This window comes from Folsomia candida, unplaced genomic scaffold (assembly GCF_002217175.1).
Source record: "Folsomia candida strain VU population unplaced genomic scaffold, ASM221717v1 Fcan01_Sc002, whole genome shotgun sequence".
NCBI lineage: Eukaryota > Metazoa > Arthropoda > Collembola > Entomobryomorpha > Isotomidae > Folsomia > Folsomia candida.
In genome coordinates, this window is record NW_019091194.1 from 15,083,884 (window position 1) to 15,549,504 (window position 465,621).

Consider the following 465,621-nt stretch of genomic DNA (forward strand, 5'->3'; position numbering starts at 1 on the left):
CTTCCTTTCCAAAAATAGTTGATAAGCATGCGTATTTATTCCCAACCTGTTTCTATTTATAACTTATTTTATTTATGTATTACTGATATTCACTTGTTACGTACATACATATCATCAAAGTTATTTGAAACTTGGCTATTAATTATCCAGGTTTCTGTGAGTACGGAACACGGCTCAAGTATCCAGATGAGACTATAATTGTAGGGTACATGTGCAATCAGCCAACAACAACCTTACAAATTACTCCAAAATTGAGCCAAGGAAAAACACTGGATTACTTTGAAACAAAAAAGTTTTTGATAATCATACGCACACTTACATATCCTGCAACAGATAAATTTATCGACTATGTACATCCATACACGCTGGAAGAGTCAGAAAAGTTTGTGTGTAAATGAAGCAACAGAGAAGAGGATAATTTGAATGCAGAACGCCTGGGATGCACTAAAAAGATTTTTGAATATGAACACTGATGTGATACTACGAACCCCTTCTGTTTGTAGTAGAAATAAATCCACACAATCATAACAGTGTAAAAAGAAGTGAGCAAAGTAAAGTAAAAAAAACATGCGCAAGCTGTAGAGATGCATACAGAACAAGAGAAGAGAGAGAGCAATTGAAGTAACTTTACCACTTCATATCCTTGGGTCCCATAATACCAAGTTTAAGACGTGTATTTACTCGATCTCTGTCCAGAGCAGAAGAGGAAGGAAATTCAGAGGCAACAGAATATGGGTAAAGTTCGTCCAGGGAAATGTTAGCAACATGTTCGAAGCGACCGTATCACATAACGTGTAATAACATCACTCAGGTCAATTTTTGACTTATACATACACACCAAAATTACAATTTGTACAAAAACAAGCGAATTTTGTCATTTGCGTGCATTTCCTCACAACGTGAATTGCATCTCCAAATATTCTCATCATTTCCGGCCAGGTTGAGCAGCCAAGAGAATCTAAAATATACGCAAGTATGTACGACTAAATGGTTTATATAAACCATGTAACCAGGATGATCTGTCTACATAGATAGTTCTCCCCTTTTCCTCCTTTTTCTCTCTCCGAGTCTGTGCTGGGACTTCTTTCGTAATGAAACACTCTTCCACGTTTGATTAACGTTTCGGTCAATAAGAAGGAGTAATTATGGGGCTGGGTCGGTCTCTTCACAAAAGGGAGATCTAAAGGGCTCCTAAAGGGTAGTTGAGTCCGCCTTCTCGTTTCAGATTTAAAGGCTCACTTTACACGTAAACCCAAATAACTCAGGCTCCCATAAATATTTTAAGTGGCCTCTGAAACTGTGTAAGTGGAACCAAGGATTCTTCCCATTATTATTATTGTCAATTGGGCTCCCCCTTATTTCGCAGTGCACCGGTGGATCATGTAAAAACATATCTGATTGATTGACTGACGGGTATTTCAAAAAGAATAATCCGATGTGCTGCTGTGACAAATATGCTGGATTTATTCAGAGATCGGTTTGAGACACGATGATGTCGTATTCGTTAGTTCTGTCAGTCCAGAAAAAGAGTTGGAATAAAAAGAGGCTGCTTCGATCTTCTTTGCATATCATGCCTCCTACCTCCTTAATAACACTGCGTAGATATATGCTCATAGCTCGTCTTGCGTCGTCTTCAGCGTGGCTGCCACCTCGCAAGAAGTATCCGTCTCAATCTCTTCCAATCTGGATTCCTCCTCGAGTGGAAACAAAGTGGGGCTTAACCACGGCGCATACGAGGCTCACCTGGCGTTGTGGTTATAAGGAAAATCAGCGATATTTATCAACTTCGGCATAACATTACAATTTATTATTCCTTCTCCCACCCAACACGCATAAATCAAATAAACCAAGGAGAAATTATGGGGAGCTTGCAGCAGCTTATCAAGCCCAGCGACGTCAAGAGTTGGAATAGAGCAAAGTGAGATCTGAATTCGACTCGAGTGGAGTGGAGAGAAATCTATTGAGCTCAACTCTAAATCAATATCACTTCCAATTGTTAAGTCTCGTTCTCAGTCCTCAGCATTATCATCACGGCTTCATTTTTTCATCCATAAACCAAACACTCATTCGGAATTAATGTGTTGGTAAAGGGAAAAGTGTTTGGATGGGGTCGTCGTGATGTATCCCTTGATATTATCCAGTGTCGGGGAGGAAGCTGAAATATCCTCCTCCTATCCTTCGTTTATATGTAGGTATGCATGTACTGGATGGCAGACATGGAATTTAGCCCGACTACTCGTACCCATACATAATAGATACGTAGTACGTAGTGGAATCATCGAAGGATTGAATTTCCTCTGTCTGAATTGCTGTGGACGAGCAATATGTACCGTTCAAGTGGATGTCGGTTTGTAGGAGTGCGAGTTGTGCAAGTATTTAAGTGAGATGCTCCGACGGACCGAGAAAGTGCAGAAAGTAAAAAAGAAATAGAGAGACGACAAAACGCGGATATTGAACCAATCTGCCACACCACACTACTCACATTTATTACACTGAAGTTGATTTGATGTTGCGCCTGGCCTACAACAACCTATAGTGCTTGCAACCCGAGAGCGGAGAGAGGGTTGAGCAGCAGACCAAGCAAGCAAAACCAAGTTGGATCCACAGATGCCGATATTTATCCTGTCGACCCGTCATTGTTCGCCGAGGAGACCAACCAACCAGTTCCACCAATCAAGTGGGAAAGGCGATTCTTTTCCAGCTCCTTTCCCTTCCTTCCTTCCTGCTATTGATTACTTTCCTCGTTTTTATCCAATTTACACACAATTTTACATTGAGCCAAATGCTCGAGTGGCCATTACTACCATTACCACCGGCGAAGGATGGGTGGGCATAAGCACATTTGATACCTTCCATTCAATGAACTATATTTCACAGGTTTACGACGCATCACTTTTTTTTTATTCTAGATGATACATAGTACGTTGAAACGTTGCTTATTTATGGGCACACATTTCAGAAAATTCAGATGACTTTCTCCCTCTAAAGTAAACGTGGTGATGTAGAGTTAATTGTCAATCGCTAAACAGTTAAAGCTCTCAAGTTTCTGATTTCTTTTGAACATTCTCAAGCTTGGCTTTTCATTCATCACATTCTTGTAATTCGAGAAGAACCCAACTTTGCAGCAAAGTTTATCTGTGAGCAAGGACTGGGCAGCCCCGAGTGAGAAACCCAAGTTACATAAGAAGTATAAGAAAAGCCACATTGGAATCAGCAGAAGTCGACCACCAACCAATGCGGAAACAAGTTTTTTGTTCTGCCAGTAATTCAGAGAGATCAGGCCTTGTTATACATTGAGGGAAAGTGCTCGCTTTCATTGCTCCGGCAAATACCACCACAACTGAACCACGCAATGCTGGCCACACTGGTGCCCGCAATGTATCCGGACCATTGAATGAATTCGGTGTTTTGGTGTGGCGAGTAGTTTTTCCACAAAGATGAGAAGAAGCAAGAGCGTATGTGTGTATGTGGATCTGAAGAGAGTGAGAGACCCTGGGAGGAGGATCGGATTCTAGCAAACGATAAGAGTAAGAATGAGACCAAAAGGCACTTCTTTTTATTTCCTTGGCTCATCATAATCATCATCTTCACTTCAATATAGCAGTTTTCCCCTCGTAGCAGCAGTAGATAAAATCTGCCATGATTTCTTCTCCATTTTCTCTTTTCCGTTTCATTTCACTTCTTTTATCTTTGTTAATCTATTCATTACATTCATTACAATTCCAACTACAGCCTTTTCTCCATGCACTCCATACTTGTACACATGCATAACCACTCCAACAGCTCCATGGAAGATTGTGGAATGCATAATAAAGAATTATTGCAGCAGGTAATACTACTTTGTATGAAAGCACGTAATGAATGAAAGGAATGGAGAAAATCAGAAAATGTGTGCCTGCTCAAGCAGCAGTTGTATATGAACTTGTGTTGTGGGAAGTGCTGTATTTTCCTCGTATCGTGAGTTAAAAGGATTGGGTTGGGTCTGGGTTTGAAAATTATATGGAGTTTGCTTTGTTAAATTGCCTGCAGAGAAAACCACCAAGCGAACGGAAGGAAATCCCAAGTGTTTGTTCAACAGTGGATCTTTTGGAGAGAAAGTGGTCTAACTTTCACTCACCCGTCCTCGTATATACTGGCACAGGAGAATATTCGTGCATATGTCTCAAATTGGGAGCGAACTGCTTTTTTGATCTCGTCCACCTTACCTAATTTTCTTAATATTGTGCCTACACGCATTTACATATTTACATATTAAGGGTTTGTATTAATTCACATACAAAATAAAAGTTAAACTATTGAGGGTTTTGGATTCTCAGTAAATTGTTGCAATTTGTAGGGTGTACTTTTACACATAATGCACCAATCATTTTGAAGTGGAGCATATATCTAACCTTGTGCGTGGAGGTTTGTAGAGTAGGAGTTAGTTTCTCATAAAATCAAATCACAAACCAGTCAGTCTGTCTGTCGAGGTTTTATTTCCTGACGCCGTCAAAGTCCCATTATCTTGTTAGAGAGATACAATTCTTTTCACTCTCACACCCTCCACCTCCTCGTGGATGATGGCAGGAGAAGCCATCCATCTCCTATTAACTTGTGAGGATAAAGAAAATGCTTTGAAAAACAAGTGTCATCATTCCCGTCATCATCATCATCGCATTTCACATTATCAGCAAATATGTACTACCGCAAGATGTGACATGCAAACGCCTTCATTTGTTAGTGTCTCGTTGTTGACGTTAGTTAGACGTTGATTCGAATGATAATACTTCTCACCACCAACACCACAAAGCGCCGTGGTGTGATTGAAGTCGACTTTCTCTCACTTTTTACCCACTTTCTGAGGTGGATTCGAGGAAAAGGAGGAAGAGAGAAATTCCGAGAACTTGAAGATGAATTCCCCAACCTACCAACCAACCACCAGACTACAGCGGAGCAGCAGGAGCCAAGAGAAAAAAGATAGAGAGAGAGAAAAAAGGTGTATAATTTAGTATTTAAAAGGAACATATCAGGTTTACATTTTCCGTATTTTCTTTCATCGGTCGTCCTTGTATCTTTCTCCTCCTCGCGCTTTCTCCCTTATCGAAGCCCCATTTAGTTGCCTCTCAGAATAAAAGGAAGATGGATGCAAGGTAAAAGTGGTAAAGCGTGGAGAGCACTAAAGAAGATGACGTGACGCTAGTGAGAGCGAGGGCATTTCGTAAAAAAAGACGGATATATCAGATCATCAACGCCACGCTCTTTATCTTTTAGCACTACTTCCATCGACTGTCACATCAGGACTTGGTTCCACTGATTTGAAACATGTATTCCACGATTAGCCAGATAAATATATCGACCCCACTTTCATCCACCATCATCAACGTATTTCGGAGGGGAAAAGCAGGCCCAACTAACGTAATATAATCTTACGCTGCATTTGGAAAGTATCCAGATACACATGTGAGGATTTGTTTAATCGAATTGATAGTGATCATATTTTTATGACCAAAAAGGCCGGATTTTCTTGAGACAATTCCTGTATGCATTTTATTGAGTGTTTCACTAGTCAAACAATAATATTTCAAGTAATCTTCGTTCTGTGAAAAACAACTTTCATATGCAGTTAGTTATACAATAAGTACATAGATAAATGCGTAGTGTACAAGACTACATATGTGACATGGAATATCGAATTTCGTTCCTCCTTGTAAACTGGAGCGTGTAGAGTATGGTTTGTGGTATATTTGGTTGGGCTGTACGTGGCGGTGGTTGGATGATGTGTGGAGAGAAGGAAGGCAGAAGTGTATCTTATCCACCGCTCAAAGAAAAGACGCCAGCAGCCAACAACTTCAACTTTCCTTTTACTTTCTCTCTTCTCGCCTGCTCTGTTCCCTCGGTCTGCTGCTGCTGCTGCTGTTGCTGCTGCTACTGCGGTGGTGATGGTGGTGGTGGTGGAATTCGGATTTTGGAGTTAGAGTTCAAGTCCTCGCAGCTTTCTTTGATATTTCCAGAGCCGTATTCTCACAATCTCATAAAGTCTCAAGTACCACTCATGAATGATGCACATCTTTCAAAGGAGGCAAAAGGAGGCAAAAGTAATAGATTCGCTCGACTTTTTACAAACCTACCTAATCATATATAATATATATAATCTTACAATGTTGGAAACATCAAAATCAAGGAAATTGATAGCGTGGTAGAATACTGAATGGTGGTGATGGTGGGCTGCAGATATCGTCACGCCCTAAAAGAAATCTGGTCGTCATTCCCATCTTCTTTATGCCGTAGGTTTCCCATTCTGTCTTTTGATGTCATGTATGTCTTCCATCTCTCGCTCTTTCTTGTTTCATGTCCCCCACTAAATTTCTATCTTTTGCCAAATTTTCTCTTTCACGTCTGCTCGAGTTATTCATGGTCATCTCACCAGGCCAAGGATGCCTTCTGCTCTTCCTCCTCCTCAAGTGGACGTAATTGCACTGCTTTCTAACTCACACTGACAACTCCACGACGAATATACATACACATTCCAAAGCCTGCCTGCACAACTCTCGGAACCAAGTATACTTTTTAATCTCCCAGATTCTGTCGTGCATGACACGTTTAAAACATGTGAGAAGGTGGGAGTAAAAGTTGTTTATGGGTGCAAATAAATTGAATAGGGTTACCACTTGATTTATTTCAATAAAATAAGTCAGTACAGTTTTCAAGTATCGATCTGCAATACCAAATTTATGTACAAACTTACTTGTTAGTTGAAGATACAAATTTACGTATAATTTGGAAGATATCTTAATGAATGGGGACGGTATCCAACAAGATATTAGATAAATAAGTCAAGTGTGAGTCGGGGAGAATATTATGCTTCGGCACCTTCATGATCAGTGGTGAGTCCGTATCGACAATCTTGTTGGGTGTCCTTTTACTCTTTCAATCAAGAAGAGTGAGCGAGCGGAGAGAGATCCAATCCTCTCGAAGGAAGAAAACGTTGGTTGTTTCTGCAAATATCGTAAAGCAGAGCAAAGAAACCCAACGTCGCTCGGAAAGAAGTGATGATGGATCCACTCAAGTCGAGAACAAAAGCCTAATAATGCTATACCTGCAAAGAAGATTAACCGTTGTAAATAGGCAACTTATCCGTCTCTCCCTTTTAGCACGGTTTGCTTTGTTATCACTTTGCTTTAGATGTTGCGCCCACCAACTTGATCTTTTCCTCCACCTCTTTAGCTAATTAATGAGTGGCATCTGGATTAGGCTTACCGACTTTTGCTCCTCCTGATACAATTCTCTAATGCACTAGTTTAAGGATTGTTCCGTCCAGCAGCATTCCGTGGTAATCACAAAAGTCCATTACATGATCAAATGGCAAATACATAAATGTACAGATAGTTCAGCATCAATATCTACAGTCAAATTGGTTCGATTGCTACGATGATAATTAAATTTGGTTAGCTGGTATAATTTGAGGGTTTTTGGCCATACACGAATGGAATATTCGTTAATTTACAGAAATAATTGCTCGTTTTAATTTCTCAATAACTATTCAACACACCGCAATTCCTACTAAATACGTACATACGGCTTTATTCTATAGAGAAAAACTTTGCATATGGAAATAATTACAGTGAGGTGAGAAAAAATAGGTGTGATTTATCTTAAATATTTGAAATAATTTTACCAATGTTTACCAACATGTACATAATTCAAGCATTCCTTGTTTTCTGATTTCCCTTATAAGCATGCAATGTTGTGATGTACAAACGAACATTGCACCCAAATATGGACGGACTGGGAAGATGGATGAGCTGATAAGACACGGAGTGATTTATAAACTTGATTATATTATGGCTTTTAATGCCACCTGCAGTGTGGACGATATTATCTCGCTTGTTTCTCCTAGTCGGCAGTTTTATTTACTATCAAGTCGTGTAGTTTATGAGATTTCCGGATTTAATGAAATAAAAAAAGTCACCCAACGTGCGTATGTGTACGTAATAAACATTAGAGCTGAAATATAAAGAGTAAATTTGTTGATGAAATTTAGCCGTGATTGATACGAAAATCTAAGACTTAATTTATGGCCAAACTAAAGCAGTATATTTAAAAGTATTTGTTTCACTTAAATAAATGCAATTGCCAATATTGAATCAAAGCCCATGTTTAAACTCTATCCCTGTGTTGAAATCACGCACAAAAGGAAACCAGCTCACAAATCCCGGAAACCTAAAACAACAGAGAAACGTCATCAATCACGGTTGACTGCATGGAGGTGAGGTAGTCAATTAATTTTCCAGAAACTGAATGAATCCGTAAATCTAAGGGAGCTTGCAGTGAAGTAAATTGTAATGGATTTCTGGACTATAATGTGTGTGTAATTTGGACAAACTGCCCAAACTACAAAAAAAGTCGCGACACGCCTCTCGTTCTTGAAAATAATGCAAACTCAGAAGAATAGGCTGACAGGTAAAAGGTGCTTTTTTGTAGATACTACTTGAATGTTTTGAATTTTGAAAACTATTTATACAGACAATGCTGTAACACATCAATTTTGAGCATGGAGAGGAAGTCAGTGTTGTTCCAGGTTCATATCGTCGCAACTTAATAAGAAATCCTTATTCCATTTGTAAATAATTTTGACCTGAAAAAAGAAAGTCGAGCTGTCCGTGTCTCCGACCTGTAGGAAAGTGAAGTTTGAGAAGAAAGTGTAAACGACCGTGCGGGAATGGAAGAATTGAAGGAAAATTGAGTCGCGACTGAGCTCGAACCAAGAAAGAGCAGATCAAATCCGAGTGAGACGACTTGGCTAAACTGATGCATGCAGAGAAGTAGTCGCTATATCATTTTCACCCCGTAATTTAATGACACGGTATTCATTCCATCCTCAACCCGACTAACTGAACATCATCGCAGTCGTCGTCGTGACTATCAAGTAACAGTAGGAGCAGCATCATCCACGGAGAACCGAATGCCAGGAGAAAGTTGCGTGAGTGAGTGAATGAATGGATACTCAAAACCAACCACCAAGAGCCAGCGTATCATCATTCGTGGTACTGCTAACTAGTAGTGGGAGAAGTGAGAAAGCTATGGAAAGCAGTGGTGGTCCAGACCATGGATACCCTTATTCTCATCCCGAACGTGGGAGGCCCATGATCCTCACTCACTCCGGCATCATCATCATCCTCCACCACATATAAAATGATATGTGACTCCCTAATGTCTTTCAGTGATATTGTCATTATCATTCTTTAATGATACTTGGGGATAATAATACTATAATAGGAGGGCTCTAATGGTGGAAAAGCTGTGTCTCATCCCATCCTTCGATCCACCTTTGTTTTCTTTCTCCTTGCTGCTTTCCCACGTTTAGAACGAACCTCTTTTATCCTTACGTAGGTATCCTCCTCCCAAGCAGCTCGGTCCTGTATGTACGAGCATGTACGACTCTCGCTCTTATTGCCAGGAGCAGTATACTCCTCCTCGCATAAAGTTCTGGCCAAGCGAATCGACCTTCGCATATTCCTGTCAAAGGGTGCATGGCTCAAGCAAAAAGGCCATCACATAATAGTTCACGACACGATTTGACGATAAGCCAATCCAATCCCGTTCGTCCTTTACCTACTCATTTGCAATGCAGGAATATGTACACGCAGTAAAATTTATATATGTATGATTCGCAATTCGCTCCACCTTTTAGAGTAGGAAAAAATACTTGTCAATTTGGAAAAGTGAAAGTGTCTGGCAGATTTTTATTGCTTGTCGTTATTTCCCAAAAAACCTCGAGTAATAGAAAGTTGAAAAGAAAATCAATTTAACAAATAATTTTCCGCACAACTAATCGAAGCAGACATAACTTGTTTGTTTTGTTTTTGTGGAAATTAAGTGCTCTCTCCACCACCCGAACCACCAAGGAGGAGGAGGAAGAAATGGTATGGAGAAAGTAATGGAAAGGAACAGAAGGTCAACTTTGGTTGTGTCTCTCACAACAGGAGTCATTTCTTGTGTCGAGTCTATGTGACTTTCCTTCTTGGCTTCTTCTTCCACCCTGCTCCTCGAATATCAACCGACATTGACTCAACTGGTAACATCAACAAATACCTTGGCTTCCACCAACCTCAAAACCAAAGGCTCCACATTACGCTACTCTGCTGCTGCTTTTCCTCCTCTCATCGGTCTACTCGCAACCCGGGTGTCGTACAGTCTTGTGAATTCGTGCGGAATTTCATCTGATCCCTCAGAGAGAAAGGAATAGCCCTGTCGAGTCCAACTAACTGCCCTGTTGGATATTTTCATCTACTCCGCTCCGTTTTTTACCTCCTCCGCTTTCACTTTAACTAACAACACACGATCTCTTTCTCTATACATTCAGGTTTTTTTCTTTTCTTTTAAAGCTACAAGAAACGGAAGAGATAAAGCTTAATGGTTTTAGCCCTTATTAAAATAACTCATTCATAGTCAAACAAACGCACATATTTCGCCAGGTTGTTCGACACAAATTACATTATTTTGTATATTTCTTGATATTTATAAAGGAGAAAGTGTGTTTGAAGTACACACCACGTCAAGTAAAATGGCTCTTGCGACGCCAGCATAGCAAAGAGTGAAGTAATTTGGGAGGGAGAGAGAGAGAGAGCAGTGCGAGGCGTGACTGCCATCCGTTTCTCACCAGCTACAAATTTGCCACTTTCAACCCACTTGTCGTAACTGAGCGGATATTGCCTTCCACAAATCTATCATAAAGTTTAAAATTTCAGTCCATCTCATTCTCCAAATATTGCACAAACTTTGCGCTAATGAATTGCATTGAAAATCTATTAAATATCAATAGTAATCACTGAAGAAAAAGTCAATAAATACGTTGATTGACTGTTGCCGCCTATGTATAATTTACTGACGCTATTTTTTTCAATTTGCCTTGGTTTGGTGTTATATATTTATATTTTACATATACATAGGTACACATGTTGTGTAACTTAACCAAGTAAAAATGTGCAGCCAGATGCTGCGAATGTTTTAAATGAAATGAGCTTAAACTTTCTTTTGTATAAAAACCCAAAAAAGTTCCTGCTTAAATTAAACCCCAAATTAAAAATCTCGGTATGCAAACTGATGCTATAAACTTTCAACCAAACTTATTGTAAAAGTTTTGAAAGAGTGTTCCTGTGTATTTGTAACACAACATTAATGTACTTTGAAATTTCGTTCTCCAGCATTCAAATTACTCCAATACACTTCCCACCCACACCCCGTCTTCCAAAACGTTATGCTTTTGGTTGACTGCACCAACGAAATGAGTAGAGAATATTTTAAAATACTTTAATGATTTAATTTTTATAGTTTTCTACAGTTTTTACATATTAAGTACAGTTTTAAAATTGAAAATAGTTTAAAAATTATGGATGCGTACACTTGTTGGCGCACATTTAAAAGAGTCTTAATGCGATCCATTACATTTTTCAGACATACGAGTAAACATTCCTCAAGACTTTTCATACATGCTCTAAAGTAGCGCAAGTCTGTTCGGACGTGTTAGGATTTTCTCCCATCCAGAAAGCCAGCCATTTCCGTGAAAGCGTTGTTTGGGAAGAAAAATGGGAAACTAAATTATTTCATACAAATAAATACATTTTTTAGCTCGCTACTACACACACACACACACTTTGTACCATTGTGTGTGTGTACCCAACAGCATTGTTGGGCACACATCTTGGTGGGTGCAAGAAAGAAACGGAAAATAAGTGAACATGTCCCAACCAAAAAACAGAATGCATTTGAACCAATTTGAACCACAAAACCTTTTCCGATTTCGTTGTAACTCTTCTTTTGATCTTGGGAATCCTCTTTGAGCGAGAAGGAGTCTGGAGGAGCGAATATATGTGTAGCCGAGGAGCGGATGAAATTTTTATGCGGTTTTCTTGGGCATGTCTGTTTGTGATTTTTCGCCTCCTGTAATGTTTTGCGTTATGAAAGGAGTCACTTTGAGTTGAATTTATTGGTTGCGGATGTAAATCTTTTTGAAAGCTGGTCATGAGGCGGGGAGAAGAATAGTGTGGCAGCATTGGCGTGGTTGTGGCAGGGGAGCGAAAGTTGAGTTCAAAACTTTCTTTGTGTTTTGACGACAGAAGCATGTCATAAGGAAGAGGAGAAACGCCGACCGGGAAACTATTTAAGTTCCCCTCACCATCGAAAGACTCGAAATCCAACTTCAAAACGGCTTTCACTCGTTCACTTTCACTCTGCAGCCCAATTGTCTTCCCATTCCCTCCAAATTCAATGAAATATTTCGACACATGGTTCATTTTTGCAGCAATGCGGAATATGCAAGGGTGTCACAATTATACGTTTAAACTTTCTCGTCACACATTTACTTGACACCTCATTTGAGCTCCAACAAATGAGGTGTTTGATGACAATTCAAACACCAAACCGTATGCACATATTTACGAAAGCAAAATGTTTGGCCACGCAGCTTCGTAGAAAGAAAGTAATATTGATGTGCTCTTTGACTAAAGTTGCTCTATACTGTGTTTCACATCATCTTGCACCCATACATCCTTCGCCGTGGAGTGAGCAAGATTAAGCTCGAATGTAACAGAGGATTGAGAGCAGAGTTGGCGATGCAGAGAAAAGAAAATGAAAGACAAGGGAGAAGAAATCAATAGATTTCCATTTGGTTTCTCTCTCTTGAATTCTTTTACAGCACAATGCCACTCGCCCGCCGTTCCAGCCACTGGAAATGGAGGACCTACCGATATCCTTAATCATTGTTTGCCGACTTCAAGCCAACACATTGTTTAGATTTTATAAACAATAAAGTTATATTTACATATAGCTAATGATATATTGTATATAGCTCAATACTAATAAACAACAAAACCATACATGTAGCAACCTCGCAGTTTTCTCGATAAGCAGAAGTAGTTGCCAAACTGTGTGACGATTCAAAGTTTCAAGTTCTTCAAATTATCCACACCGCCGCATCCTAAATACAAGGGCACACAAAACATGTGAGTTTGGGGATAAACTTCACTTAGCCACAAGTCTGAGCTTTTGTAATTCATTAAAAGATTTCATTTCATTTATAGTCAATCAGCACAGTCAATAGCCTTTGATGCCGTGGTGGTTGTGGGGATCTCACCCTCCTCCAAATCTCACTTGGGCCTAGTTTAAATGCGAACATGGGAGCGAGAGGGGCTTCCACTTCACTTTCCCCACTACATACTTATTCGTTGCTCATGCTTACACTTGCCTCATTATTTACCAAGCGAGTGCAATCTCAATGTGGGTCGAAACCCATAAAATAGAGCTTCAGCTAAATTATTACCTAACAAGGGCCCAATTTACTCTCCAGTTCATCAGTTTATTCCGTGGTGGCGTCATTCCCATCCGTCTGTTGAACTGCCGTGACATAAAGATACACACAGCATAAAAGGTATCATCCCACACCCGCTCTATTCGTTTATGAGAGAGGAGAAAACCGGAACCGCTTGAATTCATTTCGAGTATTGCAGGCAGCTGCACTTAATAAAATTACAGTGTGTGTTTCCTTCGATCCTTTGCTATTGCATAATAACGAGCATTTGTGTTGTGCCCCTCGACTTTCTTTCATATTTAGTTTTATTCATGGTCACAGGACGAAACAGGATGCATATATTCAGTGATAATAACTTGGGGGTCTTCTCTGGTGATATGAGAGTCTCGACCAATCCAAGGATATCAACATCATGCCGTTCTTTGAATAAACTAAATATGATCTCCAGCCTAACCTTGTAAATGAATAATATGCCAGAGCATCGATAGTTAGTGAAAGTTTCCGAGGGGAAAGCTCGCATGCACATTAAACACTTTTATTTTATTGAATGAGCGACTCTTTTCCTAATAAGGAACCTCCATCTCGGCAGCACGTCCACCCATGACGGTCACGTGCGGATCCTATTTATTATCCAGGGTTGGCAAAGGCCCTTTATTATTTTTATACTCATTTCATTATTGTTGTGATGTGGTGGGGGCGATGCCGTCGGATGTATCGAGTAGCCGGTGACTGATTTTCCTTTATCTATTTCCCTTCATAAACAGCCATTCAGTTCTGCATCACGAGATATTTCTGCCATAAGCGTAATCATTGGTGTATCAAGAACTCGAATTTATATTCAAATATCTAAATTGATTCTCAGCCGCTCTTCTGGTCCACATATTTAGCTCAACATTTACATGACGTTTAACTGACGTTAAGGAGTTTTTTAGTGAGGAGGCTGGTTGAAGAAACTGGTCTGAATTTATATTTCCTCTCAGTCATTTTTGGCACCATTCTTTACCAGCGTAATGAGCCATGGTGGTCTGTACACTTCCTGGAACTGGGTTTAAATTGAATATTTTATTTCGCCTCAGCGGGCCACACTTCACGCCTTACGCCAAACACCCTACGACTATTACTTATCTACACAGCTACACATACCGTGCAAGGGTTCAAATAGGAAAGATATTGCCCGAAAGATCATCACGTTGATTCGATTTTTTGTTCGCTTAATATCGAATAATTTCAGACTAATGTGATCCGTTGTTTCCAACTACATTTTCTACGTGGTTAACTTTAATTAGTATTTGGGAACTACAGTTTATAAGCTATATTAGCATTATTACTACATACATATTTATTGTCAGTCGTGTATAACTGCATGTGAAATGATGATGCTAATTACTAAAATATGCAGAAGGACAGATATAAATTTAGTGCAGTCTAATTATTGGTTATACACCACTACTCAAGCCACTACTTTGGCTTATTAAGTCCTTTGGAATCTAGGACTTTAGCTTTCTCCATGAATTTCTCCACGAAGAAGTTGTTTTTCGTGTTTAATTTGAGTCAACCAAAATTTCTGTGAGGGTTATTCTCAACAAAGTAGTAATAACTGTGTGCTGCTCTAACCAGTTTGTTGTGTCGAGCTTATGTACAGAAGTAAAAGCACAAAAAGGGAAATAATAATGGAGCCAGCTAAGCTGCCGACTATGTGGTGTGAGACAGAAGGGAAAAGGGGAAGGGGAAGAACGCACAGACTTTCCCATCCTTCACAAGCCACTACTATTCCTTAATTTATGACATTGCTTGCACATGAAAAGAATGCGGGTGCCACAACTGATTTTCTTCTTCAAATGATCATGCCATCCGTAAAGTAAAGGCATATCTTATAACACGTCGACGGTTGTGTTGATGTAATTTTCCCATCATTTCTAGATTAAAATATGATGAAAGTTGAACTTTAATTTGCAATGATTTTTCTGTAACAAATAAGTAATTCAATAACCCTCGTTTTCGATCATGCATACAATAAATTCAGCTGGGTTTAGCGATCAAGTGAACAAGAGAGACAAAGTATTTATTGGATGAGCAATGAACAAAATGGTTTGGTTTGTTGAATTAAGCAGTCTATTCGAATATGAGTATTATTGGATGTGGTTGGTGCATATAAATGTGGTGTCATGAGACAAGCAGATAAATGAGTCAGCCCTCCAGGGGCTTTGTCTGGAGCAAAGCTAGGAAGTAATATTACAATGTGAGTAATGTGTACAGGCAGCGGAGGACGAAAGTTGGATGGCGATTGGAAGTTGGAAATAAATAAATGTAGCTGCGGCTGATAGCCCTTCATTTGATGATGAGATGTTCAACGAAGCAAAAAATACGTCTCTCTGTTAACCACCCAGCACAATACTGACTGACTGATAATCATCATCAAATCAAGCGTTTTATGCTTTAAACATATTTTTAATCCCCTGTCTCATATTTTGTCAGGGGAAGGATTAATAAACCCACTCACCCGTCAGTGTCGTCTCCTCGTCCTCATTTCACTCACTCACTCACTCACTCACCGTGTCAAACAAGGAGGACAATTTTGAGAATTCTAGATTGCATTTGTACAAAGATTGATTACATTATTACAAAGCCAATATGTAAGTCAAGTCAAGTGGTTACAGCGGATGAGTGACCAGCATCGATCACTTAAATCGTTCCTCAATAAATTTATTCAGAAGAAATGAGCGATGGAACGACACAAATGTCACAGAGCCGAAAAAACTACATTTTATTCTAATATGTATCGATTGGCAGTTGACTTGAAAAATCAGTGTGATCACCATGATCCTGGTGAGATGGATACATATCTCTGCTGGTTCAATGAATGGGAGTGCATGCAGTAGTATCGTTTAGATATTTTATTATATTTTATATCCCACATTCTGGTAAACTTATTTGCCTCGAAGAATTGAGATGGGGAAGGGAATGCTTTGGCCTAATATTTTGTGGGCGGGTGACCAGTTGGATGTGAAAGTGAACGGGAGAGAGCATGGGATTGGCATCAGTATCAACTGCCACTAATAATTATGAGGATAAATCGAAGGATGAACAACCAAACAATAATCCAGGAAAAGCTATCAACTGCGAATAGGAGGTTGGTTAGTTGCGCACTCTAAATGTACCACGAGTCCTTGTATATTGTTCTGCGTGGTCCGAATATGGTAAAATGCAACACAATTTGAAAACGTGTTGGAGCGATTCAAAAAGAAAAGGAAACTCACGCCTACTTTGAAAATACTAATAACAAAAATAATTTAAGTGATCTTGGTCACTTACTTATCAGCCACGCGAGAAAGTGCATGTAAGAATAAATGTATGTACGGTTTGCCCGGATTGTCATGTGAATTCTCGTACAATGTCATTTTGCCGTGGCGTTAGAAGTGATGTACATGAGACGAAGATAAACTCGTCCTCAGTGAACTGTGGGAAGTCGTACAAGTGTCTCGAGATGAAGTACCGTCAAGTGGAAGGGCGGCCCAGAATTGGATGATGTGCATGGACATACATGTAGGTACCTATAGGCTGCTTCGTTGTGGTTGCTTTCACCCAACCGACAAAGGCATACGCGTACAGTAGTTCATATGTATATGCATAGTTTTGAGGCTAAAAATTAAAATGTCATTTTCATCATTAATTGTACCAATCAACGATCTTCAGTTAGAAGGGTAGCTTGTGCTTTCACTTTCTGACGTATAAATTTACATAAATACTTGCCGTCGTGGTGCGTAAATTAATGTGCAATGAGGATTGAATTGCACAAGAAATACTTGCCTGAAAAAGTCCATATCTCAGCGTTTTTATAACATCAAATTGAATTTAAGGCTTACATAAACGCGAATGCCAACCTGGAAATTGATAAATCTATAAATATTATGTGTATGCACTGATTTCAATGAAATGGTGGTCTCCTCTAAATTTCGATCATCTGCTTCCCACAGAAATGAAAAGTAAATCAGATTATTTGTGTGGAGTTGAGTGACATTTAGTGTTGCCTTCCTCACACCACCCCACGGAATAAAAATAGGAATCAAATGCATGAATTACTGAAATCCAACGGCTACACGGCTGTAGAAAGTGCAAGTGGGAAAAGGGACGCGAGTGAAGAGTGGATGAAGGGGACGAGATTTCCTGCCTGCCTGCCTCGCTCGCTCGTCGCATGAGGAGGAGGAGGAAAAATAAGGAGGGACGACGACTGGATAATATAAAGGAAGTTGGAAGTGCAGCTCATCTGTCGAGCGAGATGAGATCGAGATTCGAGGAGCATTTGAGCTTGGGAGAGAGAATTGGAAATCTCTTCTGGTTCCTGTCGACCGGGGCACACAGACAACCGAATCCGACAGCCCACAACCACATCGCATCACTCCATACCCACGACGACTTTCCCAGTTTTATGATATGAGGAGAAAGAGTCGGCATGGCGTAGGGATGGCACACAGTCAAATCCTTTCGTCGGTGAGACAACTACTTTATAGGAGGAGGAGTAGTGCAGGATGGATGAAAACGACGACTTGAGCCCCCTAAGCTGCATCTGGTCTGACCCTTCCCATTACCCTGCTCTCCTTCTGATGATCACCATAGAATGTCATCATAATGCACAGCCACCCCGACTTATTGAGCCCGCACACAAGTAGTCCTGCCCAATGAAATGAAATGGAATAAAAATGAAAATGAAGCTTAAGTAGCAAAGCTGGGATAACTCTCATCTTTATATTTTATTATGACACACAATAAGAAATCCTCCACTCTGATTCCTGGTGACGGAATGATACAAATGTGGGTACCATTTTTTGCACAAGACCCCACCCACTTAAATTATCCGGTCAACTATACTTGACCCCATGCATATTTTGCAACTCTGTCCAAAGAATGAGGCATTGCACATGTTTCCACCAAATGGCATCGCATTCTATTAATCCGTGTTTGACTAATTGAGGATGAGATGCAGATAGACATAAAGACGGAACGGTAATACAGTACATAGCATAATGGTAAATACCACATGTAAATATACAGTCAACGACTTGGCAATCAAATCATTTCCTATTACCCGAAACTATTATATCAGTCGATAATATTGATTGGGATAGATAAATTTGCATTCTCACAATACTATTGTGAAGGATATTTTCTGAACAAAAGTGAAAGTAAAAAGAGAAAGTTTAGCCCGGATTTCGTCAGTACATCATTTAATGTTTATTAGCATTCAGGGTATCTTTTGTTAATTTACATACTTATTTGGAGGTGATATGGACCGCATCGAATTTATTGTAAATGGGTTGAAGTATGCAGTATAGACATGTACATGCATATACAAGTTAGAATGCAATTAAATGTGTGATCAAGTCATGCACATATTTATACACCTATGCATGATCATTATCCTCCATATAATCTGTAATCCGATTAGAATCAGTTGACATCTTTTTTGTCGTGTACAAATCAATTTATTGCAGCTTATGTATTTCAATAAGAGGATTTTGAAACCAAATGCGATATGTGAATCCCTGCTACTAAGCAAAGGAGTTGATGTAAAATTTCTTGAAGATACGCACACCCACCGTAGATGTATGATAACATTAAAGTAATGAAATGAAGCTACAATAATAATTATTGTAGCTTCTATTATCGTGAAAAGTAATTATTACTTTTCACGATTAGATAATGATGTGCATAGGTTTAAAGTAAAATGACAGATTGACTTTATACGGAATCCCAAAGTATTTTCACAATTTCCATGCCTCCCCACTCTTCCAGAAGAGAAGCTTCTGCTGACAAGGCAATTTATTCGGTTTTCACATTTTCAGCTCACTATTTAGGTCTCGCAATCGTCGCAGGAATTAAAACTTGAGTAACACAAGAATGAATTCTCACACAGGCGATCATAAAGGGGAGATTAAATTGGAAATTGATGAACTGATCAATCAAGATCGAGTGGTCATCTTCTCCAAAGAAAGTTGTCCTTACTGTGTCGATGCCAAAAATGTGAGACTTTCTAATTGTTTGCTCTATTTATTTTTATACAACCGGTGTACAATTATTGTCTTTGTCAGGTTTTTGAGGAGATTGGGCAGACTTACCGTGAAGTGGACTTGAACACCTTAAGCCAGCCCAAAGAGGTGCAGGCCATCCTGAAGGAAATGACTGGAGCCAGCACGGTGAAGAGAAAGTTACCATTTCATAAGGCTCAACTTTGTGCAACTAACTTATCATGACATAACATTCCCTGGTAGGTTCCAAGAGTCTTTGTTGATGGGAAATGCATTGGTGGTGGGTCGGACACGGTCCAGTTGTTCAAAACCGGACGATTGGAGGAAATTCTGAAGTCAGAGTCCGTTCCACTAGGTGAAAGTGGTCGAGGAGAAAACCCTCGATTTTGACTATGTACATAATATTCGGAAACAAGCATAAAATATTATGCAGATGAATGAAATCCAAATAGCTACATAATTCCCAACATTGTCATCATCGAGGGTCTACAAATTTTAAATTCTTGTCAGATAAATTACTTAAAATTACCAACTTAAATTTCAAATATTGTTGCAACAGGCAGTCGAATAATAAATTTATGTGCTTATGGCTATCCTGTATTTAATTTGCATTTGTAATTACTATTTCAAAGTTTCACCAAGTTTGTGTTTGTGTTCACGTATGAACATTCTTTCCTAGAAACGTTATAGTTGTATTTATCAACAACATATTTAGTTGCCGACGCAATCAAACACTAATTTGATCATACTAATAGCATTATAATTTTTGTTTATTCCTAATATATATTAACCTTATAATATTCTGTACCAAAACCCACACCACTGTCATCGATGAAGTTTGCTTATCAAAAATTTCCACTTTATCACCTATTTTAAATGCAGGCAGTAATGTGGTCATCGAAACCAGAAAATCAGAAGCAGCCTGCTACTAAAGTTTCCTTAACTGCCGTTGATTCAAAAGCAGTCTCAAGAACTGAGACTGAGCAAAATCCAAACGGTTATGGAGATGTTACAAGTAAAAGAACATACATTCCTTATTGCAATCTGCAAACTAATTTCCATTGGTCATGCATAAAGCAGTATCATTTCATTAATTAATAAAAAATTAGATGTCAATGAATTGGACTGGGGGGAAGAATTTCTCGCTCAGCTTCACAACGCGCTAGAAATTTTAGGATCCCGTCCTCACTTCAAATCAAGCATCGAGAGCGACATAAACGACTTTTATCAAAATGCACTAGAAAAAGGACAGGCGAGTACCACCTCTGTTCTCGAGAACGAGAAAGAAGACCAGCTTTTGACAACTTTGAGCCCAAATCCAGGGTTTGAAGACATTCTACATCCTACGAAAACAAACCTCTCACTCAACGATGGTGATGATAGTGATCGAGACGGTTCTATTTGTACGAACAAAGTTTCAAACTTTGGTCAGCATGTTACTACTACTGCGACTACCAACGAAGTGATCAACAACATGCTGCATTGGGTATGCACATAATAATACTTGCGAAATGTTAGATGATACTTAAGTGCATGTTTCATTACATTATATTTAATTTGTGATTTTTGTACATCGCGCAGTACATCTGCTCTTCTGTATGCGACTTGATGCTGAAAATTAGAACCTCATCCCATGAAGAAATTCCTTCTCTAGTGGAATGTTTGCTGGATTTGCCACTGGAGGATAACAAATGGTGCTGGGAGTTTTTAAAATCTCAAATTTATGATAAGCTGATGAGGACTGAAAGCGTAACTGTGGCCCAGCAAGTTTCGTTCTGGACCACGATTAATATGATGAACAGTCCAACGGCCCATAGATTGGTTGATGATTTGCAATACCAAATCGGATTAACTTTCAAGGTATGCACATACGAATAGCGATTTATTATATACATTTAGCATACATACATAAATAGAGATATTTGTTTTTCAAACTCATATACATAAAAATACTTTAGCACGCACCTTATTGGTATTAGCAATCGTTTATAATCGTATTGCAGGAAATCTCACAAGGTGAACATATTTTGTTGATGGATGCAGATCAGAAACCCAAGATTAGATTTTATCGGATCCTGAAATTTGCACTCTTTGTTAGCAGAATTTTTATTGGAGCAATATTGTCATCCTCCCAAATGATTGACAATCTTCTTCATGCTTCTCAGCATACAGACGACGTCATGAGCTTGTCACTTTTGCTAGCAGTTTTAAATGAGATTTATTCAGATAATTTGGAAACCATTTTACTTCCGGAATCCGAAGATGCATTCATGCCACCGCTTAGTTTTAACCAGAAAGCAATGATACAAATCTTCGCCCAATTGAAAGCTGTTGTGGATACGTCGTCGCACGTGTTACCTCCAAGCATTGTGAAATTTATAAAGGTACTTGTGCGTACTAGTAAAATCAAGTTTTGATAGGGCAAAGGATTTAAAAAAAAATATTAAATGATCGAAACCATGCGTCATTTTTAGGGCCTTGTACTTCACAAAACAGACCTGATACATTTCCATTGGAAAAAATCTGGAGAAAAAATTATGAATCAAGAATGTGCTGTTGTTTTACCAGAATCTGATGCGGTGGAGAGATCTTCTTCGGAAACTAACACTTTGGACCATAAACGAAGCCGACGTCGAAAGCCTAAAAATTTGCGACCTGGAAGCCCAAGATTTTATAGGATAGCATCGACTCCAAGAGACAAGTCTGCGACTGAAAGTCTGCTCCAATGTAAACTTATTAACGAGTTTTATAGTTGGCTAATTGATAGGTATCAGAAGTTGCTTGCACATGAGCTTCTAACCAAACCTTGAGCTCCACAAGTCAACTAATTCATGCATAATATTGATTTTCTTTCATTAATTAATTATGTTCTTGATAAAATACAAATGTGAGCTATATTGTTTTTGCAAATAATTCCTCCTCCCATTTCTACTTATTTGCTTAATTGTTTATTGAGATTCATTGTGAATAGGATTTGTCGTCGTAATTTTCTAAATGATTTAACAAATGACATAAAATGTCCCTTCCTTCGCTACCCTGCACATGTCGTATGGATTTGCTATGGACAAGAAAAATGTGAGTGGTGTGAACCATGAATGCACACCACTATCACTATCAAGAACATATCGTAAGCGCTTCAAGAAGTTTGCAAAATTCTTTCGGGCAAACGAGGATATGAATCAGAGGGGGAGAAAGCATATATTTGTGACAGTACATATAAAATAAGGCCGTACATTGGACGGTAACTGTAGCATTATTCTCTCATCGTGTACGAGACAAACTGACACATCTCACAGTACCAGTGCAGTCAGTGTATCAGCGGAGCAGTCCAGAGGCAGTATCCAGCAGTAGATCGCAATCACAACTGGTAAAGTTAGTTCCAGTCTTTCCTTCCTTTCTTCATCCATGCAATCCTGTTATCTTGCAATAAGTACAACGAATTACAAGAGAATGATGATGGTGATAGTGTATGAAAGCGTGGTCACACTTATATTCGAACTCTTACCTACTGTGGGGTTGCTGCGTATTTCATTCGACCCAATAATCATCACATTGATGTTACCAAGATGTGAGGAAAATCAATCCCTACACATCCTTCTCTTTAGCACCAGTAATTTCCTTTTCAATACCAGGCTAGGAAATCCAATGTCAATCTGGATGCCATCACGTCATGATGCATTTTTCATTTGATACCAATTCGGCAGCATTTCACATGCAAAAAATATTAGAGTTGGTATAAACAATGTGGAATATTTTATACTCGAGATTTTATTGCAATGTGTTTAATTACTGGTACATATTTACTTATGTCCAACATACAGTTTGTATTCCATAAAAAATACGTGACATCGATTTATATGTAAAATATAATAATATGCGATAGATTGCGTTCTTATAAAATCAATAAATAATGCAGAAAATAATAAATATCAAGAATTCTGGTAGTCAATAAATATTTGTAGATGCGCGTATGCGGTGTTAATTAATAAAGGAGTGGGAAGGAGACTCACTATTTTGTAGTATGTAAGGAAAATTAAGGGACAGGATTCGACTTTTCGAACATTCGTTGTTCTTCAGGACCAGAGGAAATTTTAGGTGGCGGATCACGGGGAGTTCTAATATGAGCGTGAGGATATGGGTATAGGAAGGATAGGATTGCCACACCACGTGCAGTGTTAATTAATTGTGATCAAAGAGCTACTTGTAAATATGAACAATAGAATCTTCTCGTGATGAATACAGGGGAATTGCGTAGGTGATTGAACCATAAATCACACTTCGTGACCTAAATCAATTACCCCAGACTCTTGAATTGGCACATATTTGTCATCAATTTTCAATAAAAGTATCGTCTTGTCGGTAATCGAACGACATTGTGGATCTCGATGTCCCGGAGTCCACTTGTGTACACACTGTAAAAAATTGATCCAAATGTTTTAAATAATGCAATGTGTCTATCTATGGAGGTTTATGCAAAAAATGCCTCTTACCACGCCTTCCATCCCATCCTCAGGAACCCAGTTTTGCCAATATGAGCGACCTCCTCTAAATCTCATAGTCTCTTCTGGCCAAATCACATCAATTCTAGCAAAAATGGATGCATAGATATAGTTCCTGTTGGACATCAATTGAAGCCGTAACAGTCATGAAGTTTTTCGTACCTTCTGCCAAGATTTAGTCCGTCATATACCAAATTAGCATCAATTATACGAACTCTTTGTAAGCTGGTAGACTTTTCCCGATCTCTGCTACTAGACTCTCGAAAATCTTTGTCCTTTTCTTTCCCATCTCTTTCCCCTCTATCCTTTTCACGATTTCCATTCGTGTCAGTCAGGAAACCTATTATACCAACATAAATTACACAAAAAGAAGGGAATAATGTTATTTTAAAACTAATACAATTCATGTGCTTAAGTCTTTTGTATGTTGATGTATCCAAGTATAATTTTACCTGCAAGGCTGGCCAACGTTGAGGTAGATGGTTTAGAGACGTTAGAAGCAACGCTGCCTCGATTAAATCCTCTGCTCAATGAACCTCGCCCAGCACTGCTACCTCCAATTTGACTTCCATCAAGAGATTGGCTTCCAGATAAATTTAGTCCGCCCGATACGGCTGCTAACCATCGATGATTAATTATTGAAGGAAAATCCACATTTCGAATTAAAAGACTAGGAAAGTAACTACTTATAATTGTGTACCGGATGGAATGTTTGTGGGTGCCATGGAATAAACACCTTCATGTCCATATGATGTGTCTTCATGATTAGGAATTGCAGATCCACTGGAATTAAGCAATTGGAAGTTTAAGTTTAAGCCAATTCGGGTCATTGAACCGAACTCACTTAACATTATGGAGCACTAGCACTGGCACGACTAGATTTATTAAGTTTGACGAACTTTCATAAAATCTTACAAACCTGGAACATCCTTCCCCTACACGTTGTCTAATTCGCCTCCACACGGAGATGACGTCTTCTTTTAGTTTGGACAAACTAAGGGGTCCACCGATAAGGGAACAAACTTGCGGATGTGTATCTGCATATGACGTGGTGAGCGGTGAGACATAAATAGGATACCCAATGGGCTGGTCACATGATGAGCTGATTGAATTGATTAAGAAAGACAATTTGTATAAATACTCGCACAACTATTTTTGATTAATTACAAAAATCAGTATTTAAAGTTTAGGTAGTCGTTAAATATACATGATACAAGAGGAAAAATGGAATTCAGGCATAGTATATAACGACTCAATGAAATGCAGCAGCACTGGACCGCCAGAAAATTCTCCACACTCCATTAAAGGTGTCTATTGTTCTGACATTTCGAATTTTAACTTTAAATATTAACCACTGAACTATAGTAAACATATGAATCAATTACTTGATGATATTCCGAAGTGCCTGCGTTTTAAAAATAGATACATTGTCATTACAATGCAGTATGAATCACTCAACACCATGAAGATAATTTTGTGTACCTGTTTAGCATTCTGAATACTACCTCTTTCAGGATCCCGATTCCGTAAATAGACTAATTCTTGTTGTTGTCCAGCCCAAAGTCCTCTATGATAATTTAGGAATATTTTTTTGTTACTTTACTTGTGTTTTTTTTTATATTTTAGTAAGGGTAAGAAGTATTACATAATACATGGACAGGAGTAATAATTATGATCAGCGTAATTACTGGAACTCACCTTACACATTCTCTGTTCAGTTTAATGACTCGAAAACTAAGATGGCGCTTATTTAGCATAATGACCTTGTACTCATCAGAACCTTCATCTAAGACGTGCCTAATACAACCAAAATTACACAATAATACAACCCACCAATTAATTATCCACAATAAGTCAAAGACGAATCATATCATACCTCAACGCTAAAAGAGCAGGTGTACCTAAAGACACAAATAAACAAATTAAGCGTCGAAAAATGGAAAAATGGACGCCACGTTTCTAGCGTGGGGTTCAACACATATAGAACTGATCAGAAATGTGTTCATTGCACAGAATGTTTGACCGCAGGTTCTGTATATCGTGAAAATTTTGAGTTTTGAAATTCTACGAGTATGACAAATCTACCTATGTACCTATCATTGATTGAATCAATGCGATTTGAATAAAGTTGAAAACAAATTTGAAAACTCGACAATTGAAGATAATGATTAAATTCGTATCATTCGTATATTCCTGATACAATTAATTTTTCTGATGTTGACTTGAACACTGTTTCTGATCGTATTCGTTCCTCTTCCATGTTCAAGTAATTCATTCAAGTAATTTACTTTTCCGTGACATAACTGATTGTTTGTAATGATATATAAATTAAATTGAGGAGTAACCCTTAAACTATCTTCATGCACTTGTTAAAATATCGTTTCGTTACGCAAATGTAAAGTAATACATAGACACATACCAGAAAGCACAGCCGTTCGCCAAGCAGGACTGTAAATTATCATAGAGCGTGTAAAACATAAATTAATTAAAGTATCGATTAATTTGACAATTACTTACCTCGCCTCATGTGAAATTACAAGGTGCTGGTCATGGTAGCTAATTGCATCAAACAGCGCATTATGATCGTCATATTCATCTGGGCACATGAAGTGATCCTTTATGAAGCATATAACCGTTATTTAACACCATGTAGTGGTTTATGAAAGAGGGGTTTATGTATACTTTATAACAAAGTTGTATTACCTGGTGTAATTTTAAGGACATTCTAACAGCAGCAGAAACTACGCCCTTTAGTAGATCCATGTCACAAAAAACTGAAAACATTATATACATATTTTATCCTGCTGCATCTTTATATTTTATACTTTCACAGCCCGAGTCAGGGCTTATGGAACCATCATGCCCGTGCGTCTGTCTGTGAACACGATTGGGGCAAAGTGGCTGAACCTATTGACTTGAAATTTGTCATATGCATATTGGACAAAGTTAGGAAACGAGTTCGAAGATGGGTCAAATCGGTTGACCGGTGGGGGTCATTTAGGTGCGTGGGGTATTACATACGCACAAAAATTTCAAAATTGTAGAAAGTTGAAATTGGGTATAGATGATGTAAATGGCTATGAATTTAAATTGGCAAAATTTTCGTCTGGGGGACAGCTCGTTATTTCAGCTGGAGTTTGACAGGATGTCTAAAAATGACTTATGCGTAGCAAACGCATCTTTGGAAGTTAAAGATTTGAAAGAAGCGAGGTCCCCTGGTCCTGATAGTCAAGGGGAAGGATTTGCTATTACTTTATAAATTAGATGACAAATAGTAGAAAATATTTAACAAGCATTCTACCATCCCCACCCACTACATGGGTTGGCAGTAGTAATAGTCGATTCGACTAAAAATTTAGAAACGACTCTGTTCCTGACTCGGGCTACATAAAGACTGCACGCTGGATGTTTTATTATGTCTTCGATTGTCGCTGGTAAAGATGAGCTTTGATAGCCGACTTTTGCTTGCGAAGAAATTATTAAAGATATATAAATAAATAGAAAGGCTACTTACCCCATTCGTCCCTTAGACACGTTATTCGAAAGTCGCCTTTAAAATTTTAAATATAATTTTTAACATTGCTTTTATCATTACTGTATAAAGCAGTTTTACAAAAGCTCAATTATTTTTAAACTCTAACCTTTAAACAAAGCATGTAGACCATACAAGAAAAATTCCACACTGTAAGTTAAGAAACAAGACGAAAACATTATGTAAATTCGAAAAATTACCTATATAAAAAAGGAACCCGATAGGATAACATATTTTCTTACCCATTACTGTGAGCTGCGACACCTAATGCGCGCCTTCCAAGAATACTTAAGGCGAAACACAAGGAAACAAGTCCTGAATCTTTTCCGCTATCGATTCCAACAGTCTGAATTTGAATGCAAAGAGTAAAGTGATGAGTTATTATTTGAGCTAAATAAGGACCAAAATAATACGGCATACCTTTTCTCTTTTTGACAAACAGTACTGAATCCAACTAAGGTAGAGGTGGCAAAAGCTGGTTCGCGTCACTCCAGCAATATTATAGTCATAGTCGCAATCAATATTTGCACTAAATACAGGATCTAACTCTGCGTAATTTTTATCGAGTGTGGGTTTCAAAGCGGTAACAATAGTATCCAGATTTAACCTGTCAAACCCGAATAACATTTAATTTTGTATCACATTTTTATTGAAGCTTACTCTTTAAACATAAATAAGTAATGATTACCATTCTTCAAGTTTCTCAGCTTTAACGGCATAGTAAATGATGCTCTACGAAATAATATAATGAATTAATATGACGGTTTAGTTGATATTGCATGGATGAAATTAGTTACCTTAACGTAATAGGTGATTAATATTTTCCTGAGATCATAAACTTGCAGCATAGATACAGCCGAATTATCAGATATACTGTATCCCTCCAACACGTATTTTGACACTGTAATTTTATAAATAAACAACAAGTGTACTAATTTGGGAAAAAAACTTACCCATCTTTAACTGGAAATCCTGGCAATTTCTGCATGTCTTTTGGGTTCATGTCCCAGCACTTTCACCCCCCTCGTCACTACCACCACACCCTCCGGACGCCATATGTTTGAAAAATATTTGAAAAATATTAAATATTTTTTAATACAGAAGAACAACACATGTGCTGATCAACATGTGAGCGAGAGCGACAGACCGGTTGAGTGGTGGTGGTGGTGGCGGTATTTACTGCAACTTGTCTGCTTGAGACACGAATGTGAGCAAGTACACATGTTGGGTTGGATTTCAACTCAACCACTACCAGTCCGGGACTGAGACGAGATTTTCGCTGTCGTGAATTTATTTGTAATCAATTTTTCAAATGTTATAATAAAACGAAAAATTTAAACTTTCCAACTCCTCCCCCACCACTACACCCCGTGTTGGGTGAGAAAAGGTAATTATTTATTTTCGATTCCAATAGTTGGATATTTCTCGTTTCTCATTTTTCTCATTTGTTCTCATTATTTCCCAACATTTCTCATTCCGTTTCGTTCCGTCTTACTTGCAGATTGACAGAATGACTTCGACAACAGATGAGTTGGATGGAGGAGATTTAGGTAATCTTTTATTTTACCATTTCACTAATTTTGTTAATTATTTGTAGATCAACCATTTGATATTTTATTTACAGAGAGTTTTGAAATTCAAGGGAAACGTTACTTCACGGTGGACGAATATATGGACGAATGTAGAGGTTAGTGTCTCATTTTTGTTCCAAAAATTGGATGTATCTACTCTATATGAAGTAAACTTAACAATTAAATGTTGCCAGCTTTAGCCCAACGGGGACCCCTCTCCTCCGAGACCACCGAGTCATCAACCTTACACGACAAGGAGAATGTGACTAGCGTCGACGACGGCGTAAAATTAGGTAAACTAATATGCAGCTTTCCAACATTTGGACACTAATAAATAATTAATATCCCCCTTCTCATCAGATCAAGAGACACTTGTATCGTCGTCAGCCAGTGTGCGGGGACCTTTTCGTATAGTGTCAGCCTCTGCTACGTCATCTAGTCCTTCAACGACGTTATTCGTGCCAAAATACGATAAGACTGACGACGAGGTAGGTTCACCATTAATTTATTTGGCCTTTATTCCAACAGTTGGAGTTTATTGTCCCTGTTTTTCATAATCTTGCAATATTTTTAGCTGGAAAAGAAGACTCCTACTAATCAACTTGACCCCCCTTCAGCCGAACACAAAGTGCTTTCGCGTGACGATTTTCCCCCCCGCCGCGCTACTCGCGACCGTCACCAGGAGGTGTCAACTGAAGGTGAGTTTCCAATAATTGGACAATACTGATAAATAATCATTATTAAATTAATAACCAATTAATAACCAATTGATTATATGTATAATTATAGCACCACCACCAAAAAAGAAGAGCAGACCACTGGTGTACACTGATAGTGATAACGACGATGACGACGACGACGACTCGGTCACTGCTCCAGTTAACAAGAGAGAAGATCCCCCCCTCAAAGCCGATGACGATACTGAGAAGGAGGAGTGGGAGAAATGGATCGTCAAGAAGCACAATGAAGTAAATATTTGTAATAATTTGAAAGATGAAGCATCAAATTTAATTTAAAACTTTTCCAGATTGTTGGAATTTTTGAAAATGATGTTGTCATCGAGGATGGAGTTGTTACACGGCTATTTTTGGAGGATGATCCAATTTCTGGAAGACTTGTTGAAGTTAACGCAGGCATCATTGCGGAGCTCCTCCCTCACCAGTTTCGTGGCGCAAAGTTCATGTATGAAAATTGTTTTGGGAGGTTGGGACAAGACACACGCAATAATTATGACTTGTTTACTTCGGATTACCTCATTGTAAGTAATGTTTAATTTATTATGCACGTTTCCAACAGTTGGACTTGGAAGAAGATTGTCATGCATTTATTTTGCTATATTTTGCAGGGACCTGTGAGAGAAGTTCAAGTCGCAGTGTTCGCCCAGGCAGTACTGAAAAACGAGTCGCGACCCGAAATAAGGACAATTCTCATCCTCTGCCCCGTTCTCAAGAGAGAAATTTGGTCCGCTGAGATTCAAAGGGTGCTTGAAAATGTTGAACCCGACCAGAGACCTTTGGTGCATAACCTGTGGGAAGGACAAGATATGGAAGAGAAAATAAAATCTTTGAACCTGTGGACGAAACAAGGAGGAGTCGCCATTTTGGACTTTGAACTGTTCCAACAATTGGACGAGTACTACGTGGACGATAATGACGACGACTCTCGAGAAGCTATTAACAATAGTCTCTTCACTCCGGGTCCAGCGATTGTCTTTAAGGATTTGGAAAGCATTGATAGACGATATATTAATCGAAAGTACAAAGGTCTTGTGAAAATCACCACTACCAGACAGATAGTACTCCCTGATCTCGTAAGTTGACAACAAACATTTTACCCATGTGAATAGTGGTCCAATAGTTGGAAATAGTTTTATTAATTAACTTTTATTTATATATCTTTTCAGTATTCAAACGACCCAGTTCAACACATCAATCGTGTTATCTGTAGAGATTGGCTGACCTCGACAACCACTGGATTCTTGGATGACCATGAAAAGAAGTTTGAATTTTTGTGCGATTTGGTTGACTATCATGCCAAGAGAGAAGTCCATTGGATTCAGAAAAGAGGATTCGCCACTATACAGAATGATGGGTCAGGTTATTATTTCCTCAAATCCGACTTTCCAAATCAGTGGAGAAAGGCAATTTCAAGTCGCGCTAGACAAGCTTCTACAACTCCAGAACGTCGAGTTAAACACAAACTGTATACCAAAGAACTAAGAAGCAACACCCCCGGCACATACGTGTTTTATATATTGGTGATTTCTCCAATAATTGGACCCCTGACGGTTGGAGATTTGTGCAATCCAAATAGCGACATGACGATATACGTCGGCGAGTGGGACGCATCATATAACTATGCCCTCATCACATCCCGACCAGAGCATTTCACAAACAATAACTGCATAGTGTATAAACTAACCAGCGACCCCAAAAATCAATGCAACGAGGTTCTGGCACAGCAGTGCCTGAATCAGTTTGTGGCACACTTTGGAGAAGCTTTTATTTTGGTAATTTTATTTTATTAAGTCTATATTCCAACTTTTGGACCTATGTTTAATAATTATCTTAATTTAATTATATTCTCAACAGTATTATGCACACGAATGGAATAAGAAGAATCCGGAGAAGCCAAAATTCATCCTGACCTCCCCCGAGGTCCAAAACTTGGATGAAGACGGGAATTTGGAAAAACAAGCGAGACAAATGGCGAGGGACGGAATTTGGATCTTTGCTGCGCTTCAAGAGGATGGAGAACCACACCCACCACAACACGCGAGATTTGAAGAAATTTGTACGCTTCCGTTTATGATAAAACCCAGCTATATCAAACGAAGAGTGATCCCGGGATTGGGGCAGGGATCCAATGATTGGAAATAAGGTCTAGAAAGGTTTTGGGTTCTTTGACCATCCTTCCGGAAAGTGATATTTTGGAAATTTGTCACTTGAATAGTCGATTGCATATTTATTATCGATGTGCATATTTTTTGCATAAATAGTGTTGATATTTTTACAAATAAATCAGGCTTACCTGTGACCTCCCATGCCATCCATCTTTGACTAAAGGCTAAGAATAAGCATAAAAATATTATTTTATTATTTCAAAGATAAAGTTCATTACTGGAGGACATATATAGTAATTATTTGCATAGCCCGACTGTAACCAACAGCAAATGTGAAGGAGAATTTCATACCCGAGTTTACACTCAAAATATGAGGGGGGTGGCCTGGTTCACAACAACAAAATCCTACACAGGCAAGTAAATATAAGCATTTTTTCAGAATGTTATTAGTAAAAAAGATAATGCAAACTGTACCATCATCGTCTTCAACACCTTCCGAAATAGCTTCAACTTCTCTTTGCTGACAATACGTCCCTCGAAATTCTAAATTAGAAGTCTTCTAAATGATTGGGAATTCTATGATACAAATAGCTACAACCAAAACTTATTACCTAATCCCCGCATTTGAAACGTTACAAGACCATTTCCAACTTCTATAACATGTACGAGACAGTTGAGATAATCTGAAGCTAGTACAAAACAGTCCTAGGAGAAAAAATTATTTACAGTTGTTAGATAATTATCAGCTAACTAAGCCCCGTTTACTAGGTTTTGTAAGTGGCAGAAAAGTCTAATGGTTAACTAGAACCACTGTACTTACTCCTTGTGAAACCTGGCCCCATCGACCTGTTTTAGTAAATAATAATAAGGAAATAATTTATACACGTATCGAAATATTTGATAGGTTTAGAAGATTAACGAAAACATACCAAGCATGAGATCACCACACAAACAATCCTGGAGCGATCTGGTAAGATGCTCATAGAAAATAGAATTTAAATTGTTGTCATCTGCGCCTGGATTTTTCTCTAAATGTGTGGATAAGCGGGTGTTGGAATTGTCTACACGTTTAGTATTATAATCCTTCTCCCAAAACTTGATTGGTCTCACGTAGGATGTTATAAATATGGCACTTCCTAATAGTAGAAAAGATAATGCTCAATTTTAATCATCCGCGAATCTAGATTTAACAAAACGACCTTTCTCTCAACACTTTACCTAAAAAGGGATTTAATGGGGCGGACAAAAATGACGAAACTACTGCTTGTAAAAACAGCATTGCAGAATGTGGTACGCTGAATGGCTGAAACATATAATGTTTGTTAATTAATTTAACTGAAAATACATTTGACACAAAAGACAAATATTTACAAAAAACTGACCTGAGCAAAAGCATGAAAAGCTGATCCTAGTAGTGATTAAATAAATATATGATTCAGTAAAATTCAGACGACTATCCCCGTTAGTAAATTAGATACATATAAAAAATTAACGGTAGTAATATTCAACGAACGTTTTACACAGACTGGAAATGAAATTTAAATAATTCTATAAATTTCACTCTTAAGGTTTCAAAATTTCTTGACCTTGGAGGTCATGATCTACACGATCGAGTTTAGAGCACCGACCTTACACGTAAGGTCGGTTCTCTGAACTCGAAACAGAACTGAAAAATAATCATCGGTCAAGAGTTATCATACGAGGGACAAAACGTTCGCTTATAGTAGATACCGCTATGAATTTTTTTAATGATCACTTACCCCAGGTGATTTGCCACGGTGAAATATATTTTATGACGAATTGGAGTTTTAGGCATAGTTCGTGCATTTTGTGAAATGCGATACTCATGAAGAAAAAATCAACAAGAAAGGTTTCTGATAACCCAATCCAATCAAAATTGAAAAAGAGTAACGTAAAGACCTGGTAAGATGTACATAAAAAATTAGAATTAACGCTATTGTCACCTTGTCCTGTCCATGCACATCATAATTAATAATTTAATAGACTAGATTAGAATCAAATGCTTATACCAAAATCAAATAGTGCTTCCCAGGATCAGAGAAACTTGTCCGCAATGCTTTCAGACCAGTAATGACAATTATCAAACTTCCAAACGCAACTCCAAATTTGTCGTTACTAATAATCTTTGCAGATTCTGTAAGGGCGCTCGTAAATAATAAGGGATACACGACATTTTTTTCAAAGAAGCACAGCCACATGAATATTTTCTGCAAATTTAAATTGTTCATAAATCAATTGTAGGCGTTGGCTGAATACAACTACTAATCGTAAAAATGTGTACGCGGTCATACCTCGAACCACATTAGTCTTGCTGCAATGTAATGAGAAATTAATTAGTTAAACAATAATAAAACTCCATTTCATTCAGTCAGTCATTTATGGTCAAGCTGGATAAACTATTAACAAACATACCAGCATCACGGACTTCAAACTGATGATATTCGCCAGGAGGTAAAACTGGGTGAGACATAAGGAGGCATGGGAGTTGTTTTCGAAATTGAGGTATTAAATAATGAAGTAAAAATCCAAGCACAATTGCCAAAATCCACAAAGTCGGAGTCAATCCTGGTTGAAGAGCACTGAAAACAGTGCTGCTATGTAGTCCAAATATGACCAGTCCAATGAAAGTGCAAATAATTGCGTCCGACTACAAATCACAGACGCGGATTGCATTGATTACATAATATCAGTGAATAATAAAATACTTCAATATACAAAACTAACCAACAAACGAGACTTAACAGTGTCTCGTAATTTTTTTGGTAAAGGATCTCCTTGGTCTTCAGTATCTTGAGGTGGGACATTTGTATGCGGTTCCCCAAAACAGTCCTCTTCAGGACAAAAAAGCTGTTTTAATACACTCCACATCACACTGGGGTCAGATGTACAACGACTCATATGGTACGAAATAACGACCAATAGGCCACAGAAAATTGAGAACATCAGGTGTTGCGTTGATTTGGGTTCACTCATCGCACCATATGCAAAACCGTAAAGTAGTAACACTGCGATCCAATTGCGCAACAGGCTAATGATTCCAGCAGACAAACTTGATGTAGCGTTTCCACCAAATCCATGCTGTGAGAGAAAAAATAAATATTAGCAATGATTTGAAATACAGCATCATACCTGGTTAATTTTTAATTTCATGATTTAAAATATGCTGGATTATAAAAATACTAAAATGAATTTAGTTTCTATCTGCACATACAAATCTAACTATAAGTTGTTGCGTTTTCTTACTGATAGTTGATATATGCATGGATAACTCACCATATCGATTTGCTCGAGAAGATACATGAGAAATGTGTTGATTTGAGCTAGAGATGGTAGGAAAATATGCACATAGTTATGTTAACGTAACAAGTGATTAGAATTTTTAGGAGAAAATTTAAAACCACGAGAAATGAAATATTTAGTTAATATGATCTATTCATAAAAATAGGATACAAAATTCTTACTTACCAAACAATCCAACGCTGAATAAGACGGGAAAACAGAGCAAAATAATTAAAAGGGCGGTTTGAATATTTTCAAGAAATAGTTTTTGCGTCAAATCCACTCCATATAATTTTAAATCAAAATCGTGTGTGCCATTATCCAATAAAACTTGTGTCAAATACACCAAGCCTCCGCACAGGCAAAAATAAATTGGGCGACTGAATGCCGTTAAATAATTAAATCCGTGGGTGGGGGAAGAAGCGTCAGGCTGTACACTTGAAAGTAACGAGAACTGACAGCTTGCAATCACAAAACACATTAGCACAACTGTTAAATCCTGATAATATCCTCGGTGTAATATGTACGATCCTAGGCAGGCAACACCAACCGCGAGTATAATGCAAAACAAGTTTTCCAATACGGAACGGTTTCTGTCAAACAGCGCCATTAATTTTAATCTGTCGAACCAAATTTTTGTATACGCATTTGGGAAAAAGTAAAGTAGTTTCATCATGTAGTATTGACGAGGTAATTTTTGTTCCTTTTGTTTGTTGCGATCAAACCCTCCACGACCATGAGAATTCAGACGGTCTCCTCCACCCAAAACTCCCAGGGCAGTCGTGTGGTAATTGTGGTCTTGACCGAGATTGTAAGTTCCACCTGGTCTTCTTCGTTCAATTATGGATTCAGTCAACACTTGCAGTACATCACGCCGGTTCCTTTGCCAGGATCTCTGCATTGATGAATAGCTTGGCATCGGCAGTCGTGTCGAGCTGAGTGCATGAGACGAATTAGATGCTGAGACGCTGTTGTATTCTGGAGTAATTGTTACTAGAGATGGAACTGAAGCTATCGGACTAGGACACCCACTGTCAGTTTGACTTTGTCCGCGACTTAGGCTCTGTACCGTACCACCCCCACCCCCACCGGATATACCACGTGAGTGATGAGGCGGATTACTTCGTCGATAAGATGCATACATTTTGTTGGTGGATGTGTCGAGTTCTGTGGTTGAACTACCACTTGACCATGATTCACTTGATGGAGTTTTAATTCCAAGTGGATGATGATGACTTCCACCGCACCCTGAAGGATTTAAGCTGGTGCTTTGACGTGGTTCGGTATTAGATGCTGTAAAATCAGACCGTATATTTCCAGCAGATTTATCAGAATTTTGGTATTCATTAATGACTGGGGGAAAATTTAGTGGATTCGAAGCATCTATGATTGTCGTTATCGGTGCGGGAGATTTTTCGGTAAATATATACGAATGCCAACTTCCTCTTTCATCCTGAAAATTAAAAAAAACGAAGATATAATTTATAGAGAAACACTGGCAATGTTTTTCCTTGCAGAAGCTAAAATGCGAAGCTACTAAATAAAGCCAATAAACGAACTCATAATGAACAATTATGTATATTGCATTGATTACGCATATCAGATTATGATAACCCACCTGAAAGTAGTGGATTGCTCCTTCTGTTGTATCATCATGTGAGTTGGCCACGTGAGTTCCAGATGCACCAACGTTAGGAGAAACGAATGGAACATCTCGTCGCCTTTCCAAAGACCTTCTACTATGTGTAAGTCTCATCAAACGTCTGTGCCTTGCAAAAATAGCATTTCAGATTTTTCAGAGAAAGGCTTAAAATCAAATGTGAAAAATAACTGTTATTTTCACGCATTTCCCATGTACCTGTTAACTGCTGTGGGTCCTGTGGCAAAATCCGTCGCACAATTCATTGAATCTTCCCTCGAGTCTCGAGGTCGAAATGTGCCTGGGATATTTCCTCTGCCGGATGATGATGAGTTGGGAAGTCTATCGTGATAAGTTGTTAAAGGACCAGCAATATCCAAAGAATTTTGCTGACCAAGTGACCTTAGTTGAAGTTTTAACTCCCGGGCAGCACTGTGGAGAAATGGAGCGCCAGACGGTACAGGACTATCACGGTCACCTGATCCCCGTCGATGTCTGTGCCTATTTTCATTTCTATTTCGACGGTTGGTATTTGTGGCTATATCATCCAACAAAAGACCACCAAAAGCAGAAGATGTAGGGGAGGGCTCGTGAGTTTCTTCCAATAACCTTTCCAAGACCCGTGGACTAGTTTCTCTATCACCTCTCCCTGGAATAATTTAATTAATATATCCAAAATATAATTATGTAAGTACATAACAAGCATTTTTTGAAGCAATCGTAGCAAGTTATTGCATGCATATTTAGTAGATTATAGCAAGTATTTGTTATCAATAAGCTATTACGTGAACCACTTCCTCGTCTACCACTAGAACAACTTCCATGGGGCTGAATCCCAGTGTGACGTTTTGGAATAGCACCGAATCTCAAATCTTCAGGTGTAGTAACTGCTGAGGTAGTTTCCCGATTTTTTTGACTTTCTCCGACTTCCGAAACCAATGGTTCAGCGTCTGTACAAATAATGCAAATTACTAGTGAATTAAATATTATTAGTAAATTTTAGTCAGTTATAAGGTTTCATGTTAATTTTTTTCAAGTTCTATAGGTATTTTCAGAAATTGAAATTGAAAAAATTATTTGGCTGGTTTGGCACGGGGGTGCATATATGTACATACCTGATGGCTCTTTGGATAAATCGTTGTTTGAAGCAAAAAGCCATGTTAGTCCCAAGAAACTTTGACTTTTTTGAGAGTCTGCTGACGTAATAGAATCTGTATCACAGTTTTGAATTTTGCTTTCCGTGTTATCACCTAAATGTTGAGTAAATATATTTTTTTTAACTGTATAATGCATAATGTATCGTAAAGTATTGTTTGGTTAGTTGCATACAAAACTCTTCAGTAGAACCTCCCATAGATGTAGATATTGCTTTTACAGCAACGTTCACAGCTTGAAACATCCATTGGCCAGAGAAAAATGGCCCCCCAGCGAGATTCCATCCTACTAATGAATCATTTTGCGGAACCAGTGCAAATCGTTTCTCTGTCAAAGAAGATTCTTCCACGTTATCTGCTGACACGGACGCAGGAACACTGGATATTTCTTTATCCAAGCCAGAACAATATTGACTAAGATTGTTTCGGACTTCAGCAGCACTCTCGCTACGCTGGTACATTTGCTTTGACGATCTTACATCTGAACTCCGATTATGAGGATGAATGTTCTTTCGTCGTTTTTCCTTTCCTAAGCGATTATCTCGATCTTTTGAAATGGCGTCCAACTTGCTTCGTCCCTTATGATGTTGATGATAGTAGTGTTGGCTTCCGTCTAGTGATCGTGTGCTAAATGACACTCGTTTACAATGGCTAGCAGCTGTATCACTGATATTGTTATCATCCCTTTCCTTTGTTAGCGACAAAGGTATTTGCTCCTTTGAGGATTTTTGTTCCAAACTACAATGTCTTTGGAGTAATGGCGTTCTGCTCCTCACATGCTCGTCGTCACTTTCACTTTCTGATTTACTCTCGGAATCACTGCGTTGGATTGAAGAAGCAATTTTATTGTTCTTGTCCTTTCCCAATCTTTGCTGTTGTTCATTGTTGACTTCATCAATGTTATTCCCAACTTCTTCTTTAGATCCAATTTGGAAAATAGGCTTCGAGTCAGCCCGCTTATCTGCTGACTGCAAGTTATGAGCTGATTGACTCCCACAAATGGATCGAGATCCCGATTGTTTACTAGATTTTGGTGTTGCAACAATATGATGAGGATGAGTGTCGACGTGTTGGTTACAACTTGAAGTCTCAGCAACACTTCTTGTGCGACGAAATTGTAAGCGCTTGTGCTTACAACTTTCATCGGACTCTGTTCAACCAACAAATGACACCATTTTATATAATAACTTTATTTTGTCTTGTTTATCGTGTCGATCTTGACTACTACATAAGAAAACAAAAACATGGATTGGGTGTAGGAATATTGAAAATTAGAACTTACCGTGCTTTGAAAGTACAGATCCCATATCCAAAGATGCTGCCTGTTTCAATTTGTTTTCAGATTTTGAGCAATCATCTCCATCCCGTAGGCCTGAGTCCAGGCTGAGAACATTACATAAAAGCTTTCCTGAAGAATTGAATCCGTCCTAAAACATTTTCAAGTATTAACAACTTAGGATTAGCAACAAGGTGTTATGCTATTGTTGGAAGACCACCACGAAACATGTATAAAATTAATTATTATATAATCAAGCTGTTACGTACTGATGATGGTAGTACCACTTGGGATAACTCCATAATGCCATTGCTGTTGTCACCGGAAATCCAAATGTCTTGATTATCTTCTTCTTCCTCGACTGGACTTTGAGCTTTCGACGCATTAGTATCATGAATAACTACGCTCTCAAGAGCACCAACATTTACACCTAACAATAGTGATAGGGATGGTCATTAAATTAAGAAAAAGTAGGCACAACCAATACGTTACCGGTTCTTTCTATATAATAATCTTAACTTAATGTCTAAATTACACTCACATGAGATATCTAGTTCATGTTCATCCTGGCATATTGAGTTTCTTGAATTTGGCTTATTGAGATGAGATGACACACTACTTCTTGTGCTATCCGAGCTGGACGAACATTCATTGCGATGCACGTCAACCTTTAGGTTGGTGGCTTAAGAAATGACATAAATATATTTCATCTACACTGAACATAATCTGCCAGATTCAGGCAACAGTTTACTGTATGAACTGGTTTTTAATTCAAGTATCAATGTACCTGTAGGAGGGTCAGCAGTGGTATCTTCTATCGATGAACTCCTCAATCTAGGGTTTGCAGCCGACCTACTCATTGTCATATCTTGAAGCTCTATTCCCTCCCTAAAGATTATTATTTCGACCATAATTACTGAAGTCAATATATTCAAGTAAACTTTTTTGATAATGTTATAATAGTTGCTTACGATTCGTTTAGTCCAAGATTCTGCGTTTTTACGACTACTTTGACTTCCTCATCGCCGAGAGTCACGCCTTCGTTCTCCTTTTCAGGTTCAACGACAGGTTCCGTCGTATCAAATAAATAATGGAATCGACAATTTACGACTTTGATGCACAAAAACACTACACCAACGGTCCCCACATATATTGACCAAATTGTAGGAGTGGATGTGAAATACTGAAAATATCAAACAATGAATGAGGGAGCTGAATTAAAGAGATAGTTAATAATGTTTGACTCCTTACAATACATAAAGTGAGGGGAAATGCCATGAAGAATATCCAGAGATACAGATGAACCGTGTTGATAAATAAGGGTTGTCTCGGGTCGTGAAACCAGCCACCTGTAAAAGAAGCCCATACTCCTTGGCGCAAGATCCTGCAAATCAGAGAAGGTCAACATTAATGTTGATTTGCAAGTAATGGTCTTTCTGTCTTTCATAAAGTAGTTTACAATCTATATACAAATTATTTCACTTACTCGAGAAGATGGGACCCCATCGTAGCCCGTTCACCGTTTCTGGAACGGGTCTACTCAAACCAAATCCTGTTTTTGAACAGAAACCTCTTTAAAACTGTTGCCATTGATGGCACGATGATCTGTTTATCCATTCATTCCAGAGATCCTGAAAATACAAACAAATATTTCAAGTCTTGCGTATTCATTATAAATGTGAATATGTACACGATATTAATGGATATACAAGATCATATATAGCAATCAAGGAATGAAGATTAATGACAAATGACTTTATTTTCTTTCTTTGATATCTTTTATGCGTGTCAATTTAAAAATCTTGTGGGTTCTAGAGTATCACCTGCTTCTGTATAGATGGCTGATTGACAAAACCAATTGCGAGGTTAGCGCAGTAAATCACGAAGTTTCAGAAAATGATAATTCTGTTCTTTAGTAATTATTAGCGTGTTTGGAAATAAGAAGAGAGCGGAGACTAATGTGGACCATTTAGTTTGAAGTTGGAGCCAGGAAGGAATCACCAGGAAGTGAAAACTGCCGTCTTCTATGGGACAGCCGGATTACGCAGCACAGATATCGTTTCATTCCTTTCGTTGATAATTTTCATGGGGTTTCGCTTGTTTTGGTAGTTTGGGTCCTATTTGTTTGTTATTGTTGTCAGATGCATGGCATTCCCACAATTCTGTCGTACCCACAAAGAATGCATGAAAATTGAAGCCCATGGAAAGGTTTCTACCCTTGACGATGCACTTTACAAAAAAATATATATTATGGATGGACTTCTAGTGTAATGCTAATGTCTCTTAAGTTTAAATATGAGCATTTTGTTCACGTTGTGTAGATGTGTGCAAAATCACCGAGTCTAATGTACAATAACAATAAGTACATGCACCGTCGTATTACGAAGAAGTCTTTACAAAATCAACTGGACCCTATCTTCTTTCTACTGAGAACATGGAACAAAGTAAACCTCACACTGTTGGAATCATGAAACTTTGATTACTAATTATAATTGTGTGTACTTACTGGTCAGCATAGATTGATCTTGCGTGTGGCAATTCTACATTGGCATCAATCGTATTGCGGATTCTTCTTCACATCACAAAAACCAGCACAAACAAACGACAAGCAGCCCATTGTTCATTCGCCGAGATGGACCATTCATGTGCGTGCGTTCTTTGCAGTGGCAGTGGCAGCAGCAGTGCTGTGTTGTTGGCAGAACTATAAGTCGATCCCCTCTTTCGCAAACCAAACCACTTTTCTCTGAGAATTTGGGTCTGCCTCTCTCCAATGTATTTCTTATTGTGTGTGTGCTGCTGCTGGTTGAATCCTCTTCATCAGTTTTATCAGAGGAGGGCGACCGCACGGGCTGGCTCGACTTTTATTTACCTTTATTTTAGTGGTAAGAAAAAACAAGGATAAGAAACGTCACTTTAAATTTTATATTAATTGGTATCAAATAGTAAATGTATTGATTCTATTCTATTTTAGAGGCACAAGCAGCATAACATAAGGTGCAAGGCAAAAGGAGAAACAAACAAATCGTCCGATTGTTCATTTTTTAGACAACTTTGATAAGTGTGATTTATATAGTTTAAGTTTGTTATCAATTAAAGGATAACTGTTGGACTATAATAGTTTGTTGGGTAGATGTACCGACCGTGTAGTGTGTAGTGATGATTTAGAAAATCGTGTGTGTGGTGGTATGTATCTATATATAATGCCAAATGTGTAATTATTGTGCTGCAATGTCGTCGCCATTTCATTAATCAACACCTTGAATTCCCAATATGAGATCTCCAGCTTATTGTAATTTCAAGATGCCAAAAAGTTGACTGCCCGTTTTCAAGCATACGCCATCGGGTCGGATGAATGGGCTGGGGAAAGTTCGTAGAAAAAAAAAATCAATTCAAAACCATCCTAGTTTCAAATGTGCTCGATGGAACCTCAGCCATCCTTAACAAAGCCATTGTACAAAAATTTCCTTGCGAATGGCGCTCGGAATGGGGGATTTCATGATGATGAAGAACTTCTGACAAATGAGTCCAATCATCACCACCTCCCCGGAGGAAGTAGGATATTCAAAAACCCAAGTTCTACCAGCAGTAACAATGTGGAGAAACGTGGACGAAATAGATCCCAGTCCACAACACCGCACTTATCACCCTACACTGACAACTATCGAATCCCCCATAGCAAGAAAACGTACCAAACTAATCACAACACACCATCGCGACGAAGTCCATTTCAGCATCATTACCTAGCAAATGGCGGTGGTGTATCGGCCACGAATACAAAAAGATCAAGCCACCATGGGAGTTTGGGTCATCTCAGTGGTTCGGAAAGCGAGTTAACCTTAGCTCCACTTGGATATGGTAGTCGAGCTGTGAGCAATTTGGATGTCTTGGATAACAGAAGTAACAACAGCCCTTATCACCACCAACAAGGCGGAGGCCATGTAGTAGTGATCCCTGCTGCTGGGGGGACTACAATTTTTGGAGGCAGCAGTGTCGAAATTGGGCTGGACACGCCTAGTAGTTTTATTGACATGACGGAGCAGACGACTGTTGGTTTCGACAAACACAGATCTTTTTGGGAGTCAATGTATGATTACGATGCTCAGGGTGAGGATGAATTAACATTACGGCGCGGAGAGATTGTGGAAGTGCTGTAAGTAAAATAATAATACAAATCTACTATTATTTTCAGAAATTATTTTTCTTTCTACCATTAATTCCATTGTAAATACCTGTATTGTTTCTTTAGTTCAAAGGATGCCAAAATATCAGGCGACGAAGGATGGTGGACGGGGAAGATTGATGACAGAATTGGAATATTTCCATCCAATTTTGTTGCCCAAGCAGACGCACGTTCTCTCAGTCTCAGTTATCAAATGTCCACTTTGTTGGAAGCTGTACAGCCACTTCAAATTGACTTTAGTGAACTGCAGCTTGAAGAAATCATAGGCGTAGGAGGCTTCGGGAAGGTGTACAAAGGAATTTGGAAGGAAGAAGAGGAAGTCGCGGTGAAGGCTGCGCGATATGACCCGGAAGAAGATCTTGCAACAGCCATTGCTAATGTTAGTCAAGAAGCCAAGTTATTTTGGCTCTTAAATCATCCTAACATTATTCATCTTCTTGGAATGTGCTTGGAACCTCCCAATTTGTGCCTTGTGCTAGAATATGCTCGTGGAGGTTCTTTGAATCGGGTACTAGCTGGAACCCAAATTAGACCTGATGTCCTCGTTAATTGGGCTATTCAAATTGCTAAAGGAATGGATTATCTTCATAACTCTGCCCCAATATCACTCATCCATCGCGATCTCAAATCTTCAAACGGTAAACACTTTGCTATCTGTCTCTCACTCTCACCTAATAATTCTAGAGATTCGTATACAATCAACAAATATAAATAATAATCAATTAATCCAAATCCAAAGTGTGGTTAATATTGACAATATTGATATACAGCTAAGGTTCATTTTTGTGGTTTACTTGATATGACCTTGATGTCCATTGTTCCATAACCTGTAAAGTACAATATTATACATACCTATCAAATACATGTGTGGCTAGCAAACCGCAGTGTGTGTGCCAATTTCTAAATAGACTTGTGGTTAGAAATTTTATAATTTATCATTTTAATTGGTCCACACTAAGATTATGGCATATTATGATGTGATAATATTCGTTTAAATCAGCAATTCTATGTTAGCCGACAATGACCCCTCTTTTTATTAGTCTCGTCTCTTGGGCACCACTCGACTCACTAATCATCTCATAGAATCACCTTAATCAACTAGAAAAAAAGTTCTCAATAATAATGGCTCGTGCCGTAGGTCACTCATTTTAGCAGAATGTATAACCAAGTGACAATGCTTGTCCATAGTATAGTTGTACTAGGAACTAGTAAACAGTAGAAAGAAACTAGCAGTTAGTTGCATTGGTTTACAGTTTATAGGAACATATTTAGCAGTTAGCACCAAAAACTCAAACCCAAGATTGGCCAAGATGACACCTAAATTTGTATGAATACATGAACTTGAAATTTTATTTTATTAGATAAGTAGTAAGTTAGCCGAGTGAGCGAGAACAAAAAATGCTCAATAATTATCAAGAACAAATTGACAAAAAATTAAATGCGGACTCTTACCCTGACTAGATCAATACTGCATTGCAGGTTTTGTGCTCAATAATTATTTTTTAAAGAGTGAAAGCAAGTTTGCGGAAATTGAGTGTGAAATAATTTTGCAAGGGGGTGGGGAGTTAAAGTCAAGGTATAATTTATAACTTGACTTTAATTTACTATTTACTTTATAACTCATAAAAAAATACGATAGCATGTAATTGTAATAACGAATTTGATTCTCCAGGAGTCAGAGCTTTACTTTGCCTATAAAATGTAGAGCATCAAGAGTCATGAAAGGAATTAAAGTTAAATTGGTGATGCATTCATTTACGTGTCGAGAGCATAAATAACTTGAACGTATGACGCCTTTATTCAACAACGAGGATTATGTACATATCCAGAATTAACCTAATGTTAGTGTTAGTTGGTAAATACTGGGTACTGATACCAACCACCAGACATGTGACATATTTTTCTTTACTAGTGGCAACTATGACGTACTATGTAACCTAAGATCACTCAATCATTTTAGGATAATTATAATCTCGTCATTGGGTATCGCGCATGTATTTCATGTTATTTTATGAAACATGGGTTGCCTAAGGTTAGTTCCAGTTAATTTTTTTCATGAGGTTCTTCAGCTAAATATGAGCAGTACTTTTGCATATCAGATCGGATATCAAACTACTACATATCTTAACCTAATCTTAAAGGTTTACTTTATTTCATGTGCTGTTAAATTGTTGTTAGCTCATGGTTATTTTTAAAAGGGACTTTAATTCATTGATCACTTATTAAATATTTTGTTTTGGGATTCAGTGATATAATTCATGTGCCACTGTTCACGATGAGCAGAGATAAGTCATGTTTGACAGATAACATTATTCTCTTCGTACGCTGAGTCTGAAAGGAATTTAGGAAGCTATTATTTAGTTGTGTCTCAAACACTTATCAATAAATTTTTCGAATATTGATATATGCAAACAATTAGATTTTCATCATTTTCAAAATTCATCTGCCTAATTAAATCATTAATCAGTGTAGAAATTATACACCTAAAAATGTTCCCACCTCCAAATACAGAATTCGATGTACCACCGTATTTTTCTCATCGCATCCGATCTTTTCAAATGTCACCAATAGTTTATGCCGTTTAAACTCGAGTCTTATATTTTTGTTTACAGTTTTGATAAGTGAAGAAATCGAAGCCGGAGATGACCTTTCTGAAAAAACATTAAAAATAACGGATTTTGGCCTAGCTCGCGAAGTCCATAAAACTACGAGAATGTCTGCCGCTGGGACCTATGCGTATATGCCTCCTGAAGTGATAAAGAATTGCACATTCTCCAAAGCATCCGATGTGTGGAGGTAAGAGATATAGTTTTAAATAATGTCAGTAAGGTTACATGAAAAATTTACAATTTCTCCATTTTGGTTGTTTCTTGCTTCAATTGCCACCAAGTTGTAATTTACAACGATTTTTTTCAAAAATTGTCTATCCGTTAAGAAAAATGTTAAGATTTCAGTTCAATACAAAGTTTTTGCATAAAAGCATGCAGCATGTATTTTATAAACCTAGTTGTGTTGCATACTAATATTTATAAACACGCATTGTGCTTGTTAAAAGGTCCTACGATTGGAATTTCCGCTCGACGCTCACCGCTTACTTTTCTGCATCCTCATAACGTACATTGACTGGTGTTGTTTAGTACAAGATTTTTTTTATATGACATGGGTGCAAGCTAAATATCTATGTATGCTCTTGTGCTTAATCAACTTTTCGCTTTATTATTATCATTGTTATCATGAGCATAATGTGTTGAAACCAGTCAACAATTTTAGTATGATGTAAGTATGCATATGTATACAGTGCATTTAGAATTTTCCATTTTGGTGCCACAGATAATGTAATCATTCATGTACAAGTGCCAACCGGAATGCACACATTTGCTCTCAATTCTATATCCGTGAACTTAGAAAACTTACTTGTTCTTTTTAATTGCATGTTCATTGTTTGACCATAATTCATATTTGGCCACTATTTTTTTTCCTTGTCTGGGTTCCTATTTGAAGAATTCAAGCTGTTGACGGTTAATTGACAATTTTCAAATAACAACTTCTTGGAATAGAAAGTTGACTGAAGGAGGAATGTACGACCATAATGAGAAAAATATTGTCAACCCAGGATTGACGCACTTTTATGTTTATATATATGTTGAATGGAAAACATATCAATGAAATTTTGATATACACAAATAGTGCGCATTCAATGACCCTACCTACATATCACATTAGTGGGGTTCATTGTGTGATTGATTGATTCCTCGCATTGCTTCCTCTCGACTGGAACAGCAGAATGCCTGGCATCGTTTCAGCAACCACGTGATCCTTTGTATCCTGAATACTTGCCTATCTGTATATTATAAGACACCAATGACTATGGAGAACAATAAGATGGAATTTTAGATTTGTTGTGTGTCTACATAGCTGTATTTATGCAGTACCCGAAACAAACATACGTGGCTATTTGGTCCACCAGTTTTTATGTTTGCTAAACACTCGTATCATAATACTTTGTAGTTGTGAATTTATTATTAAAAAATTATACTGGGTCTTTCCTGCTTGCTATATATGTTCTATACTGTATTCAAAATTTTAACACTTAAATTTTTAGCCAAGTACAATGTCTGAGGATGGCATATGCACATGAAATATATATTTCATGTCTCCGGTTATTAGTCGTTGTCTCTACGTACATAGACCAGCTATTTAGAGATGATATTAAATTATACAAGTCCTTATTTCATTTCTTCAAAGCAATGTTTGCCTGGTATTGGACAGAGTTCAAAACTCGGATGTTAATTGATCAGTCGTGAGAAAATGTGTGTTGCATCTGCTTCCGGTGTGTAACGATATGGGTTCAAGCACTTTCCTTTGTTTACTTTTTTACTTTTGCTCAAACAAAGGTGTTCTCAGTGACGATTAACTACTTTTTCTCCCACTCTTTATGGTTATACTTTTTCGATTTAGATTCAATTTAGATATGTAGCCTATAAAATTTGTGGGTAAAAGTAGTATGTAACCTTTGTATCGTAATTTACTACTATTTATTTAGCATGAAAACTCTACTGTTTTTAGCCATTGCATGGACAATTGGATAGCAATAACACTATTATAGTTGCAGAGGTTGACGATTACCGAAAAATTTATAATATATTATATATGTATGCTACCTATGCATACAGTCAATGGAACAAGTATTGGCAACACCCACATAAGCTAAATAAAATTGGCTGTAACTTTGGCATGCATTATCAAATTAGCATGAAAATTTGTACGCAGTTAGCAAATCTAATGTAGTTTTCGATTATAATCATGTTTTACTGATTAAAATTAGATTAACGCAGTTTTTGAATAATTTGCTGGAAAATTTGCGAAATTAACCCACAAAAAGTATTGGCACCCTCTAACTTAAAAAATCATAGAGCAACGAAACGCCAATTTTACTGCGACAAAGTGCTTCTAGTATTGCGTGGCACCTCCCCTCGACCCAATAAGAGCAGAAATAGGTCGTGGAATTTATTCGACAAGTTCCTATATAACGTTTTTTTATATGGCTGCCCACAGTTCTTTTAAACTTTTGACAAGCTCGTTTTCCGACTAGTGGTTTCCCATTGGTCTCTCTTTTCTTAACCCGGACAATCAGAATCACATCAGGAGACTGTGCAGCCAACGAAAGAATCTTTACCTTTTCGGTCTCCAAAAACTTGCATCGTTAATTTGGCTACATGTTTGGGGTCACTGCATTTTTGGAAATATTAAATTTTTTCCTAGGCCAGGTTTTTGTTAAATGATTTCAAATTATCGTTTGGAACACCTTCCTGGTCATGATTTCATCGATAGTGACCAGGTAACTACGCCGAGAACTGGTCATTTAACCCCAAACCATAATCGATCCTCCTATGTGTTAAACTGCCATAAGAACGTTTTAGTATTTCTGAGCCTTTTATTGCATCCGCTAGACTTGAACCAATTAATGAGCTCCGAATAAGTAAAATATGCCTATGTCGGACCAGTAGGCCCTTTTTCATTGATCGGAACTCTATTTAGGGTCATATTTAGCCCATTTCGATTTATTGAGGTGGTTCGCTTTGGGTACTCTCGCGTCGGTCGGGCTTCTGGAGCCTGAAACCCCAAGGCATAATTTTTGATTGATCACCATATTGTATGATATGTTGACCCTGCAGTTGATACTCCAATTTAACATGGATTTTTAAGCTGAAATCTTCCGCTCTCGAGTGGTTCGTTGCTTGAGTCATCCTTAGGTTTTGGGCTTAGATGACTTTTTTCTTCCGCATCATGGAAAAGTAGAAACTGAGATTGTCATTTTACATTTCTTTGCTACGTATTCAATAGTAAATATGGAAAAGTATGTTTTCTCTTTGATTTTTCGATAGTAAAGCTTTTTTCTGAAAGAGACATGATTATTTCTCGCCGCGCCAAATACAGCTCGTTTTTTGTCGCCATTTTGGCTCCAGACAACACAACTGTAGACTTAAAATGTAGCTAACCTCATATTTTGTCACCTAATTAACTTACCGTAACGAAATGTGGAAGATGGTTAAGAAAATTGTTTTGAGTAATTAATTTGGCCACATGTTGCCAATACTTTTTGCAGGTTTGCATCTGATTCGTTGAGGTCAAAATCAGAATTGTGTTATGTTTATCAGATATAAATCAGAAACATGATTATAATCGAACACTACATTAGATTTGCTAAATGCGTACAAATTTTCATGCCAATTTGATAATGCATGCCAAAGTTATAGCAAATTTTATTTAGCTTGTGTGGGTGTTGCCAATACTTGTTCCATTGACTGTATATATACATATATCTGCTACGAACTCATGTATGTATGTATGTACCTACCTACCTATATATATATACAACGACGTATCAGCATTCAAAACTGGTAAATGGAATTTACTAATCTGCTGGCACAAGAGGCAGAAGCGTGGCGTCTGGCAGCTTCTCTAATCATTTAGCATAGGCAGACCCTCGGGATCCTAGGAATTTCATCTGTGTGGCAAGGAATTCGCAAAACTCATGAGGGACGTGGGAACAATAAGTACCTCTTATGCAAATGTAATGATGGTTCCATTGCCTCGGGACGATGATAGTATAGTTAAGCTCTGCAAGATTTTAGGTACTTTTTGTTGTTTGTCCCTTATCGAATCTCATTCGCCGCTCAATCTCCTTTTATTTTGCGATTTCAAGTCACGATTATCGTTCCTATATATGAATATTCGACTATATTGGTGATGTTGTGGTTTTCTTTTTTACCACCGTGCCGGCGACTTCCCATTCATCATTTATTATGTTATATAACCTCATCTGTAACAAAGGAAAGGATTATGGTACTGAGGAGGGGAGGTTGTGTACTATCAACTCCCGGATCTCGATGCCCTTTGGATATGTGGTAGTGTCCCATGAATGAACAAGAACCCTGAAGTGGTTTAATGCCATGGCCACATTTGCGCCCGCCACACCCACTCAAAGGTGCCCAAAAATCGCTTCACTCTAGCTTTCACTCATTCAAAATAACGCCAAAAATCCAATTTTACTCCGATTTTCAAATTTATTTCACCATTATACTCCCAGATAGTTGCTCTCTTATATACAACATCAAATTCAACTTTTTGGAATTCTTAGTATTTTATAAAATTTAAAATTCTGAATGAGCATTGTTGTGGAAATCAACAAAACAAATTATTTCTGCGAGATAATCATCAAAAAAGTTGAGTTTGATGCTGTATATAAGAGAGCAACTATCTGGGAGTATAATGGTGAAATAAATTTAAAAATCGGAGTAAAATTGGATTTTTGGCGTTATTTTGAATGAGTGAAAGCTAGAGTGAAAGCGATTTTTGGGCACCTTTGAGTGGGTGTGGCGGGCGCAAATGTGGCCATGGCATTAAACCACTTCAGGGTTCTTGTTCATTCATGGGACACTACCACATATCCAAAGGGCATCGAGATCGGAGAGTTGATAGTACACAACCTCCCCTCCTGAGTTGGAAAACTGTAAGATAGCCAGACAGCGGAGGACTTAAAATTAATGCCTCCTTTTATACAATCGTAAGAATGCGTATTTTCTATATTATGGTAGACTACTGCATATGTATAACATGTTTTGCTGGCTATAACCAAAGTATATAAGTAGTTGTGTGTACAGCATTTGCTACTTTATAGTTTATTAGTTTTAGGTACAATGTGTGCCTTGGCTCTCCAAGTTATTCCGGTAATTTTTTTCAGTGAGGTACTAACTACTTAATTTATACATTATGAAGTATTATGAACTGCAAGAAAACGTGTTGGAGTCTATTTCAAGTGCTGGAAAAAAACATATACTCGCATATATGTACGTACTCACCCGTCCACTTTTTTGTGTACCTTGAATACATCACATTGCATTGTATTACGGCTGCGGAATCCGGTTCACTTTTTGGGGAAGACAGAATGTGATTACTTTGAAGAAATGGAAGAGAATTTCTCATAGAGCTATATAATAATTTCTGCACATAATTCCATTAAGACCAAAGCATGTGCAATAGGACTAACTTAATGTATAACGTGATGGAATTTTCTCAACAGCGTTTAAAGATGTAAAGGTTTCAGAAATTCTTGTAGAAATGTAATAATTTAGCGGACATGGTTTGAAGATTGCCAGTTACTTGAAATTCCATGAAACCTTGTCAGTCAGTCAGTTACTGGAACAAGAAGAAAGAAACGCATATTTAATAAATGAGGTGGTGAATTTGATAAAAGAAGTTGTGGTCTCATAAATATGTAGTCATGTTGGCACATTGTTATCAGTCCGTCTTATTGTGAAATATTTTAGCATTTATGTGGTGCAAAAAATTTAAAAAAAGAGCAGGGTATCACAGTGATCTTCAAAATAATTAATGATCTAATACCGATTTAATTTACGATTTCGTTGTTTAACTGTTTCTTGAAAGACTTTTTCTTAGGTAGAACTTTCACAACGTTGTCTCAAGAAGAAAGAAATGCTATGCTACATATTTTTTACTTATACACCTTAGACTTAATTTTACGCATGTCTTGAAATTTCTCATAATTAAGCAAGATCCACCGTCTACACATGTTACTTCACATAGTTAATCAAATCCATACATTGCAATTGGTCGGCTCGACCGATACCGATTATGTAGCTTTCCTCTTCATTTTAATGTATTTCATAAAATGAAAATATTATACATTATAGAATTAGTCCAAGTTTTTGAGCGATGTATGCAATCATTGATTAATTTACTATTTATTTCAGAATTTGATTGGATTCATATCGAATTCATTTCTATATAATTGTAATTCTTTTGTGTTTAGCTATGGAGTACTATTGTGGGAGCTGCTGACAGGGGAAACGCCGTACAAAGGAATAGATGGATTCGCAGTGGCCTACGGAGTTGCTGTCAATAAATTATCATTACCTATTCCCACAACATGTCCAAAACCATGGAGCAACCTTATTGAGTGTAAGCATAAATTATCAATTTTAACTAAATCTTCTAATTCCAAGATTTGGTAGCATTATTTGACTACATATTATATGCAAGCAATTTTTTTTAATTTCAGCATGTTGGCTCATGGGTAAGTGTTTTCAAGAATTATACTAATCAGTCCTTGTCTATCACGTAAATATAATCTGTTTTTTGGTAATACAGATCCACATGATCGGCCATCGTTTGAGGAAATCCTGATAGAGCTAGAAAAAATCTCAAAATCTCCCTTCATGTTTAACGAAGGATTTCACACAATGCAGCAGGTAAAGTCATACAATATATATACAGCTACAAGCACAACCTTGTATATTAATTAGGCCGATCAAATTCCAATTGTTTTTATTTTTTATTTCTCTAGACATGGAGAGTTGAAATTCAAGATATGTTGCAGGAGATGTATGCAAAGGAGAAAGTACGCAGAATATGACACGAATTTTGTTCACGATTGCTTAAACATGTAGATAAGACAGTGTATGGAATAACTTTCTCTGCTGTACGAATTACAGGAACTTCTCTCTTTGGAAGAAACGGTGAAGCAGAAATTAATGATCCAGCAGATGAAAGAAGAACGGTTAAAAATGCGTGAACAAGAATTGCAGGAACGAGAAATTGATTTGATGGAAAGAGAAATAATCATTGCTATGATGCAGCAAGGTCATCATCATCCCGGACCAAGACCAACACCAAAAAAACGCAAAGGGAAGTTCAAACACAAGGCATTAAATAAGAAAGAGGCTGGAAATATAATTAGTATGCCATCTGGTAATTAAAGCCGAAAATTGAGACCTAATTTATTTATTAAAGACAAATTGTATGTTTCTAACATAAGGCATGTGTGTACATCTTAGATTTTCGCCACACATTAACTGTTCAACCGGCAGAGAGGTCACGCCCTCGACTATTGAGTTACTCTAGTCCAGAAACCCCTCCTGCTTCACCGGGGATAGGCCGATTGAGGGCATATGTTTGTACGTACCAAAACAAACATTTGCTTGTCAAAGAATGATGCAAAATTTTCAAAATGATTTTTGTTTTTGATATTATAGTAGCACCTGATGGACTGAAAGGCAAAACCTGGGTAAGAAAAATTACTTGGTTGCAAGTTCCTCCTATCCTTGAAATGAGAATTTCATTTTAAAAAGGATTTGTACAAATATTATTCTAATTCGGCCTCATTATTTTTGTAGGGTCCTAGCTCTTTTCACCAACGAGAAAGGAGCCATATTCTGGATAAAGGACCAGACTCTCCAAAGCGCTGGAGTAAAAGTGCACCAAACTTGGAAAAATCTCAAAAAATAGCCAGTGGAACTGTTGTTGGAACCCTCCAAGACAATGGTAATTTTTTTAAACTACTGCATTTCAGTCTTTTATTCATTGTTCTCATAATTAATGATTATAATAATTAATTATGAGACTCGTATAGTATATAATAGATTAATATGATTATACATAATATATTATCAAATATTTATTATCAAATGTTTAAAAACTATTCTTGTTTTGCCTAGATCACGGCAATCCAAATCGGCCAGCTGGAGGGGTTCCTCTAATTACACTGCCTCAAATTCCTGTAAATAATGAGGGACGCCGCAGCGGCAAAATGAATTCCATTCAATCGGTTTTATATAATGCCGCATCGTTATTAGCGGCGATTGCTACCGGTTTCGATATAAGAAAAGCCACCACAAAAACTCAAGCCCAGTCATTGTAAGTGGATTGGATTGGTGAATGTATATGAGATGCAATAATACCAGCATTTTAGATAATTTACCTATTCTTCTTAGGAACGCTGGACAAGCCACTATTTCCATGAATAAGGAACCCAATGGAATTCATAACAGCGGTTTTGGAGATGTTTTGGAAAATGAAGTTGATTTTGGAGATGGACTGGTCATGAGTTCTGCTCCGGCAGCACTTGTCTCAAGCAGCACAAAATATCCGCATCATACATATCATGGTCAGACCGTTCACTACCGATCGGCGCTGAGCAATAATCCGGCGATGCAAGTAGCTAATTTTCACGGGGATCATTCCTTGGACCAATCAGAGCTTCCAAATATTAACTCACAGAATAATTCTTCTGGATCTGGAAGCTATAATAGCGCTTCTGGTCAACTCAGTCAAACTATTTCAAGCACTCCAAATATTTCCAACCGGTCGTCTACTTCTATCATGAAGCAGCAGCAACCACCGCCGAACCAGTCAGATTATAAAACTCATGAATCTGAGGTGAGGCCCAATTGAATTCTTAATTAAAATTTAGCACTATCAAATTTTCGCAAAAATATCAACCTTTAAATAATGTATTTTTTATAAATAATTTTTTCCCATTTTTTGATAAGCAAATATGACATTACATGATTAGTTTTCGACGAGTATTACAGCATTGCGAACATTGCACCTTTAATTAACATTCGTAATTATATTGTTGCTCTTCTTTTGGTACAGGACTCTCCGGTTATGGTTTTAACTTTCTTGCTTTTTACATTTATTTTCTTTTATTTTCGGTTCTTGACGGTTTAGCCTACACAAAGTAAAGACCATCAAAGAGGGAAGACTAGATCCAGGCTTTGTTCTGTTACTTCCGTTATTTGTCACCGTCGAGACCGCACTCCTTCTGAAGGAGAGGCTGCTGCTGTTGCGACCACTGGGACGCACAACAAACGGAAACGGAGTATTATTTCAAACTCTTCTTCAAATGTCAAGAGTGTTGCTTACAGCAGGCTCAATGATTAATGAGTTCTCAATCTAACCTTTTGTATCGGATACTTCTCACTGTGTGCTACATGATGTTACTTTATAATTTATATTAATACGATTAAAACAATTCAGATATTATTCGACTAACTGAGATAAAATAATATGTGTCTAGTCGATGCTTTCGGTTATAGTTATACATAATGTTTCGAGATTTTTCGTTTGTGCACCACGCACAGTGTTTGTGATTTAAAATATAAAAGTTAACAGTTTGGTTATCTTATTGAAATTTACTGTACCTTGATTTATTTAGAAAAAAACTTGAAGCACTGACTGCTACAGAAATGGGCTCAAAGTGAACAACATGTTTTCAAGAATGCTCATAATTCAGTACTTTAAAGAAACAATAAAATTTTTATTTTGTATGTTTATTTGTGTTTTATTTTTTCATTTGACAAATTTTTAACGCTACCTTTTGCAATTATTTAATTCATGTATTTGTTTGCTTATCCCATTACTAATTAACTAATATTGTGGGTGCTAAGTCTAAACTAATATTCAATGGCTTGATTAATAATTGGATTGTTTGTGTGATATTAATATTGGTGACGTTTTGCGAAGTGCTGTGTATCTTACATATTATATTGTCATTTTACTTTTTGTCATTTCTGTTTATATTGTGTTTTTCAGATGTTTTACGATACAGAATCCGGTGCCCGCATGCAGCCAGAAGGGAAATTTCTTGACTGTCATTATACCATTGAAGAAATGCAACAACATCCACATTATCCTCCGACGTCCATCGTGTCGTCAATTTCCAACCCAATGTATTCCAGCCCTTATCGACGACCTCATTCCAATCCCAACCCAGCAATTACTGAGAAGTTATATCCTCCAAGTCAAAGTAGCTACTGCAAGTCTTCGAATGTTTTTTCCCGTGGTGGACCGGCGTCTTATGAAGGAAATAATCTAGTCACAACGATGAAAACTCCTGAGGTTTCTGCGTATCCAGATACATTCCTTTACCATAACCCTCTCCATTACGGAAGCAGTGTGGAAGATCTGAGTCCCAGTCAAGAGCCATATGAGACTGGGGAATTTCTGTACCCAGCTACACCATCTCGACAACTGGGGAGTGGAAGTGGTGAATCTGGATATCATGGGGGATATCAAGATGCAAATCAAAGCAGCTCCATTAGTAGTTCAACTAGCACAAACTCTAGAACCCCTTCACGACAGCACGGGTCTACTGCATTTCCTATTCGAACATCCTATCAGCCCAGAAATCCTCTGTCCTCCATTGATCAAGATTTCACTCCTGGTTTTGAAAATGATGGTTTACCATCATCCCATGGACATTTTGGATTGCCACCTCCAGCGTAATAATAATTTGCAAAATACTAATAATGCCCATTCATTTAGTCATGAATCTGCATATATAGTTTCATTCACTATTGAAAAATTATAAAGGTTTCTTATGTTTTTTTATTATTTTATCCAGATATGGAAGAGGGGACGTTGATCCGGACTCGCAAAGATACATTTACCAACATCAAAACCAAGACGATTTGGAATCTACCTCTACATTTACTTCTGAGCGTCCTATAACCTTGGAGTTACCACGACCTCTACGCTCAAGTTTAAAAAAGTACAATTACTCGTATACCCCCAGTTCTAGATCTGGATCAACTTGCAGTTGGGCTGGTTCGGGTACAATTACTAATTTAGAAACACCCCCAGACAGTAGTTTAAGTGAAGATAGTAGTTATGTTTCTGCAAAAGACTCGTCTTTTCCAAGCATTAATTCACAACATACCACACCACAGAATCGTGTTCGATTTTCTCCCATTACAATGGTTGATCACAAGAGAATGGAAAATCTGTTAGATATGCCCGTTATGGACCCAACCGTGCCATTACAAGCTTATCGCTCAATTTCGTCTTATTCGAGCAATAATCGTTCTGAATACTCACCGAAATTTCACCGAAATCCAGGGGATTATGATAAAATTGAATTTCTTCGTAATTTTTAAAACCCGCAAAGGAAAATGTGTGAAATAGTCGAATAGTTACATATATTCATAATGTAATAGAATGCATAATACAAATATAGTTTTAGATGATTATTAAATGCGTTTGTATATGTATTATTAATCAGATTATCGTTCCCTATCAGCCTTTAACGACAAAACATTATTTAGGTAGACACAAAAAAATTAATTCAGACTGTTTTAGAACAATAATAGACAAATAACAGCTGTACACGAAATATCATTCACAAGGATTAGCTTTATTATTTAGCTTTAAATTGCTTGCCATATTTTAAATAGTGTCGTAATGTGGATAAAAATAGTATCATTTTGTGCTATATCCGTGCTTCCATGCAGAAAAATTCTGCATTCATAATGAACTTGTTGTATCTTGTTTACGCATTACAAAATCAGAGAAAAAATGCCTTGTTTGTATACCTATATGTTTTATATTTATATTTTTTACTTTCAAACTGGCTGCGCTAGAAAAGTAAAACAATAATTCCGTACACAGGTATATACATACATACATAATAACACACAAAATCGTATGCTTGTCGTGCAATAAAAATTCATCTATGTCAAATATCGTATTCATCCTACGCACATATTGTTGTTGTTTGATATCATACCGTAAATTGTTAAATCTATTTGGTATACTTATGTAGGTGATACTTTGCTAGTCTATTTGTGAAAAGTGAAAACAAACATTTTGACATAAGAGCTACTTAATGGTTATCATCGTACCTTATATAATACATTCGACACACTAATGTACTTATCAATTTTCCATACATCTATTCCATAATGCCCATGCCTGACTTTAATTGATTGGGTTACAATTCTTTCTCCGCATGACTTTGACTGATTATATGACTTACTTAAAATAATCAGAAATACTTAGAATATAAGCACAACGTCTTCGATAGCCTAATTTTTTGTACCAAATATCAATTCAGCAGTCTAACCAAATAAAAACACGCAAATTACCTCCTTACACTCACTCATTATGTTGTTGTATTATTTACTTATTACCCCATCAACTATTTGTGCACATTAGCCTTCTACATGGTGTATCAATTATAAGTGCAGATGTATCCTATTATTTCCAGTACAGCCATTTCATGCGTTTTCAATTATCCATCATCATTTAGGTAATAAATATTTTAGCATTGTGTTACCACTGATGATGGTTCAACGATCAATTTGGTTGGCGATAAATCCTTCAACACTTTCTCGGAGGCAGGTTTAGCAAATTTACGAAGTATTCCTTTTACAACTCTTGTGGTATTTCGGTGAATACCACTTCACTTAATACTCTCAAACTCTGTCTAACTTTCGTTTCCTGTTGGTTTTTTTGCTACTTCCCATCATGACAGCAGTCAAAGATTACGTATTGTTGGGGGGTGGGTGCAGAATGCCAATCATTGGGTAGGGGAGATATTTATATTATGAAGTTCCTGTTTTGCATGAATGGGCTGTGCGGGTGGAGCCTAGTAGTGAGAAACCAGCAACTTTACCTCAGCTTATCTGAAAAAGACTCGACCCGCACAGCTCTATCTTTTTTAACTCAAGTATAAAAATAAAATTATCATTGGGTAAATAATGAAATTTAGGCTGGGAACATGGGATTTGGTCGGCGAAGAACTTGAGGCGGTGTTGAACACAGCCTTGACCATCGGCTACAGGCACATTGACACTGCCTTCATGCATTGCAACGAACAATCCATTGGTCGAGTGATTCGCGATTGGCTGGAGAGTAAACGAGTCAAGCGGAAGGAATTATTTATTACGAGCAAAGTGAATATTTTGATTATTATGAAAACTGCCCAATCCTAATTTACATGTTTATATGCAGCACTTGTTGGTCTTCATTTTTCAGCTGCCACCAACGGGAATGCACCCAGAGAAAGTTAAGCATTTTTGTCAACTTTCTCTCCAAAACTTGGGACTCTCGTATCTTGATATGTATCTCATTCAGCTTCCCGTCGGAATAAAATATAGCAATGATGACGAACTATTCACCACAAGCCCCGATGGAACGATCGGTAACAATTAAATATGCGTTTTTTATTGATTATTTCTAAGCATTTTTATAGCCACTGATTGTGGAACGGATATTGCAAGAGTATGGAAGGAAATGGAAAAGTTAGTGGAAGAAGGTTTAATAAAAAATATCGGGATTTCAAACTTCAACGAAGAACAATTGGAACACTTGTTGCACGTAGCGGTGATAAAGCCAGCCAATTTGCAAATTGAAGTACATGCTTATTTTCAACAAAGAGATATCCGCAGGTTTTGCAAAGAAAATGGCATCACGACTACTGCATTTTGTCCGTTGGGTAGAAAAATTATTTTATTAAAAAATGTTGACCTTTCGCCATACGTGTATTGACTTATACTGTAGGTTCACCAAATCGAGACAAAATATTGTTTAGCAAAGGAAACTGTAAAGTTGGAAACCTTCTAACTGATCCTATGGTTGTCTGCTTGGCAGAAAAATGTGAAAAAAGTTCAGCACAAATTCTTTTGCGACATGCAATTCAAAAAGGTAAAAATTTCAAAGTTTTCGTTTTTTGAGATCGATGTTGATTCAACATGCAAACAGGTATCACGGTCATTCCAAAAGCATCTTCAAAAGAACGGCTTCAAGAAAATTTGGACATTTTCAACTTTTATCTGATCCCAAGCGAAATGAAGCAACTCGATAGTTTGGACAAAGGGCAGTTTGAAAGGACGTTTGACTATTCCTTTTTAGGAGAAAGTTTTCGCACACATCATGAATTCCCATTTTCGCCCAAAATTGATGAATCATTGAATCCCCATCATTAGTTTTTACTCATCACATTGACACACAATTGAGAAATAGTTTTCCCAGAGGTTGTACACCTAAAAAATTATTAAAATCATAACATATCGACAAAGCAAAAGACACTTTACAACTTACTTGGCTAGGATGGAAAGTAGAGGAAAATCCGATGTTGGTGGGTTGAGAAAACCTCTCTTGATTATTAAGTCTTACTGGGCATCCGAGATCACCATTCGACCACTTACAAAATTTTTGTAAATAAATTGACCCATCATTTAAAAAAATGGAAAATTATTTATTAACATAAATTTAAAATAAATATGTCACGAAATAAATATGTTAGTATATATACGCATGCATTATATATGATTATCCTCATTTGCAAAATGAATAATTATAATTATCCACATATTGATCAAATAAATTCAATCCATATTCAATCTTCTCATTAAAAGATTTCTGACCATATTTTATTATTCACATTGATAAATATACAATCTGGTCAAGCGCAAAACGTTATAAATTGCCTAGGTTTCAAATTACTTATATCAAATTGTGCCTGTCAATTTGTCAACTGCATATTTTTATGCTCATTTCTCATTTCATACTTATTTCGTCACTGTTGGTTTTAAAATTACTCGCTCTCTAAAACACTGTACATTGTCCAGTTCAAGAGGTCATAATTTTTACATTATGGCTGATGATGACCATGCTCAAGAGTAAGCAGGATGATTATAATTGGATATTACATAATTTGTAATAATGTCACTCATACTTTCTTATAACAAACTTATCTGCAACTTTTCTGCAGAGAATATATGAATTTGTTGGACAATATTCTTCGGACAAATCCAAAGAAAAAACTCGAGAAACTTTTGCAAAAGGTCGCAGGGATCAAAAATAAAAAACCTGCGGTCCCATCATCCGGTTCTGGAGACAGTTCTGCTCCAAAACAATGCATCATGTCACAAGCTATCGGTAAGAATGAAGATCTTTGAAAGAGATATTTCCCATTTTTGGGTACTATCGAGAATGTGTCTATATTTTTATAAAATTAGGTTGCAATCAACGCTGCATTGCTTCATTATATGTTGTTCGGGACAATTTACTCAGTGCGTTTATGGGTATGTTTAATGCTTAAATGCATTTTCAAGCATTAATAGATACTTCATAATTTGCTATATATTAAATGTCTTATTTTACTCAACGCCTAGCCACAACTGAAATGCGAGCCAAAAGCAAATCTGTAAGAGAGATCGTCGGGCGACAATTGTCTCAAACTGTTGGCAATCTGATAAGCATGGTTAGCGAAGCTTCAAGCTTGTCTCAGCGCATAAATGAGAATGCCATGGGATTACACATTGCCACCGACTTTCTACGTGATCCAAAGGAATTGAGCATTCTCGACTTTTCATCGTCAGGACGTATCCCAATTTCTCATTTCAGTTGTAACGATGCAACAAGCATGTGCCTAACTTATCTTCATAGCGCTGCTGAGAAACTGGCAAAAGAAGAAACAGAGTCAGCTACAGGGTTGTGCTCATCTTCGCCCTGTCGTAACAACTTTATCAAGATTTACACCTCATTTGAGCAAGCGATGAAAGAGCTTTGTGACTCCTCGAATTTTATCAGTGAAGTCTTCAGAGTTTTGCTGTATAGCAGTATAAAAGGGAAGCAAGTTCTTTGTCAATACATCGAGAGATTGAAACCACAAGAGATCAACGACATCATCACAGAGCTCCAAAATTTGCGAAGACAATTTGACGAAATCAACATTTTACTGGACCGGCTTGGTTGGAGTTTAGCTGATATTTGGGGAAGGTGTACTGGTAAAGAAATTAGGTTTGAAGCCATCAGAAAGGAAGGAAGCCTAAAACTGAAGAATTTTGAGGAAATTGAACGAGAAAATAGTAAAACTGGAAAAATTCGTCCAGCCAAGAAACAAGGTCAGCAGAAGAAGAAGGAGAAAACGGTATCAACCCCAAGAGTAACCTCCTCAGGTGCTCTGCCAGGTTACGACACCAAACGAGTTAAAGATTCTCATAAAGCTTTGCCCAACAAATCCAAGTCACTCTCTGAACCACTTAATAAAACGATCATCAAAAATGTAAAATTTATATCAAAATTGGAAAAAGTTTTGGGCAAACAAGAAAAACTTGATGAAGACAGCAAACCCCAGGTCGTTGCAGACAAAGTCAAAACTCTTCGGAATTCTATGTCAAAGAATTTGCCACCAAAAGTTTCGTCTCGTAATGATAACAAAACAAAGAAATAATCACATCAGTAAAATAAATAAATCGAAAATAGGCTAGTTTAATGGTATACCAAAATAATAGTTATATCGAAATAAGAGACCCACGCCTTATTTTATTTTATACTAGAAATCTATAAATTATTCCAATAATCCGCATTCCGCACTTTTGGCCATCTCAAATTTAACAACATAATAAAACATGAATCGCTATAATAATAAATAGCACATTTTCATGTTCATATGTACCAGTTACTCTTTGATGATGATGATTTTTGACTCTAGAAGGTCTCATCCAATTCTCAAATTGGATGAGAATACTTACAAAACTTCACTAGAGAGAGATCTTATATCATCATAGTAACTTGTCATTGTAGTACCAATACTATTTCTCATATGAACAGTAGGCCAGTCAGGCATGATAAGAGATCAACGGAACTCTGTATACCTAGGATCAAGTGATAAGGTTAAAATGAGTCTGGAGCCAACCAAATCCGCCACTGGAGGTACTACTCTCGGAGGTGCTACCCCAAAAACTGGTAGCAAGATCAAAAAAGGTGTATCGAAATTGGACAGCCTGCAGTCAGAAACAGCACACATGAAGAAGCTTCCAAAGAAATTGGTCGATGGTGTGTCAAATAAAATTGAAACATCTCCGAGCTTACAACCCAACACTGAACCACCATCTCCGCAGAGCAAACCCGAAACCACAAGTGGAGATGTTCCAAATGATGGCAACAACAACAGCTCATCGTATGCTTTCACCCGACTCGACGTTCCCAACGGGTTCTTGCCACCAGCGTTCAAGGACTGTCTTTTGAGCAACGTCCTCCGCTCGGGACGAAGATCTCTTGACCACTTGAAAGGTACGTATATATTTAGAGGTTCAGTGTCTGCAAAGCTTACATATTTATAAGTAGAAGTCAGGGAGTCACTGTCCAACCTGGTCGCTGAAGATGAACAATTGTCCAAAGGCATCAAAAAAGTAAATCCTTCCTCCGAAATCATCCAACTTTCTGAGCTCACACTGTGCTTGACAGTTCTCACTCGAGAAGCTTTTGTTCCAACGCATCGTCTCAACCAAACAGCAATAGCTCTGTACAGCGCTGAGGACTTTTTGCGTTATCCCAAAGACATCCGAGCATTCGACACAATCACGCGAGGACGCATAAAAGTACCGGATCCAGCATTTAATGCTGACACTGTTCAGAAATTTCGCGTAGTCGTCGACAAAGCTACAGAATATTACAACAAGGTCAACCTCAAGGGACCTACTGGAGAACAACTTCAGGATATTATGTTCACTTTGATGCGAGCTTTTCAGGACCTCTACACCCTCATGTTGGGATGTCAAGAGGTGTTCAAAGTTCTTCTGTACACTTCATCTCGAGAGAAGCTGAACCTTCAGCAGTTTTTACTCACCCTTCAATCCATGGAAAGGTCAGACATGCTGACAGAAGTTCAAGACTTACGAAGACTAATTGATGAGCTGGTCATCTTCCTTGAGAAACTGAGTTGGGGCTGTTTTGTGGTATATCGTCTCGCAAGTGGAAAAACTATTGCTCCAGCCAAACCAAATGAGGAAAGGGAAGGACAGATGTTGGAAGGGGCTGACAATGGACAACAACCGGATGCGGATGTCTTACCGGATTTTCATCTCTTGCAGCAACTACGAATACACAAACCGAAAGGAAAACTTGTCCCCAAGAGGATTATACCAAAGAAGAAGGATGATGAAGAGAAATTAGAGAAAACTGCAGAAGGGGAGAAAGGAAAACGAATAATAGATAGAAAAAGCAACCTCAAAGTGAAACGTTCCGGTTCGAGTGATGGACCCACCAGTTTACCTATCGCAACGAACGACACCAAGTCCAAGAAACCAAAAACCAGGGTCAAATTCCTAAATAGCAAAGTCGATACCAACCCAATGTAAATTATAATTTTACTTTTACATCACAAAATACATCCATTGCATTGTAATGCAAATATTTCAAAATTACTAACTGACTGTATAATAATAAAAAATATTCACGAAATGAGAACTTTTCAACTCTTTTTTAATTGATCATTATAAAATATGTTATACATACACATCTCTAATAAGTATGTAGTATTAAATAAATGTAAGTAGATAAATAAATATTGAATACACGATTTTTTCATTTTGTTTAACCGGACCTTATTTACTTTACAAAACATATGCACCATCAACCATTGATATTGATGAAAGTATACCCTTGACCCTAATGCAAAAATAAAAAGGAAATATTTCATTGCATGATTCAGAATTAACTTTATTTTCTAGACAAGATATTCAGTCTTAATTCGCCATAACTTGTCAGTGTATGGGCTTCCAAAGTATGTAAATTTTCCACCCAGCCCAATTTCGCTGATGAAGGCCATCTGATAATTAATAAATAATTACTATTCTGATTCCACACTTTTATAATGACTTTAGACTAAGTTTTCTTACTTGACCATTTTTAGTCTGCAAGCTTCCTAAAATGTTGCCGGATTCTTCAATGTCTTAATACAAAAAATTTCAATTTTTTTTTTTACATATTTCTTTCAAGTAGAAAATACAATTTGAGTCTTGAACTAACCCACAATGATAACTTTTGATGGCATGTATTTCGTATCACCAAACGGTCCCAAATGACATACCTACATAATTATAATAATTATATTTCAACAAATTTTCGTACATTGTCTATTTTGAATATTATATATGGTTTTACTCACGTAGCTGTGTGCAATTTTTGTTAATGGGTTTGAAAAATAGCTGTCAATGAGCTCAAGCGATGCCCGTAGCAGATATTGTACACGGAGGATCAACTTCTTTACTGCAGGAATAGCCATGAATTGTCGCATAGAATTTGGAGTCTGAATTTGGAATTTGGAAAAAGGGAAGACATATTTTTTACAAACAAGCTGAAATTTTTTTTAATACATTGATGTAATAAAGCATGGAATGGAGTTTATACTTCTTCATTATCTGGTGTAACCAAACTGATATAAAATCCCCCTTTTCCATTGGACCTGAAACATTTATTATGCAAGTGTCGTCAATAATCTGAAGTCAGACAGGGACAGAAATCCATACGATTCGTATGGATTAATTCGACTCACACACCTGATATTGTCACATATTCCTGGGAGACCCTCAATAAACACTTCTTTTGTTCCTTTTTTGGGCCCTTGAAGATGGTACCTGTGCAAGGCATTTCATAATTACGAATGAATACTTGATTAAAATTATAAGCAATAAGTAATAAATATTGCTGACAAAATTGGTGCAACATACTTCCAGACCCGAGATCTGACAGATTCGCAAACGACTACAAAATCCTCTTTCCTCGATAATTGAACACCTAAGTAATCCAGGTTTTAGGTTTAATAATCTAACTTTACTTAATTATTTGCATTCCATACCATTAGCGAAATGTAGTCTGTTAATTAAGACTTCAGTCTTTTTGGTTTTTGGGTCAAACTTTATCAAACGACCAGTCGGTTCGCCAAAGGCTTCGGGAAAAATATTTCCCATGGTGGAAACTTGGCTTGCATCAGAAAAGTAAATGACCCCGTCGCGGTCAATATCCAAGTCGTCCACAAAATTTATCGGAAGTTGATCATAATCCATTATTGTTCCGAACGGCAAAATAACCTTATTTGCTCCTTTAACGCATACGTGAAGTATTGTTAAATTTTATTACATAAATTATACTGTATCACTTTAGTCAATCATACCCGAATTGACATCAACTTCTACGAGACCCTTATATCCATCAGCAACAATCAGCTTTCCATCTTTGGCAAATCTCAACCCCAATGGTCTGGGACAAGGCGATTTCCAATTATCATCTTAAATATATATAAAAATATGCACATAACCATTCCAATTAAATTATGTACATGTTGATCCACCATACCACATTCCCCTTCAATTTGAGCCACTTTTTTCCAGTCGCCTTTAGCATCAACCCTGATACATATTTATCATTTTTATCAGGAATCTATTTGAATATTTTTTAAAACAAATGAAACCTGATAATGCCTCCTCCATGAACTCCTGTGTAGACAAAATCTCCCAAGACTGCCACCGACTCAGGTCCTATAAACTTCCCTTCAACCACGAGTTCCGCTCGGTCCAAAATATCATTTGGTGTCAATTTCCCTTCCATTTTTCGTGGAGGTCTAAGTCTAAAATGATATCAATATTTTAAATATGTAAATATGCAACTGGATACACAGATACATATAAAATAAATTAGTTTCGAATAGACCAACGTTATATGCTCCAACTTACGAGTAGGCCTCAAATTTGTAATGCGGAGGTATTCCTGGCACAAGCATGATAAACAGCACCAGCACCAAAGTAAAAAAGAACATTTGGAAAGTTAACAAAACCACCCCCATTTTATTGTCGCTGTTGAACTTAGTTTAAGTACAAAAATTGATCTACTAACAAATACGATGCGTATTTGTATTATAAAATAAGTATGGACACTTCACCGGCTGTCAGTTTATTTAGTTTAATGAAAGTGTCAATGTCAAGGATTTTGCTGACTTTATGGGATTCATGTTCTAATCATCAATACGTATGCACTCAAAAGTTAAATTCAGTGGTATAATATTAAGAATCAACTGGTATCAGTATATGATTTGGTATCCAAGAATACTCGAGTTTCTTACGACGACCTTCGTTTTCCATTGAGTAAGAGTTACGAAGGTAAACTTGTAGCAGTTATTTTTTGCCGATCTGTGCGCTATATGATTATATATTACTGAATATGATGAATAATAAATAACTTTGTCAAATGAATGTAGCTTGTGATGTGCGGTTGCGATGTATCCAGGTTTCCCTCACTTGCAATCAAAATCTCTTTGAAATATCCTTTGTTGTATGCAAAATCGCATTGCACATATTGTACATAGAGCATATGTACATATACGTACATATTTATATGTCGATATTTATGTCATGAAGTTTCATCTTTATTACAGCTTGATCAATTAACTGATTAAAATGACGTAAGTCTCAAGAGTTGTTCTCATTTTAAAAATTCTCGTTTAATACGAAACATTTTTCTTTGTGCAGGTGAGCCAAGGTATGCATACTCCTTATCCAAGCGTATTTCACTGAGACCAGTCACCTGAAAGTTTGTGAGAATATAGGCTAAGAATTGTTCATCTGTATTATGAGAAATACATAAAGGTCGCATTTACGGGGCCTTTCTCATTCTGCAAGCTCCCAATGATATTGCCCGTTCCATCAGTTTCAACAACTATGGACTTGTAGGGTAGTTTCTCCAGATCACCAAGAGGGCCTACATGTTGAACCTACAAATCATGCATATTTACATGAATATTTCAAAAAATTTATAATCGGGAACACGAAATGCCTTCTAACATATGCAATCCACTCTCGGGTAACAGTACTTGGGAAGAACGAATCTACAAACTGAAGGGATGCCACAACAAGATGGAGAATGCGACAAATAAATCTTCGGACCAATGGTAGCGGACCAATAAGATCCACCAGACTAACTTCCTGTACAAAGAATACATTATAATAATGTCAAACTGAAATTAAATTCAATTATTTGTGAATTACAGAAGCCACTCTTGGTGAAATCAGCACAATGTAAAACCCTCCTTTGCCATTGGGTCTAACGTTGTCCGGTAGGCCAGGGAGGCGATCTATGAATATATCCGATTTCCCTTTCGTTTCTCCTTTCAAATAATATCTAGATGGATTTTTTAAACATACATATTTACAGGGCATTTTTATCGGGAATCAAAATGTTTTTTGAAGCAAATAAATAAAACCTCAACACTCTGGCCCTTGCTGTTTCTGTGACCAGTACAAAATCTTCATTTTCCGATAACTGCACCCCATTAGAAAAATGCATGCTAGAAATGAGAACTGTGTTCTTTTTTGTTTTTGGATCATATTTAATTAGTCGCCCGGTGCCAGATCCAAGAAACTCAAAAAGCGTATTTTGAACATCAGCAACGGTGCTCGCATCCGACCAGTAAACGGACCCGTCTTTTCCAACGTCGAGATCATCGGGATACAAAGGCCGTTTTCCATCAATCTCCACGTCACACGAAGCAAGGGTTTCGACACTTCCTGCATTTAAATTCTCGGATGTCAACACATTTTGGTATTGCTTAGATTATTTGAGAAATTGGGATACTATCTCAATACACGCATTTATTATAGCATCAGCATCATCATCGTTACGTTTCATAGAATTTCTTTTAGATGCATATTTGCGATAATAATGCTGGACATTTTGGAGAACAAAGTTTACCTGCGTCAACATCCACCTTAAATATTCCATTTGCCGCATCAGCCACGTACAACTTTCCATCAAAACCAAATCGGAGACCAGCAATACGACCACAATTCTTGACATCCCACGAACCCTCTGAGAGCATACAAGCATTTACATACATTAGTTTATACAAGCTCGGTACAAACATTTCGGAATAACTGAATTAATTTATGCCCTTTATTTCTACCGCATGGTTTATTATTCTTCGTTTTCTCGATGATGGTCGTCGACTTTCCATTTTTGATTCGTACCAGTTCTCCACCAATCAATCCCGTGAATATTTCATCGCCTCGAAACGCAATGGATTCCGGACCTTGGAACTCACGATCCACTTTTATCTCTTCAGCTTTGTCTAGAATATTGTTATTGGCCAATTTTCCTTCCAGCGGTAGAGGTGACTCTAACCTTTGTACATATTTCCAGGAAGATTGAGTAAAATATTTGCTTAGAAATTAAACCATGTTGTTTTATCGATTATGTAAAAAATTCATAAGCTTCCTCAGATATTAAATGCTGCTGTGTCACAGTCATACTTTATTTAATTCTCTTTAACTTGAACTACATTTACCTATGTATGTATGTACTTACGTGTAAGCTTCAAACTGAAGATTATGAGGTGGAATCCCAGGGGCAAAGAAAATGACGGCAATGGAAAGCACAATAATTGCTAATAATTTTAGTAAAAGCCCCATCCTTGAATTCAGGGCTTTAATTGCTTGAGATGACCCACGTACGTATTTTAACTTATGTATAAATTACGAGTTGTAATTCGATTTTATAAGTACAAATTCAAAACATACACGTCTGACTGAGAAAACTTTGTAGCTGGAATATCCTGACGATATTTATTGATTGGTTTATTAGTTTATATTTCTGTGTATACTATGATGTAGTGTAATCCACCATGACTATGCACTTATTATTTCAAGAGTAAATCATTAATTAAATTGTTATTAAGCAGCCTGATAAATCTACAAACGGTAAAATACTGCCCACACTGACAAAGCAATTATAAATCCCAGCCAATGTGCTTCCAAGGTGCAAATGTTATGGGTATATGTTTATATACTGAAATTGACATTTGGAACCTCGTGTGGCATCATACATACAAGGTCATTATCAACCGGCTTGGTTGGCTATATATACGTAACATGAATGGGAATTACCACTGTATAGTTTTTTTGTTGATGCAGTGTCAAAATTTTCTAAACCATTACTTACGAGAGGCTCATAGGTTCTACAAACAGTAATTATAATTAATCAATTATTATAGTTCAACCTTATAAAATTTGGTTGGTTTTACTGTTTCTATTAGGATGTTTTTATTTTAAATATGCAAAGCTATATTACAAATATAGATTTATTGCAAATCTTTTGTCTTAATTTTCCAAATAGTTTTCTTTACTGCTGTTCCAAAATAAGTGAATGTAGGTCCTACATGCACTTCGCTAATGGCAATAGCCTGAAAAGTCCAATATAGTATTTAATTGCATATACAAATTCTCGTAAAAAAATAGTAAATACCCCTCCAATTTTATTTTCAAGATGCTTAATAATTTTTCCATTTCCATCAATTTCTGTAACAATGGATTTTTTTGGCACTTCCATATTTTCTGGGTTCGATCCGAGAAGTTGTACCTGTGCACGAATGTGACGTATGTAGAAAATTACTTCGAATATGTATGCAAGCTAATTTGACTCACGGTTGATCGGACTTGGTCAATCAGGACATCCGGGCCCGTAAATACTTCGATTGTATTTATTAATGACAGGAATAAATATTGTATCCTCACTATTAGTTTCCTAAGTAAGGGTTTATCGCTTAAAACATCGACCAAATTTTCTCCTGCCTTTGCCTGGTCACAATTAAAGTTATTATTTTGCTTCTGATATTTTATTCAGTTTTTCTGTCATTTTGAGCAATAAATCACTCACGTAAGGGTAGCGAGGCATGAAGAGGCCTATGTAATAGCCACCACGCCCGTTGGGTCTTATGTTATCAGGAACTAAAATTAAAATTATGTAGGAGCATAATTACAATTTGCGTGCTGATTTTTAATTCATTCGTAAATCCTTACGTCCGGGAAGACCATCTACAAATACTTCATGTTCGCCTTTCCTCGCTCCCTTTAGAAAATATCTGCAAATTCAATTAGTGAAAAAGAATCATGCCTAGAGCAAAATTCTTAGAATTTACGACGAATACGAAGACACGATGTAGATATGTATTCAGAAATTACAATAATTGAGTTATTCTTGCTTCGTATCAAGGGCACACATACATATGCACATTGTATATTATATTAGAAGATTTTACCTTATGATACGAGCTCTCATGAACTCCGCTACCAAAACAAAGTCTTCATTTTGTGATAATTGGATGCCGTTTGGAAAATGGAGACCATTGAGCAAGGCTTCAGTCTTTTTGGTCTTTGCATTATATTTCAAAAGGCGACCAGACGGTTCGCCAAAAAGTTCTAGTGTAGCAGATCGCATATTTCCATTCGTCGAGGCATCCGAATAGTAAATATTTCCATTCGTGTCTACATCTAAATCATCCGGAAAACTCATTTCTTTCCCGTCAACTATTTCGCCAGTTGGCGTCAAAGTTTCGATTGATCCTAGAAATATTTGCAAACAAAATGAAAGGATTAATTCAGTGACTGTCCACCGTTATTATAATTACATACTATTTTTATATTAATACCAGTGTCAACGTCAACACGGAGTATGCCAAGCGCTCCATCAGCAACGACCAACTTGCCTCGATGAAATCTCATTCCTAAAGGTCGTCCACATTTTGTATCCCAATGATGACCTTCTACATGTCCCAAAGGATAAAGAAATGTCAACAAAATCCTTATTGAAATTGCGATTCGACATTGACTTACGACATTCCTTTCCAGTTTTTGCTACGGTGGTCACCTTGCCATCTTTATTAATTTTAATGATGTCACCATATATTAGACCGGTGAACAGGTCGTCTCCACGCGAGGCGATCGACTCTGGTCCAATAATCTCCCTGTTAAGCTTCAAGGGTTCTGCTTTGTCAAGGATACTGTTGGTCGGTGACATCAGTTTCGCTGGAGTCAGTCTGCATTATTGTTATTTCACAATACACAGTTCAGTTGTACATAAATATTTACGACAATAAATTTCAAGGATATGCTACAAGAACAGACTATGCATACTCTGTTCTACTACGAAAATGAGCATTTAAAAAGGGGCTACTTACACATATGCATAAATACTTACGTGAATGATTCAAATTTGAGATTAGGAGGAAGTCCTGGAGTTATTAAAAGTGCAGCAACGAACACTGCAATTGCTAGCGTGACTTTTAACAAAGTCTTCACTATGAAAATAATAAACCCCATCCTAATTTTATGAAAATTTAGCTTTAAAATTTTTAGCGTAAGAGCACTGATTGATTGTACTAAAATCAATTTAATACTATGCTGGAGTATTTTATTACATTAACTTAAGCTATGAGAACCCGATATCATCGTCATGTCGTCATCTCATCACCTGCTGGATCTCAAGGTATTATCAATTCACTGGAATTCACTGCCCCATACATCCAAATTAAACTTGTGAAGACCAATGAAGGTCACCCCAACGTGCATGCACACACATATAAAGAATCCTCTCGTATACACAAGCATTGTCAATGGTTAATTGATTAATCCCAATTACTGTAGGATAGGTATGTTCGAGATATGCCTGTATGTATACGCGTGGTAACATCGACTTCATTATTACATGCATATTACGTGCATAAATCAAAGCCTGAATTTTATATATGTCACAGATGTTGGTAATTAAGATTAATTTTGATATTATGATTTCAGAAATTGTCATTGCATATTGTGAATGCAAAATTTGCACTATGAAATTTAGTGTACAAGTTCATTGAACATTACCTTAACCTTTAGCATATATACATACATTCATACGTATGTACATAAGTATGTCAAAATAAAGATGTAATATATTTTATTGTATTGTTGGGTTTATAAACATTTTACATGTACATGATGAACATGAAATTACACAATTATTCTTGTTCCTTCCATTATTTCAAGTGCAATTATGACGTTTTTATTCGTCTACAACAACAATTGTGAGAATATTTTGCAAAATGTAAAATTTCAGAGTTGGATATTTTGCATGAATTATGACTTATTGGCAATGTGTAAGGCAATGCTAAAGTTCGAATACACCATTGTGCCAATTTCTGTAAAACACGTTTAGAGTTGGGGCAATTGAAAATTATTGTAATAGTCTACACCGTTAATATAGCGTTATATATCAGATGTACATGTTTTTCTGCATGTAAACCCTTTGTCAATGCAATAATGTGGCCATGATTCGAAATGCATCAGAGCAGATTGCGCTATAGATCAAGATCTACAGTTGCAAGCATATTTGAAACGTCCACCAGTAGCAAAAATATGTAATCTGCATAGGTTTAAATTACCTACAGAAGTTGTAAATGCAGTTTCACACACTTATTGTTAGTATCAAAATATTGTCACCCATTTGAACCTATTTAAGAATCAAACCCTTTCAAGGAAATGTATTTGATATTATTTTTTATTTGTTAGTATCACACAATCTCGAATACATACATGAAGGAAATTGCACATCATAACAACATATGAGTTTTACCCAGGGCTTATAAGGTGATCTCGTCTGTCCGTCTGATCTGCGATTCAAACTACAAGTGCGATAGAATTCAATAGAATTGTCACACTGATTTCTTGGACCAATTATAACACTTGATTTTGAGTTGAACTAAATTGGTCAACAAAAGTTATGTCTGAGGATGAGTATAAAAATAAGTTCTTGCTACAATTAAGTGGACCTTGACTTGGGCTTCATGCACACGGCATAGGGCACATTTTTACATTGTAAATTTTTATAGATTTTATCAATGAGACTGATATTGACATTAAACTCACGCTATTTAATTTGCTATTTAATTTGCACCACTCTATATACTGGTTATGATTAAACCTGAAACTAGGTCTGCGAATATGAGTTTGCAAAAACAGTGGACACACAGATACACAGATGGACACACAGATAACTACTTTCTTTGATTATGGGATATGAAAATTCGACTTTTAAATCATGCTTAGAATTATTTTCATGATTTATAGTCTAAAATAAAGCATACATTAGATCCTCCATCACCTGCTTTAAATGCATTTGTGTAAAGCCTAGCCAAATATATACATACGTACAAAAATATGCGGTTATTTATAGAGAGCTTATACTTTAAGAACACTAAAACTACATTACGTACATATATATATTCTTAATCTATTCTGTTGATATGAAAAATCCCAGGTGCAACTTGCCCACGTCAAATAGCAATCTACATTCATAATTTGCATATGTTGTATGTAGACGGGCGTATCGGCCCATCGGCCGGAAAAGATGCGTCATTGTTTTAATTATATTATTGTTGCGATTTCTAGACTAACAATTTAGGACACAGACTATATTTGACTTGAGGTTTTGAAAGCTTGTCAATTAATTCTTAATAAAAATGTCCTCCTCAACTTTACTAAACTAATCTATCAAATTGATTGAAGTCTTCCAGAGTGGAATTAAGATTACAGTTCCTACTGTATAAAATACTTCAGTACATTTGCATAACCAGGCGAATCTAAATTTACACAACATATTAAGATTTATTCATAAAGGAAAAATAAAACAACATGCTATTTGAGCATTTTTAAGCTATAATTTTCAACGGTTTTGAAGCAACCAGTTTTGAGGAATGCAGGAATGAGTATTACCAGATATTGGGAAAACGTACATATGCAAATAAATACACTAACAAAAAGTTTTATTTATTTATGCTAGGTCCATCCCACTTGATTTATTTAACCTTCAACGTTAACCCCACTTCTTGAACGTAACACATTGAAAATAGAAATCGATAAGTAATGAACGGGTATTATATACAAACAGTTTCTTGCGTGCTTTCAAGTGCTTGATTTCGCTACTACTAACTACTACATTTTTCCACAAAAAAATACATTTTCTCTTAAAGTCTATATGTATGTAGATCATCATGAGATAAATATATACTAGCGACACTGAATATGTAAAATAACACGTATATGTGGAAACAGTACTTGCAAATGAGAACAACAGGACTACAAATAGAAGCTGGAATGTACAAAATCAAGCACATTTCCAAAGTTCCAGTTCCAAAGTAAAGTTCCATCCAGGGATATCGATCCAATACCGTTTTTCTATGACCGATCTTTTGGCTAATCGATTAGTTAGCTTGGCACGGAATATAGCTACGGACGGATGCCTTGTTTGTCCTAAAGGGCCTCCATCAACTAACTTGATTTCATTAAATGCATTTGTATATATGTAACAATTCATGCCACACATATTAAATCCTGTCGACAAACTGGAAGAATAGGGGTCGGACGTTACGGTTTTTATGTAAAAGTATTAGAGACAGTAAAGTAAAATCCCTAATTTGCTTTGAAAATATGTATTCTGTAAGGTATACAGTCGCATGCTCATAAAATAACCTCATTCATGCAGCACATTTCCGCACCTGTGAATGATGCCATATCTACACCAATAAATGAATCAACAAAACTGATAAGTTATTTCCTATCACTCTTTACTTGCATGCATAGTAATCCACCTGCTTCAATCATGAAGAAATAAATACATAATATCATCACTATCAAATTAAACCCCATAATCAAGCGACGAACTGGTTCAACAATGATAAAAACTACAAAATGTTACAGATTCTTATGAACAAGTTGCTTCACACTTATTTTTCGTTACGTCACCGACGAGTGATGATAAACTGTGACGAAAACGAGTAATAAAGAAATGGCATGACTCACAATCAGTCATCCTGTTAATTTGCTTGTTTAAATAAAATGTAATCTCGTGTTTTCCGACTCACCTCAATTTATTTTGTCACACAGTCACGAGCATTTGAAACTTTTCGCCGAATATTTAATAAATAAGTTAAATACAACATGTCTAACCCACAAAGATGTTTGTACTTACTACTAATTATTGACTTAATTCATTATTGTGTTTCAACATCGACCCTCTATCATTTTTTTCTTTTTCATGCATTCTGAGAAGCAAGGAATGAATACGACAGAAGTGACAGAACTCTATCTATATATGATTTGAAGTCAATGAGAGACGTCGGCTACAAAAAGTCAATCAACCATGCAAACATATTATACTCGTATTTTTTAACAATAAAGCTACATAGCACTAAAGAGAATAAAGCCAATAAGTCATTACAATATCTATTATGCGATATACTTTGTATGCAAGTGCGATTCTTTTCGCAACCATTGCTCATGTGCACTTCCAAGGCGATGGCGATGACGAAACTGGAGGTTCTTAGGGTGTTCGTGAGGAGGTGAGTTTTGCGATTTGCCATTTTTGCAGCTTCTACAACGGCTAGATACATACGTACGCATATGAAGTTGAGATGGGGGAACTACTACTACTCGGCAAATTCGCGAATTAGTATTGCATTTGCCATACTGCATTCGGTAGTCGGCAGTCTCACTCGCGCCATCATCCATCCCTATTTCTAAAATACTACTTGCATACCATCTAAACATTCGTCGTCGTCGTCGTCATCATCATCATGCGATGAAGAGGACGAGCATTATAAACTAACCAAGTATCTAGTAACTTTTAGATAAATAAATACTGGTAACCTCAACGCATCTCCTTCCCCCTCCACCACCCTCTGTACTATTCTAACCAGTAGTATATATTATAGTCGACATGTTACCACTTCTGCCATTAACTACTTAAGCATCAGCAACAAGAAGTCGACATCGGCAGCGACACACGTTACATTAAAACAGTTGAGTTTGGGCAACTGCACATTTCTGTCTCTATTATTATTACTCTGTCTGTGAGATTTGGCACAAATTAAACTTCAACCTCAACCTAAACTAAACCAAAGTCAAGGTCCTTCCTTTCTTCCCCCTCCCTATAGCTACGAATTAGTTTAAATTACGTTTAAATGTCCTTTATTTAGCCTGGAGTACAAGGAAACCTTTCTTATCACTTTATTTGTCTCTCGTCCCGCACAGCCCTGAAACCAAATTAGGGTGCGTTAGTTAGAAAAGAAAATCGAAAAGACAGACAGGCATCGGAAATTGCCAAATTCTAGGCAGGCACTATGCAGCCCGTGCCAATTCCATCAACACAACAACCTTATTAGTAGAACCATCCAGGTATTCGTGGGGTATGGGCTGCTGCTGTGGCAAGTCTTTTATGCGACTAAATTCCCGTTTGTCATTTCATTCATATTGAAAACCCACCTGCTTTTGTGGTGAGTGAGCGAGTGAAAATCAGTTGAAGCTAAACGGACCGACCGACCAGACGGCTGTTGTGTTCATCGAGTGACCCTCGCCAAAGGACAAAAGAAGCCGCATCAAAATATTAAATCAAAAGATTATGTGGAATTGCACGATCCGAGTTAAACTAATTAATTATTGGTGAATATAAGAGGAAGAAGTTGGAACGGAGACAATCAGTCCAGAAATAGGAGCCGATAAAAGTCAAAAGTTGTGCCTCTGCCAATTGGTGTGGGGTTGGTTGGGTGTGGTGCGTGGTGCAAAATAATCAAGATGAAAAAATACAAGAGCACATTTCTCGAAATATCGACATGGTGGAGGAACAATACGACGACTGCGTTGGTTGGAGTACTACTATTTTACCTGGTAAGACTAATTTGTAAATTGTAGTATTTTTTAATTCGTACATTTCAAACTTTAGCAGAAAATAACTCGTGTAGATTAGGCTTGACAAGATTCTTATCATCACCTATATATGTATGTATGACATATTACTAATACTACTTCGTACGGGTCTCTTTACGTAGTTTGAATTGAAACTGTTTTTACTTTCTTAAACCAATTTCCCCCAAAGTGAAAGTACAAGTTTAATTTTCATATTGTTCCTGTCCTGACAAATTGATAATAATGGTTACTTGAATTGTTGTTGTGCTTGTCCTGTCCAACCAAAGTAATGCGGAGGTTGTCCGTGACCTTCTTTCTTATGTGTTGTAGTGGTCGTTAGTCAACTATGTATGTAGATTTCTTTAGTTTCATTAATCTTTTATACACTTAAATGTGTATGTCTTGAAAGAAGTTTGTTGTAGCCGCAGCTTATAGCTTTCACAAATTGTAAGCTAATACAGTAATAATAATCATAAGTTGTTCACATTCCATTCCATCCTATTAAGACCTTCCCATTTTCCATCTTGCTAATAAGAGCTTATCATCCACGTCAGCATGAAACTTGTGCCATTAAAAGTTTATCCTTTTGCTACACCCACCCTCTTGAAAGGACGGATGGCCAGATGGAAATATCTGCTTAATGCCAAGTTGTATTTAATGCTTCTTTTTAATGCTATTAAGAAATATGATAGATAGATGAATTGTTCTTCTTGAAGCGTATGCTATATAGCATCTATTCCCAAAATATATATTTTGGGAATAGATGCAGCTTTGTATGATGATTCCTGTATGCTTCTTACGTAAATAAAACTAAATCTAGGGAAGAATATTATATGCATGTATATACCAGCTACACCATCATATTTTCGTGGCGTGTGGCATGCAATGTTCCCAAAATTACCAAGAGCACATTAAGAAACGTCCCATTTGGGGTTGTAGCAGTAGGTTTTAAAAGTGGGAAGAGTTGTTTTTATGATAGATATTCCAGCTTGGTATATTTTGGTTTGGCATATTTTGTTCTAAACAATGAGTCACACGGATCCGATGAGTGATGTAAGCTAGTATGCATTAAGAGAAAAGTGCAATTACTGGAATTGTTAGTGTATGGTGTTTATCTAACCAAACCACACGATTATGACGAGTAGTAGTGGTGTGATTCATGTCTATTCTAAAGTCCTCCACGGACAGTTTTTTATGATTTAGCTTTAACATTAGATTTCCTTTCAAATGCAAAAGAGATGGGAACTTTTTGTAGTAGACATGGATAATCTTTGGGCTTAGATATTTTAATCACGCTAGTTGCGTGTTATAAAATTCATGAAAATATTTTGGAGCGTGGTGTAAGAAATATTTAAGTTCAACTATTGTGTGGCTATATTTTCAACATGAATATGTCGTTCGGATTACACAAATTTCATGTCCATGATTCATTAACCATATTCAGTCAGGTCACTCCAAATCTTTCCTTAATCCGATGATTTGGATGCCGATGCATTCAATTTTGTCCAATAATGGCCTGATACAATTTATTTCCTTCCTGGAGGAATAGTTAGTGTTCTGCAAGCAAACTCTCTTTTTATTTTAAATGGACTCTTAATTTTGACACTGCTTAGACTCGACTTTTTAGTTAGCATGGTAGGCGTACTGATGGAAATATGAAGTTCAAATATTCCCTTGTGAACCAAATAATTAGCAATAAATTTACAGGGGTTCTGCAAGTCTGCTACTGCTGACTGCTTCAAATTAGTTGTGAATTGTCCTCGATAGTCAAAGCCAATTGTTTTGCATTTTTCTTTACTGTCCCTCACACATGTTTAACTTCTTGGTAAATTGAATTATTGAATACAATACATGCAATATCCTGACAAAGTAGTTGATTTTTTTAACCACGCAATTGCACACTACTGGTTAGTGGTTACTGCTATGATGCTTACATATATAATAATTTTACTTAATTTACAGATGGCATTGTCCGAAATGAAGACTGTAGTGGTTGCAGCAAAGCAACACGAAGTACAAGGAAAATGTGTGATGTATGGAATATGTGGCAGTAGTAATAATCTCGATTTAAACTGCAAAGTAGACCACCCACCAAAGCCTTTGAAAAATGGGACTGACCTCGCAAAATTGAAAACTTATTGTCCTGAACTAATCTCCGAGTTTGGATCTGACTTACAGGTATGTATTTTAATTAATATCACTCAAAATGAGTAGTGGTTTAATAATCAGCATATTGATGTAAGTTCTAAAAACAAATATGTTGGATTGATATGATTAAAACCAAAAAAATCGAAACTGTACTGAAAATTTAAACAAAAGACACTCAATCTAACAATTCCACACAACTTTTCCACTTTTATCTTTAACGAACACAGGAATATCAACCTCTACTCCACAACCAAAGAAATATCCAAAGAAATCTTCAAATTCTTTCTTCTTGAAACCATCATCAAAATGAGAAAATTTTTGATTTAGCAGTTTAATTGGATGACCATTTATCTGCGCGCCCAACATCTTCCCAATAAGGCAAGCCATTTGACCAAGGCTTTCCATCTTGCTGGCTTCTTCCTTCATCTTATCAAAAATGATTTTTTGTGCTGGTGTCTTTGAGCTGTCCCTCTTTACCATCTTCACCTTGTCAATCTCTGGGTGCTGGAATTGGTAGAGTCGGGTTCTATTTTCTTTTGGGAACTCAGATAAAGCAGTTTTCTTCAGTATGTCATGTGAAGTAGATCCCTCAGAAGCTCTGATGTTCGCATTTCCCCACTTTTCACCAATATAAATCCTCCCGTCTTCATCTTTTCCCTGATAAACAAGAGGGAGGTTCTTGAAGGATTCTTTTGGGAGGAGAGATTCAGCAACCACAGTAGTTGATTTATTTTCAGAGGTAAGACGGAATCTGAACTTGTTGGCTTCTAAGATGTCCATAAGTTTTGGGAAGAATCCGTTCTCATAAACGTTGACAGCTTTCACGAACACTATCTGCTGATTGATAAGATTGACCTTATCTTTATCACTGCATACAGAATTTTGCAACATGATCATCATACTGATCGCCACCTGTAACATCATACACGCTTTAATCATTGCATTTCATTTTCATTTTATGAGATAATGCATTATAATTTTAATTTACCGTCTTATGAGCACTTCCTTGTCCTTTCAAAACATCATCAGTTTGCACTTCCCAAAAATAGTCTTTCTGAATCTTCATATCGGTTTGATTTTTGAAGTGGTTACAAAATGATTTGTACTGTTCCTCCATACGTTCCACCATTTCTTTGAAATCTGAATTTGAATATCCTTTATTTTTGGCATATTTTGGGTTGAAACAGTACAGAGACGTTTTTAATGCATTCAGGTCTCTAATAATGTAGAATTGATGAGAGAAGTGTCCCCGGCAGTATTTCTTTTTAAATGATTCTACAGATAAGAGACATTATAAATAAAAGTCATTAATAAGGGGGGTAATAACTAAAAAAATTACGAGCCATAACCCAACAACTCCCGGTTTTGCACTTATATAAATTACTCCCTTGAGTCATTCTACTTCCAGGCTGCATAATTCCATCATTGTATCCCATCATACGCTCTTCTTCATTCCAGAATACTCTAATGGTGTTTCCGTCTTTGTACAAACAAGTAATCGGTTCCTCCTTAAGATTTTCCATGACCGCTTTAAATCGAAGGTCATCTATGAGCTTATCATCCGTCTCCCCACTCTTCTTTCCATATCCAATCTTGTTCTTGATGGCTTCTCTGGCAGCAGTAAGATGAGATGTTATTTGTGATGGGGGTGGTGGAACATCTACTTTCTCCAATCTCAACCTTTCACCTTGCGAATTGGTAAATTCAAGGAGAGGATCACGGATGGAGGTGGGTGGGGTTTCAAACTCAGAGACAATATCATCCCCTTCATAACAAACCACTCTCATCTTCTTCTTAGGGATAGGAACAGCATTTTCTGAAAGTGATAATGGTCCAGCACCTACTTCAGTTTTCTTCATGAGATTTACCACATTCTATATTAAATATTAAATTATATACTCTATATTTAAACATATATTCCACTACTGGTCCTCAAACACTTACCTTATGAATATTGTCTTCCATGATCCGCTATGTTTAATTATCTCTGAGTTGGTCTGAATTCAATATTTAATTAACTAAAACTGTGGTTTGGTAAGTTATCCCTACTGAGCGAAAGTGTTAGTCCGTTCTCTTCCAGTCACTCACTCCACTCACTCCTCCTCGCACAATATGAGGAGTTCATGAGAGGTCATAACTAAGATTTTTCTACTATTTAAGTGGCAGTGATCATTGTTAACGAATGTGGTCTACAGGCGATTGTAATTTGTTATTGATACTGTAACAGGTTTGCTGCAGTCCAGAACAAATCGAAAATCTGATAACGAACCTTCAACTCCCTGCCAACATTCTGCAAAGATGTCCTGCTTGCTTTAACAACTTTAGACGATCTTTTTGTGAGTTTACTTGCTCCCCAAACCAGCATTTGTTCGTCAATGTAACAGAAACGACAACAAGCTCCTTGCATCCTAATGAAGACGACGGCGATGAACCTCTTTCTGACGAAGATAGTCAAGAACAAGAAATGGATGAGAAAGAAGAACATGATGAACACCACCCATCAGCCAAATCAGATTCCGTCGGTCAAGAAATGGTGACAAAAGTAGACTTTTTTATAACAAGAAAATATGCAAGGTCGACATATGAGAATTGCAAGAACGTGTTGATGAGCACAACTAATGGCCCAGCAATGGATATTCTTTGCGGCCCGTGGGGTTCTTATCGTTGTTCTGGTATGTATGATTCAACTGTCGTATATTTATGGATAGAATAATTACATTGTGATTCACAGATAACATGTATCACGAAAATTCAAAAATGCAAGCACCTTGATTTTCTATTATTTTCTTCCCACTAGCCGAGAAATGGTTCGACTACATGGGATCGACATCAAACGGATACAGTCCGTTTAGTATCCGTTACAGATTCACACAATCAGAAGAGGAAGCCGCTAAAGGTGGTGCCAACGGTATTAAAGAGTATTTAACTGAACAAGACGTGGAGGCAAGCCAAGTGATTGATGAAAGAATTCGACCACTTGATCCAAAAACCTACTCATGTTCGGAACTCATGTTTGCAACGGATCCTCTGGTAATAAAAAAATCCACCACTTTTATTAAATCCATCCATTGAAATTGATGAATACAAAAATCTATAGTTATAATATGTTCTTGTAGGGTCCAAGAAAAAGTTGTTCTTGTGTCGATTGTCCTACAAGCTGTCCAGCCGCTCAGGCTCCACCAACTCCAGTTCCGGAATGGAAAATTGGCGGCTACCCCGCAACAATGGTTATCATGATTATGATTTTTATAGTTGGAACTAGCATCATCATCTTCATGGCATTCATGAGTTACACTGCTGAACCAAAAGACTATACTGCGGGTGGTAAGTTAAATTACTAAATTGCATAGCTTTCTAACTCCACTACACGCTAGTCACTAGCTGCTAGTAGAATTAGTAGAAGGGGTGTACATTTATGTATGTGTGTACATTATCACTCAAGATATTGTTAGTTCCTTCCTAATTATAAATGACTCGACAAAATTACAGAATCCACTGAAAAAGAACCAACAATAGACTTCATGACTAAACTTGGAATGCATACGGAAGCAGCCTTGAACTTGTTTTTTAGACATCTTGGAGAACGTGAGTTGAGATTTTGTTTAACTAAAGTAATTTCTCACTGGCACTTGTGGATTTCACAGTTTTTTTGCATAAATTTGAACAGTGTGTGCTGGCCATCCGTTTGCTGTTTTGATACCAATGACCATCATCACAATTGGCTTGGCCTTTGGAATTGTACAGTTAAACATAACGACAGATCCGGTTGAGTTGTGGGCTTCACCAACGTCAAGGTCTCGACTTGAAAAGGATTATTTCGATAGGACTTTTGGACCATTTTATAGAATAGAGCATCTCATCATCACAGCCAAAAATCTCCCAACTGTTCAACATACCACAGCAGATGGACGGGAAGATTTTGGTCCAGTTTTCAATAAAAAATTTATGGACGCTATATTGGATTTACAAAACAGAATAGAGAATCAGGTATTTTTAGAATAGATTGTTTAGCCACCAGGCTACGCTCGACAATTTTTTTGGTTTCCGTATTATTACGCCCTATTGTATGTGTATACATATTTGTTTTAGATTCGTGGAAAACAAAATAATGTCACCCTTTCGGATGTGTGCTTTAAGCCCCTTTCGCCCGACAACGATCACTGTTCCGTATTCAGCTACTTAGGATGGTGGAGGGATGATAAGATGGAGATCGACAAGGTTCAAAAGGATGAAGACACTGGCGTCGAAGATAATTACTTGGACCACTTCAAATTTTGTTCTCGGAACCCTGTCTCACCTAAGGACTCTACTCTTTTGCACCAAAGCTGCTTGGCAAAGTATGGGGGACCGATCGATCCAAGTGTAGTTCTGGGTGGGTTCTTGAAAGATGGAAAAATGGTTCAAGATCCACCGTATAAAGATGCCAACACTGTCGTCATAACCTACGTCGTAAACAATTATTATGAAAAGGACAAGCTTAAGCCAGCTATGGAATGGGAACAAGCTTTTCTGGATTTCATGGACAATTATACTAAGCTTCATAAACCCGAGTTCATGGACATTGCTTACAGAGCCGAACGCAGTATTGAAGATGAACTACGACGAGAAAGTGAAGGAGAAATAGTCACCGTTGTGATCTCATATTTAATAATGTTTCTCTACATTGCTGTGAACTTGGGACAAATTAATCAATTTTCTCGAATGCTGGTAATTTGATTACTATAAATTAGAGTATGCTTTGCATACATACATAACATACAGACATTCTAATGTATATATTTTTTTCTAGATCGACAGTCAAATTGCTCTTGGAGTAAGTTACACACTCTTCAAATCACAAGCTTTATTCCTTTCCACTGTGTTCGAATTTGTTGTTTTTACCCCATAAAGTTTATTGGAATTAGAATACTGACTTGTATTTATTTGGTGGAAAAATAATGTTTAGGAATTTCTAATTTTTATATTTTTATATTTTTATTTTTAGATCGCTGGAGTTTCAATTGTGCTGGCTTCTGTTGCTGCATCGGTGGGACTTTTTGGTTACTTGGGAGTCCCTGCGACGTTGGTAATTACTTTTTCACATTGTTTCTTATGTAAAACAAGTCTTGGAACAAATTTAAGACTTTTTGTTGATGGTTCATTTAATTTTTGCTAGATTGTGATTGAAGTTATTCCCTTCTTGGTGTTGGCTGTTGGCGTGGACAACATATTCATAATGGTTCAACATTACCAGAGGTCCGAAAGATTGCCCAGCGAGAACAAAGCGAAACACATTGGGCGAGTTATAGGGGATGTAGCTCCATCAATGTTGCTCAATTCTTTCACAGATTCTGCCAGTTTCTTCTTGGGTGCGTACATACATACTAATTAATAACGAAAATATCTCCTTAGATGGAATGCACTATAAAAAATTCCCAAAATTAAACATTAATTATAATTATAATTGTTTTACAGGAGGCCTTTCGGGGATGCCAGCTATCCGAGTATGAATACATTAATAACATCGTTTGTATTTATTATTATGCTCAAAACAATCAACATAATTTTGCCCTTGCATTTCAGGCCTTTGCATTCTATGCTGGAATGGCCCTATTGTTCAACTTTGTGTTGCAATTTACTTGTTTCATCTCGATCATGTCCCTGGACATTGCAAGACGAGAAGAAAATCGTTTCGATTTGCTGTGCTGTGTCCAAGGAAAAACAGTCCAAAAACAAAAGTACGATAAGGGTATCCTATACGCTGGATTCAAAAAAATATGGGCACCCATCCTTCTTCAGTTTCCCGTCCGAGTAGGAGTTATAGTCGTATTCCTTGGGTGGCTATGCTCATCCCTGGCTGTAATTCCCAACGTCGATGTGGGATTGGACCAAGAACTTTCTATGCCGGAAGATTCTTATGTTACAACTTACTTCAAAGGTATTGAGAAACTTACAATTCATTTAATATATTATACACTATTTCTCATAGTGTGAATAGTATTTATTTTGAATTTCACTACTATATAAGTAATTCTAATTTGCCTTTAGCCATGAAGAGTTATCTGAGTGTTGGTCCTCCTGTGTACTTTGTGGTGAAGGATACCAACTTCAACTACAGTGACCATTTTCAACAGGATTTGCTTCGCTCAGGAGACAATTACAATAGTAATAATTATACTATGTACTATGAAACAAAGTGTTTAAAAATGGATTAATTAGTACTATATAATTAAACTAGGTTTGACGGCACAAATATTCATTGCCAGTAAATCTCCTGAACGGACCTTCATTGCGAAGCCTGCTAGCTCATGGCTGGATGACTACATTGACTGGGCCGGTATTTTAGAATGTTGCAAGGTTAAATTACACACAAATGGAACGGAATACTGTTCAAGCGCTGAACAAAGTACAAGGTAAATCAAATAACTATTTATACTTGCTCATTATAATTTCAAAATAATGGTTACCTGACTAAATTACCTATATGGATATTTTTAGAAAATGTAAATCGTGCGGCCTTCACGAACAGTTGGACCATGAGGGAAGGATGTCAGCTGAACTATTTGAAAAATACATTACGTTCTTTCTTAAAGACAATCCGTTTGAGGAATGTCCTAAAGGTGGACATGCGGCGTATGCTCAAGGCGTTAGTACTAAAATGGTGACTGAATCCTCGGGTCACAATCGTACCAGGGCGGCTGCATCGTACTTTATGACCTATCACAGTATTCTAAAAACATCTGCAGACTATACAGATGCAATGAGACAAGGGAGAGCCATCGCTGCCAACATTTCCAAAACATTAAACGGTGGTATGATAGTAATTAATTAATAAGAGCAATCCGGTTACACAGTTGCCTAATTGTATTTATGATATTGGTTTATTCCGTTAAATGCTAATTATGTTATATATATTTATAGCAACTAATTCGACCCAACATGAAGTATACCCATATTCGGTGTTTTACGTCTTCTATGAGCAATACCTAACAATGTGGGTTGATACTCTACATTCTCTTGGAATCAGCTTTATCACAGTATTTGTTGTCACCTACCTTCTGACGGGTTTTGACATTTACTCTGCTCTGGTCATTATTCTAACTATCTTTATGATTGTGTAAGATTTCCAGTTTATCAATTCATGCTCTTGTTTGTATCTATGCTCATTTTTAACGTTTCCTTAACTAGCGTAAACGTCGGTGGTCTCATGTATCACGTAATATATTTTGATTTATGTAATTCTACGTGAATGTATGTAAATCATATAGGAATGAACTTTCTTTATTTCAGTGGGACATTTCGCTCAATGCCGTTTCTCTTGTTAATCTTGTAATGGTAAGTGAAGATTGAATGAAAAATACCAATGTAATAACTGTTTTGAGACAAAAAACTTGCGTGTTACAGGCCGTTGGTATCGCCGTCGAATTTTGCACTCACATTGTACATGCCTTCTGCGTATCAAAAGAGACAACAAGACTGGAACGGAGTCGTGACAGCTTGGTCAACATGGGCAGCTCCGTCCTATCAGGGATTACACTTACCAAATTCGGAGGGATAGTTGTAAGTTAATCTTCAGTTCTCTCTCTACTCTAGAATTAAGTATTCGAATGTAGTGTTACGACTAATAATATTTAATTATTTTTGATAACAGGTCCTTGGATTTGCAAAATCTCAAATATTTCGCGTATTCTACTTTCGCATGTACTTGGGCATAGTATTATTTGGAGCAGCACATGGACTGATTTTCCTCCCCGTTTTATTATCCTTTGTTGGACCGCCGAAAAGACCCGGAAGACCTTCACACTAAATTATTCTCACTTAATTATGAAAGCATTACCTGATCAATTAGCTGCATTGGCGAAGGTCGACGATTTTGTACTGTATCGTCGCTACAAACACTTGATCTGATCGTCATCGTCGTGTGTTGTCCTTTAGTTCCTGATCGTCACTCCATTGAAAATCCATTGTCAAATTTTTAATACCAATCAAATATATACAAACTACTGAGATAGTATGGAGAAGTTGTCCAGTAGCCGTATTCATAGTAGCTTCATAAGCTTGCCAGTATATGATTATTCATTTATTATTACATTTATCATTTTTAGCAACAAATATGTGGCCATATTTTAACCACGAAATATTAGCATGTATGTAGACTAGAGTAGAACATATTTTTGTCAAAGGATAGATTTATTTATAATCAGTAAGTGCAAAAAAGACTTTTGTGCACACTGACATATAAACACATATATGCATAGAACATAAATAACATAAACGTATTTAATCATTTTTTGCAAACAATTTAACTTATCAGTATTGTTATAATAATAATAGAAAAATTTTCCGTCTGACTACAATGAGCGTACCACACACCACACACCTACTACTACAGTACTACTATTCCTTTAATATTTGTACACGCTAGCTACCTTTATGTAAATGCAATGTAAAGGACTGGCAAAAGTCATTTGTGATAATATGTGAACGCGCTCTAGAAGCACATAGTAATTAATACATGCAAGGAGTCAATACTTACATAATTTACTGATATAATATATTAATTAAGGTAGTAATGTGCAAGTGTAGTGTAGTGTCGAGCTACCAGCTTTAAAAAAAACTTTGAGGAAACAGGTGACCTGAACTGAAAATCCCATGTAGAGTACTCTATTTAGACAATTGAGTCACTTATTAACGAGTAGTAACCAAATCCAAATGTTTGACTGAATGCGAAGTCCTGAGTTTTGAAGAAGCTGTTATAAAAATGTGCCTGCTACATATTTTAGGTTGATGGTACTGCTGGAATTGGTACATCGATCATCGATTAGGTCGAGTTTATTCCAATTGCCTCATGTTTCTTATTTTTATCGTCGAGTGATAACTTGTATGTATAAATAGATTAATGAACCCAGGCAATGCAAATAAATTAAATGCAGAAAAGAATTTCCATCTACATATATGTTTATAATTTCTGTTTTGTTTGATAGCGAATACATTTTGTTTGGTTTATCAAGAGCAAAGCATTCTATCCGTCCCCTGCACATTACTTGAATTTACATGAAAACTTTTTATGTAAATGGTTTCGATTGCATTGGATCCTTTCGTATGAACTCTTCACAAACCTTCGATCTTGCGTGGTCCACAGCAACTGCAGCTAATCCCCGAATTAGGTCCAAATCATCATTATGTCCTGAACTGACATGATTCAATTCTACATCTGAATATTCGTTGCTTAAAGAGTTTTGTTGTTGGAAGTGCTTGAGGTTTAAGACATTGAACATTTTTACTTGAGTTTCCTGAAACAAAACGAGGTAAGCCCAACTTAGCATTGGCAGTAAATCGTATGAATAATTAAAACTTCTATACGGAAAGCGCAAATGTAGCATTTCTGGGATCATAAGGGAGTCGGGACAACAGACGTCCTTTTCTTGGGGCTGTAATCGGCTCAACAATATGATGGCGTTGTCGTCGGTTTGGCCGCTGCAGACTAAAACGAGATCCCATCATTCCAATCGTTATTCTATTTCTCAACTAACAATGGAGGCCTCCCAACGTATGCTCACAGATTTGGACCAAACTAGCGTCAATTGATCACAAATATAATTAGTATGAAATTTGCAAATGGAACTATCTGTCGCCGGACAACCTCATTACATAATCTTAACACATTCACTCCACGGAAACAAGCTAAAAAGTCTAGGAATCTTGGCACAAAATGCATTCAAATTTTGGATTTGTTTTTGTTGCTAAGAATGCCTTGATCTGACCCTTAAGTCTAAGCATGCTTGGGTCCAAGTTTTAAATATGTTGTACAATGTCAAATACTGCATTTAAATTAACACTAATTTTAAAGGCTATAATCTTTCATTCATGAAAATTTGTATGAAGAGATTTATGTACAAGATGCTAATTAATTTCGAGATGTGATCATCAGTGGCCATGTTAACTTGACTTCTATAATTTGATGGTCTTTATTTCCTGTAAATGTTAAAGGTTATAAAAGAAGTTCTAGCAAAATTGTCTCAAAAGTAGGATATGTTTTTTACAAGGTCGTACAATCACAACTATTAATCAAGAGAAAAATAAGAAATCAGTAGATTCAGTCTGAATCATTCAGACAATTTTTATCCTAATGTTAATTCTGGAATTTTCTGTGAAGTCTTAACAGAAAGCATATTAACCTTCCATATGCATTTGTTATATGGAGATCCCAAATAAGCATATTTCCCTTCATCGTCAATAGAAAATTCGCTTATGGAACCAACCTACATATATTAAACATATTTAATGACTGAAAACAATAAGAGGATGCGTCATTAGTATAAAAAAAGATACTACCTTTCCCTCTGCAGACTGGAAGCTCGAAATAATAGCACCAGCCTCATCCAGTTCAAGAACTAACCCATGTCTTGGGAAAAGGGAAGCAGCAAGTTCAAGGTGTCCTAACTGAAAGTGTCATAACCAGATTGCTTTTATTACTGCGAGTTGTGATATTTAGAAAATAATGATTAGATTTATTTATGCATACCCAGTACTGAGCTTTATCAACGTACTCAATGGAACCAACAGCTTGAATCCCAGATAATATCGCCTAGAATTAATTTAAAATGTGTATGTCGTTTCGTACAAAACAACTTAGTAATTAATTATTTTCGTTAGTTTATTAAGCAGAAGCTGACCTCACATGTTCAAAAATTTTTGAAATGTGAAATTGCATGTTCTTAACTTGATCCCATTTCATATGCATTACAATTATCTGTTATATTTAACTTTGCTAATCAAACTTACTTTGACCAAACACATCAGACGTAGCAGAAATTTTCGCACCAGTGGGTAAGGTCCAAGTTTGTCCATGATTCCAAGCTTCTATAACATATTTACAAATTTGTAATACATATCCACAATGGGTAAAGGCTAAATTAAAATTTACATACATTAGAATATCGTGGGGCTACTAAGCTAAGATAAATCCGTCCTTTTCCATTGGAACGAATGTTATCAGGTGACCTAGTGTTTATTTTAAAAAATAAAGTTTTTTCATTGCATTTACTTAGGATTAGCTTTATCATTTGTAGAGATATTTAAAAAATTCTAACCCTGGAAGACCATCGATAAAAATGTCCTGTGATCCTTTCTTTGTCCCAGTTAAATAGTACCTAAATAGCGCAAGAATTCACAAAGTTATGAAGAATTTTGCATTGCTACCTATAGGTAGCCTGGATTCAATTATTTTACGTACCTCAAAACTCTACTCTTTGCAGTTTCAGAAACGAGTACAAAATCTTCATTTTGCGACAACTGCACCCCATTAGCAAAATGAATCTCTCTCATTAGCACAGTTGATGATTTCGTTCGTGGGTCGTATTTTAATAACCTATTTAAAATCAAGTGTAAATGAATGATACTTCCAATGAAACCCTTATTTAGCTTGACAATATAACCGCATGTAATATTACCGTCCTGATGGTTCTCCAAAAAACTCAATTGTGGCATCTTGTAGCACTACATTGGTACTTGAGTCAGACCAGTAGATAGTTCCATCCTTTCCAATATCCAAATCGTTTGGATTTCTTGGTTGCTTTCCATCGATTGTGTCATTTGTTGACACTAGCATTTCCACTTTCCCTATTAAACAACATTATTCTAATCCACAATATTATAGTACATACAATACAACTTCAAATTTTGCATACCAGTGTCAACATCAACCGAAAATAAACCGTAGTATGCATCTGCAACTACAAGCCTCCCGTTTGGACCAAATCTCATTCCAAGAGGTCTGCCGCATTTGGTTTCCTCCCATTGTCCCTCTGTTTAATCACAGAAACAAGCTTATACCATCAACTTACAAGCCCCAAAATATATATATATATATATATATATTAATTAGCATACCACAGTCTTTCCCAAATTTTGTAACAACGTCCATCTTTCCATTTTTATATCTAACTACATTTCCACCAATTATTCCAGTGTACAATTCATCCCCTCTTATCGCGATAGACTCTGGGCCAAGGATCGAATCTTTAAGAAGTGGTTTTGCATGACTAAGCTTGTTGTTGAGAGCTAACTTTCCAGTAAACGGCAACGCCGGAGTCAATCTGGAAAAACAGCAATAGCCATCATCAGTGATCCCAGCCGACCCAAGTTCATGCATAGTGAAAAATTGACGATAAGAGTTATGGTTTAAAGTTGCCTTACGAAAATGGCTCAAAACTGACATATGGCGGAAGTCCAGGAATGAATAAGATGACCGCAGTTACAACTACAATGTCAATCAGCGTTCTACCAAGAAACGAAACTGGCCTCCAAATTCCCATACTTCTTACGTTTCCTTTTGCAAACTCTTCAAAATTTTAACAAGTACAAAATAATTGAAAACTTGAATCATAAATTAAAATTGAACGGTAGTCAATATACCTCAACCAATAAACTTCAAACTAAACAAAATTTGCATATAGTATTTGTTTTATTACATTAATTTTGTGTAATTACATAAAAATTAGGAATTGAGCAAATGGGAGAATAAATTAAATTTGAAAATACAGGACCGGTCAAATTATGGAAAATGGGTGCCCGCCAAACCCGTTGTTCCATCCATCTCACTGCTGGCAAAATGTAAATATTTTGACAAGTGTCAAATTCCAACAGCTGCAGTAAAATAATTAAATGTCAAATAACAACGTTTGAAATTTGTAACACATCATCGACTGCACAAACTGGCTTCCAATTTCACTTTAGTGTCATTGCAAATTTGTGATTTGACATTGGACTCTGACATATTTACCTATTCCACATTTGCAATATATTTTTATTTGATTGCAACTTGCGTGGAATTAACTAACTTGACTGAACAATGGAAGAAGCAATTGCCGAAATTAGGAAAGCAGTTGAAGTCGGACGAACTGACGTCCTGAATTCAGTCCTGAATTCAGTCGAGGGCTGCACAAAATGTAAGTAAACATTTACCAAAATTATAAAATATGCTGTTACAAGTCCAAATTTTATAATTTGAGTTACCTAACCGTGCAGTGATTACAGATGGTAATGGTGGAGTGTCTCTCAAGGATAAGATCCTCCGAGAAAATGTCGTGGCAGAGGGTACTTTTCTACATTTGGCAACAAAATTAGGCCTGAAAGACATCGTTAGAGCATTGCTCTCAAATGGAGCTGACCCAACGATGGAGAATAGTAACGGCGATAATCCGTATGAAATGATAAATTCAGAACAAATTCAACAAGTGTATGTCGAAGAGTTATTACGAGCTACGGCTGGATCCAAGTAAGTAATGCTGCGTTATTCTATTGATTTGTGATTTCATAAAACAACAAATTAATCAAACACGCTTATTGTTAGTTGTTAGTTTGGGAAGTTTAGTTCTTTCGATCACACTTGTTCATACTTTGAATTATTATTGTGTAGTCACCTGAGAAAAAATTGTCATAAATGTTTGTCTAAATTACTCAGTTTGGAAAGAATGGACCAGCTTATCAAGGCCGGAGTGGATCCAAATTCATGGGACTGTCCTGACAGGAGAAATTCAGTTTTACATTGGGCTGTATCGTTTGCAAATGCAGAAACAGTTGCATATTTGATTGGTAATTTTTCAAATCAAATCTCTATGCAATTTGATTGAATAAAATTTGCATAAGGTTTTATTTATTTTTGTAGAGAAGGGCACTGATGTAAATACTGAAACGAACGAAGGCGTAACTCCTTTACACGATGCCGTCGACCGCGCCGAAATTGATATAATTCGAATCTTGTTAAAAAATAACGCTTCACCTCTACTAAAGGCTGAAAGAGGGTATCATCATATTTAATAATTATTCAGATTGTCTAGAAATGTTGACATAACTTTGTTATTCTTACTTGTAATTCTTAGGAAGTTCGCTGATCAGTCTCCTTTAGATTTGGCTGCTCAAAAGCCTCAAATTTTTTCATTGCTTAGCCAGCATTTGGCTACTCAATTTAAGGGAAGAAATCGCACAGCGTCGCTTGACTCAATTGGACCCGAAAGTCCAATATATCCGAAAGATGGTTCATTTCGAGCATGTTCGGCAGAACGGAACAACAATTGCGGGTCTGAATACCACTCTGTTCATTCTGGGTTTAATCCTGTAAGTATTGATAAGTTTTTTTCTTCCTCTACTGATATATCTCCCCTTATCAAATAATCTACACTCACAGGCACTTGAGGGCGTTATCAGAAGTTTAGGGCTAAAGGCCCCCATTCCGCCCATCTTTACTGACACCAATTTAAGCTTATTGTGGCCTCAACCCAAGAACCTTCAGCAATTAGAAGGGTTACACTTCCGTCCTGATAAAGTTTTACATGTCTCAGTAGTCAAAGGACGTGAATCTGCTCACAGGTTTAATTTATAAGAATAATGTTTCTGTCAAACAGTATAGTAGTTTATTAACATAAAAATTGCAATATGAACTTTCAAGAATTCTATTCTTTTTTAAGAATCCTCGATGTTCTCGCAGTATACAAACAATCTTTCGATGCGATTGGATATGATGTCGTTGCCCAGCAAGTCCAAGACAATTATTCGAATTCATCGTCCTACAACCATTCTAGTCATATTCAATGCTCTATAAATCCAGATGTGCTTCCGATTCCTAATTCCTACAGACTTCATATATCCAGTCAAAAGGTAATAAAATATGCAACAAGTTTTTAGTTTGCAAGAGGATATCATGCATGTGTCATTAATTTTGTTTTGTTTACAGGTCAAAATAATGGCTAATGATCTTCATGGACTGAATTATGGCATCAGTACTTTTCTTCAATTGCTCACATTATATTCAGGGGATAAACCTGCCGGGATTCCTCCTTTGGTCATAAATGATCATCCAAGCTTACAACATCGAGCTGTGCTAATTGACGTATCCCAAGAAAGGATCCCAACAATTGTTAGTTTTATTTTTGTATCAGTTCATGGAATAATTGAATGATTATCTTAATTCATTGCCAACCTTTGTTTAATTCCACAGGAATGTTTGTTTGATATGATAAAGCTATTTTCGTTTCTTAAAATAAATTACCTGCACCTGCAAATGCGCTTGGACAAGACTGGAAATGTGTTACCATACACTAAAGGGTATGAGTATTTGAATTCATGAAGGATGTTGTGACATTTAAATTGATTTGTATTGTTTCATCTACAGTGAATTAGTTGCTATTGACCGACATTGTCAAGACGTTCTTATAACATTAGTTCCAGCCATGGACATTGCGTGTGGGATATCAGCTACCGAATACTTTACTTATATTAAGCCAATCTTGAAAGATATATTGCCATGCTTTGCCTCGTCCAAGTAATAACAATAATTAATATCTATATATTTCGTGTATATATGTGACAATTTAATAATATTATAATAGATATGTTCACGTTGGACCACAGCTAACAAGTCTTATATTTTTATGTGACAACGAAAACCTTGGAAGAAGTATCGACTTTGACATAGTCTGGGAATTTATTCCAGTGTCAACGTCTGACAATATTGTTATGATGTGTTATAATGCCTTGAAATCACAAATAACCCACTCTAGTAGCTTGACCAATGTCCATCAAAACATTGTTTTGGTGGACTATGGATTTCAAGTAAGTTTCCCTTTGAAGTATTAAAAATGTTTGCAGTACTTTGCCCACTACTATACTACTAATTTGTTTTTAGGCTGAATACAATTTTGGGACATCTGTTTTGGAAATTTCCCAAAATGGGTGCTCGTCATGTGTGTGTGTAGGAACATCGGCTTGGAGCAGGTACGCACTATACATCTTCAAGCGTATCTATTTAATGAAGTACTTCATATAATTAGACTTTAAAATGTGTGTTATATTAGCTTGGCTGGGTGCCCAGAAGCGTCATTAGTAAACATATACCACGGCAAGTATTTTCATATGTGTACATATTTGTAATTGGTGAGGTGTTTGTAATATCTACATATAACGTGCACAGGAGCCTTAAACGCTGTAAGTAATGCTAGCCTTGGAATGATAGTGGCAAATTGGTCTGGCCAGGTTAATTTTACACCCAAAGCATTTGCTTGGCCCGGTTTCCTACTAGCCTCTGGTCTAGCATGGAATCATCAAACTCACTGGGTATGTTTGCTTTGGGAGACTTATCTACTGTATAAATACATTACAAATTAACATGTCAAGAGGGATTATCTTTTGACACATTTTTTTAAACAATGCGACGGATATTTACAGGAATATCTACAAGGTTCACTTGCGAATTTGTTGAGCATGTACGTTTTGAAGGATAAGACAGGAGTTGCGGGTCAAGTAATTTTGCAACTAGGATGCACAGAAACGGCTCTATTACGATCTGCCTCGCGGTTATCTTCTAACGATATGACAAATCTGCCTCCTTCAGATGGAACGACGTTATACAAGTTGATTTCCGATCCTGACGCTGTCACTTTAGATAATTTGTCGATGGACGCCTTGATTGTATGTCATTCATCAATTACCTGTTATATACTTTATTCTATTATTTTGTATATATGTAGAAATGCATCCGTGCTGTCAAAAAATGCCAAACTATACTAGTAATGGAAGCAAGAAGTCCACACGAGGAAAATCCAGTCTTTGATGAGCTTTCTTTGACAATGGAACTCATGCTCCTTGCATGCAGGTATACCTAAATAGGCACATAATTGAGAGCTATCACTACTGTACTTGAACTAGTGCACAATTATAGTTTGAATATTTTAAATACACCCTTTTCCCATTCATTATATTTTTGGCCGCTATTATTATTATAATAGGGACTCCCAACTTTGTAAAAAAATCGCTTTTTTCGCTCTTTTCTCAAAACGCTTTTTTCTAAATTGCGATGCGATTTCGTTCTTTTTTCACTCTTTTCGTCCAAAAATAAAATTATGTTAACCTTGATTTTATTTTTAAGCAAAAATATTGTAAAAAATTTCGAAATCGCATGCGGAATTGAGAAAAAAGCGTTTTGCGAAAGAGCGAAAAAATCGATTTTTTTGCAAAGTTGGAACTCCTTAATATTAAATTATTCTATTTTCCTAGAATTGGTCGGAGCTTGGTAGCTGCGGGAGTAAATCCAAGGTCTAACATGGGATTGACTGTAGTCAATTTGGGAATCGCCAATCTTCCTCCGACATTACGAACTGATATTGCCAACAAGTAAGGCTAGAGAATTTGTAACATATTTAAGAAAATTATTTCAAAGCAACCGTTTGTAGGTTGCTAGTTTTGATTGAAGAATATCGACGCGTTTGGGAATTACAAAACTACCCACAGGGATTGGAAACTTCCTTGTACAAGCTGACAACCGTATTGCAACGATTCATTCCAGATTCGACCAAAATTCTTACAGGGAGACTAATGTCAATTTCTCCAAAGAGCTCAATTGCAGGTCATGAAAATGGATACAATCACGATGATTAAATAACTACAAATAAATGATAAACTCTTTGAGTAAGATTATTATATTTATTATATTAGTATTATTAATCATTTGGTTTAAAATTGGTAATATATTGCAATAAATAGCCTTTATTCTTCCATAAATGAACATGCAAGAAGTTGACTGACATTAATTTGTGTCATCCTAATATCACTAATTATAAAAATAACTCTCTGTCTATTTACTGTGCCGCATCTTCAGAATTAAATTTCTTCTGGGTCACTGTTTTACGTTTAAGGGCTTGGTCCTTTCTTATCTTTGCGATGTGTGACGCGTCGTTCGAGAAATCATTATCTTCTTCTGCTTCAACCGAGTTTGGATTTTCAACGGTTTTATCCCTTCTATTTTTACCAAGTTGAAGGGCTGGCTCAATTTGCTCATTTTTCTGTGGTTGTAGATCTACCATCTCTTGAGGAAACGGAAGTTTTTCAGCCCCTATATTAGTTTTGAACACAGTACTATTTAATACTGGTGTATGCATAATTTATGAAAATCGACAACTTCACCCTCAGCACCTTCACTATTATCAAGAGCGACCTTCATCTGAACCACTCCTACTTGACCAAGATTTGTCTCCGCCGTGGGTGTCACAAAATCATCATCAAGCATCACGATATTCACTTGACTGGAGACTGGGGATTGCACAGGACTCTTGTCAAAAACACCATCTCTTAGCGCAGCATTTTCATATATTGAGTGTGTTCCAGGGTCATTCAAGAATATGGTTTCAACTTCGTCCAACTTTGGAACGGATTCAACTTGAGGAGCATTTGCACCATCAACGTCTGCCAAAATTATTAAGGAACGAATAATTGAAACATATGTACAACACTCATTGTTCAACCCCTTGCTAAATACCCAAAAAATAAGGCAACCTTTCAAATTATTTCCCGTCACGGTAGCAGCAGCGGTGCTGCTGCTTTCAATACTTTGATTACGTAGTCGTATGGCTTCACTTGTTGTTTGGCGAAATAACTTGAATGCTCCACGCGTCCCATCATGCATCCCACATTGTGAAATTGTCCACGGCTTGAGTCCACTATGACTACTTTTTGATGACGCCAAACTTACGGCACATTTTAGCAGCTGAAATTCTGCATCTTGCGACGTTCGTGGCGTAGTAGGGCTTGAAATGTCTGAAAACAAGGACTGTGAGAAAAGCGAGTCTTGTTCCGTGTTAGCTTTGGCATCGCCATCACCAGCCCAAGAATCAGGACTCGTGTTAGACATCACCATTTTAGAGTCCAGATCTTTAGTGTCCTTATTATCGGATGATCTTATTTCTGCTTCTTCATCGCCTTCGAAATATGTCTCACTGGCAAATAAATTTTGCAGACTCGACGTTGAAGAGATTATTGGAGAAATCATGTCGCCGTCGTCTCCACTGGAACTCATTACACGACCAAGCACCTTACGACGGATGAAGGGGTCTAAGATTGATTCTCGTCGTGACTCTGGTAGCAACTCCAACGTACCACGAGCCCACATATCGTGTGATGGAGGAAGTGGTCTTTTGTCATATGACAGACTGATAGCCTCGGAGGGAAGTGTTTCTTGTGCCGCAATGTTAAATTCCATCCACGAACATTCCAAGATCCGCAGCCAGGTATCTCTGAGTTCTGCAATCATTGTCATGCCTTTTTCTCTGTGCCAAAATCTTTGTGTGAATATGACCACGGATTCTTCCCAAATCTCTTCAGCCAATTCGGAGCAGAGCACGAGTATCCTAAGCTCTCTCTGATCTGTCGTCTCAACGTTTGGGTCAAGTTGAACAACTGCAATCGTCTTTTTGGGTCTGGATTGTCTTGACCGAGCTGATTTTGAGGCATCCGTTGTACTCCATGTCTCATTAACGTCCACAATTGAAGGAGAGCTAATAATACCAGGAGTTGCCGATATAAGCGATTTTCTGATCACTTTGGAAGATGTGGATTTCTTGGGCTTTGCTTTTTCCTCCTCGTCGTCCACTGGTGGCAACGTTTTTCTTTCCGAGGCTTGGTCTTTCTTTCCTCTGGACTTGCTCTTTCGACCTTCCTCGGGTTTGGAGGTAGTGGGTACCTTGCCTTTAATTTTCTCGGTCATTGATTCTAAGCATAAGTATATTATCCCAGATGTTAAGTATTACTAAATATGATGAAGTAATGCACCAAAATTAGTGCTTGTAAGTATATTAATATCTTACGCTGCCTGCCGGATGATGTAACGCTCTTTCTACCATCCATATTGAAAAACAATTATATTTAGGAGTAGGGTGTCACATGTTGTCGGGCCCCGATTTCGATCTCGTTGGGATATGTTGTAGTACTATATGAGTGTACAAAAAGTGAAGGAGGGTTAGACTCCATGAGCCCATTTACGCCCGCCACACCCCCTCAAAGGGGCCCAAACCCCCAGAGTTGCCGCACTAAAATCATCGCCAAAAATCGAGTTTTGGTCAGATTTTCAAGAAATTTACATTTTTGCGATCCCAGATAGTTGCTCTATCTTATCCAATAGCAAACTCAACTTTTTTGAAATTTTTAATATTTTTGAAGATTTTCTGACCAAGGGTATGGATCGAAAAAATTCGAAATTTCAAAAAAGTTGAATTTGCTATTGGATAAGATAGAGCAACTATCTGGGATCGCAAAAATGTAAATTTCTTGAAAATCTGACCAAAACTCGATTTTTGGCGATGATTTTAGTGCGGCAACTCTGGGGGTTTGGGCGCCTTTGAGGGGGTGTGGCGGGCGTAAATGGGCTCATGGAGTCTAACCCTCCTTCACTTTTTGTACACTCATATAGTACTACAACATATCCCAACGAGATCGAAATCGGGGCCCGACAACATGTGACACCCTACTCCTTAGTGCCAGAAGTATGTACCCAAGAAGACTTCCTCCAAACGTGTTCATAGGATAATTAATTTATACGCTTCTCAATGCAAGGAACTATTGTTAAGATTTTCAGTTAAGGTGACTACAGATAAAAGAAGCGTCACAATCGTTCGTATTGCGTAACTTGACTAATAAAATTAAAGTAGTTTTTGTAAAGCTAAAATAAAGCTGCAAGACTACATGTGTTGTCAAGTAACAGGTTAATTTTTATTCCGTTTAACTACATCCAAATATACGGGATCATATTGAATAATCAAAATAATACCCGGTTTGAAATTTATTCTGGAATCCGTTCGCAATTCAAATCGATATTTATGCAACATATGACAAATTGATACTTTCATTGCTTCATAAGCAAATCGAATTCCTATGCAATTGCGATGACCAAACCCAAAAGAGCTGAAAGCATAAGGGTTCAAGTTCCCTTTATTCTCGGGAAGAAACCTTTCCGGAATAAAATCGTGTGGCGAATCATAAATATTTGGATTTCTATTCACAGCCCAAGATGCAATTTGCACAGTAATTCCTTTTGGAATTTTTATACCTCTTTCTGGGCATTCCCACTCCTTATTGCAGTGCCTTTCAGGTCGGATGAATGTAGGGTAAAGACGAGAAGCTTCAGAAATGCATGCGTTCAGATAAGGCATATCCGCAAGGGTGTCATGATTAATCTCTCCATTAAACTTGCCGTCCACAATTAAATCAATTTCTTGGTGTAGCCTTTCTTGCGCATCTAAATTTTGTGAAAGATGGTAGACAAGAAACGTCATAATTGTACTAATTCTATCAAACCCGGCAAGAAAGAGGTTAACTGCTTGTCCAAATATGGTAGTTTCGCTTATATCTAATTTTTTAAATCTGTCACTGCCGACAGTTCCCATCAAGTCGTTCATTATGTCTCCAAAGTCGTCAAATTTGAATCCGGTTCGTTTTCTTTCTGTCAAGAGATTTCGGAAGGTTTGCACCATTACGTTGTCCAGGATCATCGAAGGTTCAAACATTGTCAAAAATGGGAACACGACTACAAGGAAAAGTTAACAATGATTAACATAAATTTTTCAGCAAGTAAAGTAACATGTTTTACACATGTTTTACACATGGTTCATAAAATTCTTACGAGTCCAAACATAGAATGGAGACACTGTTTGACCATCTCCAATCAATCTCTTGCAAGCAGTGTAAAATTCATTGCCATCCGGTTCCACCTTCATGGACAACATGCTCCTTGCAATTGCATCGACCGTAAATGTACAAAACCGTCTGATTTAAACATCCATTAATTCAGTTATTGGGTGAGGTAACTTAATTTTTTAATTGTACACATTGCAATGAAGATGCTTACTCTCTCGCATCGATTGTTACTCGTCCGTCTGGGCTTGAGTCCAGGTCTTGGTCCATCCTGGCCAAAAAGTCCTCCATGCTTTTCTTAAAAATTGAATTACTGTATTGTTTAATTTTTCCGGATGAAAATAACTTTGTTTGTGAAACACGCATTGTTTTCCATTTATCTCCAGGCAAGTAATCCAGAATTTGGTTGAGTATTGGATTCCCGAAATTAAACGGTTCTCGGTCAAAGAAGTGTGATGAGTCTTTGACAAATATGCTCTTGATTAAATCGGGATCAGCAATGAATATAATAGGTGTTCGCCCTTGGTAGAGCTACAATAAAACAACAAGTAATGAACCAGAAACATATTTATCTACATATCAACCAATGTCAATACAATAAATCAGAGCATGTATACCCCCCAAATTGGACCATTTTCTTCAAATCGTTTGATGTCTTCATAATGCTGAACCTTGTGATGTATGTTTGGAATACTCCCACGTATTCCAGAAGGTGGGATGATTGGGAATCCTAAATTGTCTAATTTTCCGTAGTTCCACCTTGCAAAAATTATCAATCCAAAAGCGATCACACCAAAAAGTGCAAGGATGAATATTAACCAAGTGAAAAACATTTTGACACTGATGCAGAAATGATGATAAGGAGACTCATTTAAGCAAAATAGTCGATGTTGATCTGTACGCATACATAAATGTGTGATGAATATGTATTGATACCGAAGATATCACATGCCCTCTATTTAATGAGTACTTAACTCATCTGCTACTGATAAGACAATATTCTTGAAGGAGTATGCAACCTTTAACTCGTATCGACATGGAGGATGTTCATTTTAATATGCAAGAGATGCTTTATCTTTATTGGTAGTTGGATCCACCATACAATTAATTAACTTTGGCAGCAGTTGAAGTGATGAAAGAAAACCTGTACTTGAACTTGGCAATTGACAATCCAGAAATCTACACACCAAATTTAGCATTTCATTTAAAACGTAAATAAATTCTTTCAATCATCGTGAACTGGAACAGCTCCCATAATGGGAGATTACGTAGTTTTAAATATAATTTTGTTATTACAATAATAATGCTGCAACTTAATCTGTAATGCACACATGCATATATTAAAATTTTATTACATGGTGGTAGCATTTATGCAAGGTAAAATATAATCGTGTATGAGTTGGTACTATTATGCATGATTTTGTTGTACTAATAAAATATTGACCAACTTCCTAACTTGCGGTTTAATTTCTGGCTGTTTTGCCACGTCATTGAAATAACACTGTATATGTAATTGCTAATATTCATTCATTCATAAATGAGAGAATAATTTCTGGTTGTGTCAAACATGGGCAAAAATTTTAATAATTCAACAGATCTCGATAACCCAGAATCTGGCACAATTTACTTAAATGCACTATTTTATACGTTTATTATTAGTGTATCAGTGGTAGTGACGCTCGGAAATCTGGCCGTTATTTTAGCCATGGTTGTTCACAAGTCTCTGAGAACTCCGCCCCATTTGTACCTCGGGTCTCTAGCACTGATTGACTTTTCCGTCGGAGTTTTCATCCTTCCTCTAAGACTACATCAAGTCATGAACAACGGTTTGTGGGACTTTGGTGAAACAATGTGTGGAATATATGTCACTGCAGATGTTACGTTATGTACACTGTCAATTTATCATTTAATTGCAATCGCCATGGACAGGTACAGAGCAATAACGCAAGGGGTCAAATACGTCCAAACACGCTCTTTCACAATGGTAGCTACAACCATTGTTTTCCTATGGGTGATTTCTCTATGGGTGTCTACACCACCTTTCCTTGGGTGGCATGATGACGACTGGGGGTTGAAAGTTGACCAAGAAAACAACAACAAACCAATATGCGTCTACACTCAAAACAGGGGATATGTCTTCCACTCTGCGCTGGGAACATTCATTCTGCCAACCATCATTATCATCGTCCTCTATTACAGGATTTTTGCTGGAATTCAAGCCAAACTTCGCAAAAGAGCCTTACCTGTGTCAATGGGGCAACACTTCGACAGTAATAAATCTGCCGGAGAAACGTCAGATACATTTTCATCTGAAGATATTCTTGAGCAAAATTGTGTCAATCTAAAAAATGAATCTGAAACAACTCTTAATAAACGAATCAAGTTTCAATTCACAAGAATTCGGCGTAGCATTTTTCCAACTCCAGCAGAAGTCCCCACCTCTTCGAATTCTTTGGAGATGGTGCAGACATCGGAGACAACTACAACAGAGGGATTAAACGACCACAGTAACAGCGCTAAAATAAATACCAAGAGCATTTTACGCAAGCAAAAATCGAATCCTCAAGACAAAAGGCCACTGTCTCAGGTGGAAGAGTTTGTCCGTAAAAAGATTAAGTTTTCCCTGACCAAAGAGAGACGAGCTTCAAAAATGTTGGGAGTGATCATCGGATCCTTTTTATTTTGTTGGGCCCCGTTCTTTACAATGTATCTAATTGATGCATTCTTTTACCCTTTATCACATTCCGTATGGTTTGAGGTGTCTTCTTGGATGGGATATGTAAATTCGGGGATTAATCCATTCATCTACAATTTCAAGGATAAAGATTTTAGACGTGCTTTCTCTAAAATGATATTTTTCTGGAGAAAATAAAAAATCCGACCAGAATTGTAATCGCATTATATATGCTAATTTTATTCTTTGTTTCAAAACAATCTTATTCGCATCCATAAACATATTTTATATACTAAATATTATCCTCTGCAATGTAACACTACTTGTGTATTTATAATTAATTTGTAATAATGCGCAGTAATTTACGAAGAAACGCAATAAGTTAACGGTAACAAAGAACTAAATGTTTATACAATATATGTTTTTCTTTCTTTCTAGTGGGGGAAGCTCATGATTGTTCGCCACGCTGAACGATGCATGTATACATACAAATATTTAAATGAAAAGCTTCAAGTACTTAAAACATGCTCAAATGTTCAGGATTAAGTGATAACACCAACATTATGATTGGTAAAACCGTTTTCATGTGTAATATATGTATTACTTAATAAAAGTACAAGTTGTTAACAAATCTTTCACAATAATCAAGTAAATGGGTATATATGTACAGATTTTAACGCTAATAAAATACAAAAAAATATTGAATTAAAAATAACTCCATGCACAAATAGCTGTATATATTATAATTTCTTAAGTCTTTTCACGAATATTTTGGCAAACAACACAGTCTGTAGTTCGTTAAAACTATAATATATCTTCCTCATTCATAGATGCAATAATTATTATAGCTGAGGACTGCATTTGGCCAACTTTTTTGGAAAATCCAAAAATTATCGAGGTTCACTAACAAAAAAGGTATACATATAAATTGAGATTTAGGAAATGTACAGAAGATGTAGCACCTAAATATGTGTAACAAACTGATGGCTATAATTTCCGTTTACATGCATTTTTGCCTAGTAATAAGGAATCATTGGAAATAATACGACAGTAGCATAATTTTGTCTTGTAAAATTGGGGCTATTTTTAATGTATTTCCTCATTACTTCAAAAAACATGTCAGTTACGTAGTTTAGTAAAACACAGTTGAATCTCAATCATCCTAATACTAATAGCTTCATAATCTCTTCAAATACCAACAACTTTGTTTTTAATTTTTCATTCGCATTTTTTTATATTCTCAAGTTTGGTACATCTCAAATTACTGTTAGTTATTAGTATATTCTTAAAATTACTTTGGCATGGCTGAACAACACACTCACTCCAATTGCGGACAGATGTAGATAATAAGATATACATAATTGAACCTGTATACACACTTACATGAATAGCCTATGAAAAACTTGCGTTTGTTTTATAAGAACTATATTAATTGTACAAACCACGTTTAATAATATTTTATTTGAAAATTATTGCTGTCAGAAGGTAACAATTAATAATAAAAACTCTATCTCATAATTATGCAATGAACTTATGCAAATAGGCAGGTATTCAAATAGATATCCTAACGAACTTTGTCTTATGATAATCATAGAGCATTTACTTCATAATCTTCACGAAGGAAATGCCATTAGTTGGACATCCGTAATAACAACGCATGTATTACAACTGGACACCGAGTTTAAGGATTTCGAAACAATATTATGCATATCATATGCTGGAAAACAATAATAGCACAGTAATAGAACTTGACACATTTTGAGAGTTGAGAGGCTGAAACACAAGAGTGATTATTGTTGATTATCATGATCACAGATAAGGGAGGAGTTAATGGAGATTTCTTCCTACGCAAATTTTTCATATTATTGGTTGCATCAAAGGGAGGATGGCTTCTAGTATGGCTTATGTATTTATATGTAACAAGAGGTATCAAATGAGAATGGCCATCTTATTGGTTGGTTCTATTATAGGTGTATGGTTGGTGGTTTCCAGTGTAAACGTCTGAAATTTTTACATTTTTATTTACGAGATAGTAAAGTAAGAATTAAACATGAAATAATATAAAGTACCTTAGGATCCCACCTTAACCTCCCAAAATGCTGGCACCCATTGCGGTTCGCGTTCCGTATAATTTATCCTTTGTAGCAATCTAGATCGTAAATGAGTATTATTTTTCTGAATAAAAATATAATATCTGTGCGTGAACAAAGTAATATTAACTTACTCGTGATAAGTTCTCTCAATCTGTAAAAAAAAATTTATAATTTATTAATTCGGAATTCAATTTGGTTAATTTAGGCTACCAATGAAAAAAATGTCTTACCTCGTTATTGATTATCACCAGGTCTGAAAATAAATGAGACTTTAGAGCAGATATTGCTAATTTTATTGTAAAAATTCAGTTACCGAAATAGTGGCCATATTTTTCATCCATTTCTCTCGCTTTCTCTATTATGTCTATTAGCTCCTCTTCCTGTAACAGAACAAAATGACATCCAGATTTCAGCACCACCAAACAAATCACACGCATACTGACCAGCTCATTTCCGCATATTGTACCTTACCTTGTAAGCTTCTCCTCTGGCGATTCGCATTTGTTTCAATCTTTCCAGAGGTGGTGGGGCTACGAACACAATGTAGGGTCTGAAATATAGAATTGAGCATAAAGTTGTCATTCTATTATTAGTAAATTCATCTAGAGAAAAAAAAAACATTATCTGGATTATCTATTTACTTACCTCAAATCAGAATTTCGTAACATTTTAAGCGACTGTGGATGGAGATTAAGAACACAAATTTTCCCGAGGTTAACCACACTGCGAATGGCGTCTAAACTTGTGCCGTAATAAGCCTTTTCAAATTCCCCATGTTCTATAGAAAAATAGTCGGATTAAACTTCAGATACTTCCATCATTTAATTGAACGAATGGTTGGCCAAGTATAAAGAAATAAAACATAAGAATAAGGACCATACCTACAAACTTTCTTCCTAAAATATCAGATTCAAATTGGGCTCTACTAATAAAATGATAGTCTTGTCCATCAATCTCTCCATCTTTCTTCGTTCGACTTGTGTCTACAATTAGAAAGTGCGTGATTATAATTTATGCGTTTCTGTACCGTTTCGCTTGATGCATAATATTTATAACAAAAACAAGTAGAACTTACGAGGGACGGCTGCAGCAAAACGTTCCGATTCTTGCATTAGTCTTTGTCTAAGTTCGTGTCTCCCAATATTTGGTGGCCCAATGAGAACGACAGGCCGCTTGAAACTTTGGATAAAATATACCAGATCAGTTATTTACTTTACTACCATAAATTCTACTATAGATCGAAATTTTCACCCGATTTTTATCCACTATTAATATGCACATATTGTTACTCAAGTAAAAGTAAAAGTTGAAATAACGTCTGAAATTCTGACTACAAAGGTAAAAAATGTCTTCAAAAACTTTTTTTCTGCTGCAAGATTTACTTGACAAATCTAGTAGTGCTTGGTTTTATAAAAACTGAGAATTATTTAAAAACCCAATCATAGACAAATTGGACACAAAAAGCGGTCGAGACAGAATCGTTAATCGACAATAAAAGTCAATGACCATCCAGGAGGGGATATGTATCAATATTTTTGTCTCGTCCTCGTTTGATATTAAAATAAAATGTCTGTGTTCTGAAGTACATAACATAAAAATGATGTTTTTGTGACTTACCTTGTTCGGGGATAGTACAAGGATACTTCTTCATAGGTGGGAATTTCCTCAGCATCAAAATCTGTACACAAAAAAAATATGAAATCTCTAAATTTTAAACTAGTTTATTTTTGTCTCAACACGCTGAATATCAATCTCCTCCGAAAACCTTTGTGCATTCCCTGTGCGTTTCACATTCGTCTCACATAAAAACACTGAATTTTTGCTCAACCAAGTTGTCGACTCTCGGATGATAATAATAACAATAATAATGGGATGCGCATTGATTATGCAAATTTTTTTCCATTACTTCAATCAACTTTTCTGACAAGCGAAGAAAATGAAAGAAATCTAAAAACAACGTCACTGTAAAATATTACTCATCTTCAGTCTTTTCCTTCCACTGCCGTTATTATTTAGAGTTGCATGAATTGTCTTTATCATTATTGTAAACTGGTGAGGCTCGAATAATTTCTCTGTATCGATCGTCTATTGCTGACTCAGTCAGTCTGCGTTCAGCCTCATCTTCTCAAAATTTTACTGGTCTCTCTATGCTATTGACAACTGGAGTACAATTTTTATAAATTCCATTATGTGGAGCTACCAACCACTGATTTGATTTAGTTGATATATTAAAGTCGTTCATTATATGCAGTAAAAGTCATTTTTGTGCAGGAAAGTAAAATGAACTCGCATAGAGTTCGCTGAAGTGAAAGATTATTCAGATTGGTATTGAGTGAGACGAAATCCTGACGACGCGACGCCGAGGATGCATGAGCAAGAAGAACGACGAATATTCTCTTGTTTCTTACCGTCATTAAATGCTGAGCTGTATGGAATTTTCTTCTTTTTCTTTTTCTGGGATTTGGCACAAAGTAAAGTTCCCTTTCTCGATTTTTCTCTCGTCTCTGTCTCACCCAGCAATTGTTGTTGGAGTGTGCAACGCCTGGAAAAAAACGACATAAAATTTCTCAGTGGTGAATAAAACAATTATTGAGATGATAGAAGTTGATCTACTTTTTATCGACTCCACTTAAGAAATTGTAAGACGTACAAAGTTACGAGATATTTTAAGAGACATGTTTATGTCTCAACATATAAACTTACTGTTCTTGGAAGGACTTTGAGGGAATTAACCCAGCCAGAGCTTGGTCTTCTTCTCCTTCGCGGTGGGCTGCAAGAAATATTAAAATGACCACTTTAATTATGTACCCCAAGTGAATTCGTAAATATTTTTTTATAAAAATGATTACACTCACCCTGCCACCACGAAGGGTCATCTTGATTGATTACATGCAGAACATCGCCTTTGCTAAACGCTATCCCAAGTTCTCGACAAGGAAGGTACTGAAAGAAAGGAAAGTTTCTTTCAGCCGATTGAAAGGTATTGTTGAACATAGTGATTTTGGAAAGGTGTATTATGCATACATATGTGGACAGAATACAAAGAAACACTGTTGTATATTTTACTATGCTTTAGTTGCATATTTCAATTAGTTTGTAATAATATTTATAAATCAAAATTAAATTACCTGGTCATCTTCAGGGTCATAATCGAAATGAGCTCGTACATGTATCTGCAATTGATAAATAATTGGGATATATGAGATGAGGATGAATTCTGGTCAGAAAGAAATTTATGCACACCTAAGTAGTATGCATATGCATGGAACCCGGGGTATAATAATTAATTTATGTTATTAAAATCATTCATAAAAATTCAAAACGATAACATAAATAATTCATAGCATTTTGGGGGCTTACCAGAACATCTCTTCGTTGTTGAATTGTAGGTGGGCTTTGTGTAGGTACAATTAGAAAAGTTAACGTCCCTGTCAATCGGCTGAAAATAAGGAAAGCAAAATTGAAGAAATTCGGCTAAAAAACTTGGAGGATGACTCGTGGCGTAGAAATACCTGAAAATATCAACATATTCTTACCTTAGTATTTCGCACACCTCGTTCACCCCCTTCCCACGCATTTCAAGACCGTTTACTTCCAGGATTTCGTCTCCCTCGTGCAGGAGTCCGCTTCTCTCCGCAGCTCCACCCTTCACTATTCTACCAATTACAACCGCATCCAGATCGTTTGATCCTGTAATTCAAAAACACACGTCAGCCGTCGTCAGCCACAACAACCACAACCTAGCCAATCTTGGAACCAGATAACCCCTTGTTCATACGGACTTTTATTTATTGAACTGTTAGAGGTGACTGAAAAGAAGGACAACTTACCATGAAGACATTGGTTTCTCACAGTGGCACCCTGTAATCACAGTTCACAAGCGAAATTAATAAACCAAATTCCTTTCCCTACAAGTATTCATTATTCGCCATTTACGGGAGACACGCGTTAACGCTTGTTTGTAAATTTATAAATGTGAGTATGTAATTGATCTTAACGTGAAAAAATTTTGGTAAAAAAAGAAGGCCGCTCATTTCAGGAATAATTAAGTTAACAGCCCTAATTGTAAAAGTCTTTGGTAAGTACAGTTTTTGTATGTAATTTAGTTTGAATTGTACTTATTTGATCATGAACTTACGAGAGGGTCCTGAGTCTTTTCTATTCGGACGACTTTTATTCTGTCATCAGGTTGGGGTTCAGAGACGAAAGGCCGAACAGAAGGCTTTGGTGGATTGATGAGGGATGTTTGTGGGACGACGGGAATGATGCTACTACTGATGACGACGGGGTCAGCATCGACTGACTCTCCAGTAGCCGAATCGTTCGTCATTAGCAGTCTCTCGCGCTCAGCAATTTTATCATGAGAGTACAAAACTCCTTCCAAGTCGACTCTGCTGAGGATTTCGGTAAGTTCGACTGACTCAGGGACTGAGCAATTGTAAAGGCTTCCAGAAACCTGCAATGATAAGCAATGTTACCAATAAAATATGTACGCAATAAACCCAAAGAAATCCATGTACCAGCACACACACATCAAACCGACTATTTTCTAAAATGCAGCTCATTCATTGTTCAGTTCTATTGAGTCGGTGAGTAATCGGATAAAATTTCTATGCATTGTTGCATTGTTAAGTACTATCACATTTTTCAATCAATTTCGTCTTCCCCTCTGTGCAGTCATACTTAAATACTTGAGCCATCATTTAGTCCATAATGACTTTTTGTACTACTACACGCATTATTTTACTACGGAGGCTGGGAATATGCATCATAAAAATCTACAAACCTCTTGAACAAGTTGATGAGCGTGAGCGGAGAAAGGGGTCGGAGGGGCGTTGAAACACCATACATCTTGTACTTTATTATGAACGGCAAGGATTTGCTGAAATTCCGGTGTCTGCATTAAAGTGCCCACGGCGGAAACGGTTTCATCTAGATGAAGTCCGTTCTTCTTTAGGGTTTGCTGTACTCTATGCAAGCTGGCCACAAGATCTGTCAATCCTGAAAGAAAGGAAATTAGACGACTTTATTATTCGCTCACTATGAATTGCGAATGCATAAACGGTTAAAAAATTTAATTTATTCGAAATGCCACCTCTAAACGGTACTCGGAGGCATATAGCACCAACAAGCACAACAACGAGTCCACGCAATTTGTACCATTATGGCTCAAAGTATGTAACTCTAACTTTACAGGGTCGACACACTTTGCTCAACACAGTTTCAAAGTCAACCCCTAAATGGCTTGGCAAACAAAACATCAAAAACTTTAGGGTGTGAAGGATAACGGTAATTATAAAGTCCAAAAGTTTACTTATGCCACTTATTTAATGTCTATCGCCATATTGGACGTTTTATATGGACAAATTATGCATGTGCATGTGCACGCAAGGATCAAGTTCATGTGACAAAACTCAAGTGGTAAATCCGAATTAATTACTGGATCTGTGTGTCATTAATTAAAATAATTTTGACTTGAGTAGACTTCTTTATCCGGATTAATGATTACATACATCACTACCTCGGCTAACAACAGGGTTCAATACGATAATGCTGAAAGTAGACGTAAAGTTAGTATTAAAATTACTGCTCTATCCAAGCTTCAATGTCCCCGTTATTGCAGTCCGTATGGATGTATATTGTGATTATTTACGGTGGATGACGAACTTATCCTTCGCAGTAGTCGTTATTACTCTTCACTTACTGACATCTCTACGTGTCTAGTAAATTCGCAAGGTGTATAATTATCGCTACAAAAGGGTCTTGTAAGTTCCAACTAAATCAAATATGCAGTTCATCGTCCGAAACGACAAGCAAGAAATGCGAAGGAATATGTGCATATCATGTTGTGATGTACGCAGTTTCATAGCCGTCTATTATGCAAAGTGGATTTGTGTACATAGAGCTTTTTATGCCAACCATGAGAATTTTTATCTTCCCAGCAACCATCAATTGGATATGATATTTCAGTTCTATTAGAAAGATTGGTTTAGTTCCAGGGAAATGTATCCGACTCCGAAATGGTGCAAGTGCGACTACGCAGAGTAAGATCGGAAAAGGGTTCATCTGACAGTTGCTTGCTGGCTGAAGACAGAATAACTCATGCTCACTCATCTGCATGTAATGTCCAATCCCAGTCCAGTGGAAAATGAATCTGACAAAGACTTTCCTTTGCCTAGTCTCATCCTGACAAGGCCATCCTATGCCTGGAGCACTATTATGCATCATGATTTCTCTCGACTATGCACTAATCCATAAGCTTGTTCATGCACAAGAAACACACTGAATTTGATTTCCACTCTGGACATAGCAGGTAAAGCATAAAAGTAGTAACAAGTAAACGAACTGCAGCTTCTTCTATCCCGGCCAAATGGATATCATATCACACATAACAAAGCGCCTGGGAAGATGCGATACTTACTTACTTAGAGCCTCTCCATGTTTTTATTTTAATGTTTACAAGTCACGAAGCAACCTTCCTGGCTTGAAGATCTACTACATAATAACCATGTGCATAGGTCTGCTAGCATGGTGCACCTATTATATAATGAGCGAGGAGTAATCATCGCCATCTCGAACATTTTGTTTACTTAAATCAAGTTTCACATTTTCCTTTGCTATCATGTCAGAATCAACGATGTAAAAATGGGGTCTCAAATGAAATTGGCAATTTGCACACCTACGCTCGTTGTAATGACTAAAAGTTAGTAAATACATCTAAATTCTACGTAGATATCTGTGTTGTGCAAAAATACAGAATTTTATTTTGTGCATCTCGTTTTAACCGGGCTTAAAGAAGTTTGTGTACTCGTATGTATGTAAGTGTCATTGTAATTGCTTAAAGTTTAAAATTTGTCTCTGTCATTTATGGCTCGACATTGTTACTTCATATTCTTTTGACATTGTCACTTTAGATATCTACATCATCTTTGATACATTTACTTTACATCATCCCACCTGCATGATTTGCTATTTTTCGTCATTTTCTTCTCTATTGGTACTTGGTCACAGGAAACTAGCCAAACAAATTGATCGGCAGGTAAAAAGTAAGAACTACAGATATATTTTTGGACGAACCAAACTTGGATTAAATATCTAAAGTACATACATATCAATATAAACAGGTACACATATCGATTGTTTGAAACCAATATTTTTTTACTTTCTGCAACTGTATCAAATTTAATGGTTTCAATATTATGGTTGAGATTCCCTAAAATATGTTATCATAAAAAATGGGCTTAATATAGAGATATTTACATATATATGTATGTACACACACGCATGAAAACTACTTAGGAGGAGGCTTTTGCGAAATTTCCATTCTGCCCATGACCAAATCCAATCTCAATGATTAATTTCAAACAACTCGATTCATTTGCAGAATCCAAATCCAAACATCAAATTGACCAAATAAGAAGGGTTGGGTTTGTTTTTGGCAATTGGTTTGCCGTTTCACTAAACTACACGCAGAGTGAGAACGAATGCCAAAATAAATTCGTGGTAAACCATCGGTCAATACATTGAATAGAAAACGAAAAACTTTCAAATCACCACTTGTCACATCACTTGAACAATTTTTGCACAACGCTGTAAACAAAAGAAGAATATACACAAAGACCAAAAGTGTGACGACAAACTTACCAACAGGCTTTTGCAAACTGGTGCTGGCGTCAAACCGCGGATGTGGATACGGAATTCTGTCCTCGTCGACATCGTCATAGGCGTCGTTGACAAAGCCCGAGACTGGGCTCTCCTCTCGCCCACTTTCTAAGGCTTGCAACTTCTTGGAACCTCTAATCGAAGTTCTAAGGAATTCCTGCTCCTTCGCATGTTGCTCCTCCTGCTCCCGTCGCTTTTTCAGCTCCTCCTGAGAAAATATAAAATCATGAGTTTGTGCTACAAATAATGGTCTCTTTTTTTGGCAATAAATATCTTGAAGAATTCTAGAATAGTTCATGCGAAAGAAATGGAAACGAGCTGAGGCATTTTCGCAGGGTACACAGACACCAACTTGCATCTTGTTAAACTAATTTATTTCGTTTCTTCAACTCCAAACAAATTGCCTCGTATTGTGCGTACTTGTCTAAAATGTCCTGCCATATCTTTTTTGCACACAGTTCAAACACAATGCTCTTTTCATTCGTGAGCCATTTACTACCATGAACTCCAGTCAAGTAGTAAGAATTCATTTCTGACAGATCGTGTCAAGTGGCAGTATAGACAAAATATTTTTTTCTGGCACAAATCTCATCCCGGGATTATATTCTGTAGGTATAACAAATTACAAATCATAATATGTACAACAATTCTAGAACGCCGATGCCTGAAATAGTTGTTGTACACGTGTTATTAATAATAACTTATTATGTAAATATATACCCGATGCCTGTAGATCCGTTCTTGGTACTCGAGTGGTGTACTAACGTTACCGTTTCGGTTATGCATCAGCAACACAGGCGGAAGCAACCATTAAGAGCACAACTCGGAGTAAAAGTGTGTAAAAAACCTTTAAAGATTTAAACGCAAAACTATGCAACGCATATCTTTGACGCTCACATATTAAAATTAAATTCACAATCAATAAGGGTCACACCTATGTTGCAACAAATTGTATGTTTGATACAATTGCTTTAATTTAACCGAAAAGAGATATGTGATTTAGAAAAACGGGGAAAATATTAGCACGAATTCAACAATTTGGATAGTGGTGTGTAATGAGAAGATGACTTAACGAGCTTGGAAAGCTATGTATGCACAAGTTTTCTGTTTTGCACGAAATCTTTAGCTTTAATCTTCGCCTCTTGTCTGCGAGGAACGTACGACCACGACTGAAAGGCAAAGTTAAAAATGTGCTGACTCCATTACATTCGTTTACGAGAATATCGGAATTAAGTATTTTCTTCTCTCTTCATTAGCATACACCTACATCTTTCTTTACTACACATGGCATGGCATCTGCATCTCTGTGTACCTGCTCTCAGCTTCATTCTCATCATCATCACACAGGTGAGTAAGTATTTTAGTCACCTATTGTTACAGACCACAACAGGTTCGTAAATTCTGGGCTCGTTTTGTACGACAAAAATGTGAGATATCTTCATTTTATTACGACACTAGATATTGGTCGTATTCTGATATTCCAATAAAACTTTTGGTTAGTTAACGACTCCTATATGTACATACGTATGTTAGCCTAAATGGTATATGCAAGTCGATATGCATAGTAGATTACGAGTCAGTGGTGAATATGTAAGTAGAAATAATAATAACAAACCCCCTACGTCGTGAGATCCATTTAATTTGGCCATTATTCATGGCCATCCACCATTCCTTTCGAAATCCAATTTGCATGTACCAAAATCACTACAGATACTGTATGCATACTTGCAAAGGGAGATCACTACATCTCTCTGACTTAAGTAATAGGACGGAACAGGAAATTATGCATATTATATATTCGCATATTCTCCGACCGGAATGCAATAAGACGTCCAATTAATCTTAGTCTCCATATGTGGAAATAAGTATGAAATCTGGACTTCCTTTTCAAAGCGGTATGAAATATATGCAAATCCAAATTGATTCAATTCAAATTTGTTCAATTCAACCAGAAAGATGAATATCATGGATCAAATTAAACGATTTCTCTTTGCAACAGGTTATAGTGGCTAGAATTTTTCGAAAAACACTAAATGCTGCAATGGTTTATGATGTGCTGTTAATGGTCGTTTATGATTATGTGGTGTAATAAAGGCGGACGCTTGTGTGTGATATATGGCAAATGAGTGTATGAATGTAAGTATGTAGGTTGGTTGGACATTAGGGACTTGGTCAACTTGTAGTGAGTCAACTTATTAGGATTAGATTATGATGCATGAATTGTAAGGCCAATGAATAGTCATGAGAAGATTAATTATGCCGTCCGCACTGCTTGGGATTAGTAGATACATGAAAATAATATATCGACAACTGTTGGTTTATCCTACTTTCCATCCGGTAAATGTATATATCAACAATCCATCAGCAAAATTGGGTTTTTATGATGCTATAAGTCACTTTTGACGTGTTACTACTTTATTATGACACCCATCCCTTTGCCTCCATTCATCCCAGGTCCCAAGTTGTAAATCCCCATAAAAGCAGAAAAACATGTTTTTCATGTAATATTGACATAAATCGACGCAATTAATACCTGGTATTTGCGTATCCTTTCAGCTTCATCTCTGGACGGCGTTGTTGCGGCAATAGCCGTACCAGTCTTGCTTGGACTGACAATTGTTCTTGGATGGACATAAGGGATTTGTGTATTATTATTGTTCACACTCGACCAACTCCCCGTCTCCTTGTTGTCCCCAATTCTGGGAGGGGGCACTGGCTTGGTCGCACCATTTTGTCCCGTCAGCGTCCCATTGCCACGAACGCCAACACCATCACTGGACATGACAGCCACCCCTCCACCGCTGCTGACAGTCTTGGTCAGTGCGGGTTTGTTATTGTTATTGGAGGCGTTGAGGGTGGATGCCTTGTTGGGTGGGTAGCGCGGTGGGGTTTTATTTCTGGGTACGAAAGATTCCGGGACATCAACAGCCATTTCTCGATGTGGACCATTGTTGTCCCATTCCACCATGTTGATCATGTTGGCATACTGCGCAGGGTCGGCGACAGACTCTCGGCTGGAATTCAATTTCCCTCCTCGACCCCGGCTTGATGAGGACTTGGCCCCTTCCACGTCGATGCTCTCCCGGGAACCACCCGACGTCTTCCCACTGCTGCTGTGACACACAAAAAAGAACAAATATGTCAATATATACTCACACTCATATTATAAATACAGATATTGCTTAGTTCCGCCAATATGGTTCTGCTAATATAGTTGCGTTCTAGTTCCTCCCCTCATCCCACTTTTTTCCTCCTATCATAATATTATTTTAGTCTCATTTTATGAACCTTATCGCACCAAAGGGATTTTCTACATATTTCTAACTCTAGAAAGATTCATTCGTTATTAGAATTGCTGAAATATATTTTTACGGGACTTTCCTATAAATTTTTCATGATTTGTACTACAGGACAACTTGACAGAATATAACCAACCCATGTTTTCTCCATTTGCAAAATTGCATTCCAAAACCACAGAATTTGGAATATCCGTTATTAAATTTCTTCAAAATATTTTCAAGTGTGCTTATGAAACTGCACTTATAAAATTTATGAAAAATTGTGCCACGGATTAATATTGCGAACAAAGAATGTAGGCTGAGGTGATGGTGGCGTGTAGAACCAGGATTTGAGGCTTAAATAAACAAAATCTAAATTCCCATCTCAAGTCAGACGTCCTAATCTTTATAAATCCTAATCCTATGTCATCCTTGCATAATGTGGGAATATGTAGGACCAAGACTACTAAATCAAGCACAAGATCGGCAGATACGCCCGCTACACTACTTATGCACATACAATTACGTATGTATGAATATCTACCCAAAGCCAATTCCAAAAGACTTTAGCCTTCGCTTCATGGTACTGCTGCTGCCCGACACTTAAATCTCTGGATAAATTATATGGGCGTTTCAGCATTTAAATTATAATCCGATCTGATCCATCTCGTTCCCAAAAGTCATTCGAGAATTAATTCACTGCACTCAACTTGTCTGGCAAAATCTATATACAATTCGTTACACTAGACTTTATTACATCCGGGAGAAGTCAGCACGATGTAAATACATATAGTTTGTGAGATTAAATATTATTTCCAAACTGTTAAATATTATTTTCCAAATGAGCCAAATTCTTCCAATAGTATTCCTGCACGGATACCACTCTATCTGTTTAACGGGATATCTATCACACTTGACAAACTAAACATGAATGACTAAAAGTTTAAATCAATCATGAATGGAGGTTTAAACAATCCAGATGTAAAATGTTTCGTCACTGGAACATGAAGATAAACTTGTGAATAAAGGAATACATATAAATTATCTATTATTATGATTGTGTAAGTACATATGGCTAGCTAAATATGTATTCATGTATATATGCATACATATACATGAATATTTCCTCAATCAATATCAAATATACAACAAACTCCAGCCGTACCTAACACTTTCGTACGAATACTATTGGAATTGGACAAGGATAAACAAATGTGTATTACTATTACCCGGCTCAGTCAACCAAAGTTACAAATTGTAATTCAATTACTCCTTCAATTGGAATGCTTCGATTTGTGATTGAACTGGGACATCAATTTGCTTTGGTCTTATTTACTGTTGCATGCACAGTAATGATACCATTTCCATTAAGCACTACATACCTCACAATCTGAATCAGCATGGTATAGAAAGGGACAGAGAGAGATGTCCACCAGCGATGGTTATCTCTTCCCCTGATATGCACAGTCCGTCCATAAGTTGTGGACATACATTAAGAACACTACGTGTTCCACCCAATTTGATTATTTATACTTTTGTATCTACTTTTATCCATCGATTTATGAGGATTATAATTCAATTGCTGCATTGTAAAGTACATGGCGTGATACATATCAGAGTAAAACACTTTAATGAATGTCCAACAGCACTAATGTATTTGTATTTCAGTGCACTAAATTAATTAACTAATTGAGCGTATACAGAGCAAGTATGCATAAACTCCAGTTGGAATGAGTTTAGATAAATCAAATGTAATCTAAATAAATAAAAATACAGCATCCCTCATAAATTGAGTTAATGAAGCAAGGTTGCGATAAAACGAGGTGGTAGAAATGTAAATACATACAAACGCAGATTACAAAGTTCTAAACTTTTTCCAAAGCAAATCAATCTCTTCCTCATTATTGTCGGTAAAAGTCTCCTGGAGGGCAAATGTAGGGGCGAATTGCTTTCACAATTCCAAATGCTGCAGGGAAAATGAGATAGGTACCTATGTATGCGTATATCTACGGTATCTGCATATCTCATTTTTCCTGCAACTGCTGCAGCCAACCCCAGAGAACGAAAGGCAGAAAACCCCAAAACAGACAAACCAAGAAGAGATGAGAAACTCTTTGAAGAATTCCCATCCCAATTTTACCACACATCTCGTGCGGTTTGTTTGGTCAGAACCAATTTTACACGGTGCTGCAGCAGATTCTTTCATTGGATCAACTTCAGGACCACGGAAACCAAACCACCCAGCAGAGGAGAGTCTGGGGACAGGACACCAGCAGTTCACCTCAGAAGAGTGGAAGTCGAGTCGGTTTCGGTATCATTTATCAAGCAATAAATGTCTTGGAGTGAGAACTTTGATATACGAGAGTGTACACTCGATTCGAAAACACTGGTTATTAGAATTCTCTCAAACATTGAATCTGACGACGATTTTCCTTGATTTTTCGGGGAAACATATTGCAAGAAGTAGACCATAAAAGGTGCAGTCAAAAAGAGAGTTTGATTTATTTTTTGTCGCATCTCTAAAAGAGCAGGCACACGCACGTGCATATTGTTGATTGTCTAACAGTGCTATAAAAGTTGACTTAAGAACCTACGAATCAATAATTGTTTGAATTAATGTTGATTCAAAATTAAAAACTTTTGCGCATTTCAGAGAAAATGTCATCACTTAGTAGGGATAAAACTTCTCAGGCCGTGGAAAATTGCTTGATAAAGAAATATAAAAGAAAAACCTGCGAAGAAAGTTTCAGATTTATGAATAAATTACAGATGCAAAAAACTCTCGTCTGTTTGTGACAAGGAAAAAACTTGATTGGAAAATTATAATAGGAAGAGATAAGAACTAAGCGAACTGACGAGACAGCTAATTAAACTACTACGAAGAGACTTACTTGTCCTTCGATTTGAAATAAAAATTCGAAATCATTTCAACAGCTTTCTGTCGATCAAACTAATAAATTCAGATAAGAATCTTCTGAATTGAAGCAAGGTGCAAGTATCGAAAGATTACGATTAAATGACATTGATAAACTGACCATCAAGCCTTGATTAAACTGGGAAATTTTCAACAACCCAAAGAATCTTAGTTAATTTCTTGACTTGACTTCTTCTAATTGTATGTAATTGCCAGGCTGACTAGCAAGAGAGACCGGAAGAGCAGATGCACTTTCTCTCTGTTAAAAAACACTTTCTTTCCCACCCTGACTCCGGAATAAAGTGATGAGTGCAGTAATGCATGAACAGTGTACTTACTTGATGCTGTCTCTGCTTGATGACTTTCTGGCCGTGTCAGGATACTGTCCGTTGGGCAGAGCTTTTCTGACCTGTGCCCTGGTTGTCAGAACATTCTCTTCGTCGTCGTCGCCTTCTGCTGCCGTGGTGGAAGTGGTTGCTGGAAGAAGGTGATGATTGCTGCTGGAAGAAGTGGAGTTGACACCGACCACGGTGACGTTGTTACCATCAACGCTGCGAAGTGGAGAACGGTCCGAAATGTTATCTCCACCACCGCCGCCACCGCCCGTTGTCGAACCTGCTGCTGTTCTGTGAAGAGCTGACTGGGAAGAACTGCTCAACTCGGAGGCGGATGTCACATATATAGGGCTCCTGCAAACGGGAGAAAAGTTTTGCAAGTTGAGCAACTTTCTCAGCCATGACGCTACACCGTGTATTCACACCAATGAAAACTTTCTCGTCTCACGCACGACCTTTCACTTTCATATTTCAAGCCTATTTCTGTGCTGAGCCTCAACTAGAATATTTCGTGCTTGTGACAAACTAGGAAACAACTACACGATCGAGAGTGGTGTACAATTTCTGCAATATAATAATATATTATAAAATTAAACTGACCCTGTTGCTGCTTCAATAAGTCCGTTTAGCTCGGATGTATCTCCTCCGGATGGGACTTCGCTCAGCTAAATCACAATACAAAATACCAATTAGTAAATACAGATGTCATCATAATAATTAAAGCATTTAGCATTAGGTGTGTATTCCTACTGTGTATAATTATTTGAGATTATCGGTCGATACAGTCGAGTCTTTTGTTTTTTTTATTATTCAGTTTATTTTATTTGCTGAGCTGAGCGATATTGTTAACCGATGAATAAAATGTATTATTTACATAATATCTAGTGTAATTGTTATTATTGTTATTTCCGTCAACCTCCCTTTGGAGGAAAACATGAACCACGTTTATGTAGCACTTTCACCACGAGTTAACAAAACAATGATACGACATTTAATGTAAACTACTAACTATTGGAAACATGACGTTGTGAGTGTATTTAACTAGGGCCGAAGTCCACTTAATCCGAATAAATGGTGTGAAGTAGGGACATTAAAAACAAGATATGCAACGATTATGGTCCACGACAAACGGGGCTGCATCGTATGAGAATAGTTCATGGTCCAGTTAATCCTTTCACTCTCGGAGACCTGCATGCAGATTGCTATTCAGTTCGTACCCATTCGTTTAATCCACTCTGTGTTTGCGATATTGCTACCTTTAATTTGTTCCAATGAGAATAATATTTCGAGGTTAATATTTTGGGGGGATTAATTATAGAAATTCTACTCTCGCGCTCATCATAATACGTAATCTTGATTTCCAACGAATGCAATTCCTACATCCTTCCGACATCCCATTTTAATCTGAATAAAAGCAAACATTTCCTGTTTCATTCCACTGATTGCATGATAAAATTTTGCTACCAGATTTATCTTGTTTATCTTTTGCGTAACTTCTATTAAAACTAATCTAAATGCAGGTGCATTGCTAACAATATACATATAAATACATAAATACATATTGTTCCATGTAAGAATTATACAAAGCGATGGGAAACTATTTATTTGTTTGCTATCATTGCCAGCTAATGAAATTGCCCACCAGCAAGGAAGAAATTTTTGGGTCTGTGGCTTGGACTGATTAAATCGTCTTAGATTCTTCCAGACCATAAATATGAGACACAAACCTGGAAATAGATCGTGATATTTAATCCTCTTCACAAACTCGGAACCGCGTGCAACGTCTTGCAGTGACGTGAACAAGTCTTAAAGAAAATTCCGGCACACTTCGAGACACATGTAAGTCGTTAAGTTAATAAGCTGCCGCAGTAACAGTTAGCCAAGTCTACCAAATCCAGCAGTATTACACAATGACTAAGCCATATTACATACTTGCATCGCTATGATGAAGGAGGAAGGAGCATGGACTATTTTGGAGTGCATGTGACTCGTGGGAGATAAATCGGTTCATTTTTTCAAGACTGATATGGAATGCGGTGTAGGGACAGACCGAGTTATGCCCGACTTTTGTACTGGGTGGAACCTGAAGCATTTTTATTTATGTGGAATTGCCCTACCCACTACAACCAACAACATCATGTGTGATATACAGTAGCACATTGACAGTTTCATGTCCAACGTTCTGAACAATGAGCCCATATATTCTCAAATAGTGTAACTTCGTACACTGTGTTCCTGATGCAAGACCCCCCAATCACCTCTAATACTTATTTTGAGATGCAATCAATATTCAGTTCAAATTCTGTTAAGAAAATGAATGCCCCAATTCTATTTGCGCATTAATTACAAGTTAAATTAGCAACAAAAAGTGTAATTAATTTTGGAATAGGAAAAACGAAAGACACGAAAACAACGTTCAACAATAAGTATTTTCATCGTCTCATCGTACATTTTTACATCGACCAAGGAAATATTGTCTACTTTATCTTCTTTGCCAACGACCAACCAACCCGTCCAGAGTTTCACATTTCGACCAACACTAAAGCACCGCTTCCCTTTATTGTTATTAACGATGAAACAAGAATCGCTGTAATTACAGCTAGACCACCAAGAATCTCATTTGGACATATTGTTGTTGTGCTCTATTATCCGTGCTCAATAATAGGTAGCCAAAATGAGATTGCTCGTGAATGAGTATCACTGCGAGTGAATTAAGATATTATGCTCTTTGTGTGGACTGCTGATGGTTGACTATTTAGCTCAACTACACATTATTATTGTTCACACGAAATGGAATGGAAGAAGCTTTGCATATAACACTTGCAAAAAATTTATTTTTACCTGATGAGACAACTTTGTCATATCCACCGGCTGCAAATTATAAAAAAATATTAGATTATTCCATGATATAATGGGACAAGTACTTTTTACTCATTGGACAACATGTTAAGTTTCATTAATTTAAAGATAATAACAAAAAATTAATCTCACCTTGATGCGTTTGAGAGCAGATAATTTTTCGAGACGCTCTCGTGCTACAAAAAATTATGCATTTTATAGAAACATATACGAGAATTGTTATTTACATGAGCTTACCTTGTTGTTCAACAGCAATGACAAACGCATCTTGAACGTTACTTTGTGAGGCTAGGTCCAGAGCTGCAATTAATAATTTTCAAAAAATTAATAAATGATTTTTTATGTACATTTGTATGTAAATGCGTTATTGGAGAAATTGTAAACCGTACTAAAAATAACGCAAAATTAGTTACTAGCCGAGCAAATTAATTACGCTTGTTTGTCAACTCACGAAAGTATGATACCAAACGCTAAACTAATATTGAGATAAACTTTGTTAAATAGATTTGAAGACATTGCAAACAATACAGTCAGAAAAAATTCACAAACTGTGCAGATGTGGTGAAGTGATGAGCCATTTGTACCAAGTAGCACGTACATACATGCAAAATCAAAATCATCTTTCCTATTTAGGATTTTCAATCATTTTTTAAACAAAAGTTTGCTTTTCAACTGCTTCGGAAGCACGACTGTATATCCTGAGACATAAGATAATCATGGGGATGCATATGATCAATCAACACTTGGATCCTCAATTAAGAAGCAAGCGTCGGATTTACATTTTGATTCGATTTTTTGCAATCACTCTCGTGCATCACGTATGTATTTTCACGCAGACGGACAACAATCAAAAGTCAAAGCTAGATTTAAATTGAATTTAAATTATGTTATGGAGGTCATTGTCCATCGTCCATTGAGCATTCCTTCTTGACTGACAAGAAAGAAGAGCCATTGCATTGATTGAAATACAACACAATGGGAGGCTGTGGTAGGAATAGCAGCAATAATGAAGCTGGTGGAGGTTCATGATGCCAAACGTGGTGGACCTCAAACAGCAAAATAACCACACAGGACCAGAAGAAGAGCTATGTGTCCTACGCTCCGCCACGTTTGGCAGCATCATCACCGTACAATTTTTCACCAAGGAGGACAGCGTCCTCTTTATGCGATAAAAACTAAAGCCAATGTTCAACAACGGGAAGAATTATTGCGAACATTACATCAGCATGAAATACATTGACTCTGTTGACGATGGAATTTGTAATAGCTGTTGTGGTTGTTTGCGGTACATAGTCAGACTACTACCAACTTCTGGTCGGATGAGTTTTTCAGTCTAAACCCCTGAACATAATAGTAAAAACCTGATTTTCATTTTGTAGAACAAGACAAAAGATGAATTCACCCGTGTTAATAATCACTGACAAGTAGAACGCATGAAAACCCACTCTCTGAGGACACACCATTCAACAAATCACATAAATTTTAGCAATAACTTATTCATATTTCAATCACAGCAGCAGTAGTGGAATTATGATTAGTTGGAATAATAGTTAGTATATGTAGACTTCATTCTCACTCTGTCCAAACGAGAAAGCAGAAATCCACACCAAAAATTCGGAAACTAACCCGGACGCCCTTCAGATTTAATACCACATAATTCGTCGTATGAAAGTTGTGATAAATTCGGACTAGACGACGGAGAATATTTTTCAGGGTCGTCTTTGTAACATTTATCTTCATCTCTACGTGACCTTTTATAATTGCTGTCTCCCAGAGATGACAAAGCAAGCCATGAACTATCCGTCGTTTCTAGGTCACTTTCAGAGTGGACAATTAGAGGTGTCAATAATGGATCAGCTACAGGATCAGTTTGCGAGTGCTGTGTAACACAATCGGCTTGTCCCGTTGTGGGAAGCAATCGTCCCGGTTGGTCGCTCTTCTGCAACTTGTTTCGATTATTTGTAGCCAATCTAGCTTTGGATGTAACCACTGGAAAAATTCCTTCACTCTGAGTCCGATCTCTCATTCCACGATGGGTGGGAAACTCTTCAATGCTTTGTAATCTAGGCTGGAAAGGATTTGCAATGCTCCGAGAGCTGCTTACCAAACTTGCATCATCTTCGTCCTCGTAATCATTACGGGGTTTAGCTTTATTACTATTAAAATTGTTTATAGTAGTTGTGGCGCGATAAGAGCAACTGGGCAGCTGAGGATAGCTTTGGAAAGAAGGTTCCTCCTGCCTCTGGAACCCTTTACGACGACAGATTACATCATCAGCACTATTGAAATAACTGGGCTGTTTTAAAGTAATTTTGATTGCACTGATCTTGGCTCCCATTGTGGGAGGATGAGGAGGTGGTGGTGTAGGCGTCGTGGAACGAGAGTGACAGTCGCCTTGTCCCTCATCGTCCTTAATATTCGCACAGCTTAATGTCCCAGTTTCTAAAAGCAGCTCTGGACAAGTGCTGGTGGATGCATCCGCAGAAATGCAGGGGCGTGGACGAGGACGGAATATTGGGATTGACCGATTAGTCATAGTTGAAGAGTCAAAATCTGCCTGAAAATAATTCGGGTCACGACATCCGCTAGATTCCCGACTTGTATTGTTTTGATATTCAATGTCACTGCAACAACTGCTTGCAGAATCTGCATAGCGAATTCCAGACATGTCCACAAGACTCAAGCTGTAGCCACCCCCGTCCATGTTCATTTTACGGTCGAAACAAGTATGCATTTTCTTGTCAAGGCGACCACGAGAGACGACGGAGACTGACCTACTTGAACTTGGAGAAAGGCTGAACTCGCTTTCACTCGAGTCAGGGGGAGGTGAGAATGGTAGTGGAGGCGGAGGTGGGGACGCATCTGGGCTGGTAGAATGGACCGATGAATTGGATCTCATGATGATGCTGCGACGTGTTAAAACAACGACTGGTGATGCTCTCGGTGTCAAATCCATCCCATCACCCTCGTTGTAATTGTTGTCAAAAGCGTTGGCAAAGTGTTCTGTCCTCGATTGATGGATGACAGTAGTGTCAACTTCCTCATCATCTTCCTCATCCCCGAAAAGTAAGGGCTGACGAGCTTCCGAGTCTGGAAATTGGTTCAAAATGGAAGATAACGATCTCGAACTGATGGAGGAGGCACACTCATCGTCTTCTTGATCTCCGAGCGCTTTTTTTGCCCGAGCTCTATCTTTATCTGTAAGGACAGATGAATCAAATGTGTCGCGAATTCCGTCACTTTTTCCTTCTTTCCTGCCGATTTCCAGCTGGGATTCATCACCCGTGCAACCACCAATAACAACTGGTGACAGTGGGACGTCTCCATGATGAGGTTGAAGTGCTGACATGGATTTCAACTTTGCTTTATCATCTCCGTCTTTTAAAGCTGACTGATTCGGTCGACATCGGGGTCTGTTGTCCAATGAGGATGGCTCGACCGGATTGGGTTTTAATGTTGGAGCATCGTCGAAAGGTTGCTGAGACTCATTATTACTGTCATTGTCCTCTTTTGCTGGTTTGTAAAACCCCCCATCGTCCCCATCCGATGAAGCGTCGTCATTTTGGGCATGGACTTTCTTACGAGAGCAACAACAACTCATATTGGACGTTTAATTGATGAGAGGACTTTGTTATTAATTATAGATGCCGATGCTGTCTGTGCAATTTAATTAAACTTGGGACGAGGCATCATGATAAGTAGAATAATCCCAGCGAAGCACGGATTTAATAAAAATCGATCATTGACTTGGGGAGAACGATTACCAAATTGAATTTATGTAACGGGAGAGCAATCTATAACCACTGGTGTCAACCACAAATTTGAGACTCGTAGAACTTGCAATGTGCCATACCGTGCATGCATGTAGACTCGCGGAAGGAACCACTTAATAAGGATCGCCGTCATATAGTACACGCATTCGTAGATGATTATACACCACGATCTCACACTTGCTTTGATTTAAACTCACTGCTTTTTTTACTTCTTTATATTTTTCTTTGCAATTCTTCCAAGAAAGTCACGAATTTCTTCAACTTCGTGGTCGGCCTTTACGGCAGCCTTTATAAACTCGTACCGATAATATTAATGGTGATGGGGGAGGTTAGATCGTGAGTTAAGGAAGGTACAAATTTAAAGAACTTCGAAAGAGTTTTATACACTTGATTCTTTTATATTCACAAAATTATATACATATTTTTAAACTCGAGATTAATGTGCTATGAAATAGAAATTTTACTAATAAATAGGAACTATGCATGGTCACAATAGAAATGACAATCTCAGAAGTATCCCTAAAATAGCGAATCCATTCTATTTAACACCGATAGTTGAGCACTTGGACATGTGGGTATATTCACTCGTTGTTGAATGGTCGTAAATAAATTCGCAAACACCACCGTAAAAACTTGGCTTCCGAACTCCACGCACGAGACAAAACTAGTTCAGTAGTGTTCTTACGTATGTATGTACATAGCACGAAATTAAATGAACCCGAGGACGGCTGGGAGATGAATTTTTCGTCTACTTGGCAAACTTCTTCACTTACATATGTGATCATAAATGTGATCTCAATTGTACTTTTAACTCTGAAGATACATAAATATGCAAGTGTGTAATAATGCAGCTTTTCAATATAGCACCAGTTGAGTATAGGGTTTACTTTAAAATGAAGTCCTTTTATTATGAAAGTTACAGTTCGTTGTAACAAAATCGCGCAGACTGATTTAAAGATAACCTTCAATGGTTTATATTTTTGCTGTTTCTAACAAGGAGACACTTATTATCGTATTGCTTAGGATTTGAACTTGCAACTGAGAGTAGATCAAATTCGGAGTAAAAGTTTGGTCTTTGGTGAAACACTAAAATCTTAATCTCTCATCCTGCACTAATTCAGTCCAGAATGCGTCTGACTTTCAACATGCGGAACCAGCATTCTCTTTCACGTATTTAAGCATTTCATTCTGTATTTCTAGACCAACAGTAAGCGTGCCAACTTGACTTCCACAATCCGTAAACTTGGACGACTAGTTAGATGGTACATATGTATACTAAACATTTATATCTGGGTTCCGGATCGAATCAGTCACAACAAACCCTATCTCCACAGACTTTGGTATATCTTATTTGTAGACAAAAGGCTGTAACTAAACTATTTGCAGTTTTTCATGTTATTAAACGTACACAAAAAGTCATGACGTACACACGAGAGTATGTGTTGTATGAATTCATTTGCTACCGGGATGATGTGGTGACCATAAACGATACACGAACCTGGGGGTGTAACATCTCTAATATGAGCTATCCATACTTTTCTTAAGTGTAACAAGGACAACTTCGCACAGATGGGAGTCGTCAGCACCGGGTGCAGTTTGTTATAGCATGTCTTGCTACAATCCCGATTGAATATCAATAACAAACAATTTGCGATTTCCTTCACCGGGGTTTTGCAATTTCATCTGTCAACAAGTGTTACTCTGGTCATGTGGCACCATTCAAGTTTAATATTTACGATTATCCTGGAGGCTGGCTTTCATGCAATACTCACGTGTGCATCACGATGCATACTGCTTAAGTTTCACATGAGTAATGCAATTCCACGTTGTGCATTTCTTAGAGTTAACCTAGTTAACCATTGACGATTTATACACAAGCTTATATGTATTCATGGATTAATAAATTATAACCTATGCAAAAAATTGGTGCACTTTTAAAACCGCATAGTCGGTGCCGCTATTTGAGCAATATAAACACCATAGTAGACATAATGTATATGTATGTGTGTCATCTCCTTTTAAAATAAATAAAGCAGGTTTCAACAATTTGTAAATTTTTTTCAAGTCGGGTCATAAATCTGCTAATCTGCTAAAAATTAAACGTTTAGTTTCCCCAATAGTACAAAGAGTTAATATGTTTTGCAAATCCGCAAGAATTGGGCAAATCAAGGCCCCAATTGTAAGCACAGTAAATCAAGCACCAAAATTTACGTAAATTGCTCGACGGTTGTTTGTGCACAACAGAAAAAATTCAATCCTTCGTTACTTTACAATGAGGGTATTCATTATTTCTTCGTATCCTTAGTATTCTTTGTATCGTAAAATAACTTACGACGCTTACGAGATTTTGTAAGCGTCGTAAGATTTTCTCATCGAAAATCACGTTACTACGTTTACGATTTTTACTAAACCTGACCCCTTGTTTTTTCTTCGTAAACTATTTTACGATACTACGTATACGAAGAAATAATGAATACCCTCAATAATTCATCTAAATAGCTTAACGTTGCTAGAAGCCATAAATTATTTGTACAAAAGGAAGACCAAAAAGTAGTTAACTTCAGGCGTATGTAATTTGCTGGTTGCATTATCAACTCAACCGAACTGACAAAATTGCAATTAGCACAAATATTATTATTTCATTTCAGCCATCTGCTGACTCTCGACAACTTTCATGCTGTGATTTGATTATTCTAGAAGGACAAGTTTTGTATTTCCCTCGTCACCAACAATGGCTAATAAGCTAGGAAAAACAGTTTAAAAACGCTATTACTCCACAGACGAGGGCATACAATGAACAATTCGTTTGCTATATAAACTTTACATTTTCAATGTTGATGTAAAGAATACACATTTTGTTTTTAAAATGTCGAGAAAACCTCATTCCGAATATCTCGACTTCCTTGATTTTTGTAAACTGTTGAAAAATTATACCATATTTCCTGCTTTATTGCAGAAAAGCCGTTGCACTTTTTGCAGCTAACCCAATCTTTTTTGTGTTTTCAAATATTTACCATTTCCTCAGATCCACAACGACAATTCCAGGTTTTTATGCACATTTTGTTTAAACGCAGTCAGAAAACTTACTCCAGTCACGCTTCATTTGCTTTAGATTGAGCAGCATCTTCCGCGTTATCACCATAACGCACCACAGGACTAACTCTGGCCAAGAAAGAGTAAAAAGAAGTAAAATCATGAGGAAGTGTGATTGTATCCCCCAAATTACGTATACTTACAAGTTTGCTATGTATGTACACGTTTTATTATTTAAGAGAAAAGCTTGTTCTCGTACGAACGTAGTTGTTTCCATCATGTTTTCCATTCCACACTCATTACGACGACATTTCTCACTGGTGGAGCAATAATCATTACAAGCAAGTCTAACTATGAGAACTCTAGACAATGCAATCCACTCGTATGTATCCCGCCTGCTGCCTGGTTGTTCCGTCTACTTTTTTTATCTCGCCAAACAAAAAAACAATGGATGGACGTAAAATCGTAGACTTCCACTGTACTGCCTTTCAACATACGTTAGTTGAAAGGCAAATCTGTGAAGACAGACAACTGCACTTTGTTTTATATGGAAGAAGTGTAAAAGCATCCTTCTTCATACAAAAATACCCCTCTCCCCAACGCCTCATGAACATTGAACAGCATGGATTGACATTTTCGCAAAGGAACAAATGTTACACGCTAAAATATTTGATGGAATATGAAGGGATTTGCCAAAAAATGAAAACTCATAGATCCTGTAAGAAATGCGTTGTGAGCCCGAATTAAATACAATTTCATCTTAATTGTCATCTCTCTATCATCAAAGTGCAACATATGTACGCTAGGAAACGTGCCTAGTAAGAAGCAAGTGTTTGTGGTTTTCAACCAGCGGAAAAATTAAGTCAAGTCAAGCCATTTTGGATTGTCTCACAGGCAAAGTGGTTCTGAGTGTATGTACGTGATGTTCGTTAGTACGTAGAAAAGTGAATTTGCAGTCTTGAGCGGAAATAAAAATTATCTCGTTTCAACAATGTTGCTCTTAGTTCCTTCCCTTTCAGTGTCCATACTTTTTCATGTTCTCAGGTCTCATAATTTCTACTACTTTTTTCATTATAAAGCTTACAGTAAAAATCTGTATCAAGAAGTACAACTAAATAAAAACCAGCTTTTTTAACCTATTAGAGATTCCGTATTTAATTCACAAGCAGCAAAATAAACTCATAACAGGTTGTGCAAATATGTAGAAATACTCTAATCGTGTATGCAGTTGAAATATATGAAATCTTATAATTTGCACATTTCAGAACTTTAGGAATACTTATTAGAATAAAAAATGTACAACATACGCATCATTTGTGATACGAGGTTTCATAGAGAATATTTTGCGAGCGTTGTAAAACACTCATGATAATGAATTAAATAAACAAATTGATACCTATGTGTAAATAAAACGTTTTTAATCCTACCACCGGAATACGATAAACGGCTTATCTGACTGAACATTACTCAGAGAGCGCACCTCCCATAAAATCAATTCATTATCTCAATTTGACTTACGTGATTGCAATATTGCACAGATTTCAATTACAGAATGATGAATCCAATCCAATTTCACTAATAATTCCACTAAATCACTTTACGTACTATTATCACTGTAAAATAGGTACACACATAGAATATTCTTCACTAATAACACAACTATTTAAATTTTATCAGCAAGACATATATGCTAAAACATTAAGGCACAGTTTACTCTTCAATTTGCAAATTCAGCTGTTGAGAATTAGTCACTCATCATAATATAACTCGTCAAATGTTTAGAATACGATTGAAAATATTTTCCTCTTGACGGTGCATATGTTTTTAAATATATTTAGCTTGCATATATTTACGTGAAAGAAGTCTATGGTTCATAGCTCATTTACTTATGGAATCGTATATCATATTTCAGTTCGTCTGTGAAGTACACAGACAGAGTTTGAAACAGCTCGTCTTTTATCATTGAAAAGTAATTCGGGACACGTCCTTAAAGTATCCAAACTAATGCTAACAACAATTTGAGCAGTTGAATGGATTATTTTGATATCGGAAGCTAATGTTTTGCACACATGGCACAAGTCGAAAAATGAAGAAACGTCACATAAAATAAGCCTTAAATCGTCCATACATCCAATTCTATATTAGACTTTGACACCCACATTAACTATAAAGTTGTGAAATATATGTATAATATATACTCCGGACTTAAGCTCTATTTGAAGTAGTAACTTGCATACATAGGTTTCAGCTTTCTCTTTCAACAAAACAAAAAATTATGTATACATTGATCTCCACTTAAGTAGGTATGTTACTGGAAAAAAGGCTGGGGAGCGATATTTGAGATGATGTTAAGTTGGAAGATTTGTGTTATAATTCAACACCACTAACAATACCACAAATCGTTGCACTCATTTGCATACAAATAGCGTTTATAGAAATACTAAATGCACTCTGCACTTTTGACTTTTATAATTGGGGAATGTTTTTCCTCTGCTCACTAATTAATTAATTGCGAAATGCCGATGAGGTGACACACAGAGAACTGTAATCTGTCTCTGCCTTGTCGCTGCTACAACGGAACTGATGAAAGCATGGAAAAATTTACACGGCTCAGGTAGTTGTGCTAACCTGAGCTATGCACAAACTTTATTGTGCATATGTATGTGTATACAGTGGTAATGCAGTTGGTATGTTATACCTCACAAAACAAGGGCCATAGGAGTTTCTACCAAAGTTTCGTTGGTGAATTAGACAAGCACTTCACGTAATCTCACTCACTGAATGTACTGCAGGTATTCCACGTACCGATACGATGAGTAAAATACCAGTCCCACTTTCAACCAACTCGCCATTAACAGTCAACAGAAGAAACCAAAGAACGAGCGAAGGAACGACGATGGACACTCCATTTCATTCCAATTGAAATTCCGATCCAACAACGTCCAATGCACAATAGTGACGGTGAAGAAGGCATAAGAAGAAGAAGTAGCACAGGTTTTCAGGTTGAGATTAGTCGTCTCTTCTTCTATCCTCTCGGATACGGCGACCCAAACCCGTTTTGATTTCGAGGCCTATGCTAAAGTTGATGATGCGACTTAAGAAATCTCTGAAAGATGTGAGCAAGGATTTTGTTGCCCAGTCTTTGTTGGCGTATGTATTTATGTGTGAGTGAGAATGATGGTGCTGCTTCTGCAATGTAATTTCTGTGTGTGTGTGCATATTATGCAGTAATAATTCTTTTCTTCAAGAAAGCACCAACCACCTTCTCAGGTGTATTCCCTTCAATATGATGATGATGATGGGATTACATTTCAGTTCTCGAGTCACCGAAAGCTTGGTTGGTTCGTGGCACAGGTGTGTTGTCTTGTCTCCTTTATTATACACACATACATACATATATGCCCGGTGCGTATAAACTGATATGCACGTAACTTGACATATACCCAAGTATCGGCTTGGCAAACTCGGTTCATTTTATGCTAACTACTATATAGTATAAGCTGCGATAGTAGGTTTGAGCATAGATGGGCGGTGTCTGTGGTGTCCGGCAAAATTTTTGGTGTCCGTTGCCAAAGGTGCCTGGTGTCCAGTGTCAGCAAAAATCTTTGGTATCCGGTGTTCGGCAAAATATTTTTTTGTCAAATGTCCGACAAATTTTTTTGTCCGGTGTCCGGCAAAATATTTAGTGTCTGGTCTCCGGACACCGCCCATCTATGCATTTGAAAATTGAGGCACATTTGTATTTACTAGAGTGACTGACTTCTCTCTGTAAATTGAGGTTCTGAGAGTTCTGGAGGTGGGATGGCTCACAGAAATCCCTCATCATCTCTCTCTAGTCAAACTATATGAATCTACGCGAGCCTAATGATGAAACGACAATGAATATCGTTATATGCAGTTGGGATATAAAGTGTAGTATTCAGCACTTGTAAAATCCATGCAGGAACGAGGGGCGAATGCATGATGGAGTTTACGCTGCAGGTGAAATTCGTATGAAAGGTTTACTCCATTCTATTGTGGGAGCATAGCATTCGACAAAGAATTATAATGACTCGCTGGACTTTTTTGTTTGTTTTTTAGGGCCGAACCTCGAGCACTGCCAACCTGGAATACGCTGCTAGTTGTTGTTGGTGGTGGTTATAGTAAATAACCCCCATGAACGAACAGGTAACAAACATTCCACCTGCTCTCGTTCCCCAACTCTCATACCCGACACTCACCTGTAATCGTCAACAAGGATTTACTACATGCTTGGGGCTTTTTAACAAAATTAAGCCTTCCCGCGTACAATGGGAATCATTTGTACAAAAATTGTTTAAAACAGTCTTCTCCAGATATACCAAACACCTTTCTTTTAAAAACTTTTTAATTGAGTTCTGGTGAAAGCTGTCTCAATATAGCAAGATTTGTCCCAAATTCTGAAAATCCATTTGTGTTAAATGTCTGTAATCAGTAAAACATTAAACACCAGCAAAGCTAGTATGCTGAAGACCATATCTAGACGGTCCATTTTACATATATCCATGATTCAAATGACTTTACATTATGCATACTAAATCACTTTTATACTGTACAGTTCCTAAATAATCTTGATCATATGTCAAATGTTTCTAGGCCTGCATTCAAATTACCCAAATTCATGAAATCACGAACGCCAAGCAAGGTTCAGAGGGAATATGTACTACTACGATAATGGCGCATACTTATTCACGACCACGAGCAGGGTCTGGATACTAGAAATATCATGGATGAATACATTAACGTATGTAATATCACAAAGTTGAGTATTTTAATATTTTAATTAATCACATTCTTGAGGCTCAAGTTGATAAAAATACATTTAGCTCCGGAGCACATCCCTGGAAATGCTAGGAGCGAGAAGCGGCGATGGTTTTGGGAGTGCAGAAGAAGTGAATGAAAAAGCTCCTTTGTTGAGAATTCGAGCGAGAGACTGTTGTTCGATCTATGATCGAGCAACTCAAACTCAACCCTTTTTCCCAGCGTCCGCTCATTCTGCTGCTCTCATGCAACAGTTCGCAGAACTGTCCCCGCCTCCACTCATACGCCTTGGCCACCCATCGGATATTCCTTTCTTAGCCGCAGCTTCTGCTTTCACCCTTGGAAAAATGCTCCATACTCATCTCCCACGCTATGCAAACCTCGAGGAGAAAGTCAAAATTCTCCCATTGTATTGCTTTCCCTCGTCTCCTCCGTGCCTTTTTACGAACGTGAATCTTGGAAGGATGGATTGAAGCAGGTTTGTTTACTTGCTTTCTCTCAACTGCCTAAATAGCAACCAGATAGCAAGTTTATTACTTGGTTACACGAGAAAGGATGCCTCACGACTAAAGTGCTCTTTATCTTAAAAGCACACACAACATGGTCAATTTCCTTTCACTTTCGCTCATAGACCGGAGACCGGGCATTGACTACCATCCACATCACTTACTTAATTCACCTTTGAAGTAAGTGAGACGCAGGAGAAAGTACTGCTTTCAATAAACTCTGAGGAGGTGAAGGAATTACTCTACGAAGAGTATATTAAAGCTGTTTTTTTACTCGTGGGAAGCAAAAAATAAGAGTCTTGCTCTGAAATAAATAGGGAACGATTAATCTCCTTGCTGCTTTAACTTGGGAAAAATAATCCAACTTATAAAGGGAGCCAATTTCCTGCCCAATTCCAACTTCGTTAGGATGTTATTTAATCGTCTTACTCCTCGTAAACTCATGTTATCAAAAATACCCTTCGGATGGAGGATTAAAATCAAATTGCTTCGGAATGACTCCAGATCAAACCGTGTTTGACACATTGGATTCGCTTAGCTGGAGTGAAAGCAAGTCACACCCAGTTATTTATTCAACTGTGGTCTGAGGAATGGCTTGACTATTCCATGCCTAGTACTTCTATATCTACAAGTATACGTACGAATGTGCACACAAAACGAGGAGGCCAGCAGCCAAGCAAATGATTCGGATCTGAAACAAATCCCTGAAATGAGTTTAAATGACACCCCTGGGTTGGAGGTGAGCGATCTGCATTCCAAATTGGTTGGATTCCACAAGGTTGCCCTCCATCCTGCATCTTTACAAGACAGAAGCCGAGCGTTTGTGCTATCAGAGTTGTTGGCAAAGTAAATATGACGGAACATGAAAGTAGCGTGACAAACTGAGTCATATTGGAGAAAGCAAAACCCAGTTGGGAAATCACGAGTCCCACAGCATCTGCTTCAACCATTAGCCACCGTGTATGCTATGCAACGACATGCTACACACGTCGGCAGGTGGACTGAAATCTTGGGGCAAACAACTACCAGCAGATTTTCTCTGCAGTACAGGGCGTCAAATTCGTGAGCAATAATATTGGTTCTATTTCGGAATTGTCCTGCCCATTGTAAACATGTGGTGATAAATGGAGAAATGTGGTGTTGCACGAATAAGTTACACGACAAAGATCACCGCCAAAGGAATAGTGACGAATTTACACTTAAAAACATACTGATACTCCAAAATAGACATATGTAGGTGAATTGTAAGCCTATATACTGCTCATAAATGCAGGTCTGCTGGCGATACAACGTGTACATATAACGTAACACTGCTATATCAATTATTAACTACAAATATATCACAATAGAAAATGATTAATGGTTCATACTTTGTCTTCGAAGCAGAGTTTAGCAGGCCCAATCACAATGTGCCGCAAAAACAACTTTCTCTAACTAACTCATTTTTTTCTTATCTGACAACGTTGGATTGTAGCATTTCTGAGGGGTCGGGAACAACAGAGAAAAATATATAAAATGAAATGTGCTCAGACATTTGCACTTTTATGAGATTCTGTCACTCTGCTCTTCCTCCACTCAAAAAGAGGCTCGACGTATTTCGCTTGTGCAAATACATGTGAACATAAATTAGCCTGGTTCGGTTCGTATTTGTTGACAAACTTTGCGCATCATGCTCGTATCAGTTTTGAACAAAAAATTACATACCGAGCTTGTTTCCGCTTCTTCTTTTTACTCGAAGACATATCGTTCTTGATCTTATGCACTGGAAATACAGGGAAAAAAATATATAAATATTACCAAAATCGATTTATTCAATTAGTTGGAAATAATTGTTAATAAGGGATATAAATTCTTACCTGGTGGATGTGCGATATGACTTCTGTATGTGTAGCATCTTCCAATGAACGCCCATTCACTTCCAAAATCTCATCACCAACCTCGAGATCTGCTTTGTCGGCAGGTGAACCTTTGAAATAATTATATCAAAATCAGATTGAATGAATCGTTCAATACGAACTCTTGAAACTGGGGTATTTTGCGAACACAAATACTTTAGAGGAAATAGCAGGAGGAATAAAGTTGCAACAAAGTAGAATCGTAGGTTGAGTTGATTGCATAAAAATCTCTAAAAATCTAAGAATACGAGAAGCAAATCTAGGAATTTTAGATTTGTATCCCTTTGTCAGCAGAAAAAAAAACTATTCTATGCGCGACATCAAAGGTTTACAGCCAAATTCACTTTCAATTCCCACTTTGAGACTCCTTGCACAATGCACTCTTCGTGGTCCATAACATAAAATCAAATAAACAAAGAAGCAAGCAAACAACATTCGGCGAGAAAGTGACGAAATGTGAGTAAAAAAGCACAGCATATAAAAACTTGCGAGGAATGGTAACCAATGAGAAAGACGTGGTCGCAAAATCACAAAGAGCAGCAGCTAAGGACACATACGGCTGCATTACCTTTCTCCGGCCTAACCAACTATCTTTCTCTCTCATCTTTATTGTTATTAGTTTTATGTCGGGAGTGAAATTCATCCCGTGTATCAAATACAGTATAACCTGCTACCCCACACCCGCCCCATCCATCCATGTGTCATACATCAAAGAAAATAAGAATCCAATGACATCCTTCCTTTATTTGTTATCCCTGCATATTTCATCCACGCATTCTCATTTTTCCCGTAATTTTTGCATAATTTTCTTGTGGAGGATCTAACAAAACTGGAGAAATATAAGCATTCTTTCTTACCCATAACAATTTTTTTTCACAATATAAGATCCGGTATTTCATTTTTGCAGCATATTTAAAGAAACATGAATTTGGGGTGTACGTTCGTACCAAGCAAGTTCTCTCTTCTTCCTCAAGATAAAATTACGACTGATAATAAAGAGGAATAGCGTAGGCGGTGGGAAAAGGTAAAATTAAATCCATGCTTGGTTTACTTAAACGTTGCGATAAGGTGAACCACGTTCCCACGACACATGTCCGTCTTTTCTTCCTCATAGCTTACTCAAAATAAACTCATTCTCGGTAATGTGAAAGATGGTCCTGCTGTTTCGTTGCTGCTCTTGTTACCTGTCTCACATTCAAGTTTATCGAAACTCATAATTCAGATTTTATCGAGGGTTCATGTCCTTTAATCTTTATCAAGGAAGGAGACAAGTAAATTTTTAAGTGCTTCTCCCCACAGCTGCAAATGATTATTATTTTCATCTCACGATGATGATAAGCAAACCGGATGAGGTTGAGTGAGGAGAAAGAAGATGTCAACCCATAACAATCCAGGGAATACGGCTATGTACATACATATCTATGTGCATACCTACGTGTTATGTGCAGATATATTTCCATGTGTATACACGGGACGTGAAAAAATCTCATTTTGTGTTGGGTGAGGCTTGAATGGGATTTTAAACAGGAAAGACGAGCGTCAGGAAAAGTTGCCCTTTGGGGTTTTACAGATTTTTATGTAGATTGAAGTCACTCACTTCAACATGTACTCCAGCCGCCGTCGAATTGGAGAATTTCACCTTCAGCCAGCCATACATAAATACTTGTCCATTTATTCTCCTTCTCCATGGATTGACGACGACACGTTTCCCACCATGACACTTTCTCCCTCGACTGTAAAATGTCACTAAACTTTACCTTCTTCTTCGTCTCCTCAAAACTAAATTCGCACACAAAGTGTACTTGCACAGTTCGCCTCCAGTGCTGCAATCAAGGTTGTCTATACGTGCAGGATGATGCATGTTTACTAGATCAATTTACATCACACGGAAAGTGGTTGTGGCCTCGATGTATTCATTTGATTGTCTCGTTTTCGAAATATACGATCCCTGTAGCCCTAGCCAAAAGCTCCATAAGAGACCATTGACCATCCTAAGGCCCAATTATTGTAAATTAGCCCAAAATTTTAAAAATACACGTGGTGAATTGATATACGTACGTATGGGTATGCTGTATTAATCGGACCCTTTATTTTGACTGACAACTGTGCGCACTGCATTAAATATTAATTTCTAATCAAGATAAGTTCTATGAAACAAATTTGTATGGCAGTTAACTTTAACTATTTACCTTGGCTAACTTAAACAGTAAATACTACGCAATCCATTTGTTCAAATGAGCTCGATTGTGTGAGTTGTGACTATTTAACCAACAGCCATTTTCAGAGTGGAAACTTTACTCAACTTTTACCCAGCAAACACTAGACTTTAGCATTGTGGAAAGGAAAGTTATTCTCTCAATCGCGTGGATATTCTGCTCTCTTGCAGACTACGAACCAGTTGGCTCTCTTGTACCCTTGCACTGTGAGGTCGAGACAATTAACTAGATAAAGAGGATAAAATTTGTAAGAGAAAAAAGTTTTCTAGGAAATAAGTGAGCTTGGAACAATATGAACCAGATATGGACATACGTTGTGATTATTATGAAACCACAATACATCATACTTGGCAAAATCAACAATCAAGTTTTGAAATCCTAAGACCCTGCATATACGATATATATTTCAAATTCTGAGCGTATACATAGTTTCTCAATGTGTGCAGTATGACAAAGCGCAAGACGCTGCGACGGATGGACGGAGAATGTGAATGTGGATGATGCAGCCCCATAGGCACCTCAGCTCGTTAGTGTTTGGATAAACGAGCAACCAAGTCGTCTGGAGGAAAACTTGGATATCTTTCTCTCCACAAAGCACAATAATGAAGTACAGGAATTTGCCGATGGCGATTTCATTCCCTTCGTTTCCACTCGCTTTCTCCGTACTGTTCATTTCAGGCCAGAGGCATCATGGTCTAGTCGGACGTGGTGTTGGTGCAACACTGGTCACGAAACTTGTAAAGAAAGATCCGATTTAGTTAATTTGCAAGTTTTTAGTAAGTAATGAAAAATCAAGCAGATTTTTACCATCCGCTTATCTAGATATGTTCAGACTTTCATAATACCTGGTGAAAGTCAATGCACCCTCAAAGATGTCCAGAAATCTAAAGTAGGTTATGCCCAACAAACCGGGAATAATTCTACTCTAACCTCAAACTTTTGGTAGCATGAAGACCTGAATAGGTAGCAAACTGCTATTATATTATGCCCTCTTTGCGGCACTTTTCTTTTATTCCTGGTTGAGCACTCTGCTAATAAGTCTGGTGCTTTTCTTTCGGCCCAACCCAGCAAAAAAATTTCTTACGTGACACCATTAAAAGAAATGTTGAAAATACATAGTTTTGAAATATATGAATATAATTCAGGGTGCACATTTAGTTTGGAAATACGCGCAAACGCGACAAAATACATATTTTGATATGGTGGGTGACATTTATTTAAGCGAATATTTGGTTCCTAATGAGTTTTAAAAGTAAGTCAGCTCAGCAATGTTCAAGTACTCAGTGAGATGAGAGGCTTAATAACCTTTTGCCAAGCGGGGAGAAAAGACAAGTGAGATCAAAGGGGGAAATTATACCTCCTGACACCCATTGGAGCGTAGCATTCAAACCTTCTGAGATTTGAGAGATGAGACTGAATGCAAATGAAATTAATCATCTCCAATGGGAGAAAGTTGGACAAAGACGGAAAGCCATCATTAGAAGAACCTCCCTTCGACTCAGCGGACAACAAACTAACAAACATTCTTCTCGGGCAGAGAATGGGAGCAAGTCGAGCTGCACATACAACAGGAGGATGATTCTCCTCTCGCCGGCAGCAGCATGGCCTTTGTTAGCAGAAATAAGATGATGAAGGTAGTTAGCGGCAGGGATGCAAGGAGTGTAAACAACGTCATACCAACAAAATCTATACACCAACTTTCCCATGATGATTATATTGCTTTCACCAGTCAGAGAGCTACCCACAAAGGTCTGCCTCCTCCTCCCATGGAAAATTATTTCTGACGCTTCATCTTAATAAAAATGGTGCACTTGCCGATCCGCAACCTCATGATCCACATTTAGCAGTAGTAACAGTTATTTATGTTTGTGCATATATGTATTGCTCCTCTTGCCATAGGTGTTTGCGTGCTAAGTAACAACGCCATTTTACATTATGTCAGGTGCCAATCATGCTCCATTACGTGTTCCAGCTTGTAGACAAACAATCTTCTAAAAGCCCCACGACGGATGACCCAAAGCAAGGAAGGAAGGATCCTTGCGAACCGTTGCTCGTGCTCCTTTGGTGAGAGGAGGATGAAAGATGATCTTTCTCCACACAAACGGCAGGAATTGTTGGTGGAGTTTTTGTCTGTGTAAACTTTTTGCCTACCACCCACGAGGACACCGTGTACAAGTTATCCCAGGATTAAATATGCATTAAGCCTTATCCATACGCACACATGAACCCATATTTAATATCGTGACCTGCTCCTGTTATGGATGATGTATCGGGTGGAAGTACTTGGCTAATCAAAGTATTTCCTTACATAATGCACAAATATAAACCATTAAGGAAATTAGAATAATCATAGTTTGTAGCAAACCAACTCGTGTACATATTTGGTACGACTCTTCGTGCAATGATTCGAGGTGGTGTAAAGTTATGGGACATTTTATTCCAGCGAGTCAACTAGCCATTTTTCAGTGCAATTTCGTTCCCAGAATGGCAATAAGAGTAGAATGAGGATATCTTGTGTGAAAGAAAGTAAGTAGATGAACGAGGGATGAGAATAAAGCGTGTGGGATGGATTGAGCTCGCAGGAGGAGCAGGAGATAAGCAGCCGCCGAGCGAGCGAGTTCTTTTGCTTCTTCATAGAATTGCTTGCTTCAGGACAAAGTCGTATCATCATCGCATCTGAATTCATTCACAAGGACCCTCATACATTTTCTATGTATATTCCGTTTGTGACTGGACTCCGGGATAAAGTGAGAGTCGGAGGAGGAACTACATCTCTTTCAACTCTTCATTCCGCACAATTCGCAACCCCAAAATTCCAACCAAATCCAATAGTGCTCTCATCGCTGTGTGCTTTCTCTCTCTCACTTTCAACTCTGGACAGCTACTATCCAATCCAACACACACTGCTGGATAATGTAACGACGTAACCACAAAAACTCCGATATCAACCACCGCAAACCAGGCAGAGCAGAGCAGAGCAGGCTAGGAGACAAAAGAGAGCAATGGACAACTCGGATATGTAAATTTTTACATCTGACAAAATTGACACAGTTCTGGCGTCAATAATTCAAGCGTCAGCTACATCGACGATAGCGTCTTAATTTTGCAACATATATGAATTTGAATTCCCCGAGTTTATAACCTTTTCAAGTGAAGTGAACAAAATGTACATGAACTATTTATGTATTTATATGACAGTTCAAGCCTGGAGAGGGTAAAGGAAACTGTATGAAATATCTAATATGCTTTCCTTCGAAGCACAAAGAAATCACAGTCACATCCTTCCTCAGACATTAATAAATGTTATATAAATACAAGGGTCCGGACATATTTGGATGTTTTGATAGGTTGCTTTCTCTGTTTCTCTCGTCCGAAGAGGAAAATTCCCTGGCAAAAGTAAGTCCATAGTGAGTCCACAATGCTGTATGTACAATGCCATCCAACTATATTAGGCCGTCGAAAGGCTCTTTACAACAACGAGATAAAACACTTGAATGCAACTATACACGTAAATATATAGCTGCGTTCATGGCGTTATTATTTGAGAGTAACGGAAATACTGTCAACCTCTCACTCGGCCCGGACCCAGACGGGTTTGACATTTTGGAAGAACTCCTGAAATTGAGCAGTCTCACACTCTCCAATCAAATTGCCAACAAGGAGCCTTATCTGATACGGGTTGTTCGGGTATCGGGTTGCATTCGGAGAAATGTGCTCCACATCTCTCCCCACACACATTTTTGTCGTTGTTGGCTGGAGGTTGACACAAGTCGTAATGGAAAATCATATCAACCCGAGTACCAGCATGATTGACGTTCTACATCCATTTGTCCATTTCACAATACGTTCATTTAGACAGGTTGGAATACAAAGTTGTAAAATAAATGAAATCGTCCCAGTTTTTACAACAGTGTAGATTATTTCATTTCACTCTGCAAAACTTTTCCCTTTGAGCACGGATTCGCGGAAATACAATGCAAGGATCAATAATCATCCTCTTTTAGTATTATTTCAGACTTTCTATACTTCATGAAAGGAATACATGCAAACGCTGAGACTCTCTTTTATGCTCATAAATATTTAACCCAATTATATGAAAATTTCAATTCCTTATTAAAATTTGATAAAGGAAGTGTTAATTAATTCTTCAAAAGGATGTGGGATATTAAATCTTCATACTCTTTAATTAATTGATACTGATTTCCATGTTAGATACACTTTGGTTCTAATTAAATTTTGCCCCGAGAAATCTCATGACTTGCTGTATTGCAAGAAAACGATGCGAAAGTGATTACTTATTATGATCTTCGTAATTCAAGTATTGCTTTGTATCCCGAAAATTACGACTTTGAGATTACGACGACATAAGCATTACCTTTCTCGCAAATTCCGCTTCACACGGGAAATCAGAATGTAGTTGATCCAAGGCTTTAATAATTTTAAGGACCCGCACCACCAAGCACTGTAGCAAATAGTGTCTCGTCGGGTGGTTCAGTGCTATTAAATATTCAGCTGCAGACTCCACTCGGCAGGATTATGTACATGCATATGTATGTACAAGCCAAGATGAAGGACAACAATTTCTTGGAGTCGAGGAAGACGATGAATAAATTGATGTTTCCAAGTTGTTCGCTTGACTCGTGTCAACATGGCCATAAGACGAAAATATGTTTTATGTGGATCATCCCTCACAATTATGTACATCCAACCACAACTGCAGAGCATGGAAGGAGCTTCCCACAGCAGCGGGTAAAATATTGCTGCAATATTCCTTGCCAAAATCTTCATCTATTTAATGCTCACTTACCGCAGGAGCTGCGAACGAACGAACGAAACGAGGGAGCCTGTCTTCACTCGACGAGAAACGGAAACCCGTACAAACAACTGGTTTCACTCGTGTTTAATTCTATCTCTCTCCTGCAAAACCTATGATTCCATTCTGTTCTATCCCAGAAACAGGAAGACCCATCAGGAGCACAAATGCAATTTTAAATCGTCCTCGTGTATAGATTTCCTCCACAACACGCAGCGGTAGTGGTTCGCAAGAGAATTAGGAAATTAATTTGAAAACAGAGAGCAGCGTGGAGTTACTTCTGTTCAAACAGTGGTTAGTGAAAGTCCACACACACACTGGTCCCATGTTTATTTTTCTCCTCCATCACTTTCTCCCTCTCTCCAGAAGGAGGAATGTGTGAATGTGTGTTTTGAGAGTCCATTATGAAACATGCAATATTTTAAGGTCTTTTAACCTCGCTGGTCGTCTTGCATTTGGCCAACTATTTGTCCCGCATACAAAGTGTAATGGGATTTTATGAGCCATATTATTAGAATAATGCAGCCGAGGTCGTGGGCCAGAGAAGCGCAATCAGTATGCGGAAGGGTACTAATCGTAGGCAGAGGATGTGAGAATTATTAAGGGATGTGCCGCGGAGGAGAGAGGACGAGCACGCCGCTTTCTCCTGGTGATAAATGTGGCGGGGGAAAGGCGTGGAGGAGGACGGAGAAAACCACGAAAGCTCAACTCAACTTTATGTCTCTTGCTTATCTTCATTTCATAAATAAATGACTGGGACCACACCTCGTACATCCCTCATCTCCTTAAATATTGATCTCATCACACTTTCTCACAACTTGTGCCATTGAATAGTTTTAATGTTCATTCCTCTAACTTTATGCTAATCCAGATAAATTAATGTAGGGGAAACTCTGACTGCCTATCCTACACTCAAGATTAGCTTATGAATGCAATTTCTAACCCCATATAGAAAAATTCTCGAATTATTCATGGTAAGTCTATTGAAATGTGCAGTTAACTATCACTATCGCTTAAGTAATTTTAAGCATACTTAATCGATCAAAACATACTTTTCTTACTTTTCTAGAAAAAAATAAAGTGAAAAAAAAATTTGTCAGTGCAATTCATTAAATGCGACATTGATATTCGCTCCCTTCGCAGAACGCAACTGGACACAATGCAAACAAGAGAACATTGCTTTTGAATGTGTCGGTGGAAACTAATTTGCAGAGTTGAAAAGCAGAGGCGGCCTGGCTTTTCTCCCCAGTTCTCCATTTGGCTAGTTTTCTTTGATATACGTCCTGTGTTCCCATCCGCCCGTCCCCACAGAAAGTAATCGCTCGGATACATTTTCATGCAGAGAGATCACACTCACAATCATCCTTCCCATCCACTCTCTCCTCTCCTCGGGTACGACAAAATTCATCTTTTTTTTACAAAAAATGCTGTTTCAGCATTTTTCTCCTCCAAAAGACTCCAACTGGCGTACTAAATATGCAAAAGGATAAAAGGGTGAATCCTGACGGGTGCTTGGTCCAAGTTACAAAGAAATGCGATGAGGGTTCATTTCAACATTTCTAAATTCAAGTGGTTTAGCTAATAAAAGTCACTCGGAAGTAGGGATTCAAAGTGCGAGAACGATTTGGTTCATTGTGCTCGTCGAGAATTGCAAATCAATGCGGATAGGAGACGTATATATGTATGCAGCATGCATAAATATATGTACATACATCATATTATTGAACACTTGAGTTTTATGGTTCGCCCTTTACCAGATGTCAAGTCAGCTTTTTCTTTAATCTGCGTATCCCGGGCACAATCTTGCTTAAAAAATCCATAATCGTGGAAAGTATGTAACTCACTTATTTTACATTTTGGATTTTAAACGTCCGTATCAGCGGAATGGAAACATTGGCAGATTCAGTATTCAGAAAATTCAGAATTGAGTTTGACAAACCAGAAGAAGGAAAAGGTAACTACTAAAATAAGACAAATTGCCTCTCAACATGGATGACTACAAGTTCCCTAAACAAAAACCAATTTAGTTCAATCTGATCTCACGGGATTCTCTATTTTCTGTCCAAAAGACACTTTCAACTGCCTGCCTCGCTAGAATCAATCAGTCCAAATTGAAAACCAGCCGAGGCAGTAGTCGAGCCAAGTAGGTAAGCAGAGGTCATTATTCTGCCTCTGACTGTGACTGCACCTTGCACAAACTGGATGAGTCTGAAATTGGTAGCAGCGTTACCTAGGCTTGTTCAACCCATGCAAATATAATCTCCCACCGGAGAAAGTGAATCAAGCACTTCGTATGAATGTACGTACTCGGCAAGCGCCTTTTACATGCAAACTGGAGCAAAGTGCTCGACTACATACAGCTCTGCTGGCTAAGTCGAGACGACGGCAATTCAGACAGTTTCACCGTTAGTGGGAGACGTCCTCCACATTCAACTATATATTAAATTATGAGAGATTTGTTTTGAGGCTGGCAATTCTTATCTGGCAGAACCCCGACATTTCGTCTTTTATTTACTTTGCAAATCAAAGTTTAGACCAGATTCGGAGATTCAATATCAACAAACTTTTTAGATGCCACTACCGATTTATTTAATATGAAACCACTTTCACAATACAATTTGAAAGAGATTTACTTATGTAACCGCTTCTTCAAAAATCTATCTTCCACATATTTGATTGGCGATTGTGTTTTTACGTTAATAATCAGTCGTACTTAAATACATAGTGCGTCACAACATCACGAATTAGAATCTTGTGCATACACATCTTACTAAGCGTCACTAAAAACAAACGAATATGCTTAAAAATAAGCGTCAATATGGTATGCACATGCAAGACGATTTGCATTCATAGCACGGAATGAATGAAGACTGATGAGTGACGTACCATAAAGCTTTATCTTTTTGTCCTTTGTTTCCACAATAATGATCTGTAAAATATTGACTCAAGTAATTCATCCAAATTTGCAAATATTTAAGTATTTGCGGTGAAATTTTAGTTAGGATTTTTACCACATAACCTCCCAAATCGACCATATTCTGTAAAAGAAGGAATATATTATTATTTAGTGTTATGCATAATAGGAAGAAATTGATAGATCGACTGGAAATATGATTTGTAACGACAAGAATATTTGTCTATTCATCATTATAGCAAAAAAAGTTCAATTTAGTTCCGTATATTTTTTCAAATGTCTGCAACCACATAATAACAACATGACAAACATATTCCAAAATTTTAAGAGCAAGATATATGTCTGCAGCAGAGAAATGTGTCTCATTAAGTCTCAACAACAGTACTCTTACTACAATGGAAATAATATATCTGCAATGACTTTTATATAAAATTACTGCTACTAAAATCTGTAATTAATTATTTGTCCATGAGTTTATTTGGTGATTAATAAATATCATTGACACGATATGGATTAACTTTACAAGTAATTTGTATGTGATGATTCAGAAACCAAGACATCTTTTCATACATTTCTCCGTAGTATTTTATCCACAGCCAAATTTTATCCGGTCCTTTTCCTTATTATTTCCACGTTTCTTACCGTTTGCAAAAGGGTCAAGTCCAGCACCTCGAATACATAACACGGGTCCAGGATGGTGTCCTCTGAAACTTAGCAGACAACCCTCGTCTGCACCAAATTCCTCCCCTCGGTTGAAATGGACAGCCACTGAAGGTGAACTTTGACTCTGCTTTCTCTCTCTCTTTCTCTCGTACACACTTATTTTTTGTGGTGCTGGTCGGTCGTCTCCCCGCTTTCTTTCTTCCTTTCCTAAGCCCCACGACGTCCCGGTCACGTCAACAACGCGGCGGTGAGAGCTTTAGTCGAGTTGGAAATGATGTGACAGTAACAGCACGAATTACAATAATTCAGTCGAAAAGTCAGAGCTACTCGTACCTGGCAGCAGTTAAACATTATTCTGGAGAAAGCAGATATAGTTTCACAATTTCCTCAATACATATTCGCATACACAGCGCAATTATGTATCTACAACCGGAAAGAAGGGAAGAGCTTGTCTGGGGAGATTTTCATTCTATTCCTATTTCTGCCCTGCTACTCTGGTGGAACTTTTAGCTTCAGGGCTCTTCATAACGGACAAAGCTTTCTCTCATTACGTATTCTACATATCCTCCTCGTGTACGTATCCATGTACTTTCTCCTTCGAGATGATTTTACTTAGCCACCACGGGCGGTCGTAAACATAGCGGTGATATGGTTTACGTCCTTAGTCGGAGCATGTCTCTCATTCTAGTTGGTCATTTCAAATCTTCAAAATCACCTGGACATAAATGTTTAAGAATTAATAAGACGAGGCCCGACCACACCGAGAGTGACTCCTTTGTCTTTTCCGCACAGATGCTGCTGCAGTATCCACTAAATATATAAGGAATGGTGTCAATCTATGACCCATAAAGCGTAGTCCCTGCGGAACGTTCAATAATTTAACCCGTGATTTATTATATGATTTTCAGTGTCCCATTACTCTTAACACTTGCTTCCGTTTAACTTATTTCTTGCCTAAAACTGCCCACTTGGATCTTGGAAAGTTTCTTTTGCGACATTCTCCCCTGTTCGCAACAGTTCAGCTCACTCGTGAAGACCACATTAAAGTTAAAGCCGCATTTTGTTTAATGTGGCAAATACAAGTGTGTCGAGAGGGAAGGAAGAAGGGAAAATTTTAGAGAGAATATTTCGTTAAACTTTCTCATTAAATTACACTACTTGCTCTCTCGGTCTTTTCCGGTGGGACTGTTGTGTGGGACTTTGTGTCCACTCAACTCATGCACACGGTGCTCTGTACTGCTGATGCTGCTGGTTAGTGTGCGGTGAGTTTGTGGCTTATGACTATTAGTCAGAGTTGAAGTAAAACTTTGGGATTTATTTCTAGTTCATTCCCTTTGCTCTTGCCATAACCAAATGTTGCACGGGTTGATCAATATGCTGCCACTGATGTCAGTGATGATTGTCAGACATTGATGATAAGGGAAAGTTGCTGGTGGTGAAAATCTAGAGTATATGAAGCATGATTCCTTCCACCACCACCACCATGCCACCGCTTAATCCAACTATTAACTTTTTTTCAAACTTGATCTCGCTCCGTTTTGCTATTCTGTCACAGCCTCATCACCACCACGACCATCACCCTTCACTCTAAATCAGCAGCTTAAGGAAGACACAACACACGGCACAACCTTCCACATGCAGTGCTTCACTTCTTTCACACCGTCGAGTGAGTGCTTTCACTTTCAAGATGCAAAATCCAAACAGTGGTGTCTCGGTTGTTGAGTCTGCTTCGAGCCCAACTTTAAATGTATTCAATAAAACTTTTAGAATGTGAAAGTTGGAATCTGGAAACCCAATTTCAGCAGTTTAATGCCAAATCCGTATATCTTATCTTTTCCCATTCATCCTTGTAATTTGACGCATTTGCAGTTTTCCTCTGTGCTAGGAATCGATGAAATCCAGCCATCCTCTTGAGCGAGTGTAATAGCAATAATAGAAATGGGTTGGAAGAAATTATAAATATTTCAACAAGTTCCTATCCACTCACGCCTATGTCATATGCAAATCATCAACTCGGTGGTCCGTGATAAAAATGTATATTTAGCTCCTCAACCCAACCCTTCGAAAGCGGATAAAAATCATCCGAGAACTTTTGTTTTAAAATTATTATTTTTAAGTTAGTCTGTAATCCGAGGATTGCTCAGCTTGACGCCGGATCCATTTTGTAGCACGTCTTCTGCAGCACATGCATAGCGTTCTTCACACAAATACCTACATGAATTTATGTAATCTGTTTGCTTTTCAGCACCACCAATGGTGTATCGTATTATAATGCTACACACGGATTCTTGCTGCTTGAAGATTATTGATTTCTTATTAAGCCTTCATGCTGCTTTAGAACGATGTGTAGTTCACTTTAGTGTTATTGCACTATTGACAAAAACAGCGGCCTGGCTCTCATGCAAAGACGGTGAGAACATGTCATTCCGAAACTCGAGCAAACAATCTTCTCAGGGGGAATTGTTAAGACGGTTTATTTGCCATAATCACTGCATGACGTGAGAAACGACGGAAAGGAGACCAAGTAAGTCGTATGTAGATAGATATTTAAGAAGGTTATGATGGAGACAACTAAGCTGGCCGACCCGACTAAGCGATAATTTTGTGGCTGTTTTGGCTGGATGGCGATGATCAGAGAAAAAGAAGAGATTACAGACTTTGCCTTTGTACGAGTTTCTTCAAAAGATCGTATTCAACAGTTTTCATTATCGATTGAGTCGGATGCACAAGCGAAGATGAGATTCAATTTATTTTCCTTTCCAAAGATTTCCTCTTTGGTTATCCAAAGTTTGTTCAGCAGACGACTACAACAGCCTTGAGTCCGACGACTTTACGTCCCTTCCCCCCAGCGGTCCTCAGTCCATTCTCGCCCTGGTTGCTACAACTTTGAATTCCTGCTGCTTGTGACTGAAGCTCAGATTTTTCTTGAACCATGATTGGATTAGTTTCACTTTCAAATTCGTCATCCATGGACTCACAGGAGTAGTTGAGGAAGAAGGAGCGGCATGTGCAGATTGTGAGGATGAAACAAAGACTCAGAGTCAGACCAAGAACGGCTGCCATGAAAAATATCCAGGTATTCGACCATGTCACAAAATGCACAGGAGTTGAGGTGATCACAGACATGGTTTTCAAGTCCCCTGCTGATGATTTTGATGACGACGATGATGAAGGAGAATCATCATCTTGACGTTAACAACTCTGTGTAGTAAAATTATTGATTGTGCGTTCTCTGATTCTGAGTGGTGGTCCCCAAATATTAAGTACTTGGTTGTGTACAGTTTGTTTAGAGTCCTTACTTTTTAACGTACAAAATTGCTGTGATCAATGTTACACTATGTTCTCAAGTCTCACGAATTGGCTCAATTTACTCCTCTAAAGTCGTCGTTTTTCGTCACTTCACAACCACCAATTAGATTTGATTGTCTGGTTTACAAGGACACGCATCTGCATGCTTGTCACACAACAGAGATCTTGACACCTGTGGTAATAAGGACAATCGGAATGGCAGAGGTGATAAGGAAACTACATGGCCGAGTTGTGCAGAAAGTTGAATAATTGATGCCGTGGGGGAATGAGAGAGCGACAACTGCAGCCGAGATGCGAGACAGGATGGGACTAAATGGAAGGAGAAAGATGTACGAGAGATGATGTAGGCCGGCATGCTTTCACGGGTCCTGATTCAACTCCTTCAGTCAGACAGACCCACCAACCAACCCGAGAACACATCCATATACATAGCACCACCAAGAGCAGCAGCAGCATCAGGAGGACCAGCAAAGGCAAGGCGAGAAAAAGTTGGTTCTTCGTGTTGAGCTCCACGCGGCTGGGGTTGTGATATTCTGCTGGATGTGGATCTTTCACTTTCACCATCATCATCATCCTCCTGCCCTGAATCTCCCTCACCCACCCGCACTCTACTCCTCGGCCCAACCAGAATGTCACTGAACGGGGCATACACAAATTGTCAGGGAGTTGCAAGGTGGGAGACAAGTGGATACATTTCTCGCCTATGTGCGTGGATCTCTCTCACCCGCTCCTCCAACGTGCAGCCAGCCAGCTACAACCCGCGAGAGCAATCGTTGAGCATTTGGAGAAAAGGATGAGAGAGAGATGCTGGAGAAAGCAGTCGGATCGACTCGGCTGCACATGTATGTACCACCATTACGGACAATGTTGAGACTTGGCTGAGGTTATGAGAGGACTGGGGCTGGGGGTATAGGACTCTCTGCCACCACCGCTCGTGGATGCAGTGTATAGTTGGGAAGTGTGGAACCTAGCAGCAGCAGGAGCAGAAGGAGTGAGGCTGCTGATCGATAGCTACATCCCAACCTTTCCTTGCGAGCTTACACTTTCTCTCCTCCATCCAAACTTCCTCGTCTTTGGCACATTCAGCAGCCGCCTCTGATCTAACCCAAGTTTGGTTGGGAATATTTGGGATTTGTTCAGTCCACACTCTTCTACTCCCTTCATATCCCATATTCTTCCTCCGCACAAGAAGGAGGACGAGGAGCAAGGAGGAGGACAAGAAAAAAATTCACCATTTCCACAACCGACCGAGTTCCGAAATTCATCTTGACCTCCCAGATATGTTTATCTAGGCTACATTACACAAACAGCGTTTTCCCACCGAGGGACAAATATGTATAATATTAAGCAGCTCGCTGTAAGTAATGACCAAATACATATGTGTGCTGTTAAACCTCGTCATGAGCTTCATCTTATCTTTCGGCTCCTTTCTCCCCTCCCATCGGTTTAAATATTGAGGTTTTACTTATGCACGTTAGAATTTGCAAGTTGAAAGAGTGAACATTAGAAAATGAAAATGGTCCACTAGAGAAAAAGTGGTGCATGAGTACACAGAATCAGAATGACAATGTTGTACGTCTGGAGCTTGTTGGTTACTGCGTGGGGAGAAAACCTGGATGAGAGAAAGCAGGAAGGATTGGATGATAGATCCATAGGTTTTCGGTTTCCTTATTCCATCGCAGTCTGGGGTCTCTTGTCTTACTTCCAATTGGGTTACTTTTCCTCGTCGTCGTGGTAGTGCGGTGGTCTAGTCTCGTTGCCTGATCTACACACACACGGTTTCCGAGTAGTTGGAGAGAGCAGAATTCTTTTATGTATTTGGAAGAGAAGAAAACACCGTTGCGTTGCTGAGTTGGTTTCGCTTTGGAGGAAAACTCTTTACTTTGGATGATCGCTTTCTTTGCTTGTGGATAGATTACCTTCGTTTCCGTTGTTTGTACTTTGCGGTCCAAGAAGTAAAAGCGGAATAGCAAGCCGTTCCTTGTTGTTGGTGGTGCACGTACATTCATCCGTGTATTTCAAATTGGTGGAGTTGAGAGAGTGCAAAAATAACGATGAGTTTTATCTACCCTTTTAGTCTACTCACGGCGAAAAAAAACGGGCGAAACGTTGCTAGAAGTATGGCAGAGAGAGAGAGAGAAAGTTGGCCGAACTTCGAGTTGGACGGAGTACATTTAACATTGACACGAGAAGATTGATAGATTGACTACTTCTGTTGCCAGACTTCAACTCAAATTCTTCTGATTCCTGTTCACGCGCTTTCTCTTTGTCTGCGGATTTCGATTAACACTTGTTCTAAAGTATTTTTTATACTGTTTCACCGCGAATCAGGATTTCAGTGCGGTTTCAATTCATTCCGTTTAGTTTAATCGTTGGATATTCCCACGATATTTATTCCCGTTCTGGTTTAAGTAGTTTAAGTGCATCCATGCTAAATAATCTCCATAATAAATAAATGTAGTTTGGTAGATTTAACGAAAACCCAAATTTATACCACTTATGAGGAATTTATGAAAAAATCTTATTGAGCCACCATATTGGCAAAATTATTCGATCGGTTGGAATCATGGGCTCAGGTGTGGAGCTGAGGTCCACCTCCAACATCATGAGTGATGGCAGTTTAATCTGCCATGAGTGGTTGCAGACGCTCATGCCCGTGATCATACGATTGAATTGAGTGGGTAGGAATAATGCCCTCAGAATAAAAGAGAAAGTTGATCACTATCGCGGAATTGAATTCAGTTACTCTCTGTAATGACATTACACCGACGACTGGTCTGCGTTGGTCCTTTCTGACGACCAAGGAACACGTGCTGATAAAGAGACGCTTTGTCCAATGGATGGTGTAAGAAGAACAGCGCCAGTTGAAGTCTTTATACCAAGTCGGCTCCTAGCTTTTTGAACTGCGATCTTTCTCTCTCGAAAATACTGCATGTCAACCGAATGGGAAGGACCGATTGAAGTGAATACCAATGACATGAAGTCGCCGAGTAGCAATATTATTGAGCAACACGAACCACACACTCACTGTAAATAACATGAACAGGAATAACTGAACCAATATCTGACCAATACTGTATCGATACATATTTATCGTCTTTTCAGCATATCTCCAGAATGTATAAAATTACACTAATGGCAATCCTTGTATAATTTTCTACCCGATTATGATGAAAATTCGAGGTAAGATTGAGTGCGGCAATTGGGAATTTTCTCCGCACAACAGCCACCTCGTTTTCCTCTGCTCAAGGTGGAAATGATTGAGAGCTGCACGTGCTGCGGGATATGAGTGATGCTGCTGTCGAGCCGAGTAGTATTGGACTCTCGTTTTGTTACCGACTACCCTCTCCTGTCCAATTCCATCCGAGAAGGCTTCCACAACTTGACAGATACAAATGTGACAAGAGTTGTAAGAAGAATACGGCGGAAAATGAAGCAAAGGAGGGAGGTGGGCGAGGGTGTATAAATCGAGGTCATTTATTATGACAGTACATGAAGCGATCTGTTCATCATGTAAGTAAGTAGACCCCCAAAGTTCACATTCCCAAATACCATCGCCGACCTATGAATACACTTGTTTACCTATTTATTCGCAGTGAGACTTGCACATTGCAAATCACACCTAGTGCAAAAAAATAAGTAATTCCTGACCACTTTCACTCTGGTTGTTCATCTAGTGGAATGGCTATAAATAGTTCGAAACGACTTTATGCGAGCAAAGCACAAAACAAGTCAATGTGCAAGTAATTAAATCTAATTCCACCGCAAGACCACAAATGAAGGAATCAACGTTGGCAGAATCTATTAAGATGAAGATCGCAGATCAAGATGAGGCGTTTCTACCATTCCTCTCACTTAGTCCTATAAACTTCCATTGACATGTGCACATCACGAAAGAGCCAAGAATTGCTGAGTGAGTCTGGTTTGCGGTGAGACGAAATTTCGCCTGCCTTGGAATATCATGGACAGAGTTTTTCCCACTCCAATATTCAGACCAGTTGTCTCCTTCTTGGCTTCAACCCTTGATGATCAACATTGAAGAGATAGCTCGGAATCAGGACTCGCTTCCTCTCCCTTCATATCATATATATTATGGTGCGTCTTTATACTGGACCACATTTCCAGCGACATAATGATTGATGAGAGGGGGGCATGATGATGATTACCACTCCATCAATACTTGATCAAATTTCGTTTCCACCGAGTCCCTTTGATGTTGTACACTCTCCTCAATGTGGTCTAAACTGCGAATGCTAAATGCGTCTATTGACTTTCCCATTAATACCACTGGCAGTCGGGGGCACAAAGTTCACAAGTGGCTTTTATGCAGGATAATGTTAAATACCAAACCGCGCATAATAATTGATCACTCAACATAGAACGTAACAGGGGAATATTTAAACACGAGTCGAGTTTTAATAGGGTAAACATGTCAACTTATCTGCATTAGCGAGGCAAAAAGTGTGACTCAACTATTGGATTCAGTGCATCTTTTACGGTCACTCTGTTAGCACTCATATGATTTAAAATTGACTAACAGTCATTGAGAAATTACATAGAAATACGATAAAAATGAAATATTTGTTTTTTCATAAAATTCGGTTTAACATAAAACAACGCATTAGCTCTTTCAAAGTTATTGTGTTTACGCCCCAAAGATCAAAGAGAAAGGATTAGATACAACACGATAGGGTAAAAGTTGTTCCACTCCACTCAATTGCTCTACAACTCGTACTTTTCACATCTCAACATTCAAGAAACTCTCCTCGTTAGAGTAATAATATTCCACCAGGCAACTAGTAGTGTAGTGGAGAGCTCTACATAAAAATAGCACTATATTTTCTAGGCTAGTTGATCCCAAACTGTTTTTTTTGTTTCTGGACGAGATATGCACAAATGTACATAGAATTTGTGCGTATGCATGTAACATGTTCTTGGATTGACGTAATTTTCAGTTATTGCATGCACGCTCAAGTCAGAGCGAATCAATTTGGGAGTGAAAGGTGTTTCATTTATTAGAGTTGACTCCCAAGGCAGAAGTTTGTTGGTGGGTATTTCCTTCCGACGGAACAAGTCGTTGGTTTGGTGGAGAAGCAACAATATTTGTTGGCTGGATGTGAGGTTTTCCTCAAATTAGCAGTGACAGAGAGGGGAGCGTCAGGTGGCCTATTTTTATGTCTGTATCTAATCTCATCTGCAAGCAGCAACTTTACCCCGCAGTGCCATTCCTATTATCTCACATCCTTTGTCCCAGTTAGTTCTAAATACGAGGAGCAGTCGAATCCTTCTCCCTTTTTACTGCGAAATCCTGCATACTTTCCCTCTCCTGCCTTCCTCAAATAAACTCTGAAATGCGCTCAGTTCGTGATGCTCTATAAGCTTGAACGTAGCTTTGCATTGCAATAAAAAATAGAATGAGGACGGGGAAAGTGAAAACGAAGCGACACACACAAACATGGAGTTGGAGAGACATGTGTTGGATGAGTCCAAGTTTAGAAGCGTATTTGTTGGTGAAATAAACCCAGTTCGCAACCGTTGTATGTACTTCCCGGGTGTGATTTTGATTCCGACATAAAAAAATAATCTGGCTGACTGTCAGGTTGCATCCTGCCTCTGTTACAATAAAGCGCAAATCAAACAAACGGCACACTTCCTCATCCCGTTACATTTTCCTCCATTGGATCAAAACACCACGGCCATGTTAGATAAGCCCACTTTTGTCTCAACTCTACTACTATTACTACTACCACGACTACTTCATCTCTAAACAATAGCTTTGATTTGCCATTCAATTGGTCCTTGTTTTTTATATCGGTTTACTTTTCTGAGAAAATGTCAACTGTCGTTGAAATCAATGTGCATGTGGGCGGTCCCAAACATACTTCGTCCGAACGAGGGCTGATGAAATCGTATGTATGTCTGTCTGTCGGTATTGCGATGACATTCTTCAAAGTTACCTGGTGGACTCGAAACTTGGTACAAATGTAGTACGGATGAAATAAAAAATAAAGTTTGGTGATGGACAAAATAGGGAAGCGATTAATCAGTGGGGGTCATAAATATGTGGGTGGGGTCGTTGGTTGGTGCCGAAAAAATATTGGTCGAAGGTTCTCGTTTATGTTATATGGTCGTTACATGTACACATATGTAACCTAACTTATGCATATGTAACCATATACGTAACCTAACTTTGAGAAAAGTTGAAAAATCTGAGCTTCTACCTATGTATATAAAATCTGCAAAAATCGAAATCTCAGGTTTCACAGATTAGAGAAACTTGACTAGAGAGAGAGATACGTGGTTGGAGTAGAATGAATCGATCCTGCTTTATATTAAAGGGAAATCTCTGGGAATTTATGAGATTCATCAATAACCAAATAAAATTTGAGAACATAAATATTCCACTTACACGGCTATGACTCTGTCAGTTTTCGTGGTATAAGAGCAACTCGAAGCGAAGGTTGGACGTGGAGAGAATCCTTTTCCGACGTGGACCAAGTAAGTACAAGTCCTCCAGAGACAAATGCAATAATCAATACCGGGATACCTATGCTCACAGCTCCTAACCGTCACTTCCAGGACTTGTTCCAATTTGTAGCTAAAGTTAAAGCTCAAACGGTGAGACGAGCTTAAGGTAATCCACCTTTGGACCTCACTCAACAAGGAAACTTAAACTTGACGTCAACTATATAAGGAACAGGCCGTCCATGGCATAGCATCGAGAATTTCTTCAATAAAACGAGTCCCGGCCTTTGTCTTAACTCACTGACAATGACACGAACACTCGAATGTCCTTCGGCTTGGTGGGACGGCATCGCTGGAGGAATAAGGAAGTGACTTTCTCTGGTCCAGCAGCAGTGAGGCAAAAGCGGAAATTAGAACCAAAGTTATGATTCCGCCTGAACATTTCAAAGCATTTGTAAATTATGTAGAAATGGTCGATCCATCCGCAAGCGTTCATTGTGGAACACTCCTCACTGTGTATCTACATATTTGGGAATAGTCTTGTTTAAAAAATGGAGATTTTCTCATAGGGACATAGGGACATAGTTTGATTTATACAACTGCAAACTACGTCATCTCATCTTTGCTTGCACAACCATCGATTGCGTAGAATGCACGTACGTACTTTTATCTCTGGATACTTGTGGCTTTCTCCGCGTGCATGATACCTTTTCAAATCAAGGAGTGAATTTTATCGGGACAATTGGTTTGGATTAAATGGAGTCACAGCAGCGGCTGTACATTAGGTGCCGCTGTTGAGGGCATTGGCTGGATGAACATGGGAAATTGCCATACTCAAGCTTAATGCACGTTTGCCCATATAGCCACCATATTGGATATCCCAAAGCTGTTGCGAGCTATTACCAGGAGTAAAGTGGCTGCCTTGAGGAAATTAGGGACACAAGTGTGATCAATGACTCAATTTATCTCCTCCTGGCTACAGTAGACCGGTCATATGGCCAACCAACAACTACATATTGCCCGACCCCAGCTCTCCCCAGATTTATGTAATGAGCCTCTGCAACTCCAATTAATTCGACATCAAATATCCAGCACAGGAGCAAGTGTGAGCGTTCTGGTACATGGTTCTAAATATGAAAAGGGGTATAAAATTCCAGACGAAAATTTCAAAGCTTAACAACAGCTCAAAATCAAAAACAACTTTATATGTATAGCCTTCACTTTCTCCTCGCAGTCTCGTGCCTGTACTCACGGAGGAAGGCATTAGGCAGTGCTATGATGGCGACAAATTGTATTGCAGGGTGTAAAGGCAGCAGTTTAAAAGCCAAGGGAAATGATAGAAACTTTGCAGGCGAGCACACTCGTGGGGCAGCAGCAGGTAAAGTGTGGAATGTTCTGCTTCCAGACTCCTTCAAAAGAAACGTAAAGAGTTTTGAATAACTAGTTAGTGCTGACTATGGAGCAGCAGCAGCGCATATTCCTCTATACACACAGCGGGCACTGCGGTCCCCATTTGCATTTATATAATGACCGGCATACTGCCTCTCGAAGCAAACTTTTATTTCACGGGACACATTTCAAACAACTTACAAGTTTTGCGGTAAGGGCGATGTACTTCTGTCCATCTCAACAGATTGCAACCAAAAATACAAGGGAACCGTCACCAAGCAAGAGGAGCAGTGTGTCAAATCTTGCTGCCTGTTCTCAGCTATCTGTTCAGCTCACTTTCTCCTCCGTGTGAACTCTCGATGTTTATGTGGGCCGGAGAAACTATACGTGTATGCACGCGGTAGTAATTTATAAGGAGCAAGACCACCTCAAACACTACCCAGCTAATACGTAATACGAGTTGTTTAGACCATCAAACATTTGAAGCTATCCATGAATCTGAAAAGTTTTTCCTTTTTCACTCGAGACACTCATTGTGAAAGTCTTTGGTAAGGAGGGGAAAACTTGGGTAGATGGGCCAGCAAACTGTGTGCACCAAATTTCTTCACTCTCCTCAACTATCCGATGATGCTAACTACATCTGCAGCGTCCACCACTCCTCCTCCAACCAAAACATTTCCTCGTCCCTTCCTCATACTGCCATTATTGCACCAAATGCTCGTAGTAAGGCATGCACATTACGCGGATTGGGTGCCATTGAATGAATGTTCACAGCGGGGTAGAAACTAAATTTTCCAATTTCCATTTCAAGGTGTGAGAATGGTTACAGCTAAATTTGCATCAAAGTTCGACACTCTGGGTTGAACGTGCTGGTAAAAGTGCGGAAAAAGAAAGTGGTTGCGTCAAATCTACATACATTCTCGTATGTGCACACGAAATGGAACGATTGCATTACTCAAAATTCTAAAAAAGAAATGTGCGAGGGATGAAAAAGGGCTCCATCACATATTTTCTGCACGTCATATTCAACACGAGCAAAAAGATGTTTTTTGAAAAGTTTTCAACTGGAAAAGATTGACTCGAAATTGAATCAAGACATTCATGTTATGGCGCAACAGTCATGAAATTTATACACGTTCCTTCTTCAATCTACTTGGAACAACTTGGAGTCAGCGTCATTGATTTTCTTTCATTAACTTTCGCACTTCTTTTTTTCCTGGGTGAAACTGGGCGGAAAGAGGGAATTGTTATACTTGTTTAGAAAAATGCAAACCGAAAGAAAAGCCTCGCATTCTCTCAATCATGAAGTGTGAAAGACATCTCACTTCGCACAACCGATGAACACAGTTTCAATTCCAAGTCACTGGAAGAACCGCGTCGTCTTCGTCTCTTCAACTTGAACACCAGCAAAGGGATGACAATTCTGATGAATAGGTGATGGCCATGAAATTATAGATTTCATTTCAAACTTTGGCACCTTGCTTCCGCACTCCAGACCCAGGAAAGAATAACAATATATGTATGAATACTCTGCACCGTGAAGCATTCAACCGTTAAATATATTGGCTGAAAGCTAAAGAGTCTCATATTTCATGAATATAGGAATTGTTAATGGAATTGGAGTGATTTTGAATTGAATCTTTTGAAATTCCTGATTTTGTGGTAGCGAGGCTTTTGCTTTCCTTTGCGAATTGACTAGGCTACCTTGCGCTATTATTCTAATTCCATGTTGTATATAAAATTCAAAGTTAATCTTGGAACCGAGGGATTTGCACTCTGTATGCATGCACATCCGGGGTTTCTGAGTCTGTTACTTTTGGTTCCGTTCAAAGTCTCGGTGAAAATTGTAATTTTATTTTTTTCGCCAACGTTTAGTGCAAGGGTTTTGAACTTGACTGAAGTTTCTACTAGTTGTGTCAGTTTAATCGAATTTTTGAAACATGTAAAAAACTAGGACTTGGAGAATTCGAAAAATTATCACTTAATTTTTAACATTTTCAAAAGTGAAAGTGCTTTGTTTGATAAATATTTAGGTGGAATTATGCACAGTTGTTTCTCCACAACTCGAAATCTGACCACATTGACGTTGTTAGATTTCAACTTGTGGAGAAACTATGCATAATTCGACCTATATATTTACTAAACAACACACTTTCACTCTTTAAAATTTTAAAAATTATTGAAACTAATTAATATTCATTTGACATTTTCTTGAATTTTCCAAGTCCGAATTATTTGCATATTTTAAAATTCGAATAAACTGACACAACCAGTAGTAACATCAATCACGTGTAATAACCTTGCACTTATTGTCTGCTCTGAACATGATAAAGAATTGACGATGGCCAACTATTGAAATGTTAGTTCATATTTTTGGTAGATAAGTAAAATCAAGGTAAACAGTATATTACAGCATATACGTAAGTATGTACATCTTATGTATGCATATGAGTAAGCCCCTCCATCCTGACACGTAATATTTTCCAATCGAAATTTACAAAAGTTATAAAACTTGAACAATGTTGATATGTGTCATAACAGACTGACAGTTGAGAGTGAGACGAAACTTGCTCAGGACATGCCTTTCTCTGACTCTATAGTCTGACACGAAACTTCAAGGAATTAATGCGGCTGAATAATAAGAGAATTTTGCTTCTTTCAACTGCCACAGCTTCGATGTTCTCGTAAAGGAGCAATGGAAAATCAATCTTCCACGAACCAGCCCACACCAGAATCTTGCCTCTTGCTCTCCCCCACCAATTGTGATATCATTACCCGGTGGCTGAACCTTGAACTGAGGAGTGAACCATGGACAGAGGAGAAATTTGGAAAGGTAGTTCAAGTCACTTTTGCATACACTCAGGCTGGAAGAAGGGAGGAAGAGATGGAGAGAGGTGCATATATGTAGTTTTAGCATTCTGGTAGTGGGACACTGAGTAAATTTTAGTTGTTTAATTTTGTTCTTGTCAGAGAAGCACAGGGAAGAAGAGGATTGGCATGTTGGCTCCACTTTATTTACCTATCGACTTTCTCCTTTTTCCACACAACCACCATCACTAAATCTCCAACTAATACCTCTCCTCCTGTGCTCCGTTTCCACATTGCGACGTCGACCAGTGGATGTGTGTTACACACCACCTTTGTGTAGGTAGGGAGGCACACATTGAATATAGACATGGTTTACTTTCTTCTGTCTCTTTCGTCAACGCCGCGGACAGGTCGTACACACATTTCCAAGCATATAACCGGTGCACATAAATACTGGGAGTGCGGGACATGTGAAGACGAGGCAGAGTGTCCTAATTCGAATTTCAGATCCAGAACTGTACGACGACGGCTTCTCACCGATGTTTCAAGAAGTTTGGGAGCATGTCCAAAATCAATAAACGAACATGAAGATTTCCCAGTGCTCAACCTCAACGAAATACCAGGAGGGTACACCTTTCACCACGATAAAAACTTATCTTTTGCCGTATTGTCATGCTTGCTGGATCGTCTTGGATCGGATAGAGCAGGCAGGCCAGAGATACCTGTCAGATCCTCACCTTGCATAATCTGTCTTCTGCTCAGCACTTTCATCCACCAAACCCACCTTCAATATAAAAAAATAACGGACCGTATATCTTCCAGCAGCAGCTCATCTTCATTCTATCTTATTTCCATCTTTCTTTCTTTACTTATCTCGTCCGGTTTACCTTACCGACTTGAAAAATGTATATATTCGCCGTCTCCTCCTCGTACGAGTAGATTTTATACAGGTTTTATATAGGAGAGAGGCTGCTTAATACTCTGCCTTGTCACCGTCACATACATCTATTCATCTTTCCTCCAATTCCATGTCTTCCCAAATCATGTAGGGATGCGAAGTGGCATTTTCTCAAAGTCATTACTTGCCGCCCTTCAAGATTGCTCTCATTTTCGCCAGGTCCTGCTGCACATTCGTACGCCAAGAACATTGGAGGAAGAAGTTTAGTACGTGATCAACAGAGCAGTTCAAGTTCAATTCACATCCATTTCTATTTCCATAATGACGATTGGACTTGATTGTCTGCCCTGTGGAAACTTTTTTTTCTTGCTCAAGAGTGTTCATCTCCCAGCCAGCGTATTTTTTCTACCCCTCTTTAATTAGATCAACTTTTCATTTCCGAATCATTTCACACATTTAATGAGGTTGAAGCAGATCAGTTGGAAAATGTCTCAAGTACAAATTACTACATACATATACGCGTTGATATATAGATTGGATTTGTTATCAAATGAATGAAAAAGTATATGGAGAGTATACACCCGTGTAATTGTATAAATACATATGTACTTATCTATAGGTAAGACTACATATCAACTTTTTTTACCTATATCCTCAGTCTTAATCATATTATTAAGTTTTTATCCTCATGTAATGATGTTTCATCGTATCACTAATATTTTCTGAAAATACAACTCATTCAGTGTACAAACTTGAGGGAGAGATACCCATCATTATTTCCATACGATTTTAAGTGGTGCTTTGCATATAAAATATTCGCCCAACCTGCCGCACAAGCTCCTGTTATGGGTGGCTATCAGGAAAGCTTTTTATAAGTTGCCCATATCTTGAACCATTTCAGGAGTTTTAGACCCGCATGGCACAGCCACAAAACGACTACTAAACGTCTTACATAGGATCAACCTTCAAAATACTGCGAGTCGTCAAAAACCGCAGAAGCAGCACAACTTTTTAAGCCTCGGACTTAAATCGTCCCTTTAGACCTCTCTATTCCACCACCCCTGCCTCCCATACTTCCACGCTGAAATCGCTAGTAAATTACCATAATGACGAGGTCCCAAGACGGTATTATCTTTGTTGTCACGTTACGAGTCATCCCGAAGAAAAGTGCGGAGAAACGTGCAGAATTGGGAACGACGTCATGAATAGGAAATGCAAGAGTGCAGTCTTACTATCTTTCGAACAGAGTCATGGTCGTCGTCCTCATAAGAAAAAGTAGAAAACTTGATCGGAAACATTACCGTCCGCCTAACGTCAAGCCAGGAAGATGAACGCACGCACGCAGAATGTAAGAATGCGGAACTATTCTTGTGAAGAATTCGAAATTGTGTGTCTGCACTTTTGTTTGTACTTTCCTTGTTTCTCAAATGACTATATTTGTGTCACAGATTCAAAGAGAAAAACAGACATAACTTTTCAAGGGAGAATATACATTACTTTTTAGGAGATGGTAATTATTTAGACTTGTTGATGTCCAATATTACAAATATTTCCAGATGCGGTAGATTACGTCAACTGGATTTGTCTTATAACTCTGAATTTTTATGTATATTTGTTAGACTTGCAAATAAAGGCAAATTACCAGCATAGGTTGTTCTGTCAGTAATTATCCTGTAATGTGTTACCGCCACTGGTCTGGCTATTTTTACGTTTGCCTAGCCACCACAAGAACAGATCGTTTGACATACATAAATAAGTACATTGTACATATGTATGTTTTATGTGCATACGATAGGCAACGGTGGAATTTACATATTTATCACACATTTCTATCTATTGTTCATGATGTTCGACTTTATTGATGCAAAATAGGAACACGAAACGGTCTCTACGTAAAGCATGAAATGATAATCCAGAATAAAATAATATTAGTGGTCATATATAGGTTGCGAAGCATGAGTATACATGACAAATGTGTAAGGCTCACTTGAACTATTGAGTAAGTTCAACGTCGATCATATCTCTAAAGCAAGCAAAATGGTTCTCCAAAGAGAAAAGATGATACGATACGATACGAAAACACATACTGTACTTCTAGAAATGTAGCAAGCAACATCTTAAAGAGTGGGAGAAAGCTGAGTTGGAAGGCAGAGCAAAATAATTCGCAACTGGATTGCATTTTTTCAGGCAAGTCCAAAAGAAATTTTCACTAACCTTTGCTGCACTCATCTATACAGGGTGGAAATCCTTCATCCCGACCCCCAATTACGGAGAAGCCAAAGCGACGGTCTCCTTTCTCCATGACACATTCAACTTGCAGGATCCGCTCCTACATAAAAACGGCTAAATGAATTTCTCGTCAATCAATCACAATCAAATTAGAAATAGTTTAAAGCAGCAGATGGCGACATGGTGAGGTGATCATTTGCCAATCAGACATATGTATACATGCCAAGAGATACAATGTTTCTACGTACGTCGGCATCAGTGGGCGTGTAATTTGACATGAAATCCGAATCCATGGAGGAGAAGGACAGCGAGTGCTGGTGAAAGTGAGCGGGCGGTGGGCTTAAAGGGCCGCCTCCTGACGTTGGTCCTGGCATATTTGTCATTTCTATCATCCCGCCCTGATACCCGTTCGCTGAGTTGTCTACACTTCTCGACCTCAAATGCGCCGAGCTGGAGAGAACCGGAGTGGGGACAGCTTTAGCCTTGTTAATTGGCCGACCAAGGGTGCCACCACCACCTCCGCTGGGTGATGACCCGTTTGGACTGTTGATTATTGTCACTTTGGTTCGAGCTCCGTAATTGTTCCGATAATTGGAGCAGGATCCACTGCTTTCTTGTTTTGGAGACCCATTTGAGGAGACGGAGGAAGGGGATCCGGATGAAAGGCTGCTTGGACTAAAGCCATTATGCCCATTTAGGACATTATTGAAGCTTGTCAGTGCTTCATGGTTACCATTAAGACGATTAGTGGAGCTGTATGTTGGGAGGGTATTTGTAGTTGAAGGTGCTTGGCCACCTTTGCCATCTTGACCTCTGGCAAAAGTCTGAAACGTAGACAAAGTCCGTTGGGTCCACAAGTCGTCCTGTAATTCAAGAACACGTTATTAGCTACGTATATTTTTTTAATACACACAATGGGCAAGAATGTAATCAGATTTTCTCTCAAATCTGGGCACACATACATAACAGCAGCATTATGAATACATATATTGCGTATGAACATATCTTAACGCATTAATTGAGCAATTTTGAGTAATTGCTTAGTTTGAGCATGTCAGGCGATATCAAATAGTTTGGTATCATGGTTTCCAGAATGACGTATGTCTGGCGAGTCTGGCGGCTGCAAATTCAATAGCCATATAAATACATACGTAGGTAAACCAATGGAATCTTGACACAAGAACAATCTTTCATTTTATTTTTGCTGCAATAAGACGAAATGAACGAGATCAAAGGGAATCAAAGATTTATTACAACTTTTGTCTGTGATTACGTCAAAATCGAGAACACTTTTCTATCTCTCGCTTTTGTGCTGCTTCCAAACAATGTTCGAACGGTAGCAAAACTTTTAGCGATGACCAAATACTCTTCGTCTTGCTTTCCTTTACATTTCATTTTGGATTACGGACACCCCACGCTGTGCTCCCGTTTATCCACCCGCACGGCTCAGCTACGATCCAAATGACCCAAAAACTTTCTCCAACAACTCTGCCGATACTACCACGAGTACTGATGTTGATGCTGATGTGCTGACCAACAGCAGTCGATCTCCTTCGCAAGAACCGCAGGTCGACATGGCCGAATGTTGAGCCACTCTAAACTCCGTGAGTCACACAAAGACCGAGGTAATGCGAGCGAGGCTTTTATTGAATCCGTATTGAGTGAGATCAAAGGAAATTGATTAAAGATATGTTTCTCCCACGAAATACACCCACTCTTGATTTCATCAAATGCATTTTCCTCCGTCCAATCATTTAAAGTGAACTGTTATTAAATTGTCTGTATTAAAAATCCACTCCATCATCATATCACACGAGAATGGGCATTATTATCCCCCATCAATGCCAAATATATATGTACATCATAGTTTGAGAATATATGCGTATACATTCGTTGACCACTGACAAGGGAACCTTAAGTACTGCCACATCTCGATTTCCTTTCGGATGGTCTTAATTGATCGATAATTTAGTCATAGAACATACGGTGCAAAATCACGTTTTTGCTAAATATTTGGAGAAACTTGCACTAAAGCGTGCAATTTTTTCCATGCTTTTAACATAGACAACAGCGTTCGGAATAATGAAAGGAAGTTTATAAGTTATATACCTGTCTGTAATTTCATGCTGATCACCAATATGCAAACAAAACATGCAAACATTTGCCAATTTTTTTAAATTGCGAAAATCTGCAAAATTTTCTAAATTTGAATTTCGTCGTTTTTTTAAATTTTAACAAACTTTAAATGTTAAACTTATTTTATTTAAGCTTTGCAAAAACGTTTTCAAAATTTTTTTTTCTTGCAACAAAATTGGCGAAAATTTTCAAAACTCGAAACTCAAACTATCTCATGAACAAGATATAATGACCAATGCTAGTTTATTTGTTAGAATTGCTTATTGCAATATTTATTTTTTCAAGTTGCAATTATTTTTTGAAATTTATCGTCAGCTTTTAAAATATTCAGCAAAATAACTTTTCTATACTTCGTTCGATATTTTAAGCTTTTTGGAAAACTGAAAAAAATCGTCTGAGAGCACATATATAGGACGTCCTATATATGTTGAACTATATATGCGGAACTGGTATGAACTTTGGGTGGAATTTACGTTGGGTACAAATACAAGGATCCTCCGATCTTTCATGCCTACTGATAGTTTGATCATTTTTTACGTTAACAAATTCCTTACAACAAAAGTGCTTCTTTCTGGATGAAACTGAAACCGCTAGCGAATAAATCAAAATATATACGGCTGGCAATGCTCATTTTAGTTTGGCTGTCCTCTGCACGAATTTCGGCTGACTCAAATCCTTTGCTTTGAGATTCGTTATGGGTAAAATGACAGATAAACATAGGCACAATTGGATTAAAAGTGAAATTAATTCCTGCACCACGCACTAATACCTAAAGTAACAAGCGAATTTGCATTGTAATCTGAGAAGTGGGTCGAGTCAAGTCGAAATATCAATCATCATTTTTCTACCTTTAGCGTCTCAAGCAATTAATTTCATTTCACGGTAGTCGGGCAAAGTAATCAGAATTTTGAAAGATGCAATTAGTTACACATGCAACTAACATTTAACGCTTATTGTACATAGCAAAATACTTACGCTCATATTATTTATTTACGTCGTTATACATTATATGATGCTATAATTACAAACCATCTTTTTGCATTGTAAAATAAATGGTGTGATTTATTCCAAGCTATCCAACGGTTATATACATATGATCCGAGCTGGCTCATCTTCAACTCTACTTGGTTATATATATTTTCTTGGATGATTAATTCTTGGCCTTATTTGCGTATTAATATTCCTCTTATTTATTGTATTACCAATATAACTAATGCTACAGTACTACTTCTACTATTAAAAATGGTGGGAGCTGAATCAACATGTCGTGGTTGGCATTTAAATTGAATTAATTGAATCCAGCCATTGATGTATGACACAAATTTAACATAAAAGCGTTGTCAGTCCATCAATTTTTGTGCTTATGGGGTCTTTTGTTGGGTTTTCTTTTCTTTATTCCTGACAGGAAGACGGACGTCAGAAGAAAAGCATGCACAAAATGCTTTGGAATAATAACTGGGAAAAACTATATAAGAACACTTCAAAGAGAACACATCATTAATTTTTAATGAAAGTTGAAAGTGATAACACAGGGGTTCTATTCTATTCTTCAAGTTCTTGGATTACTTATTTGAATGTGAGGAGTTAACACAATGACAAAAATGGTGTTGGACAGGCAGGTGGGCTCAGACATTTGAAGACTTAATGCGTCTTCTCTGAACTTGGCACCACTTTAACACCGTGAGCCGTGAGTGGCAATCCTCTTGATGAATTAATCAGTATGAATATTTTATATATTTCTCCTTCTCTGATGATGATGATCCAACCCAACATTTATTTTCAAATTTCCGTTTACTGCGATATTTATAGAACATTTTTATCAGGATTTACGTAAGCGGGAGGAGCAGCAGTTATGGTTTATTACGAGAGCCACGATGTGCTCCGTGCTGTGTGGCGTCTGCTCTCAAAGTGATAAGTGAAGTTATGAACTAAGACAAGGCAAGGTCGGACATCAGACAGAGAAATGCTATGCTCCTCTCCACATACTCGTGATAAACTTGATCATCAAAACTGGGTCTCTCTCTCTTACGCACGAATTGCGGTGGGATTATGGTGAGGTGGGTGACGCTTTCGGGTGGTTTCATCCAGTGTTCAAGAGTTTACATAACATAATAATAATCATTATGTATGTTTTATAAATAATTGACTGATTGCTTAATACCCAACGATATACATAACGCTGCAATGTGAATTTTGTGATTGGTGAAACACGTGAAACAAAGAGATTGTGTTATCAATCAAGCCATTACTCAATGTTTTAATTCGTGTTGTATCGTAATTTTAATTGATATTAATAAAAATTCCAGCCAAAGCATTCGATAAAATCATGTTCGTTTATCATGTGAAAAACATGTAGTTCTAATGAATTCCATTGTGTAAAGTAAAGGAATTTAGGGAGAAATAGTCTCAGTTGGTCTTGCACCGCCCAATGCGTAGGTAAAAGTTCAAGTCCGGCCGATGTTGTAAAATAAAGTAAAGTTCGATACAGTTAAGAAGTGAGAACCGAAATGGATCCCACGACCACACCCCCATCGAGATTCTATGTGAAGGACTACTCTGAGAAATTTGGTGCAGTCGAGTATGTAGTGTTTTCTTCAGTTTTGGTAGCTTCCGCCGGAATTGGAGTGTACTATGGGTGGATTGGGCGCAAGAAGGCGCAAACTAATGACGAGTTCCTGACGGCAGGTAAAAGTATGCCGATTCTTCCCGTGGCTTTATCTTTGATATGCAGCTTTGTGAGTGCAATCACAATTTTGGGCAACCCTCCTGAAGTCTACTACTATGGAACGCAATATTTGCTCATTGCAACAGGATTCATTCCAATAACCTTAGCACTTGCGTACATTTACGTCCCAGTATTTTTTAGGCTTCAGTTAACGTCGGCCTATGAGGTTTGTGACAAATTCAAGATTTTCAAAAAAGTTAATGTCTGCGGTTGTAATTTGGAGAATTACAAATGTGAGTCAAAATTTTACAGTATTTCGAGTTACGATTCAATCGAGCTAATCGAATGGTGATGTCAGTCATTTCGGTCATATATTTGGTATGTCATAACATATAAAGAGTTGCTTATGTGGTATTCAGTAAGTTGACAAAATGGTTAAACAATTTTATTTTACCCAAGATTCTCTTGATGTCGGTATGGGTTTACGCTCCATCCTTAGCATTGAGCCAAGGTATGCAAAAAATAGTCCACCTTGTTATCCACACCTACAAACGTTTGATGGATGTGCTGGTTATGGAAATGCGGAAATGCGATAACAATAACCATGTATATCGTAATTATTACAGTGGCAGGAATAAATACATACTTATCAACTGGACTGACCTTTGTTGTCTGCATTTTCTATAGTTCTTTGGTAAGCTCGCTATAATATATAAATGTTTGCAGATATGTACATAATAAATTCCCTTGTTAATTGTATTATTATGCAGGGTGGTTTAAAAGGTGAATTTAAAATTTAAAAGCATAAATTTAAAATATCGAATTAAATAAATTTTAATTTTTTAAATTTAAAATAAAAAGCTGTTTTATGGACGGATGCACTTCAGGTATAAAATTGACATATATTTATATGTTCACTATGTATACTTCGGTTGGAAATTGTTGGTAACGTCTCATCCGTTTTGTTAAGGCGACATTGATGCTTGTTAGCTTAGCAGCGGTGGTGGGGAAGGGGATTACTGACGTTGGAGGCATCGGCGAAGTTTGGGACATTGCAGAGCGAAATAATCGGGTCGAATTCTTCAAGTAAATTATTTTCACTGGTTTAATTGCATTTAACAATTTATAAGTGATCCAATAGGACGAAAAAATGACATGTTTGCCATTTTATTCATTTTTTTAAATTCTCAGCTTTGATCCTGACCCACGAGTTCGTCATTCCTTCTGGACGGGGACTGTGGGGGGTTACCTCATGTGGATACCTTTGTGCTAATTTCAACCTTAATTTCATCAATTAAAGCATATGCATATTTATATATGCTGATGTGATTCATTCTGTTTCAGATATGCAGCCACACAAAGTCAAATCCAGCGTTACCTCTCAGTTCCAACATTGCAGAAAGCTAGATTGTAAGTTGTACATATGTATGTATGCATGTCGTCGTTGAAGAATGAAAAGAGTGAACCAAAGCCAGGTCCATGAGCCCATGTCTTGCACACCCACTTAAAAAGGGGTTGTCTTACGCTAACCTGGCACATTAAAAGATTCATCACAAATCTAATTTTGATCGGATTTTGATAATTTTTCCATTTTCGTATATCATATTACATGCATTTCGTTTCGTTTTTTAAGTAGTTAAATCCCATCAGCAACCATAGGTGCTTATGATATAAAACTTTTTCAAATTTTTTCAGATTCTTTAAAAAATTTGCATATCAAAAACGTTTATTGTAATATTGGATATGGTACAGCAACTATCTGGGACCACGAAAATATAAAAATCATCAAAATCCGATTAAAATTTGGACTTACGGTGAATTTTTAAATGTGGCAAATTTAGCGTTAGCTGCCATAGCTCGCACTGGACCAAAATGGTCGGACCATGGACCATGGACTGCAAAAAAATTGGTCCATCGATGGACCAATTTTCAAATGGTCCATCGATATGGATCATAGACCAATTTATTGTGAGCTATGTTAGCCGCTCCTTTAAGTGGGAGTGGGGAGGGTAAATGGTTCTATGGACCTAACCTTAACCCATCTTCCTTTATCTTACTTATCCTTAATAACATATCAAAGGCATCAAAATCCGGTGTTGCGAAGTTCGTCTGTTCTCCTTAGTCATTAGTGCGTCTTAAAAACGGTTCATCTTTTTCATTCTTCGACGACGATCTTTACAACGTATGTAGTTGATGTTAGAATATTATACGAGTAAATCGAATTTGTTTAACCATAGAACACTTTTCATCAATATGATCGGATTGATTCTGATCATTGTTCTCTGCTTCCTTGCTGGACTTGTGATTTATGCCAAGTATCACATGTGCGATCCAATTAAAACTAACGTATGTATACATTACTCTCTATACATGTACGTATACATAAGAATGTAGCTACCATATTATAGCATCAATTGAACGTGATTTTATTTGCAGGCAGTGGAAACATCAGATCAACTTTTGCCACTCTTCGTGATGGAAACGTTGGGTGACTACCCAGGACTCCCAGGAATATTTGTTGCAGGTTTTTTATTTTTTATTATTCAGATATTTTAGGTATTTTAACCTTCTTATTTGTTGCAGGGATTACTGGAGCGAGTTTAAGGTTTCTCTACAATTACTTTCACTCTTTGCTATAGAGTGAAACATGATGAATTGCGCACAGGGCATCAAGTTAACCTCAATACGTTTCGTATGTCACAGCTCAGTATCAAGTGCGTTGAATGCTCTGTCGGCTATCATAACGGAGGACTACGTCAAAAAATGGAGGCCCAACTATAAAGATGCTCAGTTAGCAAGAATCTCAAAAATAGTTTCCGTCGTAGGTGGAATCTTGTCGTTTGCATTTGTGTTTGTCGCTGAACTCATGGGCGATATCTTTCCGATTGCATTGACGATGGTGGGAATGTTTCTGGGTACGTTGTGCGTCAATAAAAATGACAATTGCATAGGCTTAATGAATGACGTTCACTTTTTAACAAATGCAAACGTAGGACCTACTTTGGGTCTTTTCACTTTGGGCATGGTCTTCCCGTGGGCAAATGCTTGGGTAAATAATTTTAACTTTTACATAAGCTCGATGAATGTACATGTATTTATATTTTTTCCGCTTTGTTAAATGATGACAGAATTAGGAATGTTACGAAACTCTTTGTAAATATTATCACAATGCTGCCACATGAAAAATTATTAATTTGATTCAATTATTTATTAATTTAATTCAATTAATTTTGTGTCAAACCGACGAGTTTTGATTAGTGAAATAAGTGAACATGTATAAATGTGTTGATGCATCTAGAATGTGCCATATGTATATTACGCACATCGCGATGTATCTATGTATTAGATGAGTTAGATATCTGAGAAGCCCTAAAAGCTTTAGTCAGCCCATAACTCGTCATATTCTAGAATGCGCGACAAAAGAATGTGTATAACTCAGCATACAGTAATATTTTTTTGTGATGTAGGGTTCGTTGGCTGGTCTAATTTCTGGGATCGTATTGGTTTTGACAATAAGCGCAGGATCAATTATCGACTCGGACAGTATTCCAGATCAGAAGCTGCCTGTGTCGACGGAAGGGTGTCCATTCTACAACGAGACGGATCACATCATTTATCCGAAAGCAGACGTATTCTCATCCACAAGTTGGAAAGACGCCGAATATTCCCCATGGGTCAAGATCATTTCTTTAGCACCAACGTGGTATCCGGGGCTTGGTCAGTTGTCGACCATTTTCTTCGGACTTATATTTTCAATGGTGTTTTTAAGGTTTCAAAACGTTAAGCCAGTGAAACGCGAGTATTTGAATACGTCCATTCTCCGCCTCTATGAATGGGGGTTACCTTCGTATTGGATAAAAGGCTGGGTAGAACCTTTGGAACTAAACCTCAAAGAAAATGCAGTGGAGAGTGACAATAATATACGAGTGTGATACTATTTAATTTTTACTTTCTTGCCCTTCCTACCTGGAAATGATAAATGATGCTTGAAATGGTACATCCCTGTAAAGCAAAACTCTAAACACGTACGTACAAATGTGTGTAGCACCACATTCTTTAATGTGACCATTAGCATGAACTTGAATCGCTGTGGAAAGGAGTCGCATCATCATCAGTCTGTGCACTAAGAGTCAAGGTTGGACTTTATTAATTACATGAAAATGTTTTCCCTCGTCCCAAAACGACCATTTACAAAGCTGTTCATTTCAGAGCAGAATACTTGAATCGTTCGTTCGCTCGCTCGTTCTCTCATATTTTTTTTACAACTATCTGTACACCAAGTAATTCTGCTGTGCTTCATATCTGGCCTCATATTGGTTGCAGAGATTGCCGAGATAACTGGCAGCCAACCTGCTTTCTCTCTCACACATTTTGTTACATACTTTTCCTAAACAAGGCAGAAATGAGCAAGTGCTGTAGCGAGCACATCTACGGCGAGGACTGCTATCTATTTACCTATCTATCTATTTACCTCTGGTGTTATAGGGTTGCTGGTGGCCAGGAAGGAGGAGAAACTAGTTCCCTATTATTTTCGAGATAAAAGTTACCTGGATGGGAGTAGAGGAACAAGCTAATAAAAGAAGGGCATAAAAGAGCTTACTGAATTTCTCTCGGTCTTCATGTCGATGATATATCGATTCCCATCACGCTACACACAATCACTTTAAAAAACTTCTCCACTTGAGTCCCCCAGCCGAGAGGGTGGCTAAAGCAAGTCAGTAAAACTTCTTGAGGAACCCGGTTTCCTTCCTTCGGATGGATTCTCACTCCTCAAGGCTTTCCTTTCGTTATTACTTTCCCATAAAGTTGATCTGTCCGTGGTCCAGACTCACTTCCTCTCAGTTTTCTCTCCGGCCCAAATAATTCCCCTTCTACACCAGCACTTTTACTCCGCACTGCAAAACCAACCTACTTTCACTCAATGTGTTTGATCAATCTCGTCTTTCTCACCACACGCAAAGAAGCGATTCTTTCACTTCCTACTCTCTCGTCCTTTCAACAACCACACCACACTCATTTGCCATCTTCCCGGCTGCAAAACGTAAAGAACAAACATACATACTTGCAATATATTGAAAACTGTACTTTTACTGTAGCTAGCCGAATTCTAATCTGTCTGATTTATTATTTTAATTGAAAGTATTGGTACATCGTCGACTATATAGTTTCGTTTGCTCTTTTTGCAAGATGGAACGATGAAATTCAGTTTCCCTCACAAAATATATCCGAATACTTATTATCGATATGAGGTTATTGTATCCTGTAGTCTTTCCTCTCTACTCGTGAAATTTTGTCAATCTGCTCAGTTACGCAAACCAGCAAACATGTTCCGTTGAAGTACACATTTTTTTCATATCATTATTCTGGAAGTCATGTCATTTTGTATCATCGTTGTATTTGGTTGGGCAATATTTGTGTAACCGAACAGAATGATAATGCACGCATAATATTTGACATAGGTTTTGGATAGCAAATTATGAGCCATCCACTTTAGAGTGGAAGTGGAGTGAGCCCGGAAAGAGAGGAGATGGAGATGTGCATGTAAATATAATATGTATGAAGGGACGAAAGGGACCGAAGAATCATAAAGTGATTTGATACGAGGTAATAAAAATGGATAAAGTTTCCAAGAGACTTGAATATTACGTTTTAACTCAGACCCAGCTAGTTTCGGATACACTTTGGCTTGTCAAATCACTGCAGCCAATTTTATACATGAGTAAACTTTATCCGACATAAAAATCATTTTTCACCAAAAAATCCAAAAGGCAGAAACAAAACTATTTATAACGTCTCAACTCAACTCCGTGTCGCCACCACCAGCAGCAGCAGAGCGAATTTCTACCCGTACTAGAACATGGGTAGCATACAGCGACGTGAATGAGTCCATATACTTACATACGGTTGACAACCCGTGTCAAAATTTCACTAAGATTCGCATTTCCACCACCACCCCAACACTAGACGTCTTACTATTGCTACTTGAACCTGCACTGCTAGCACCGTGATGGAGTAAGTTAATTTCCTCGTCAATTGTGACCATTAGTACTACTTTTATACACACAGAGAGAGACTGCAAACGTGTTTTACACTAATTTTCAAAGTGAACTTGAAGAAAATCTCGGTCCTTTAGAAAACTGTCAAGCCCATAGCTTTATGTACGCATTTGCTCCAATGCTGCTCCAATGAATGAATTGGTGATGAATAAAATTTGAAACTCAGCCAACCACAAAATTATGCCAATTTGTCCAACCCCCAATGATTTTATTTCTGTGAAATGAGAAATTGGCCATTCAAGAGATGAACATGTTGAACATGAAAAATGTTGGCCGCTGTTGAATTTAAATCAAAATTAAAATAATCCCAGCCCATCATCTTTTATTAAAATATTTATTGCTCTATGTGATGTCCATTAGTGTTGGTATTTATGTTTCGGGGACACCTTGCTCATTTGCATAATAATGTAAAATACAACTAAAGGAATTTTCATCGTTCAAAATGCACTATACGCATGCACATGTATTTTACAGGTACACATTTTCACAGTACGGACTTCTTGACGTAGATCGAGTGGAATTGCATGCTTTTGCAATATCTTTCAATTTCCTTAACCTTTCGGACATGACAAATCCCAGTTAGTTCAGCACACCCTCAATTTTAATCGTCAGAATAAAAAAAAATTTGTAAGTAATCTCTACCATTCCATGTTTTGCATTTCATTAAATCATTTTATATTTCTTAATAACGTACATCGTTATTTTCTTTGAATGTAAAAGTTTTTATAAATTTCCAAGCTCATAAAAATGCTTAGTATTTTACGAAAATCAAGACAATATTATTTTTCGATATTGATTGTTACGTACACTCTATACATACGTGTATAATTTGTAAAACCTACTCCAAGCAACTTTGCGGGGCCTTTTAAGATGGCATTAATATGTATCATCTTGGTAGTTAATGGCAACACATTTGGGTGGAAAAGACCCCCACTGGCCAACTACTTGGCCGATCATGCCCATCTCCGAACTCATCCTTACTTTTGACCCGAAGATGAAGTGTGCAAAATTTCTAGTCGATAGCTTGTGTTTAAAGAGAGTTATCGTGCGCACAGACGGACGCACAGACGGACGGACAGACAGACATCGTGGTAAATCTATAAGGCCATCTTAAAAGGCCTAAAAATAGTCAACTGATACCGGATTACTTGAGTTCACATTTGTGTTTGTGTCAGTCTGTTGTATGCATTGGATACAAGTTAAGAGAATGGGATTCACGCTAATTCTAAATTAATGGACCAATGATCAGCTCATCTACCGCCCCCTTCAGAAGAAAACATTTATGGCACTTCTATCAAACAAATCTCTGGTAATAAGCATTACAAATTCAAATGAGATGAACCAAAGTGAGTGCTTTTCCTTGAGAACGAACTTGTTTGTGTCCGCGAGAAGAGTCTGACTGAAGAGTGCAAGCAAATCCAATCCAAACTTTTGTTTCCATCCGTTTATAAACGGGCTGAATTTGATAGGGTGCTAATGGATGTTATTGTTTGTTCCGTTCGTAATAATCATGTTGAGTTGGTGACCCATATTTTCATCAAGACCCATTCGTTTCAGCCTGCGACGACACAATAACACTGTCCGTCCAACTCTTAGGTATTTGTGCCTGCACAGCCAGCTCTCGTCCATTAATGCAACAATGATGGTTGGTGTGTGTGTCTTGATGAGCTAAATATGAGAATTATGTGTTATTTGCTCATTGAGTTGGACGTAGTATATCATCATCACCAAATATTACTGTTATTGCCCTGTGGACTACGATCAATGAAGATGCAGCCACGCAATGGTTTCATATTAACTTTTCTTTTTGCACTGTCAGCCACATCTGAGGATGAGTGCAGTTGTACGTCTTGCATGCAGTACAACTTTGTACTTTACGTATGTACAGAATGCGTACATACGTACTCACACCTTGCAAGGTGTACCAAAAGCACTGCTTGTTTACTACTTACTTCTTCTTCTTCATTAAACAGCCATAGCTTACACGAGATAACGGATGTGTCACAAATCCTTAGTTGATAAAAGTTGGAGTGGAAATGGTTTGCTGATTTGGATGGGAGCATAATGTGAATTTAACATTTATGTTATCTTTTGTGTCCCACAGATTCCAAAATTATTGCCATCCTATTTACATCAAGATATGAGGATAGTTCTTCGCACCATAACTAAAGAGATAATTAGGATACACGACCACAAACCAGTATTTGCTTCTCATGACTTAAAAAGTATGACAGACAATGGACAAGCGGACCGAGTAAAAGCAAGCATATAACACTTGCTTAATTTTCACTCCTTCCCAATAATAAGAGGATCTAAAAAACGTTTTACCTCCTCCTCTCCCTTTTAAATGGAAAATTTGATGTCTATGATGGTCATTACTTGTGAAGTTTGGATTCAATCTGTGGATAATAATACGGCACATTGTTTCCTAGTTCAGGGTGAGATTGTTGAGGATGATACAAGGTTTGCATGTCAGCGGAAGAAATGCAAATTGTTCGAGATAATGATGTGTTGTGTATTGCCAAAAAAGGACATAATCGGCATTTTCCTTAACCCGTGTGTGCAACTGCTGAGACTGACATTTAACCCCGCATCACATTATCAAATTATTTCACTATCTGAAATTAGAAAGAAGAGCTAACACATACATGGCTTAATTCAGATGTAGCCAAATAAATTTTCATTACATGACACTCATATACGTAAGCTACATAAGTATATAGACAGTAAACATTACCAGGAAATGCGCTCTGTATTGGCCTGATCCTACCCGTATTCCACTAATAAGATCGTTATTTTTCCTGAGAAATTCCTAATTGAAAACGAGCTCTAATTGTCTCACCTAAAAAAATATTTCAACTGTGCGCATGTCATCAAGTCAGTTACCACTGGATATTTTCCTAATTTAGTCTACAGAAAAGGTGTCACTCTGTCCCTTGATAATAGCATGAATATATATTTGTATTTACATAGACGTAGAATATTTATGCAGAATATTGTCAACAAAGTAAAATTCCTGCCAGTCTTGTATGAAAATAAAAAGGTAAGGAATTGCACGGTTCGCTTGAAATCTATACAAGCGAATTAAGCTTGAAAAGAAAAGTCGGTACTCATAACAAATTCGAACGTACCCAAGAAATGTACGCATACATGGTAATGCTCTCCATACCTGAGTCCCTGTATGCATGTAGCAGAACATGACGACGGCGATGCTTTTGGGGAGCCAACTCTGCTTATCGTCATCTTTTCTATGATTCGAATTCCTGAGCCTTATGATTTTCTAACTTTGTTAGCCACATACATGCACATTAATTATGATCATTCTTTTGCCTATTCATTTAATCAAACTCGTTAGAAAGATCTCGGGGCTGGTTTCGATATCTGATATCCACGACTGGAAACACATTATCTAATGACGAGCTTTGTATATATTTGTGCGATTAGATCCAACCTGTTATCAAATATCGATCAACATTTCCAGACATAATACACCGGATTCATGTAAGCAATAACAATTTAGAATATCAGAGGATCATTTGGCTCAAAGATTTGAATCATAAGTACACAAATTACTTCTTTCTGCTATTTTTCTTATATTCCATTAGTGAACTGGTTGGGTTGGGCCAATTTCTTTTGGTTCTTCCCATCGATTTTACAGATACAAAGGATACTTAATACTAATATGAGAGCAAATATAATGGGCACTTTTATTAGAAACGTGCAGCTTTATGGGCTGAGATGTTCATATGTATAAAAATGTAGCACCACATATTTATGAGACACCTGACCTGCCCAATCTAATATAGTACCCTAATATTTAATGTAAAAACATTGGTTCTTATTCTGATAATCTGTGCTAGTGTTGACGAACACCAATTTCACCCAAAGCAATTGACGAATACCTTGTTTTTGTAAATACTTTGTTAAATTGGCAAATATTGGAATGCGTTTCTTTTGCCCTAAATTGTAAATGACTTCATTCTTGTCACTCTTGCGTGCAAGTGCAAGCATTCATTCATGCAATGTTACAAATTGTAGACACTTGTTGAAGGTGCACATTTGCCAAATTAAGTCTGGTTTCCATTTTTTGCATACTGATCCGAATTTTAAAACCTGTTTATGTGGTATTCGTAAGCAAAGTGTTATTAAAGTGCCGACGGCACAGACGAACAGTTTAAAGTCTATTGATATTGCTTTGTATGTAGACTTTCGTGAATGAGTCATTCCAATAATCTTTGACACTGGCGTGTTTGTTTATATAATAGAATAGTGAATTTTGTACATGGGTTACTTTGATAATACATTCGAACAAGCTTGTCGTCGTCGTACGGAAATGTTTTCATGTGCAGTTTGTACGCAACCAACTAACCTCAATTCAGCCTCTACATGCAGCAGGACCGCCGGAGGATTCTTTCTTTGCAACTCATCATCAGCTTAGAAATGAAAGCTCGCTGCATAAATCTGTTTGCAATGGATTATTTGGATTTCCACTAAGCATTTAAATTGTGCAATTGTACATAAGACCAGCAGTGTCGCATGATCAAAACCATAGCTGAACCTCGCAATCGAGAACCGGAAGGATATAATTGACTAATAACAATGCGACAATAATTGCCATTAGATTTGAGCACGTTAAAATCTGCATGCATTCAGATTTTAACCACACATTTGTATTGGACATGGTAAGCAGTTAATAATGGGTCAGAGACCCATAGAAATTTTTATCCCGTGACATTGGTAAATTTTATGTTGTTCTGCGCAGTCCAGCACATTAACTATAAAATTGCACAATAATGAGTCTGCCTAATACAAACCTTGGATGTTTTATAATACCTGTATTTTTAGCCATGTCCAATTTCTGGCATGCACTTTCAAGCTATCGGCCACTTCATATGCTCGTTTCACCTAAATTGTTGAACATGAAATTTTCTTGCAACGGTATGTATTCTTTAGTGCCATCCCTATTTGTCGTGAGTATATTGGTATCGTGAACTCGTGAAAAAAAAAACATTTACATGATTCCTGTACCATGAACAACTTGCAGCTCAAAATGTCAACCTGGGCGGCCAGTTTAGGACATAACAAAATCCTCCTGGGGAGTAACTGAGTTTTATTTAGTTCCACCTGTCAATCTTTCTACGTGTTAACGTGTTTCTGTTTGTTTGGAATATAAATTGCTGAAAACACATCAAATCTGGTTAACTTGACTTTTTCAAGCTAACTTTGCACGAAAAACAACATTTCATGCGTATTTACTAACGGCTATAGCCAACAATTAACGGCTATTGCAGAAGTCAAGTGTTACATATGCTCCTTTAAAAATAAAACAATGAGGCTAAAGTAGTGTAATTCAAACAAAATATGTGCATTGCATCGTGAGGCTGCTAGTACAAAGTATTCGTTTACATCTTAAACCATGACTATTTAACTATCCAACCCATGGACTTGAATATGTGTGGACTTGTCCTTTACTATTTTTGTCGGTCTATGAGATTAAAACTCGGGTGGGTGAGGGATCGTCATTTTCCCAGGTCATCATCTTAGGTTTTTGTGGATTAGGACCTCTGATGCACAGACTACTAGTCAAACTTTTTTGTGCCAAGAGAACTGATCTCGCAAAGACGGAAGATTGTGGAGTGACAGGAGTTGGTAGTCTCCCAACCTTTGTCCACTATAGTTGTTACCTTCTCTACAAGGGAAAAATATTTCCATTCCACTGACTTCATTGGGACGGCATCTTTTAATAAAAAGGCTGGCATTGTCACAAAGCGTAATTCCGACCTTCACAATACATCTGTTCCGGTGCATTGGAGGGAGCAACCGGGTTGCCGTTGGTATATTCATTCCACTTCCAAGGAATCAGTGGCATTAGCAATTTTCAGCGTAGAACGACTAAATTGAGGCTGATGAGCCACCATCAACTGACGTTTTTTATGTGCCATATTTATAAAAACATGCAATATTCTTCAAGATCCATCACATCGAACAATTCCAAAATATACATATGTATTTGGTATTAGTACGTAAATATAAGGATTATTTAATAATAATTGATTCTATTTTATAAGGTCTGGATGGTCACATAAAATGAGAAATGAATCACTTGCATTGGTCTCAGCAACGCTGTATACCAAACCCATGGGTATATGTAATACACATAATATGTGCATACAGAAAAACCTTTCTTCACTTTCATACAACTGAACTTTTCATCCAGCAACAAACGAAGCACAGGGAAGGCAATCCCATAACTTGGTTGAACAGTTGCTCTACTAGTCGAAAAAGTTGGACATCCTGTCAATTGTTGTTAGTTTGAGATGTGTTTGCTGTTGGGTCTCCTAACAATTACGGCAAACACTATTTTCTAGAGAATATCTTCGAGTAGTACAAATGTAACTGTTTGTAAGGAGGGAATGTCTGATGCATATGTATGTACAGCAACGTTACTATTGTTTACGTAAATTAAATAAATCTTAAATTTTCTAGAAAGGTGTGTCACTTTTCGCATCAGGATTAGTACACCATCTTCAATTTATCCAGAACAGAACCATTTATGCTGTAAATGAAACTTAGGACAATATCCTTAGTACAATTGGCATACAAGTTTATTTATATGTAAAAGGAATCATCAAATATTAGGAGTGACATTTGTGCCAAGAAAAGGTGTCAGTTTCACTAAAGAATTTCTTGTTGCATCACCTTCCCCAGTGGTTTCATTTGTACTTCGATGTGTGTGTGTTGCAGCAACAATATTGAAGTTCTGAAGTAGGCAAAAGTTAATTAGATTACTGTTTTGTTTAAGAACGCTTTTTGCCAGAAATGGCTCTTGATTGTTGTTTCTTAGTATTCCTACGAATTAATTAGTTCATGTGGAGGAAGTACAATAATGATAATGACTTTTTCCAGGGAGGAACAAAAACCTCTTAGAAGTGACAGGTGTGTGTTGCAGTCAGCCAATAAAGAGAACTCCCCAATGGACTCTTTTACAATCTGACCGTTTTGCAAATTTTCAAAAGAAACCTTTCTTAATCACTTCAACCGACTTGGAAAAAGATAACTACGTATGCTGCTGCATAAACAGAACAATAACCATAAAGCACGGGTTGTCGTCGTTAATTTTTAAATAATCATTATGAAAAATAGTCTCCTTCGTGTGTTTCGTTCTTGTCGGCATTCGTAGGATTACTAGGGGCAAAGTGTAATAAAAATGTAGAAATATTTTTACGATGGTGAATCCCATGAATTTCGATAACGTTCATTTCGACCACCGTGTCTTTCATGCCTCACTATTCACAAATGTACCTGTCCATGTTCTCTTTTCACTGCTGTAATGGTTGCACAACTATTTTTTTAAATATGAAGCTAGCCATGCATCCCGTGGTATTTAGAATGACAAGATGGCTTGGACTTGGTTTTCCGCAGTAGAAAAATACGACGAAATTACCTTCGTCATGTTCAAAATGGAAATAAATGAATGATAATAGTTCGTAGTTTTATTTGACTGGGATGACTAGACATTCTCCTTCTCACTGCTCCTCCATCCCTCTGAACTCTTTCTGCTAATCCTGCAAGAAAAGTTACCAAGTCTTCATTATTATCTCTGCTCCTACACATTTCCTCTCCTTCTTCTTGTTCCAAAAGTTTTACGCAAAAAATTTGGGAGGTGGTGGTGGTGTGATTCAAGAGAAAGGAAGATTAGCTAATTAGCAGCAGAGGAGTCAGCAGCAGTAATCCAACTGCACCCGGTTGACTACAGTAGTGCATACCACCGACGAAGATGGAGAATTTCTTCGAGTAAAACACACTGTGCCCGGGAGAGCATTATATCATGTATAATTAAATGCAATTAAAAACTAAGACTTACTGACAACCTGTGTGCCTACCGTGCGTATGTACGTGATGGAGAAATAAATAATTAAATTCATTCCTTGATTAATTACGTACACACGGATTAACCAAGTTTTGCCTCATTATTCAAATTGAACAGATCAATGCATTATTAAACATTAGGATTTGGCATGAAAAAACTAGCAATTTCAATAGTTTCAATTTGAGCAATTTCTATTATGTAATTAATGACTTTTTTTTAGAATAAACCCAAATTAAATGCATGGAGTTTTGAATTGCATATCTTTTTAAGGATGCAACCCAATCTGTTTTATACATAGTTGAACTGCAGCAAAAATGAATTCTTCATCGTCCACGGCTCTACTTTTCCTTAACTCGACAATTTCAAAAGCATTTCAGCTGAACATCTTCAATCTTAGTGCTTAGGAATGTCAATCATCTTTTTGTGTTATCCTACCGTAAATCACGACTCTCCGCAGGCCTGTCGGCACATCGAATCGTAAACTAGCCTGCTATCAGGATGATGAGAAAGATGCAGCAACTTCCCTTATCCGCTCTCTACGTCTCTCGCTTTCAACCTGCAATTGCATCTTCCCATGACCACTTTGCAAACAACGTGCATTTTACATATTGCACTATTACTTACTATAATTCGAATTCAGATAAGATTTTTTTCCCATTCTGCGAGTCAACCTCAAAATCTTTGCTTAACGGGTTAGATGGTTTACGTGGTACGTACTGCGTCAAACACAAATAAAGTGAATTGGACAATAATAAAGTAAAATCCACTTGTCTCATCCACTTGGCTGAGGAGTGGACTGTGTCAATATCAAAATATTTCGTAGTTGAAAAATGCAGCAAATATTGCGTAGTGTAATCTTTTTCTGTAATTTGCATACGTATTTATTTATTGCATGCCACGTGAGACTTAAAATTAGTATCTGCTACTAAATACATACTTGCAAGTCTCATCAGATTTGTTGCTTCAGCAAATCTGTAACAGCGATCTTCTATTGCCGACGAGAGTTGGCGACTACTTAGGCGACTACTTGTTAGGTTGTAATCAAGATCGGAGGAAATATCTGGTTGAATGAAAGGAATACAGATGGATAAATCTGAAGGGCAATGCCCGCTGAGTTGTTAATTGTTAATTTACATGCCGACCAAGGAGGTGACATTTCATTTCATTTAGCACAGAAAGTAATTAAATTAAATAACGGTAAATCGCAAAGACACAAAAAATGCATAGCCATTGAGTCAAAATTGGAATATTCCATCGCTATTCACTATTGACCACTTTCGGTCATATTGCACACGGTTTTTGGACTTGTTGACATCCTAGTGATTTATTGCAGTTTTTTTGTAATTATATTTGTACTTACATATTAGGAAGTATGCTTTACCCATGCTTTCACATTAATTTATGTCTGATGTGCATTATACTTTGTTCAAAATTATTGGGCCAGATTTTAAACAATGCTTAAAATATTTAAAATTGTACGAGGTTTTTGTTGCTTCAGGGAGTAAGAAAGCTTGCCAACTTCAAAAGTACCTTTTGCCCTGTGTGTAATTATAATTCAAGTTCAAGTTCAAGTTCAAGTGTTCTTTTATTCAAGTGTCAATAGATATCAGCTCATTACAAACTGGTTTACAAACCATGACACAAAATGCGTATACATATTTATGTATGTAACTAGACTAAACTAAATATAACGTGAACATGAGTAATTAGATAATTAACAATAAGTGGAATTTCTTCTACCAATAATAAACTCTCGACATTGTGTAACAAATTTTGGATATGTAATGTTACTCTCCCATGATCTTGGGAGTGAATTCCACAATTTCGACGCTCTAACACTTAAACAATTGAGACCCAGCGCTGTGCGGTATCGAGGTACTACCAATAGGGGCCATGAGCGTTGTGTGTATGTACTGCTAGCCGTAGGAACAAGATTGCGGAAAGCATATTTAAGCAAAAATAAATCACGCCGCTCCAGTATTGTAAATAAATTACACTTGTTTAACAGATCAAATGGATTAATAGTGCTAAATAATGTCTTAAATTTAGTATACCTTTTCGACCTCTCAATCTTTCTAGCATAATTTGGAAGAAAATAGTTGGTAAGGAACGAGTTAATCTTAGCTTGAATAGCGTCAAGTTGCACATCAGTTTTAACAGCCCATGTATTAATACCATAATCGATTATTGAGTGGATGTGACAACTAATAAATATGGCGAGTAATTTTTCCGTCAAAAAACGCTTAATGCCATACAAGAAACCAAGTTTACAAGATATACGTGACATAATAGACTCATAATGTATCTTGAAATTTAGATTAGAATCTATGTAAATACCCAGGTATTTGAAACATGATACCTGCTCAATTACAGTATTGTCATCAAGTGTAATCGGTATATCAATATAATTAACAGGCAGTGGGTTGTGTGATTTAAAAAATATTTGGTATTTTGTTTTGCTGTAATTGATCTGCATGTTGTTGTCCAGGTACCACTTTTGGATGGCAGTGATCTGCTTCTTCATTGTAGCCATCATGTCATCCAAATCGGTACCTGAGACATACACACACAAATCATCGGCGAAAAGGGTAAAGGGCAAGTACATAATTTTTGAGATATCGTCCTGGTAGGCACAGAACAATAATGGCATAACCACCCCCCCTTGAATAATACCAGTATCATTATTATAATTATGATCACTATTTGTAAATTTGAAAATAGAATTTGTAAAGTAATTATTAATAATCTTCACATATGTAGGATGTAGGCTATATTGTGACATTAATTTACGTACTAACAGAGATCGGTCCAGACTGTTGAATGCTGATTTGGCATCAAAATAGACCGCAATACATTTACCATTCTGTACATCAAGTGCCTTATATATGTATGTGGTAAATTCAGTTAATGCAGTATCACAGGATCTATTATTATAATTTGTGTTCAAATCACTGCAAATCACTTGATCTAATTTTTATAAGTGGAATAATTTTGACAATTGACTCGATAAAACTCATGGAACTACTTCCTTAATCATAGCACACAAAATGCATTAACAATTGAATAGATGGTTGGCTTCAAGGACCAACCAGGAGTTTCCCTCGTTTACGCTTTGTTCCGTTTCGGATTAAAATACAATTTGAGATTAGAAATTAAGCTAACAACAGGTGGCTTATTTTACAAGTCTTCGATGGAAAGGCTACGAATGTCTTTATAAAATTATACGGAATTGTTTGCTTCAATCAGAGAAATGTAAGTGAGTCTCATGATGAGGACGAGACTCTCATCCTCAGTATATGCATACAAAAATATTTTCCACGGTTGAAAGCATGTACATAATGTTAGTATACATAGATATAGCATACAGCTTATTACTCTCCGTGCAGCAAAAGCATGACTGTCATTAATTTCATTTTATGCAAAATAACTAATTACAGATGTCATTCCTAGACTTGAATACTTCTTTAAATGAACCGATTTTTGTTAGTTTTTATTGTAAAGAAAAATATATTCATTCCTCAAGAATGTCAGGAGAATAGAAATAAATACACATATATACACATTGCGTAAAATCGATCTATCGCGGAAATATCCCCGATATTTGTGTATATTCTCATGCCACTATAAGTTTCATCCCCATACCATCAAGAGACGAGTTTTCCCCCTTCGGTCAGATTTATATTAAAATTGTCAATGGAACTGGAGTTGCCTACATTCAAAACGGCAATATGTAAAATTCTGATATGTAAAAATAAATGACAGCTGAACAAGTGAACAAGTGAATAAATGTAATTTTGTGTTGATGAAAACATTCAATTCAATTAAAGTGTTGCATGAACAAAATCATCAGCTTTAGCATTAGCAGAATTTCAAGTTTCACATGCCTGTATTCTTTTACTTGTTTGTTTCAAGCCTGTATGTATGCTTTGATACGTAGTGAAGAAGCATAAACTGATTTTGCTAATAAGAATTAACCTGGAATTATTAGTAACTAAAATTTATATTACGATCATTGAAATAATTTTTTTAGACTTACCTTGGTTAAAATTCCTGTGTTCATTATATTAAAATATTTAAATATTCGAGTTGAAATTATTGTATAACTTTCAGTTTTCAAGAAACACTAAAGTTTATTCACAATTTCACGGGATATAAATAACCTTGTATTCACAGAAGTCCCCAAAGAAATGTTGGTTATCGTAATCCATTAGGACTCACTTAAAACGCTAAAACAATTCCTGTGTTCCCAAGTTTGGAAGTTTCTATCCAAACCAAAAAGAACAACGGAAACACTTTTTTCTTCCTTCGTGGCAATTAAGATTAAAGAAAAGTCTTAACAGGTTCAGCGGAAACCAGGCTGCTCCACACTTTACAGATACGTATCCGTACGATGATGTCTGGATCTAGGTTTAATATCATGGAATAATATGCAGAAAAGTTGAGATACACAAATATAAGAAGCTATAAGTAAATTTGGGCTATGAAATCAACTATGAAAACAGGCTAATTATGAGCCGAGATTATTTCACCACATTTCCGTTGGAGCACCAGTTAGCTTGCCGGGTGCCATATAAATAAAATTACGTGACTACGTATGGTGTATTGTTCTCAAAGTGCATGAGAAAACAATGGGTCCACAACAGGTTGGAGTTTAATGTTTGAAATAATTTGGTTTTTCTTGGGTTTGTTTTCCACTCAACCAAACGTTCTTTTTTTTATCGGACAATATATGTTTTTTTTGAAAGAAAAGTTGACGTCGTGCAGCAAATATAACGCTATATCGCCAGGCCCCCACTCTACTTTCTCAGGCTTCCAACTGAGAATTTGATTTAAAATGAGATCCTCACAAATTAGACCACGCTGAGACGACTGATAATGTCGGCCGCAGTTGTATTATCCCACGCAATTGTCCAAATTCGGGTTAATGAAAGGTCCTCGATACAATTGCTAATAAATTATATATTGATTCCCGATATTTGCACTCTTCTGTTGCAGGAACGTGCACAGAAACCGGTATTTTATTTAGTTTGACTAGTTGGATAGTTTTATGTAGTGCAATCTGTCTGGTTCGGTGCCACCATATTTTTTTGTTGTATTTGTGGACCATTTACCATTCAATAAATCAGGGAGTCATACTTGGTTGCAATTTGTTACCGGTTTCGTGCACCAGGTTAGAAGTTGAAGAAAAATGTTTCAGCCTTCTTGCAAGTGTGGCAGACTATTCAGGGCCCTTCGACTCGGTGGAGTGGAGAGGATGCAGAAGAAGAAAGTGGAATCTCACCATTTACACCTTAATTGCACTATAAATCTTGAATTTCCTTAATTTTATGAGACACCAAACACATAAGGATTCCACAACGCACATCATCGTTGTCTACAAACTTTTGCTCGCTCTTTGTCCTCTGCTTCACATGTCTCAACTCTTCGTCAGCTATGCAGAGAAAAAAAGACAATGCAATTGCAATAACTAAATTGCGACCAGCAAAATTGTTCACTAATGTTTTCTCTTCCTCCTGGACGAAGAACTATTTGCAACTTGGGCGCACAGTTGATATTAAATGTATCAAATTTGATTAAAAGTTAATCGTACAACTTGGGATTGTTGAGCAAATACAAATAATGCCAATACTATTTATTTAGTTTAGTTTAGTTGCGTAACACATAAAACAGTGCTCAAACTCCATACACATTCACATACTTTTATATGTAGAATAACAGTTTTTGTCTCACAGAATTCACGGACAACAAACAAACCAAGAACAAAACAAAATTTGTATTTATTTCTCAGACTCCTCGATTCAATACGCTCCAACAAATACGATGGTTACACCAATAATAAGACGACGCCCGTTCATGAGAAGAACAAGCTAAATAGTTAAGGTACAGATTATTCGTGCTTTTCGATGGGAACCTTTGCACCAATATATTCCACACCTGCAAACGATGCAGTAACCAACAATTCACTGACTGAAACCAAAACCAAGTCCGTAGTATAAACCAAAGCCGTCCATGTCTTCATGATGATGAGAGTTTGACTCGCACAGAATTCTTCAGGCCATATTCTTTGCCATGCACAGATTTAAGAGATTTAATACAAGGGTTTGTAAAATATAGTAACATTGCATCAACCAGCACCAACAACCAAAGGATAAACCTGTCCCTGTATGACAAGCGGCAAGACCAGCTCAACATTGTAGCATCAGCAACTCGTTGTCGTTACTTTTTAAGTAGATGAACACATACCAAAATAACAATATACATACATATCTGGCCTGAGAACAGGTAGACATGAGACAACTTGGGTTTTGAAAACCGAGTGAGTGAACATATTTATATCATTAAATTGGATGGATGGTTGATAAAGGAAATCACATCAGAAGTTCATACAATGCACCGTAAATAAGTGTCCAACAACCACACGATTTTTTATCTGGACGATACCTTCATTTTTAGACCTGGCTTTGCTCCGTTCGTAATTTTAGTTTCAGGCGTTTCAACAAGAGCATTGATTGTACATATGGAATGATTATATAGGCAACGATGAAAATGAAATGAAGCATTTGGGTACACATATCCGTCTTCTTCCAGCCAATGTTCGAGATCCCCTGCGGCACAAAGCTACATACACATGCACACTTTCAGGTACCTGTTGTCCATGATGCATCCACTTGCGTAGCAGAAATGAGTTGACCATGCCATCCACATGAGCGCTTTGCTGGTACAAATAATAATACGAAACAGGAATGGTCGATGAATAATTAGTTCCCCGTCTTTACAGAATCGTGGGAGGAAGAAAATAAGAGTCCATTACAATTTTAATTTCAATTGTATATGAAACGAAGTTTTGATGCGTGCAATTTTTCTTCTGTTTCTCTTTCAATTGTGAGAAGGACTGAATCGACCACGAACATTTCGTCATTAATACTCTGCACAATACTCTGCATGTGAAAAACAAGTCATACGCAGGCAGAGTGGACATGAACGCAATCAGACTGTTTCAAATATGCATTTAAAACCAAAGTGTGTGTAAAGATGTGATGTATTTTGACCTTGAAGTACGGCGTACACACCCGAGCTAGTGAAGGGCTTGTGAATAGCAAAGGTTTTCCAAGTGCTCTGATGGACCAGACCATTTCTTGATCATATATCTCAACCGACATTTCAGAGAATATAAGAATAATGCCTACCACCACCAACAGTGGGGCGTCTTCGTGACTTTGTAATTTTTTTCAAGTCTTCTCCCTCATTCTCTGCCCTAAGCTCAACCGTAGAAGGAGCCTTTATAAAATGCGTGTGTACGTCGTCCCTTCCAGTCTGATGGTAAAGATATACATCAAGGTTTCTCAGGGACTGACGAAGATTTACTATTGTCACTTATGACCTGACAAGCGAGAAGAACCCATACACACCACCCAATGCATATAGGTATCTACTTTCATAGACACAAATTCGAGAATATACAAATATGTAGAAGTAAATAGTATTCAATAATGGTCTGAAATTTATTAGCCATTGCACATATATTTTAGGTGAGCATTAGAAATAATGAGAATAGATCAGAATATTTTGACCAAAACGAAAGCAAATTACCAAATTTGTTATGTAAACTCATGGGCATGATTTTGTTTACAGAGAAAATGCACTATGCAACTACGATGCCGTTGTCTTTGTTTCGGGGAAGAGTGAGATGCGGACTCTTCAAATTCTCGGCTCTTGACATTGAGCTTCGTTCCTGTTATTTTTTTTTAACAAATTCGAATTTTCGAATATTATTGCATTTGCATTCATAATATTGAGGTCTGCTTTTTCTGGGTGCACAGTTTTAAGTAGTTTATTGTTCACTTTCCTTAAAGTGTAAAGTTGCGGAAAGGGAACATGGTTTTTGAAACACTTTATTTGTATTTTCATACATAATCAGACATTTATTTTATTTTTCGTGGCTTATTGGACTATCGACTGACAATTAAGAAAAATGAGTCTGACTATTCAAGCTGTGCGTGAAAGATCGCGGAAAAGGAAGCAGCTCCTTGCACAACAAGTTAGTAGTTCAATTAGTATTCGTGATTTTTGCTTACTGTTGAAAATATTTTTAAAACCTCGTTTTTCACTTTATTTTAGCATGGCGTTGATTCTATTGAAAACCTCCGAAAGGCATTGAACTCCAGAGAAAGCGACTGTTATCCGTCATCGACATCATCATCCGACATTGCGCAACAATTGGTGCAGGCTAAAACTGAAGCTAAAAGAGCCGATGATAATGAAAAGGATGGAAGAGGGGCCCTCGGAAGTGGGGGAGGAGTTGAAGGAGACACACCTCAGTTGTACAGGGATTCGTCAACCTTCCTGAAGGTGAGGTTTCATTTAATAACAAAATCCATGGGTTGTTCTAAAGATATTTGCAATAAATAGGGGACCCAATCCTCAAATCCACATAACGACTATTGTCAACATTTTGTAGACACGGGGCAAAGACCACAAAATTTCATTAGGGATACTGGATTGGCTGACAGATTTGAAGAGTATCCAAAGTTGAAGGAATTAATTCGACTCAAGGTTTGTTATACAACAACAGAAAATCTACAATTTGCATATGCTAGCATTAGTACTTAGTTTGTAATAAGATGCACTAAAATCTTACCGTATTTCGTTTCAGGATGACCTTATACAGGAAACTGCATCGCCACCAATGGTAAGATTAGTAATTTTGAGAACTGTTTTAGCATGAAATATAAAATCTAACAGTGGATCGTGAGAAAAACCTGATTAAATTTTTTTGTCAGTACTTGAACGCCGATCTTCGAGATTTTCAATTATCAAGCCTGGCTGTCAAGTTCGATGTGATTCATGTTGAGCCACCTCTTGAAGGTATAAGTGACGCCTGGTTATTTATAACTGCTTTTTGAAGTTCTAATATATTTGCAACCGCTTATCCGGTATATATATACGTCAACCAACGAAAGGAACATTAAAATACAACCAGAAAATATGATAAATATAGTATATATTTAATTTAGAATATCAACGCCGTGGAGTCACTGGAACGGATGTTGATTTTTGGAGTTGGGATCAAATCATGTCTTTAGACATTCCGAGTGTTGCGGCCCCGAGGTCTTTCTTATTCCTGTGGTGTGGATCTTCTGAAGGACTGGATTTAGGAAGAATTTGTTTGAGACGATGGGGATTTCGTCGATGCGAAGATATTTGCTGGATAAGGACAAATATAAGTAATCCTGGACATTCAAAAAATTTAGAGACCAAGGCTGTATTCCAGCGCACAAAGGTCTGTTTTCACTAGTTCTATAATAAAATTCCTAAAAATTAGTCTCACTTATTTATCCAAACATAGGAGCATTGCCTTATGGGAATAAAAGGGACGGTACGACGGTCTACAGGTTAGTATTGCCTATGTGTCTCAAGACTAGTGGTAATTACATTGAAGGTTTGGATCTACAGATGGTGATTTCATTCATGCAAATGTTGACATTGATCTTATCATCACCGAAGAAGAAGAATATGGTTCAATGGAAAAACCAGCAGAAATATTCAACATTATTGAACATTTTTGTCTTGGGCGTCGAAGGCTTCATCTCTTTGGACGGGATTCAACTATTCGTCCTGGTTGGCTCACAATTGGGCCACAATTGACTATTAATAACTTTAATTCCGAGACTTATGCCTCGTATTTTGCACAAGGAGGGAACATAACCACTGGTTGTACCGAACGAATTGAATCTTTGAGACCGAAATCCCCACCACCGAAAGCAGGAAATCGATCTTTTCGAGGAAGACCCAGATAGTGACGAACAATTGTTTTCTCAATTTAATCTTGTATTATCATACATACTATATAAACATGTAAGTTACTTTTTTAGCGTACGTATTATATTGACTTTTATACCCGATCCGCAGTATACCTATTGTGATTTTTTCCATAAATTTTTATTGTGAATTGAATAATTTTCAAAGAATACTCTATTTATTAATCAGTCTTGGGAAATTAAATAAATAAGTACAAGTTGCTTATGAAAACAAGGTTCTGTGAATTTAGTTCTCTGCACTCCTGGAGAATAACTACGTTTTTTTTATTCCCCCTCGGCTTCGCCTTCATCTAATTTACTGAACGAACTGCCACCGCTAATTTTATTGTACATCGCCACTCGTCTCCTCATTTTGATGTAATGGCTGCCTGCCTTGTGAGTACAGATATGATCGTGTCCAAGATTTTTGCCATAAACTAATTAAGATTCAATAAGGAAAATGTTATTTAGAGAACAATGAATAGCAACTAAGATGGTACATGATAATACGCATGCATAAATATGTTTATGTAAATATATATTACATCGAAAAACGTCCTCCAGGACTGGAACCATTTCTTCAGTGACTCCATGTAGAAGAGTGATGGGCAACGTCACGGGCTGAGTGTTGGCCATACTTTTTATGTAATTAAAATGATCAGCATCATACGCAACCTTTTTTAAAAGTTGCAGTTGTGCCTCCATCTTGCCTACGGTTACAATTCAAAATTACTTCATATCATGATGACACATTTACAAAAATCCGAACTGAGTCAAAAGTTATCAGCAAATTAATAATGTGCAAACTTGCGTGTTTTTTTGGCAGCTCCTTTATCTTGCTCTTCCTCCTTTGACCCAATTCTAAAAACACGTAAAATGTATTTGCATATACTCTGCAAAAATTCAAACCAATGCTAAAAGCACCCTTACTTTGAAACGTCAATTGTTGTGAAACATTTGGAATGACTGCTAGCGCCACGATACCTGTCTTGCATGTTTATTAAGCAGTAAGATCGAAGCACATAGCTGTAATACTCCCTCATCAGTCCTCCAAAGTCATACTGCACTGCATCCGCGTCCTGCGAAGCATTGAAATTAATTACGCAATCCTACTTTATCTTAACATGAACATAATTTATTATTAAGTACTAGTAAAGCATCTACTAGACGGGTTTGGCTTGGTATCCCAAATTGCTTAAGTTGACTAAGTTCGTCTCCACTTCCTTGACGTGGAGCACTAATATTAACGTTAAAAATCTTGGACATCGTACTCCTCAACTGTTCTTTCTGACTGTCATCTATAATTGGTTCTGGGCCCCCCAGCTTCGCAGCTAAACTAGAAACACTGGCGCTGTTTTTTTCTATCCCATCAAATCTTTGCAGTTTTTGAGTTGCAGTTATAGCCGGCTTTTGTGGTGCCTGGCTTGCAGTCATCGCCGCCTTCGAAATTGGTTGCTGGGCTGCTGAAACTGCGGGTTTTGACATTTCTACCAGTTTTGGTGGTGGTTGAGCTGGAGCTGCAGTTGGCTTTGAAATTTCAACCGGTTTTGGTGGTGGTTGAGCTGGAGCTGTAGTTGGCTTCGAAATTTCTGCAGGTTGTGGGGCTGCTTGTGTTGCAGAAACTGCGGGCTTTGAAATTTCAACCGGTTTTGGCGGTGGTTGGGCTGGAGCGGTAGTTGGCTTCGAAATTTCAACCGGTTTCGGTGGTGGCTGAGCTGGTTCTGTAGTTGGCTTCGAAATTTCAACCGGTTTTGGTGGTGGCTGAGCTGGTTCTGTAGTTGGCTTTGCAATTTCGACCGGTTTTGGTGGTGGTTGGGCTGGAGCTGTAGTTGGCTTTGAAATTTCAACCGGTTTTGGTGGTGGTTGGGCTGGAGCTGTAGTTGGCTTCGAAATTTCAACCGGTTTTGGTGGTGGCTGAGCTGGTTCTGTAGATGGCTTTGCAATTTCGACCGGTTTTGGTGGTGGTTGGGCTGGAGCTGTAGTTGGCTTTGAAATTTCAACCGGTTTTGGTGGTGGTTGGGCTGGAGCTGTAGTTGGCTTTGAAATTTCAACCGGTTTTGGTGGTGGTTGGGCTGGAGCTGTAGTTGGCTTTGAAATTTCAACCGGTTTTGGTGGTGGTTGGGCTGGAGCTGTAGTTGGCTTTGAAATTTCAACCGGTTTCGGTGGTGGTTGGGCTGGAGCTGTAGTTGGCTTTGAAATTTCAACCGGTTTCGGTGGTGGCTGAGCTGGAGCTGGAGTTGGCTTTGAAATTTCTACCGCTTTTGGAGGTGGTTGAGCTGGAGCTGGAGTTGGCTTTGAAATTTCTACCGGTTTTGGTGGTGGTTGAGCTGGAGCTGGAGTTGGCTTAGAAATTTCAACCGGTTTCGGTGGTGGTTGAGCTGGAGCTGGAGTTGGCTTTGAAATTTCAACATATTTTTGCGGTAGCTGAGCTGCGGTTATTGTCGGTTTGGTATTTTCGATATAGTTTCCTTTGATTGAAATTGTAGATTCTTTTAGTTTTGAAATTTCTTTTTGCTTCAATGACGATTGAATCGATCTTGAAATTTGAGGTGGCGGTGATATTTCGACATTTTTAACTTGTTCCATTCGGGTTGAAGCATCCCTTGGTTTTGACAGTTGGTTGGCTTGCTTTTGTTCTAGAAGATCTGCCTCCACAGCGGCCTTTTTTTCCCCGGGTTTCTGATTTTGCATTATGGGTGTTGATATGGCTTTGACTATTTTGGGCGAATCATTGTTGGTCGGAATGGATTGTCTTCCTCCATCTGATTTTCTTGCTTCACCCGAATGTCGTCCTTCCCCTGATTGTCGTCCTTCACCCGTTGGAATCAGAGGTGGGCCTGGTATGAAGCTCATGATCCTCTTTTGCTTCACTGTGTCTTCACTAATGTTCAGTCTATGACTTGTGCCTTGCATATGGTTTATCAAGTTAACATAAGTCTGCGTTAACCAAACCAAACTAGTTTAAGGCAGATTAGGAATTACCTTCATGTCCTGCATCCGGAGTTTTCTCTGCTTCAAGTGCATCCATCAATTTCCTGTTGCATATTGCACAAATGGATGAGAATTATGCATATGTTTGTTCATTTGGATTAGATTCGTTGAATTTAAAAACTTTAATTGTTGTTTTCAAATTATGCCTACAGTGTTTCATTTTGAAACACGATAAATGTAAACTTTTATTACCTGACTTCTTTATTTTCAAGTTTTGGAGACGTATGCGCAGGTGAAAACGATTTACGAACTTGCTTTTTCGAGGCATCTTCGAGATCCTTATTCGACGACATTGTTCTCAATATTTTTAGCTTCGGGTTTGTGGTCCTGTAGAATTTTATGCACTATTTGCTGAATAGAGAATAGATTTCGAGTTGCAATGGTCTGGCGCAAAAAAAAATTATCCCACGATACGCAAGATCAAGATTGCTTGATAATTTATCATAATACAAGGTTACGACAGTTGCTTCGATAGCCTCAAAAACCTCCATTTTTGAAGTGCTAATTATTTGGGCCGTCGCTAACGGTAATTAAAGCACAAAAATTTCTAACAGAACGCCGAAATAGCCGATTTCACATTTGCAACTGCACTGATTTCTAACGTATTATTTATTATTAACATAAACATTGATAAACTATGAAATACACTTAGTTGGCTTGGGGAGTAGAGGAAAAACCCGATGTTGGTGGGTTGGGAAAACCTTTACTTGATCCGGATAGGCGTCCGAGATCACCATTCGGCCCCTTACATGATTTTTGTAAATAAAACGACCTATCATTTAAAATATAAAATAATTCTTCTAATCCTCGTTGACTGGGGACAGCTCCCATGATTGATGCCGCATTCCCGCGTTGAACTGCCAAACTAATCCGTTGAATGAGAAAAGTTGTCGACATTGGTCCAGTGACATCCTTCATCCTCCTCCCAACATCTTGGATGAACTTCAACCCTTCCGTCCCCCATACTCCTGATGTCTCGATAGCCACCGGAACAAAGATATAGTTTGTTTTAAGTTCAGAGTACAGTTTGTGTTTTTTGGTCTCGGCTAGTTTTGCTGCTGTGCCAGCATGTCTAAGTGTGTGAGAGAGATAAGAGGGGGCAAAAGTGTCTGTACATGTAAAGTCCCATATTAGTGAGCGTCCCTGTTTGTAAGGTATTAGTGTTAGACCATCCGGTCTTTTTCCATCTGTCCTACAACACCCTAATGGTTCCCTAATGCTTGGTATGTCTGCAGAAATTAAGGCTCTCTTTATAATGTCATTGGCTTGCGTATGTCTAGAGTGCCTGCCAGCACTTTTTTTACATGAAAGACCATGTAAGCCTAGTTCATCTACTTGTGCGCCGCAAACACATTTATGAGGGAAACATAAATTTAACCCTAACCTCAAACCTATTGCAATCCTGAAGGAATTATCGTCTAAAAGTGTGCCTAAATTCCTCGATGGTAAAGCTTGCAACCATGCACCTGATTCTTTTGACCTTGATGCCAAAATCCTAGCAGTATTTATTGGGGTGGTGGATGATTCCAGGATACGTGAAGATACGTAATTGAAAATTGGACTTTCCCAGGATGATTGAAAAGAAGTAATTGTACTGCGAGGTAGTTCTTCACAACTAATTGACTTCCACAAGTCCTGCGCCTCGGTCACAAGTGAATCGGACAAAGCAGTGACATACGAGGGCAAAATTAAAGAAACCAAGTCAGTGGTGGCAAATGAAGATGCAAGGAAACATGGAGTTGCTAATGTGGACTGATTCTTGTATCCATGGTTAAAAAATTAATTCATGGGGAACGAAATGTGAGTGCACACTGGTTCCAAAAGGTAGCAGGGTTTTCGAAAATTGAAGTTTTTTCATCGTCGAAGTAATCATCGTGAAGACTTCGTGAAGACATCGTGAAGAGACAAAGTTGCAGTTGGCATGTAGATTACTACAAAAATGATCACATAGTGGCAGTAATACTGCCGCAGTACCACATAGTGATGGGTTCCCAAACATTTCACTCTCTGATTGACAAGAGTTACATGAAGTTATGTCAACTTTTAATTTATTCATAAATTACTACCAAACCAAGCCTTATATTTGCAGCTTTATAATTTTACGTGTTATTTTAACATAATTAATTGGCCCTGTGTCCCTTCCCATGATGTCGCAATCGAAAAACTGACCTCAGATTCGAAATCAGCGACCAAAAACCTATAAGAATCGACATTTACCCAATGCTAACGACGTCGAAATAATTAATTGAATTATTCGTAACAATTGTAAACATTTGAAATAGGCCGCTATAACATATGTAGGCAATGTAGGTATACATATATAGTAGTTATATAGTATATAGTATATAGCACAACTTCCACCTGTATACCTGTGTCTATATAACATATGTGTATGTATATCACTACTAAATATATATACTATATATATATATATATATATAGCTATACACAGGTATACAGCTGTATACCTATAGCACGCGTGTGCTATATACTATATAACTACTATATATGTAATTATAATATAACACGGAACATGTGAGGCCGCTTATCTCAGGTGCTATTAATATACATAGGCTATTAATAGCACCAAGTCATACAGTATGACTGGGTGCTATTTATAGCAGAACTTTCACCGCCCTCCGGAGGGTATACAGTGTCGGACAGATGTCTACGTCCACATAGTCGCGTCAATTTCATTTTCAAATTGTCACTGAACTACTGAACCAATAAAAGGAGCTGCACCAGAAATTTTTGTCAGTCTGCGGGAGGAGCTCGTGAGCTCCCCATTGCAGCTGCGCCCTTGGGCCGCCCTGCCTCTCCGGGTCCACCCGTGGTTTGTCCCACAGCCCCGACTCTCTTCCCGTTGGAGGGGTGGTCCGGGGGAGCAACGCTGCAAGGGGAGAGCCTTACGGGAAGGTCCCCCCTCCAATGCTCCTCCCACCAAGCAAGCTCACCGGGTGGGGAGCCGGCGGGGCTTGCCAAAAGTGCGGGTGGCGCTTGGCAAGTGAGAGGGGCTCTCTACCTCCAACCCTTGGGTGACGCCGCTCTTTAGCGATACCTCCCCTTGGGGCCGACCGGGTTCCCGAGTTCGAAGCCTTAATGGGGGCCGATTTACGGGTGCGCTCCCACCTCGTAAGGCGAGGGTCAGACGGGCCCCCTAGGGGAACGCGGTTGCAGAGGCGGTGACGTGGGCAGGGCTTTCCCGGTCGGTGGAGGTAGACCCCCCATGCGCCTCAGGGCGCGAGTGGGGGCCCGCCCGCGTGGAGCACGAGGGAGCGACGTCCTCGTCGTGTGCTCTGGAAACGCCCTTCTAAGGGCGGCCAACAGCTCCCCCCCTTATAAATGCTTGGCATGGCGACAAAGGTTGTCGCCATGCCATAACTTCGCCATTTCTTGTCCGATTTCCATCAAATTTAGACAGACGCTTCTTTTTGGTGTTGTCGACATGTCGCAAGGTCCCAACCGTCGCCATCACCTTGTTTTCGCCAAATTTCGTCGCCATGCCATAACTTCGCCATTTCTCGTCCGATTTCCGTCAAATTTCGACAGCCACTACTTTTTGGTGTTGTCGACATGTCGCAAGGTCCCACCCGTCGCCACCACCTTTTTTTCGCCCACTTCTGTCGCCATGCCATAACTTCGCCATTTCTCGTCCGATTTCCATCAAACTTCGACAGAGATTTTTTTTGGTGTTATCGACATGTTGCAAGGTCGCAGTCATCGCCACCACCTTGTTTTCGCCAAATTTCGTCGCCATATCATAACTTCGCCATTTCTCGTCCGATTTCCATCAAATTTGGCACAATGCTTCTTATTGGTGTTGTTGACATGTCGCAAGGTCCCACCCACCGCCACCCCCTTGTTTTCGCCAAATATCGTCGCCATGCCATAATTTCGCCATTTCTCGTCCGATTTGCATGAAATTTGGCACAATGCTTCTTATTGGTGTTGTCGACATGTCGCAAGGTCCCACCCACCGCCACCCCCTTGTTTTCGCCAAATATCGTCGCCATGCCATAATTTCGCCATTTCTCGTCCGATTTGCATGAAATTTGGCACAATGCTTCTTATTGGTGTTGTCGACATGTCGCAAGGTCCCAACCGTCGCCATCACCTTGTTTTCGCCAAATTTCGTCGCCATGCCATAATTTCGCCATTTCTCGGCCGATTTGCATGAAATTGAGCACAATGCTTCTTATTGGTGTTGTCGACGTGTCGCAAGGTCCCACCCACCGCCACCCCCTTGTTTTCGCCAAATATCGTCGCCATGCCATAATTTCGCCATTTCTCGTCCGATTTCCATCAAACTTCGACAGAGACTTCTTTTTGTTGTTATCGTCATGTCGCAAGGTCCCAACCGTCGCCATCACCTTGTTTCGCCAAATTTCGTCGCCATGCCATAACTTCGCCATTTCTCGTCCGATTTGCATGAATGCATGAAATTTGGCACAACACTTCTTTTTGCTGTTGTCGACATGTCGCAAGGTTGCACTCATCGCCACCACCTTGTTTCCGCCAAATTTCGTCGCCATGCCATAACTTCGCCATTTCTCGTCCGATTTCCATCAAACTTCGACAGAGACTTCTTTTTGGTGTTATCGACATGTCGCAAGGTCAAACTCATCGCCACCCCCTTGTTTTCGCCAAATTTCGTCGCCATGCCATAATTTCGCCATTTCTCGGCCGATTTGCATGAAATTGAGCACAATGCTTCTTATTGGTATTGTTGACATGTCGCAAGGTCCCATTTATGATCATACCCATCCTCAAATTTGACAGGTACAGGAAGTCTATCCTTTAGACAAGAAACGACAACCGGTGCACAACCGGCAATGTTGTGCAGATAAAGATCCATTGCCTCCTTAATCTGCCTTTGAATCACCACGGAAGTCTGATCCACCATGATGATTGAAAAATTGTCCGGGCTGTGCATATTGAGCAATTTGTACGAGTACTTCCTATTGATCATCAATGGACGATCCGGATAGGACCAATCAAGCAAAATTTCAGTAATCAGTCGTCGTTCCTAAAACAAGAAAGAAAAGAAATGGTGATCTTTAACTCCAGTTACAAACTGAAGAATTATTTTTTAGCATTATGATAAAATGTTCAATTTAAACTATCAAAGACAACTTGACCTTTTGACCCACCTACCGCGAATTATTTTCTTCCTTCCCTAACAAATCAAGTTTTATTTTCCTTCAATTTTTTGTCGACAGGCTCGTAAAAACCCTTCGATAATCATTTTTTTAATTAGAAAAGGCAGTTTTCTTATTTTCTTCCAGCAGTCTTTCAGTGAGGAGAAAAGACATTTTGATATTTTCTCCTCGCTAACTTTGAGTGCAAGATTGCTTGACAATTTACCATAATACATCCATGATTAAAAAATTAATTCCACAATCGAGAGCACGAAATGTGAGTGTTGACAATTTTTGTGCGGTTTGTTTCTGGGCGACAGTTTCTGCGACGCACACTGGTTCCAAAAGGTACCAGGGTTTTCGAAAATTGAAGTTTTTTAGGCGTCGAAGCAATTGTCGCAACCTTTCAAGCGAAGTTCCAAACGCAATTCTCCCGGTAAGACCAAAAATTAATCATCACTTAATTAACAACCTCATCCAAGTCCACTACCATTACTCTACGCACCTACTAAATTATACCGAACCATGAAAAACTTAGCTGTGCAAATATGGCAGAAAATAAGGAAATAAGTGAAAAGGTGCTGACTGTTTTAAAAGTGATTGGGGAAGTTCTGCTTATGCTCCTTTATGGACTCTACTGCTATGCAAACCTACTTTTTAGGGTATTCGTCCCAGCCCCCAAAAAGTCATTGGATGGAGAAATTATGCTGGTATGAAAGCGTCGCCAAAAATTTAGTTACGATTTATGAAAAATGCAGAAGCGTGTATACATACACAGCTTACTTATACCGTGATATGTAGATAACTGGATCGTCTACGGGGATCGGGCGAGAAGCGGTTCTTCAGCTAGCCAAGAACCATTCGAGAACAACCCTGGTCTTGTGGGACTGGAATGACGAGGAAAACAAAAAAACTGCCAGTGACGCAAAAAAACTTGGAGCCAAGATTTTTGCATACCAATTGGACGTTACAGATCGATTGAAAGTTGAAGAAACTGCGAAAAAGGTACAAAATAAATATCAAATATGCAAATATGCAAATCAACTGACGACTGGTCGTGAAATAAATATACTTCAATTTAGGTACAACAAGAAGTTGGGGATGTGACCATCCTTTGGAATAATGCAGGAATTGTCAGAGCGAAAGACTTGATCAACTCAAAACCTGAAGATTTGGAGAAAACGGTCCAAATTAATCTGATCTCCCAATTTTGGACGCTCCGTGCATTTTTGCCCAGTATGATCCAGGTAAACGTTCGGCGAATGAATACATACGTAGAAAATTTATGAATCCATACATGGAAATATTGTCTATGGATGCGATAAAATAATCAAATTTGCTAGAACCGATACATAAATACAACTCTTTGTCTCTTTTCCTCCTAATATGCTATGTTGTTTCACGTATATACTATTATTTCCAGAATAATCACGGTCACATTGTCACCACTGCATCTTTGGGCTCCTTCTTCGGCTATAAGTATGGTGCTGCTTATTTTGCTGCAAAGTTCGGAATCAGAGGCTATCTAGAATCCGTGCAAGATGAGTTACGGCCACGGGTTCACCCTTTGAATCCAAACAAAATCAAATTTACTACTATTTTCCCCTCATTTATTAAAACTCCGCTAACAAAAGGTGTAATTTTAAACGTGAAGTAAGTTATAGCACATGAATACAATAACATGAAATGTTGTAAAGACCTTGTGCATACATATTTAGACCACTTCATTAATCATTACAGGGGAACTAATGAGAAGGACGTTTGGCTTAATGCTGAAAATGTGGCCACCGTCATCATCGATGGAATTCAGCGAAATTTGGAGAAAGTCATTATTCCAAAAGGCTTCGAACTAGTCATTCTTTTCAAAAGGTATGTAGCCACATGAATGGAACATTGCACCAATTTTCGCACTCTGTATTTAAAATTTTCTGTATTCTTTGTATAGCCTCACACCCTTTGCATTCTTCCGGGCAGTGAATAACAAACTTTTTGACGGAGACTACAAGGAAGACTAGGCTGACAAGCCATACTCCAATGAATTGAATTGTTCAGCTATCCCTAAAGCTAGATATATAATAACTAGCTAATAAGCCCGCCTTCCGGTCATATTTCTAGACGACTTACTGTTGCATTTCAAGTCTATTGTTGCAATACGTCTAGTGGTGGCATCTTTAGTTCGAAGTCCAAGAAGACTTGCAAGATGACTTGCTATTGCATTTCAAGTCATCTTGCAAATCAATTCTTGCACTTCGCATTGTAGTCCAATTGTTAAGTTGCATTTCAAGATGACTTGTAATGCAATAGTAAGTCATCTTGCAAGTCGTCTTGCACTTCAACTTAACGATTGGACGACAATGCGAAGTGCAAGAATCGACTTGCAAGATGACTTGAAATGCAATAGCACTTCATCTTGCACTTCGACTTGCACTTCGACTTGCACTTCGACTTGAAACTACGAAGTGCAAGATGAAGTGCAATGCAATAGCACTTCATCTTGCACTTCGACTTGCACTTCGACTTGAAACTACGAAGTGCAAAAGTCGAAGTGCAAGATGAGGTGAAATGCAATAACACTTCATCTTGCACTTCATCTTGCACTTCGACTTGCACTTCGACTTGAAACTACGAAGTGCAAGATGAAGTGAAATGCAATAGCACTTCATCTTGCACTTCGACTTGCACTTCGACTTGAAACTACGAAGTGCAAGATGAAGTGCAATGCAATAGCACTTCATCTTGCACTTCGACTTGCACTTCGACTTGAAACTACGAAGTGCAAAAGTCGAAGTGCAAGATGAGGTGAAATGCAATAACACTTCATCTTGCACTTCATCTTGCACTTCGACTTGCACTTCGACTTGAAACTACGAAGTGCAAAAGTCGAAGTGCAAGATGAGGTGAAATGCAATAACACTTCATCTTGCACTTCATCTTGCACTTCGACTTGCACTTCGACTTGAAACTACGAAGTGCAAAAGTCGAAGTGCAAGATGAGGTGAAATGCAATAACACTTCATCTTGCACTTCATCTTGCACTTCGACTTGCACTTCGACTTGAAACTACGAAGTGCAAGATGAAGTGCAATGCAATAGCACTTCATCTTGCACTTCGACTTGCACTTCGACTTGAAACTACGAAGTGCAAAAGTCGAAGTGCAAGATGAGGTGAAATGCAATAACACTTCATCTTGCACTTCATCTTGCACTTCAACTTGAAACTACGAAGTGTAAGATCTTGATAACAAATTTTCGGATAACACCTTTAACCGATCACAGATAACCAGAATAACCACCCATAGATAACTACCTACAAAGATAACCATCGATCAAGATAACCACCCATCAAGATAACCGTCCATCACGATAACCGTCCATCACGATAACCACCTTCTGATAACTCCACCCACAAATAACAACCCCGCAAAGATAACCACTCACGTACGCCCACCCTTATTAGAGAATCACACAAAGACGACTACGGTCAGATAACCACCATTAGATAATCACCCTTTTAAAACATACGGCACCCCTCCTCCAACTTTTGAAACATGTTTTGAACTTGCTTTATTTATTTTGAATTTTCGCGCATTCGAAACTTGACTTTCACTACTTTCACTTCCGTCACGGACAAACTTCCGTCACAGACAAATTTACTTTCACTTCCGTTGCCAACAGACATTCTCGCTTATAATATAGATACTTTCCGTACTAAACATACGCATTATTAATCTATTGATATCCCAGTCAACACTGACAACTGACCTATGCACAGACTAAAGTATGTATAATTGAATAAAATAAGTTGTCATCCATGTGCAATAGAATTTTGTTATTGGTTAGCGTTATCACTGTCCAACCTTTGACTTATTCCACGATTGTGTATTTATGTTGTACCACCACTGCGCACTGTCACTTTGCAGCTTCTGTCAACCACGAATTTCAGGTTCAAGTGCTGGTGATCTGTAACTCGTAGGATGGTATGAGAATATTAATTATTCCTCATCAAGCATTTAGCGGTCTCCAATTCAGTTCATTTCCACATGTGTGATTTAGTAGCTCAAACAAATTATCCCTCTCATCATAGTATCAATAAGGCACAAAAACTGATATTTTGATTATGGAAGCCCAAAATCTACGGAAAGGTTCCCAGCCAAAATACGTTTTTCAGTGCATTGTTAGAAGTTATCTTTCTGATAACTTACACTGTTTACACGTACATTCATTTAGTGTACCGATGGATCCGCCCACGTCGTTTGAAGTCCATCGATGGCGAAGTCATCGATGGACTTGTTAAATTGACTTCTTAAATACTAAAATATGTAGCATATTAGATTTCGTATGTCATGTCTCATTGTATATTCATCTAAATAAATAAGGTCCCAAAAAGTGGGAAATCTTAGTGAGGCCGTGCACAACTACTAAATAAAATTTAATTACAAAATTTTTATATAACCGCTCTCAATAAGAAGAAATATCGAAGTACCGAGAGTGGTGATGCAAAGATTTTGCAATCAAATTTTATTTGAGAAGATAGTTGAAGGCGTGAGGAGGAATGAGGAGGAAGTGTTTGTTCCTAGAATCGGAGAACTCGTTTTTGTGAAAGGGTACAAAATATCCTATACCTAAATCATTTCTGCGATTTGTTGGATTTCTTTTCTATCGTTTTACAATCATGCCGAAACGGGCTTTCCAAAAACTAAGTGACTCGATGATAAACTCCCTTTATTTCAAGGACGAGAAAGTACAGTAGTATTTGACGCTTTATCATTCTATCCATATTGCGACTGAAATTAATTGATTTCGAAATAAATTTTAATTTTTAAAGAAATTCTAATTTTGATCTGTACTTTATTGAAGAAAGTAAAAAAACGTCGTAGTTTTCGTCTAGCGGCGCCCACAACGCTATGAATTTTGTGCATCTGGGCAAGTACTGCAGCACTAAATATTGTGTCTAAATAAGCTGGTCAAAAAATAATCTAGGTTAAACATGGTTTGCTTCCGTATTGTAAGTTGTAAGTGTATTTAATATTTTATGAATGTATTTGTTTAAATAAAAGTTTTTTTCAAGTTTATTTTTTCAAAACTTGAAAACTCAATTGCATATCTTGTTTAACTATTTTATTTTAACGAAATGTTAGGACAATTTAATATACAAGGTATTTTTTTATCCCTCAACGTTTTATGTTATACATATTTCCGTCAGAAACTAGTAAAATTTATTTAAACAGCAATAATATGTTCAGCCTTATCATGTTTGTGCTGTTTGGTCACTGCATTGGACACGCAACTTGGCGAGAAAGCGATCATCATGCTTTTTATTCTTGAACTTGCTGAAGGAGCCAACACGTAACATTCGTCCGGATTGGTATTCAAAATAGATTCTGCGAAACAAAAGTTGTAGGGTTTAGAAAAAAAAATAAGCGCAAGAAAGTGTTAAAATTATCATCGTTTTCACACCTTCAACGGCTTGGATTGCGTAAGGCGACAAAAATTCTGGAACAGATTCGTCAAGGGTTGTAGCGGCCGACCAATTTCCACCGGGCACTGGGGATTCGGTTCTCAGCTCATAAACAACTGAGGGTTTTGGAAGTTCATTTAATCTGTAATTTAGAAAAAAAACAATGCATTTAGACTCTACATGAAAAGTAAAATGAATGTGCACAATAAGTCACAACGCATCAACTCCACATAAGTTAGATTATTGCATTGTGTTTTCAGTGAACTGGATTTCTATAAATGTTTGTCAATTCATAAAAGACTTGTTAAATTCTTTATGCATTATTACAGCTACATAATACAACATTATGCATTACAGCGGTACTTTCGTCCATCACATCTTCAATCAACATTCACCCAACCGGTGCGATCGTCAACTAAATATTGACGACGCGAATATTTAATCACAACCTGTAATTGGATTTGGCATGCAAATAAGGGAAAATTGTACATTAATTCACCTATCTGCATAATAAATAAAGATATTTTTACAAAATATACACCAAGAACCATCATTTACCTTTTTTACATAATAACGTTTAATTATGCAGGTTGTACTACTTTTGCACAACTATTGATGCAAAGGTAATGCTACGGTCTGCTATATTGGAAGTCGCCATGATCCAATAGTATCTGTGCAAGCGTCGTAAAGTATTATGTGTGTATGCATATTAGTGGTCTGTGCTAAAAGTATATGTTTTTCGTGACAAAGGAATGTGCCAACCACTCATCTCATGCTTCTACTGTGTTAGAGAACTAATTTTTGCTTGCCAAATCAATATTCTTGTTTATTCTGCAATCCAAGACTACCACTTCTCTACCACTTTTTCATTGCATAGTCATTGTGAGTGGTTGTCTTAAAGTCAAAAGCGGTCAACAAGTTTATAATAATGCACGCAAAATTTCTGTTAAAGCTCACCTTGCTAAAGCTGAAAAACTTTCCCTTTGTCAATTCAAGTGGCAAAGTTTTTCTTTTGTGGTCTCATCCAGATGTTTGACCTGTTAGCTGTTTGTGATATTTGCATTTATCATTAAGCAAAACCTGCGCCAGTGTCATCAGTGTATAATTAAATACACTGATGACAAATAATACACTGTCATCTGTTAAATACACTGTTAAATACACTGTTAAATACACTGTCATCAGTGTATAATTAAATAAGAGTTGAGTTGTGACGACTTTTTTTGTGGTACGGTAGAATGAAGTCATCATTGAAATTAATACTTGGATCGTTTTTGCATTGTCTGCAATGGTTTCATGAGCTCAAACAATAATGAATGAAATTATATTTGTTACAGTTTATCTGAACTTTCAATGGGTCAAGATGATTTGCGTTCAATTGCTAAGTGAGTAATGTTAATATTTACAAAGTTAAACATAGATAATCCTTTACAACAATGTACATGTGTCCCATTTTTAATGAGTGTAAACATTCCGTACCAATCAAGCTTTCCGAGGCACAACAATAAACCAGCCATAGTCTGGCGGCTGTACACTGGTTACAATGAAATATGGTTCTTGTCTTTGCTAGCAGTACAAAACTTGTTAAGTTAAGGGACCTTGGGCAAGATTGTGGTAATGCGAGTGTTAGGTTGTTAACTATTCATTTATGAGTAGATTCAAGGAGGCCTGACTGCATTTATTAGCTTAAATTAAAGGAGTGTGCTAAACGCATCACAGCCAAATGTACTGTAAATCTAAACACATTCATACATACGTACATATATCCAAACATGGCTAAAAATTTATGCGTGGATTCGTATACCTATAATTAACAATCGCTCCATCAAATCTACTCGATCATATGAGAAATACATAATAATAAGGCTGTGATTATATGTTAATTCAAATATTGGTAGTGTAATCCATACAATTTGCAAAGGATCATGGCGACTTGGCCATACGTACGCCGCTTAATCTGAGAATGTGACAGTATTTGAGACGAAGGTTGATCAAATTATCTGATGTAGGGATGTACATATTACTACAAAATCTAAACGTCCTTTGTGTCCAATCCTCTGTATGATGTGCATATCCATTGTGTGGCACATTCGAGCAACCTACCCAGGTACATAGCGCTATGACTTTTATGATACCGCAGACTGTATTAAAAATATTCAAATAAAATTAAATGGCATCCCTGACGATTTTCGCATTTCCTTCGTAGTTATAATTGCATAGAATAATTTGGCGGTATTATATTGTCATATTTGTGATTCCTTATGCAACACATCCCTTATTGCCAAAAATCTTCCTAGTGCGAACAACAGTTCCACAACAGGTGGATGCGTAACGGGAAATTAAATTACGTATGTATTGAGATTGGCGTCTCATCAGTTCAACCACATTTCAAATAAATTACTAAATTATCAAACAATAATATGCACACTTCTACCACAAGCAAGTTTCCTTAATTCTTTAAAGGAAACTATCCGAAAAATGCAATCTAAATTATACTTTTAACTGCATAAAAACCATGAAATATGAGACCACCGCTATTCTGTGTACATTAATTTGGTCTTACCTGTACCCATGCAAAGAAGTATTAATGTTGAAATTTTTTACACAGGTGTGTCATTTATCTTTTCTCGATATTATCCGTTGGAAAAAACTAAAGATAACTCACCTTTGAGCATAAAAAGCGTCTGGGTGGAGGGAGACGACTGGAACTCCGTGGGGTCGTAGTTTTGCTCGTAAGCCGCCTGCTAATCCTTCAGCAGCAAATCTAGCTGTGTCGAGTAAACAAAAGTCAAATTAAATTAAGGATATTTTAATTGTTCCGACAACAATTATGCTTCGAAACCCCAAATATCGAACTAATTATAAGTATCTGAACCAACTAAAATTAAGCACATACTGTCCCCGTACTCGGCTCTGGCACCTCATTTGCATATTTTAACGCATTCGTGAGAGTCATAGAGTTTACTCAACATGGAGAGCCCGTATCGCCGAAAATGGGCTATTGAGATTTATGCAAATGAGGTGACACGCCTAAATGCGAGGATAGTACATATGATATCAAACAAGTACATATGTAAATCGGTGCATATTTAATATTATAGAACATCAAAACCCCTTGACCTCTTGTAATTTGGTACATTTCCATAGGTATCTACGTTTCCCTGCATATTTACCTGCTGTCCAAACACCGTGGGTAATTCCGATGGATCCGCTGCCCCAGACTCGAAGTCCAAGCGACATGCCGTCGTCCGCTCCAAGAATTATAAAACGACCTGGCATAATTAAAAAAATTTTAGAACATGAATTTTGACGAGCTTTTTCATTTTTTGGAAGAAATGGGTCTAAGGCATTATTATATAAGTTGTCGTTATACTGGGTCAAGAATAATTTTTGCTGTTTACTTTCATAATTTTATGCATATTATAAACTCGAATCATAATAACACTTTGCAACAACCACTTTTCTTCTATGAACAAAATTAGCGTATATCTACGATTATACTGTTTATATGTAGTATAATTATTCGTGAAAAGGTGTGCGTTATAAAATTAAGCAAAATTTGAAGGTGAAGTTCAGCATCATTCTTGCTTTGTCCTTTCCAGAATCCCTAATTTTTTTCTATTCTCCATTCTCTGTCATATGACATAACTTGTTCAACTCATGGAATTATGCAGGAAAGGTTGGGTTGCTTGGAAAAAATGGTGGAGCAGTTTCATCGTTCAACATTCAGTTTCCATACGATGTGGCCATACGACAAAATATATCTTGGAAAACAGAGCCAACAGAGCTAACAGCTCGTCTAACAGAGCTACATTTCTTATCGTGTGCGATGTGGCCACAATAATATTTGGCTCAACCAACGTAGTTATATAACCCTCCTTGGCTACACAACAAGCAGCAATCTTCCTGCAATCATGTAGAACTCATTTTAATTTACATCTCTGAAATTGCGAGGTTACAATAATAACGTCAACACAATAGTACAGTAATTGTGATTGAGATCATCTTTCTTCCTTCAGTAATGAACTTGAAATGCTTGCGTCCCGTCCCGTGTACTCTATCGGCTTCGATGATCTATTGCCATTGATGATTCAATGTCGTCGGATGAAGAGGAGAATAAAATAACTACTAAATACTAATGCATATGTCATGAAATAATGTCCGTGCATAAAAGTCGTACTATTTTTTCCATGCAAGAAGTTTTACTTCTCCGAGGATCGAGCTTCACAAAGTTTACTAATGGGATGCAAAATGGTCATTTATATAGAATTTGTTCACTGACTCGCTTGGCAGAATAGACATCAAAGTTAAATATGTAGGTTCTTCAAACAAACAAAGAGTTTTGTTCAGGTATAATGCTCGTTGTGTCTTTCGGCACATAAAAATAGACGGTATGTATGTAAGTAAAGCGGTGATGATAACTATGACTAACCTTTGGCAGCAGAAAGTAATGGCAGGAAGGCTTGTACGAGCTTGTACATCCCAACAACAGTAACTTCAAGCGCTGTCCTTAATTGTTCTTCATCGTCACCACCAATTTTGCTGCTATTTTTCACACCCGTGCCAGCCAAGTGCAGAACTGCCCACAAACCTGTATGGAAAACAAACAATTGTGTTCACCTACTTACTTCTCATACAGCTTTTCTTAATCCGGTATTATTGTGAGTTTATGTACATGAGTACGTCTTTTTTGTCTGTTATGTATGTACAATGCTCAGCTTATTAACATGATGATTTGCGATTTTTGTCAATCTCTTATCTCACAAAGATTAAGCCTAAATACTTGACCGAGTATTTTAGTTGTGTGGGTAAAAATGGATACAGCATTTTTATATTTTTGGCAAACATCTTCAATTTCTGAAAGATTAGAGCTGAAGTCAGAACGAACCAATTTAAGCCTAAGAATTTGCTCAAACAGTGATATCAAACGAAATTGGGGCAAAATGCAAGTAAGTGAAATTATCTTGATTTCAGTTTTTAATGTATTAAAGCAGCTATGCAGCCACATAAACATTTCTGTGTATAATATGTCACCAAACGTTATTAGGTATTTACGAAACATACAAAGAAAAACGCAATTGAGTGACACAGATATAGTAATTTTTGTCAAAAGAACTATTTTCAAAAGATGAAAGTAAGTGCCACATTTTTATGACAACGATACAATCATTTCTTTGAGCCAAATCTAATTTTAAATAAAAGTAATGGTTATGCCTTGATTAATACAAAATGCTTACAATACATTTCTAACCCAGTTCCTAATTATTTTTCCCTGCAGAGTTTTCATCTTCATTTCATTCATTCCAAGTACTTACTCACTCATCTTACTTTCTGAATAGTTTGAGTTAATAATTTTATCGTAATAAATTGGACTCAAGTTCAAAAAGTGTATGAATTATTTAGCAAAAAAATGTCTTAAAACCAGTTGCAAGTTGGTTCCTGTTTTAATTTGTGCTGTAGATGTTTCTGGTTGTTGTCGAGTCACGAATACTTGAGGCAACCGCACACAACAAAAAACGAGATTGAGAACTGGTTCATTTGTAATGGTGTACAAAAGATTTTGATCTTTTTGTAGTTTAAAAACCAATCCCATAAGCCATTTGTCGATTTTTGATCTTGTTGCAGTGCACTTGAAACAAAACAACGACCAATTCACTTGAATATGAAAGTGTGTTTTAAATAGTGCACGATATGCTTCAACCCCCACGGACACTTTACAGTCGCGTAACTGGCGTGATCAGACAATTGTCGTTCTCATGAAGAACGTGTATGACTTGGAATGATGATACGAAAGACCGATGACCGAAAATTACGATACTTTAAACTTGAATCCCCGGATCGAGCAGAACAATATATGCGAATTGCTGTCTGGAGTAGCATAACAATGAGCTTCCTGCTTGGAAATTTTGTCATGGTGCAAATTTGAAGATACATTTTTTTTGCAGACTCTGTTTAATGAATCGAGTTCCCATCAGCCCTTTGAGAATAGTCATGAGCCAGACAGTGACTTTTTCAAATGACATAATAGACAATGGTGATATTTGCAAAAGGGTGACAATCGTAAAGTCACAGGATGTGATTTTGTTGTTATTATTACATTTTATGTACTTGTCACGAGCGTGCTTCACCATTGATATCAATATCAAATACATGCACAGATTGTTTGTTACCAAGAAGGTAACAACTGAGTTTAGTTTTTTGCCCTCGCACATGCCAATAGGAAGTTCTTTATTGGTCCAATCTTAGTTCCCCTCCCAATTCTCATGTGCGAAAATAAAGCTTGACAACCCATTTAAAAAATTAATAACATCAAGATAGATTTTGCACCTGAAGCAAACAAGAAAAGTAATCTATATCAATTTATCTTTCTTTTGTCCATATATAAATGTGGAAGTAGTATGTGTGCCAGTTCAATAATCTGTGTTGTTGAACTGATCGATCTGTCAAATCACAGTAACGAGAATAAATGAACGATTGTGTGTCTATCTACACATCTAGCACATAAAAGACATGTATACAATACACACATAGGTCCTCCAATTTGACCATCAGACTTTAAATATAAGCATGCACATAACACAGGTCCCACCCTGATTTCACTGTCCAACAGGATTTGGAGGAGAGTAATATACGAAATGGTATTATTAAACCAAGCGTAAATATGGTCCTTAATTTAAGATTTCTTAAGATTAATTATCGAAATGCTGCCAACTAAATTGTTGTGATTTTGTTAATTACCATTCTTATGTACAGATACATATGTACATAAATATTTTGAGAAAAATTGGACTTTACTTGCGTAAAGTTATTACAACACAGAATATTTTGAGTCTTATGTGTAAACAATACTTCACTAATCCAACAAGTTTTCAGCCTTGAGCATACATATGTAACGTAAAAAAAACAATACAAAGATTTCACAGACAGTGAATTGGAAAGTGCTTGAATGACCTAACATAACATACAGACAAACGAATAAACTAAACCATAGCTGAACTATCGAGTTCGAGTATCACACTTATGTACATACACATGCAGCCACTCACTTTCGGTACCACTCCATGACGAGCAATTAAGTAATGCGATCGTAATTCCAAATAAAATCATCAACCATGTTCTCATCCACTGCTTAATATTGTCGTATATATTCTTACCCTTTTCTCCAGCATGGAAGCTTCTCCCAATGGCTTTGATTGTGTAAGCCAAGCTGTCATTGTTGGTAACGTCCAAAGGGATCACATGCAACCAGGGAGAACCACACGTCTTCAACCGCAGACTTGCCTTACTATTAACATCATTAACACCTGCGAACACCCGGAATCCAATGGATGCCAAATGTGTAGCTATCTGAGTCCCGATTACACTACAATTTCATTTAAAATCACATTCATGTTAATTTGCATTGAATACTTTAGTTGATTAGCATTTAATTTGTCATTATAATCTGCATAATAATTTTCTCATGCTCCCAGACTCAAACACCCACCTATCTGCTGCAGTTACCAAAATGGTCTTTGACCCTGTCGGCACCTTACTTCGTCCCACCAATTTCTTCAGAATGAAAATTAAGATGCACACCGCCACAAACACAATCACACAAAGTTGTACGATTAACACCCAGAGCAATTGACCCTCCATGGTTGATTATCACGAGTCACAACAACACACCCACTCGCTCTGTCACTCTTATAAATTTATGAACATTGGCAACGTAACAGAGCTGGCACAACGAATTAGTACGTATGTACAAGCTCCACTACGTCGTGGGTCCCCGTTTCAATAATTGGTTGATTAGCTGAGACGTCTCTCCTCAGGAGGATGTGACCTGTTAACAGATTTAATTATGCAAATTAAACGTTTGTACATGGGAGAAGAGTCGACTAATGAAAAGCTTGATTTGTTTTATGTCAACGTAAGAAACTTTCGAAATATTTGCATTGCAGAGCTTTGTTTACTTATTGCAACCTTCTGACGATAATTTAATGTGAAATTCAATATCGGCACTTTAATTGTAAGTGCACAATAATAGTCGAAACTTAAAGCAAGGATAATAATGTTCTGTCATTGATATTTTTATGTTTTAGCAAGGCGTCCAATGATTAACATTTAATGTTTAATAATTGTTAGTGAGACAATGTGATCATCAAAATTATATTTTGAAATTTCACCATTAACTTAGGATTAGCATATCCTGGTCTATCCATCATAAGGTTTTATTGTATTTATATGCAGTTGTGGTAATTAAGTACAATTCTAAATAATTATGGTCGGGTGATCCCTTGATTAGTTATTCCCACTGTTCACTTGGAATGTGATTGAGTGACCTAAATTAATGATTAAGAATTATACTTCTTACAAGTTGCTGCTTGTTCTTCATGCAGCAAACGCAGAACAAAACGAGATCATATTGCACAATCCACGCTACCAAAATAAATTAAAAGTGCCCAGCCCCACTGCAATGTTTACCGTCGTAGTTACGTGTTTATCATTCAATTCGTCAAACTAAATAGATAAGTTCATAGTACACACTATTTACAGATTTAGTTCATTATGTGTGGGTTCATTTATGAGCGCATATCTAGAAGCGTTTCTCTACCTGTACAAATATTTAAACGTACAGAAATATGTGAGAAATTCATGCTAAATCTCATTCTGGGTCTAAAACGGACACTTCAACCAGCACAAGATGAGAAAGTGTGCATAAAATTTTCATGAGTAAACCACTTGAAATTAAAAATAATTTAAGCAGATAACATACAACTTGCAAAAAATCTACCAATTATGATGAAAATCACGAATGAATGTATATATCTATGAATTACGATATGGCGTGTCTAAATAACATGCTAGCACCCAGGTCTAAAAAATAAAGTACCAGACTTGTATTTTAATACAACAAAATTCTTCTAAGTATACAGAGTTGGACAAAAATGTCTAAACAATTGAATTTTTAAACTACTGACAATGTCAGATCAAGAGAAAATACAGAGTGTGGAGGGAGTCAAAATAAAACAACTTGTTTTACCTTATGAATTCACGTGTCCAATTATTGTCGCATATTCTGCGGGATTTATCTATGTGTGCATGTAGATGATATGGTTTAAAGATCACATTTTGCCGTGTTTCCCAATTTCCGAGCTTCTCTGTGCGTATTCACCGAAAGCAATTGAAATCACCGAATCACAAAAACCATTAAAAACTACACAGGTATTTAAACTTAACCAAGAACCAAAACCACTCCACACTGCCATCAACCTCTAGTCTAGTCAACCCCACAGAATGAAATGCATGCAACCTCAGCACAAGGAACCAGTTCGCCTCAAGACAAATTTGGTGGAACGACTCTTGTTAAAACATTTTCTTATCCCATATCACATATACAAATACAAACTATTACAACGCCTGCAACTAAGGGGTGAAACCAGGGTACGTAATATCACATTCAGCATTGAAAATCTGTTCAAATTGACACGTCCAAGGTGTTTTTGACATCTTACGCACGGACACAGGGTCACTGGAGGTCAAAATGACAAATTCCGTTAGTTGGCTATTTAAAAATAATATCGATTTGAATCCTCACATGATGTTATAATTTAAGAAAATCATGTAACATGACCCCGTGACGTGACCTTACGAAATACTATACTCATCTTCAAACTTGGTCTGCACTCTGCACCTTTGCCTCTGGAAGTTGTAAGTTTAAATCTCTATGTCTGCCGTTCACGAGTTAGAGCGCGAACAAATATGTAGACGGACGGACATAATGATCATATAAAGGGGTTTCATCCCTTCATAATGTTGATGATAAAGCATACAATAATATCCTGTGGTAGAGAGCGAGAAAAAAGTATATGAAAATGCCGTCCAAATGATGTTTACCTTGCATACATATGCATTCCACACTCGTCGGTAGTACGCCGTACACAACTGAATTGCTTCAGATGCGTTAAGAATGAGAGAACAAGATACGCCACAAGCAATTTTGTCTCAGTCAGTTGAAGAGAATAATGTGTGTAGATGGGCAATCTGGCTGGTAGAATGACCAATGCGGTTGGGTTGGACTTTAAAAATTACCATTTAATGCATCCTCGTCCACGACAGGGTATTAAACCGATCGTGGTCCATTTTGCATATTATGTCACGCTACAGTGCGTGATACGCGTTACCATCGTATGCAATCCGGACTATTTACTTGTTACTCTTTCTTCCAATCTTTGAAGGCGAAAATAATACAATTGTAGAATTGACCATGCAACATATTTCATGAGATGAAGCCTCCTATTTATGTGCATTTCATGATTCCATTATAACTGGGGAACCATTAGTGGTACAAATTCATGTACTTTTTGCACAAATAATCTCATCTTATACATATTTACTAATTCTGATACTTAAGCAATCACTTGGACGGTTGTATAGTAATGTCAATTCCTGAAAAAACACAGATTTAAAATACGCCTAACCTGAATATATGTCAAATATTATGGTGATAAATCATGGGAAGGCACGTAGCTTAAATTAAAACCATATATGATTAACGATAAAATGCACTGTTGCTTAAAAGCAGCCATGACAAGACATTGGTGACAAGCTGGATATAGTTCATGCAATTGAAGGAATGGATATTCTAACTCTAAGATCAGTCCTGTAAATTGAGGCGTGTGATTAGGCACGAGCCCTCTTTGTTGAGCATATATATGAACTTATATGTCTAGTTTGCCTACCTATGCACAAATAAATGACTTAGCCACACCTCAATGCAACGTGACTAATAATTCTAGTCAACAAGTCCAACCAGTGCCTGGCTCAGTTTGCCATTATTTTGTTCAGATTTTGCACAAATTGATCTGCTGCCAATTAAAGAAATGACGATCCATTAAAACAATGTTGTGTCCTTAAAAATAATTACTTCTTCTCACCGTCACACACATTTATGTAGCTAATCCTTCCTACTGATTTGCACGTAGAGGATTAAACAGTGTGCATAATAATTCTGTCTTAACATTAAATGTGCATGGACTCTAAACATTAAAGACTTGAGCATTATAATAGAGCAGACTGAGCTGAGAAAAAATCTTGACATTCACTATGAAGGATATGTTAATTGCTGCAGGCTCTACGCTGTCGCCACGTTTTAGACAAACCGTTTAATTACACGAAACCTATTGTAACAAGTGTTTTTGCCGAGTGCAAAACTTTTCGCGTTAAACCTGCAAGCTTTTTGCACATTTTGCTTAGGATTATCTTTTGCTAATCCTAAGATATATTCAACTCCTGGTTAACTTGCTTACTATTATTTTAACTACTTACTTTTGAGTATGAACTAGAAACATGCAACCTCCGCTGCACACACATACGCATGTTAAACTTTTTTTATTGATTTGCATGACAGTTTTGCATCATTTGGTCGAGTGGATAAACATTTTGATGCATTTTGTGTATATGAGACCAGAGCAAAAAATAAATTAATTCCTTCACTATACAAGACAACTTTTCAAGGCAATGTTTCCGCATTATAGTTCCCTCATTGGTGTCACTTCCTAAATAATGCTAGTGATACTAACACAGAATGGTTAAGGGTGGAGTACGTATATTTAAAAGCCTGCTTTGAATATATTGCATTATTTGTATTTTACTTATTTTTTTCTTTACTAAATGTATCTTGATTAACTACAATTAATAACATATAGAATTTCCCTCAAAATGGACCAAAAATTTACTCTACTGAAACAGATATACATATGTACCTGCATATGCATATGCACATACGTTGAACGAGCCTAGACGTTAGGCACATGTTGGAAACGTTATGCGGAGTGGCACACATTGAGCAGAATTGTAAGGACAACTAGGGTCGTGAAAGTAATACCATGATTTTGCACTGCACAGCGCCTCTGGGGTTCACTAAAGTGATTTCAGGAAAGGTAAACATTAAAAATTGAAAGCGACTGCGAGAAGGAATGGAGGAAGGAAGCAGAGCACACAGTAATTTCATTCCATTACTCGGCTGTATTGGACACCAACATTTATTAGTAATGACAGCAGCTCGCCGAGAAATAATGGATCCCCAACTTTTTTGTTGTTCTTTGAAAGGGTTTTTTTCTACTAAAGTTAGCAACGCGGTAAGTAGTTTCGAGTATCAGATGCCTACTTTCACTGGACTAACTTGTTTTTATCAGCCTCCTATGGGATTCATTCAAAATCATACTTGAGATCCCAGACGTGCTGTGATTCTCGTATTCGATTTCTCTTAATAAATTGGCCGAGAAGACCAAAATGAATCGTAAAGCGCCAACATTCAATTGAGGAACAATTAAGGAATCATTTTTCATAATAAGTCACGCATCTTTCTAATAGCAAGGAAAGCTTTAAAATCGCTTCGTCCACATACGAGCCCAATACTACTGGCAGTTATTAGTTTGTCTCCCTACTCCTTTGACTAACGCGATCGAGAGGAAGGGACATTGGAGAAAGTTACGTCGGGGTGTTTCGGTCTAGCGTACGAGTATTACGGAACTCATGTTGCAAATCCATACCAGAGTGGAGAAAACTCCGGTGTCTCCGATTCTTGAGTTGGTGAAATTGGTCGTGTTGTAAAGTGCTTGGTTTGAAGCATGAGAGATTCACACATTTTGATGCACAGATTTAATTATCAGTCTACCTACATCTTGATTACTGAATTTCAAAAACTTGTCAAAAACCATAATGATAAAATAATAAGGTGAGATGCATCCTAGGATTTTTGGGTAGTTTTTGTTAAAAGTCACCACAGACACAATACCCAATTGTTTCTAGCATATTGGTACATACATGCTTTTGAAGAAAATGCACATGTAGAGCACATCGCATGTGCACGCCATGAAGATTCCCCTCCGTTCAGTCTGCTATTCAGGCAAATTTCCATTTTCCACCCCACTCATAGCAACAAGCAGGAGCTCCTCCCGCTTGTTGAGAAGAAAGCTAGGCGGAGAGAAAGCGTAGAAGCAGCAGGACTGCGGGATGAAGGGCAATGTATAAGCATTGATCGCTGGCTGGTGAGTAGGGAAAGTGGTGGCTGAGTAGAGAGAGTCACATGCCCAACAGACTTTCTTTCCTTTCTCCTCTGCTGGGCGAAAGCAGGGAAATCGGTGGAGCTTTCGGCTGCACTACGACTGCAGCATAGCCCGTGGAGTTTGGATAGGTCGATAAGTTTGGTGATCCGGAATTCAAGAGAGAGCGAGAGAGAGAGTCCCATAGTGGTAGCTGCTGCTGCTGCTGCTGCTCTACTCTCTCCAGTCGTTTTTTGACTCCAGCCAGACGCGAGCCAACTTTCGCCACGTTTAGTGTAATTCATTCATAAAACATTTTCTTAATTCGGTGCTTTAGGTCGTAAGCAGTGTACATAATTGTATATACTACAGTAATTATAGGTACCGCATATACATTACTTTAGGGATAATAGAAGTACATACGTCTCCTTAAGAATTAAAGTAAAATATTTCTTTCTGGCAGCACAGCCCGCTTGTGTAACTCTTATTACGTAAAAATTATCCTTCATGTGCGATGAGCCCTTTAATTTTACTGGCTCCGTCTCATAGTTTCTCCACAACGAAACAAGTCAAGTCTGGTCATGAAACTGCTCTTCTTCAACACGAAAGATAAGCAGAGGTGACTGCAGCAAGGGCAGAAATGGTGACATAAAGCTCTTGTGAAGGTAGTAAATTCTGAACTTGGTAGAATTTTTATTTCAGCCAGTACGACAATATGTACATATCTATCAATACGTATGTAAATAAATGAATAAATTCGCTCATGTAGAGTAACCAAAAGGGTCTAAGATTTACCAGAAGGCACTATTTCTTAGAGTAAGGGCGTAAAAATTAGTGCGTTAGGCAACGAGTTGTACTCGGCCAGTTCTGGCGACTGTGTTTCTCCATCGTCGTCAGCAAGTAAACGTCATTTTGAAGATCAACAGTATTGTACTAATAGCAAAATTCCTGGAGAGGAGTCGTTGAATCCACAAGCATTTCGTTGGACCAAGGCGGAGGATAGTTCCTTAAAAAACATGGTTGAAGTAGATGTCACAGAACCGGAAGACATAATCAATGGTGAGCCAGAAAATTTATTCATCTATTCGTCATTTGACATTGACAGCTTATAATGTGGCAAATAAATAGCTAAACTACAATAAATAAATATGTTGTTACATAATACAAATCTAATGCACAATGCACAAATTTTGTAAGATTCGTTGGTTTTCCATGGTTATCAAGTCGTCGTAGGTAGCAGTGTCTTGTGTCCGTGTTAGGTCGTCTTGGTTTAGTTAACTAACAACACTTGGGAATGTCAAGTTGTCTCACTGGTAGCGAACTACTTGTCGATTGGCATATGTATGTACATAAGATTACATAATCGTATTACTGGAATACATGTATTTGTACATTGTCCATCAAGATAGCACTACATTTATTCATCCATCCGGTCAGAGTCGTAATACTTAAATAACCATTTAATAGAAAAAGCAAATGAAAGATAACATACATCGTCAGTCGTGGCTAAATTCTCGAAATATCTCATTTGAGGCAGAAATACAAGGTTGAGCAAGAAATCAAGTCATGTATTGAGAGCAAATGTACGGCTTCTATTCATTCACAGACATTTCACCTGAGTAGTCAGTGTGTGTGTGTAAGTAGGTTCCAGTCAGTTGCATAAATATGTACTCGTTGTGACAGTACGACGGTCTGCAAGTTCAATTGCTGGAGGGAATGAGTCTGGGATTTTTGCGGAGAACAATGGCAGTCACTTGTTCTGGTGAAACTAATTGGCTTAAACTATGTTTCCCTTTCTCCAACTGTCTACAGGTTGGATAAGCCCTTTCACAATTTTCCCCATTTCGCCCATCCAAACTCGCTTGCAACAAATATTTGTCGGCTGCCGGGGATTGGTTAACTTCCTTCAACATTTTGACTATGGCTTTGCTGAAATGATTCAGATATTGGGTCAAAGGCGACGAATTGTGAGGTGGTGAGAGGAAGCCGGAATAAAGTATTCTCTCGCGATAAGGAAATTGAGGATGGAGATTGAAATTGGTGGTGACAAATGGAATTTCAATTTCATTTCTCTTTTCAGTAGAAAAAGGAATGCATTGAGATTCGTTTGTTCCAAAAGTTTGATCTCACCTCAGCATTGACCCAACAGTTCGTCCTTGGATGCCAAACTCGTTTACGAGAATTTGATTAGTTGTACAAACTTCTTGGTGGGAACAGTTGACGGGGATTTTTCCATTCTGAACATGTCCAATGACATTCTGTAAATGCAAAGTTTGATTTTTTAGCTCTCGGTGCATACATATACATATATTCACAAGAAATTAGTGAAATATCTTTAAAAAATATATCATCTCACCAGTGATGGCAGGACCCTTTGACAAATTTCCTCAACTTTATTTTCACTATCGAGCTGTAATTCTGTGAATGGGTCTACCTCACGTCTTCTTCGTCCGGCTGGTGCTGCTGTCGTGGTCGTCGTTATCAGTAGCAAAACATTCTATCAAAGAGAATTAATGGGAAATGTGTTTGATAATCGTACATATCTGCGGGCTTGTTGGACTAACCGACAGCAAAGATAGCAGTCCCAGCAAGCCGAGTAAACCAAGAGATGAGTTGTCAACTTTCGAAACGCTTTCATGATACCTTAACAGTTCTAGAATTGCATCCAACTTTTTTCACCTTGCCAATGTACCAAACAATATACTTACGTCCCACCCCACCCCCAACCTGTTCCCCACCCTCCACCGCCACCACCGCTGTGACCTCCATGCCCATGCCCACCTCCGCTGTGACCGTGCCCGCCTCCGTGCCCAGTGGCCGCATAATCGCTGTCTGCTAGGTTTTTTTGTATATTTTTTGTCTGATATCTCATGAATAATTTTTTATCGGAATAATTCATACCTGGGAATCCGACTTGGGACGCTGACACCGCAGCCATCATTGGATATGACGAGGAAACCGATCTGGCACTGAATTGCTTCCCGGGCCGTTCATAATAGTCATCATAATACGGTTCTGTTACACATTTAGGAGAGAATAGAAATTGACTGGTTTGGACGGAGAAGGTTGACATGATTAGATTTTCTTGCCTGAAACGGGGTAATATCCATTGACAGATGAAGTATAAAGGGATGGCAGTTTTGGAATTTTGTTCAAGTAACCCTTGGAATTGGATCCAGAATATCTCGTCGTTGGTGGTCCTGTTGGCGTCTCGGGGTCGTCAGTTCTGTCCTTACCCAGTGACGCTGATTGTCCTTGTTTATTAGCTGCTCCAGAGTGATTATATGCAGGCTGAGCAGCACTCGTCAACCTGCAGGTGACACCGAGAAACACCACCAGAAAGACCGGCATCACTGAGTGACGATGCTTTCTCCAGATTCCATTAATTCTATATATTTTCAAGAAACTCGTCATTTTATGGTAGGAATTAAGATACTGCGTCAGTTGGAATTCACCGCACTCTTGGCGATGCTTTTTGAATAAAGTTAATCCACGAGGCTGCGTCTACTATTTATAAGTTTGGATATGAGAAATTTGGTAATGCAGCATGGCCTTGTAGAAGTGGCATACATGGAATTGAGATCAGTGCTTTGTGCCCCAGTTTTACTTAAAATTCTACTGATGCAAGATGCACAAGTTTAGAAATTGCAAATTGAGCGATAACAGCACGTTAATATTTAAATACGAGGAAGATGTTGTTTATACAGTGCATGTTTTCATGTTATCCATTATGCGGATATTCGACGGTAGGAATTCGATACGCCAATGAACCGGAAAGTATGATACACTTGGTGTAATAAAAGGATCACACGTTCGACGTATTAAAAACTTTGACAGGATCCGATCTGACACTGACTCATTGTTGCTCATGAAGATGAAGAACAATATGTAAATGAGTGTGTGAGGCACTACTGGCAAATTGTGAATAGTCACTGCTCCATGTGAACCCGCATGTGGAGCATTAAATTTGTACATGGTTTACTAAATAAAGTAATATCAAGACTGTCTCATATTTAGAATAACCTTATAATGTGCAGTGTTTATCACCAAATGTTAAGCTATGTAACACTGACTAGGGTTTTCCTAGAAGACCAGACAATCATTTTGGCACACCTTTGACGGTTGACAACTGAGTATTTTACGAATCGAGCTTGTAAATTCATGTCCCGATCCGTTATAAATTTGATGTGCTTTACGGTTGCCCGACTATGACCAATTTGAGAGTAGAAAAATAATTTACTCATCAGCGTTGAGGATGCAACCCAATCACTGGATCCAGACTAATTGAAATGACATTCTTACTGCAACCGCATTTTATGCTGATTGATATTCAGACAAAAATTGTTGTATTCATAATTAGGAAATGCGTACACTCATACACGAATTAATAAATATATTTATATATATTAGCCATTTTCCAATTTTGTCCATACATATATTTTTATGAAAGAGGCTAATTTAAGTCCCTACAGCCATACTTTAATCATTTACCGTGCATACAAATTTTTCTCATGCTCATGCTGACCGAAACTTGTTGCACTTTTTTGTGTGGTCTAAATACAAATGTAAATCCGTTTTGTGTTCCGGTTCCACAGTTCTAGAATATGTACGTAAATATGTACGTGCAAATATGTGTATTAATTTATGACAAATATTTTTAGATTGTAGGACGTATGAAAATATCGCATATAATAAAACCCATTTCATAAAAATATAGATCATCAAGATTATTCCACTCTGGTGGAACAGCAACCAAGAATGCATGCAACGCGAAGGAAGGCAACATAGGTTATACATACGTGTGCATATTAGGCAGTTTGCAAGACTACGTTTTTAAAATTTCCGTAGCTTTTCCGTAAGTCTTTATATTTCTTGATTTTAGTTAAAACTTACGGAGGTAATATGAAAAATGTTCAGAGGACATCTCAGAATAATTTTAGGATGGATTCCGTAAGTTTTGACAAAAATTAAGATAGAAGAAGAGTTACGGAAAAATTACGGAAATTTCAAAAACGTAGTCTTGCAAACTGCCTATTATTGATATTTCTCGTAATGTCGCCAATCAGTGGTGCAACGTTACGTGACGTTACGTGACCCACTGGCACCGTCGTCGTAGTATCGTTGGCCTGCTTTTCACTTGTCAACCGGTCAGGGCAAATTCGGTGCATGTTTCGGAACGCCTGATTAGAATTTACTTTTATTGCAAGTGGTTCAAAAGAATCACGTACGTTGAAGTGTCGAAAGTCATTTTCATTCCATGGTATGAAGTTGTGAATCGAAATGTCTGGTCTCATATATAGCTCGCATTTTGAATTGTTTGGTATCTTCTTTCCCTCTGCCAACGACGTTACGAACTAATCCAATCTATCAGTACGTAGTCTTCGCTGCATATCTAAATACGCATGTAGTCTGGTCTGCACTAAAACAGGGCTGACTATGGATTTGGTCTTTGGAATAATCTCGTCCTGCACTTCGTCGGCATACGTATGACGCGAAGGCAGATTGTGGCCGACTTTCTTACCATATGGCAAAGGAGTGAACATGGTCGGCCAATCAGGATTATATTTTATGGTTCTGGGAAATAAACTGTATCCTTACTTTTTGACATGGTCGGGTCTTACACGTAATGTCCGTAACAAAGTGAGAGCAATATGAGAGAAAGTCGCAGGTGTTCAAAATTTTGTAGAGTGAAACACTTTAACATGTTATAAAACTAATCTTACATTTCCGGCTAGTTTTCGTAAAGCTCAAAGTGCTGTTCAATCTCTTGAACTCTTGTTTTTTGCTTAGAGTTAGATAGATAAGGATATTTCTGCGGATCAATTAATGTATGGATTGCATCTCCACTTTCACTCACTCGAATGGTTGGTAATTCAGTTTGTACAAAAAACGGGATTGATCTTTTATGCCACTCAAATCCTATCGTGTTGAACGACATGACACACGGACAGCCGGTGACATAAATAGGGGGACAAAAGTCAACACAGAAAGTCATATAGGCAACAACACATCCCATATGCCGACAATATATACTTTATTCAGGCGGATATTTTGTTTACATATTTACATATACATATATATCACATCTAAATGTACACATTCGTATGGTTAGGTTCGTGTCATGACAAAAAGCTTTGGGTTTTTGGTGCAATTAAAATGTTGGTCTATAAATTCTTCAATTTTCTCCAAAGCATGGCTGGATAAATGTCAGCATCAAGTATTGTTCTCAATTCTATTTTGTACATGTACTCAGCACGACCTATTGTGAGATATGGTGTGACTATTTGTTCATCTGGTCCTTGGACTCGTTTCTATTCATCTCCGCAGTGATCTGTTTAATTAGGTTTCTGTGCCTTCTCCTGTATTCAAATTCTCTTCTGCCCTTCAAACGCAGCACTTTGCTCTGTCGATAACTTTCTTTACGGGTAATCGGCTGGCTGTATCGTCACGACCTTAAAGGTATAATAGAGATTTATACATGTATGTACCTTGCTTTCACCGTAAAACCATCCACGTAATTTTAGCAGTTTCAGCATTCTCAATTTTAGGCAGGAGTTTGCGCGATATCGAACAAAATGCAGTTAAATTGTACACTTTATACAAATTTTGTTAACGAGTATCTCAACAATAAAACGTTGCTTTATGGATGTACACTTAAGTATCGTTCTATAAAAACAGGTACATAAACAAAAATCTCATTAGATTGCCCATCCATGCATAAATTCTGAGATGTGCACATGTACATACTTACATTTGACGTAATGCCATTTAAAGTTGTTAAAAGAACAGGATGTTAATTAGCATAAAATAACAGAAAATCAGAAATTATACAATGAAAACCGAGCTGATAATATTTTTCGTCTCATAATCCCCTTCATATTCCCCTCTCGAGCACTTCTCAATACCATGAATGCACAATCTGAGTAATATCAATAGCTACTTCAAATTCTCATATTGACAGTTCTATTACATGTACTTACGTTGCATATATTCACATAGGCTTAGAATATAGATTTAGTCTGTGTAAATGCCTTAACAAGGCGACAATTACATGATAAATACGTAAATCATATTGAGTCCCAAACATTAATTTTCAACTTGTTATCGCCATTTAAATAGTTTGATTTAGCAACACAAAACGTGTTTAACGCAAAAATAACGTAGTAATATTATTTGGCGAGATTTAATTTGAGAGGATTTTGAGGAGAAAAGAAATCAATCTTTATAGATCCTAAAAACCTTTATAGTTTTCGGGAGAAAGTTCTCAGGGTAAGCACAAACGTCTCTGGTGCAATGATGACCCGTGTCATGTGATGTAAACAAGGTTATACTTTCTCCGTCTTTTCTTCCACTCATGTATTTATCCCCTTGCCATTTTGCCACATGAGGTTTAGAAAACGTATCGCATTTGTATCGTGGATCGAAGCAAAACAAAAAAAAGGGCGACACGAGCAATGAATTCTTCATGTGTTTTTGTGGTTAGTTATGTTTCTGCTCGTGCATGTTGGTTCTTGCAATATTTCAGAGTTTTCCATTCTGCGACAATATGGTGTCATATTAATTCGATTTGGCAATAACAAAGAATTCCCAGTTCAGTTACGTAGAATGGAAAGGAAACCAAATAAACCAAACAATATCCCGAAACAATTTTGATTACATATTTGCCGAGGTTGTTCGGTCGCCAAATTCGGTAAAGCATGGATATATTTGTAAGTGAATACAGCCATGACCGCGATGCTACAATATAATATACATGCAAGTGAGCATGAATTAATTACAATTTACCCATGACTTGCGACAATATCCTTTCTCGATGTAAGTATCGCAATATGGAAAAGTATTGTCACGATTGCTGAGGAGTTGGCCACCAATTTATTTATTAATTCGTGTTGACTGCAGTCAAACAATTCCAACCAGCTTTCAAATTCAGTATAATACAAAATAACCGTATGCATAGTCAAATGTATATATTACAAATATTACAAATGCGTAGTTTTAAGTTACATTTGAAGCAAAATAATGACATTTGTTTGTTCTTTAACAATTTCATTATGTAAATATGAATTTAAAACATTCCGACTCTACAGTTTTTATTACGATACACATTTTGTGAGCGTTTGATCGTGGGAATAATTGGCTACTTTTCAAACTAATGGTGCACTTTTCTTGATGCAGGCGAAACCTGGTTGGAGTCTATGTGTAATAAATCGCTATATACGCCGTAGCTACATACATAAAAGTATGCACCTATGGAATAATGGGATGTTATGGAATGGCAAAGAGTTGTCAGAACAGGAAATAGGTTTCAACCAAAGAACTAATCCTGCATAAGTACTTTTGTAGGCGCCTTTGTTTTATGAACACTTCTGAAGGCAAATGCACCACCGACAAATCAATATCAATGTGTAAATAAGTAATCGATATTGATCACCACCATTCCTCCTCCATTGTATTACTTTGTTGCGACAAACAAATGTAAGCAAAGTTAACCTTTCCTACACCCTTCAAATTTTCTGTGTCCCAAAGTCGAACGGTGTGTCGTATCGTATCTGCAAATTACCCCAACTCTTAAAATCTCCATAAAGGTTGACACAACATGAGTAATCTTCAAAGGCAGGCGTAATAACATTGAAGAAATATACACGAAAGTATGCACTTTCTCCCGAATCTAGGATCCAAAGTTATTATTCTACCTGCCTCACTAATAAATTAACCAAATAGCTGCTCAATTCGGACAACTTTCGTAACTTTCTCATAAGTAATTTCTGGATTGATTCGTGTGGGTCGCATCGATATAATTTCCAGTCTTCTCTTGTTTTGAGGATTTTGGCAATACGCAGGGCCAGGGTTGCTCTCTTTGTGGCAAGGAAAGCAGTTCTGCAATAATTTTTTATATTTGCATCAAAGTCAGATAAACTTAATAAACGTTCATTCACTTACGCTAAACGCCATTTATCAAAGACTTTCGTTCTTCTTCGAAGCCAGTCATTCTTGATTTGAGCTAAAACACTATTTTCAGACGAGGAATTGTTGATCTGCAACGATTCACTTACCGGAACTGAGAGTGGCTTCGGGTGTTGAGGAAAAATGCCACTAATGATTCTCTCAATGCAATGATCACTTTCTAAAATTTCGACAAGTATACTCTTGATAAAATTTGAAAGTATTATAAGAAACAGTAATCTGCTAACAATTTCTAAATTATTCATCGCACCCGCTGTGCTTTCACCTGTCTGCGGCGATAGTAAAATAAAAACTGAGATATGTTATGGCTTGACCATTTATGCATTACGACAACCCACATACATGCAATTACTTTTATATTGCTTAAAGTTTAGAAGAGAGAGAGAGAGAGAAGCAAATATTGATTCGCGTAGTCCAAGGCTTGTTAAAGAAATTTCACCCCACAACCTTGGCAAGGTGGACGATGGAGAAAATAGCATTGATCGGGTTCTTAGAGTTGCTGAGTTGAGGCAATGACAATGTGGATAGAAATCGATTATAAATATTTAATGTGTAAATCGATAAAAGATAATGGCCAGCTCGTCCTTTTTACTGCATAAATGTTTTTGAATTTATACCGTGTAGAATTGAAATAATGTCCAATTATTAGGTGCATTGTGAACACCGAACTGGCGGTTTCAAAACCCCATGTTTGTATTTTAAATTTCTACTCAATAGTATGTAATGACAATTAAGTGAACGTGCAATAATGTGGGCAGGTATGGACGAACCTTGTTCTATGAGGATGGAGCTGCCCAAATGAGATTATAATAACAACAGCGTTAGCATTACTACATAACTTATCCAATGCATCCTATAATACGGAACATCTTGTATGGTTTATGTCAAAATTAAATCAAAATGTGTAGTAATATCACAAACAACACATGAAAATTGTTGCTTATTTCATGACATGAAATTGGTTTGAAACATGTAGAATACAAAACTAGCTTACAAGAGTTAAATTATTTAAAGCAGAGTTGAAAAAGGGACCGTGCATCAGTGTGATCGATTTTATAGCATGCCACATTTCACCACTGGCCACTAATAAAGGATTTGAGGGAATTGGAAGACATTTCTTTTATACTTATCCAAAAGTTAATGGAATCCGATATTTTTTATTTTTCAGTTCCAGTTGAAGCCACAGCATTTCTTGCAGCAGTTTCAGCTCTTGCGGTGTTACTCTTTGTCATATTTGTGTACGTAAATAAGAAGTGGAGAATCCTGAACGTCGGACTCAACGCGAGCAAACCAACCGGACGCGGTACTCAGATCCCTGTAAAGCAGCATGACAATTCAACGAAAAGACTTTCACCCTTCAGACCTCATTTGGGTAATTCATTTTATTGCATTATAAGACTTATTTTTATACTCTACGAATGATATATTTTTGATATTTCATTCATTACTGATGACCACAAAACAGTAAACTTAAACCGCTCAATTTTTTATGATGCAGGTGACTCCTACATCCTCACACCCGAGTCGAGTTCAGACAGCGAAGAAGATGTTCTTCGACGGTTAAGAAGCCAAATGAGTTTGCAGCAACACCACGAAACGACTCTGCAGGATCATCGGGTTTCCATGAGTCGAGGGTCGCCTTTGCTCACCACCGCAGTCCGCAGTTTTTCCTTAGACCAAGCTTCCAGCCACCACCACCATCCTCATCACCACCACCCCCACCTCATGCAGCACCGTAGCTTCGACCTGACCTACCATCCCCTTCACCAAAGCACTCCCAACTACTCATCCAATACCGCAGTGCCCTCATCCGCTGGCCACAACCTTTTCCATGGGGCTGGCTCTTCCGCATACACGTCCGTGAGGCCCTTGAGGATCGCAGGGGGTCGAGACATGGATAACGTTGCTTCGTCGAGCTGTACAAGTAACAGTTCCAGGCGGAGATCAAAAGGTAATAACTCACTCGTTTTATGTACATCTATCAATCCATAATCCATCCAGCCATACATCATACATGACCTCAATTCCACCAAACAGAACGATTACGACTGATTGGACATTCATCTGTACTGCTGGTATTCACGCTATCTCTGACAACGCCCAGAAAAGTGGCTGAGTGTGATAATGATATAGAGACTCCTGATATCCGTTCTCTTAAGTAATATGCACTGTGTGCTGCACGTTTATTCTGTTAACTCTCCTAGATCGTTTCATCAACTACTTGTGCTGACCTCCTCCTTGTGTATAACAAAGTATATCGAATGCATTGATTACTTATTTGATTTTGATGAATGCCAAATAGTGACGAATCTAGTGTCCCTTATGAAAAATTTTATTAATTCGAACCTGTAGTTTACATTTTGTTCCCATTCTATTTGAACACTTCTTTTAATATTCTGCACTATTTCGCACATTTCTGGTTTCAACTTCTATGTTTTAGCATTACCCAATCACTAGTCTAAGAAATGAGGGACTCGAAAAGTCTATAAAATAAGACGGCGTTCCGTAGAAAATTTCACTGCAAATATTGCTCCATAAATCGTCTCGGAAAGCAATTTTCAAAACCAGTAATGCGAAAAAAACTGCAAAATGAAATCATATTTCACATGTGTACTGGAAATTCAGAATTGCATGAAACCAATTTCCCAGTAATCGGTTGATGTGATACAGTACAGAGTAGGAAGTGAAAGTGCGGAGAGGTAGAAAATATTAGAAAAAAGCAGCAGCTCACGGCCACGACGTCATTCCTCGTTCGTATTCCGCACATATGTACACCTCCATCGCCTTTGTGTGCTGGATGAAAGAACCATATGCTCCTAATACATAGTCACCCGTGATGGACGAACAATGCCGGCGAGGTTATGAGATGAAACAAGGCAAAAAGTTTGTAACGTTTGAAAATTTATGAAGGATGATAATACTTGGCTGCCTTCGCTTTGTTCCAATGGAGCCAACAGACTATACATATCCAGCCAGACCTTTTAACTTTGGGCTGCACAAAAATGCTTTCAGAAATTAAAGATGAAACCACTTTGTACTGGGCATATATGCAGATTACATATACCGACACAGTGCAGTGTAGTCCATGTGTATGTATATACTTATATACGCTTGTACTTAATATAATTATGCAAAAGAGAAAACACTGTGCTCACTGCTCAACTTTAAACTCCATTAGAATTTCAGAGTAAAAAAAAGCTGACACAGAAATAGTGAGTGAGACTGGCTTCTTTCTGAAAGTCGTTGTATCACAGCGTAAAGCTGAGGAGAAAGCACGTCCAATATGACGATCAATACAATGTGCACCAGTCTTTTACATTTTCACACTAAATTCAAGAACTCTCCTCCCAAAGGCTCAGAAATACGTGAGAATTAACACCATTCGAAAAACCGAATTTGTCATATGCTACTTGCGTACTTACATACGTAAATAAAGATTGTTCGTGTTTTCCCCTGAAAGAAAAAGAGTTAAAGTAGCGTATCAACAATGATCCAGATCTAGACAGCATTTATTTGACTTATCACTTTAGCGAACGATAACGACAAGGAATAACCGACAAACTTTTCTTTCTCTGTAAAGTATTTTTATTTCACTCTTCCACCACGGCTTATTTAGGATGAATTAATTAATTAATTACTTATATTTAACTAAATTATTTTCTCATTTCCTCTTCAATCTCTGATGATAAATGCAATCTTTATTTTGCTGTGACAAATTTTATAATATAACAAAAAGTCATGCGCAAGATGATTACCAGTTTAATTTAGCGAAAGGGTTTATATACGCATGGAATTAAGACAATTTCCACTTGGATCGTGACTCATAAATATTTCTGCTGGTGTAAAAATTGATAGATAAAATAGCATTTATGTAAATATTTTCACGTTTCACGGATGCACCCATTTATACATGGCTCAAGTGTTTACATATCATGTTGAGTATACTTGTAATGTATAAATACTTATTAATACACGCACTAGTAAGTAGTGTACTTTCTCCTCTTCTTTTCATCCTCACCTGGCTGATAATGAAAATGAAGGTGAAAAGCAAACACAATGAAGCAGTAAAAGTGCTTGGCGGAGGAGAAAGCCTTACGTAGCACGATTCCTCCCCTGCGATCGAAACTTCCCCTTTGTCCTTCCCCCGTGCATGTCGTAGAATGACGATCCAGAGGAAAGTGGTCTATATACGTAAGTAGAGCTGCGAACGGAAGCCAGCCGAATCCTGCAGATGTTGCTGCACAAAATCATCCTGGAATCAGATCTCGATCTCACACCGCATCATTTCAGTCGGCAGTGTTAACTCGGCGTAGAGTCAGACAAAATTTATATATGGAACATGGAAGTAGGGTCCTCGGCCCATTCAGATCTTTGCAGTATTCATCAATGAAGCATTCTGCTGTGAATATGCTCCATATACGAAAATGAAATCGAGTTAATATCCTCTTGCCCAATTAAAGATGTGGCAACTGGGTTTTTGATGTCATATTATATTTATATGTAAATATGTGTACTACTCTTTCAGCAAATGTAATGTAGTTGTGAGTTTTAATTTTCGTTGCAGACATTGAACCAGCATTATTCGTACATACATTGCAATCCTGGGTACTTTTTGCGAGTACTCATTACTGGAGATTAGTGACAGTCTGTGACTATTTCGATAGTTCGACTGGATGACGTAGCTCAATATTTGGTATATTGAGAAGTGGCCTAATTCTCAGCTGTACGCTGATTCAAATATTCCAACTCGACATAAACTACATGCGCACATAAATACTTTAGATAGTAGCTTTCCCATTCACCTAAAGTATACAGCACTTTTATGTCCTCGGAGATTCATGAAATTAACTTTCTTTTTAATCCATTTTCTAACATGGAAAAGAAAACCAAGGGCTGGAGAAAAGATTTTAGAGCAGGATAAATTAATTGCTCTATTCTATCCACTATGTTATACATAAGTACATATGTACATATGTAGATAAAGTATTTATATAGCAGTTGGAGACCCCCGGGACTTTGTAAATGATACTATGCAAAAATAACACTGGAAAATAATGTTGGAAACTTCTAGAAAAGTTATCCAACTACTTGTGGTTCTTCCGAGCGTAACACACGTATGCATGCAGTATGTGTACATATGCATATAAAAAATGTTTTCAACTTTTTTAATGAATTTAAATGTCGGGTTTCAATGTTCCGTCGAGTTTTGTACATCATATTATGGTCATATTGGGAGTGAAACACTGCGGCAAGACATACTTTAAGTTACCTGGCATACAGGATATCAAAAGTTCCTTAAATTCTGTAGGTTTCAATAATGCGGATTTTCGAGTAAGTGGTTCTTTAAAAATCAATATTTTATGCAACAACTTACCTTTCGCATCCTACACATAACAAGTACATGTATACCTAAAATACTTTAACCACTTTATCCCCGAACCTGTCCAATGTCAATCTGTCTAAGTAGTAACTTTCATTATTGGTCGATTCTCTTTGAACCCGTAAAATGTGTTAGTAGTAGATATGTAGCAGCATATGAAATTATAGCTTGCTGGTGGTTTTGATAAAAATAGTCTGCAAACACTGTGTAAAAGTTCTAGCCATAAGTCGAAAGAAACTTTATGTTTGCATGAAATGGCGGCTTATCTCAATAAATTACGAGTGTTGGTCTGGGAACATCAATTACAGCACAAAGACACGAAAGCGAATGACGTATGCGAAAATAATTAAAGCATGAAAAACATTATGAAAGAGCGTATGTTTGGCGTTAGAAAACCACCACCTTCGCTTAAGCATAACACCCACTGTGTCACATTTCCGTCCTCACAGCTGTGGTCAATAAAGCTACGTGTTTTACCAGTAAGACTCCAGCAATTTAATAAGGCCAGAAAAAATGGAAAGCTGTTTTCTCTTCTGACAACCAGACTGGTGAATCTTACACAAAATAAGGAAGGAGGGTAGCATGAAAAAATATTATTGATATTGATAACCTTCGTGCTCCATATTACGAGGAAATTTATGTAATTAGGAACGTATTCACTCTACTCTTTTATTATTAGTATTATTATATAAACGAGTCAGCAAGTAATTGCATCTACTCCATATTTTTCCTTCCCAAGGAGAAAGTCTTTAATGTTTTGGGTCATAGCAAAATAGAGACTGACGTCTTTCACCCCTAATTCTGATTTACTTTTGTGTTTTAGATGCAATGAGCCATTTAATTGTATGTATAACCAAGCCTGACAACCTTTATTTTCCTGTTTAATAGGACTAATGGCATCTTCATCGATGGGTGGTGTCCGTGGAGGCGGGGAGCGAGGGGATCTCATGTCATTGGCGGAGAAGGGCAAAGTGAACAGTTCCAGTGCGTCCTCGACCAGCTCGAATGGAAGCACCGAAGATGATCCCACCAGAGCACCGCATCATCAGCATCATCATCATCACCACCATGGAATGAGGGCACATCCCGTTCGCGTGGATCCTTCGAGACCGGTGTCAGTTTCCAGCAGTACTGCCACCACGCTTGTCGCAACCCCACAACCACACTCCTCGCACCAACAACCCCCACCGCCACCAATTCATCATACTCATCAACAGCAACAACATGCTCACTCTCAACACTCGGCCCCATGTTCTACCACTGGTTTTAGGCGAATGATGCCCCCAAGGACGAAATCTATCGACTCGGAATCTCCTCCCCCATCCCAGGGATGCTCAACATACGGCGACTCCATTGCTGATCAAGACGTAAGAAAATACACATGTCCAATTCGACCTCATTTTTGTGTTTTGCAGATTGACAGCATAATTATTTATAATAATGCGAGTGTAGGAGTTAAATTAATACATGCTGAATCAATTTAAATACAAATTCCATTTATTTAATTACGATTTCTTTAATTTAATCGAGGAGAAGTTGTTGTTTCCAAAAAAGCTGGCATAAATTCGACACAATATGACGTATGTCATCCAAGTTGAGAGAGAAAGGAATCCAAACAAGAACAGCCAAACATCGAAACCTCTCTTCTGATACCACGTCAAGTGACGTGACAAGGGTTTCAGTAATTCTAGTTCTTCCTTGGTATGTCTTAGGACAAACTCGGTCCACCATAATGCAGTGTCTACGGGATCCATGGGCACATCTTTGGATAATTTGGCGAGCTGAACAGACCGCTTTTTATAGCTGAAAAATTTTATGTAGCGGATCAAACTGGTAGCAATATTAGCAATGGTTAATTGAGATGTCTGTGAACGAAATGAACATTTACCTGTCGTCAGTGAGTAATCTCGAGATTGCTTCTGTCAATTTTTCTTGCGTGAGTCCAACAAAATCGAGTCCAATTGAAATGCCTAAATCCCTCATTCGATGGGCATTAAAATCCTGGTCTACCAATTGAAAACAAACAGAAAATTAGCATTCATGCATGGCTGAGCATAAGTAATCCAGGCATTGGATTTTTTTTCTATGTAAAATCACCTGCTAAAACTGGGAATGTTATTGTGGGGACTCCGTTACCCAATGCTTCTTGAAAACTTGGCCTACCAGCCTGCGTGAGAAATGCCTTAATTTTAGGATGTGCTGTAAGGAGAAATTATTTGGTTATAATTTTATTTTTAGTGGGTGGAATTGACATGTGAATCTAATTTCGAGCTTCTTCATTAATACGTAGTCAAAAATACTCAAACAATGTATCCGCATACCCAGCACATCTTGTTGATCCACCCATTCCACAAAAAGCAAGTTAGACGGGTATTCTTCAGGTATCTTTCCTCCTTCCCACTTCCAAATAAACCGATGTGGGAAACTTTTAATCGTTTTTAAAAATATTTCCCTCAGTTCGATAGGAAGGTTTGGTGCCTTTGCAACGGTTCCAAAACTAATATAGATGAACCCCTCGGTTTTATTTCCACCAATCTCGTCTTTGGCGTGGATAAAGTCTTCAATTTCCTAAAATCAATAGCATCATGATGTATGACTATACCCTCCGCCGTTATTTATTTCTTCAATTTTACGTTACTTTTTTTAGTGGTTTATGTTCTCCAGTCTTTTTTAAATGAATTCCTGGCACCTTTACGACGAAAGGAGGAAAAGACCTCGGATAATCCGAGAGATAATCACCATTAATAATCATCAAGCTGGTCAACTCTCGCATGTCATGCACGTCGGGGAGATTTGTTAGACCCAGTTCTTCGGAAAACAGGCTCTTGTATTTTTGATGAAATATCGGCTCGATGACTCGATACCACAAAGGAAGCATGGCACCCGCTACCCGGCTGAAAAATGTCAGCGGTGTTGGTTTCGACACATCATAATCTGGCAATGATTCGGTCTCTGCGTTGATTCCGAAGGACTCAAAATGTTTCGTTACGACAGGAATTGGTTGGTACAGTATGGTTTTCGCATCAAATTTGTGTGCCAGTCCATACGAGCAGTCCGCCATTGTGTCTGCTACGACAAGGTCTACTTGTGGATTGGATGCTATCCAAGCTTTAATTTCCTCACTTTTGTACATTTCGTGACAAGCAGAGTAGCAAAAATAATCGATGACCATAAACAGCGGTGGCACAAGTCCGTATGCTCTGTGGTTCACGTCAAAGTTTTGCTCGATAATTTTGTTCATGAACGCTTTGAGGTCTTGTGGCTGAATTTCTGTCACTTTGGGACTAGACAATTCAGAACTAGGACCATAAGGGCTGATGAAGGTGACATTGTGACCCTTTTCTGCCAATGACATTGCCAGCGGCCATTGGGAGACGCGGTGACTGTAACTAGCGCTATTGAACACAACATTAAAATATGCATTTAGTCCGCACTTGATAAATAATGACATACAGTTTGCATATAATTATGGATACCTACCATGTATGCAGAAATACAATATGTTCCCCCAAACAAAACTGGACAACGCTCAGAAATATGGATATACTTTTAAAATTTGGTATAAGCTTGTTCATTTTAAAGTTTATATGTGCTTGCTAAATGCGTACATCAATGCGTACAGACGAAACTAAACTGATTGAACAGCATAAAATTAGTTGAGCATTGGATTGGTGCAATCCTCGTGGACATGCTTGTCCTTGATATCGGACCCTCACTTATCACCACTGCCATGAAATCATTCACTTTGATGAAATATTTAGTTTGCATTGTCTTTAACAACTGAGAAATATAATGTGTATTTAAATGTATAGAAGACGCATTTTTTCGACCTTGGTTTTTTATATACTTATTTAATCCATCAACGACAAAAAATTCTCCAGAAGCAAGTTTTTACTAATAATAAGACCTGTCATGTCAATAAACAGGTTTTTGCATCACAATACAGAGCTAGGTTTTTGCGAATTACATCAACTCCATAGGAATATTTGTCTCTTGTCTTAATACTGACATGCCATATTTAATACATACATACATAAATATACGTTAATTTGAAATTCAAGGTTAAAACCCCTACTTGTCATGAATCACATGTAAACGTATTCCCTTGCGAAATGGCCCTTTTGAATAATTCACCGTTCAATTTCAGGACCACATTTTCGAGGTGGAGGAGATGTCTTTGGCGGAGGGGGAATTGGGGATGGTGGTGGACTCGGGTCGCGGAGGGACATCTTCCCCAGTCCAATGTGGCAGTTTAGAAGTTGCATTGGTAATTAATGCTCAAAGCATTTGTCATGTTTCAATTTATGTACTGGGAAATTTCTTGTAGGACTACGAAGCCGCCGCGAGGAAAATGACCGTGCATGTGATCCAAGGTTAGAAGTATACAGTGATAAAACAAAATTCGTCTTTTTGGTTCTGTAAAACGGTTGACGATGGCACAAAAGTTTGTCGTCCCGCAATTCACAATGATTTTTAGTAGTATTGAATGGACTGTTTTACATTGGTGACTTACTGACTCACAGGTTAAAAAATATTACAAATACATTATTATTTCTAGTTCGAGGAGTGCCTCCTAAAGACATGGGCGGAGCAAATAACACTCAAGTGAGTTGGGCGATATGCAAATTTTACATGACTTGGTCATTTAAATAATGAAATTTAGGACACTAATTATGCCGCAGCCAGCTAATCAATTCTTAATTGGTGTAGATTCGCCTGGTGCTGTTACCCGATAGGAAGCAGAAGCACAAGACAAAGGTTCGGCCAGGTGAACACCCATCTTTCATGGAGACCTTCGTGTTTAGCAAAGTTAATCCAGGTGAGTTGGCACACTAATAATATTGGCTTTTGTGCTACACATAAAACCATCAGTTTTGGTTAAGCGACATTTACCCAATTTTAATTGCTTGTCATGGCAGGCAGATTTTGTGGCTACTTTTGCAGTGCGACGGTGGGCGGGGTGCTCCTTCAATGTATATGCTTTAATTTAGGATGAATATATGCATATTCACATAGCAATTCCATTATTTCTGCATCCAATTTCACCAATTAAATGTTATTGATTAAGTTCGAAATTGTTTTCTGCACGAGTTCATAATTTACATACTTTGGCGGTTACGGTCACCTTCCAATAATGACCAATGCTCCCCAATTTATGTATTTTTGGAGTTGGTTAATATTAGCTAAACGACTCCGTGTATTACGTATGTTCTACCTAAATATACAAATTGGGAACCGTTTTTAACTAAATTCTGGGACAAATCGCTGCTGAGTATTATGGGATCTTTTTAGTAATCAATGGATAATTTATATTTCAGAGGACGTGAGTAGCCTGGGAATCCGTTTCCGACTTTATGGTTGTGAGCGTATGCGGAGGGAACGACTTCTTGGGGAGTGCATTTTAGGATTTGGCTCCTTACACTTGGAGATGGAAACAACAACATGGCTGAATTTCGAACCCCGTTATCATCTCTCGGTAAGCATAAAAATGCACACAGTTCAATACAAGCGTGCGAATTTACAACCTAAGATAAACATTGCAACAAGGAATTTAATTGTGTATAGATAGAACAGAGGAAAGTTTGGCACACACAAAATTTTCGGGCAGTAAGTCTCCTCAAAACATGAGTTTCCCATAAGAAGTTTGGTGTTTAATAATGAAATCATAGATCACCCTCAAGTGAGCGGTTTACTATTATAATAAATAGCAGAAATTCGAAACGTTTGTTTTTGCACGTGAAGTAGGTTGTTGTAAACAAAGAGTTATCCCTTCGAGGTATACAAGTAGGTACAAAAGTATGTACATGTGTATATAGTTATTCACATAGTTTGCTAGTTTTTGGTGCATTTGACATACATAAAGTGTAGTTGCCTTGATCTTCGTCATAGAATATATGTTCTAGTCTCAGGAGAAATCCAATCCTCTTATCATAATTAGTTTAATGGGCTAGTCAACTACAATATTTATTACAGTGGGACTCGAAATCAGAGACTGCAAGTTTAAGTAGAAGTGACAGCGCATCGTCCACGACCTCCATCCAAAGTGGAATCCCTGAGCTCTTAGTAGGTCTCGCGTATAATGGTAAGTTGACGCGTAGAAGTTCCTAACCTAACGCTTTAAATCTTGGCAATATTAAATTCACACGAACAAGTCATATCCCATTATGCTAAAATATTTCAAACAATGTTCAAACAATGTGTTCCATTATCCAGGTACGACGGGTCGACTAACGGTGGAGATCATTAAGGGAAGCCATTTTCGGTACGTACTTATTTAACGTTCATACTTTACTGCAAAAGTTTAATCATGCAATTAAATGGATAAGGAAATTAGCCAGGTTTCCAGTAAATTTTTCACTAAAAAACTTTCCCAAATTTCTCAAAGGTGTCATTATCCACCCACATGCATTTATTTTTCATCAGTAGCCATAAAATATATGAATCTCATTTTCAGTTGGTTATTAAATGGGAATTTGATTTAATGGATTCGTACAACAGATGGGAAGCATTTTCGTTTTATCGGGTAGTGAATTTCTATTTTAAAATGGACTTTGTATATAAAACCTCGGCATTAGCTTCGGACGGTCTGACCCTTAGACCTTTCCCTGAACTATTAATGTATTTTTGACAGTTTAAGCTAATTTTAGTCGATACATAGGCATTATAATTTTAGTCCAAGTAGTTCCAGGTTTCCAAATTTCATAAAAAAAATAATGTCATCCGTATGACGAATGTGACGCAAGGTCAAAATATTCAAAACACAACTATTCGTCGAAGTATGGGCTATTTCTATTTTAACAAAAAATAACAAGATACCGATTTCCGTTTCACTTAACGGGCTGAACTATTCATTGACATATTAAAAGCAAAATTCTAGAAAAGAGAGGCTTCCTCCTACTCTACCACACAATGTATCTGGCCCATTTCAGCTTTGAGAGATCTTTTCGCTTTCACTGAACTCGTTTTGACTGCATCGCAGTGCTCCGGAGTTTTCATGAGGTTCATGGTTTGGAGAGTTGAGTTCCTGCGGCAATGGAATTGAGAGCAACATCGTAGAAAAAAGAAGACAGATCGTCGACTCAAAGTCAAGTGCTTCACTTTCTTTATTCCTTTCTCCCGTCGAAGAGAGAGGCACTTTCGCCGGTGGTGGCGGATCTCTGCTGTCTGCAGAATAGTGATGCTGGTTATCTCTAAAAAACGAGACTACATGGTTGGCTACATTGACTACTCTTGTATGTATTGAGCAGTTAGTTTAACTTCTGCTCTCATCCATTCTTCGCTCTTTCGGTTTTTGCATTTCCTAACTTTCTCTTCTCTCGGAAAAGGGAGAGGAGAAAGCTGGCCCAATTTGTGGTGGCTGCAGACGAGGAGCATAAATTCAACCATTTACATTCCACTCAATTCAACACATTCCCATCTGTCTTTGCCCGTTCGACCAATTTCAAAAATTTCTTGGGTTTACGATTGATGTTCAATTTGTCCCATGGTGAGTGGGTCGTTATGGCCGACTGAATCACGCAGGATAGATGACGACGGGATCAGAGAGTTATTTTTCTGCTATGCCAAATAGCGTTTTATTTTATTAAGAAACCGAGTGCACGTACCAGGTCACTGACGGTTCACTGTTTGGCTGATGGATGACTTGTTTTATTTACAGACAACTTGCTGGGGGGAAAGCACCTGATTCCTACGTAAAGCTCGTTCTTGTCAGCTGCACTGGACAGGAAATGGGGAGGTCCAAGACGTCGTTGCGGAGAGCACAGTCAAATCCTTTGTTCAAGGAAACTTTCATGTTCCAGGTAAATACGTACATCAGTGTTTTAATATGTCATCAATCATAATTTTTCACTTTTCCAGAACCCACAATAGAATATATTATAGCTAAATACATTAGTAAAAAAACAATTATTCAAGCAATTATTGCAATTACATACAACTCGAATGGCTCGTGTTGTTGGTCCTGTATTTTTGGAACATTATGAACAAAGGCTGATTACTGATTGATACATATTTTTCTACGACTTTCCGATAATTGAAAGGTTACTCACACTGCTACAAACTTTGTCTGGTTGCAGGTGGCTTTGTTCCAAGTACAAGAGGTGACCTTGTTGGTATCGGTCTACGGCAGGAAAGGAGTCACGAGGCGAGAACTTCTCGGCTGGTTTGCCCTTGGTTATAATAGCTCTGGCGATGAAGAAACGACGCATTGGGAGGATATGTGTGACGCGCAGGGCGATCAAATGTGTCGATGGCATGTTCTACAAACTTAAGAAATGTCGACTCTACTTGACTACTAAATACTTGATCTCTGAAAATGCATCGAATTGACAACGTGTGAATCTCACTGCTGGAATGTACCACTAAAAATTTTTGGAGGAAATTGCTAAATATTTCCAACAAACCAATTGTATCCTAGTCAATGTAACTGCTTTGGAATTGAACCATTTAACCTGATCCATGTCATCAAAATTTGTCTATATACATACGTAATGTAGGATTTCAAGCTGTCATCATCAATTGTAACCACCTTCTTCCTTTGTGGATTTCAAGTAACGAGTCCGGCTGAATCAATGCAACGACCACACGTACATTTATGTAAAGGTCCATAAGTTTGATAGTTGACTTACTCAACCACTTGTTACATCTTTGTGCAAATGCTTTGGTGGAGACATGCAGAATGGAATTGTTTGTGATATTTACAATTTATCCATTTAACTAATTACTTAATTGTAACCTATAACCTTACATTTTAAACTATATTTAACTAAGAACTTCTTCAACTTGAATTGAAGAATCTTTCCAATGATCTCAATCTAGTCATAACTTGGTCAAGTTGGTCAAAACTTGTCCGATTTAAGCCATTTCAGAAACATTATTACTATACATAGATGAAACCTTATTACCGTCTAGTTTTATAAATCGCACGTTCTCGCACTTTTACAAAACTTACACAAAACAGCATATTAATTACTTAATAATATCAAGTTGGCTGGTATGATCGTTTCCTGCCTACACATCACTCACACACATACTCCAAATGTTCCCCGTCTGTACAAAATGTATAAATCTTGCCGTGTCATACGATTACATATATTAAACACTAGATATATAATTATTATACAGAAACATATGGTCGCTCATCATCCGATATGCATCTTAGGCATTGGAGGAAGAGTGGCGCAATTTCCGGCAAATGCATTTAATAGATTAAGTCCATAAATTCCAGTGGAAATTTGGAATTTATGAAGAAAAAACGATTATTGATGATGATCACATTTGAAAAAAAGAATTATCGTCATTTCACAAATTATTTAAGTTGGTGTTGAAATATTCAACGTAATCAGTGATAAAAACCTAACTTCAAACGCAAACAACAGCCAAACCCTTCTGAACTGACGCAACTCTATAAAATTAGGTACTAAAAATCTACCACCATCGCTTATTATTCTACCCTTTACTACATTTGTAGGACCGAGTTGTTGATTGAGACCAAATACGTGATTTTAAAAAAAAACCAAAGCATCAACTCCATTAATCTATAAAGTATTTACTCTTTAACAAATAATTAATAAAATTGTCCAATATAATTCACCTCAAAAGATTCACAACCCTTATTGATGAATGCGTGATTTAAACAACTTTGAGCTTTAAAGTCCCATTATTGCTATGTGTACATATGTACTCCGTATACATACATTTACTGTTTTTGGTTAACCAGTACAGTTTCTATTTAACAACCTTGTAAATTATAATGTAAGTCGTTTCTTCCCAATTTCTTGTCGGTGCATTGTTGAGCTGCGGTGGTCAGTGGTTGGTGAAAGTTTTGTGTAGCGTTCAAGTTGTCTTGTCTTTTCTGCATATAAAATATGATGGTGGCAATTGTACAATTGATTTCCCTAAATTTACATTGAAGGAGACAATTGATTGCCGAGGCGTTCCCGACAATCTCTTATTTAACCTCAAAAGAGCTGCAACGCTCGGTAATTTAATTAAAGTTAGTGATTCTACTAGTAGCACTCGTTTTGTGTTGTGTTGTCTCAAATTATTCTTTTGTATTGATTTTAAACACCGTGTCTTGTCGGAGCTATTTCTCTTTAGTTTTTAATACAGGCGAAATCCCAATAATTTTGTTCTGACCTACTTAAAATAAGTAGTTTGCACTACTTTCCAGTGCTTCCTGTGTCGCTTGACCTTTATTACCTTTTAATCATTCAAATTCAATGTCTCGACTGTCTCCATTTGATTTTCTTTACAGTTTCCAACCAAAAAATTGTAATACAGACAAAACTGTACACATTCTGCACATTGAACTTTGTCAAAATTTAAATGGTTATATTCAGTATGTATCTATTATTGTATCCAAAAAAAATTCTGAAATCTGACAAACCTGACAAGCTAAATTATTTATTCCGACTGCACTTTTAAAATATTTAGGATAATTTGCATGAGAATATCAAGCCACTAAATATAGATAATTTCGTACAGCACAAATTTTGGCCTTGATAACTACACAATATAATTGATCTATTTATTAAATTATTTATATATTATGCTACTGTGTCAGGTGTAAAATTGGATCTTATTAAAATTAGATATATTTACACATTATTGTTAAAAAGTGACAAGGAATGTGACGTTTCCTCTTTACTACGGAGGTCAATGGAATAGCGTGCGTCTCAAATATGCCACTATCACATTTGACAGGTAAATAATTAGGGTATGTACATAAATATTGAAGACATTACTAAAGCGGTTAATGAGACTTGTGATCATGGAAGGGGAGTTGTGTGTAGAGACACAGGACTTGGGAGGATTGTCGTGTGTGTACCATTATTATTGCTATTATTCTGTGTATGTCTGTGTCTGTTATTTGTCCTGAGTACTGTGACTTAAGACGGAGCGTGTGGGTTGAAGTTGATTCATTTCAAGAGTTTCGATAAAACGGAACTTCTTGCAGGAATCAAGGAGCTGGCACCAAGATGAGTACTAAAACCATTAGAGAAGGAAATGGACGGAGGTGCAGTCGTAGTATTTCGACATTTGGGTGGTTCACCCCCCAAAAGTCGTCACCACTGCGGAATACTGCCCTCTCATGTCTATGGACTTGACAAGTTGTTGAAAAGTGATTGTTCACGTAAACGCACATTTAAAGTTATGATAAGTTGTAAACTGATAAGAGTTTGGCTGAGGTTAGGAAAGAGCACAACCTGTGTCGGTACATATATAGCAAATTAGCGTATTATGGATGTCGTGTCTTCTGATTACTAACTAAGGTAAATGGTTTTGGAGAAAGTAAAAAAAATTGCAGCAACTTGTTACATGTTTGTATTAAATCCCCAAATTTGCGGATTTGTGGACATATATTTTAACAAAATTTCAGTATTATTACCATTATTGCGTCTTAATCTGTTTTGTTATATTTAAGTATGTACAAATATGATAAAAGGACACAGGATTTAGCGTATTACACCAACAAACAGGACGGACTCGTCTGTGTATTTGACCTGGATGGTAACATGAAGGACTTGACTGTGAAAGCACAAATTTTGAGAATTTTTGACTAGGATATATATCTGCATATATTTACATATACTTACATATATGTGTGCATAATGCTTATGATTTTAAGGTGGATTTTCACACGTTGAAATTCCCAATAACTTAACTGGTAATTGTCAATTGACCGTTCCATGAGTAAGAAGTGTATAAAGTAATATATAGTTTATATACATACAAAATTTCATATTGGGCATGCCTTACAGCATGCTACATGTTGTGTAAAGTCTAAGAAGTGTTTTATATTACATTAAAAGTTACATTCCTATCATAATTTGTATGCAACCCAACTGCACGCTTCTAATCATTCTCAAGTTGTCCACGATTACAAAGAACCATTACGATGTACTTACTTTACTTGATAAATACACTAATTTTGCTAATGCTAATATTTTGATGATGATGAATTTTCCACTAATTAACTGGCTGGGTGGAGTACAGGCGTGAATGATGAGTTTGCATAATATTTTTTAACTCGTACCAACTCATCCCTATATCTTTACAACCTAGCTGTTACCTTCTAAATGTAGTTTTGTATTCATGAATTATAATGATAAATAATTACGATTGGTAATGTTTACTCAAACAGTACCGGAAGGAAGTAAAATAACGATTTATTATGGTTACGCGTGGTGGTGAAAATAATTCACATTTCAATGTTCCACAGATTAATAAGAAAACTATTTAAAAAAATCTTCTCAATTACAATTAATTCAACTTTAAACTTGTATTTAGTCATCTTTTCTTCTGTCTCAACAAACTGTTGTAAAAATTAATTCAACAGCTGCAATTAAGTGGACTGTGTATAATCCAGTTGATTATTTCATTCCAACCAGAACACCAAAGTTTAAAAAGTTATCAAAATCGGATGAATAATAATAATCAGGATATGATTTTGTCAACCTACACCAATATTTACAACCAGTAAAATAAATTGTTCCTTGAACTGTGAAAATATAAACATGGATTTGGTCAATTTCTTTATTGATTAAAAATATTCTCATTTTAATTTTATAAAAATGGCTCTTCAGAAATATATAAAACACTATTATTTTTATCTCCATACGTTCCATCACTAAAATATATATTCATATCGCATTTACTTTTTATCATTCACGGCTGTAGACATTGCAGACGAAGGTGCTGTGACTCCATTGCCAATTCCACTCGTCAATTTCCCATCTTTAGAGTGACGCCATTTCATCCTTCTGTTTTGGAACCAAACCTTGACCTTTAATGCATACAGGTGCATAAATTAGCAATATATTTATGGATACTGTCCGTTGCCGATGACCGTTGCGCCCACCGTCACCCCGGGCAGGAGACAAATGATATGTTCATATGCAAGTCTAAAGTTCTTACCTGTGCATCAGTTAGTCCGAGTGTTGCAGCCAATTGTCGCCTGTCAGGTTTGGTGATGTACTTTTGAATTTGAAACCGCTTCTCCAAACCTTTTCGCTGCAAACTGGAAAATACTGCTCGCGACCAGGAACGCTTCCTCCTCCCTCCGCCCGACACCGAACTGCAGCCAACGAGTGAGGACATTGTCGAAAAGTTGGAAGCGTTGAGTCCATAAGTTGATGGGAGGCCAGAAGATGGGTGGTGATAAGCTGGGTGAGGAAATAAGTACATATTAGATATATAGCAGCATATATATTAAAAGAATTATATGCATTCAGTGAAATAAGTATAATTCTTGCAACAGATCAACAGCAGCAGTCTCATTTTTGTTGAGTGACAAATGATAGCACTCATAAAAATAACTGTGAATCATCTGTCATCACTGTCATGCACATCATCATCTTTGAACACAAAACCACCAAAATCAATAAAAAACATGAACCGTGAATGTCAAAAAGTGTTAATTTATCCTGACGTAGAACTAACGATTTCTTTGATAAACCTCAAAGAAAGGTCCTTTCAGCATGCACCCATGTTATTGAGTTGTATAACCTTCAAAACTGTGTTGAGTTGAGAAATATATACTTATTTAAGAAATTGCCCACTTCTTGGTTGGTGGCAGAGTAAAAGTAACAACCATGTAGAACCGGCATCGTATGTATACTTTAAAGGCCCACTTGTAATTTGATACTTTTTAGTGTAAAATGATACTCAAGTTGTTCTTGTGTGCTAACAAAACATCACCAACATCATCTCTGGTGTTTAATGCAATCAGTTGAATATCTACTTTCTCAGGACAATTTAACGCTATTACATGTCAACAGTTTGCATACTGTTGAACAGGCATGTGTATTATCAAAAAACAAATCGAGCCTAATTTATTTTACGCATTTATATATACCAAGCAAGCTAAAAATTATTGAAGTTAAAATATAAATAAATCTGGAAAATAGCAACAGAATTGAATTATCTCAAAATGCCCCTTGTACAGACACGGTATATTTCAAAGCGTCTACGCTGCCGTGCCTAACAGAATATGTACGGCATATTATGCATGTCGTAGACAGCAGTATCTTTGTGATTATTATACCAAAAATAATCCAAAGAAATCGAATGACAATATTTTTGGCCCTTCTGGAAGGATGTCCGGCCAGATCTGTCCGGCCAGAGGGATAATCAGATCTGGAGTTTTATTTCGCCTCGATCCGTAACAGTCATCAGTTTGTCGGCACATCTTTAGCATTCAAGAGTTTTATTGCATTTCTTCATTGGATAAAGTCTCACATTTCGCGTAATGTAAACAGTTTTCATTTCTACAATTCGTTTATGACCTTATGATGATTATTATTATTATTGTACCAAACATTGAAGTTTTAGATTGCGAAAGTGTTTTCTTTTTATATTTTAGTTATGCTCACTGCTTAACTATCTATTCCAGGAACTGTCTAATGTGTGCACGGACAAAATTCAGACTAGCTTGTTGATGCTTCATAATATGAATCATTTATTGTGGTGCCGATTTTTAATGGTTTCACAAATTGCCAATATTGAGTTTCGCATTCCATTCATGGCCAGAATTTGACATGGTGGTCCAAGATAGTCATTGAGACGTCTGAGAGGTGGACATAAAATTGAAAAGCCTTCCCCATACGTAATTAATAATCTACCAAAATAGTACACAAGCCCTAGATATTTTTTATGATAACAGGTCACCCGCATTCGAAAAAATTACACCACGTCTGCCCTCACCGATTTTATGATCGCTTGCACCATACCTCGCAATCCAACGTAACCACTAATTTCGGAGAATTACTGTACCTGACGAAGGCACAAGTTTGCCGTCTAATTTACAGGCGGATTGTTTTAATTAAAAAACGCTATAACTCAAAGTGACTGACAAACCTGATGGCGAGAGGAGCGGCGAGTTTTCGTAAATTGAAGAAGACATCCACGGATGAGAGAAAGGGGCGGAGATTGCAGAGCTGGGTCCACCAGTCGCAGCCCCACCAACGCTGACCGCTCCTGGCGAAGAGTTGACTAACAGCGGGGAATACTGTAAATTCTCATTGTTTCTGCAATATCTCCCTAAAAAGAAGCATTCTGTGCATCGCAGAGAGCTCGATGCATTATTGTGGTGAAAGTTGGGATGTCTGTGGTGGTGGTGGTGCTGTTGATGATGGAAACCAAGATTACTGTGGCGAATGGAAACGTTGAGATCCCCGTTAGAAATCGTCTTTGAAATGTGACAGTAGGATGGCTCATCCGATGTCGCAAGGGGAGATGATTCGTCATCTGATTCTAGGTGGTTGACAAAAGAGTATATTTATTAATAAGTGATGTACATTGAGGATGGGGAAAGGTGGGGAAAGTGAGACAACTAAAATTATCAGCAAAATTGATGATTGCAGGCGAAGGTTTTCTCCCAATAGTCAAGTGTTGGGAGAAAGTGTGTAATTTTTAAATGCATGAATGACTAATGATGAATAATGAATAACAGATATTCTGTTACCTTTTGTTGTCTCAACTTCTGGACTGGAATTCTCGTCTGATAAGATTCTGTCAATTCCAAATGACAATTTGGGCTTGGAGGAAACTTGAGATTGCGTTGTTGTAGTCTTTTTGTCATTAAATAATTCAGCTTGATATGATTGGTGTCGCGGTTTGTTGTAGTCAGCAAAAACATGGTTATTTGAATTGAGATCCATTTGCAACTTTTTTTCTCGCAATTCATATTCCATTTTTATCAAAATATCTGCATGATTTATGCTCATTGAATTGATCTGGGCTAAAGGCTCTATATCTTCATGATGATGATGAGGATGGAATGCAGACGACCGATGCGATCCAGTACTTTTTCTCTGTAGTTTTTCACGTCCAGTGGTTTCAGAAGAGGAGGATCGATTATGTTCCGGGGAAGATGACACACTCAGAGAAGACACCGAGTCGTAGTTCACTCTCTTTGCTTTTTTCGATACCGGAGAACAATCTGACACTGTATTTTTAGTTTTGGGAATTTTCACCGACTTCTCACTTTCATGACCATTGCACCGATTTGGTGTGTCTGTTGGATGAAGGAAGGATTCTGATTCAGAAATTATTTCTGGAGAACTTGTGTTGCTGCTTCTGTCGAATTCTGAATGTACTGAAGATGGTAATGATTCACCGCTCATCCCTTCAGCATCAATGTAACTTTCTCGACTCTCGTCGTCGGAACAGTTTGCAGATTTTTTGGAGCACATTTTGAAAAAAACTATTCTCAATGCTTTTTTAAGTACTTCACAATCCTGAACTATTTATTATTGTTTGTCAAGTAATTATTGATGAAAAGTTAAAACTTTGGGCAACTTGGAAATGACCGAATGCCGGTATGTTTTCTATGTGCGTGTGTTGTTGTTACCTCTCGAATGTCTGGAATTAGATTGACCGATTAGTTCTCAAAAGAGGAGAAAAAGTCAATATCGTAATATGGATGGGGGTGAAGATTCCTAAGCACCAAGCATATTTGTTTTATTACGTGAACGGCTCAGGAGAAGATGAAGTGAATAATACTCGTGAGCTTATGGATAGCCCGAGAACCACAACTTAACCAACCACAAAATTTATTTGAGTTTGAGAAGGATTCGGATTTACGTTATCTTCTGGTCCTCCTTGTTTCAAATCTTGGATCTTCATCTGGGTCCTCCTCGTAAGCCTCGATCTCATTGGGCAGGAGGCAGAGATGAATGCGTTTGTATTGTTTACGAAAGATCTTTCTACAGTTAAACTATTATGGTTATGTGGGGATGATCCCACTACTTGCTCACCACCAGTAAAGCAACGCAACTTAAGAAGCAATATGTTCTCTTAATACAACAATTTTCATAAAAAATATCGCTGTATAAGTATGCTCATTTATGTATCTATGTACAGCGTGATGCAAAGATTATGCATGTGAGGTCCTTGAGTGAGAAAGGCAGAAACCAGCTTCAGATGAGTTGCTCATTCAATGCCAACCCATAATTTTGAGAGCATGATAAATTAATTCTAAATACTGCAAAATTTCTGCAGTAAATAAATTTCAATTTTATTGGATTTCTAGTTATGGCAATTTATTGTATTTTGTTAAGGGGGGAAACCAATACTTTGGTGGTTCACTAATCCATTATTGTAAAAATTCAGTAGATTGTGGGCTCTTCTAAGGATCGTGGTAAAAGCGAGTGTAAAGGTGATGGCAGAGAACTATAAAGTTAAACGATGGGCGGAGTTGGAGACCACACGTCTTCACACCCAATCATCCATCCTACTTGCCTAATCCTAAATTTGATGCGTGATAGCAGTCGTCCATACAATGAAAACATACAAAAACAATAAATCGTCTTCAACACGAGGAAAAACAAATAGTTTTATTTGTATGCATATTATCCTCCGATTTCACCAACATTGATCATTCTCTCTCCATTTTTCCTCTTTATATATGATTTTGTTTTACAGGACAAATATGAGAAAAGTGTTTAAATCAGAACTTTAATAAGTGCAAATGCATGCTAAATTATAAATAAGGTATGTATTGGAGCAAGATAAATACAGCAATTTGCCAGAAATCGAACATTATAAAGCAATGAATTAGTATTTAGAAGCTCATAACCATCAAGCTGTCCATTATCGAATTTTATTTTATTCTCGTTGTTGAATAATAATAATAAATCACCCAACGATGCAATAAATATTAATGTTATTAATATTAGTGGACATGATAACACGGATTTTACACCTTGGCGTTGGTGTACGAAGGCCCTGTGCTTTCTTCACACGAGTGGTGGTGGTGGTTGGTGGTGTTGACTTTGGAGGAGGAAGTGGCCCCCTGCAGAGGATCTACCTGATTCAATTACCTCAATAAAAGGCATACCGTACCCCACTGGCAGCTGCTTCAAGATCAATTCCTGGCTTGCTGTTTGAAATTTTTGACTGACTTTTGAACCCATTTATCACAGCGATTTCAGTCTGACCACCTCCACGACTAGGATGCAATAACAATAAAACAAGTCTAATATTTAATTCATCTCATCTCCAACCACTTCTATCTCCTTCATGCCTTTCCCACCGACTTGCTCTAAACCATAGCCTGACCATGAAATTAAATGCAAATACAAAATATTATAAATTATCATGAAGTAAATTATGTGTTGCTCAACGGAGAGGGCACAAATATGTACGTACAACCCTATGCATTAAGTGCATGTGGACGGATGCAGAAGAAAAGAAGAACAAGAACTTGACCACGTAAGTAAGGACGGATTCAATGGGTATCACTTTTTGATCATCTTTTTGATGTGGAGCCTTATTTTCATTGTACATAATTTATTTATTATCCCAATTTAACAAACGTCACTTTCATGTCAAATTAGACGCAAACAAATTACTTGAATCACACAAATATCACTTGATGTTAAAATTCGTTGGAGCAAAAGTTTTGATTTTCACACCTGTAACTAAATTACTTGAACTTTGAACTTGACAAAATATGATCGAGTCATTTTTCTGTGACTGTAAAGTTTATGAGTCACCCTCAGAGATTGAAATTAAAATAACTGCTTTTATTTATAAGTAAAAATAGTATTAAACGCAAATCTATAATCCGTTATGTGTTTAATAACCATCAACTTTATCACACTCTGGATTTGTTCTGCTCTATTTTATTTCAGTCTTTCATTTCATGTCCATCCATCTAACGAAACCATCCTTTTTCTCAATCTCCTACGTTGAGACGCTTTATACCAAGGGAGGAAACATTACATTGGTCACACCGCATAATGTAATGTCCACACATACATACATACAGAATCACACAAATATTTATAATGATATTCATTTTTACATGTTGTGGGCAAAACGATAAATTTTGTTGTTGGAGCATTAAAACCCTTTACAGCATAAAATTTACAACTAAATGCGGAGTGATTTCTCATTTGTCTCTCTCAACGTCTCAACACGATTCAGAACTATTTGTTTTTATGGAAGTGGTGGACCTCCCTCCTCGTCACCTCACATTGGCTTTGTCAGGGCACATATTTTTGACGCCTGTTGGCAGAAATGTAAAAGAGTCCATAACGCTGTCAGGGGTCCCGCTTACAAGCACTTTAGCAAACCGTAGAACTATCATCATGTCCATGGTCCATCCCTGCAGTCCCCAATTTTATGGCCGCCTATAACTTGCCTCATCCTCCTTGGAAGTGGAGGTTCCTCGCAGGGCCTTCCGCTAGCTCATGGCCCGTCGCAATTACTCTCCAACTCTAAACAACTAATCTACATTTAAATATCGTGATAAGGCCGCATGAGGTCTGCAAGCTGGTTAAATTATTATTTGTTGAACAAATTCCATCCGTAAAGGAAATTTATTTATTATTTCCATTACATATTCAGCAAGAACTGCCTCGTTTGTCTTATATCATCCGAATAGCTAATGTCTTGGGCACATTAATTAAATAATTGCATGTGAATGAATTTTCCATATTGGAAATGAAATAGATCGTTTTAAACATAATTATGACCATAATAATTTCTTAAAAACGTAATATTATTATATTTAGTGATAATGGCCCATTATTACAACAAATGTGGCAATAGACCATCAGAATCAAAAGAGATCTACTATTTACTACTACTAGTCACCAACCAGCACAATAAATAAGAAGCTTTATCATCATCGCTCACATAATAATATTAATAATGCATATTAGACATGAGGGTGAAACAAAGTGAGAATGGGAGAGCAACGGACCATCATCTGAAATGTTCATAAAGTCAAAAGTGTTAGGAAATGATGCATTGTCATCCCATGAAAGAAACTCCTGCTGGTCCTGGTTAAGTTTGATTTATTTCCAACCAAGAATGCCTTTACGTGCCTCTCCTACTAATTGGACAAGTGTGGCCTTTTCAAATTAATTATCATCAAGTAAACCATTTTCGACGTGATTCTTCGGTCCTTTTCTGTATTAAACTTGTGAGAAGTCTGATGCACGAAATATATGGGATTTTATAGTTTAAAAACATGTACATATCATAGCCATACATACGCACACATTTCATACATATTTGCTTCTTCTAACAGATCTCTCACACTTGAGGTAAATATTTAGCCATAGTATTTAGCACAGTGGATGGACGCAGATTGCTGGCATCGCTCATATCTTGCATGCTATTGTAAAATTTGCAAAAATTTGGTACAATTTTTTTGCGATTGAATATATATTCCGTTTGAGGCAAGACAATAATAATAAATGTAAAATCTATGAATCATGAAATAGCTTGTTAATTTTTGCATGAAATTATAAGCAAACTGAAACTACTTACATAATTGCATGGCTTGGGCTTGCGTAAGGATGTGAAGAGTGGACGAGAGCTGTGAGTTGTGAGAGGCTAAAGCCGGAGGTGAAAAATTGGAACTTTTAACCGAGCCAAGTTCAACCAGAACCTAACCCATAAAGTTTAATTCTGTTTTCTCCTAAAAAACAATCACGTAATTTTTGGTTCTTCAAAATTTTTAAAGGTTCGAAATTTGTGTGTATAATATATGGCAAGTGGTGATTGTTGTGTTGGTGCTGTCCGTTTTTGGTCTAATAATACAAGTTCAATGGTCAATAATCGGACTATGTACTAGGATGTGATTTTCAAATAAAAATGGCAATCATCATACATTAAATGACTCACCTTGTTTAATTAAACAAACAACGACATGACAATTAATGACGTAATCATATAAGTTTAACATTATATTCTTAACTTTCTAGCATCATGTACAGTGTGCATGCAAACTGAGAGTTGATCTGTTTTAATTTTAATCAAATTTGAACTCGACCGGATTTAGGACCATTCAAGTTTCATTAGGTGAGTTTCATTTTCCATCATATTTAGTAAAGTAATTTTATTAAAGTAATTGTATTAAATATAATTTTGAACAGCACTTTGTATTTACATACTGCATAAAATGAAATTTCTTACTTGTTCACTTGTATATAAGGTGTAGGTGTTACATATACATAGTTGATAGTATTTAGAATCTTGCCTTGTTGTTTAGAATGTGTGAGAATTTTTCAAAATCTTTCACCGCATTATATTATGTGGTTTAATTTTGAATTGCATAATTGAATAATATATGTACACATCAAGGCTTTTGTATGCAGTCTTTCTGAGCTGCAGTTTTCGTCACGTGACTGCCCGAAATCCACCCGAGTCATAGCTCGGGTGCGCCACCACCGCACGAAACCCGTTCCTATTGGTGCTCGTCGGATCACATGACGAAAACTGCAGCTCAGAAAGACTGCATACAAAAGCCTTGGTACACATATACAATACGGTACCCAATCCGGCAATATCATGTTTACAAAAAAATTCAGTTCAGATTGTGGCTTAATATTCATATGTCAATCAAATTTTTAGTATGTTCGTGATAAACAATGCTGATACGGTAAAATAACTATCTAGGATAAAGAAAATCCGATAAAAATTGGATTTTTGGCGAAGGTTTGAATGCGGCCAGTTTAGCGTGTGGGGCGCGTGGGGCGCACAAACTCTCCTCAATAGGATTATGAATAGTACCATTTTGCCGGATACGAAATGGGGCATGCCTGATGCTTTTGAGCATATTATACCGTAAATCTACGAAGCTCGGAAGAAGGTGGCACCTTGAAGGTGCATAATTTATGAAATCAAAGCCATATGAATTTATGAAATGAAAGCCAGTTGTAAAAATCACTCATCATAGATCTAATAGCATCACACAACGTTTTTAAGTAAATATGGAGAACATATCTAGAAAGCACTGGTCCAACTTCTGTCCATAATAATAAAAATAATGAGCGGTGTATGAATTGATTGAGTATTGGATAATGATGTCAACCAAGTACATCACCACACACACAATAGAATAAAATCCAAGAAGGGTATCATCGTCATCATCCTTTTCTTCTTCTGATTCCCTTCTCGAGCCTCGTCGTCAGGAACTAAGACGTTGGTCGCTTTTATCATACATAAACATCGCCAAACAAAGCCAGCAGACTCTGAGATGATTGAAGACATGAATGAATGGATAAAGTACAGGAAATGAGGAATTGAGATGCTTGGCAATAATAGGACTAATACGTGATGATAATTCGACTTTTTCCTTGTATGGCTATTACTGTCTGTCACATTCATGTTGGTTGTCTGTTGTTTATAACATTGTAATCCATAAGTTTAATTTTTACTGATTGAAAATTGAGGGGTGGAGAAAATAAATCAAATCGAGGAGATTAAATTTGACATTTATATTTAAAGTAAAGTAGCATCAGCTTCATTCAACCACACCTTTGTAGGTCCAATAACTGAAACAAATCCAAATCTGAGATGTCAATCGTCAAATTATGCTGTATTTTATGTACATGATCTGATGAGATGAAGATATTTAATAAAAGCCTGCACAGTATTGTCTTCGTAATAATGCATTAGAAACAATGACTTTTTAAAGGCGGTTGCTCTGATGGTTATCAGCTAAACTGTTCAAAATTTCATATGTGACTAGCTTCTGTCTCTCTTTCTCTCCCTCTATTTTACAAATAGGTTTTGGATGAAAAAACGGTTGAATTTACAGTCAGATTATTGAGATAATCTGTTATGGACAAAGGGTGAGGGTCCTCTTTATTGTTTTGAATTTTTAAATGAATGAATGACTGACTGACAAATGGTAAGGGAGGATAATAGATAATAAATGAATTCTTAAAAAAAAGCTTAGGTGAGGCTTGCTTAAAAGAGGAAAACAAGCTGTTATCATCGTGTACTAAAATAATATGCGAAGTCAATGCTCATCTCACGATTTATAATTTTTGGCAAATATAACAGCAAATTATATGCGTTTGGGACAATATACCTCGCCGTGGGCCGTGATTAAATGTTTGATATAAATATATCTTTTAATGATCATAGCTAAATTTGAACTATATTTAGCTATGATACGTATTGCAGTAATTAAACTTCGTTATTATTTGATTCTGTTATTTTTGATGACTTGCATGAATATGTTTCAAAAATCAGCCTACATATATTTGAAAAATTAAGTGTTCTGAACTATAATATTTTATATTATAAATAACCCACACTTCGTAAATTTGATCAGCAAGCGATTATTAATAACGAAATTAACTAAATCCCGCATCATTCCGTATGAATTATTTATCGACATTGGACACTAATAAATTTTAAAATATATTTTAATTCTTCGTATCACAAACTGGCCCACGGCGAGGTATATTGTCCCAAACGCATATAATTTGCTGTTATATTTGCCAAAAATTATAAATCGTGAGATGAGCATTGACTTCGCATATTATTTTAGTACACGATGATAACAGCTTGTTTTCCTCTTTTAAGCAAGCCTCACCTAAGCTTTTTTTTAAGAATTCATTTATTTTTTTGTTTTTAAGCCTAAAAATAAGAGTCCCTCCCAAATTCACTTCACCATCCCCTATGGTATAGATGCATTGCATTGCATACCAAATTAATTATAACCTTTGAGTGCGGATGCGTTACATATCAGATAAATTCCCTATATGTAAGTGTAAATACACTGTAGAAATCTGGTATATTCAGGTAGGTATTGTTTTCTCAGTATCTAAGTTCCTGCGTGGTATTAAAATTATACCGGTCCGTAAAAATTTGCTGCCGATATGGCAAAACTTTAGTACGGAGCTATTACATGTTCTATTACACTCTTAAAAACCCGGTGTTAATCGTCACCAAACGGTGTGCGTATGTGACTTCACCGTGCGGTAATAAGGTGTCTCACCTAAAATTAACACTAGCTAGTGACAATTTGTCCCCATGCCTGGAAGATTTATCATCAGGCTGTGAAAAACATATCACCTTTTGGTTAAGTGGCATATTTACACCGTTTGGTTACGATTAGCACCGGGTTTTAAGAGTGTACATTCTTAACTTCAGTTAAGAGTGTGCATAAATATTAGATATACACATAATATATGTAGATGTACATATTTCCATACGCCAGTACAGGTCTCAATTGTTTCACTTATGTTGGTTACTAATGGAAACCTCGTATTTAGGTATGCATGATAAGTAATGGAGGACTGCTAGAAGTAACGTAACTGGTTGCAGATACCACCAAGAAAAGTTTTTCATTTCTTATCCGATTTCGCTCGGGTTTGCTTTAAATGACGCGTTATAGATTTCTGCACATGAAAATCAGGGTCTCACACTATCATTGCATGGAAGAAATGAATTTGCCAGTCGTTTGAAAGTTTAAAATCGATTTTAAATGCGTTAAAGTAAGATTGCCATGTCTCTAGACCTGACGGGCATCATCTACCCAGCAAGGTCTGCACGATTGTCTTTTACACCATTTTGATACGATTAGCCGTTTTGTCACAAACTTGAGTGGAACTTTGGGAGGGGGTCTGTTTGCATTCTTAAGGTGCGTTTATGCTTCACGTCTTCGTCACGTCCTCCTCCAAATCCGATTTTTTGACTGGTTAAAATTTTTAATTGTCGTAGTGATAATTTCGTTCAGCCAATCAAAAAATCGGATTTGAAGGAGGACGTGACGATGACGTGAAGTATAAACACCACTTTAGGCTTCGCCGTAACCATGCACTTTTTCATGTGGTCATGGTTACTATGCCTCACCTAAGAATAATGTGGTTTAAGACAATATCGGTTTATGGTATGATCCATGACAATTCGAAAACAAGAAGTGTGATTGAATATACTGTTCGATCTTATTTACTTCACTAATGCTACATGAATAAATCAGGAGTAAGAATAAGGGTCGATTCTTCGGTCAGGTTGAATTATGGGGTTCTTTGAGGAAATATCTCAAACCGTGGTAATCCATTAATTAATTAACAGGCTTTAATAGTAATTTTCTCATCCAAAGGATCAGTTAGCTGTGCAGCATGAGAATGAGACATCAAATATGGAAGCTGCTCCTGATTTACGAGGATTGAAATTGTTTTATGTTTTAGCAGATTATTTCCAGTATCTTTGAATAAGAAATTTATATGTAGTTTGGTGAAAATATAAAATTAGGATGTGTTGCAAAGCAAACGTCCACCCACATGCATAGTTTAACGAAAGTATTTTTTCTTATATTGATGACATATGTATGTACGCACTGATGAGTTTAGGTAGGAAATAGTTTTACAGCCTTATCGCTGCTATCTTCCAGTTATCTTTTGCATGCGCCATCACCAAACATATCCATAGTCAGTTGACCTGATATACCAATTTATTTGCATTTAACAGAGACTTCACAACCGCTGTTACTATCAACGAGTTGGCCATTTACACTCAGAAGATATGGATCCTAATTTTGCACGACGATTTTCGTAAGACACAACACAAATATATCAAAACTAAAACAAATAATAACGAGTATATTTCTGATGACATGAAAATAGAAATGCGGGGAGTACGCTATATGATACCTTAGAATTAGAAAAAGGTGCAACCCAAGATGACATAAAGAAACAGTATCGGAGGCTAGCGCTGAGATATCATCCAGATAAAAATCCCAATAACAATTCGGCAACTGAAAAAGTATGTATTTATATTAAGTAATGCAGATTTATGATAATTATTTTTTTGCATGTACATATTTAGTTGGATAATTAGTAATTATTCAAATTTGGCTACCAATTGTTTTATTTTGTACTGTTTCAGTTTAAGGATGTAAACAAAGCTCACAAAATTTTGTCAGATCCCTCAAAAAAAGAGGTGTGATATCTAATTTAAATTTAAATCCTGTATAATTTAATCTTAATAATGCTTACTCCAAAATTAGATCTATGACAAACATGGTTCCCTCGGACTGCACATCGCGGAAAACTTTGGAGAAGAAAACGTTAAATTTTATTTTATGCTATCCTCATGGTGGTGTAAAGCGTTGTGCGGCGTATGTTGCATTATCACTGGATGTTACTTTTGCTGTTGCTGCCTATGCTGCTGTAATTGTTGTTGTGGAAAATGTGCTCCTAAAGTAGAGGAAGAAGATGTAAGTTCAAGTCAACTTTGTTTATTTTTTCAATTTTATATGGCGTGATGAAATTTGACTGTAGAAGAAAAGTTATATTGTTTGACTTATATATTTCAGATACCTAATGCCGAGGATTTGGCAGCTGAGGAAGAAGAATTTGCAAAAGGTGATGGTCCCACAGTGACACAACCTCTGGGAAAAAGTAGTCCATCAAGTGATCACTCTCCAAAAATGACTGCAAATGGAAGTAGCTCTTCAAGTGCCATTCCACTTGGTCCTGGACCAATGTCATCCTCACCAAGAACCACGCAACCAATATCTTTGGGACCCCCTCCTGGCTATAGCTCAAGTCCTACACGTAGTCCTCCTTTAACAACAGCTTCGGAGAATACTGAGCTAAACAATACTGGTGGTTCACCAAAGCATTATAGTAGTACATCGAATAAATGGTGATTTATCGCACAATTTCCGGTCAAAGTCCATATTCTTGACGCATTGTACTTTTGTATTAGATTGATGATTGTTTCAAGATTTATTATGGTAGATTTCAACTTGAGTATTTCTTTTTGTCTTTTGTTCTAAGAACACTCTAAATTTTATCTGCGTAAATATTAGTGCTTAAGAAACCACAAGTTTGCCTAGTACTTTTACTATTTATGCATGGTTTTAAAACCAACCGGATTTGGTAAAATTCTCGTCAACAATTACCCAAGCGCCTATATACAAACTCGACTCAATAATATTGGCCGCAGTGCCCTATATACATAAGTACTACTGTACCACTACTGACAATGCAGACCTCTTGGTGTACCTATAATATCTCTTCGAAAGTAATATACATAATACACTTATATATTCCTCAGATGAGTCAATATGCAATTTTGTGAAATTAGTAATATGGTTAATAATACGTGAGTATGAATGTACGAACGGTTGAATCAAATGAGAACCTGTGGATATTGTGTTTGCACAAGACAAATAAACATAAAATGTTATTATCTGGAAAAATGAATTATATGGTTTTTATTTCCCCACTAAAAACGAAGCGTCGCAATCTTCCTGCATACTTGCATTAATTATAAACATCCTGCCATCGTTAAATGAACACACAATGTGCATGTAGAAAAGAAAAGCTCTTATTACCAGCATGAACAAGAACATCTAATGTGTTGAGTCCTACAAATGAGTTTTGGGATTAAATGAATAATTTGCATAAGTGTGTACATATTTTATACGTAAGTGTTTTATTGTAGATTTACATTTGATTTTGACGGTGTCCTATGCTGTCATCCTTAACTATTAACTATTGTTATTTCACGTTGGTCACGCTTGTTGAAATGTCACAGGCCAGTAGAGAGACTTAACGCCGTGTTAACATTGTCAAGGAACAAGGGTGATATGGATTTAAATCGTTTAAATGACTAAATGTACACATATATTTACATACATACGAATGAGAATGTATGATGATGATACTGTTGTGCGAGAGAATATGGGAGAACTTCATAGATATTTTCTCCTCGTTTCATGTCTGAGATTGTTTATAATAATAAATTAGGAGAGAAACGATGGGTTTAAGAATCAATAAAAATAGTTGGACAGCCAGGAATGGGCCCATCTGGTCTGGTGCTACGAATAATAACAAAGATGCTGTGGTGCAATAACTCACACTTTTTTTGTAGCGTGGGAGCAGGAGGGGGTCCTTCAGGGGGTCCTTAAGACGTGTGTTTATCATTTCCAGAATTTATGAGACTCTTGGTCGAAGGTGGTACTGATGATCGAAGCACTTAGGATTAGTGAAAGCCTTTTTAATACGCCAGGCTCATTACTTGTAGTAATTTACTACTGCATAATGCATAATGTTCGTACACTAGTCCCTTGATTGAAACGAAATCAAGGACCTCGTGTACTCGTGGCGTTGGGGTTCTAATTTGTGCTTATTAGGTGTATCATTATTAGACACATTTCAGAGCGAGGCCATTTAATTGAAGCATATTAATTGCATTGGAGGCGAGATGAGATTTCCTCCATTACCCCAACCAACGCAATGTACTATATTATAACACTTGGGGTTTTAATGTCTTTAGAAATGATGCGAATAGGTCCATGACATGGTATCCCTCATCCTTCTCACATCTTTAATGAACTTCAATCCCTAATGATTCCTCACTACATGGAATATCTGGAGAAATTAAAGCCCTCTTTATGTCATCATTGACTCGCGTATACTACTATGGTCGAGGAATTATAATTAAGCACATTTCTGCATAAGTAAAAATGTGCTTAATTTTAATTCCTCCACCATAAGAATATGTCTACCAGAACGTTTCTTACATGAAAGCGATAGTAGTTCACCTATTTGTGCACCACAAATATATTTATTAGGGAGGCACAATTTTAAACCTAATCTCAAGCCAATTGCAATCCTGAAAGTTTTATCATCTAAAAGTCTAGTTACATTTAATTTGAATCTGTAAAATACTACTTCCCGAGTGTTAATCCTTATCAGATCAAGTTGCAGACAATAAAGGCAAGAACAAACGTAGTGAGTGATTTCGTTGCGCAAATATGCGCAAATATGTATGAATACGTCGGAATTACTGTAATATTAAGACTTCGTGGCGCAATTGGTAGCGCGTCCGACTCCAGATCGGAAGGCTGCGTGTTCAAATCACGTCGAGGTCATAAATACATTTTGCAGTTTTTTGCGACCAAGATTTTATATATATCAGTCGTGAAAATAGATTTATTTTTGTCTACCTGCGTGTTATTGTGTCATTATAACGTCGAAATAATGCACACTGATCTGCTTGCCATCTCCTTTAAGACGCTGAAATGCAAGTAATAACATAGTACCAAATATATATTTAGATAGATTCCTGCTTGGTGTAACTCGTGAAAATCTCATCTCGCCTCCTATTTAACGGAATTGGATTGATTTATTTCTGCCTTTCTGTGGGCCAATGAAGGTCCAAATCGCACTTAATAATATATATAAGATTCGCTATGCATTACCAATATAAATAAACAAAATCTCCTTACGGCTACAGACATAGTGCTATCTTAACTAATTAAAAAAATTGATTGAATAAAAGATAATGAATTTCTGAATTTCTCCTCCAGTTCAATTAATAAGCTTCAATCAAATGTCCTCTGTAAAGTATAAACATAATACGTAATGATACACATAAGCAAAGAAGAGTTGGAATGCTACGAGTACGATATGCGATAGAACCAAAGTTTATGCTTGAGGAAATCTCATGTTTCCTCACAAAGAAGGACATAAATGGAGATGATACATAATCACCTTTATGATTTTGTTACTTATATAAACTATGTACATACGTATAACACAGGGTATAAATATTTTTTTCAGATCTGAAGATAGCAGCACATTTTGTAGTACTGATGAAAACAAAATACAAAACACTTGTTCACTTAAGGGTTAGATGAGGGGATTCTGCATAAAAAATGTATCATATGCTATAATAATATTTGTAATGCACATATGCAAGTGGACCAATTAGCTGCGTGTTTTATGCATTAATGCAACAATGACTTTATTTCGTGAGGTGAAATACTATGAGAGTGACATTACAACGGGTGGAACAATTTAATATTTTATGCTATCGTTTTTTGTCAAGTATGAACTTTTGTACTCTCTAATATGTGACATAACCAGCTTCATCATTCTCAAAAATTCCTGCGAAATGCATAAAAATATTGATCTCATTTTGTTCATCGTAAGTTTGATGGGCCAACTGTCTTTGGGTGAGGTGAAAAGTTCTGCACAAGTGGCAATCAAGTTCCCGAACAATTTTAGAACTCTTGGCAAAATTAGCAAGCTTTTTCCAATTAAAAAGTCCCGTGTGTGGAAAATCTCAAAGCAATCCATTGGAGCTGAGAATGAACTAAACTATCTGAATGAGACAGAACCACTGTTTGTTAGGGAGGCTTCCGACTTCGCAAAGGAGTTCAATAATGCTGCTGATCAAGTTGCAGAGATACGTGAAAAATTAAATGGTTCTGGAGAATTGTCCACTTGGACAGATTTGAACAATGCATTAGGCGAGGACAAAATTAAAGATTTTCTCAACGGTTTGCCTTTACACGTTCTTCGAAATATTACTAGTCTCACGAAAATCAATCCAAAGTTTGGCGAGAAAAAGTTAATTGAACTGTTTATGGAACAAAATAAAATTACCGAGGTAAGATTTGAGCTATTTTATTGTTTAAGCACACCAGGCTTCAGATTCATTGCAACAATTTGCAATATATAATTATAGCCAAACAATGAAGGGAATAACGGGAACACAGGAATGAACCAAGAACTACGATTTCAAATCTATCGGAGCTCTTCTTATTCTACCACCACTTTGACACCGAATATTGGATTAGCCCCACAAATCACAACGACCAACAATTTTGAAATCCCAAAGTATCAGGACACATTGCCAGATAACGTAGGCAATAGTTTAACAAATTCGGGATATTTTCTACCCGATATTACAACTCCTTCGACTCCTATATATGAATCCAATCTGAATTTACCATCAAACTCCATGATAACTTTTCACAATCCAATCAACACGTTCAAGACCAATGTTCACGAATTTTTGACCCCGCCATTAATCAACAGCCTAGAATTCCAAGACATTCCTCAACCTCAATCTCCAGTACTTCCCTCGTCACCCGTATGGATGGAACAACCAGTAGTATATTTGCCAACAAATAACGAAAATTATGACGCAAAATTTTTACCGTCGGCCAGCAATATTAATGGCATGATTATAAATGAAGGCTACAACGGTTATTATCATCAAGAACCCGACAACGGATACATTGAACAAGAGCCAAGCGTAGATATTGGACAGTATTATGAGCAATATTATGACCATGCAACCAGCCCACCAAACATCAACAATTATTATCACCATCCGTTAAATAAAATGCAATATCCAGTAGTGACAAAGTACCCACAAGAACCTCAAGCAAACACTGATAATATTAAAATATATAAAGAAAATCAGAGCAATAAACCAGCAACAAGAAATCAAAAATCACCACCTGACCAAGATCAACCACCTCAAAAACGCCCTGGAAATAGCAATCCTTTGCCAATGCCAACAGTAGAACAATCTCCATCACACCATGGTGGTGGTGGTGGCGGCGGCGTTAAAGGAGGATGGGGTTCAGGTCATGACGACTGGGGACCATCTGAGATTTGGAACGCGATGAAAACATACTGGAAGAAAAGTGATAGCAAATCAACTGCTCAAAAGGTTTTCGAAGTGTCCATCGGGATTCTCTCATTTTTAGCGTTCGGAGGATACTTGCTCATGCTCATTTATCAAGTTTTTGCTGTAACCACAGCCGTTCCATTCTTTCCTTTATTATCCTCCACGGTCCCACAGAATCCAACACTTTTCGGATTATTGTTTGGCCGAAGCATAGAATCGGATAATGGGGTTTATCGATTCAACCCAAACGAATTAGTAAATGGAAAATATATCGAAGAATTGGAACGCATCGTCAAAACTGCAATGGATAAGGTGAGACTGCAGTGGTCTGGTTTTGTGGTGGGTGAAATGCATAAATAATAAGTTAGTAATTATTTGTTACTTATTAAGTATTATATACGTAATGATATACAATAAATATCTGTACCATTGAAAGAATTAATTTCCTCGAAACTTTTGCATGTAAAATAATCCTTTATTTTATTATGTGCGTGCAAATAAAATGTTGGTGTTACGCATTTTGATTTGATACGAATTTAACTATATGAGTTCTTTACAAGATCGTGTTTTGGTACACAACTCACCCGGAAGTTGGCTCGCTCAGAGAAGATAGCATGATGGCCATTATATTCGAATGTCTTCTTCTTCACCTGCACAAAAGTCACCAAACCGAAAAAATAATTCAAGTTGAGAGGGACACACAACAGAATTTGAAGCATCAGTGCATCTAAAAAAAGTCGGTGTCAATGCACACATTCTTTAAAATACCGTATTCTGTTGTACTTTTGTATGTTGAGAACGCCTTATTGCTAACGTATACTAGGCAAATAAAAATCAAAAAAACCTTCGTTTTAAGGAAGGGAGTCAACATCTGCCAACAAATGACTAATCGTAAAAATTAGTTTTTTACAGTGTCTCATCAGTTGATTACAGCATCTCCTCCTGGTCAAATCATTCACTGCATGAAATACCGATACTCTTGTGCACAATTTGACTCTGGTACATATTTACAAGGGTAACGAGTTGATTGATTGAGTTGGTGGTGTGATTAAGGCAAAATCCGTAACGGTCGGAATTCTCTTGAAAAGGCAAAATGTTGCTGCAAAATCTCAATTTTATATCAATTTTGACAGTTCTATATTTAGTATGTTTTGGTCTGTGTGATGTGTCCGTACCGCCATCGCCATCGGAGGATGAGGGTTCATCATCTCTCAAAAAAGGTGTCGAAATGGGGCGAGCGATTCAATCTGTTTTAAATCCGTTGGGTACGTTAATAAAAACAAACTCTTAATTTTACAGCTGAACTAATAAATAGCCTCATTCTTTTCATGTATTGCTACTCATTTCCAGGGGAAGTGTGGCAATCTGCCAGTCGAATGTTGGGGAAAAACGTGAAAAAGTTCCGAGAAAGTTTACATGAAGGAGTAAAAGTAGCATATTTGCTGCAGGATGATGTTAGCGAGGGCGTAGCAAAACTTATCAAGAAAAATCAGCAAGACACTTTGCCACATAATTCACAGCAAGAGTCGATGGATGAACAACAGGTAATAATAAAATCTCATGAATATTATCCACTCCAAGATCAGCAAGACGAGCAAGATCAACCCTTTGTCCGTATCCCAGTCTGCCACACTCAATCCAATTCAATACTCACTGACATAAATGACTAAACTGAAAAACAAACCAATAACTGTAATTCACCTTAAGCTACACACACATCCATGTTTTTGGTGCATAATATTGAATGATAAATGATGTATCCTCTCTTGTTGTGTAGCGTAATAATCTTTTAACACCACCTTTAACCTCAATCCTTACCCGATTAAACTACTAACGATAAAATCGATTCCTTCACGTCTGAGGGAGTGATTTATTAATTGATAGTATCGGTAACGTGTTAATGGGACGCACTACTGCCTCCATTGACGGAAATTATTGATTTTGACAGCTTCTACGGGAGGGAGTCTTGGGTGGGTTGTTGAAGTTGGTGGGTGTAAATTCCAATCAGTTGGGCGTTATTGCCCTTAACGTGCTCATCATCGTGGCAGAGTGGGTAAGAATCTTACCTATATTTATGCAAAAACAAAGTATTTCGATGATATTTCAAGCATCGCTCAACTCGATAGGAGAGTAAACCATGTAATGTTAAACCCAGAGTTTTTTGTGACCAACTACAACAAGGGAGAATTGGAGCAGTATCAAAGCTTCTGTCTGGAAAACCGAGCATTTTCGTAAACTTGAAGCGCCCATGAGTCGCTGAATGTTGCGCCTCTGCGCAAGTTCCGAACCAAATGTTGTAGTTTCGTAAGCCAAAGGTCTGGGTTGAACATGGTTTGCGCTCCCATTGTTAATAAATATTTATAAACACTAATTGGTTAAGATCACATCCTCACTGATGGGAAACAATGAAAACGCCGTTGCAACTAGTCGCATGGTAAAGGATAATTTGGTAGAATGGGTAGTAAAAGGCAAGAATACAAAGGTTTGTACACACTATATTTTATAATCGGAGTATTATTTTATTATGAGACGAGAAATTTCGCCGCTTCATTTGTATAGATTACATTATATATACACAAACGTCATTATTTATTAGGTTGAAAAAATCCTGCGAGACGCAAAGAGCCATTCTCTCCCTGAAAATATTATCAAAACGCTGGAAGCCCAAACTGGTAACTCTACTGCCTGTGTACAATTGTTGATTTGCAAAATGTCCCCGATGATTTGGGGTGTACAAAAAACGGTACAGAAGCAGCTTCAGAATAAGACTCACAACGAAACAACAGGTACGGGTCGATCTTCAGAGTCCATGTTGGATACGTTTCTGGGGACGCTGCCACAAAAATCTGCCTTCATTAATTTCGGTGACCACTGTGAAAAGCGATTTCCATTTTGCAAACTGTTAAAATTCAGCAGTCCTGCTAAATAATTAGTTCAGTCCAATAATGGTATTGTATAGATTTCTAGTTTTCACAAAATTAATTTAGTACTTATTTGGAATGGGTGTAGGAATTGATTTGTTGTTGAAACAATAAAACAAATTTATTTTATGGTCGCTGAAAAAATTATTATCAATTTATGAATATTATGTGTGCAAGTAGAAACTTTTCAATCATTTTAATATATATATTTGCACACGGATATTATTGTTTGCATGCATCCGTCTTGGTGATGACGATCATGCTGTTCAATCAGCGAATGATGTGCAACAAAGATTGATGTGGTGATGATCCTGAAGAAAACTGGATTCCGATTCCGGCTTTCATTTCAATTTATCATTTCTCATCTATGCATGTGCAAATAAAAATATACATGCATAAAAACATTTGCAGTTGCACTGCGCACTTTGGCAGTGATAGGATTACACACTCTACTTTCTACTCTTCCGTGTACTTCAAAATAATCTCACCTAATTATTATTTATTGAGAAAGGGGATGAATGAATGCACTATCACGTCGTGCACACAGTCCCGTTCAATTCGATGGTCATTATTTACAAACCATTGAAGAACGTCGACCTTATAAACGATATATTTAGTGTGGAGATTAGATATACACATCCTTCAACTTCGACCATGGCTTTCGCTTCATTAAATGAATAACAATAAAACTGCATCGTGAAACTGCAGTGGGCAACTGACCGGGTGTCCGAATGCAGTTTTATGTACTTATTTATGATGATGTATACTAAAAAAAATATATATATAGTAAATATATATATATTTATTTTTGTGTGATTTATATCTAATTTGGTCGTTCCACTTTTTGTTTGAGACCTTTCAAACCTAATCTACCGTGATGAACCGATTACAAAAATCATTCAGACGACTCTTCGTATTCTTTATGATTTGCCAAAATTGTGTGATTCTAACCTTAATAGTGATTTACTCTTGTGAAATACTTAAACAGGATCCACATTTCCCTTAGAAAGGATACGCTGTTATTGCATTACAGATGTACTGGTGGATGGCTGTTTATATTTAGACTTGAATTAGACCAACCAAAATTAGATGGATTCACACAAGAACGAAAGATGTACCTCAACAATAAGCCGCCTCTGTACCTCTTTTCTGCCAAGAGTGCAGCCCACAATACTGATAACACGCCATTACTTTACTCACCGTCCATTCCAACAATTAAGCCAAAGTGTGTCCTGTTAACTGCTGTGATCAAAAGTCAAACCAGAACTTACCGGCAGCAGGCTCACTGTATTGTCATTTCATTAAGTTTCTTTTCTCAGCGTCATTCGAAAAGACGTCAACGCCAAATTTTGCAAAGCACACTAAATAGACAACAACCAGCCCTGCATGCATGCATATTTATTTTACACTGCCTGCCTTATAAAGCTCGCAACTCCTTTCGTCATTTTTTAACTCGAGAAGGATTGCCGGCTTCTTCGATTAAATGTAACGTCGCGTCGTTAGGAGTGTGGGTGAAACTCGGCCAAGCAACTCACGGCAATAATAATACGGTAATAATATCACAGACTGTTGAATTTATCTCTTCGTATAAAACATTGGCAAGTTCATGGACGACCAAATGCAACCACCAACCACCGAGGCAACCAACCCCTCTAAATGCACAACTCCCTTGCATCGTCTCGTCGTCGATGCGTTGTGAGGAGTCTGCACTTTCGCAAAAGAACTGAATGCAAGAAATCTAATGAAATGATCTTCTCCCACGTTATAAGATGAGGCCAACTTAATTTGAAATCTTAATATTTATTTATTTAGCAACTACAAGAAATGAGTCAGTCAGTTAGTGGTACAAGACGGTGAAACAACTACACGCCATCCACCTACATATCTGCTCATTCACGGTGAAATTGTAAGTTGCAAATTAAGTGGAAGGGTAACCTACCTGTTCGTTGAAGAGTTTGAACTGTTGACTCTTCTTCTTCACCTTTCTTGGTTTAATATTCAGAATTAACTGTGAATTTTTTTTATTTAGTTGTGACACTGTACGCGCAAACAAGTCAGATTTCTTGCAACTTTCAAAGGGATTCTCTCAAGTTGGAGCAAGTCAGGTAAAATAATGATTTATTTTTATTGTTAAATTAGATCTTTCAAACTCATTACATCCGGGCGTTGTTTATCAAGTACATTGGGCTCATTCATGCGAGGTTTTGAGAGGAAGTGGCCGTTTTTCACACTTTTTCCATCAAAATTAAAGTAATAGTCTAAACAAAGTAGTCATTGAACGAACGAATGAAGCTCCAAATCAGTGTTGCCCACACTCTCATAAAGAAACATAAACAGTCAAATGAGTCTCGACTTGGGAAGTCCTCTGCTTTCCTTGTCCATTCATGCATATATTTAATGATACATACTCATTTTTCATGTATAAAAACTACAATCCACTCATTCAGAATTATGTACAAAGTGTGGCCGTGTGTGGTGGGTGATAAGTATGTATTTATGTATGAGCAGGGTGCAGGGATACAACGAATTTAGAACTGAAACAGCGTACAACCTTCCAGCTTAAATAAAACAGTTTTAGTTTATTTGTATTTATAAACTGATACTCCTCAACTTATTTATCCATTCAAGTCAGCATGGACTTCATCCAAGACAAGGAGCGACAGTTTATTTGCATTCATAAAAGTCAAGAAAAGAAACGAGTGAGACACCAATAATCAGTTTTTAGCTAATTTTGAGTCTGCTACCCAATTTTTTTTACATTTTACATGTAGCACAGCTTGAAATTCTCATCGGCTAACCAAGTGTGCACATTTGTTAGGCGTGCTTTGCAGACAATTTTTTATACTCGTAGCAAATAAACACTTTGACACGGCTAAAATGAGCCGGATCTGTCGTATGCTCATTTGCTGCATATTTTCCGTTTCATGTATTTGATTATCGTATATTTTGTAAAACCGATTCTAATATTGTAAACTGATTATGGAATACATAGGCATGTGCTTCTTCCAAACAAGCTTCGGAGTGAGAGGAATGTTTAGTGTTGGCAAAAAAATAACTGTTAAATACTTTGGGAAGTTGTTAAAGTGTCAAAATCAATCCGTAAAGTGTCGGTTAATTGTCGGTTAATATTGATCTCTCTCAAAAGCTTCTTTGATGAGTTACCTGCTCCACCGGTAAAATTCTGATGACTGAAAATGTAAAATGGGAGGATGAGAAACATAAACCAGTTCTTCACTTTCAAAGCCTTCGAATGAATGTTTTGGCAGAATTTCAGAATTTATACATTACCCAAAAGATTCTTCATACATGTGTGCGTAGATACGTACACAAAACATACCGTTTCCTCTTTAGCTCTTTGCTGGCCAAGCTATGAAAACATGCACACTTTTCATAATTAGAAATTTAATTGTCCCCAATACATCCAAATTACAAAGTTTGGGAACACTTTCGGAAAAATATCATATATTATTGTGCTCACATTGTGTTATTCTTGTTGTTGGTCTTTGTCAAAGATTTGAGATCAACGAGGCGAGCAAAATTTCTCTCACTGAAAATGCGTGCCCATTGTTGGTTCAATTTATCATGATGATAAATGAAATTGGAGCTCGCAGACTTTGTGCACTGACTGACACTCGATGTAGCTCAAAAGATTCTTGACAATTGGTTCGCATTCATTGTCAAACAAATCAAAGCAACAGGCAGTGCTAATTTAAAGTGTAGCAAGTCAAAATTATGATTTTCAACTAGGGCTGGGCAAACAAACAGTCATGCATGCACATATTTAGACACAATATTATAATAGAAATATGGAACAATTTTAAAAATTAGACTATGTAAAATAATTAGGGGACGCGTTGCTATTTGAGGTTTCACAATCTTTATATAATATAGATTATTCAGGGGTGCAGAATGAAAATGTGCAAAACACACAAAATTAAGCACACAAAGACGCGTCGCATGAAGCGACGCGTGCCATCAGAATTCTCATCCTCTAATTTATTACTATCATTTCGGAGAGATCAGATCCCTGGTTGATAAATCAGACTAACAATCTGATGTTATTGCGACGAAGGCAACCAGTTTTATTTAATTACTTGCTGCATCAAGTCGGCATCAGATTCTTGTAATCTGCCAAAGCTACAATTTTGGGACACGAAAGCTCAAAAGATCAAAGCCTCAAGATTTCAAATTCCCATTGACACAAAATACTTGTAACGTTTGTATCTTGTTACTCGTAGTAAATAGAGAATAAACAACGTCTTCGTCATGAGCCGCTGGTGCGGCGTACACCGCGTACATCATTATTATATATGACTTTGCTTAATGGTAGAATTAAGCAAACGAAACAATAACTTCTTTTTTCACTTTTGACTCATAATAATCAAATGCACGAGAGCAGTGAAAGGGTGATGAAGAATAAGCTTGAGTTCACAGTTTATAAAAAAATACTGCCAAATGGAGCAGCCGGAAGGATGGCTTTTAAAACTAACTCTCGTGTTGGAATCACTTTCCTTACAACTAAATCGCTGTTCACTTATCCTCACCAGCTCATGACCGTCACCGCAAAAAAAATTATGAACAGTATATATTCAGGTTGCAGCCACTGACGGGCGCATGCAATAAAAGGAAAGTATTTTGATGGTCTTTGCATCAATAACTCGTATAACCTAATAGCCCAGCTAGCTGTACATACTGTGGGCACTGATGAATGTCGTTTGAAAATGGAATGGGAATTTTTGAATGTCAATGTCAATGACTAATCCCACATGTTCATCATCAAGAAGGATACTCGCAAATAAAAAGCGGATATATTTCCGTGCGAAATAGGTCACTTAAATTAACATCAGAGAGCACTTATCTTTAACGAGACCGTATGCATAGGTATGCACACATAGTACATGTGGATGCCGAGTGTTGAAACCATCTGTTTATTTCTATCGTCTTACGCAGGTTTCAACGATCATTTATTACCGTATTATATTGTATTCGTGTGCATATGCAATAGACGAGAAGGAGTCATCAGTTCTGGTGGTAATGCAAATTGTGATTGAAAACAAAAGTTTAAATCAAGTAACGGTGCATTTATAGCTGCACTTAAGGAAATGGGTCGCTGGGGGACGATCGTTAAGCAAACCCCGAAACCTCCAATGAATAACATTAATGAAATTTATATGATTGAATGAGAATGTGCTAAAATTCTTTTTAAATCGGTAGAAATTTTATATGTTGCTGATGTATAATTAATTATACCGTCTATAAATATTTTGCCTTATCATCAACTTTAAATGTTAAGATTGCACACGACACAAGTGAAAATTTTACTAAATTTTAAGAACGGAAAAGATTGAATTGCGTAGATAAAGTGATAAAACAAGCCAGCTCAAGGTTGAAAGTGTATGCATAGTTAATTTAGACTAAATATATAATGCTGCACAGAAATTTAGTAGAGTTGCCGAAAACCTCAAACCCTTTGGTGATAAAAAATGGGCGAGTCTGTTGTCTGGTGCATTGCATACACATACACAAATAGTTCGTACAGAAGAAGATGTGCACTACAAACCACTGATAACAACAATAAAATCAGATAATGAGGATGAATTTTGTGCGTACCTAAATATGTAGCTGCTGCTGATAATAATTAACAAAGCAACCCAACCTAATCTAGTTTCTCACGATTCCGTTTTCTACGCTGTGCAAGTTTCCATTTGAAGAGCATATGCTGCAATTTAGGAGAAAAATCACAAATCGTGACGTGCAACAAATGAAATCGAGATTGCCAGGGGAAAACATTTTTAGCTCTGCATGGCTCATAGTTTTATCGACCTTATAAACTTAAAACAGCTAAAACATAAAGGTGCGAAAAACAAACAGCAAACAAGTTGCACCCAAAAAGAGTTTTATAATTTAGTACTGCATTGTCTAAAGGCAAACTATTAAAGATGCGCAGGCGATAATGGGGAACAGATGAAAGAAAATTATTAGTAATACTAGTCTATGGACAAACCACGTAAAAAACTTACCCTTTACCCGTTTAAATACCTTTGCGGATGGGTTGAATATTTTAAGATGCCAAAGATAGGAAACAGATTTTCGATCGGGGGAAGAAAACGAATGTAGGTTAAGTATGTACAAAATATGCCACACGTCTTATTTTTCGTCATTATCACTCAAATCAGAGTAAGAAAACTTTTTTGAATTAAGCGAATTGAGATGACAATAATGGCACCGTCCACTTAATCACGAGACGTCAAGGATGGTAAAAAGTTCTTGAAGACGCTTGACTAAATTTAAATACATACATCACACTGAATTCTCCCCAAAAAATGCATACTGTACTTTTTGACATTTTAAACTTACATGCACAAGTGATTTATGGGAGAATAAATCAGAACGCGGTCACAGATTTGAATATATCGTTGAAGTCGGTGTAATGATTACACATAAGAAAATTGTAACACGTAGGTGTAACTTTTACGGGCCAAATTGGGACTGCCTTATTATAAATTTATTACACTATTAACGATAATGACACTGCTTGGTTTTATAGGATTCATAAGTAATCCCGTACTTCAGTGATTAAGGAATATTTGTTCATTTTTTTACAGGAACTCATAGTAGCACAACAATGGGTCAACAAAAAGAAATTAAAGCCTTCATCCTTCTTGGACTCATTTGCATTTCCACAATTATGCCCGCTCTCGCAGCTCCAAACAACGCTCGTAAATTTGCAGTTAAGAACAACAGTCCCAAGAAGGTTTACCATAAAAATATCGCACCCTCCAAAGATAATATCGACAGGACTGACCGAGATCAGCAGCAAACTATGATGATGGTAAGACATAATTCACATTGAGTGACATGACCTACTCACCACCGCATTAGTAAAATCTGACCAATTTATTCTGCTCTGTCACAGAACAAGCAAAGTGAAGCCCTGGGAGCACCTCCATCAAACGAAATGATGATGGGTCCCAACGGATCACCTGCCAACATGATTTGGGCCGTGGCTGCCCCCATTGTCCAACTGCTTAAGGTTTTCCTTGCCGGTCCCAACGAGCTTGATGGAAATGGTCTCACCCCTGGAGACGACAAAATGGATGGACCGGTACTTTTATTTTGAATCCGCAATATGTAATCTCATATCTGGGTAGATGTAAAGTCTGTGACACGAATAGGGACAGGGCTTTTCATGGGGTCAGGTGATTGGTTACGGCATGAAACTCCTTCTCGCCGCCTTGGGTGGAAACAGCAATGGAAATGTTCCCGATGGAATTGACAAGATGGGAGTTGGCGAGTCACCCATGCAGGTACATACACAATGAACATACTTATGCATACATAAATATGTAAGAACTTAACACAACCCTTTATTGGAAACGATAATCAATTTCTCTCTAATAAGTAATTATTAGTCACGGCCACTTACCACTTGCCTCGCTATTTTTTAGTTGTAGTTTCACGTCAAATTATCTCCTAACCAAACTGCAGAGCTAGAGACGAATGACTCGACTATAAATTTATACAAATTCATCCGTATTTTCCATTGGTCTACATGATTTGCACTGACAAAACCACGATTGAAATGGGCCAAATCACGTACACGTTATATTATTCTACTTACCCTTATACATGTTCATTGGGGGGTAAACTGTCCCCTTACACACACAAATAAAAATAACCCGTATTTAAATAATAATTTAAATTTTAAACACTGACATTTTTCTATGTAGGGTGTTGTGGACAGACTTTTGGGAGCCCTTACTGGCAACGAAAATGAGGGAAACGCACAAATGGTGAACCAAACTCGGGAGGTAAACTGAAATTGTGCTATTATTATTATTGTAATGTAATCAATTATGCCCTTTATGGGCAAATCACAATGACACATTTAGATATATAATTGGAATTATGCATATGTTTAGTTTATCAAATTGGCCATGTCTCTCATCAACGCCATGCAAAGTTCCATCAACCAACGATCAATGAGGGCACGGAGTCTCGGAGAGAAGGACAGAATGGCAGACGCTGCTCTTGCTTCACTCTACATGAGCAAGGTAACACTTTTTAATTTCAAAATGTCACAAGAAAAATAGAGACAAATATATCAATCAGGAATTACAGACCGGAAATTCTCATGACACGATTTTCTTGTCAGTAAAGTGTACACGCATATGCATGTAGTCTGTACTTGTGGATTAAGTTCCACATATGTATCCGTCTTATATTGGCACTTCAGCAGGTATAGTTGGATGCATGAATACCGAACGAAATTAACATTTTGATTTGAAACAAAGGTTGAGTAGGTCAACACAAAGTTCGGGTCATTGCACAGAATTTAAAACCAATAGCGTACCAATAAAATTTCCAAGATAAAGATATAAAATATGACCTCATTCCAATATGCAAACTGAAATTGGACTGCTGCGCAAATTAATTTATCAGGGGAAATATTGTTTGTAATCGTAGTCATAATCATCGGGGCGGGGTGTTTTACCGTTGATCATGAGCAGTGAGCACAATTAGCACATAAAATTGTTATGCATAACAAATCATCTTTCTAGGATTTTAATTTCGGAATCACTTGTATTTTTCAGGCGTTCGTAAAGTCCTTCAACACCACGCAAGAACAATGCAGAGAGCAATTGCTGTGCGAATCGGCACGTGAATGCGTGGATAACATTGGGTCGTCAAGTGCATTTGGATTCTGTCACCTCACTGCGTAAGTAAACTAATCTCATTTGCAAGTAATTCAAGAAACAAGCAAACGCCTGAAGGCGGCTCTCCGAATCGAATTAGTCGTTGTTGTAACGCTCTCATTATTAACTCGACAAAGGAGTCGAGTTAATTGGGACTCCAAGTTTTAATTACCCAAGAAGACAATCCTACTTAACTTTTTTGGGTTCGTTTTCTTATGCAGATTCGCGACCACCAACTTGATGTATTACACCCACGCGGGTAAAAAGGATATGACTAAAGCCTACCTCGAAGCCACCCGACGAGGAAGATCTCATGAAAATTGCAAAACTAACTACCAGTGCAATGAAATCAACCTCAATTAACCAGAAAATTGGGGATCCGTACAATAATGATTAGACAGTTGTTCGTTATAATAGAATCGTCGTATTCTTATCATGTGCACATCTTGCACATAATACATTGTTTTGGCACAAATTATGATAATCGTTATCCATTTTGTTATTTATTTTGTTACCAATATAATTGTGGAAATTCCTTTCCCAGAAATTTATTTTTTTTTACTGCAAACATTACCACCGCCATCAACTGCACCAGCAGCGTCCAAAAGAAATCTGATTTCGCAACAATAGTCACATAATCTAATTCTATATTTATTTCGCTTTCCACTGCAACCTTTATCTACATATCTACATGCATTTAGAATAATAAACTTGATTTTATATATTAAACCCTTATTCTGCTTGCAATTTGTCATACTAATTGAATTCAAAACTTTTAACCAATCACCCCGCATAATTGATCAAGAGTGAAAAAATATTTTTGACAAATGATGTCATCAAGAGTGGTGAACGGTCAGTACAAAAGCTCAGATTTGCCCAGAACGTGTGACACGGACACGGATCATGCATTTACAATGGATCAAATCCGATGCCCAACAACATTTTATGAATATCAGCCAACCGAAAAATATAACGGGCAAAAAATATAGAGCTTGACATGTGAGAATAGTAATTAGACAAAACACAACTTACATAGCCCACGCAGACCAGCCTTCTAAAGCTTAACCACTACGGCAGGAACAGGGGAGTTTTTCAGTTTCAATTTGGAATTACAACAAATTGTTTGCATACAAGAAATTGTCAATTTTAGAGAATGTCAGGTCCTGTACGATTCATCTCTACAGCTCACCATCACCAAACTCCAATCGTCTTACTTCCAATAGTGAACTACTCTTCCACACCAATATCTAAATTCTACAACAATTTTCGTGATGAACGTCACGTATCCGCCCAATACAAAACAATTCAACAGAGACCACCAAGAAAATTTCAACCGGATTCAGGTGCAGGCGAACCGACCAGACGATTCGATTACAATATACTCTACGGCAGAAATGGTGGGCAAGATTCTTTCAACCACAGAGACGGATGGTAAATAGTAAAAAAACAGGGGTCAGATGTAAATGTGTAGTATAATTTCGGATTGAAATTAGGCATGGAGGAGTGGGAGGAGGAAAACAGTCACCAGCAATATCTGCACTCGCTCTCTTGGGATTTCTCTTCTTTCTAAACTTGATTCAGGTAAGTCGCAATTACATGGATGAAAGTGGCAGGATACAAAATTGGTTCGCTGAAATCGCTTGTAGAATTCCTTGCTGAACAACAGGCTCCTTCTGACTACGACCACCTCCAATAATGGGACAGCAATGGCGTCAGGTCGAACGAACGGTAGAGTAAGACAGACACGAGGTATGGAATTCAATCAGCACCTTTTAACCCCAGAGTCCATCCCAACCCATCCGAGCCGACAGTTTTCGCACAACAATCTCGCAAGCATAAGTCCGGATTCCAGCAGACAACGCACTTGGAGACAATTCATGTACAACAAGTATGTACAAGCCCAACACAATGATCATAACGGGCGAAGGGGAGACGTTTCGGTGATGCAGCAAATGAGTCAGGCTACGAGGGAGTATGTCAAAACGTTTTTTTACAACGTGGAAAAATTATTTTTCCTGCATGGGGCAATTAGTGGGAATGGGATTGACAATTTTTGGGGGTAAGTCAGTGACGGCACATAATCTTTTTTGATATTGGGAAGAAGTATGCAACAAGTAACTTTTGATACGAAGGAAAATTAGGATGATTGATTAATATTTCTTGTCAACGTAACAAGTGCATTTTGTTGATAGCGCCGTTCAGAGTGGGGACAGAGGACTCTCTTAAGGCAAATTAGGTGTCCGTATACGCCAATAAACAATTAGGTATATGTTCTCAAACTAAGCTAGGTATTAATACCATGTGTATTTATAGATAAGAATTTTTACAATGTTAGACTTTACAATATTAGTTAATAAATGACGGAGAAAATTCCGTATGGTCAACTAAATCTACAGGATTCTATTAATTGCCGTCAACTTTGGAGAATCAGACTTTATGGGAAATATGCGTTACAGTATGAATTTGGAAATGTTCTAAATATATTTGGTACGCGTCAGCGCTGATCTTCCGAAAGTGGGGTCATTCATTCTATTCCAATCCGTTTGTCCTACAACAAATCCCACATCTCTCATTCTCTCTTGAGCTCGTTTTTCTTCAATGTCAGCCCATCGGACCTGTATAGACGATTACAACCATAACATAAAAACACATAAGAACTATTTTATGAATGATTTGAATCATTTTATTCAATAAGCTACTCATACCCTTTTTTGGCCGGGTCTAGTCTGCTGACGAGATATGTAGTCTTCTGGGAGATGAGACGTTAGCCATGATTCAATACTCGAAGAAGTATCCACTTTATCATCATCGTTTCCAGATCTTTTTCGGCCCAAACCATCCAGTCGATCTAAACAACATTTTATATGCCAAATAAACAAATGTAAAAATTATAATCATGCTGGCATACGAATTAGTGACCAATTACTTAATTTTTCTTCAGAAGGTTCGATTTTCTCCCATTTACTTGTTTCAGGAAGCTTAGTCGACTGATTTTCTGTGTCATCATCCTACAAGTTTATAAAATTGCATTACATGTGTTCAGCAACAAAATAGAAAATACCAGTGCAGTCCGATATCATGCATTCATCTTTTCTCAACCTGATTATCAACCAATTCCATTTCCTCTGGTACGAAACTCATTACTTTTGACAAGGATTCTCCCATGTGTAAAATTTCAACTTCTGATAAGCAAGTGTCGACGATACTTTGAGAAATTTGTTCAATTAAATCGCCATTATGATGGTGATCATTAATTGGGTAGTCAGCAGATCCCCTGCTACTCTTTACAAATTTGTTGCCACACTCGTATTCGTTTCCATTCTCCATTCTGTCCGGAATAACAGAAGTATCGACTTGTGACAAATTTGACTACTATGTACCTTGTCTGAGTTGATCGCGGTCTATCAATAAATACGATCACATTATACCATGCTCCTCCTCCCAAATTAAAAAAAAAGACTTTTGAATTTGATCTTATAGCAACAACAATACTTATTTTCGTCATACGAAATGTTTTGTCGAGACGAAAAAAAAGGTATTCACGCACCTCCCATTTATCCTTCACGGGATCAGTAGTTTCTTCCTTGGGCTTTTCTACATTGGGTTCAACAATCTCTGTGTCAGAAACATCTTCCATTTCCACCTAGAACACAAAATAGGGAAATTGAGGAAAAAAAATAATATTATACATTTAATAAATTCAATACATTTAAAGATAGTTTTATGTGATCTTACATCTTGAATTGCATCATCTTGTAACAAAGTTCGCACATCCAATTTTACAAAATTAGAAGGACATCTTTCCCAGCTCTTATGAATCTTCAAAATGTCATCTCGATTTCGATGATGAATGTTCCGAGTCACACAACTTTCTACACTTTCCTCAACTTCGGCAATGTAAACCTGGTGTAGTTATTTTTTCGTGAAGCATGAAGTATATAAATATATATAGTTTTGTGATAAGTAAAAGAATAATTTTATGAACCACGTCATTAGCATGAACGACTAATTGTAAGACATGATTAATGCATCTTGCAATTGAATAGATGAATAGCACTACTAACATATTTAAGAATGCAACGTGATATGCTTTACTACCTGAAATTTTCGTTGGGTAGCGAATGATACCATGTCATCAAAGTGACGCACTTGATCATTGACACCATCAACAATGATGAATGGAAAGTAACCATTCTCCACATTCTTCTTAAATGTCTTGATAAGATCAGATCGATACTTTGGTTCCAAATCAGCCTACACAATGACAATCGATAACAGCAGGTTATCTGTATTGTTGCGAATAAAAATTTTGGCGCACAGGTTCAGTCCTTACCTCATACTCGTACTCCATTACAATTTTTGTTACATCTGCCCTTGTTACAGGATCTTTGACAATTTTCTCTGTTTCTTGCATAAAGTAGTCATCTATGGATAATATTCTCGGTGCACTTTCTCCCAATTCCACTTCTTTGTCCTAATGCCGTTCATAATGAAAAATATTCATAATACACACACGGAACCGAGAAGAGGGTTCACAAGCCCTCAGTTGTCTGTTGCAACTTGAGAAAAAATTAGTATTAACAACAATTCACCTTAATGAGCTTTGCAATATAAGATTTCCCAGAGCCGGGGAGACCTCGTAAAATTACAACAATTTGTGAAGGTCTCTTGGCCCTTCCCGGCTGATTGAGAATATCCAAGATATCAATCGTTTGATATCTTGGTGGTGGGGGGTTGGATGCAGGGAGATGTTCTGCACTTTTACCTCCAGCATGAGATCCACTGTGTTTAATTATTTTCAATGTGAAACAATAATTGCAAAATTCAATTGATGATGTGTATTTGGTAATCCATATCCATGCATGCTTTGACGTTCTGAACTTATCATCTTGGTTCCATTTCATTTTACGGTGCACATTACAAGCAAATTATTTTTTATGGACTTCAGGTCTGTTCTCGTATGTCGAAATAAATCAATCAAAAAAATAACTTGGATAATAAATATTAAATACTGCCTTAAATATCAGCATCATAAAAAGGAATAAAATTGGACATGGATGCAATGGATAAATAGAATAAATGCATAATATGATATGTGATTAAGGAGTAAAGAATGGTTAAAACGCTTACGGGTGATTTCTAAAGACTGGGACTTTGTCAAGTAACGGGCTTCGACGAATCCTTTTATCTGTTTCATTGGAAGATTCAATCCTATCCCGTTTTGAACCAATATCCTGTCGAGGTCTACCTCTGTCATAACCTTTTGAATATTTATCACGGTCAGGTTGCCGTCGCTCATCCTCTGGATCACGACGGACTCGATCAGTCGTTGTATCTCTATATCTTTCATCGGGTCGGCTATTTCTAATATCCTGGTTCTGGTCATCTCTTCGACTATTAGCAGGGCGTCGATCAGTCAAGGTATCACGTGACGGAGCTAATCTTGTTATCTCTCTTGGTGGAGAAGAATCCAGTATGATTACATCATCAGTTTCTTCACTATATACTGGATTGTAACTTTTCTGTCGGAAATGGCTGTGGACAGCATTAGGACGACCAATATCAGGTGAATCAAACGTCTCGGGTGGTCCAAACCGAGCAGCAAAACCTCGTCCTTTTCCTCGATTGGCAAATGGTAGCTCACGTTTATCGGGGATATGGTGATCTGATGGATGTCCATAGTCTTCCCTGTTGTAATCTCCATATGAGTCGTCACCAATAAAATCAGTAGTATTGTTGTACGGTGGGTATTGCATTTCAGATGATGCATACTGCGGTCGACCAAAATTTGTTCCTCTGCCACGTCCTTGACCTCTTGCTCGGATAGGCCCACCACGACCACCTCTGAAAGTATTTGAAGGGTGGGTTGCACGATAATTTTCACGTGATTCACGCTGATGATGATTTCCTTCAGAGTAATCCAAGTGATCTGTAAAGAAAACCAATTTAATAATTTAACAAAAATAACTTTCCAAATGAAATGGATACTGAAGAAACGCAGAAACATAGTTAATTTCATATGTACCATTGTAAACTGAAGGGTCGATTCCCATAGGACCTTTTGGAGCGACGGAACCATGCCCATAATCAATGACGTCACTATTGGAGGGAATATCATCGAAATTACTGTAGTCTCCATCTGCCACTGGCCGCTCACAGCGGGGAAGATCATACTCGTCGTCCTCAACGTCTCGAGAACCAGTCCCATGGCCATAATCTATCACAGCAGGCGTATTATTACTATCAGAAAAGTCATCTCCTTCATGGTAATAGTCATCGTTATTATTGGTTAATTCTTCTTCTTCTTCGACTGCTCCTCCGCGATCACGAGTAAACCATTCAGAAATGCCCCGTGTTTGTTGTTGAACAGATTCGGGTCCAGTGTGTGCATGTGGGGAGAGAGGAGGGGGCGATGGGTCTTTTGGTTTACTAGCAACTACTAAAGGGAGTAATTTGGAAGTGGCTGTGAATTCTAATCGAGATGTTGTTGGTACATCGAATGTTTGAGTATTTTGAATTTCCGGTTTTGTTGCTGTTCCAAATCCACGCCGGTTTAAATAATCATCTGTAACTTTGCAATCGTCTTTGCTTAAGAAATCAGACAATGTAGGTAGTTTCGCAGGCGTCTGCGCTTCACTTAATTTGGATCCCCAAGAAAATTGGTTATCAGTTGAGAAAGGATTTTTGTCTGACTGGCCAATATCAAATGGATTGTTGTCTTGCTTTGGTGTTACTTCGAAGGGATTTCCGGTCTTACTTTTATTTGGCATTTCCCAAGACACTTGATCAAAAGCAAATGGGTTTGCTTCAGGTTTATGGTCTTGAGGGTCTCTAGAAACACGATCAGAAGGTTGGTTGGATACAGAAGGTTGAGGTGGTTTCTTGTTTTTCCCTTCAGCAGCAAGATGCCCAATGGCAGATCTCTAAAAATATGAATACATCAAAATATTCCATAAGTTTTCGACTTTGTTTAGAGATTAATAGAAGTTAAAAAGTTTTATCCCTTACGTCACGATCTCGTGGAATACGCTCAACTGGTCTGTCTCGCTCATTGCGGGATCCACTTATTGGTAACACTCCAGATTTATTTTCTGTAGGGGGAATATTAGGCTGTAAACTCATAAGAGGGACAGGGCCAGATCTATTTGAAAATTGGTCATTGCAAGTATTAAGCCCATCGGCCTTGGTAGCGTGGGACATATTTGCTATGCGTTGTTGTGATTCAAAATTTGAAGCCTTAAAGTTGGGATGGGATTGTGTCGCAAAGTCATAAGAGGAAGAAGAGTCGGAACGAGAGTCGCTGAATCGGGGCGGTGGAGCAGTTGTCTTGTTGGGCATTGTGGAAGGGGGAGGCGGTGGCACATTAGTTTTGTTTTGTACAGCAGGAGTTCCTGTAAACAAGTACAATAAGAGTTGAGAAAGAAATTATCGTGAAGAAATATACTATTGATAATAACTTATGTAAGGTATGTACCGTCTTTTGAGCTTTCCTCTTTAGGGCGAGATTTTAACAAGTCTTCCAAGTTCATGTTCTCAGACATTGAGCTGACCTCTAGTCGAGCTTTGTTCATGCTGTCAATAATAAATCTCCTTTGTTCGATAAGCTGTTCTCTCCATAGGTTCCATTGATCCATATATTTATTATACGCATCATGATCTGGATGGTTTAGATTCGAAGTCTTCCAATTTTCAAACTGTTTCTCCCAATCACGAAATTTTTTATCAAATACTTTTAGAGTACGACGATCATATTCCACAGGTTTACCATCTTTTGGAGCTAACGGAATCTTAGCGGAAAACGATGCTGTTTGTTGGTTACTTGATGAATCGGACTTTGATGTACCAGACGTATCACTTCCAATTTGGAAATTATCTTTAAAATTATCCTTGTCTTGTTTCTTAGTTCCTGATTCGGGGCAACTGGTTTGGAGGGTACTTTCAGTTGAGCTAATGGCTGTACTACATGTTATCTGCTGTTTAATTTCATCACGAAGCTCCCACTTAATTCCATCATCCGTTTTTTTATTGTTGTTACTATTCCATACAACTCCTCCTTGAGTCGTCCAACCGGTTGATTGATTCCTGTTGTCCACATTATTACTAAGATTATCACTCTGTCCCTGTGGACTATCAAGTGTTACTGTTTCAATTTCATCTGAAGGGGCGTTTGGATTTGGAGATTTTTTTGTTTTGTCATCATCCATAAAATCCAAGCCAGGAATTCCTTTGTTATTTTGACTGCTGCTACCAAACAAATCTTGAGAGACGTTTAAAGCCATCAATGGGTTCACTTTAGATAATGTTTCCGTAGCTTGTTGAAATTGTCGAGCAGTTTCCGCATTTTGAAGTAGTTTTAGTACCACATCTGGAATTTGTGGGTCAGAATTGTGTTGACTTTGCTTTCCAGCAGCAGGGGTAGCAATAGTATTAGAACTAGTAGTGCTGCTAGCAGTTGTGGCAGCGCTACTAAAATTCTGGTTAAATTTCGAGCTGGTAGCCTGACTGGTTGGTTGTGGTGGTAGTGGCGGAGGGGGTGCCGCAGGTGTGGGTGGATTAACAGGTAAACTCGGCGGGACTGCTGTTGGTAATGGTGGCTGTAATTGTAATTGATGAGGAGTAATTTCTCCATAAAAAGAATTACGTGGCTTCAAATCTTCTGGTGGAGGTCCTGGTGGCAGAGGAGGCTGAGGATTTGGCCTAGGATATCCAACATTGGTTTGGAACAGTGGCTGATTTTGTTGTTGAATTTGTTGTTGTTGCATAAATGCATTTTGTTGTTGGAAGAACGCGTTATTATTATTGTTCATGTACGGATTGATGTTCATCAAGTTAGCATTAGCGTTTGCCCAAGCACTGTTTCCAACCATGCCCATCATAGGAGATTGCTGTTGGTTCATATTATTATTGGGGTTGACCATACCAGCAGAATAAGTACTTGGCGTTTGAACTCCATAACCGGCGTACCCCATTAAATTGGTTTGTATTTGCTGTTGTTGGCCTTGTTGAAGCTGGAACTGATTTTGGGGAGTTGCAACTGGTTGTCTTTGATTCTGTTTTTGAGCTCCCTGATATTAAATTCGTTATTTTAATATACAACTCATGTTATGGTTTTAAAATTTTGATTTTAATCAAATATAAGTGAAATAATATGTCAAACCTGCTGCATTCCTCCGCCAATCCAGGGGTTCCACTCACTTCCACTGCCCCCATTGTTGTTGAACCCACCTCCGTACATTTCTGTGAAAAACGTTCTACCAGCAACTGAAAAACAATCAGATTTATCAATCGGTCTTCAAATATCGGAAGTCATAATTTTTCATGTGTATACTCACCCACTTGGTTAAAAGTGTATCTATTCCTTGATTAATTGCACAATATTTATGTTAGGATGACTTACGTCACCACGCCGGTCACAGAGTTTTTAAAATATTGTCATTGTTGGCTCAACTTCTTTCTGAGAGTGAAAGGCAATAATCTTTCGTAAGGAACTCAACTTTGTGGTAGCAAATCCTCTTCCATTCTCAAAAATATGCAACTTACAGTTTAAAGTAGTATTTATCCACCGAGATGCATTGTTCACTATTGAGAAATCAAGTAGAAAATAATGATAATCCGAAATCGGCAAGATCCATCATTTTTTTAAAAAAACCTATGTACAACATCCAACTTCCAAGCTACTGCGACTAGATTATAAGAGTTGAATCAAGAGCCGAGTTGCTGTCTCACATTGGCTGGTTTGCAGTCGTCTTTGTTCAGACCATATTACGCTTCATTTCATGAAAAACTGAAGTGGTTTGAAAACTGAAAAGCATTGAAATTGAAACTGAAAACGGGCAATTTTTCTGGAACGCAATGTTCCAACACGGTTCCAAACAAAACGTCCTGTCCTAATAAATTAGCAATCCAAAATCCAAATGTTAGCATGAAAATGTCACAAATGGCTCAGAGACAATAGGAAAACTCAAATTTTAATCATAGCCCTCTCGTATGACACTCAAATAGTTGTTTAATGGTTAAATGATTTTACAAGCAAAGCTGCTTTATTCCAGTATATTTCCAAAGAAGTGATAAGTTACAAACTCCCCTCAAAACTACTACCAAGTTGGTAGTACCAAAAACAAATATTACATTGTTCAGTGTGTCAAACGTTATAAATTACAATTATTATCTAGTATCTACATACATATATGCTGGCTGGACCATGTAAAATACCCTAATAAAACTTTCCCCAATGGGCTGGGTAGTCATCTATCAATAGTTTCGACATTAGACATTCATCCAGGCACTTATTGACAATGTAGCATTTTCACATTAACTTCATTATTACCTCAATGCATACTGCAATCCACTAAACTAATTAGAATTATAAGCATATTTCAACACAATATCACTACCGGCAGAAACATAATAGTAACAATTAAAGGACGTAAAATTGCATTAAAAATATTAACGTAAAATTGTAAACGACAGCTTCCAAATGCGTCCAAAAGTTTGCTAATATAGACCATCACCTTCAAAAATACTATCAATCATCAGTCAATTTCAGTTTATGTATATGTACTAACTATCAACAGTAGTTCTGCTTGCATACATAGTTCCGGTACTGCGTAATTTGCGTGCATTCAGGGGAATCATATCATATATTGGTGAATATAGTAGTTAACAATTAGTGAAATCATAAAGTTGAAAAGTGAATATAAATAATCTGCAAGTACGACGGACAAGACTAGTAAAACGGTCAACGGAATGTAAAAACAATAAAAGGTATGAAATTTTAAAATGCAACGTACAAAAACAAAATGTCTATCATATATATTATACCCTCATCTCTTTTGCACAACTCTGGTTATTAAAAATAGAATTAAATGGTAACAACTGAATACTTTTCGTCAACATAAATAATACACAAATAAAATGTCTACTCATGTGGTCAGTTTGCTTGAAAAAGTCAGGTCCGATTCCTAGTGCTGAGGAGTGTAGATTTAGGGGGGTCACAATTATTGGGGTCTTTGGCGCGGCCATTCGGAACTCTTTTTTGGTAAATATTTTATAATTTCGGAAGAAATCTGTAAAATTCATGCATAGATTAAATTATCGGTATACTTTTTCGGTTTTTATTTTGCAGTTTGCTTGCTTTATTACCTGCTCTTCTGGATTAAGTACCGACATTGAGCTTGCCTTCCGCATATTATGCCTGACAAATGTACAAAAAGTCACATGTATTGAAAATTTCTATTAAAAAAGATGAGTATGAGGTCGATTAACAAATTATTTGCTTTATGAGTAGGAAATAATTATTCATTGATGTGTGCGATAATTGAATAACTAATACTAAATCTAACCATATATGAATTATTTATTTCTGTCCTACAAATCTGCTACGCATTTACTGACAATGAAATAAATCTCAGTTTCGTATGCATTTCAACAAAGTACATAATTTCAAGAACTAACCACGAGTCCAGACTCCGATTTTGCTGGTGGCCTGCCCTTTTCATGCTGCAAAGTGTAATGAAATAAATTGAAAACCGTATTTAATTATCATCGTTAAAGACAACTGTTTGGTGCTCGCATTGAAAAATTACAGCAAAAGTGTAAGAGATATGTAAGTTAAAACTAATAAAGAAACACAGATGAAAAGGGATAATTAAACCAAAACCGGAAATCCTATTGTATATTTAAATAACCCATCAAATGAGAGCAGAACAAAATGCGTGCTTCAAGCTGATGTATAAATCGTTGCAATAGACTCAATGTACATAGGCACAAAATTATGTAGAAATAATTAGCATATTGCATGAAATGTGTTTGCATTCTAGCAAATAGCGTTTTGAAATTCTATATACACGTTAAAGAAATAATTACACAATCAGCAATTAGTACATAAATATTTCTGGGGGAATATTCAAAACTCATCATATTAACTTGGAGCGACTTAGGAATGTTGCATGCAGTGATTTTAGTAATTTCTTGAGTAGTATTATCACAGTCGAATTGTTCATGCTCTCATTCGGTTGGTATCATAATCCAAATCCTCCAAATGTACTCGTAGTGTATGGTGTCGCACTCTTGTTTTAATGAATACTGATGTAACTCTCACCTTGATGTATATTCCGGTTCAAATGGTTTTCTTGCTAAAATTTCCATCACTTTTGGTATTGAATTTCTTATGGATGCTCGCAATTTGGAGAAGGAACCTGACCTCCTTAACTTCCCATACTGCTAATCAGTAATAAACAAATTCAAAGAAGTTGCTGTTTTATCTAAAACTTGTAACGTCGTCTACAAACTAATAGGTATTTATGATCAACATTCTCCATGTTAATTTCGTCACATTGAAATGTTCCTAGCTCAACGAAACTCATTCGGCATTCGACACTGTCAATCTATAAGCATGTCGTTAACATGCACATTCGAAAATTCGCCGTCACATTGTGGAGAAAGGTGTACGATACAAAGCTGTAATTGGATTGCAATGCAAGCAGTGATCCGGGTGCATCAACCAAATAGACAAAATCGACAATAAGAATATGCGTAATAATAGCAATGATGATGTTAGACATGTGTGTGTTGTAAGAAGTAAGATGAGGTTTAACCTATGTATGAGTACATTTAATTAGTTTTGCATGCATTTGCAAATCACAAAAAATATAATTGGCACAATCAACCAAATGTATATTGTGACTGGTTGTGACTCTTATCCTTAGAGATGAGATTTCACGAGCTATTGGCTACAAGCCCCATGAAATGAAATAAAATAAAGTTCACCATCGTCATAAAATAGTATGCGAAAATGTTAAAAATTGGATTATATTTTTAAAAAAAAGTTTATCAGCACTAATAAAAGTAAATTAATAATATAATTTGTTCCTAAATGTATGTAGGTTATTATTTGATATAATATCACTAAAACATACCTGCTGTATTCAAATAGTTTTACGAAAAAGGCATTTGATCACTATTTTACTTTCGGGAAGGCACGCTAATTGAGATTCTTGAATTAATATTGATAATGTTATTTTTCTTTGTAATTATATTAAATCACGCAAGTATGCAAGCATACTATGAATTTGGGTCTAATTATTATTGCAAAGACAGTGATATTCCATGATTGGTTCAGTCTGATATTGCAAGTTCGAATAGTACAATTCTGAATTTTTGTGAATATACGCCAATCAGTCGAGGCTTATTCAAATTTTAGCCAGATTGGCTCGCGCTTCTCTCAATCACATTTTACTAATTATTAGTTTAAATACGATTATCACGATTGAAATCCCAGTGCATTTAACAGTTTGGTTTTCAAACCGGTCGTTGATCGTTGCATATCTCCAGTGTCTCCTGAAGTGATATTGGTTCTCTGTATACTGATATTTGGATCTCCTGACACCACCTTTGCTTGCCCTACCGACGGCTGTAATCAATTGAAAACCATTTAATAAAGTAATAAAATTTGCTATCATGCAATTTATTAGATGGAAACGAACATGGTCAGTCTGTGTAGTTTTTCAAACTCAGGTCAATATTAATTCATATTATGGCTCACTTCTGTTAGTAATGAATTAATTGTAAAAACGTTATTATCATTATAGCTTATCTTGCTTATTTCTAACCATTATCAGTGTAATAATCACCATGAGTGTAGTTAATGAAATATGTATGTACGTATAGCTAGTCGATCCGCTCATTCGAAATTCAAGGGCAACCTAAATTGCTCACGGCTTGTCGTAGATGTGTATAAAGCAAACACGACGACGTCTTGTATAATATAACTACCTACTAGAGGTACTTTTTTACATACAAGCAAAAAAAATAGTAGCTGTGTAGTTTACAATTTCTCCTACTACAATACAACTGAATGTAGGAAAAGGTATTTAAAAAAATCCAAGAATGAATGATTAAAGCTGTCAGAATACAAAAAAAGAATCTAAGCTAGTGTGTATCACAGTAAGTGTACAAAGATAGTAAAAGCCAACAAGCAAATTTCCGAATAAATATCAATTGTCTTTCTTACTGACCTCATCCCCCGCGTCGTACTGACATGAGTCCAAGGATTCTCGAGATCCTCGACGACTACGATCACGAGAAGTTTGAGCCTGCAAACTTCTTCGTTTTTCTTGTGGGGTAAGTACACCACCACCTTCCGGGCCTAGAATTTGCGCCATTTTGGCTTGAGAATAAAAATTATTACTTTTAAATTATTATTTTTAAATGAAGTTAAATTTTAACATTGAATTTATTTAACCCCAACCTTGCTTAATTACGTCAAGAGCCTAATTCAAGAGGAACAACACTAATTAGGAATTTATTTTTGTAATTGTATTAAGATTTGGGATTTTGTATACCTCTTTTCTGGAACGCATTGCACATTCTTCAACAGTTTCAGCAGCTTCATACTTTCCTTGCCGTCGATATAAAAATCCCAAATTTTTTAATGTGGTCGTGACAGTCGGTGAGTCTACTTTTGCAGTTTTATGCCAGACACCATAGTCAGCAGCAGAACCTTCCTTATTCTTGGATTTATTCTCTTCTCTCTCCTCAGCTATATAAATCAAATAATGGAGACGATTATAATTTTACTCTTACTATAACGCCAAGATGAATTATAGGGTTCATGGGCGTGATATGGTATATACTTACCCACTTGCCAAATGGGTTTGTTATCATCTATAAACACAAATAAGCAAATATTAATATTATTTTGTTACTCTTAATAAGTCGCAGAAGAAGTACACCAATGACTTTTACGTACTGTCTATTGCACCATATTCTTTTTCATGTGCCCTGGTTAGTACTTGTTTGTACAATATTTCTGCTTCCTTGTATTTTCCTTGTTTTAGGTAACAGGAAGCTAAATTGTTTTTGGTTTTGGCCACATTTGGATCGTCTGGACCAAGTTTGGATTCATATATTTCTAATGCACGTCTGTAGTATCTTTCCACTTCCTCGTATTTACCCTTGAGGATAATATAGTACATTAGCGAACATTTAGGTTTAGGTAATTAAGAACTAACTACAAACTACAATCATGTCTCTAGAGACTGGAGATCATACCTGATTCTGACATAATAAAGCCAAATTGTTCAATTGTTTCGCCACATCCGGGTGAGTCTAAAAATTTACCATTGAAAAAAAAATATTATGAAAAATAGTTGCATATAGAACAGTATTTGGTAATTCTGTCAGCATTATAATTTTGACAATCTCCAACAGATAATATCTTAAAATACAAACTAAATGACCTACATTTCCCAGCACTTTTTCTCGAATTTCTAGTGCACGCTTGCACAATGGTTCTGCGTCCTTGTATTTACCACGTTTACCATACAATACTGCTAAATTATTTAAAGTTGCTGCAACCTGAAAATTTACATTTATTATTATTCAAATTATTTAGTATCTTTGTGATGTCTAACTCACTGCTGGATGGTTTTCGCCAAGAGTCCTAAAATATTTAAATAACTATTATTTTAAGACACAATGATGACGCTTTTCTTATTTAAGTATATATCACTCACTTTTCTCTGATAGCCAATGCATCGTTCAATAGCTTTGCAGCTTCCTTGTATTTATTTTGATCCCTATAAATCGACAAAAGAATACTTTGAATCATATATCATTAATCTATATGCAAGTTTTGGCAAACACACCTGTAAACCAATGCAAGTATATTGAGCATTGTCGCGACATCAGGATGATCTCGACCAGATGTCCTTTCCAAGTCCTCTAAAGCTTGTTTACAAAGAGGAACTGCAACCTCATATCGCCCTTCATAAGAGGTAAATAAATTTTATTAGCTAGTTAATCATAGTCAATAGGCTAGATGTGTAACAACTCAAATGAACCAAACCTTGCGACGCATATTGGATGACGAGGTTGTGAAGGGTCCTTAATCTAGCAGGAATTTCGTAGCCGGCACTCGCTTGTTGCACAAACTGACTTGGAGGAGTGGGCGACATTGCTTTATACGGTTAAGATTGTTTGTATTAATATCTCTCATTAGTTTAGTAAGTGTAAACCAAATAGGTCCACCTACCCCTGTCGTCGTTGTCATCATCAGGGAACAAGTCCATGACGGGATCCGCTTCTGATTTATTTTCTGAACGTGATGAAGATTCCATTGTGCTCTCTTCATTCTGTATATGTGCATACAAATTATTTCAATTTGTACTCCATGTTAATTGGGGAAAATGAAGCAAAGCCAAGCATTTATAATGATGAAATTTCTTACATCTTGGTCATATTTTTTTATTGAATTGAAAAATTCGAGTCCCTTTTTTTCTTCTTCTAATTGGGCAACCAATTGTTCGGATGCTTGTAACCGCTGCTGAGTAGTTGCTAATTCATCTCTCAACCAGGCGTTTTCTTGACACAATCGCTTTACTTGTGTTCGTAATTTTTGCTTTTCTGCCTCTGTTATTTGCATGTGTGTAGCAAGTGCGACCATAACCTGTAAAAAATGTAGGATTAAACTTGTTTTCTGAGTAGTAAGGAACTTTTATAATAAAATTAAAAACTAAACCAAGGTCCGATTTTAAAGATGTTCGCAACCAAAAGGTCACGTTGGTAAGCTCGTACCTTAGCTTCCTCAATCCCGATATCTATCATCTCCAAGGATTTGTGAAGTATATCTGTTTTCTCAAATGCAAGAATGGTGTCACTGTTGCCCGAATCTTGAGACTTGTGATTCACGGAGGGTTCCAATGCTTGAAGATCTGCATGATGTTCGATTTTTAGGGATTCTACACGGGTTAATTAACAACAATAATAAAAGTTTGAATTAATATTCCATATATGAATATTGTGTCTTACATGTTTACATACATACGACATATACGAGGAAAATTCTTACCTAAACCAGAGATGACGGTCTTGGTACTGCTCACAATCTCATCTTGCGTTAGTTGCGTCATTTTGTCCACCAATTGTTTTTGTTCTCTAGTTAAAATGAATTAAAAATACGTATTTCAATATTAGACACTAAACTTTTTATAACCCCAGTCACAATAAACTCACTTTACTCCAATTTTGAAGTATAACCTCATTTTGTACCATTTATACATACGAGCAAAAATATTATACAGATAATGATTGATATTTTCAGATTTTTGAAGATTTGGTAATAAAATTAAACATCTATGACAAATATCATTGATTTTTGCCAACTGACCGGCACTATAAGGCTGCGATGAGTATAAACTTATCATCAATATCCTCAACAACAAAAAAGTTACATTTTAGTACCGTTAGTTTGTGTAGAATGCATGAAACGCTGCCGATTTTCAAGTATTACCGACATATTAATGCATAATGCTGTTGTAAAACAAGTTGTGAAAACTTGCTTTCCTATCTAGTTTGTAGTTTATCCATTATAAAATTGTATACGCAATTATTGTACGTACTAATTTCATTAAAACGAGCCAATCATGTTGATGTGCGTCAGATGCGTATATGTGTTCAATTTTCCTAGTCCGGTTTTTAGTAACTAGATCTCGATTTCGAATACTTAATATTGCACCAGACAAGCAGATAACACCTGTCTGTAATTACATTGCAATGGTTTACAATATAAATATCTATAGTTATTGATTGCGAAATGCCTTTTGCGAAACGCTTTACCACACCAATATGTATATTATTATATTTGGGTAGTGCATGGCTGTAGCTTTAATTGTGTTTAAATTGTAGAAACTATAAGGGTGAAGGAATGCAGAGAGTGTTATCGTATATTATACACTTACCTATCCATATAATGGCAAAATATTGAAAGCCTTATTGTTTGATGTACGTCCTAAGATTTTACTGTTCACATTCGAAATTTAAAAGTTTATTACAGATTATTCTTCGCCGTAGCGTCAGCGGCTGCCGAATAGAATTCACGGTGTCATTCAATGGTTATTGAAATTCGTTCAGCAATTTAGCACTTCATAATATATTTTAGTAACATATTTCGTTTCTACATGCTAGCTCTAGCATTATTTTCTGCAAAACTTTAATGTAATTAGACTATGACTATACAATCACGTAGTATTATCTTAAAATCCACTTCAATTGAATTATTCTTGACAGCTGTTCACTGTTATTCTGGCTGGTTCTGAATCAGATTCAGCAACTCGTTCATATAAACTATGAACTGAAAGTTTCAAGGTATTATGAATGTCGCGAACAATTTAATCCGATTGAATTTATACAAAACGAAATCGTCCCTTCACTCACTTTTACTATATTTGATGCTTGAATTGAAAAAATAAGAAATATGCATCACGGTTTACACTTATATTTCGACGACGAGAAATTACGAAATTTGGAAATTTGTAAGTGGGACCAGACAATTGAGGAGGAGCAGCTGTAATTTACTTTCCTTTATTTAGAACAGATTCGAACTCTCCTCCACTCCTCGTCATTTCATCATCAGCAGAACGGAAGTGAGCAAACTAGAGACTAAATTTTTTATCTGCTGCCTATGCCACAGCCAGATTGAAGATCAAACAACCGTGAATCACACGTCGGATGTCTAGCTCTATAGGTTTAGATTATTACGTCTACGCTCAATGTTTTGTGTGTATAAATTGCACGAATCTTCGCACCACCACCATCATCAGCCAACTTGCTTGCCGCAAAATCACCTCAGTGGGTGTGTTTATGTTAAGGACAGTAACACGTGCCCTAGCGCCATCCTTTTTACGGTAAGTCAAATTATTTCATATGAATTCGTAGTCCCTGCCAGGACTTATTACACCAGAAATATGTGACACACTCCAATTTAAAACAATGCATAGAAAGTTTAGAGTAGCAAATACCACAATTAAACCAACTTTTAAAGTGCACAATAATTGAAGTTAGTGGTTCAACGAGTAGAATGTGATGGCGCTGCCTAGCTGGTTAAAATCAGCCTTAAAATGCATACAGGGCAAAGAGATATTCACACGCTATGAGTAAACAGCGCCAGGTTTGCTTTCCCTTCTAATCACTCACAACAAAGTTTTCTCTCAACTTGTACTTCATACTTTGCCTTATTTTAAATTAGTGAAAGTTTTGGATAATAAATATTGGAAACTCAAATCACAACTAAGATTATTATATTGGTCAGCAAAATTTCCAATCAATCAAGTTACTAGATATCTAATTAATCGTGTATGTATGTATTATCTTATTTTTTGACGAATATTACAATTTGTTTACAGACAACCAACCAATCAAAGTAATCAAACAGCTGAGAAGATTTATAATGGTGTGCGATAAGTGTCAAAAGAAGGTAATTAAAGTCGTTATCATTTAGCATGATTATTCATAATTATTGGTTGCTTACGATAATAATTACTACTTAGGTGGGTAAAATCATCACACCAGATACATGGAAAGACGGTGCAAGAAACACTACAGAAAGTGGGGGCAGGAAGGTTTGTTCAAAATTAAAATTAAAAATTTATAGTTTTACGCAGTAGGAGGTCTATCAATATTTGTGATTTTAATCTAGATAAATGAAAACAAACTCCTTTCATCCCGAAAGACTAGAGTTAACCCTTATTCTACAAAATTTGAACAATGCCGAATATGCAAACAAAAGGTACTAATAATGCTTATTATGTCTGAACAATGTGGGTGTCATCATTTAGGTTTTCACGCTTTAGATTTATTCCAGCCGTATCATATATTAACAAAAATAATTCTACTTGGCAGCAAATGTTCAAATTTTACGATTTTAGATCATATGAATTTTTTTCAGAATTCCTACAAAACTCCGGCATTTATAAGTTAAAATGGATGAAAAATCTAAAATATTCGGATTGAAATCTTTCAGGTACATCAAGCGGGATCACATTACTGTCAGCCTTGCGCTTATTCCAAAGGAATATGTGCAATGTGTGGCAAAAAACTTATGGAGACTAAAAACTATAAACAGTCAGCAACGTGAATGGAAACAGTTAGTACTATTGATTTATAATTGATTTAGTGTTTTTTTTAAGAAATCAATATTTTATGATTTAACTGTTTAGTTTATGGGATAGTTTAAATTATGCAGTTTTAGTTTTTAGCAGATTTCAATAATATTTACTTCATTGAAGTTGTTTGCTGTTCCAAATTCCGCAGAATTGACTTGTACGATGTATGCTTAATTCAATAAGATGCAATAAATATAATAATTACAATGCTTGACCGATTTATTAGAGTCATTTCACTAACATTTACACATTTTCGTAATAAAAATTAGACGAGTCCCACGTTCAAACTTATAGTGTAAAACATGTATATATATATTGGAATAGAGTTTACATTTATATTTTGTATTCCGTGTGTATTTTGTGACATGTGCATTATACATTTGCACACTTGATTAAGAGCCAATAATATATCTGAACTTGTTTAGTGTAATTTAAAATAGAATGGAATACGTAAAACAGGGGTTAAACAAGTAAAAATACTTTCTACATAAAAATTAATATTATATTTAAGTAATAATTATAATAAATCTATGTACAGTAAACAAATGCAAAACTTCCCTGAAAATCAGGTACTCTTCACAAATGCTACATTTTTGATTGGCTGCAACGCATTTTACCGGACAACGTCAACGGCAACTCCTCGGTCGATTTTATGCTTCTTTCTAGCATTTATAATGATATGACATATGTACAGACACATTTAAGTGGTTAATAATAAAGCTAAACACAAATGACACAAGGCCTTACTACTACACATTAACACCTACATATATTTATGATAAAATGATATTAAAAATATTAAAGGGAGAATCTGAATCCGAATAATGGATGAGATTAGGAAGAGTGTGCAAAAAATTGGCAATCCATTTTACATAACAAAACTAAACAACAGCTCTTCTAATCATGGCACATACAGCTCAGGACGTCAGTACAAATTTATATTTGGAAAGTATAGAAATCTATATACGTACTTTTCGAAAAATGTACAAATATGTGCAACTATGCAGGTTATTTTATTCTAAACTTTTTCACATCTTGAATCAACATGAAGGAAGACAATCGATAAATGGCGTTTCTCAACAAACATATGTATGAAACAAAAATATTGCATTATGCCCAGCACGATTTTAACCAACTAAATTAAGTAATCAACTACGTTAATAAGACAAAAACGTTGTTATATGTACAAATGAAAGCTATCATGGCATTTTATAACAAAACTCTCGAAACCGAAGTATTCAAGAAGTTGTATGCTAATTAAACTATTTGCATATACATTAAATTATAATTATACGGACGGATTTGACAAAGGCATTCTTAGCATTCAAAGCTAATTAAAGTAAATATTTAAAAACTGTCGAATAGAATAAGAATTTTAAGTGAAAAGCAGACTAATTTTGAGCAACTAGCTTATCACGGATTTTAACCATACATATTCATAATAGTGATTTTGAATACTTTGAGTTGTGACCAATTGTGATTGGGAGTATGACGTCAAATATGTGAGCGTGCTGGGACCATGGAATGATAACCGGTTTGGAATTTGCTCGGTATTTGTTTGAGGCTTGACAATAATTTTGAACTTTTCAAGTTTCCATTGTGCCCAGGACGGATTATTTGATTTTGCAGCATTTCATAGGGATTAAATTATATATGTGGAGGATATAAATCAAAATAAGAGTTATACATTACCACTAAGAGTTACACATTTTTACAGAAATTAAAGTAAATAGTTTTATAATAATGGAAATTTGAAGAATAACAACGACTAAAACTTGTACACCCCTCAACAGAACTCGAACTCGTCGACCACTGGCCGTCATCACATCACGCATTATTTTTATTATGCCACTTTGTCTCATTCGGTTTTAAAGCTCGATTATCAAAAATTACAAACCTCAATTACCTTAATACATCTATTTTTTACAACTTTACAAAGATTATTTATTGCTTTCATACACTCTGCACTTTGGCTCTGCTCTAGCTTATGGCTAACAAATGTTAACGTGTTCAGGATATTTACATAAATCTATCTATATGTACATATGTACATTTTGTATGATGTATATTTACAAACCTGATTTTGCATGAAAACCCAATGTTAGATATTTACATGTTTTGAATGTCAATTGCAAATTACGCCTCGAAAGAGACGGTTTTTTTGTAAAAATTAATTAATCTCGTAATTTTTTACGATATATGTATGCTACATTACATACATATGCACACTTATTTAATAGTATGTAAACTCTTGTTAATTCCGATCCATTTCAAATTGTTGTTCTTTGTATATTTGAAAAATTGGGGACAGGAAGAGGTTACATATGAATGTGCAATTAAGTGTAGACAAGTTTTAAATCAAAATTTTTAATATATGTACACTAGACAATACTTAAAGAAAACATATATGCATAAAATACATTTTTTTGCATCGCTGGATTTGAAATTCGGTGGGTGAAACTAGCTTATTGTAATTTGTAAAATCAATTCCTCTTTACCAATATACCTGGTTTCATGTTGAATGGTAACATTTGCAAAAGGCAACATTTAAAAAAATCATTTGTGTTTGCGATTAAACGCTGTGATAAGTTTGTTATTTGAATTATTTATCCTCGGCTATCCACTCAGACATGAGAAGAAAATTGCAAATATTAGTTATGAATGTGGGATGTGGACTGTGGGAGGTAAATTACTTAAACTACATAATCAATACCTAAAAAACTGATATACTCATATACATGTATGTATACTCAATTGCCATAATATTATCAAGTACCTCGGCTACTGAAACCTGATCATCATACTAAATAACTTTGTCGTGCTATTTTCTTATTATTATTGGGGGAAACCCGTTTTACATCTTTCCGCAATATTATTTTTCTACCGAAAGAATTAAACGTATGCAGATAAGTACGAAATCTGACCAAACTACTCCAATTTATTTGGTAGGTTTGAGAGTGGGTAAGTCAGATTCTTCGTTAGTGGTGTCTGCGGAGGTGGGTGACGACTCCAAGGTGATTTTAGACACGATTCTCCCATGCGAGTCCACAGTGGGTTCCCCAAGGGTAATTTGGGTCACCGTCTTCTGGGGCAGCGTCATCGTGGTCGAATACACCGTTGTCGTCGTGGGGGAATGCTCTCCGGAAGGAATTGGAGAGCTGGTGACCATCATCTCGGAAGTCGCATACTACATAAATTTTATTTTGTTAAAAACCTAGTTTAGTTTTAGAGACTAGTGACAAAGACACGTGGCAAGTCCTGTATTTTTTGATGTGAAATAAATTCATAAGAAATTCTGACCAACCTTGTATTCGGTTTCCATCTTATATGTGGAAGGACTAAGAGCACCATTTCGGTTATAAGGCATGTCATCGTCGTCATTGGACGATGAGGTCGACGGTTCTGGATCTGAATGAGAATGAGCACATAATGTCAACTCGTTTGGCGTATTCTTCTGCTCCACATACACCCAGTTATCAAAGCTAGCGGGTTCAAGCGAGTCTGGGGACATGTTAACGTTGACATTGGCCGTAGTGATTGTGGTTGTATTTAATGTGACGCCACCACCAACATTACCGCTAATTCCCCCCATGCTTGAAGCTTGTTTCTGTAAAAACTCGGCATGGGACATCATAATGCCATCCAATTCTTTGGAACTTATTTCAATAGTCTGTCCCTTTGAGTGTCCAACTGCCGTACTGGTGGTTAGAGTCCCACGACTGTCAGTAATTTTATTTACGTCGTGGTCATCGTGGAGAAAAGTTGGTGGGGATGACTCTGTCCTCACTTCTGGAGATGAGTCCACAGAAGAAGAAGAGGAGGACATGGAGGAGTCTTTCCTTAAGGGGGAAATGGGGTTTAGTTTGATCGTATTGGCGTCTTGTACTACAATTAAACAAAAACGTATAATTATTCACTTTGTGAATTTGTATTTCTCAAAGCTGTGCCTGGTCGTGTATGTATAGTTTTGTTCAGTTCCTGGTGTCATGTCTTGAGCGATAAACGACACGAGCTAGCGATAGAAACCTTTGATCTTCTAATACGTGTGTATGTAGTGTACCCTGACTTGTCACGGTTGCTCAGATATCGGAAAAGTTAGTGAGTCTGTAGTGAATATTTTAAACCTTACCCGTTTGCATAAGCCTTGATTTACTGTCACCCCTTAGTACAGAAGCTTTGTTAGTGGCAGAAGAAGCAGAATCATCACCTTCCACCATGTGGTGATGTTGGTCATCCTTCGCCGTCATGCTTTGATGGATGCTGGTCACTGTAACGTTTCTCACAGTATTGCTCGACGATTCCATTGACCGGGCCCCTAATCCACCAATGGACGCCATGGACTCATGTCCGCCTGTCCCACCACCATTTGCATGCACTTGGGTTCCCCCATTTTTGTTCACATGAGCGATTATGTCATCCACAGTTTGTTGAGCCAACATCTCAGCCTCGTCCTTCGTCATCGCATCCGAGGAGGATGAAGAAATGGTCATGGTGCTGGAGGTAGCGGGGGCAGGTTGAGATTGAACTGTGGAGAAAGTTACTCCACCACTTTGGTGTTCTTTCTCTAGCACTGAATGTACCAGGGATGGACTATCCATTTTGTGTGCAATGCTGTTCATCATGGAAATTGTATCGTCCATCATTCTCTGAATTTCGGATGCACCATGTTGTGGCTGTTGAATTGTTGAACTGGGGTCTGAGGAGCCAACGTTGATTTGCTGAATGGTCGTGGTGGTGGGGGTAAGACCGTACGTGAGACCGGATGGCAGGTCGTCACTAACTGGGGGAATGTCGTTGGTGGTGTGGGTGACTACAGTAACGGAGGACTCCTTTGGGTGAACGTGTACCACGGAAGTGGCTGCTGTTGCTGCTGCTCTGAGAGTTTCAGAGCTGGAACTGGAAGAAGTTTCCTCCAAACGAGTCGTGAGGTTTGGTTGTTGTGATGATCTGGTAAAATGAGGAATTATGACTTTGGAATCCGGATCTGCGCTCAAATCATCCACGGGACCAGCAACTGGCATAGTACTGCTTGTTGTACTCATTTGTTCATTTTCAGCCGCCATGTCTAAAGACATTGTCCTGTCCATGTTATCCATCTTCAGCTTTGGTTGTAAACTCGACAAGTCACCGAACGACGCAGACCTTCTTCCGCTTTCTGGTGTTTTGGAATAGGATTCGTTAAGCTGAACATCGGCGGACGTTGCGGCGTCGGCAGCGTAAGTCATAGTCTCATGAACTGTCTCAGTGACGGTGGTCGTGGTGGTCGTGGAAGTTGGGGGCACAGGAGCTTTCCGCTTTGCTGATCGTTTTGGTTTTTTTGGTTTTCCAGAAGACTCGTCCTCACTGTCCGAGGAAGAGCTGCTAGAACTTGTGGAACTGCTGTCATCTTTTTTCCCCTTTTTATCCTTAGATTTTGGTTTCTTTTCTGATTTTTCCTTTTTGGGCTTTTTATCCTTTGTGGACTTTGTGGATTCCTCAGTAGTCAAAGCCTTTTCTTTCGCCTTGGCAGATTCTTTGGACTTTCTGGGGGCAACAGGTGGCTTGTCATCCCCACCACTTTTGACCATTTGCTCCATTTGTGTGTCACTATTTTGTTGCTGCTGTGACATTGACGCCACTTCCTCAAATGTTTCCGTCTCAATCTCAATCGTCTCAACAGGAGGTGGGCTGCTGGCCGTTGCTTTAGTTTTCCCAGATTTCTTTTCCTTGTCCTTCAACTTTGCTGACTTTGATTTCTTTTTATCCTTTTTAACTTTTTTATCCTTGTCTTGAGCATCACTTTCATCAGAGGATGATGACGAGGAGTCGCTGGATTGACCGCTAGTTGCAGCCTGTTTCTTTGCCTTAAGCTCTGCTTTCTTAACTTTCTTCTCTGCCTTCAACCTTTCTTTCTCCTTTTTTGCCTCGGCTGCTGCCTTCTCCTTCGCCTCCTTTGCAGCCTTCTTGTCCAATTTCACCTTCTCTTTGGCTGCTTTCACCTCTTTTCCCTGCTCTTCAGCATCAGCCTCGTCCTCACTGGAACTGCCATTGTTGTGAGCACCGCTATGTTGCTGCTGCTGGTGCTGACCATCGTGAGACCGCTTTCCCGAAACTTTCTCTTTCAAGTCACGCAATACTTTTGATACAATACCAGGTTTGCTTTCTCCACTTTTCTCACCTTTCCCATCCTTTTCTGTCAAATCTTCCTCGGATTTCATCGTCTTGTCCCTAGTCCCCCTATCACCAAGCGGCGTTGGAGAGCGTGATCTTCCCAGAGACATTGCTTCCTTGTCCTTTATCTCACTCTCCACGGAGGGTGGATAGAGCCCGTAGCTCACCCCAATAGGTGAGGAGGGTCTCGCTTCCATGGATGGCAAACTAGCTGCTTCCACCTCGGACGATGAAGCAGAAGGTGGTGGTTTCTTGGACTTGGAGATTGACATCTCAGAACTCTGAATTTTCATGGCAGCATCGTCAACGGATTTGGCAGACTTTGAGAAATCCGGTGCATCAGCAGTAAGCTCAACTTTTACGGAGGAGGAGGATGACTCTTCGATATTTTTAGGAATTTCACTCTGTTTACTTTCTTTTGCTGACCCATCACCTGCATTCTCAAAAGAATAAGTTTGTTTGCTGTGTCCAAATTTAGGAAGTTTTATTCCCAAGTGAGGCATGTGAAAACCACCGCCTCCTTTTTTAGGCGATGATGACTTTTCAGTCTCAGCCGAATCTGATGGGTCCGCGGAAGGTTTCATAGTCATCGTCTCATTATTTTCGGTGGAATCATCGGATTCTCTGGAAGCTGGTGATGTTGGGCGACTTTTATCCTCTTTTGTTTTACTTTCTTTCTTGATTTTTGTGGCCTTGGCTGGTTTTGATGGGCTTTCTGGCTTAGCACCTGGATCTTTATCCACCATCATCTCTCCCTCTTTCTCCCCGGAATTGCTTCCACTGCTGTCTTTTCTTTTCAAAATTGGTTTATCAAATGATGGAAATTTGAGGTGAAACCCAAATCCGGAAGAAGAGGATTTCTCCAAAGGCTTCTTTTCACCAACCATTTCCTCGTGATGATATGACGAGGATGACTCGGATGTGAATGTCGTAGTTACTGGCTCATTTTCATTTGCATCCTCTTTCTTACCTTTGGATGATGATGAACTCATTTCCTTTTTCTCTTTATCTTTGCTCTTGGAGGATTTGTCCTTTTTCTCTTTGTCCGGCTTCTGCTGCTTACTTTCCTCCTTCGTCATTTCCACCACCACCACCTCATCAACCTCTTCATAAACCCCAACATCCTTGTTTTCTTTCTCTTTCTCCTCTCCTGATTTGTTGCTTTTACCAAAATTTAGGCTGATATCTGGGAGGTTAAATCCGAATTTACTAAACTTGGATTTTTCTGGCGATTGTTGTTCGCCATCGCCCTTCATCTCCTTACTTGCTTTCTCCTTCTTTGCCTCCTTCTCTTTGTTTTTGTCAGCTTTGTCTTTGCCCTTCTGTCCCCGTTGTGGCTTTTTCACACTGGACTCCTCTTGCATCCCCATAGCCAGTTCCGGAGCCATCATTTCAATTTCCACGTGAGGACCTTTCACTTCCTGCTTCCTTAGATCGGAACTTTCTCCACTCAACATCATCATGGAAGGAATTTTGTCCTGCATATTTGGAGCTTGCAATTCCGGGAGTACTACTTCCATGGGTTCAACCTCAATTACAGCGGCTGACTTGGGGCCTTTAATGCCAAAATCAGCCGAGTTCGTTTGTTGCGAGATGGAGTGTTCCTCGACCATCTTTTCAAAGTCTGCAGACATTTTAACAACGGGAGAAATTGCCTCCACGACCACCACTGAAGCAGCGGGAGGAGCAACAGCAGCGTCTGGAGGAGCATCTTTCTTCACATTAGTAACTTTTGACTTGGCTCGTGGAATGATTTCTGGTTTGGACATCTTTGCAGACACTTTAATTTCTGGGAAAATGGGACCTCTGGCTGAGTCCACTTCATCAACAGAGATTTGCTTTGGATGATGAGCCTTCAGGCCTAGTTTACCTGCTCCCAAACCTAAATTGGCATTCGGGGACTGTGAAGACGACTTTTGTGATCGAGCCTCATTAGAACCAACCACCACGGTTGGAACTTCCATTGTTGTTGATGATGAGGATGAAAGCTTCATTCCGTTCGTCTGTTTTTTACTACGACTCACTTGCTGATCCAAATGTTCTTTTCCCACCTGCAAATTACAAAGACGACATGAGAAAAAATGTTTATTAGGCGTGATGCGAAAGCACAATGAGCATATTTGCTTGAGCTACACGTGCATTGAGACATTGCGGTATTACAGAAACGACTGATTTTTAATGGAACCAGAATAACTCGCGTCAAATAATTGCATGCAGTTCCTCGTGCTAATTTGTCACTGCAAAACATCAAATCACAATACTTATCGAATCGACAGAAGTATTGTGACTGAAGCCCTTTAGAGTGCTCAGCGCAACCTTGAGATGGGATGATCAATATAATGTCATGTAAGTACATACACATGTAAATAAGTGTGTGTTCTCAGACAAAAAAATGCAGTGGTACGTATGAAGAAGAATAAGGTTGCCAAACAAATAGGTTATTCGAGTGTACAAGAATCCAGATAAAAGAAATATCGTGCCCCTGTGCCGCATTGACAATTGACAATGGTGCTGTGTGCAAGAAAATAAATTCCAAAGGTATTTAATAGATTACAAGCATGATTTCCAATGAATTTTAATACGCATGGCATAAAACGAAACAGAAACCCCATGAAGCTTTTCTCCTCTTAATGGCAATCAATCCTTGCTTTCTTCTCATTGTTCTCTTCTCTTATGTTGTGAACGTGGTTTGTGATGATGGTATGCAAACTCAAATATGAGACAACTCTCTTCCTCTTCCAACCACCACCAATTTATCTCTCCTCAATAAATCTAAACCCGTGAATGCGTCCGATTTTAATATAATTTCACTAGAGACGGTCCAAAGGAGAGAATGCATGTACATATTATTTCAGTTTAATAATCATAAAATCGCCATGCGTATGTAAATTTTAACATACTTAAATACATAGGCCATCAACTCATCAATATCAAGAAATCCAGGTCTCAGTGGACAAACCGTGTGTACGTGTAAACTTGTATTTAGGAAACCGCGTCTCTTTCAGCGTACAACTGAGGTGTGACCACGATAAAAAGTTTCCTTGTACTATAAACTACTAAACAAATAAAGGATGGATGCATGCTATTTATTTGAACCAGAAGAAAAGGTGCAAGTCAATCGACCTCATTTTTTGGCTTGTAAAGTGTGGACATTTGAGATTAAAGACAAAGTGAACAAGCACCGCACCATGCATGCACTTGCAGCTCGGCTTTGTGTCAAGTTTTCAAACAAGGGAAGAATACGACGACTTCGTTCACTCTTATTCATTCAGAAAGAAAGAGAATCATTTACGGTTGGCCAACAAGCTTGCCTGAATTTATTGCCATGATCTTCAATGTAATTGCCCCTAGCGAGTTGCAAGAACTGCGATGTACCTGCTACAGCCGTATACTCGCGATAAAGATCTTCCTACTCGTTGATGATGGACATCAAATAATTATTCTTTGAATCATTTCAATAGAGGTTATTGCTTTTTTAATTAATTAACCGGCGTTCCTTGCTTGCTTTATTACTTAGTTGTGGTGATACATATTTATTTAAATTTTTTAATCGTCATCAACTAGCGACAAAGTTGCATGCAGAGGAAAATGGAAATCCGAGGTGGATTCAAAGACTTGTATTTATCATAATAAAAGGTAAACTTCCTCAAGTTTTGCGTACATCGGTTTGTAACAATAAGCAACAGTCCTCTTCTAGGAGATATCTATTTAATTCAGTTTGGGTCTATGATTTTCAGTGTATGGACATATGCACGTAAGATATCAGGAAGGTCTGCTGAGCCACTTTTGATTGATCGAGGTCTATCTATCCAAGTCTTTGAATAAATTAAATGAGGAGTGGTTCATCTTCATATGATTTAAAGCTAAAAGTTTTTAATGACGGATGAAAATAAATTCAAATTCAAACAGCGTAATTAACGGGATGCAATTAATTTGGTTGCGGTTTGTAGTGTTGGTAAATTGAAATTTTGATACGATCAAATATTTATGCATACCATTTTCTATTAAAGAAATGCCATACGTATAAAAATATATACGTGATTGACCAAAGTGAAAATTAGATATTGATATTCTGCATATTATTTCAGCAATAATAAAAGTAGACTAAATGGATCATACTTTTAGCTTAACAAAATATATGTGTAGGTTTATAAATAAAATGAAGTTGGTAAAATATTTAGTTGGCAAAAATAATCTGTAATGGGTTTGAATCGACTCTAACTTAATGCCCTTTCTACCCACATCAGAAATTCGCAAGACAATGACTTTTTTTTGCTCCTCCGAACTTGTGATCGCATCATCTTCAACAGCATCGGTCCATGAAGAGAGCATTTAATTTGTTGTTCTTTGTTGCTGGGTGTTTTGTGGCCAGCAGACCCATCAATGTTTCATCATCATCATCCCGAAATAAATCTCGTTTTTAATGCCCAGGAGGAGATAAGCTACAAGTCATTCCCCAGCCAATTTACCACAGCAGCAGTGTGGATGATGAGAATTTAGTAGTGATGTGATGCAGCCTAAACTTCGTCACGTGCATGCAACAACGACGATACAACGACGTCTGCTAATCACCGATAAAACTTTAACGTGAGAGGAGAGAGAGGGAGAAAGACGGCAAAAGAGATATGTATTAAGCACATAAATACCTTTCTCAAGTCGTCGATTGATTGACTCTTAAAGAATGGATGACACACCCTCTCGAGAGTACCCGACTGACCGGAACTCGACGGATGCGTAACTGGGGACACGAAAAGCCCTTTGTGGTGCAAGGACTTTTCTGGATGGCGCATCATCTCAAGCGACACTGAAATCGATAAATTGTCATTTATTTAAGATTTATTTAGTAAACAGTACAGAACGATTAAAGAGTTAACCACAAAAAACAAACCTTCATAAGGCGAGGCGTAGCTCAGCAAAGTTACTGCGTCTTCCAGTACCATTTGTTGGAAGGAGACAGTCATGCTGGTGATCTGGTCACCTAGGAGGACACAGAAAAAAAACTGATTAGACGGCCTCAGCTTAACAAATTTAACCTCTTTAGAGAAATTCATGGGACGATATCCGTCAAAGTTTACATACTCCTCAGAAAGTATATAAAGTCAAAGGTTGCTTAATTTACTGGATGCTAAGTTTTAATGTCTTCTACTTAACACTTGCATTGACGCTGCTGCATTCTTCTTCTTTTTCTCAAAGTTCAACCCACCACATCGTACAATACATCGTATAGTATAAGCAGTGTATGTTACAAACGAATTTTCAAAGTGATAGTCACATCGACAAACGTCTTTCAAAGTAACAATAAGAATATACCCAATTCAACAGTAATGAAATTCTGCATGGCATCAACTGCATTTTCAATCAATATACGACTCTTTTGTTTGCAGATGTAAATTAGAAACTTATTTTTCAAGACAATTGATGTCAAGCTGTTAATTGAAGAATCTAATCATTTATTAAGCACACGAGACTAGCGGCTTTTGTAAAGTCAAACTGCAATTTAAAGTTGAAGTGAATAAATGAGGCAACAAACAAACACCTCACATGTTTCGCCATATTGTTTGCTTTTGACTGTCGAGGTAAGCTTTTTAGTAAAGTCAATTTCAATTTTCTCCATTCAGCAGGAAATTGTAGATGCATAATGAATTAAATCAGGAAAAGCAAGCTTCATCGTAAATACGTATGCACATTGCACATATATTTGTATGCATGCACACATGACGGATAAAGACGAATATGCAATAAGTAATAATAATGATGGCGATAATAATAATAAATAGTAGTTTTGAATTACCTGGAAGAATGTGCTTGGACTCTGCAGCAGGACCACGTTGCATGACATCCTTCACATAAATACCTTCCTTCATATTTCCACAGATATTGAATCCCAAGCCCGTGAAGTCGTGACCTCTGAGGGCAACAGAATATTTCTGGGGCTCCTAGAATTAAGAAGTATAAATTAAAATAGAGCAATACTGCCAAATCTAGATGGGTACAAACTTATCCATCTACGCCTGCAGTAGAAAGTTGTTCCTTCTTGGTATACAAATTGCAATTGAAACATGAGACAAGACGAATTACATAAACACCGCTGTCACATCTGTGAATAGCCGAATTTCTAGCTATCAAATCCTTCAACGTAAGTATGCATAGTTCTCACAGAGTGCAAGATTAATCAAACAAAAAGTTGAGAACGCAGCCCTTCCGGTTCTTTATCATCCGAGTTATTATTGGCTGAGATTTCTTTGTTATTAACACACCAAAAGTTATTTATATATTCTCATTTTATTTTTGAACCTTTGTGCAAATATGTGCAAGCTTCTGCAACATTATTGTTCTGCACATGTACGTACGATGACTTTATGACAACATGATCTTCCAATTTAAACCATGTAAAATTCAACGACTTTCTTCGTATCATTATATGTGCTATCATGACACATGTATTGCTTCAGAGAAATTGTATACTTGACGAAATTTAAAATTTAAGTTCCTACTCCAAGATTTTAAAACCAGTGCTATTTAAATAAAATAATATGCCACATTTAAGACCCATTTATGTTCCGTCAAATTAATTATTTATATCCACTACACCCTACTCTTCACGAAATAAAAAATCTCATATTTATAGCTTGCAACCCTCCACGTCATTTCATTCATTATTATTCGTCCTGTAAAAATTAAGCTCCAACACACAATATTTTACCTGTAATGACATGGAATGCACTTAAAATATGGTACTTGATATTAAAGCCATTGCATTTTTGTTGAGCATAAATCCATATAAAGATTGAGTAGGTTTGAACATGAGAGTGGAATTTGAGGAAGAAGTGCAAGTGAGTGAATGGGATTAGCCGAGCTCATCTTTCATGGGACTCTGTCGCGAGTCTTCTTCTGTGGGTCAGGTGCACCTCGACTCTCAAAATCCAAGCCATACAACTTTTTTGATGTCTGTTTGTTCACGAATCTTCTTTCACATGCCTCCACGACTTGCTCAGACCCACACACTCTGCATATTTCTCAAGAAACATTACGATGGCGTTTCTCCCAGCACTTTGTTAAACTTTGATGTATTACAAAGTCAACAATCAACAATTCCACCAATGCAATAAGTATGCGGGTCTGTGAGTACATCACATATGAGTATCATAAGAAATACATGAGGACTCTGAGCCACGAACAACGACTCGTGAAAAACTCAACCTGCTGACCTGCATAGACCCTCAACCTGCATAGACTTGGCATACCTCATAAATATGGCTATCTTTCAACAATTATCAAAAGTGTTGTAAAAGGCGGTTCACAATGGATTACGTAGATTCGACTTTTTGACTTTTCTGACTCTGTAACAGCTTTCATTGGACATTCAAACATAAACCCTACGGCATGTTGCTTTGCATACATAGACACCTGTGAAGGGTCCACCAAAGATCAAAAAATGTCTTACTGCTGCAAGGGCAAGAAATCAAAATTATGACCAGAAAATGGTGATTAGCACATTCCATTGGTACGTAAAAATAATGTCCTCGTTGAAACTGGTTAAATTCGCCCGTATGAACTGCTTATAAGTTTTATTAAATGCATTCGAAACGAAAATAACCGCGTATGTGGTCGCAAGGTTAAAAACGTCATAAAAAATTGTACCGAATCAAAGGAATCCTGAAAAACGGTGAATGAATGATCTTCTAGTACGTTGTCCAAACTTTGCGAACCTTTAACTTTTCCCGAACTTTTTGAACCAGTCTTAAAACAATTCATGCTTAAAAGTGTATATAATCACAGCAAACCAAAAACTCACATAAAATAGTCTTGCAAATTATACCTAGCTGTTAGTGTTGACAAACTTGTGACTGACTCGAAAAAATTCAGACTTGCAATCGTATCGTAGTTAACTTTCATGAAACTGGGACAGAATGAATTTCAGTGATCATGAATATTTAATGATTTCAAATACCAATAATAGTCGCGTAAAACTCAGATGACTCATTCTCTTCCGTAATTAATTTTTATCAACATATTCCCTCGTATATCCAGGGTTCGGAAAAACCCAGGGTTTTAATCAAAAATTATAAAACCCATGGGTTTTAATGGGTTTTACCATGTTAATTGGGTTTTATTTGGGTTTTAATGGGTTTTACCATGTTAATTGGGTTTTATTTGGGTTTTAATGGGTTTTATTGGGTTTTATTGGGTTTAAATGGGTTTTATTGGGTTTTATTAGTTTTAAGTAATAACTTAACAAAAATAATTCGGAATTTGTATCTATTCGGAAATTATTTTTGTTTTATAACACTTGAAATCTGTGATGCTAAAGGATGGAGTCAATTGTTGATTTGTTCCGAATTTTCATACACTAGAATAGTAATGAAATAGACTACTTTAGAATGAATTGAGATAACGCCTTCTAACGTATAGGAGATGTATTTAACTTCTAGAATGTAGTTTTAAGGTGAAACTCAATTAAAACCCAATAAAACCCATTAAAACCCAAATAAAACCCACTTAACATGGTAAAACCCAGTGGGTTTTATTCATTTACAACCCATTAAAACCCATTAAAACCCAATAAAACCCAACCCATTAAAACCCAGGTCGGAATACCCTGCGTATATCCTTGCAAATCATCACCACTAAGCGTGAAAAATTTCGTTCTTTGTTTATTATGCATTGCTTAACGAATACTTGTCGTCGTATAATACAGCATTTACAACCAAGTACGTGCCTTACGCATAGGATTTACTAATTGCGATATCAACACTTGCATGTCTCAAGTTTGTTAAATCGAGGACAAGATTTACAATGAGTATAATATTTGAACAAAGGGAAAGAATAATAAGTTATTGAACAAACCTCCATCACCGAATCGTCCAACGCACTCCGAGATTTGAAGAGAAATCTGAATGGCCCCCATGGAACCTTTTTGCCTCCATCTTCGCTGGACATCTGAGGTAGAAGGACAGTGATTAATGAAATTTATTCACCAATAATTCATCCCGTAGTCAAAATCATAATTCAAAGATTGGAAGCTCGCTCATCCCACGAATAACAAGCAGAAACGTCACTTCTCGCAAACAACGCCCTTCGTCCCAACCAATAATAGCATTGTGTTTGCATTCCGAACGTGTAGTACATAAGGAATTACAACCATTTAAGTCGTCTTGAAGGAAATATGGCCATCAAATTACTGGTTGATTTCTTCAGCCAAGATACGTCTATAGCATCTCAGGTACTGATGGCATTCATTTCATCATGCATGATTTGACAGTGAAATATGTATGCACAATAAATAATAAAACTCTTACCGGCTTTTTGGAACCGTTCATTTTCACATCGTTTCCGGATTGTTGACCAGATTCTAAAAAAATAAAATAAAATAAGTCTCAAAATTAAAGCTCTTTCTCAAATTCTAGAATTGGCAATTAATAATTTTAAAAAAACACATTGGAGCATACACCTCTAAAATAACTGGTATCATACAAGTATCGGACTCATGTCTATTAATATCTGTACCAGACCGAAAGATTATTATAAGTTTTTTTGCACTTGTGAGTGGTAAGCGGTAGGAATGTTGATTTGTGGTGAATTGATTAAAGTTCATCATGATTCTGGTCCATACGCAGCGATGGAATTTGGTTTCAACTTCACTTTAATCGATTGTTTGACCATTCTTGGGTCTCAGGTGTCCCAACATTTTCCTATCGTTTTAATATTCCATCAGGCTAGTTTCAAATTGAAAACTATTGGTTCAATACATTAAGCTAATTGAGGACGTGCAAATTATTGAAATGAAATAGAAAGGCGTAAATGGTACTTGCTACATATGGTCCACCATCTGTGTGAAAAAAGATGTATGCAAAGGTTTCCTCCGTTTTATGATTATTTATTTATGTGCATTCATACTCTAATATATCTAATTGTATGAAAAATGTAATTTCAAGAGCATTCAATACGCCAGACAGAGAGAGAAGTACGTGTGGTTTGTTATGGTTATGGTCATAATCAGTCATCACTAACAAACCACATTTCCTAATGTTGTTTGGTCAAGTCTGTGAAAGAATTAGTGAACCTGGTCTTGACATTGCTGGGCTGTAATGGTTTTCAAGAAAGTGGGTCTCGCTGTCTCATGTAACGCGCAATTGTGACGTGAAAGTGCCACTGACCTGAAGATATTCACCTAGAAATCCCACAATACATATTAGTTGTAGATGATACCAAGTAGTCTTTTGTAGCAGTGGTGGTGCTGAATAAGTGAAAACCAAGAATCCAAATCGAAATTGGTCAGCTTTATAAGCCCGTGGTGATTCTTTCAGAATCGCAAATCACCATAATTTTGAATTTGTCTAGCAATTACGGTGATTTGTAAATCCGGCATAATTTCTATGTGGGTAGATAAACGAGAAAAAATAACTCAAATTAAATAATGCAAAATATAGGTAGTCGGGCTGGGTCAATGAGAAAGTTGTGAAGACAGGTTGCTATTCACAAAAGATGACGGCAATAAAAAACGACAAGCAAACATTGAGTTGGACTCGACAATCACGAATTTCGCATAAGAGTGGCCAACGGCAAAGCACTGTTGGATGCTTAGAATTCTACTCTAGTAATAAAGAGTCGTTGATTGTATGACATATTTTACAATTGGTGAACTGAAAACATTTTGTTACAAAAAATGTAACAATTACCCTCCAGACATTACAAATTACACATTGAAAATCACTGAATATTTAGTGCTTCAAAATAATTACTAGTTCCAGGCTGAATACTGTCAATAGCTCGATCGTAATACAGATCTGTACGTATACATACCTACATAAGTACTATATTTATGTAATAGGGAATAAATAAGGTACTTTTATAATTTCTTGTTTTACCATACAACGAAAGTAGTAATTAAGTACTATTATTTATAAACAATGTACATAATAGTATTACATAACATGAAATATTTGTAGGTTAGTTTTTAACATTGAAAAACAAAATATGGTGCACAAATTATTTTCTACAGGGTAAAGTAGCCTCGAGATTGTTGCAAATATTTGCAACACTGAAATTCATTCATTTCGGAATAACACAAAGAACGCTAATTGTTCTTCGTCGGCTGCATGCACGAGAAAATTCCCACGATAAAATAAATACAAAATGTGTGAAAAGTACGACCTTGGCCTCGCAGTCAGACAACAAGTAAGAGAAATATGTAGATTGTATTTGATGCACTATTGGTATTGTAGATATTTAAATATAGTAAATGTGCTTGCAAGACGGAAATGATAGTTTTGATTTCGTGTCATGTCATGTCAGTGTTTGAGGTAATTCTGCAGTAATTTGGTTGGTGGAGGTAACTCTCGGTTCATCTCAGGGTCAATATTAATGTAGAGATCATTTGATATCACTGCCGGTGAATGTTCACAAAACTACACGCACCAAATGCTCTCTCTGGCAAAACGATTAATCAGCATTGAATAAACGCTGTACATCGTTCCAGAGCTATATTTCTTGCTGCGTAAGATATTTATGCCCAGGAATTATATGGTAAATTGGGTTTAAGAAGGTTATGTTATTACCATAATATATGCGTAACATTGAAATCCACTCATTGTAAATTGTTATCAATGAATTGAATTAGATCAAACAAATTAATGATTTTGTCTACTTATTGATTCCATTGTGGGGGGCTTGAATACGATTTGACAGATAAATAATTGACAATAGAATTCAATATGTATCATTTTAAAAACATCAATACCACACCTGAATGAAATACGTCTAAATCTGCCATCCGATGGTGTGGCATTCAAACTGTGTGCATTATTACATGGATGGATCTCTTTCAGGGCTGTGGTACTTAATTACTTTTGTACTTAATTACTTACTTAATTACTAAAATTGAGGTAATTGGTAATTGATAATTGATTTCAATTACTTTCGTATGTCAAAGTAATTAAGTACTTAAGTACTTGAAGGACCTGGAGTAATTAAAATTGGAAGTACTTAATTACTTGGCCAGGTAGTAATTAGTAATTGAATACTCAATTACTTTGATCAATTACTTAATCGAACATACTTAGAGTGAAAAACGACAAGTCTCCCTCTCCCAATGAACTCGAATTATATAAATATCTTTTGTTGTGACCGCTTTGGTCATCATTCCTATTCAACTTTTGCACTCCAAGCTTATTACAATTTTATATTACAATTGTTTCAACTGGCTGTGTTCCATGGACTGCAAAAATTACCTAAGCAATCTCGTTAGTCAGAGTCAGGTAAAATACAATAGATAGAAATGTACGCATAAACAATTTTAATGTTGTAATTGTGGGAAGAAAATGCCATTATCTATCTGGACTAAAGAACCACAGCAATTTTAAACTTTTGGATCATATAGATGATCTGTTTGCTGTACCGAGATATTTATAAAAGTTTTATACTATTCGGAAATGAATTTTTTGGTCGAAAGTTAGTCTTTAAATAGCGTTTAATTACCTTCAAGTATGAGGATTAAGTAATTAGTAATTAAGTAATTGACTTTCAATTACTAATAAGTAATTGGTAATTGACAATCAATTACTTGCTTCCAAAGTAATTGTAATTGATAATTAAGTTTAATTACTTGACAAAGAAGTATTTGTAATTAGTACTTAATTCGAATTTTCGCAGACGGAGTAATTAAGAATTAAGAATTAATTACTTCCAGAGGTAATTGAACAGCCCTGATCTCTTTAAAGGTTGGGCCGCATCTTGCTGCAGTATCTGTCTCATTATTGAAGCAGCTTCTCAACCCAGTGAATAAAAGTCGTGCACCAAATGTGTCAATAAAAACACCCTTTGCCCCAATCACAGAGGAAATCATGACATAACAACGTCAACTAGATCAATTGGGGCTGTCATTTATTCTTTCTTCCACTGACAAGACAACTACCACTCGGCCTTTAAACTCATGCAGGTCCACTCTGCTAAGGATAAGCCATACTGCTAATGCTCCTGCTACAGCCAACTTGCAATCTTTGGGAGCACAATCAACAATGTTCTATACAAAAAAGATAATAGCATAACGCTGCGGTTTACATTGGCTACTATTCGAGCAACAATATGGAATGGTTGGTTGGCGGATACATAGGTTAGCACAGTGGATTCATCCAGCATTATTGTTGCAACATGTTATTGTACTGCACCGATTTACAGAGCGCATTATTAAATTAAAAGATTATCAAAAGATCATTCATCCTATTTGTCGAATGACTTGCGAAAATTTTTGCGAAAGGCAGAGTTGTTGGAGAAACTCCCTATCAGTTTCATTGCTGTTTAGTTAATTGAATCATTGTTGGCTCAACCAGATGCTGTTCAGATAGGGGGAAAATCTTTCATTAAAATTATAAGTGACATAATTAGGTGGGATTTGGAATTTTAAATTATTTCGTCAGAAAGAGCTAAAGCCATTGCAAAATTTTAGCAATTTTACAAATGGTTATTAGACCTCATTTGAACTGAACTGAGAGAAAGAATATTGGAACTCTGTGCCATGTGAAATCCTATCAATTCAGCTTCTGCAAAGTATGAAAGTTTTCATGCAAATTAAACCAACTCGAAGGTTGAACTTTGGCTAAGCGAATAAAGATTATAACCTCAATCAACCGCAGGAGAGTTTACATAGCTGATAGTTATCTCGAGATAAAACAGTGATTTATGGGTTGCAAGAATCTGCCCCACCAAATGAAGCACGTAAATTCGAGATGAAGTGTGGAATGAGGTAAGTCAATAACAAGGGTTGATTCGTTCCCAAAGTCTTCAAAGTAGTCGATAACTAGACCGCTTTTTCTAAATCATATAGTAGTTAAGTCTCAACCTAGTTAAGCTCATTAGTCCCAAAACCGCTTACTAAATAAATGATCCGCAAATAAAAGTTTTACCACGATCAATTATGTCAATGATTCTCATCTATGAACACTAATCTATATGTTTGCCGTGTTTCCTGTTATGTGTCTCAAATATGAATTACGCATTCTTTAAGAACCTTCGCTTGTTGGATGATTGGTTCAGTTTTCCTTGACGGTTTCTTCCTAGTTAACGCTTTCTGATAACCCAAGATAAAGGGACAGAGAACGACCAATTGATCTAATTGCACCCTAATTTTTTAAGTTGTCAGATTCCTCCCCTCTTCAACCCTCCGTACATTTAGTTCCTCTTACACTAATTTCCTTGATGCCTAACTCTTTACTAATCGAGACGATTTGTATCGGAAAATAAATACCCGTAGGTAGACTAATGGGAGGCGCGCCCTGTAACATATAAATAAATAAACTCGCTCAATGTTTTAAGTTTACATAACACGATTAATATGCATACATGCTCCCCCATTATGGTTTCTAGTATACATATCTGTATCTACGCTACTCGATAGTTGAGTCACATTGGAAATATGTATTGATAGTGTTTTAGCTACAAGTACGACCTACAATTTGAAGGCGTTATTGAGTGCCTAAGAAAGAGGCCGGTTTTACGTGTAATATTGTAATTACGAAACATGCTGATTGTAGGATGCTGCATGAACACGGCCAAAGAATGCATGTTGTGACAAGAGCCTTCTTGTTTAAGCAATTCAAGCTCCAAATAATTACCAACTTGGGAGTTCAGTCATACTGTTCACAACAAGGTCTCACATCTGCACAAGCAAATAAAAGAACGCATGGAAAATGTGTCAATCTCGTTAAACCTAATAATTCAATATAATGATTTGAACCTTTAATAAACCAAAAAGATGAGGCTCAGAGGGTTATGGCTCATTGTTTGAATATCACGAACTCGCAGTTTCTGTTAGTGCCAATGAGTTAGCATTCAATGTTCCAAGTCATTGGGCATATGTATTAGATACGTACTCGGCCTCTTGATAATTTAACTCTGTCAACTGAAAATGAAAGGAATGCTTTTGGAACACCTGCCAATCTTGTACGTGTTCTTGACGAAAGAGAATTACCTAATTCCGCATCTTCTTTACGAGAAGATGAGCAAAATGTTACGCAATAAGTACTCAATTAAACAAAATGAGCTACACCTTCACTAACTTTGGTGTAGATATAGTATTCACTCGCTGTGTTATGAAGCAGGACAGTTCATTTACTTGTAACGTTGTTGCAACTTTAATTAACATATCATTATTGTAACACTTGTGTTGGTCAAAATGTGTTATTATGAATAATAAATTGAAATTATTTAAGACTTTCTAGAAATCAGATCCTGTCCGCATGTTTATCTTCCGCTTTTTTGCTTGCTTGCTTATCCATGAGTGAATAAGTAAATAAGTGTCTGTGCTAATTTAATATTGTGTTTATAAATTGTGATGCGCTTCAATAAGCAAAACATTGTGCAAGAATAGTTACAAATTCGAAATTTCTAACATTTAAAATTTACTTTACTGTCTTTGATTTTATGTTTTTAGTTGCCTAAATAAATCTGAGGATGAGTTATTCTTACTTATTATGAATATGATAATAAATTTATGTGTATGCGTTGATTACGTGTAACCGCCTAATGACAACAATCAACAGTGTCAACATGATTCCTTAACAAAAATTAACATTCACTAAATTATTTGAATAACATAAATGTGGAATTTTTATAATGTGTATGACAGATCGACTACAGAAACAAGTGTACTGCTGAAACAAGCGCTAATAATGTATGTATTATTTAATTACCCAAAGTGATGAAACGATATTGAATGATAAATGCAGGTTGGCGTCGCCAAAGAAAAAAGAATCATGGGAACCCCGCCTAAATTATAGGACTAATTATTTTCCCCGTGGGAGTCCTTCATGGTGTCTAACTGAAAACATAGTAATATTGGTTATTCGTGGTACAGTCTTCATTCATTAGCAAACCATAAATATAAATTCAGTTCACTGCCATTTAAAATTTAAACCACACTATTCGATTATTACTTTACCACTTAACTGGATTATGAACAACAGTGATTTAGTAACAGTGGCTGCGCTGGTTAATAAGGTACATGTGAAGTTATGTGATCCTTATATGTATACGAAATAAAGCCAGCCAGGGTTTTAGGTTATGTCTCATTTTTATACGCTTCACCACACGAAAGGGAAAGCGACCAGATTTTAGACTCCAAGTTATCCCTAAATAGACAACGGTCCAAATGTTTGGTACATCTTGATCTAATATTCATAGTTTCCTGCTGAGATTATTATATTGCCTCAAATGCGATGCCTTAAATGAAAAATTGATGCGAACATGTGAGAACCTAACGAGACGTCTGATCACATCCGTTGAGTAGAGTCAAATATGCACACAAGTGCATATTATGCATGTTCTCATTATTAAACCGATTATGCAATGGTCATACGTAAAACCTACCAGACTCACGAAAATTTATGAGAAATAGGCCAACGCACAAGAAGGCATGCATGATATAATTCCATCATTGCCTTTTTGTCGTAAAAATACATTTCTCTAGCCGTGCTCATTATAAATTAACGTGTGAAGAAGTTGTAAATAGTTTGACCCCTCGAGTAGCCGTAACACCAAAAGGCTTCCAACATAAAGTATTGACGTAGTAAATCAATATTAATGGTTTGTCTTGATTAATCCTACTTGAGAAGACTCTCAGAAAATACTTAACTTTCTTTAATCTTTCGTGCCACCCACCACTCTGGGTACCTATTTTTTAATCTCCACCATTAAACAGTACATAAGAGCTGCATGTATGTAACAGGTCTTGAGTAATATTTATTTACTGTAGTCAACTATATCTCCGTCCTACTTGTTTATTACCCAAGCATTTAGCGACGCCGGTGAAGTAACAGATTAAAAATTGATTTGTTCGATACCAAGTTGACTTATTGTCTCGCCTGATGTATTTCATGCGACGATAATCCACCCCGCATCAAAATATGCAGAATTAGTATTAGTTAAGTAAAAATTGTTGCGAAACACACCCTTCAAAATATGCAAAGTTTTTCTAACCTGAATTGTCAATTAAAACTCTACAAGCAATATATACGTTAAATGCACATAAATATGTATATTTACTATTTAGCATTATATACTCTTGGGTTAAATGCATTTAAATTCAATAATGGCAATCACATCATGTCAACAACGGCCGTGGTTGGTTATAAATAGAGGTCTAATAAAATTCGTATGTCAAATATGCGTCGCTGTCAAGTCTCCTCCAAATTTTTTTAGGTTTAACTTTCCATATTCGTGGTACGATTATTGTATGAATACGATACCACGAGCATCATTCCGAAGTAGAAACTTGTGCTCATCTCGTCTAATGAGATTTGACTAGACATGAAAACATTTTGTAATTTACCCAATGACATTGGGCAATGGTGGGGATTAAATCAAGCTTTGGCTGCGTGGTGAATTGTGGTGGTGTCCCGTCCTTAACAAATGCGTGATAATCCTAATCTCCCGATGACGCTTGATTTGATTTTATGTGATTGCTAATCGATCGTGCACAAGGGTTGAATTATGAATTGAATACTAATCAATTTAAGTCCTTCGTTCGATGATAAATCCTTCTGTAATAAATTTGGCTAACTTCACCTGTCACTTTGTACCATATCTTCATCCGAGTTACCAAGCCTTTATTCCTAATGAAGATGATATTTTCGTATTGTTGAATATTAAATGATCAAATGTGGACATCACGTCACAATTTATGTACAAGATGTTATTGTCAACAAGTTACCACAGACCAAAATTTACAGGCTCGTTTTGGATATTGTGTTGTAATCTGAATTAAAATGCAATAAAAAATTATAATCAAGTCTAGAGCTAAGGATACACCAAAACTTTTATACACTTCACTTATTTACCCAGAAACCTACATCGTGCAGGACTGCTGAACGATGGAATGAAGCTTCTAATGACTCATCACTTTATGTGAGGCAGTTTAAATGCCGAAGATTCGACAAACCGGGCATAAGACTGCCAAGTGCCAATAGAAATTTTTCTAGAAATTGTAGAAAAATTAGAAGCATAGCAATTCACATAATATAATTCATGATACTGTGAAACCTAAGATGCGAAAATCTCAATTAGATGCTGCTTATGAGCAGCTCATTAGTTTCAAGCACTCCCCCACGATTTAACAAACCAAGCAATCGAGATTGGCCTCGGATATACATGTCTGAGCTGGTCCTAACTGTATAATGCTTGAAAAGTGGCGTATTTTGACAAAAACGAGGCAAAGTGGAAATTCAAGTACGTCTTCTATTATATAGGAGCTTCTTACCATGCTAAATGACCGTTCAATAATTCACGAATTTGCACACTTTTTTACTGTGTCATTGTTGATCAGTGCCTAAAGCTAGATTTAGTATCACTTTCCTACGACGCGTAATTTCTGCACCATGTTTCTGTTGAGTCCAATTTTCTCGAGATAATTTTATTTTTTGCCACCTAATACGTCAACAGTTGGATGAAAATCGTGATTATCAAATCAAATACATTCCCAATTTTGACTCGTGCTTTGGTCACATTTCTAGTATTTAACTATTATTGGTAGCCATTACCGACTCACTGCGTGGTCATCATCAGGTTCGAATTTCCACTCTCAGCACCAAATCAAATATGTTTTCATGCGTTTACTTGTTGATTCAATAAAACTGAGGCGTGCATTATTTTACAAGTATGAATGGTTCCTCAATTCCTCATGTAGCAAAACAGATTGATTCTGACATTCATGCATACATGTTGAGTTCCCCACACCTTGCGTTCAATCATCCCTGTAGGTAAAATTCACATTGAGCGTAATTTGTGTATAATTCCAATCACTTGGATTGTATCCACCACGACCACCACAAGATGCGCATAAGAGTATGAAGATGTGGAACAATAGCGAACACCCACCCATTAATTATTCTCTGTTTGTGTGCATACGGCGACGACAACCCCGTTCAAGATTTCTCGTTATTTTCAATGATTTTGTTGATCATAATCATTACAGTCCTGTCAGTATCAATTGCCTCAAACCCAATACATGCGAAATCCATGTAAATGTACAACACTGCACAACGTGTTATTAAGCCTTACGCTTTTGGCGATATGAAAATCATGTGCGCGAACAATTTGTTGAAAACTTCCCTTAATTTGAAATACTAATTTTTCATCAGGCAGAAAATGAAAATGAAAAAAATACGCAGGAAATTGACTATCTCAGCACTTTCCTTGTGTCACTTGATCATGGGAAAATGAGTGTGCTAATGTGCTACCGGCAATTAACACGTACTTTGTGGGATTAGTAATGCCCTATCGTTTGATCTGTTGTCAGGAATTACACGGTACAAATATGTAACAACCAAGTCAATTAGATCGGACACCTACCAACCAACAGACATGTACATATTTAAATACAAGGTTTCTTGGCTCATTGTATGATTTACACACAAATAAAGTACATCTGATCAACCACAAGAACTTATTTTCAAAACCGACAAATACTAATGGGACCTATTTGCACTTTTTGTGGCTCATAATTTATTGTGCAGGTTGTCCGCATATTAAACAAAACCAATCTTAATATTTGAAATACTACTTTGAATAGTAATCCCTTCACGTTGCCGTTGGATTTAAATATTAAAGTTAAAAATTCGGACCACCAAGGTGTTCGGGGTAATTAAGCTGAACAAAAAAGTGAGAAAACCACTTAATGGTATTCAAACACCAACATTACACTTGAACAAAACACAATGTTTAAATCAACAATAAATCGGAGCAAATTATTATCGTAACCCAGTTCCACGGCGGCTACTGCATTCCTAAATACATAACTTTTATGCAGTATACATTCAGAACTATTAGTTACATATAGGTACTAGTAGTAAATTAACTACAGCTCCCCAGTGACGGTGGTCAAATATCTATGTGCATTTACATTTTTTTGCATACGTCCACTTTAACAAGGTTGCTCACTTGGAATTCTTTTCATACGGTATTTTTTGAACGGTGGCTATGTGCTAAATACCAGGTGCATTTTGTCGATAGTATTTAACAGTGCAACTTTATGTATGACAACCTGGGATACATACATGTGTCGACGATTGCATTGAAGGCGCTTGCAAAATGTGCTAATAAGTCATGCTAACACAAACTAACTAAAAGTAAAAATCATTCAAAAATCATATCGCACGAGTTGTTTGTATGTAACAAATGTGAACTTTTTAACGTTAGGATTCTACACAGCTCATCCGAGTGACCCTTAAGCGGCACATGTTGCAAACAATTCAAAGCAAAAATTGTAAATCAATCCTTGGGATGAAAGTAATTATGAATCCTAATTTAAAAATATCCATTTACGATTCAGCTGCGGTGGTTCAAAAAGATTTGTCTGGCCATAATAAGTCGAGTCCTAGTTTGCTCAAAGAGACGAATTGACCGACAATATTGTCCTATTGCAATTTGGAATTGAAAGTTGAGTAGAGTTATTGAGGAAGACGGTGAGAAAATCTAAGAAATGACAATCAATGCAGAAAATGATGAATATCTTACGAATAAATATTTCTATACTCTTTGACGATTGGAGTTCTCTTCAACAATCCAATCGCCGTGTAAAAAGGCGCATTTCTTTCCTAACCTATTTAAATCTTTATAATCAAAAGTAAATAAAATAAATTGAGCTTTCTCAATCTTAAGCTATACATGCAGATGCATACCGTGATGTCTTCAATATGCAGTGTACAGATTCATATCAACAAACAATGTTATCCATTATTTAAACACAACTACTAAAAGTGAAGCTATGTCTGAAAATATCAGCCCAATGTGGGAACAGACAGGAGCATGACCGAATGAAAACTGACATGCAAAGAGGCAAAACATAATGTAAGAAATCATGTTAAGGACTGGAGAAATTGAGAAAGTAAACCCAGAATTTGTTACCAGACGAACATATTTATGTATGGACATACATATGCTTTTGTACATACATGTGCATGTAAAGAAGGGGGTGCGTTTTCGGATGAAAGATTTCCTCAAGAAAGCTGTTATATAAATTGCGTGACCAGCCATGAGTTGTCATAAAAAGTTTTCCAATTTTCTTGTATCTTAAGTTATATTTCACCCCGGAATAGTAAGTGAATGCTACTACACGAAACAAATCAAACGCCCATCCGTGAGACGATTCTGTTTCAAGACCATGTCCAATAGTACAAAATACGTGATAGAAGTTAGGATGAGCAAGGAATGAAGATTAAACAAAATGGGATGTTGTTGTGTCCTTTCCACATATGTAATACTCCATTCCATAAAATCAAATATCTGGATGATGATGTCGCGTTTATTTTTCAGCGTATTCTAAAAAGCAATCTGCACTATGTACATATTTACTTGTGTGGTTGTGCTGCTTATGAATCACAAGTTGTGATGGGTGAATTCAATTGAAATTAACTTGTTTATTTCTCCAGTCCATTAAATTTAACCAACTCGGACAGGTAACAACACAATCCTACACATACACTTGATTATATCCTCGGACGTTATGAAACTATTTAGTGCGTGGGATGTTGACAACTTTCGAGTATTAGTAAGAACTGAACATGTAGTAAGTTGAGGTAGATCACCACTTGTATTAAAAGAAATGTAAAAAATGGGCTTGAGATTATAACTTACTTTTCGGGTCCATTGAGTCATCGACAAATCCGGGATTGTCATAAATTGAGGGTTTATCTGCATCTTTATCTCCCCGACCTTCTTCCACTATCACCAAATCCATCATTCCAGACTCTAGAAACAAACAAAAAACGACAAAATGAATAAAAACACGCGAATAGTAAACACTTTGACCATTCATCTATTTGATGCATACTTTAGTGTACACACTATTTGATTGTTTCCTGTTGTGGCGAAAAACACTTTTCTCACGTCACACAAGCGACAGCTCAATCAAAGCCGTTACGAGTAAATATGGACATGTACACGGATTTTGCAAGATACCGACTAATTGAAATTATCATTATTTTTAAAAAGAGTATGTGTTATTGCACGTATCTTCTTTAAGTCAAATTTCATGCTTATTACCAAACAAATAAAATGAAATGCTGCGCCTTCATTGTAATGTCGTCATATTTCTTGATCACACAATGCTAACAATCGAAGATTAGCAAATAATAATAATTGTGAATGCAAAAATGTGCAATTTACAATCACCGAGAACAAAAAACGGCGTCATCTTTTCTTTCCCTATATAAAATTGAATTACACGCATACGCATTATACGAAAAATTTGTCAGTCAATTAATCGCCAATTCTGAAACTATAAAGCTAATAATAGTAACTGCCCCTCCGTATATTTTATAACGAGAGAAATTTAATTACACACATCGCTGTTACAATCAAGACTTTGTTTTATATGTGCATATATAAAATTGCTTATTAATTGCATACATATAAATGCATGATAGTCAGCTTGGGTAAGTACTCGAATCTATGTAAGGATGAAAGGATGAAATAAATATCGCAAATTTTGCTGTAGATTCTACCTAAATTCAAAAACAGAAAGCAACTGCAGTAAAAACCCTAGTTTATTACTGTAAATAATGCACATAGAACAACATGTTCACCTTTTACATAAAACGATGACTGCAATTTATATGAAATTACCCACTATTTCTACTGTCCCAGCGGATATGACAACTTAATCCTTTTAACCATTCCAAATTACAATTAGTCAGCATACTTTCACATCATGAATTGACTTTGACGAGAACACGGTTTGCCAAATCTCTCGTGAAAATAGGAAATGAAATTGTTTTGAAGTGGTTCCAAATACGTACATAAGTCCCACAGCTGAGCACTTGTAAAAACACAAGTGAAATCATCACTTATCGGTATTGCTACCTTCATTCTCTCCGCATGGAATCCTAGACCAAAATTTCAAAAAATTTGTCCAGTCCAACTTCTTAGAGTTAAACCTCACAAAACTCCACAAAGTAGTTAGTTATGCTGCTCTTCACTATCCATCATTGTTAGCCAGGGGACTTGGACATGAATAGATGCATGACTTGGAGATGAATAGATACGACCATTGCTAATGACATTAACAACGGACCCTTATTCACGCCTCCTTTGAGAACCATCATATACACACAAACGGAATATTCATTTCCTTCTCACAGCCATAAATATAAGGCCGACCAAGAAAATTATAAAAATTTCAATATAATTATCATCATTCATGCACATTGTGTACACTTTTACCGACTGAAGGGAAAATTTAGGCAAGCAAAAAGTACTTTGTCGTGCGTATTGCATTCTACTTTCACATCAGATTATTAACTGAAAATATTTGTAATAAAAATAATGATGATTAGATTACATACTTATAAACTAACAAGTATCTGCAATTTGCTTGATTTTGTTGGTAGATTGCATTTGCAACGAATATTATTTCACTTTCGTGGAAGTCGTGGACAATAATTACATTATGTAAAATATGTTTCTGAATTTATAAGTACATTCATTCCTTACGCAATTAATTTTGAAAGGATTTCGTTTTCAAAGACAAATGAAAATTAAAAATATTTAAGCAAGAATATAAAAGCTGGATTAATTGTTCCTCTCTCTAAATGCTCGAAGGCAATGTCCAGTAAATTTATGGCTATGTCGTACAACGTTAATTTGTCAAAACCAAAAAATCTTTAGAGCCAAAATGTGTGCCACACACATCTGATTTGAAACGAGGTAAATTATAATATGGCTGACAACACAGGGAAATGCAACGCATAGCACGGCATCGGCATTCTTTGACGTTCAATTACGAGTATATTAACATTAATCTTGTTGATGATGAGACTAAATCACTAGTTTGAAAGAAAACGAGTCAAACTTTTACAATTGTGGTATGAGAATTTAGAGCAATTTTGGGAAATCATTTGTTTCATTTTCTTTTATGAGGTATTTCATAACATAATGTGCTTAACAATTATCTATCCTCAGGATAGATGGATAGCTCTGAAAAGTCGAAACCTTACAATATCCTCACTTTCTCACCGTCGCTGCTACTAAGCTCTCAGAGCCATAATATATGTGCATACAATCTCTTTGTCCATCTTCACGTAACGCTGTACGATGAGTGATGATGTAATATTAATAAAAGTTTCAATTAGAAATAAGCCTAAAGACAGTCTTGAAATTCAAGCCTGTCATAAAGACAAAAAAACTAAAAGTTAATTAATGTACTTCTGATTATATCATGACATTTTAGAAACGTCCTACCTCCCAAGTACGAAATAAAGAGCACCAATGCATGGTCATGTAGTACGTAGGAATGTTTTTTATGCAAATGGGTAATGCATCGAAAAGATTGATATTGCACAAGCAGATAATCTCTTCGTTTGCATTTGGCAGGTATTGCGACTGTGCTGAATATTGGTCATGCGAAGTTTTCAATATATTTATTTCACCTGAGCCGGTAGCTAACTTTTAATTTTTTTTTGCATTTTCGTCACTTTTGACTTTTGAGTACATCCCTCCCATCATTCCTCCGACATGACGATTTGATTTAGTTCGTGTGGAATATGATTGACGAATCCAATCCAATTTGGCTTGCCTAATAACCTTCTCAATGTCATCTTAACGACGTATTTGTCTCAAAAGTGTAAAGGATGAAGAAATTGTGTGTATATGATTCAGTAAAAATTTGGTGTCCGCCCAAGAAGATGAGTTGAAAAATTATTATAGCGCTTCTTCCTTCTGTTTTGCTCTGGACAAATTATACAATTATTATCATCTTACTTGTTCAGCGAACCAATACCGAACCCTCGCCCTAGCAAAACCCATTAAGATGGACCATAAATACATATGAATGTGACTGAATATGAATATTGGAATCACAAAAAACGACGCCGATGGGTCAAGCCCATTTAGGTAGAAGGAATGTCAATTAGTCTCATTCTAAATTCTAGATTACTGCCAACTTTTTTGCGATTAAAGGCCAGCAGGTTAAATTCGCAATATGTACGTACATACTCCACGCCAAGCACAAACCATGACATATCGGTTTGCCACAGTGAGTAGTATAATATCTCAAAATAAGCTCACTGCTGCGAATAACAATCGTTTTTTGCTGGATTCTGCAAACAAACAATTTTACCACTGAGGAGGGGAGCTTGCGAGGTTGATAATAACAGATCTTGATGCCCTTTGGATATGTGGTAGGGACCCATGAGTGTACTAAAACCCTGAAGTGGTTTGACTCCATGGCCACATTTACGCCCGCCACACCCACTCAAAAATGCCCAAAAAACGCTTTCACTCCAGTTTTCACTCACTCAAATCCACGCCAAAAATCCAATTTTACTCGGATTTTGAAATTTCTTTCACCAATATACTCCCAGATAGTTTCTTTCTTCAATCCAATATCAAACTCAATTTTTTCGAAATTTTTAGTATTTTTAAAATTTAAATTTCTGAATGAGCATTGTTGTAGCAATCAACAAAACAAATTATGTTTGCGAAATAATCATCAATAAAATTGAGTTTGATATTGGATTGAAGAAAGCAACTATCGGGGAGTATATTGGTGAAAGAAATTTCAAAATCCGAGTAAAATTGGATTTTTGGCGTGGATTTGAGTGAGTGAAAACTGGAGTGAAAGCGTTTTTTGGGTATTTTTGAGTGGGTGTGGCGGGCGTAAATGTGGCCATGGAGTCAAACCACTTCAGGGTTTTAGTACACTCATGGGTCCCTACCACATATCCAAAGGGCATCAAGATCTGTTATTATCAACCTCGCAAGCTCCCCTCCTGAATGTGGTCTGCCAGCAGCGTATAATTGCAACGTGTGCTGGCATTTCATGCATATTTTGCAAATTACATAGCTAACCGTTGGGCTAACCTCAAAGTTAAATAAGATTTTTATGTAAACTTTACACCCTTCAAAAATAAAGAATACATCGGAATGTTGCTTTGACTGATATCAAATTTCCTCTTTCAATTTAATAGCTCGCGTGCCCTTTTGTATTTAAATTTACGTTTTTATGCATAACTTGATTTGAAATTTCTTCTCTCAACATTTTCCAACATCGGAAATTGAAAATGTCATCACTTTCAACACATCGATTATTAATTCTTATCGACCACTTGTGCGATGAAGAATGATTCGCCCAGAATCGACAAGGAGCCGCACAAAAAGATGGAACAATAAAGTAATAAATATCTGTAAACACGAGTTGGTATGTTTGATTACAATTACATGCACACGATGACCATACTATTACAGCGATGAGACATAGCTCCTTGTGGATGGAAACTGATTTAGCTCATCAAGTCTTAGAAGCTACAAATGCACTCACACACGGCCATGTAAAAATATGCAGGAGCAAGAGTTGGAGCGAGCCTTTGTTCCACAAAAGTAATCATACACCGACGACCTTTTCATCATTTATTATTATGCAAGCAGCATGATAATAACACTGGGATTTAATTTGTAGTCATTCTAGTGCAATGAGCGAAGAAATATGTACACTAGGTGACCTTGAATTGGTAGGATGGCACATAAAAAGTCCACATATATTTACTACGCGTTCTTCTTTGTTAAAGAAAGACGAGTGAGTGTGTGCATTCTTCAGCTCGATAGCATCACTTATCATCGCATTCCAGTCGCCTGGTGTCCAAACAACTGCCATCTTCATAATATGGTCAAAATAAACAACAATCGATTCCCAACAAAATAATTTGACTCTCTGACTGGACAACGTACATAACGTCACGCCGTGCATTTCATTCGTACATATTTATTTATGTATGCTGATTAACGTCGAGTAATGGCTCGTGCTATTGCATCCCCTATAGTTCGATTTTAAGATAAGCTATGCGTCTGACTGTAACTTAACTCGTTAAGTATATGAAGTTTGTTAAATTAATTGCTGCAATAATTTATTTTAGGAATGTCAAAGATGAAGATGCGATCAATTATTTATCGGTTGTTGGCACGCCAAATGGTGACCAGATGCCCATGAAATTGAGAACGGGAGGCAAACCTGCATTCTTTTTCTAACCGAAGAGAATATAAAAGAGTAAGAATTCGATCGTATTTTTATACGCAAATGATTCGTATCATTCTGCGATTGGTACAAAACATTGGTCGTCGTCGGACTTTATTAGCCTGACCTATTTCAGTTCTTCCATGTTCTGTAAATTTGTTGATTTTCGATTTTTCATTACGGGCGACCTTCGCCACTTTCTTTGCATGCAAAATATGTACCTGGATTGGTTGGTAACTTGGGAATGGCACGACGCACAATGGAAAACCAACCGGCCTCTCCCACCCCATTTTCAAGATTAGGAATTCCATCGATATTGATTCGTGTATGTGGAATCTTAGTCTCGTAGCAATCTATGTTTAATCGACCGGTGCATTATTTCTACTTCTTACTTTATTATCTACAAACCATTTTGGTATGAGAATTTTCCATTCCGTAACCATACTAATGAATCTGACCTTCGCCATCACGGCTAAACAGTGCTCTAAATCAAAAGTTAGCAACGTACTTCTGTACGCAGCGTATACATTTTTGCATTCAATAATATTGTCAGTAATTAATTTTGATATTGTTCGCTCTAACCTAACCTAAAGTTCGCTTCAGGGTGCAAGAGGGAAGAAAAATGGAAAATTAGCAAAGTCTCGAGGAAGAGAATTCAACCATTAAAAATCTCATGGACTGCATGCAATGATGGATGAACTGACGTCATGGTTTAAAGAAATCTAAATATAATGCTATCCACCATAATGATATGCACAAGTAGTGTTTTAATTTTATTAACTCAAATCTATTCGTGAACGCAGTAAATTCGAATTTGTTAACTACCTGATTATTGTGCGTAATATTTTTTGCAGAAACAAAGTCGTTGTAAAACCATTAGTTTTTTTAAGTCGTGACTCAAAGGTACCCGCTGATAGACGCTGATTGTTCGTTTTCAAACCTACTGTGTTACGATAATTTATTATAATTATTCTTTTCACTATCACCCTTCAACTAATATCACATTCTTCTCACCAAACTTGAAAACCCAAGCAGCAAATATATATGAACATGCTTATAACCATGTGCATTCGATTGGTGGGTGACTGGGTAACTTTGAAATCTGATTCTGCTTTAAAAAATGGTTTGAAAACGGTCACGACGAGGAACAGATTAAATAAAAAAATGCACGTCATCAGAGCATTAGACGCAGAGAAAAATGTTTTTTGCCGAGCTGCTTAAATAGAAAATTTTATATGAAATGAGACCTGTTCTCCCGAGCTAAGCAATCTGAGGTGCATGTATGTGCATGCATTGGATATATTGTCAAGGAAGAAATGGGTGGTATGATACAGACAACAACAGCCCCAGCAATTTGTGGTATTCGCTCTGCATTGTTATCCATTGTCCACTGGCATCATAAATCATTGTTTGCTTGCCTGGTATACATTAAAATTTCATTGTGGTCTCTGGCTATTTAGTGAGAAGGTGCAATCTTCTCTTTGATTATCAACAAGATAATATAAACACCGGGTGAGGTTATTATTCCAGCTGGATATCATTGTAATTTTACATATGTCATGGTACCTCTCTAATGCAATTTCAAATTAACAAGGGAGCAAAACGTATATAAATAAAATACTTTCTCCAAATTCTGGACTATGTAAATCAATTTTTCTATCAGTTGGTTCGATCGGCATTCAAGCGTAGACCAGCGTGTCTGCTGATGTATGCATGTACTAAGGAATTTTGCATTTAACATCCTTCCATGATTAGCGTGGAACTGCTAAACTATTGTCCTGCGGCGATGGCATCCATACCACAACCTAATTTGCCAATTTGCTAAAGGAGTTTATACAAGTTATAAATTTTTGAGTATGTACATGCTTATAAAATTTCATACAAAACGATTTTGTAGGTTGAAGACAAAACTTTAGATCATGATTGTGTCGAATAGATCGTATTCAATTTTAACGATATAGACTTCTGAGTAGTAGGGAAACATTTATGAAAAATCCAAACTAATGAACTTCGTTTTTTGTAGCTTTCGCATTCAGGTTTTGGAGGTGAGGGTCAGAAACACCCTGGTGCAATGTGGCAAACTCATGCATACCACAATAATTTCGCGTGTCAAATATGGAGCGTTGCTAAAACCTTGAAATTAGTCATAAAAGTATCGGATCTTCGTCACAAATGGTTGCAACGTTTGTTTATTTTGTACTGGCCGATGATATGAATATTATTAATGGAATTGAGAACATACTAACTATTTGAATCCACATTCAAATAATTTCTATGCAGAAGATTTTGAGGTCAATTTGTACAATTACACATGTCAACCATTTAATTCAAATGTGATCTCAAATAAAAATGTGAGCAACAGTACTCCAACACTAAATATCTAGCATAAGTACATTCACTGATAATATTTATTATTGACAGTTGGATATACACTTGCACTTAGCGCAGCAAATATTATTCGTAGATTTAATCCATGACCATCAAGAATTGGTCACATCCACATTTACAATTCCACCAACAAGTAGTTTTAATTTGTGCTGCAGGGCAAGATTAGTTTTCCGTCTGCTACACTTCAAATATGGAAGTGACAAAAAAACGTAGACAGAAAACGCGAATGTGACTAGATTAGCGTGGCATCACCACACATAATGATCCAACTGATCCAAGGCAAGAATGACTACGCGATACTCATTACAATCAGGGCAGTGTCATGTCATCGTCACCAGCTTGAATGATGGATTTTCTATAATGATTTTTCTCCACGGTCAATGACAATACTTTACAGTAATATTAAGTCAAATGTCAAGTTGACATTCTAGTAATCAGAATCTGCATACGACGAAGGAGGGCTTGTCACCGACAGAATGACAGATTTTGATGTGCTTTCGATATGTTTCAGGTGAATCATACATAATTGAAAAAGTTTCATGGTCCGATTTGCCCCCAAATTCATAAATTGAATTAATACTTTTACATTTATTTCATCTTAGGATAGTAATTTTTCATTCTTATCACTACACACATATGCATTTATGTATACATATACCGAGTTATACGTTTGTACATATATAACCGGTCACAAAACTCAATCACAAAATCCGCCAAAAATCGTATGTGCCGATACCACCTGATAGAATACAAACTGTTTTCTTCAAAGATGTTTCTGGGGCTAATTATGGGTTGCACCAAAATTCAAGAGGGCAATTTGTAAAAATTAAAATCATCAAAGATTCGATGCAGATGGCGAATTCCGAATCCTTCTCACAGATCCCTCTCGCAACCATTTCATCGTATACAACTACTTTTACCCTTTATTACTTACTTCTGGAATGCATAATGGCCACGGGTAATAAAGGAATTCAGAAATCCCACTCCCGCTGATTAGCAATTGCAATCACGTATTATCTACTAGCTGGCCATGAATATTTAAAAAATGTTTTGGCACCGACTCCCACTTTGCAACAAGTCGTCTTACCCGTACCACGTACAGTATAAAATCTTTTACCATTTTAATGTCGAAATCTCATGGGAAATTTATGTCCCTCATACCACACAACAGCAAATAACGTATGCATTCGTGCACAAAATATTCGCTCGGTGTTTGTGCATGCCACCCGACCCGTCCAAGTTATGGAAGTCTATGCATGCAAGCTGGGCTAATCCAACCCAGCAAAGCAAGTAAGTAGCTTATATAATAAAACGAATGTCCAATATGCAATGGTCAAAGAAGACGCTATAGGACGGTCGAGGTTTGGCACCTGTAGTATTGGGAAAATAATTCGCTAAGGGGATGATTGTCAGTAGGTTGACATACTCATTTCCTATTTCTTCACTACAACAACGGCAAGACCAGTTCTTCTTCAGGTTGTAAAAGCTTCAATAATTTGATTAAGGGTTGAATTAAAGACCAAATCTCAAGCTGCATACCCTGCTGGCTTGGGTCAGTTATATCCAAGTACCTACCTGTGTATCCTACTTTGTGCTATACACAGCTTGGCTTATACAATACTGCGCATCTAAATGCATGTGTGGCTAGAGTTATCATCGATGGAAAGGTTTGATGCAATAATAATGAGAGGTTTAGTGGAAGGTTTTCCTCTCGTCCATCCCAAGTAGGTTTCTTGTCCTGTCTGTCTCATCCTTTCTTAATGTCCGAACCAGCTTGTTCAGATCTCCGTTGTAGAAGCTGCATAGCAGACGCAGTAATGCTGAACGACGATTGAATACCAATGAAAAATTGGGATTAAATCTGTAGGAACAGGTTAAGTTCATGATTACGTGAGCAAGTCGTTTGTGTTTGTACCAAAATGTGACCGAATACATTTCACTGCCACGCAATCATCATCTGCATACCAGAAGAGATCTCTGGACAACAGCAAGATGAAAATATTTTAAAACATCATTTCTAATTTTATGTTGCCAGCAGGTTTAGCTCAAGCCATTCTCAGTGACTAAATAAATAATTGAAGGTTGACTGCGTAAATTCTAACTTGTGAGATGTGGAACTACATATGCAAATTTTCCTCGGTAAACAAAGTATATAAATATACTTTCTCACTATGCATGTAAATACGCCAAGTGTCAGTGGTAGAGATCATTTTGTTCAGTTAGTTGCCTAAATGTGTGAGCTCACTTTCCTTTATTTCCAGTTGAGCATAAATAAGTTTCATTCATGATCATTATAAAAAAGTGTGGGCAGTAATATTTTATGTAAATGATCTGACGCTGCAGATAAACTATGATTCGTAGCTCACATCTTCAGTCACTCTCGCTTCCAACTAATTGTGCATCACGACGACAAAGTTTCTAACCGCCTGAATGTCATGAAACATGTAATTGTACGCTGTGTTTATTTAAAATCGAAAGTAATTACTTTACAGTGATTTTAGCTGCAACTTTTGGCAAACGCAAAATTCTACAGCGGTTTTCTAGTTGATTAAACCTCAGTAGTTTATACATGTGCAAATATAATTCACCCGCCCACATGCGATGATAATCAAATCAAACATGCACAGAGTAACATTTATTCATAGTTAAATCTTCGTGATTATAGTTACTTTAAGCGAACGTTCTGTCCGTCCGTCGGCGGTCGGTGGGCAAAAAAACTCCCACACGAATCAAGAGATCGACAACCAACTCCCGAAGCAAAGTTGAGTTCATTACTAGACCCTGGAGACCTTCAAGGTCACAGGTCACCCCATATTGAGTATGAGGCAACCCCCAGAGTATGATATTGTTGGAATGGCAATAAAATTGACAACGTATGTGGTGAGGTCAAAGGTTAGATTCTGAATCAAGATAATTTAAATAAATTTTTAAAGTTGTTTAGATAATTTTGTAATTCAAATTAGATTTTCGATATGTCCTACGTTCGACGGGTAGCATCGTCGCTGCTTTCTGACATATGTTGACCAGCGTTTATTATGTACCTATTAACGCAAACAGATAAGTAAAATCCCGGTGCGCAATAAGACCGAGGATGTCACACTATTGTGCATATGTACGTGCTAATTTCAACCATGCGTCTGAAAACAATGTATCTCGAGACTCCAGCAGGATGTTACAATAAGATGTCAAATTCTTTCCTTTGAAGATCCAAGGACTCGCACATTATGTTCTACGCTGAAGCCTATGTACGTACTAGAGACCACAAACTTTGCTAATTTAATTATGTGTAGCCTGAGGGTGTGGACAGAGTAATATTCAGACATCACCCATATACTTATGAAGGAAGATGAAGTTGTCTTTGAAACAACCAAAAAATATGCCATCAATTCCTAGGTCTACGATTTTGGCTACAATGTCAGCAAAAAGTAATGTGAGTTGCTTAATTGCTTATCGAGTATTCAAAGTGTCACATTAAATTACATGTAATAACCAACCAGCCACGAGCTGTTGATGGTATTGAAGAAAAAACAGAAAGGCAAAGTAATTAGATCTCTCCGCAGTATTTTTTAATCTATCTTGAGTATAAATTAAACTCAATATGTTTTCATTGAGAATATTTTTTTCCATATACGGACCCACGTTGCTAATACTAATGTACATAATAAATATGAATACGATTATCATTATGTATGTCAAGATATGCTGCTTGTGATAACTCCACACCTCATAATTTCATGAAGGTTAACATTAAAGTAGGTGTCACACGAGGAGGAGTATTAGCAGGAAAATAATCTTATTAGCTGAGGAGTACATTGTTGCAAAGCCGCCGTAATGATACAAGCCGTCAATGAATGCAATTCTGGATTGAACAAACAAGTGCATCATCTTGTGTATCATGTTTTGTAGTAAGTATGGCACATTTGGAATAATGAGACGTGCGAAAAGAGATTTGAAACGGTCTGGTTGGTGTTTTGTTAAGAATGCATATACGTTGAAAAAATCTCATAACTAAAAGACAGAGACGACGGTTGCGTCTCCTTGTGTGCCGAGAGATTTTTTGCTAATGAGGGGGGGCGGGGCGAAGAGAGCAGCTGATTTTCATGTAAACAATGCAGGCAGTTGCATGTAAAAAGTTGCTTTGGGTTTTGAGAGTGACCGTTCCCACTCTCCAAACGGGGCATCGCGAACCAGAAAAGGAGAAAAATTTCGACTAAAACTTCTAATTTGCAGCTAATACAAAATGGATTGATTTCGTTTTGGTGGCAATAAATTCCCAAGTTTGTGCTTTACAATTGCCATGTTGCATAAATTCCATAATAAATCTCAGAGAAAAGTATTGAACTGAAACATTGACTCATATCATGTTTCAGTCCAATACTTTTCACCGAGATTTATTATGGAATTTATGCTACATGGCAATTGTAAAGCACAAACTTGGGAATTTATTGCCACCAAAACGAAATCAATCCATTTTGTATTAGCTGCAAATTAGAAGTCTTAGTGACAAAAATCATTTACATTACTGGTAAGTGGCGAGGAGAAAAAGTCAACTCGCTCACTAGGATGCCCAGACTGTTCCCTAACTCAAACTTTAATGTTATAAAGCGTGGTTGCTCCACTGAATGTGCCTAGAAGTTTTGGAAGCAGGTAGCTTTGTCAAGTTTCTTTTGTGTATTTTCACTGAATTTATGCACACATAAATCAACGACGTGCTTGTGGCAAATCTCATTCAGAACATTTTTAATCTTACATTTGAAGTAAACTTGACTGACAGAATTCGAACAAAATAACAAGATTGAAGTTGGAGAGAAACTTGAGTAAAACATTAATGAAAATAACAACGTTTTAGGTTTTGCCCATCATATTGAAAATTCTCATCATTTGTTTGCTGTCATATTGTGATGTAAGTATATTAAATATGACAAGAAGCGAAAAAAACGCGAAGAGACTCGTGTAAACAATAAATTATTTAGAAACTTTTGTCAATTTTTTTAGACATATGTACCCCTTTTGAATGGATGCATACATGTACTTATGTAGCTGTGTGCGGTGTTTAGATGATTGCAATTTTATTTGTTAGTGATATGCATACTTATGAAACAGTGAAAACCCTGCATTTCAACGTAAAAACTATTATTTTCGACTAATCTTTACGTGTGGATAAGTATGTTTAAATGCCTCACATGTATTTCTGCCCACGTTTGAGTGTTTTTGTAAAAATCATAGAAAATATTTGTATATAAATAGGTCATTTGACTTACTTTTTGCCTTCCTTTTCTTCATCTTTGTGTACACGAGCCAAATAATTCCCATAAGGATTAAAGTGGCCACAAAAGTGCCAATCACGGCTCCGGTGATGTCGCCGGCATTAAAGCAGCTTTCCATGTTGAATGCCGAGTTTAATTCTCAGTGAAAGACGAGGACGACGTGCAACCAATTATCCTTGCTGCAGTTGGCATGCAAAAGTTGAAATTTACTTTCACGAGATTATATTGTTTCCCATTCATTAGCTACGAGTTAGGCAGGCAGAAGAGCTGGGTCCATAATAATGGCGCATCAATTGCTTTATTCAGAGGACAGGCGTTTATCCCTTTGAAGCAGTTAGTAAATCGACGAGCTATAATACGAATGTTTTGCGTATTGTTTACTCCGCTCTGGTATTTTTCTGCATCATCTTTGTTCTTCAGAAAAGGGCACCGTTCATGAAAACAAGTTTTATTTTGCGTCTTTACATTCGGATCCGCTTATTCAGGTTTGATTTTATATTCACTCACATTTGCATTCACGTTGATTTTTTTCTCTCCTTCCCTTTTACACTGTAGCTCTTTCCCTATGACGGCCAAGCTCCATTAAACTTTAAATGACCAATGTGTCGTCCACTCTTTTTAGTCAAGTAAGCAGCAGCAGCAGCACAATGAGATTCCTAATGTTTGAGACTTGGAACAAAATAAATGATAAATCACTTCTGCTCGGCTCAAGAATTCAAGGTGTGTCCCACTTTGGCTTTTGGATTCAAGGTGTGCAATTGCAATTCCTCATCTTCTGTTTCCTCTCTAAGGATTAGTTCATCTCTTACTCGACACACTCGACCACTTGTGATTATTATGAGTGGCTGAGTGAGTGAGTGAGTGATATGAATATCGAATGTCGGTCTTCGGAGGGCAACAATATTCTAATGACATGAACCAAGCTGATTGGTTTCCATTGTCTTTAGAGGCCCAGTAAATTGGACCCTTCTACGATGTGTACATACGTGGAGGCGAACTGCAGGATAAATTGAGATTCTATTTCGGTTTTGTGACTTGAGGGCTTGGCTGGCTGGCTGTTTTGTCTGGGATGCGGATGATGAGTTGGGATTTCGAGAATCGAGGAGAACACACAAGGATGGAGGATCTTAAATGTCTCGTATTTTCGACGTATAGTTCATTTGGACAAGCCAATGGTCAATGAGCTACTTGTGATGATTTTTACTTCAGCCAGTCCTTCATTTACCGTCAATTCCTTCCTCGAGGTAGGAGACGGAGAGGGACAAAAAAATCCAATTCAATCTGTTCTACTTGGGAATGGCATGTCTTGCAAATGTGTTCAAAATTCCATTCACGAGCGCTTCTCCTGTCCTGCACCCAACTAACGAGATGATTGCTTCCTTGCCAATTTTGATCAATATATGGCACAGTGAACAATTTTATACGACGACACAATATCCCGGGCGGATTTCAGGCCTCAGATTTCAACACCAACTTTGAGGATTTGTTGCCGTCATTTGTTGCTGTACAGTCCGTGGTAGGCGGTTGCAATTCGTAATGTTGAGGGATCAAAACACTACGGATTTGTATGTCCTTCTGATTAATTCCTTGAGGTGAAACTGGATTTTTTTTCGGCATGCAGCCTTCTGTAAAACAAAAATGAAACAAAATTTGATACCTGTGATATTAATTAGCATATTAATATAGTCAAACCCTATGCAGAGCAATTGCTATGTATTAATTGCTCTATTTGTGCATTATTGCTGCCAAGTGCTACATGGAATCAAATAGAATTGATGGGCATTCATGTTCATGAAACAATTCCCATGCTTTAATCATTCGCATTGTTTCACTGCATGAAAACTTCCTGGTACATTGCGTTACAATGGTTTGGATTATTATTGCTGGTTAACATTTACGTAAAACAAGATGCATTCGATCTGCACCTTAAAAAAGACTTTTAGCCGACCAAAGTCATGCATAATTAGAGTTGCACTTCCAGCTGTGATAAATATAAAAATTAGTTAACAAGTATTTCGTGGTGAAGGTTGAGAATGAGAGAATGACTGGACAACTAATTCCCTAAATATTTCATGTACGTAGTTTTGATGAGCCCAGAGTAAAATAAGTACTTAATGGGTGACATACATATGTAAGACAACATAATTTTGCAGCTTTAACGTGCCTTGCCTCCAGAATTTCAGTTTCACCCAGCAAGAAACTTGAGTTTATTTATGTGATATATGCAACAGTGTGCAGATGACATTCTTGAGAGACAATCCAGAAAGAACTTCAACAGGGAACTTGTTTATCATTTATTTTGCGAAACAACACTCATGTAACCTTCATGAAAATGACATCATAAGTCGTATTTTTTTACACAGAAACAAAGAAGCTTCTCATATATCCCGTATGCAGCTATATAGTGACTGACTAAGAGTATTCACTACTTATAAATAAAATAAACATTATCACTTCAAACCTGCATCCTCAGTGCATAATAAGGCATCAACATCTTTTACACGCACAAGACGGCAATTGAGAAGAACATTTAATAAGTGTGGAATAATAAAGGTCTCTATAATTTACAACGCTAATCAGCCAAATAACTCATTCACGATCGAGACGAGAAGCGACACGGCGATTCCAAAAAATTAAATTCAAGGTGAATTTATGAATTTGAGCACAAACCTTCGTCAGGGAAGCAAGCAAGGCACCCACATTCTCCAAACTGCTAAAAGGCACATTTACTAAAAGATGCCGTTCCTTATCTTATGTGTCGTGACTAATTGCTTTGATTTGGATGATGCTTGATGCACACTTTATTTATTTATGACCAGATAATATTTAAATATTCAGTTATCTCACATACGAACATTTACTTGACCAAAGTCAAAGCTCAGAATATAATTATTTACATATTTGGAAATCATCCATTTTATTAAATTTGCATAAGGGTATTATTATCAATGCAACTATTACAATGTCATCGGTCGTAATTTCATTAGATGCGTATAACGAACCTCCTTCAATAAAGAAAGGACAAGTGTAATCACAGTAATCCAAATCAACAATACTTATTATCGCTTATTAATCCTTATACAACAACAAGTTGCAATATTCGTGCAATTTTTTAACACTGAAATTGCAAAGTCCTTACTGTACATGGATAGTAATGAGAATAAAATGTAACAAAAATGCAGGTAAAGAACGAAGGAAGATTTTGTTCGTTTTTAGTTTTATTATGGAGGAAGGAGGCGTTAAATGTGTAAGGCTGTTGTTTTTGCATGTCTGTGGTTTTACATGAACCAACCGACTGTAACACATTTGAGGTTTGCATGGTCTCTTCGTATTGTTTCACACATCGTACCAAACATGAATTGGAACATGTGCAGTAATATAACGATGACCTCTTCTTTGCAAAAACACATTTTTGCTCAAATTGTTTTCTTACACAATGCAGTGCATATGTGCATCCAATCTTCAATGAGCAAAAAATTTATTTAGAAAATATTTCAAATTCTAATACAACAGCCACTTGAGTGACGTTACTAAATGATTTTTCGCATTGCCCATTTATTAGTAGAATGAACATACATAGATGTTCAAGCTTCTTATATAAATCATTTAATTAGTACGCACTTTAAGTAATCTTAGCTTTTCGATTTTGAATTTAGCTAAGACCCGAACGACACGATTGATCACATGCATAAGGTATTCATCCTAAAAAGTACTACTCCTTGAAAATACAAATAACTGCAACGTAACCAATTTGTAGATTTCGTCATAAAACTCAAAGCTGGTGAATATTCATTTTTAGCTCATGTCTCATCAACAGCAACAAAACTTATTAAACGGTACCTTGAAGATGAAGCCGATGAAGAAAGGATACCTACGAAATTTTTATCACTTCTTTCCCCCTGCCTGCGGTTTCATCCCCTCCGCATATCTGCGCTACTATTTACTGCTGGCTCTTTCATTCAATGAGTGAACACAGGTGTCAAATAATAAGAAAGGAAAGATTACACGATACAAGTATTCATCCATAAGAATATTAAGAATGGACGGGGTGCAAAACTATTGCTGTGTTCGTAATGATATAAATAAACCCACATTTAACTTCCTTTAGCACCCATTCAACCACCATCGTGTGTGACGTTTCAAAGTATTAAAAGTGAGATGATAAATGATCAAAGCTATTAATTCTTTGGAGTCTGCGAAGAGGTTATTGTCTTCGCAGGAGAGAAATATACGTACATGCTCATCCTCCGTATAAGCAAGTGATATTGTGTTTAAGAAGCAATATTACTTTTGTATATTTGCCACCCCAATCACGACTCATTCATAGACCATCCTCCCCCATAATGCTATTATGCATGCATGAACCGTTCGGATGTACTGCACAATTTTATAGATTTAATTAAACACAACTATTTAGCAATTTAAAGGTTTTATCAACAAAGAAAATAATATTGAAGTATTACTCGTATTTCAGTTTGCCTATAGCCAGCGGTGGTCGGAGTAATACATATGTATGCAAATGGTGTGCAGGGATGTTGAGTTTGCGAATCACATCCGTAACAAAGGCTTGCAATTAAATTCTTGTAAATTAATGAATTTAATTGCAATGATTTATGCGAGTAAATGCACTTGGGTATTCGCGTACATGGAATTTACTGCACATATGTACATACACACATACTTTAGCTTGGAAGGATAGTCAGTGCTTTCTTTATTTGCATCTCCCAATTATACATAAATAGGCTTCATGGGTTTTCCAATCTGCCGAAAGTATACGTACTGGACTGACGAACAATAAAGCAATAATTACTATCGGCACAAATGTTAGTCGAGATTTCATTTTACAAAAAAGCTCAACATTGAAATAATCAAACTCAATGAGGGCTTTGACTCCTAACTCGTAGATTAAACCAGATCATTTGGACCCCAACTATTGCAATAATTATTATTCGTTTGATACATACATTGAATGCTGAGCGGAGCGTATACTCTCTGCAAATTGCAAACATTCCAGTTTGAATTGCATCCTCCGATTGAAATGTATTGGGTGGGGTTGATCCATTATTCGTGAAAATCAGTTCTGAGGATGTTGTTGAATTGTTGTACAAGTAAATCTTGTCTGAGAATAAACCTGTTTCTAAATTATACTGAATTTTGAAATCATCATCGTCGTATCTGAATCTGATTTACTGGACAAGAATCAAAAGCCAAATCAAACAGCAACCAACCACTTATTATTGTGCATTTGTACATACGCAGAAGGAAGGAGTTAATGAATTGAATCCTACAAAGACAGATGCAATAGATCCGTTTCATGTTTATTTGAGTTTGTTGGTGTAATGTTTCGATTTTATGGCTGCATTTATTCTGAATCATATGTATTAAAACAATTCTGCACTTGTAGATTTGATTTGACGTGTAATGAGAGAGCAACAGCAATAACAAGTGGATGTGTAATATTATTATTGGGTAACTTTTGCGTGAAAAGTATTCACAAGTGCATGTCGTCGCTCGCTGCTGCTGGTCCCCGATTTAACATCCATCCAATCAACAGTGAACAGACACAACTTTTTTATGCGCAAACCACTGACAATAATTGTATTGTAGAATTGTATAGGCGCTGACGCTTGCTGACTGTTGAAAGTCATCAACAGTACCGGATGCAGGGATAACCAAAGTTGGACTGGAAACGGAAGTAATCAGTTCTCCTGATACCTGTTGTATCTCAGAGCAGAACTATAACGCAACACATTCGACATAGCGTAGAAGCATTTGTGGGGCACATGTAGTGGAGACCTATTGTTTGGGTTGTATTCCCTTTCCACCAGTGGAGGACCCAATTTTACTGTTGTATGCAATGAATTGTCGCCGTGTCATACACGACGAATATGTACAGATACTTGTGTATATATTTAGAAGGAATCTTGCCGTACACTATTTGCTGTTATCAAAAACGTTTACATTTTAAGTTTTTCCGGACATAAAATGTAAAAAAAGAAGTCAAACAAAAAACTTTGTGTTTGAGTTTAGGCCTTTAAATTATTTAATACAACGAGCTACGTACGTACAATAGCAGGAGAATAGAGGCAACAAATGGAAAAGTCCATGAGAACTGTCAATAATTGATAGTTTAAGTGAAGTAGAGAACATGTCCATCATGTCAAGTTCAGGTTGTCTTTTGAGATTGATCAGAATTCTGCTTTGTGACGGATTAGTCACACACTTGATACACATACCTATGTACATGTGTAGAGATGCATAATAAGTGAGTGCATAATAGGCTGGGAAACAGGAAACAGGGGATTTTATTTTAAGGGGACAGATAGACAGCATTTCCATTTTATGTATTTAGCTGAAACCAACATATTCCATTCCACGGCATCTCAATGATTCTTGTAGATTCTGTATTGAAATGTCTCAAATATGATTTGCAAGCGATATGTGAGTGCGTGGCACGACGCTTTTATATCTGCAAAGTGAACATTTCGTAGCTTTGTAAGCTTTCTTAAAAACCTTTTGTGGTGGATTTTATGTATTAGGCCGCTCTTTGTTTTCAATATTCTAGGATATCGATAAAAGATTTATTGAGTGATTAATAATGAATTCTCGTTATGTTCTTTACACCCTGCTTGTTAAGAACTGTTAAATGATACAAAAATCTCATACAAACCAAGCTAAAGATTCAAAGGTCATGCATGAGCATTAAGCAAAGATTTTAAACACATTCGATCCTCTAAAAAATATATGTCAAACTAAATCTCCACACAAATTTAGCACACCAATTATCAAACTTTCTGCTGAAGATATAAAGCCTCTAAAATATGTATCCCCTTTCTATATTACACCTTTCTTTATTGTCAATTTTTGATGTTTAGATTTGTGCAACAACTGTCTGGTATATTGTACATATTTATGTATATGATGGTGCATGTACACATACATATTTGTCCGACTAAAATTAGCATAGTTTAATAATATTTAAATAAAAATACGCCATAATGGATTCTGCATATTGCAATCATAACTGCAAAAAATGCAATCTGTATACGATGCAGATAGACATTCATTCATTCTCAATCAAACGGTTGCATAAAATGAAATTTACGTTCTTCCCCGACACCATACACATCATAACAAAGAATGTAAAAGAGCTAGTTTTTCCAAGTCTTGTTACCTAACCATATAGATTTTTGATACGCGATTCATTCATAGAAGTCGGGTAGTAAATCGTGGCCTTTTAATCGATCTGTCTCATCCGCACTTTGTTAACTTTTCGGCCCTCAACCGGTCCAACTACAGGTCAATAATTTTGTGCATTCCTTCCTACGCTCCTTACACACGTTACATCACATTCTCGGACGGAGGACTTGCATGCATCTTAATTATTGCAAATTGATCCCTATAATTTTTACGATGGACATTGTGTTGGTCACTCTCTCAAGACTTTGTAAATACGTACATATGTATGCAAATATGCATAAGAGTAAAGGTATGAATGAGACAAAGAAGAGAAACGAGATTCATTTACTTACGGGAATTTAACCGAACCAGCACCACTATCAGAGAACGCAATAATACGTACGTAATGGGACTTCTTCACCACAGACAGACGGTGCTACTGCTGGTTCTCAAAAGTCTCAAAAAATCTTGACAGAGTTCCAAAACCACTTCGCTCAGAAGAGTGAAACAATAATCAAGACTCAAAGTTCAGGTTTAAGTTCCGTTTAATGGCAAATTGTTGCAAACATAATTTTACTCAAACGCAAATTTATTGGTTCCACTCACTTCCGCGTGTAATTGATTTCAACTCTGATCTCTAGATTCGATTATTTGCGTGAAATCAATTCTCACACATCCACTTGTTGATAAACAAACCTCCACGAGATTATTTATTTATGCAACTCTTTTGGAGTTCACAGGCACGAGTCATACAAAAAGTATTTGAGGGTTCGGTGTTATGTACAAATTTTTAACTTTTAAAGCTTTTGCTTCGGCACGGCACAACAATGTTGCTGTCGGAAAGAAATACAAGCACATGCACAATGGATGAAAGTAAAAAGGTGGAAACAACACGGAGGTGCAAACTTTGGCGTTTTCAGACGCTCCTTTAGCTGGTTTGTGGGTACTCTTGGGTATGAAAGAGTGATTCTTATTCCTACCTGGCCAAACTCTCAGGTACAACTGTGATGAGCACGTAAACAAGGCTGCATTACCTGTTCTCATCTCGTCCTCCTCACCACCACGGTTTGATGAGGAGCAGCGTAAGGTGTTTTTTTAGATAGCTCCTCTTGCTCTCTGCTGCTATTCATTCCGACGATACGTACACAAATCTCTAACTACTTACCTGCCTGCCATCGTAAATGCTTACGAACATAGTAGCGAGACTGGCTGAACCCTTATTCTTTCTTTAGGCATCTTTAGAATGGAAAACAAAATCTCAAATCTCTGCTGTGTAGGTAGTTTAAAAAGCCACTCCAACGATGAATAAGTACCTTTTTACCTTTGTAAACAGGTGAACGTAAGTGACTGCTGGGGCTACGAGTCTTCAAAAGTTAAGCTTTTTAGCTGAGATAAATTCTTGGCTTTGTAAATCAAATTTAGTGACTGGAAGTCAACCAATGCATAAAGAAATATACAATGATATTATTATGGATGGTGTATCAATCATTTCCCATCTTTGCAGTTCATCTCCATGTCCAACTCTAATGCTTTCCCTCTCTCCAAACCAATGAATGCATACATTATACATATTATTATTATTTTATTATTATTATGCGCTTTTCCATTCCACCAGCAAAAAGTGAAAGATCAAAAGATTTGAAATTGAATATTCAATCGGCTCTGGCGAGTTAATAAAGCCTTTACTAAATATTTAGCATTTTGTTCTTCGGGGATCCCTTTGCGATACATCGTCGTATCTAATTTAATTTAGTTGGATGGATCTGTTCTAATTGCCCACTTTCAATTTTGGACGTTATTTTTTCATAAATATCTACAGTGTATAAATATTGTTGTTAGGCTTATAGATAGATATGTATAAATTCTTGCATGTGCAGTGCTTCATTGTCATTATTACTTATTTCATGTCGTGTCATGAGAATTTATGGACAAGGAAATCATCATTCTTTTATTATTAGATGAATCGCAAAGATAACTTGTTCATACAACTCGCGTATGCAGTGAATTCAAAGCGTAAAAAATGCTCACTTTGCATCTGAATTTGAATTTAAAAGGTGAAGATGTTGATGGAAGTGGCATTTAAATGTGTTTGGAAATACTGCGAGAAAACCTGTCCAAGAATCGGTGTTGTTGTACGAGGGACGTATATCAGAAGGTATACTGATGTACATACACCTTGTGAATCCTGACTTCCATGATACATCCATCCTTAGATGTTTGACTATGCATCTGCTTAATGCGTGAAAGAAATACGAGATGAAGGATACTGCAAGATATTGATTGTAATGGGATGAATGGTAGTTGCGATAAAGATTGGAAGATGTTTGATTGCATTCTAATTAATTAAAAACGTTATCGCATATTCTTGAAGTGAAACTGATGGTACGTTGTCTCGTTGTTGTCACAAAACGAAGGAGTGGCCATATCAAAAACAAGGAATAATAATGTGTCAATTTAAATTTATTTTTTATTGTTAGTATTTTTTGTATGTAACACCTATGAACCTGTATTGTTTCAGATATTGCATTTAAATTTCGGTAATAACAGCAAAGACAGATTTAGGAATTACTTGCTCATCATTCGTCATTACGAAAAATCTTTCCAGGGTCTCCCTTGCGTTTCTTGAGCATACTCTTCAATTTTTTTAAGTTTCCAGACAAGCTCCCCAGGATTGAGAAGTTCGTTACCCTTATTCTTGGCATCACTACAATCAAATGCCCCTTCTTCAAACAGGATTTGCAAAAGATATTCAAACTGATGGTGAGTTGACTCATAATGAGCCAAAGCTTGTTCCATTGGAGTAAATTCCAGTTTCGTAGATCGACCCGCCACGTTATCGAATGCTTGGGCATATTCCTTCATGGTTTTCATATCACTGTAAACTTCCACAAAATCTGGGAAGTTTGTGGGATCCTTGAATGCTTTCAGTGCAGCTTCTACTGCAAAATGACCAATGTCACCTTCTGCACACACAGCAACAGGGGTCTCCCCCTTGCCAACTAAAGTCCACACTTCAGCCGCTGTGTCCAATCCGAACCATTTTCCAAAGGATGATTCCATAATTAGTGAGCATAGGAGTGCAATGGTTTTGATCCCTTTAGCTTGTGCTTGCCGGAAGTGATCCTTTTTCGCTTCGAACACATCGTGCTGATAATTTTTGCAACGATCATAATGGTTCGTCCCAAATTCAGATGGAAAGTAAATTTTCACTTTAGATGCAGCAAGTGCGTCCAAAATGGCCAATTTGCTCTCCTTCGTTCCAGGCCCAGTGCCCAAAGTTGATACCACAATGTCTATGCCGGTGAAAGCTGCCACCAAAGTGGGAGTGGCTGTAAAATCCACAATCTGTACCTTTACTCCTTGATCTGCAAATCCTTTAGTGATATCGGATGACTTGGTTGATAAGACACGCAGTTCAGATAACTTGTTAGCATGCAAAGCCGTAATAAATCCAGCGGTGATAAATTTCCCAATGTAACCAGTCGCTCCGATTATTGCCAATTTAGGTTTAATTTCTTCCATGACTTGGTTTGATAGATGAGTTCTGTGTGGTGTTGCGGGTTCTGAAAATCATGAATATTTTACAGTATATAGTCAAATTGTCGGTGGATTAATTTTACTGATAGACTATGAAATTTTAAGTGGCTGTGTGCGATGATATTGTAACTTGTGCAAAACAATTTTACTGCTAAATGACAAAGCATATCCATATTGTGTGCATATCTAAAATATCAACTTATGTATATTTACCTGCTGTTGGATTTACTATTGCTATATGTTTTTATTTGACACAAATTATGCAGTACAAAGATCTACGTGCTACGTCTATTCACAACTCGTTTGGGGAATTTATTTATTATATGATCTTGTGGACAAAGAAGAGTACATTACGATTCCACTCGAGTAACGCGTACAAATAAACATGTACAAGAAAATTGAGGATGGTGACTTACAACTCAATTTAAATACAAAGTTATTCAGAAAATAGTGACAAATAGTATGAGAAATAATGGTCAAGTCTTGAAGGGCACGACAAGCTTCCTGGAATGTATGTACAGTCTTCTGTTCACAATAATCAAATTAATTTTGTGTGTGGTTTGTTTGTGGCTTATTATTATGAGACATTTTTCCTTAAGATAAAGTGCATGGTGACATTTCATAGGTTTTAGAGTTAGTTCATAGGTAGAATGTATCTAAATACAATGTATGTACATACATATGTGGTAATTGGATGCATATACAAATTGTCAACTCAACTTATACATATCCTCAAGTTGGCTTATTCGTGAAGTGAATTTTTATTATCATGAAAAGCGTTGCATAATGGTTTGTTAATGACAAAACTGCATCATTGTAGCTAAATTATAGATAATAAATTATTAGGAATCGGTCTATATGCGCATTCTCCAATGTAGAAGTCTTAATGTATTCAAGTCCTCTAACACATATACATATCCTCAAATGTGATCCTTTTTAAGGGATTTTCCATTAGACTAAACCTCTCCCTTCGCTCAACAAAGAAGTTGTGCCACAAAGCACTCCAGGGACGAAGATGATCCCTCGTTTTCTCTCCCTGAAACCTGGCCCATCATCCAATCAACCCTGCATGGCTCCGAGGAGTCACTTTTTCCTCCCTAATAAAAGTACACTTTTTTCCAACCCCTCAACTTCTTACGACGCTTATCAGCTTATTCTTTTTTCCTTCGAAAGGAGGAATGCTGTTGTTATTGTGATACTTTTACACTCATCCTTCTACGTCCAGCAGACTTGTACATACGCATTAAACTACTCTAAATTGACGTAAGAAATCAACCAACGTAATGCACTTACTTACTGCGACGTTCCTGTTTGTCCGGTCGTATAGGACCTTCTTCGGCGGAAATCTTAGGTTTCGCTACACAAAACTTTTTAATATTACCACCACAACCAGTTTCTCCTGTGATGATGTATTGATGTTCTTGTTCCCCCCGGATAATGTTGTTATACGCTTGGCAACGACGACGCCAACATTTATTTCATACCCACCTCTTTTCCTTTGATGAAAGTGAGCAGGGTCATATTTATATTCATATAATACTTATTACATCTTGCATATACAGTGAAGAAAGTTCTTTGTAGACAGGCACATTAAAATTTAACAGGCACATGCACCATGCCGAGAAACACTAGCTTTCTACATACATAAGTCTTTTAATTCATACTTTCAACTCCCTTGCTCCATCCTCCGACAAGAAGCGCATCTTTTTCAGCTTAGCATATTCTTGTTAGGCTGGTATTTATTCTAATAAATTTATGAGAACTGAAAAAAGTTTATTGTATTTAGTTTGAGTAGAAAATATGGACAAATATCTACCTGTTTATGTCCTGGAAAAAGGGATGAAATAACCACTGTAACAGCGACGCATAAACATCTTGGTTTATGCTTGTTTCATGTTTCATCTATTCGTAGAGGGTGATTCGCATGCATTTTATTCAGATAACAGGATCATTATAAGTACATAAAAACTATGATTCGTTACCTACCCCAATACAATTAACCGTCTCTGTCAAATGACAAACACCAAAGTAAGGCTTTATTGCTTTATACAGTTTTTAAGCAATTAGACAAATTTTGACCCTAATCATTCTTTCCTAAAGCCGACAAGCATCAGGGTTCTCACGGCTCCATGATCCCTCAAATTGTAAATAATAAGTAGTAATCCAAAAATGTTATATAATTGCTAATAAGCGTTATCCCGTTTTAGCCATGCATAGATGGGACACATTCCCAATTCCCATGCGTCCCATTTCATGTGTGAAAGTTTTTAATGTGTATTCTTTATTTGACGTTTAAGCTGCATACATTCTTTATCCTCACAATAATATTTTTTTATTCCAGATTTTGATTTTTTACCAATTTCTTCAGAATTTGACAACCATGGCCAAATCATGACTTGGCGTAAAGAGCGCAAAACCATCGGAGAAGGATCGAAATTTCTCAGTCAGTGTCACTCCCATAAATGTTTAAAAATTTTGTCTGTCATAGGATTAGCCACCGATTGTTCATTTTCATTCAATTGTGATGGAATGACAATAATGCAATCCATGACCATTCGAACCCACATAGAAATCTCTCTTCCTTCCTTCTTCCGATTTTTGTTGAATGAGAGAAAAAGTAAGCATCATCCTGATGGTTGACCAGACCGACAGGGACACCCCTGAAATTCAATGTTTCTTCTTCAACAACCCAATGACATTGTGAATAGGAATAACTATTAGTGTATTGTATTCATTAATTATTGGTTCGCCTGTGTTTAGCTAATCCTATATTGACAATTTGACATTGTTGATTTTACGATTGGTTCCATCTTTTTCTCCAACTTGTCCTCTTTTAATCTTATTCATTATTAGAATAAATTATCCAAAATTGTTTTCTTTATTTGGATGATTCAATTGTGACATGTGACATGACGAATAAATGTGTCAACCCAAATAATGTGTAAATTTTAACTCAAAATCTAATTACGATATATTTTGAGACGGACAAGTTGAGACTGCGCTACTCTTTGTAGCTCAAGTCCAGCGCAACCGCCGCTGCACCAAAACAACAAAATATTGAACAGTGCCTCGGGAAATTTGGAATTTTGACAAAATTGCATTCATCGAACTGAAATTGGGCCTTTGTCTTTTGAGTAGACGGACCACAAGGCGAACATTCATCCAGCTGGTCCAAGAACAAAAGTAAGTAAGTAAAACAATAACGAAAGTCCAATTGTTTCTGAAACGATTCATTTTTTAAATTGTTAGAAGGTTTATTTTTTGTTGTTAAATAATTAAAATAACTTTCCACTCCCAGTTAGGGGCTACGAAATAAAATGGAGGATGAAGACAGACGGTGTGTAAAACTAAGGGGTTTGCCGTGGACGGCGACCAAAGACGATATTAAAGAGTTTTTTAATGGTATTAATAAAATTTGACTACCAATTAATTACTTAATTCTTCAAGTAAATTCATCATATTGACTATTTTTTATTATAATGTTCCACAGACTGTAAGATACACAAAGGCGACGATGGTATTCACTTGGTCTCAAACTCTGCTGGTAGGGCGACAGGCGAAGCCTTTGTTGAAGGTAAGGGTCTAAGGTCGAAGGTAAGAAAATAACTTACCTTCGATTAAATAAATTGAATCCTAAACCTTAAATCACTACCTTCTTTCTTGAAGTCCCCCCAGACGATGACATTGATGTGTTTTTGCGGAAGGATAAAAAATCAATGGGTCCAAGGTACATATATGCATTATTATTTTTTCACCATTTTTGTATTTAAGTAATCAAAAGATGTTACGGAATTATATGTATATATTTGTAGATATATTGAAGTATTCAAAGTTAAACGAAGTGAAATGGAATGGGCGATTCGTCGCCCAAGTCGCTCTCAAGACAATATTTATCGGGATTCACGAGATAGTGACAGTGACGCGGATGAAGAATGTCAATGTTATGTCCGCCTCCGTGGCCTTCCTTACGATTGCTCTCACGACTCCATCATTGAATTTTTTAAAGGTAACTAATTTGAACTATCAAACCAATTCTATACTCAATTTAGATACGAAAACAGAAATTTTGGGTATCATTTTGATTGGGCCGCGGTGTGGGGAGGAGGAGGAGGACGATTTAGTAGTCCAATCGATCAATCGATTTATCAATTTATAACTTCATTCGTGTTGGTGTGGGTGGGTGATTTAGGTATGACGATTTCGAACGATGGGGGGATCCAATTAATGATGGACATGACAGGGAGGCCATCAGGAGAAGCCTATGTTAAGTTTTCATCGAAAGAAAATGCTGAAAAGGCGTTGGGTCAAGATCGGGAGTGTATCGGAGCGAGGTGCCAAATTTTCAAATTCAAATTATACTTTTTCTGGTCCTTAAACATATTATTAGCTAACTATTCGATATTAGTACATAATTATTACAAAATCGTCTCCATTCTTCTCCTAAAATCGTTCCATGCTTTACTTGCTATTTACTTTGTTTCACGCATTTCATAATTTACTAGTACCAAATTTCTTTTTAACCATTCATTCATTCCTATTGTGTTATATAAATACCCGAGTTATCTTATTACCTTTTTTCACATGCAATAATATGACAAGCTTCAATTTAAATTGAGTTTTTCTTCATAAGAATGGGAGGTGGAAGATTTGTTTTAAAGAAGGCTGAGAGGGATGGGCGGGCGGGCGGGCGAAGATGGGTGTGGACAAGAGCTTTGGGCCGGGATGGAGAAGATATATATCAGGGCGACCTATATCTTATATAATATAATAGAGTTCTTAATTTTGGGCCGATGAAGTTAGCTTGACAATTTACTTGTGTTTACAGATATATCGAAACATTCCGTGTTAGTCCAGGCGAGTTAAAAAATATGCGAAACAACGCGCTGACAAGACCGCATGGACGAGGATATGATCGACATCACCCTTACGATCGTGGAAGTCGATACTCGGGAGGTCGATTCGGTGGTGGTTCATCAAGCAGCCGATCGTCACGGTACATAAGCAAAGGTACACGTACATACATACATGCAAAGTGAAATAGCTTGGTGTGATTGTAAAGAAAATAAGCAGTGCTTAATATTTTGTTTATAGGGTTTGAAGAAGATAATTGGTATGGTAGTGGCGATCGCCACCACGATCGGGGGTGGGGAAGACCCCCGTTACCATTTCGTGGATATTCCAGAGGATCCGGGGGTAGCTCAATTTCTTCTTCTGAAAAGAACTGTGTTCTCATGAGGGGAGTGCCTTTCAAGGCGAATGAATATGACATTCGAAAGGTAATTTATATTTATTTAGGATTCTTAATTTATTATTTCAGATGTCTACTTTTGTATAATAAATGTGATTATTCGTTACAGTTCTTTGATCCTCTGCATCCAACGGCAGTAGATATCATATACGAGTCCTCAGGCCGTCCCAGTGGCACTGCAAAAGTTTTATTTGCCAATGGGGATGATGTCACTAGAGCCATGGGAAAGGTACAGAGCGTACAGACACATACACTAGAGCTCTATTCAAATTTGAGAGGAAGTTAACTATTTCTGTTGTTCATAGCACAAGGATCGTATGGAACATCGATACATTGAATTATTCCTGCACAATGCCTGAAATCCAGCTACTCTCTCGGACCTATTATAATATACGTACCCTATTCAGATTCCTAACCAGTTTTCTCTAAATGTATTTCAAATTATAGTCTGTCCATTTCTCAGTATAGTATCCGTCGATTTATCTCGTCTCGTTCAACAAAACAATTATGTATAAGGGTCTAGGTAAAATATACCATTGTTTTTATATATCTGTACTTATGCTGAATTCCACATTCAAATGTGTGGACTTGTATTATTAAACCTTGCATATATTAACCCCTAGTAAAAATAGGCCACAATGCAAGTACAATACAAAAGTTGGTAGCGGTATGTTTCGTTTTGTACTATGATTGGAAATGTTTCTACCCAAGCAACCTCAATGCGAATTTACTGCGAATTCCAATGCAAGTTTATGCAATTTTTGTGCATAAAAAGTTGTAATCATTAATTTGTACAAGATTCGTGCAAAATGTGTATCAATTTTTGTGCTACTAATAAATTAGCACAAGAAATCCACTAAACTATCACAACTTAATAAGTAGCAAATTATTACAAAGGAACAAGTGAATATTTAGTGCGTATTTGTTAGCACTAAATTTTCATGAGATTTCTTGCACCAAATTCATGCATAATTCGTACGTGGGAAATTGTACAAAATCAAAATGCAGTAAACAGGTGCCAGTATATTTACACGAAATTCGTACCGATTATTCTGTAATCATTTACTACTAAATTAGTAACATTTCTCTATTGGCGATTAAATAAACCCACCTCAAGTCAGTTATTCTTTTTGCCATGCCGTGACATCAACTCCATCATTTCTTCTCCATTTTTAATTTCCAACGAAAAAATTTATTTAGATAGATACTTAGGGTCGATCTTATGTCGGACAAAAGTTCGTATTCATCAAGTTTGAAGTCGACAAAGGGCCAAGATTGTGCCGTCTACGTGGATTTCAAAAGATTGGACGACTAATGGCGTGTTATATGCCGGAAAATACGGTAATTACATATATACATACATATTGTTGTTAGCTACTTTTGCATTAATATATATTCGGGTTATTTATGTAAATAAAATATACGTTTTGCATAATTTATAGATTCATACGTTGAGAACACATATGTATAAGGAATAAACCTATCGACTCATGTCGACAAACGGCCAGCCTAAATTATCAGCAGAAGAGCCTGAGGTGAATAAGGAAATATTGTCCAGGAATTCATTTTAATTTAGTCTTTCTCTATACTCCGTAAGTACGAATTCTGCAGATTAATTACGATAAATATTTGTGTATCCCAATTTGCAATTATCTTTTAATAAGTGAAGTATTTGGAGATAACATTATTGTAGAAATACAGTAGATGAATTTGTAATAAATAAATAATAATTGAACTATGAGTAATACGTATAAATGAATTTGTATTAATTTCATGCGTACCATTAGCACACAATTAGCAATAGATTCGCACTAAATTCGCACCAAATTCTCACTTCATTAATGCATATTAATCATCACCAAATTTACACAAAATTCTCACATATTTGTTTGTGTTAATTTTGTGCATATTTGGTACAAGTAAACTTGTAGTGACAAATTATTGGTATGAATTTTGTACATGCGACTTGTACAAAATAATCACAAGTCGGCTTCACATTTTCACGGAAAATATGCATTAATCCAGTTGTACAAATTTAGTACAATAGTTGCAGATTTTGGTTGCTTGGGTAGAAATACTCACCAACTAACTATTCTGCATTATTTACCTTTCCGATGAAGAACTCTCAAATAATAAACTTCAGACATGTCTGAACAATGAACACTCTGTACAATTTAATTTGTAATATATTTTTCATACATGGATATTACATGTGTTCTTATATTACACACTATAAAATTTTAGTACATGTCATTACGGAAACCAGAATCTGTAGAAAAAATACCTTCCGCACTAACTTCGAATGAAATGCTGCGCATAGGTATGTAGCATGAGAACGGTACTTCTAGTCGCCGTACGGTGTCCTCTTGCTTTGTCATCACAATGCGGTTATTAACAAGAGTTCGCCAAGCCAAACCCAAGGAAGGTGCAAAATCCATCGTCTCGACAGTGCCCGTTGGCATTTCGTTAATGGCAGCTCCTACCTATCGACATTAATCGACAACAGCAGTTTTGATAATTATTAGGCTATACAAACTATAATTAATCAAAATGAAACAAATACCTGGTTTACGCAAACCAAAACTAGCTTGTGGTAGAACGCAAGATCATGTAGACTCCGTCCAATCACCCTCAAGTCGTTCACCTTTGAGATTGTGTCATTCTCGTATTCGGATCGAAATGTTGCAGCAATAGAGTCCACAATCAGTAGACCCACATTCCCCTCCTTAAGGACAGAGGGTAGTTCAGTTGTTACGCAATATAGCAGCATTTCCTGAAAAATAAAATTCATAATATGTATGAGTATAGATGTAAATAAAATACATACACAGCATGATTGTTCATTTACATAAGCTTACCGTGTCTACTATATTCTTTATCAAAATGTTATCCATTGGAATGTCGGGAAGATCGGGATGATGAGTTTTGAAATGTTGACAGAGTTGAGCAAGACGATGTGAAGGAAAGGGACCTTCCGTATTGATGTAGATGACACCTATTAAAAGTTTACAAGAGTGTGAGTGCGAGCGATATAAAAGGAGTGTAGTGCCGTAAAGACGATCATTGTATTGTAAAGACTTGCCAGAATTTAAGCCTCCGTGCTTCTCAGGAAGTTGAGCAGTAATTGATAGTTGAAGGGCCATTTGTGTTTTTCCCACAGCGCTTGGTCCGACAAATTCAGTTAGTCCTGATCGAAGGATGCCACCATTCAAAAAACCATCCATGTTCTTACAACCGGTAGTAAGAAATCGGTCTTTTAGGTCTAATGCAGTGCACTTCATCTGGATGAAGTCATCAAAGTCACCCGTAATATTTGGGCTGGTTTGAATACATAATCTCGGAAAATTAATGGCTCCTTCGTAATCTTGAGATGACGACATTTCTTGAAAACTAAACTCCTCCTCCTCCTCATCTTCGGGAAAGGTCGCTCCTGAAGGTCCCGCGAAGCATTCCGGTGGTACATCCAGTGCATTGTGCAGTCCTTCTCCGACCGGCATTTCTTATGTATATCTATAGCTTAGCTTAGAGGCTTCTATAGTGTAAACAAACAAAGTAAACGCTATCATTAGTTAAAGCATTCAAATTACAAATAAGCATTTTTGTTACTATCAAATTATTTACAATGCCATTACACGTGCGTACACCATTTCTGTCCTCTAATTTATCATCGTTTAAAAAAAGCCAAGCACCATTATCTAAATATTATGCAATTATGAATTTCAGACATCCGAGGGCAGTTTGATTAGACACGAACCATGTATTTATTACCTGATTTATTATAACAAATTGTGTGTATGACTATTTAAACCGATTACAAATCACCAGTAGGATTAAAAGACCAGGACATCTCAATCAATAAATTGCAAAAGTACAAATTTCGCATGTCATCATAAAGCTTCTTCTTCCAAAGAAACAATTGGAGTTAAATCTTCCAGCGACGATGAAGACGATAAGGAAGGACTAATCAACGATATTGATCTGACTGCTATATTGGACGGCATATCTGGAGAGGTAGTCTCGGTCGGAATTTCGTGTTTCACATAAGACGTGTAGACGTCGTAGCCCAGAGAAATAGTATTATCATACAGTACTCGGTACCGTAATGGAAGAAAGAAGAAGTTGATCATTTGCGCTAGATAAATAAACAAATATAAGTTGTTTAACTATATTCTAAATATAAATAAATTCAAATAATTTTTTTTAAGTGTGGTTAGATGCCCAGGTATGAAAATACAAAATATTTACCAGGCGGCCAGATCACCCATTCCGCTAGGTATAACATGATGCCCTATTCAAAATGTAAAAAAAATATTGTAAATGCAATGATTCCTACGGTGAGGATCGGGAAGCCCCCCGTTAAAGGATGTATGGAGCAGCAAAAGGAAAAGCGTCCCCGTTCGCCTGCTCTGGTAACACTCTTTGTGGTGGCTAACGTTTCCTAATGTGTAAAGTTTTTGGGGGGATAGCATTGTGGAGCGGGGTTGTATTTTTGTGGCAGTTTTGTCACATTTACCCAGGGTGGGAAAGGAGGTGCTATCCCCCATTCTAAAAAGGGCTCCACACCCCCAGTCGGCCTCCCTAGGCTGGGGGAAAAAGGTTGTAAATCAATAAAAAAAATGTCCATACTTTAGAACGCAACTCATCCCGAAATTCATCCGCAGAACTTTTCTCAACCACAGCCAAGGTCACAAAAAATGTACCAATTGTAATGGGTGAACAAATTATTTGGTCCAGTAACATCTGAGAAATACATTAAAAAATGAACGTACATATTATTGAACCTGATTAAATGTTGAAATTATTTTGGTAGTTTTCAACGACATAAAATTTTACGATTGTACCTTTTTTAGTGCAATGCTAAAGGTTCTACCGGGAAGAAATTTATCAAGCCAATTGTACCAAAAATGACACACGGTCCCAATAGTAACCCCCGCCGTACTCATGTTAAAAGTCCTTCGATAGTTGTATGCCCGTTCTGGATCCTTTATCTTTTCATAGTGTTGCTGAATACTGTCCCCTATGTAATAGTTACCACTTTCAATTTATCTCTTCTTAGTAGATAAACTTAGTTTCAATAATTAATTATGATAGACTTTGGTACCTGTCGCAGAAAGACCGGCAGATATCCCCAAATTAGTGAGGAGCAAATGTTTCTTAAACAAAAATTGCGTCCCTGTTCTCATTCTTGATACAAATGCACTTTGCACAAGACGATTAACGAGGGTGGCTGTGGCTGACATCGTAATGCAGTATTGGAAATGTTTGAAATGGTGAAGACGATAAGTAGATAGGTGCACTGTGTGTAACAACGTAACTCTCAATGAGATTATGATTTCATGCAAAATCGGTCTAGTTTTGAAACAGATTTAATTAAGAGTATGAAAAAAATCCTATCATAAGTCTTGCTACCCAAAACGTATCAACGTATGACAAAAGGACACATATTCGAATTAAGTAGAGGTTTTCTTATCCAACCAAAGTCAGATCATTTTCCTACTCTCCAGCCAACTATTAAGTAGAGGAGGTGTGAGGATGACAGTACCCGATTTTGACACCCTTTTGATATGTTTAAGAAACCAATGAATCTACTAAAGTCCGCATCAATGTTTAAAATAGAATTTTGGATATGATAAAACAACTAATTCTAGGATCAGTAAATTTCGAAAATTCTCAAAATCGGATGAAAATTTGATTTTTGGCAAAGATTAGAATGCGACGCTTTATTGACTGTAATGCTCCTGAGGGGGTGTGGCGGCCGCAAATGGGGCCATAGAGTAAAACCCTCCTGTACGTATCGTTCACTTACCTAGTTCTACCTATAGTACAACATATTTAAAGGCCAGGCCAGGCCATCAAAATCGGGTACTGTTGACTGTCAACCTTACAACCTCTCATCCTAAGTATATTTTATATTTTATCAATGTGTTTGTACAAATTTGTCGACTTGTTCTGATAAAATGTCATGTAGAATTATACTGTGTCCTCACCTATTCACTAAAATCCAAATCGACGTGATTTTGACAAGACGACAATTTCAAATTTGAACCGTCCTTCTTTATGCAGTCTTGAGTGTTCGGGAAGGAATGTGGATTGTTAATTGTCTGATTCTGAGTAATGTAATGTTATATTAATCCGGATCTAAAATTGAAGTGTAAACATATCGCGAATAAATAAATCGCAAGAAATTGTATACAATGTTGATGACAAAGACTTATAATTTTACCCTTTTGTGTTTCAATTTAATAGATTTCTGATACAATTGATATTTCTTATTGTTAGTGCTGCCTAAATAATTTTGGAACTTTGAGCACATCAGAATTACTTTTAGATTTTGCACTAACTATTTATGAACATGAGCTACAAAATTTCTAGTACTACCAACCGGACCTGGAATTCTCATGTGCTCAGCTTGAATCTTTGAACGCCGCACCCTGGACATGGGCATCTTGCCACATTCTGCCATGGGTTATGTTATGCACAGATAGCTGAAAAAAATTTCAGTTGGTTTGTGCAGAAATTGAAATGAGAATCAGTTAGTATCAAATCCATGCAAATTCATACAAAATAGTGCAGGCCAATTGTGTTAGATTGCCGTGCTATATTAATAGATTCTTTATTCATAAGCAATAATAATAATTATATTTATATAATTTTCGCATTTTGCATAAAGACCTATCTATATCTAGGATGATTACAACTTTTAAAATTAATCTACAGTATTCATGACATGTGCTGTTAGTTATGGATTAATCGAACAACGAATAGATTGATCAAACTTGGGAACGTATTCATTGGACACACAAATTCACGAATCTCCTTCTTCCTAGGCATTTCATATGTACACACATTCATTTCATATGTATTTGTTCCGCTTCCAGTAGTAGCAGACTAATCAGATTATCAGATTCCTTATTACCGTTGTCCTCAGGAAGTTTCGAACACAAAGAAGCACGAGGGCTTGACTCTTAGTATCCAGGTAACGCTTCTCCCGTGACAAAGTGAGCGATAAAGTGTCAAATAATCTTGATAATGAAGAGTCAAAAATGGATATCAAATAACAAACACGAAAGTTTCATAGTTTTCAGACTCGGTAAAATAAATTTATGGTGAACAACTAGCAATCAAGAATTTAAGGTATGTATGCATATGAATTGGATGTGACTTTGGTGCATAATTGGTATTTCATTTATCTTGGAAAGGTCAGTTGCGTCATTAAAAAGTCAAGATGCCGTCCAAGAAGGGAGGCAAGAAGAAGAAGCCTCTGACGGAGGAGGAGAAAGTGAAGCAGGCAGAAATGAAGGCGTTGGCTGAAAAGGAGAAACTCGTGCGGAGGCGACGACTGACCAATGTGTTTCTCAAGGTGTAGCACTATCATCCTAATTGATGATCTAAATTATATAAATTATTGTCATAATCATAAACAATTCGTCGTAATATCCTGCTTGGCTCCCCTTTCAATAGCTCAAAAAAGACAAGGAGTACGAACTTCTCAAACTAAATGACAACAAGCTTCTCGACTTGTGGCGTCCTAGGCTTCGCAAACTCAAATGCAACGAATTATTGGACGATTATAAAGTTAGTCGACACTTTTGCAAACAAATTGATATAATTTCGAGATAAATTAAGTTATAATACTTATACTTTCGTCAGATGCTTCAAGCTGCATTTGAGAGAAATTACAGAAAAAAGGATGAACTTATTGAAGATCTTGAAAATGTTATGAGACAAAATGACGAGGAATATGATAACGCATTTGACATGCACTTACACAACATTGACAAACTCATGGGTCAGTTTTATTATTTGAGACCTTTCAAAGACTACCATGCATACATACATATGTAATTGCAGGGCTGTGATTAATACATAAAATAACTTTCAGAATTTTACCACAAGCGTCTCGACCAGGTACGCGAAATGTATGGACAACAGAAACAGAAGCTGCTGACCGTGCTGAATGACGAAAAGTTTCGAATGCAAAACTACCAAGAGAAAAGTCTCCGGTATTTGAATGGCGTGATTGCGGCGGTACACATGCGATACAGAGAACTTGCTTCAGACTCCAAAGCCGAGCTCTTTATACGGCAAGAAGAAATGAGAAATAAGGTAAAATTTCATGAAACTGGTTATTGTTTTAAATTGAGGTAAAACATTGAGCTGTACACAAATTTTGGTACGTAGGCTATGGAAGAGACTCATAAAGTAAAGGTGTCCACAGACAAAAGAATGCAAGCGGTTTGGGATGACATTCAAGAACTTTTGGTGGACTATGACGTGAGTGCAAAACTGTATACATAAAATTACCCAAGTTATGCATACAATACCACAAACTTTCTTGAATTAATGGAATATGGACATATACACATACATAACATTGGAAATTAATCATACGCGGGATGACATTTCATGATGTCCCTGAACTGCCAACCGGAACGAATCATGTCATGATGATGATCTTTGTGATCCGTGATCAATGTGTATTTTTCACATTTCTTTGCCAATTTGCAGACAAAGATAACTCCACTTCGCAATGAGTTCCTAGAGCTGCGTAAAAAAGACGACGTGGTCGTGGCCACTATTGACACTCAATTCAAGAAAATGTTCAAGCTTCAGGCAAGTAGTTTTAATTGGAAGCACAGCAAACAAGTTATGCAAGTGATGTACATATGTACTTACGTCGCGTATTCGGCATTTTTCATCAGGTGGGTATTGAAAATTTGGATGAAAAGGACAGAATCTATTGTGCAACACTACAAAGTCTCTTGGCGGATCTAAACACAAAACGAAATGGCTTGAAGGCCAAATATAAATTGCAACAGCAAAGATTTGACACAGTTGCTAAAACAGGCAGAGACAATATCCGCAGTTTGGCTCTAGTTTCTGGAACAATGTTGGAAGTTAGTCGAGCATTCATGTGTATATATTGTTTGTGTATTCAAAATTAAACAAGCTAAATAGCGCACATTGCGATATGTAGAGTTTGGATGGGATGCTGACACAGCGTGAACGTCTCATGAAATGTATTGAGCGGTGCAGAAAACGCGAACGTCTGGACGAGAAAGTTGACCCGTTTATGCGACGATGGGGTTTGCAAGAGTTGGCGATGATGGGTCAAGGGGACGAATCAGAGGAAACGGGATCGGTTTTTGCTGGAGTTGCATCATCAACAGAATTTGGCGAAGGCTTCAACTTTACCCCCAAAAAAATGGAACATTTAATTACGTGTGACTGCAATCCTTGCACCTGCGCCATGAACGAGGACGTTATAAGTGAACCCATGTTCTCAACAATTAAAGTGAGACAAAAATCATAATCAGACTTTCTAATTTTATTCAAATAACCCAACTAATTCCATGATTTGCATAGTCTGTTCAAGACTTTGCTTTGCTGGAACGATTTTGGACACGATTTAATCGTGCGTCCCTCGAAGTGAGAGTATTGCGCCGGAGGAGAACTTCTATGCTTCATGATAATCAGCAGCTGAAATTGGCACTTCGAAATTACATGGGTGGTCTGAATCCTCTACAACATAGCGTTCAAACCTATTCCGATGAACTTATGGTAATTCCTTCCTCTCCCAATCCTTTGTCCCCCAGTTCATTCGTTCTAGCCTCGTCAGACTCTGACTATGCTAGTGACGAGTCGGCTGCTCATCCACAATTCCCAACAACTCCCAAATTACACCTTCCCTCAATCCTTAAAGACACTAAATTTTCAAGTGAAAGTCAAAAGGGAGTGAGATTCCCTAAACAAGCAAGTGCTTCTTCAGGGTTTCAGGGCAGAAATATTGGTGAAAAAGGGAAATTCTCTGTCCCAATTATTGATGGAACTCAAGTTATTAGAATGTTAGATAGATTTAAGAAATTCTAAGGAAAAATGAATTCAAAATTAGTACTTTTGAATTTAGGAATTTTTGATTGTAAGATATATACATAATTTGACTTTCCCATTATTTATATGCGTGTAGGCAATTGCTAAACGAAACTACGACATCGTTGTTCGCGCAATGGTCCGAGAATGGAAACGGAAAGATCGTTGCCGTAAAATTGGTGGTCTCCGAGTTCACTGAATGCTTCAGGTGTATATGAAATCTGTTAACTATAATTTTGACAACTACATATGTATGTAAATATGTATACAATTGTATGACATTTACTGAATAAATTTTCAGCTTCCTTGCCACAATTAAGTTGCATAATTATTTTGCACTCATTGCTTCATTTCGAGTCAAGATCAGTCATCAGTAAACAGACCTATGCAAGGTTCATAGGTTGATTTTTATTTCAATTTTTATCTCAAAGTTCCTACAGGAGCATAATTATTTATTCCAGACGCGAGGGAGAAATCAGGTCTCCTGAGGCTCAAAGGGTTGACGCCTACGTATGTCGATTATGGAGTCTGTAATACGTATAGACTTGAACAGCGTGAGAATCATGATGCGAAAATGTAGCAAGGATCCAATAAATGAGCAGAAAAGAAATCCCTTCCCCTGACTATTTTGCAGGCTAACTGAGCAGCCAGCAGACTGCTTCACCTTCACCAAACCAATTTCGTTGGACTGCACTCGCCCATCGCGTCTCAGTTGAATCTGTGTTCTCGACTCAATAACTTTCTTCGCATCCTCCTCTCTGTCCATAAAAAAAGCAACAGTTTCCTCCATTTCCTTCGTCATTTCTCTCCCCCGTTGGCTCAGGATCCGTCGAACCTCTCCTAGATCCGTCTCTTTGCGACCTCGTTTCCGACGTCCACACCCTTCAAACTGCACTCGTAATTGGAAAACCACAGGTGAGACAACCCATTTATCCGTGTCACGTTGTGCTTTGTGCAGCTTAAGTCTCATTTTTTACCACCACTGAACTCGTGTGGTAGTTCTGCTGGTGATGTCCAGAAAAAGGGCCCATCCTTTCTTTTCGTGCTTCGTATGTTGTAAATACTATAGAATGCAGCTTAACGACATATCTAATAAGTAGTTCCGTATGCTTGTACCATGGAGTGGATGACGATTTTTTTTGGTTGCTTATATTGTAACCCATGCTTAAAAAATTCCAGAAATCGGATGAGTCACAACGCAAAGGGCACGCTTGATTCAGATAATGAAAATTCCCAACACTTTTGTTTTTATTTTGTTTTAGTTGATTCACTACTTTGTGCAAACGATTAGCGTAAGGACGACATGACCAAGGTAATTTCAGAACTACAACTGCGTATCCCAACAAACCATATTCACATTTATCGTATCACATCAATTACTTAAAATTCAAACTTCTTGCTTTGAGAAATTTTACATAGTAATTTCAACTCTGAATTTTATTTTGCAATTAAAGTATCTCAGTTAACAGAAGTACATTCGTTTCTTTTTAGACGCTTTAATTGTCATTTGACCTGTTTGTTTCGCCGATGATGATTAAACAGTTCCTTTACATAATTAATGTACAACTAACTACATGTTAATTTGTGCTGCTCATTTAGGGTCAATAATTCCTACTTGTGCTATAATGTCAACTTGTGAAGCGTCTGAAGTAACAAACTCAAACGGTCACGGTAAGAAGCCAAGTCCAATTACTGTCGATCCCATTTCCCTTAAGAAACAAAGGTCTGCTGCGGCTGGTGGTAAAATGCGAGACTTTGTGATTAATGGACACAATGGGTCAACCGAGTCGGAGTCGCCCAAGACGCCCAAGACACCACGGACCTCAACCACTCCAGGTAAACCTACCTTATGCATATTATTTATCTGCATATTTCATGATTAAATACGTCTCTTCTCAAATTTCTTGTAAGATCAGGTGACAATAGTCGTTTTATGGTCACAGTGCTTGCATACAAATTCGTACATATGAGATATGTATCCGTAGCACGAGGTATTCCTGCAAAGCATCACGTATTACATATGCACAAAAACTTGTCATGGTCAACTCCACACCTTCAATGACCGACAGCACCTCTGCAGTTGCTCGTCATTGACTTTGGCAATTTTTCCATACGAGTTTAATATTCCCATCCTCCAACTGTAATATTCTTACCTAGTTTATCATATGCAATGATATGCAAACATATGTGGTCACATTCTAGTGACATTGAGTTACACGATATCACTCGACGACGATGGTGTAGTCTTCACACGACCTACCAACAAAGCAAACCTTAATTAGCAATGACCAAGCTTCTGTCCTCAGATCTGATTATTTCTTCAAGTACAACACTTGAGTCTCAATTTTATCGTATGTCTCTAGGTTCGAATACGTAATTTATTCTTTTTCTAAGTACCTACAACTTGTTATACCCTCAAATTATGCTTACAAAATATGTATTTAACACAAAGTAAATGAATTGAATAAGAGCAGAGCATATCATGATGTGCAGTAGGCTTTGACGTAAACCTTATGATGAGAAGACCTGTCCAATTCTAGTTCTACTTGGAAAACCATTCGCTCACAATTACAAATGACTCAATATTTATAGCACAGCATGCAAGTACTGACACATGCATAGTCAGTAAACCACTTTCGTCTAGTTGATTTTCTAAATAATTTTACGATCATTTCAAAAAAATGCCAGTAAATAAGGGTTGTGAATGACGAATATTCAATTCTATGTATAGAATCACGTGATGTGATCTATATTCAACGTCAATGCTTAAACAACTAAAGTTATTAATCAGTTTTTTACAACTGATTAAAAGTGTTTGCTCTGTAATGCACATTTTGAGCGTAATTATCAAAATATCCAAATTTATTAAAAATGCTGGACCACCAAAACTTTAAAGAGACTTATTTTTTTCAGGTCATGAGAATTGCAGGTAATTATAAATAACATGCAAATATGAATTACGTAAATATGTATGCCTCTCAACTGCAGGAAACTAGAAACACTGAAGTGAAGGATAATGGAAAACTATTTATTCACTAATTGCATTTGCAGCTTTCACCATGACATGGAACTGGACCATAAACCACCAACTCGAGAAGACTTGATTCCAAACATGTCCAGCGCCTATAAGGAGTTAATTGCGAGTCTTGGAGAGGATCCTGAGCGACAAGGGCTGCTGAAGACACCAGAGAGGGCAGCGAAAGGTATATTTATTCAATCTCATGCACATAAATCTGACACATTTCTAGAAATACTGGTTGACAACTGCATATTGTTTTATGTCTTTCACAGCCATGCTCTTCTTTACGAAGGGATATGACCAAACTATTGAAGGTAAGCTACACCACGTTTTTGAACAGTTTTTTGAAATCGTATTTACAATGATTGAAGGTAGAGGAGAGATTGACTATAAATTCTGAGCTTTATGGCAAAAGGAAATAGGGCCAGATAAGGCCGCCGTAGGGAGAGAGTTCAATACGAAAAACTATGATGTGTGGGCGTCTCCAGGCGAGTTGTAACAAACTGATGTTTGCAAACGGAAATTAAAGTTCAGTACAGCAAATAGACATTGACCTTTAGGGATTTAAAAATGTTAGAAGAGAAAAATGATCTCACTTAAATATTTATTTAGTCAAGGGTATTAAATTACCCCCTTTCTTTCTAAAAGGTAACCACATTATTCCTTTGTAGTTTTTGGGTAACGTAACCCACAAAGTATGCATGTAAATCCTTCAAAGATACACATGTACACGGACTTGTGGTCAACAATAGCAAGCGTCGTTACCTAACTGTATATTGTTTCTCGAGATAAAACATATTGTAACGTACTGCTTATCTTCAAGGTTTCAGATTTCTTTGCGTCTATAGTTTTAATCACAGGCTTTCACAAGCTTTCTTTGCAGAAAGTAGATGAAAACAACACTTTAGTGAAACCTAGAGCGCTCGCTCCGCTATTGGTCCGTACAAAATTGCAATTCCTCTAGAAAATCAATAAGTCCTTGATGAATTGCAAATTTAGCATTTTTTATCCTCATCCGAATGACGTAGGCTTGTCCTGGACAACACGTCCAGGAGTACGGTACATTTGTACCTTTCTCCGCTTCGTATGGAGACTTGTTGAATATTTGGACTCATTCAACTTGGAGGTTCTCAATCTAGATGCATGCTTCTGTCCCACAATAAAGAGAGGGGTGGATGGATCGTAGACTAGTGAGAATTGTGATTTTGGTCGAAAATTCTCGCAAATGTTGCGCAGAACTAATAGACTTTCGTCAGCGTAAGGCATAAGAGAAAAGCAGATTCCAAAGATTCTGTTGAAACAGCCATATTTCTCCGCTTTCTCCGAAATAAAGCAATTCCACTCAACTACTTGCTCTTGCTCTCTACTTATTAAAGTAATGACGTTCCTCGTATTTTATATGGAGAGCCACACAGCCACGCTCTCTGCTCTACTCATTCTCATCCTGTAGCTCTTGGAATATAGCTTGTCTGAAATTGTGACTCATTATGATTTTCACATGATAACATTTGAAATATTTTCGGACAAGATCCCAATGTATCTGCTTTATAACTTTACGAGCAAAATCTACTATTTGTTGGAATTGTACTTCTATAACGAAACCCACTAACTATTATGAATATGATCTTTTGTAAAATCGCTACTGATGTAAATATATGCATGTACGAATTAATGAACATGACTGGGTTAACAAGATCGTGTAAACGACGACTTTTCGGGTTCTATGCACGTAGAACAATGTAGTCACTGAATACCATCTTGTGTGTCGCACACGATAAAAGCATTTAGTTTTTTATGACCTATATACAGATCTTCTTTACGAGAATATTATATCCCTTCAAGAATCTGAGAGGAAAAAGGCTACATTTTGGGAAGTGAATTCTCTATCGCTCAGAGTTTCTGTGCTCGAGAGAGCCCACCATCAACCAACCAAAAGGGCATTTATTCCTGTCTAGTGATGCTGTTACTTTACTACCCAAAGCTCCGTGATTCTTATTCTGTTCTTTCTCCTTTCTCTCCTGCGCTGTTCTTGCCCAGGCTGCTGCAAGGTGCACACGCCTACATCGTGTACAACAGGACAAAGGAAAGATAAACCTGCAGACGGGATGAAAGTTGAGAATGTTGGAAGTGTGTCACTCCGACTAAATCCAGGCGATCTAATGGACTTTTCTTGTTCGATACCCTTGTCTGGCATTATATTGACCGTCCTCTGCACACTTATATTCACTACAATCGCCTCATTTCTTTTTTAATCTGTCATCACAAAGTGTTAAACTGAGATATGCTCACTTGACCTTTGAATCGTGTTCAGAGGGTTTTAAATTGTCAAAATAAGCTGAAATAATGCTTTAAGAAGATGGAGTGGGTGTACTTGAATGATTTATGTGGAGATCCTATACAAAGCAATAAGTAGTTTCACACATACAAGAATTGGAGACGTGCTAAACTTTTGGTTTTTGTAACACGATCGCCTGTAATTCAATTTTGTGTTTCAGAGGTGCTGAATGATGCTGTTTTTGATGAGGACACAGATGAGATGGTCATTGTGAAAGATATCGAGATGTTCTCAATGGTAGGTTCGATTAAAAACGCTATTCTGGATCTCATTTAACTCTTTAATTACTTCCCATCTTGAATTTTCATTTTATTTGCATTAACGTATCTATCGTTAATGTTATTAGTGCGAACATCATCTTGTCCCGTTCTACGGAAAGGTATCGATTGGATACTTGCCGAACAGAAAGGTTTTGGGGCTTAGCAAACTTGCTCGTAAGTAAAATTATTCGTTTATTCGTTCATGCAGGCAACAAGTAAATACGTTTAGAATTCGTGAAAGTAGGTTTGAGAAAGTAATCAGTCTGCAATGGATTATTTTTGATTTCAGGAATCGTGGAAGTTTTCAGCAGACGGCTTCAAGGTAAATACACATCTTTTGTACAACAAGGAGGCCCAACTCCTCCCTCTGTTTACACTGCCCACTTTATTTTCCGAGGAGCAAAGTAACCACAAAGACGAGGAACATTGTATGCTTAATTTTATTTCAGTTCAAGAGAGGTTGACAAAGCAAATTGCGGAAGCTGTGCTGAAAGCAATTGAACCACGAGGCGTTGCCGTTGTCTGCGAAGGAGTGTAAGTTTTCGTCCATGACTATAATCCATACAAGAAAAATAACATGCAATTTGTGAATAAATTTGAAATAGCTAAATGCAATCTTTTTCTCATCAGGCACATGTGCATGGTCATGCGAGGCGTGCAGAAGATCAACAGCAAGACCGTCACCAGCTCTATGCTTGGAGAATTTCGTGAAAATTCAAAGACGAGAGAAGAGTTCTTATCGTTCTGCAGTGGACACAAGTAAAAATAATGAAAACAAAATGAAACTTTTGGGACCAATTCCAATATCACTACCTGATGACAATTATACATAGTGTACACTATGTGGACATTCTCGTAGACATTTGAGATTTATTTGTAGTTCATTTCATGTAACATTTGCATCGATTAATTTTACATTGATTAAAAGAATGCAGGAGAAAGTTTTTAATAATTAATTAAAAATTATCTAATTAATGCCAAATGTTGGAGAGTAAAGTAAAGTTTGATGTGCATAGATATGGCCGACACGATATTCCGTTTGAAGATGACGAACCGAATACGTGCACTAAATAATAATTAATTAATATTACAAAGTTAAAGAGGAGTTGAATTTGGGTATTAATAATGCTCGAAGAAATTGAGTGATGATGCAGGCGTGATATGTTAATGAAGGGACCAATGTAAGTAAAGAAACTTTACTAGAATGTAATTTTAGTCTCATGTACATACATACGTAAATATCCCCACACTGTATAATGTTGAAAATTAATGAAAATTTAGCCATGTATTTTTGGTGAAATTTCCCAAGTCTTTATTTTAACATATTGACCAAGATTTCTGCACTTGGGGTTACTTTGGATTAAGTTGACGCTAATGCAAATATTAATTCACGCGTAGTAGTGAAATTAACCCCACGCAACCAAGTGCAAGAACCTTTAAAAAATGCTTGGGTAGTAATCGTAATGGTTAAATTTTTCAAAAGGATTGGAGTTTTAAATAAGGAATGAAACGTAAACGATTGCACAGATTCAAGGATAGTTAACCAAGCTTTGGAATAATTAGCTAATTAGAATAGCGTTAATATTGAGGAAAAAGTTAATGATACGAAACCTGAACTTCTGTACCTCGTGTGAATGTGAATGTGTGTCACTTCATTAAAGCTAGACAAGAAACTCATAATCAATTTTATTTATTTTTTAGCACATTACGAAATGTTTTTTAAAAATATTTTCAGCTCGCAATTCGAGCCTCGAATTAGATTATGCATTCAATAAATTTGAATTGTGCCAGCAAGCATTCTGGAGCTTTGTATTTTATGAAATATATATTTGTCCAAAATATTAGGAGAGCCCAATAAGCAAGTCCGACTAAATACATATAAATGCACATATGTACTTACGTATTAACTACTAATTGTAAGTAAGCGAAACGAAGTTGTTGCACTAATTGAGCTGCAATGAGTAGTTAAGAAATTGACTGTAGTAAAAAGAAGGGACCAAGAGGATGTAAGTGTAGTATCCTAGTTGCAATTAGTCGGCTTGAAACATGGTAAAAAATGTATAAAAATTTTAGTGGCGTAGAAAATAAATACATGCATTATTCCCGTATAAACGTCTACATAAATACATAAATACATTCCATCACAATCCGCCACATTCCGAAACTTATTATTATTTACATACATCGGTTGTTCTTACCAATAAACGCTTTCATTGCAAAACTACATAAATATTAGTACATATTTATTTTGTCTATCATTTTAGACTTAATCATCATTCGAATTTTCTTCTAACAAGGGACACTCACGACCTGTCGTTTGAGTCCAGGGTACCCACTATGTTTTTTAGAATCTACTAGGACCCCTGATGAAGGATTCCTTCATATTTCCGTGTAAAACTCATATTTGGCGACGTGGCGTGGCGCCAAATTCGCCAAAATTGAATGTTTTTATTTTTGAAACCGCCATAACTTTTGAAATCCTGGACGGATTTTCAAAATTTTTGGCAGAAATCATGACAAAGAGTTCAACTTTCTTATTCCATGAAATTTTTTCTAAAATTATCGCTTTTAACTTTTCGCAAAATTTCGTAATTTTCTTCGAAATGGGGGTTCGTCGAAAAAATCCTAAAAATATTGCAAAAATTAGAAATTTTTTTTTTTTATTTTTTTTTGTCAAAAATTTCGACTTTTGTGATCATTTTAAGCATAAAATTTTGAAAATCCGACATAAAATGCAAAAGTTATGGGGGTTTGAAGTTGGTCGAAAATGCAAATTTTTAAGTTTGGCGCCACGCCATGGCGCCAAATATGAATTTTACACGGAAATATGAATGGATCCTTCATCTGGGGTCCTAGTAGATTCTAAAAAACATAGTGGGTACTCTGGACTCAAACGACAGGTCGTGAGTGTCCCTTGTAAGCTTATGAAACTCGCCGTCAGTGTTACGATAAATTATTATTACGGCGAACCCAACGGAAATTGTGTTCACATCTGCGGCTGTGTTAATTAAATACGAATCAAGTTCGAAGAATGGTTTAGTGGGGGAGGACCTGTAAAGGCTGACATCAGATCAGTCAATTTATTGACAATGTAAATGTTTGTCAAAGGGACCCAGAAGAGTGATTTACACTGGTTTCAAATTAGTCAGATAAAGTTGCGTAGGATGAATACACGGGAAAATTGACACATAATAAATACATCACTTAATAAATATATCAGTAAAATTCATGTCAGTAATGTCAGTAAGTATTGGCTAGGAAGAAGAAAGCGAGGAAATAAATACATGGCTCATAAAGGTTACAGGATTAATGTAACATTGCCGGTTCCAATGTAACAATATCTTTGCTAATAAGTCATGATCAGTGGACGTAACTCTTAATAACAGCAATTCTTGTGTGCACTTCTTTCCTTAATTCGTTATATTAATTTCCATGCGTCACTTCTTTATTACACAACAAGCAAACGTTGTCTCATTCATGCCTCATCGCCTCCAATTCAGCCAATATTCATAAGCAAGCGTTTGTTTGTGTTAACGGGATATCGCAAACCAAGTCTGAAGACAAGTAACCTCCTCGCAACCCTTCGTTCTGCGCTGCCTATTTAGAAGCCAGTGGAAAGTACCATGTGCTGGCTGGAGCTTTTGGAGAGCAAAATCTGCCTGCTCCTCCGCTTTCGAGTCTCAGTTGTATGCGTGAGTTGTGTTGAATCGGATGTGTGTGTGACCGTATTTTCCTTCCCTTTCCCTCGCACACCGGCTCCTCCAGTTCAGTTCCTTATTTCGTGTGGGTGGACTCGTAGTTTAGACAATCTCTCCTTTCCCTTCTTCCGACTTTTATTCCCCCCTTCACCGCACTGCCTGCCTGCCTGCATTCCTCGCAAATACATTTTAAGAGCAACCCTTTGACTGTGCCGCTGCCTTAAGAGTAACGTAAACGTAGGATAGCTTCAAAATTAAGCTACTTGAGATATATGCATATCCAAAGTAAATAGGTTTCAAATAACTTTAGCAAAGTATCAAATAATGGTGAGGAACTACTTCAGCTCTCTCTGCCCCTCTTACGTCAATTCCTCTTTATACTTTCGTATGTAGACAAAAAGAAAGAACACGCCGGTGAATATTTACTTATTTGGTGATATTTGTTGTTGTTCAAGAGATAAACTTTTAAGTGACTGCCTTGGGACAAATGATGGATACTGAGTGAGTGAAGAAAAGAAAGGTAGCAACAAATGGTGAAAGCAGACTTGGTATCTTAGATTGTAGAAAAGAGAAAGTGAAGAAAGCTGTGAAAATGCGGTGTCCGAGAATTGGTCGTAGTATGGGTTCGTCGATGATTCTTCTCTCCTGGATCATATTACTGGGTAAGTGGCTTAATTATAAAGTGAGAAAGGTCTTGATTCTTATCGTGTTAAGTTTGTGTTATCAATTGTGTCAAGTTAGTTGACAATCTTGACTTTGATTAGTTTGGATAGTGCCATGTGCATGACTGTGATTGTTGAATCTAAAGCTCACCGAGTTCTGATTGCATATGAGATACATACATGAGACGACTTGGTCCCATGTATAATTTGCTGCTGCTGACTGTGTGTGAGACGGTATGAGACGGAGTACATAAGCTTAATCGAATTGTGTAACGGAAGCAATTGCGAATATTCCACACTCGCTCCTTAACTGTGACGAACAATTACTTCTACATGCAACTAGACAAAGACCGAGCTTGCCTGTAATATGGACCAGTGTAATTGTTTACACTGAGTCTCTGGTAGTAAGCTCTTTGACTTGTTGGGTAGGGTTAAAACTCGATCGGTTTTAATTTTCTTATCTTGACAGGTGTTAAACAGAACCTGACAGAGCAGACACTGATTACAGTGGTTACCAAAAAGTGTAAATAGCAGATTTACTTGACTTTATCACCCGCAGTTTAGTTCATTCCAGTTACAAAATGCTACACATTCGTTCCGGCAACAACTTGCTGCTATTGATGTTTCTGCTGATACCCGTCAATTGAAACTGCGTGATTATTATTTCCTCCAGAGATACAAAACAGTGCGTCAAGGCACACACAAGTTTGAAATTAAATTAAACACAACAAAGTCAACAAGCCTTGATTTGCTTTTGCACGTCGTAACCTTTGACTTGCCTGCTTGTTGCAATGACACGACGGCATTCAATAAAATGGAGCAGGTCAAAGTAAATATGTATTTAGATCTTTGCACAACAATAAGGTTGGGTTGTTACAAGCAAATAAGTCGGAGACCTTACGCTGCCATTCATGAGGGAGAAAGTTTCTGAGGCATGAGAAGGTCTGACACGCAAGTAAATGGAATCATGTGTAATCCTTTGTGTGCCGTGTTTGTGGGAATGTGCGACGAGTGATGGAATACGAGGGACAAAGTTTTAGCTTTTCTTCTAGAGCATAAAGTTGGCTACGAAAGTTTCCTCCACACTTTTCATCAGGGAAGAAAGTAGTCTCATCTCTCCTTCGATCCTGCTTCGTGTCCCAGCACCACCACCACCACAACCTCCTCCTCTATCAACACGAATAAGGGAGTCCCGAACCAAGGGCATCGATTTCCTCATAAACGACTCTTTCCTTCTCGATGAATATGATGGCCTCTGGAGTGGGTGGTGGGCCTGCGATGATACTCTCCTTACCAGTCGGGCGACTAAAACAGACCAGACCAGCTGCGAAATAGAGTTAGTTAGTTACTGAAGCGGTACGTGGGTCGTCTCTCTCCCTTGTGTTCCCATTACATTTGTTTATAAAGACCATATCATTGCATTGTCCTCCTCAGGGTCGGTCTGGGCAAAGTTATACCCCCGCACTCCTTCTCTTTTTGGGCTGCTGCTATTCCGTATACTGAGAAAGCTACGGCGGCGGGGGGAAAGCTGTTCCTATCTCCGATTCTCATCTCACTTCAGCTCAACTGCACGCCTATTGCCATCATCCGTTTATACAGAATGTTCCACTTCTGCTCTCACCCAACAAGGAAACCACGTCATACTGTGCCGAGCAGAAAGCAGGATAGTAAAGCAACCCAAGCGTGTTATCCAAACCCATCGTAAATGGGCAGAGGAGAGAGTACCCTCTCGATTTAGCTGGAATCTGTTGTTGCCTCTCCCCACCAAATGTCCTCCATTTCCTTGTTGGGAAAGCAGGCAGGTTATGCTGAGCCAGCAACCCTGCTACTAAACACCCTCATCGTCCCTGCATGTTGTTCTGCATGAGGTTGTCATTTATAAATGTCCGACTGACAAAAATTTACCCAGTCTCATTCCCCAGATTTCCTTATGGTGGGTCATGAGTTGGGATGGGTGGGGGTGCGTGGTGTAGGTTTCATGGATTTCAAACAATGGTTTGTTAGAGAGTATTATGTAGTCCTTCCTGTTGCGAAATAAACAGCCGCACAAAATTAACTCAACTTTAAGAACAAAAGGGTTCGCGATAGAATTTCTCAACTCAATAACTTTACCAATGTTCAATTTCGCAATTGAACATAGTCGTCGCGCAGCCAGATTCCAAGTGAATGCCGTTGCCAGAACATAATGCATATGTAAAGAGCAGGATAATTTAATAGTTATTGCTGCAGACAGGGGATAATATAAATGGAATGCTTTCACTGAAACAGAAATTAATCCCGCTGTTTTACGACCGTGTGAGTCACACAGTAATAAAATTCTGAGGGAGTTAAACAACACAGCACACAACAGAGAAATTAAGAAGGCAGAGGCAAAGAAGTAGGGAGTCAGTCAGTCAGTCGACTGTTTTCATATTTGATTACCAAAAGAGAAAACTGAAATAAACGAAATAAATAAAACTACGGGGCTTTCATTCAACGGTTCCTTACTCTCTCCGCTCGTGGTGGAGTGAGACTCAATATTCGTCTGAGTTTCTATTTGTAACATGTATGTCCATACGCACAATAATATTTATAATGAACTACATACTATTGTAGATTTTTTTTTGTCAATAATCCATACTCCTCAAATAAAATATTAATATCTGTTGATTACCACCACTGTTTTCATAGGTTTAATATACTACTGCATGAAGGGGAGTTTTTTCATGCCAAAGCTCACTTTTTGAAATAAATTACTTCGTGGTATTGACTTTTTTGAAATACGGAATTGTTTGGAAAGGAACTTATGACAAGTGGACGCACAGTTGCACTTGACTTTTTGGGAAACTCGATTTCTGTTCAAATTTACAGAACCGACCACTTATGACTCGTCCCCCGAGTTTGTAGTTGGCATTGAAAGGTATTTTCTTTTGTTCACAATTGAATGGAGACTAATTTCACCATGTCCCGTGATTCCGTGTTCAAGTGCGTCCCATTACTCAACAGAACACATTTACTCGGTGTAAAGAGGTAGACCCGTCTTCCAATAGGTAATTAAGTTCAGATGATTTTATTTTTAGTTCTAAAGCCAATAAATCAATTGAAATTTTTTCCTATTTGTATATACCTAATTATATACATAAATATTTTATATAAATATTGCATTATATACATATGTTTTGCATGCATTGTATTGCATTCATATATTGCCATTGACTGGCATATCTTCTCTAGTAAAGGCTAATGAGTTCAGATAACCCACTCGACCAGAAGAGCCTTCGTTCGCCTTCTGTCATTGACGGATCCCTTGAGGATGATTCTCACAAGCTCTGCATCCGAACATACTTATTATGTGTAGAAGAAGTTAGGCGTGGGTGTATGTACATGTTAACAGCGGAATTTAACTCGACATGTCTGTTTTTCCCAAAGGTGTGTCAAGTGACTTGGTCTTGGGAGCGGATGACTTTTACTTTACCAGAATTGGAGACGGAGAAAGCATCACGAGCCGCGGCAGGAAAACCGTCGTGGACCAGGAGAGACGAGTCACTTTGGAATGCGCTGTGTCAGACGCACGGCAGATCGGGTTCAGATGGAGTATGAATGGGATTTCACTCCACAATTCTTCCCGTCGATATCAAATTGGATCCAATCTGTATTTCTCAAGAATTGAGCGAGACGAGGATGCTGGAGAATATAGCTGTGTGGCCACCAACTTCAGTTCCGGACACTCCAAAACCAGTGCTCCAATGTCCATGAGTGTCATTTGTAAGTCAATTTCTTCCATTGCTTATTCCCCATGTTTTTTTGCAAAAGAGAAGCCAACCTATGTGCTCATTTAAATAATTTTTGAATACGAAAGTGGTTTACAAAAAAAAACTGGAAATGTATGTCTTAGCAATTTCGGCTCTTCTGCCATCCCAAGATTTGCAGGCAAAGGCCTTTCATATGTATAAATAAGCTAGCAAATCAATCCGAATAAATTGAAAATCTAAATAGGCCGGAGAATCAATCAAGCTCGAGGGTATAAATAATCTCCTAAGCAGATGGATCTCGCTGCCTATAAATCCTCTGATTCCTCGACCAACATAGAATACAGCGCACTACGACTGCAAAATGAGATAGAGTACACAGAAATGATCTAATGTATCGTAATGGAATTGGCAAAATGCTAAATTCCAGCCAGCATGCCAAACTGATTCAATTTAGCTTCGAGGTTTCGGCTTATTACAGAGCCAGCGAAATTGTTCCACTCGTACAGATGTCTGTGCATCCAAGTAAACTGTACAATTCATAGAGTACAGAAAATCTATTCCAATTTTGCTGAATTTAATATGTATCCGTGTAAACTAGTACGGCGTCTAAATGATATTTTTTTAAATCTCAGCTTGAGAAAAGTTACAAATCCCAGTTACCACAAAAGGAGCGAAATTCTTCACTAAGAAAATGGACAATGAGCTCTCGAGTGCATATTCAGTACTCACGACGTAGCATTTACTCCTCTATTGAAGCAGAATGACAAGTTACACTAGTCTTATGAATATTTTATTAAGTTTACCCAGCCAGCGAAGCAACCTAAGTCGCATCACCATGTCATGCCGGACTCGTCGTATGTTTATGTATGACATTTTTATTTAGTTAAGCTCTCGTGTCCACCGGCTTTTATTGTTAGTGAAAGTGCACGAATATATTTTTCTAGCGGACAATACAATTTCTCCACCATAATCACACTGCATCATAAAATTGTAATGGAATTTTCTTTTCTTTCTCTTCTTGTCCATGCCCAGGATTGCGGCGTGTGTATGAAAACAGTATCGACATTCATCCTCGTAACATGTTGTAAAGCGTGAAAGTCGTTTTATTTATTTTTTTGTCACGATCCTTCCTAATTATCCACCAGGAGCCACGGTCTAATGATAACTGGACTTTTTATGACAGGTCGAGAAGATTAAAGCCATAATTCAACAGCCAACTGTCACACCCTCAATAATAGAATTGTGTTCTGCTTGCTCCTTCCTCGACGACGGCTTCCCTCGCGTTCATCTGCTTTCTCTCGCTCCGCTTTCTCCCTACGCTTTCTCGTTCGTGTATCATCATCATGTTTCCTTGTCCTGGATTTCTTTGTTTCTACGCCGCCGAACCATTTCTTTCCTCCGTTTCTTTTCGAGCACCAAGTCAAAGGTTGTGCTAATGCTCGCAGTTGAGAAATTGTACTGATTTTCCAAATGTTTTCTCCTGAGTTTGATTTATGTTCCTTTGGAAAGTAGTTCCAATCCGGATTGTTATTAATAGTTCTCGTGAGCTCACGAATTCCGATGAAGTTGATTGGTAACTCCTTCATAATGCAAAACTTGCACATAATGTACGAATTTTACGTAGTGAATATTTATAGCGCGAAATCGCGTGATAACCTGCAATTAAAAATATTTACCCATCATAACTGACGTAGCTATGAAAGTGGGACACATTATGGTATTTGCGTCATGGTTGAAAACTTGACTGGAAAGATTAATGTGGCACAGCAGGTAACAAACAAGTGGTTTTAGGACTATATGTGCCGCCCAATAATTAATAACAAAATGAATTTATACATTTGACTGGAATGATGATTATATAGCTAACCACAAATTAGCTAGATACCCCATATATGTACGCTATATACGTATATTTGTATGTAGACTATAGAGTTGCAACTATTAATTTGAATGTATCATGTATCATCCAGCATTTAATATGTACATTATACAAACATATTTATGTAATAATTGGATATATAGTATATTCCTTCTATAAAGTTTATAAGCATGAAGTCCACCCTAAACCACATAAAATGACCTGACGCTGTGAGTCGTTATCAATAAAGCTATAAATATTATATGCATATTATGTATTTCTTAATTCTTCGCAGTTCTATTTCTGGTTAAAATGTAGGTACATATATATTTATGGCTACTGAATACCTCACGGTAACCCTTCAGGGTTATTTACTCCTGAAAGAGTTACACGACTCCATATAAATATCTATGCATAACGTGTAAACTAATTAGCCAACGTTTCGATTTCAAACATCAAGAGGACTTAAGTATCTTGCCGGTATTGTAGCGAAACATTTTGTTGGTATACATACATATGTTCCAGTTGTTAAAGCAGTTGCCAAGTTGTCCTGTTTACTGTGAACAACATGAAATGTGTCTTGTCCTAGTGAAAAATATTCCCAAATGACCGTTCTTTCGCTCGTACATAGGCATACCAGATACACAAATGTCCATGTATACACGTATAAATCCACATATGCTTAAATTCCTGATACGACTGTGATAGTAATTCTGTGATGTCCATACAATATATATTTATAAGTTTATTTGATACTCCTCGATTGCTTATGATGAGGCAAACCGCAGGGGATTGATTTACGTTATTTTCCTTGCTAATTGATTTTGTTCCCAATGGCGTCATGGCGTATGTATCTGTGCATTACATACTATACATATGAGAATATCCATCTGGACAAATGCGGACGTGGAGTGTCTGGTTTCATCAATTCAGTCAATTAGGGTCTGACTGCTGTGGGATGCAGCTTTGAAACACTCGCGGAGCTAGGAGGAATGGGCAAAAGGACGACTTCAACTTTCACGAAAGAGCGGAAAAGACAAGGGACGTATCTACAAATGCGAGATACTCCGGTTTCATGTGTTTCTTTTAATTTATTTTGTCGAGAAAGTGAAAAATGCTAGTTTGGTGAGTTGGTTGGAGAGCATGGCAAGTTGGCTCGTGTCGTAATTGAAGGAACGACTCCAAGTTAATGGAAAGCAAAAGTTCTCTTTGCTCTCTAGCTCTCTTTCTCTCTGGGTAATTGGTCAGGGGCCCATTTGGTCTGTTTCGACTAATGCGAACTATCGCTAGATCCTCCATAACCTCATCTGTCTTTTGTCTCTTTACTGCAACTCACTGCATTGCTCGACATCCATTTGCTGGCCTCCTCACGAACACGGCGATAATGGTCTTGGTTCCTTCGTTACAGTATTACAATTTTCAAAATGTCTTTGAACATTTGTCGTTTGGGATTGTTTTGAAAATAGAATATTTTGAAAGCTGAAAGTGGACAATCGAAATTTATGACACTTTTCCATAGTTTGTGTTTTCGTCCACGCCCACGCCCGTGATCATCCTTTTGCTCATGTCAAGGCCACAATCTTTGGATTTTTCCAGTCTATGTCGCAGTTTAAATTCCTATACGAGACGTCTGCCACGTTAATACTTCCATATATATTCCTGGCTGGCATTCTTTCAGGGGAATAACTCAGATTTTGCTCCATTCCCTAAAAGCTAAAAGCACTATAATGATGCTTTCATGGAGTTTAATAGCCAAGATTATAGCCAAAGCCTCGAAAATATTACGAAGGGGTTTCATGCATTAACGCCAGGGATGGATGAAAACTGCTTATCTTGATATGAAATTTCAGGGTAACGCATATGCGCTCATAAAGGGGTGGTGGTGGTGGTGGTGTTGATATGGATATTATTATGTGTATCGTTGCATTTATGATGTTATGGGATATATTTCATAAAATGTGGTTGGAGAATAGAAAAGGGGACCTGACTAGCTACATGTTTAGCTGCTTCTGCTCCTGGTTTGTCTCGACAGCCCTGACAAAGTTAATTTTGACAGCGGCAGTGCATGCAGTAGTGGTGCCACTGGTTTGGGTACTGAAACTGAGACGACGCCTGACACTAAACCATCAATACGACTATTACCACGTGCACCAGCTCGTTCCTGGAGTTTCCTTCTCCAACAGCTCATATTTATGTTTATGTCCTCGCCAGGTTCCCTACAAAGTTCCGCTTCAATTTCCAATTTGAAAGAAAGCAAACAATGCCACTGACAGAGTATGTACGCAGATTCATATGTACTGTGCGTGCGTGTGGTGGCAACGTCGTGGGGCTCACTACATGATGGGAAACAATTTATTAGCGCCCAACTATTGAACATCCCGTTGTGGCTTCAAATCTTAAAATTATTAACAAAATCGTTGTGAATATTGGGTTACCATGTTCAAATCGTATCTATTATTCTACACACATGAACACTATACGTACCTCTGCACATACACGGTGGCATTTTAGTTGACGAGGCGACGAACTTTTTGCTAAATGGATAATGGGGTGGGGTGCATCTGAAATGAGCAGAGCAAGTTGTCGGCTATAGTAGTGGCTTCTTCTGGTTTTGATCTTTTCTTCCATATTGAGCAAGTAAACGCATTCTCTCCAGAACCGTCGGTATGTTTTGGTATTGTGAAGGCAAAATAAACCAAAAGGTTCAACATTAAATACGGGTTGGCTCCTCGTAGCTCGTTTAGTTGGAGTTGCCTGTGTTTCTGTGTTTATAAAGAAAATATGAAAAATTGTCTTCAACACGTGAAACCCTGCTTGTAGAATATCTGCAACGCAGATGTCATCGATGAAGGAAATCAATCGTAATAAACCGTAGTAACGTTAGAAGTAGCTCACCCTGGTATAATTAGTTGGACATAATTTTGCATCAAAGCTTTGATGGTCCGGAATACTGAATTTCTTGGCCAAAACCTATTCTCACCGATCCGAAAACAAACTACCCTCTTTAGTACCTTTGACATAGATGTTCAATTTTGGAAAGTTTCAATTGAATTGTTCAAGTGGTTGTGGCGTGGCATATGCCCAAACTTGGCTTATAACATTGGGCTAAATGGGAAAAACTTCAAGTTGAAAATCCTGTCTAGTCCTGTGGTATTTCGAGGAACTGTAAGTACCTTATTAATCCCCCATATCTCAGCTACAAAAACTGCTGCACCCAGCTGCACCTATTCCAAATAGACAGAGAAATTTGAATTTATTCAAACGCAAATTGTATAATCAAAATATCGGGAGTGCTTCAATCATTTACATGTACGAAATTTTTGAGAGTTCTAAATAACACAATCGTTTCTAAATATCTTGCCCGTACCTTGAGGAAGGGTACATGGTAAAACAAACCCCTCCAAAAAATTTATTACCAAGAGGAGAATTTTATGACGTGGTAGCCCCCTAAGGAGGGACAACGAAATTTTTTATTTTGGCCATATTTTCTTTGTAAATGAGGTCAGAGGGCAGAAATACGTAATAAAACTTTAGAATATTGTCATTTAATAAAAATTCATCCTCAAATGTATCGAATCAAAACTTTCAAATTTGCATTTGGACCACCCCCCTCGTAGTGGGTGTGCCGGTAATGTCCCAATGTTAGTCTGAATTGTATAGAGCTTGATGAGACCTTTCAAATGATATCCCATTTGACGGGGTAACACGCGAAAATAATTATTTGCCTATGACCACACCCCCAAAAGGGGTGTGGCTTTCAATGAAAGTGCATAAATTATACCCCCTGCAACTTCATATCGCCATTCCCGAAGACAGAATTCGAAAAAATTGAATTGCTCGAGAGCTATAGATTTTGGAAAACAAATGAAGCAATCCGGACCAGTGTGCAAATAAGATAAGCGGATAAAATAGATGTATAATTTTTATATAATTTTGCACCAATGGTACAGAATAAACGGGAAATATGTAAAAGAAATTTGATATAATATTGCACCAATGGTGCAGCCGAAATGGCAAAAATTGGGACTAAATTTTGACACGATTTCAAGGTTAAGTTATGTCTGCCTAGGCTAACTAGAACTTTCAGTTAATCCTAATCATTGGTGTAGAATACATCGATTGCTCCAATTATTTCGCACCATTTTGCGTTAACGATTTTTGGATACCAATTGTGCTATAAATTAGGGTTAAAATGGTCTTGGGGCTTATTAATTAGCATCAATTGATGCAAAAAACTCGTCAACAGACAGACGGACAGACGGACAGACGGACAGACGGACAGACGGACAAGTGGAATTCAATAGCTCTCATGCTACGCAGGGTGAGCTAATAATGTTGGAGGAATGAGAAATTAATAAATTGCTATCCCCAAGCTGAAAATCTTGTTAATGGCAAATTTGGTTGTGCATCTAAATTATATTTGCCGACAGAAGATGACGAGCCTTGCACAATTGGCAGCAAATGATATTAGTCCAAATTATATAAGTTTGGTCATATCAATTCAAGGTAGAAAGGGAGCCAATGGCCGTAGTTACATCATTTATGTTGGGTCCATGACTTGCATGCATATTTGTTTATATATTTATACTCTGGCGTCATCCACTCTCTCAGGATTAGTCTGGATCTCTGGATGTCGTGTTGTCCTAAAGCATGCAACAACTTTATGGCTGTTTTTATACGACACTCTCCATCTCCAATTACTTTCTTTAAGGACACTCAGATTTCAATCTATTCAATCAGCCCTTTTATCTCCTCTCCCTCTGAAAAGCAACACGATGGACAGGAAACGCACTCTCATTTTATTTATTGAATGGGTGAGGGTGTCCATGTGGACTTATACAGGCTGAACGTTTGCTGGGAAACGCCATGGTTATGTCCAATTCAAACGAGCACCACGGCTGAAGGAGAACAACGTTGTGAGGTACAAGGGACGTAAATAGGCCACTTTTTTTCCTGACCAATAGCGTTTTATTATTTCGTTGACCATTACACTTTTTTGCTCGGATAAGAAGACAAGGTTTAACGTCCACCTTGCGAGATTTCACTTTCCATTGTTAATGACCTCGTGTACGGTTGGCGAGCTACATACATATATGTCGAATAAAGGCTCGGTTTTATTGGACATTCTATTACATTTCAGCCATAAAATTATTCTCGGGACTCCGTTGGTGACAGGGAGTAGCGATGAGGAGGGTGTGGTCCCCAAAAAAATGGGAAAATGTAGTTCCAGAAAAAATAAGACGAGTGAAATGTGAGATTTTACTGCCGTCCCTTCAGCCGGCCAAACTGGACTGCCCAATTTAATCCACGATTTTGTTACGTCTGCTTCGCATCTCATTTCATGACCGAATCTCTCGTCGAATTCTATTTGTATTTGTACAACCTGTTCATATAATTCTGATATGATTGTTAAGGAAGCTGAAGAACCCTTGATCTCATGATTGCCAAGGATTGATTGCAGCTATTTGGTTTAACTTTGTATATTCTTCAAATGGAAATATTGGTTCAAGAACTTAGAGCCATGGTACATACGTATTTGCGTTATTATGTATGTAATAGTGGGATCGAATAGATGTTAATTTGAAAGTGGGGTTCCACTCGCCAGTTTAAATTAAACTGTAAACAACAGTCCTGAATAGAACGACTCCTAACTTTGTACCAGGTATTTGTTAATTAGAGGGTTCAACACTTGTTGATTGAACAACTTGTGAGAAGAAAATTAATGAAATTAAAACACTTTCAAGTTCTTGTTTAATGGGAGATTTGTTATTTGTTTAACGTTTACTTTAATGTTTATAATATTCTAACCGTTTTTACTTAGCTTCAGGAAGGTGAGATATTAATACTTTTAATACTTTTTTCCGTACAATAACAATATTCCTTGATTATCAATCTTTTTTCATTATGGTTGTGCATTATACTTCCTTATCTTGGGATTCATCATGATAAACCCTTTGCTTAAAACTTCATGGGCTACATCCTTTCTTTGCTCGGGATTTGATTAGTTCAAGAAACCTGTCTCAACCTGCATAGGATTAGATGGGTTTTCGGATAATGCTATGAGAACCTGGAGAACCTGCTCGACTGTCGTTGATTAGATTATGTAATGTATAGTTGCTTTAGTAGTGGACTGATCTTGTCTCCGAATTTGAGTATGGAGAGAGACAATGAGCTAGAAGGGTTACTCCAAGGCCCGTTTATAATGGACCTATTTCTACCACCAGCCCTATGTACAAATGGTAAAATGTGGCTCAAATGCTTTTCAATCCATTTGTAGTAATGCAAGAGCTATGGATCATTCAGAAGTTTACATACATACGTCTTTCAATACCACTTAGCGAAAACTAAATTTACTATCAAAAATGTGCATTTTATGCCAGACGAAACTTCAATTGTAATGAAGTGTAAACTCACTGGACAAATAACTATACTTTTTATCTAGAAGCAAGTAACCAGTAACTTCGAGTCTTTTAAGGAAATCAAAAAATGTGTGGTATTTTTTTTTTGGATTAGACATTTTTTAATCATATCGTGCTCATAAATTGAGCAAGCTGAAATAAAAAAAGGTTGATCATATCCCGAAATTATACCATTTACGGAGATTATAATAATTAATTGTATCATTGCAAATGAAAGGGTTAAACCGGTTCGAGTACTAACAAGAGGCAGCATGCCGAAAAATGAGAACCGATTAAATGTTTTGGAATACATTTACTTTGTATTTGGTTATGACTGTAATTTTCCGTGTTCTGTCATTACTGGTGGCCGACAAAACCTTGTGTAAGTAATTTCTCGAGAAGAAACGCTGCAGATGTTAATGAATTCCAGGATCCATTTCTTACGTATTTATAGGGAATAATATCATAGCTTGCATGGACACATTATACATTCCAACAAAAGTAAACATTTCAGATTTTAATGAGAAGTCAGACTCTGCATTTTAAAAGTTGTTCTTTATTATCTCCGCTGGAGTAAACATGAAAACAAACAGGCGCACTCGCGCTACGTCCAGACACATATTCATCCCCTGGAGAGTCATTTAGAGAGAAAAATATAAAATATCCAGGAAATGGAAAACGATTGAGAGACAAGTACAGCAAAACAAAATTTGGGGTTGCACCACACACCCGCATTTTCTTGAGATTCAGCAATTCGACAGCTACTTTACATACAAACTCACAAATAAAAGCTAAACTGCTCCAAGAAACCAAACTACTTCAGAGAAATAGATGATACGAGAAAGTCATTTGATGTGCACATCCTACATAAAACCTAGAACACGGTTCCCTCTCTCTCTCAGTTTGTTGGGGATTGGTTGTTGGAACAAACTAAACCAGATAAACTCTTGTCCTCCTCTGTTTGGGAGAAACGATGAGATGAAGAGGAGAAGTGTAACACAAAAGGATGCAATTCTGTCAGGCTGAGCAAGTAATCCTTTAAGATCTCCCCTCAAACTTTATAGCCAATTTTGCCCGGACAATTTTATGCTAACATCTTCTACTCCAGTTAAATCAGCGGAGAAAGCAGATTTTAAACACAAACAATGCACTGCTCTCCTCCTCCATTACAAACTATGTAGCACCATTGGGGTACGAGTATCTGTATAATATGCATAACAACCTTACATAATAAGTATGCAGATCTGATGTGAGTATTTTCCTACGTCTGATGTTTTCCCTCAATCCGGCACTTCTTTTATATGAAAAACCCGTATTTCTTCCTAAGAAATTGATTAACTTAACAGTACAGTTGTACAAAATTTCCATGAAAGCAATGTCGTTTCACTTTATTTGCCGGATATTTTTGGCTTTTCGATAAAATAATTAAACAAATTATTGCTTTCGATTTCAATAACTTACGTTTGGACAAGTGTGAAATTCTAATAAATTATTTCACTTCATACACACACTTTACATAAAACGAGTTCATGAACCCAGTTCTGGACATATGAAAAATATTAATTGTGTTCCCTTGAAAGATGTGCGAATATCTGTACTACGAAGTAAAGGTCATAAATTATTCGCCAAAGTGATATATTTGGTGTTGTGGAGATGTCAGCCAATGAAGACAGAATTAATGGCCTGCGTTTTACTGGGCCGAGTGGTCGGCCACAGAGTTGTTTACAGCATCAAACCAAAAGGTTTGATGTTGCAAATTGAAGCCCAATGCAAGATTTTATACAATAATGCACATTGTTGTTAGTTTATTATTGAAGTTATGAAAGTACACATGAGTGTACCAGTACATGGCCAGTAACTGTATTGCATCTCTTTTATTCATTTAACCGACTTGTTAGTAAACTCCGAAGATGAAAGTATCAAGTTGAATGAGGGAAATTGTAACTCTTGACACGCCATCCAAGCACCTCTCCGACGTATTTTTATCGGTCCAGGTGGTCACACTTGGTCATTTCAATTTGTTCCATATTTCGAAGCTTCTGCTCCTGCTGACCATCTTCGGAAACTATAATAACATATGCGTTCCTTTCCTAAATATCGATTTTTATTGAGTAGTATTACCACCATATTATTCTTTCGCTTTTCCATGTGCAGAGAAAATATTAAAGAAGAATAATATGCCGTGTCAATATTCGGGAAAAGTTTTCAAAGTTGTTATAAATCCTTCAAGAAATATTTGTACATATCTCGTTAACTTTCACAAGACGTAAATTATCACCGGTGAGACTGACGAATAATTAATTGATCACTGCGTCCATTTATATAGTCAATAAACACAGTCAACAGTATTTGAAGACACTAGATGCAAACAACTCAAAATTTTGAAAGTGAAAGCATTTAATGTGAAATACTTTGTAGAGACGATTCCAATTTGATGTACCGTTTTATACAATGATTTTGCACAATAAGTACTTCCACTCGACCCCTTGTCCAAAATCGACCAGATAATAATTGGAAACCTGGATGGATAGATAAATGTTATCGAGAGAGCACGTGAACTGGATTTGATGTTTCACTTTTTTATGAAGGAAGGCGAGAAAGATTTTGCCTACTCTGTATGTATGACTTGGTGGTTGATAATGTTATGCATGATATGAGTTTGTGAGAGTGTTGAGAAAATTGAGAACTTTATAGCACTTTTATTTCATATTATTCTTGACATCCAAGCACCTCTCCTGTCGATGTGGATCACTTTATGTAATAATATATCACATCAAAAAGTGATGGGAGAGGATGAGATGGATAAAAAAATTCTCACTCCACCGGCGTCTCGACCAAATCGCCTTTTATCATCGTAATAAATATACTGCTGCATCAAAAATTCTTTTGCTTACATTAACTTCAGCTACTGCTGCGTGTGGAGAAAAAACCAATGTCAATTCTGGTTTTTATGCTCATATATTATTAAAATTGTTGGAGAAATTGGACAAAATGTATCTGTGTTGAACTTGGTCCAACAATTTTGAAACTAATGTTTCCAGAATTTTGTAGAGCTAGTTGAATGAAAATTACTGGTATAACTGTCGTTCGTATTGAACACAATATGTCGGGCTTATGCGTATGCTAATACAAACAATGATTAATAAAATAGTTAGATAACCTCCTCAAGGCATTTTGAAACTTTGGAGAAAGAGAGACAGACCCCAAATCCATCCCAAACAGGGAACATACAGATCAAAGAGAATGTTTCTTTGTGTTCGTCACGTCTGAGGTGAGGAATAATGCATCGCCTACACCACCCACCTGCCTCCCGTTCCCGTCCAAAATCAAAACGACAACGACTGATGGAGCCGGATGGCAATTTTCTTTCTTTCCTCAGCCAAACCTTTGCGTCTTTGCCAACACGTTCCAAATTCAATGCGTGTGTCACCGAGGTGGGTGACAAGTGTTTGGGCAGAAATCATATATTATGAGACACTCCATCCCATATTATGCAGAATGGAATGAAAATTCATATTTCAACATTTGCTTGGTTTCTATCTTTTGACTTGACTTTCCCCGCTGCATGCACCATACAAATTCAAATTTGGAGAAATTTCCTTATATCTCAGCAAGTGTGCGCATTTCTGGGAAAGTAAAATAGGAAAAAATTGTACGGTGAAGGTTGAGCCGGTTAAAGAAAGCTGGGCGACGTAAGATAGCGTGAGTTAGGGTGAGAAGAGAAAGCTCAGCCGAATACGTAGGAGCTGATGATGGGATAGTGCAGGACGACGAGGCGAGAGTGACTATGGCTCAGTAATGGTCTATACTATGACTCGGCTGGTGGAAAGACTTTTGGTTTTCCTCGTGCTCTCGAGAAAGGAGACTTGGATACATTTGTATTCCAGTGACGTGGTGAAAGTCGTGGTAGGAGAGAAGCCCGAATTTGAATATCCGATCTGATCTCACAGTCCGCATCTTTTGCACTAATCTTCACACAACTGCTTTTCGCCGAGGTTTAAGAGTTTGCGTTGTTAGGACCTGGAGATGAGATGAGCTGTGATCGAAATGACGTCCATGGATGCGATGCGCCATGACAAAGGAACATCTTAATCGTTATTCTTCCCTTGTTACTACAATTTACGAAATGTATTCTTACCCAGCTACAGTTTCGGGTACATGACCATGTGCTATGATAGGGTTAGTATGCATATCCTCCAAATATGCATTTTTTGTCACAAAAAATAATTTGAGATTGGAGTAACTTAATTTATGTTTTTAATTGCCTCGTCTAGTATGACTAAAATGAGGCTGGGCAGAAATGAAAATTTTTTAGAACTAGAAATGTAATGTGCAAGACATATGCACATATGTACTTATACAAAATCGGAGCCTATCACTCTTCATTTTACGCTTTAGAGAGGGAATCGTTAAATAATATGGATCATGAAGTGGCGGCGAGTCCTCGTCCCCTTCTTCCATATTTCGTCTGCTTCTAAATGTTTGACGAGAAGCTAGCTAACGAGATAACGAAACCGTCGAAACCTCAGATTGAATTTGCACATGACGACTTTCTACGTCTCAATGTCTCGTGAAAAGCTGACGCTGCTGTGAGTCTCATCATCCTCAAGTCTGGTGGTTGGTCGGGGACCATTAGGAATGAGAATTGGAATTACCAGTATTCTCGCTCATAGAGTGAGACGGGCCGAGAAGGGAAGGAAGTTATATCACGACAGAGAAAGTGCGTAGGTACTAAAATGTTAACCGTGCGGCACAGTGTCATTTCTTGGCAGGAAATGAAGACCTGGTTGGTTGAGTGGAGGATGGATGCATTGACTCGAGGGTTGAGTTTCGAAGGAGGGATGAAAATAAATTAAATGAACCGACGAGAAACTTTCATTCAGAGCGGAGAGACTTTACTGGTGGCTCTGTCTTGGCTTTGTTGGTTTGGTTTGGTTTAGCAGCAGGCAGAATTTCACTTTATAGGAAACCTGCTCAAGTGCATGGGCGAAGGACAAATGAAGACAGGCACAGGACGGTGTGATGTAGATGCTGATTAGATGAGCCAAGAAGAAGAAGAAGGAAAACTTGTATGCGAGTACATATAACCAAACCAAACTTTGAGCAACCAAGTCAAACTACAGTTAAAGTCATTCTTTCAGTTCATCTACTCTTCAAGAGTTCTGTTTGGTTTGCTCTATTTACTTTTCATTAAAAGGCTTTGTTTCGTCCGATTGTGGTTTGCTGCGACATGTCCGACAAAAATCGGCACGAATTTTCTGCTTCAACCACAAATACGAACTTCGTATGTATCTCTTCGGACTTGTTCAGACTTTTGAACTTAAACTATACTTTGAAACACAATGAAATATGTTCATGGTCATTTTTAGCGTTTCAATGAAAATTAGTTTGATAATAGTTTGTCTCATAATAGGCAAAACCTGGTAAAAACTGACAAAATAAGGAGAGATACTTCTGCACTCCAGAAAGCACAGAAATGAAGATACATATGTAACAACCTTCGGAAAGAATCGATCTTACATTTATAACTCTTCATGTAACTCTCTGGTTTTGTAATAATGCAAATGAAATGATAAACCCTATCCTTTATTTATCAGGGATCAGCCCAACTACCTCCGTGGTCTTATCATCTCCAGAACGGGCATCTGATATTCGACCAGGTGTGGACGTTGTCTTAAAATGCAGAATAGAAGCCACCACCTCGGACATAACATACGAATGGTTTCGGTAAGTTTTTTTAAATATATTTTCGTGGTTATTACGTGTCACCCAAATATACTTGAATATCTACCCTTACGCATTGCTAATACTAGTAATATTACAATGCATGACGGATCGTTTATATAAAATATCAAAACCACAAAGCTAGTAATCTTGTTTTATAAGGATCAGATTTATCAGTGCTCATCAACTGTGCCTGGAAAGGTAAAGGTTAAATGTGATTGCACAGAGGTTATGTTGCTTGTGTAATTTAGTGTAAAGGGATAAATACGTAGTACGTATGTAGGCATAGCCATATGCTCAACAACGTGTGCAGGAGATACATGTATACACACTTTCTTCTAAATTGATTATGTTTGCTACTTAGGAAAGTGCGGTGTCCTTTAGAGATTTAGAGCAGTGTACGTAGTACATACAACAAGCAAGCAATACCACTGAACTAGTCCGCTGGGCACTTGTAAAATTTTATGGGTTTCCATTAACTTAATCCTGACGGCTGATTCTTCACCCTTTCGCACCGAGAAGAATTGGAGCTAATCTGTTTGATGGGGTTTCCATGTTTTATGTACACGTTGTTGTTATCTCTTTCCAGAAATGGCGATCCAGTTGAACGATCCGAGAGAGTGGCCAGCCGAGGACGCAAACTTCATCTCAACTCTGTCACCGGAATGGAAAATGGTTGCTACACGTGCAGCGCAAAGAATGACATTGCCGGAATTTCAACTCCCGTGGGAAAGTTTCCTCTCATCGTTAAAGGTATGCATGATGAGGTCTTATGCATCGATTTATTTGTTTAATGGGGTGAAATTTCTGAACAATTTTGTAAACAATTTTGTAAACAATTTGCAAACGAGACAGCAAGCATGAGACGTGCCTATCTAATATCCTGCAGTGCCTGTCAAATTGATACAGCGCTTCATTCTCATTATTTATGAATAGTTACGAGTATTATCGGATGATAAATTGCTTGATAATGACGCCGGAGGTAGTGAAGGTGTATTTTTTCACAAAAATTCAGCTCAGCGTGCGTCGTGGCACCTTGAGAGTCCCATTCTCTGAAAGTGTAAACGGAAATGGAGCATTCTTTCTTCTGCGCCTTTGATTTTTTTCATGATAATAATGGATTCATTATACTAGAATGCTTTCATTCTTCTACCTTTGGCATCACAGAACTTAAGATGTTTTCATACAACCTCAACCTAATTTTCTTTTCAGATGAAAAAATTCCGAAAATCCTCTTGGTTCCGGAGGACCAGATTGCGAAGAAAAATGAGTCCATTCGATTCGACTGCGTCTTTGAACAAACCACTTTTCTTCAATGGTTCTTCTACGACAGTGAGCCGCTCTCTAATTCTTCCAGGTACGACTAAAACTTCACTTTACTACAGCTTTCTAATAGAGAGCCACTTTAATATTGTTTTAAGTACTTGTAAAACTTGCAAGTAAAATACACTGTCGATTTCCAATTCATACATACTTTCGTACGACTGAGGATACAAGCAACAGTCCCAAAAAGATGGGAATCTTAGTGAGGCTTGGTACAACTACAGATATTAAATATATTTTCCGGAAGAGAATTTGCCTCACCAAGATTTCCATCTTTTTGGGACTTTGTTTATTTAATACTTGTAATTAACCTTATAAAAACTAATTAATTTTGACCTGGATACCATTTAAAAACGGAATTAAAAATGGTTTCTATTGCATTTGGGGGCGGATTTACTGGGGGGCAGAATACCATTGAGACCGACTTGTGGGGCGGTGATAAAATCAGTTGGGGACTGAATTAATGCAAACCGATTTTGAATATTCTACTGATGCAGTTATGATTTATTAGAGACCTGGAACTGATTCGACAACAAAAATTAGAACATAATACATTTTTAACATGAAATTGCAACTGAACCAAATGAACACACGATATTAATTTTGATAAAAAGATCGGATTTGATTTTGATAGTACTACAAAAATAAACTAAACGAATAAATCGTCATCATTCATGTCATCAATTTGATGACACTGATTTTGGGATGCATTTTATATTTTAAACAAGTTATTAGCTATAATTTTGTCCTTCAGTGTTCTGTGACTTGTTCCGATCGGTGGTGACACTATTGCGAATATATTAGCTAAAGAGAACGTTGTGATAATTTTTAAAAAATATGAACTGTATCATATTTACAACATGATACAGGTCAGAGGTCAACGCCGACCAATTTATTAGCGGCGCCAATGTTGGATAATTTTTCGGGGGCGCGGCGTGACCTCTGATGCACTTCCTCCGAGTTCCTCCCCCCACTACAACTACAACTCTAAACTCTAAAAAAATTAGTTCAGGCTTGAAGAAAAACCAACGACAAATAAGGAGGAAAGAATGGAACTGAGAAAATTTTCTCGGTCATTTTATTTTTATTTTTTCCTACACCTTATTGATGTAGCCCGGTCTCAACGGAATTCTGTAACCATACACCTTATTGGTGGAATCCGTCGCCAACGAGAAAAAGTTGGCCTACACCTTATTGGTGTAGTCCGTCGCTAAGGCGAAAAATGTGGCCTACACCTTATTGGTGTAGTCCGTCGCCAAGAGATCGAAATCGCCCTCCACCTTATTGGTGGAATCCGTTTTTAAAAGGTTAATAGTTTTTCTAAGGCGAGACCCAAACGTAACCATGCACCCAAAAAAAAATACGTGCATGGTTACGGCGAAGCCATAGTATGCAGTTAAGTGCCCACCTCAAAACAGTCAGATAAGATTGTGAGAGAACAATTCGTCGTAGAGACATGCGGTTTCGACCAATGGGTAGTAAATTCTGTGTAGTATTGATTATAGATCTCTGGGCTTAATCGGTTCATACCTTCATGGTGTATTTCTCGTTTTAGTGACTTTTTTTTCTGTATCTCAAAATATTCCGCTGAAAGTGAAAAATCGGCAAAGGGGAATCGAAAGGGCTTAAAAAATTATTAAGATCATTCTTTAGGGTCATGAAAATCGGATGTAAAATGACGAAGTTAAGGAGGTTTGAAATTTTTAAAATTCAGTTGTTACATGCATAGCAACAAAGGCACCAAAATTTCAAAATTGTGTTAGAAAGCTGAAATTTGACATAGAGGTTGATAATGGTTTCTAATATAAAGTAAAATTGTAATAATTTTCATCTGGAAGGACCCAAAGGTGTGATACATACTGATTTTTCAAATTCATCCAATCAAGCTGAAATTTGGTGTGGGGATTGCTAGTTGCAACTAATAGAAGAATATGAATTGAAATTTAAAACATTCTTATCTGGAGCGACCCATACTGATTTTTCAAATTTATCAAATCGAGCTGAAATTTGATAGATAAATTTGTAATGGCTCGTAATGGAACAATATGAATTAAAATCGGAAAAATTTTCATCTGCTGCAGGGGCGGCCCCTGCTGTATGGGCCACCCAGTGGGTGGCCCATACGGATTTGTTTTAATCGTCGTATCGAACCGCAATTCGTTACATATCGTCGTTGAAGCTGCCAAAAGGGCCTTCTCCATTTTGTGTCAATTGACATAAAATGGAGAAGGCCCTTTTGGCAGCTTCAACGACGATATGCTGCCAATTGCTACTAATGTAAGAATGTGAATTTAAATTAGAACCATTAGTTTTTATTATAAAAATGTTGATATGCATTTATGATAAAATTTTGTGCAAAAAGTCGGATTGGGTGATAATCCTAATCTTTTCCTGACTCGGGCTATGCACTGTGGGTTTTTAATGGGAGTTAAAAAAATTGTTCACTTAAAAACTCCAAAATAAATAAATTTAAAAAAATAAAACTAAGGCGAGAGGCGCTATTACAAACACGAAACAAGCCCTCCCACCAACACCCCCGTCTCGCCGTGGCCCCATTAATATTTTTATATCTGGGGGTGTAACCATAATTTATGATTCAAACTTTTAACTACAAATGTAAACTGTATTTAAGTTGATAAATATTACAATTTTATATTGCATTGCACTTTTAAAGCCTATTATCTGCAGTTCTTAATACATTACATTTACATTACAGTTACATTAATTTCAATTTAAACATTTCTAGCATTAATCAACAGAGTCCTGATAAATATATTCTTAAAAACCCCGAAACACGTATGTAAAATGTTTGATAAAATATGTATAAAAACATTTTTTAATTAAAGATGTTTGATTAAAGAAAACCTATACCTTAACCAAGATCCTAAAGTTTCAAATCTGTCCGTATTGTAGCTGAAAAGTTTGGAATATACCCGGTTCATCAACCGTCGTAGAAAAATGAAATATTTACTTCTGAAAACCAACTTTTAACGTAGGCAATCATACATTCTGCATTCAGAAATTTCTAGCTAGCAGATTTTGTAGTTTGATGTCCGACATTTGTGTGACAATTTTATGACACCATCACGAAAATGCATGCACCCATGGTGGCATATATACCCTATTATAGGTGGTTTTTTAAATCGTTTTGTATGATGCAGGAAAGAATTACAAAAAATAAAATTGTGGTTACACCCCCCAGATATAAAAATATTAATGGGGCCACGGCGAGACGGGGGTGTTGGTGAGAGGGCTTGTTTCGTGTTTGTAATAGCGCCTCTCGCCTTAGTTTTATTTTTTTAAATTTATTTATTTGGATGTTTTGTTGTCAATGGTGTTGCTATTTTATTCATCCAGTTTTTTGAACCTCTCATAGGAAAAACTTTGTCATTTATCAACCAATTTGGATCATTCTACCCTTAAAATTTGCACAAAAATTTGCTCTAAAATTTGTGCAATTGGATTTTCGCTGAGATATGCCAGTAATTAAGTATAAATATAAATGTGTTTCTAAGGGTACATTTTTGATAATAAGTCGGCTGAAAATCAAAAATTCGCTAAGTCGAATCGATAAACTTTTTTAAATTGTCTCAAAATGATTTCATCCAAATCGGTTGAGAAATGGCTGAGATATCGTAAAATGTCACTTTTTTTAACGATATTAACTGCATACTTAGTAATTTTTTCGTTGTTAGGTATTTGCCTCACTAAGAAAAATGTTGCTTCCCAATTCTCTACAATCAGGAACTGCAAAAGTTCTGCAATTCTGCATCGGTGAGACTTTCTCCATCAAAGTCAGAGAAACGTATCTTCTTGCCATTGCTACGTGCTGGTCTTGTATAACCAACCATCCACCTACTTTTACATTCATACATACCTGCAGCAAATACCACGAATAACCCACTTTCTTCCCTTCCAAAAAACTTATGGCACTTTCACTTTTTTCCAGTTCTGCGAAACTTTTCCATGTTGCTCACTCTCTCGAGAGGGACTAATGGCATTAAAGGCGGTGATATAGCGTCTTATTCCATACTTTCTTTGCCATTGAATTTCTCGCCATAAGTTTTAATGACCGTTAATATAAAGCACATACCGAGACTGCCTGACTATTACGAGGGAGCAACTATCACTGCGAGATTGAGTGGCACACGTTGCTGCTATTTTTTTGGCTAACAATTTCCTGACTTGGTTGTATGCGATGAAATGAGAAGACTTGGCAGAAAATGCTGCCATTCTTCACAACTTTTCAAGCAAGAAATGGACGGAGAAGACTTCTACCCCGTTTTTATAGTTGAGTATTTGACTTTCAGCTTTCTTTTCACTTGTTCATTCGGTCTCGATGACTCCTTCCATTCGCTCACACATGAGCCAAAAAATATCTCATATCTCCATTACAGCGCATTCCACATTTCTGCACGATGCTCCTTCTTCGTCTTTCTCTCCTGGTGTCCATTGATACTGGATTCTCGAGTGGGAGAAGAAGGAGTGGCAGAGGAAAGTATTTATCTTGAAGGAAGCAATACAGGTGTCGGGAGTCAGCCACAATCGCGAATTCCTCTCCTTCCTCAGCAGCAGAATAGTGTAGACTTCATCCATTTGCTTTCTATATTCTTGAGTACATTATGCAACGAATTCACGAGTTATGAATGCTGCTGCTGGTGCTGGCTGACTGACTAAACATTTCCATTTCACATATCCTTTGTAATTTTATGCTCTACACTCCAATCTAGCAGAAGTCTTTCCAGGAAAATATTACATTGTGCTGTGCAATTTATTTACTCATTCTTCATTGTCGTCTCGTCCTTCTACATAGTTCTCCCTTTGGTGTATTATTATTTTCTTTAAGATGAGTCGACCTTTGACCTCTCGTATTTATCAACATAATCAAACGATCCCTGTACCAGCACGGATCCACCATGTACGTTTTATTTTGATATCAATAATATATATGACGACACGAGTTGGTTTGTACGTGACTCGGTATACGAACATAGGTACGCGTATATGCATACACAGTTTATATATCACAGAATGAGTTGTGGTGCGAGGGAAGGAAAGATGGGTCGAAGAGGACAAACTTTGTAAAGTTCATTAGGTTTAAATGAAGGCGCACTAAACTTCTACCTCCTTGTCGTAAAAACTTTACGTTTTTCTTTCCTTATCAGCATAGCCCGGGTCGTGGCTGCCGTCTGGAGCCATGGCCTTCATGAGATTTAAAAGGTACAAGCTTTGCTTTGCTTGGAAGAGCTGTCATCTTGCTTCATGAAGAGAGCACTCATAAACTACGGAACTTGACTCAAAAATTAAATGAGTTTCAAATTCCTTAATTTGAAACTCATTACGGAAAAAACAAGTACTTGACATTTTGAAGTATTACCTCGACGATTACGGATGCAAGTAATCTGAGAACTTTTCCTACTCAAGGAATTTTATGCGTGTATAAAGTACCTCTAAGGAATTTTTCAAGAACATTCATTATTTTTAGAATGAAATAGAATAATTCATCATGGTACGATTTCTTTCATTAGCCTTTTGTGAAATTGTACAAGGTTTCCTTGCCATTGGCAGTGCCAGACCTTTCAGTTGTGGTCCTCTTCAAGAGACAAGACATCCCCAACCATCGCATCATCCTCTTATTCCCACTTGCCTTTGACTTGTCTTATTCCCACTTGTTTGATGAACAGAGTGACAGTGAAGTAATCGGAAGTAGTCGCATTTGCTTCTCTAGACAAGAGCTCTTCTCTCCTACAATTCATCAAAGTTCAGACGCAGTTTTTCTGTTTCTCATCTCGTCTCTATCCGAACTCTGCGTGGAAATTAACTAGCTTGTCTGAATGCAAAAGGACGACCTCTCCTTTCTTACTCAGGCTGTCAGTCTCTCGAGTCTCTTGAATTGTAGAATGCCTGGTAGAAATTGTAATTAGCCAAAGGAAGCCCTTACATACAGACGAGGAAGAAGACTTAAAATGCTCACTTGAGCGTGACGACATTGTTACCCTGCTGCTGGCAACCCTATGGGCCTTAACTTTCTACCTACTTACTCATTCAACTTAATTAGCTTCTTGTTTGGTGGTGTACATAAGATGTCTCATTAAGTATCATCGTTAATAAGAGTCTCATAATCATGTTAAGCTCGTGTTCGTAGGTCTTGAAGACTGACGCAGAAGTTGTAATAACTGTCAAGTGGTGACATTTATGTACTTCCAACATCTTGCGGTCGGCATATCTCCGTTAACTTAAATGGCTGATAAGTCATTCAAAGAAAGAGAGTCCCTACGGCGTTGTCACTCAAAACGTCGTCAGTTTCACATTTGCGATAACTTGATTACTAGCACCAACATCTTACAAATTGACGTCCGTGCTTTCTCCACCTACATCCATGCGACAAGACGCGTTGAGCTACATACAGAAAATGAGCAGCTGGAGAGAAAAGCATTCTGAATTTTATTTTGTAGGTTTGGCTACTGAGAGGAGGACAAGAAGGAAGATTGAAGTTGAGTACGTAGCACAACGCGAGTGTGACGGAATTGAATTTGTAATTTACTTTGACTTCAATTTCAATTAGTTTCTTAGACGAGAAAATTCAATCAAATGCTCATCGTCTTCAATTTTCTGCTGCTCCCAGCCAGTTTCACCTGCTTTCGTAATGTTGCACTTATCATCCGCCTACATAACCAACAAGTACGGAATATCAAACAAGCTTAGAAATTTTCCTCTTGTTGCTTTCCCTTTGTCGGATCAATGTGTTTGTTCTTGGGTTTTGCGTACACAGAGAAAGTTTAGTTTGGTGTGCAGATTCCTGTAAAGATTAAAGTGTCAAGTTTGCTTGCACAAGTTGAGAAATTCTTATAATGGAATGGTGTAACTCTCACATTGGTGACACTGGTAGATATAAAACAATGACAAGCAATACTCCTATGCAGACATGATCCACACAAAATTCCAGCATTGTATTTGAGCACGAAGCGATTCTGAGTTATTGTGAATTTATTTTTCAGCATTTCTACTGCCTCTAAAAACACGTATCTCAAGTTCAAATTTCAGAAATTCCAAGTTCACGTACCGACGAGCGAAAAGAGAGTGAGTGCATATGCAACCGTATTTGTGTTTGGAATGACTAAATACTTTTTGTAAAGTGAAAGTACACTCCGTCAATCTTTCTTTTTTGCTCGAGCATACATCTCTTTCCTTCTTGAAAGTGTTGTGGGAGCACATTTCGAGCGAAGAGAGGCTGGAATATTAAACAGAAAAGAAGATATTTCAGTAACTCTCCAAAGGTTGGAGAAAAAACCTGCTCGTAGGAAATATCTGTAGCAAGAATGGCATGATTCTTTCTTGGTTGAACGGGGCAAAAATGCGCGGAAGGAAGCTCAACCATCCTCAATTCACAATCACATCTCATCCCTCGTGTCCACAAAACAAACACACAAGATCCCACGAAAGCTGCGCAGGGTGTAATATCCATTTTACCATTTTATGTGCACATTACTCTTGTTTACCTCACAGAGTTGTAAACGCTTTTTATGAATTTTTTAACAGCACTTTTCCTCTGTGATAACGGACCCAAGGTTATGAAGCAGCGGTTTAATTCTGAAAGTCTACAGCTTTCACTGCTCTCCTTTAATCGTTGGCCATTAGTCTTGATCTATGGATGCTAAAGCCTTGTGCACCAACTAGGGAGGAGTCGCCAACAACCTGGGTGGCATTGTTTGTCGATATGATATCACCCGTTAAACTAAGCCCTTCCTTTACCGCGCCACAGGCTCCTAAATATTTCTAAAAGTGCAGGATAGTCGTTTAGAATTCGCATGAAAATAAATGCACATTTCCTCTCTGTTTATTAACCAATATATAAACATGAAACTGCATGTGCTGTTGGAGCAAACGCTAACTGCCATACCGAGTATATACATAACTCATATGGTCAATGAGTATAAATATTATTCTGTTGTGGGAATTAATCACACTTAATATGTAAGTTGACTATATGGTTCCAAGTTGAGAGTTTCCAGTAATACCACACATTCGTGGGCTGACATTTTAATGTGGTTTTGTGGAGTGCAGTGACTGCACTGTTCTAAACATCTTGCCTGGACTGCATCATCCGTAAAAGTTTTTGAATTCGGGACGATGTGCAATGAGATTGAGTAGCTTCAAACTCAAAGTTTTTTCTTCTTCAAGTCTTTTCTTTGTAAGCATCCACCCTTCTGTTGCAACTGCATGGTCCACCTGACAAAGAACATTATTCAAGAGCCTGATACTCCCCCAAAACACGTGAACTTTCCCTTTCTTTAAGATTCAACTTCAAACGCGAGTTAGGATGCGGTTGGTGTAATGCACAAATAACGGGTGACAAGGATTTTATAGTAAAATCAAGGTTTGCTATCCCAAACAATTTAGCTGTATCTGGATGTTTTTGTCCATTTCCTGGTAATTTTGTCGCTCTTGGAGCACACCATTAATAATTTTGCTCATGCCCAACTTATGTATGGATGAGTAATCTCTTTTACGATAACACTGCAGGAGTATACGTATTTCGCCCCTTGCCTCAAGAAAATCAAGCAACTTTGTTGTTTTTTCATTAGTTTCGCAATCAACACGTTCTGTCCCACCGGATGTGTGAAATACAATTTATGTTTCACTTGACGTATGCAAAATAGCGGTCTCGCGACTCCACCAGCATACAAGATGTAATATGTATTCACAAAGCAGAGCTTCCACTACACGCTACATATAAATTTTCTTGTACTATTGTTACACATACAGAATTTTAGCAGATGGTTCAGATGACTTTCACTTATGTTTCTCGGTAGTAAATATGCATGCACATCCGTGTGTTCATATGCGTAGCTATAAGACGATGCAGTAATCGTAGCAAGAAACTCAATGAATTTTACTCGACGAGTTCACGTCCACAAAAGTTCTCATCCTCGCCTCGCCTTCTTCAGTACAACATCATGTTGCTGAGTTGGTGTAAACAGCATGCAACTATTATTCTCGTTCCATTACGTGATGCTGTGTTTGTTTGTCATGTCTCTCTCTCGGAAGTCACTCCAATTTCGAATTCAGAATCTCGAATGCAACACGGTGAATTTGTATGCTTGAACGTGTTTTGTTGCATGACCGCGACACGTGGAATGCCTGCAAGAAGGCGATCAGTGCGGAATAAAAAAATCTGTGCAGTCCGTACTTTCTTTTTTTTACCTTGCGTGCATACATTCAGTCACTGTTGATCGTCTTCATGTGTGTGCATGTATCCAACAGTAAATAAGGAAACATTTCTGACTCTGTAAATACTAATCAAGTCAAAGTAGAAATGCATTTCTAGGTTTCATTCGCACAATATAACCCTTCCTCAAGTGAGCGACCATGCTAGACAAGGGATTTCATGGCGTATGTATCTATGGGCATAGACAAAACTGATAATAGTCCTCCGTGAGGTGAAAGTATTCTTAAAAACAAAGTTGGATGTGCGCGCAGTGGACACAAGTTGAAGATTCTGCTGCGGAGGAAATGAATTTGGAGGAGGTAGACCGGACTGTCGAGGCTTCATCGTCAAGTCAGTGCACGAACTCGTACTCCCAAATGCGCCCATATACCCGTGACATAAAAGAAAAGATTTTCGGTGGAAACTGCCCAACAGGCAACAACGTTGCAGGTCTTGTTTTGCAATCCAAGATGTCGTCATTTCCTGGGATCCGACAAAGATTTTAAGCGCTCCATACGCCCATACAAACCTCAATTAGGTGCATATGTCAGATTAAATAAACTAGAAACCATTGTTGTATTTATGAAAATGTCCCAAAGTGAAAGTAGACGTTCCTCTACATGACATTTGTTATTTAACTATAAATAATATGTACGAACACAAATAACCATCCATGTTTGGAACTCCTTGGGTTACATCTGATTAATCACTGGGTTTACCATTGTTGTAAATTTTCTACAAATAATCTGTAAGTATATACATGCAACACTGGTTCCATGTTCCAATTCCAAGTGAAGATAAAGTACAACTACGACTTTCTGCACAAGGAGCGCTACAAGTTCAGCTTTTCATAACAAACAAACTACAAATAGAGCCAAATAGGACGAGAGCAAAAGAAAGCAGGAATTGTTATGATGATGAATCATGTAGATAACGGCCTAGAAAAGTTTCGGGAAATTGATGAGATGTGAATGTGGTTCTTTTCATAGAAAAGTTCAAACTTGAGCATAATTCAAACTTCTCATTCATGAGGATGCGACTTTATGCACGTTGTTGTTATTATTTTCTTGCTTTTGCTTTCACTCCTCCGAGGCAATAAGATGAGTCGTCCTGACAGACTGTGGCAAGTTGTTTGATTTTGTAGATGCGATGAAAGATATGCATTAGACACGGACCACGAAGCCCATTGACATTTGACATGGTTCGCAGCATTATGAACATTATTACATGAAATACAAATCATAAAATATGTTTATCTCTCCAAAAGTTGTGCTATCAATCTTGCCTCTTATATCCAAGTAGCTATTATTTCCAGATATTCTGCATTCCTGTTGGGATTCGTACAGTTTTAAACTTTAGTTCAAGTTTTATCCAAAATAACCTTCAATAATCATTATGCTATGCTTATTTATTTATGTAATTTTGTGCACTGACTTGAGTTCATTCCTTATCGTATTTTACATTTAAGTTACCCATGTAACTTCATTTGAGTAATTGTGTACGAGTTCATTTCCTTTAATCTCTATTGTGACTAATAAGTTGAACCCGAGTTCTAAGTATTCTTATTTTACCTTGACAGTAACTTTCCAGAAGGTCTAATTTTACATACTTAATTGCTCATTTACTTACCATAGGTTATAAATACAAGTTACATATTTTTCCTCGTTGTCATTCTGCTTACACAATTTGTCCAAGTCAGTCAGGTCACGTCAGTCTATTTTCCTAATCTCAATTTGCCTCAATTTGTATGAATTTAATAACTTGTATAAACTGACTACAATCAAGTACTTCACATTGCCATCTTATTTCTCACCGATCCACACACATATTTGCACACATTTCAATACCCATAATCAGGGAACACTCATTTTTATCACTCACACAAACCCCCTGCTCGTTGGGAGCCGTCATCCCCAACAATTCCTCTTATGGCTACATGTTTCCCTTCCAAGCAAGCAATTGAGTGCTTATCTTTTTTTTCGCATACGCGTCGTTTCTTTTAATTCTTTTTTTGGTGGAAAATATTTTGAATGACCGTAAGAAAGAAAATTGCGACGCAAAATTGTAAATCAACTTGGTCCAAACTATTATTTACTGTCCACCCTATAGCAAAGTATTTTTATATTTATGTATTACAGCTCACTCTGCTTCTAGTTTAAAGAAGTTTCACGTAGAGTTTTGCAGCGGTCTAGAATAAATTGCGGCTACATTGGCGTGGTTCCACTCCACAAAAGAATACTATTAAGAGCTCCTTTGTTGAAATATCATTGTCAGCTTATCGTAGTGGTTGTGCAAAGCGTTTTTGTGAAATTGAATCAGTTTTGATCGACAACGCATGGTTCACTAACTCCAAAACATTTATTATTTGAGGAACGCACGACTGGTTGATATAATGCGTACATGTCAACGTATATCTATGTACATATGTTCAGAGTTACAAAAAATGACCTACTTACTTTTACCACTAGAATGTCCTTCTACTTTTACGATTTACAAGGATTTATTGTTGAAATGCAATTGACTAATGATGCAGATACTTCCAATCAATTTAAAATAAGACCATGGTTCTCGCAAATGTGAATCGCATAAAGTTTGCAAACTGTAATGGAACCTTTGTTTCGTGGAACTTTTGTCTATGTGCGCATATCGTCGGTGGGCATTCTTGTACGGTTTGTATAAGAGAAAGGGTGGCATGGGGAAATGTGACCCCTTTCCTTTCTCTGACTGACTTTGACTGCTGATGACTTTTGGGACTGGGAGAATCTGCATAACTATTGCTTCGGCTAACAACCCCTCTAAATGTAAATGTGCAAGTTGTGCACATAACACTGAAGCGAAGCCATTCCATCGTCTCCATTGTTCTACACTGAACACAAAATTACATATTTAAACATTTTGGCCATCACAACCAAACCCACGATCCGCGCTGGGACATCAGAATTCCTTTATTATGCGAGGACAATTTGCTTATAATGGCATCCTGCTGGAATTTGGATTTAGCAAATCCAGCAAAATTCAGGAAGAGATGAAAACTAAATTGGATCAGCGGATGTATTCCTGGTGCAATGGGGAATAGGATGATGATGAGACGCATATTATTACAGCATAATATTGGTCAGTCTTAACACAGCATAAATTACAACTTAAACTTCTTGGTAGCCCAACGAATGGACTCCTGATGTACAATTCGACAGTGTGACTAGGAATTTTTTTGAGTTAACAATATGCTACGCCTACACGAAGACATTTTTAGCTTATTTGGGATTGATTGGACAAAATTTGCTTGAATTTGGGTTTATGGTTATGGTTGGTGAAAGTTGTGTTTAAGGAATTGTGATGCGGCTGCAGAAAGTATCAACGGATATGGTTCAAAACCTGTGCACCATCCGCTCCATCACAGTCACAGTTCAAAACAGAACTTTTAATAGGGCAACATTTTGATATATACAGTGTTCCAATAATGCATACATACACATTATTCCCAGCATACAAAGGTTATTTGCTTAGATAATGATGTGATGCGCCAATTTAATTGGGTTCATTTCTGGTGATTGCGAATTCCTTTGGGATTTTGAACATGAATTGGATGCATGCAGGTTGAACTAACTGTATGAGTAAATGTATGTATGTATGTTTATTTTACTAAATACATACATCCTCCTGCATACTACTCATCTCTAGCTGTTCTGGGAAGAGAGTTCGTGAATGTAGCTCTGTTTCCAACTGCTAGGGAATCACTTTGAACTGAGGGGAAGACGACTGGAATTTATTACAAAGAAAAGCTGACGAGTGGTCGGAGTAGCCTTTGTGTTGAGGCGAGAGTAAATTATTTAACGTCAGATTACACTTTCATCCATGGAGAAAGTTGTTTCCCTTTTCATTTGAATTTGCGGTATCTCGGTGTGTTGCATGAATTAGCAAACTTAACACGGGGTTCACGGATGAGAATAATCTTGGTTTCACCGGAAACTCGAGTTTGTACATGGAAAAGTACATATTTGCACCAGAAAGGTTCAAGTTCTATACTAAATATCATAGAGACAAAATTTGCGGCCAACCCTGACAGTGATGAAAATTGGCGATTTTTCTACAAAATGATGAAGATTGACTGAATTCCGATTCTCGCCTTCTCATCATAATTTGTCATATCCCGTACTCAATTTCGTACATTTGTCACGGTTCACCAGAAGGGCTAAAATGGACTAAATGCTGGCAGGAATCTCACCCAGACTTTTATTTATTCTGCGTCCATCACATATTGTGTGAAATATCTCAGCCAAGTTTCTTCACACTCATGCTACTAGCTCTGCCTATGATCGTACGTATGTGGTGTTGGCGTGAAGTGAAGGTGGATCAAATCCAGTATAGGTCTCCTACATAACAATCCCATTTCGTGGTGTTGAAAAAAATCATCTCTCTGCTCTCCAGAGTCTTCTTCTTCGTCTCGGATCGTTCGTTGCTTTCTCTTCCGTTCTCTTTATTTTTGGGAAAGCTTCACGCTTCTCAAATACTGATGAAGATCGTGACAAAAGTCCAGACTCCTCTTCACCCGCAGTTGATTAAGTTATGAAGCCAATATCCCTCACCATTTGGTGATTTTGCTGATATTTCATTCTGCAACCGCTGCTGAGCTGACCAGACGCCGGACTCTATATCAATCTCGTCGGGCCTAAGAATATGGAACACTTTTTCTTAGCGAATTCTTCCAAATATTGAGTATCTCATTACTTTTTGTACTTAGCAGTCATTTCTGATAAATAATCTTGGACCTCAAAAATGTGGAGATTCATGAATGTGGAAAAGGATTGACTTGTTCAGTTTTGTTCTGTTGTCAACACAAATTCACAAAGGACGCAGTCAAAGAGAAACTCATGACCCGCTGGCCTTTCGATTTCGTCCAATATCCCGATTCTGAAGTGTCTGCACTGCCGTTCATTCAACTACTGGTCGGCCACACGGAATGAAAGGAATCGTGGAATTTCGCCTGACAAAAGGATGAGTTTATACAAAAGAAATTTTTGCAAGAACGGAAGCAGGAGTGCAGTTTAATGGTATTTATAATAGAGAGGTTTGTCGTTCGGGATGTATAGACGACATCAATTGGTTGGAAATGGACCAACATGAGAACTGGTCTGGTGCTTATCACCAGCAGCACGACTGGCTAAGTGAATGATGATTTGTGTGCCTGAGTTCTTTTATTCCTCATCTGCCGATTTAGAGAGAAAGGTCGTCGCCACCAGCGAAATGTTGAGATAAATGCCAAACATTTATCCACAAAAGAAATTGTACTTTGATAAAGACACACTCGTCCAAACCTAGGAAATCATTTTATTGGGATAAATTTTGCCGGCGCAATCTTGGTGGAAACTCAAATGTACAACACTCCGACCCGTTCATGTATTATATGATGTAATGGGATTCGTATAAAATTAGTTTTGGAAATCCTATTTCGTTACGCATTGTGTAGTTGTCGCACGTTGGAAGTTTGATCATTTTCTTGGTGCGTAGATGGGATTTTGTTGGCTTAATTTAATCATGTACATTCATTGGGTTGTTATTACCTTTGTGGTTTGGCTTGACATGTTGCGAGGTTGGCTGTTTCCACACCCTGCTCGCCTTTCTTACCAATGTGACACTTGTTCTTTCTATCTTTTTGACTTTTCCTCGAATCCGACACAAGGCTTGTATTCATCATCCCATAATCTCATTACGGTTGGAGACGAAAGTTTTTCTCTGCTCCCTTTGAGGAGTCTCTATTCTTCCGTGTATTGGACAATGTATATAATGCATAACACACAATGTACATTGGTCTTACCTTCTAATAGGATTTCGTTTTGGGTTGCCAGCATCTGTGTTCTTTTTTTATAAATATACGATCGAAGAGTATGATCGTATCTGTATATACATGTAATTACAATGTTATATAATATATGGCAAAACTGACTGAGAATTGTTTGAAATGCATTGTTACATGAGATTTTTTTCCAATTTTACAGGTACATCATTCATCCCAACGGGTCCCTGACCATTACTCACGTGGAAGAGAGAGACGAAGGGGTCTACAAGTGCCTGGGAAATTCTCTCTCTTTTCCAGAAGAGGAGCCACAGATTTATTCCTGCTCCTTAAGACTAGCATGTAAATAATTCATTCATCTTCTCCTTCCATTCTGAAAGCTTTTGTTCTCTCAGTTTGCTTTTAGGATTTACTTGCTTCAAATATCTGCAAATCGATAGCTTATAGCACGAAGACAATTCATTTTTACTCGGCCTTACGTCAACAAATCAATCTCTTATTGCACCACTTTCCTTAAAAACATCTCTGTCCATGCAAACACTCGTTTTATTTCCTTCCCGTCTGTCAGATTTGGCCCGAACAACTTTCACCTTTGCTGCTTGTCGTCAATAAGTCGTTTTATAAGCTTCGTTATGTTCGAAAGTGGGGAAAGTTGTTACTCTGGCTGGATTTTTATAAGTTGTGTGCCCAATTTTCTTGGAAGTATATACCGTCTCTTGGGACATTTTCATCTAAACTTATTTTTATTCTTCTTGACTTCTTTTTCCTCGCAGATCTTCAACAACTAAGCAGCAACTACTCGTTTGACCCTCCTCCATTAATCTCCAATAATAAATTGGCAGTGCCGGAAAACGGGTTTCTGCAAATAAATTGTGATGAGCCCGCGGGACTGCCTACGCCAAGGTTAGACTTATTTTTTTATGTATACGTCTCCACCGATATGTATTTCTACAAATATATAAAAATATAAATAGGACTTGGTGGGAAGGTCCCGATGGGAAAGTCGTCCTGTCAGAAACTTCAACGTTTAGTCAGAGTTCCAACACTCTCACCCTTCGCAACGTCAACTTGAATGCAACTGGAAATTTGTACACATGTGTGGCAGAGAATCTTGAAGGAATAACTCGAGCATCGTTTGAACTCATTGTTACGCGTAAGTATTTTCTGACAAGTGGTCATCTTCTTACGACGAGGCCTTTTCTTTTAAAAAAGTTTCGTCCATGAGAATAGCCTCCTGAGAAGTGTGGGCGTTGTGCCGCACCATTCTCATAATTTCCAACCATTTCACTTTTGTCCACTAAATTCTGAATTATTTCGAATTAGGGCCAGAGTCAAGGTGGGTGATAAAACTGCAGGGGTACGATGGCAAGAAGGGGAATATATTGTAGCATATAGCATAACGACCACAGATTGAAGGTTTCATGATCAGCTTCATTTGAGACCAAGGATTTTCTAAATAGCTGTTTCACCAAATCGAGAAAGTGAAAATAATCGGACTTGTGTTTCCCCTGCCTGCCTAAACCTTGCATGTCCGTCGTCCTTCGTATGTCATACGCTTTTTCCCCTTCAGAGATTTCGTCTGTCCCCAACTTCCCCTCCTGCCATTAAACGTCACGACTTGGCCAGTTTCCTACTTTCTCCATACATATCTCTGATTTTATTTTCATATCAGATGGTCATAAGCCAATAAAATGTCCAGATGATTCAGAACATCTTTCCAACCTGTCGTACGAATTTTGCCGTTTGTATATACACCCTCTCGCCACACCCCCGTCACGTTTTCATCCATCAGGTTTAGGGAGATAAGAGAACGAGAGAGAGAGAAAGTCATCCACTTTATATTGATCAATCCAAGCAGAGAGATCAGATTTAAAGATTTTGTGTGTGAAAGAACAAAGAAGCCAAGCTGTGCACCTTTAGACCCATTCCTTCCTCAGCCGAAGAAGGGGTGGGTGGGAAGGCGGTGGCGGTGAGGGAGTTGAGATGGACAAAGAAAGAAGTATGATATTTGCCCTTTGAAGAGTGAGCGTGAATAGCAAACTCTGACTGGCGCATATTAAAAAGAAAAGTAAAAGGGGGAGAAGGAGAGATGATAATAAAAATAAATTGTTTGGAATTTGAATTCAGCCCCACCCACCATTTTCGGCCACCCATCAGCCACAACCGCCACGGAGGGGGAGACGACCTTCTTCGTATGTCAGTTTCGTGGGGCAGAGTATCCTGTGAGCCACATCCGGTGGATGAAGAATCGAATACTGATTCACCATGTTCCAGCAGCAACACCTGGTCGGAGAAATCTCGGCCATCATCAGAACCCCATCGCTTTGGGAGTCAGCAGTCCTCATGAGGAGGCGCAATTCTCGCAGCGAGCTTTTCTCTTTCCTGAGAATGGGACTTTAAAAATTGAGTCCGTTCAATTGAACGATGCTGGAGATTATACTTGCGAAGTAATCACTGATGGGCATCCGCCAGTAGAGTCTCGTCCAGCACAGCTCTTCGTGACAGGTATTTATAATGACCACCTAAAATGACAGGCGAGTTTACCGTTTATGTAAAACAGTTACATTTTCCGAGTCCGAATTTAGTTCTGATTTTTATGTAGTATTTAAGGTAGTGCATCACTACTTTACATTTTGAGATCCACTACAATGAGCATGTTTTTAATTTTGATGATTTGTCATCGTCTTGACACAATAGGATGAATCATAATTTAACTATTTGCGCAGAGATGCTGAAATTCACACCGAAACCTATCGACCGGAAACTTGAGCTGGGCACAAACTCTAAATTGCACTGCCGAGCAAAAGGGAGCACTCCACCAGTGATAAAATGGGTTAAGGTGAGCATATTGATAGTTCCCCACTCAATTTATTGATACTTGTACCCTTGACCCCAACACATCGTGATCTTTTAGTGATAAGCGATGCTTGTTTTGCGACAATTAACGAATTGTATGCCCCCTATACACAAAAGTTGTCTGTGCTATGTAAAATGTTTGTGTTTTGAAAGTTTGGTTTGAACGATTTCTAGGAAGGACAACCTTTATTCCAATGGCCGAGCCATGTTCTGGACCAAAATGGAACTCTTCATTTCCTGGAAGTGAAAGCAACGGACAGAGGCGTCTACACGTGCGTGTTTCTCAAAATTATCAACTTTAATTAAAATAATGTTTAATAGAACCCGGCTAACATTACTGGATATTTTGAACATATTTAGGTGCGTGGCGACGTCCAGCACTCAAGGGATTATCAACTCTACGATATATGTGGATGTCATTGGTATGAGAATTTGTTTAATTTAGTTAGTCTCAGTCAAAACCATAATTAAGTTATTACGTTATCTACGACCGGAGAAAGCGAGAAAGAGTTGCGAATTAGGATCTAATGACAGACTTTGAACATTTGTGGTTCACGCTCCGATTCAGACTTATTGTAGAGTCGCGTTGTAATGCGTATTAGTCGATTGGGAATTCCTTTGGTGAACAAATCATAATTAATATCCGTCCGTACCTCGTATATTCATGTAAATATGTGTTCCATCTCTTGACGCATTTCATATTGCGTGCTATTCCATTATTAGTATCGTAGGATCGAAATTTGTCTGTCTTCATTATTCAGGCTCCGTTGTGTAGAGAATCCTTTCACGAAATGGGTTTCTACGCTAATGAAAAGCAAAATGATTTACTGAAGCCAACTCGTTCATTTTGATAATGTAGTTTAATGTCGGGCCAGTCGTACAATTTAAAAGTTGCATTTACTAACTGTGAACACCGAGTGTGGATCCATATTTTATTTGAATAATTTACTGAACCTTTCCGGAAAAACGTTATCTATTTATTTGTCTTGCAGTTTCTCCCAAATTTTCTGTTTTACCAAAAAATCCGACTGAAGTAACCGAAGGACAGTCATTCACGATTCACTGTGCAGCATTCGGGGACCCAAGCCCAACAATTTCCTATGATCACCGACCATCGAACAATTTGATCAATGGCTTTGATCGTAACAGGTAAGAGAAATCACTGAGAATAAGTGGATGAATATTCCGAAAACTATTTCAGACGATGTGGTGACTGCTACATTTTATTTCCAGGTTCCGAGTCATGGAAAATGGGTCATTACTCGTAACAGAGGTTATGAAAGAGGATGATGGCTTTATGGGATGCACCGCAGGAAATTCTGGTGGATTCCGAAGAGAGGAAGTTCGCCTCATTGTTGTTAAAAGTAGGTCTTGAACGACTCAAAGTTTAGCATCATTTGTGCTAAATCCAGCTCCAAAGTCGCCATTGAATAGCTTAATTGCCTAAACTTTCGCCACAACTTGTTCTCTCCCTACTTTGCCAACCAACATGCAGCAGCATCAACCAATAGATGCATATATACATATTTAGTCCTTCTGACTCCTTGCTGTATGATAAGCGTTTACTCACTATTTTAATCGTGAACATAGATTGGTGATCGCAAATAATTAACTTATCTAGCGTCACTTTAACACTAAAATGAGGTACGAGTTTGCACCCTCAGTTTGACTATAAAATAAATATCACTTCTAGGCAATGATCACTACTACTCCTCTGAGTCACTGGATGATACTGTGATGACACGCACAATTTCCATCACCTTGAGTGTAGCAGGTAAGTATTTAGTATTTTTGTCCTTTGTGCATATCTGTAGCATAATACTTATTATGTAACAAATATAATACGTATACCTTTTTATTTTTTTGCAGCTGGATACATGTTGCTTGTTGTGGGGCTTATGATGTGGTGCAGGCAAGTCGAATTAACTATAATCAACTGCATTCCTATTCCTGATAACGTAAATTATGTATTAATACAAAATTTCTGAATATTAATTAGCCTTTATTCTCTGTGGTGTAGATATAGACAACTCAGGAGAAAGCAAGCATACTTAGCAGAAGGTAAGAGAAACTTATTCTTGAGGAAATGATGGAATTCTTAATTTATATTAATCACCATTGTGTACGCAGTTCGGAAAGAGACCGGCGATGCAGAAATGAAGGACAACGTCAACAATTCAATTTGCAATGTAAACGGAAATGGACCTCATCACCTACTTCCAAATGGACACGTAGTAAAAACAGAGAGTTGCAGGTTAAAATTTCCCTTCTATCCATGCATTTTCTGGTATAAAATTAGGGTAGAATCGATATTAATCGAGCTTGTCCCAATTTTCTGAGTAATTATTAACTTGCTAGACTTGCTTGTTCTCTGATGCAGCAGGGAAGAGTAATTAATCAAAATTGAATTGTCCTTGCAGAGAGAGTGTGAAAAGTGATGGTGAGACGGCAAAGTCATCTCACAGTTCTACCGTGGGAGGAGGAACCAAAACTGCGTCAGTCACTGCTTCAATTACGAGTCATAAATCTGCTTATTCGCAAAGCTCCAAAAGATCTGCGGCCAGTTCCACCTGGGTAAAACACATTATAAATGCTAATTAAATGTATAGGAATGATCAAACATGACAAAATGTATTAAAGTATGCAACGATATTTAATTCATCAAAATATTATCCAACCCAACATCAAAACTCAAATCGCAAGAGGATAATTACTCTAAACAATACATAAAACCAACGACAATATGTATGTAATTATTCAAGTCAACAAGTACAACGATCTAATTATGTAGCAGGATGCCATTGAATTGCCAATTTCTTGTACTTTTTGTCAACTTTCTTCTTGTTGACTTCAACCCGAACGACCTTCTTTTCCAATCCGATTGGAGTCTTCACGATTTGAAGCAAATGTTGGGTGTTCCACTGGAAGGCGTAATTGGCGATGTCGTCCCATGTGTCGTCGTAATGTTCGTATTTCTGTACTCCCGAGCGGATTGGAATACCTTGGAAATTCATATCGAGCATGTTCTCAACTTGAACAATCACATGCCCAATCATCTCTACCTCTCTCGCCTCGGTCTCGAACTCTTCAAACGATCCGGCTGTGGTTTGGAAGAATTCGTAGATGCTGTTATCATCTATTGTCACTCCGTCTACGGTGAGGGCCGTTTTTTTGAGAACAGAGTGACTGCTTGAGGCCTTGGTTTTTGAACTACCAGGAGTGGCTCGGAATCTATAAAGGATGCAGACAGTCCCATCAGATGGTGGTTTGTGGGCGAAATACACGTAGGGACGCTGATTGTTAAAATTCACAGGCTTCAATTTTGATACAGTTTGGTTAGTGGGGCGTGCCGCTCCTGATGAGAATACATTCTTGTTCAGTTCCAAATGCAGCCTGTTCATTTCCAAATTTGCTTTCAAAGTGTGAATCCACTTGTTGAGTAATTCGATGTCAAACTGTCGGTCAGGAATTGAGTTGTGTAGTAGTACGAGTTGTGACAGAGTCAACTAAACACAAAAATTAACGAAACATTAATGCATTTTATAGTATATCATGAAAACCGATTAACTTACCGAAACAGTGTGATATCTCTCCTCGGATTTGTCTTTGGAATCCCTCCATTCTTGCTCAATCACGAATAAGGCGTCCGGTTTCCTGGCAAGGTAATCGGCCAGTCTCGATCTCCTGGACTTCTCCTTCCTCGGATTTTTAGATCTTGCTTGCGATTTAATAAACTCGTTGATGTTGTTGTTGGTTCGTATGACACCGATGCGAGGCCACAGCACCAGTAGCACCACTTCGTTCGTGTTCATGATGTCTCTGACAATAAGGGTTTGTCGATTCAAAAGGCTGTGCTCATCACATGCATAAGTGGGGTTATTAGCATGTCCCTGCAATTAATAAATATAAATTAGCAACTACGGATAAATGAATAAATATTCAGTACTATATCTTACTTGGACAACATTCCAGCAATCAACCGATGTACATTTAGTTGCTGCTCTCGACCACGCAAATTTATTATCTGGCTTAATTTTTGCGAAAAGACGCCCATTCTCCCACTTTACTCCCACCAGCTTGTCCTTGTGGGTAATGTTAATGTTGTTGGGGTTGGCTGCTTTCCATGGATCACTGTGATTGGTTTTCCACATTTTCCACTCTTGCATCATGTTCTGAAATTGAGGTGACGACTCCAAATTGTTCCACGCCACGCCCTTCATCTCCTCCGGATGCTGCGCCTTGAGTTCTTCAAGAACGTGTTTGCAAATAGAGCCCAATAGAGTCCGAGGGGGGTTAGATTTTTCTGGAGGAGGGGCTGATGAAGCTACATTGTCTAACTGGACAGTTGTTGGGGATGCTACAAAATAGAGATGTTTTCAATTATCTTACTCAAACAATTATATGCATAAAACATTTACCAGTTATGACCACCGTACCTCTTGTAAGCTCAAATGTCTCACCCTCCGATGTAACCATAAAAAATTCTGCACCAGATAAGCTCTGGTTTTCCGGGACGGACAACAAAACTTTTGTTCGTTTTGGATTGGGGGGAGATAATTCCAACTAAAAGGGATATGATGAACATTATTTTAATTACGAACGATAATTAATAACGATTATTTATTTACCTGCTCTTCTTGCTTCTGTTCAAATAAGTCCTCCTGGTCGTCCTCAGTATCACATTCTTCGAAATCAGTTTCGTCGTCGTCGTCGTCAGAAACAGTTAAATCCACAACCTCCGGGGATTTGTTCAGGGGACTTGATTGCTGGCCTTGGTAACTCATTGTCTGATAGTTTTAATTTCTTGACGGACAGAAAAACAAAACACGTCCGTGGTCTACTAAGTCCAAACGCTTTATGCTGAAATGAGTTGGTGGTTGTCAATTCGGTTGTTGGTCCAAAAATAAAACGACGCGATCAAGCGTGGTCACGCTGAACCTAGTTAGTGAGCAGAATACGCTCTGATAAGGACCCGTGAATTGAGTAGCGATAACGATGCAGGTGCTAATGAGAGCAAAATGCAAAGTGTATTCTAAACAATATAAACATTTTTAACGTATCACCAGGCCCAGCTGGAAAAAATCTCATTTCCGAGAGAAGATTTGCAATTTGTAATGCTCTTAGGTGAGTCCTCCTCCTTGTTCTGCTTCTTAATTAACCTTGTTCTTCATCGTTGGGGTCCAATTTGACTTTATTGATTTCCTCCTTTCCCGCAGGACATGGCGAGTTCGGTGAAGTCTTCCTGGCCAAGGGCAAATCCTTCAGGGAGGACGGAACTGAGGCGGAAGGAGAAGCTCTGGTGATGGTGAAAGCTCTTCAGACTCGAGATGAGACTGCACTATTCAAGTAATACTTTTGTGACAAGCTATACGACAAGTACAATAATAATACTAAGGACAAATCTGTAATATTAAATTTTAAATCAATTTTAATTCCAGTTTCAAAAGAGAGATTGACTTGTATTATAAATTAAATCATGAAAACGTCTCCAAACTTGTGAGACTTTGTCGAGAAAGTAAGATTTCGCTGGGTATTTATACTAATTTTTGTCACACATTTAATTCTCATGTCTTCTATTTTCAATTCCCACAGATGATCCACACTATATGATAATGGATTATAGCGACTGGGTAAGTGGATGGCGAAGACTTAAACGGTCGTTGATACTTTGAAACGAGATTAAAATTATTTTTTAAATTGCAGGGAGATCTCAAGCAGTTTTTACTTGCCACTCGACAGGACTGCATCCGTCCCTTGCCAGCACCGAAACCACCTCCGTTAACTGTTTCTCAAATTCTCCAAGTGATTTCTCAGGTATTTAAATTTGCAAGAATAATCATTCATGCTGCATGCATTTTCTCCTTAATAACAATTGTCATTAATTTTAAAGGTTGCTCTCGGAATGGAACACTTGTCAAACCATCGCTTTATCCATAAAGATCTCGCAACTCGCAATTGCTTAATATCCTCCGGTTTACGAATTAAAATTGGAAATCCTAGTCTGTGTAAGGACACATATTCTGCAGAGTACTTCACAGTTAGAAATCATGTAAGATTTACTATATCCTCATACAAACTGTAAGATTCAAATTCGAACCTAATCTCCGTTTCCCTTTGCACAGACAACCTCCATCAGATGGTTGCCTGCAGAAGCAGTTCTTGAAGACGATTTCTCCACTAAATCGGACGTTTGGAGTTTTGCTGTCTCTGTGTGGGAAACTATTCACCAGGCGGCGATGCCATTCTCAACCAAGACCAACGACCAAGTCGTAGCCGCACTAGAACGGAAAGAGTTGCGTTGGACCACTGCAGACATGGAAAACAAAGTTCCTGCTGGATTACATAAATTACTCACTCAGTGCTGGGATGCGTCGCCAAAAAATAGACCTAATTTTAGTGCAATTGTAATTCAGTTATCCGAAATTATCAAAGATGAGTTAAATTTTAGTAGCGGGCGTAAATAGCATGAGGCCCCCGTCGTCTCAGGAAAACGAAATAGCGTCATCCTCCTGAAATCAAATTCAGCTTCCAGCAACATTCATACATATATATTGTAAGATTTCCCATGCTGTAAAGTTTAGTGTACAAAATATGCGTAGATATGTAAAATAGTACGAAGAAACAACTGAAAACCGTCTAATTGTTAAAAACATTCGTCCATCGTGAAAATCTTAGTTTTAATACTAATCAAATTTTGATGCATTTTTATCAACCAACACATGACATCAATACGATTACATTATGTAATTCCTTATTGGCTGAATTTTTCTTTAAAATACTAAATATTCTGAGCATTAAATATTTTAACTTTCTTCTTAGACTTACATTTTATTATTGTTTTTAATATTTTAATTATTCTACAGTGATGAACGTGATATGTAATTTTATTTGACTAGATGATTACTCAACTGATGGAATATGCTTGATTGTTTTGGGTTAGTATTTTTATAGCGATTACCGTACCACATATATGTACAAATTAGTATGTATGCGTAATCATATTTTGAATGCTTTCTTTCTTTCATAATGAGGATGACATTTATTTGTGTGCTAATGTCTAACGAATTAGGTAACTACATACTTACATATATTAGGGCATTGTTGGAATGAGAAGCAGCTAAACAAAAGACTCATTAAAATACAAGCTATAACATGTTATGTACATAGCTCTGCAGATATGGCTTGGCTATTAACTTTCTCTATATAGAATATTTACTAAATACTAAAAAACTTATATAATAATCAAGAAATTGTGTATGTCAGGGCAGAGCACTTTTTGCAATTGAAGTTGTCTCGAGCCCCCGTCACTTTCTCTATGCAATTAGTCTGTAAGTCAAAAGAATATGACAATGACACGTCATTTCTTCTACTACTATGCAGTAAAATTAACGTTTTGTGCTTCCTCTAGATATTACTATTCAATGCATTGTGAAAGTATCAAAAATTGTTTTTATTTATAAAAAGATTCACTAAATTAAATACTTAAACATTTAAAATATACTTTAAACTTGAATAGTATTTAATTTTCGTAACAAAATTATTATATGTATAAATCTTAGATCTTAGAATTAAGCTAAGACATTATGAGTACTAAAGTATCCACATGGCCTAAATGTAGAGTAAGAACATTACCGTTTAGCTTTACAAAAAGCAAATGGAATCCATCCTTTGAAAATCTATGCAAACCTGTACATGCAAATGTACACACCTAAATACAAATATTTCGTGTCAAAATGTTGTAATAGGTCTAAGAATATTATACTTCATAATTATAATATACATAAATAGAAATAGAAATCAAAGCATTTTGATGGTCATGCGTGAAATTATTCTCTGGATAAATGTTTGGATCGACAAAAATGTTTGAAACTAAACTAATTTGAAGCGATATATATGTTGCAAATGCGAATACGTTAAACTTGCGTATTTATAATGAATCTGGATTCTGCCAAGTTTATAATAGTTTAGACCGTCATAAATTATTTGAATAAATTATTTGTTTGAATGAATCTAAAAATGTACTTGTCACAATTCAGTCAGTTTTCTAATAAACTATTTTTTGTCTTCAATATTAAGAAAATTTGAGTTTAATAAATCATAAAATTACATAAATTTCAAATTCACAGTGTATAACACTGAGGATATAAAGAGTATGTAAAGTATGACATATGTAAAATTTCAGTGCACTTAAAATGCCATTATTGCTTGAATAAGTATAAATAATGACGAAGCGTATGCAGTTTTTCAAGTTTTTATTTTATGGATTGCGATAAATATACAATCTTCAACATGATTAAAAACTATAAATCGTTACAGGATTTTAATACCGATAATAATGAGAAAATAAGGGTAACAATTCCAACATGAACTGAAGACGATCCACTGTCACCTGGTTTTCGATATGCAGTCATTCGATTGCCGTACATTTGCAAAAAGTCGAGAATGACACCGTTGGTCCAACCAAACCCAACAACGACTTCATACTCTCCACCTCCCCCAGCGCATCCAAGACAGGTCACATCATACTGGAAATATGTATCGAAGGACAAACATTTCACCAATAAGCCAATCTTCAAAAGTATTCAGTTATCATTATGTTATGCTCAAACCTTTTCAAACATTGTGTTGTTGTGAGTTAGATAAGCCAAATGGTTCGTTCTTGTCCACCGTTGAGCCAAATCGAATGCCAGTTCTTGTGCAGCTTGATTTCCAGAGTACTCGAATGCTTCGACGACCTAAGCGGACAGTTACGTAATTTAATGTTAGCAAATATGTAAGTTATGTTATTAGATCTAGATAAGATGGACAAGTTATTTATTTCAGGCCAAGACCATCGCAACTACTCAATTGTACTGGCACTTACATAACACAATCTGCCGCGATTGTGTTACTATTAAATGACTAAATCGACCAAAATATCCTCCGCATACTTTCCTCTCTTAAAATTATTATTAGTCAATAGTTGATTCACTAGATTACCATGTGATTAAGTGGGGCCCAACCATTGGGGAAGTCCCATTGTTGTCCGGTTTGAGCCATCGAGGAGGGAATTCCTCCAGGAAACGTTGTGGCTTTGGCGTCGTTGAAGTACTTCACTATTTTTGGGACTGCTGTCTCATTGTGGTGAGCCTTCACCCAAAGAGGGACAACGTTAGTTGCAAAGAATTCTTTGCGTAGATTTCCTCTGACGTAGTCATAATCGAACCAGGAACCCAATTCTTCGTCCCATAAGACATCGTGAATAGCTTGCTTCCAATCAGCCGCCTGCCTTGCATAATACGTTGCATTTCCAAGCGTGCAGTTGTCTGGAACCTACGCACGTTTATTTGACCGAATTAAATATGTATATAAATCTGCATGAGAATGTAATGGGTCGTTATAAGTATGAGAATCATTAATTGTATAACCAATTGACAAAACTCTTCAAGAATAATTGCGTTCCAATATAAAAATCCATTTAGATCAACAGGAATGATGTCACGCGTCTTGGTGTGAGACAAGTTGGCTGAAAAATTACTCTCGTTAATTGGTTGATAAATAAATGTTAGAAATTTGACATTTTGTCAAATATTATGGCTATTTATTTATAATAATGACCTTCAATTTCATTGTCTTCTGTAACAAACCACCTCGAAGAAAAGTCCCAACCGGATTCTGCAGAAAAGTTTTTTTATATTATAACATAACAGGAGATATGTAGTTGTTAAGCACCTGCTCCAGCTTTCAAGTTGGCGTACAAAATGTCCTTCTCGGTCTCATTAATGGTAAGTGGTTCAACCAGCTCAAAGTCTTTGCTGTAAAGGAAAATGTCCAAAATAGTCATCACGTCCACACTTATCACATAGAGGCCAGATCATTGCGAGAAGTGACAAAAGTTGACCCGTGAAATTTTATATTCTTTTGATCCTGGGATAAATGGAAAGTGTATACGGACGGACCTGTAAGACTCGGGGCGTGGACCCTTCCGGTCAACATTGTACCTCGCCATTTTGTAACTCTGCTGCCCACCAGGAAGTTGGAAAGTAACGGTTCTGTGTTCCATAAAAAACTGGAACTCTTCCTCCATTATGCGAATGTTATCTCTTATGAAAGTCAAATTTCCAGTGGCGTCAAAGTAATTTTTAACCATTCCAATAAAAAGTGGTGGCTGACTTCGCTCATAATAAATTCTACCACCATTCGGAATATAGCCCAATTTTCCAACCATCTCCACAAAATTCTCAATCATTCCACGCACGGTGGCCGTCATTTCAGAAACAATAAGGCCCTTCTGAATCCTAACATTTGGACAGCAAAGTTAGGAACTGGGTGCATATTTACCAATATAAGTGCAGAGTAGTACCAGTAAGAGTCCCAGTAGTAAAATTCCTTAAAGCGTCCTCCAGGAACGATAACTGGGTGTGAAACATAATGCATAGAGTAGCGATCGCTAGTACTAACATCTTCTTTAATTTGACGGCCAAGTTCTTCCCAAAATGAATGAAGTGTTTCAGCCCAACTTTTTAAGTCAGGGTCGGAAATATTGTTGAGGAAAACAGGGTTGTCTATCCAGTCACTAGGAGTCCAGGGCACAAATTCTGTTCCGTCCTCAAAATTGAGGGCAACAAAATCCCGGATCTGATCAATCAGTGTTTCGTTTCCGTGAACATCGCCCGAGAAACCAAGTGCCTCAAAATTAGATAGCACTTCTTGGGGAGGGTGTTTCATTGCGAGGTCGACGAAGGTTTTGTCGTCAACGAAGAGATGGTTGAGCTGGACCGTTTCAAGAAGGGGGCCTTGACAGTATATCGTACTATAAAATGTTACACATAATTTATTACGTCGGCATTTGAGTCATTTGCAATAAAGAATTCTACGTTTATCTTTGTTCTGCCATTGACAGACACTTTTTTCTTAATTTCTTTAAATAATCGCTTACCTGTTACAAGGTTCTTCAAATTCCTGTCCATGAGAAATCTTAAAGAATAAGCACACGTACAATATAAACCAATGCAAAATTATCAGTTTCATGATGCAAGCGATCTTGTCGTGATCCACAGAGAGAAAGATCAGATGCCAATTGAAGAATGCATGAGTTCACAAACACGTTAGTGGGTGATATTGTTCTGTTATCTGTATGTATGGGCGATGATAAGCGATTCAAATAACACTTCTGTGCATAACAAATCTTTACTTGATAAATTTTACACTGGTATTATTCTGATTTAAGTACTTAAATATTAAACACTTCCATTAATACTGGAAAACACTTGACTTTGCGGTTTGCACTGAACAATTCCTTGGTTTTAAATCAAGACATAAATATGTATGTGGTGTCAATCGTATGTAAGTGAAATAATATGTACGCCATTGATTGACGTCTCGTTATGAAACTCCATTGTTGTTCGAGTCTCTAGTCTAAACCTGAGCTGAATTCTTGATCGCTAAACAGACTTGGAAAATTAGTAGTAGTGTCGTCTATGCCTTCTTACAATTTCTACGTTGTACTTGTACTTAGGATGATTTATATCTTCATATTTTCGCTTAATGACACCACTGAACCCAACCGGATCTACTCTGTTCAAGGAAGATGCCAAGTAAGTATTGGTGAGTAGATATACAGATAATTAAAAAAAAATTGTTTCATAGGTTCAAAATATTCAATTAATTAAGTATGAGTGTTTTCGGAACCTGATAATCCCAAAATTTCTACTGCAAATATATTTATTAATAAATTAATAAAATTCTGTCAATGTTTATGCAGCAATAAATGCAGCCACTCAATTAAGATAAAACATTTTTTGTGTAATGAGAACAAATACGTGAAAATTTTATGGACAATCGTACGTATGTATGTATGCCCTCGTCAATTTTGTTTACTCGCCCCACAGTACATTATACTATTCCATAATGCAAATATCTGGCAAGTGAATGAACACGTATGTTCAATTTTAGCATATAAATAGCTAAGCAAAATGATAGTTAGATGCGGCAGCATTCCGAGAAAGAGTGCAAAAAATATTACACTTTCAAATTAAGCACACAGTTTTTAGCTACGAAACACTAGATTTAAACGTTCATCAATTATGTTTTTATTTCTGTTTATATTTTTTAATAACCAAATACACGCTTAATTGTTGATTTGGGTGGTAGAAGGAAAATTTGATGGTGAAGTGGGGAAACCTCTTATTTGATTCAAATAGCGTCTAATAGATAAGCCTCCCGAGATCATCATTCGGCCCCTGACAAGATTTTGCAAGGCATACTTTTATCAATTATCAGCTTCAATGCTGATTTTAAATATTTCTGCTTAGAATGCTACAGCTTGTTTCTTTTTCCGTCATCATTACAGCCAGCCTGCCTCCTCTGCTGAGATTCGGTCCATTCTTGATTTTCGATTCGGGCATTGATTAATTACTTTATACGTCGCAAGAAAAAGATCCAGGCAGTTGTGCTGCTTCCCTAATATATTCTTGACCAAGAAGATAAATGAACTCCAAAACGTAATCCGAAACTACTAAAATGAATTCTCTGCAATAAGCTTGATCTAAGGGTGAGGTCCAAGGTTGTTGAGTGCGTACATATTTATTTTGTGTACTTACCAATCCCAAGATTATTATGCACCAGAATATTTAGGAATAAATAAGTACTTTATTTGATCCACATTGCTTATGTTACGGGCTTCGGGATACATATTTATGTACATATATACGTCACAGAGCAAGTGGAAATTTCATGTCATTATCATTTTGTTGCTTGGGCGTGACCTTAAAATAGTTCCATTATGTTTCTCGACGCAAAAAGTACGTACGTATTGTAGTATTCAGTAAATATTTGTGCTCAAAATAGGAATTGCCTTGGACATCCTATAAGCCAAAAAATAAATAAGATTACTGAAAAATTTCGAGGTGAAGCCAAACAAAATGCGTCTATATAATTATCATAAATTTATTTATATTTCATTCACTGCGTTATGACTGCAATATAATTTATAGGCAGGAAAATTTATCAATCAGTTTTGTTTTCCTCCGAAACTTGTGGAAAATATTTTTTCCAAGCTTTTGTATGCATTGGAAATATTATTGTTTTATCCATTGTTTTTCTCAAGTTATGTGTGTATAAGTTAGCTCGATACTTATCAGGACCCAAGGGGTTGACTTGTAGAGTAAGAAATCAACTTCAGCCATCGCATTTATTCCACAAGCCATCCACACAAATACCCACCTCCGCTCCCTCCCAAGGTGACTGGCTGGACGTGGTACATACTTGACAGAAAGCGCATTACTTGGAGCGGAGAGAGTGACATGATTGCTGCGACAAGCCAAGCATAAAAAAGAGAATTGAATTCTCTTGGAAAGAGAAATCGGAAGGTTCTGAAATGTACAATTGAATTTTGACTTTTGACTCGCTTTTCCTTTCTCTCCCATTTTTACTCGTCGAATTGTTCTTCATTTCTTTTGATTCCATTTTAGCTAAATGTATTTAGGTCGCAGCTTCTGTAATGGGATTTTCCCACACTGGCAAACCTGAGTGAGCGTCAGGGTATAATTTATGCAGCTCGATTTAATGTTACGGTAAAAAGGGATGATGCAAAAAACTTGAAACTGAAGAATCTGCCTAATCAAGATGTTCAAGAATTTTCGAGGGATTATTTAGCCTGACACTTGATTCAACGGGAGAGAGAGCTATCGATTTCTCAAGTCTGAGACACTTCAAGTATTCCATTAAATCAGAGCTTTTCTAATTAATGACGATCAAGATTTTATTACAGGAAATTAAAAGGCATCCATCGCATCAGCTAAGTGCTTACTTACTACACTTACTGCACATTTCCAGCAAGTTTTAAGTAGTCGCCTCTTACATGCCGTCCATGATTAAGTGATTAAATTCAACATAAGTCCTCCTCTCGCATTCAAATTTCAAGTAATAATCCGCTTATAAAACTAAATAAATGGATTGTTCACGAGCACAAACACAAATAAGTAATTAGTTAAATATGTACTCTTAGAATTGCCGTAACCCAGTTTTGTGTGTTGTTGATTGTTGACATTTTACTCGAAAACGGAAGAATTTAATGTACCACTAAAAGAACTATGTAAATTAAAAACTAGAACCAACTTTTTAAGAAACGAGAGGCGTGCACTGATGTAAATATTTGACTAAATGATGGATGAATGCATGTAATAATTTAAGAATGTAGTTGTTCAGTCGTAGATGACGTGAGCAAACATGTTAATGTATTGAAATCCCTGGGAGGAACTTACAAAAGTTTAATTTGTAAAGTAACTCATTTCCATTTCATCATTTCCATTTTTCAAGAACTTTCCCCAGTTGTACAAAACTCGCTGTATTTCCATTGTGAAACACAATTCTTTCTCTTTATCTAATTCTACATACCTTCATCGCCTGTGAATCATGGTTCTCATGCAGATGTACATAAATACGTATATAGTGAGTGGAAAAACAAAAGGGAAAGCTAGTTTGGGTTGAGGGAGAGGATACATGCATCCGATTATCTGAATTTGGGCTTGATCTGATAAACCATTGTTAAAATATATCCTATTGAATTCCGAACAGCATTCCAGGAACATAACTTCGTGCTTTAGCAACTCCCTGTCATGAAATAATTAACTGTGTTCTCTCGGATTTGGATTTGCTCAAAAGTCCAGCACGAGAATATATGACACCGAAAGTCAGTCCCACCATGATTCCTTTGTTGCACTACTTTGTGGTTTGTTTCTAGTTGTATTATTGTGAATTCCGGTGTGCGCTGTGAGGATTTTAGTCTGACCACTTTTTGAAGTGCAAAGGTCAGTTGCAGTCTCGTCTCAAAATTAGTCAGGTCATAGTTGTTGGCGATTGATTGCACTCTACTGTATCATGAAGAAACTCAAGTATATGTACATATGTAAAAGTCGAAATATATATATTTTCTAGCTTAAATCTCCATTTCTAATATCATTAAAAAGATGCTTTTGCTAAAAAATTGTACTTTTGTATTGGAAAGAAAAAAGTTGCATCTTATTCCCGAACCTGTTGTTTTACTTGAATCAAAATATTTGTTAGTCCTTGAAACACTACATGTGCAAAAGAATTCAGCAGCGACTAAGCTCGCTTTATATAAAACATCGAATTCACAAAGGATTAGGGATTTCCCTTGGTCCAGCAGTTCAAAGCAAGAAATTCGAAGATGTGATAGATTGAACAAACAACCTTCCTTCGCCGTGTTTGTTGTTTGTGAATTGCAAAATGTTGACCAAGAATATTAGGTTTACTTCCAATGCGTACTAGCTCTGCTGGAATATTGACAGTTGTTGATCTTGATTTGTCATTCATCATTTATCGGAGGGGGCTGGCAGGAAGGAGTAAAGTAAACAACCCGTAGAAAATCACTCTATTCCCAGAAGGAAGGAAAATTCAACAATTGGAAATGTCCGAAAGAAAGAGCATTTTCAATTGATGAAGTAGACCCAAGCGGAATAAATTGGGGAAAAACTTTTTATTTAACTTGCTCATTAGGAATTACTTGCGTAAAAATATTACAGATGTGAAATGCTACGGAATTGCATAAGCAGAGAGAAAGCAAATCCATGTTCATTTTACACTTTCCAAAGATCATGCTAAAAAATCAGACTTTCCATTTGCATGACCAGCCTACGTTAAAAAATATTATCGATGAGCACCAAAGACTGAGTGTTCGTACACTATAATAAAAATGTAGACAAATCTATCCAGAGAATTTTTGAAGATTTGTCCACTTTTACAAAATATTATATTGAGACTCATCTAAATATAAATATGCTTTGAAATTACTTCGAAACATGTATTGATAAGAAAATATGAATCTCCTTTCTTTCAATTCATGTTCCCAACATTACGGTAGTAAAAATATTCAATGCGTATCATCGATCCTGGGCAGAACTAATGTTTCTGTAAGAAACCGACACTAATAAATGATGGGACGGACACTTTAAGCATACATAAATAAATATGGATAGAAACGCTGAACTAAAAAGATTCAGCCATAAATAGAGTTGACATCTCCCAAGTTTTTGCCTTTTAGCTTCCTACACACATGGTGAAAACTTTCGCAAAAACAGTGACGTCGCCGTAGTACTTATGCACATGTACTCATACTGATACTTCCAGCCTTTGTGCAATGCAAACTTATTTGGCTTTTCAAACATGCTACGTTAGACACGCCCTCTCTCATTCAGTGCTCTTTTCTCATAACTGTCTGTACGTGTATCGTGATCATATAACCGAAAAGATGGTTAAGTCGTCCACCAAAAAACTAGCAGTGTCAAAGGCTTCCACAATTTTATGGTGAAAGTGGGAAGGTAGAAAATGTGGTGGGTGGTGGACACACGTAGAGGCTTTATCTAATCTTGTATCTCGCATTTGACCGACTTACCTCATCCATTATAACCAGGTCAATCATCAAAGAGCTTGGTAAAGACAAAGTGGTTTCCTTCAGCTTATTTTCCCTGGAAATTATAATCCACGACATCCTTGGACACAAAAACGCGCACACTTGTCGCAGCTTAATTCAACTCTAATGCTCTGAGAAATACATCAGCACATCGTTCAGTTTTTTGTACATTTTATACCTAACAAAATTACATTATAAGCAGTCAGCAAGATACCGGACACTCGGATCGTCCACGTCACTAATCAGTCAGACTGTAATGTATTTCAAAGATGTAGCGTAGCTAAACCCAAGAAGGAAAGCACAATCGAGGTTGATCAAGCGACTGGTGGCATTATTGACAACGCTGTTTATCCCAGACGCGACTTTATTACCCACCGAAAGCTTTTAATTCGTAACTACGACAGAGTTTAATTAATACCAAAGTTCCTAATTCTTGAAAAGTTACGACATTGCCTTGTGGTCACGGCTTAGTCCCTAAACACACATACACACATCCAGTTACGTTGTTGTTTATAGAAAAACTTTTTAATTTCATGCTGTTCCTCCTCCTCGCCTGAAGAATTAACTTGTGTGCTGGTCCACTCACCCACGAAACTTGAGCAAAGAAAGCATGGAAGGAAACATTCCGCATCTTTGCAAAATCCTGTGTACATTGTGCTCTCCCTCCTCACTCAACGCTATTTGGTGGCTTGCTTGGCAGATTTAATCAATATTAATCATGAAAGCAAATTAACTCCTCCACTCTTCACACGTTCTCTCCAAGCCACCAGCATCTGGCTGGTCATAAAATAGGTTCTGCTATCCAAACTTAGTGTCACTTTCAAAATTATGTACTTTCACAAAGATAACAGTGTCATAAATCTCACAGATCTCGGTGTAAGCATGCTTCTCGAGAACAGCAAATACGGGGAATAAACGACCTGAAGCTTTGTGTGAATGCAGCCTTCAGTGTTCCATGAGACTCGCACATATTTTTTTCACATGCTCAGGCCAAAGTGAAAATGGAAATTAGACACCTTCAGATGACAGGAATATTTTGTGCTTTATTTAAATTGAGATAACTTCGTTGTGATTCACATTATGCAGTTTGGAGAAAGTTAGTTTTCACGGGGAGAAATGTATGCGTAGTCGGTGCTAAAGTTTACGCCATGTAAATATATTACAATTTAGTTAGAGTCTCGAAACAATTTTTACCTTTCGACTTTTTTTAGTGCTGTTGTTGAAACACAGATTTGGGGGGCTTATTCTCTGCATAAATCTCCATCAACTAGAAGTGAATCCTTTGTGTCACCAATGAACATTTTTGGTCAAATGTTGAATATGAAATTCGTGACTTTCATTCTTTCAACATTATTTGCATAAATTTCATATATCTTCATTTCTGACAATGCCATTGTGAGTTTAAAGAAAGCAGTCACGTGCTGAGCATGTACATCCATTATTATACAACACAGCAGACAGAGTGTGATGTTCTAAAGAATTGCAAAATGTTCACATGACACGCGGGATTACATTGGATAATGCGAACTTTATCCTTATAACCTCGCCGTGTTCACTGCGAAAAGCGAAGGAATTTGAGGACCTGAACAGTGACAATTGAAAAAGGTTTTTTATATCCCAACCAAGTGTTGTCTTTTATTTAATAATCCCTGTAAAAGTGTATGAAAATATCAAGCCGACAATCTCGCCTGTCAAAGTTGCTCTGCTTTCTCACATATTCTTGAAGAATACATATGTGTGTTCCAAAAAATGCTCTAATCATTTTCACGTTTCCTTTGATGTGCTGTCAAATGTAACATTCTCACCTCTCGTAAACATTTCACCAAACCTTTCAAAATCTGGGATAAAAAATGAGAACATGAAAAAAATTTTGTAGGTACAATATGTCAAATATTTTAATCAAATCATCATCTATCAAAGTCAATCTCGCTAAATTTTTAACACAAAAAGGATCTGCATTCAGCCGAAATGCTGACAAACTCTCAAGAAAAGAATCATTCATCGGTGGTTAGGAATTCGTGTTTTGCGAGGTATGCATGTCATATTGTGTGCAGTTTTCTCTCAACGGCACCATGCTTTCAATTTGATCCAACTGCGCCAAGAAAAGAATTACTCGAGCCCAAAGTAAAGAATTAAGAGGGTAAAATTATTCAAATTAACTCTTGTAAATAACACCATGAATATTCAATGTAATATCGATCGTCCTTTCACTTGTTGTCCAGATTATACGTAATGCTCCTTTTTATGCTTCTGCAACTTTCAACACGGTAGCGAGTAAAGCATTATGTGGGCCATGGTGTTCTAAGTATATTTTTTACATAATCTCGTGTACGAGGAGTTACATAATCGACTAGCTTACTAATTTAGCGATGAGATTCAATTAAACTATATACATGACGACTTCTGGTTTGCGTTAATTAGGTTTACACATTAGGTCTAACTAACAAAGTAAGCATCTCAGATTGATTTTGCAATTTTCCTACTCACCGTTTACCAGAGGTGTATTTAAGGGTTTAATTATTCATTAAGGCTTTAATTACTTGATAATTGCACACAATAACTGTTTAGGGATGAGCATTAAAATGCTCATCATAAAATAAATTACGTCAAATTCTTAACCACATTTTGGAGGGATACATACATACTTATCTAAATGGTGTCAGAAAACAAAACAGTACTAAACATTGCACGTATTCTAACGATAAGGGAACTACCGGAAATGGTGAATAGTGTTATTATTATAAATTATAAATACAGAGAGCCAGTGATATTACTCTTTCGATTGGACTATTCAACTTTATGTGACGCTGTACTTCAGAATTTAGATACCTATTGCATACCAAATATTTAAACACGCCAATAACTGCAAATTTAATATATTCGGAACAACGCGTCTATTGAACTAAAGTAGTCGAAGATCTATGTATGCATGTGACGTATAGTTATGTGTTACATACTTTTGTTAGTACCGTCATTTGCTAGTTTTGCAATAAAAATGGTAAACAAATCTATTCAGACTTTGCCCATTTGTTTTTTAAACTTTCATAACAATCCAATATTCATCTTGGAAGTGATGCCATAATCCACATCCCCATTTCAGAATGTCGCAATGTCACTCAAGCCCATCATGCTTTCCATCCAATCGAATCAATTCCTATACGCGACGGACCTATTGGAAATATAGCGTTACATATGAAGCACTTGCAGCCAGTAACAGCTGCATATATGTAGATACGTAAGGCCGGAAACATTCAGGACTGAATGCGACGGGGGTCTGGCATTGACAAATGTTATGATTGTGTGATGAGAATAATGCCCACCTATTCGGAGCACGAGTGCTATGAGCTGAAGACCGCAATTTCAATAAAACTGTTGAAGCTTGTGAAGAAATCAAATTTTACTGCTGGTATAACTTTCATAACAAACAATGCGTCCGTTTCAGATTTAGTCGTGGAACTGGGCGTTGTTCTCTCAACCTTCTTCTTCTCTGAGGATGAGGAAAGACAGAAAGAAAGCAAGGAAAGCCCATAGGCCCACTTTACTCCCACTTCACAATTCGATTTGACTCCAAGTTAACCAACAGTCCCAGCCAAGTGCAGAAGGTGAAAGTGAGCTTCACCGCCACTGGGAAGATCGACTACTGTGACTGGATATGAACTTGAGCCTTTTCCTAAATCTCCGTCAAGTGCCTTTGTACTTTTGTTTCCAAAACAAAAGGGCAAGTCTCCTTCCAGTTTTCTATATTTCTCCGCCTCGGACTTCTCGCTGAATGCAGTGTCCATTATCTGTTTTAAAGCAAAATTGTCGGTATGAAGTTCTGGCCTTGGGTTAAAGTCGTAAATACTTATCACCGCCTCCACCACACACACCCACAATTATTGTACTTCTGCTCCAGCAATTCATCACTTTTTGAAAGTGGCTGCAATGCCGATCCTGTTTTTGATGTGTGGAAAACCTTAATGGAGAAAAGAAAGGGAATTTTACGGCAAATGTGGAATTTCTTTAATCTCTGGCAAAGCCATAATTGAGTCTGTTGGATAAAATCATTATATTCAAAGGTTTCATGTGAGATTTGCAATATGTTTTCTGAATAAGCACAAGGTTACAAGTCCTCGACTACTAGGAGTAATTTGAAACTGTATAAACTTAGCGAATGTTTTACATTAATGTTTAAAAGTCTTTGAAATTACCATCTACTATTACATATTACAAATCAATGCCTATATCTATTTTTCCTTTCTCTTTGATGTTTGATAAATACCAAACACAATATTACATGATGTTCTTTATTTGGAAATTACGTAAATCCGTTTAAACGCTGCAAAGTACATCTATCTTTACCAGAGACAATTGTTTTAGTTTTTGCCGATGTTTATTTAAAAATTAGCTTCCACGTGCATGACAAATGAGAAAACAATCCATTCTTAGAACTCCACACATTTTTATGTATTCCAAATTATACATATGTCATAAACAACCCAATTAGTCCGAAACGACCATCGCCCACAAAGGTTCATAGTTGTATCTCAACGTATGCAGAGTTGGAAACAATGTATAATGTGCAACATCTGGAAAAGTCAATTTCACATTCTTAAAATACCCTGTGATGTATAAACTGTTGCATGCACACACGATAATGTTGCTCATACGCCCAATTTGGAGAAAGTTAAAAAGAGCACAGCAAAAATAAAGCTTGTATAATCACAGCAACCGAAATAACGTTGAGTCAAACCGACCTGAAAGCGGTACGTATATTGCGTTATAGATTTATACCATCCGAGAGGAACACACGACTCTGCAGTACATTTTTTCTTGTGCCTTTGTCGACGAAATGCAGATCACACGAACCAATTGAGCAACAAGATGAACTTCATTTCTTGGAACCAATCGAGTCAAAAGGTTCAAAGGGTTTCGTGTGCCCGTCTCAGAGCCAATTCTAAAAATCTGCATATTCAATTTCTCCCTGGTGTTGTGGAGCACATCTGGATCAGAGTGCTTCTAAAAATGGTTTCAAACGATGCAAATTACGGAGTGTCTACGTAAAGCAAGTTTCAAAATCCCTAGATTTTATCCCTTCCTCTAGAAAACCAAGGGACAGGCTCAAAAAAGAGTTGATGATTCAACTTCCAAGAAAATTGCTTGTTAAGTATCACAAAAAGCTAACTCCATTAATCCCTTGTTCCCCCAAGCCTTTCATGACGTTAAACTGATAATAGGGATTTCGTTGGTGGTTCGCTGGCATTACAAGCGTATCGACTTTCTCTTTGACCTGACGAGGTTGGCGTATATTCACTAACCAACGCATGACCTGTGGGTGCCACCTGCGTTGCCTTCATCACCCCCACGTCGCGTAGAGCACAGACAATTTCTTCAACCAAATAATTTACTGGCACAAATCCGGAAGGAAGTCTGTCATAAGGACAAGGAAAATCATCATGGAACGTTGCAATTACAGTTTAGGAATCTGTACGAGTGCAGAACTCTTTTCGCTCGGAGATGATTAACAATCTGTGAAAGTTTCTAAGGTATAGAAACCTTTTTGTACAATGTAACGGAAGGAAATGAAATTACTTCATCCCACTCGATCCAGCTTACCCCGTTGCTTTCACAAGACTTCTGAGATTCTCAATTTCCCAAAATTATGAAATGCCGGAAACATTGCATTACCGTTGGTTAAAATCTAAGGAGAACGGTTCATGCTTTGATTTGGCTCATGTGTCTGCAATGTGTAAACCATCTCCTTTCTCCTTTCATCAGAAAATAATGAGTTGTTGCGGGCTGTTTTTGTAACTATTATCCCAACCTGTGTGCGGTCACCATATGCTTTAGTTTTTGTGTTTGGGATGATATTAATTAAAATGGGCAAAATAATATGGATTCTGTTTACTTTATGTATAGAGTAGTGCAGTACAAGACGCTATGGTGTTTTCTACCGTGGAATCCCGTGGATAACCGCATGTAGTGAGTGAGCTTTTCCTAATTAATGTCCATTTGTTTGCATGATGTTCATCCTTGACTTGGTTGATACTCATACTAACTCATTGCAATGTAAAAGTAAGCATGTAGACACTAATAATAGTGAGCATTTTCAGAGAGAATTAAATAACCTGATTGCAGAAGGATTGTTTCCAGTACATATACATTTTTTCAATTAATTACTGTTTCACCTACTTTATTACTCCATGAATAACTTACAATTAGTTAGTTCGTGGAGTACGTAATGGGAAGTGTGAAAGCTCCTGCGATAAAATTACTATACATTTCTTTTCACGTCGATGGCAGACGTGATTGCATAAATCAGGCACGCTCAAAGTTGACAGCGTGGCGAATGTGACGTCTGATTTCAATTGAGTCTGCGATTGTTGTCTAACACATTATTTCACAATACCCTCCTGTCATTTTTGGTTTACGTAACCAGTGTATCCAAATGGTTGCAAAACTAGTGTAAAGATTTGCTAACTTGCAGTGACAAAGGTTGTGTGCACAATTTCACGAGAAATATGTATTACAGCGAGCGTGAATCATAGTTTGTTTGAAGTAATTCAACTGATAAAGAAAATGTCACGATTTGGGATCTTTTCGGATCTATTTTTTTATTACAAATGTTTAGTTAGAAGCGATATGTACCGATGGTAAATACGCGTATTTTTTTTCTCCTTTATGACCTATTTATTCAACAATAATTGCGTAAACTTATTTCTGCACAGTGCAATTTTCTAACATGATTAAGCACCGTTACATAAAAATCGACTGGATAAATCAGATTTGTGTTTATCTCTCAAAATTTTCATCAAAATTTCTCCCATGTAAAACGTTAAACACTTTTCCCCCACAGTTGACACTAACGTCCAAGTTAAGTATTTAACTTTTTCGCTCTTAATTAACGTCTCGCTTGAGAATTTTTTTTAAGAAGCCCTAAAATAACCCAAGCGACTAAATCCTCCCAGCATCGGTCTCTTGCATAAAGACAAAAGTTCAACTTCCAAGGACAGTGAAACCATTTGTTTTAATGGCTATTTTAAGTTGAACGACTACTGATTTGCATAGCTTGTGTATCGCTGTATTCTTCTTCCAGCCGACATAAGCCCTCTGAAGAAATTCCGTCAATGGATGCTGTTACCGCCCTCATAAATAATGCATTTCCGCAGTAAGCAAATGTGTATGTATGCAGCTTTGACTTTACTCCAATTAAAAGTCCACAGTAATAATCTCAAGTTGTCCGTTGAGAAGAAAACCGACATACATTATGTGCACGGGCAGACAAATTTTATGGAAAGACCAGTGCACACCATTCTACACAAACAAAAGAAACAACCACACACCTCCTCAATAGAATATTTGCATACAAATCACCGTAAAGTTATTCACACAGTAATCCACGCAAAACTCTCAATGCTAAATCTTTGCTATACCGTGCAGATTCTTGCGTTTCTTGTTTTGGGAGTCAGTGGTCATCCATAATCTTGAACCCACAAATATATTGGCATTCTGTACGTCATACAACTCTCGTCATAGTCTGATAATACATCCTTTTACTCCTAGTATGAATATATACTAAATATACATATGGACTACTGCAATGGGACCATAATTGCATGACTGGAAAAAGATAATCAATGTAAGTATGTCGACTGTATAAGGGCTCGAAAACAATGGAATACAAGGCAAGAGATTGTTAGGAAATTTTACACCGAGATCTAGATTTCGCATTATCTGGATCCACTTCTTGTACCTTTTGCAGGGATCACATTGCAGCGTTGCTCGCAGGTTTTCCTCTGCGATGAGACCAAGTTTACCGTGGCGGTGGCAGTGGTGATGGGAAGAGGGCGAATAATAATATCTCTCCCCTGCCACTCTTTCCTTCCTTCCGCTACTAGGAAAGCACCCCGACAGAAATTCGGGGTAGTCAACTGTCGGACAAGCCAGAGCTCAGATCAGCTCCCACACGAGAAGGGCTAGAGAAAGGAGAAGAGGAAACCAGTTTGAGAGCTTACAGTCTTACACTTTCTCCCAAAATCCCATGCACGTCAATTTCAAACTACTTTTACTCATACAAGATTTATCTCAAAGTTCTTAACGGCTCAAACTCGATATAAAATTCCCTTTGTTCTCTCCGTCAAGCAGGTGAATTGTTCAGGGGAAGGCGGAACAGAGTCCGTAAACGTGGTGCTCAAGAGAGGAGAAATTAGTCAAGATCCTACGTGCTGTAAACACCTCACATATTCTCATTCACATGAAAACGAGTGGACGTGAGAAGTAGTCGGAAGAAACACGATCCGCTGACACAATGAACAGCATTTAATTCTGGCATACATAACTTTCTTCTCTCTCCCACATACTTAAATACTGGCTTCTTGATGGCCACCGTAGTTGACAAAGGAACAAGTTGAATAAACTAGATTACAAAATAGAGGCTAAAAACTTGTATGTTTCATTTCTTCGCAAATAAGCAGTAGAGAAAACCGTGTTATGAACACAAATGGTGCAAAAATTGTTGCAACCCTTATAAACGATTGAACCCTAATTTGGGTATAAAGTGCACGTTCGTGTTCTCTCCTGAGAATAGGATAAAAGCCGAGACAGAAAACATCGTCCGAGCGACCATGGAACTTTAAAGTAAGTAAACTTTGACAGTGTGAATTGTAGTACATAAATAAAATAAAAGAAATGTGGTCGTCACAGCGTCGTGGCATATTTCTCTTTCGTGGTGAGTATAATTTTCCCCTTGTCGTCTCCTATTTTCAAAGTTACATAGTTGAGATTTGCCTTTGTACAAATTTTTCGGTGAGACAAAAGTGTCGCAAAGAGTTAGTGGATTGGTTTGTCAGGTGTCGGTTACAATTTTTGTCCAGATTTTTCCCTGTACTTTGGAAAGCCAGAGTAGAGTGCAGAACGTAATAAAGAAGAAATAGGTGAAGTTTGTCGATATAGTTTACCTCCCGCGGTATCACTCGATCATCATCATCTTTTAAAATCAATCTTTTTAAGTGAAAGTGTAAGTAAGGTGATTTAATCCGATTTGGGAGGAATGTGCCTCCCACGGCCATCACCCAACAACAAGGATGAAATAGTGTCCGTGAGGAATAGCGAAAGACCACTCTCGACACGAATTCGCCATAAAAGTTACCAGCAGGGTCAGAACCGCAGTATCTCTCTCCAATTTTGTAATTCGAAAGTTTATCCTAGATACGTACACTGTTTTCCCATAAGAAATCTATAATGTTGTCCCGTTGGTGTTGATTTACTACAGGAAAATGAACCAACTGCAAAAGCAAATAGATGTTGCATGCAAATAGCCACACTCATCGATCATTTATTATGCCCCTGCTGTTCTGCTTATTCGTATTTATTTTAGAAAAACGTAGGCAAATAGCATGATGGTTAAGGCTTGCATTTTATTTGAAATCCAATTAAACCGTAATTGTGATTGATTTTTGTAAATGATTGTACACTGACGGTATTCTATATGGAACTTGAATAACCAATAATTTACTTTTAAATTGCATATTTATATTCTTGTGGTTATCCAATTTCCATATACCGTCGTCACTATTTGACAAATAAATTTTTAATAAACGAGTTTAAATCTGTTAGCAATAAAATAACCGTAAAATTTCTACGTGTACATGATTTAGCTACAAAAAGGTCGGTAGTCATTCATTCACCCATCCAATCTTCATTGGGACAATCTGTAATATCCATCTAAATCTAATTTCAACAGTTTGTTGGTAATTTGCAACCATTTATTGATTACATTTAAATAGTTGGATATAAATGCATGATGCTTGCAAAAAATACAATATGTAGCTTGTACATTTTAACTTTATCGATACGTTCGGAGAGGCGTGACTTCATTTCGTTTCCTCACTGCAGTCAATGGCAGTTGGTCTTTTCCAATATTGAAACATGGCTGGGAGGCAAAGCCAAAGAAAACCTTTTCCTTGTCAGAAATGAAAGTAAAAGACGCAGCCAAATGGAGTTGGCGTGGAGATGATTACACTCCTCGGGATATACGGCGTACGTACTTTCATAGCCAACCCAACACCACCAGTTATTTGATCCAAATCAAATGGTCTCACTTTACATCAGGATCAGTACAACATTTCATTGCTCAATTCTGCGTACGACTTTATTTTCCAGTCTTTGTTTTCTTTTACATTTTTGCACTTTTGCCTCTCAGCAGAAGGATTCATTTCATTGTTTCAATTTTTCAGGATGTTACATTTGGATGCATGTAGGATGGTATGTAGATGTGTGCCATTGAGTAATAATAATATTTGGTAGTTCCGGGTGGTCAAGCTGCCTACACATGCAGGACAAATATGGTTGAGGATAAGAAATGAAGTTTTCACGTACAAAATTTAGTAAGCTGGGCGGAAAATGTGGAAATACCAGTTTATATAATCAAATTCAACTCGTTAAAATCGAATTTGCGGAGGACTCATTTCATGCCATGATTTTTTGTACAAAGTCAATCTCAACAGAGCATTATTTGGGTATCGAGTAGTGGGTGGTAAAAACAGCCCTCGGTTTAAAAGTAAATAAAATAAATAGCCAATTAAAATTCTTGGGATTCTTATGTAATAAATTTATTTAACATGTTCTTCTATAGTTGTTGCTCATTTTTATAAAAGGGCGGAAAATACGCTGACGTAAAGCTCTTTTTACATTTGCGTCAAGTCATTTCGATTTAGACACAAAATTCGTCAGTAGATTTGTCGACCCGTCATGAATACAGGATTCTCTTTTGAAACAAGTCATATGACTGACTGCCAACCGACCAACGCCCTGCGTGTGTCGGTAAATTGGACACAACGGATGTGACAAAAGTTTTTCAGATGAATATGTAATTTGATGATTAATTACAAGTAGCTTTCGGCAATTTCAACTTCACACCAACGGCCCACTCGTCAGCCTGCCTGTTGATTATGCTACGTAGAAAACAAAAAGTGGCACAAACTTTCTCCCATGTCAATTATTTGAAGGTTGCACAAGCGAAGAAAGTTGAAAATATTTAAGGACTTGGTTTCTTCTTCAGCCCTTTTTAAGCGGCGTTAAACTTTTAAAGGAATTACAAACAAAATGAATAAAGCAACTTACTCTCAACATGTCTTGCTTCATGGAACATGGTACGCGTTACATCGTTGGGAAGACTAGACTATTAAATATTATATATTTATAGGGGCTGCCCTTGTCTTTTTTATTACGTTGGGCTATACGTACCTACACTTATGGAGACAGTGCTAAAGCCAATAATTAACTTTCTCCTACAAGCAGTAAGTGGTGGTGAAAGTATTGGGATTTTGAGAGGCTTTTTTTCAAACAGTCTCAACCAACTGAAATTGAACAACATTTCCTTATTCCTAGCAGTTTCTTTTTTACTACAAAGTGTTAATAAGAAAAAATAGGTTACATATATTCAAATGCCAGAGGCGTTTCCAATCCGATTGTAATGTTCAAAGAAGCATATGGAAAAATCGAATTCAGGCATTTCTCGAACAATAAGAAATAATAAAAGTAGTCGATATCCTCGCTTGAGAATGTTTCCATATGGCAGCGATGGTGCGATCTGGTGTGCTTCAATATTCCCACATGAGTCCATACAGAAAATTGTTTCATTTTTATCATTTAATCCCGCTGGGAATTTGGCTTGGCGTTGGATTTACAACTGATTCATGACTGCATGAACTCGCAAATCAGAATATGTCGAAAAATCGCAATAACAGTATTGCAATTCAGTCGGAACCGGATGTTAGTTCATCATCCGCCGTGAAAGTGGAAGATGTGCAGAGAAATCCAAAGTTCAGCATGGTGTTGTTGTCACTACGACATGGCTGAGCTGGCTGCCTGACATATTTATGTATCCACTTCATTCTTTATACAATTGAGAAATCCTTCCTTCACAATTGTTATTTGTGGTGTGATGTGTGAAATTTGAGACGCATTCACATTCCTCCCTTCCCGTCAAGAAACGTGTCCCAGTCCGATTCTGATTCACACACACCACATTTTTTGGATTCTTGTTTGCAAATTCAAAGTCTTCGTCAGTTTGTCTTCTGGAATTTAGTTTGGGGCGTGAGCTAAACAACTTGTTCCGAGTTCAAGGAATGTTAGCTCATTTTTAGCTCCTCATGAAACTGCACGATTCACAGAAATCGTATTTGTTTAATCTCAAACAACCATCCACCAGACTACTCGATATTTAATTCTCACCATGTTTTTCTCAGTTCTCCATGCATACATATGAACATGAACAAGTGTCAAGTCATCCTGGTCAACTGTTTGGCGAACGAATTGTTCAAAGTAAACTGAGGTGGCTGAATGTTGAGTGGGTGATGAATGCATGCAGATGTACATAGGACGATGTTGGAGGATAAATTTGCGGATGATGGCCTTCCTTTCTATGTCTGGTCATTACTTGAATGGCTGGTTACTCCATGTTGAGAGCAATTTTGATACAAAGGAGATCTGGAAAAGGATTGACACATGGTGGTGATGGACGTACCTTGCTTATGGGAGGCTGATTTTATTGAACTATTTTACGACCGACGTACATTTACACAGACACTGGAAGCACGGCGTTACTGCTGCTAGATTTGACTCCAACGTAACGTTTGCTTCTTCTGCTGCTGCAGAACATGACTTCTGTTTATTGTTCCTTACATTGCATCCTAATCTGCTCCCTCAGTTTAGTCGCATAAACCACTTCATGCTATGCATAGCAGTTTGGAGGAAACGGTACATTGGCTTCGAGATGAGACGACGACGAGGCCTGAAACTCCGACGACTACAAAACGCTCACTCACTCACTCAGCACAGGTCCATATTGCATTTTTATGCGAAACGATCAATATGAATGTAACATATTTACATTGAAAGCCAATGTTCCTGGCTGAATGGGAACATGTACAGATATGCACATGCATGTTGTAGGAAGTAAATTTGGCCAAGAGAGAATTTCATTCTTACTTTATTCGTAGATAACAAGCAAAGACACGCTCGCCTGCAGGTCCCCATAAATTCCCCCGTCAAACAATGTAGAGTAAAGTTTGGTGACTTTATAAAGTTGAATACATTCGAGTCAATAAATTTACAAGTTAAACAAGAGAATTTTTAATTTCAAACGACATTTTGTTTTCTCGCCAAAATCAGGAAAGCTCTAACGAAGTGAAAATCGCATGTCTCCGCATAACTGGATAAATCTCGACAAATGTTGGAAGCTTTTGTCGTTTTTGGAGGAGTTTTAGTCATGATAAAATGCATCACTCGGTTCAACAGCAAACATGACAGTCTACAAGGTCCCATGCACGTAGATATCTCCTAAATACTTGGAAGTAAGGAGGTACATACGTGCATGAGAAATTGTTGCTCAAAAACCATGTTTAAGCAGAACGAGTCGTATAAACTAAATAATTGGCACAATGTCACAAATTTTATTTTCCGGCTGGAAGGTCTCTTGAAGGGTTAGTCAGCCAGTTACAAACACTTATTAGTTGGCAAACACACGCACACAGACACAAGAAGGATGGAAATAATTGGAATGCCTGCTGCGCAATCTTGTTGTCCTTCTCAGTGTTATAACTTCTGCTGCTTCATTTTCCACGTCGTCGTCCAGTTTCAATTTCTCCGACTTGTGTAACCTGCTGCTGTCTCCAGGGCCTGACGGACTAACAGACTCTGTTTTGTGTCAGTAAGTGGTCTGTTTTAGTGGAACAAAAAAATTTAGTGTTCGTACGTCAACAAAGGCTTTGCTTGATGAGAACATGAGGAGAAAGAAAAATACATAAAAACACAACACTTTACGATTGCAATGACGACGAGGACGACGAGTTGGAGGAGGAAAATGGTCCACCAGCTCTTTCTCGCAGAGCATACCTTAGGTCAATTTAGAAATTTTTGGGTCACTTTTATTCCTCTTTAGCCATTCCATTTGTAATCCTCAAGGGTCATTTTATGACCAAATAAGTATTTAAGTTTTCCGAAATGTGTACTTTCACCAATTTTGTTCCCATGCTTGCCCATTTTCCAAGGATAACGAAACATGGGAGCGATTGAGAGGACAATGCACAGTGCAATGCTCGTTTTATGTCACGTACATGCTCACATTTCTACTTGTTCCGGGGCGAAAGATGCGCCTTTATCTGTACATGGACATGATGGGACTTAAACAATGTCCATTCGGCTCACCAGTGAATCCTCTCTCTGAAAATCCCATTCTTTCCAGAAATTTTGGACCACTTTGGCCTGACCACTGAGCAGTAGTACAAGTGGCTAGATGGGTTTCCTCTCTTGCTGAAGTGGTTATCAAATAATATGTCGAGGCGATCATCCAAGTACGCTGCCCATCCATCTTGTCGACTGAGCCAGCAGATGCAATATTAAACGGAGGCCAGTCTCATTTCAAATTATGATTTGACACGAAACATGTCACTGGGAACAGTGGGCAGCCTCTTAATTTTGGTACAAATCCTAATTCACAGTTAGTACGGTAATATGTAACCGGGTGAAGCAAAAGTAGATAATTCAGCGTGTGTTCACTGCTCCTCAGTGGTCGTGTTCTCCATTGCTTTCGTCAAACTTTCTCCTCTCTAGAGCTCCGTGCTATGTACTGCTGAGCACACATAATGGGACACCTTGTCCCCCAACCTTGTCATGTTTCTTGCTTTCACGTACCATATTTACTTACTTGCGGTGGTTGACGTGGGTGGATTGTGATACTCCATGTTGTCAAGACAGATGAGAACATACGGCCAAAATTAAACTTTTAATTTTTTGATAACTTTGTGGAGCAAATTAACTGATTGCAAGATATGTCATTCCCTCGTGCCTCCCAAATTCACATTTTCCTCCATCAGCAACACATTGCCACAAACGAAGAATACTACTTTCGAGACTCTCAAACTCCAATCTAATAAGTTCTAAGAAAAAAAACCTGTCAGCTTGTTTTATTTTATTTTCTTCTCCACGAAATGTTACCAGGACGAGTTTGCTATCTATAAATGTGTATATATGTATACTCTGTATGTCGTATTTACTACATATAATCCGATTTTGTCGAGTGAAATGCTCGAGGCATACTTTGCGAGCGCACTTCATTTTTGCTAGATTTACTTGACTTTTTCTGGGCTCGTTACAAAATTGAGAATTCATATCATAATGGGATCTTTCATTATGACTCGACTCAATTTTAATACCGAGTTGTTTCCACTTGAAAATCAAGTGAAGCTCTGGATCGATATATAAAAAATGATGTTATTAATTTATGAACAATTTGATGAAGCAAATCTCAACATCAAAGGCAATGGATTAAATCTGGCAAAGTACAAAGTTTTGTTAACTTATTAAACAACCAAAGTTTTTGAGCAATTTTTGAGTTGCAAATCAAATCAAAAAGATTTTCTTTTGAAGCAATAAACGCATTTAGGAAAGTTGTGCATGGTGCATGTTTTCTCAAAGTGTGAATGCAAACTTTGTCTACCCCAAGTTACAGTCTTTAAATAATTAGAGGACCAAGTCATCCATCTCCTTTCCTCGCAGCTATCTTGTATCAAAACCTATGTAGGTATACACCAGCATGTTCCACCTATACGGAATCATGATCGGCGCCCATCAGTTTGTCACGTCAATGAGGCCAGGAATATAACAAGGAGGAGGTTTCAAGGTTAAATTTTCGAATCAGCGTCATCTCGTCAGAAAGTTAGAGTTTTACCACATCACTTAGCACAAACTGGAAAAAGCAACACCCGCTGCTGCACTTACGCACCATCCATTTAAATCAAGGAGAAAGGAGGAGACAACACACGACACGACTGATAGCGGAGTATCCAGTAGTCAGCAACAATCTCTCGTATCATTTAAGCCTACCTCGTCTTCCGTGGGCTAAGGCACAAAATAGTCCGCAAATCGCTTCTCCTTTCCCCCTACGTGAAATCAGAGAAAGGAAGGAAATGTGTGTGGCCGTCGCTTGAGTAGAAAATCCTGAAGAATGAATTACTTACTTACTTACGTAATCCTAACCTTGAACATCGATCAGCGAATTTTTCCTGAAATCTGAAGTGGTCGGATGACTATATATTTATGTAGCCTGCTGCCTGGCTGGCTGTCGTCCGCGCGTGTGGTTTTGCTTAGTTGGCAGCGTTGCGTTTGGAAATTGAAGCCTCATGAATGATGGATTTGTTCTCGCTTCATCTCCCAAGTCTTCACCACCAGCAGCAGCAGCACTATGTTTGATGAAAACCACAAAACTAGCTCCTAATTCCCCTCTAATTCCACTACCTGCTCTCCAGCACAATTGCAAGTCGGATAATATTTGTGGTATTGTAACAAGGATAGGACTAAATCTAAAGAACTGGAAGTAGCAACCTCTCATGTTACAATGGACTACTCCAGACCAATTAATAACATATTTCTGCCATAATAATCATACTGTTGAGACATATTACGTGCATATGCTCGTATTCCTCTCGTTCCTAGTTTGCCCCTATTCTGTGGTTTGGTTTTGCTACTTTTATTCAAGTTTATTTACCTCACTATAGTGCAGGAATGCTATATGTACACCAGACGCGTGATACATATGGGTTGACCATTCTAACAATTTTAACGTTAGATTTCATCAGCCTTGCGTGAAAAACTATTGGCAAATAATAATTTAACGTTTGGTTCCATTAATGAAGTGTTTCTACATAACATGACGAGTTAACATTGCAAAAATATTGAGTTGACTAGGATTCAAATTCCCAACTTCCCTAGTTCGAACTCAGAGTTAGCCCCGCAGCCTATTTAAACAATAGGCATTCGTCTCAACCAAGGATTCTAATTCCCTGTTCATAATATGACAATTTGTAATATTAAAATAAGACTAACACGATCGCGACTTTCTCCACGAGTAGCAAATATCTCACAAGTATTTTCTGGCATACATACAGTGCACGCAAGCCACAAGAAAATGGGTCATCTAACAACCACTTTCCAAATGCATAAATATGTAATAACCTCCCTAATCCCGAGCACTATGGGGCGCATGACATGTGAAATGAATGCTTTCACTCCACCCCAATTAAAATTAATTCGTCGTCACGTTTAATTATATTTATCGACCCGAAACGATTTTGCAAATTCTGTGCCCAAAATTGAAGCCAGAAATCATTTATCTATAATTTATATGCTGATGGTGGTCGTATTTTGATCAATCCCAACCCGGCAGCACATTCTTACTACTCCATGCCTCCAAAGAGGAGGAAAATTCATGCTAATCCTCCAAATAAGACGGTTAACACTCTGCCATAACAAAAAGAGAGAAAAAGTAATCGATAACGTGTTCATGATACCCCACACGGCTCGTCGTCGCCTCCTTTTCAGTCCTCGTCGACTTTCTCCGTTCCACAAACAGGGATGTATTCATCTCCCCAATGAATGGGCATGGAACAGCCCCGTGAAGGCTGACTCAGCGTATGTAAATTGAGTTCTCCACTACGTGGAAAAAAAGACTTTGCCCAAGAGACAAGGTTACATTCTTTATGGAAAAAATATGTGGTTGCTAAAGGAAAGTATATGAGGTTTAACTGAAACACGAGGAGGAGGCACTTTTCCAACCGTGTCATATTGGTGGATATTTCTTTATAGATCCCCCAGTGTTTGAGTTTGACAAGTCAAACAAAGTCTGCACAAACGGCCCAGTAAGGATTCAAAAAGGCAAGAAAAACCTGTTGCTCTGAGTTTGGTTCGGAACTTTCTCCCGACATTTCAGCTTTTCTCAACTCTAGAACAATTCTGCTCCTCCTGAGCTTGTCAGAATCTTGTCTGGGAACGACCACCTTGTTATTTAGGGGAAAAGTTTCATTAATATTGCTTCACTTCATAGCTTTATGCATAAAATAAGTCTTCTCACAATATGCTTCAACCGTTAAAGTCACAGTTAATGCGTGACACAAGTCTGGGAAAAAACTCCCACGGACTCATTTTTGCAAAATTGTTTTGTCAAGTGCATTGAATTATCTGCGCAAGTTCTATCATTGAATTTGGTGTTTGTATTGATTTATTGCCAAACATTTGAATCCAAAAAATGGGAGCTTGCTATGACATATTTACCAACGTGCGTCTTACTGAATTCGACAATGTACTTTCTACAAACTCTGCTTTCCTGGAATCCTTGCCTATGGACTTATTCGTTATGGAGTGCCTCTGCTGATTAGAGTGACACTCGACCTAAAAGCTCGAAAGTCGACTAATTCCAAGTAACCTACGTAGGGAATAGGACTATATCGACATTCTGGTTGCTGTGATATACGAGAGGAAACTTGGTTGAAGCTAATTAGCTTCCATAATTGTCTTGCAGTTCTTGTAGTGCCCACTTGAAACCCAGCAACTGAGTCCTTGGAGATCTTTCAATGCTTACTAAATACTTATTTCGTACTCACCGGCACCAAAGTAGTTGCTCTCTCGTCGTCATCATCTTCTTCGTTATAGCTCATTCCAAAAGTAGATTATTTTGAAGGAAGTCAACATCGAAACCCAAAAGTCATTAACCATTCAAATTCATGCCATCAGCTTTTAAAGTATGGATTCCTATCCACGTATTAATTTCATCTAAGGTTTAGTCATTTCTTAGTACTCTGATAAACTTGCTGCTTTTTCTAACTCGTCAAAACCAGACAAGAGTCAAGTATGCGTATCGATTTGTGTGGATACAACTCCAGATGAATTAAATAAATAGTTCGAAATTGCATCAAGTTATTAGATCGGATTAAAATTGATGACAAATGGAGTCGACATTAATTGGACAATCCATTAAAAAAACTCAAAATAATCTCAAATTGCCCAATTTAAGTATACATACAAAGTGCTTTTAACTTGTTTAGAGCGGTTCGGAAAATAAGGCTAACAGAATTTCAATTCTACAATTCTTCAATACAAATAGTTGAAAAAGTTTTAATGATTTCATGCATCCTCATGACAAGGGGAGTGCATGAGGTAAAGTGAGATTGTCCAATTATGTTGGTTCACAATAACGTGACTTTCTCCGAGTTTACGCTTGCTTACAAAAGTAACAAACTGCCAAACATATTTATGCACATGGTATAATACGAAAGTTGGAAAAAGGGTTTGAGCAAAATCTGCTTTCATCTGGTTTCGAGAAAGATGAACCGAATCCGACACGTTTAATTTAATTATTATTTGTTCGACAGAGTTCATCAATAATCTTGGACCGAAGTTTGGCCACATCAACGCCATTAGCGTCAAGTTAAACTTCCTCAAGTGCTCGCCTCCTTCTGTCTCCTTCCACCTTAGACGCTGCTTTGTTGTTTTCCAAAAGCCAGTCGGTTTACCCACACAAAGTCATCGGATCGTCCATCCTGTGCGTACGTGGATGCCCAAGCATTGATGTGCAAATAGCCTCTCTTTTGACCCTCCTTGCAAAGTTTTGCCATCCTCCTCATGCCCGGCGTTGCTCTTTGGAGGTGAACATTGGAGCAACAAAAGACGTGTGGGGCTGTAACAGCCGGATTTAGCGAGAGACATTTGCTGATTAAGTGGTTATAAGCGTAAAGTGGTTGTAGTTTGCATATGCTAAACAAGGATTTGTAACTTACTTGGTGACAGGAAAAGGACATGTAAGTGGATTAGTTAAATGTCATCGGGTGAGGTGTGAGTGAGCGAGTGTGCTGTCTCCTCTTTTCGTCACCTACATAATTTCTAGCAGCCTATAGACTGACTATCAAAGCTAAATTTGGACATTTCTTCCCAAGCACTTAACTCAAATTGCAAGATATGGACCTTCCATTCGACGACGACGACAACAACGTTCTGGGGCTGTCCCCCTCTTCCTCTCCCTCGACACCTGACTGTGGGGGAGAATGCCCAGCACAAGGAAACGACTCCTCGCTCCTCCTCGAAGGGAATGAGACTCGGAACTATCTCAACATTACCACGGAAATCCCCATCGAGTACGCTCAACCCTTGTACGGCTACTGTGTACCAGTTCTTTTCGTGATTACCATCATCGCCAACACCCTCGTAAGTCTTGACATTCATGGCACCAATCCCATCAATGCCAACAATCAGCTATTTTTTATTCATATCCACCTTAGGTCGTGGTAGTGCTGGCGAAACGACATATGCGTGTAAGTAATATCATAAGTTTTTATGTAGTCCGTGCATGGTAAGCAATGATTTGATGCACATTTGTACAAATGGTACCTGCTGTATGAGAAAATGCGGATGTGGACGTGACTAATTCATCAGTGGGCAAGGATACTAATGAGTTTAGTGAAAGCAATAAACAAGCAAATGGAATCACAATCTAATTCTAATGATCAAAAACATGATCTCGGCTGGCCTTTGTCTTGGCACCATTACAGGTTTCGGCAATCCGTAGCACATAGACTAAGATTCACTGAGGGAGGTTTTTCGGCAAAATGTATGTAAGAGGACTAGAAATTTGTAGACTTCAACTTTAACCAAATTTTAGAAAGATACGAAATATTCATGCTAAGTGTACGTTTGAGGGAAATGTGGTTTACGAATAAAACTGCTCTGTGGGGATTTCTCCACTCTTCATTAATAATAAATGGAGTATCAGGTCCCGTCTTATAAGATATTTAAATAGCCAATTTCTTGCATACCTTTGTGCATCTTTTTTGTAATTTGCTCGAGACAGAAACAACCGGTTGGTATTGGTTCAGATCACGATAACACTTGATTCTCTTGGTATTGACATGTGTCCATTGAGCTGCGTAAGATACCTCTGATAAGTTTTCCTAATTCAGCTAGAGAAACCTAGTACCTAGTGATAAGGTCCACTACGTTTTACGTTCATACTTTTACAGATACATCTCAACATATGTCAAAATTAAATATTTCCGTGTACTTTAATCTGCTGTTATTTACATTACTAAAATTTCTGAAAACGTTTTCCTGACCAACAGACACCAACAAATGCAGTGTTGATGGCAATGGCAATTTCTGACATGCTGACAGTCCTCTTCCCAGCTCCTTGGCTGCTCTATATGGTGAGAAACTACTTAGAAAGCTATACATTTATGTACATATTCAATAATTCTAAGAAGATAATAATGTATCAAGTTCTTATGTCCGCACTGCACTGCAACGAGAACTTTTGGAACCCTGTTTTCGATATTATTTAATTGGCAGTTCCTTTATTACAGTACACCTTTGGAAACCACTACAAACCGTTCTACCCGTTAGCAGCTTGTTATGCCTGGTCCATGATGAACGAGGAAAGTATTTTTCAATCTGCTCTGTTACAGATATGATATTATAATTGACGACCTGTTTGTTTTTTCACTGTTTCTGACACTCATATTTTTGGAGACGCCACGAGTAACAAAGTCCAAACTTTCGAGGCTGCCTTAGATAAATTTTACAGTTGGATTAAAACTCATTTCGTTAGCCATACGTCTAAAATTGAATATTGATAACTCATGCCTACGCCTTCATCTAGTTGCATAATGCAGATTTGCTCATAATGAAATTGTGTAATATTTGGTCCTCAGACGATTCCAAACTTTTTCCACACTGCATCCATCTGGCTGACTCTGGCACTGGCAGTGCAACGGTACATTTACGTCTGTCATGCACCCGTCGCCCGGTCGTGGTGCACCATGCCTCGAGTGCTCAAAGGCATCACTTGGATATACGTCGTCGCATTTCTCCACCAGTCGACCAGATTTTTTGACCGAGTTTACGTCACCACCGAGATTGTTTGGGAAGGGGAGTTGAGACCAGTCTGTCGCATGGAACACGCACAATGGTTGAACACCATCACTCTGGTACGTAAATCCATCCATTATTTACCCTTTTACTAAATCAAGGAGTTCAAATTGTCATGAGAAAATAATCAGTTAGCAATTAATTAAACTATGCCTCTGGCTTTGAATCGCACGGATTGTGACAAAATGCAATAATCGCTGTGTATCCAATAGGACGTCTACTTCAACGTTTACTACTGGTTTCGAGTCATCTTTATTCATTTTATCCCATGTGTTGCACTCATTGTCCTCAACTTTCTCCTCTTTCGAGCCATGCGGCAAGCAATGCAAAAACGACTGCAGCTATTCAAAGACAAAAAGACGAGCGAGTCCAAGAAAATGAGAGAGTCGTGAGTGATTTTGCTTAATTCATGCCAATATTTCATGAAACATGTCATACATGCATTCGACTAAAATGGGCTAAAATAATCCATTCATGTTGCAGGAATTCCACAACAATTATGTTAATTGTTGTGGTCACAGTATTTCTTTTGGTTGAAGTTCCACTCGCCGTCCTTACCGTGCTCCATATCATGTGAGTCGACTCGCTGTTTATCTGATATCATAGATGTTTATCTGATTATCATTTCATGATTGCCATTGCCATAAAAATTTAACAAATTACAATTAATTACGCATTTGTTTACAGTTCGAGCACATTATTTGAATTTCTTGACGTAAGACTGCTTTCTATTTTTATCATGTCTGTCTGTCTGTCTGTCTGCATTCTACTTTCTTTCTATAGTGTAAATGTAATGGGTTTGAGTGGAAATGACAATTTTTTCTGGGTCGAATTTCTTTGCAGTACTACGTGGTGAACATCTGTATCCTCTTTTTCAACTTTTTCATCATTGTGAGCTACCCAATCAATTTTGCCATTTATTGCGGGATGTCGAGACAATTTCGAGAGACGTTCAAAGACCTATTTGTCCGTGGTGGGTCCACGGCGAAGAGAAATGGTTCATCGCGATACTCTCTAGTCAATGGGCCCCGTACGTGCACGAACGAAACTGTTCTCTGATCCACGCCCTTCATGCGAGCCGTGCTTTCCACGCGGAGCTGTCATGATGAGAGCCAGTGTCCGAGTGAAAGCAAGAAAAAGGGCCACCACCACCAAAGACTTACTCCCACCACTCCCCTAATTGAAGGAGAGCCTTCCAAAGTAGTAGTAGTTGAGAACATGCCTGGCACAACGACGACGACCGTGGTGGAGTTAGTGGTGACCAACATGAATTCTTCCAGCCCTGTGACAGTCGTGAAAACGGGTGAGGAGGGGCAGAACAGCTATGGCGGGGGTGGCAGCAGAAGTAGCAGTATCAGAAGCAGAAGCAGCCGCGGTTCCACCACCACCAAGAAGATGGACTTGCATGAAAGTGATAAAGACATAATGGTCATGACTTCTATGAAGAACTTTGAAAACTTTCAACAGGATGAGATATTGATCCATGGGAAGAGTGATCCCCTCAGTCGGAAAACTAGTCTTTGATAGAGCGCGATTCTATCAATCAGCATAGTTTGCTACCAAATTGCAGAGCAGTGGACGGAACAACAGCGCTTTAATGGAGTTTGGAACCACGTCGTGTATCCCTCTTCATCATCAGCGCCATACAATGTTTGTGCCATCAATTATTGCACCGTCATCATCACCAAAGTGCTAGCCTTCCCGTGCTTAAGTATGCGCTCGACAAACAAACGGTGAGTCTCTCATTCATGGTCGTGTTTGACATGCAAAGTGAAAGTCTGCCAACTAAGCTAACACTTTATACTACTCCCCACTTGCATGGTTTTGGTTGCATGCTGACACCACCACCAAACAGTTCTCCTGTCTTTCACCACCAAGTGTAATGCCAATAATGACATCAACACCAGCCCAACTGCCACATGAGTAATGGTTCTTTGCTAGCAAAAGGCCCATCAGTTTGTTTTCTTTGTGGTCATGAGGTGATGCCGGAAATTTTAATCAATATCAATTTCCAAATACCCTCAAATTATCATTCTTGCTATTTATCCAGGTATTTCCTCATTCTGATTCTGAGCTAATTTTTCTTATACGCAACACCGTATCCATATTATTTCCATATGCCATATATGTACGTATGCATACGAACATATGTACATCGCTCCCCAAAACCCCAATCAACTTCCTATAATTTATTCCCCAGCATGAACTCGGAAACAATTTCAGACACACATCTATTCTGCCCGGTAGAGCAGCTAGGGTGAAAAAGACAAAAACGGATTTTACTCTCAGGACTCATTTACTGTCATTGTCGTTCGGAGAATGCATGTGCGATTGGGACTTTGATACGAGACTCAACTTCACGTTATCACATCTCACATTTCAAGATGGAACAGGAGCCGTCTGTGCTGAAAGAGTACGTACTTATTTGCATATTCACAAAGCAGAGAATTTGGCATCTGGAGAAAGCAAAGCTTGCACTCTCACTCGTCCTTGTGATTCGAATGAATCTGGAGATGAGACGATGAGATGTGATCTCTTTTCGTGGCGAATTTCTCACTCGGAGACAGTGCGAAGAGAAAGAAAGGCAATACATTCATGTCAACCTTTAATGCTTTCACCCCATTTGCGCCCTCTCCATGTTCCCTCTGCCACATATAAAGTAGCTCATTTGACAACGTAGATTCTGCATTATGCACCACCCGTTCCGTCCATTCACTAATATGCACATCATTCATTGAGAACACTGTTTTTGACTTGTGACGACTCAAACTGGCGCCATATCCGACTTTTGACAACAATGCTTGGTTCAGTCAGGAATAGGAATAAAGTCCAAGAGATAATTTATAATTCTGCAGAACACTTCATTCCATACTGACAGTCGAAATTTAAGAGGTACATTGATATTTTTGGCCCAGAAATATGATTGCGTTTTGTGTCTCATGAAATTAATTTTGATACTTTAAGAATGTTCCCGTTTAGAGATATCTTTCGCCTTTGTTGATATCAAGTCTAAAACCTGAACGAGGGAATAGATTTCTCCAGCCTCCACAAACCACGTACCGACACAATGGACCGGAAATCCAGAGTGATTTCACAGTGGGATGAATACAGCCACAATAACTACACCGTTTGCATTTCGGATTAGGTTTATGTGGGGCAGGAAATGAGATGACCCAAAAATTAAGGGTTCAATTCAAACTGCTTGGTCGATTAATTATACAACTTGGTTTGGTTACTAAAGAATTGCTTCCAGACTTTGCTCAGTTCATCATCCGTTTCATTTATTCTTGTTTACAATGCATCCTAAACGTAATTACCAAAATATCTTAGCTTTTACCTTCTTTTACGTAAGTAGACGGAGATATTTGACAATAATAAATTGCGAAACTCTTCTTTTTCAAAGCAAACAACCAACTGCGACATTTTCGCATCGTCGCTATGCAGCCACCCGGATGATAATTGAATCTATCAACGGGTGGAACTTAACGGGATTGAACTATTCAATAGTTCAAAAGTTGGAAAGCTGCTTTCCCCGTGATGCTGGTGACCAGTGGTGGTGCCGTGTTAGTTGTCTTTTCTGCTCAGACTGGAGTTGTGAGTAAGCTGTAGTCGGTCGTGAGTAAAATCGACAGGAAAAAGCACAAACTGTATAAAATAGGAAAGCAGACTGGAATTACTTTCAGTCGGCTCAATCCCATTTCGTTTCGCATTAAAGTGACATGATTTAACCATGCCCACGTTTTCTTCATTTTCGACTTGAACGGCTGAAGTGAGAGTGAAGTGACATCGATGCGCAACGCTCTTTGGAATGATTATACACCGCACTTTGAGTTTTCACTCCGACGCAACTTCCCAAAATCCCATGTTTTTTCTTTATAGGCAAAAGCTTTCTCCATTATGGAGTCTTCTCCTTTTGGCTATTTCGCAACGTAACTGCCGGCTATTTTACAATTCACTTGTTGTAAACGTTAGGAAAGTTGATCAACTGAATTGCATTTTTTATAAATCAACAGAATCATTATTATTGATCACTCTTTAAATCTTACTCCCTCAAGTTTGAACTGTTAATTTAATCTCGAAATTATGGATTGTTTTCATCGAGGGAACTCACGTCAAAGTTTGTAACCTTCGTAACTGCGTAAGGTTTGTAAGCTTACAAACTTTTACGAACTTTTACACACATTTCTAAGGAAAATTGACTTACGAACTTTTACGAAACTTACGCACTTCAAACGCATGTTTTTGGTTCGTAAACAAAAGTTCGTAAATAATTCGAGTGTTTGAGATCTGAATTTTCGGTTGAAATTGTCTTAGAGACGAATTGTCTATTGTAATTTGTTTGTGATCTCGTCCCGTCAACATGCAAATTAATTTAATTATTTAACAAAAGATTTCTGCCAGCCGAAAATATTGGTCGCTATCCGACCAGCCCCCAAATGTCAAATCTGGGCTAAATTGACACACTTCATCCAGAGGGGTATCAATCGATCGGTCTTGATCATACAATCATTTTGGTATATTATAGAATTTTGTGACATAAGAAATGGCTGTGTAATTCCTGAAAAACTGATATTTTAGGCAAAAAAATTCAAAAATAATTACATGTCATTTGGTGTAAGCTTGGATAAAGTTGGCTAGCAACATTTTGATGACGTTTTATATGCGATATCTTTTTTTACTAAAAAATGTTTACGAAAATGTTTACAAAGTCAACTCACGTCGAGAGTGTGTAAACTTACAAACCTAACGCAGTTACGTAGATTACGAACTTGACGTGAAATCCCTCATTGATTGCTTTGCGTGATGATACAATTTCGAATTATATTGGAACAACTCTTGTTTAATTACTTTTGCTCATATTCTTAAATGAGTGCCCTCTTGCCGTTGTCAACAAAATGGGCAAATACAAGATATGAATGACAGCCATGAATGGTAGATAGGATAATTCATGCTTCAACTTTGTTGGTGAAATTTCAACTCAATGTCACTTTACAAATCTTGCACTTGTAGGAATCGATGAGAATTAAGTATTTATATTCCATCGTGTAGTGAGGGAAAGTGTGAGCAGCCAAAAGCTACACAAAACACAATTACTTGGTCATTTCATTGCAAACCGAATAAGGTAAATTTATTGCATTCCTTTTTGATTTATGTGGAATTGGATCCAAATGAAACTACCAGAGCTCCTTGGTGTTATTGTTTACTGATTGTTGGCTATTTATTTTCCTGCCTCTTCCTTTGAGCTCCTGTTCAATGGAGCAAAGACAACCCAGCGGTGTAGAATTCGCACCAGTTAATAAAACAGAAGCCAACAAGCTAAATGTTATATTAAAGCCAGAGCAAATGAAGTTGGAAGATCAAAGGTCGCTCAAAACATCCACAGATCGTACGTACTATGTACGCTGATGTGTATATTTAACTACGTAGGCTGGGCTTCAAGGATCAGAGAGGCACAGACTACAGAGAGAAGTTGTCTGAATGTAAAACTAATATACACTCATTTGCCCTGTAATTTTGAGTAAAGTCAACAAATTTGTCCCTGTTCTGCATCGCACCACTGCTTGCACGCCGCCATTGACATCAGCTTTGAGCAAAGTCAGCAGAAAGTCTAACATTTAATCCATCTTCGTGTCTGAATGGATTTACAGTGTGCATTGTTTGGGAGAATCTACATAGTTCGAGACTGCTGCCCCAATAATTTATACACTGAAAGCTATATAAATACTTATCCCGTACAAGTACGTAGTAGTGGCATCATCATCATCATCATCTCATCACGCCTTTTCCAGTCAGATGGATGACTGGTTATGGTTCGTCCGTGAATTTAGTTGTTTCAACTTTCATAGGAGGAAAACGTGTACAACATTACTGAAACTCAATTTTGGATGGAACACGAGGCTGAATGGCAGCGTTCAGCGGTGGCTTTAGAAAATTACCATATCCAAACATTCCTTTATTCGCGTACTGGCATGGCATTGTTTGTATCAACTTGATCTGCCCTCGTCATTATCCGGTCTCCTTTTCGCTGACTTTGCATTCATCCGGTGTTCCATTTATTGCTCGTGGTAGCTTTCGCCTATTATGTCCTCACCGAAAAGCCCCAGCGTTCATATTCAGTGACTGAATAGCCGGACATCGGTTTAGCACTATTATCGCTTTCTCCTCTCTCTCTCCAACAAAACTCAACAGCTCAGCTCAACACTGCTGCTGTGGCCACACATCAGCCACAGAATTTGGTTTCGGGGCAGATATCTCATTTCCTTAACAAGTGTGCTACGCTGGTTCCCTAACAAACTCACTTTTACTTCTGGGACGAGTTGGTGGTTATATGAGTCGCTCTTTGGTGAAAGTAAGGATGAGATGAGCACAAGTCCGGTTGGCTCTTGGGTTGTCTGATCCTCCTGCTGCTGCGAGAACAATTGGAGATTAGTTGAATTCTTTGCAAGGAAACAAATCCCTATTTGGTAAGGATTTCCACATGATATCACATGCTCCTTCGTATCGTTGGGTGGTGCATAACAGGCTGCGGTTATCATTTTACATGAGAGTTTATATAAAATAAGGAGCTAAGAGGTTGTTAGCATGACATGTTGAATACATGTGTGTGTGTGTATAAATATATACCATGCCTACTCAAACGACCTCGGAAAACCCAAGGCAGGAGGGAGACATACCCAGGAAACAACAGCCTGTCTCACAACCACTAAAACTATCGGGTTTTCGAAAGTCATCTCAACGTGGCTGCATGTCCATGGTTGTCTTTATCTAGCTGAATCGTGTGAGCTGGGAATAATGCCCCTCAAGTCACGGAGAAGGTGAAAAGTGAAATTACGTATTTACGAGCCACGGCGGAATACTTGGTTTCCTTCAATGTGTGGGCACACATAGAATGCAGATGTCATGAAGTAATGGTGTGGTAGTTTCATTGCCGTACTCACCAAGCCGAATAATTGCGCTGGAATTGGAAACTGAGTTCTCCGCTCCCGTAAATCTGCTGCCCGCCCATGAGTTCATTACCTAACCTCCATTTACTTACCGAATCCAAATGTTTGCAGAAAGTGTACACAGGAGAAACCCCGCAGTGCACAGAGTTGCAGAGTTTTTAGGTGTCAATGTATCACGCTCGTCTGTTATCACAATTCAATCTCACATATGCCAAATTATTAGCTGTTAGTGACGAACTTTGACGTGCATACCACGTCCAACATCTGCTCTGTAACCCCTCATTCGAGAAATTCGAACAAACCAACCAAAGATCAACGCACGATGTGGTTTTTTAATCAACCGCACAAGGAAAAGATGATTTTGGGAGAGGAAGAATGTGCAAATATCCGCCGTAGAGTAGATCTCTTTGCACAGGATTAACAAGCCCATTAGGTTATCACGCTGAACGTGGAGGAGAAAATTTGGAGGTGACATTGAGAAAGGCAAACAACCGTCAATTCTATCACAGGAGTTGGGAGTCTCAAATTGGAGAATATTTATCTTTTTCCACCCAATCCTTGTAAATGTTGAGATTTCTGCTCCAACCACAACACCGCAAGCTTTCACTTCATCAAATTCTCGACTATAACTGGATTTCGCAGTGAGAAAATTGATATTGCACCAACTGAGAAGAGATGTTCCTTGGTAATTACTTTCTCTGCAGTTAATATCACTTATGCAGTCTCTTTTCCATAAGTTTCTTGGTTGTCATTCTCTCCGACCTACCGCCATACCAGTCGTTGCCACCAATTACCAAGAATGCATGTTCTTCTGTGCCACTGCCCCTGCAAATGTAGATTCTGTTGGCACCCTGACATGGATGACTCTACTTTGCTCGGGATTACCTTTCTTCAAATTCTAATAAGTCTTCATCTCGACCGAGCAAGTGGAGCGGAAGTTAATTTGAGAGAATTGGGCAATTAAGGATGTCTATCCCGGTTAATGAAATTTGAAAGTTTGAGCCCTCACCGAGGAAACAGAAAGTCGACCTGGATGTACTTCATAAGTACACCAACAAAAGTTTACTCATGAGAACAACTTTATTCGCATCCTTTTCTCATTCAGTAATGAATCCACGGCTCATCATTGCGGAGAACGTTGAGCAGAGTTAAATTATGCTCAATGAAAATAATGACTTCACCAGGACATGGTGGTGCATCGTGTCTTGTGTACTATAAAAATAACACGAGGTGGGATAGGCTGCGGGTCCTCCTCCCAACTCCAAACCCTAGATTTAAGCAGGGAAGAGGGATAGAGAGCCGCAGTCTACATGGAACAGGCAGTTGTATTCTTGCCATGATAAAAAAAGGGGCTGCACTTTCGGGCAAAACTGCCCGAAAGTTACAGCCCACTTTCAGGGCAACATGAGAATTTGGTAAATATGAGACTTGTTGACAAACTTTCTCATGCAGTAAAATAAATTATGCAATTGTTCGAATCTTGGAGGAGCTTTAAAAATTAAATAAATAGTTTAATTCTAAAAACAACATGCTGGATACAATACAATACGTTTCAAGATTTGATCTTACTAATAACATACGACGACACGAAGAGAATATCTAATAAATATTCTCTGTGATAAAAATTGGGATTGATTTTACGAGCAATAAAATTACGCACCAAACCGAAATTAAAATGACTATAAAATGAGTTGTTAGAATAATTAATTGAGATATCAGGGATTGAGGTGACGATTAAGCTATTACGATGATTAAAACTAATAAACTATGATTATAAATCATATACAAACAACATTTCAATTTTTCCTAATCGAACGTCCATGAAGTCGGAGGAGTTGGATTGCTTTTGGACGTCGTCTTGCAAGGAAGACTGAGCTTGGGGAAGTTTGTGGCGATATCAAAATTGTTTGGTGCTTCGGCTTGACTAGAGACAAACTGGTAGAGATGCTAAATTAAGCAAAGAAGTATTAGTCGAAAGTAAATTCATTAGTATTATTTTCATGAAGAGAAGAGGTATAAATAAAGAATAAATAACTACTGATAATTAATCTGTTTTTAGAAAACGTCGTTCCGATCTTGTAAAATTTGGAAGTTTAATTATGGTCCGGATAGTATCGGGATGATCGGCTGAAGGTTCCATCTTCAGTGCTTCACCAGCTTCCTTTTTCTGCCGTTTAATATCCTGTAGAAAGAAAACAAAAAGTTTAATTTTTGTACGACATATTAAACGGATTAGACATAGGATATTTGTTATTCCAGAACTAACTACTTAATAATAAGACTTACAATACACATACACCTCAATATGTTGAATTTCTTTGTCGATTTTTCGTTGTTTTTCCATTTCTTCTTCTTGTAATTTCTTTAATTCCTCCTTCTTTCGTTTCTCCTTTTCCTGATCAGCTTTTAAACTTTGTAAGTAGGCTTCGTCCTGCTGCTGACGTAAATGTTGCGTCATGTTCCGTTCATAGCGATCCTGTCTTGCAGCGACAAGGAAATCTTCATTGTCAGCAACACCTTGGTGAAGTCAAGGAAGCACCACCGAAGGATCTGTTTCTCCTTCAATTCTAAATACATAGTAACTTTGTAAATATTGTGGGCGCGAGAAGTACATATAATACATAAATATAGCAAATCGGTATTAATCAATTTTACCTTTTCACAATTGTCATTCGATTATTTTTTAGAACAATAAGAGCTAAGAATGGGAACGTATTCTCTCAGGTTCAGTAGCCCGGAAACTGAACAGGCCCAGAACATGTTTTCATGGACAGAGTCGTTAAAATCTAATGTCGTAATGGTATCACCAGTTGACGATCCTTTGCCGACACGTTTCTCATCTTTTGCATAGACCAGCAGGATTTTGCAGTGTTCTAAAAGATTAAATGGGAAAACAAATAAGCACAAAAGTGCTGTCCCTTGGCGAGTAAGATTAAGCAAATCTACCTGTATCCGTTTTGTTTGCATGAGTGTAGGATCGAAATGCAAATTGTCTGCTCAAGAGGAGAGTAATGGGCGTTGCTATGAAGGTTATCATATCGATTGAACTGCATCAGCATGAAGGCCGCCATACTTGGTGACTTTGCAAAATGACTAGAAATCATCACAAGTGTTATGGTAGTCTTAATTTTCATAAATTTAGTGGTCAGTCTCTTATTTTCGGTCGTGAGCTTCGTAATCTGATGTTTAAGCTTTGCGATTTCCATATCCCGTAGCTTAATTTTGTCCAGCAGAATTTGAATATTCTAGGGAAGAGAAGTTGCAATTAAATTTAGACAAACATAAATAATATACACTGCTCGTCATAAGTGATCGCCAAACTCCGTGCAGCAACTTTGACCTCATGTTTCTCTACAAATACGCGGTATAATCCAATTATTATTTTTTCATTTTGAAGGCAAATTAGTTAGCAAAGAGCTGTAGAAAAATTTTTCCTAAAACTTTAAAAATAACATTTTTGGGAAAGAAAGGCTGGCCAAATCCCAAAACGGAATTGCCAAAAGTCATCGCCAAAATCCAATTTTATTGCACTATCATGGAAATAATTGCAGGTAAGTCAATTATTTCTATAATTAATCAAAGTAATTTCTATAATTACCTTCAAAATGAAAAAATAATAATCCATTATACCGCGTATTTGTAGAGAAACATGAGGTCAAAGTTGCTGCACGGAGTTTGGCGATCACTTATGACGAGCAGTGTAATTTGGCAGGGGTGCGATATTTACCTACTACGGTTGTAGAAGTCGATTGATTTTGTAAATTTCCAATGTTACTATTTGACAAGGCAGGCCTAGGCGCATTAATTGTAATTTTGATTGGAACAGCGGTTGGCGCTAGTTTTCCAGTTGGAAGAATGTCGGGGGACTGGAAGTGGTTGACGCAAATTTGTGCACCATAATAAACATCTAAAGTTCGTAATACAGAAATTTAGAAATAGCACATCAATTTTCAGCACCAATTATACATGACGTTACCTATTAATATCTGAAGGGAACGTGAAAAATTTAATATTTTTGTCCTCACGCACATTTTGACACCCGGAAAATGCATAATAATGAACCATTTTTCTGCAAAATAACGATGCACCAATTTGTAATGCAAATCATACATGTACATACTTCATGTTCATTACATTGTCACCGTTACTGCGATGGAGGTCTTCAACCCTTCCTAAACCTCCAAACAACAAGCCCAACCAGATCGACAGATTTGACCCCTGCATAATTAATTTATCACGTTAAAATGGCATATAAAATAGAATATGGCAAGGATTGCCATGTAATGTGATTGAGCAGGGTACCTTGAGTGGTCACACTAGTCCAAGAGACGATTCGTCAGTTTAAGTCTTGCGAATGACGAGATTGACAGTTATGCAGAACTGAATCAGGAAGGGGCCGACCAGTTTGGGTGGTGGGTGAAGGGTGCAATCTAGAAAGCATAATCAGTTATAGATAATTAATTATTCAATCTTTTCTTGCTTCGGTCAGTATTAAAAAAGAAGCCTAATTTAATTGAATTTAGATTTCATGATTTGATTTCATGATTTGAAGCAAAATGGAATATTTCAAGAATAATTGGCTAAGCTAAAAAAATGAATGAAAATACTTTAATAGCAAAGACATATATAATTACGAAACATAATTGAACTCTCACCACAATTTTCATGAATTTAAGCTGGCTAAAAATTGCAGGATTTTGGTGCATTGCTGGATGGTGAGTTGGAGGATTTATCGACCCAGAGCGTGTCACAATTCTCTAAATAATACAAATTACACCAGAATTAAATCCATGTAAATGGTGTGGTATTTTGCGGAGCAATTTTTGATTATATGTATGTAATAAATAATCTACAAACCAGCCTAGCCACAAACTCCACGATAGGTACACGACCCGTGTGTCGTAAACGTAATAGGCAGTATATTGATAAACTGCAAAAAAGAACATTTCATCATTATTTTGACTCTTGGGACGACTTATTTAAAAATTACTCACCCTTGGGAAGGTTTGAAGTTTTGTTTAACTAAAAATGCGTTTGCCACGATCCAGACATTGAATATTTATGTTACGACGTTATGGAATTTTAATAGTAATAAGTAATACGTTTAGAATCAAGCAGTTCATCTTTTAAATATTTGTTTTGTTAATTTTAATTAACATTTTTCGTGTGAAATGAAAAAAACTAAACATTTTTAAGCAGGTGAGTATGATTTGAGATTGCCGCAGATTTGGGTGAAAGTGGGAGTAGGACGTGCCACCTGCTGCTTAGCTCCGCCCCTCCCCTGACCGTTCCCTTCTGAAATGCGCTATCTATATAGAGTGCTGCTGCAACACAATCTCTCATCTATGGATTTAAGCGTGTTTAACATTTTATTACAAAAGTTTTCATAATGACACTTTGTAATGGAGGGATCTTTTGTCGGACGTTTCAAAAACAGCTTAGAATGGCCTATTATCCATTGTAACTTAACGAATGCATGGTTGCCGATCGGACTCAGTGGTAATAATGACTCCTCCATTAACTAACAAGCATGTATATGTAAAACCAGTATCCAAACAAATATGTGTCATCGTTAAAGTGTTCTACGCTCTCGTTCTCGTTCTACGCTCATCTGGTCTTAGTTTAAGCAGAGTCGCTGATACTATATTTAAAAGAGATGTGTAAACTCTGTACCAGTGCAATGTAACGTTTCCAACAATAAAATGGGGATACGGAACTATGTAAAGTTTTCAGAAGACTCGTCGTTTTCTGGAATAATAAGTAATGAGATTTCCCCCACGAGTCGCTATTTAGTCCTACATTTCTTCGGTTGTGGATGAACCAAGTGGGAAATTACCAACCACACATGTTCACATCCGGACCCGTTGTTATACCCACTTTGCATCTCCTACTTGCACATTCATGAATGCATGATGTATGTTGATCGCTTCCTCTTCAGGAGGAATAAACCGTAAGCGAACGTAACGAAGGAGTGAAACAAGTGGCAGAATAAAAACTTTTTCCCAAGGTCCAAAGTCCACCATATAAATTAAAACAGAACACTAAAATGTAGACAAGTTTAATGTTCGACTCGTCGGCAAGATCACGGGTCGTCGTAGATCAAAATCACGTATCAGGTTGGACATTTAAAATACCATCAACTTGACACCCCACATGACCTAATTGACGTTGAAAGTGTCATGACTTTTGACCTGAAAGGTCAGCCAACCAACTTGACCTTAGTTCTTACCCCTCATTAAAAAAGACAGGACTTACAAAAGTGAGTACGTTCAAAAGTTAGCGTGCGACATGCCGGACGGACGGGCAGAGCCGATGCATAAAGGGGTTTCACCAAGGGAATATTTAAGTTTCCGAAATGCGGGTTGGCTGGCGGGTAGTTGTGGGTGGCAAATGTGCATACACACATTGGTAACTTGCTTAGAATGCAAATATATTCACTCCTATCATCTGTTAGATATTTATTACGATTCACTGGTGTGTGACAGAATCCCCACCACTAATAAGTTACCACATTTATTATTCCATTTCATTCCAGGGACATTAATAATTCTCCTTTCTCCATTAAGTTTATCGGAACCATCTGAGCGAATCTTTGGCAAGGAAAATCCTCAACGTCGTATATAAACGGCTTCTAGTTTTATGTCGACCAAATAAGCTTTTTTTGCCTCGTCGTCCCAGTCCTCCTTAGGAAGTGGGTAGTTCCTTCTGGCACAAGACTCGGTCGGACGGAGGAGAATTTAATGCATGGCGTCACCGACATCCCACAAAATAATACCCGCACAAAGACATTACCCATTTATGAGGGAGATAGGACCACATCTAGAGTGGTGATAAAGTGATAATACTAATAGCTCCATGCGACCACCACCATAAAGCACTATATGATTTGCTTCGAAATGGTATCCATCCATGTGGTGGTGTCTGGTAATAAGTAATCATAATTCGCCCCCTCCCGTCCCCAGCCGACTCCTTGGCCTTCTTTCCACTGCACTATTGTCCCCTTTATTTTTTCTTAAAGTGAAAGTTAAATCTCATTCTTTTCTATTCAGATGGCTCAACTCGTTCTGCAACATCTGTCATCACAACCCCAACATTCGGATACTTTAGCCGAGCTGACTTTGGTCAAGGAGTAAGAACTATGCCATCCGAGGACCAAGTGGTGCAGGCAGACTGAAGTTTTTCGAGACATCAAATACCCGTCATCTTGGCCCGTTGAACCACACACGACAACAAAACTTGTGCACGTAAGGTACCAAACCCCGCATTATTAGCATCATCATGAATGAAGCAAAAAGAGAGATGACACCGTGCTGGCAACTTTGTTGAGCTAGCTAAATATTATTCACATCACCATTCAAACCTTAAATCCCTTTCTGCAACCAAATGCGAATTTGTGCCCTCTGCTGCAGGGAGTTGAATCGAGTTACTTTTTCCAACATTTCTCTCCACGGAATTGAACCAATCCCCGCATCTTGTGCTACCAACAAAGTTGACAATTTACTATATCGCGTACTACATGCCATGGAGAAGGAGGAGGATGAAGGTTAGTTTCTGCTGGTTTACAGAGAAAAGTGAAACCAGAGAATGGGAAATGTCGGTGGTTGAGTCGTTGATCCATGAAATTCAAATATATTTCTATACCCCAAAAGTAATAAATGCTATAAACGAGAGATTTCCTCTTTCTTCCCATCATTTTGGGGTTCGTTCAAGAATTGAAAGTTGTCCAAGTATGGGACATTTCGCCCAATGGTGTCTCTCATGACTTACATTCGCAAGTTCATGCATGCAACCAACGCGGCACATTCGCTACTAATCTCAGCATTTGTATCGATTCCATTTCTCACGGTGAATGGCACATCGTCAAAAACTTGATCTTACTTAAGTAGATATTTAAGTGATATGTATATATATTTAATGTATATGTAAGTATAAGAAATGTGAATTATTTATCTTTCCAACTCTGTGTATAAATCAAGAAATATGACAACTAATCCATTGGAGAAGAAAAACTTTCCCGAATGTGGGAAAGTAGTAAGTAGTAATTTATGTACGCACGTAGGAATATTTAGTTGGGCGGACTTTTTCAAGCTCAATCGAAATTTTATCTATTCAGATTCGTTTTCGTTTTCATTTATATGTATTTATTATTCTCTCGGCAGACCTGCAGCTATTTATTTTATCTTCACTCGTGTACACAGTTGACAGAGTACAAATGTCGGTAATACTTGTTATGTGCTATGAAAATGTGCTACGAAAGTATATACACGAATATTATTTCTAATATCTGCTTTCTTTTCTTCGTGTCTGAGGATGAGATTAACCAAGTTTTTATCTGGACTATGTTTTTGTTGAGCATTTCATAGAGTTCAGATAATTATTCGGGGAGGAAAATACTCAATTACTCGGGAGCTAAGGGGATATCTAACTTAGGGATTTTTTGTACATGCATGGGTGACAGAGACACGTCAACATGAATGAAATGTATAAATATACAGCGAAAATGAAAAACAAATGGATCTTTAGACCAAAACTGAGCCCTCGGTCTAAATTTGCATTCGTTTGATGCAGAGTGTAACTACTTCCTAGTGGTGAAAGTGTGAAAGTTGTGATATTTAGATTTTAAACAACATGGACGTACCTTTTCAAAGTAATTGATATTTAGTTCATGGATCTTTAGGCGATTTTTATACAGTACAATTATTATTATAGAACAGCTATATAACGTGCTCGTATATTCGTACATACTTAAATACATACATTCAAATATGCATAAATCGGCTATTTAAATAGTGCATGCTACGTAAATATGTAATATATGGTGCACACATATTTATATTTATGAGGTGTTGTCGTTGTACTGTTTACTATTAAAGAACTCGCAGCTTAATATGTGTATGAAAAAATATTTATGCGGAGCGTAGTTTACAGTGGACCAGTAAGTACATTTATCATGGAATGAAGTCTACAGATAATCCAAAAAAATTTTGGTTTATGAAATAATTTAAGAGGAAAAATATAACTCTTGGTGCATACACTTACTTAGATTCGTATATAAATAAATATCTCAAACTTATAGAATATGCGTAATATCTATCCGTATAATTAATTCATTAGATTATTGCTGAGAAATATATACAAACTTAAGTCCAAGATTCAAGAGATTCATATAAATATTTACCAAATCAATGTATATTATAAAAATGTTAAATATTCTTAAAACCTAAATTAATTATAGAATCATACATATGTAGACATGATTAGGGGCAGATGTATGTATGTACTTAACTTACAACAGTATTACCGTGTAGCTCGTATCTCACAAAACGAAAAGTGATTAAATAAATATAAAACCGTAAATTAAAGCCGTGAAGTTACTCAAATATTAGAAATTATTTCAGAAAATAAACAATAAATTTTGAATTAGTGCATTGACCCGTAATTTGCGTTGCTCATTATTGCCAAAGGCTGCAGGTAATCGAAAGCTCATCAGCCAAGGAAAAAAAATGGCCACCGTTGCATTGCATTCCCTCGATCTTTACGTAACTTTTGTAGCTTTTTTATCCAAAGTTTCAGAGGCTCTGGAAAGAACTCTTGGAAAATCCGCCAAGCGAAGAAGCCAAAGTACAAAGCCTACCCACTCGTGTAACTTATAACGAACCATGGACGACGGCAGCTGCCTCCAATTCCTCTCTTTTCAGAAGTCATCTCCAATTACCTTTCTCGACTTTCTTTCCTCGATCACTGCCCAAACAAGGGTTCTGATGGTTGTTTACATCAAAAGTGAAGTTGAACCATCAAAAAGTCCTCCGAAACCGAGCTCTCTTTCCTCACTTGCGAGCATATCTGTGTAGGCATGTACAAATGTGAACTCTTGAGCAAGGATGCCACACAGAGAGTTCTACAAAGTGTAATTAAACCCTCTCTGACAAAGAAATCCTGTATTTTGCTTTGCTGTTGAAAGAATATATTAAAATAAAAGATGAGGCGAAGGCGTAGACATACGCATGTTCTTGTTATGTGAATGTACATAAATACATATGTAACCTGAGAGTAATAACCGACGACTAAAAAGACACGTTTTGCTTACGTGGTTCACCCCACTGACTGCTGTTTCATTTGCATTTGATTTCTCCCCGGAATTGGTCGAAATGTCAGAAACGAAGAGAGAAACACAGAAGACATTGACTTTGACATGGAGTTAAAGAAACAAAAGGAGTCAAGAGCGAGTCTCAAAGCATCTGCTGTTGACATTCTCATTTTGATCCAATCCTTCAATTCCTTTAACTGACTCCACATTTTATTCTCGCTGGCTGAGAAAGCTGACTATCCTTTTGTTATGTCTAAGTCCATGCAAGTTTTACAAGCTTTGGGATGGTTTCTAACAATTACAGACTGCAAATTGTGAAAAAAATTCGAAAATACGCAACTTTGCATATTCGAGCATTATCTACGTGTGCAGCAGTAAGTACATACATACGAAACTAATGCAAAAATTTA

General features: G+C 37.5%; 43 protein-coding genes, 3 long non-coding RNA genes, 1 other non-coding gene and 1 pseudogene across 78 annotated transcripts; 26 read left to right on the forward strand and 22 right to left on the reverse strand.

Annotated features, from left to right (window-relative positions):
• Positions 1-19,155: 19,155 nt before the first annotated feature.
• Positions 19,156-19,861, forward strand: LOC110843488 (glutaredoxin). The gene is made up of 3 exons (XM_022089454.2): positions 19,156-19,303; positions 19,372-19,476; positions 19,552-19,861. Exons 1-3 carry the CDS (start codon positions 19,181-19,183, stop codon positions 19,696-19,698), a joined length of 375 nt encoding a protein of 124 aa, XP_021945146.1. The 5' UTR covers positions 19,156-19,180; the 3' UTR covers positions 19,699-19,861.
• A 3,194-nt stretch (positions 19,862-23,055) lies between these two features.
• Positions 23,056-41,106, reverse strand: LOC110842814 (pecanex-like protein 1). 4 transcript variants are annotated; one of them, XM_022088642.2, is made up of 48 exons: positions 40,945-41,106; positions 40,608-40,752; positions 40,373-40,505; positions 40,093-40,304; positions 39,909-40,009; positions 39,663-39,803; positions 39,391-39,551; positions 39,128-39,272; positions 38,021-38,995; positions 37,807-37,941; positions 37,477-37,641; positions 37,094-37,340; positions 36,911-37,033; positions 36,671-36,821; positions 35,239-36,505; positions 35,047-35,093; positions 34,498-34,851; positions 34,186-34,420; positions 34,065-34,084; positions 33,783-33,980; positions 33,513-33,672; positions 33,135-33,160; positions 32,971-33,055; positions 32,682-32,888; positions 32,573-32,598; positions 32,364-32,457; positions 32,227-32,295; positions 32,104-32,157; positions 31,941-31,976; positions 28,137-28,240; positions 28,028-28,071; positions 27,760-27,946; positions 27,582-27,685; positions 27,449-27,489; positions 27,322-27,357; positions 26,511-26,581; positions 26,325-26,422; positions 26,227-26,255; positions 25,684-25,708; positions 25,506-25,604; positions 25,290-25,374; positions 25,193-25,212; positions 24,727-24,909; positions 24,508-24,590; positions 24,260-24,424; positions 23,970-24,147; positions 23,799-23,892; positions 23,056-23,720 (listed from the first exon to the last, which is right to left on the reverse strand). In XM_022088642.2, exons 2-48 carry the CDS (start codon positions 40,625-40,627, stop codon positions 23,580-23,582), a joined length of 7,374 nt encoding a protein of 2,457 aa, XP_021944334.1. In that variant the 5' UTR covers positions 40,628-40,752; positions 40,945-41,106; the 3' UTR covers positions 23,056-23,579. The 4 variants fall into 4 exon arrangements, with proteins under 4 accessions (XP_021944334.1, XP_021944333.1, XP_021944332.1 ...); XM_022088641.2 differs by having other exon boundaries at positions 36,671-36,815; positions 36,911-37,340; XM_022088640.2 differs by having other exon boundaries at positions 24,260-24,421; positions 36,911-37,340.
• Positions 41,107-41,795: 689 nt separating this feature from the next.
• Positions 41,796-58,040, forward strand: LOC110843592 (mitogen-activated protein kinase kinase kinase 10). Of its 2 annotated transcripts, XM_022089562.2 has the most exons (16): positions 41,796-42,003; positions 42,093-43,271; positions 43,368-43,939; positions 45,914-46,097; positions 52,135-52,283; positions 52,384-52,398; positions 52,473-52,573; positions 52,669-52,722; positions 52,817-53,072; positions 53,159-53,278; positions 53,357-53,388; positions 53,498-53,645; positions 53,819-54,017; positions 54,095-54,539; positions 55,698-56,386; positions 56,509-58,040. In XM_022089562.2, exons 2-16 carry the CDS (start codon positions 42,532-42,534, stop codon positions 57,038-57,040), a joined length of 4,236 nt encoding a protein of 1,411 aa, XP_021945254.1. In that variant the 5' UTR covers positions 41,796-42,003; positions 42,093-42,531; the 3' UTR covers positions 57,041-58,040. The 2 variants fall into 2 exon arrangements, with proteins under 2 accessions (XP_021945254.1, XP_021945255.1); XM_022089563.2 differs by lacking the exons at positions 55,698-56,386; positions 56,509-58,040 and adding an exon at positions 54,834-55,438 and having other exon boundaries at positions 41,797-42,003.
• A 284-nt stretch (positions 58,041-58,324) lies between these two features.
• LOC110843489 (aldose reductase-related protein 2) lies at positions 58,325-60,248 on the forward strand. Of its 2 annotated transcripts, XM_035848165.1 has the most exons (7): positions 58,325-58,468; positions 58,654-58,837; positions 58,920-59,085; positions 59,137-59,379; positions 59,445-59,588; positions 59,646-59,917; positions 59,993-60,248. In XM_035848165.1, exons 1-6 carry the CDS (start codon positions 58,410-58,412, stop codon positions 59,867-59,869), a joined length of 1,020 nt encoding a protein of 339 aa, XP_035704058.1. In that variant the 5' UTR covers positions 58,325-58,409; the 3' UTR covers positions 59,870-59,917; positions 59,993-60,248. The 2 variants fall into 2 exon arrangements, with proteins under 2 accessions (XP_035704058.1, XP_021945148.2); XM_022089456.2 differs by having other exon boundaries at positions 59,646-60,248.
• Positions 60,249-60,539: 291 nt separating this feature from the next.
• LOC118434353 lies at positions 60,540-62,121 on the forward strand. Its single transcript, XM_035847649.1, has 4 exons — positions 60,540-60,565; positions 60,658-60,824; positions 60,905-60,970; positions 61,061-62,121. Exons 1-4 carry the CDS (start codon positions 60,540-60,542, stop codon positions 62,119-62,121), a joined length of 1,320 nt encoding a protein of 439 aa, XP_035703542.1.
• A 447-nt stretch (positions 62,122-62,568) lies between these two features.
• LOC118434393 lies at positions 62,569-64,129 on the forward strand. Its single transcript, XM_035847819.1, has 2 exons — positions 62,569-62,963; positions 63,018-64,129. Exons 1-2 carry the CDS (start codon positions 62,570-62,572, stop codon positions 64,028-64,030), a joined length of 1,407 nt encoding a protein of 468 aa, XP_035703712.1. The 5' UTR covers position 62,569; the 3' UTR covers positions 64,031-64,129.
• Positions 64,130-64,370: 241 nt separating this feature from the next.
• On the reverse strand, positions 64,371-66,945 carry LOC110842978 (adipocyte plasma membrane-associated protein). Its single transcript, XM_022088870.2, has 12 exons — positions 66,404-66,945; positions 66,142-66,297; positions 66,027-66,079; positions 65,845-65,958; positions 65,530-65,772; positions 65,402-65,468; positions 65,231-65,308; positions 65,082-65,136; positions 64,840-64,980; positions 64,701-64,761; positions 64,571-64,623; positions 64,371-64,500 (listed from the first exon to the last, which is right to left on the reverse strand). The coding sequence occupies exons 1-12, from the start codon at positions 66,511-66,513 to the stop codon at positions 64,399-64,401; spliced, it is 1,233 nt and encodes a 410-aa protein (XP_021944562.1). The 5' UTR covers positions 66,514-66,945; the 3' UTR covers positions 64,371-64,398.
• A 119-nt stretch (positions 66,946-67,064) lies between these two features.
• On the reverse strand, positions 67,065-69,492 carry LOC110842979 (adipocyte plasma membrane-associated protein). The gene is made up of 8 exons (XM_022088871.2): positions 69,027-69,492; positions 68,626-68,843; positions 68,415-68,531; positions 67,927-68,230; positions 67,712-67,844; positions 67,508-67,648; positions 67,324-67,437; positions 67,065-67,250 (listed from the first exon to the last, which is right to left on the reverse strand). Exons 1-8 carry the CDS (start codon positions 69,128-69,130, stop codon positions 67,149-67,151), a joined length of 1,233 nt encoding a protein of 410 aa, XP_021944563.1. The 5' UTR covers positions 69,131-69,492; the 3' UTR covers positions 67,065-67,148.
• Positions 69,493-69,726: 234 nt separating this feature from the next.
• Positions 69,727-73,453, reverse strand: LOC110842977 (adipocyte plasma membrane-associated protein). 2 transcript variants are annotated; one of them, XM_035847821.1, is made up of 9 exons: positions 73,110-73,453; positions 71,330-71,532; positions 71,146-71,259; positions 70,756-71,059; positions 70,517-70,578; positions 70,374-70,444; positions 70,142-70,294; positions 69,963-70,076; positions 69,727-69,900 (listed from the first exon to the last, which is right to left on the reverse strand). In XM_035847821.1, the coding sequence occupies exons 2-9, from the start codon at positions 71,511-71,513 to the stop codon at positions 69,799-69,801; spliced, it is 1,104 nt and encodes a 367-aa protein (XP_035703714.1). In that variant the 5' UTR covers positions 71,514-71,532; positions 73,110-73,453; the 3' UTR covers positions 69,727-69,798. The 2 variants fall into 2 exon arrangements, with proteins under 2 accessions (XP_035703714.1, XP_021944561.1); XM_022088869.2 differs by lacking the exon at positions 73,110-73,453 and adding an exon at positions 71,694-72,198.
• Positions 73,454-76,006: 2,553 nt separating this feature from the next.
• LOC110845231 (NPC intracellular cholesterol transporter 1) lies at positions 76,007-88,282 on the forward strand. Its single transcript, XM_022091611.2, has 21 exons — positions 76,007-77,197; positions 79,178-79,393; positions 81,591-82,035; positions 82,161-82,393; positions 82,480-82,687; positions 82,853-82,948; positions 83,031-83,350; positions 83,453-84,070; positions 84,153-84,176; positions 84,348-84,428; positions 84,519-84,711; positions 84,818-84,846; positions 84,926-85,280; positions 85,391-85,507; positions 85,581-85,755; positions 85,841-86,154; positions 86,264-86,459; positions 86,531-86,558; positions 86,633-86,677; positions 86,747-86,902; positions 86,994-88,282. Exons 1-21 carry the CDS (start codon positions 77,105-77,107, stop codon positions 87,147-87,149), a joined length of 4,098 nt encoding a protein of 1,365 aa, XP_021947303.1. The 5' UTR covers positions 76,007-77,104; the 3' UTR covers positions 87,150-88,282.
• Positions 79,400-80,806, reverse strand: LOC118434372. The gene is made up of 2 exons (XM_035847705.1): positions 80,352-80,806; positions 79,400-80,275 (listed from the first exon to the last, which is right to left on the reverse strand). The coding sequence occupies exons 1-2, from the start codon at positions 80,490-80,492 to the stop codon at positions 79,544-79,546; spliced, it is 873 nt and encodes a 290-aa protein (XP_035703598.1). The 5' UTR covers positions 80,493-80,806; the 3' UTR covers positions 79,400-79,543.
• LOC118434374 lies at positions 88,026-88,980 on the reverse strand. Its single transcript, XR_004833970.1, has 2 exons — positions 88,706-88,980; positions 88,026-88,635 (listed from the first exon to the last, which is right to left on the reverse strand). It is a non-coding gene; the product is annotated as an uncharacterized LOC118434374 (long non-coding RNA).
• Positions 88,981-89,281: 301 nt separating this feature from the next.
• LOC110845236 (adipocyte plasma membrane-associated protein) lies at positions 89,282-91,898 on the reverse strand. 2 transcript variants are annotated; one of them, XM_022091618.2, is made up of 12 exons: positions 91,760-91,898; positions 91,541-91,685; positions 91,235-91,440; positions 91,033-91,149; positions 90,796-90,964; positions 90,579-90,713; positions 90,436-90,495; positions 90,274-90,346; positions 90,128-90,202; positions 89,868-89,930; positions 89,678-89,785; positions 89,282-89,604 (listed from the first exon to the last, which is right to left on the reverse strand). In XM_022091618.2, the coding sequence occupies exons 2-12, from the start codon at positions 91,657-91,659 to the stop codon at positions 89,464-89,466; spliced, it is 1,266 nt and encodes a 421-aa protein (XP_021947310.1). In that variant the 5' UTR covers positions 91,660-91,685; positions 91,760-91,898; the 3' UTR covers positions 89,282-89,463. The 2 variants fall into 2 exon arrangements, with proteins under 2 accessions (XP_021947310.1, XP_021947309.1); XM_022091617.2 differs by having other exon boundaries at positions 90,128-90,205; positions 91,760-91,896.
• A 68-nt stretch (positions 91,899-91,966) lies between these two features.
• On the forward strand, positions 91,967-96,902 carry LOC110845233. 2 transcript variants are annotated; one of them, XM_022091613.2, is made up of 18 exons: positions 91,967-92,292; positions 92,372-92,621; positions 92,808-92,938; positions 93,012-93,147; positions 93,226-93,460; positions 93,531-93,712; positions 93,811-94,000; positions 94,077-94,259; positions 94,341-94,447; positions 94,515-94,664; positions 94,732-94,954; positions 95,028-95,116; positions 95,197-95,240; positions 95,313-95,455; positions 95,567-95,809; positions 95,869-95,993; positions 96,395-96,511; positions 96,571-96,902. In XM_022091613.2, the coding sequence occupies exons 1-18, from the start codon at positions 92,196-92,198 to the stop codon at positions 96,773-96,775; spliced, it is 2,850 nt and encodes a 949-aa protein (XP_021947305.1). In that variant the 5' UTR covers positions 91,967-92,195; the 3' UTR covers positions 96,776-96,902. The 2 variants fall into 2 exon arrangements, with proteins under 2 accessions (XP_021947305.1, XP_021947306.1); XM_022091614.2 differs by having other exon boundaries at positions 92,381-92,621.
• Positions 96,853-99,017, reverse strand: LOC118434371. 2 transcript variants are annotated; one of them, XM_035847702.1, is made up of 3 exons: positions 97,670-99,017; positions 97,310-97,579; positions 96,853-97,229 (listed from the first exon to the last, which is right to left on the reverse strand). In XM_035847702.1, the coding sequence occupies exons 1-3, from the start codon at positions 98,874-98,876 to the stop codon at positions 96,976-96,978; spliced, it is 1,731 nt and encodes a 576-aa protein (XP_035703595.1). In that variant the 5' UTR covers positions 98,877-99,017; the 3' UTR covers positions 96,853-96,975. The 2 variants fall into 2 exon arrangements, with proteins under 2 accessions (XP_035703595.1, XP_035703594.1); XM_035847701.1 differs by having other exon boundaries at positions 97,310-99,017.
• Positions 99,018-99,853: 836 nt separating this feature from the next.
• Positions 99,854-101,654, reverse strand: LOC110845235 (cytochrome P450 3A56). Its single transcript, XM_022091616.2, has 4 exons — positions 101,416-101,654; positions 101,013-101,329; positions 100,788-100,930; positions 99,854-100,691 (listed from the first exon to the last, which is right to left on the reverse strand). The coding sequence occupies exons 1-4, from the start codon at positions 101,629-101,631 to the stop codon at positions 99,871-99,873; spliced, it is 1,497 nt and encodes a 498-aa protein (XP_021947308.1). The 5' UTR covers positions 101,632-101,654; the 3' UTR covers positions 99,854-99,870.
• A 667-nt stretch (positions 101,655-102,321) lies between these two features.
• Positions 102,322-103,861, forward strand: LOC110843490 (tyramine/octopamine receptor-like). Its single transcript, XM_035847704.1, has one exon. The coding sequence runs from the start codon at positions 102,366-102,368 to the stop codon at positions 103,668-103,670; it is 1,305 nt and encodes a 434-aa protein (XP_035703597.1). The 5' UTR covers positions 102,322-102,365; the 3' UTR covers positions 103,671-103,861.
• On the reverse strand, positions 103,686-188,981 carry LOC110845232 (MAGUK p55 subfamily member 5). Of its 6 annotated transcripts, none has more exons than XM_022091612.2 (31): positions 187,067-188,981; positions 164,552-165,166; positions 164,289-164,403; positions 136,561-136,670; positions 136,409-136,466; positions 122,851-122,913; positions 122,746-122,789; positions 122,596-122,625; positions 120,355-120,419; positions 119,758-120,108; positions 115,761-116,340; positions 113,210-113,435; positions 110,352-110,566; positions 109,704-110,021; positions 109,396-109,426; positions 109,102-109,255; positions 108,926-109,004; positions 108,694-108,738; positions 108,421-108,508; positions 108,269-108,335; positions 107,974-108,107; positions 107,183-107,243; positions 106,641-106,744; positions 106,447-106,548; positions 106,211-106,343; positions 106,037-106,115; positions 105,879-105,945; positions 105,796-105,818; positions 105,697-105,716; positions 105,542-105,621; positions 103,686-105,473 (listed from the first exon to the last, which is right to left on the reverse strand). In XM_022091612.2, the coding sequence occupies exons 1-30, from the start codon at positions 187,088-187,090 to the stop codon at positions 105,543-105,545; spliced, it is 4,080 nt and encodes a 1,359-aa protein (XP_021947304.2). In that variant the 5' UTR covers positions 187,091-188,981; the 3' UTR covers positions 103,686-105,473; position 105,542. The 6 variants fall into 6 exon arrangements, 5 of the variants coding, with proteins under 5 accessions (XP_021947304.2, XP_035703592.1, XP_035703591.1 ...); XM_035847699.1 differs by lacking the exon at positions 187,067-188,981 and adding an exon at positions 173,705-173,740; XM_035847700.1 differs by lacking the exons at positions 164,289-164,403; positions 164,552-165,166; positions 187,067-188,981 and adding exons at positions 146,515-146,557; positions 146,640-146,666; positions 147,185-150,793 and having other exon boundaries at positions 104,044-105,473.
• On the forward strand, positions 112,154-113,215 carry LOC118434373. Of its 2 annotated transcripts, none has more exons than XR_004833969.1 (3): positions 112,154-112,383; positions 112,480-112,611; positions 112,950-113,215. It is a non-coding gene; the product is annotated as an uncharacterized LOC118434373 (long non-coding RNA). The 2 variants fall into 2 exon arrangements; XR_004833968.1 differs by having other exon boundaries at positions 112,480-112,604.
• On the forward strand, positions 168,239-173,132 carry LOC110845234 (sodium-coupled monocarboxylate transporter 1). Its single transcript, XM_022091615.2, has 15 exons — positions 168,239-169,330; positions 169,417-169,482; positions 169,564-169,615; positions 169,731-169,798; positions 169,875-169,887; positions 169,966-169,991; positions 170,075-170,190; positions 170,296-170,370; positions 170,449-170,514; positions 171,342-171,450; positions 171,541-171,628; positions 171,688-171,709; positions 171,808-172,019; positions 172,098-172,153; positions 172,572-173,132. Exons 1-15 carry the CDS (start codon positions 168,947-168,949, stop codon positions 173,034-173,036), a joined length of 1,818 nt encoding a protein of 605 aa, XP_021947307.1. The 5' UTR covers positions 168,239-168,946; the 3' UTR covers positions 173,037-173,132.
• A 1,745-nt stretch (positions 188,982-190,726) lies between the features above and the next one.
• Positions 190,727-193,063, forward strand: LOC110843651 (N6-adenosine-methyltransferase non-catalytic subunit). The gene is made up of 8 exons (XM_022089654.2): positions 190,727-191,068; positions 191,149-191,379; positions 191,440-191,583; positions 191,684-191,719; positions 191,811-191,895; positions 192,045-192,310; positions 192,377-192,422; positions 192,484-193,063. The coding sequence occupies exons 1-8, from the start codon at positions 191,003-191,005 to the stop codon at positions 192,825-192,827; spliced, it is 1,218 nt and encodes a 405-aa protein (XP_021945346.1). The 5' UTR covers positions 190,727-191,002; the 3' UTR covers positions 192,828-193,063.
• Positions 192,985-198,096, reverse strand: LOC110843492 (pollen-specific leucine-rich repeat extensin-like protein 1). 2 transcript variants are annotated; one of them, XM_022089459.2, is made up of 7 exons: positions 196,011-198,096; positions 195,810-195,862; positions 193,977-195,733; positions 193,758-193,906; positions 193,639-193,688; positions 193,373-193,537; positions 192,985-193,264 (listed from the first exon to the last, which is right to left on the reverse strand). In XM_022089459.2, exons 1-7 carry the CDS (start codon positions 196,109-196,111, stop codon positions 193,113-193,115), a joined length of 2,427 nt encoding a protein of 808 aa, XP_021945151.1. In that variant the 5' UTR covers positions 196,112-198,096; the 3' UTR covers positions 192,985-193,112. The 2 variants fall into 2 exon arrangements, 1 of the variants encoding a protein (XP_021945151.1); XR_004834028.1 differs by having other exon boundaries at positions 193,179-193,264; positions 193,635-193,688.
• Positions 198,097-201,463: 3,367 nt separating this feature from the next.
• LOC110843493 (17-beta-hydroxysteroid dehydrogenase 13) lies at positions 201,464-202,260 on the forward strand. Its single transcript, XM_035848134.1, has 3 exons — positions 201,464-201,666; positions 201,758-201,961; positions 202,039-202,260. The coding sequence occupies exons 1-3, from the start codon at positions 201,505-201,507 to the stop codon at positions 202,243-202,245; spliced, it is 573 nt and encodes a 190-aa protein (XP_035704027.1). The 5' UTR covers positions 201,464-201,504; the 3' UTR covers positions 202,246-202,260.
• A 3,799-nt stretch (positions 202,261-206,059) lies between these two features.
• On the reverse strand, positions 206,060-215,705 carry LOC110843895 (D-beta-hydroxybutyrate dehydrogenase, mitochondrial). The gene is made up of 8 exons (XM_022089953.2): positions 215,440-215,705; positions 213,901-214,239; positions 213,569-213,777; positions 210,847-211,005; positions 209,588-209,686; positions 209,080-209,182; positions 206,414-206,556; positions 206,060-206,337 (listed from the first exon to the last, which is right to left on the reverse strand). The coding sequence occupies exons 2-8, from the start codon at positions 214,050-214,052 to the stop codon at positions 206,177-206,179; spliced, it is 1,026 nt and encodes a 341-aa protein (XP_021945645.1). The 5' UTR covers positions 214,053-214,239; positions 215,440-215,705; the 3' UTR covers positions 206,060-206,176.
• Positions 215,706-219,631: 3,926 nt separating this feature from the next.
• LOC110843495 (synaptotagmin-C) lies at positions 219,632-246,303 on the forward strand. Of its 2 annotated transcripts, XM_035847474.1 has the most exons (14): positions 219,632-220,501; positions 229,575-229,778; positions 229,905-230,357; positions 234,675-235,153; positions 237,934-238,053; positions 238,114-238,159; positions 238,345-238,391; positions 238,497-238,605; positions 239,105-239,262; positions 239,352-239,393; positions 239,760-239,868; positions 240,000-240,048; positions 241,444-241,585; positions 241,862-246,303. In XM_035847474.1, the coding sequence occupies exons 1-14, from the start codon at positions 220,459-220,461 to the stop codon at positions 242,054-242,056; spliced, it is 2,196 nt and encodes a 731-aa protein (XP_035703367.1). In that variant the 5' UTR covers positions 219,632-220,458; the 3' UTR covers positions 242,057-246,303. The 2 variants fall into 2 exon arrangements, with proteins under 2 accessions (XP_035703367.1, XP_021945154.2); XM_022089462.2 differs by lacking the exon at positions 239,352-239,393 and having other exon boundaries at positions 219,635-220,501.
• On the reverse strand, positions 220,496-222,142 carry LOC118434310. Its single transcript, XR_004833926.1, has 4 exons — positions 222,007-222,142; positions 221,799-221,939; positions 221,573-221,700; positions 220,496-221,371 (listed from the first exon to the last, which is right to left on the reverse strand). It is a non-coding gene; the product is annotated as an uncharacterized LOC118434310 (long non-coding RNA).
• Positions 235,262-237,768, reverse strand: LOC110843494 (UDP-glucuronosyltransferase 1A1). The gene is made up of 6 exons (XM_022089461.2): positions 237,267-237,768; positions 236,425-237,181; positions 236,108-236,354; positions 235,884-235,985; positions 235,675-235,792; positions 235,262-235,589 (listed from the first exon to the last, which is right to left on the reverse strand). The coding sequence occupies exons 1-6, from the start codon at positions 237,359-237,361 to the stop codon at positions 235,292-235,294; spliced, it is 1,617 nt and encodes a 538-aa protein (XP_021945153.2). The 5' UTR covers positions 237,362-237,768; the 3' UTR covers positions 235,262-235,291.
• LOC118434309 (brain-specific homeobox protein-like) lies at positions 246,093-250,732 on the reverse strand. Its single transcript, XM_035847475.1, has 4 exons — positions 249,253-250,732; positions 248,646-249,041; positions 246,705-246,952; positions 246,093-246,573 (listed from the first exon to the last, which is right to left on the reverse strand). Exons 1-4 carry the CDS (start codon positions 249,980-249,982, stop codon positions 246,442-246,444), a joined length of 1,506 nt encoding a protein of 501 aa, XP_035703368.1. The 5' UTR covers positions 249,983-250,732; the 3' UTR covers positions 246,093-246,441.
• Positions 250,733-254,174: 3,442 nt separating this feature from the next.
• LOC110843060 (dnaJ homolog subfamily C member 5) lies at positions 254,175-260,755 on the forward strand. 2 transcript variants are annotated; one of them, XM_022088973.2, is made up of 7 exons: positions 254,194-254,268; positions 254,510-254,606; positions 259,014-259,096; positions 259,169-259,307; positions 259,431-259,484; positions 259,552-259,761; positions 259,861-260,755. In XM_022088973.2, the coding sequence occupies exons 3-7, from the start codon at positions 259,068-259,070 to the stop codon at positions 260,194-260,196; spliced, it is 768 nt and encodes a 255-aa protein (XP_021944665.1). In that variant the 5' UTR covers positions 254,194-254,268; positions 254,510-254,606; positions 259,014-259,067; the 3' UTR covers positions 260,197-260,755. The 2 variants fall into 2 exon arrangements, with proteins under 2 accessions (XP_021944664.1, XP_021944665.1); XM_022088972.2 differs by having other exon boundaries at positions 254,175-254,606.
• Positions 260,756-262,355: 1,600 nt separating this feature from the next.
• Trnaw-cca lies at positions 262,356-262,428 on the forward strand. Its single transcript has one exon. It is a non-coding gene; the product is annotated as a tRNA-Trp (tRNA).
• A 2,083-nt stretch (positions 262,429-264,511) lies between these two features.
• Positions 264,512-265,421, forward strand: LOC118434712. The gene has a single exon (XM_035848842.1). The coding sequence runs from the start codon at positions 264,528-264,530 to the stop codon at positions 265,341-265,343; it is 816 nt and encodes a 271-aa protein (XP_035704735.1). The 5' UTR covers positions 264,512-264,527; the 3' UTR covers positions 265,344-265,421.
• Positions 265,422-265,541: 120 nt separating this feature from the next.
• On the forward strand, positions 265,542-268,033 carry LOC110844775. The gene is made up of 5 exons (XM_022091063.2): positions 265,542-266,248; positions 266,334-266,527; positions 266,932-267,036; positions 267,364-267,465; positions 267,580-268,033. Exons 1-5 carry the CDS (start codon positions 266,077-266,079, stop codon positions 267,910-267,912), a joined length of 906 nt encoding a protein of 301 aa, XP_021946755.2. The 5' UTR covers positions 265,542-266,076; the 3' UTR covers positions 267,913-268,033.
• A 1,674-nt stretch (positions 268,034-269,707) lies between these two features.
• LOC110843782 lies at positions 269,708-277,335 on the forward strand. Of its 2 annotated transcripts, none has more exons than XM_022089816.2 (9): positions 269,708-269,810; positions 269,934-270,009; positions 274,510-274,736; positions 274,821-275,009; positions 275,080-275,211; positions 275,635-275,715; positions 275,827-275,958; positions 276,499-276,623; positions 276,822-277,335. In XM_022089816.2, exons 3-9 carry the CDS (start codon positions 274,530-274,532, stop codon positions 276,961-276,963), a joined length of 1,008 nt encoding a protein of 335 aa, XP_021945508.1. In that variant the 5' UTR covers positions 269,708-269,810; positions 269,934-270,009; positions 274,510-274,529; the 3' UTR covers positions 276,964-277,335. The 2 variants fall into 2 exon arrangements, with proteins under 2 accessions (XP_021945508.1, XP_035704734.1); XM_035848841.1 differs by having other exon boundaries at positions 269,717-269,810; positions 275,086-275,211.
• A 418-nt stretch (positions 277,336-277,753) lies between these two features.
• On the forward strand, positions 277,754-278,663 carry LOC110843497. Its single transcript, XM_035847650.1, has 3 exons — positions 277,754-278,031; positions 278,094-278,181; positions 278,247-278,663. The coding sequence occupies exons 1-3, from the start codon at positions 277,754-277,756 to the stop codon at positions 278,661-278,663; spliced, it is 783 nt and encodes a 260-aa protein (XP_035703543.1).
• Positions 278,664-278,860: 197 nt separating this feature from the next.
• LOC110843786 lies at positions 278,861-286,297 on the reverse strand. Of its 3 annotated transcripts, XM_022089823.2 has the most exons (15): positions 286,141-286,297; positions 285,933-286,054; positions 285,758-285,861; positions 284,075-285,665; positions 283,609-283,991; positions 282,626-283,523; positions 281,731-282,529; positions 281,193-281,382; positions 280,934-281,074; positions 280,699-280,854; positions 280,336-280,503; positions 280,148-280,243; positions 279,527-279,608; positions 279,306-279,448; positions 278,861-279,215 (listed from the first exon to the last, which is right to left on the reverse strand). In XM_022089823.2, the coding sequence occupies exons 3-15, from the start codon at positions 285,833-285,835 to the stop codon at positions 279,075-279,077; spliced, it is 4,866 nt and encodes a 1,621-aa protein (XP_021945515.1). In that variant the 5' UTR covers positions 285,836-285,861; positions 285,933-286,054; positions 286,141-286,297; the 3' UTR covers positions 278,861-279,074. The 3 variants fall into 3 exon arrangements, with proteins under 3 accessions (XP_021945515.1, XP_021945514.1, XP_035704733.1); XM_022089822.2 differs by having other exon boundaries at positions 285,933-286,285; XM_035848840.1 differs by lacking the exons at positions 278,861-279,215; positions 279,306-279,448; positions 279,527-279,608 and adding an exon at positions 279,813-280,001 and having other exon boundaries at positions 285,933-286,290.
• A 316-nt stretch (positions 286,298-286,613) lies between these two features.
• LOC110845243 (kinesin light chain) lies at positions 286,614-295,155 on the reverse strand. 2 transcript variants are annotated; one of them, XM_022091627.2, is made up of 19 exons: positions 294,339-295,155; positions 293,450-293,535; positions 293,176-293,339; positions 292,829-293,047; positions 292,634-292,733; positions 292,448-292,558; positions 292,248-292,365; positions 292,116-292,178; positions 292,018-292,042; positions 291,844-291,957; positions 291,652-291,708; positions 291,350-291,554; positions 291,238-291,264; positions 290,943-291,139; positions 290,849-290,870; positions 290,616-290,767; positions 288,055-288,099; positions 287,743-287,794; positions 286,614-287,666 (listed from the first exon to the last, which is right to left on the reverse strand). In XM_022091627.2, exons 1-18 carry the CDS (start codon positions 294,344-294,346, stop codon positions 287,789-287,791), a joined length of 1,719 nt encoding a protein of 572 aa, XP_021947319.1. In that variant the 5' UTR covers positions 294,347-295,155; the 3' UTR covers positions 286,614-287,666; positions 287,743-287,788. The 2 variants fall into 2 exon arrangements, with proteins under 2 accessions (XP_021947319.1, XP_021947318.1); XM_022091626.2 differs by lacking the exons at positions 286,614-287,666; positions 287,743-287,794; positions 288,055-288,099 and adding an exon at positions 289,382-290,011 and having other exon boundaries at positions 294,339-295,152.
• Positions 295,156-295,522: 367 nt separating this feature from the next.
• LOC110845244 (cysteine-rich PDZ-binding protein) lies at positions 295,523-297,072 on the forward strand. Of its 2 annotated transcripts, none has more exons than XM_022091628.2 (5): positions 295,523-295,682; positions 295,782-295,852; positions 295,926-295,997; positions 296,075-296,164; positions 296,399-297,072. In XM_022091628.2, the coding sequence occupies exons 2-5, from the start codon at positions 295,826-295,828 to the stop codon at positions 296,510-296,512; spliced, it is 303 nt and encodes a 100-aa protein (XP_021947320.1). In that variant the 5' UTR covers positions 295,523-295,682; positions 295,782-295,825; the 3' UTR covers positions 296,513-297,072. The 2 variants fall into 2 exon arrangements, with proteins under 2 accessions (XP_021947320.1, XP_035704323.1); XM_035848430.1 differs by having other exon boundaries at positions 295,555-295,707.
• LOC110842618 (serine-rich adhesin for platelets) lies at positions 296,736-345,532 on the reverse strand. 4 transcript variants are annotated; one of them, XM_022088386.2, is made up of 11 exons: positions 344,873-345,532; positions 337,335-338,965; positions 324,315-324,428; positions 311,990-312,042; positions 311,538-311,630; positions 308,482-308,626; positions 307,579-307,668; positions 307,337-307,494; positions 300,748-304,741; positions 299,845-299,948; positions 296,736-299,727 (listed from the first exon to the last, which is right to left on the reverse strand). In XM_022088386.2, the coding sequence occupies exons 2-11, from the start codon at positions 337,456-337,458 to the stop codon at positions 299,479-299,481; spliced, it is 5,124 nt and encodes a 1,707-aa protein (XP_021944078.1). In that variant the 5' UTR covers positions 337,459-338,965; positions 344,873-345,532; the 3' UTR covers positions 296,736-299,478. The 4 variants fall into 4 exon arrangements, with proteins under 4 accessions (XP_021944078.1, XP_021944077.1, XP_035704322.1 ...); XM_022088385.2 differs by having other exon boundaries at positions 299,845-300,425; XM_035848429.1 differs by having other exon boundaries at positions 300,670-304,741.
• A 1,429-nt stretch (positions 345,533-346,961) lies between these two features.
• LOC110844279 (isoflavone reductase-like protein) lies at positions 346,962-349,533 on the reverse strand. The gene is made up of 2 exons (XM_022090447.2): positions 349,354-349,533; positions 346,962-348,082 (listed from the first exon to the last, which is right to left on the reverse strand). The coding sequence occupies exon 2, from the start codon at positions 348,039-348,041 to the stop codon at positions 347,106-347,108; it is 936 nt and encodes a 311-aa protein (XP_021946139.1). The 5' UTR covers positions 348,042-348,082; positions 349,354-349,533; the 3' UTR covers positions 346,962-347,105.
• A 1,503-nt stretch (positions 349,534-351,036) lies between these two features.
• LOC110842846 (heterogeneous nuclear ribonucleoprotein H) lies at positions 351,037-354,428 on the forward strand. 2 transcript variants are annotated; one of them, XM_022088681.2, is made up of 10 exons: positions 351,037-351,243; positions 351,355-351,458; positions 351,547-351,630; positions 351,723-351,783; positions 351,869-352,062; positions 352,246-352,387; positions 352,882-353,063; positions 353,148-353,332; positions 353,414-353,533; positions 353,610-354,428. In XM_022088681.2, exons 2-10 carry the CDS (start codon positions 351,374-351,376, stop codon positions 353,661-353,663), a joined length of 1,107 nt encoding a protein of 368 aa, XP_021944373.1. In that variant the 5' UTR covers positions 351,037-351,243; positions 351,355-351,373; the 3' UTR covers positions 353,664-354,428. The 2 variants fall into 2 exon arrangements, with proteins under 2 accessions (XP_021944373.1, XP_021944371.1); XM_022088679.2 differs by having other exon boundaries at positions 351,039-351,239.
• Positions 354,429-355,461: 1,033 nt separating this feature from the next.
• Positions 355,462-359,731, reverse strand: LOC110842847 (mpv17-like protein 2). 2 transcript variants are annotated; one of them, XM_022088683.2, is made up of 7 exons: positions 359,528-359,726; positions 359,292-359,442; positions 358,406-358,600; positions 358,146-358,321; positions 357,931-358,044; positions 357,550-357,592; positions 357,042-357,436 (listed from the first exon to the last, which is right to left on the reverse strand). In XM_022088683.2, the coding sequence occupies exons 3-7, from the start codon at positions 358,542-358,544 to the stop codon at positions 357,192-357,194; spliced, it is 717 nt and encodes a 238-aa protein (XP_021944375.1). In that variant the 5' UTR covers positions 358,545-358,600; positions 359,292-359,442; positions 359,528-359,726; the 3' UTR covers positions 357,042-357,191. The 2 variants fall into 2 exon arrangements, with proteins under 2 accessions (XP_021944374.1, XP_021944375.1); XM_022088682.2 differs by lacking the exons at positions 357,042-357,436; positions 357,550-357,592; positions 357,931-358,044; positions 358,146-358,321; positions 358,406-358,600 and adding exons at positions 355,462-355,787; positions 355,868-356,077; positions 356,163-356,299; positions 356,387-356,836 and having other exon boundaries at positions 359,528-359,731.
• A 798-nt stretch (positions 359,732-360,529) lies between these two features.
• LOC110843498 lies at positions 360,530-361,602 on the forward strand. Its single transcript, XM_035847651.1, has 5 exons — positions 360,530-360,664; positions 360,766-360,879; positions 360,955-361,093; positions 361,187-361,410; positions 361,486-361,602. Exons 1-5 carry the CDS (start codon positions 360,530-360,532, stop codon positions 361,600-361,602), a joined length of 729 nt encoding a protein of 242 aa, XP_035703544.1.
• Positions 361,603-361,963: 361 nt separating this feature from the next.
• LOC118434716 lies at positions 361,964-363,489 on the forward strand. Of its 2 annotated transcripts, XM_035848859.1 has the most exons (4): positions 361,964-362,201; positions 362,282-362,599; positions 362,671-362,865; positions 363,272-363,489. In XM_035848859.1, the coding sequence occupies exons 1-4, from the start codon at positions 361,971-361,973 to the stop codon at positions 363,371-363,373; spliced, it is 846 nt and encodes a 281-aa protein (XP_035704752.1). In that variant the 5' UTR covers positions 361,964-361,970; the 3' UTR covers positions 363,374-363,489. The 2 variants fall into 2 exon arrangements, with proteins under 2 accessions (XP_035704752.1, XP_035704751.1); XM_035848858.1 differs by having other exon boundaries at positions 361,969-362,201; positions 362,671-363,489.
• A 303-nt stretch (positions 363,490-363,792) lies between these two features.
• Positions 363,793-370,896, forward strand: LOC110844015 (GTP cyclohydrolase 1). 3 transcript variants are annotated; one of them, XM_035848021.1, is made up of 11 exons: positions 363,793-364,089; positions 364,437-364,486; positions 364,774-365,010; positions 366,088-366,097; positions 366,220-366,377; positions 366,466-366,507; positions 368,689-368,765; positions 368,875-368,962; positions 369,078-369,110; positions 369,238-369,322; positions 369,419-370,896. In XM_035848021.1, exons 3-11 carry the CDS (start codon positions 364,800-364,802, stop codon positions 369,549-369,551), a joined length of 837 nt encoding a protein of 278 aa, XP_035703914.1. In that variant the 5' UTR covers positions 363,793-364,089; positions 364,437-364,486; positions 364,774-364,799; the 3' UTR covers positions 369,552-370,896. The 3 variants fall into 3 exon arrangements, with proteins under 3 accessions (XP_035703914.1, XP_035703913.1, XP_021945788.1); XM_022090096.2 differs by having other exon boundaries at positions 363,805-364,089; positions 366,088-366,103; positions 366,226-366,377; XM_035848020.1 differs by lacking the exon at positions 364,437-364,486 and having other exon boundaries at positions 363,802-364,089; positions 366,088-366,103; positions 366,226-366,377.
• A 1,589-nt stretch (positions 370,897-372,485) lies between these two features.
• LOC110843499 (inactive tyrosine-protein kinase 7) lies at positions 372,486-418,109 on the forward strand. The gene is made up of 26 exons (XM_022089465.2): positions 372,486-373,148; positions 376,557-376,892; positions 390,733-390,862; positions 391,449-391,612; positions 392,072-392,216; positions 407,387-407,526; positions 407,958-408,087; positions 408,159-408,337; positions 409,312-409,689; positions 409,911-410,023; positions 410,215-410,312; positions 410,401-410,462; positions 411,033-411,189; positions 411,274-411,404; positions 411,734-411,814; positions 411,910-411,952; positions 412,061-412,101; positions 412,171-412,294; positions 412,461-412,614; positions 415,107-415,164; positions 415,257-415,386; positions 415,479-415,555; positions 415,633-415,670; positions 415,744-415,854; positions 415,931-416,089; positions 416,163-418,109. The coding sequence occupies exons 1-26, from the start codon at positions 373,079-373,081 to the stop codon at positions 416,502-416,504; spliced, it is 3,591 nt and encodes a 1,196-aa protein (XP_021945157.2). The 5' UTR covers positions 372,486-373,078; the 3' UTR covers positions 416,505-418,109.
• A 166-nt stretch (positions 418,110-418,275) lies between these two features.
• On the reverse strand, positions 418,276-421,701 carry LOC110844413 (trehalase). The gene is made up of 9 exons (XM_022090606.2): positions 420,959-421,701; positions 420,383-420,832; positions 419,979-420,317; positions 419,752-419,834; positions 419,638-419,694; positions 419,448-419,545; positions 419,020-419,352; positions 418,650-418,775; positions 418,276-418,565 (listed from the first exon to the last, which is right to left on the reverse strand). The coding sequence occupies exons 1-9, from the start codon at positions 421,048-421,050 to the stop codon at positions 418,341-418,343; spliced, it is 1,803 nt and encodes a 600-aa protein (XP_021946298.1). The 5' UTR covers positions 421,051-421,701; the 3' UTR covers positions 418,276-418,340.
• Positions 421,702-434,285: 12,584 nt separating this feature from the next.
• LOC110843500 (sex peptide receptor) lies at positions 434,286-464,552 on the forward strand. The gene is made up of 11 exons (XM_035847678.1): positions 434,286-435,067; positions 445,636-446,464; positions 446,539-446,571; positions 447,376-447,459; positions 447,616-447,687; positions 447,964-448,239; positions 448,393-448,568; positions 448,664-448,753; positions 448,868-448,895; positions 449,024-449,913; positions 462,174-464,552. The coding sequence occupies exons 2-10, from the start codon at positions 446,219-446,221 to the stop codon at positions 449,237-449,239; spliced, it is 1,221 nt and encodes a 406-aa protein (XP_035703571.1). The 5' UTR covers positions 434,286-435,067; positions 445,636-446,218; the 3' UTR covers positions 449,240-449,913; positions 462,174-464,552.
• On the reverse strand, positions 456,605-458,161 carry LOC110843501 (annotated as a pseudogene).
• Positions 464,553-465,621: the final 1,069 nt, after the last annotated feature.

Bases quoted from the DNA above. Each gene is read 5' to 3' on its own strand.
- LOC110842977 (XM_022088869.2), bottom strand. From the start codon at position 71,815: ATGGGGTTTATTATTTTCATAGTGAAGACTTTGTTAAAAGTCACGCTA. The intron at 71,260-71,329 runs GTAAGTCAATGT...TGGGACATGTAG, and splicing joins AAAAACTGGAAAGGAATGTC to AAGGTCATCATTGGGATACA. The intron at 70,295-70,373 runs GTGAGTGATTTA...AATTGTGACCAG, and splicing joins TCATGCCTCGCTACCCTTAC to GCAAAGGCAGGAGAAAATTT.
- LOC110844279 (XM_022090447.2), bottom strand. From the start codon at position 348,041: ATGGAAGAAATTAAACCTAAATTGGCAATAATCGGAGCGACTGGTTAC.
- LOC118434393 (XM_035847819.1), top strand. From the start codon at position 62,570: ATGAGTCTGGAGCCAACCAAATCCGCCACTGGAGGTACTACTCTCGGA. The intron at 62,964-63,017 runs GTACGTATATAT...ATTTATAAGTAG, and splicing joins ATCTCTTGACCACTTGAAAG to AAGTCAGGGAGTCACTGTCC.
- LOC118434372 (XM_035847705.1), bottom strand. From the start codon at position 80,492: ATGGTGGAACGTATGGAGGAACAGTACAAATCATTTTGTAACCACTTC. The intron at 80,276-80,351 runs GTAAATTAAAAT...ATGATGTTACAG, and splicing joins AAGGAAGTGCTCATAAGACG to GTGGCGATCAGTATGATGAT.
- LOC110844413 (XM_022090606.2), bottom strand. From the start codon at position 421,050: ATGAAACTGATAATTTTGCATTGGTTTATATTGTACGTGTGCTTATTC. The intron at 419,695-419,751 runs GTGCTTAACAAC...ACTTTTCTGCAG, and splicing joins CAACTTGAAAGCTGGAGCAG to AATCCGGTTGGGACTTTTCT. The intron at 418,566-418,649 runs GTTTGAGCATAA...ACATATTTCCAG, and splicing joins ACAACACAATGTTTGAAAAG to TATGATGTGACCTGTCTTGG.
- LOC110843490 (XM_035847704.1), top strand. From the start codon at position 102,366: ATGGGCAAAAATTTTAATAATTCAACAGATCTCGATAACCCAGAATCT.
- LOC110843060 (XM_022088972.2), top strand. From the start codon at position 259,068: ATGGATCCTAATTTTGCACGACGATTTTC. The intron at 259,097-259,168 runs GTAAGACACAAC...ACATGAAAATAG, and splicing joins AATTTTGCACGACGATTTTC to AAATGCGGGGAGTACGCTAT. The intron at 259,485-259,551 runs GTGTGATATCTA...CTCCAAAATTAG, and splicing joins CAGATCCCTCAAAAAAAGAG to ATCTATGACAAACATGGTTC.
- LOC110842618 (XM_022088382.2), bottom strand. From the start codon at position 337,458: ATGGAAAGCTGCTTTAATGCCGGCGACATCACCGGAGCCGTGATTGGC. The intron at 312,043-324,314 runs GTAAGTTATAAT...TTATTTTTTTAG, and splicing joins TGACTCAATGGACCCGAAAA to AATCTGGTCAACAATCCGGA. The intron at 307,669-308,481 runs GTAATTCAAAAC...GTGTCCTCCTAG, and splicing joins GTCCAAGCACATTCTTCCAG to GTGACCAGATCACCAGCATG.
- LOC110845236 (XM_022091617.2), bottom strand. From the start codon at position 91,659: ATGGGAATTTGGAGGCCAGTTTCGTTTCTTGGTAGAACGCTGATTGAC. The intron at 91,441-91,540 runs GTAAGGCAACTT...CTGTTTTTCCAG, and splicing joins GTCAGTTTTGAGCCATTTTC to ATTGACTCCGGCGTTGCCGT. The intron at 90,965-91,032 runs GTATGCAAAATT...GTTGTTTAATAG, and splicing joins TTCGGTTGATGTTGACACTG to GGAAAGTGGAAATGCTAGTG.
- LOC118434309 (XM_035847475.1), bottom strand. From the start codon at position 249,982: ATGTGCTCCAAAAAATCTGCAAACTGTTCCGACGACGAGAGTCGAGAA. The intron at 249,042-249,252 runs GTAACAGAATAT...TCAACCACCTAG, and splicing joins AGAAGTTGAGACAACAAAAG to AATCAGATGACGAATCATCT. The intron at 246,574-246,704 runs GTAAGAACTTTA...TATGCATTAAAG, and splicing joins TCGGACTAACTGATGCACAG to GTCAAGGTTTGGTTCCAAAA.
- LOC110843651 (XM_022089654.2), top strand. From the start codon at position 191,003: ATGAGTCTGACTATTCAAGCTGTGCGTGAAAGATCGCGGAAAAGGAAG. The intron at 191,584-191,683 runs GTTTGTTATACA...ATTTCGTTTCAG, and splicing joins AGGAATTAATTCGACTCAAG to GATGACCTTATACAGGAAAC. The intron at 191,896-192,044 runs GTATAAGTGACG...TATTTAATTTAG, and splicing joins TGTTGAGCCACCTCTTGAAG to AATATCAACGCCGTGGAGTC.
- LOC110843489 (XM_022089456.2), top strand. From the start codon at position 58,410: ATGACAGCAGTCAAAGATTACGTATTGTTGGGGGGTGGGTGCAGAATG. The intron at 58,838-58,919 runs GTGAATATTTTG...TTCATTTTTCAG, and splicing joins AATTATTTATTACGAGCAAA to CTGCCACCAACGGGAATGCA. The intron at 59,380-59,444 runs GTAGAAAAATTA...CTTATACTGTAG, and splicing joins TACTGCATTTTGTCCGTTGG to GTTCACCAAATCGAGACAAA.
- LOC118434716 (XM_035848858.1), top strand. From the start codon at position 361,971: ATGTACTTACGTCGCGTATTCGGCATTTTTCATCAGGTGGGTATTGAA. The intron at 362,202-362,281 runs GTTAGTCGAGCA...TGCGATATGTAG, and splicing joins TTTCTGGAACAATGTTGGAA to AGTTTGGATGGGATGCTGAC. The intron at 362,600-362,670 runs GTGAGACAAAAA...TGATTTGCATAG, and splicing joins CCATGTTCTCAACAATTAAA to TCTGTTCAAGACTTTGCTTT.
- LOC110843493 (XM_035848134.1), top strand. From the start codon at position 201,505: ATGGCAGAAAATAAGGAAATAAGTGAAAAGGTGCTGACTGTTTTAAAA. The intron at 201,667-201,757 runs GTATGAAAGCGT...CGTGATATGTAG, and splicing joins TGGATGGAGAAATTATGCTG to ATAACTGGATCGTCTACGGG. The intron at 201,962-202,038 runs GTACAAAATAAA...ACTTCAATTTAG, and splicing joins TTGAAGAAACTGCGAAAAAG to GTACAACAAGAAGTTGGGGA.
- LOC110844015 (XM_035848021.1), top strand. From the start codon at position 364,800: ATGTCAACTTGTGAAGCGTCTGAAGTAACAAACTCAAACGGTCACGGT. The intron at 366,508-368,688 runs GTAAGCTACACC...TTTGTGTTTCAG, and splicing joins ATATGACCAAACTATTGAAG to AGGTGCTGAATGATGCTGTT. The intron at 368,766-368,874 runs GTAGGTTCGATT...TAATGTTATTAG, and splicing joins ATATCGAGATGTTCTCAATG to TGCGAACATCATCTTGTCCC.
- LOC110845235 (XM_022091616.2), bottom strand. From the start codon at position 101,631: ATGTTTTTCACTTGGTTAATATTCATCCTTGCACTTTTTGGTGTGATC. The intron at 101,330-101,415 runs GTATACATGCTC...GTTTTATTGTAG, and splicing joins AAAATGGTCCAATTTGGGGG to CTCTACCAAGGGCGAACACC. The intron at 100,931-101,012 runs GTAAGCATCTTC...TGTTTAAATCAG, and splicing joins GTAACAATCGATGCGAGAGA to ACGGTTTTGTACATTTACGG.
- LOC110845231 (XM_022091611.2), top strand. From the start codon at position 77,105: ATGAAAAAATACAAGAGCACATTTCTCGAAATATCGACATGGTGGAGG. The intron at 82,036-82,160 runs GTATGTATGATT...TCTTCCCACTAG, and splicing joins GGGTTCTTATCGTTGTTCTG to CCGAGAAATGGTTCGACTAC. The intron at 84,071-84,152 runs GTAATTTGATTA...ATTTTTTTCTAG, and splicing joins ATCAATTTTCTCGAATGCTG to ATCGACAGTCAAATTGCTCT.
- LOC118434712 (XM_035848842.1), top strand. From the start codon at position 264,528: ATGATTATAAATGAAGGCTACAACGGTTATTATCATCAAGAACCCGAC.
- LOC110843895 (XM_022089953.2), bottom strand. From the start codon at position 214,052: ATGGAGGGTCAATTGCTCTGGGTGTTAATCGTACAACTTTGTGTGATT. The intron at 209,687-210,846 runs GTTAGTCATAGT...TAATTATGCCAG, and splicing joins ATTACTTTCTGCTGCCAAAG to GTCGTTTTATAATTCTTGGA. The intron at 206,557-209,079 runs GTGAGTTATCTT...TCTAAATTACAG, and splicing joins GACGCTTTTTATGCTCAAAG to ATTAAATGAACTTCCAAAAC.
- LOC110845233 (XM_022091613.2), top strand. From the start codon at position 92,196: ATGGAAGAAGCAATTGCCGAAATTAGGAAAGCAGTTGAAGTCGGACGA. The intron at 95,456-95,566 runs GTATGTTTGCTT...GGATATTTACAG, and splicing joins GGAATCATCAAACTCACTGG to GAATATCTACAAGGTTCACT. The intron at 95,994-96,394 runs GTATACCTAAAT...CTATTTTCCTAG, and splicing joins CTCATGCTCCTTGCATGCAG to AATTGGTCGGAGCTTGGTAG.
- LOC110845234 (XM_022091615.2), top strand. From the start codon at position 168,947: ATGGATCCCACGACCACACCCCCATCGAGATTCTATGTGAAGGACTAC. The intron at 171,451-171,540 runs GTATGTATACAT...TTTTATTTGCAG, and splicing joins GCGATCCAATTAAAACTAAC to GCAGTGGAAACATCAGATCA. The intron at 172,020-172,097 runs GTACGTTGTGCG...ATGCAAACGTAG, and splicing joins GATGGTGGGAATGTTTCTGG to GACCTACTTTGGGTCTTTTC.
- LOC110843499 (XM_022089465.2), top strand. From the start codon at position 373,079: ATGCGGTGTCCGAGAATTGGTCGTAGTATGGGTTCGTCGATGATTCTT. The intron at 409,690-409,910 runs GTATTTATAATG...CTATTTGCGCAG, and splicing joins AGCACAGCTCTTCGTGACAG to AGATGCTGAAATTCACACCG. The intron at 415,855-415,930 runs GTATTTAAATTT...TTAATTTTAAAG, and splicing joins TTCTCCAAGTGATTTCTCAG to GTTGCTCTCGGAATGGAACA.
- LOC110843497 (XM_035847650.1), top strand. From the start codon at position 277,754: ATGTCAGGTCCTGTACGATTCATCTCTACAGCTCACCATCACCAAACT. The intron at 278,032-278,093 runs GTAAATAGTAAA...GATTGAAATTAG, and splicing joins TTCAACCACAGAGACGGATG to GCATGGAGGAGTGGGAGGAG. The intron at 278,182-278,246 runs GTAAGTCGCAAT...AATCGCTTGTAG, and splicing joins TCTTTCTAAACTTGATTCAG to AATTCCTTGCTGAACAACAG.
- LOC110845232 (XM_035847697.1), bottom strand. From the start codon at position 126,214: ATGAGTTGTTGTTGCTCTCGTAAGAAAGTCCATGCCCAAAATGACGAC. The intron at 108,739-108,925 runs GTAAGCCCCCAA...TATCAATTGCAG, and splicing joins AACAACGAAGAGATGTTCTG to ATACATGTACGAGCTCATTT. The intron at 108,336-108,420 runs GTGAGTGTAATC...TATTTCTTGCAG, and splicing joins TGACCCTTCGTGGTGGCAGG to CCCACCGCGAAGGAGAAGAA.
- LOC118434353 (XM_035847649.1), top strand. From the start codon at position 60,540: ATGGCTGATGATGACCATGCTCAAGA. The intron at 60,825-60,904 runs GTAAGAATGAAG...TTATAAAATTAG, and splicing joins CATCATGTCACAAGCTATCG to GTTGCAATCAACGCTGCATT. The intron at 60,971-61,060 runs GTATGTTTAATG...CTCAACGCCTAG, and splicing joins TTTACTCAGTGCGTTTATGG to CCACAACTGAAATGCGAGCC.
- LOC118434371 (XM_035847701.1), bottom strand. From the start codon at position 98,876: ATGACCGAGAAAATTAAAGGCAAGGTACCCACTACCTCCAAACCCGAG. The intron at 97,230-97,309 runs GTGCTGAGGGTG...AAACTAATATAG, and splicing joins CGCTCTTGATAATAGTGAAG to GGGCTGAAAAACTTCCGTTT.
- LOC110842979 (XM_022088871.2), bottom strand. From the start codon at position 69,130: ATGGGGCTTTTACTAAAATTATTAGCAATTATTGTGCTTTCCATTGCC. The intron at 68,844-69,026 runs GTAAGTACATAC...ATATGTACAAAG, and splicing joins CTTCAGTTTGAAGCTTACAC to GTTAGAGTCACCTCTACCGC. The intron at 67,649-67,711 runs GTAATTCACAAA...TTCTTTGTACAG, and splicing joins TTTCACCAAGAGTGGCTTCT to GAAGTTAGTCTGGTGGATCT.
- LOC110843495 (XM_035847474.1), top strand. From the start codon at position 220,459: ATGGTTGAAGTAGATGTCACAGAACCGGAAGACATAATCAATG. The intron at 238,392-238,496 runs GTGAGTTGGGCG...TAATTGGTGTAG, and splicing joins GCGGAGCAAATAACACTCAA to ATTCGCCTGGTGCTGTTACC. The intron at 240,049-241,443 runs GTACGTACTTAT...TTTTATTTACAG, and splicing joins ATTAAGGGAAGCCATTTTCG to ACAACTTGCTGGGGGGAAAG.
- LOC110843488 (XM_022089454.2), top strand. From the start codon at position 19,181: ATGAATTCTCACACAGGCGATCATAAAGGGGAGATTAAATTGGAAATT. The intron at 19,304-19,371 runs GTGAGACTTTCT...TGTCTTTGTCAG, and splicing joins ACTGTGTCGATGCCAAAAAT to GTTTTTGAGGAGATTGGGCA. The intron at 19,477-19,551 runs GTGAAGAGAAAG...ATTCCCTGGTAG, and splicing joins AAATGACTGGAGCCAGCACG to GTTCCAAGAGTCTTTGTTGA.
- LOC110842978 (XM_022088870.2), bottom strand. From the start codon at position 66,513: ATGGGGGTGGTTTTGTTAACTTTCCAAATGTTCTTTTTTACTTTGGTG. The intron at 65,309-65,401 runs GTATGTTGCACC...TGCCTTGCACAG, and splicing joins GTCAGATCTCGGGTCTGGAA to GTACCATCTTCAAGGGCCCA. The intron at 64,624-64,700 runs GTTAGTTCAAGA...TTTTGTATTAAG, and splicing joins ATCAAAAGTTATCATTGTGG to ACATTGAAGAATCCGGCAAC.
- LOC110842846 (XM_022088681.2), top strand. From the start codon at position 351,374: ATGGAGGATGAAGACAGACGGTGTGTAAAACTAAGGGGTTTGCCGTGG. The intron at 352,063-352,245 runs GTAACTAATTTG...TGGGTGATTTAG, and splicing joins CATCATTGAATTTTTTAAAG to GTATGACGATTTCGAACGAT. The intron at 353,534-353,609 runs GTACAGAGCGTA...TGTTGTTCATAG, and splicing joins TCACTAGAGCCATGGGAAAG to CACAAGGATCGTATGGAACA.
- LOC110843782 (XM_022089816.2), top strand. From the start codon at position 274,530: ATGGGTCAACAAAAAGAAATTAAAGCCTTCATCCTTCTTGGACTCATT. The intron at 274,737-274,820 runs GTAAGACATAAT...GCTCTGTCACAG, and splicing joins AGCAGCAAACTATGATGATG to AACAAGCAAAGTGAAGCCCT. The intron at 275,010-275,079 runs GTACTTTTATTT...TGACACGAATAG, and splicing joins ACGACAAAATGGATGGACCG to GGACAGGGCTTTTCATGGGG.
- LOC110845243 (XM_022091626.2), bottom strand. The intron at 293,340-293,449 runs GTAAGAATTTTC...TAACCCGTGTAG, and splicing joins GACCGTCATCTCTGGTTTAG to AATCCCTAAAAATCGAACAT. The intron at 292,179-292,247 runs GTGTGTTTGCCA...GTCGATTTATAG, and splicing joins ATACTTGCATTGGTTTACAG to GGATCAAAATAAATACAAGG.
- LOC110843786 (XM_022089823.2), bottom strand. From the start codon at position 285,835: ATGTACGGAGGTGGGTTCAACAACAATGGGGGCAGTGGAAGTGAGTGG. The intron at 283,992-284,074 runs GTACATACCTTA...ACTTGTTTACAG, and splicing joins AGAGGAAAGCTCAAAAGACG to GAACTCCTGCTGTACAAAAC. The intron at 281,075-281,192 runs GTGAATTGTTGT...GAACGGCATTAG, and splicing joins ATATTGCAAAGCTCATTAAG to GACAAAGAAGTGGAATTGGG.
- LOC110843492 (XM_022089459.2), bottom strand. From the start codon at position 196,111: ATGTCGTCGAATAAGGATCTCGAAGATGCCTCGAAAAAGCAAGTTCGT. The intron at 195,863-196,010 runs GTAATAAAAGTT...AATATGCAACAG, and splicing joins CTTGAAAATAAAGAAGTCAG to GAAATTGATGGATGCACTTG. The intron at 193,689-193,757 runs GTAAGGGTGCTT...ACGTGTTTTTAG, and splicing joins ACAACAATTGACGTTTCAAA to AATTGGGTCAAAGGAGGAAG.
- LOC110842814 (XM_022088639.2), bottom strand. From the start codon at position 40,627: ATGGGGTCCCATCTTCTCGA. The intron at 34,085-34,185 runs GTATGTTTGTTA...ATTACATTGCAG, and splicing joins GTTTGAAGTCCGTGATGCTG to CAAGACTAATGTGGTTCGAG. The intron at 27,947-28,027 runs GTAATCATTACT...CGGGTTTGACAG, and splicing joins GCTGAGAAACTTGAAGAATG to GTTAAATCTGGATACTATTG.
- LOC110845244 (XM_022091628.2), top strand. From the start codon at position 295,826: ATGGTGTGCGATAAGTGTCAAAAGAAG. The intron at 295,853-295,925 runs GTAATTAAAGTC...ATTACTACTTAG, and splicing joins GCGATAAGTGTCAAAAGAAG to GTGGGTAAAATCATCACACC. The intron at 295,998-296,074 runs GTTTGTTCAAAA...ATTTTAATCTAG, and splicing joins CAGAAAGTGGGGGCAGGAAG to ATAAATGAAAACAAACTCCT.
- LOC110843500 (XM_035847678.1), top strand. From the start codon at position 446,219: ATGGACCTTCCATTCGACGACGACGACAACAACGTTCTGGGGCTGTCC. The intron at 447,460-447,615 runs GTGAGAAACTAC...CCTTTATTACAG, and splicing joins CTCCTTGGCTGCTCTATATG to TACACCTTTGGAAACCACTA. The intron at 447,688-447,963 runs GAAAGTATTTTT...TTTGGTCCTCAG, and splicing joins CCTGGTCCATGATGAACGAG to ACGATTCCAAACTTTTTCCA.
- LOC110843592 (XM_022089562.2), top strand. From the start codon at position 42,532: ATGTGCTCGATGGAACCTCAGCCATCCTTAACAAAGCCATTGTACAAA. The intron at 46,098-52,134 runs GTAAGAGATATA...TTTTGTGTTTAG, and splicing joins AAAGCATCCGATGTGTGGAG to CTATGGAGTACTATTGTGGG. The intron at 54,018-54,094 runs GTAAGTGGATTG...TATTCTTCTTAG, and splicing joins AAAACTCAAGCCCAGTCATT to GAACGCTGGACAAGCCACTA.
- LOC110843494 (XM_022089461.2), bottom strand. From the start codon at position 237,361: ATGAACAAGCTTATACCAAATTTTAAAAGTATATCCATATTTCTGAGC. The intron at 235,986-236,107 runs GTATGCGGATAC...TTCTCCTTACAG, and splicing joins GGATCAACAAGATGTGCTGG to CACATCCTAAAATTAAGGCA. The intron at 235,590-235,674 runs GTAAATGTTCAT...AAAATTTTTCAG, and splicing joins AGATTACTCACTGACGACAG to CTATAAAAAGCGGTCTGTTC.
- LOC110843498 (XM_035847651.1), top strand. From the start codon at position 360,530: ATGCCGTCCAAGAAGGGAGGCAAGAAGAAGAAGCCTCTGACGGAGGAG. The intron at 360,665-360,765 runs GTGTAGCACTAT...CCCTTTCAATAG, and splicing joins TGACCAATGTGTTTCTCAAG to CTCAAAAAAGACAAGGAGTA. The intron at 360,880-360,954 runs GTTAGTCGACAC...TACTTTCGTCAG, and splicing joins AATTATTGGACGATTATAAA to ATGCTTCAAGCTGCATTTGA.
- LOC110844775 (XM_022091063.2), top strand. From the start codon at position 266,077: ATGTTGCTGCAAAATCTCAATTTTATATCAATTTTGACAGTTCTATAT. The intron at 266,528-266,931 runs GTAATAATAAAA...TGATTTTGACAG, and splicing joins AGTCGATGGATGAACAACAG to CTTCTACGGGAGGGAGTCTT. The intron at 267,466-267,579 runs GTTTGTACACAC...ATTATTTATTAG, and splicing joins TAAAAGGCAAGAATACAAAG to GTTGAAAAAATCCTGCGAGA.
- LOC110842847 (XM_022088682.2), bottom strand. From the start codon at position 356,801: ATGCCGGTCGGAGAAGGACTGCACAATGCACTGGATGTACCACCGGAA. The intron at 356,300-356,386 runs GCAAGTCTTTAC...AACTTTTAATAG, and splicing joins GCACGGAGGCTTAAATTCTG to GTGTCATCTACATCAATACG. The intron at 356,078-356,162 runs GTAAGCTTATGT...TTTATTTTTCAG, and splicing joins TAAAGAATATAGTAGACACG to GAAATGCTGCTATATTGCGT.